At 49.1% G+C, this 455,305-nt stretch overlaps 1 protein-coding gene across 1 annotated transcript; it reads left to right on the top strand.

Annotated features, from left to right (window-relative positions):
• The first annotated feature begins 17,411 nt into the window (after window positions 1–17,411).
• On the top strand, window positions 17,412–444,482 carry PDE9A (phosphodiesterase 9A). The gene is made up of 19 exons (XM_085623687.1): window positions 17,412–18,105; window positions 182,933–183,038; window positions 203,437–203,514; window positions 208,903–208,946; window positions 210,447–210,501; window positions 217,506–217,576; window positions 298,363–298,447; window positions 317,219–317,300; window positions 327,727–327,801; window positions 337,968–338,054; window positions 340,022–340,126; window positions 346,524–346,606; window positions 356,519–356,675; window positions 363,994–364,107; window positions 366,609–366,713; window positions 377,170–377,298; window positions 402,406–402,501; window positions 411,055–411,110; window positions 444,215–444,482. Exons 1-18 carry the CDS (start codon window positions 17,412–17,414, stop codon window positions 411,103–411,105), a joined length of 2,217 nt encoding a protein of 738 aa, XP_085479813.1. The 3' UTR covers window positions 411,106–411,110; window positions 444,215–444,482.
• The last annotated feature ends 10,823 nt before the right edge of the window (window positions 444,483–455,305 follow it).

The raw sequence follows: 455,305 nt of genomic DNA on the forward strand, positions 1-455,305 counted from the left end.
ACTCCATGGTCTGATATACAACTCCAGCTCTGTGTGGTGTCAAACTTCATGGTCTGATATCCATCTCCGGATCTGTCTGATCTCAAACTCCTCCATGGTCTGATATATAACTCTGGCTCCATCTGATCTCAAACTCCTCATGGTCTGATATCTAACTCTGGCTCTGTCTGATCTCAAACTCCTCCATGGTCTGATATATAACTCTGGCTCCATCTGATCTCAAACTCCTCCATGGTCTGATATCTAACTCTGGCTCTGTCTGATCTCAAACTCCTCCATGGTCTGATATATAACTCTGGCTCCATCTGATCTCAAACTCCTCCATGGTCTGATGTCTAACTCCGTGTCTGTCTGATCTCAAACTTCTCAATAGTCTCATATTTAACTCCGGCTCTGTCTGATCTCAAACTCCTCCATGGTCTGATATTTAACTCCGGCTCTGTCTGATCTCAAACTCCTCCATGGTCTGATATCTAACTCTGGCTCTGTCCGATCTCAAACTCCTCCATGGTCTGGCATCAACCCCAGCTCTGTCTGATCTCCAACTCCTCCATGGTCTGATATCTAACTCTGGATCTGTCTGATCTCAAACTCCTCCATGGTCTGAAATCTAACTCCGGTTCTGTCTGATCTGAGACTCCTCCTTTGTCTGATATACAACTCCAGCTCTGTCTGATCTCAAACTTAATGGTCTCCGGATCTGTCTAATCTCAAACTCCTCCATGGTCTGATATACATCTCCGGCTTTGTCTGATCTCAAACTCCTCCATGGTCTGATAAATAACTCTGGCTCTGTCTGATCTCAAACTCCTCCATGGGCTGATATCTAACTCCGGCTCTGTCTGATCTCAAACTCCTCCATGGGCTGATATATAACTCTGGCTCTGTCTGATCTCAAACTCCTCCATGGGCTGATATCTAACTCTGGCTCCATCTGATCTCAAACTCCTCCATGGTCTGATATCTAAATCCGGCTCTGTCTGATCTCAAACTTCTCCATAGTCTGATATTTAACTCCGGCTCTGTCTGATCTCAAATTCCTCCATGGTCTGATATTTAACTCCGGCTCTGTCTGATCTCAAACTCCTCCATGGTCTGATATTTAACTCCGGCTCGGTCTGATCTCAAACTCCTCCATGGTCTGATATCTAACTCTGGCTCTGTCCGATCTCAAACTCCTCCATGGTCTGGCATCCACCCCAGCTCTGTCTGATCTCCAACTCCTCCATGGTCTGATATCTAACTCTGGATCTGTCTGATCTCAAACTCCTCCATGGTCTGATATCTAACTCTGGATCTGTCTGATCTCAAACTCCTCCATGGTCTGAAATTTAACTCCGGTTCTGTCTGATCTGAGACTCCTCCTTTGTCTGATATACAACTCCAGCTCTGTCTGATCTCAAACTTAATGGTCTGATATCCACCTCCGGATCTGTCTAATCTCAAACTCCTCCATGGTCTGATATATATCTCCGGCTCTGTCTGATCTCAAACTCCTCCATGGTCTGATATATAACTCTCGCTCTGTCTGATCTCAAACTCCTCCATGGGCTGATATCCAACTCCGGCTCTGTCTGATCTCAAACTCCTCCATGGTCATATATATAACTCTGGCTCCATCTGATCTCAAACTCCTCCATGGGCTGATATCTAACTCCGGCTCTGTCTGATCTCAAACTCCTCCATGGTCTGATATCTAACTCCGGTTCTGTCTGATTTGAGACTCCTCCGTGGGCTGATATCCAACTCCGGCGCTCTCTGATCTCAAACTCCTCCATGGTCTGATATCAAGCTCTCGCTCTGTCTGATCTCAAATTCCTCCATGCTGTCATTTGAAAATGCTCTGGCTCTGTCTGATCTCAAACTCCTCCTTTGTCTGATATCTAATTCAGGCTCTGTCTGATCTCAAACTCCTCCATGGTCTTATATCTAGCTCCGTCTCAGTTTGATCTCAAAGTTCACCATGTTCTGATATCTAACACCGGCTCTGTCTGATCTCAAATTCCCCTTTTGTCTGATATCAAACTCAAGCTCTATCTGATCTCAAACTCCTCCATGGTCTGATATCTAACTCCGGCTCTGTCTGATCCAGCACCTGCCGTTTAAAGAGATGGCCTCCAGCTCTGTGTGATCGCTAACTGACTGGTCTTTGTCTGATCCCTAACTCCAGTGCTGTCTGATCTCCAACACTTGTCTTAACGCGTTACTAATTCCAGCTCTCTCTGATGTCATCTACTTACAATGATTACTTCCAGCTCTCTCTGATGTCATCTCCTTATGATGATTACTTCCAGCTCTCTCTGATGTCATCTCCTTATGATGACTACTTCCAGCTCTCTCTGATATCATCTCCTTACAATGATTACTTCCAGCTTTCTCTGATGTCAGCTCCTTATGATGACTACTTCCAGCTCTCTCTGATATCATCTCCTTACAATGATTACTTCCAGCTTTCTCTGATGCCAGCTCCTTATGATGACTACTTCCAGCTCTCTCTGATGCCATCTCCTTACGATGATTACTTCCAGCTCTCTCTGATGCCATCTCCTTATGATGGTTACTTCCAGCTCTCTCTGATGCCATCTCCTTATGATGGTTACTTCCAGCTCTCTCTGATGTCATCTTACGATGATTACTTCCAGCTCTCTCTGGTGTCATCTCCTTATGATGATTACTTCCAGCTCTCTCTGATGTCATCTCCTTATGATGATTACTTCCAGCTCTCTCTGATATCGCCTCCTTATGATGATTACTTCCAGCTCTCTGATGTCATCTCCTTACGATGGTTACTTTCAGCTCTCTCTGATGGCTGATATCACCTCCTTATGATGATTACTTCCAGCTCTCTCTGATGTCACCTCCTTATGGTGATTACTTCCAGCTCTCTCTGATGTCATCTCCTTATGATGATTACTTCCAGCTGTCTCTGATGTCATCTTACGATGATTACTTCCAGCTCTCTCTGATGTCATCTCCTTATGATGATTACTTCCAGCTCTCTCTGATGTCATCTCCTTATGATGATTACTTCCAGCTCTCTCTGATGTCATCTCCTTATGATGACTACTTCCAGCTCTCTCTGATGTCATCTCCTTATGATGATTACTTCCAGCTCTCTCTGATGTCATCTCCTTATGATGGTTACTTCCAGCTCTCTCTGATGTCATCTTACGATGATTACTTCCAGCTCTCTCTGATATCATCTCCTTATGATGATTACTTCCAGCTCTCTCTGATGTCATCTTATGATGATTACTTCCAGCTCTCTCTGATGTCATCTCCTTATGATGATTACTTCCAGCTCTCTCTGATGTCACCTCCTTATGATGATTACTTCCAGCTCTCTCTGATGTCATCTCCTTATGATGATTACTTCCAGCTCTCTCTGATGTCATCTTACGATGATTACTTCCAGCTCTCTCTGATGTCATCTCCTTATGATGATTACTTCCAGCTCTCTCTGATGCCATCTTATGATGATTACTTCCAGCTCTCTCTGATGTCATCTCCTTATGATGATTACTTCCAGCTCTCTCTGATGTCATCTCCTTATGATGGTTACTTCCAGCTCTCTCTGATGTCATCTTACGATGATTACTTCCAGCTCTCTCTGATGTCATCTCCTTATGATGATTACTTCCAGCTCTCTCTGATGTCACCTCCTTATGATGATTGCTTCCATTTCTCTCTGATGTCATCTCCTTATGATGATTACTTCCAGCTCTCTCTGATGTCATCTCCTTATGATGGTTACTTCCAGCTCTCTCTGATGCCACCTCCTTATGATGGTTACTTCCAGCTCTCTCTGATGTCACCTCCTTATGATGATTACTTCCAGCTCTCTCTGATGTCATCTCCTTATGATGATTACTTCCAGCTCTCTCTGATGCCATCTCCTTATGATGGTTACTTCCAGCTCTCTCTGATGTCTGATGCCACCTCCTTATGATGGTTACTTCCAGCTCTCTCTGATTTCATCTCCTTATGATGATTACTTCCAGCTCTCTCTGATGTCATCTCCTTATGATGGTTACTTACAGCTCTCTCTGATGTCATCTCCTTATGATGGTTACTTCCAGCTCTCTCTGATGTCATCTCTGATGTCATCTCCTTATGATGATTACTTCCAGCTCTCTCTGATGTGATCTCCTTACGATGATTACTTCCAGCTCTCTCTGATGCCACCTCCTTATGATGATTACTTCCAGCTCTCTCTGATGTCCTCTCCTTATGATGATTACTTCCAGCTCTCTCTGATGTCATCTCCGTATGATGATTACTTCCAGCTCTCTCTGATGTCATCTCCGTATGATGATTACTTCCAGCTCTCTCTGATGTCATCTCCGTATGATGATTACTTCCAGCTCTCTCTGATGTCATCTCCTTATGATGATTACTTCCAGCTCTCTCTGATGTCATCTCCTTATGATGGTTACTTCCAGCTCTCTCTGATGCCACCTCCTTATGATGGTTACTTCCAGCTCTCTCTGATGTCACCTCCTTATGATGATTACTTCCAGCTCTCTCTGATGTCATCTCCTTATAATGATTACTTCCAGCTCTCTCTGATGCCATCTCCTTATGATGGTTACTTCCAGCTCTCTCTGATGTCTGATGCCACCTCCTTATGATGGTTACTTCCAGCTCTCTCTGATTTCATCTCCTTATGATGATTACTTCCAGCTCTCTCTGATGTCATCTCCTTATGATGGTTACTTCCAGCTCTCTCTGATGTCATCTCCTTATGATGGTTACTTCCAGCTCTCTCTGATGTCATCTCTGTCATCTCCTTATGATGATTACTTCCAGCTCTCTCTGATGTGATCTCCTTACGATGATTACTTCCAGCTCTCTCTGATGCCACCTCCTTATGATGATTACTTCCAGCTCTCTCTGATGTCATCTCCTTATGATGATTACTTCCAGCTCTCTCTGATGTCATCTCCTTATGATGATTACTTCCAGCTCTCTCTAATGTCATCTCCTTATGATGATTACTTCCAGCTCTCTCTGATGTCATCTCCTTATGATGATTACTTCCAGCTCTCTCTGATGCCACCTCCTTATGATGATTACTTCCAGCTCTCTCTGATGTCATCTCCTTATGATGATTACTTCCAGCTCTCTCTCATGCCACCTCCTTATGATGATTACTTCCAGCTCTCTCTGATGTCATCTCCGTATGATGATTACTTCCAGCTCTCTCTGATGTCATCTCCGTATGATGATTACTTCCAGCTCTCTCTGATGTCATCTCCTTATGATGATTACTTCCAGCTCTCTCTGATGTCATCTCCTTATGATGATTACTTCCAGCTCTCTCTGATGCCACCTCCTTATGATGATTACTTCCAGCTCTCTCTGATGTCATCTCCTTATGATGATTACTTCCAGCTCTCTCTGATGTCATCTCCTTATGATGATTACTTCCAGCTCTCTCTGATGCCATCTCCTTATGATGGTTACTTCCAGCTCTCTCTGATGTCTGATGCCACCTCCTTATGATGGTTACTTCCAGCTCTCTCGGATTTCATCTCCTTATGATGATTACTTCCAGCTCTCTCTGATGTGATCTCCTTACGATGATTACTTCCAGCTCTCTCTGATGTCATCTCCTTACGATGATTACTTCCAGCTCTCTCTGATGCCACCTCCTTATGATGATTACTTCCAGCTCTCTCTGATGTCATCTCCTTATGATGATTACTTCCAGCTCTCTCTGATGTCATCTCCTTATGATGGTTACTTCCAGCTCTCTCTGATGTCATCTCCGTATGATGATTACTTCCAGCTCTCTCTGATGTCATCTCCTTATGATGGTTACTTCCAGCTCTCTCTGATGTCATCTCCTTATGATGATTACTTCCAGCTCTCTCTGATGTCATCTCCTTATGATGACTACTTCCAGCTCTCTCTGATGTCATCTCCTTATAATGATTACTTCCAGCTCTCTCTGATGTCTGATGTCATCTCCTTATGATGACTACTTCCACCTCTCGCTGATGTCATCTCCTTATGGTGATTACTTCCAGCTCTCTCTGATGTCATCTTATGATGACTACTTCCAGCTCTCTCTGATGTCATCTCCTTATGATGATTACCTCCAGCTCTCTCTGATGTCATCTCCTTATGATGATTACTTCCAGCTCTCTCTGATGTCATCTCCTTATGATGACTACTTCCAGCTCTCTCTGATGTCACCTCCTTATGATGATTACTTCCAGCTCTCTCTGATGTCATCTCCTTATGATGATTACTTCCAGCTCTCTCTGATGTCAACTTATGATGATTACTTCCAGCTCTCTCTGATTTCATCTCCTTATGATGGTTACTTCCAGCTCTCTGATATCATCACCTTATGATGGTTACTTCCAGCTCTCTCTGATGTCATCTCCTTACGATGATTACTTCCAGCTCTCTCTGATGTCATCTCCTTATGATGACTACTTCCAGCTCTCTCTGATGTCACCTCCTTATGATGATTACTTCCAGCTCTCTTTGATGTCATCTCCTTATGATGATTACTTCCAGCTCTCTCTGATGTCATCTTATGATGATTACTTCCAGCTCTCTCTGATGTCATCTGCTTATGATGGTTACTTCCAGCTCTCTGATGTCATCACCTTATGATGGTTACTTCCAGCTATCTCTGATGTCATCTCCTTATGATGATTACTTCCAGCTCTCTCTGATGTCATCTCCTTGTGATGATTACTTCCAGCTCTCTCTGATGCCACCTCCTTATGATGATTACTTCCAGCTCTCTCTGATGTCATCTCCTTATGATGATTACTTCCAGCTCTCTCTGATGTCATCTCCTTATGATGATTACTTCCAGCTCTCTCTGATGCCATCTCCTTATGATGGTTACTTCCAGCTCTCTCTGATGTCTGATGCCACCTCCTTATGATGGTTACTTCCAGCTCTCTCTGATTTCATCTCCTTATGATGATTACTTCCAGCTCTCTCTGATGTCATCTCCTTATGATGGTTACTTCCAGCTCTCTCTGATGTCATCTCTGATGTCATCTCCTTATGATGATTACTTCCAGCTCTCTCTGATGTGATCTCCTTACGATGATTACTTCCAGCTCTCTCTGATGTCATCTCCTTATGATGATTACTTCCAGCTCTCTCTGATGCCACCTCCTTATGATGATTACTTCCAGCTCTCTGATGTCATCTCCGTATGATGATTACTTCCAGCTCTCTCTGATGTCATCTCCTTATGATGATTACTTCCAGCTCTCTCTGATGTCATCTCCTTATGATGGTTACTTCCAGCTCTCTCTGATGTCATCTCCGTATGATGATTACTTCCAGCTCTCTCTGATGTCATCTCCTTATGATGGTTACTTCCAGCTCTCTCTGATGTCATCTCCTTATGATGATTACTTCCAGCTCTCTCTGATGTCATCTCCTTATGATGACTACTTCCAGCTCTCTCTGATGTCATCTCCTTATAATGATTACTTCCAGCTCTCTCTGATGTCTGATGTCATCTCCTTTTGATGACTACTTCCAGCTCTCGCTGATGTCATCTCCTTATGGTGATTACTTCCAGCTCTCTCTGATGTCATCTTATGATGACTACTTCCAGCTCTCTCTGATGTCATCTCCTTATGATGATTACCTCCAGCTCTCTCTGATGTCATCTCCTTATGATGATTACTTCCAGCTCTCTCTGATGTCATCTCCTTATGATGACTACTTCCAGCTCTCTCTGATGTCACCTCCTTATGATGATTACTTCCAGCTCTCTCTGATGTCATCTCCTTATGATGACTACTTCCAGCTCTCTCTGATGTCATCTCCTTATGATGATTACTTCCAGCTCTCTCTGATGTCATCTTATGATGATTACTTCCAGCTCTCTCTGATTTCATCTCCTTATGATGGTTACTTCCAGCTCTCTGATATCATCACCTTATGATGGTTACTTCCAGCTCTCTCTGATGTCATCTCCTTACGATGATTACTTCCAGCTCTCTCTGATGTCATCTCCTTATGATGACTACTTCCAGCTCTCTCTGATGTCACCTCATTATGATGATTACTTCCAGCTCTCTCTGATGTCATCTCCTTATGATGATTACTTCCAGCTCTCTCTGATGTCATCTTATGATGATTACTTCCAGCTCTCTCTGATGTCATCTGCTTATGATGGTTACTTCCAGCTCTCTGATGTCATCACCTTATGATGGTTACTTCCAGCTCTCTCTGATGTCATCTCCTTACGATGATTACTTCCAGCTCTCTCTGATGTCATCTTATGATGGTTACTTCCAGCTCTTCCTGATCACTCTCCACTTGTCACATCTCTTTCATTTGATCTGATTTCATCCTTCGCCCTGTCTGAGCTATAACTCCTGCTCTGTATAACGATAACATCTGCCAGTTTCCCTCTCCTACAATGGGAGACCAGCTCCACCTCCTCCCCGGTCCTCGCTTCCTGCTCTAAGCAGACAGTCAGCGCGCGAGCCTTGTCTTGTGGGTCATGGCCCCAATCATCTCCTCTGCACCTTATCCGCTCGCTAGCTCACCACTGCTCTCCACTGGTGCTGTGAGGGCAGGTGTGCACCTCTGGCTGCCATGGTAATGCAAGGGCGCAGATCAGGGTACCATGGCCATCATGTTCATAGAGTGACTGGCACTTTAGATGAAATGCGCGGGCGGAGACCAGTTGTAAACCGTACTCTGAGCTCTGAAGATAACTAGTCCAGATTGCTACAGATTTTTTGTTTTTCTTTAGTTCACTTGAAGTTAGGGTGCTCTTGGGGAAGTTTGTTTCTAATGAAATGTTTTGAAAATTCAGGGTTCTTGATTGTTTTGCACTAGCAGATTTTTTCCATTTATAGTTTTCCTGACTTACTTGAGATTATATTTTCGGAGATGATCAATTCTGAATGCAACATCTACAGAGCGGTTGGGTTGTGTTCAAAGATATTCATAGCTCTCGTAGTGTGCGGCTTGATGTGAAACTGGTGCTTGAGATACAGTGCCTCAGATACTGTATATGCTGCATTTGAGCTATGTTGAAAAGTGCGACAGCAGTGATGTGCATGTCCTTGTGAAGCTGGGACCTGTATGCACCAATAACTTGTTTCAGGGCCTGGTGGGTCACACCCTTGCAACGTGTGCCCTGGTGTGTAAACTGGTGCAACGATACTGTGCTCATCCTGACCTGGACTCTGCATTGGCACTGTGTTGAAAAGTGCGACAGCAGTGATGTGCATGTCCTTGTGAAGCTGGGATCTGTATGCACCAATAACTTGTTTCAGGGCCCGGTGGGTCACACACCTTTGCAACGTGTGCCCTGGTGTGTTCACTGGTGCCTACGATACTGTGCTCATCCTGACCTGGACTCTGCATTGACACTGTGTTGAAATATGCTAGAGCTGGTCCAGTGATGTGCATGTCGTTGTGAAGCTGGGACCTGTATGCACCAATAACTTGTTTCAGGGCCCGGTGGGTCACACAGCCTGGGAACATGTCACCTGATGTATGAACTGAAATGTGCCGATGCTGTGCCAGCACTGTATTGAAAGCATAAAAGCTGTTTTAGTGACACGCGTCCTTGCGAAACCGGGCCCTCCGTGGACCACTGTCATCATGAAGTAGCTTTGGTCAGATGGGGGTCACACACCCTGAAACGTGTGCCCTGGTGTGTAAGCTGCAGCCTTCGATACTGTGCTGATGCTGGCCTGGATACTGTACCGGCACTGTGTTGATAGGCATAAGATAGGATTCAATGATGCAAATGGTCCTGTGAAGCTGTGCCCTGCGTGGACCAAAATTTGCATATAGCAGGTTGTTTTAAATCTTGGGGTCCCACAGTCCTGGGGGAAAGTGAGGTTAGGCACAGCTGGTCTGTGAAATACACATCCCTGGACAATGTTTACATGTACAATGTACTGTTAGCGTAAGGGGAACATTTTGTTTTCTTGATGAGGGATTGTTCGTTTGTACTTTGATGTTCTTATTTATGTAGGTGTAGTCTAAGTGTGTATTTATAATTCCAAGGGTTCGTTAATCCTACTGCCGGGCTTAAGAGAGAGGTGTTGTCCCAAGGCTGCTGGGTCTTACTGACCACAAGAAGGAAGGAACCCTCACCTCCTCACTGTGCCGGCTGGGGCAAGAAAGTCTATTTATCTATTATATTTTTGTATGTTAATGTTTCCTGGAGCATAAATGCTTCTGAGAGTAAGAGCAGCCTAGCTTATTGTAAAATGTGTCTGCCACACTCTCACTTCTGTAAGGCTTGCCAAGCTGCGGACATAGTAGCCCTCTGTCAGGGTCAGCGTGTCATGTGACTGGCTTCCCCCAGTCAAACTTGCCCTTCAGAGGGACAGGCTTTGCTGGAATTGTCGAGGCTTTTGAATCACATGGCAGCCTCCTTGTAGTCACATTTCAAAAGGGCAGCTCCACCAGGCTTCTGGGAAATGTCTCATCCTGCTGGTACTCCTGGGCAGACCGGCTGGGCACCCGAGCTTGCTAAGGACGCCCACATGGCACTGGTGCCTGTCCTGTCATGTGGTCTGAGCTCTGGTGCAGATTCTCCTTGGCCAAAGTTGTGCAGCTCTTTGAATGTTTACTGTGCTTGTTTGTGAGGCTCGGGCTCTAGCAGTGTTGACGCAACAAATCACCAAATGAAGTATGATTGTATTTAAAATATGAATAAATATTTTTAAAGGCTTTTGTTGTGTCATCAATGTGCAAAAATGAGGTGGTTAGGGATGGTCGAAGGAGGAGAGTTGGTGGGGAATATTTAGGATCAAGGGGGGATGTGCACCACTTCAATCATGTCCAGGGGTGGTCCGGTCCCTGTGCCTGAGTGATGGATGGAGACTGCCTGTGGGTGAAAGCCCCCTGCAGCACTGACCGATGTGAGTACTGTTGCACCGCAGTAACGCTACGACCACCTCTCGCCACCAACGACGGACTCCGTTTCAAGCCTGTTTCCCATCAGGCGGTGAGTAAGAGTCTTCTGCAGCTGCCTGGTGTGTGGGGCATGAAAGTGAGCAGCTGATTGGCAGTGAAGCTCCTGGAACATGGAGCCACCTGTGAGCAAGGGTGATGGTGAGTTATCCTGGGTCACTGACCTCCTAATGTCTGATCTCCTACTAAGCTACAGAGTGGAGAGTGGGAATGTGTAGAGTCCGGGGCTAGAGTAAAAGGCGCCCACCACCACGGTGATGCAGAAGGCTTGCTTCTAACTTGGTGTCGCATGATAGGGTCTGGTGTTCAGAGAGGACCTGCAGTGTCTGAGGCTGGACATTGAAAGCACAGGCAGAGCTCTCCGCTGCCAGCTGCTGGAACAACCAGCGGGTCTGAAGGGGCAGTTCAGGGGGTAGATGGAGGCGATAAAAGCACAGAGGTCAGCAGTGATCCCACAATCCGCTACTCCGCACAGAGACAGCCCCACACTCACTGCATAACACCATGCTCACTGCCTCTGACCCTGGATGCATAGACTCTGACAGCCAAAGGTATCAGACGTTGGGTGTGAGAAGGTGGCCTGATATATGCTGTCCACTAGTTCTAGTGGGTACCTTGTATCAGTCCAAACAACCCCTTATGGTGATAGGTTAAAGACAACCTTTATTGAAAGCTATCCTAGTGGTAGCTATGGAGAGCATCCTTCAGGCTGAGTCTTGAAGGAATGTAAAGCAGCTTGTTTTACCAGTCTATAATCTCTTGAATGACCAAATGAAAGGACAACCACACCAGGTATATATTCAAAATATATGTATTTAGGTTAAAACACACCCCTCTAGTCTCTTTTTGAGACTGGAGTTCGAAGTACTTAAGTTCAGGTTTCATATGTCTTTATTTCGATTTAATATCATAAGAGACAGTACAACAAAGGAGCAATAATACATGCATACATTACATTAAAAAGATTAAAAACCCACCTATATTCAATACAGTTCATCATTAAGAAAGCATTAAACAATATATTATAGACTTAATGTATGAAAACCCTTACAAAAAAGAAAACAATCAGGATACCTGGAGATGTCTGGCTCTGATAACCCAAGCCCACCCAAGGAACTTTGCAACACCTATTACCACAGTCTCCGAGGTATTAGTTTGCAAAGTCCACAAAGCCTCTGAGCTCCCTCTCATTTTCAGCCTTTGACAAATAGGCCTAATCCATCTATGTCTAGGGGCATGATAAGCAGGGCATGCAAAAAAGAAGTGTCCCACACTCTCCTTGTGGTCACTACACCATGGACAAGATTCATTTGAACCAGACCATTTCCTGGAGAAGGACCTTACGGGTAAAGACCCGACTCTAAACTGATGGTATAATTTTTTTGTCCAGACTCTTAGTGATGATGTCCCAATAGTTTTCCACGAAGGGATCTGTTTTATATACCAAAAATCTACCTGTTAGGGTAACAGCATCTGACCGCGCAACGGAAAGAAGTCTGACGCAAGCCCAATAAAGTGCTTTAAAATCTTGTTTAGGGGGGAATACAGTAGAACCCGGGGAAACCCAAAGTTGGCTGAGACCCATATCTTCCAAAATTAGTTTCACCTCACGTAGCCAAGGTATGTTCCCAGAACCCAGAGATGATCTAACTTCCGCCAGTTCACTGGCAAAGAGACTGAGATCCGGCGACGTCCAGAGCCGTCTCCACAATGCGACTAACCGATATCGAGCCATCTCATTAATGGACTTACAGCCCATATCTAATAAGAGGGGTTTAATCGGTGTGGATTGGGGGAGTCCTACCAGTTTGCGCATAAATTTATTTTGGACTTTTACCAAGGGGGTCAAATCCATATACCCCCACAAGTCAGCCCCATACAAAATGGCAGAGCTAATTTTGGCCTCATAGATCTTCAGTGCAGGTGTAACCCGTTTAGTTAAGGACTTTTTTTGCTCCTGGATTAGGCAGCCCGAAAGGCGGGCGAATCTTAGTTGAAGGGCTTCAACCTGGGGTTTCCAGCGTAGACGATAATCTAAGGTTACTCCAAGGTAGGTCATAAGTTCCACTTGCTCAAGACTGACGCCATTCATACTAATGTGGCTTTTGATAGGGCGATTTTTCGTTCGGACCATAAATTTGGTCTTGCTCACATTAATTTGCAGATTGTTAACTTGGCAAAACTCCTCAAACCTATTTATTGCTGTTTGCAGCCCCCTTCGAGTCTTTGAGAGGAGTAAAGTGTCATCTGCAAAGATGAGCACAGGGAATTTAGTCCCACCCAATATGGGAGCATCAGTCGGGGTGTTAACAAAGAACTTCACCATCTGGTCAATAAACAATAGAAAAAGGGTGGGTGCCAGAACTTACCCCTGGCAAACACCTCGCGTTACGGGGAAACTATCCGTCACCTGCCCTTGGGCTCCCCACCTCACCCTGGCAAAGTTGCCCTCGTGCAATCTAATAATAAGTTCAAGGCGATCCAACGGCAAACCTAGGTTGCCCAAGACTGCCCACAGTTTTGCCCTAGGCACAAGATCGAAAGCGGACTTAAGGTCCACAAAGGCGAGATAAAATGGGGGGGGGGGGGGGCGCTAGAGGGCGCACGGCGATATGGCCGCCTTTTAAGACGGCTCCGCCTGGTCAAGCCGAAAACGCCGGATTAAACACGTAAAGCGGACTCGAGACGGCCCGCAAGCAGACGAAACTATGATCGGAAGCACATGGCCATGATTTGGCCGAGAGGAGGGGCACAATAAGAGCTGCAACACCTCACACAACGAGCTTCTTCTCCGTCTCGGAGCAGTGCAGCGGCGCGAACAAGATGGCGGCGCCCAGGGGCTAACGGTGTAAACCGGAGCGAAGAAGGCGGCGAACTGGCCCCATAGGTGCGAGAGGTGGACGGAGCACCACGCGACCCCCCCCCCGAGACTTGCTAATGCTGTGTGCGGGCGCTGGGGGTGTAGCGGGGATGCCGCACCGTTTGGTGGCAAAAATACCGCTGGCAGCGCTACACGTGGCAGCGTGAGTGAGCGCAAGTGGGGCAACCTTGGAGCGAAGCCGGCGACATGAAGCGGAGGAGCGATGGGCAAGTAAGAGATCGTCTACTGAGGCGGGGCCATTGAGCGGAGGCTGCGTGGTGCGAAATAGCGTATAACACCGGCATGCCTGCACCTGCATCTACAAGCACAGCGTTTAGACAACGAAAGCGCCCAGGGTCTCTGCGATAGCGCTGCGGGTTCTTTGGGGACTGCAATTGACCTCCCCGCTCTTGGGAAATAACGGTGAGAGCCGGGATTGAGATCAGGCCAAAGAAGACGGCTGGGTGAGACACCCTAGGGAGATTGAGAGGGTGTACCTTGTGTGGCTCCGGAGGACTGCCCTGTATCGGCTGGAGAAGATTTGCATTTCGGGGTATATGATCGCTGGTGCACAGATGGAGGCCTAACTACTCGCGACTTGTCCCCGTGGTTGGGCCACGGCTGCGGGGCTGGTTCGCACGTCGGGAGAGGGTGAGCGGTGTTTGGCGCGCTGTGTGATTGCCTTGCTGCAGGCCAGACCGCATTCACGAGATAGCCCAAGGCGGGGGAACCGGCGGTAGGGAAGTGCCGAACTGGTGGCTGCGCCCGTAGCAGTGAACTGCGGTCCCTGAACTTGGTGCTGTACTATCCTGCAAAGACGGTAGCCGAGACGATCGAGCATCCACATAGAGGTAACATGGGGAAAACGGACAGGGTGCAGACCAAGCTCCAGTTTGAGGCGAAGAAAGCGACCAAAGAGGCGACGGTGATGCAGGGCACTGAAACTCATACTGACCCGGAGATATCGGCAGGTATGGAGGGGGTTCTGCAGGCCATACAAAGAAGCCTACAAGACATCAACGGCAAGCTGGACACGATCACGTTGCGTGTAGACAATATGGCGGCCAAGCTGGACAAACATGGGGAACGCTTGGTCGAGGCGGAAACTCGCATTGCGGCGGTGGAGGATGAGTCGCATGCCACGACCAGAAAATGCACGGAGATGGAGCGGCTGCTGGACGTTATTAAAGCCAAGGCGGAGGATTTGGAAGCGAGGTCAGACGCAATAACGTCCGTATTGCGGGGATTCCAGAGTCAACAAACACAGGTCGCATGGAGACCTATGTTGAGGAACTACTCCGTAATGTATTTGGCGCGGAGAGCCTATCCACAATGTTCGTGGTGGAACGTGCCCACAGATCTCTTGCCCCGCGACCGAAACCAGGAGCCACGCCGCAACCAATATTGGCCCGTGTTCTCAACTATAGAGACCGCGATACAACTTTAAGATTGGCACGGGAGAAAAAACAGATCAACTACCAGGGGAACAATCTGGAGTTTTACCCGGATTTCAAGATGGCGGTGCAAATGGCACGGAGACAATTCAGCGCGGTTAAGGAGAGGTTGCGAGACCTCAACATTGAATACGCAATGCTGTATCCTGCACGGCTAAGAGTGGTGTACGAGGGTCGCTCCACCATTTTACAGACACCAAAAGCGGCACAGGACTTCCTCAAAAAGTTGCTTGCCGAGCGCAAAGAGCGGAGGCGGACGGAGCAGGAAAATGGCCAGGACTAACTGAAAAACATGGGTGCGCTGGGCCATGAAAATGAAGCGTCCCAAACTGGTAAGACCTGACTATACCTACTACTATGGGGTGTTATTGACAAAGCCCGATAGGACCCAGCCGATGCAAGACTATGAGGCATGTAAGACACTGGCGGACATGGGCTGCAGGGCGGGAAACCGGACAGCTATTATTGGTAATGAGTTGGGGCTTGGAGGGAAGATCTCCGTCAACAAGGTGCAACAAAAATGGGAGAGAGAAATCTGAGGGGGCAGTGACGTGGTCATTAGAGGCCCTGGACGTGCGGGCTGGGGTGAGTCTGCGATACATCCTTAAGCTTGACTACATCCATTTCGGTGGATGGAGATGTGTGCTCTCGGTGGATCCCCTACACGGGAGCTCCCCAAACAAAGTTTGAGTTATGTGTTTAATTGATAAGGGGATATGGCTTTGGCATGGTTGGGATGCTGAAGTTGGCGGTGGGAGGATGCAAGGGGGTTGGGTTTTGTTTGTTCACAGGCTGGGGCGTTTGAGATACATTGCTGAATCCACTGAAACTGTCTGGACATATGTGATTATACGGCTGTGTGGGTCTTGGTGCACGGGTGCAGTTTCTCAGCTGACTAACATTACAGGGGTTATAGATGACTAGACACAAATATGACGACACAATCTAAGCCATTGAATTTACTAACGTGGAATGTCAGAGGGCTCAATAATCCCCAAAAAGTTAGACAGATCTTTGCATACCTAGACAGACATGGGATAGATGTTGCCCTGCTGCAGGAAACGCACATTGCACCCACAACTAAATCACAATTGGGGCGTCGGTGGGCGGAGGCCACGCACGGTTCCTCGTACTCCTCATACGCTAGGGGGGTTATCATATTGGTGAAGAAGGGGGTACAGTTTACTATCGATACCACGTTCACGGATGACAATGGAAGATCAGTCCTCATCACGGGAATGGTGCGGGGACAGCGACTTGCCATACTAAATACGTACGGTCCAAATGTGGACGACCCCGATTTTTACCACAAGATTTGGCGCACGATTAGTGGGCTGCCAGACATGCCGGTACTTTGGGGAGGAGATTTCAACCTTGCGCTAAACGACACACTGGACAGATCAGGTACCGCGCAAGAGCCACATAGAAAGGCAGTGAGCAAAGTGAGAGAAATCATGATAGACAGGCGGATGTTGGATATCTGGCGTACCCGGAACCCATCCTGCACGGAAGCAACGCATGTTTCAGCTGCACATGGCAGTTGGTCACGCATTGACTATTGGCTGGGATCTGAGGAGCTAGTACATTGGGTGGACACCGTCGAACACCTCCCCAGAACACTATCGGACCACAGTCCGGTGTTGCTGACACTAGTGATACCGCACTATGCACCGCCGCCATATAGCTGGAGGTTTAATGCCAGGGCACTGTTAGATCCGAGGTATAAGGAGGCTTTGACTCAGGCTATTGAGGAATATTTTGATATTAATGCCCCCACCACGGAGGATCAGGGCCTATTGTGGGAGGCGTTTAAGGCGACTGTTCGGGACGTTTGCATCGGTACGACTGCTGGCATCCTTAAGGATATCCGAAGGCAGCTTACTATACGTGAGGGTAAACTAAGGGACCTAGAACATGAATATGAACGTACGCGCGACTTGAGACTTCTGGGTGAAATTTGAACTGTCCTCACGGAATATCAAACTTATGCAGATGATGAACTAAAATATCTTGGCAGGCGACAAGAGGCGTGGCGCTATGGTGAAAGTGGCAGACCGAGTAAAAGTCTGGCAGCGAAAATATGTTCAGGCCGGCGGCCACAGATAGTCAGGGCGGTAAGAGATGGCAAGGGCGAACTGCGATCTGACATGCCTAGCATCATGGCGGAATTCATGAAGACCTATGAAGCTCTCTATGCCTCACAGTCTACGGCAACGCCGGAAGAGATAATGGAATATCTGGCGGATGTCGCGATTGCGTGGCTATCGGATGCACAGAGAGAATACCTGTCCGCACCTATAACTGAGGAGGAGGTGACTGAGGTCATTAAATCTCTCCCTAACGGAAAAGCGCCTGGCCCGGATGGATTCACCTGTGAGTTCTATAAGACATTCGTGGACCAATTGGTACCACATTTGGTGGATATGTACGGTGAGGCCCATGAACGACAGCGGCTACCGCCGTCATTACGAGAAGCCATGATCATGACCCTATTAAAACTGGACAAAGACCCGGAATGCTGTGACTCATATCGGCCATTATCCTTAATAAACGTTGATAATAAAATACTAGCTAAGCTTCTGGCCATGAGGTTACAGCCACTAATGACCAAACTGGTGTTGCCGGACCAATCGGGGTTTATCCCATCTAGGTCCACAGTTCATAACACCAGGACGCTATTCGCGCTGTCGCACTATTCGACTCCCACTACCAAGGCGGCCGCGGTGCTACTTGATGCAGCAAAGGCCTTCGATTCCATTGAATGGCCCTATTTGCAAACGATACTGCAACGCATGGGATTCCCACAGATTTTCCTGCAGGTGATACAATTACTGTACACGGCACCCACTGCCTGTATTAGGGTCAACAATTACATCTCTGACCCAATACGCATAGCACGGGGGACGAGGCAGGGATGCCCGTTACCGCCTCTGCTGTTTGCGTTAGCATTGGAACCCTTAGCCTGTAAAATCAGGCAAAAACATCACTATTCGGCGCTGCAGTTCCCACAAAGACCACTGCACATATCATTGTATGCTGACGACATGTTACTCTATGTACGCGACCCTGAGCTTAACTTGAACCCTTTGCTAAGGGAGTATATCCGATTCGGACAGCATTCGGGCCTAAAAATAAACTGGTCTAAGTCCTTGATCGTGCCGCTCACGGACACCATGAGCCCTTGCACTTTGGACTACCCCTTGGAGTGGCAATCAGACCTGGTTCGATACTTAGGTATCTGGTATCATCGGGATCCGGAAGTTGTAGTTCGCACGAACTACGGAAGGACAATTGGGACACTAGAGGACAAGGTAGAGCGATGGATTCAGTTGCCTTTGTCCTTGGCGGACCGTCTAGCTGTGGTGAAGATGGTCATCCTGCCGAAGTTATTGTATTTATTTAACAAAATTCCGATTCAGCCCCCACTAGAGGTGTTCCGTAGGATTTCCACCCTAGCTCTCCGACTAATATGGGCGGGTAAAATGCGAAGTGGGTCGCACACCGCTCGACATACTAGCAAATAGCCCCATAGGATTCTGGAGAATGTAGTGACAGCGGCGGGTACACCTATGCCACGAGTAAAAAGTTTAAAATGCCATCCCTGGACACGTGTTTCGAGGTAATTGCCTCTCGTCAGCAGGGAGCAGGTACGTATGCGGGGTGCTGTAGACTGACAAAAATTATCAGGTATAGTACCTCTCACGGTGCGCGGGTGCGGGATCCGGGCTCGTCAACCCATAGCTCAGGGAGCTTTAAATACAAAATGCGAAGTGGGTCACACACCGCTCGTCATACTAGCAAATAGCCCCATAGGATTCTGGAGAATGTAGTGACAGCGGCGGGTACACCTATGCCACGAGTAAAAAGTTTAAAATGCCATCCCTGGACACGTGTTTCGAGGTAATTGCCTCTCGTCAGCAGGGAGCAGGTATGTATGCGGGGTGCTGTAGACTGCCAAAAATTATCAGGTATAGTACCTCTCACGGCGCGCGGGTGCGGGATCCGGGCTCGTCAACCCATAGCTCAGGGAGCTTTAAATACAAAATGCGAAGTGGGTCGCACACCGCTCGTCATACTAGCAAATAGCCCCATAGGATTCTGGAGAATGTAGTGACAGCGGCGGGTACACCTATGCCACGAGTAAAAAGTTTAAAATGCCATCCCTGGACACGTGTTTCGAGGAAATTGCCTCTCGTCAGCAGGGAGCAGGTACGTATGCGGGGTGCTGTAGACTGCCAAAAATTATCAGGTATAGTACCGCTCACGGCGCGCGGGTGCGGGATCCGGGCTCGTCAACCCATAGCTCAGGGAGCTTTAAATACAAAATGCGAAGTGGGTCGCACACCGCTCGTCATACTAGCAAATAGCCCCATAGGATTCTGGAGAATGTAGTGACAGCGGCGGGTACACCTATGCCACGAGTAAAAAGTTTAAAATGCCATCCCTGGACACGTGTTTCGAGGTAATTGCCTCTCGTCAGCAGGGAGCAGGTACGTATGCGGGGTGCTGTAGACTGCCAAAAATTATCAGGTATAGTACCTCTCACGGCGCGCGGGTGCGGGATCCGGGCTCGTCAACCCATAGCTCAGGGAGCTTTAAATACAAAATGCGAAGTGGGTCGCACACCGCTCGTCATACTAGCAAATAGCCCCATAGGATTCTGGAGAATGTAGTGACAGCGGCGGGTACACCTATGCCACGAGTAAAAAGTTTAAAATGCCATCCCTGGACACGTGTTTCGAGGTAATTGCCTCTCGTCAGCAGGGAGCAGGTACGTATGCGGGGTGCTGTAGACTACCAAAAATTATCAGGTATAGTACCTCTCACGGCGCGCGGGTGCGGGATCCGGGCTCGCCAACCCATAGCTCAGGGAGCTTTAAATACAAAATGGGCGGGTAGACGGGCAAGGATCAGAATGCGTGCTCTCACACTGCCATACGCCAGGGGGGGGGTTTAAGGTCCCTGACTTCTTCCTTTATTACTTGTGTGCGCAGGCTCAGCATGCTCATGTTTGGTATCACCTGATTCCATATTTGACGCATGCAGCGATAGAAGAGGGAGATGCGCACCCAATTCCCCTGGAGGCTATTCTAACCCACCAGAGACCCCCACTGCACAATCGCGATATCAATACTGTAGACACAACCAACAAAGCTTGGAAGATTATGGGCAGGAAGGCGGGTAAATTGCCACTGTATGCACCGGCACTGCCGATACACTATCACCCGGAGCTATCGGTGACCCAGGAGGAGGTGGGAATGGGACTGCTTCGGCAGGTGGGATTTGTCGCAATGGGTGATCTTTACCAAGATGGGGCTTTCAGACCACTTGCAGAACTGACATTTATAAGTAATCAAACGCTGCTATTCCAATTCACATATCACCGACTACAGGGAGCGCTGAGGGCGTTATACCCGACACACCCTGCGGAGCCACCGGTGATGGCTACACTGCAACTACTGATAACAAATGCCACGGCCGCGCGCCTGGTTTCGAGACTATATACCTCACTACAAGAGGACATAGCGGGCAATACATATAATGCAATGGGTAATTGGAGCAGTGACTTGGAAGAGCCACTGACGGAGGAGGAATGGACTACAGCTTGCTCCCTCACTAGTATGCTGACACCTAATGGGGGCCTGCGTATGATTCATTACAAATATCTTCACCGCACATATTACACCCCAGAAAAACTTCATAAATATGGTCTGCGTGCAGACTCTAGATGTTGTCGCTGTGGGATGGAAGGCGCAGATTTCGCACATTTGGCATGGTATAGCAGCGAGGTGGCTGGGTACTGGGTGGAGGTGACACAGATGGTGGGGAAAATGGTGGGTGCGGCAATTGCATGTGACATTAAAACGTGTCTGCTGGGGCTGCTCCCTGGGATAAGGGCGACCAAGCGAAAATTCTGTGTGGTGGCGTTGCTATTGGCCAAGAGGAGGGTATCGCTGTGCTGGGGCGGTAGAAGGGCACCCCGGATTCGGCAATGGATACAGGACCTGACGTATTGTAAAGAAACGTTACAAACCTATGAGGAGGAGCTGCCGATGGGATCTCGGCCCAGAGACTACTGGCACTACTTGGTGCAGTACTTACAAGCTTACCCGATTGACTAAATATAACTGTACGCTTGAACTGTACTTACTGAGATCCACAGCCACAAGACTGTATTGTTCATAATGGATGAAGAATGTTGTTGCGCCACAGTCTGTAAGTTGACAATATGTTGGCATTGTATGTCGGTTTATTGGTATTAATATGTCAATATAAAAAAAAAAAAAAAGGTCCACAAAGGCGGCATAGATGGACCCTCCGCCCAACAGCACCACCTTCCAGTAAATCAGAGTAAATCTGAAAACCTGGTCGATGGTGCTAGTGCCTGATCTGAAGCCAGCCTGTAATGGGGAGAGAATGTTCTCCATCTCCATCCACCCTTGAACTCTAGCAAGGACCATTCTAGCAACAATTTTCTGCAAAGAGTCGATAAGGCTAATAGGGCGATAATTCCCCGGGACCGAACGGTCCCCCTTTTTAAAAATGGGAAGAATTTCCGCCCCTTTCCAAGACTCTGGTATCCTAGCCCCCCTCGCAATGGCATTTGTAATCTGAGTTATGTAGGGAATCCAGAGTTGGGGATCTGTTTTAAAAAGGTCTGCCGGGATGCAGTCCATCCCGGGAGCTTTCCCTGCTTGGACCAAACGTAGGGCTGACTCCGTATCAGCATTCGTAAACACTAATGAATTACCAGGGGAGGTGGGCGGAGATATCCTGTTCCCTGGGACATTATGAGATTCTAGATCAGAATCCTTAAACTGGGTTGAAAAAAAATCCACCCATGCTTCCAAAGGGACATAATTTATTGGGGTTTGAGAATCGGGGTTCCTACCCCATTTCACTACTTCCCAGAACTTAACCTGATTTGAGGATAAACAAGCCTCATAGAGGTTGGTCCAATGGTTCTCATCCCACTCCCTCTTTGCCTCCCACTGGGCCTTCTTGTACATTTCGCGAGCTAATTTAATATCACAAGTAACCCTAGATTTAATAGCTTTTATTAACCCATCATGTGCTTCCCTACATTTTTTATTATACCAATTTTTGCGGCAACCTATAGCTTTCGCTTTTCCTTGCTTTATAGGAAGAGTTAAGAGGGCCTTAAGCTTAGTAAAGCACTGTTCGTGAAGGTTACAAATCTGATTTGATGCCTCCAGGTTGGGGGATAAATTCGATATGGCAGTAGATGTAACTTCCAGCGAAATGCCATCTAACAGGGCAGGGTCCGCCACAACCCTACACCATTTAAGCCTCCTATCATTGGTCAAAATGGCCTCTGCAGTAATACACTGGGCTACAGGGGACCTTTCGGGGCCACCTGGAAGCTTAAGCCTTAGAAACAATGGATTATGGTCGCTCTCCGGACAAACCACGACTTCCATGTCCTCCAAGAGGGACCAATACTCCATTTTAACCAAGATATAATCAATTCGACTTTTGCTAACCCCATTATCAAAAGTCGGGAGGCCAGCCTTATCCGAGGGGGTACGACCATTTGCTGCTCTCAAGCCCCACTCCAGGCACAATCCTGACCAGTGCAATGCTGCCTCTGAACCCTTTTTGATATTATTCAGAGACGACGACGGGATGTTCCACACTGCATCCTCATCAGATCCCAGACTCGCATCCTCGCATAATAAGGGTTCAAAGGTGCAGTTTAGATCCCCGGCTATAAGAATTATTTTGTCTCTCCCAAGCAGTTCAAGGTACGAGTCCAACTCCTCTATGATTTGCGGTGAACGCCCACCTGATCGTCCTCGGGCATAAACATTAATAACAATAATGGCCTGATGGTTCTCCCTACATAACCTAATCCCCAAAATATCCGGGTTATTCACTAAAATTTCTGTCGGGCTATAACTGATAGATTGCCTGACTCAGATTACCAGGCCCCCTGACGCTCGGCCTCTTGTACCCTGTATGGCTGGTTTATAAAAATTTAGAAAGCATGCCCTAAATATTGGATCAGGGGCCCAACTCTCTTGAGAAGCCAAAATATCAAAGGTATCGATAAAATCTGCCCAGTCCTCTGAACCAATCCGCCCCTTCGGCCCAGCAATATTCCATGAGGCCATTTTAAGTACCGTATCCTGGCTAGCAGGAACTACTAGATTCAGGGCACTCGGCTCTACTCCTATCATCCCACCATCGGAGGAATAGGAGCCACCCATCATGTTGCCATCTACATCACTCGCAATAGCCATCCCCAGCCCCTTCTCGGAGGGTCCACCCTCCTGGCTAGTTGGACAAACCATACTGTATACACCAACTACCCCCTTTACATGATTGCTAGGGTGACTCCCTCCACCAGATACGGGATTAAGTCAATCGATGCCCTCCAAACCAGATAAGGGTTCGAAACGATTACACAGTTGAGGGAAAAAAGGAGAAAATAGAACCCCGTCTACTGGTAATCTCCCGGCAGCTCTTTGAGATATTAAAGGGTTATTGTGGGGCACACCATGTCTTTTGGGGTAAAAATAGCTAAGGCCCAGTGACTGCACGTCTCCCAATCTCCCAAACCTAGCTTCCCTGCGTATGAAATCCACCACCCATGGATCCTTGAAGTTTATGATAACACAATCCCCCTCCAGGTCCTTCGGACAATGACCCACCCAGTTTACTCTTCTCACACTCAGGATCTTTGTGGCAGAGGAGGGTGGAAGGGGTCTATTTTTGTTTAACCAATAAACAACTTTATTTTTGAGATCCCCGTGGGACTCCGGTAGACTCCCCAAAACTGGAGCTACACCTGTTAGAATGATAGTGTAGGGGGTAGCTTCTAGGGGTAAGTCAGTACTGAGGGGAGCCAGCTTGGTAACATTCTGCGGGTGGGTGGAAGAATTTTTTATAACACTCCCCGATGCACCAATACTTGGTTTAGACTGTGTAGTTGGTTTATGACCGCCCCTCACAGAATCCTGAGCCAAAGTAACATCGGTAGACTTAGAGGTACTTGGCTGGGGCAAAGGTGTGGGTTTAGAACTGGCCTTCATTTGATTCGTAGCCTGGGCAGTGGTAACCGGTTTGGGCATAGTTTCATTATTTAAACTCCCACCCCTAAGGGCCGTGGAACCTGCATTGTTAATGGCAGACCGGGTATTAGTTGGTATGGCAGAGACTAAATGGGGCCGTTTAACAGTAACAACAGGTCCCTGTGGTTTAAGAATACTAGAGGGAGTGGAAGTAGACGATGCAACCTGAGCATTTACTAACTTATTTAACATTCCAGAGTTAGTATTAACAACATTCTCAAGTGCATCTAATTTAGAATTCATCAGTCTAGTTCTTTCTAGTAGGGGAAGCATAAGGGTTTTTAATAATACTTCCATTTTACCCAAAAGGCCATCGACATTACTATTGCTTCCAAAGCAGAAATCTAAGATCCTGGGTAAATCATGGGAGGGCGGCAGTGAAGTATTAATGGCCGATGTAGACTGGGGACCAGTGATGATTTCGGGGATAACAGATGGCTGTGATGTACTATTTGTTTTAGGAATTTTTGGAACTCCACCCCTCTGGCGGCCCTTGCTTCTCTTCCTCTTATGGGGCAAATTCCTCAGAGATTCCCAATTGGAGGATGAGTCCAATAGCGGTGGGCTCACCAATAACACACTTCCCCCACCCCTATCATCAGCAGAGTCTCTAGCATTTAAATCACTATTGAAGGAATTTAATGACAAGCCCTCAACCTCAGGGTGAACATTCACCGAAACTGTGACCAAGGGAGCATTAGATCTCATAGGAGATATTTGGGGGCTAGCCGCTGAGGCAATAGGGCCTAAGGAAGAGCGTTTCCCTGTAATAAGATCGATAGAAAGTCGTTTCTCAGCAAAGGCTATCTCCTTCTCTAGAATTCCTGTTGCTTTTATTAAAAATGCATCCAAGGGACCAGTTACCGCCCCACTCGAAGTCTGCAGTTGAACATTTCGCTCCTTCCCTGAACGTAGAGGCATGATTCTAACCGACTGGGAGAAGAAAAAAGGAAAAAAAGAAAAAAAAAAAAAAGTTTAACTATATTGAATTTAAGACCAACAAAGATCCACCAAACCTCCCTTATATAAAGTAAACAACAAAGAAAAACAGACCAAGGGAGGTGGCCCAACCCAACCTCGCCCGACCACGGACGGCCACAGACGGTCCCGCGCAGCGGGGAGGATGGCCTGTTAAAGTAGGGGGAGGTAATGGCTGGAGTGCGGGTCAAGCAGGGAGAGTGGCCCAGGTGTTTCGTGACGGGCTAGCAGGGACTCCTGGGAGATGGAGTCCCTGGTCACAACGCTCGCAGCCCTGCTGCAACAACCGCACACCCCACAGCAGTCTCCAGTGGCCCAACCCCTCCTCCGTCCAAACTCCACAGAGGCAGCCGCTAAGCGAGATGTGGGGCTTTCAGGGACAGCACACAGGCAGCAGCGGAGAACAAATCCACAGAGACCCAGCAGGTAGGCAGCAATAGAGTCCTTAAGTTACAAGTGAGCAATCATCAGTAATAGCACAAATACACATTTGGGACCTAGGGGCGTACCAAACCATATACCAAAAAAGTAGTATAAGAATAGACACAAGGCCTAGAGCCTGTAGAATCGCTGGGACCCCAAGGAACCACCCAAGGTAGTGACACAGGGGACCCACAGGGACTGTATCCAGTGTGAGAACACAACCGCGGGTTCCCGTTACCTTCTATGGGCAATGTCGCGGTTGGAAATTTAAAGATTAGGGACACTTAGAATCAAGTCAGGACCAAACCCTTTTGGACTTAAGAAGTTCTAGGGCTAGCACCCACGGGAGTACCGGAGTACTCGAGTTACCTCACCCAGGGAAGCAGGGTGCATAGGTGTGTTTTGGTGTCGGGTCGCGTCATTGATTGCAATGGAAGCCTGCAAAGAACTGCTGCTGCCGTGAAGAGATCCAAGCCTGGATCTAGGAAGGAAGGAACCAGAAAGAAGAGGGGACAGAGTCTGGCTCAATAGCCAGTGACCGAGGGCAGGATGGACCAATGCCCACAGATGTCGGGTGCTTCAGGTGAGTTGATGGGTGTCTTGACTCTTCAGCCGCGAGGTCCAGGAGGCGTCGACGAAGTCCACGAGCTGGATTCGAGCTGTCCGACAAAGTCTGTCGAGTGCTGCGTTGTCAGCGACCAGAATGGACCCAACAAGCCTTGGCAACGGCAAGTCACTGGAATTTAGAGAAAGAACTGCGGTGCAGACCAGCAAGGCCTGAGGGACTCACCCAGCGAGGGTAAGTCAGGGCACGTCGGGAGCAACCAGGAAAGCCCAATTAGAAGAGGAGTTGCCTTCGTGGGGACCTGCTATCCAACGGGCTAGTGATCGCGAAGGAGCCTCGAGCGGTCGCACTTGAAACTGGCCCACGGGTCACTCGTGGAGTGGAGGCCAGCAATCTTCGGTGCAGGAGGTGCTCAAGGCTGGGGCTACTGGGAGCCCAAAGCATAACTTCGAGGAAGACCAGGAAGATAGTGCTGCTGCAAAAGATCACGGTGTCCAGGGATCACGGTTCCATGTCACCCACGATAGCCACGCGCCTCAGCTTTGCTGTGGACTCAGGATAGCCTTGGAGAAGTCTGGAAATCCACCTCTAGGGATGCAGAGACTTCGGCGTCCGGCGGGAGCTTCAGAATTGCAGACCGGTCAGTTGCTTCTTTTGTGCCTGCCAAGCAGGGGAGTCAGTCCTTGACCCCAAGATAGATTTCTTCAGTCTTCCAGTCAGGATAGAAAGTCGAAGGTCCAGGATATATGTTGCAGAGTTTCGTCCAGGGTAATCTAAAGTCACAAGGACTGGGTTCCCATACTTATACTAAGTTTGAGGGTTGGACATACTCTAGGGACCCACCTATGGAAGGATTTGGAAAGAGGGGTGGTTACACCCATTTCCTTTGTCCAGTTTCACGCTAGAGCAGGGGCAGGAAGCCCCTGCAACCGGTTTGATCTGGACTATGCACAGGGACACCAAGTGTGTCCCCAGTGCAGGACTTCAAAGCACCAGAGAGTGCTCCCGCCCAGCCCCAATACACATCTGCCTGTCTGGGGAGGTGGTTAAACCTCCCTTCCACAGGAAACCTACTGTCCAGGCCTCCCATACCGGAGTTTCGGTCAGCAGCAGGAGGCCAGACCCGTGTCTGTGGCAGAGGCATCCATTTTGTGATGCCAGGGCTCAGGAAAGTCCTACCGGGTTAGACCAGTGTGAACATGTCTCACCCTCTAGAAGGGTGGAATGCTACCCCCGCCGCCAAAACTGGCGGGGGGGGGGGGGTAGTATTCCAAAGCGTTTGACACCAAACACGACATGTTTTGATGCAGCCATTCCAAAGTTAGCATTTACCGCGAGGTTATAATGCACTTAAGAGTATATGGTATGACTGTATCACAGAACAGCCATAAGGAAGTATTTCTGAACGCTGCAGAGGGGCTCAGCTCAGGCTTGGGCACCCTCTCACACAAAACCAAGCACTCTGCCTTCAGGATTGTCAAGGCCGGCATAGGAGTGACTTATAGGTATATATGTGTCTGTATATATAGGTGGATATAGGTAGCCTATACCACTGTAAGGGGTGCAAGCACACACTTACCCAGGCTGCAGTAGCAGACCTGTGGTGCCATTTTGGAGTGCTTCCCAGGGGTGGCATAATACATGCTTCAGCCCCTGGTAGGCCTCTGAGGTACCTATGCCCTATTTACATAGTATACCATATACTAGAAGCTTATAAGGCTCTCCGGAATCCAATTAGATATGTACCTAATGTACATGCAAACCATTTTAGAGAGGAAGCAGCTAGGCTGTGGTCCTGATTAGCAGGGCCACAGCCAGACTAAGATCGAAAAGCAGTGAAACACCAGCAAAAAGTGGGGGTACCCATGTGAAGCAGATCCTACTCTCCTACACAACCCCCCCCCCCCCAACCACAGGGACATTAAACTATCCTTGACCAGTTGAGTCTTCATGTTTTAAGTGGAAATACCTAGAGAGTCCATCTGCATTGGCAAGGTTACTCCCAGGTCTATGTTCCACTGTAAAGTCCATCCCCTGTAGGGAAATGGACCACCTAAGCAGTTTGGGGTTTTCACCATTCATTTGTTTTAGCCATAAGAGGGGCTTATGGTCTGTCTGAACAATGAAGTGAGTACCCAACAAGTATGGCCTCAACTTCTTCAGAGCCCAAACCACAGCAAAGGCCTCCCGCTCAATGGCTGACCAACGTTTTTCTCTAGGGGTCAGCCTTCTGCTTATGAAAGGTACTGGCTGATCCTGACCTTCATCATTCAATTGTGACAGTACAGCCCCTACCCCCAATTCAGATGCATCTGTTTGGACAATGAACTTCTTGGAGTAGTCAGGACTCTGCAAAATGGGAGCAGTGCACATGGCCTGCTTCAGGTCATCAAATGCCTTTTGACAGCTAGCTGTCCACTGAACCTTTTTGGGCATCTTTTTAGAAGTTAAGTTATTCAAGGGTGTCACTATTGATCCATACCATTTGACAAATCTCCTATAGTACCCAGTCAGGCCTAAGAAGGCTCTCACCTGAGTCTGGGTAGTTGAAGCAACCATTATGGTCTGGATTTTGATCTGCAATGGTTGAACCTGGCCTCCACCTACAAGGTGGCCCAGGTACACAACCTGACTCCGCCCTATCTGGTACTTAGTAGCCTTGATAGTGAGGCCTGCTTTTTGCAAGGCCTCCAAAACATTCCTCAGGTGGACCAGGTGATCCTCCCAGGTGGAGCTAAAGACATCAATATCATCTAGATATGCTGCACTAAAGACTTCCAGACCTGTGAGAACTGTATTCACCAACCTTTGGAAAGTGGCAGGTGCATTCTTCAAACCAAAGGGCATTACCACAAATTGATAGTGCCCACTAAGGGTAGAAAATGCTGTCTTTGGCTTTGCATCATAGTCTGATCTGCCAGTAGCCAGCTGTTAGGTCAAATGTGCTTAGAAACTTGGCTAAGGCCAAAGTATCTATTAGCTCATCTGCCCTGGGAATGGGATGGGCATCAGTCCTAGTGACTGCATTGAGACCCCTGTACTCTACACAAAAACTCATCTCTCTTTTCACACCACTGGTGTGAGGCTTAGGTACCAGGACTACTGGACTAGCCCAAGGGCTAACTGAGGGTTCAATCAAACCCAGATCCAACATATTTTGGAATGCTGTCCTTATACAGTCCCTGACATGGACAGGTTGCCTGTAGATCTTATTCTTCACAGGTAGACTGTCCCCAGTGTCCACTTCATGAGTGCACCAGGTGGTCTGACTTGGAGCCAGAGAAAACATATGTCTAAACTGGCTGAGAAGGTTTCTGCAGTCGGTTTGCTGTTGGACAGTGAGGCTGCCTGCCAAGGCTACGCCACCAACTGACCCATCATCCGGGTTCTGAGAAAGCAGGTCAGGGAGTGGGTCACTCTCTTCCTGCTGACCTTCATCAGTAGCCATGACCAAGCCCATGTTGGCCCTGTCAATATATGGTTTCAGTCTGTTGACATGAAGTACCCTATGGGGATTCCCTAGGGGTTCCAAGGTCTACCAGGTAGGTAACCTCCCCTTTCTGTTCAACAATAGTGTGGGGTCCACTCCACTTGTCCTGGAGAGCTGCGTGGGCCACAGGCTCCAACACCCACACTTTCTGTCCTGGCTAGTAAACAGTCAGTACAGCCTTTTGGTCATGCCAGGCTTTTTGCAGTTCCTGGCTAACCTCAAGGTTTTTGTTTGCCTTTTTCATTGGCTAGTGCCAATAGGAAGCCCCTAAACTTCAGAGGTATAACCAACCTCCTGGATGCACCAGGCTTGGGGTCTCTACTCTCTGAGTATAGGAGTCCATCATCCCAATAAACTTTATGGGTGCCACTAGCATTCCCAGCAGCCTCATCAGCAGCTTGCTGTCTGAGGAGTTCAAGAGAGGGGCAGGTTTTCTGCTCCTGGCTCAGATCTGAACTGGAAGGGCCCCCTGTCCCCAAGAACTCAACCTGATCAGGTTCAAGCTCCTCTGGGACAGTTCCTTCTTCAGGTTCAAGATCATCTCCCTGAGGAGACTGATCAGCATTCTGAGTCAGGTAGGAAGGCTCTGCCTTAACCCTACTGCTCCTCCTCTTGTGAAGCTCCTGGTCCGTTATTCCAGAATCTAGGGCCTGTCCAGTTTTAGACATTTTAGCCTGTGACCTGGTCACAGCAAAGACATGTGCAGGGATCCCTAACTTTTCTGCATGTGTCCTGAGCTCCACTTCAGCCCAAGATGAAGTCTCTAGATCATTACCAAGCAAGCACTGTACTGGTAGGTCTGCACATACCACAACCTTCTTAAGGGCAGTTACCCCTCCCCAGGAGAAGTTAACAACTGCCAGAGAATGGTCTGTTCTGACATTGCTAGCATTGGTCACTTGGTACATTTCACCAAGTATAATCTGGTCAGGATCCACAAGATCTTTTGTCACCGTGGTGACACTTGCTCCTGTGTCACTGAATGTCCAAGCTTCTACTCCATTTATCAAAGGCTGCTGTCTGTATTTTCCCAGGTTACTGGGACTCACAAAGGGGGACATATCCATTCCCCCATCACAGACAAGCACAGCCTGAGTTGGAACTCTGACTAGGCCAGAGTCCATCTCAGAACCCAGGGTCAACCCTACTGCACCCTTATTCTGTGTACTCCCACCAACAATTGTAACTGCACTAGGGGGAGCAGGTGCCTTAGGGGCATTGGTGGGGGCTGGAGTATTTTCTTTGGCCTTGGTGCAGTCACTGGTCCAGTGAGTCTTCTGCTTACAGATTTTGCACCAAGGTTTCTTTTGGCCTTTACCCTTACTTGACTGTGGCTCCCCATTAGAAGAAGATTTTTGGGGCCCTTGAGAAGACTTCTGGTCTTTACCCTTGTACACACCCTTGTCAGAGTTCTTAGACTCCTGCTTCTTTGGGTCACCACCTTGGTGCTGTACCTTCTGCCTCACCCTGGTTCTGACCCATTTGTCTGCCTTCTTTCCCAATTCTTGGGGAGAGGTCAGATCAGAGTCTACCAGGTACTGGTGCAACAGCTGATTTTGACAGTTATTAAGAATAAGCTCATTCATCATCAGATTGTACAATCCTATGAAGTCACACACTTTACTGCCCAGTAACCAACCTTCCAGAGCCTTAGCAGCACAGTCAACAAAGTCAACCCAGTCTTGATTTTGTGCTTTTTGGGTATCTCTGAGCTTTAACCTGTATTGTTCAGTGGTTAGGCCAAACCCATCTATTAGTGCACTTTTCAAGACCTTGTAATCATCAGCATCCTCTTCTCTTACAGTGAGGAGCTTGTCTCTACCTTGGTCTGCAAAGGCGAGCCATAAGATTGCTGCCCACTGACCTTGAGGGACCTTCTGTACTTTTCAGGCCCTCTCCAAGGCAGTTATCCATTTGTGTATGTCATCCCCACTCTGGTAGGGAGGGACAATCTTACTTAGGTTTCTATGGTCATAAGCCCTCTCCCTATCTCTATGAAAATTGCTGCCACCAAGGGAGTCTAGTCCCTCCTTTTTACTAGCTCTGTAGAGCTCTAGGGCTTCCCTACCTAAGGCCATCTGCTGCTTTCTGAGGTTTAACTTGTCTTGCTCATACTTCAGCAGTCTCTCCTCTCCTGGGAGGTTTCCCTCCCTCTGTGAGAAGAGACAGAGGTCCCGATAGATGAGGTAGACTGGACAGATCCCCTTGAGAGAGATCTATCCCTTCTAGCCCTGTTTTCAGGTCTACCTGAAGGAATAAAGGAAGGAGCATTATTGTCATCCTCTTCATCCTCATCCAGGAGATCTGTGTTCACCAGAGTCTGGTCATTGTCACCAGTCTGGTCAGCATTAGAGGTAGGGTCAGGGGAATTGCTACCCCTAGGCCCACCTTCACCTGCTGCCCCACCCACACTGTCTATCCCATCAGGCCCACTAGGCCCTGTGATATAATCCAGTGTAGTGACTGGATGGCGGATAATTTTGCGGAACGTTCCAATGATTTCCTCTTGGAAGCTGTTGCAATTTATTGTGCCTACACCTTGATGGATTGACTTTTTGCCCTCTTCCTTTCATGGTGCATCCATTGATGTTAAATTTTTTTCCCGTTTGTGAGGTTTTTTCCCTATAACATGATTTTCATTTTTCTTTTTTCTTCGAACTTTTTCACTTACCTTATATGGACTTCCAGTTCATGCCCTTGGTTCCGTTCTATCAGACTTGAACTCTGCGTTCTTGAAAGTGCGCCCCTAGTGGTTAGTGGTCCAATCATGGGGGGGTGTAGTGATGATACCTATCTCCCTATGTACAATGCTAAGTTGGCATCACCGCGTTAGATGTTAGAAAGCCATCCTTGCCGCTTTTGCTGCTTTTGCACGCAACACTGTTGTCACATGTTATTAATTGAGAAATGCTTACTCGACTTTGCTTCACATGAGAACTGTCTGTTGTTTTAACATCCTTAACAGTGAGCAGCGACCTTGGTCTGTACATTGTGTAACGAACCAGTCTGGGTCACTAGACGGTGCATGTTTTTGTGTTCAGGTTGATCGTACCACTATTTAGCCATAACATGCATGCCGCTGCAGATACCTGAAAGACGAGTGCTTTTTAATATTGCAGTGCAGCATGTTTTAGAGTCAGTCGGCAGAAGAGTGTTCCCAGGAGAGAGCCTAGCTGATCCTGTGATGTGATTCCACTAAGCTGATCTTTACGGTATGGGGTTCCCCATTCAAGCCTGGAGACCTTCTATTAGTCTAATAATAATACTATTAGTTTACTAGCGAAAGGAGGGTGGCTGATTTCCACTGTCATTTTATTATGATTGCTCCTTTCATTTTCTATGGTATTGTAACAATGCTGATGGTTCTGATCTTAACCATTTGTCTGCTTATGTTAGCCAAAGTACTGCATCTTAGGACACGAGGTTTATAAAATAAATTCTTTAAACTTTAACCGTGTCTCTGTTTATTCTGTTGTGGACTGATATGAGAATAATAACGAAAAGGTATTTCTGATTCCCACAATTCCTGAGAATATTCTAAGTGGCTTGTTCTGGGTTGTCTATACATTGGGAACGCCAAGCTAGATCTCGGATAACGAATGGGACACTAAGCTAGTCGGATAAGGGGTTCTGGGTTCTGAGGGGAGTTTTTGGTACACCACAATTCTCTGAGGTCCTGGGTTCCTGCGCATAGTTCTGTGCATAAGCAGAATCCCTGCAACACCAGCTTAAGTATTTTTCTGAGATGCTGGGTGGATGGGCTTTGACTGTCTTCAGCTTCCTAATGGTACATAAGGCCCTAAGCTGAGCAAAGGAGAGATCCTCATATTTATAGGGAAGGAGCTCACTGGTTCCTGGTAGGGACCCACTGGTTGCTGGCTGGTTAGACATTACTAATGTGGTGTGGTGTATTGCACTACCTACACTAGTGTGGCCTGCTAAACTCTCTTGAGTTGTAGAAAGGGTGTGCTACCCCTTGACACACAACTCTAAGTTCAGTAGAACTTACTGTAGTTAAACTTGATATTATATGTACCTCAGGTACCTTTAGTGGCTTTCAGTTGATCAATTCAATTGAGATTATCTGGTAAAACAATAGCAAGCTGGAATCCCACCCGCTGCACACCAATGTGAGAAGTTGGCCTGATATATGCTGTCCACTAGTTCTAGTGGGCACCTTGTATCAGTCCAAACAACCCCTTATGGTGATTGGTTAAATACAACCTTTATTGAAAGCTATCCTAGTGGTAGCTATGGAGAGCAGCCTTCAGGCTAAGTCTTGAAGGAATGTAAAGCAGCTTGTTTTACCAGTCTATAACCTCTTGAATGATCAAATGAAAGGACAACCACACCAGGTATATATTTAAAATATATGTATTTAAGATCAAACACACCCCTCTAGTCTCTTTATGAGACTGGAGTTCAAAGTACTTAAGTTACAAGTGAGCAATCGTCAGTAAAAGCACAAAGACACGTTTGGGCCCTAGGGGCGTACCAAACCATATACCAAAAAAGTGGTATAAGAACCACGACTGAACTAGACAGAAGGCCTAGAGCCTGTAGAATCGCTGGGACCCCAAGGAACCACCCAAGGTAGTGACACAGGGGACCCACGTGGACTGTATGCAGTGTGTAAACACAACCACGGGTTCCGTTAGCTTCTATGGGCAATGTCGCGGTTGGACATTTAAAGATTAGGGACACTTAGAATCTAGTCAGGACCAAACCCTTTTGGACTTAAAAAGTTCTAGGGCTAGCACCCACGGGAGCACCGGAGTACTCGAGTTACCTCACCCCGGGAAGCCGGGTGCATAGGTGTCTTTTGGTGTCTGGGTGCGTCGTCGATTTCAATGGAAGCTCGCGAAGAACTGCTGCTGCCGTGAAGAGGAGAAGTGTCCGAAGAGATCCAAGCCTGGATCTAGGATGTAAGGAACCTGAAAGCAGAGAAGACAGAGTCTGGGTCACTAGCCAGTGACCAAGGGCAGGATGGACCAATGCCCACAGATATCAGGTGCTTCAGGTGAGTTGATGGGTGTCTTGACTCTTCAGCCGCGAGGTCCAGGAGGCGTCGACGTAGTCCACGAGTCGGATTCGAGCTGTCCCACGGAGTCTGTCGAGTGCTGCGGTGTCTGCGACCAGAATGGACCCAACAAGCCTTGGCAACGGCAAGTCACTGGAATTCAGAGAAAGGACTGCGGTGTAGACCAGCAAGATCTGAGGGACTCACCCAGCATGGTTAAGTCAGGGCACGTCTGGAGCAACCAGGAAAACTCAATTAGAAGAGGAGTTGCCTTTGTGGGGACCTGCTAGCCAACGGGCTAGTGATCGCGAAGGAGCCTTGAGATGTCACACTTGAAACTGGCCCACGGGTCACTCGTGGAGTGGAGGCCAGCAATCTTCGGTGCAGGAGGTGCTCAAGGCTGGGGCTACTCGGAGCCCAAAGCACAACTTTGAGGAGGACCAGGAAGATAGTGTTGCTGCAAACGTTCACGGTGTCCAGGGGTCACGGTTCCACGTCACCCACGATAGCCACGGGCCTCTGCTTTGCTGTGGACTCAAGGTAGCCTCGGTGAAGTCAGGAAATCCACCTCTGGGAATTGCAGACTGGTCAGTTGCTTCTTTGGTGCCTGCCAAGCAAGGGTGTCACTCCTTGACCCCAAGGGAGATTTCTTCAGTTTTCTAGTCAGAATAGAAAGTCGAAGGTCCAGGACATATGTTGCAGAGTTTCATCCAGGGTAATCTAAAGTCACAAGGACTGGGTTCCCATACTTGTACTAAGTTTGGGGGTTGGACATACTCTAGGGACCCTCCTATGGGAGGGTTTGGAAAGAGGGGTGGTTACACCCATTTCCTTTGTCCAGTTTCACACCAGAGCAGGGGAAGGTAGCCCCTGCAACCGGTTTCGAACTGGAGTATGCACAGGGACACAAAGTGTGCCCCCAGTGCAGGACTTCAAAGCACCAGAGAGACCTCCCACCCAGCCCGAATACACATCTGCCTGTCTCGGCAGGTGGTTACACCTCCCCTTGACAGGAAACCTATTGTCCAGGCCTCCCCTGCCGGAGTTTCAGTCAGCAGCAGGAGGCCAGACCCGTGTCTGTGGCAGAGGCATCCATTTTGTGATGCCAGGGCTCAGGAAAGTCCTACCGGGTTAGACCAGTGTGAACATTTCTCTCCCTCTAGAAGGGTGGAATGCTACCCCCCCCCCCCCACCAGAACTGGCGGGGGGGGGGTAGTATTCCAAAGCGTTTGACACCAAACACGACATGTTTTGATGCAGCCATTCCAAAGTTAGCATTTACCGCGAGATTATAATGCACTTAAGAGTATATGGTATGGCTGTATCACAGAACAGCCATAAGGAAGTATTTCCGAAAGCTGCAGAGAGGCTCAGCTCATACTTGGGCACCCTCTCACACAAAACCAAGCACTCTGCCTTCAGGATTGTCAAGGCCTGCCATAGGAGTGACTTATAGGTTTATACGTGTCTGTATATATAGGTGGATATAGGTAGCCTATACCACTGTAAGGGGTGCAAGCACACCCTTACCCAGGCTGCAGTAGCAGACCTGTGGTGTCATTTTGGAGTGCTTCCCAGGGGTGGCATAATACACGCTTCAGCCCCTGGTAGGCCTCTGAGGTACCTATGCCCTAGGTACATAGTATACCATATACTAGGGGCTTATAAGGCACTCCAGAATCCAATTAGATATGTACCTAATGTACATGCAAACCATTTTAGAGAGGAAGCAGCTAGGCTGGGGTCGTGATTAGCAGGGCCACAGCCAGACTAAGGTCGAAAAACAGTAAAACACCAGCAAAAAGTGGGGGTACCCATGTGAAGCAGATCCTACTCTCCTACATTGGATCTGCACAGATCCCTGTAGATCCCACTTTTGTGCACTATCCTCATTGTAAAAAAGCACTTTTTGCTCGTCTGCAGAGGGAATTGGGGGGAATGTTTTTAACTTTGAAATTGTTGTATCTCAGATTTTCTTTTTTTAAATAACGAATTTGCTGGAATGGTTTCACCTGCGTGACACTTTTCATAACGCTAAAAAGTAGAGTGCTTTATACTTCACGCTTCTCGGGTCGCTTTCGTGGGAGGTTATTGTGGGATAGCGGCCATCTTGGACGGGACTCGCGCTGCTCGCGGTCAGCGTCCCATTTGTTGCACGCTGTACGCCGGCTTCAGCCACACCCTATTTGAATGGAGTCTGTTCAGACGCGCAGTGGGCGCGCCTAAGGCAAGCCCGTCAGCGCTAAGTCAGCGCTCAGGGTGAGTCATTCTGCCGGATTTGTTTCTGGGGTTAGCAATGTTATTCACTTTTCGAGTGAGTTATTGAAATCTTTTAGACCTTTTCCTTGCCCGTCATATAGCGGCAAGTGGGCAGGGTCTTCAAGGGACTACGTTTGTGTGGACTGTGGGTTCATATTTACACCGGAGCCCCCGTCGATTGAAATGCCTGTTGATATAGTCAAGCCTGGGAGCATTAGTGCATGCCTCATTAATGCTAGGTCTTTGAAGAAGCACTATGTGGATGTTGCTGACTTGATTACTGATAATTGTTTAGACCTATTGTTTATTACTGGGTCTTGGCTTGATGCCTTCTCCAATCCCACTGTGGCCTTGGCTACACCGGCCGGCTTTAAAGTCCATCGGGTGGATCGTCCAGTGGGCAGAGGTGGTGGTCTGGCCATTTTGTATAGGGAGTGTTGGTCTCTTTTCAGTGAAACATCTACTCTCTGGGGAGACTGTGAGGTCTTGGATTTTTGCTTGCAACTGTCTGCCCATTTTACTTTAGGGGAGTCCCTGATCTATCGACCTCCTGGGCCAGCCAGGGTTTTTTTGGATACCTGTGGGGATGCGTTGGCAGAGCGTGCACTGCGTTTCTCGAATTATGTGTTTCTTGGAGATGCTAATCTCCATCTTGATCACACTGAGACAACTGATTCCGCAGCGCTTTTGGACTCCCTCCCTTTGGCTAACCTTTCACAATGGGTCATGCACCCTACCCATCTGGGCGGGCACACTTTGGGTATCTGTTCCAATTTTCCTATTTCAGTGGTGAGGCCGAGGCCGGTTGCTTGGTCGGATCATTTCCCCATATTTTTTTCTTGGGATATTAAATTGATACTTGTATAGCGCACTACTCACCCGCAAGGGTCTCAAGGCGCTTGTACGAATACCGCTGTGGAACCCATCCTGGCTTTCCCTGTGAGGCGTCCACTCCTGGGCACCCCCAAGGTGGAGACCAGGCATCCTTAGTGTTGTGGGGGCCGTTGTGGAGATTAAGCAAGCTATTGCCCAGAGTTGCAGAGTGGGACTCCATGATTAGAATGGCACCGAGGCGAGAATTATCAGGTCCGTGGAATTTTTGAGCCCAAGACCCGCTGAGGCGGCGAATTGAACCCTGGTCCCAGGCTAGACCTCTGCATCAGGGTCTGCCGCTCTAATCATTGAGCCACACTTCTCCACTATTAAGCATACTTCACGACCAGTCAACCACCATCGTCCCCCATCCACTAGGAAAATGGACCCTGGACAGCATAGTAGATCTCTGGAAGCCTCCCGGCCCTCCTTTAGGGGAGACCTGGAGGAAAATGTGTCCCAGTTTGATGACTGGATCACAAGTTCGGTTGCGACTCTGTCCGCATCATGTCAATTAAGGATGAGGAGAGGGTCCCCCTCTAAGCCTTGGTTCATGCCCAAGTTAAGGAATTTGAAGCATGCGTGCAAATTATTAGAGAGAACTTGGCGCTCCAGTGGTTACTGTCCTAATGCTAAAATCACCCTTAGAACCAAGCAAAAACTTTATTATATGGCCATTGGAGAGGCCAAAGGCCAGTACTACTCCTCCCGCATTTAGAGGGCCAACAACAATCCAAAAGAAATTTTTGCTATTGTGCAGAATTTCTTGACCCCTAGCGCCCAAGCGGTAGTGACACCTATCTCGGAGACCTGGTTTAATACCCTGGCGAATTTTTTTAGGGATAAAATAATTAATATTCAAGAGACGTTTTCAACTTCCCCCAGGAAGCTCAGAGGTGCATTGTTGGCGAGGCCGATGGAAAAATCTGCCCCCTCTTTTTCGGCGTTTAGACCGGTCGATCTTCCTAGCTCTCTTAGAATTCTCAAGGCACTTATGTGCGGCCAGACTTTTGTCTGATGTGACAGACACTATTAACTCGGAAGTGAATCAAATGGTCAATAAATCGGTCAACGAGGCGCATGTTCCTCTATCATGGAAGCAGGTGCTGATTCTTCCCCTTCTTAAGAAGCCATCACTTGACCCTCTGTTACCTGAGAATTACCGCCCTATCTCGCTTCTGCCAAGTTTTGCTAAGGTCTGCGAAAGGGTGGTGACGTCTCAACTCACCAACTTTGTCGAGGTATCAGGCTTGCTTCATCCGGCACAATCTGGCTTCCGTGCCTCATATAGCACGGAGTCAGCATTGCTAGAGGTGACGGAGGCAATCCGGGAATGTTTGGATGCCGGCGGGAAAGCAGCCTTGGTAATGCTAGATCTCTCGGCGGCTTTCAACACTGTGCCCCACTCCTTGCTCCTTAACCGTCTTTCAGAAATGGGTATTTCTGGCTCAACTCTGCAGTGGATCAGGTCTTTCTTGGAGGGATGGTCGCAGCAGGTCTGGCTCCCTCCGTGTGCCTCCATGCCTTTGCAGGTGATCACAGGTGTGCCGCAGGGGTCATCACTTAGCCCCCTGCTTTTTAACATCTATGTGACTCCGCTCGTCTATCTTGCGGAGTCATTGGGGGCTAAAGTGATGGCATATGCCGATGATACTCGGCTCTTATTTTCTTGGAACAGGGAAGATGACTCGGTTGTGGCTGCACAACATTGTTTGTCTTCAGTTTTTCACTGGTTGGCGAATGCTCAGCTGAAATGCAATAAAGGAAAATCTGAAGTACTTTTGTATGGCTCCTTCTCGTTCGATTTTAGAGATACGCTTTGGCCACCTGGTTTTCCCCGACCAACTACAGGTAAAGGCGCTGCAAAAAATCTCGGCATCTGGTTCTTCGAAAACCTGAATTTTTCTATACAGGTGAAGAAGCTGGTCGGTACCTGCTTTGGCACTCTTAAAATATTGAGGAAGTTTCTTCCTTTTTTGCCAGGGAGTGCCAAAGAAACTGTGGTCCGTGCCCTCATTTTATCCTGTTTGGACTATGCCAACGCCCTCTTGGTTGGCAGCCCGGGTTTTCTAGTTAAGAAATTGCAAGTTATTCAAAACTCGGTGGCCAGGTTTCTTTTGGGCATGCGATCAAGGCTTAGTGTTCGCACTCACCTGCGTTCCTTGCATTGGCTCCCAGTCGAATCGTGTCTGAAATTCAAAATGTTATCCATTGCCCATCGGGCTCTTTATGGCCTGGGCCCCATTTATTTGCAGAAGTGGTTTGCCTTTTACTCACCAGGGAGACAGCTGCGCTCGTCCGCTCAGCTGCTGGTTCAGACCCCCAGGTTTAATCGCCAAAAACTTGGGGGGAACTCTTTTGTGCGTAAGGCTGGCCTTGCCTGGAACCAGCTGCCCTTGGCTCTTCGGGCTACCCAGGACCCTCTGTTGTTTAAGAAGAAACTTAAAATGCTGCTTTTTTAGTCTGGATTGGTGTGCATCTCTTCTCTCTTTTTCCGAAGCTAGCGCCGGAACACTTTCGAGTATCTGTGCGCTGTACAAATTAAATATAACATAACATAACATAAGAGGAAGAAGGAGAAGTGGATTGGAACGCTATACCTCATAATGTAGCGTCTCTCGGTGTGACAGAGTAATTTACTGAGCAAGAGTCCCTATCACACAAATCATTGGGTTAATTTAGTATGACCAAATAGGCCCTAGACGCAACGAAACACAACTAGTCCCTTCTTGTCGTTCCTGAATTAGTATTCTCTTCCAGGGGAACCTCATCAATAGTCATGACCACTGGATATTCCCGTTCATTGAGACTTCACAGTGATGACTGAATATACTTCTGTTTTATGACATACTGACCAGTTAGTTTCCTTAGATCTCCCTCCTGCTGATGAATGACTGTAGTAGATTACAATACATTCATCTGTTCACTTAGACCTTTCTCTAGGGTGATGGCTCAGGGTAGCAGACATTTACTACAGACTGACCTCTCTGCTCACACCTTTAACCTGGCTGAAGACTAGTGGTTTGTGACACTGTGGCCTGTCCGCCGAGACCACTCTACTGGTTATATGTTGTAGTGGTTTGTGTAAAGCTGACATTTGCACTAAAACCTTTTTCCAGGTTCATGAATGGTGGTGTGGTTTGCAATAGACTAACATACACTGACAGACGTTTTACTTTGGTCATTCGTGTTTATAGTAGTGGTTTAGAAAACACAGGACTATCCGCTGTCTCCTAGGTGAGGACTGCAGTAGTTGATAAGGTTACAGCGCGCTCTGTGCTGTACATCTCTCAGCTGTGTCTTCTTATTTTTAAAACATTTAACCCCTTCGCTGCCAGGCCTTTTCCCCCTCCTGTGCCACGCCCTTTTTCTGGCTATTTGGGGTAGTGCGCGCTGAGGCCCCTGTAACTTTTTGACCACATAAGGTATCCACGCCAAATTTGCGTCCTTTTCTTCCAACATCATGGGGATTCTGAAGGTACTCAGGGTTTGTGGATTCCCCTGGAGGGGTCACAGAAATGAGCCATAATACAGCAAAATGTAGGTTTTTTGGGGAAAATGGGAAAAACAGGCTGCAAATGAAAGCATCTGGGTTTTTCCCTGCAAATGTTATCAAAAAAGGGTTTGTGGGGCTGAAGTCACCATTTTCCCAGCTTTTAGGGGATACCAGACTTTTGTCAGAAACCCAACATTTTTTACACAGTTTTGGGATTTTTCTGGGACATAGCCTATTTTTGCTATTTTTTGTGCTTTCAACCTCCTTCCAGTTAATGGTAGAAATGGGTACAAAAGCAATAATGAATCCTGGAAAGCTATACATTTTAGAGAAGTAGACAACATTCTGAATTCAGCAAGGGGTCATTTGTGTAGATCCATCAAGGTTTCTTTATAGAAACTAACAGTTAAATATAGGATAAATTGAAAGTTTGTTGAAAAAAAGCACCTTTTGTGTCAACGTTTTCACCTGTAACTTCTTCTAATTTTGACAGCTCTTTTAAAGCAATATACCGTTACATCCGCTGGACATTACTGGTTGTGGGGATATATAGGACTTGTAGGTTCACCAAGAACCCGACGAACCCAGAGCCAAAAACTGAGCAGCAACTTGCAATGGTTTTTTATTATGTACCGGGTATATAGTAATTATTCTGTAAAAATGTGTACATGGAAAAATCGGTATGAAAGACACGTATGTATTTCTGAAATGGGAACAAAATATAGAGTTTAGAAACAGTAGATATTTGCACATTTCCGAATTTGGGAATACTCATACTAGCATGAGAATTATCAGTCATTTTTTAGATGACTTCTTTTTTACACAGTGTCTTTCATTTGGAAGGCAGAAATGCATCGAAAGTCAATAGGTAATAACAGTTCCTTTACAAACCTGAATTACCCTAAGTCTCCCGATAAAAATGGTACCTCACTTGTAGGAGTAGGCATAGTGCCCATGACAGGAAATGGCTCAAAACCCAACATGAACACACCACGTTTTCACAATGCAAAATTACCCTTTTTTAGCAAAGTGCCTAGCTGTAGTTTTTTAACCCTAGCTCTGCCGGCACCTAGGGAAACCTAGCAAACCTATACATTTTTTAAAACTAGACATCCAGGGGAATCCAGGATGGGCTGACTTGACTGCCTCCCACCAGGTTCTGTTACCCAGAATCCCTTGCAAACCTAAAAAATTGCCAAAAAAACGCATTTTCCCCACATTTCTCTGGTGGAAAGTTCTGGAATCTGCGTTGATCCACAAATTTCCACCCACCCCGCGTTCCCCAAAGTCTTCCGAGAAAAATGGTACCTCTCTTGTGTGGGTCAGCCTAGTGCCCACGACAGGAAACGGCGCAAAACGTAACGTGGACAAACCTCAATTTTGTAGCGAAAAATGACCCTTTTTTGGCAAAGTGCCTAGCTGTAGTTTTTTAACCATAGCTCTGCCGGCACCTAGGGAAACCTAGCAAACCTATACATTTTTGAAAACTAGACACCCAGGGAAATCCAGGATGGGGTGACTTGACTGCCTCCCACCAGGTTCTGTTACCTAGAATCCCTTGTAAACCTAAATAATTGCCAAAAAAACCACATTTTCTCCACATTTCTCTGGTGGAAAGTTCTGGAATCTGCGTAGATGCACAAATTTCCACCCACCCCGCGTTCCCCAAAGTCTTCCGAGAAAAATGGTACCTCACTTGTGTGGGTCAGCAGAAAGACTGGAATTTCTCTGGAAGTGGGGTGGGGTATTGTCATGCCCATTTTGGGGAGCCCCTACCCCTAAACTAATAAAACAAAACAAAAAAATCCATGGTTTCTAGTGGGCATTCTGCGCCCCCCAGGGGGGCAAGATTAGGGGCTACAGCTCCCATCTGCCTCCTGGGGGGCAGAAAGACTGTCATTTTTGTGGGGGGGAGGGTGGGGGCATTGGCGTGCCCGTTTCGGGCAGCCCACACCCTAAAAACAATTGCGCAAAAAAAATCCCTGCTGGATAGTGGGCTCTCTGCCCCTCTGGGGGGGGGGGAAGATTGGGGGCTGCTGCCCCATCTGCCCCCCAGGGGGCAGAAAGTCTGTAATGGTGGCGGGGGTGGGGTCATTGGGGTGCCCGTTTCAGGCAGCCTCCACCCTAAATAAAATCCATCACCCTAAATAAAATTGCGCAAAAAAAATCCCTGGCGTCAAGTGGGCTTTGCGCCCCCCCGAAGGGGCAGATTAGGGGCCAATGCCCCATATGCCCTCCAGGGGGGGTAGAAAGGCTGTAATGATGGCGAGTGTGTGGGGGCATTGGCGTGCCCGTTTCGGGCAGCCCCTACCCTAAAAAAAACTAAAAACAAATCCCTGGTGTTTAGTGAGCTTTCTGCCCTACCGAAGGGGCAGATTAGGGGCCGATGCCCCAACTGCCCCCCGGGGGGGCAGAAAGACTTTAATAATTGGGGGGGTGGGGTGGGGGCATGGGCCTACCCATTTTGGGCAGCCCCCACCCCTATTTTTTTTTTTTTAATTCCCTGGTGTCTAGTTGTCTTTTTGCCCCCCCCCCCCGGGGGGGTAGATAGGCTGTAATGGTGGCGGGTGGGTGGGGGCATTGGCGTGCCCGTTTTGGGCAGCCCCCACCCTAAAAAAAAACAGAAAACAAATCCCTGGTGTATAGTGGGCTTTCCTGCCCCCCCCCCCTCCCGAAGGGGCAGATTAGGGGCCAATGCCCCATCTGCCCCCTGGGAGGGGCAGAAAGACTGTGATAATTGGGGGGTGGGGTGGGGGCATGGACCTGCCCGTTTTGGGCAGCCCCCACCCCTATTTTTACTTATTTTCAAATTCTCTGGTGTCTAGTGGGCTCTTTGCCCCCCCCGGGGGGGGCAGATTGGGGGCTACTGCCCCCATCTGCCCCCCAGGGGGGCAAAAAGACTCTATGGTGCCAAAAACATTAGGGGGGAGCAAAGGCCCTTGCCCAAGGGGCCGCTCCCCCCTCCCTGGTGTCTAGTGGGTGGATCCCTGTTTGGGGATCGCCCTCCTGTGGCAATCCCCAAGCAGGGATCCACTGGAGGGGAGGGGTACCATTGGAAAGGGGAGATTCTCCCCTCTCCAACGATACCTCTCCCATCTTTCTACGTGCTCAGGCTGAGATAGCCCCCTGAGCACATAGAAAGTTTCAGTGTAATGACGTCGGCACGACGTGCGCGCCGATCGTCATTACACTGAAAGCAGGGGGGGGCCTCGGGAGCTGGGGAAGCTCTTCCCCAGCTCCCGAGGCTATTTTTAGTGAAAGGGAATCCCTCTGGTGCCCGCACCAGAGGGATTTCCCAGGGAATGCCTCATGACGAGCTGGACTTGTCATGGGCACAGAGCGACTGTGCTCCATGACGAGTCCAGCTCGTCATGGGCACAGAAGGGGTTAAATTATATTTTCTGAAGTATATTGAAGTTTGCTTTGCTGTATGATGTAATCTTTGATGTAATTTGACATGTCATGAGTGATGTCACAGACCATGTCATGAGTGATGTAATATGTGAGGTTATAAGCAGTAGGTCAGGTAACTACAACTGCTGAATATCTATGGTTTTGTGTGTGTAAAATCTGAGCCTAACTATAACATCCCTGTAACATTTGTTTTTTCTGTGAATTTCTAAGAGTTTTTAAAATTCTATTTCCACTGTTTGAAATTAAACGCGGATAAATCAGAGATCCTACTCTTTGGAGGAGCACACCTAATTTGGGACGTAACTTGCGAGCCCCAATCATTAGGAACTGCACCGCGCCCAAACAGGTCGCAAAAAACGTAGACATTTTCATTGACAGTGCACTAACCATGCAGGATCATGTCCGTGCACTGTGCGGGAAAAGCTTTGCGACATTAAAACTCCTGAGAAGACTCTTCTTATGGATTGCCCTGGAGTGTAGGAAAACCATCATTCAGGCCCTGCTTATATGTAATTTGGATTCCGGAAATGCACTCTGTGGGCATGGCAGACTACCTCTTCCCCCGTCTGCAGGTAATCCAGAATGCGGCTGCCAAGTTGGTGTGCAACAAGAGCAAGTATAGCTCGTCATCAGAATGCATGAGGGAGCGCCCCTGACTGCCTGTGTGCCAAAGGGCTAGATTCAAGCTTCTGTGCCATGCACACAAAGTTCTACACCATCTTGACCCCAGAATTCTACAAGATAAAATTGAGTTAAATGCCCCTAAATGGAATTTGAGGTTGTGCCATCAGGCACGGACTAAAACCAAACGCATCAAGAAAGCCTGGGCAGGAAGCCGCTCTTTGTCCCATCTGGCAGCAACTTATTGGAATGAACTACCACTAGAACTTCGGCTTACTGATGATTATCTGGCATTTAGAAATAAGCTGAAAAACCATTTGTTCCCCAGAGTTTAGCCGGTGACACAGAGACCTCCAACATCACTTCACCCTCACCTACGTTTACACTCTTCTAGGTCTGTCATATCCACTTGGATGAATGTTGTGCTTATAAATAAATAAATAAATAACTACAACGTCCCTGTATATGTTGTTTTGTTTAGTTAATTTCAGAATTTTTAAAACATAAATTGTGCTACAATTTCACTTATATGTTCAATTTAATAATCTACATTTTTACAACTTTATAAATACATTTTACTCACATATTTGTTCTTATTATGGTGTCGATTCCGATCCGTTAAAAATTTCCCCTGTACGAATCGTATCCGGTTTTTTTACCGTACGAATCGTACAAGTCCCGTACAAACTGGCAAGTACGATTCGCATGTTAAAAAATCCATACGAATCGCATTGGGAAAATACCCCGACACGTCCTCGGGTCGGAAATAGTGTCCAACACGTCCCCGGACATTTTTACCTACAAATCGGGAAACTGAAGTCCGAGCGCTCAAGTATGATCCGTCCCGTCCGTCCGCATGCACAACCGTATGGAAAAAACACCGTACGGTGCGAACTCCCATAGGAACTATGGAGAGGTCCAAATAGTTGCCCGCATACGTGCCGAACACACCCCCCCAGCACACCCACCACATACGTGCCGTACCGCAGCACCCCCCCATGTCCGCACTGTACCCCCACCCCACCCCGTAGGTACGGAGCGTACCACCACCCCCGTAGGTACGGAGCGTACCACCAACCCCATAGGTACGGAGCGTACCCCTCCCTATGTACGGTGCGTTACGCGCTGGGGGGGGTCCACAGCGTACCTACGGGGGGTGGTGGTACGCTACGTACCTAGGGGAGGGAGAGGGGGGGTACACTCCGTCCATAGGGGGGGCTGGGGGTACGGCACGTACATACGGGGGCCGGTGTACAGCGCATACATACGGGGCTGGGGGTACGCACCGTCCATACGGGGGTGGGGGCACACAACGTACCCCCAGCACCCCGTATGTACGCCCCGTACCCCCAGCCCCCCCACCATGTACGCGTCGTACCCTGGGTTCACGTATGTACGGCATGTACCCCCAGGCCCCCACACCCTGCCCGTGCCTGTACGCACCCTACCCGAGGCCCCAACACCAGCACCCTCACCCAGCCATGCGCATGTACGAGTCGTACCAAGCCATAGCAAATGTGAGCACTGTACAACAACATGGCCGATGTACGCTCCACACAGACGCGAAAAACACACTTACTGAACCAGGACACTGCCAAACACCACAAGGAGAGTCAATTCGAATCGCACAACACCACAAAACACGTCCAACAAGCCCAAATACACTGACCTGCAACAGCCAAACAGGTAAACAGAGGCCCAAAATACAACCACCCCTTATAACACACCCACCCAAAGTTCAAACACAGCCACACCCACAAATGGACCAATAAAAAGGGCCCACACACACAAACCATGAGCCTTTGCAACAGACCCACTGCTGCCAGACCCCACAGACAACCCACAGCACCAGACTTCAACCTTTACTACACCTTACACTTGCACACCTTCACACAACCACCTTCACAAACACCCCCTCATCACATTCACACACACACCCCTTCACAACCCCACACACACACCCACAACCATCCACACCCCACACCATGCCCACAGACAGGAATCCAAAGTTCACAACAGCGGAGCTGGAGATCCTTGTCAACGAAATCATCAGAGTCGAGCCACAGCTCTTTGGAACATTGGTCAGACAGACCAGCGTATCTGAAAAATCAGCCATGTGGCAGAGGATCATCGAGAGGGTGAATGCTGTTGCGCCCATCAGAAGGACCAGGCATGAAGGCCAAGCCAGGTGGTACGATCTGCGGAGGACGGTCCGCCGCAAAATGACCGACGAACACAACCAGGCCAACATCACTGGAGGTGTGCCGCCCCGCAGACCGATACACTACCATCCCTGGGAGGAGAAGGTGATGTGCACGCTGCCGCCGGTGGGAGTACACGGACTAGAAGGACTCGCCGAGCCTGGTGAGTACACAAACAAATCACCCCACATGGGGGGAACCGCGTCCACAACCCAACTCCCGATAATGCAGGCAACTAACCCAAAGCCATCCCCGGACGCAACCACATTCCAACAACACGCACATGCCACTATCGGCACCATGCCCCATGCACCAAGCAAGGCCATGCCACGTCACAGGCCACACAAAACACCAACACAAGACAGGATGTCCGTGATGCCGGGAGGGGGGGCCTCCAAAATCACATTGTGCAACTCAGAAGCAGACATCAATGCCCTCAGCCCATATGGCCTAGGGCAGAGCTATACAAACAGTGTGTCCCGACACTACTGTGTCGCCTGCAAATGGCGGCTGCGTCGCAGGATGACATGGGTATGAAGGCCCAATTCGCACATAACAGCAGCTAATGAAGAGGCAACACTGTGAAAGAGTGTCAGCACACACCGCCGCTGCAGCGCAGACTCAGAGACACTCTGCCCAATGGGGTCCGGGAGATTCCATACAAAGCCACATGAACAAGCCAATGGCCTTTGAATGACCAGCAAAGTATGTGTGCCCAGGAAGCTGGGCTGAGGTGACAGAGGGTGACAGACAGACGGAGGGAGAGGGAGAGAGAGGGAGGGAGACAGAGGGTGACAGAGGGAGGCAGACAGAGGGAGGGGGAGGGAGAGAGAGGGAGGGAGACAGAGGGCGACAGAGTGCGACAGAGGGTGACAGGCAGACGGAGGGAGAGAGAGAGAGGGAGAGGGAGGGAGGGAGACAGAGGGTGACAGAGGGCGACAGAGGGTGACAGACAGACGGAGGGAGAGGGAGAGAGAGGGAGGGAGACAGAGGGCGACAGAGGGCGACAGGCAGAGGGAGGAAGAGGGAGAGAGAGGGAGGGAGACAGAGGGCGACCAAGGGAGACAGACAGAGGGAGGGAGGAGGGTGACAGAGGGAGGGAGAGAGAGAGACAGAGGGAGACAAAATCACCCTTGGGTGGTGTGAGCATGTCCGCCCATCAGCAGGTGGACTGTGTGCATGTTGACAAGGTCTGGCAGTGCGTGAAACACCCCTCGTTCGTTTGGAAAGCACTGGCCCATGTGTCAAACTGTGCACGAGTCGATCCTCGCTGCAGGCACAAACCTAACCTCACACCCAGTATACCCACTCACTGTGTTTGTTAGAACCCAGTCACAAATGCATAAGTTTCCTACCTGCATTCTCCAATAGACATGACAAAGCAACATTTGGCCGCGTACAGTGCTACACGTAAGTCGGTCCTGCAGCGCTCGCTACGCACGCTTGCTACAATGCTCCCTGCGTTCAAAACTGATGCAACAACAAAGAGTGTGTCACACATAGGAAAAGTGTTGACAGCCGTGGCCAAGGGACATACCCATGCACCATGCACAATGCACAGAGACTTGCCAAGTACAGACAAGGTAGATGACACCTGGCCCTGCTGTAGACCGCACAAGGCAAACCTGTGACCACTGTACACTCAAACACCAACTCCACATGCCACCTACCTACCACAGGAACTCACATTCACTGTCATGCCAGCAGGCACCATGAGGGGATAGACACATCACCTGGTCGACCCAATGACAAGTCACACCACACCCAACAGCATGCCCGGTCACACACCCCCCCCCCCCCCCCTTACTCAAGCACACACCCCCGGGGCAGCCAACGCAAATTGCCACTCCCACAATGGATATGTGACACAACAAGACCAATCCATAGCCAAATAAGCATCCCCACACTCATTAGACAGGCCAAATAACCAGGAGTACATATCAATCTGACCCTTGCAACATACCCATCCACAAGTGCACTGTGAGAGGAATGCTAGACATATCCAACTACCCAGAGCAACTGTGCCAACTTGAATATGTATGAAACATGGATGACGCATGTAACACCATTAACATTGTCTCTCTCTCACACACAGGGCAACGTCGGGGGGGAAGACACACAGGACCAGCCTCGGCGTGAGGATGATCCCACCGGCAGCGACGACTCTCACCACAGCGTGGATGACCCCGACCAACCTGGCCCCTCTGGTGCCCAAGCACCTGCAGCACCTGCGTCAGGTACAACTGTGCCAACCACCACCCCCATTCCTGCCACATCCCAAGAAACACACAGGAGCCCTGCTCGCACACAACGCAGCCAGTCTGACCAGGAGGGACGACGGACACCGGGCACCCAGGAGGAGGCAGGCGACCCCACAAATGCCATCCCTCAGGGGTCCCAGAGACCCGACGTGCCCACAAGGGCAGGCCAGGCTCAAGTGGGCAGGGGTGGTGGGAGTGGAGGACGGCGGAGGCGCGAGCCTAACCAGCCAGCTGAGGAACCGGTTATGTCACACATCCGCAACATCCTGGACACATACCGGCGTGACACCAGGGGCATCAGCCAGGCCGTGGAGGCCCTCAACCAGATAAAGAACGTGCAGGCCGAGCAATATGCCAGTCAACAGCAACACCAAGGACGGATGGAGGCAAGACTGGCTGAGCTTGTGGCGGTGCAAACGGACATGACCCGTGTACTCCGTCGGATTGCCGAAAACATGGGCAACCCTCCCTGTGCCACCAGGCGTAGATCACCACCAGCCACAGGGAGGGATCAGGAGGAGGAGGATTCGTCCGACGGAGCATCCCAGACATCGTCACGGCCTGCTTCTGAGGATCCCCGGAGAAAGGTGGGTCGTCCACGCAAAAGACCGTGAGAGTCAGCGGACCATCACCATCTCCCAGGTCACCTGGCCTGGCACCTGTCCCTCTGGCGCAACAGCAGCACCTCATCCAATGACATTCTCTGCCACATGGACTTGCTGGTCAGTGTCTGACCAATGTTGACAAAGACTGTGGCATGGACTCTGATGACTTCCAATGGCAAGGATACCATCTCCCCCTGTAAACTTTGGATTCTATTCCCCCGGTACAGCACCTAATTGCATCCCCCCAAACATGTACCCCACCACCAATAAAAATATTACAAATCACGAGATGATGCCGTCAATTAGCATTATTCCATTACATGTGTGTGTTGGCAAGTCAAACCATGCCTGAGTTTTGAAGTAACTCCAACCATGCATACCCCGGGGTCTGAGTCTGGCACAGGACACACATGGGTCACAATGTATCATCCAATACAGACATGGAGCACCATACTCACCCGTGATGGACCCAACCAGCTGAGGGGGTGCCTGCACAACTGTGCGGACAGACCGATTTCGAAGAGCAACAGTCATGCGCAGAGGTCAGGGATCATGTGGAGTGTCCTGGGGTGGGAGTCCCAGGTATGTGTAGCCAGGTGGGAGAACAAAGTCCTGCATGCTGGAGTCAGGTGGATGTGGAGAATGGTGGCCAGGCCAAGGTTGGATGCATGGAGATGGCACAATGGGGTCTTGGATGACAGTGCCACATGGTTGTGTTGGGGGCGTGGTCGTGGGCTGCATCCTGAGTGTGGCCGTGGATTGTGAAGGTCATCCTGCAGATGACAGTGATCCATTGCCGCTATCCCTGTTGGACGGTGATGTGGCTGGGTTGCCGGATGTTGAAGCAGAGCTGTGCAAATGCTCCCTGGACGTGGACAAGTGTCATGGGAGGTGTAAGGTACTTCTCCCTAGAGTGCAGGGTAGGATTGGACATGGATGTCGAAGTTGACCTGGGGGATGGTCTGTCTTGCCTTGAGGTGGATCGAACAGTGGACCGTGTGCATAATGCAGAGTGTTCTGAGGCCTGAGGTACAGATGCTGGTGATCAGCATAGCACATGTGAGCATGCATTCCATGATGCACACCAGCTCGTGTGCATGGACACTGTGTGCCTGTGCAGGGCCCTTGCGGGTGGGACACAAGCAGTTGACCCAGCTGTAAGGGGACAATCCGCAGATGAACACCCCAGTTGTGTACAAGTCCAGCATCAGGTGGCCAACGTGCAGCCATCTGCCAATGGATACCATGCATTATTCAATATGGGAACTGGCAAGGACTGCGTCTTTGGGGAGGGTGAGGAGCACCTGCCTGTCAATGGGACACCAGATGATGAGATGCAGTGCGCATGTCATGGTGTAGAGGGGGATCCTGGACACATTGTAGACTGACACGCTGAGACATGATACCTGTGCCATGTGTCCCACAACGACACCATACTACATGCAGAGGCCTGGAGTACCACTCACATGGCCATGTTGGGGTACAGAGCCGGTGGGGAGTAGGAGGGACATGACCTGGTTGGTGTGACAGGGCCTGGAAGGCGTGCCAGCGTTGTGTAGGCAGTTGGAGTTGCTCACTCATTATGCAAGGGTGTTGTGTGGGCGATGAGTGCATGCCTGAGTGCATGCAACAGATGTATTGGATGGACATTGCTTGGTGGGTGGCCTCAACATCATGGTGTAGCGTGATGTGGCACATGCAAGGACATGAGGCACGTGCAATGTGCACGTAGCATGTGCAGACGGGCCAGCCTTTGCCACCGCAACTGTGTCACACACAAGCAGATTACACCAAAATTAATGGGTGGAGGGAGGAAGGGGGGTGCGTCTTAGAGGCGTGTGTGTGAGGGCAAATCGAGAAACTCTGTGTGCATTTGCTGCAGGGCCTGCAGCAGCGGGTGCCATGTCCTGGAAACCATGCCAGAAGTTGCACACTAACACAAGCATGTCAGAAAGGACTACTGCATAAGGTGCATGAGAAGGGAGGAGTGTCTGGTTCAACATGGCACACACACAGACAATGGATGCACATGCAGCAAAGTGGCCGTTGTGGGGACTGAGATGGCAAAATACCTACACAGCTATGTACATCGTGCACAATACATATCATAATCCCTGACAAACAGCTTGCATCTTGCTACTCTACACATAGACTCATATGCACAATCTGTGACAACTATGCCAGACATGCCGCATGCACAGTGGCAAGAGACCTGCATTGACGGAGATGAGGAACCTTGGAGGCTGAGGGACACCTTTATTAGTCCTGTTTGCCGGAAGGCAAATGCATCAATATTAACAGATGCACAGGTCATGTGGATGAACATGTGGAACCTACACTGGCACCCCCCTTTGCACCACAGATGCAGGAAACCCATAGAACTGGCACACAAGTGACAGGTTTGAGGCAAACACCCCGTGCTGCTCACGGAGAGGCTGCAATTCACCATTGAACCACTAATGGGGATGTCCCACACTATGTCAACCCGGTGCATCCCGTATGTTTCCGAGGGCAGTGTTACACACATTGATGCCTTCATCACAATCCAAAATCCCATTACAGATGACTGTCACCAAGTGTGACTATCAATTCAGGTGAATCCAGCTCCATGTCATGTGACCCATGGTGATTCTACATGTATGCTAAGTAACCAAACATGAACAGGAGCAGTGCACACACATTGCAAACACATAGCACACCCAAAAAGCCGTGGTGCATCCCTTACCCTAAGGTGATTTTTCGACATGTCCGTGCATGTTACGCTGATTCAGCACACGTTGCTGTATTCATGAGGAATAGCACGAGCACAACAATGCCACCAGCAGACAGCATGCGCAAATACCTGGGGATGAGAGACACACAAGAAGTGAGCCAAAAGAAGCATAGCCGCATGCATGGGCATGTACTCGACACGTATAAGGTAGTCAACAGGCTAGGTAAAAATAGTGTCTCAGGTAAGACATACTGTTATTACACCATCAATCGAGTGACACATCCAAACACACCTCTGACTCACTTGCCATACATGCAGATGGACCCACACATTGCAACACATGCTACGCAAGGCTCAATGCTTGCACACTCAGACACTGCAACTCACCACTAAGCAAAGAAGTTGCGTATGAGCCAACTCCGGATGTCCTCTTCCTCCTCCTCCTCAACATCACTTGCCTCGTCACCAAGCCTCTCGTCCTCCACGGGTGGATGTTCCTGCTCATCCGGATCCAGGATGAGTGGCACAGCTTTCTTCACTGCCATGTTGTGCAGCATGCAGCACACAAGGAAGATTTTGCAGACCTTCACCGGTGCATATGGGAGTGTGCCACCGGTCTTGTCGAGGCACCGGAATCGGCTCTTCAGGAGGCCAAAGGTCCTCTCTATCACTCGCCTGGTCTGCCCATGGGCGTTGTTGTACCGTGATCGGCAGCGGTTCTGGGGTTGCGGAGAGGTGTGATCAGCCATGGCATGTTGGGATAGCCAGAGTCCCCTACATGGAAACATCATGGACAGAAGTGGGTCAGGAGAAGCAGTAAGACAGAAAGATGACGCCAAATACAGGAGTAACAGAGTATACCCACCAACAAGACATGCTCGTTCGTTGCGCAGCTGCAGCATCATTTCAGGCACCCTGCTACGCCTCATGATTTAGGCATCGTGTGCTGATCCTGGAAAACGAGCACAGACATGGGAAATCACCATGTTGGCAAGACACACCACAAGGGCATTAATGGAGTGGTAATGTTTCCTGTTCCTATAGGCTACCTCCTGTGCCTGTGGTGGTACCAAAGCCACATGTGTCCCATCAATAGACCCAATGACATGGGGCATCCCTCCCAGGGCATAGAAGTCACCCTTGACACCTGTCAACTGCTCAGGAGTTGGGAAATGTATAAACTCATCCAGGTGAAGCAACATGGCCTCTAAAAAATCATGCAGGACACGGCTGAACATGGTCTGGGACATGCCACCCACATGAGCAATGGTATGTTGGAACGTACCCGTGGCAAAGAAATGTAGGGCTGCCATCACCTTCATCTTGGGTGTCCGTGCAGTAGGATACCTGTGTAGCGGCTGGAGGTGTGGTGCCAGCCTTGCTGTCAAGTTCAGAATCATCCGTTGGGTGAAGCGGTAGTGGCGTATACAGTCACGTTCCCTCAGCGCAGCCAAGTCTGGGATTGGTCGGGGGAGAGGCGGAGCCCTGCAGTAATTTGGAAGGGACAACGAAGAGTGAGTACAGTACAACAACACTGTCAATGTACTGAGCACATGTTGAACAGCCAATACACATATGCTACATGCAGAGTCAGGTCTGTGCAATATATCCTGGACACGTATGCCAGGCAGGTGACACTCCTACCAAGAACCATCTGCAAACGTGGATTCACAGGCTCAACATGACATGGCATGAGACTAGCTGTGGGCCAGTGTAAGTGAACAGGCAGACGCATTACAGGAGTGACAGACATCCACATGTGTGCAGGAGAAGGATGTTTATCATACAGACAGGTTGCGGAACACTAGAGGCACAGGTCACATGTCCCTGAAAACAGGACAGACCACACACCTTGCCATGAAGGGCTACATGTCAAAACTGATCACACATACATTGATACTACGCAGATATGTCCTTGTCTCGCAAGTCCATGTTCGATGCATACATACACATGTTACGTCTGATTCCACATGTGTCCTGGTGTGCATAATAGTGTGCCATGCCCATCCACACACATGCACATGTTGGATGCAGCAACTGCAGATATATTAGACGGTACACCAACAGCAAGCTTATGGGAACACATGACACACACATGACATACTCGCATCATGCTAAGCTGGTAGTCACATGTCAGGTGTCATTATCCGTGTACCTGGCATCAGGGGACAGTTGCGGGTGTTGGCGACTGTGCCATGCCAGTGACGCAGTGGTCAACAAGTCTGTACTACATGCACACATGTCAAAGGTGTGAAGGGGATGTGTGGCACATAGTGCAGCTTGACACATGACATGTGTACACAGCTCATCACACATCTGCTGGGTTCAAACATGAGGAGATTTTTGCCACATCACAGCCTGACACACCTAGGCCCGAAACATGTAGGACTGCCCTGACAATGACTTGATGTCCAGCCTCGGCCAAGTATGACAGCTCAATTCCTTTCTGTGTGCCGCCTGTCACCAGTGTAAGGTGTGAAACGCACCGTACACACGCTCTGAGGGCGTGTGTAGGCTCCTTATCACTATGGTGGTGTCGCCGTAGGCGTACGCCATGGTGATACGGTCCGTACACGCGTGTGTAGGGTCCGTACCACTATGGTTGTGTCGCCGTAGGCGTACGCCATGGTGATACGGACCTTACACATGCGTGTACGGACCGTATCACCATGGCGTACCCTACGGCGACACAACCATAGTGGTACGGACCCTACACACGCGTGTACGGACCGTATCACCATGGCGTACGCCTACGGCGACACAACAATAGTGGTACGGACCCTACACACGCGTGTACGGACCGTATCACTGGAGTAGTGGTGCCCTAGGGGCGTGGAACGCTCCGTACCTGTGTGTGTATAGTGAAATTACATAGGGGACACATGAGGGACAATTATAAGAGCCTAAATGCATGCTGGTTGTCATGGAGACCCAGTTTCAAGTTCACATTTTTTCAAAAGGTGGCCAGCAGAAGTCGGTTGGAGACAATATACAAAGTTGCAAAGTGGTTGTTGACTTGACATCATGCTCATTTCTTTAAACATGCAAAGGCACCCACTGGGGTAGGTTTAAAGGGATTGGAGGAAACGTAGGATGCAAATGAGATTGACCAATCACTCTGTACTCCTGTAAATGAAACAGGCCAGCAAGGCAAATATAAGGCAGCCAGGCCCCATTAGAGAGCACTTGCCTGCACAACCTTTCATTCCACACCACTGCTGCTGCTTGTGATTCCTCTGGCACAGTGTCCAGGTCTGTGGAGAGGGCACAGCCATTCACCCAGGAGGAGAACCAGGCCCTGCTGGATGTGATCCTCCCACAGTACCCTTGCCTGTATGGGAGACCAGGGGAGCAGGTGAGTGCTGACTCCATTAGCTCAGACTGTGCCCCTGTTTTGTGACTGTCACTTCTGGCATTGTGTCCAGGTGTGACAGACATGCAATGTTCTTTAGAGTGGGTCCCAGGGGGGGAATGCCTCATGTCTCCCATGCAGAGCATGCTGTAGTGCATGTCTGCACTCCTCACTTGCATAGTGCTCACTGTGACAAGCACTGCATGGTGCATGCCACATTCAGCCTGGCTAATCCTCTTGGGAATGTTGTTTCTACAGTCCTGATGTGATTCTGTGTTCCCCCCAGGGAGACAGGTGACTGTACCCACAGATGTGTCTGAGTTGAGTGTACCTGTGGTGAGAGTGTCCAAATGATGTGTCCGTCCCCTGGACATTGGTGTGTGTGTAAGTCCCCTGTCATGTAGGTGAGTGTCTATGTGGAGTGTTGCACCCCAGCTGCATGAGGAATGCATATACCCTACTCATCTGATGTGAGCAGGGAGCAGTGCTGTGTGTCTGACGTGCTGAGCCTGCCCCACACCTGTGACACCCCTCGGTCTAGTGCCACATGTGCAGAGTGATATTTGTACCCGCATTTGCCAATGGCAGGTGATTGTCCTGTGCCTGTGTGTGTCTGTGTACCCTGCTGAGGTTGCGCCAGTGGCCTGGGGCATGTGACTGCTTTGAGGTGCTGTACATAATCGTGGTGTAGCTTGTGATGCACAGTGGGAGCCGGGATCAGTGATTGTGTTGCACCCCTCATTCCACCTGTGTACTTTCAATGCCACGTCGTGCATTTGGCCTTCCCCAGATGATAATGTCCCTATGATGAAGGTGCAATGATTTTGCTGCATACTATGCCGTGTTCAAACCAGCCGAATTGTTCACATGTGTGTCTCTGTGACATGTAGCAGGTGTATTGCTGTTGTCTCACTTTGTCATCCTCACAGGTAGGCGTCGAGGCCAAGGGGAAGATCTGGAGGAGAGCCGTCAGTGCCGTGAGGTTGGTGGCGCCTGCCCCAGGTGAGGAAACGCTGGCAGGTTATCCGGTGCTGGACCAGGAGGATCGCACGGGTCCTGCTGGGGGACTCACCTGAGAGCCACAAGAACCGTGGGCGCCGGCGCCTGACCCACCAGATGAAGCGTGTGCTGGCGGTGGTCTTCCCTGACTTGGATAGGCGCCTAGCGGAGAAGCAGCAGCAGGAAGGGGGTAGGTACATGTGTGTTTGTTGTGTGTCAGCAGCTTTTGGAAGTGCGCAGTTGCATGGATACACTGGCAGGGTTCGTATGTGCAGTACATATCCTGTTCCCCAAAGTAAACCGGTGCTGTTCTTCCTCCCTTCCCCTCCTTGACACGTGTTCCCTGGTCTGTGTGTAGTCACTCTTGCACTAGGTCATCTAGGCTGCCAGTTAATCCAAGTGCCCAATGCTTGCAGCATCATGTGTGGGGGTGGTGTGTAACATGTGTTGGGACCTTGCCTGTGCCCTGGCCAGTTCGGTCAATGTGGGGTCCATGTTAGTTGGCACTGATGCTGAGTCTCGACATAGGAGTGTGTCTGAAAAGTGTACTGCCTTACAGCATGCATGAACAATGTTCTGGCCTCAGACATGATGTGCATGAGTGGGAGTAATGCATAGTGCAGGAACGGTTGCTTTAATTGCAGTCATATCCATCCGGGACCATGGAGGAGTGTGGCCACTACAGTCCCCTGGGGCACCTTTTCCTAGGTATCATGTGTGTCATCCAACAATGTGGACATTCACTGTGTCTTCAGCATAGGTTGGGCTCTGTGGCATTGTACCCTGGCCTAATGTGTATCTACGTAAAGTGTGCTACATGTGTCCACTGTACAGGGTGACCCAATTTGGCTTGTGCATACTCACAGTGGCCGGTGCCAGTGTGTTTTGGTACAACTATCTGATGATGGTTGTTTGTCAATTTTATTAGTGGACAGGCGCACAAGGGTTAGTTCGTGTACATTCAGGATTTATTGAAGGGCATTTTAGTAATCCCTGAGTAAGAGGTTTAAGTACTTCCTCTGTGTCACTCACATTGTCTCAGGTAGGGGGAAGTTTGTGTGGGCAAGGCCTACATGTCCAAACCGTATGTGTCCTTGCCAGGTCTGGCCTGTGTGTGATGATTGTCTGGACATACACTCAACATGCAGTGACCCAGTCATGTTGGGCAGGGTTTAATGTATTTGCTAAGCAGCATGTGCCAAAAGTTACAAGACATGGTTCCTGCTCATCCATTTTTTGGCTACGGTGTGTGGTCCAGATGCTGTACTCGACTGTCCCCAGAGACTTGCTCCTCTGTCTAATTTGATATCAAGTTCTTTGCTGTTGTGTCATGCTCTCCATTGTTTCTCAGTGGCATGGTGGGTCAACCAACTGTGTGGTGCAGGGCCTACATATGTGCGTAGTATTGTAGATGTTACTCATGTTGCTTTCATGCTATGCACTGTGACCTATGTATTTTTGAATCATGTGTCATATGTATACAGGTGTCTGATTATTTCCTGGTTCTTCACCTTGCCCACAGCATCGTCGGGGGAAACCGAGGGAGACACTGGCACGGAAATTGAGGAGGGATCCAGCAGCGGTGCCACCAGTGCTGGCGAGTCTGGCGCAGCGAGTGGCACGGAGGCGGAGGGGAGTGAGGCGGAGGACCTGTCCAGTCCCACCACCGACTATGACGCTGACGGGTCTGAGGCTGAGCTCCCTGAGAGGGCGGACTGTTAGACCTGGCACCTTGGCGTGAGTCTCCCTTCCTCTTTTTTTCGCTGTGCCTCATGTGTTTTTATGGTGTTGGCCGCTCAGAGCACTGTGCCACTGCCAACCAGTGCCACAGTGCAAGTGCTCCCTATGTAAATTGTATATGTTGGTTGGATCCCAGGATTGGCTTATTCGGTTTACTATCAGCCCCTAGTAAAGTGCACCCGGAGTGCCAGGGCTTGTAAATACGAATGCTGCTGGTGGGCTTGCAGCACTGGTTGTGCCACCCACAGAGGCAGCCTAGTAAGATGAGTCTAGGGTCTGCCATTGCAGAACCTGCGTGCAGTCGGGTACTGTTGCGCTGACTGCGCAAGTGCCCCCGCTTGCCAGTCCCTAAACCTTCCCTTAACTTCATATTAGTCATCCCATGGTAGGCCCAAGGACAGGGTGCGTTGTAAGCATAAGGTAGGACAAGCCCTGATGTGTGTGGCATGTCCTCATAGTGAATTACAGCCATATTCGTTTTTCACTATGTAAGGCTACCCTGTTCTCATAGGCCAGAATGGGCTGTTAAGATTGTTACATCCTATGATCCTAACAGGCCCAGTGAACATAGTAAGAGAGCGAGTTTAGTATGCCTGAACTCTGAATAACAAGGTACACCTTCTCGTAAGGTTTATTTTAATATTCCGTGTTTTGCAAATGCCGCTTTTAGAAAGCTGGCCTTTGCTTGCCTAAACCATTTCAGCCGCCTCTGCGTGATGTGTATCTGCTGTCTGGCTGCGTGAGTGACAGGGCTGGAAGCACCCAGATGGGCAGGGCTAGATAGGCCAGTAATGAATAGGACGATTGACAGGTAGATGGGTGGGAGGAGTGCACCTGAGCTCTGAATGGAACTGTGCTCTGCCACCTCAATGCTGGCTCCGCCCCCTGGGGAGCGTCTGATGACTCTGCCCTGCACCTTGAATGAAAGAGCCTGCATCGTGTAAACAAAGTGCTCCAGAACTGGAATGAGCTAGGCAAGGGCCCCCCTGGCCTGAGAGAACAAAAGAATTATGGTATAAATGAAGGAGCCCTGCTCCTAAGAAATTAGATCCTGCTACAAGACGAACCTCTGCCTGAGGAGAAGGAACCAAGGAAACTGTAGGAGGAGTACTGTCCCTGACCTGGGGGATTGGCCTGCAGTGGTTGCCCTGCTGCTGAAGGAGAGGAGAAAGACTGCTGAGAAACTTTGCTTCAACTTGTGCTGTTTAAGGTCTCCAAGGGCTTGTGCTGAGCTTGTCCCCTGAACGAAGTCCCAGGACCAGTGGACTTCACACCCTTTGAGAACCGCCGTTCTCCCTGCCAAGCTGACGCCGAGAAGCAGTGTGCGCCATCCAAACTCGGCACGTACTGTCGCAAGCCTGTGCCCCCTGACCGGCCCGAGCACCGTGACTAAGGCCCCCGAGCCGTAGCTCGCCACGCAAAGGAAGGACTTCGTGACACCTGATTTGCCCTTCAGTGTCGTGCCGCTCTGTGTGCCCCCTACCCGTGCTGAGGGCAGGCTGTGGTTCGTAGAGTGACCGGTACGCGGCTCCCCTTCGGAGCGTACTGCCGGCTTCGCAGTGTGCTGAGAACAGAGCAAAAACCAAAAGAAATGATGGACGGAGTGTTGAACATTGCAAGCACTCACCCCCAGTCAACTGATCTGGGTTTAATCCATCACCATTCTTAAGCCCACTATGCCACCCCAGTTCAGACATGGCCATATGCAAATCAGTCTGACCCTGTGCCTCATGGGAACAGTCCAGCCCGAACTGCCAAGCCATGTCTTCCCTGGACCGGAAACAAGCTTCCTAGGACCGGTTTCTGGCATTTCAGCCTTCTTCAGCCAGGCTTGCTTGAATCCAGTGGCAAAGTGAGCAAGGGACTCACGTCTGAGCATACCCTGCCAACTTATGGCGAACAAAGCAAAAACCAAAAGAAATGATGGACGGAGTGTTGAACATTGCAAGCACTCACCCCCAGTCAGCTGATCTGGGTTTAATCCATCACCATTCTTTAGCCCACTATGCCACCCCAGTTCAGACATGGCCATATGCAAATCAGTCTGACCCTGTGCCTCATGGGAACAGTCCAGCCCGAGCTGCCAAGCCATGTCTTCCCTGGACCGGAAACAAGCTTCCTAGGACCGGTTTCTGGCATTTCAGCCTTCTTCAGCCAGGCTTGCTTGAATCCAGTGGCAAAGTGAGCAAGGGACTCACGTCTGAGCATACCCTGCCAACTTATGGCGAACAAAGCAAAAACCAAAAGAAATGATGGACGGAGTGTTGAACATTGCAAGCACTCACCCCCAGTCAACTGATCTGGGTTTAATCCATCACCATTCTTTAGCCCACTATGCCACCCCAGTTCAGAGGCGCTGTCCTCAAAGGTCCGGCTCGAACGCCGCAACTAAGAGCCAGCGCATCGTACGTCTGCACCGTCCCCCTGAGCACCGCGACTGAGGCCCCCTTCGAGCCGTAGCTCGCACTGCGATTGAGAGGACCGTGCGCTGCACGCACGCGCTGAGGATTATTGTGCCGTCCCTGACGAACTTCAACCAAGACTAAGGTACTGTGCCCCCTTCGCACCGCAAGGTGCGCATGTCACCCGGAGTGTCTGCCAAACGCTCGTGAGCCGCTCACATGCCTCTTACTGCCGCACGCACCGGCCAACGCGCACGAAGCGCACAGAACACCTGAATTGAACTGAAACCAAGAACGCTTTGAACAAACAGTATTGTGGGCCCGTGTTACACGTTATTGGGTCTTGTGATTAAGTCTGCTTATATAAAGAAGTCTATTTTTGATACACCCAGTGTGGAGTCCATTTGTGGGGGTAACATTGAATTGATGTATGTGATCACAACTGTTTAACCATTACGCCTACGATAACGCCTTGTCTGCTCACGCCAAGCTACCTAGAGGGTGAGCAGGGGTTATTAAAGGAGTGTAACCCCTTACCCTGACTGGAAGAAAGGTTCCCTGCTTGGCATTAGTACCCACTGGTGCCAACTAGAAAATCTGGATTCTAACATTGGTGGTCAGCGGTGAGGATTCTGAATTTACATTTGTGATTTATGTGTAGCAATTTTTTGTGAAACACCACGTAGTGAGTTCAGACCCATAACGTAGCCACACACATACTTTTTTTTTCGTTTTGCTGGAAATCGCCAATTGTTAAAGAAATCGTGCCTGGTTCAGCCGTGGTGGAGAGAGCAGAATCTGTAGTCTCTGACATTGAAGGTATTGAATGGGAAGAAGAGAGACTAGAGACCTACACCAAGAACCAGCTGAGAGGCTTCTACAGGAGATTCAAGGTCCCCACTGTTGGATGTAAGCTCAAGACAGATTTACTCAAGGCGCTGAGGGCCTGGATTGAGTCAAGGGCCCCAGGAGATGTGGTAATTGTTGAACCAGCAGAAAGTGTCCAGAGTTTTGGAAGAGGCCTGTCGCCAGAGGAGTTGGCCGACAGGAAGGAAACCAGAGCTCATGAAATGGAGATGGCAAAACTAAAATTGAATGGGCAACTGGAGCTAGAAAGTAAAAAGCTGGCTCTAGAAGAGAGAAGAATCCAAATGGAGCATGAAATGAAATTGAGGGAATTAGATCTGAAAGCTAAAAGTTTAGAGTCTACTCCCTCTGGTGGCAGCACACCGTCAGTGCAGGCAGAAGCGAGGGTGTACATACCCAAGGATGTGGTTAAGGAATTTTTTAAGAATGATGACATAGGGCAGTGGTTCAAGGCCTATGAGGTAGCCATGTCTTCCCACCGGGTCCCTGAGAAAGATTGGGGAGCGGGGTTGTGGGGACGGTTCCTTAGTGAGGGGCGGGATACACTGCTAGATTTGCCCTCAGATGGTCATAATTCCTATCCCCATATGAAGGCTGCTTTGATGTCTAGGTATGGGTTGACCCCTGAGTTGTATAGGCAAAGGTTCAGGGGTTGCACCAAGATCCAAAACAGTACGTATGTTGAGTATGTGACTTTTTTTTGCAGAGCACTTGATGGTTGGGTGAAGGGTAGCAAAGTTAATGATTTTCAAGGACTTCTTGATTTAATGGCATGGGAGCACTTGTCCAGTAATTGTTTTCCTGAGCTACACCAACACCTGATTGATAGCAGGCTGACTAACCCTAGGAAGCTTGCTGAGGAGGCGGACCGCTGGGTCAGTACCAGGTTCCACAAGGGTCATGTGGGAGATTCTGCCAAAGGTGGGCAGGGTCAACCAGCAGAAGAGTGGGGGGGACAAGGGTAACCAGAGGGAGTTCCCAAAAAGGCCCCAAAGTAATCCCCAAGGGAACCAAGGGAAAGGTTCTCAGCCTCCCCCTCCCCAGAAACCGTCCGGGGCCCCGACAGGTCCTCCTGTTCAGATGGGGCCCGTCAAATGTTACAAGTGTGGTAACATGGGGCATTATGCCTCTGATATGAAATGTCCTTTGTTTGGTAAACCAGCACCCACTGGTGCTACTCCCCGGCAGGTGGCTAGTGTAGCCTTGGGGGAGGAGATGGGTGTCCAAGGTGGGTGGGGTCCCACAGAGATGTCCCTCGTCTCATTAGGAGACCGTGAAGTGGTCCCCCAAACCCAGCTGCCTGAGAACACTAAGAAGTACAGGCAGTGGGTGACCATAAATGGCCGTAGAGTGGAAGCTTTGAGAGACACAGGAGCCAGTGTGACAGCTGTCAAGTGTCACCTGGTTTCTCAAGAGCAGGTTGTCCCAGGAGCATTCTATCCAGTTGTTGCCGCTGACAACACAGAGAGTCACTGCCCAGTGGCTCAGGTTCCCTTTGAGTGGGGGGGGGGGGTCTCTGGTACTCTTCAGGTAGCTGTGAGGCCCTCATGCCTGTAGAATGTCTGTTAGGGAACGATTTGGAGAGCTCACCTTTGGCTAAGGTGGAGCGGAGTGCTCACCTGGAGATGTTGGGTATGTGTCACCACACGATCCATGGCAGCAAGTAAAGGTGCTCAAGAGGTCCTGGAGCCTGAGAGGAAGGCCCAGGGACTGGCCTTAAAGAGAAGGAGCAGGGGGCGCGGGAAACCGGCCCCTGAAGTTCCCACGGCCCAGGAGGAAGCAGACCTTGAGGGGGATGCCCTGGAGCCTACCGGGGAGCAGATAGCTGAACTGGGAGACCTGCCTGAGCTGACCCATTGGCAGCAGGAAGGAGGTCCCTCCAGGGAGGACTTTTGTAAGGCGCAGAAGGAGTGCCCTTCTCTTGTGGGTATGCGGCAGCAGGCTGCAGACCAGGCCACAGGTGATCAGTCTGGGTCACATTTCATTTACTGGGAGAACGACCTCCTGTATACAGAGCCTAAGGTTGCTGAGCCTGGGTCAGCCCGTGCGCTGGTGGTACCCCAGGAATTCAGAGCCTTCCTACTGGGGCTGGCTCACGATGTGCCATTGGCAGGGCATTTGGGGCATTGTTAAATGGTAGCGGCAGTTTCAGTCGGTATCCTTTCAAGTATTTGCCCGGCGGTAATCGCCTCTCATACCACTCGATAATTTACCAATAAAAGAGGCAGGCGCTGGAGACTGGAAGGCAGGAAACAAGGTTTTTATTCCGTCGGAGCAGAACACATCAGATCAGACAGCAAGGTATCGTCACGAGGTGCTCTAACTGCATCTCTGAGACCTGGTCTCTGATACACTGGTTTATTGCTTTATTATACATAGTATATTCTTGAGATTCCCTTGATGCCTGAAAGAACATCCCCTGAAGCCCCCGGTTCAGATCTGATCCCACACATGGTTACAGTAGAGGTTCCCACCCTACCCGCAGTGGGAGATGGCTATCGCGCAGCAGGGAATTCCGCTAATTCCCGGGGGTGTGTGCAACCGGTCGGGTCTCAGGGGGTAGGGGCTTTGATCTACTGTAATCCCTTTGATGTGGGGTATTTCCCTTACAGTAGGGGCAATAAACTGCATCCGCAGGGCTAGGTGATGGCCTGGGACCAGTTCAGACAATGGGGCGCAGAGGAAGGGGGGTTATCAAAGGAGAGGCATGACCATGTATGGGTTGTCGGTCGGAAGTGGTTCCGTAGCAGGGTCGCGCAGAAGGAGAGGGTTTATGGCCTGTATGAGAGAGCGGGGGTGGCCGGCGTGCGGGGGATGCTCGCAGCGCCGGGGGAAAGCGCTGGCGATCGAGAGTGAGCGGGGAGAGAGAGTGGGGTGCCTAAAATGGCGGCCGTGCATTTGCTATGCGTGGCGCTGGGGAGAGGCAAGATGGCGCAGATAATGTTCAGTTTGCACGCTAAATTTCCACAGTCCTCCCTTTTAACATGTCTCGCCAGCTTGCCTAGTTTGGATCTATCCCCATAATACCCCGTACCTCCACCTCATTCAGAGCTTTCATCCGCTCAGTTTCAAAGTCCAAAGTCTTAGGGCAGATGCAGTTCATAAAAAACGAACATAAAGGTGGCAGACACTGAATCCCCAAGCAACATCCACATAGTATCATGATTGGTATGAGGATAAATGAAAACAGCCTCCATCCCCAACCTTTAATAGCGTCCCAAAACCAACTCCCCAGTGACCATTCTTCTTGTTCTTGATGGACCTCTGTGGACAGTCTGTGGAGGTGTTCAATTGCTTTGTAGACTGAGGGTGAGTTATCCGGTACGTAGGTACAACAGCTGGACCCAATGATGCGGCATGCTCCTCCGCGGTCAGCCAGAACCACATCTAGAACAAGGCGGTTCTGGAGAGCCACCAGGCGGACGGCTTGAAGCTCAGCGGTGTTGTTGGCGAGGGCGCCAGCTGTAATGTTCATTGCTGTTTCGACTGCCTGGGTTAAGTGGCGGATGGCACGGCTGTTTGCCATCGGACCCCAGAGCGGAAAAAGACCCTTTACTGCGTCCATGAACTGTGCTCTGGTGGAGTCGGTTTGTACAATGTCTTTGGCACGTTTCTGTCGGTGATGGTTTGCTGGAGCCACATACGTCGGAGGAAGGACAAAGGCGATGTAGCAGGTGCCTCCCCAACCTTTCGGGAGCCAGGTGTAGGCCTTAGTACCACACACGAAGTACATATTCGGGGAGGCAACAAAGGAAGGTGGGTCAACTGAGTCCAATGTTCGGGTGATGAGGCAGGAGCTGTGGCCCACCAGCTGTGCCCCCAGGCCTTCGAGGCATACAGATCCAGTGATGTTGATGACGGACAGGGCCACTGTTAGGGTGGCGGCTGTCCGTTTTCGGAGGTAAGAGAAGGTGGGTCTGGCTGGATTGTTGAACACTTGCATTTCAATTCGTTCTTTGGCGGGGATGTCCATGTGAAAGGAAGTGTTCGATCTCAGAGGGCAGAAGAGGGCGGAGGTTCTACCAGTTTTGTTCAGCCAGAACCCATGGTAGAAGTGTGACATGGTTCTGCCGGAAGTGGCATTGTCCTTGTAGCTCTCCTGCAGGAGGATCAGCCAGGCGAGGCAGGAACCATGGACGGAAAAAGGTGAAGGGATGAAGGGGATTGAGTGCCCAGTGGCATGGGGCAGCAATCCACAGATCCAGCAGTTAGTGGCGTTGGTGGCAAGATTGTGTTGGTGGAGTAACTGCACAAAAGAGTTATTCCAGAACTCCTTACGCCTTTCTCGGAGTTGGGGTGAAAGTGAGATCAGATGGTGTTCTTTCGTGGTGGTAGGTTGAACGGTAGTCAGCAATGTCTTATGAGCGGGTGTGCTCTCCTCCACGATCCAGAAGGTGACCACGAGGAGAAGGCAAAAGAGAAGGGAAATGAAAAGTGCTATTGTCTTAAAGCTGTGCATTCGGTCAGTCTTTGGGTTTTTGAAGTGGATCTTTGGACGTCCGGTTGCTTCCATCATCTTCATGTTGGGCGCTTCCATCACCTTCAAGAGACTCGGTAGCGGGCAGAACCACAGACTTTGTTTTAGTTTCTCTCCTGGTGGCCTTTGAGGTGCCTAGGCTACCGTTCTGAGATTTCCACTTAGCCTGTGGTCTGCTTAGCCGAAGTTCTCTCCTTTCGTCGCAAGTTATACCCTTCTTTGGATGGCACAGTGGGATCGGGATATTCAATCAACTCAAGTGTCTCTGTATCCGGGCAGCGGCTCAGGGATGGTCGGTCTTTGTCCAGAAGTTCCTCTTGGGCGGTGATGTTGTCCGTGGTTGTCAGGGTCGGTGATACCTTCTTGCAGTGGTGTGCATGCAGCCAATTGCGTTTCCCCTCCACTCGAAGAGCTGTTCGGGTGGTGATCAGGACTTGCAGGGGGCCCGTCCACCGGGGCTCCAAACTCTTGGTGCGCTGGAAGTTACGCACTAAGACGAAGTCACCGGGTTGGATGTCGTGTCCCGGGCCCCTGGAAACATCGGGAATGGCGTGCAGCACCTGCTGATGGATAACAGACAACGTCTTAGTTAGGTTATACAAATAGTCAGACATGAGGACGTCCGGGACGTCGTGGATGGATGTTGGTTTTGGTGCAGTCCAAAGGTTCATGGGCCGCCCGAAGACGACCTCGTAGGGGGTTAAGTGGTGTTTGGTGGGGGTGGAACGCATTGATAGCAATGCTAGCGGGAGAGCGTCTGGCCATCTTAGTCCTGTGGTGGCGACTATTTTTGCTATCTTAAGCTTCAATGTGGCATTGTGTCGCTCAACCAGGCCTGCAGATTGGGGATGGAAGACCGCATGGAACTTCTGTTTTACACCCAACCCTTTTAAGATGAGTTGGATAACTTCGGCTACGAAGTGGGGGCCATTGTCGCTCCACAAAATTCGACAAAGGCCGTACCGGGGGAAGAATTCCTTCAGTAGTACTTTTGCAGTAGTCATAGCGGTGTTGTCATGGGTTGGGTAGGCTTCCACCCACTTGCTGAAGGCACACACAATGACAAGTACATACTTCAAACCTTGGCACCTTTCTAGCTGGACATAGTCCATTTGTAGGACTTCAAAGGGGTGATTGGGGACCCCAAACCCTCCCCGGGGTACAGCAGTTCCTTTCCCAGGGTTGTGTTGGAGGCATACTAGGCATTGTTGGACTAGACGTTTGGCTGAGTCTGGTATTCTATCGTTGTGCCAGACTTTGGAGATGAGTTCGATCATGGGGGCAGACCCTATGTGTGCGGGGGAGTGTGCCATGGTCAGTATGGGGATCAAGTATGAGTCGGGTAGTAACCATTTGTTCGAGTCTTTAGTTCGCCAACAACCGTCATCGTCCTTCAATCCCACCCGGGCCCATTCAGTTAATTCGTGTGGTGTGCTGGCTAGTTGGATATCCCTAATCGTTTCCCTAGCATCCTTTCATTTCTCAGTTTGTGACCTGGTCACGTACATGCGGGTCGTGGACCTATTCTCGGCTGTGGTTCGGGCAGTAATGTCAGCTAGTGCATTTCCCTGACCTATAATGTCTGTCACCTTCTTGTGTGCCTGGCATTTGATCACAGCTATCCGTGTGGGGAGGAGGACTGCTTCGGTCAGGGCAGAGACTAGATCTCCATGCAGGATGGGTGTGCCATGAGAAGTCAAGAATCCCCTCTCTTTCCATAAGAGCCCGAAGTGGTGAACTACCCCAAAGGCATACTGACTGTCTGTGTAAATGTTTGCGGTTGTCCCTGCTGCCAGGATGCAGGCTCGTGTAAGAGCAATTAGTTCCGCCGCCTGTGCGGATCGCTGTGTGATGCGGGCTGTTTCAACAACTGTTCGGGCTGTGGTGACTGCATAGGCAGCTGAGGTGGTGCCATCGGGGAGCTTGATGCATGAGCCATCCACCCACAGTTCTCCGTCAGGGTCCGGGAAGGCAGTATCCCGGAGGTCAACCCTACTCTTGGTTTGTTCGTCGGTGAGGGTCACGCAATCATGTATAGGGGATGCATTGGGGTCAGCGTCAGGGAGAGGTAGTAGAGTAGCTGGATTCAGAGTGGTGCATCGTTTCAATGTGATATGGGGCGCAAGCAGAGTCAGTTCATACCCAGTCAGTCGTGCGCTAGTCAGGTGTTGAGTCTTGGTTTGGTTCAGGAGGGTATCAACAGCATGGGGTACCAATACTGTGAGGGGGTTCGAGAGCACGATCCCCTCACTTTGCCGGATAGAGACAGCAGCGGCGGCTACTGCTCGAAGGCAGGCGGGCAAAGCTCTGGCTACGGGGTCAAGAGTGGCAGAGAAGTAGGCACAAGGGCGTTGCTTAGGGCCTATGGACTGGGTTAGGACAGACAACGCACATCCCTCCCTTTCGTGGGTGTAGAGGGAGAAAGGTTTAGTGTAGTCTGGGGTTCCTAGGACTGGGGCCGAGCAGAGGGCGTCTCGTAATTCTTTGAAGGAGGATTGACATTCAGGTGTCCAGGGGAGGGGGAAGGGGACATCCTTAGCCAGCAGGGAAAGCAGAGGCTTTATGGTAAGACTGAAGTTTGGCAACCACTGTCGACAAAAGGAGGTGAGGCCCACTAGGGATCGTACTTGCTTCTGAGTTTTGGGAACAGGGGTTTCTAGGATGGTTTGAATTCGGTCAGGGGTAAGTTTCCTCCCGTCTTTGGATAGTAGGTGGCCTAGATAAGTTACCTGGGGCTGGCAGAATTGCAATTTCTTTCTGGAGACCTTGTGACCGTTCTCCGCAAGGAAGCGGAGGAGGTGAATGGTGGCTGTGACGGCGAGAGGAGTGGTGTCGGCCGCCAAAAGAATGTCATCAACGTACTGTATCAACACCACTCCATCGGGTAGTTGGACTGCATCCAGTTGCCTCTTGAGGGCTTGGCTGTAAATACTGGGACTCTCAGTGTAGCCTTGGGGTGCCCTGCAGAATCTGTACGAACGGGCTTTTAAAGTGAAGCCGAACAGGTATCGGCTGTCTGGGTGGATGGGGATGGAAAAGAATGCGTTCTTGAGGTCAATAACAGTAAAGATGGTGGCAGTGGATGGAATCAGGGTGAGGATGGTGGTGATGTCTGAGACTACGGGGTACTGGGGTATGACTACTTTGTTAACCTCTCGCAAGTCAACAATGAAACGGTAGGCTTTCTCATCCCCCTCGCCTTGCTTCTTTACAATGGGTAGGATAGGGCTGTTGCAAACATTACTGACTACTTCTTCCACCACTCCTGCCTCGACCAGGGACTCGATGATTTCCACCAATGCCTTCTCGCCTTCGGGTGATATCCGATACTGTGGAAGCTTCGGGAGCACTGCGTCCGGTCGGACGGTTATGTGTACCGGGTCGATCACCATGCGCCCTACATCTGAGTCGGTTTTAGCCCATAGATGTGAAGGTAATGTGTCGAGTAGGGACATATCAGCATCGGTTATAGAGAGCATACGCCGTGTGTGACAGGATCTGGACAGATCTGAGTTATCGTGTAGGATGACTCGAACTCCGTCTGGGGAGCATCTGATGGTGGCTCGAAAATGTTTTAGCAAATCAAGTCCCATAATAGCATCGGGGGTGTTGGAGGAGAGCAGAAAGGTCGTGTCAGTGGTGTTATCTTCTAAGTCAAAGGAGATTGGTGCTGATAAGGGGTTAGTGGAGGGCGTTCCGTCAAAGCCTATTGAGGTTACGTGTGAGCCAGACAAGGGTGCCCTAGGAATCAGTCGTTTAGATAACGCACTACGTGTCGCCCCAGTATCTACCAGGAATGGAGATTTTGTGCCCAAGACCTTAGCGGTGACGTAAGGACCTTGCTGGTCAACACGGAGTTCGACTGGATCCCTCCCTTGCCCCTGGCGGTCCTATGCGAAGTCATGAGTGCTCTCATAGTCGGACTGCTGACACTGGTTTTGGCGGGGGCGATCAAAGGTGTTTGGTCTGCCTGGCCTGTCGTTGATGGTGTTGTTCGTGTGCCCTCGTCCCTGTCCTCTATTTCTGGGGTCATATGCTGTGTCTCTGGGGTCCCTATTCTTGTTCATTTCCAGAAGGACCGGGCACTGGGATTTCCAGTGTCCGAACCCTCTACAGAACGCACATTGATTTCCATCTAAGTCTCTCCGTCCGTTGTAGGGTGTAGGTGTATGGTCTCTAGGGGGTAGCTTTCTAGGAGCGGTTGGTTGGTAATTCTCTTTTGGGGGTTCCCTTCCTATGGTCACCCCTTGCAACTGTGCTATCATCACCCTCTCCTTTAATTCCTTTTTCTTCTTCTCTGACGCCCTATCGTTCTCGTTCTTCTGGTTTTCGTAGTATTGGGCCATCTGGAGAATCGCTGCGGGTTTGGAGGCTGCCCAACTGCTCTCGCTGGTCTGTAGCTTCTGGGAAACTTCTTGAGACAGACCCTTTACATAATTCTGGACAAAGAGGTGGTGTCCGGTTGCGGTGGTCATGTCTTGGCCACTGTAATCGGAAAACACAGTCTCGAATCGGGAGAAGTATTCAGACACATCCTCCTGGGGTTTCTGGCGGCAAGCCGTCACTATCGACCAGTCTACCTTTCTTTCTGGGATTAGAGTCTTCAGCTTTTGTACAATCTTGTCTGGGAGCTCTAAGATGGCTTTCGGGGGTTTCTGTCCTGGTTCTCGCTGTTTATCTATGGTATCGAGTTGTATCCAGGTATATCCGAACGGCTCAGCGTGGTCAACTTTCCGGATTTGTTTCCACACATCAGCCGGCAGGCATAGCCCAAAGAACAAGTCGATATCTGCTAACGTCATTATCGTTGAGCCTAAGGCTGTACCCAATTCAGTGTAGAAGGCAGTCGGGTTCTTTCTCAAGTCGGGTAGAGTCTTTCTAAAGGTCAAAATATCTTGCCGGTCCCACGGCTGGTAGACCCAGTTATATACAACCCTTCCCTTCGCATCTTGGTGGTTGATGTCGTCGTGTGTTCCCTGACCCCGTGGGGGGACCCAGTAGGGGGCAGTTTCTTTAATGGGCATCATGGCATCGGCCCTTCCTCCCTGGGGCTTAGTTGCTATGGGGGTTTCTGTTTTGGTGGTCTGTCCATGTTCTTTAAGGTGTCGGTAGACCTCGAGTGTACGAGTGAAGAGGTTCGTTACATCGCCCTCTCCTTCTTCCCCAATGTCTACCTTCCTATATAGGGCCGCTAAGCCTTCGGGACCTTTATCGTGGTATCTGTCCTCATATGCATTCAGGGCGTGATAACAGAGCCGTACGACGAAGTGTCGTCTGCGGCTGTCGGCATACGAGCTATACACGTCTGTTATATACTCCTCACTTTCTTTTCGCTCCACCAGCGTCCCTACTATCCTATCGATTCCTGCTCGTTCATCCTTAGTTAATCGATTCATTCTGGTGGACTCTTTCTTTCCCATCTCACGGTCATCTAGCGTTGTAGTCGATATTGGGTTCAGTACAAGAGGCTCAGCCGGCGCGGAGGCCGTGAGGGCCGAGGCCCCTGTACTGCTTTCGCTCGTATTCGGGGGTTGTGGGTGTTGCACTACTGATTGGGAGGGTGCATACGGAGGGGGCATGTAAATGATCGGGGGACCTAACAGTAATTCGTCATTCGTTCGCTGCTTGGAGGACAACTCAGGGTAGAGCAAAGAAGGGGTCCTAACAGCGTACTGGCCTGAGGTTTCGGGCTCCTGTCTTAGTTTAGTTTCCCTTCTCTCCTTTATGTCTTCTTCTAACTTTTTAGCGGCAAGGTGAGCTGCCTTTCGTAATTCCTTTTCTGCTTTTACTTCTTCCCTCTTTTTCCGTTGCGTCGCTTCTTTGCGCCACATGCCAATACTGTCAAGCATAGTAGGCGTCGTCTTATTGCTACGCAGAGCTACTTCTAGCGTTTCTATCTTGCGGTCGTCGAAGGATCCCATCAGTGGCCACTGACTTTCGGGGTCCTTCTTGGTATATTTATGCCACAGCTTGCTATAGGCTACGGCGACTAGTCCATATTTAGTGAACATGTCCTTATTAGGGGTGCCTTCCAGTGGAGCCGGATGGTTCACCTCTAATAAGCGGTCCGGGCAGAACCAACTACCGATCAGTGGGGAGAAGATAGGCATGACGGGTTTCAACGGGGACAAAAGTCAGCACTACCTATCTTTTCACTGCTTGCAAAGACTAGACAGAATATCTCTATTCTTCGTTATTTGTAAGCAGAGAATACCTCCAAAGAACCAATATCGAACAACTAGTGTTCGGACAATCAATCAATCAATCAATGGGGAGATAAAGATAGGCACGACGGGTTTCAACGGGGACAAAAGTCTGCGTTACCTACCCTTCACTATTTGCAAAGACTAGACAGAATATTCCTATTCTACGTTATTTGCAAACAGAGAATATCTCAAAAAGCACTATTCTTCAAAACAATCAATGTTCGGACAATCAATCAATGGGGAGATAAAGATAGGCACGACGGGTTTCAACGGGGACAAAAGTCTGCGTTACCTACCCTTCACTATCTGCAAAGGGAGAGAGAGAGAGAGTATTTCTACTCCTCCCCGTTTGTAGACAGCGAATATCTCAAAGAGAACAATCAATGAGCACAATCAATGAGCAATACTAGTATTTCCAGAGCATTAAACAATCAATCAATTATTTCTCAATTTGTCGTGTATCACGACCTTACCCGGACCGCGTGGACAGTTTCTCGTCTTCCGCCTCCAGCGCCCGATCGTCCTCTACTCTCCGTATTTGCCGCGGCACTCCTGATGGTTCCCAGTCAGGACCGTAGATCACTCGAGAGAGGTCTGCTCGGAACCAGTGAAGTTCGGATGATCGGCTGCCAGACGAGGGTCTATTGGGCAGGAGCTCTCCCGATCGTTGCAGTCGTTCACTCTGTCGTCGGGACCTCTCCCACTGGATCCACGTGTCGCTGATGGGCCCCACGTTTGGGACGCCAATTGTTAAATGGTAGCGGCAGTTTCAGTCGGTATCCTTTCAAGTATTTGCCCGGCGGTAATCGCCTCTCATACCACTCGATAATTTACCAGTAAAAGAGGCTGGCGCTGGAGACTGGAAGGCAGGAAACAAGGTTTTTATTCCGTCGGAGCAGAACACATCAGATCAGACAGCAAGGTATCGTCACGAGGTGCTCTAACTGCATCTCTGAGACCTGGTCTCTTATACACTGGTTTATTGCTTTATTATACATAGTATATTCTTGAGATTCCCTTGATGCCTGAAAGAACATCCCCTGAAGCCCCCGGTTCAGATCTGATCCCACACATGGTTACAGTAGAGGTTCCCACCCTACCCGCAGTGGGAGATGGCTATCGCGCAGCAGGGAATTCCGCTAATTCCCGGGGGTGTGTGCAACCGGTCGGGTCTCAGGGGGTAGGGGCTTTGATCTACTGTAATCCCTTTGATGTGGGGTGTTTCCCTTACAGTAGGGGCAATAAACTGCATCCGCAGGGCTAGGTGATGGCCTGGGACCAGTTCAGACAATGGGGCGCAGAGGAAGGGGGGTTATCAAAGGAGAGGCATGACCATGTATGGGTTGTCGGTCGGATGTGGTTCCGTAGCAGGGTCGCGCAGAAGGAGAGGGTTTATGGCCTGTATGAGAGAGCGGGGGTGGCCGGCGCGCGGGGGATGCTCGCAGCGCCGGGGGAAAGCGCTGGCGATCGAGAGTGAGCGGGGAGAGAGAGTGGGGTGCCTAAAATGGCGGCCGTGCATTTGCTATGCGTGGCGCTGGGGAGAGGCAAGATGGCGCAGATAATGTTCAGTTTGCACGCTAAATTTCCACAGCAGGACAAGACCTTTGAGAGGCTTGTCACCCACTTTTATTGGCCTCAAATGCGCAGGAGTTCAGACACTCACTGCAGGACCTGTCAGACTTGCCAGGCAAGTGGAAAGAGTGGAAGGAAGCAGAAGGCTCCACTTCAGCCATTCCCTGTGGTTGGTACCCCATTCCAGCGAGTGGGGATTGACATTGTAGGGCCACTGGACCCCAGGACAGCGATGGGCAATAGGTTCATCCTGGTCCTGGTGGACCATGCCACCCGGTACCCGGAAGCCATCCCTCTGAGGACAGTGACGGCCCCCGTGGTGGGACGAGCACTGATGGGAATTTTCTCCAGAGTGGGATTCCCTCTAGAGGTGGTGTCTGACCAGGGTACCAATTTCATGTCCAAGTACATGAAATCCCTTTGGCAAGAGTGTGGTGTAACCTACAAGTTCACCACACCTTACCACCCCCAAGGAAACGGGTTGGTTGAGAGATTCAACCGAACCCTCAAAGGCATGATAATGGGCCTAGAAGGACCCATGAGGCGCAAATGGGACGTCCTCTTACCATGCCTTCTCTTTGCTTACCGTGAGGTGCCACAGAAGTCTCTGGGGATCAGTCCCTTTGAGCTTCTGTACGGCCACCCAGTGCGAGGACCTCTAAGTCTGGTCAAGGAAGGCTGGGAGCAATCTCCCGGAAAGCCTCCCCAGAATGTATATAGTTACATGCTGGCCTTCAGGAATCAGACTAGGCGATTCAGGCAACTTGCTGAGGCAAATCTGGAAGCCAGCCAGGAGGAGATGGAAGCGGTGGTACGACCAGAACGCCACTCTGGTAGAGCTTCAGCCTGGACAGAAGGTGTGGGTCTTGGCCCCCGTGGAGCCGTGTGCGCTCCAGGATAAGTGGACCGGTCCCTTTGAGGTTGTGGAGCGCAAGAGTCCTGTTACTTACGTGGTGGACCTGATGTCTCCTAGGAACCCCTTAAGGGTCCTACATGTCAACCGCCTCAAGCCCCACTTGGAGAGGTCCCAAGTGGGCATGCTCTTGGCAACAGATGCTGGGATGGAGGAGGAGACCGAGCCTCTTCCTGACCTCCTGTCAGTCCAGGAGCAAGATGGGTCAGTGGACGGTGTCGTCCTCTCTTCCGCCCTGACCCCAGAGCAACAGAATGATTGTCGCCAGTTGCTGGGACAATTTTCTGACCTGTTTTCCCTGGTTCCCAGTGTCACTGATTGGTGCGTCCATGATGTGGACACTGGGGATAGTCCACCTGTGAGGCACAAGGCCTACAGGGTGACTGACAGGGTGAGGGCCTGCATTAAGGAGGAAGTCTCCAAGATGTTTGCACTCGGGGTAATTGAGTCCTCCAGCAGTCCTTGGGCCAGCCCAGTGGTCTGCAGCGCCGGGAGCCACACCCGAACTCCGGTTCTGTGTGGACTACAGAGGACTCAATTCAGTCACTAGGACTGACGCACACCCCATCCCCAGAGCTGATGAGCTCATAGATCGGCTAGGGGCTGCCAACTACCTCAGCACGTTTGATTTAACGTCTGGGTACTGGCAGATCGCCTTGACCGATGGGGCCAAAGAGAGGTCCGCATTTTCAACCCCTGATGGACATTACCAGTTCCGGGTTATGCCCTTTGGGATGAAGAATGCCCCTGCCACCTTCCAGAGGTTGGTCAACCAGGTGTTGGTTGGGCTGGATTCGTTCAGTGCCGCCTACTTGGATGACATCGCGGTGTTCAGCTCCACGTGGGAGGAACACCTGCGCCACCTCTGGGAAGTGTTGTTGGCACTGCGCAAGGCAGGCATCACGATCAAGGCGAGTAAGTGCCAGATCGGGCAGGGTTCAGTGGTGTACTTGGGACATCAAGTTGGGAGCGGCCAGGTGGCACCCCTTCAGCCCAAGATAGAAACCATCTTGAATTGGGAGTCGCCCAAAACCTAGACGGAGGTGAGAGCCTTCCTAGGTCTCACCGGGTACTACAGGAGGTTTGTCAAGGGGTATGGCAACATTGTTGCCCCCTTGACAGCGCTGACTTAAGAAGCAGCCCAGAAAAGTGATTTGGACTGACACCTGTCAGAAATCTTTTGAGGCCCTGAAAGCTGCTATGTGCACGGCGCCCGTGATTTTGGCTCCCAACTTCTCCAAAGAGTTTATCGTTCAGACAAACGCTTCAGAGCATGGTGTGGGGGCTGTTCTTTCACAGATTAATGAGGAGGGCCTAGATCAACCTGTAGCCTTTATTAGCAGAAGGTTACTACCACAGGAACAGAGATGGAGTGCTATTGAGCGTGAGGCATTTGCTGTGGTCTGGGTGCTGAAGAAGCTAAGACCTTACCTGTTTGGGTCTCACTTCCTGGTTCAGACAGACCACAGGCCCCTCAGATGGTTGATGCATATGAGGGGTGAGAATCCAAAGCTGTTGAGGTGGTCCATTTCCCTACAGGGTATGGATTTCACGGTGGAACATCGCCCTGGTACAGATCACGCCAATGCTGACGGTCTGTCCAGATTTTTCCGCCTTAGTGATGAGGAACTCCCTGGGGTAGGGTAGTTCTCCCCACTTTTCAGCTGGAGGGGACACGTGTTAGACCTGGCACCTTGGCGTGAGTCTCCCTTCCTCTTTTTTTCGCTGTGCCTCATGTGTTTTTATGGTGTTGGCCGCTCAGAGCACTGTGCCACTGCCAACCAGTGCCACAGTGCAAGTGCTCCCTATGTAAATTGTATATGTTGGTTGGATCCCAGGATTGGCTTATTCGGTTTACTATCAGCCCCTAGTAAAGTGCACCCGGAGTGCCAGGGCTTGTAAATACGAATGCTGCTGGTGAGCTTGCAGCACTGGTTGTGCCACCCACAGAGGCGGCCTAGTAAGATGTGTCTAGGGTCTGCCATTGCAGAACCTGCGTGCAGTCGGGTACTGTTGCGCTGACTGCGCAAGTGCCCCCACTTGCCAGTCCCTAAACCTTCCCTTAACTTCATATCAGTCACCCCTATGGTAGGCCCAAGGGCAGGGTGCATTGTAAGCATAAGGTAGGACAAGCCCTGATGTGTGTGGCATGTCCTCATAGTGAATTACAGCCATATTCGTTTTTCACTATGTAAGGCTACCTGTTCTCCATAGGCCAGAATGGGCTGTTAAGATTGTTACATCCTATGATCCTAACAGGCCCAGTGAACATGGTAGGAGAGCGAGTTTAGTATGCCTGAACTCAGAATAACAAGGTACACCTTCTCGTAAGGTTTATTTTAATATTCCGCGTTTTGCAAATGCCGCTTTTAGAAAGCTGGCCTTTGCTTGCCTAAACCATTTCAGCCGCCTCTGTGCGATGTGTATCTGCTGTCGGGCTGCGTGAGTGACAGGGCTGGAAGAACCTAGATGGGCAGGGCTAGGTAGGCCAGTAATGAATAGGACGATTGACAGGTAGATGGGTGGGAGGAGTGCACCTGAGCTCTGAATGGAACTGTGCTCTGCCACCTCAATGCCGGCTCCGCCCCCTGTGGAGCATCTGATGACTCTGCCCTGCACCTTGAATGAAAGAGCCTGCATCGCGTAAACAAAGTGCTCCAGAACTGGAATGAGCTAGGCAAGGGGCCCCCTAGCCTGAGAGAACAAAAGAATTATGGTATAAATGAAGGAGCCCTGTTTCTAAGAAATTAGATCCTGCTACAAGACGAACCTCTGCCTGAGGAGAAGGAACCAAGGAAACTGTAGGAGGAGTACTGTCCCTGACCTGGGGGATTGGCCTGCAGTGGTTGCCCTGCTGCTGATGGAGAGGAGAAAGACTGCTGAGAAACTTTGCTTCAACTAGTGCTGTTTAAGGTCTCCAAGGGCTTGTGCTGAGCTTGTCCCCTGAACGAAGTCCCAGGACCAGTGGACTTCACACCCTTTGAGAACCGCCATTCTCCCTGCCAAGCTGACGCCGAGAAGCAGTGTGCGCCATCCAAACTCGGCACGTACTGTCGCAAGCCTGTGCCCCCTAGCTCGCCACGCAAAGGAAGGACTTCGTGACACCTGATTTGTCCCTCTGTGTCGTGCCGCTCTGTGTGCCCCCTACCCGTGCTGAGGGCAGGCTGTGGTTCGTAGAGTGACCGGTACGCGGCTCCCCTTCGGAGCGTACTGCCGGCTTCGCAGTGTGCTGAGAACAGAGGCGCTGTCCTCAAAGGTCCGGCTCGAACGCCGCAACTAAGAGCCAGCGCATCGTACATCTGCACCGTCCCCCTGAGCAACTCGACTGAGGCCCCCTTCGAGCCGTAGCTCGCACCGCGATTGAGAGGACCGTGCGCTGCACGCACGCGCTGAGGATTATTGTGCCGTCCCTGACGAACTTCAACCAAGACTAAGGTACTGTGCCCCCTTCACACCGCAAGGTGCGCGTGTCACCCGGAGTGTCTGCCAAACGCTCGTGAGCCGCTCACAAGCCTCTTACTGCCGCACGCACCGGCCAACGCGCACGAAGCGCACAGAACACCTGAATTGAACTGAAACCAAGAACGCTTTGAACAAACAGTATTGTGGGCCCGTGTTACACGTTATTGGGTCTTGTGAATAAGTCTGCTTATATAAAGAAGTCTATTTTTGATACACCCAGTGTGGAGTCCATTTGTGGGGGTAACATTGAATTGATGTATGTGATCACAACTGCTTAACCATTACGCCTACGATAACGCCTTGTCTGCTCGCGCCAAGCTACCTAGAGGGTGAGCAGGGGTTATTAAAGGAGTGTAACCCCTTACCCTGACTGGAAGAAAGGTTCCCTGCTTGGCATTAGTACCCACTGGTGCCAACTAGAGAATCTGGATTCTAACACGGACGCTGCTCCCAGAGCTGAAAGCAGCACTCAATCTCTACCCGCCCCCTCCATTACCATCACCGGCCTCCCACTTGCTCGGGTCCCTTCCGTTTGTGCTAGGCGCCAACATGTCTCCTTCGTGCCAGGCACCGCACCCCCTGCCCCTGTCTCCCCTGCTGCCGTCAATGCCGAGTCTTTGGACATTCAGCGGCAGTTGCAGGTTGGTCAGGCATCGATGCCTACTGTCCTCCATGAGCACACCAGACTGCTGACACAGATGTTGTCGTACATGGAGGGCATGTCAGCAGCGATGTCTGATCAACGGATGTTGCTGAAGTCCATAGACTCCTCACTGACTGCAGCAGTGGATCTCCAGCAGCGCTCCGCCCCCCCCACCCCTGCACCATCCACACTTCCTATTCCCATGCCTGTCCCACGCACACCCAGACGTCCCCATGCACGCACCCCACCAGACACAGGCAGCACACCACCAGGAAGGCACAGCCGGGAGTAGCGCTCTTCGCTCTATTTTTTAAAAAAACTGCTTATTGTGTGTATTTTATACTTCTTGATTGCACTTACCCCTGGCATATCTTCATCACTTGGCTCTGACACCCCCCGCACAGCGGAGCTATCGCTGCAGCGAGTGAGGTGTTTGAATTGCTATTGCCGCCATTTCGCCGCGAGCCTTAGGCCATGCCCACTCGCGCAGGCCACGCCCCCTCCCAACCCTCTCTCTCACTGGTATAGAACATGTGTCACCCCGGCAGCGCAGCGGACGAGCGCAGCGGGCGCGACGATTGCACGCCGAAGGCGCGCCTAAGGCAAGCCCGTCTGCGCCCGTCCACGGCCGGCAGGGGCCCGGGGCCCGTTACTCTGCCCAAATCACATCCTATGCCCCTAGGGACCTGATTGCATTACACTCTCTCTGGCCGCTGGAACCCTCCAGCCATTCAAAACTACTCCAACTGGGGATTTTCAACGCCCGTAGTGTTTTTCCAGAGCTCAGGGCCCTTTCATCCTCCATCACCCCTGAGCACACTGCCTCCTTCCCACCCTCTATAACCCGGCCTGCTCAGTCACCTGTCAACATGGAGCTAGCAGTTGCATACCTCAACACCCGGTCTCTTGTCAGTCACCAACACGACATATACCACCTTCTGGACTCAGACCGTCCCGACATCTTGTTCCTAACTGAGACCTGGCTGAATGAGGACTCCTCCCCCGACATCTTGGCAGCTATTCCTCCGGGGTATTACATTCTCCAAGCCAACCGACCAGCTGGCAAATCCGGAGGTGGCGTAGCCGCTATTATCAAACTCTCTCTCAGATTCTCTTCCCTCTCTCTACTCACCATCCCCCAGGCTGACTGCCTGGCTATTAGACTCGAATCCTCGGTGTCCCCTCTTACCTGTGTCCTGGTATACCGCCCCCCTCAACCCATGCCCAATTTCCCCTCCCTCTTTGCCGATCTTCTATCCCAGCTCACACTCAATAACTCCAAACTCCTGGTCTTAGGAGACTTTAACTACTGGCCATCTGACCCACATGAAAGCCCCCACTCTTTGGCTTTCACCGATCTATTAAGCGGCCTCAATGGCCGTCAACATGTCCACACAGCTACTCATTCCAAAGGCCACACCCTAGATCAGGTCTGGACTTACAACCTTGAAATCAAATCACTCACGATCCTTCCTTGCTTCTGGTCGGACCATTTCTTAATCTCTTTCCTTCTTCTGGTCCCCCACCGCCCCCCCGTAGTCGAGGCCCTAGCCTCCTGGCCCGCAACTGGAATAAAGCTAACCTCGACCTCTTTCTCTCCTCCCTAACATCTTCGGCTCCGCCCGGCCTAGGTCCTCTAGACTCCCAGGAAGCCGCACTCGTCGATTGGTTGGAATCTGCCAGCGACAAAGTCTATCCGAACTAAGCGCCCTCACGACGCACATCGCTGGTTTTCCGACAGCCTCAAAACCCTCAAACTGGGACTTCGCCAAGCCGAGCGTCGTTGGCGCCGAAACTACGACCCCTTAGAAAAAGCCCACTTCCTAAAATTATCCAGAGAATACAAACATGCAATCTCAGCTGCAAAATCTGCCTACTTCTCCACAAAAATTCTCAACTCCGCGCAAAAATCTAAAGACATCTTTGCTATTGTGGAGGAACTTTCACACCCGGATAGGGTGACCATCAAACCCCTCCCCTCTCAGGCACTCTGCGATTCCCTTAACCATTTTTTCATAGACAAAATCAGTAAAATCAAAAACAGTATCTCCTCCGGGGCCCCAGCAATGTCCCTCCCAGAGGCCGCCCCCTTTCTCAACTCTCGCTCCCTGACACAGCTCCCTCCTATACCCGAAGAAGACTTCTTCCCCCTGCTCCACAAAGTCTCATCTGGTTCCCCCACAGATTGCTGCCCTCCGGCAATTCTCCGGACCACCTTTTCGACCTGCCCTGGCCCTCCATTGGCCCTCCTGAACAACTCTCTCCTGCTCGGCGTGGTCCCCAGTCAGTTCAAGAACGCCGAAGTGGTCCCCATATTAAAAAAAACCAACGCCGACCCCACGGTCTTGGGCAACTTCCGCCCCATTTTCCTTCTGCCTTACCTGAGCAAGGTACTTGAGACGCATGTGACCAGCGTCCTCAGCTCCTTCATCGAGGACTCCAATTTTCTAGATTCCCAGCAAGCTGGGTTTAGACCTGCCCATTCGACAGAGGTGGTTATCCTCTCTGTTATGGAGGAACTTCGTAGAGGCGCTGACTCCAACATCAGTCAAGCCCTGGTGCTCTTAGATCTGTCAGCGGCCTTTGACACGGTCGATCACACCATCTTAGTCGACCATGTCAAAGAAGCAGGCATCAGCGGGACGGCCCTTAACTGGGTTTGTTCCTTCCTTGCGGACCGCCATCAATCGGTCCGTCTTTCCCAGTTCACGGCAAACCGGACGAGAGTCACCTGCGGTGTGCCGCAGGGTTCATCCATGTCACCCCTTCTTTTTAACCTTTACCTCACCCCCTTGATCCGCTCCCTCCACGGTAGGAATGTCACTGCATTTAACTATGCAGATGACATACAGCTCGTTTTCAATCTCGACTCCTCGGACGAAGCGGCTCAAGATTTCCAGTCCACCCTTTGCCATATCAGTAACTGGATGAGCACTCACCATCTTAAACTCAATCCCGACAAGACGGAGCTCGTTCTTGTCGGAGGCCCATCCAATCCCTGGAATTCCACCTTCTGGCCCCTTTTCCTCGGCCCTCCCCCCCACCCTGCTGACAAAGTGAAAAGCCTCGGGGTTTACATCTCCCAAGACCGCTCAATGAAGCACCAGGTCAGTGCCACTGTGTCCTCCTGTTTTTTTCAGCTCCGGAAGATCCGGAAAATAGCCCACTTTCTGACCACTGAAGCCCTCACCTTGGTATTGCTGGCGTTAGTCATCTCTCGGATCAACTACGCCAATGCCCTGTACGTTGGCATCCCACAATACCAAATCAACAGATTGCAGCTGATTCAGAATCAGGCAGCTCGCCTTATCTACCACCAACCAAAACATCACCACGTCCGTCCTCTCCTCAAGGCCCTCCACTGGCTTCCTGTTTCGGAGCGCTGCAAGTTCAAACTTGGCTGCCTGACTCATAAATCTCTGGCAGGCACCGGTCCCTCCTTTATTTCCTCCCTCTTGCATCCTTATACCCCCTCCAGGAACCTCCGTTCCTCTCATCTTGCGCTCCTTCAGACTCCCCGCTTCAAGCGCAAAAAACACGGAGGTCTCAGATTTTCCTTTTTGGCACCCTCATTCTGGAACTCTCTGCCGCTGGAACTGAGACTTTCTCCCTTTCACCTTCATTTCAGGTCTCTCCTAAAAACCCACCTCTTCCATGGTATTTACTCATAAATTCTTCTCTCCCCGCTTTCTGCCTCTTGCTGAATAAAGTGAATAGCGCCAAGAAACCGTCCGGTGAATGCCGCGCTTTATAAGTAATTTTTACATTACATTACATTTTACATTACATTACAAGGCAAAGCGCACTCCTCCAGTCATGCACACACAGAGGGAAGTAGGCACACCCACTGGGTCTGGGGGCAAATGGCAGCCACGCAGCCAGAGTGGGAGTCCACATTCCTCAAGACCCACTTCCTCCAAAACCCCTCCCCTTAGCTCCCCTGCCCAACAGTCGGACAAGGAGTCCTTCCTGGCCAGTCTGTTCCTCAGCCCCAGTGTGACACCACCCCGCAAGCGGTCGAGAGAGTCCCCGGGCAGGGGAGTTGAGTCCCCCCCCCGTCCACACCCTCCCCCAGTAGCGCTGCAACCCATCCCTCTGACCCCCCCCTCCTCCTTGGGGCCTGTGGTTCATTCGGGTGCAGGGGAGACGCTGGGCGACCTGGCAGTAGTGTGTAGCGCCATGCTGGAATCCACCTTTGGCGCTGCCCCACCCCCTGTGGTGGAGTCGTCCGTCCCTGCACCCACAACACCTACCCTTGCCCCTCCAGTCCCTGCGGTGCCTGGTCCTTCCCCCCCCACATGATGCCCCCCCTTCTGTGGATGAAATGGACATGTGAACTGTGCAGGCAAGCTAGGGGACACACGTCCCGATGTGTACCCCCCAGGACTTTACTGATGGCCTGGCCCATGGGCCTTGTAAATAGTGGACATTTAAAACAATTTATTTTGAATGCTGAATAAAGCTTTTTGTTTTTCTTTTGCTCACTTATGCTTTCCTGGACTTGCTGTTGGTGGTGCTGCTCCATGATTTGGGGTGGTGATAATGTGTTAGGTGTCTGGGAAATGTTGTAGTGTGCTGCTCATGGGGTGTACCCTGGTATCTGTGTGCCATCACAAAGGTTCTGCAAATAATCTTTGATCACGTGTGCTCTTACTGTATGGTGATAGTGTCCCAAGGTGTGTTCCTTCCTCTGTGGACCCTGACATCTTCCCTGCAGGCTGTTTCCCAATTGTTGTGCTGAGCTGTGTCTACATATCCTGGATGTGTGACGGATCCCTTCAACTTTGGCCATGCCTGCTCAGCAATGTCTCCACCTGCATCCTTGGTGGTCACTGTACTAGTGTATGGAGTATATTGACATGACTTCATGGGGGTACGTACCGTACCCATGCCTTTAGGACGTGGGTACGGCTGGTACCAAGCGTACCCCTACATCACCACTGCAATGGTGGTACGGGCCGTACCCATGCCTGTGGGACGTGGGTACGGGCTGTACCGCCATTGTGGCGGTGACATAGGGGTGGGCGTGGTACGACCCGTACCCACGATCTTAAGGCGTGGGTACGGTGCAGTACCACAATTGTTGTGTTGCCGGTTCGCGTCCATGTTGACTTCCGTTGTGACGGACGCAGGCCATGGTGGAGACGCCCCCACCCTCGAAGTGACCAGGCCTTGGGGGTCAGGTATGTACAGGGCATGTTTGATTTAGGACTTGGGTGGGGGTTATGTTTCCTGGCCCTGCCCCCCCCCCCCCTTTGACCCTGGGTGTTGTTCTGACCTTCTGAAGCGTCTGCGTCGGTTCCTGTACACCAGGTGGACTGCAATGAGGGCCGGGATGACACGTAGGTTGGGGTCCATGGCTGTCCGTCGCATACAGGTGCTCCTTGTGCGCATCGTCCTGATTTCCCGGCAGTTTTTGGCTCCCGTAAATATTGTCCGTGCGGAGTGACGTCGGCACAAATCGTACTTGCTGGTTCGTGAAACGCTGCCTGTCTCCGTCCGGACGTCGCGTTGTCCCGGATCAGAATTGTGGGTATTTTTAGTTCGGTCGGTGCTTTTTACGAATCGTACGCAAATGGTGTTTGCGTACGAATCGAACTTGCATGTTTGTGAGGTATTTCTACTGGGTACGAGTCGGACGGAGAAAACGCTCCGTCCGACGGTTCGTACCCGGTTTATCCAGGATCGGAATCGACCCCAATATATTTTAAAAGTAACTATTTACAAATCAAGGTAAGGTAGCTTATGTAGTGTCTCTATAAATGCAATATACTATGTTTTTTTTCTCCATTTTATGGACACGTGGAGCCACCTCGAATTCAAGAAGGGAGCCCATATGAGTACTCTATGGTTCCTAGTTCCTGTGACAAAATCTTGGTGGATCTGTGGATTAGATAAAATGTTTACAAAAATATATAAATATTATTTACAGGTGCCACAAATTTGAACTTTAACATCAGAGAAACCATAGGCATTCATTAATATTGGGAAGCCTATCTGTGTTTCACAACATATTTAGTTTGAGTTTGAAGAATCCACGGATTTGCCGCGATGCCACTGCGGATCCGCTGCGATTCCAGGAACGCACCCTAACCTCATCTTCTCATTGGATACAGTAAGTCTCCACCCGTGCACATAGCAAACCTCACCCTAAATGAATTATTTGGGTTTCATATCTCTCTGAAGCCAGACTGAAAACCACAGCTCCATCCTTTCTTTTAGATTTCCTTCAAAAGTACAGAGTTTTAAAGTCAGGAGGTCTTCTCCTGAAGATAAAAGAGAAGGGGAAGAGCAGGGCGAAGAAGACTTGCCACCTCCAAGGAAGTCCTCCGATGTTCGGCAATATTTCTCCATACCTTCAGGAGAAAATACATTTGTTGTGAAAACTGTTCACTGCAATTTATGCAGCAAAAAAGTGTTGAGAGGTACAGGAAAGAAGTAATTACATTTGATTTAATTTTACATTTCTAGAGCACACAAGTGCCCTTGGGGATCTTGGTGCTGGCATTCACCAATTTCCTGACCTGAATGCCACAATTAGGGGGAAAAAGAGGCCTAAAAACAAAGAGAGAACAGCCAGGATTTCGGTCTTTCTGAAATCTTGCCATATTAGACTGACATTTAAGGTGCAACTGCAGTCTGGTCCAAAGTTGACAGGTGGAATGAACAAAGCTTCTGCCACCCCACGAGGCTTTCTGGATTTTTGGAACAATGACTGATTTAGAAGCTGCAGATAGCAACAGTCTGTTCAGGGTGTACCATACACATTTCCTTGTCAGCTACTCTGGTTCGAAGCCATGCAGTGCTTAATGTGCCAAACAGAGAGTCTTAAACGCCACTCTTTTTTTTAACTGGAAGCCAGTGAAACTCCGACAGGGCAACCAAGACAGATTTGAACTTTGGTTTCTTCTAAGCAGGACAATGGGATGTGCACATGGTACATCCACTGTGTGGAAACATCTGAAAACCAAACATACAAAGACGTATGACAGAATGAAAAGAGAGAGGGAAGGCGATGCAGCATCATCAGCAGCTGGACGATCTGTGAGACCCCTACCACCCGACCAGATGGTTACCATCCCCACCGTTTCCCCAAACTGCAAGAAATGGTGACTCATCGTGATAAATTCCATATGCCAGTTGCACTAAAAATGTAGTCTGTTGCCCAGTTTATAGATGCTGTCAACAAGCATGATTGTTCTTTTCTTTTTTTAATCTCTTCTTGAAAACTGAAGCCAGTTGCTTCTTCCAAGTTGCCTTCTCTTTCTCCTTTTACTGCCCTTGTTTTTTTCTTTCATAACAAAAAAGCCATAAAAATCTGTTCTTTTTTCGAACTTCTTCATCTGGTCAAAGAACGAGCTAAATGCATGTTTTATGCTTTTGTGCAATTGTTTGTTTAAGTGTTAGGTGAGTTTTTCTATGTATACATGTATCAAACCCCCATAAGTGAAGTTAAAGTAGAACATCTGACTACTTTAGTATTCACCAGGGAGAATAAACCTATAAAGTATTAAACAAGACACTAGCAAATGCTTTGCAATGTCATCTAGAATACTAACATGCAGGTGGTTGTGTAAGTGACTGTGTGGTTGTCTCAGTAGATGTGTGAGTGGATGTATGGGGTGTATCAGTGCTTGTGTAAGTGGCTCTCTGGGTGTGTGAGTAGCTGCATGGGTATTTGAGTGGGTTTGTAAGTGGCTCTCAGGGTGTCTGTATGTGTTTATTAGTAAGTGAGTAGGTGTGTGCACATGTAAATGGGTGTTTGAGTGACTATGGGAGTGTGAGTGGGTGTGTGAGTGGCTGTGGGATTCAGTAGCTGTGTGAGTTACTGGGTGTGTTAGTGGGGCTGTAAATGTCTGTGTGGGTGAGTGAGTGACTGTGTGGGTCCATGAGTGGGTGTCTGAGTGGCTGTGTGGTTGTTTCAGTAGTTGTGTGAGTGACTGGGTGTGTTAGGGGGTGTGTAAGTGAGTGTGGGTGTGCACGTGGGTCTCTGAGGAACGGTGGGGATGTGGGAAGGGAGTGTCTGTATAGGTTGGTGAATCAGTGGCTGTAGGGAACTGTAAGTTGGTGTCTGGATGTGTAAGTGGGTGTAAGTTGTAATCTAATGCACAAAAACACTGCAAGAACTAATCTGTAAACCACATTACTCCAATAGATGGTGCCATTCATCTGCATACAAAAAGAAAAAACAGAGATGAAGTAGTATTACAATTTATAAAATTATAAATTAAACTTAAAAATGTTAGCAATGCATAACTTTATAATAGCAATAAATCACTACACATGCTCAAATGCTGTTTTTTTAATAATAAACATCAGCATTTCATATTCCCTTATTTACTGTTCTCAGACTTTATACTTATACAAACTGTATAAAGAATCATCCTTGAACATTGGGGAAAAACAATCATATAGACTGTATTAAAAAAAGTGTCTTTTGGAGTGCTACATGTAATATAAAAGTATAGACTCATCTGTGTCCATTCCAAATTTATGTGCATCGTTTACCCACAACAGCTTATGAAGATGAGGAGCTCCTTTTGCTTGGTACTCCAATCGCCAAAAGAAATTAGTAATTTCTCCAAGAGATGGATTTTTTAGTTGCAGATGAAGGACAACATGGCTTGAACTCTGTGGTTCAGGTACCTGCAGACATTTGCAGGATTCAAAGAGAAAACTTCTCCTGATGTCTTCAATTTGATACCTTTAACGTTAGAGGTTGCTTCTCTCAATAACTCATGTAAATCATCCCATGCATACTCTGCACAACTCAGTGTTACAAACTAAGTTGGTGAACCTAAATTTCGCAAAATATGGTTGAGCTCACCTTGACGACGATACCAGTACTCACTGGTCCCACGTTGGCATGCCATTAAATTGATCAAATTGTTCTCTAGCTGCTCATCTTGACCATGAATTTTTTCAACAAAGTCTTTTGCAGACCTGAATGACCTTATTTTATTAGTATATTTATGCCATAATATGCTAAAAATAGCAGAACAATAATATTCTTTCCAGTTATACAAAATACATCAAGTAAAACACAATGAAAACAATCCTGATTGAGTAAAGCTATAGGTAATTAGTAGCCGTAGTAGGGGGTCGCAGTGCCCTTCTTGTGATAAGCCATGCTCCCATTATGTAAATGAACACAGGCTTGTAAAGGTTGGTAGCTCTGATCTGGCGCAAGGGCCTGTGCTTCTGTGCAAGATGAGATTGAGAATTGCTTGAACAGTGGGATAAGTCACTTAGGGCCAGATGTATCAAAGTAAATTGCGATCACAAATGCTGAAATTCGCAGAATTTCAGCGTTTGCAGTCGCAATTTAGCTTTTTGCAATGCAGGTAAGTAAAAACCCACTTGCAAAATTTGCGATTCCCTAGTTTGTGTAAGCATTTAGAGAATCACAATTTGCGATTCCCTAAATGCCATTCAAGTATCCATCGCAAACTGCGATTTTACTGTAAGGAATCGCAATTTACCACCAACTTCAGGTTGGTGGTAAATTACGATTTCTTTGAAAAATGCAATTTTATGCATTTTTCAAAGTGCCATGTAGCACACATACATGCCCTTAGGGCATGTATGTGCGCCACATGTGCACTCATGCACATTTCAGGTGTGCAGCAGGGTGTCCTTTAGGAACCCTTGGAGCCTTGAAATTGTGTGTGCAATTTGCGAGTACCTATTGGGTACTCGCAAATTGCTTATGCAATTCCCATTCATTCCTATGGGCCTCTTGGCCCATAGGAATGAATGGGAAGCCATTTTTTATTTGCGACTCGCAACTTGCGAGTCGCGAATAAGGAATTCGTAGGAATCGCTAAATATTAGCAGATTCCTACATACATTGCATTTTGCAAGTCTATAATACCGAATCGGTAAAATTCGCCCACTGAGTGATGGAACAACTGAAAGCGTACATGTTTCTGAAATAGGCCTAAAGGGAGAAATGTTATGTCTCTAGGAGTTTTATACTGTTTGCCAATAGGAAGGTCAATAAAGTGTATGTGTCCCCTGCGATTTTGTTTTTTGTGTTCTATGACCATAGGGGCCATGCAAGATTAGAGAGAGGTGAGACACCTTCAAGGGAGGCTAAGAAATCATTAGCACCTAGTTTCAGGTGAGACCCCTACAGAAATGGTTGAGCAATAAACTGCGTTCACGTCTGTGTGAGTGCCTTGCTCTGTGCAGTATGGGCTCCGGGATCCCCAGCTCCCATTCCTGGGTGAGACCTCTGCAGTGCAGGCTCAGGTATCAACTCCTAGACCCTCTATGCCCCGACAGTGCTGGCTGAGGGAAGGCAATCTCCATCCTTGCCACGCAGTGAGACAGCAAGCCTAGCTCTCTGCAGCCTGGGCTTAGGAACCCACAGCTCCTGTCCCTGAAACCCCTGCTCCCTAAAGATAGAGAGGAGTGATCACCAGCCCCACCTGGGTGGGACCCCTGCCCCCTACAATGTAGGCTGGGTGATCACCAGACCTCATCCCTGGGCAAGACCCCAGCTCCCTACAGTGGAAGCTGAGTGATCACCAGCACCCGTCCCTCAGCGATACCTCTGCTTCCTACAGATGAAGGGGAGTGACCACAAGCCCCCACTCCTGGGTGAGACCCCTGCCCCCTACAATATAAGCTGGCTGATCAACAGCCCTCATCCCTGGGCGAGACCCCTGCCCCCTACAATATATGCTGGGTGATCAACAGCCCTCAATCCTGGGCGAGACACCTGCTCCCTACAATATAAACTGGGTGATCACCAGCACCCATCCCTGGGCGAGACCCCTGCTCCCTACAGATGAAGGGGAGTGATCACCAGCCCTCACCCATGGGCGAGACCCCTGCTCCCTACAATATAAACTTGGTGATCACGAGCCCCCATCTCTGGGTGAGACCCCTACACCCTAAAGTGGAAGCTGAGTGATCACCAGCCCCCACTCCTGTGCGACACCCCTGCCCCCTACAATATAAACTGGATGATCGCCAGCCCTCATGCCTGGGTGAGACCCCTGCTCCCTACAGATGAAGGGGTGTGATCACCAGCCCCCACGCCTGGGCGACCACCCAGCTTATATTGTAGGGGGCAGGGGTATCACCAGCCCCCACTCCTGGGCGACACCCCTGCCACCTACAATCTAAACTGGGTGAACACCAGCCCTCACCCCTGGGTGAGACCCCTGCTCCCTACAGTGGTAGCGGAGTGATCACCATCCCCAACTCCCGGGCGACACCCCCTACAATATAAGCTGGGTGATCACCAGCCCTCATACCTGGGCGAGACCTCTGCTCCCTACAGTGAAAGCTGAGTGATCACCAGCCCCCACTCCTGGGTGACACCCTGCCCCCTATAATTTAAACTGGGTGATCACCAGCTCCCACACCGGGGCGAAACCCCTGCCCCCTACAATATAAACTGGGTGATCACAAGCCCCCATCCCTGGGCGAGACCCCTGCTAACTACAGTGGAAGCTGAGTGATCACCAGCCCCAACTCCTGGGCGACACTCCTTTCCCCTACAATATAAAGTGGGTGATCACCAGCCCTCATGCCTGTGTGAGACCCCTGCTCCCTACAGTGACAGCTGAGTGATCACCAGCCCTCAACCATGGGCGAGACCCCTGCTCCCTACAGATGAAGGGGTGTGATCACCAGCCCACACTCCTGGGCAACACCGCTGCCTCCTACAAAATAAACTGGGTGATCACCAGCCCTCATCCCCGTGAGAGACCCCTGCTCCCTACAGTGGAAGCTGAGTGATCACCCATGCCCACCCCTGGGAAGACAGTGACCCCTCCCTGTGCAGCAGGCTCAGGGCAGGTCATCAGCTGCCCGTACTCCTTGATGTGACAGTAACCCCTGCTCCCTGCACTGCAGGCTGCAGGTCATCATCAGAAGCGTAGTTTCCATTGGTGCAGAAGGTGCAGTGGCACTGGGGCCCTGAGGCCTGAGGGGCCCATTGAACCCTGATACTTGCTATATTTTACTACCACAACAGCAATCAAAGGAGCGATTATCCTTGCTTGCACCAGGGTACCCTTGCTGGGGTACACGTCATCAGCTGCTCTCAAGCCGAGCTGAGACCGTGACCTCTATTCCCCGCGGTGCTGGCTATGACCAGGTAATCAGGTGGCCCGGGGGATGTGGCATCTCCATCCTGGAAACCTGTTAGTGATAATTAAGCTACTGTACACCTTCTGCTCCTGTCCTCTGGGTCCCTCTTAGCCTCTCTGCTGACATCTCTCTATGAGTGCCTGAAGCCGGGTAGCCGGGTTGAAATTGAAGCATTGATTTATGTCCTCAGATGGTAAATTAATCAAAGCGAGAGGTGTCACTGTACAAGAGGGATGGTATTGTTAGTTTTCTTATACTTACATAACACACAATTGTCACTAGTGTAGCTTAGTGGCTGGGAGGAATTGGGTTTTCAGTTGGGGTGTGGGGAGTGAAACCCTATTCAAACAACAGCCACAAAACTTGTCAGGGTGAACTACAAGAAGTCTCCATATTCTCCTGTGCTTAAACCTCTGTTAGATTGGCAAAAAAGCAGTCAGGCTTAATTTAGAGGCAATGTGTAAATATTTATGCAGCCCTTAAACAGTAATAAAGTAAAAACAGAACATCAGAAAAATCCCACCCCAATTTAGAAAAATTGAGTAAATTGTAATACATTATTTGACACCTAAATGAAATGAGTCCAAACAGTAAAACTGGAGGTTTGAATTTTAAAAGATTAAAGTGTAAAATAGCGCCGTAAAGATCTAAGTTCCAACCATGGAGATGCGGTCTTGTGAGACCCGGGAAAAGCCGAAAGTTATAGCCAACCGAGGTGGAGCACGGTCTGGATACATAACGTGTATTGGGCCCGGTCTCCGCTTACTTTCGGACTTGGAATACCTTTTGAAGAGAAATGTCTGAGGCGGTGAAGTTCAGAGGGCAGGGCAGCTGGTGATGTCTGAGGAGGAGGTGTCTTCGTTGGGGAGCCTGCTGAATGACGTCGCAGCGAACATTTCGACGTCTGGACTGAGGGCCTAATTTAAATGTTGGTGGGAGGCCCGCTCCGCCATCAGGTAGTTTGAGTAAATTACAGAGGGGCCGTCTGCCAAATTTAGAAATGATTGCCAAGCTGGCAGCCATTTCTAAAGAACCGGCAGTAACTGCGGTCAGGGCAGTTCCTGGCATTCTTAGTGCAGGGCTCAGTCAACATGGCAAAGCCCTGTACCAAACTGGGTTCTTTTTTATTTTAAAAACGAAAATGCTCCCCTTGCCATGGAACTTTTCTCTCATGGCGAGGAGAGCATTTAGCAGTTTTCACTGCCTCTTACTGCCAGAGTTTTCCTGGCGGTGTTGGATAGTGAAAACTGACCTGCAATTCCACCCATGCAAATTAGGTTGGCAGAAGTGGAGGACTCTTCCAACAGCCCTTACTCCACAGGGCAGTCGGGGTTGTAATCACAGCTGAAATGGAGTGTTCTTTGCTTTGGTTAAACCTAAGGTTTGCCCACTTTTAAATCTAGTGGGCGGATCATTATCTTGGCAGTATGCATACTCTGTCGCCATTGCAATGGAGAACATATACCGACAAGATATCTATCAGGCCCTTTTATGGACGTCAAAAAATCTCCAACAGATCGAAGCTGTAGGCTGTAGCACTGGGAGCCGATGAACAGTCACAAGGGCACTGGGAGCCAACGCGCAGTCACAAGGGCACTGGGAGCCAACGCACAGTCACAAGGGCACTGGGCGCCGACTGGGAGGCAACGCACTGTCACAAGGGCACTGGGAGCCGACAGACAGCCACAAGGGCACTGGGAGCCAACGGACAGTCACATGGCCACTGGGAGCCAACGGACAGTCACATGGGCACTGGGAGCTAACGGACAGCCACCAGGGCACTGGGAGCCAACGGACAGTCACATGGGCACTGGGAGCCGATGCACAGTCACGAGGGCACTGGGAGCCGACGCACAGTCACGAGGGCACTGGGAGCCGATGGACAGTTAAAAGGGCACTGGGAGCCGACGCACATTCACAAGGGCACTTGGAGCCATTGCACAGTCACAATGGCAATGGAGCCGACGCACAGTCACAAGGGAATTGGGAGCCGACGCACTGTCACAAGAGCACTGGGAGCCGAAGGGCAGTCACAAGGGCACTGGGAGCCGAAGGGCAGTCACAAGGGCACTGGGAGCCGACGGACAGTCACAAGGGCACTGGGAGCCGACGCACAGTCACAAGGGCACTGGGAGCCGATGGACAGTTAAAAGGGCACTGGGAGCCGACGCACATTCACAAGGGCACTTGGAGCCATTGCACAGTCACAATGGCAATGGAGCCGACGCACAGTCACAAGGGAATTGGGAGCCGACGCACTGTCACAAGAGCACTGGGAGCCGAAGGGCAGTCACAAGGGCACTGGGAGCCGACAGATAGTCACAAGGGCACTGGGAGCCGAAGGGCAGTCACAAGGGCACTGGGAGCCGACAGATAGTCACAAGGGCACTGGGAGCCGACGCACAGGGCACTGGGAGCCGGTGCACAGTCACAAGGGCACTGGGAGCTGAAACACAGTCACAAGAACACTGGGAGCTGATGCACAATCACACGGGCACTGGGAGCCCATGGACAGTCACAAAGGCACAGGGAGCTATTCTCCTGGCCTCAAGGCTCCTCTACTGGCCTCAAGGCTCCTCTCCTGGACCTCAAGGCTCCTCTTCTGGGCCTCAAGGCTCATCTTGTGCCTCAAGGCTTCTCTCCTGGGCCTCAAGGCGCATCTCCAGGGCCTCAAGGCTCATCTCCTGGGCCTCCGGGTGCATCTTTTGGGCTTCTCCTGTGCTGGTAGTAAATTTCCACATCTAAGGATTTCGATTTTCTGGAGATGCAGTTTAAGATGGTTGGTGGTGACCCAACCATTCACCGATCATGCCTGGTGCCGGTCTTGGTATCTCTGATTTTGAGGGTCGTCTGAGGGTTGGTGGTGACCCAACTGTTCACCGATCACAACTGGTGCCGGTCTTGGTATCTTTGATTTTGAGGGTCATCTGAGGGTTGGTGGTAACCCAACCGTTCACCGATCACCCCTGGTGCCGGTCTTGGTATCTTTGATTTTGAGGGTCGTCTGTGGGTTGGTGCTCACCCAGCCGTTCACTGATCACGCCTGGTGCCGGTCTTGGTATCTTTGATTTTGAGGGTCATCTGAGGGTTGGTGGTGACCCAACCGTTCACCGATCACGCCTGGTGCCGGTTTTGGTATCTTTGATTTTGAGGGTTGTCTGAGGGTTGGTGCTCACCCAGCCGTTCACCGATGATGCCTGGTGCCGGTCTTGGTATCTTTGATTTTGAGGGTCGTCTGAGTGTTGGTGGTAACCCAACCGTTCACCGATCATGCCTGGTGCCGGTCATGGTATCTCTGATTTTAAGGGTCGTCTGAGGGTTGGTGGTGACCCAGCCGTTCACCGTTCATGCCTGGTGCCGGTCTTGATATCTTTGATTTTGACGGTCGTCTGAGGGTTGGTGGTGACCCAACCGATCATGCCTGGTGCCGGTCTTGGTATCTCTGATTTTGAGGGTCGTCTGAGGGTTGGTGTTGACGCAACCGTTCACCGATCACGCCTGGTGCCGGTCTTGGTATCTTTGATTTTGAGGGTCGTCTGAGGGTTGGTGGTGACCCAACTGTTCACCGTTCACGCCTGGTGCCGGTCTTGGTATCTCTGATTTTGAGGGTCGTCTGAGGGTTGGTGGTGACCCAACCGTTCACCGATCACCCCTGGTGCCGGTCTTGGTATCTTTGATTTTGAGGGTAGTCTGAGGTTTGGTGCTCACCCAGCCGTTCACTGATCACGCCTGGTGCCGGTCTTGGTATCTCTGATTTTGAGGGTCATCTGAGGGTTGGTGGTGACCCAACTGTTCACCGAACCAGCCTGATGTAAGTCTTGGTATCTCTGATTTTGAGGGTCGTCTGGGGGTTGGTGGTGACCCAACCATTCACGCCTGGTGCCGGGCTTGGTATCTCTGATTTTGAGGGTTGGTGGTGACCCAACCGATCACGCCTGGTGCCGGTCTTGGTATCTCTGATCTTGAGGGTTGTCTGAGGGTTGGTGGTGACCCAACCATTCACCGATCACCCCTGGTGCCTGTCTTGTTATCTCTGATTTTGAGGGTCGTCTGAGGGTTGGTGGTGACCCAACAGTTCACCGATCACCCCTGGTGCCGGTCTTGGTATCTTTGATTTTGAGGGTCGTCTGAGGGTTGGTGGTGACCCAACAGTTTACCGATCACCCCTGGTGCTGGTCTTGGTATCTTTGATTTTGAGGGTTGTCTGTGGGTTGGTGCTCACCCAGCCGTTCACCTATCACGCCTGGTGCCGGTCTTGGTATCTTTGATTTTGAGGGTCATCTGAGGGTTGGTGGTGACCCAACCGTTCACCGATCACGCCTGGTGCCGGTCTTGGTATCTTTGATTTTGAGGGTCGTCTGAGGGTTGGTGCTCACCCAGCCGTTCACCGATCATGCCTGGTGCTGGTCTTGGTATCTTTGATTTTGAGGGTCGTCTGAGGGTTGGTGGTAACCCAACCGTTCACTGATCATGCCTGGTGCCGGTCTTGGTATCTCTGATTTTGAGGGTCGTCTGAGGGTTGGTGGTGACCCAGCCGTTCACCGTTCACGCCTGGTGCCGGTCTTGATATCTTTGATTTTGAGGGTCGTCTGAGGGTTGGTGGTGACCCAACTGATCACCGATCATGCCTGGTGCCGGTCTTGGTATCTCTGATTTTGAGGGTCATCTGAGGGTTGGTGTTGACGCAACCGTTCACCGATCACGCCTGGTGCCGGTCTTGGTATCTTTGATTTTGAGGGTCGTCTGAGGGTTGGTGGTGACCCAACTGTTCACAGTTCACGCCTGGTGCCGGTCTTGGTATCTCTGATTTTGAGGGTCGTCTGAGGGTTGGTGGTGACCCAACCATTCACCAATCACGTCTGGTGCCGGTCTTGGTATCTCTGATTTTGAGGGTCGTCTGAGGGTTGGTGGTGACCCAACCGATCACGCCTGGTGCCGGTCTTGGTATCTCTGATCTTGAGGGTTGTCTGAGGGTTGGTGGTGACCCAACCATTCACCGATCATCCCTGGTGCCTGTCTTGTTATCTCTGATTTTGAGGGTCATCTGAGGGTTGGTGGTGACCCAACAGTTCACCGATCACCCCTGGTGCTGGACTTGGTATCTTTGATTTTGAGAGTTGGTGGTGACCCAACAGTTCACCGATCACCCCTGGTGCTGGTCTTGGTATCTTTGATTTTGATGGTCGTCTGAGGGGTGGTGGTGACCCAACTGCTCACCGATCACCCCTGGTCCAGGTCTTGGTATCTCTGATTATGAGGGTTGTCTGAGGGTTGGTGGTGACCCAACCGATCACCGATCACCCCTGGTGCCGGTCTTGGTATCTATGATCTTGAGGGTCATCTGAGTGTTGGTGGTGACCCAACCGTTCTCAGATCATGCCTGGTGCCGGTCTTGGTATCTTTGATTTTGAGGGTCGTCTGAGGGTTGGTGGTGACCCAACTGTTCACTGATCACGCCTGGTGCTGGTCTTGGTATCTCTGATTTTGAGGGTCGTCTGAGGGTTAGTGGTGACCCAACCTTTACCTATCACGCCTGGTGCAAGTCTTGGTATCTTTGATCTTGAGGGTCGTCCGAGGGTTGGTGGTGACCCAACCATTCACCGATTACCCCTGGTGCCGGTCTTGGTATCTTTGATTTTGAGGGTCGTTTTAGGGTTGGTCGTGATCCAACCGATCACCCCTGGTGCCGGTCTTGGTATCTTTGATTTTGAGGGTTGTCTTAGGGTTGGTGGTAACCCAACCGTTCACTGATCACCCCTGGTGCCGGACTTGGTATCTTTGATTTTGAGGGTCGTCTTAGGGTTGGTGGTGACCCAACCGTTCACTGATCACACCTGGTGCTGGTCTTGGTATCTTTGATTTTGAGGGTCGTCTTAGGGTTGGTGGTGACCCAACCGTTCACAGATCACGCCTGGTGCCGGTCTTGATATCTTTGATTTTGAGGGTCGTCTGAGGGTTGGTGGCGACCCAACCGTTCACCGATCACTCCTGGTGCCGGTCTTGGTATCTTCGATTTTGAGGGTAGTCTGAGGTTTGGTGCTCACACAGCCGTTCACCGATCATGCCTGGTGCCGGTTTTGGTATCTTTGATTTTGAGTGTCGTCTGAGGGTTGGTGCTCACCCAGCGGTTCACCGATCATGCCTGGTGCCGGTCTTGGTGTCTTTGATTTTGAAGGTCGTCTTAGGATTGGTGGTGACCCAGCGGTTCACCGATCATGCCTGGTGCCGGTCTTGGTGTCTTTGATTTTGAGGGTCGTCTTAGGATTGGTGGTGACCCAGCCGTTCACCGATCACGCCTGGTGCCGGTCTTGGTATCTCTGATTTTGAGGGTCATCTTAGGGTTGGTGGTGAACCAACCGTTTACCGATCACCCCTGGTGCCGGTCTTGGTATCTTTGATTTTGAGGGTCGTCTTAGGGTTGGTAGTGACCCAACCGTTCACCGATCACCCCTGGTGCCGGTCTTGGTATCTTTGATTTTGAGGGTCGTCTTAGGGTTGGTGGTGACCCAACCGTTCACCGATCACGCCTGGTGCCGGTCTTGGTATCTTTGATTTTGAGGGTCGTCTGAGGGTTGGTGCTCACCCAACCGTTCACCGATCACGCCTGGTGCCGGTCTTGGTATCTCTGATTTTGAGGGTCGTCTTAGGGTTGGTGGTGAACCAACCGTTTACCGATCACCCCTGGTGCCGGTCTTGGTATCTTTGATTTTGAGGGTCGTCTTAGGGTTGGTAGTGACCCAACCGTTCACCGATCACCCCTGGTGCCGGTCTTGGTATCTTTGATTTTGAGGGTCGTCTTAGGGTTGGTGGTGACCCAACCGTTCACTGATCACGCCTGGTGCCGGTCTTGGTATCTTTGATTTTGAGGGTCGTCTGAGGGTTGGTGCTCACCCAACCGTTCACCGATCACGCCTGGTGCCGGTCTTGGCATCTTTGATTTTGAGGGTCGTCTGAGGGTTGGTGGTGACCCAACCGATCACCCCTGGTGCCGGTCTTGGTATCTTTGAGTTTGAGGGTCGTCTGAGGGTTGGTGCTCACCCAGCCTTTCACCGATCATGCCTGGTGCCGGTCTTGGTGTCCTTGATTTTGAGGGTCGTCTTAGGGTTGGTGGTGACCCAACCGTTCACCGATCACCCCTGGTGCCGGTCTTGGTATCTTTGATTTTGAGGGTCGTCTTAGGGTTGGTGGTGACCCAACCGTTCACCGATCACGCCTGGTGCCGGTCTTGGTATCTTTGATTTTGAGGGTCGTCTGAGGGTTGGTGCTCACCCAACCGTTCACCGATCACGCCTGGTGCCGGTCTTGGTATCTCTGATTTTGAGGGTCGTCTTAGGGTTGGTAGTGACCCAACCGTTCACCGATCACCCCTGGTGCCGGTCTTGGTATCTTTGATTTTGAGGGTCGTCTTAGGGTTGGTGGTGACCCAACCGTTCACCGATCACCCCTGGTGCCGGTCTTGGTATCTTTGATCTTGAGGGTCGTCTTAGGGTTGGTGGTGAGCCAACCGTTTACCGATCACGCCTGGTGCCGGTCATGGTATCTTTGATTTTGATGGTCGTTTGAGGGTTGGTGGTGACCCAGCCGTTCACCGATCACGCCTGGTGCCGGTCTTGGTATCTTTGATTTTGAGGGTCGTTTTAGGGTTGGTGGTGACCCAGCCGTTCACCGATCACGCCTGGTGCCGGTCATGGTATCTTTGATTTTGAGGGTCGTCTTAGGGTTGGTGGTGACCCAACCGTTTACCGATCACGCCTGGTGCCGGTCATGGTATCTTTGATTTTGAGGGTCGTCTTAGGGTTGGTGGTGACCCAACCGTTTACCGATCACGCCTGGTGCCGGTCATGGTATCTTTGATTTTGAGGGTCGTTTGAGGGTTGGTGGTGACCCAACCATTTACCGATCACGCCTGGTGCCGGTCATGGTATCTTTGATTTTGAGGGTCGTCTGAGGGTTGGTGCTCACCCAGCCGTTCACCGATCACGCCTGGTGCCGGTCTTGGTATCTTTGATTTTGAGGGTCGTTTTAGGGTTGGTGGTGACCCAGCCGTTCACCGATCACGCCTGGTGCCGGTCATGGTATCTTTGATTTTGAGGGTCGTCTTAGGGTTGGTGGTGACCCAACCGTTTACCGATCACCCCTGGTGCCGGTCTTGGTATCTTTGAGTTTGAGGGTCGTTTGAGGGTTGGTGGTGACCCAACCATTTACCGATCACGCCTGGTGCCGGTCATGGTATCTTTGATTTTGAGGGTCGTTTGAGGGTTGGTGGTGACCCAGCTGTTCACCGATCACGCCTGGTGCCGGTCTTGATATCTTTGATCTTGAGGGTCGTCTTAGGGTTGGTGGTGACCCAACCGTTCACCGATCACCCCTGGTGCTGGTCTTGGTATCTTTGATTTTGAGGGTAGTCTGAGGTTTGGTGCTCACCCAGCACCGGGAGTTTCAATTAACCCAATGCCGAGACTCGGACCCGCGACCCCCGCCTCAGAGTGGGCAGCTCTGGCTCAAATGCTACAAGCTTTTCCACAAGAACTAACCCATATTCAATATTAGATATTAAATTTGGTTATTATTGCCATACAACGAATCCAGAGTTGTAGCTTATTTATTTTCTGCAGCTCACAACCACTGACAAAGCCAATAGTCTTGGCTTGTTGTAGGTGTAATATTACTCGCATCATAAATCTGAATGCACGGACAGAAGCTGCAGAATACCAGTCAGACGCCGCACTATGCTAAGCACAGATTTTTAACTTAAGTGTTTTTAAGTTACGCCCTTAATTACATCGGCCACGTCCCTTTGAGAGACGTGACCTGTGTGACGTGCAGTGATATGAGTGCTGGAATTGTTAGATGCTAGCGAGTGTGTGCTTTGGGTGTGTGACATGAGTGATGTGAGTGTGGGGGTGCAGTGACTTTGTAGAGTGAGTGCTGTGGGTGTGTGACGTGCAGTGATGTGATGTGAGTGCTGGAAGTGTTAGTTGCTAGTGAGTGCACGCTGTGAGTGTGTGATGTGAGTGCTGCAGTGAAGTGAGTGCATGGAGTGATGGGGTCCTTCAATTAAGCGATGGTAGAATGTGCGCGAGAGCTGGGGTGCAGTGAGTCTGCAGTGAGTGCATGGAGTGATGGGGGTCCTTGAGTAAGCACCGGCAGCAGGTGCAGCTGGAGGTGCAGTGAGTCCACAGTGACTGCATGGAGTGATGGGGGTCCTTCGGGTGAGTGACAGCAGCAGGTGCAGCGAGAACTGGAGGTGCAGTGAGTCTGAGTGCATGGAGTGATGGGGTCCTTCGAGTGAGCGAGGGCAGCAGGTGCAGCGGGAGCTGGAGATGCAGTGAGTCTGCAGTGAATGTATGGAGTGATGGGGGTCCTTGAGTGAGCGCTGGCAGCAGGTGTAGCCAGAGCTAGAGGTGCAGGTAGTCTGCAGTGAGTGCATGGAGTGATGGGGGTCCTTGAGTGAGCGCGTGCAGCAGGTGCAGCGGGTGATGCAGGTGCAGTATGTCCACAGTGAGTGCATGGAGTGATGGGGGTCCTTGAGTGAGCACCGGCAGCAGGTGCAGCTGGAGGTGCAGTGCGTCTGCAGTGAGTGCATGGAGTGAGGGGGGTCCTTGAGTGAGCGCCAGCAGCAGTTGCAGCTGGAGGTGCAGTGCGTCTGCAGTGAGTGCATGGAGTGATAGGGGTCCTTGAGTGAGCGCCAGCAGCAGTTGCAGCTGGAGGTGCAGTGCGTCTGCAGTGAGTGCATGGAGTGATAGGGGTCCTTGAGTGAGCGCCTGCAGCAGGTGCAGCAGGAGCTGGAGGTGCAGTGAGTCCACAGTGAGTGCATGAAGTGATAGGGGTCCTTGAGTGAGCGCCGGCACCAGGTGCAGCTGGAGGTGCAGTGAGTCCACAGTGAGTGCATGGAGTGATGGTGGTCCTTGAGTGAGCGCGTGCAGCAGGTGCAGTGGGAGCTGCAGGTGTAGTGAGTCCACAGTGAGTGCATGGAGGGATGGGGGTCCTTGAGTGAGCACCGGCAGCAGGTGCAGCTGGATGTGCAGTGCGTCTGCAGTGAGTGCATGGAATGAGGGGGTCCTTGAGTGAGCGCCAGCAGCAGGTGCAGCTGGAGGTGCAGTGCGTCTGCAGTGAGTGCATGGAGTGATGGTGGTCCTTGAGTGAGCGCCGGCAGCAGGTGCAGCTGGAGGTGCAGTGAGTCTGCAGTGAGTGCATAGAGTGATGGGGGTCCTTGAGTGAGTGCCAGCAGCCGGTGCAGCTGGAGGTGCAGTGAGTCTGCAGTGAGTGCATGGAGTGATGGGGTCCTTGAGTGAGCGCCGGCAGCAGGTGCAGCGAGAGCTGGAGGTGCAGTGAGTGTGCAGTGAATGCATGGAATAATGAGGGTCCCTCGAGTGATCGACAGCAGCAGGTGCAGTGAGAGCTGGAGGTGCCGTGAGTGTACAGTGAGTGCATGGAGTGATGGGGGTCCTTGAGTGAGCACCGGCAGCAGGTGCAGCTGGAGCTGCAGTGAGTCCACAGTGAGTGCCTGAAGTGATGGGGGTCCTTGGGTGAGCGCCGGCAGCAGGTACAGCTGGAGGTGCAGTGAGTCCACAGTGAGTGCCTGGAGTGATGGGGGTCCTTGAGTGAGCGCCGGCAGCAGGTGCAGCTGGAGCTGCAGTGAGTCCACAGTGAGTGCATGGAGTGATGGGGGTCCTTGAGTGAGCGCCGGCAGCAGGTGCAGCTGGAGCTGCAGTGAGTCCACAGTGAGTGCCTGAAGTGATGGAGGTCCTTGAGTGAGCGCCGGCAGCAGGTGCAGCTGGAGGTGCAGTGAGTGGATGGAGTGGTGTGGGTCCTTGAGTGAGCGCCGGCAGCAGGTGCAGCTGGAGGTGCAGTGAGTGCATGGAGTGATGGGGGTCCTTGAGTGAGCGCCGGCAGCAGGTGCAGCGGCAGCAGGAGGAGGTGCGTCGGATATGTGCTGCGTGAGATGGGGCGGCAGTGATGGGGGGACGCTCCGGTCCTCTCCTTGGTAACACTCCCTTCCAGGAGGCGGAGGAGTTACCATGGGGACGGGGGCGCCTGGAGATGGAGCTTCGCGTCCCACAACTCTGTCCCAGTCAGTCGGAGATGGAGTGAGGTACAGAGGCTGCCGAACAGGGAAGAGGGACGGGAACCACAGTACGAGAAGTCACAAGAGCGCGGGAGAAAGAAGAGGTACGGAAAAGCGAGCCGAGGAGGAATGGCACAAGGCACTCAAACAAGGAAGCGACCAACAGGGGTAGGAGGTACAGAGGTCACCTCCCGGGGTAGGAGGTACAGGGGCCACAGCCAGGAACAAAAGTTAGAGGAGTCCGTATCAGTTAGGGAGGGGTGGGGGAGAGCCGGAGCCACCTCCAGAAGAGAGAAAGTACAGGGGCCACCTTCCAGGGTAGGAGGTACTGGAGCTATCTCCAGGGGTAGGAGGTACAGGGGCCACCTCACAGGGTAAGAGGTACAGGAGCCACCTCCAGGGGTAAGAGGTACAGGGACCACCTCCTGGGGTAGGAGGTACTGGAGCCTCCTCCAGGGGAGAGGAGGTGCAGGGGCCACAGCCAGGAACGGAGTTCGCATTAGTTAGGGAGGGGTGGGCTAGAGCCAGGCGCGCAACACCCATTGGACTCACAGGGCTTCAGCCCCCCCCCGTCGTGTGCGGCAGCCCGGGATGAGACACCTTCCCGGGCAAAAAAGCAGCCGCACCCGAACACTTCACAGGTCTTTAAACGACTATTTGCATGTTAATGAGGCCTTGCTGTTGTTTCACCCCTTCTAAGAGCCCCTGCAGCTCCACTCTGCCAATTGCTTAAAGTTCAGCCCCCCCCGAAATTTTTGCTCAGCCCCCCCCGAAATTTGGCTCTAGTTGCGCCTCTGGGTAGAGCCGAAGCCACCTCCAGAAGAGAAAGTACAGGGGCCACCTCCAGGGGTAAGAGGTGCAGGGCCGCCAGGGAGGACGATAGAGTGGTGGGGGGCGGGGGGAGTGGCAATCACGGGAGGTCAGAGGAAGGAAGAGACGGGGGCAGGTTTTTTTTTAAGGATTCAGGGGCCCGAAACAAGACATGTATTGTGTGGCCCCCGTCGGAACAGATTGAATTATGTTACCTGCGTTCTCCTCCTTGAAGCCTGCGTGATGCCAATCAGTACGAATCACATTTATGGAGGGGGGGCGCAAACATCCTTAAAGTGACAGCGCATGGAGTAGGAGTAAAGAGAGAGAGAGAGAGAGGGGGGGGTGAGGTGGAAATGAGAGAGCATCTATTTAACAGGTTAACAGGGGCCTCTTGGCGAGAGCGGGCCCTGGGCAAGTACCTACTTTGGCCATGACTTAAAACGTCTCGGGGGAGAGTGTGGGGGGAATCGTCACGGAGAGAGCTGGGGTGGAGAGTGTGCGGGAGAAACTGGTGAACAGAACCGGATGGTGAACGGAGAGACCAACAAAAGAGAACGACAGAGAAAGGAGAAACGGGGGAGGGGGTGCGGACGGGGGTGGCGATAGAGGGCAGGAGTGACGACCAAGAGGGGTCTGACAAGAGAGCTGTGCTGCGCACACTTTGTAAACACAGGAGGCCGTCACTCGGGAGGGGCCTCTACTAAGGGCCGTGCCAGAGGCCTAGAAGCAACACTTTCTAGTAGTGTCCAGAAGACAAGTGTTTGCCCCACACAAAATACTAGGTGCCACTTTGGACTCAAAGAGCTTCAGCCCCCTGTCGTGTGTGACAGCCCGGGCCGAGACAGCTTCCCGGGCACACACAGCCGCACCCAAGTACTTCACAGGTCTTTGAAAGACCATTTGCTTGCGAATGAGGCTTTGATGTTTTTCACCCCTTCTTAAAGCCCCTGCAGCTTCACTCTACCCTTCGCTTGAAGAATCAGCCCCACCCCCCCCCCCCGAAATTTTTTCTCAGCACCCTTCCCCCCCCCCCCCCCCCCCCCGAAATTTGGCTCTAGTTGCGCCTCTGCTAGGTGCAAACAAGGCAGCTAGTTGTGCGCCGCACCTCAGGCCTTGGAAGCCCTGGCGAAGGGCAGTCCCATCGCAAGGTGGAAACGGGGCCACCTTGATACTGGGCCACCATATGATCGCCATCACCGTTTCTGTGCCAGGCAATGCAACCGCAATATTTCTGTGCCAGACCAAGACCCACGCCCAGCAAGTAAAGAGTCATTGTCATAGCAGTAGTAAAGGACCCTGGCAGTGCCAGTTATCCAGAACAGATCCCCACATCGCGCGCGCACCTGCACGCCCCAGCATTAGTGCCAATATCGGCAAACACTCCCCCTCCCCCATACAGCAATCTCCTAGAGCAATAACCAGACAAGACACCTTCTTTGTGGAGAAAACTGCTGCAGGTTTATTAGAATTACAAATATGCCAACATAGGTGGGTTATCTTACGGGCGATCCCAAAGCAGGCAGCCCCTCGCTGCCTGCCACATGATGAGCCAAATGACACCGTGGCCCTGCCCAACGGTGTTTGCCATATTTTTGGGGAGGGGGACCCTCCCACCGGTGGGCTAACTGCCCACCCCTTTGCTCACGCCCCATAAGGGGGCGGAGCCTGCCAGACAACCCCCGGTTGCTCAGGTCCACAACCGCCCGTAGGACTAACGGGGCGCCGTCGCTCCTCCAGGGTCCAACGCGAGGACCTCCCTCTGGATATTTGGCCTTTGCACCCTTGTTGTGCTCCCGCAGAGGGTACCCATATGTACCTTACAGCCTCTGGATCGCCCTGTAACTCCGCCACAGCTCTGGGTGTGGCCACCGTCACCCCAGAGCCCCCCACCAAGATAGCCTTCATTACTTAAATCCTGCTGTCTCTAAGGTCTCCCCCAGATAAAGTCAGAACATGTCCATACCCACTCTGGACAGGTGTACCCAGTCTTCATAAAAACACCCTGTGGCCTTAGTGTGCAGTAACCCATGACGGATGAAGCCAAAACCCCCTTTGCTCAGTGAATTTCCTCATGGCGGCGCTGTTAACCTTCTTGCGAGACCTCCATGGCTTCCCTTGATTGTGCGCCCTGCCACACCCGCCGGGGCGTTATCTCAGATTACCATATCTGACAGATCCCCAGCTGGTTGCTCCTTACACCTGGTGACCGTCAATGCTTGAAGCAGGGCCCTTCTCCGCAGAGATGCCAGATTATTCCCTCCCAGGTGTATGACCCGCACATTAGGAGGAGGAATCCCCCCCCACATATCTTCCGTATGGAGGACTTCATGTCTTACAGCAGTGCCTTCCTACCCGGGAAAGACAACTCATTGATTCGTAAGTGAATGTCCCACTGTTAGGGAGGGAGACACTCCCCCGGTCTGTGACACAGCTATCTACAGCAAGCTGTTCCAGCGCTAGCCTAGGCCCCCAAACCGAATTAACTCAGTGGTGGAAACACCTGTCTCCGATTCCTGCCTTCCGCCCCTCGTGCCACCCTGAAGATGCACGAAAGGCCATATACCAACCATTGATCCTGGCCAAATAAAGAAATGCTGGGTTGCTGACACCCTTAATTGAGCACTGCACACCTTTCTATACATTCCAGTTTGCACCTACGCCTTTTTACTTACATCCTGCTTACTTGAGCCCCTCTCCAGGTCCAGCAAACAAGTCCAAGGCCACTTTTAGCCCCATCTTCTTCAAAACCCCGTGGCCTAGGCAAGCAAAAGCCTAACGCACATGCCCCCAATTGTTGCCTAACTTACACCTGGAGGACTTTATCTCTTGCAACAGATCCCTCTTCCCCAAGAGAGACAAGTGTGCACACATGGCCAGAGTTCGTGGCTAGTGGAGCCCTGTGGTAAGTCATACGCATTACTTGCCTGCCCTTTTGTTTCCTATTGCCCGCACGTCCATCACCGTCTGCAAGCGATCAAAGATGCTGAGTCACCCTGCTATTGTCCGCACCCTGGCGTGAGTGACCCCCTGCCGAACTACTGCTATGGTGACCTGGAAGCATACTAGTGGATGTTGAGAACGGGAGGTGTGGAATACCCAGCCCCAGATTGGGATGTTGCTGGGAGCAGGAAAGGACATGTAGGGGGCTCTAATCCACTTCAAGTAATGCCTGAGAACAACCACAGCCCCCACTGAAAGCATTGGTGCTGGCCCAGTCCAGCGCTAAGCGCCGCCTGGCCTCTACTGCGCCTGCCCCCTCGACAGGCTATTGACCTTTACTACGTGTATGTTAATATATTATATGACCGGTCAATGCCTTTGCTACTGACACATGTGCAGACTCTTATGGAGCCCCTTGTGGTCTTTCCATTTGCTGGTTGGCACCAAATGCTGCCTGGCACCAAATGCTGCCTGCCACATATAACGCTCTACCGTACCTCAATCAGGTACTTTTTCCATACCCCCTATCTTCACCCTGCATCAATCAATTAGTTGATACCCCCAAATGGCCGGTATCCTCTGGCACCGCATCCAGAACACTTTCCCCCAATCAGGTGCTAATCCTGTGGGGATCCAAACTTGATAACAGTGCCACTACTAATGTTCATTATTAGTGAACTGCATTCGTCCCCTGGATAGCTAGAAGGAGCTAGGATGTGGAGGGCATCCCCCACCCACGTGTAGGAAATTATTGTACAGCCCGATCTTCATTCCCCAGGGTGAAAATAGTACCAATGTGAGTGGACCCGATGACAACAGCGTCACGTTTAAGATTCTCAGTATCCCGCCAGGACCCCACTTGCCTTACTTCTTGGACCTAGCTACTCCAGACACGGCACACATGCGTGCCCTTCCTTAGAAACTCGCCGAACCAATCGCAGGCCCTCGTGCGAAGAAAACAATACATGGCCCGAATGTGCCAATGTGTGTCCAAAGAGATAATACCAGTAAAAGGCTATTGTGTCAGCCAGTCCAGCAGTGGAGTCAAAGCGGAATGGCCTAAGACTGGGCTAGGACAAAGCAGGAGGTATATGGGTGGCGACTGCCGGCCCCAAGGTCTGTGCCCTGCTGCTGCTTCCCAAATAACAATGGCCCTGAGTCTGAAGCTGGTGATGTTGTGATACAACTTAAGATAATGTGGACAGAGATATATCCGTCCGTTCATAGTTCAAGCACATGTGTAGTTCGACTGAAAAGTGTGTATCACTGTGACTCTATTGGGAGGGTGACAGTTGATCGAGTCCTTCCCCCTGCAGGTTACAAAACCCTATTGTCGAACATGTATAGTAATCTGTGAATAAAAACATGACAGTCACAATCCTCCCACTGTTGGAACATAGCTGCAGTTCCCTGATATCACGCAAATAATATCTGACACCCACCAATTCTACATAATTGCTGGCTTTACTGTGAAGTGTGCCCAGTTCAAGCACTGCTATTCCTTTACACTTCTTTTCTTTCTATAACTGCAAAATGCAAGGACATTGTAGGCACCCGTCCCCTTGCTGAACTAACAAAATTGCGAGCACAACTTTGTCCGGAGACATTCCCTCAGTCTTTCAAGCGCAGCAATGTGGCAAGTCCAATACAGGGTTAGAACGCCCCTCTATTTACCCTGAAACTAGATGCCCCGGACTGTTGGTCCTGTTACCAGGGACAGCGTGGTGTTTCCCCCAGCTGGTAACGTGTCGGTGCCCGCCGACACCTGCATTGTATATCAAGTGAGGCCCAAGCTGTTTAGCAGTTCACTCCTAGATTGCCAACTATGCTTCTAATCCAAGAGTCATTCTCATTCGAGCGGCTGACAAACCCAATCATTCCACACGTGAGCTCACATTTATTGTGAGATTGGGTATCCCTTGCATTCAACAGCAGCCAACAAACGCCAGTCATGTTAGCCCGAGTGGCATCTGTGGAAGCCAGGTCCTGCCACCCTCTACTAGTCTGTCCGTGGTCAAGTTGACAATGAATGTCGTGCCTCAAGCTTAGCTCCCAAGCCCATAGCTGGTACCAAGACGTTGGCTGCAAACTCCCAAGGCTACTGAGACAGAATTATCTGCACTGGCAGGTTGAGGAGGAAGTACCGGCGTGAGACAGTGAGTTCTTGAACTAATGGTCCCCAGATACCCCTGACAATGAGTTACGTGCAATTAAAATAAAGGGCCAACCCCTAATACACCTGTCCCAACACCTAGGTGAGAAAGATTAGTCCATTCTCTATGGGGCCGGCCCTAACAATTTTTATTTATTTATTTTTTACATTTATTTTTCTACTTCTGTCCAAAGTGGCAGCATTTATCCCTAATGCAGAGACAGGGCAACGGGCAACGTGCCTCACTCCAGGTGGCCCAAGGACCCTGTTGACCACGCAGCAAAGCATCCGCTCAATGCAAATACAACCCCTACTCTCGCTGCAAAGTCTATTTGGTTAAAACGGCACCCAGGATGTAAGCGTTGTCCTATGTCTAGTAAATCACTCCCACAGCATAAGATGTCCCTCTGCGCGTCCGGAGGCCACTTCAGTTTGCACCACCTTGCTCCTGACCTGCTGCCAGTCCTAGTAACATGACAGCTACTAACCCAAACAATTGTGCAAATGTGAATATTCCGACTATTCCAGGCCCCCGGGGCTATAAGGATGGCATGGGCAGCAGGCAATGGATTTTATGTATGTTGAAATAATTCTCCGATGCTGTGGCCATCTCAAAAACAGAGACAGCGCCCAGAGTGGCTGGCTGTCACCATCGCCGACAATTAAGTGACGGTGCTGAGGGCCGGAAACCACCCGGCCAATTACTGCGGCAGGAGGTCACCCTCAGCAACACCTGCATTGCACGGCTCCATTGACCTGGCTGAGGAGCTGCCTTACCACTGATGTTGATGCCTGGAGTGCGAGGATGGGCCGCCTCCCCCATTACAGCTAACCACCACCAAGTGCAGACCCTTCATGATTACATAAACAACGAAAGATCACACAGAAATATCCTCAAAACCCACAAGTCGCCATAAGTTGTTTTGACTTCAGTCGATTAGTTACATTGCCCACATGCACTTTAGGGAACATTGGGCATTCGACATGCCAATTCTATACCACGAAGGATGGCCGACAGTAGCCAGCTTTTCCTAATACCAGTGAAGCACTGTCGCTTGGTCACTGCTCATCCCGAGGACTAATTTCACTGTAGAGACAGCGTTCTTACCCTAATTCATTCTAGCCAGGCAGTTCCCTAGAATGCCACCCTGTACAGGACAACGTGTGGCACTTCCGACTTCAGAATAAAACCCTTCACGTGCGTCACTGTCTTCTGACCACCCCGAGGCTCGCACGCTGTTTCTATCTGATGGTAGCAGCGTAATATCCCGGCCCATGTTTTGTTGAAGGCCGACCACTGGCGGAAGGAGAGCAAGGAGTGAAGCAGCTAAACACAGTGCTAGGGCCACGCGTTGCTATAGAAGCCCACCGCCAATGAACACCTGACAACAGCTGAGGCAGTCAATCCCATACCCCCATGCCTCCTCGCAATGTTTGCGCCCACACCATTGGCTGTGAGCCTATCGTGAAACAGCTGGCTGCCACAGCGCCCGTTACCGGAGCATAGAGAACATTGAATTGGAAACTCGCAAACGGGTCTGCTCGTGGAAATTATTCATCAAAGAACACGAGCGCTTAAGGCCCTCCATCCAATACGTGAAAACGTGAGCAGTATTTCACTAAGCAAAGCCACGGCATCACTCAGTAAGCACCCTGCCTGGCTCGAGCATGTAAATGTCCAGTAAATACTATAGCTGTCACCGTCATGGTTCTTTGTCACTGCATCGCCCAATAAAACCACTGGCACATGTTTTACTAACATCAAAGGGAACAAACCATACTGCATGTTGAAAGTTATAGATTGGGTTCCCCTGATAACCCCTTAGATCAGCACATCAGATGCTGGAGATCACGACCCCATGTGCCAGCGCTGCACAGGCACAGGCCAGGCTCCGGAGCCACAGCTCCTGGACCGTGCAGCTCTGTTCCCCCCCCCCTACCATGACGGGCCAGGTGTGCCCATACCTCGCCTCGACAGCCGCGTGCAAGGACCTGAGGGAAGGATGCTGGGGAAGCCCACCTAGCTTTTCTGATATGCTAAAAAGCTGACCGCTGGCCTCTCCCAGAGCACAATTCACGTCCAGGGTGTAAATCACTGCACCGCACCACCCATGTCCGTCCACAGTGCATGCACCCGGCAGGAAAGCGATTCCCAAACAAAATTGGATCCCGGGCAGACAGCAAGTCCGTAGACCATCCTTCCTGTTGCTCGTGCCTCCTACACATGCCCCACAAGCCGTGGGCCTGCTTACCAGGTGGCACCGATTGCATTGTGCCCTGGGCACCGGCAGCCAGGCCGCTACACGTTCACTCCTTCCATGTCTCTCAGGCTGTCCCTTACCTACTCGCCCAAAGAGTACCAGAACTCCTGAGAAACCCGGTCCTAGGGCCCAAAGCATGCTTCTCTCAGGAGGGTCGGAGTGCTTGAGAGCACTGTGAAAAGGGGGAGGGGAAGGGAGCATGGTGCTGCAGGGAAAAAGGGGCCCCCCGGGCTTACTGCATGGCCAGTGCCGTTTGCCTGGTAATCCCAGAGGGGAGTACCCAACTGCCTTAGAAGACACCAAAACCGGACAACGCCGACGTTGCTCATCTCCCTTCACACCATAATAACCGACCCTGTCTGCCTCTCCACATCTCGCTGTACATTGCCGATGGGACTCCGCTCCCCCCTCCCCCGCTTCCAGGACTCAGAGCAGCCCTGTGAACTATAAGGCTCAAAGTAGTGGAGAGAATACACCCCAGCCCCAGCAGGCTGGCAAGTGGCCCGAACCAGTACTGGTGTGCATCGGAGGTCGAACCCGTTTTTTTTTTTTTGCATTTTTATATAGCGCGAACTCGACCCGAAGGTAATGGAGCGCTTTACCCGAGCACCGTATTTACATTACATGTTCAGGCACGGTGAGATTAAGTGATTTGCCCAGAATCACAGGCTGTGGACGCGACCGCGAGGCTCGAACCCTGGTTACCGGCACCAAAGTCGGCAGTCTAGCCGTTGGGCCGCCGAGGCTCATGCACCCACCTTGTTAACATTACGCGACTATTTCCCCTTTGTTACACCGGATTAGACACCTGGCTTATTAGTAGAAGAGTCGGAGACCAAGCTCGCTCGGCCGCCGAAGCTCCTTGCCACTGAGATCACTCCCAGACTTCTCAATATGCGGTGCTCAACCCTGCGGTGATGGGCCCGGTTGGCTTCCCCCATAAACAGGCACCCCTTGCGGCGCCAGACCTAAGCCCCGCCGCAAAACTGGATTCCCGGATGGAGGAGCCTGCAAGGCACCCGCTACCCCACAACATGGCGGAATGCCCCCCTCCAAAGCCTATACCCGCGCACAACTACACCCCCGTTCAAAAACCTTCCTTGTCGGCAACGGAATCCCCGGCACCCCCACATGGGCCAAGGCAAAGGCCAAGGCCTTGGCCCCCACGGCTCTTGGAACCATGAGCCCCGGGGGTAGTGGGCTGCGCGGCCCTGCGGGAGATAGACCCAGTCGGGCCATTGGCACCTCTACCGCGTGGGCAGGGGCCTCCCGGCAACGCTGCTGGCTAGGGGCCCAGCTCACCCCCCGTCACCGAAGGGGGAGAGCCTCTACCACCACCACCCGTGATGCCGAGAGCTGCCCAAACCTCCCCCCTCCCACAGGCTGCAGCCGGGCCGTTCAGCCCAAGGTGCTACCCGGGACTGGGGGTAGAGGGGGGGTAAGCACTCACCACGCTGGAGATGCAGCAGCTCAGGGGACACGACCAAAACGGCATCGGGGTAGTGGGCAAAGAGGGCGCCCAGAGGGCGGGGAGAGGTATATGTACCTCATCCCCCGCCCCCCCCTCTACCTGGCAGTGACGCGGCACACCTGGACCCCTGAGGGTCCCAAACACTGGGAGGCTGCCTCCTGTGCCTCTTGTGGCACTAAATAGGCCGCCCTTTTAGTGGGTCTCCTTCGTGGACCCCGGGCAGCCTGCAGTAGCCTCGTCGCCAGCCGTGTCTCCCAGACCCCCTCATGTTGACCCTTTCACCACGCATGGCCAGCTGCAGTCCCTCGCCTCCCTTGACAGACAAAGGTGCTGTTACGGCCGCACAGACCCTCTTCTAGGCATTACCCATATCAAATCTGTGCCATTTGCGGCAAACATATTGGAGTCTATACTTCTTAAGGACTTCCGGGCAGGCTCTTTCAGCCATTGGTTTCTTTTGTGGCATCCCCTTCCGTCTTTGGCTGAAGCCATTGTTCAACCACATCTTGGATCAGCCCACACCACTATTACAGTCCAGTCTCTCCGTATTGGCTGTTTGCGTGTGCCCTTCCGATTCCATTGGTATACACGAGGGACTACTTTTTTTGTGCTCAAAAGATTTTATTGAGTTTTTATATTAAGCAAAACATAAAGACAATACAGAAAAATATTATTGAGCGAAAATACCTAATCAAAATATAGAGATACAAAAGCAGCAAATGGATTGCAGTAGGTAACACCATTACAATTACTCAATAAAAAATGAAAACAGAAAGGAAACAATTATAAAAGTATTGCATTAACTAGCAAATATAGAGCTACTATAGCGAAAATATTTGTCTATTATAATTGCAATAAAACTAGATATAAATAAGAAGATAAATATATATCAACAGGTTTCCAAAAAGAGTGATAAGAGTTAGAATTATAACCAGTACCGGATAAAGATAACTGAGCTCCTCTTCTTGTGAAAATCACCCATGATGACCAAGCATGTACTGATAATAACGAAACATTTTTCCAACAGAATGTAATGGATTTTAAAGCAGCTGATATTAGAAAAATAAAAAGTTTACCTTCAAAGTCATTTAATTTGTGTGTCAAAATAGCAAATTTGCATATTGCCATTTTAAATGAAACATCATCATGAATAGTTAATATCTTTTTTATAATATCCCAAACGTCTGTCTAAAATTTAGCAACTAAAGGACAATCAAAAAGCATATGTTTTAATGAACCCGGATGTAATTTACAGTGCCAACAAGTTGAAGATTTAAGAAGTTTAGCTTGAAATAAACGTAATGGAGTGCATAAACAGTTAAATAAAATATAAGAATTAGTTTGATAAAGTGAGACAGGTAACCAACCAGAAATATTACTAAGCCAAATATCTTTCCATATATCAACAGGTGAGGAGAGCGAAAGTTCATTATTCCAAAATACTGAAATCATATTAATGTTGGTTCCTAGAGAATTAGATAATTTTTTATATCAAATAGAAACACCATGAGATGATGTGGAAACAGTTTGATTATAAATTGATAAGTCAGCTTTAACATTAGAAGGAATAACATGAGGAAATGAATCTAGAATTGAATTACCTAAATATTCATATTTGGTAATATCAGACTGAGGTAAACTAAATTTTGTTTGTAGAGCATCAAATGATATGAATGCATTGTTGTAACATACATCTTTAAGATACAAAATACCAACATCAATCCATGAATACCAAAAACGTATATTTCTATTTAATTTAATGACTGTGCTATACCATAATGACGTCTTCTGTAGTAAACATGGGAGATTGAAAAATGGAGTCTAAATCATTAAGAAACAATTTAGTGGATTTAAGAATAACATATGTATGAAACAATTGTGATTTATTAGACATGGTTAACAAAGTGGGTAATGGAAATTGAGTAACTATTGACTTCTCGACAAGAAGCCACTTAGGTGGATTATTTAAAGAGGAATGGTTAAACCATATGGAACTTTGTTTCAAAATGAAAGCTTTGTGATAATGAAAAAAGTCAGGTAAACCAAAACCTGCATTACATTTGGGCATTTTTAATTTTATATAACTAATACGAGATGATTGTTTATTCCAAAGAAATTTGGAGAGAAGTTTATTTACGTCTTTGTAGAATTTTAATGAAAATTGTGTAGGAATCATAGCTAGAGTGTAGAAAAGTTTAGGGGCAATAGTCATTTTAATGGAATCTATTCTTCCCCACCATGAAAGGTGAAGTGAAGACCATTTGGATGTTTTATCTTTAATATAATTTAAGATAACGTCACAGTTCAATGTTATTGTAGACTTTATGGATAAAGAGAACAGAATACCAAGATACTTCAATTTATCTTTTTGCCAAATAATTTCATTCATAGGTAACATATCAGGAGTACAATAAATATTTAAAGAAAAACATTCAGTTTTATTAGTATTCAATTTGTAACCAGATACTGTGGAATATTTCGAAATAACCTCCAATAGGGGAGGGAATGAGCATAAAGGATCACTAATAAATAAAAGAAAATCATCAGCATATGCTAAGGTTTTAATAATAGCGTCTTTAATATTGATTCCCTTAATATTATCCAATTCCAATTTCCAAGCTTTATTTCGATCATTACAGACCATAAAAGCAGAAGATAAAAAAAGCGTATAATACATGAAAAAAAAACGTAAGCGTCACAGGATATAACCGATAACAATTCATTATACAACCTTAATGACAAGTTAAAAAGTTATTAACATTTAAAAAAGATTTAAAACAATTAGTTCATATTTAATAAGTTCAAAGCTATGGAAGACGGAAAAGGTACATTTAGACTGCACTAGTGGAATTTAAGAACTTGCGACGCCTAAGCCACATGGAATTAAGGAAGCGGGACACTGCAAAAACAATCGGGGGTGCGTTCCAGTTCGCAGGACTCTAAGAGCCTTCCGTGTCTGTCTGAATCCCATATTATCACAATTTCTTATAGAAGTAAGTAAAGGTTCAATACCTATAAGGAACAAAAGTAGGGAAAGGAGGCAACCTTGTCTTGTACCTCTAAAAAGGGAAAATTGGTTTGATATTTGGCCATTGATAAATAAACGAGCAGTAGGAGCAGAATACAGAGCAGAAATCATGCGAATAAATGTGTCACCAAAGTTAAATAATAATAATGTATGGAATAAGAATTGCCAGTGAATTTTATCTAAAGCTTTCTCAGCATCTAATTCGAGAATTCCCGATGGTAGAGATATAGTGGGAGCTTGTTCAATGACATGTAACAGAGTTCTTGTATTATTAGCAGAATATCTATTCTTCATAAAACCAAATTGGTCTGGATGGATAATAGAATCTAACACAGGGGACAATCTAGAAGCAAATATTTTAGCATATAATTTACAATCTTGATTAATTAAAGAGATAGGGCGATAATTTGATACAAGTGTGGGATCTTTATCAGGTTTGGGAAGTACAATAATTAAAGCCTCAGTAAAAGAACCTGAAGTAATCCCTGTAGAACTAAAAAAGGTCAAAATTTGAAATAAAAGAGGAATGAGCTGTAATTGAAATTCTTTGTAAAACTCAGCAGGAATACCATCGGGACCAGGAGACTTATTTTTTTAAGAGATTTTATGGCTGATGGAATTTCATCTTCAGTAATGGGAGAGTCAAGCCCACTTTTTTCTGATTGTGAAATCTTGGGCAAACCACACTTAGTTAAAAAGAATCAATCACGGAAACATCACTAAAATTGGGTTAGTTATAGAGGTTAGAATAAAAATCCAAAAATTCATTAACGATATAATTGTGCCATAAAGCAATTTTACCCTTAGGGCCATGAATTGAATTGATTTGAGTTTTATCTTTTTTTATACGCAAATAATTAGCTAAAAGTCTACCGGACCTATTGGCATTGAAACAATACTTGGCTTTAGAATTAGAGATCTGAATACCAGCTCTTTTGCTAAGGACTGAATTAAACTCATATCGAATTTTTTGTAATGTGATTCTCTATTGAGAGTCATTAGACGTAATAAAAAGTCTCTCAAATTTTGCTATTTGCTTTTCCATGTGTTTAATATTTGCATTAAAGGTTTTATTTTCGTATCTATGTAAGTGTATGAAAGGCACACAATATGATAAGTGAAAAATGCTCAAATTTTAAAAGGGGTGCTTCCGTAAAGGGGCTGACTGTCTCAACAGGCCCTGGGAATGAATGAAAAAATGTTGCAAGAAAAAGGATCTTGCTACGGAGCAACCTTCCCTGGGTGCTAAATGCAAATTTTTATCAGTTTATCCTTATATACAATGCTTTTTTTGTGGCTAATAATCATCAAAAAACAATTTCGTTTTGCAAACAATATTTACAGCAACATAATAGGTTTTTCAAACCAACATTTAATTATTGTTCGAATCACAATAATCATTTGCTCATTGTAATTTATACATAGGTCAAAATTTTAGTTATGTTCATGCTTGCCCAATGCATTTCGGGCCGTGTAGTGGCCCTTCTTCAGGGGAAGATCTGAAATTAAGATAAAAGTACAACAATAAATCCAATCCTATCAATTGCATCAGTGCAGACAACGGCTACAACATTTCATGAATGACATATAAGTTACAACAATGCATCTCATTTCTTCGTAGTATAATGTTTATACAGATTGTTGAGAATATGTGATTAAAATCAGAACTAGGAAAATCCTTAAACGATACCCTTTTTAAGCCAAGTCACCCAAAGTGATAAAACAATACACACGAACGTGTGTATGTGTGAGAAACCAGAAATAAGCGTACCTGATGACCATGTATTACACGCACTCTATAAAGCGAGGGAGAGAGAGAAAAAAAACACATACTAATCCAAAAATTCCAAAAAACAACACTGTACACTAAATACACACCGGTTTATAAATAACCTTAATTGCACTGACCTTGGTGCCTGACAACCTTTCAATAACCTTTTGAAAGCTGAACCGCGATAACTCGAGCTCGGACAAAGATTTCTAAAAAAAGATCCAATCCCCAGATTAACATCAACACGATGCACAACTACGCAACTTTAATTGCTCTGCATAACTAATAGAGCGTCCGCTCACCTTTATTTTCGTATGCCATAAGAGAATTAGTTACACCTCTAATATAAGCTTTAAAAGCGTCCCATCTATTAACCATAGAGGTAGAACCCTCAGGGTTAAGAAGGAAGTATTCCTGAATTACATTTAAGAGCTTAGGTTTATTACGCACTTTAAGAACAATGTCAGTATTCATTCACCATCTAGATTGCTTTGTAAAGGAAGAATTTAAATTCAACACAAAAGAAATCAAAGGATGATCCGAAATATCAATGTTACCAATCATAGGAGTAATTACAGAGTTAATTAATTGCTTAGAGACTAATAAATAATCAAGCCTAGAATGAGAATTATGTGGATTAGAAAAGAATTTTAAACTTTTTTTCTGTAGGGAAATTTAGTCGCCAAATATCTACTAACTCTGTGGTTTGAATAAATGATTTAAAAGCATAAAAAACCTTAGGAGGACGAAATTAGGTAAGAGATAATCTATCTAATAAAGGATCAAATATAACATTAAAATCACCTCCAACAATTGGAGGAACTTTTCCCAACTTTAAAACTTCAGTTGTGAGAGTAGACCAATAAGCAGGATCATCTGCAGTAGGACCATAAACATTTAGTAAAAATATAACTGAATCATGAACTTTAATTTCAACTATGACATATCTCCCATCAGTATCTGAAAATTTACACAAAATTTGGCAATGTAATTTTTTTGAAAAAAGAATAGCCACACCATTTTTTTTGCCAACAGCAGGAGAAGAGACAATATTATCAACCCATTTTTTTTTCATATATTCTAAGATTTTGTCATCAATATGCGTTTCCTGTAAAAAACAAATATCTGCCTTGCAACTACCTAAGTAGTCTAAAATATTTGTACGTTTAACTGGGTGACGTAAACCTTTAACATTTAATGAGACTACTTTGATGTTATGAACATTAGACATGATAAAAGAGAAAAAGAAAAAAGGTCAAGTAGAGGCAAGTAAGAAGTAAGGAAAGAACATGAAGAATAGTAGCTCCAGAACAGGTGAAAAGGAAAGGGTAGGAAAAGAATGTACAGACTAACACTCAAAAGACGACAACAAAAATGACAAACACAGAGAAACCTCAATAACAGATGCCAAACGCACAGGCACTTAACAAGCATGACCAAACCATTGGAGCCCAGCTTTTAGAGAGCGACAAAAGTGGTCAGAAATATCAGCTAAAATATTATTCAAGCAGCAGACTCATGCGTATCCATCGAATGCTGCGAATGATGTGACTGCTGATCCAGAAATGATTTTAAATCCTGAGGGCATTGAAAGGACTTTGAAAAATTATCTCTCCAGATGCGCATCGTTGATGGATATAATAAGCCATACTTAAATCCAAGACTACGCAGTTGAGGACGCAAATCAGAGAATTCCTTGCTAGTCTTAACAGTCTCTTTGGCGAAGTCTTGGTGAATAAATTTTTTATTGCCATTTACCATTAAAAATGGAATTTCACGTGCCACTTTCCTTATCAAAACCAAATGATGATGACGAAGAACCTAAAAATCATTTGTCGTGGCTTGGTATGATGAGGGTTGCGATGGGATGGAATCCGATGAGCTTTATCTATTTCAAATTTTTCTGGAAATTTAACATTTAAAAGACCAGGAATAAAATTCTCCAGATATAATCTGCAATTGGAGCCTTCAACATCTTCTGGCAAATTAAAAATACGTAGATTGTATTGCCTGTTACGATTTTCCATATCTAACAATTGAGCAGACATAGAGGAGATTTTAGCCACAAGAGGTGAAAAGGTGTCGATTTTAACCTTGTTATCCTGTATTTTAATGGAGTTATCCGAGACCCTCATCGACATGCTAGCCATATCTTTATGCAGATTTTTAAATTTCTGACGCAATATCATCAGTGTTGGCATGTAGAGCATGAAGTTCATCGAGAATTAGGACAAAGAGGGTTCACTTGATTGCACCACTTTAGACTTAACAGGAGGAGGAGAAATCTGTTGTTTCCTTTTATTATTGGGATTTTGTGCATTTTTACTGTCCATTTTCGTAATTTAAATAAAATGAAGAAGTAAATAACTGTAAAGCACAAATATAGAGGATAAACGCAAAAAAATGCAGCAAATAAGGCAGGTGCAGCAGCTAAAATGGCCTGTGGGAGTGGCTAAGCCAAAGCCAGGCCCTTTCCTGAGAGCTTGCTCCGCCCCCCTGACAGGAAATCTGGGCAGTACCTGATGAGGAGCTCCAAGCAGCCACCAGAGGAAGCAGCACACTGCACTTGAAGCGCCAGGAAAACGCCCATACCGCCGCAGGTAGGCTTCACAGGACCGCCACCAGTATTTAGAGATAAAAAATAATGCAAAAAGCTGAAATTCAGCGATAAAAACGGCTCCAAAACACGGAGCACACATCGCGGCGGCCATCTTGTTATCGCGCGCTCGCGCGAATCCACGAGGGACTACTTTTTATGTCAGATTAGTTGGAAAGCAGCCTGGATGCACTGCAGGGCGAGTGCTGACAAATGAATGCTACAAAAAGGAGAAACAACACTTTTTATGCAGAATCCAGGTTTAGCTACTTTTAATGTGCTTTCTTTTTGGTGCTGCCAAACAAACAAGCATTGCCAAATTCAATAGGTATGACATTTGTATGGCGCGCGCATTCCCTATCCACGCAACATACAAACGTCAAACTTATTAGACTTCCCAATGGTTCTTTCTTTCTCTTGCTTTAACTGGTGGGGATGCGGTCACACTGTAGCACTGCTCTGCATTGTGCCCAGACTGGCCCAGTGGATTCTCACTGTGGTGTAAGCAGAGCCAGCCTGTTAGTGTCCTGGGCGTGGGCGGAGACATGTGGCGCTTGGCTGATAGGCCTGAATTGAATGAGGCAGCAGGTGGTCCATTTGTGTTCACTGCTCAGTACCTGGATGAGCAGGACCTGACCCCTGAACACAAACATCCCTGGATCGCCCCAGCTCGCCTAAATTACAGATAGCTGAGCCAGGAGTGCAACTAGACCCGAACTTCGGGGCGGGGGTTAACACTCCTAGCCAGGCCTGGCCCTAGCACAGGTCGCATATGGTACAACAGTCTTTTTTGGCGCCCCTCCCCCATTTCCTCCTTCTCCATGAATTCCCTCGCTACCACTCACCAGCAATGCACCTCATCTCTCAATAGCACCTTTCTGACAAACATTTCATTTTTTTATAGTGCTACTCATAGTTTACTCACACTCAGTTCTGTGATCTGCATGGTACACGCAGGGCTAGACTGGGAATGCAGACAAGCCCTGGCAATTCAATCGGACCGGCCATGAGGGGGGTGGGGGCTGCTAGTGGGAAACACAGCTGCTGCTCTTGGTGCTGGGGGCTCATACTGCAGTACTGCTGCAAAACTGGCCCCCCTGTACCAAAAACACCCCCACTAGTCCAAAACCGCCCCCCACCCTTCTGGCCCACTGAGATAATGCCTGGTGCCTGCTGAGGTCAGTCCGGCCCTGGGTACAAGTTCTTTGTAGCAGGCACATTAACCCTCTGTGCTGTGTGGGTGGCAGGAGAGCCCATGTGAGTGCACAGTGAGCGATGTGACAGTGTGAGAGTAGGATAAGAGGAGTGACTGCAGAGTGAGTGAGGTGACCATATGAATTTGTGTGTGGATGTAACTGCAGAGTGGGACGAATAAATGTGTGATTAGTGATGGGCATGTTTGAGTGAGATTGCAGATTGAGCAGTGAGGGGGACTGGTGAGTGAAGTGTCATATGTGTGCAGGCTGAGTAGTGTGTTAGTGTGACTGTAGGGTAAGGTACAGGGTAAACAGCACAAGTGCTCTGTGAGTGCAGAGTGATCAGTGTGAGTGCAGGTTGAGCGGGTTAATGGTGTGAGTGCATGGCTCTCAGTGTGAGTGCATGGTGATCAGTGTGAGTGCATGGTGATCAGTGTGAGTGCATGGTGATCAGTGCGAGTGCAGGGTGAGCGGACTAATGGTGTGAGTGCATGGTGATCAGTGTGAGTGCATGGTGAGCGGACTAATGGCGTGAGTGCATGGTGATCAGTGTGAGTGCAGGGTGAGCGGACTAATGGTGTGAGTGCATGGTGATCAGTGTGAGTGCAGGGTGAGCGGACTAATGGCGTGAGTGCATGGTGATCAGTGTGAGTGCACTGTGATCAGTGTGAGTGCAGGGTGAGCGGGTTAATGGTGTGAGTGCATGGCTATCAGTGTGAGTGCATGGTGATCAGTGTGAGTGCATGGTGATCAGTGCGAGTGCAGGGTGAGCGGACTAATGGTGTGAGTGCATGGTGATCAGTGTGAGTGCAGGGTGAGCGGACTAATGGCGTGAGTGCATGGTGATCAGTGTGAGTGCAGGGTGAGCGGACTAATGGTGTGAGTGCATGGTGATCAGTGTGAGTGCAGGGTGAGCGGACTAATGGCGTGAGTGCATGGTGATCAGTGTGAGTGCACTGTGATCAGTGTGAGTGCAGGGTGAGCGGACTAATGGTGTGAGTGCATGGTGATCAGTGTGAGTGCAGGGTGAGCGGGTTGATGGTGTGAGTGCATGGCTATCAGTGTGAGTGCATGGTGATCAGTGTGAGTGCACTGTGATCAGTGTGAGTGCAGGGTGAGCGGACTAATGGTGTGAGTGCATGGTGATCAGTGTGAGTGCAGGGTGAGCGGGTTGATGGTGTGAGTGCATGGCTATCAGTGTGAGTGCATGGTGATCAGTGTGAGTGCATGGTGATCGCTGTGAGTGAAGGGTGAGCGGACTAATGGTGTGAGTGCATTGTGATCGCTGTGAGTGCAGGGTGAGCTTGAAAGTGAAGGGTGAGCATGAGGAGTGAGTTGTCTGAATGCAGGGTGCTTTCCCAGACACTTGGAGTAACTCAGCATGTTATTGACGGCAGCGTAGGGTTTCAGATATAAGTGAAACTATTGCTATTATGGCATTAATCCGGGATCGAGGGTGGAAGAAATAAATAATGTGCTGATCCTGCAACAAACTTGCAGTCTTGTGATTAGGGTTGTCAGCTCATTATTTTGATGTCCCAGATGGTACAAAAATAAACAGTCACCTAAAGCCGTATTTTCAGCACTGATCTGCGCATACTTTGAACAGCAAATATAAATAGAAAGCAGTTTTAATTGTGTTCTAGGGCTGCCTGAATGATCCATGACTGATAATTAAAGGGAACATAGATGGAAAAGTCACATTACAAATGAATACATACTTTTTTATTTATAACCCTATTTAGTTTCAAGAAGAGGTCTTTGCAGGGTCTTCAAACAACCCATGGCTGACATTTTTCTTTTGGCAACCCTACTCTATATTCCTTTTCATGAAATGCATTCTCACACTACAGCAGTAAATGTAACATACAATGTAACGAATAGGCAGAGTGGGGGCCCAGGGGGTAATAGAACCAGAAAAAAACAAAGCCGCGGTAACCAGTTTACAAAGGTTTGTAAATATGCTAATAGTCTTTAAAGACCTGTGAAAAACTTGGGCGTGCCAGAGATGAGACTCTAGACACTGCCCAGCCCAGTCCACCGCATGACCTGATGCACATGTGGCGCTTGGTTGATAGGCCTGAATTGAATGAGGCAGCAGGTGGTCCATTTGTGTTCACTGCTCAGTACCTGGATGAGCAGGACCTGACCCCTGAACACAAACATCCCTGGATCGCCCCAGCTCGCCTAAATTACAGATAGCTGAGCCAGGAGTGCAACTAGACCCGAACTTCGGGGCGGGGGTTAACACTCCTAGCCAGGCCTGGCCCTAGCACAGGTCGCATATGGTACAACAGTCTTTTTTGGCGCCCCTCCCCCATTTCCTCCTTCTCCATGAATTCCCTCGCTACCACTCACCAGCAATGCACCTCATCTCTCAATAGCACCTTTCTGACAAACATTTCATTTTTTTATAGTGCTACTCATAGTTTACTCACACTCAGGTCTGTGATCTGCATGGTACACGCAGGGCTAGACTGGGAATGCAGACCAGCCCTGGCAATTCAATCGGACCGGCCATGAGGGGGGTGGGGGCTGCTAGTGGGAAACACAGCTGCTGCTCTTGGTGCTGGGGGCTCATACTGCAGTACTGCTGCAAAACTGGCCCCCCTGTACCAAAAACACCCCCACCAGTCCAAAACCGCCCCCCACCCTTCTGGCCCACTGAGATAATGCCTGGTGCCTGCTGAGGTCAGTCCGGCCCTGGGTACAAGTTCTTTGTAGCAGGCACATTAACCCTCTGTGCTGTGTGGGTGGCAGGAGAGCCCATGTGAGTGCACAGTGAGCGATGTGACAGTGTGAGAGTAGGATAAGAGGAGTGACTGCAGAGTGAGTGAGGTGACCATATGAATTTGTGTGTGGATGTAACTGCAGAGTGGGACGAATAAATGTGTGATTAGTGATGGGCATGTTTGAGTGAGATTGCAGATTGAGCAGTGAGGGGGACTGGTGAGTGAAGTGTCATATGTGTGCAGGCTGAGTAGTGTGTTAGTGTGACTGTAGGGTAAGGTACAGGGTAAACAGCACAAGTGCTCTGTGAGTGCAGAGTGATCAGTGTGAGTGCAGGTTGAGCGGGTTAATGGTGTGAGTGCATGGCTCTCAGTGTGAGTGCATGGTGATCAGTGTGAGTGCATGGTGATCAGTGTGAGTGCATGGTGATCAGTGCGAGTGCAGGGTGAGCGGACTAATGGTGTGAGTGCATGGTGATCAGTGTGAGTGCATGGTGATCAGTGTGAGTGCATGGTGATCAGTGTGAGTGCAGGGTGAGCGGACTAATGGTGTGAGTGCATGGTGATCAGTGTGAGTGCAGGGTGAGCGGACTAATGGCGTGAGTGCATGGTGATCAGTGTGAGTGCACTGTGATCAGTGTGAGTGCAGGGTGAGCGGGTTAATGGTGTGAGTGCATGGCTATCAGTGTGAGTGCATGGTGATCAGTGTGAGTGCATGGTGATCAGTGCGAGTGCAGGGTGAGCGGACTAATGGTGTGAGTGCATGGTGATCAGTGTGAGTGCAGGGTGAGCGGACTAATGGCGTGAGTGCATGGTGATCAGTGTGAGTGCAGGGTGAGCGGACTAATGGTGTGAGTGCATGGTGATCAGTGTGAGTGCAGGGTGAGCGGACTAATGGCGTGAGTGCATGGTGATCAGTGTGAGTGCACTGTGATCAGTGTGAGTGCAGGGTGAGCGGACTAATGGTGTGAGTGCATGGTGATCAGTGTGAGTGCAGGGTGAGCGGGTTGATGGTGTGAGTGCATGGCTATCAGTGTGAGTGCATGGTGATCAGTGTGAGTGCACTGTGATCAGTGTAAGTGCAGGGTGAGCGGACTAATGGTGTGAGTGCATGGTGATCAGTGTGAGTGCAGGGTGAGCGGGTTGATGGTGTGAGTGCATGGCTATCAGTGTGAGTGCATGGTGATCAGTGTGAGTGCATAGTGATCGCTGTGAGTGAAGGGTGAGCGGACTAATGGTGTGAGTGCATTGTGATCGCTGTGAGTGCAGGGTGAGCTTGAAAGTGAAGGGTGAGCATGAGGAGTGAGTTGTCTGAATGCAGGGTGCTTTCCCAGACACTTGAAGTAACTCAGCAGGTTATTGACCGCAGCGTAGGGTTTCAGATATAAGTTAAACTATTGCTATTATGGCATTAATCCGGGATCGAGGGTGGAGGAAATAAATAATGTGCTGATCCTTCAACAAACTTGCAGTCTTGTGATTAGGGCTGTCAGCCCATTATTTTGATGTCCCAGATGGTACAAAAATAAACAGTCACCTAAAGCCGTATTTTCAGCACTGATCTGCGCATACTTTGAACAGCAAATATAAATAGAAAGCAGTTTTAATTGTGTTCTAGGGCTGCCTGAATGATCCATGACTGATAATTAAAGGGAACATAGATGGAAAAGTCACATTACAAATGAATACATACTTTTTTATTTATAACCCTATTTAGTTTCAAGAAGAGGTCTTTGCAGGGTCTTCAAACAACCCATGGCTGACATTTTTCTTTTGGCAACCCTACTCTATATTCCTTTTCATGAAATGCATTCTCACACTACAGCAGTAAATGTAACATACAATGTAACGAATAGGCAGAGTGGGGGCCCAGGGGGTAATAGAACCAGAAAAAAACAAAGCCGCGGTAACCAGTTTACAAAGGTTTGTAAATATGCTAATAGTCTTTAAAGACCTGTGAAAAACTTGGGCGTGCCAGAGATGAGACTCTAGACACTGCCCAGCCCAGTCCACCGCATGATCTGATGCACATGTGGGGGGCGGGGGGGGAAATGAAGCCCTTTCAGCCCTATGGGCGTTGAGTGCCTGAGCTGAGCTGTCTCTCGCAGATGATAGATTTGTTGATGTGTGCCAGCAGGGGTCAGAGGGTGAAGTGAGGGCAAGGGAGGGAGCTAAAGGGGTGTTAAAAACATCACCCACCATATGATAATAAAGGACTAAAATCACTTTAAATTAGGGAATCAGACAGAAGCTAACAGGGCTGGACCAAGATGAGAAGGGGCTGCTGTTGGCACAACCTTAATACACACAGCTCCACGCGCCCCTCAGGAAACTGGCACGCTGGGCCTGGGCGCAGCTCGCCCATGCTAAGGCCGGCCCTGGGTGTGAGATGCTGGAGCTGCAGTTGCGGGTTGAGACGGAGGCAGTGTGTACGGCTCGCTAGGTGTGAGCACAGCCTAGGGAGCCCTGGAGAGACACTGTAGCGGGGCGTAGAGCGCTAGGGAGTCTAGACGCTAGCGTCCTTGTTCAGGGGACAGTGCATTATAAGATGCTAGCAGTCACAGCCAGTGCAGTGCAGTGCTGCGTGGGAAGCCTTGTGGCCCACATGGGAAGCTGCAGCTGAGCTCTGGGGAGGTGCAGCGCCACATGTCATGCGCACAGCACAGGCTAGGCTCTTCTTCACTCTGACGACACCTTTCTGCTTCCTTCTCCAGGCTTTACGTGGGAGCGGTGGACATCAAAGGCCCTGGACTGAGACACTGGTGCGCTGGAGTCGGTGACTGCAAAGGGCGGTGAGGAGAGCCTTCGATGGTGGAAGACCCAGAACCACGGCATTGTGGGAGACCAAGGAATGTGGAACCCTTGAGTGCACTGCATTGTGGAACCCGTGAAGGCACTGCATTGTGGAACCCGTGAGTGCACTGCATTGTGGAACCCTTGAGTGCACTGCATTGTGGAACCCTTCAGTGCACTGCATTGTAGAACCCTTGAGTGCAGTGCATTGTGGAACCCTTGAGTGCACTGCATTGTGGAACCCGTGAGTGGACTGCACTGTAGAACCCTTGAGTGCACTGCACTGTAGAACCCTTAAGCGCACTGCATTGTGGAACCCTTGTGTACACTGCATTGTGGAACCCTTGAGTGGACTGCACTGTAGAACCCTTGAGTGGACTGCATTGTGGAACCCTTGAGTGGACTGCACTGTAGAACCCTTGAGTGCACTGCATTGTGGAACCCTTGAGTAGACTGCACTGTAGAACCCTTGAGTGCACTGCATTGTGGAACCCTTGAGTAGACTGCATTGTGGAACCCTTGAGTGCACTGCATTGTGGAACCCGTGAGTGGACTGCATTGTGGAACCCTTGAGTGCACTGCATTGTGGAACCCATGAGTGCACTGCATTGTGGAACCTGTGAGTGGACTGCATGTAGAACCCTTGAGTGCACTGCACTGTAGAACCCTTGAGTGCACTGCATTGTGGAACCCTTGAGTGCACTGCATTGTGGAACCCTTGAGTGGACTGCACTGTAGAACCCTTGAGTGCGCTGCATTGTGGAACCCTTGAGTGGACTGCATTGTGGAACCCTTGAGCGCCCTGCATTGTGGAACCCTTGAGTGCACTGCATTGCGGAACCCTTGAGTGCACTGGACTGTGGAACCCATGAGTGCACTGCATTGTGGAACCCTTGAGTGGACTGCACTGTAGAACCCTTGAGTGGACTGCATTGTGGAACCCTTGAGTGGACTGCACTGTAGAACCCTTGAGTGGACTGCACTGTAGAACCCTTGAGTGGACTGCATTGTGGAACCCTTGAGTGGACTGCATTGTGGAACCCTTGAGTGCACTGCATTGTGGAACCCTTGAGTGGACTGCATTGTGGAACTCTTGAGTGGACTGCATTGTGGAACCCGTGAGTGGACTGCATTGTGGAACCCTTGAGTGCACTGCATTGTGGAACCCGTGAGTGGACTGCACTGTAGAATCCTTGAGTGCACTGCATTGTGGAACCCGTGAGGGCAGTGCAGTGTAAGAGACCCAAGTGTACTGGATTGTGGAAGACCCAGAACAACTGGCTGTAGAACATCTGAGAACATTGGACAGTGGGTCATTCTGATGTCTTGGATTGTGGGGAACCCAAGTGCTTTGTGCTTTAGCACACTCCAGTGCACTGAACTTTGAAGCTCTTGAGTATTTTACACTGTGGGCCAATTGAGTGCACAGCGGGGCACCAAACTGTGATACATTGAATAATTGGAGAAGTGAGCAAGTTTAAGGCACCAGAGGGCTGTACATTGGACTGCGGGACAGCTTAGTACATTGCGGGGCACTGGAGGCCTGTACATTGGACTGCGGTATTGCTGAGTACATTGCGGGGCACTGGAGGCCTGCACATTGGACTGCGGGGCAGCTGAGTACATTGTGGACCACCGGAGGCCTGTACATTGGAATGCGGTATTGCTGAGTACATTGTGTAGCACTGGAGGCCTGCACATTGGACTGCGGGCCAGCTGAGTACATTGTGGAGCACCGGAGGCCTGGACATTGAACTGCGGGCTAGTTGAGTACATTGTGGAGCACTGGAGGCCTGCACATTGGACTGCGGGGCAGCTGAGTACATTGGGGACCACCGGAGGCCTGTACATTGGACTGTGGGCCAGCTGAGTACATTGTGGACCACCGGAGGCCTGGACATTGAACTGCGGGCTAGTTGAGTACATTGTGGTGCACCGGAGGCCTTCACATTGGACTGCGGGCCAGCTGAGTACATTGTGGACCACCGGAGGCCTGGACATTGAACTGCGGGCTAGTTGAGTACATTGTGGAGCACCGGAGGCCTGCACATTGGACTGCGGGCCAGCTGAGTACATTGTGGAGCACCGGAGGCCTGCACATTGGACTGCGGGCCAGCTGAGTACATTGTGGAGCACCGGAAGCCTGTACCTTGGACTGCGGGCTAGTTGAGTACATTGCGGGTCTTTACATTGGACTGCGGACTCCAGGGTGCACTAGGCTTCGGTGCAGGGATCACACAGTCCGGCTGCTCACCAGAGGATGGGTTCTGGCTCCTCCACGTACCGCGCCAAGGTGATCCATCTGGACATCAACGGCAGGATCCAGAAGGTACAGTCTCCTTGTTTTTTATTAATGTAGAACCAGAGCCTGCTGAGCCGTCCCACAAATGTCAATTTACTGCAATGAACATGAGAATAAACTGCAGTCTCAGCAGGCCCCTGGCTGCTCGTGAAGGAGACTCTGGTCTCAAGTTGTGGCCAGTGGCTTGCGTCGAGTGGACACGACTGGGCTTCTCCTGGGGGGAGGGCTGTTCTAGCAGTGGAGGTTCTCTGCTCTCACACTGAGGCCAGGGCGGTGAAGGGAAAGCCCAAAGCTGCCGCCATTGCATCCGCTCTCAGGAGACAGTGCTCGGGGTGACAGCCCCAGGCGGACATCTCTCCAAGGGGCTTACATTCTACAGTAGCCTGATGCTAATACTTATCAATACATCCCAGGTGGGCAGCAACACTTCACACATGACAGGCTAAATCAGGAGAAATACAGGGCTAAGACACACCTTCCCTGCATGTTTAGGTCGAGCCCAGCGGACAGCACAGCTGTCTTTGTTGCAAAGACATATTGTGGGCTTCCCAAGAGCCTAGATGGTCTTAAAGCCAGCTCATTGTTTCCCATTGGCTTCTTGTGTTGTCACTCTCACTTTCTTACTTTCTATTGGATGTCTTTCCTTGTTTCAGCCTGTCAATCTTGTTTTTATTCCTCCCGCGGAGCATTGTCTCTTTACCAGCTCTTTGACTGGCTGGGTTCTATGCCTCCACTGCTCGCTTTTAGGAACTATTTTTTTCTTGTTCGCTAAGGACTCCATGAGAGTATATGTGTTTTCCAGCGGTCTCCCTCGTTTTTTTTTCTCCCCCTCCACGTTGCTCTCTCTCACTCATGTGCTTCTCTCCCGTCTACAGATGTTGCTCTCTCTTGCTTGTTTTATTTCCCCCGCTCCACATTAGTCTTTTTCACTTGTGTGTTTCTTTCTTTTCTCCATGTTCTCTCCCTCATGTTACTTCTTCCCTCTCCACTGGGTTGCTTTTCCCCCACCTGTCTTGTTACTTTACCCACACTCTCTCCCCCGCCCATTCGTTGTAAATTTGTTTAAGTGCTCTCATGGTTCATTTAAAAAAAGCTCTTTCACACTACTTTTGTATTTACTGATCCATCTCAAATCGGTAAATAAAAAAAAAGAAAACACCAGCCATGATGCTGAGCCATTTGAAAAAACATTGGCAAAGCCAGTAGATCTCATAAGTGACACATTGTCTTTGCCAACGCTTGTTATATATAATATGAAAAACACTACACCACATAACTATAAGAGCAGCACATAAAACAAAGACGAACAAATGAATGTATTGTGAAACCAGCTGAAGAAATGATTATCTAAGAACCACCATGGAGAAAGAACATCAAAAAGGTTGGACGCACTGCCTAGTTTAGAGTTTGGCAGACAGGGTACTCTGACGGATATGAGGTGGGGTACGGGGTCCGACAAACTCCAGGTCAGCGCACTTTATAATCAGGCACACCATCCTGTTTCCACCGCCAGAGCCTCCGATGGTGGAAGACTCTGACCAACGGCCTGAATGACCTTGGCGGTGAGACTGTCCATTCTATCTAGGATGGGGGTTCCCGCGCATTTTTCCCTCTTTGACGCCACCAGGGAAAGTCTGACGATCCAAAACAGGAAAACAAGTAAATGACCACCACACACTGGGAGAAAACTCACCATTTGTTTTTTGGTGTTCAAAAACAAACTTCTGCTTTTTGAGTTTGTTTTTAAAAATCAAAGAGACATTGTTGGGGGGCTCACGAATGGCGCCTGTGCAGCAAACTTCTGTGACTTCAGAGGAGCCTGGGAGCTCCAAGGAAGACACAGAAATCCCTGCCAGGCAGATGGAGACGTGTAAATGTGAAGGGGCTGAGGCAGTGGTGGCCGGTCATTTGACCAGGTAAGGGTGCAGGCTCACACATACACACTCGCACCCATGCATTCACACACACACTCACCCATTCAAAACACTCACTCACAAATACAAATACATTCATGCATACACACATGCACGTATCAAGCACAAAAAACACATACAACTTGTCTTTGCTGCAGCTCTTCGAAAGACAAGTGTCTGTTAGGCTGACCTTTGTTCAGCCTGACAGGCTCACTTCTTCCCAGGAAAAAGTTGGGGGCGTGGCCCCTCAGTCCACACAGACAGACCGTGGCTGGGCTCTGGTCCATCAGGATAGCATAGTACCTACTTCTTCTTCCTTGCGGAGGACAGCCGCCAAGGGCTAAATGAGTTACATAGTCCTTATTCCAATATGGCGGATGTGTGCCACAGCTTCTCAACAAGGCCACTGTTGCCCTTGAAGCTCATGTTCTAGTTGCTAATTTCGAGTTCCTTGTAACTCTGCTTACTTTTACTCTCATATTTTGCGTTCCTTAGCTTCCCAGTCTTACCAACACTTTCACAGTAAAGAATGAACCTCATGCAGCGTATGCCTGCTACTCGCTAGCCTACACATTGCCATACTGGTCTATTAACCCTTTCAACCAGGCCATTTTATTGAGGGTGATAGAGACACAGTAGGCAGCAAGAAATCCTACTTCTGCCTTAGAGTAAACTGCATGCCTTTGGATGGTACCAAGGGGCATATTATCAAGCCAGGCGATAAAATTATCGCCGCTTTAGCGGCAGAAAACTGCAGCTAAACCGGCGATAATGGGCTTGATAATATGCTCTATGGAATTCCAATTGAAGCCCATGTTAGATGTCCTTCCCATCTAACAAGGGCTTCATTTGGAATTCTCAAAGGCAGATTATCAAGCCCATTATCGCCGTTTTAGCGGCAGTTTTCTGCCACTAAAGCGGCGATAATTTTATCGCCTGGCTTGATAATATTCCCCCAAGACCTTCAGCAAACCCTCTCTTGAAAACACTTTCATCAGTAACTTGATTACAGAAAGTGAGGCCTGACATTTGACAGATTTTACCTCACTTCATTTAGTGTGGTAGACTGTCAGCAATATAGCATTCCTTCAAACCTGAGACACAGAAATCCTTGAGGGAATTCTATTGGTGTGAACACTCCCTTGCAAAATGCAAGACCTTCCACCCTCTCATCTACTCTCCTATGTTCACCACCATGATGATCTCTCTACCTCAAAGTCCATGTCTCAGCAGAGACAAAGAGATCAAAATCAGCATTCTAGATGGATAATAATATTTCACACATGACCCTGAAGACACAAAGACAATGTGAGAAGTTGGCCTGGTATATGATGCTCACTAGTTAAAGTGATCACCTTGTACCATGCCAAGCAACCCTTATGGTGTGGTTGTAAGTCAACCTTTTCGGACTAGCTGCCCTAGTGGTAGCGTAGGCTAAGCAGTCTTTGAGGCTAAACTCGTGAAGCGTGTTAAGCCAGCTGTTTTACCAAATGCAACCCCCTTTTATACCAATGAAAGGACACCACACGGATATATATTCAAAATATATATGTATTTATTTCTCAAAGTAACCCCTAGTCTCTTTATGAGCACAGGAGCACAAATCGTCAAACAAGATTACAGTAGAATACACAGAAGTTGCACTTTATATGGATAGGCCCTGGTGGCCGCTCGAACCATATACTAAAATAGTGGTATAAGTACCACGAACAGAAAAGGGAAAAGGCCTAGGGCCTCTAGAATCGCTGGGCCTACAAGGAGCTAACTTCAGTTAGTGACCAGGAGGTCCACGGGTGGCGTGTGCAGAGCAAATAGTCACACGCATGCTCCCATAGGTTTCAATGGGTGCGTAAAAAGTACAAAGTTACTGCAAAGAGGATCTTCCGGATGGACTAGGAACTCAAGATTTGGAACACAGGCACTAGAGATGTAATACTACACTTGGGCACAGGTGTGCCAGCTTTACCTCACCCACAGGAAGCGGGTGCATAGGCCTCGAAGTGCGTCGGGTTTCTTCTATCTGTTCCGTGGAGCCTGAAGATAAAGATGCTGCAGGCGGTCGGTTCGGGAGAGATGCAGTGGATCCAAGAGTGTATCGGAGATGTTGAAGACCTGTAAGCAGAGGGGACAGTGTTCACAGTCACTAGCCAGAGACCAGCGTGGCACCAGGTGGGTACCAGGCAATGTCGGGTGCAAACAGGAAGAAAGGTGTAGCTTGTCTCTGCAGCCACGTGGTCCCTGGAGGTCGACGACGTCCAGGAGTCGGTTCACGAGCTGTCCCACGCAGGCTCTCGCTGTCGGCGGTGTCGGCAACTTGATCGAAGCAAACAAGCCTTGGCAAAAGCAATTGTTGTAGGAGATGAAATAAGCTGATGGTTATGACCAGCAAGGTCAGAAGGACTGCTCCTTTGGAGGGGAGCAAGGGCCAGTCTGGAGCAACCAGACCAGCGGTGTATTTTGTAAAGTTCGTCGCCAAGATGGCTACTAGCCAGCGGGCCAGCAACCGGTTAGGCGCGTCGAGTGGCAAAATGCAGAAGGGCCCCACGCAGATCGTGGAGATGCTGGAGGGCTCACCTTTGGTGCAGATGCTGCTCGAGGGTTGGGCTTCTCAGATCCCAAAGCACAACTTGGAGGGAGCCTCGGTTGTTGCACTTGTCAGCTTGTCGTGGTCGTTTCAAGATGGCTGGCTCCACGTGTCTCGGTGCCTCCACGGGTCTCCTCTTTTCAGGGACTGTGGATCGGGCGGTGAGAGGTCTGGAGATCCAGGTCTTGTCAGTCTCTGGGCTCGGGCTCCGGCGGGAGGCGGCGGCAAAGCAGACGTTGATTCGCTGGATGGTGCTTGCGTTAGCAAGGTGGTCACTCCCTGACCACAGGGGAGATTTCCTTCAGTCTTCTATGCAGCAGAATGTCGAAGTTCCCGTCTTCTTCTTAGTTTCAAGTTGATTCCAGGATGTCTGAAGTCTTAGGACACAGCTCCTACCTTTAAGCGGATTCTAGGGGCCGGACTACCTGCTAGGTCCCTCCCTATGGGTGGGACCAGGAAGGGGGGTGGTTACACCCCCAATCCTTTGTCCAGCTCGCCCCAGGCCCGGGACTGGTGTGCCCCAGGACCGGTTTGAACTGGCATATGCACCGAGGCTCCTTGTGAGCCACAGGCATGTCTGGTTTCTTTCAAGCCCTACCTGACCAATACACAAAATCCTGTCTGGGGTGGTGCATGCACCTCCCCTGGCAGGAAACCCTTTGTCCACACCTCCCAAGCTGGAAGGACTCCCAGCAGCAGGAGGGCAGACTTGTGTCTGTGGTGGCAGCATCCATTTTGTGGAGCTGAGGCTATGTCTGATTTTACCCGGGTTTCAGGTACTGTACATGTCGTGTCCCTCTAGAAGGGTGGAATGCTAACCCCGTCGCCAGAATTGGCGAGGGGTTAGTATTCCAATTCGTATGACACCTTACTCGACATGTTTTGATAAAGCCAAACCAAAGATAGCATTTAACCGCGAGGTTCATAATGCACTTAAGAGTATATGGTATGACGATATCTGGAAACAGTAGAAGGAAGTTGTTCCGACCACTGCAGACAGGCTCAGCTCATGCCAGAGCACCATCTCACATGGAACCAAGCACTCTGCCTTCAAGATTGTTAAGGCCTGCCATAGGAGTGACTTATAGGTTACCAGGTGTCCCATTTAAGGTTAGGTATAGGTATACTACACCTAAGTAAGAGGTGATTACATCAACTTACCCCAGCTGAGTGATCAGCCAGTTGTGTCAAATTGTTAGGCCAAGCCTGGGGTGGCATAATACATGGTTCAGCCCCTGGCAGGCCTTGGGTAAACCAATGCCCTGGGTACCTAGTGTACACTGGTACAGGGGCTGACAGGGTGATCCACTTCCAATTGGTTATGCACCTAGGGTGCATAGTTTTAATTTAGTAGAGAGAACAGCAGGCTGGGGGTCTGATTGGCAGGCCCACAGCCTCAATATGTCAAAAACCAGTGAAGCAAAAAGCAAAAATTTGGGGTGACCATAGGATAGCAGACCCTACTCTCCTACACAACCCCCCCCCCCAAACGCTGGGACATTAAACTAGCCTTGACCAGTCTCGTCTTCATGTCCTAAGTGGAAGTACCTGGAGAGACCATCTGCATTCCCATGGTCAGTACCTGGCCGGTGCTCCACTGTAAAGTCCATCCCCTGTAGGGAAATGGACCACCTAAGCAGTTTGGGGTTTTCACCCTTCATCTGATTTAGCCACAAGAGGGGCTTATGGTCGGTCTGAATCTTGAAGTGAGTGCCAAACAAGTATGGCCTCAGCTTCTTCAGGGCCCACACCACAGCAAAGGCCTCCCTCTCAATAGCTGACCAATTCTTCTCTCTGGGGGTCAACCTTCTGCTAATAAAAGCAATGGGTTGGTCTTGACCATCTACATTAAGTTGTGACAGCACAGCTCCCACACCCAACTCAGAAGCATCTGTTTGGACAATAAACTCTTTGGAGTAGTCAGGACTTTTCAGGATAGGTGCAGAGCACATGGCCTCCTTCAGGTCATCAAATGCCTTTTGACAGCTTACTGTCCACTGAACCTTTTTGGGCATCTTCTTGGATGTCAGATCATTAAGAGGAGTCACAATGGACCCATAGTTCTTAACAAACTTCCTGTAGTACCCAGTCAAGCCCAAGAAAGCTCGAACTTGAGTCTGGGTGGTTGGAGGAGACCAGTCCTTGATGGATTGTATCTTACTCTCCAGTGGCTGAAGTTGGCCTCCACCTACAAGGTGGCCCAAATATACAACCTTACTCTGCCCTATCTGGCACTTAGTAGCCTTGATAGTGAGGCCTGCCCTTTGCAGAGCCTCAAGAGCCTTCTTCAGGTGGATCAGGTGATCCTCCCAGGTGGAGCTAAAGACAGCAATGTCATCAAGATATGCTGCGCAAAAGTCATCCAACCCAGTAAGGACTTGGTTCACCAGCCTTTGGAAGGTGGCAGGTGCATTCTTCAGACCAAAGGGCATCACCACAAACTGGTAGTGCCCACCTGGGGTTGAGAATGCTGTTTTGGCCTTAGACTCCTCAGCTAATCTGATTTGCCAATAGCCAGCTGTTAAGTCAAATGTGCTCAAAAACTTTGCAGAAGCTAGTTTGTCTATGAGCTCATCTGCCCTTGGAATAGGGTGTGCATCTGTCCTGGTGACAGCATTGAGTCCTCTGTAATCCACACAGAACCTCATCTCTCTCTTGCCATCTTTGGTGTGAGGTTTGGGGACCAGAACCACTGGGCTAGCCCAGGGGCTCTCTGAGGGTTCAATGACACCTAATTCCAGCATTTTATGTACCTCAGCCTTTATACAGTCCCTGACGTGGTCAGGTTGTCTGTAAAGCTTGTTCTTTACAGGCAGACTGTCACCAGTGTCCACCACATGGGTACACCAGTCAGTTTGACTAGGTATCAAGGAAAACATATGTGAAAATGATTGTAGAACCTGTCTACATTCAGTCTGCTGATGGGCAGTGAGGTTGCCTCCAAGGGTCACTCCTTCAACTGAGCCATCTTCAGGGATCTGAGACAACAGGTCTGGGAGAGGGTCACTCTCTTCCTCCTGTCCCTCATCTGTAGCCATGAGCAAGCCCGTGTCTGCCCTGTCAACATATGCTTTAAGCCTGTTAACATGGAGTACCCTGTGGGGACTCCTGGGAGTTCCTAGGTCGACCAAGTAGGTGACCTCTCCCTTCTTTTCCAGGATTGTATGGGGTCCTGACCATTTGTCTTGGAGTGCTGCTGGGGCCACTGGCTCCAACACCCATACCTTCTGTCCTGGCTGAAACTCAACCAAGACAGCCTTTTGGTCATGCCAAGCTTTTTGTAAGGCCTGGCTTGCCTCAAGGTTTTTGGATGCCTTCTCCATATACTCAGCCATCCTGGAGCGGAGACCAAGTACATAGTCCACTATGTCTTGCTTAGGCTTTTTGAGAGGTAACTCCCATCCTTCCTTCACTAAACACAGTGGGCCTCTTACAGGGTGCCCAAACAACAATTCAAAGGGGCTGTAGCCAACTCCTTTTTGTGGGACCTCTCTGTAAGCAAACAGAAGGCAGGGTAGAAGGATGTCCCATCTTCGCCTGAGTTTTTCAGGTAATCCTTTGATCATACCCTTTAGGGTCTTGTTGAATCTCTCAACAAGCCCATTGCATTGTGGGTGATAAGTGGTGGTGAACTTGTAGTTGACACCACATTCCTTCCACATAGCTGTCAAGTATCCTGACATAAAGTTGGTACCTCTGTCAGATACTACCTCCTTAGGAAACCCCACTCTGGAGAATACTCCCAGCAGGGCCCTGGCCACAATAGGAGCTGTAGTGGTCCTAAGGGGAATTGCCTCTGGATACCTGGTGGCATGATCCACTACCACCAGTATAAATCTGTGCCCAGATGCAGTGGGAGGATCCATGGGACCCACTATGTCTATTCCCACTCTTTCAAAGGGGACCCCCACCACAGGTAGTGGTATTAGGGGGGCCTTTGTTGTGCCACCTGATTTGCCACTGGCTTGGCAGGTCACACAGGAGCGACAAAACTCCTTTGTATCTTCATTCATATGAGGCCAGTGAAAGTGAGGGACAAGCCTGTCCCAAGTCTTGTTCTGGCCTAAGTGTCCTGCTAAAGGAATATCATGGGCCAAGGTAAGAAGGAAGCCCCTAAATTGCAGAGGTATAACCAACCTCCTGGTAGCACCAGGCTTGGGGTCTCTAGCCTCTGAATAAAGGAGCCCTTCATCCCAATACACTTTTATGGGTACCTTGAGCATTCCCAGCAGCCTCAGCAGCAGCCAGCTGTCTGAGGGGTTCAAGAGAGGGACAGGATAACTGAGCCTGCCTCAAGTCAGCCCTTGAAGGTCCCCCTGTCCCCAGAAACTCAACCTGATCAGGTTCAAGCTCTTCAGGGACAGTTCCTTCAGGGTCCTCTAGATCAGCTTCCTGGGAAGACTGATCATCACTCTGAGGCAGGGGGGAAGGCACAGCCTTGACCCTCCTGTTCTTCTTCTTGGTAGGTGCTTGGTCCATTGTTCCAGGATCCAAGACCTGAGGTTCAGTGAGGCACTTTTTGGCCTGTGACCTGGTCACAGCAAGGACATGTGATGATATACCTAACATCTCTGCATGAGTCCTGTACTCCACTTCTGACCATAGAGAACTCTCTAGGTCATTGCCCAACAAACATTCTACTGGGAGGTCTGCACTAACCACCACCCTTTTGAGGCCAGTTACCCCTCCCCATGAGAAGTTAACAACTGCCACACTATGTGAAGTAGTGGCATTGCTGGCATTGGTCACCAGGTAGTTCTCACCTGGTATGTACTGTCCAGGGTCCACAAAGCCTGGTGTCACCATAGTGACACTGACACATGTGACCCTGTAGGCTTGAGCCACTTTTTCATTTATTAAAGGAGTCTGTCTGTACTTTCCCAGGTTACTGGGGCTCACAGTCAGGGACAAATCCATGTCCCCATCACAGATCAAGACTGCCTGTGTCAGGGTTCTGTCTAAGTCAGAATCTCCTTCAGTTCCCATAGTGATTCCCACTACACCCTTTGTCTGGGGACCAACACTGCTAACAGTAGTACTGGGAGCAGGTGCCTTAGGGGCAACAGTGTTGGGGGCTCCACCCTTTTTGAAATCACTAGTCCAGTGAGTTGTATTTTTGCAATGATTGCACCAGGGTTTCTTTTGACCTTCTTTCTTCTTTTTGGACTGTTGTTGGGACCCACCCTCCTTAGCAGTAGTTTGGGGCCCTGTTGAAGACTTCTGGTCTTTAGATTTTTGATCTCCACCCTTCTGGTCTGTTTTCTTCTGATCACCCCCTTGGCCCTGGTTCTGGTTCTTTTGCTTAACCCTGGTTCTGACCCATTGTCTGCCTTCTTTCCCAATTCTTGGGGAGAGGTCAGATCAGAGTCAACCAAGTGTTGATGCAGTTGCTGGTTTTGACAGTTATTTAAAATCTGTTCTCTCATCATCAAATTATACAATCCTGTAAAATCAGATACCTTACTTCCCAGCAACCAACCCTCCAAAGCCTTAGTGGCACATTCAACATATTCAGACCAGTCCTGAGTCTGTGTCTTTTGGGTGTCTCTGAACATTAACCTGTACTGTTCAGTGGTTAAGCCTAACCCATCTACCAGAACACTCTTCAGGACTCTGTAATTTCTGACATCCTCTTCTCTAACAGTGAGGAGTCTGTCTCTGCCTCTTCCTTCAAAGGAGAGCCAGAGGATTGCTGCCCACTGGTCTTCAGGAACCTGCTGTACTTTGCAGGCTCTCTCAAGAGCAGTTATCCATTTGTGGATGTCATCCCCACTTTTGTAGGGGGGCACAACCTTAGACAGGTTCCTATTATCAAAGACCCTATCTTTGTCCTTAGGGGCAATGCTGCCACCAGTGGGTATAGACCCACTCTCTCTAGGTTGCCTAGCCTTGTTCAGTTTTTCTTCCATCAGGGCTACTTCTAGCTCCTGCTTCCTGATCCTCAGCTGGGCTTCCTGCATTCTGGCCTCATGTTCCCTCCTCTGAGGGGTGGTCATCCTTTTCCTGGAGTGACCTTGAGAGCCTCTAGAGCCATGAGAAGCATTGGAGTCACCTGAGCGATTCCTTTGCCTCCCAAGCCCTGTGTTAAGTCCACTGGGGAGATCCAATGGGGTAAACCCATTGTCAGTCCCCAATAGCCTTAGTTTAGCTGGGCCAAGTATAACACTTGGCACTGGGCTAGTTCTCCCTTCATCATCACTACTTTCTGTATCAGCACCTTTATCACTCTCATCCTCTGTGGTATTATTGCCATCTAAGGGGTGACTATTGGAACTGGGTACCTCTGTAGCATCTTCAGAAGGGGGGCCTCCTGTTCCTGTCCCTAAGGGGGCTAACTGGGAAGCTTTCTTGAGCTCTCTCTGATTCTCATCATTTTGTAAGAGTTCTCTGAGCTCAGCAGAGGTAGGGTTCTTGGGCTGTTTAAGGCCTCTAAGAGTTGCCAAATGCCTGAGCTCATTCTGATTAAGGGTAGCAAAGATGGATGGTGCCCTCTGGGGGTCACTCTCAACAGAGATGGGTACAGTGGACCCCACTGCCCCAGCCATTGCTCTTAAGTGTGGGTGGATGTGTTGCAATCTACCTACACTTGGGTTTACCTACTAAACCTATCTAGCAGTTGTAGTCAGGGTGTGCTACTTATGTATATCTAATCTTGTTTTATATGTACCTACAGGTACCTATGTGATCTTTCAATTGGTAACCAAGAGATTACAATGGTAAAACACAGCAAGCTCAAATCCAACCGCTGCTCACCAATGTGAGAAGTTGGCCTGGTATATGATGCTCACTAGTTAAAGTGATCACCTTGTACCATGCCAAGCAACCCTTATGGTGTGGTTGTAAGTCAACCTTTTCGGACTAGCTGCCCTAGTGGTAGCGTAGGCTAAGCAGTCTTTGAGGCTAACCTCGTGAAGCGTGTTAAGCCAGCTGTTTTACCAAATGCAACCCCCTTTTATACCAATGAAAGGACACCACACGGATATATATTCAAAATATATATGTATTTATTTCTCAAAGTAACCCCTAGTCTCTTTATGAGCACAGGAGCACAAATCGTCAAACAAGATTACAGTAGAATACACAGAAGTTGCACTTTATATGGATAGGCCCTGGTGGCCGCTCGAACCATATACTAAAATAGTGGTATAAGTACCACAAACAGAAAAGGGAAAAGGCCTAGGGCCTCTAGAATCGCTGGGCCTACAAGGAGCTAACTTCAGTTAGTGACCAGGAGGTCCACGGGTGGCGTGTGCAGAGCAAATAGTCACACGCGTGCTCCCATAGGTTTCAATGGGTGCGTAAAAAGTACAAAGTTACTGCAAAGAGGATCTTCCGGATGGACTAGGAACTCAAGATTTGGAACACAGGCACTAGAGATGTAATACTACACTTGGGCACAGGTGTGCCAGCTTTACCTCACCCACAGGAAGCGGGTGCATAGGCCTCGAAGTGCGTCGGGTTTCTTCTATCTGTTCCGTGGAGCCTGAAGATAAAGATGCTGCAGGCGGTCAGTTCGGGAGAGATGCAGTGGATCCAAGAGTGGATCGGAGATGTTGAAGACCTGTAAGCAGAGGGGACAGTGTTCACAGTCACTAGCCAGTGACCAGCGTGGCACCAGGTGGGTACCAGGCAATGTCGGGTGCAAACAGGAAGAAAGGTGTAGCTTGTCTCTGCAGCCACGTGGTCCCTGGAGGTCGACGACATCCAGGAGTCGGTTCACGAGCTGTCCCACGCAGGCTCTCGCTGTCGGCGGTGTCGGCAACTTGATCGAAGCAAACAAGCCTTGGCAAAAGCAATTGTTGTAGGAGATGAAATAAGCTGATGGTTCTGACCAGCAAGGTCAGAAGGACTGCTCCTTTGGAGGGGAGCAAGGGCCAGTCTGGAGCAACCAGACCAGCGGTGTATTTCGTAAAGTTCGTCGCCAAGATGGCTACTAGCCAGTGGGCCAGCAACCGGTTAGGCGCGTCGAGTGGCAAAATGCAGAAGGGCCCCACGCAGATCGTGGAGATGCTGGAGGGCTCACCTTTGGTGCAGATGCTGCTCGAGGGTTGGGCTTCTCAGATCCCAAAGCACAACTTGGAGGGAGCCTCGGTTGTTGCACTTGTCAGCTTGTTGTGGTCGTTTCAAGATGGCTGGCTCCACGTGTCTCGGTGCCTCCACGGGTCTCCTCTTTTCAGGGACTGTGGATCGGGCGGTGAGAGGTCTGGAGATCCAGGTCTTGTCAGTCTCTGGGCTCGGGCTCCGGTGGGAGGCGGCGGCAAAGCAGACGTTGATTCGCTGGATGGTGCTTGCGTTAGCAAGGTGGTCACTCCCTGACCACAGGGGAGATTTCCTTCAGTCTTCTGTGCAGCAGAATGTCGAAGTTCCCGTCTTCTTCTTAGTTTCAAGTTGATTCCAGGATGTCTGAAGTCTTAGGACACAGCTCCTACCTTTAAGCGGATTCTAGGGGCCGGACTACCTGCTAGGTCCCTCCCTATGGGTGGGACCAGGAAGGGGGGTGGTTACACCCCCAATCCTTTGTCCAGCTCGCCCCAGGCCCGGGACTGGTGTGCCCCAGGACCGGTTTGAACTGGCATATGCACCGAGGCTCCTTGTGAGCCACAGGCATGTCTGGTTTCTTTCAAGCCCTACCTGACCAATACACAAAATCCTGTCTGGGGTGGTGCATGCACCTCCCCTGGCAGGAAACCCTTTGTCCACACCTCCCAAGCTGGAAGGACTCCCAGCAGCAGGAGGGCAGACTTGTGTCTGTGGTGGCAGCATCCATTTTGTTGAGCTGAGGCTATGTCTGATTTTACCCGGGTTTCAGGTACTGTACATGTCGTGTCCCTCTAGAAGGGTGGAATGCTAACCCCGTCGCCAGAATTGGCGAGGGGTTAGTATTCCAATTCGTATGACACCTTACTCGACATGTTTTGATAAAGCCAAACCAAAGATAGCATTTAACCGCGAGGTTCATAATGCACTTAAGAGTATATGGTATGACGATATCTGGAAACAGTAGAAGGAAGTTGTTCCGACCACTGCAGACAGGCTCAGCTCATGCCAGAGCACCATCTCACATGGAACCAAGCACTCTGCCTTCAGGATTGTTAAGGCCTGCCATAGGAGTGACTTATAGGTTACCAGGTGTCCCATTTAAGGTTAGGTATAGGTATACTACACCTAAGTAAGAGGTGATTACACCAACTTACCCCAGCTGAGTGATCAGCCAGTTGTGTCAAATTGTTAGGCCAAGCCTGGGGTGGCATAATACATGGTTCAGCCCCTGGCAGGCCTTGGGTACACCAATGCCCTGGGTACCTAGTGTACACTGGTACAGGGGCTGACAGGGTGATCCACTTCCAATTGGTTATGCACCTAGGGTGCATAGTTTTAATTTAGTAGAGAGAACAGCAGGCTGGGGGTCTGATTGGCAGGCCCACAGCCTCAATATGTCAAAAACCAGTGAAGCAAAAAGCACAAATTTGGGGTGACCATAGGATAGCAGACCCTACTCTCCTACAGACAACAAAAAAAACTAACACACAGGAAGCAGCTTAGAGTTGGGACGTATCTTTACTTGTGTTAAGGTCTGTGGTACAGGTTAGGGTCAGTCTGCTTTTAGGATGAGGACGGCTGTCCTGTCCGAGGCTGGTCTGCTCTTGGAATGAAGCCTACTCTGGAGGCTAGATTTGTCTTTTTTAAGAAATAGAGCTGCTTAGATTTAGGATTGGTCGGCCGTTTCAATGTCAGTTGGTGTAGTGATAGAACCAGTGTACGCCTTGAATGCGGGCTCATTTAGATTGATAAGATTGGCCTACTCTAACAATGAGTCATGGGCTAGTGGTGGGAGTGGACATGCTCTTCCCATGATGGCTGCTTTAGACTTGGGCTTGGTCTACTCCTCGAATGAGAACTTTTAGAAATATGGTTGATCGACTAATTTAATTGGTTTTCTTTTACGACCAGCGCTGGTCTAGAGTTGGAGGAGTGGCCTAGATGTTGGGATTTCTTTTCTGTCGGGATGAGGGTTGATTCAGTGATTGGGATTGGCTGGCCGTTGGTTGGATGAGTGGTATAGAGTGAGGTTTGTCTGCTCTCGGGAGTTTGGTTGGCCTAGAGGCTTGGGGTGCCTGCTCTCAGAATGAGGATTGTTCTAGAGCTTGGGAGTTGTCTTCTTCCTGGATGAGAGTTGATCTTATGGTTGGTATTGAGTTGTTTTTAGGAGGAAGTGGTGGTCCAGAGGTGCCCTGTATTTATGTATTGTATGCCCATCAATCAGGGGGCTTGTAGATTGTGGCTACTCACCGTAAGGGTCTCACGGTGCTGGGGGAGAGGGGCTGCTTGACAGATTGGGTGGAGGATCATTCGAAGAGCCAGGTCTTGAGGTCCTACCTGAATTGGGTCAGCGACGGGGTTGCCTGAAGTGGAGAGGCAGGATGTTCCAGGTCTTGGCTGCAAGGTAGGAGAACGATCTTCCTCTGGTTCTGGACAACGAGAAGCGTTACTAACCTTATACTCTTTGCTCTCCATTGACATTAGTGGGTTAAAATGAACTAGCATCCCATTCGCAATGTGCACCATAGATCACACAGTTTGGGAATGAGCAGAGATAGACCCCTTTCGATACCTCACTCTTAGTCAGGGCTGCCATCCTCCATTCAACAAGTGACGGAGCAACATGGCTACCACTGAGAAGGGCCAGTGGCACAGGGAGGTGACATTAGTGATAGAATTGTAGTGTGGCCTCGTTTACTACTGAATGAGAGAAGAGATTTCTCCAGTGTTGGAAACTACTCTCATGTTTTAGCATAAATAGGTTTAGGATTACATATGACAACAGAGGTAGGGCTGCAATGATGAGAACATGGCGGTATTTCCGTTACTACAGGGTTACGAAAGGGATACTTCTACCTTTCAAGAACTTCAGCAGAACCGGTATCTTAGATGTTTTTTGAAAGCTATCTGCAGGCGCTTGCCGATATTAATTTATTAGGGTACGCTATTTTGAGATATTGAATCGCTATGGATGGTGATCAAACCTTTGCAATGGCTATCCTTCTAGAGTACCACAGAACAGTCAATCTGAAGACAGTTTGGTAGCACCCAATCACTGGAAGTATTGTTCTTTTTCACAAGAACTAACAACCATTTCCAAATCAGTACTAATCTTATGGACATGAACTTATTGATTGGCAAACGCAGTCTTAACATCCAAACTGACTTTGTTCCATAGATATGGTGTTTTCTTTTAAAGTTATGCACAGCATTGAATCCAGTGTATACATGACATGCTTCATAGATTGGTATATTGTGGTAATGCTTGTTTACAGAACATTAACAAGCTCAACAAAGGCCAAATTATTGAGCTGAAAGACCTTTCTCGGGGCTTCAGTCATTCAATGTTTTGAAAAATACGATGCGAAGCAATAAAACTGCTGCTAAGAAAGTGATTTTTTTTTTAGGAACCTGATTGGTTTCTTCTTAGGATGAGGGCTGGTTAAGTAACTAGATTAATCTTTTATTAGGATGGGGGATGCATAAGTGGTTGGGTCAGTCTGTTCTTATTATGAGGGCTACTTCCATGGCTGAACTGGTCTGTTCTTATTACGAGGGCTGATTCAGTATTTGGACTGGTCTGTTCTTAGGACAAAGGCTGCCTCGGTGGTTGAACTGGCCTGTTCTTAGGACAAGGGCTGCCTCAGTGGTTGAACTGGTCTGTTCTTAGGACGAGCATTGCTTCTGAGGTTGAACTGGTCTGTTCTTAGGACGAGCATTGCTTCTGAGGTTGAACTGGTCTGTTCTTAGGACAAGCATTGCTTCTGAGGTTGAACTGGTCTGTTCTTAGGACGAGCATTGCTTCCGTGGTTGAACTGTTCTGTTCTTAGGGCGAGCATTGCTTCCGTGGTTGAACTGGTCTGTTCTTAGCACGAGCATTGCTTCAGTGGTTGAACTGGTCTGTTCTTAGGACGAGCATTGCTTCCGTGGTTGAACTGGTCTGTTCTTAGGACGAGCATTGCTTCCGTGGTTGAACTGTTCTGTTCTTAGGGCGAGCATTGCTTCCGTGGTTGAACTGGTCTGTTCTTAGGACGAGCATTGCTTCAGTGGTTGAACTGGTCTGTTCTTAGGACGAGCATTGCTTCAGTGGTTGAACTGGTCTGTTCTTAGGGCGAGCATTGGTTCCGTGGTTGAACTGGTCTGTTCTTAGGACGAGCATTGCTTCCGTGGTTGAACTGGTCTGTTCTTAGGACGAGCATTGCTTCCGTGGTTGAACTGGTCTGTTCTTAGGACGAGCATTGCTTCCGTGGTTGAACTGGTCTGTTCTTAGGACGAGCATTGCTTCCGTGGTTGAACTGGTCTGTTCTTAGGACGAGCATTGCTTCTGAGGTTGAACTGGTCTGTTCTTAGGACGAGCATTGCTTCAGTGGTTGAACTGGTCTGTTCTTAGGACGAGCATTGCTTCCGTGGTTGAACTGGTCTGTTCTTAGGACGAGCATTGCTTCAGTGGTTGAACTGGTCTGTTCTTAGGACGAGCATTGCTTCCATGGTTGAACTGGTCTGTTCTTAGGACGAGCATTGCTTCAGTATTTGGACTTGTCTGTTCTTAGGACGAGCATTGCTTCAGTGGTTGAACTGGTCTGTTCTTAGGACGAGCATTGCTTCTGTGGTTGAACTGGTCTGTTCTTAGGACGAGCATTGCTTCTGAGGTTGAACTGGTCTGTTCTTAGGACGAGCATTGCTTCAGTGGTTGGACTGGTCTGTTCTTAGGACGAGCATTGCTTCACTGGTTGAACTGGTCTGTTCTTAGGACGAGCATTGCTTCAGTGGTTGGACTGGTCTGTTCTTAGGACGAGCATTGCTTCCGTGGTTGAACTGGTCTGTTCTTAGGACGAGCATTGCTTCTGAGGTGGAACTGGTCTGTTCTTAGGACGAGCATTGCTTCCGTGGTTGAACTGGTCTGCTCTTAGGACGAGCATTGCTTCCGTGGTTGAACTGGTCTGCTCTTAGGACGAGCATTGCTTCCGTGGTTGAACTGGTCTGTTCTTAGGACGAGCATTGCTTCCGTGGTTGAACTGGTCTGCTCTTAGGACGAGCATTGCTTCCGTGGTTGAACTGGTCTGTTCTTAGGACGAGCATTGCTTCCGTGGTTGAACTGGTCTGCTCTTAGGACGAGCATTGCTTCCGTGGTTGAACTGGTCTGTTCTTAGGACGAGCATTGCTTCCGTGGTTGAACTGGTCTGCTCTTAGGACGAGCATTGCTTCCTTGGTTGAACTGGTCTGTTCTTACTACGAGGGCTGCTCAGTATTTGGACTGGTCTGTTCTTAGGACAAGGGCTGCTTCAGTGTTTAAACTGGTCTGTTCTTAGGACGAGCATTACTTCCGTGGTTGAACTGTTCTGTTCTTAGGGCGAGCATTGGTTCCGTGGTTGAACTGGTCTGTTCTTAGGGCGAGCATTGCTTCTGAGGTTGAACTGGTCTGTTCTTAGGACGAGCATTGCTTCAGTGGTTGAACTGGTCTGTTCTTAGGACGAGCATTGCTTCTAAGGTTGAACTGGTCTGTTCTTAGGACGAGCATTGCTTCAGTGGTTGAACTGGTCTGTTCTTAGGGCGAGCATTGGTTCCGTGGTTGAACTGGTCTGTTCTTAGGACGAGCATTGCTTCCGTGGTTGAACTGGTCTGTTCTTAGGACGAGCATTGCTTCCGTGGTTGAACTGGTCTGTTCTGAGGAAGAGCATTGCTTCAGTGGTTGAACTGGTCTGTTCTTAGGACGAGCATTGCTTCCGTGGTTGAACTGGTCTGTTCTTAGGACGAGCATTGCTTCAGTGGTTGAACTGGTCTGTTCTTAGGACGAGCATTGCTTCCGTGGTTGAACTGGTCTGTTCTTAGGACGAGCATTGCTTCAGTGGTTGAACTGGTCTGTTCTTAGGACGAGCATTGCTTCCATGGTTGAACTGGTCTGTTCTTAGGACGAGCATTGCTTCAGTATTTGGACTTGTCTGTTCTTAGGACGAGCATTGCTTCAGTGGTTGAACTGGTCTGTTCTTAGGACGAGCATTGCTTCTGTGGTTGAACTGGTCTGTTCTTAGGACGAGCATTGCTTCTGAGGTTGAACTGGTCTGTTCTTAGGACGAGCATTGCTTCAGTGGTTGGGCTGGTCTGTTCTTAGGACGAGCATTGCTTCACTGGTTGAACTGGTCTGTTCTTAGGACGAGCATTGCTTCAGTGGTTGGACTGGTCTGTTCTTAGGACGAGCATTGCTTCTGTGGTTGAACTGGTCTGTTCTTAGGACGAGCATTGCTTCAGTGGTTGAACTGGTCTGTTCTTAGGACGAGCATTGCTTCAGTGGTTGAACTGGTCTGTTCTTAGGACGAGCATTGCTTCCGTGGTTGAACTGGTCTGCTCTTAGGACGAGCATTGCTTCCGTGGTTGAACTGGTCTGTTCTTAGGACGAGCATTGCTTCCGTGGTTGAACTGGTCTGTTCTTAGGACGAGCATTGCTTCAGTGGTTGAACTGGTCTGTTCTTAGGACGAGCATTGCTTCCGTGGTTGAACTGGTCTGTTCTTAGGACGAGCATTGCTTCAGTATTTGGACTTGTCTGTTCTTAGGACGAGCATTGCTTCAGTGGTTGAACTGGTCTGTTCTTAGGACGAGCATTGCTTCTGTGGTTGAACTGGTCTGTTCTTAGGACGAGCATTGCTTCTGAGGTTGAACTGGTCTGTTCTTAGGACGAGCATTGCTTCAGTGGTTGGACTGGTCTGTTCTTAGGACAAGCATTGCTTCACTGGTTGAACTGGTCTGTTCTTAGGACGAGCATTGCTTCAGTGGTTGGACTGGTCTGTTCTTAGGACGAGCATTGCTTCACTGGTTGAACTGTTCTGTTCTTAGGACGAGCATTGCTTCAGTGGTTGAACTGGTCTGTTCTTAGGACGAGCATTGCTTCAGTGGTTGAACTGGTCTGTTCTTAGGACGAGCATTGCTTCCGTGGTTGAACTGGTCTGCTCTTAGGACGAGCATTGCTTCCGTGGTTGAACTGGTCTGTTCTTAGGACGAGCATTGCTTCAGTGGTTGAACTGGTCTGTTCTTAGGACGAGCATTGCTTCCGTGGTTGAACTGGTCTGTTCTTAGGACGAGCATTGCTTCCGTGGTTGAACTGGTCTGTTCTTAGGACGAGCATTGCTTCAGTGGTTGAACTGGTCTGTTCTTAGGACGAGCATTGCTTCCGTGGTTGAACTGGTCTGTGAGAAGTTGGCCTGGTATATGATGCTCACTAGTTAAAGTGATCACCTTGTACCATGCCAAGCAACCCTTATGGTGTGGTTGTAAGTCAACCTTTTCGGACTAGCTGCCCTAGTGGTAGCGTAGGCTAAGCAGTCTTTGAGGCTAACCTCGTGAAGCGTGTTAAGCCAGCTGTTTTACCAAATGCAACCCCCTTTTATACCAATGAAAGGACACCACACGGATATATATTCAAAATATATATGTTTTTATTTCTCAAAGTAACCCCTAGTCTCTTTATGAGCACAGGAGCACAAATCGTCAAACAAGATTACAGTAGAATACACAGAAGTTGCACTTTATATGGATAGGCCCTGGTGGCCGCTCGAACCATATACTAAAATAGTGGTATAAGTACCACAAACAGAAAAGGGAAAAGGCCTAGGGCCTCTAGAATCGCTGGGCCTACAAGGAGCTAACTTCAGTTAGTGACCAGGAGGTCCACGGGTGGCGTGTGCAGAGCAAATAGTCACACGCGTGCTCCCATAGGTTTCAATGGGTGCGTAAAAAGTACAAAGTTACTGCAAAGAGGATCTTCCGGATGGACTAGGAACTCAAGATTTGGAACACAGGCACTAGAGATGTAATACTACACTTGGGCACAGGTGTGCCAGCTTTACCTCACCCACAGGAAGCGGGTGCATAGGCCTCGAAGTGCGTCGGGTTTCTTCTATCTGTTCCGTGGAGCCTGAAGATAAAGATGCTGCAGGCGGTCAGTTCGGGAGAGATGCAGTGGATCCAAGAGTGGATCGGAGATGTTGAAGACCTGTAAGCAGAGGGGACAGTGTTCACAGTCACTAGCTAGTGACCAGCGTGGCACCAGGTGGGTACCAGGCAATGTCGGGTGCAAACAGGAAGAAAGGTGTAGCTTGTCTCTGCAGCCACGTGGTCCCTGGAGGTCGACGACATCCAGGAGTCGGTTCACGAGCTGTCCCACGCAGGCTCTCGCTGTCGGCGGTGTCGGCAACTTGATCGAAGCAAACAAGCCTTGGCAAAAGCAATTGTTGTAGGAGATGAAATAAGCTGATGGTTCTGACCAGCAAGGTCAGAAGGACTGCTCCTTTGGAGGGGAGCAAGGGCCAGTCTGGAGCAACCAGACCAGCGGTGTATTTCGTAAAGTTCGTCGCCAAGATGGCTACTAGCCAGTGGGCCAGCAACCGGTTAGGCGCGTCGAGTGGCAAAATGCAGAAGGGCCCCACGCAGATCGTGGAGATGCTGGAGGGCTCACCTTTGGTGCAGATGCTGCTCGAGGGTTGGGCTTCTCAGATCCCAAAGCACAACTTGGAGGGAGCCTCGGTTGTTGCACTTGTCAGCTTGTCGTGGTCGTTTCAAGATGGCTGGCTCCACGTGTCTCGGTGCCTCCACGGGTCTCCTCTTTTCAGGGACTGTGGATCGGGCGGTGAGAGGTCTGGAGATCCAGGTCTTGTCAGTCTCTGGGCTCGGGCTCCGGTGGGAGGCGGCGGCAAAGCAGACGTTGATTCGCTGGATGGTGCTTGCGTTAGCAAGGTGGTCACTCCCTGACCACAGGGGAGATTTCCTTCAGTCTTCTGTGCAGCAGAATGTCGAAGTTCCCGTCTTCTTCTTAGTTTCAAGTTGATTCCAGGATGTCTGAAGTCTTAGGACACAGCTCCTACCTTTAAGCGGATTCTAGGGGCCGGACTACCTGCTAGGTCCCTCCCTATGGGTGGGACCAGGAAGGGGGGTGGTTACACCCCCAATCCTTTGTCCAGCTCGCCCCAGGCCCGGGACTGGTGTGCCCCAGGACCGGTTTGAACTGGCATATGCACCGAGGCTCCTTGTGAGCCACAGGCATGTCTGGTTTCTTTCAAGCCCTACCTGACCAATACACAAAATCCTGTCTGGGGTGGTGCATGCACCTCCCCTGGCAGGAAACCCTTTGTCCACACCTCCCAAGCTGGAAGGACTCCCAGCAGCAGGAGGGCAGACTTGTGTCTGTGGTGGCAGCATCCATTTTGTTGAGCTGAGGCTATGTCTGATTTTACCCGGGTTTCAGGTACTGTACATGTCGTGTCCCTCTAGAAGGGTGGAATGCTAACCCCGTCGCCAGAATTGGCGAGGGGTTAGTATTCCAATTCGTATGACACCTTACTCGACATGTTTTGATAAAGCCAAACCAAAGATAGCATTTAACCGCGAGGTTCATAATGCACTTAAGAGTATATGGTATGACGATATCTGGAAACAGTAGAAGGAAGTTGTTCCGACCACTGCAGACAGGCTCAGCTCATGCCAGAGCACCATCTCACATGGAACCAAGCACTCTGCCTTCAGGATTGTTAAGGCCTGCCATAGGAGTGACTTATAGGTTACCAGGTGTCCCATTTAAGGTTAGGTATAGGTATACTACACCTAAGTAAGAGGTGATTACACCAACTTACCCCAGCTGAGTGATCAGCCAGTTGTGTCAAATTGTTAGGCCAAGCCTGGGGTGGCATAATACATGCTTCAGCCCCTGGCAGGCCTTGGGTACACCAATGCCCTGGGTACCTAGTGTACACTGGTACAGGGGCTGACAGGGTGATCCACTTCCAATTGGTTATGCACCTAGGGTGCATAGTTTTAATTTAGTAGAGAGAACAGCAGGCTGGGGGTCTGATTGGCAGGCCCACAGCCTCAATATGTCAAAAACCAGTGAAGCAAAAAGCACAAATTTGGGGTGACCATAGGATAGCAGACCCTACTCTCCTACAGACAACAAAAAAAACTAACACACAGGAAGCAGCTTAGAGTTGGGACGTATCTTTACTTGTGTTAAGGTCTGTGGTACAGGTTAGGGTCAGTCTGCTTTTAGGATGAGGACGGCTGTCCTGTCCGAGGCTGGTCTGCTCTTGGAATGAAGCCTACTCTGGAGGCTAGATTTGTCTTTTTTAAGAAATAGAGCTGCTTAGATTTAGGATTGGTCGGCCGTTTCAATGTCAGTTGGTGTAGTGATAGAACCAGTGTACGCCTTGAATGCGGGCTCATTTAGATTGATAAGATTGGCCTACTCTAACAATGAGTCATGGGCTAGTGGTGGGAGTGGACATGCTCTTCCCATGATGGCTGCTTTAGACTTGGGCTTGGTCTACTCCTCGAATGAGAACTTTTAGAAATATGGTTGATCGACTAATTTAATTGGTTTTCTTTTACGACCAGCGCTGGTCTAGAGTTGGAGGAGTGGCCTAGATGTTGGGATTTCTTTTCTGTCGGGATGAGGGTTGATTCAGTGATTGGGATTGGCTGGCCGTTGGTTGGATGAGTGGTATAGAGTGAGGTTTGTCTGCTCTCGGGAGTTTGGTTGGCCTAGAGGCTTGGGGTGCCTGCTCTCAGAATGAGGATTGTTCTAGAGCTTGGGAGTTGTCTTCTTCCTGGATGAGAGTTGATCTTATGGTTGGTATTGAGTTGTTTTTAGGAGGAAGTGGTGGTCCAGAGGTGCCCTGTATTTATGTATTGTATGCCCATCAATCAGGGGGCTTGTAGATTGTGGCTACTCACCGTAAGGGTCTCACGGTGCTGGGGGAGAGGGGCTGCTTGACAGATTGGGTGGAGGATCATTCGAAGAGCCAGGTCTTGAGGTCCTACCTGAATTGGGTCAGCGACGGGGTTGCCTGAAGTGGAGAGGCAGGATGTTCCAGGTCTTGGCTGCAAGGTAGGAGAACGATCTTCCTCTGGTTCTGGACAACGAGAAGCGTTACTAACCTTATACTCTTTGCTCTCCATTGACATTAGTGGGTTAAAATGAACTAGCATCCCATTCGCAATGTGCACCATAGATCACACAGTTTGGGAATGAGCAGAGATAGACCCCTTTCGATACCTCACTCTTAGTCAGGGCTGCCATCCTCCATTCAACAAGTGACGGAGCAACATGGCTACCACTGAGAAGGGCCAGTGGCACAGGGAGGTGACATTAGTGATAGAATTGTAGTGTGGCCTCGTTAACTACTGAATGAGAGAAGAGATTTCTCCAGTGTTGGAAACTACTCTCATGTTTTAGCATAAATAGGTTTAGGATTACATATGACAACAGAGGTAGGGCTGCAATGATGAGAACATGGCGGTATTTCCGTTACTACAGGGTTACGAAAGGGATACTTCTACCTTTCAAGAACTTCAGCAGAACCGGTATCTTAGATGTTTTTTGAAAGCTATCTGCAGGCGCTTGCCGATATTAATTTATTAGGGTACGCTATTTTGAGATATTGAATCGCTATGGATGGTGATCAAACCTTTGCAATGGCTATCCTTCTAGAGTACCACAGAACAGTCAATCTGAAGACAGTTTGGTAGCACCCAATCACTGGAAGTATTGTTCTTTTTCACAAGAACTAACAACCATTTCCAAATCAGTACTAATCTTATGGACATGAACTTATTGATTGGCAAACGCAGTCTTAACATCCAAACTGACTTTGTTCCATAGATATGGTGTTTTCTTTTAAAGTTATGCACAGCATTGAATCCAGTGTATACATGACATGCTTCATAGATTGGTATATTGTGGTAATGCTTGTTTACAGAACATTAACAAGCTCAACAAAGGCCAAATTATTGAGCTGAAAGACCTTTCTCGGGGCTTCAGTCATTCAATGTTTTGAAAAATACGATGCGAAGCAATAAAACTGCTGCTAAGAAAGTGATTTTTTTTTTAGGAACCTGATTGGTTTCTTCTTAGGATGAGGGCTGGTTAAGTAACTAGATTAATCTTTTATTAGGATGGGGGATGCATAAGTGGTTGGGTCAGTCTGTTCTTATTATGAGGGCTACTTCCATGGCTGAACTGGTCTGTTCTTATTACGAGGGCTGATTCAGTATTTGGACTGGTCTGTTCTTAGGACAAAGGCTGCCTCGGTGGTTGAACTGGCCTGTTCTTAGGACAAGGGCTGCCTCAGTGGTTGAACTGGTCTGTTCTTAGGACGAGCATTGCTTCTGAGGTTGAACTGGTCTGTTCTTAGGACGAGCATTGCTTCTGAGGTTGAACTGGTCTGTTCTTAGGACAAGCATTGCTTCTGAGGTTGAACTGGTCTGTTCTTAGGACGAGCATTGCTTCCGTGGTTGAACTGTTCTGTTCTTAGGGCGAGCATTGCTTCCGTGGTTGAACTGGTCTGTTCTTAGCACGAGCATTGCTTCAGTGGTTGAACTGGTCTGTTCTTAGGACGAGCATTGCTTCCGTGGTTGAACTGGTCTGTTCTTAGGACGAGCATTGCTTCCGTGGTTGAACTGTTCTGTTCTTAGGGCGAGCATTGCTTCCGTGGTTGAACTGGTCTGTTCTTAGGACGAGCATTGCTTCAGTGGTTGAACTGGTCTGTTCTTAGGACGAGCATTGCTTCAGTGGTTGAACTGGTCTGTTCTTAGGGCGAGCATTGGTTCCGTGGTTGAACTGGTCTGTTCTTAGGACGAGCATTGCTTCCGTGGTTGAACTGGTCTGTTCTTAGGACGAGCATTGCTTCCGTGGTTGAACTGGTCTGTTCTTAGGACGAGCATTGCTTCCGTGGTTGAACTGGTCTGTTCTTAGGACGAGCATTGCTTCCGTGGTTGAACTGGTCTGTTCTTAGGACGAGCATTGCTTCTGAGGTTGAACTGGTCTGTTCTTAGGACGAGCATTGCTTCAGTGGTTGAACTGGTCTGTTCTTAGGACGAGCATTGCTTCCGTGGTTGAACTGGTCTGTTCTTAGGACGAGCATTGCTTCAGTGGTTGAACTGGTCTGTTCTTAGGACGAGCATTGCTTCCATGGTTGAACTGGTCTGTTCTTAGGACGAGCATTGCTTCAGTATTTGGACTTGTCTGTTCTTAGGACGAGCATTGCTTCAGTGGTTGAACTGGTCTGTTCTTAGGACGAGCATTGCTTCTGTGGTTGAACTGGTCTGTTCTTAGGACGAGCATTGTTTCTGAGGTTGAACTGGTCTGTTCTTAGGACGAGCATTGCTTCAGTGGTTGGACTGGTCTGTTCTTAGGACGAGCATTGCTTCACTGGTTGAACTGGTCTGTTCTTAGGACGAGCATTGCTTCAGTGGTTGGACTGGTCTGTTCTTAGGACGAGCATTGCTTCCGTGGTTGAACTGGTCTGTTCTTAGGACGAGCATTGCTTCTGAGGTGGAACTGGTCTGTTCTTAGGACGAGCATTGCTTCCGTGGTTGAACTGGTCTGCTCTTAGGACGAGCATTGCTTCCGTGGTTGAACTGGTCTGCTCTTAGGACGAGCATTGCTTCCGTGGTTGAACTGGTCTGTTCTTAGGACGAGCATTGCTTCCGTGGTTGAACTGGTCTGCTCTTAGGACGAGCATTGCTTCCGTGGTTGAACTGGTCTGTTCTTAGGACGAGCATTGCTTCCGTGGTTGAACTGGGCTGCTCTTAGGACGAGCATTGCTTCCGTGGTTGAACTGGTCTGTTCTTAGGACGAGCATTGCTTCCGTGGTTGAACTGGTCTGCTCTTAGGACGAGCATTGCTTCCTTGGTTGAACTGGTCTGTTCTTACTACGAGGGCTGCTCAGTATTTGGACTGGTCTGTTCTTAGGACAAGGGCTGCTTCAGTGTTTAAACTGGTCTGTTCTTAGGACGAGCATTACTTCCGTGGTTGAACTGTTCTGTTCTTAGGGCGAGCATTGGTTCCGTGGTTGAACTGGTCTGTTCTTAGGGCGAGCATTGCTTCTGAGGTTGAACTGGTCTGTTCTTAGGACGAGCATTGCTTCAGTGGTTGAACTGGTCTGTTCTTAGGACGAGCATTGCTTCTAAGGTTGAACTGGTCTGTTCTTAGGACGAGCATTGCTTCAGTGGTTGAACTGGTCTGTTCTTAGGGCGAGCATTGGTTCCGTGGTTGAACTGGTCTGTTCTTAGGACGAGCATTGCTTCCGTGGTTGAACTGGTCTGTTCTTAGGACGAGCATTGCTTCCGTGGTTGAACTGGTCTGTTCTGAGGACGAGCATTGCTTCAGTGGTTGAACTGGTCTGTTCTTAGGACGAGCATTGCTTCCGTGGTTGAACTGGTCTGTTCTTAGGACGAGCATTGCTTCAGTGGTTGAACTGGTCTGTTCTTAGGACGAGCATTGCTTCCGTGGTTGAACTGGTCTGTTCTTAGGACGAGCATTGCTTCAGTGGTTGAACTGGTCTGTTCTTAGGACGAGCATTGCTTCCATGGTTGAACTGGTCTGTTCTTAGGACGAGCATTGCTTCAGTATTTGGACTTGTCTGTTCTTAGGACGAGCATTGCTTCAGTGGTTGAACTGGTCTGTTCTTAGGACGAGCATTGCTTCTGTGGTTGAACTGGTCTGTTCTTAGGACGAGCATTGCTTCTGAGGTTGAACTGGTCTGTTCTTAGGACGAGCATTGCTTCAGTGGTTGGGCTGGTCTGTTCTTAGGACGAGCATTGCTTCACTGGTTGAACTGGTCTGTTCTTAGGACGAGCATTGCTTCAGTGGTTGGACTGGTCTGTTCTTAGGACGAGCATTGCTTCTGTGGTTGAACTGGTCTGTTCTTAGGACGAGCATTGCTTCAGTGGTTGAACTGGTCTGTTCTTAGGACGAGCATTGCTTCAGTGGTTGAACTGGTCTGTTCTTAGGACGAGCATTGCTTCCGTGGTTGAACTGGTCTGCTCTTAGGACGAGCATTGCTTCCGTGGTTGAACTGGTCTGTTCTTAGGACGAGCATTGCTTCCGTGGTTGAACTGGTCTGCTCTTAGGACGAGCATTGCTTCCTTGGTTGAACTGGTCTGTTCTTACTACGAGGGCTGCTCAGTATTTGGACTGGTCTGTTCTTAGGACAAGGGCTGCTTCAGTGTTTAAACTGGTCTGTTCCTAGGACGAGGGCTGCTTCCTTGGTTGAACTGTTCTGTTCTTAGGGCGAGCATTGGTTCCATGGTTGAACTGGTCTGTTCTTAGGACGAGCATTGCTTCAGTGGTTGAACTGGTCTGTTCTTAGGACGAGCATTGCTTCTAAGGTTGAACTGGTCTGTTCTTAGGACGAGCATTGCTTCAGTGGTTGAACTGGTCTGTTCTTAGGGCGAGCATTGGTTCCGTGGTTGAACTGGTCTGTTCTTAGGACGAGCATTGCTTCCGTGGTTGAACTGGTCTGTTCTTAGGACGAGCATTGCTTCAGTGGTTGAACTGGTCTGTTCTTAGGACAAGCATTGCTTCGGTGGTTGAACTGGTCTGTTCTTAGGACGAGCATTGCTTCAGTGGTTGAACTGGTCTGTTCTTAGGACGAGCATTGCTTCCGTGGTTGAACTGGTCTGTTCTTAGGACGAGCATTGCTTCAGTGGTTGAACTGGTCTGTTCTTAGGACGAGCATTGCTTCCATGGTTGAACTGGTCTGTTCTTAGGACGAGCATTGCTTCAGTGGTTGAACTGGTCTGTTCTTAGGGCGAGCATTGGTTCCGTGGTTGAACTGGTCTGTTCTTAGGACGAGCATTGCTTCCGTGGTTGAACTGGTCTGTTCTTAGGACGAGCATTGCTTCAGTGGTTGAACTGGTCTGTTCTTAGGACAAGCATTGCTTCCGTGGTTGAACTGGTCTGTTCTTAGGACGAGCATTGCTTCAGTGGTTGAACTGGTCTGTTCTTAGGACGAGCATTGCTTCCGTGGTTGAACTGGTCTGTTCTTAGGACGAGCATTGCTTCAGTGGTTGAACTGGTCTGTTCTTAGGACGAGCATTGCTTCCATGGTTGAACTGGTCTGTTCTTAGGACGAGCATTGCTTCAGTATTTGGACTTGTCTGTTCTTAGGACGAGCATTGCTTCAGTGGTTGAACTGGTCTGTTCTTAGGACGAGCATTGCTTCTGTGGTTGAACTGGTCTGTTCTTAGGACGAGCATTGCTTCTGAGGTTGAACTGGTCTGTTCTTAGGACGAGCATTGCTTCAGTGGTTGGACTGGTCTGTTCTTAGGACGAGCATTGCTTCACTGGTTGAACTGGTCTGTTCTTAGGACGAGCATTGCTTCAGTGGTTGGACTGGTCTGTTCTTAGGACGAGCATTGCTTCTGTGGTTGAACTGGTCTGTTCTTAGGACGAGCATTGCTTCAGTGGTTGAACTGGGCTGTTCTTAGGACGAGCATTGCTTCCGTGGTTGAACTGGTCTGCTCTTAGGACGAGCATTGCTTCCGTGGTTGAACTGGTCTGTTCTTAGGACGAGCATTGCTTCCGTGGTTGAACTGGTCTGCTCTTAGGACGAGCATTGCTTCCTTGGTTGAACTGGTCTGTTCTTACTACGAGGGCTGCTCAGTATTTGGACTGGTCTGTTCTTAGGACAAGGGCTGCTTCAGTGTTTAAACTGGTCTGTTCCTAGGACGAGGGCTGCTTCCTTGGTTGAACTGTTCTGTTCTTAGGGCGAGCATTGGTTCCGTGGTTGAACTGGTCTGTTCTTAGGGCGAGCATTGCTTCTGAGGTTGAACTGGTCTGTTCTTAGGACGAGCATTGCTTCAGTGGTTGAACTGGTCTGTTCTTAGGACGAGCATTGCTTCTAAGGTTGAACTGGTCTGTTCTTAGGACGAGCATTACTTCAGTGGTTGAACTGGTCTGTTCTTAGGGCGAGCATTGGTTCCGTGGTTGAACTGGTCTGTTCTTAGGACGAGCATTGCTTCCGTGGTTGAACTGGTCTGTTCTTAGGACGAGCATTGCTTCTGAGGTTGAACTGGTCTGTTCTTAGGACGAGCATTGCTTCTGAGGTTGAACTGGTCTGTTCTTAGGACGAGCATTGCTTCAGTGGTTGAACTGGTCTGTTCTTAGGACGAGCATTGCTTCAGTGGTTGAACTGGTCTGTTCTTAGGACGAGCATTGCTTCTGTGGTTGAACTGGTCTGTTCTTAGGACGAGCATTGCTTCAGTGGTTGAACTGGTCTGTTCTTAGGACGAGCATTGCTTCTGTGGTTGAACTGGTCTGTTCTTAGGACGAGCATTGCTTCAGTGGTTGAACTGGGCTGTTCTTAGGACGAGCATTGCTTCCGTGGTTGAACTGGTCTGCTCTTAGGACGAGCATTGCTTCCGTGGTTGAACTGGTCTGTTCTTAGGACGAGCATTGCTTCCGTGGTTGAACTGGTCTGCTCTTAGGACGAGCATTGCTTCCTTGGTTGAACTGGTCTGTTCTTACTACGAGGGCTGCTCAGTATTTGGACTGGTCTGTTCTTAGGACAAGGGCTGCTTCAGTGTTTAAACTGGTCTGTTCCTAGGACGAGGGCTGCTTCCTTGGTTGAACTGTTCTGTTCTTAGGGCGAGCATTGGTTCCGTGGTTGAACTGGTCTGTTCTTAGGGCGAGCATTGCTTCTGAGGTTGAACTGGTCTGTTCTTAGGACGAGCATTGCTTCAGTGGTTGAACTGGTCTGTTCTTAGGACGAGCATTGCTTCTAAGGTTGAACTGGTCTGTTCTTAGGACGAGCATTACTTCAGTGGTTGAACTGGTCTGTTCTTAGGGCGAGCATTGGTTCCGTGGTTGAACTGGTCTGTTCTTAGGACGAGCATTGCTTCCGTGGTTGAACTGGTCTGTTCTTAGGACGAGCATTGCTTCCGTGGTTGAACTTGTCTGTTCTTAGGACGAGCATTGCTTCAGTGGTTGAACTGGTCTGTTCTTAGGACGAGCATTGCTTCCGTGGTTGAACTGGTCTGTTCTTAGGACGAGCATTGCTTCAGTGGTTGAACTGGTCTGTTCTTAGGACGAGCATTGCTTCCGTGGTTGAACTGGTCTGTTCTTAGGACGAGCATTGCTTCAGTGGTTGAACTGGTCTGTTCTTAGGACGAGCATTGCTTCCGTGGTTGAACTGGTCTGTTCTTAGGACGAGCATTGCTTCAGTGGTTGAACTGGTCTGTTCTTAGGACGAGCATTGCTTCTGTGGTTGAACTGGTCTGTTCTTAGGACGAGCATTGCTTCTGAGGTTGAACTGGTCTGTTCTTAGGACGAGCATTGCTTCAGTGGTTGGACTGGTCTGTTCTTAGGACGAGCATTGCTTCACTGGTTGAACTGGTCTGTTCTTAGGACGAGCATTGCTTCAGTGGTTGGACTGGTCTGTTCTTAGGACGAGCATTGCTTCACTGGTTGAACTGTTCTGTTCTTAGGACGAGCATTGCTTCAGTGGTTGAACTGGTCTGTTCTTAGGACGAGCATTGCTTCAGTGGTTGAACTGGTCTGTTCTTAGGACGAGCATTGCTTCTGTGGTTGAACTGGTCTGTTCTTAGGACGAGCATTGCTTCAGTGGTTGAACTGGGCTGTTCTTAGGACGAGCATTGCTTCCGTGGTTGAACTGGTCTGTTCTTAGGACGAGCATTGCTTCCGTGGTTGAACTGGTCTGTTCTTAGGACGAGCATTGCTTCCGTGGTTGAACTGGTCTGCTCTTAGGACGAGCATTGCTTCCTTGGTTGAACTGGTCTGTTCTTACTACGAGGGCTGCTCAGTATTTGGACTGGTCTGTTCTTAGGACAAGGGCTGCTTCAGTGTTTAAACTGGTCTGTTCCTAGGACGAGGGCTGCTTCCTTGGTTGAACTGTTCTGTTCTTAGGGCGAGCATTGGTTCCGTGGTTGAACTGGTCTGTTCTTAGGGCGAGCATTGCTTCTGAGGTTGAACTGGTCTGTTCTTAGGACGAGCATTGCTTCAGTGGTTGAACTGGTCTGTTCTTAGGACGAGCATTGCTTCTAAGGTTGAACTGGTCTGTTCTTAGGACGAGCATTACTTCAGTGGTTGAACTGGTCTGTTCTTAGGGCGAGCATTGGTTCCGTGGTTGAACTGGTCTGTTCTTAGGACGAGCATTGCTTCCGTGGTTGAACTGGTCTGTTCTTAGGACGAGCATTGCTTCCGTGGTTGAACTTGTCTGTTCTTAGGACGAGCATTGCTTCAGTGGTTGAACTGGTCTGTTCTTAGGACGAGCATTGCTTCCGTGGTTGAACTGGTCTGTTCTTAGGACGAGCATTGCTTCAGTGGTTGAACTGGTCTGTTCTTAGGACGAGCATTGCTTCCGTGGTTGAACTGGTCTGTTCTTAGGACGAGCATTGCTTCAGTGGTTGAACTGGTCTGTTCTTAGGACGAGCATTGCTTCCGTGGTTGAACTGGTCTGTTCTTAGGACGAGCATTGCTTCAGTATTTGGACTTGTCTGTTCTTAGGACGAGCATTGCTTCAGTGGTTGAACTGGTCTGTTCTTAGGACGAGCATTGCTTCTGTGGTTGAACTGGTCTGTTCTTAGGACGAGCATTGCTTCTGAGGTTGAACTGGTCTGTTCTTAGGACGAGCATTGCTTCAGTGGTTGGACTGGTCTGTTCTTAGGACAAGCATTGCTTCACTGGTTGAACTGGTCTGTTCTTAGGACGAGCATTGCTTCAGTGGTTGGACTGGTCTGTTCTTAGGACGAGCATTGCTTCACTGGTTGAACTGTTCTGTTCTTAGGACGAGCATTGCTTCAGTGGTTGAACTGGTCTGTTCTTAGGACGAGCATTGCTTCAGTGGTTGAACTGGTCTGTTCTTAGGACGAGCATTGCTTCCGTGGTTGAACTGGTCTGCTCTTAGGACGAGCATTGCTTCCGTGGTTGAACTGGTCTGTTCTTAGGACGAGCATTGCTTCAGTGGTTGAACTGGTCTGTTCTTAGGACGAGCATTGCTTCCGTGGTTGAACTGGTCTGTTCTTAGGACGAGCATTGCTTCAGTGGTTGAACTGGTCTGTTCTTAGGACGAGCATTGCTTCAGTGGTTGAACTGGTCTGTTCTTAGGACGAGCATTGCTTCCGTGGTTGAACTGGTCTGTTCTTAGGACGAGCATTGCTTCAGTGGTTGAACTGGTCTGTTCTTAGGACGAGCATTGCTTCCGTGGTTGAACTGGTCTGTTCTTAGGACGAGCATTGCTTCCGTGGTTGAACTGGTCTGTTCTTAGGACGAGCATTGCTTCCGTGGTTGAACTGGTCTGTGCTTACCACGAGGGATGCTTCAGTATTTGGACTGGTCTGTTCTTAGGACAAGGGCTGCTTCGGTGGTTGAACTGGTCTGTTCTTAGGACGAGCATTGCTTCTGAGGTTGAACTGGTCTGTTCTTAGGACGAGCATTGCTTCAGTGGTTGAACTTGGTCTGTTCTTAGGACGAGCATTGCTTCTGTGGTTGAACTGGTCTGTTCTTAGGACGAGCATTGCTTCTGTGGTTGAACTGGTCTGTTCTTAGGACGAGCATTGCTTCTGTGGTTGAACTGGTCTGTTCTTACTACAAGGGCTGCTTTGTGGTTGAACTGGTTTGTTCTTAGTACGAGGGCTGCTACCGTGGTTGGACTGGTTTGTTTTTACTTTTAGGGCTGCTTCCGTGTTTAAACTGAACTGTTTTTAGGACGAGGGCTACTTCAGTGGTTGAACTGGTATGTTCTCAGGACAAGGGCTGCTTCTGTGGTTGGACTGGTTTGTCTTTAGTATGAGGACTCCTTCCGTGGTTGGACTGGTCTGTTCTTACCACGAGGGCTGCTTCTGTGGTTGAACTGGTCTGTTCTTAGGACGAGCATTGCTTCTGTGGTTGAACTGGTCTGTTCTTAGGACGAGCATTGCTTCTGTGGTTGAACTGGTCTGTTCTTACTACAAGGGCTGCTTTGTGGTTGAACTGGTTTGTTCTTAGTACGAGGGCTGCTACCGTGGTTGGACTGGTTTGTTTTTACTTTTAGGGCTGCTTCCGTGTTTAAACTGAACTGTTTTTAGGACGAGGGCTACTTCAGTGGTTGAACTGGTATGTTCTCAGGACAAGGGCTGCTTCTGTGGTTGGACTGGTTTGTCTTTAGTATGAGGACTCCTTCCGTGGTTGGACTGGTCTGTTCTTACCACGAGGGCTGCTTCCGTGGTTGGACTGGTTTGTTCTTAGTACGTGGGCTGCTTCTGTGGTTGGACACTGGTCTATTGTTAGGACGAGGGTTGTGTGAGAAGTTGGCCTGATATATGCTGTCCACTAGTTATAGTGGGCACCCTGTATCAGTCCAAACAAACCCTTATGGTGATAGGTTAAAGACAACCTTTATTGAAAGCTATCCTAGTGGTAGCTTTGGAGAGCAGCCTTCAGGCTAAGTCTTGAAGGAATGTAAAGCAGCTTGTTTTACCAGTCTATAATCTCTTGAATGACCAAATGAAAGGACAACCACACTAGGTATATAATTAAAATATATGTAGTTAAGATAAAACACACCCCTCTCGTCTCTTTATGAGGCTGGAGTTCGAAGTACTTAATTTACAAGTTAGCAATCAACAGTAATAGCACAAATACACGTTTGGGCCCTAGGGGCGTACCAAACCATATACCAATAAAGTGGTATAAGAACCACGACTGAACTAGACACAAGGCTTAGAGCCTGTAGAATTGCTGGGACCCCAAGGAACCACGCAAGGTAGTGACACGGGGACCCACGGGGGCCGTGTGCAGTGTGTGAACACAGCCGCGGGTTCCCGTTTGCTTCTATGGGCAATGTCGTAGTTGGAAATTTAAAGATTAGGGACACTTAGAAATGAGTCAGGACCAAACTCTTTTGGACTTAGGAAGTTCTGGGGCTAACACCCACGGGAGCACTGGAGTACTCATGTTACCTCACCCAGGGAAGCCGGGTGCATAGGTGTCTTTTGGTGTCTGGTCGCGTCATCAATTTCTATGGAAGCTGGCGAAGAAGTGCTGCTGCCGTTAAGAGGAGAAGTGTCCGAAGTGATCCAAGCCTGGATCTAGGATGGAAGGAACCTGAAAGCAGAAGGGACAGAGTCTGGGTCACTTACCAGTGACCAAGGGCAGGATGGACCAATGCCCACAGATGTCGGGTGCTTCAGGTGAGTTGACGGGTGTCTTGAATCTTCAGCCACGAGGTCCAGGAGGCACCGATGACAACCAGGAGCTGGATTCAAGCTGTCTCACGAAGTCTGTCGAGTGATGCAGTGTCGGCAACCATATTGGATCCAACAAGCCTTGGCAACGGCAAGTCACTTGGAATCAGAGAAAGGACGTCGGTGCAATCCAGCAAGGTCTGTGGGACTCACCCAGCGAGGGTAAGTTGGGGCACGTCTGGAGAAACCAGGAAAGCCCAATCAGAAGAGGAGTTGCCTTCGTGCGGAGCTACTAGCCAACGTGCTAGCGATCGCGAAGGAGCCTCAAGCAGTCGCACTGGAAACTGGTCCACAGGTCACTCGTGGAGTGGAGGCCAGAAATCTTTGGTGCAGGAGATGCTCAAGGCTGGGGCTACTGGGAGCCCAAAGCACAACTTCAAGGAAGACCAGGAAGATGATGTTGCTGCAAAAGTTCACGGTGTCCAGGGGTCACGGTTCCACCTCACCCACGATAGCCACAGGCCTCAGCTTTGCTGTGGACTCAGGGTAGCCTAGGAGAAGTCTAGAAATCTACCTCTGGTGATGCAAAGACTTTGGCGTCCGGCGGGAGCTTCTGTGATGAAGACCGGTCATTTACTGCTTTGGTGCCTGCCAAGCAGAGGTGTCACTCCTTGACCCCAAAGGAGATTTCTTCAGTCTTCTAGTTAAAGTAAAATGTCGAAGGTCCAGGATATATATTGCAGAGTTTCGTCCAGGGTAATCTAAAGTCGCAAGGACTGGGTTCCCATACTTATACAAAGTTTGGGGGTTGGACATACTCTAGGGACCCCTCTATGGGAAGGTTTGGAAAAAGGGGTGGTTACACCCATTTCCTTTGTCCAGTTTCACACCAGAGCAGGGGCAGGTAGCCCCTGCAACTGGTTTGAACTGGACTATGCACAGGGACACCAAGTGTGCCCCCAGTGCAGGATTTCAATGCACCAGAGAGTGCTTCCGCCCAGCACCAATACACATCTGCCTGTCTGGGGAGGTGGTTACACCTCCCTGGGACAGGAAACCTATTGTCCAGGCCTCGCATGCCGGAGTTTCGGTCAGCAGCAGGAGGCCAGACCCGTGTCTGTGGCAGAGGCATCCATTTTGTGATGCCAGGGCTGTAGAAAGTCCTACCGGGTTAGACCAGTGTGAATATGTCTCTCCCTCTAGAAGGGTGGAATGCTACCCCCGCCGCCAGAACTGGCAGGGGGGGGGGGGTAGTATTCCAAAGCGTTTGACACCAAACACGACATGTTTCCGTGCAGCCATCCCAAAGTTAGCATTTACCGCGAGATTATAATGCACTTAAGAGTATATGTTCAGGCTGCACCACAAACAGCATCAGAGGAGGTACTCCGAACGCTGCAGAGGGGCTCTGCTCATGCAGGGCCACCCTCTCACATAAAAACCAAGCACTCTGCCTTCAGGATTGTTAAGGCCTGCCATAGGAGTGACTTATAGGTTTTATATGTGTGTGCAATGGTAGTGATATAGGTAGCCTATACCACTGTAAGGGGTGCAAACACCACCTTACCCAGGCTGCAGTAGCAGACCTGTGGTGCCATTTTGGAGTGCTTCCCAGGGGTGGCATAATACATGCTTCAGCCCCTGGTAGGCCTCTGAGGTACCAATGCCCTAGGTACATAGTACACCATATACTAGGGGCTTATAAGGCACTCCAGAATTCAATTGGAAATGTACCTAATGTACAAGGAAACCATTTTAAAGAGGAAGCAGCTAGGCTGGGGTCCTGATTAGCAGGGCCACAGCCAGACTAAGGTCGAAAAACAGTGAAACACCAGCAATAAGTGGGGGTACCCATGTGAAGCAGATCCTACTCTCCTACAGGGTGCTTCCTGATTAAACTGGTGCGTTCTTACTATGAGGGATGCTTGCATGGTTGGACTGGTCTGTTCTTAGGACAAGGGCTGCTTCTGTGGTTGGACTGGTCTGTTCTTCCCACGAGGGCTGCTTCCGTGGTTGGACTGGTCTGTTCTTCCCACGAGGGCTGCTTCCGTGGTTGGACTGGTCTGTTCTTAGGACAAGGGCTGCTACAGTGGTTGGACTGGTCTGTTCTTCCCACGAGGGCTGCTTCTGTGGTTGGACTGGTCTGTTCTTCCCACGAGGGCTGCTTCCGTGGTTGGACTGGTCTGTTCTTCCCACGAGGGCTGCTTCTGTGGTTGGACTGGTCTGTTCTTTCCACGAGGGCTGCTTCCGTGGTTGGACTGGTTTGTTCTTAGTTCGAGGGCTGCTTCCATGGTTGGACTGGTCTGTTCTTTCCAAGAGGGCTGCTTCCGTGGTTAGACTGGTTTGTTCTTAGTTCGAGGGCTGCTTCCATGGTTGGACTGGTCTGTTCTTAGGACAAGGGCTACTTCTCTGGTTGAAATGGTCAGTTCTTCTTATGAGGGCTGCCTCCGTGGTTGGACTGGTCTGTTCTTAGTACGAGGGCTGTTTCCGTGGTTGAACTGGTCTATTCTTAGGACAAGGGCTGCTTCCGTGGTTGGACTGGTCTGTTCTTAGTACGAGGGCTGTTTCTGTGGTTGGACTAATCTGCTCTTACTATGATGTGTGCTTGAATGGTTGGACTGGTCTGTTCTTCCCACGAGGCTGCTTCCGTGGTTCAACTGGTCTGTTCTTAGTACGAGGGCTGTTTCTGTGGTTGGACTGGTCTGTTCTTAGAACGAGGGCTGCTACCGTGGTTGGACTGGTCTGTTGTTAGGACAAAGGCTGCTTCTGTGGTTGGACTAATCTGCTCTAACTATGATGTGTGCTTGAATGGGTGGACTGGTCTGTTCTTCCCACGAGGCTGCTTCCGTGGTTCAACTGGTCTGTTCTTACTACGAGGACTGCTTTTGAGGTTGAACTGGTCTATTCTTAGGACAAGGGCGGCTTCCGTGGTTGGACTGGTCTGTTCTTTCCACGAGGGCTGCTTCCGTGGTTGGACTGGTCTGTTCTTAGGACAAGGGCTACTTCTCTGGTTGAAATGGTCAGTTCTTCTTATGAGGGCTGCCTCCGTGGTTGGACTGGTCTGTTCTTAGTACGAGGGCTGTTTCCGTGGTTGGACTGGTCTGTCCTTAGGACAAGGGCTGCTTCCATGGTTGAACTGGTCTATTCTTAGGACAAGGGCGGCTTCCGTGGTTGGACTGGTCTGTTCTTCCCACGAGGCTGCTTCCGTGGTTCAACTGGTCTGTTCTTACTACGAGGACTGCTTTTGAGATTGAACTGGTCTGTTATTATGACAAGGGCTACTTCCGTGGATTAAATGGTCTATTCTTACAACAAGGGCTGTTTCCATGGTTGGACTGGTCTGTTCTTAATATGAGGGCTGGTTTGTGGTTGAACTGGTTTGCTCTTATTTCAAGGGTGGCTTGTTCTTACTATGAGGGCTGCTTTCATGGTTGGACTGATCTGATCTTCCCATGAGTTCTGCTTCAGTGGTTGGACTGGTCTGTTCTTAGTACGAGGGCTGTTTCTGTGGTTGGACTAATCTGCTCTTACTATGATGTGTGCTTGAATGGTTGGACTGGTCTGTTCTTCCCACGAGGCTGCTTCCGTGGTTCAACTGGTCTGTTCTTAGTACGAGGGCTGTTTCTGTGGTTGGACTGGTCTGTTCTTAGAACGAGGGCTGCTACCGTGGTTGGACTGGTCTGTTGTTAGGACAAAGGCTGCTTCCGTGGTTCAACTGGTCTGTTCTTAGTACGAGGGCTGTTTCTGTGGTTGGACTGGTCTAATCTTAGGACAAGGGCTGCTTCCGTGGTTGGACTGGTCTGTTCTTACTACGAGGACTGCTTTTGAGGTTGGACTGATCTGATCTTCCCATGAGTTCTGCTTCAGTGGTTGGACTGGTCTGTTCTTAGTACGAGGGCTGCTTCCGTGGTTCAACTGGTCTGTTCTTAGTACGAGGGCTGTTTCTGTGGTTGGACTCGTCTATTCTTAGGACAAGGGCTGCTTCCGTGGTTCAACTGGTCTGTTCTTAGTACGAGGGCTGTTTCTGTGGTTGGACTGGTCTATTCTTAGGACAAGGGCTGCTTCCGTGGTTGGACTGGTCTGTTCTTACTACGAGGACTGCTTTTGAGGTTGAACTGGTCTGTTATTATGACATGGGCTACTTCCGTGGTTTAAATGGTCTATTCTTAGGACAAGGGCTGCTTCAGGGGTTGTACTGGTCTGCTCTTACAACAAGGGCTGTTTCCATGGTTGGACTGGTCTGTTCTTAATATGAGGGCTGGTTTGTGGTTGAACTGGTTTGCTCTTATTACAAGGGTGGCTTGTTCTTACTATGAGGGCTGCTTTCATGGTTGGACTGGTCTGATCTTCCCATGAGGTCTGCTTCAGTGGTTGAACTGGCCTCTTCTTAGGACAATGGCTGCTTCCGTAGTTGAACTGGTCTCTTCTCACCATGAGGGCTGCTTTGTGGTTGGACTGGTCTGTTCTTACTACAAAGACTGCTTCCGTAGTTGAACTGGTTTGTTCTTACTATGAGGGATGCTTCTATGGTTTTACTGGTCTGTTCTTAGGACAAGGTAAGGGTGGACGGAATTTGCATAGTCGCGCTACGCAAAGCTCAGCGAAACGGTAAAAAATCTCAGAGTTCCGTGAAGTCGTGGAATTGCTTGTTCCGCCCGTTCGCGATGTGCTCGGGGGGAAATAGCTCTCGAACTTGCTAGTGCGGTCGCCAATTGGCGCGGCCATTTTCTTTCACTTGTCCCGCCCGCTCGCGATTCGTGATTCCTGCTCGCGAACGTGGGCATGTCTGAATGATGTGTTCGCGATCTCACACTCTCGCTGGAACGCGTGGCCAGCTACCAAAATCTCATGGCGCACGCGAATGGATAGGAAAACTCCTCGGCAAACGCAGGGATCCCGGTAAGTCGCTCTTGCATGCGCGAACACGCATTTTGAAAGCGCGAACAAGGGAAAAATTCCACGATGCCGTGGATTGCGGAATTTGTAGCAATTCTGCGTTCTCCGCGAAACGTGGAATTGCCCAAATTCCTCAATTCCGCGAGGCCTAGGACAAGGGCTGCTTCTAAGGTTGTCCTGTTCTGTTCTTCCCACGAGGGCTGTTCCCGATGTTGAACTTGTCACTTCTTTCCATGAGGGTGCTACCATGGTTGGACCGGTCTGTTCTTACCATGAGGGTGCAACCATGGTTGGACGAGTCTGTTCTTTCCATGAGGGTGCTAGCATGGTTGGACGGGTCTGTTCTTACCACAAGGGCTGTTCCCGATGTTGAACTTGTCACTTCTTTCCATGAGGGTGCTACCATGGTTGGACCGGTCTGTTCTTACCATGAGGGTGCTACCAGGGTTGGACGGGTCTGTTCTTACCACAAGGGTGCTACTGTGGTTGGACTAGTCCGTTCTTACTACGAGGACTGCTTTCGTGGCTGAACTGGTCTGTCCTTAGGACAAGGGTGTTTCCGTGGTAGGAATGGTGTGGTCTTACCACAAGGACTGTTTCTGTGGATGGACTGGTCTGTCCTTAGGGCAAGGGCTGCTTCAGGGGTTGGACTGGTCTGTTCTTAGGACAAGGGCTGTTTCCGTGGTTGGACTGGTCTGTTGCTTGGATGCAGTACCTTTTGTAGTTGAATTCTTGTGCTCTCAGGATGAGGGCGGTCTAGTTGTAATGTTTTGCCTGGTAGACGGAGGGCTTGCAGAGCATCGTAGACTGGGTTTGGTCGCCACCTCTTTCACTGGTGACCAGTCGAGTGCTTTGAACTGGTCCAGTGGCTGTGATTAGCATTTTGGATTCCTTGACCACGTCTAAGAATGTGGCCCTGCACCTCCTGTGCAGCTGTTATTGGTATCTCTGAGGTGGCCTTTGGAATGGTGTATATTGTTGCCGCCCCAGACTGATCATACTTGTATTTTGCTAGCCACAGGTCAGTAGCCCCTACTTGCCCAAGTGCCCGTTCAGACGTCTTACCGATTAAACTCCAGCCAATCACAGTTGTTTCCCCCCACACACCTTGGAGGCTTTGGTTACAAAAAGCACCCAGTAATGAAATGAAACGGACCTTGTTTGGAAGCAGAACCCGGAGGAAAACCCACCCAAAGAGGGAGTGTTTGTTGACGCACGTCTGCATCAAAAGTGTGTTAGAGTGAGGTCTTCAGAAAGGAAACACCATTACCATGGGACTGCAGGTACTGCGAAGCCTCTATAGCGCCTGTTGTGCATTGTATCAGCACTACTGAGCTGGAAGGCCGCGCGGGCTTCAAAGAACTTTCTAAGACAGAGGAGAATCCACAGAGACAGAATGGTGAAAGAACCATGATAGGCTAGGGGATCAGGAACGTGGGCTTGGAGAAGGGTCGAGAAGGCAGTAGGCGCTAGGGGAGTAATCTGTCCAACTCCAGTGAAGTGCTTCACCTTGTCAGCGCCAGTGATGTGCCTCATCGGTGCCAGTGACGTGTCAGTGCCAGTGACGTGTCAGTGCCAGTGACGTGCCTCATCGGTGCCAGTGACGTGTCAGTGCCAGTGACGTGTCAGTGCCAGTGACGTGCCTCATCAGTGCCAGTGATGTGTTAGTGCCAGTGACGTGCCTCCTCGGTGCCGGTGACGTGTCAGTGCCAGTGATGTGCCTCATCAGTGCCAGTGACGTGTCAGTGCCAGTGACATGTCCAATCAGTGCCAGTGATGTGTCAGTGCCAGTGACGTGTCAGTGCCAGTGACAAGTCCGATCAGTGACGGGTCTGATCAGTGCCAGTGATGTACCTCATCAGTGTCAGTGACATGTCAGTGCCAGTGATGTGCCTCATCAGTGCCAGTGACGTGTCTGATCAGTGCCAGTGACGTGTCTGTGCCAGTGACGTGACTCATCAGTGCCAGTGATGTGTCAGTGCCAGGGACGTGCCTCATCGGTACCAGTGACGTGTCGGTGCCAGTGACATGCCTCATCAGTGCCAATAACGTGTCAGTGCCAGTGACGTGCCTCATCGGTACCAGTGACGTGTCAGTGCCAGTGACGTGTCAGTGCCAGTGACATGTCTCATCAGTGCCAGTGACCTGCTCATCAGTGCCAGTGCCAGTGCCGTGCCTCATCAGTTGCAGTGACGTGTCAGTGCCAGTGATGTGCTCATCAGTGCCAGTGCCGTGCCTCATCAGTTGCAGTGACGTGTCAGTGCCAGTGACATGCCTCATCAGTGCCAGTGACATGTCTGATCAGTGCCAGTGACGTGCCTCACCGATGTCAGTGATGCGTCAGAGCCAGTGACGTGGCAGTGACGTGCCTCATCAGTGTCAGTGATGTGCTCATCAGTGCCAGTGATGTGCCTCATTGGTACCAGTGACATGTATGTGCCAGTGACTTGTCAGTGCCAGTGACGTGCCTCATCAGGGCCAGTGACATGCTCATCATTGTCAGTGATGTGTCAATGCCAGTGACGTGCTCATCCGTGCCAGTGACGTGTCTTGTCAGTGCCAGTGACCTGCTCATCAGTGCCAGTGCCGTGCCTCATCAGTGGCAGTGACGCGTCAGTGCCAGTGATGTGCCTCATCAGTGCCAGTAATGTGTCTGATCAGTGCCAGTGATGTGCCTCATCAATGTCAGTGACATGTCAGAGCCAGTGATGTGTCTGATCCGTGACACTGACGTGCCTCCTCAGTGTCAGTTATGTGCTCATCATTGCCAGTGATGTGCCTCCTCGGTGCCACTGACGTGCTTATCAGTGCCAGTGTCAAACCTCATCAGTATCAGTGACGTGTCAGTGCCAGTGACGTGCCTCATCAGTGCCAGTGACGTGCCTCATCAGTGCCAGTAATGTGTCTGATCAGTGCCAGTGATGTGCCTCATCAATGTCAGTGACATGTCAGAGCCAGTGATGTGTCTGATCCGTGACACTGACGTGCCTCCTCAGTGTCAGTTATGTGCTCATCATTGCCAGTGATGTGCCTCCTCGGTGCCACTGACGTGCTTATCAGTGCCAGTGTCAAACCTCATCAGTATCAGTGACGTGTCAGTGCCAGTGACGTGCCTCATCAGTGCCAGTGACGTGCCTCATCAGTGCCAGTGATGAGCCTCATCAGTGTCAGTGACGTGTCAGTGCCAGTGACGTACCTCATCAGTGCTAGTGACCTGCCTCATCAGTGCCAGTGATGAGCCTCATCAGTGTCAGTGACGTGTCAGTGCCAGTGATGTGCCTCATCAGTACTAGTGACGTGCCTCATCAGTTGCAGTGATGTGCCTCATCAGTGCCAGTGACGTATCAGTGCCAGTGACGTGCCTCATCAGTGCCAGTGACGTGTCAGTGCCAGTGACGTGCCTCATGAGTACCAGTGACGTGTCAGTGATGTGTCCAAACAGTGCCAGTGACGTGTCTGATCAGCGGCAGTGACGTACCTCATCAGTGTCAGTGACGTGCTCATCAGTGACGTGCCTCATCAGTACCAGTGACAAGTGCCAGTGATGTGTCAGTGCCAGTGATATGTCAGTGCCAGTGACGTGTCCGATCAGTGCCAGTGACATGTCTGATCAGTGACGTGCTCATCAGTGCCAGTGACGTGCCTCATCAGTGCCAGTGACGTGTCAGTGCCAGTGACGTGCCTCATCAGTGTCAATGACGTGTCAGTGCCAGTGACGTGTCTGATCAGTGGCAGTGACATACCTCATCAGTGTCAGTTATGTGTTCATCAGTGGCAGTGACATGCCTCATCAGTGTCAGTTATGTGTTCATCAGTGCCAGTGACATGCCTCATCAGTGCCAGTGACGTGTCAGTGCCAGGTACATGTCAGTGCCAGTGACATGTCTTGTCAGTGCCAGTGACCTGCTCACCAGTGCCAGTGCCGTGCCTCATCAGTTGCAGTGACGTGTCAGTGCAAGTGACAAGCCTCAGCAGTGCCAGTGACATGCCTCATCAGTGTTAGTGACCTGCCTCGTCAGTGACAGTGACGAGCCTCATCAGTGTCAGTGAGGTGTTAGTGCAAGTGACATGCCTCATCAGTGCTAGTGACATGTCTCATCAGTTGCAGTGACGTGTCTGATCCGTGACAGTGACGTGCCTCATCAGTACTAGTGACCTGCCTCGTCAGTGCCAGTGATGAGCCTCTCCAGTGTCAGTGACGTGTCAGTGCCAGTGACGTGCCTCATCAGTGCTAGTGACGTGCCTCATCAGTTGCAGAGATGTGTCTGATCAGTGCCAGTGACGAGCCTCATCAGTGTCACTAATGTGTCAGTGCCAGTGACGTGCCTCATCATTGCCAGTGACGTTCCTCATCAGTGTCAGTGACGTGCTCATCAGTTGCATTGACTTGTCTGATCAGTGCCAGTGACGTACCTCATCAGTGCTAGTGACCTGCCTCGTCAGTGCCAGTGATGAGCCTCATCGGTGTCAGTGACGTGTCAGTGCCAGTGATGTGCCTCATCAGTACTAGTGACGTGCCTCATCAGTTGCAGTGATGTGCCTCATCAGTGCTAGTGACGTATCAGTGCCAGTGATGTGCTTATCAGTGCCAGTGTCAAACCTCATCAGTATCAGTGACGTGTCAGTGCCAGTGACATGCCTCATCAGTGCCAGTGACATGCCTCATCAGTGTCAGTGATGAGCCTCATCAGTGTCAGTGACGTGTCAGTGCCAGTGACGTACCTCATCAGTGCTAGTGACCTGCCTCGTCAGTGCCAGTAATGAGCCTCATCAGTGTCAGTGATGTGTCAGTGCCAGTGATGTGCCTCATCAGTACTAGTGACGTGCCTCATCAGTTGCAGTGATGTGCCTCATCAGTGCCAGTGACGTATCAGTGCCAGTGATGTGCTTATCAGTGCCAGTGACGTGTCAGTGCCAGTGACGTGCCTCATCAGTACCAGTGACGTGTCAGTGCCGGTGATGTGTCAGTGTCAGTGATGTGTCCAAACAGTGCCAGTGACGTGTCTGATCAGCGGCAGTGACGTACCTCATCAGTGTCAGTGACGTGCTCATCAGTGACGTGCCTCATCAGTACCAGTGACAAGTCAGTGCCAGTGATGTGTCAGTGCCAGTGATATGTCAGTGCCAGTGACGTGTCCGATCAGTGCCAGTGACATGTCTGATCAGTGACATGTCTGATCAGTGACGTGCCTCATCAGTGTCAGTGACGTGTTCATCAGTGCCAGTGACGTGTCAGTGCCAGTGACGTGCCTCATCAGTGTCAATGACGTGCCAGTGACGTGTCTGACCAGTGGCAGTGAAATACCTCATCAGTGTCAGTTATGTGTTCATCAGTGGCAGTGACATACCTCATCAGTGTCAGTTATGTGTTCATCAGTGCCAGTGACATGCCTCATCAGTGCCAGTGACGTGTCAGTGCCAGTGACATGTCAGTGCCAGTGACATGTCTTGTCAGTGCCAGTGACCTGCTCACCAGTGCCAGTGCCATGCCTCATCAGTTGCAGTGACGTGTCAGTGCCAGTGACATGTCTCATCAGTTGCAGTGACGTGTCTGATCCGTGCCAGTGACGTGCCTCATCAGTGCTAGTGACCTGCCTCGTCAGTGCCAGTGACAAGCCTCATCAGTGTCAGTGACGTGTCAGTGCCAGTGACGTGCCTCGTCAGTGCTAGTGACGTGCCTCATCAGTTGCAGAGACGTGTCTGATCAGTGCCAGTGACGAGCCTCATCAGTGTCAGTGATGTGCCTCATCATTGCCAGTGACGTACCTCATCAGTGTCAGTGACATACTCATCAGTTGCATTGACGTGTCTGATCAGTGCCAGTGACGTGCCTCATCAGTGCGAGTGACCTGCCTCGTCAGTGCCAGTGATGAGCCTCATCAGTGTCAGTGACGTGTCAGTGCCAGTGACGTGCCTCATCAGTGCTAGTGACGTGCCTCATCAGTTGCAGTGACGTGTCTCATCAGTTGCAGTGATGTGTCAGTGACGTGCCTCATCAGTGCCAGTGACGTGCCTCATCAGTGTCGTGTCAGTGCCAGTGACGTGCCTCATCCGTGCTAGTGACCTGCCTCATCAGTGCAAGTGACAAGCCTCAGCAGTGCCAGTGACATGCCTCATCAGTGTTAGTGACCTGCCTCATCAGTGTTAGTGACCTGCCTCGTCAGTGACAGTGACGAGCCTCATCAGTGTCAGTGAGGTGTTAGTGCAAGTGACATGCCTCATCAGTACTAGTGACCTGCCTCATCAGTGCCAGTGATGAGCCTCTCCAGTGTCAGTGACGTGTCAGTGCCAGTGACGTGCCTCATCAGTGCTAGTGACGTGCCTCATCAGTTGCAGAGACGTGTCTGATCAGTGCCAGTGACGAGCCTCATCAGTGTCACTAATATGTCAGTGCCAGTGACGTGCCTCATCATTGCCAGTGACGTTCCTCATCAGTGTCAGTGACGTGCTCATCAGTTGCATTGACGTGTCTGATCAGTGCCAGTGACGTACCTCATCATTGCTAGTGACCTGCCTTGTCAGTGCCAGTGATGAGCCTCATCAGTGTCAGTGATGTGTCAGTGCCAGTGATGTGCCTCATCAGTACTAGTGACATGCCTCATCAGTTGCAGTGATGTGCCTCATCAGTGCCAGTGACGTATCAGTGCCAGTGATGTGCTTATCAGTGCCAGTGACGTGTCAGTGCCAGTGACGTGCCTCATCAGTACCAGTGACGTGTCAGTGCCGGTGATGTGTCAGTGTCAGTGATGTGTCCAAAGAGTGCCAGTGACGTGTCTGATCAGCGACAGTGACGTACCTCATCAGTGTCAGTGACGTGCTCATCAGTGACGTGCCTCATCAGTACCAGTGACAAGTCAGTGCCAGTGATGTGTCAGTGCCAGTGATATGTCAGTGCCAGTGACGTGTCCGATCAGTGCCAGTGACGTGTTCATCAGTGCCAGTGATGTGCTCATCAGTGCGAGTGACGTGCCTCATCAGTGCCAGTGACGTGTCAGTGCCAGTGACGTGCCTCATCAGTGTCAATGACGTGTCAGTGCCAGTGACGTGTCTGATCAGTGGCAGTGACATACCTCATCAGTGTCAGTTATGTGTTCATCAGTGGCAGTGACATACCTCATCAGTGTTAGTTATGTGTTCATCAGTGCCAGTGACATGCCTCATCAGTGCCAGTGACGTGTCAGTGCCAGTGACATGTCAGTGCCAGTGACGTGTCTTGTCAGTGCCAGTGACCTGCTCACCAGTGCCAGTGCCGTGCCTCATCAGTTGCAGTGACGTGTCAGTGCCAGTGACATGTCTCATCAGTTGCAGTGACGTGTCTGATCCGTGCCAGTGACGTGCCTCATCAGTGCTAGTGACCTGCCTCGTCAGTGCCAGTGACAAGCCTCATCAGTGTCAGTGACGTGTCAGTGCCAGTGACGTGCCTCATCAGTGCTAGTGACGTGCCTCATCAGTTGCAGAGACGTGTCTGATCAGTGCCAGTGACGAGCCTCATCAGTGTCAGTGATGTGTCAGTGCCAGCGACGTGCCTCATCATTGCCAGTGACGTACCTCATCAGTGTCAGTGACATACTCATCAGTTGCATTGACGTGTCTGATCAGTGCCAGTGACGTGCCTCATCAGTGCGAGTGACCTGCCTCGTCAGTGCCAGTGATGAGCCTCATCAGTGTCAGTGACGTGTCAGTGCCAGTGATGTGCCTCATCAGTGCTAGTGACGTGCCTCATCAGTTGCAGTGACGTGTCTCATCAGTTGCAGTGATGTGTCAGTGACGTGCCTCATCAGTGCCAGTGACGTGCCTCATCAGTGTCAGTGTCATGTCAGTGCCAGTGACGTGCCTCATCCGTGCTAGTGACCTGCCTCGTCAGTGCAACTGACAAGCCTCAGCAGTGCCAGTGACATGCCTCATCAGTGTTAGTGACCTGCCTCGTCAGTGACAGTGACGAGCCTCATCAGTGTCAGTGAGGTGTTAGTGCCAGTGACATGCCTCATCAGTGCTAGTGACATGTCTCATCAGTTGCAGTGACGTGTCTGATCCGTGCCAGTGACGTGCCTCATCAGTTGCAGTGATGTGCCTCATCAGTGCCAGTGACGTATCAGTGCCAGTGATGTGCTTATCAGTGCCAGTGTCAAACCTCATCAGTATCAGTGACGTGTCAGTGCCAGTGACGTGCCTCATCAGTGCCAGTGATGTGCCTCATCATTGCCAGTGACGTACCTCATCAGTGTCAGTGACATACTCATCAGTTGCATTGACGTGTCTGATCAGTGCCAGTGACGTGCCTCATCAGTGCGAGTGACCTGCCTCGTCAGTGCCAGTGATGAGCCTCATCAGTGTCAGTGACGTGTCAGTGCCAGTGACGTGCCTCATCAGTGCTAGTGACGTGCCTCATCAGTTGCAGTGACGTGTCTCATCAGTTGCAGTGATGTGTCAGTGACGTGCCTCATCAGTGCCAGTGACGTGCCTCATCAGTGTCAGTGTCGTGTCAGTGCCAGTGACGTGCCTCATCCGTGCTAGTGACCTGCCTCATCAGTGCAAGTGACAAGCCTCAGCAGTGCCAGTGACATGCCTCATCAGTGTTAGTGACCTGCCTCATCAGTGTTAGTGACCTGCCTCGTCAGTGACAGTGACGAGCCTCATCAGTGTCAGTGAGGTGTTAGTGCAAGTGACATGCCTCATCAGTACTAGTGACCTGCCTCGTCAGTGCCAGTGATGAGCCTCTCCAGTGTCAGTGACGTGTCAGTGCCAGTGACGTGCCTCATCAGTGCTAGTGACGTGCCTCATCAGTTGCAGAGACGTGTCTGATCAGTGCCAGTGACGAGCCTCATCAGTGTCACTAATATGTCAGTGCCAGTGACGTGCCTCATCATTGCCAGTGACGTTCCTCATCAGTGTCAGTGACGTGCTCATCAGTTGCATTGACGTGTCTGATCAGTGCCAGTGACGTACCTCATCATTGCTAGTGACCTGCCTTGTCAGTGCCAGTGATGAGCCTCATCAGTGTCAGTGATGTGTCAGTGCCAGTGATGTGCCTCATCAGTACTAGTGACATGCCTCATCAGTTGCAGTGATGTGCCTCATCAGTGCCAGTGACGTATCAGTGCCAGTGATGTGCTTATCAGTGCCAGTGACGTGTCAGTGCCAGTGACGTGCCTCATCAGTACCAGTGACGTGTCAGTGCCGGTGATGTGTCAGTGTCAGTGATGTGTCCAAAGAGTGCCAGTGACGTGTCTGATCAGCGACAGTGACGTACCTCATCAGTGTCAGTGACGTGCTCATCAGTGACGTGCCTCATCAGTACCAGTGACAAGTCAGTGCCAGTGATGTGTCAGTGCCAGTGATATGTCAGTGCCAGTGACGTGTCCGATCAGTGCCAGTGACGTGTTCATCAGTGCCAGTGATGTGCTCATCAGTGCGAGTGACGTGCCTCATCAGTGCCAGTGACGTGTCAGTGCCAGTGACGTGCCTCATCAGTGTCAATGACGTGTCAGTGCCAGTGACGTGTCTGATCAGTGGCAGTGACATACCTCATCAGTGTCAGTTATGTGTTCATCAGTGGCAGTGACATACCTCATCAGTGTTAGTTATGTGTTCATCAGTGCCAGTGACATGCCTCATCAGTGCCAGTGACGTGTCAGTGCCAGTGACATGTCAGTGCCAGTGACGTGTCTTGTCAGTGCCAGTGACCTGCTCACCAGTGCCAGTGCCGTGCCTCATCAGTTGCAGTGACGTGTCAGTGCCAGTGACATGTCTCATCAGTTGCAGTGACGTGTCTGATCCGTGCCAGTGACGTGCCTCATCAGTGCTAGTGACCTGCCTCGTCAGTGCCAGTGACAAGCCTCATCAGTGTCAGTGACGTGTCAGTGCCAGTGACGTGCCTCATCAGTGCTAGTGACGTGCCTCATCAGTTGCAGAGACGTGTCTGATCAGTGCCAGTGACGAGCCTCATCAGTGTCAGTGATGTGTCAGTGCCAGCGACGTGCCTCATCATTGCCAGTGACGTACCTCATCAGTGTCAGTGACATACTCATCAGTTGCATTGACGTGTCTGATCAGTGCCAGTGACGTGCCTCATCAGTGCGAGTGACCTGCCTCGTCAGTGCCAGTGATGAGCCTCATCAGTGTCAGTGACGTGTCAGTGCCAGTGATGTGCCTCATCAGTGCTAGTGACGTGCCTCATCAGTTGCAGTGACGTGTCTCATCAGTTGCAGTGATGTGTCAGTGACGTGCCTCATCAGTGCCAGTGACGTGCCTCATCAGTGTCAGTGTCATGTCAGTGCCAGTGACGTGCCTCATCCGTGCTAGTGACCTGCCTCGTCAGTGCAACTGACAAGCCTCAGCAGTGCCAGTGACATGCCTCATCAGTGTTAGTGACCTGCCTCGTCAGTGACAGTGACGAGCCTCATCAGTGTCAGTGAGGTGTTAGTGCCAGTGACATGCCTCATCAGTGCTAGTGACATGTCTCATCAGTTGCAGTGACGTGTCTGATCCGTGCCAGTGACGTGCCTCATCAGTTGCAGTGATGTGCCTCATCAGTGCCAGTGACGTATCAGTGCCAGTGATGTGCTTATCAGTGCCAGTGTCAAACCTCATCAGTATCAGTGACGTGTCAGTGCCAGTGACGTGCCTCATCAGTGCCAGTGACGTGCCTCATCAGTGCCAGTGATGAGCCTCATCAGTGTCAGTGACGTGTCAGTGCCAGTGACGTACCTCATCAGTGCTAGTGACCTGCCTCGTCAGTGCCAGTGATGAGCCTCATCAGTGTCAGTGACGTGTCAGTCCAGTGATGTGCCTCATCAGTACTAGTGACGTGCCTCATCAGTTGCAGTGATGTGCCTCATCAGTGCCAGTGACGTATCAGTGCCAGTGATGTGCTTATCAGTGCCAGTGACGTGTCAGTGCCAGTGACGTGCCTCATCAGTACCAGTGACGTGTCAGTGCCGGTGATGTCAGTGTCAGTGATGTGTCCAAAGAGTGCCAGTGACGTGTCTGATCAGCGACAGTGACGTACCTCATCAGTGTCAGTGACGTGCTCATCAGTGGCAGTGACATACCTCATCAGTGTTAGTTATGTGTTCATCAGTGCCAGTGACATGCCTCATCAGTGCCAGTGACGTGTCAGTGCCAGTGACATGTCAGTGACGTGTCTTGTCAGTGCCAGTGACCTGCTCACCAGTGCCAGTGCCGTGCCTCATCAGTTGCAGTGACGTGTCAGTGCCAGTGACATGTCTCATCAGTTGCAGTGATGTGTCTGATCCGTGCCAGTGACGTGCCTCATCAGTGCTAGTGACCTGCCTCGTCAGTGCCAGTGACAAGCCTCATCAGTGTCAGTGACGTGTCAGTGCCAGTGACGTGCCTCATCAGTGCTAGTGACGTGCCTCATCAGTTGCAGAGACGTGTCTGATCAGTGCCAGTGACGAGCCTCATCAGTGTCAGTGATGTGTCAGTGCCAGCGACGTGCCTCATCATTGCCAGTGACATACCTCATCAGTGTCAGTGACATACTCATCAGTTGCATTGACGTGTCTGATCAGTGCCAGTGACGTGCCTCATCAGTGCGAGTGACCTGCCTCGTCAGTGCCAGTGATGAGCCTCATCAGTGTCAGTGACGTGTCAGTGCCAGTGATGTGCCTCATCAGTGCTAGTGACGTGCCTCATCAGTTGCAGTGACGTGTCTCATCAGTTGCAGTGATGTGTCAGTGACGTGCCTCATCAGTGCCAGTGACGTGCCTCATCAGTGTCAGTGTCGTGTCAGTGCCAGTGACGTGCCTCATCCGTGCTAGTGACCTGCCTCGTCAGTGCAACTGACAAGCCTCAGCAGTGCCAGTGACATGCCTCATCAGTGTTAGTGACCTGCTTCGTCAGTGACAGTGACGAGCCTCATCAGTGTCAGTGAGGTGTTAGTGCCAGTGACATGCCTCATCAGTGCTAGTGACATGTCTCATCAGTTGCAGTGACGTGTCTGATCCGTGCCAGTGACGTGCCTCATCAGTTGCAGTGATGTGCCTCATCAGTGCCAGTGACGTATCAGTGCCAGTGATGTGCTTATCAGTGCCAGTGTCAAACCTCATCAGTATCAGTGACGTGTCAGTGCCAGTGACGTGCCTCATCAGTGCCAGTGACGTGCCTCATCAGTGCCAGTGATGAGCCTCATCAGTGTCAGTGACGTGTCAGTGCCAGTGACGTACCTCATCAGTGCTAGTGACCTGCCTCGTCAGTGCCAGTGATGAGCCTCATCAGTGTCAGTGACGTGTCAGTGCCAGTGACGTACCTCATCAGTACCAGTGACGTGTCAGTGCCGGTGATGTGTCAGTGTCAGTGATGTGTCCAAAGAGTGCCAGTGACGTGTCTGATCAGCGACAGTGACGTACCTCATCAGTGTCAGTGACGTGCTCATCAGTGACGTGCCTCATCAGTACCAGTGACAAGTCCGTGCCAGTGATGTGTCAGTGCCAGTGATATGTCAGTGCCAGTGACGTGTCCGATCAGTGCCAGTGACATGTCTGATCAGTGACGTGCCTCATCAGTGTCAGTGACGTGTTCATCAGTGCCAGTGATGTGCTCATCAATGCCAGTGACGTGTCAGTGCCAGTGACGTGCCTCATCAGTACCAGTGACGTGTCAGTGCCGGTGATGTGTCAGTGTCAGTGATGTGTCCAAAGAGTGCCAGTGACGTGTCTGATCAGCGACAGTGACGTACCTCATCAGTGTCAGTGACGTGCTCATCAGTGACGTGCCTCATCAGTACCAGTGACAAGTCAGTGCCAGTGATGTGTCAGTGCCAGTGATATGTCAGTGCCAGTGACGTGTCCGATCAGTGCCAGTGACATGTCTGATCAGTGACGTGCCTCATCAGTGTCAGTGACGTGTTCATCAGTGCCAGTGATGTGCTCATCAGTGCGAGTGACGTGCCTCATCAGTGCCAGTGACGTGTCAGTGCCAGTGACGTGCCTCATCAGTGTCAATGACGTGTCAGTGCCAGTGACGTGTCTGATCAGTGGCAGTGACATACCTCATCAGTGTCAGTTATGTGTTCATCAGTGGCAGTGACATACCTCATCAGTGTTAGTTATGTGTTCATCAGTGCCAGTGACATGCCTCATCAGTGCCAGTGACGTGTCAGTGCCAGTGACATGTCAGTGCCAGTGACGTGTCTTGTCAGTGCCAGTGACCTGCTCACCAGTGCCAGTGCCGTGCCTCATCAGTTGCAGTGACGTGTCAGTGCCAGTGACATGTCTCATCAGTTGCAGTGACGTGTCTGATCCGTGCCAGTGACGTGCCTCATCAGTGCTAGTGACCTGCCTCGTCAGTGCCAGTGACAAGCCTCATCAGTGTCAGTGACGTGTCAGTGCCAGTGACGTGCCTCATCAGTGCTAGTGACGTGCCTCATCAGTTGCAGAGACGTGTCTGATCAGTGCCAGTGACGAGCCTCATCAGTGTCAGTGATGTGTCAGTGCCAGCGACGTGCCTCATCATTGCCAGTGACGTACCTCATCAGTGTCAGTGACATACTCATCAGTTGCATTGACGTGTCTGATCAGTGCCAGTGACGTGCCTCATCAGTGCGAGTGACCTGCCTCGTCAGTGCCAGTGATGAGCCTCATCAGTGTCAGTGACGTGTCAGTGCCAGTGATGTGCCTCATCAGTGCTAGTGACGTGCCTCATCAGTTGCAGTGACGTGTCTCATCAGTTGCAGTGATGTGTCAGTGACGTGCCTCATCAGTGCCAGTGACGTGCCTCATCAGTGTCAGTGTCGTGTCAGTGCCAGTGACGTGCCTCATCCGTGCTAGTGACCTGCCTCGTCAGTTCAACTGACAAGCCTCAGCAGTGCCAGTGACATGCCTCATCAGTGTTAGTGACCTGCCTCGTCAGTGACAGTGACGAGCCTCATCAGTGTCAGTGAGGTGTTAGTGCCAGTGACATGCCTCATCAGTGCTAGTGACATGTCTCATCAGTTGCAGTGACGTGTCTGATCCGTGCCAGTGACGTGCCTCATCAGTTGCAGTGATGTGCCTCATCAGTGCCAGTGACGTATCAGTGCCAGTGATGTGCTTATCAGTGCCAGTGTCAAACCTCATCAGTATCAGTGACGTGTCAGTGCCAGTGACGTGCCTCATCAGTGCCAGTGACGTGCCTCATCAGTGCCAGTGATGAGCCTCATCAGTGTCAGTGACGTGTCAGTGCCAGTGACGTACCTCATCAGTGCTAGTGACCTGCCTCGTCAGTGCCAGTGATGAGCCTCATCAGTGTCAGTGACGTGTCAGTGCCAGTGATGTGCCTCATCAGTACTAGTGACGTGCCTCATCAGTTGCAGTGATGTGCCTCATCAGTGCCAGTGACGTATCAGTGCCAGTGATGTGCTTATCAGTGCCAGTGACAAACCTCATCAGTATCAGTGACGTGTCAGTGCTAGTGACGTGCACCATCAGTACCAGTGACGTGTACTCTCTCCCATCTCCTGCAGGTCGCCTTCAGCCGGTTCTGCAGCTCGGTGGACATCAAGGATCTGCTCTGTGTGGCTGCGGGGCTTCCCCGGTAGGTACCGCCCTCTGTCGACACTTTTCTTCTATATTGTTGGTGACTGAAAGCCCCAAAGATCCTGTCAGCTCTTTCAAAGCATCTCATACACCTGATGTCCCAACATACGTCATGGAGGCTCAGAGATTAGGTCTTCTGACACTCGCTGATGGCGTCTGTGGTGACTTGCAGGTCACAAGTTTGCTTCCCTTTAAGTCTTTCTTAGCATTCCATGGTCATAAACTGAGCATCATTACACGGAGTGATGGTAACACCTGTTGTTTACAGCGCTCAGAAATGGCACAAATATATATATTTACTAAACTGTCACGCAGCGCGGCACCCAAAGTTGCGAGAGAGGGAGAGAGCAGAAAGCGACACATATCCCCAGATATGGCACTATCCTCCTCTCTCCTTAGCGCCGTCGCTCAACCGAGCACCACACACACACCTTAACACTATAGTGCAAAGGTGTCTACATGAGTCTAGCATATTTTGCACCGCTTTGTGTTACTTTCAGGCAATTTTCCAGCGCAAAACAAGTTTTGCAGTGGAAAGTAAATTGGAAAAAAGTATTTTGCTCTGGGTGGCCTCAGTTTCGTGGTGCCATCCCAGTGCAAAATGTGTGTGAATCTGTGCTCTAGCATGAAATGTCATATTCTACTTTTTCGCTGGTGTTAGGTACATTCTGTGCAGGTGACAATTCTTAATTCATGGAGTCTGGTCCCATGTAGGCGGGAACCCCGGAGCCCAGCATGGCTGTGCTCATACGACAGACACCTGTGTGCTTCCTGTCCCCAGTTCTTGGCGCAAGTGATGTTTACCTGAGGCATGGTTAATGCAGGTCCCAGCCGCCATTTCCCTTTCGGACTAGTTGCCATAGTAACTGACCTGGGTTTACACCCAAGGGCCTCCATGAATTTGGGGTTTGGTCCTTGTGGGTGCCCACCACTTGCCGCGAGTGCTGCGATGCCATGCACAATGTCTGCCAGGGGTCTGCCTGTCTGTAGTAGTGTCTCATAGGTAGAAGGTATATTTTATGCTTTGCCTCCTATCTCCCAGTATTGCTTGACCATTAAGGCAGCCAGTGGAGGAGGTGAGGTGGGGTGTCTGGGTGCCCCAGTGGAGGGAGTTGGGCAGGGTGTGGGGGTGTCCTAGTGGAGGGAGTGGGGCAGGGTGTGGGGGTGTACCAGTGGAGGGAGTGGGGCAGAGTGTCTGGGCGCCCCAGTGGAGGGAGTGGGGCAGGGTGTGGGGGTGTCCCAGTGGAGGGAGTGGGGCATAGTGTCTGGGCGCCCCAGTGGAGGGAGTGGGGCAGGGTGTGGGGGTGTCCCAGTGGAGGGAGTGGGGCAGTGTCTGGGCGCCCCAGTGGAGGGAGTGTGGCAGGGTGTGGGGGTGTCCCAGTGGAGGGAGTGGGGCAGAGTGTCTGGGCGCCCCAGTGGAGGGAGTGGTGCAGGGTGTGGGGGTGTACCAGAAGAGGGAGTGTCTGGGTGTCTCTGCCACCAGCAGATCAGGTACTTCTAAAGGGGCTAGTCTGTCTTTTCACAGCCTTTCCGAGTGTCAGATAGGAGTTCTGCCCCCACCCAACTGACCCCACTGAGTACTGAAGCCCGGCTGTGTTGGAATATAGCACAAGGTCTCGTAGGCCAACACCGCTCAGTTCTGAAACAGTTTAGATTTGGCTTTTGACACCCTATATTTTGTACATATTAAACCACCTAGTTTCTTCTACAAGAACCTGAATTTTGTCTGCATGGGCATTGTTAGAAATGGGGGTCTCTAGTTGGCAATGGCTGGCCACTGTCCAGGTAGGGACCCTTCTTCCTAAGTCAGAGTAAGAGGGCGACACCCTTTGATAACCCCTGCTCAACCCTGTGGCACGAGCAGCTAGGCTTATCTCAGAGGCAGTGTGTAAAGCATTTATGACCATACACAGTAACACAGAGAAGAACACTACAAATGGACACCACACAGGTAGTTATAAAAAATAAGTATCATTATATATAGACTTGACACAAGACCAGTAACGATAAAAAGCCACAATACTGTAAAATAGGATTACTCTTGGAATACTGCAAAAATAGTTCAAAGTGTGAAAAGAGGAGTTCAGTTCGAAGCAGTGGTTGGGTCACGTTGTCGATTTCAATGAGAGCTGGCGAAGAAGTGCTGCTGCCGTGAAGAGGATAAGTGTCCGAAGCGATCCAAGCCTGGATCTAGGATGGAAGGAACCTGAAAGCAGAGGGGACAGAGTCTGGGTCACTTACCAGTGACCAAGGGCAGGATGGACCAATGCCCACAGATGTCGGGTGCTTCAGGTGAGTTGACGGGTGTCTTGAATCTTCAGCCATGAAGTCCAGGAGGTGCCGATGACAGCAAGGAGCTGGATTTGAGCTGTCCTACAAAGTCTGTCGAGTGCTGCGGTGTCGGCGACCAGATTGGACCCAACGAGCCTTGGCAACAGTAAGTCATGTGGAATCAGAGAAAGGACGTCGGTGCAGACCAGCAAGGTCTATGGGACTCACCCAGCAAGGGTAGGTCGGGGAACATCTGGCGCAACCAGGAAAGCCCAATCAGAAGAGGAGTTGCCTTCGTGGGGACCTACTAGCCAACGGGCTAGCGATCGCGAAGGAGCCTCAAGCGGTTGCACTGGAAACTGGCCCATGGGTTACTCGTGGAGTGGAGGCCAGCAATCTTCAGTACAGGAGGTGCTCAAGGCTGGGGCTACTCAGAGCCCAAAGCACAACTTCGAGGAAGACCAGGAAGGTGTTGGAGCAGCAAAAGTTCACGGTGTCCAGGGGTCATGGTTCCACGTCACCCACGATAGCCACGGGACTCAGCTTTGCTGTGGATTCAGGGTAGCCTTGGAGAAGTCTGGAAATCTACCTCTGGGGATGCAAAGACTTCAGCGTCCGGAGGGAGCTTCAGTGATGCAGACCGGTCAGTTGTTTCTTTGGTGCCTGCCAAGCAGGGGAGTCACTCCTTGACCCCAAGGGAGATTTCTTCAGTCTTCTAAGCAAAGTAGAACATCGAAGGTCCAGGATATATATTGCAGAGTTTCGTCCAGTGTAATCTAAAGTCGCAAGGACTGGGTTCCCATACTTATACAAAGTTTGGGGGTTGGACATACTCTAGAGACCCACCTATGGGGGGGTTTGGAAAGAGGGGTGGTTACACCCATTTCCTTTGTACAGTTTCGCACCAGAGCTGGGGCAGGTAGCCCCTGCAACCGGTTTGAACTGGACTATGCACAGGGACACCAAGTGTGCCCCCAGTGCAGGACATCAAAGCACCAGAGAGTGCTCCCGTCCAGCCCCAATGCACATCTGCCTGTCTGGGGAGGTGGTTACACCTCCCTGGGACAGGAAACCTATTGTCCAGGCCTCCCCTGCTGGAGTTTTGGTCCGCAGCAGGAGGCCAGACCCGTGTCTATGGCAGAGGCATCCATTTTGTGATGCCAGGGCTGTAGAAAGTCCTACCGGGTTAGACCAGTGTGAACATGTCTCTCCCTCTAGAAGGGTGGAATGCTACCCCCGCCACCAGAACTGGCGGTGGGGGTAGTATTCCAAAGCATTTGACACCAAACACGACATGTTTCCGTGGAGCCATCCCAAAGTTAGCATTTACCGCGAGGTTATAATGCACTTAAGAGTATATGGTCAGGCTGCACCACAAACAGCATCAGAGGAGGTACTCCGAATGCTGCAGAGGGGCTCTGCTCATGCAGGGGCACCCTCTCACATAAGAACCAAGAACTCTGCCTTCAGGATTGTTAAGGCCTGCCATAGGAGTGACTTATAGGTTTTATATGTGTGTGCAATGGTAGTGATATAGGTAGCCTATTCCACAGTAAGGGGTGCAAGCGGTACGTGTGGTGAGAAAAACCCTCACCCTGATTTTTAACCTTGGGCATATTTGCTGTATTTTATCATCTGGGGAAATATCTGTTTTTTAAAAAAACTTTGAGAAGACCTGCTATCTTTGTTTAGCTCTGCATTGTGCTTCTTGTATTTTAATTGAAGTGACTTTTGCTACTTTGCACACGAATCTTTGAGACTGTATTTTTGTGCCCTCCCTCTGTGTTTTTGTCTCCGCTTCCCCGGTCCAACACCGGCCTTGCTGCCGTTCGATTGGAGGGAAGCGGACACAACTCCTCTTTTCTGCCAACCGGCTTCCTTGTTAGTTTTACTTCTGGGAGAGGGCGGGGATCGGAGCCTCACGCGCCCGGCCAGCTATTTAAACTCATGCTGGGTTGGACGCACAGCGGACGCGTGCAGCTGGCGCGCCGGTGGCGCGCCAAAGGAAAGCCCGTCTGCGTCCGTCCGCGCCAAGGCCGGGACAAGGATGGGTAATGCTGTCCTACCTACTCTAAAAGCTTCATACTCCTTTGAGGCCTTGAGAAATCTCAACTATAAGGTCATCTGTAAATGTTCTATCTTACCCGAAACAATCTTTGGGGCTTGTTCCTGCTATAAATGCAGGACCAATCTTCCCTTTGAGTTACCTACTGGTAAAAACAATAGCAAAACTAGTTCTGTCAGTACTAGTGGTTATGGCCAGCTCAAAGGAGGCTTAATTAATGCTAGATCTATGTGCAAATACAGTCAAGATGTTAGAGATCTTATTTTAGATCATCAACTAGATTTGCTATTTGTTACGGAAACTTGGCTAAAAGACTGGAGTAGTCCGGATGTTGCTGACTCTGTTCCATCCGGCTACTCGATATACAGGAAAGATCGAATGATAGGCAGAGGAGGAGGGCTGGCTATTATTTTACGAGACACCTTTTTCTGCACATACTTGGAGCTTGAAACAATTAAAGGAGCAGAAAGTCTGGGCTTCTGCCTCTCCCTCAATGCCACTTCATGTTTTTCAGGAGCTCTTATCTACCGCCCACCAGGTCAAAGTTCTACTTTCGTAGAGTCACTCGGTGACTCCCTGAGTTATCTCTTACTCAAATATGCAAATTTTACACTCTTAGGTGATTTTAACCTTCACTTAGAGGGTAGTTCTGATCTAGTTACAGATAATTTTCTCCAAATATTAGACCTGTTTTCGTTACAACAACTAGTGAGGGGACCAACACACCTGGCGGGGCATACTTTAGATGGGGTACGTTCTAATCTGGCCTGGCTATCGGATGATACCCCTTCTCCCCAGGTATGGTCTGACCATTTCTTCGTCCCTTTTAGGCTCACGATCCCCCAGAAGTGCCACGTGGAGAAGTCCCCCAATGAATTCCACCAGGGGCCCAAATGGGCACATATTGCTGGAAATCCTAATCTATTTACCTTGGCGCAGGCCCTTACTCCTGCCTTGACAGGTAATACAGAATTAGATTCACGTCTATTTCAGTCCTGGATATCCAAAGTATGTAATACACTTTCTCCTCAGGAGAAGCGGGACAAGCAAAAAAAAAAACTAAAACTTTAAAAACCCCTCGGTTTACGCCCCTATTGGCCCAAGCGCATGTGCATTGTAAACAACTTGAGCGACAATGGAGAAAGGAGTATAATGAGGAACAAAAAACATTGTTCAAAAAGAGCAGGAAAACCTACTTTCGACAGATTAAACTGGCAAAAAAAGAATATTATACTAATAAAATTAATGCAGCCAAGGAAGATCAGAAAACTATCTTTTCAATTGTGAAGTCATACACGAAACCTAAAGCGGAACAAAAGGAACTTTTGTGATAGTATTTCACTATTTTTTGAAGAAAAGATTTAAAAAATTCAAAGAGATTTTCCAGAATATAATCAGGACTGTGTTTTTGAGCCTCTTTCGGTGGAAAGCACTATCTCTATTTGCACCTTTGAATCAGTCCCATTGGAGCGGACTCTTGCGGCAATAGAAAGGTGTAAATCAGGCTCGCCATTGGATGCCTGTCCCCCGACGATTCTCCATAAAATGCTTGAGATAGTGAATCCGATTATCAATCACATAGTCAATTCCTCCCTTAGGACAGGTATTGTACCAGACGAGTGGAAGCTCGCGCTGGTAAAATCGTTAAAAAAGAAACAAAACATTGATTCGTCTGGACTCTCAAACCTTCGTCCGATCTCTCTCCTTCCCCTGTTAGGTAAAATAACAGAGACATTTGTTCATAAGGAACTAAGTTCCTTGAAGAGCAACAAATCCTCCATCCACAACAATCTGGTTTTGCCCAAAACACTCTACTGAATCGGCCCTCTTGGAAATATCTGACACTCTTAAAATGATTGCCGATAAAGGCAAGAAAGCGGTCCCGATTCTTTTGGACTTGTCGGCTGCATTCGACACCGTTTCCCATGATATTCTTTTGAAACTTCTCGAATGCAGCGGCATTTCCGGTACGGTATTGGAATGGATCAAATCGTTCCTTTCTAACCGGAGACAAGCACTTACCTTGGGCACGTTCCTTTCTACAGAACGTAACCTTACGGCAGGGGTTCCTCAAGGGTCCTCCCTAAGCCCATCATTGTTTAATATATATATATGACCCCTCTTATCTCTTTGATTGGTTCATTTGGGATAGAGGTCATATCATATGCAGATGACACCCAGATGATCCTCTCTATAGAGAATGGCTCCGCGGAGGCAGAGATTAATTTTAAAAGTTGTCTGACCGCCGTTCTTCAGTGGATGAGGAATAATCAGCTAAAATGCAACACGGATAAAACAGAAATCCTCCCGATAGGGAATGATGTCCTCTTCCAACCCTCCAAATGGTGGCCTGAAGGTGCGACGCCCCCGCCTGATGTGGTGAAAGTCGCTAGGAATTTGGGAGTACAATTTGACACCTCTCTCTCTTTCCTACCTCATGCCAAAGCAGTGGCTGGAATGTGCTTCAGCCTGAATAAATCTTTAAAGACATTTTTTAAATTTCTCCCTTTGGCTGCAAGGAAATCGGTGGCTGTGGCTCTGATACTCTCGCGCCTAGACTATTGTACCGGTCTCCATGCAGGAGTTAATAAAGCTATTTTAAAGAAATTACAGGTGGTGCAACATGCGGCAGCACGATTAGTGCTTAAACTTCCAAGAAGATCCTCAGCCTCTGCTGCCTTGAATAGTCTGCATTGGCTCCCGGTGCATAAGAGAATTCTTTTTAAGATCCTCTTGATCACCTTTAGAGCTAAGCTCAATGTGGGACCCAAATACCTGGCGGCACGCTTTCTCCCATATTCAACAACGAGACTCCTTAGGTCTTCTTCAGCTAACCTGCTTAAACTCCCCAACTTTAGGTACAAATTGAAAAGAGGTAAGACTGCGGCTTACCTGGGTGCCAAACCCTGGAATACGCTTCCGGCTCATCTTAGGTTATGCAATACTGAATCTGTATTTAGGAAGGCCTTGAAAACCTGGGTTTTCAGTGCCTCTGACGCATTTTGTTTATCTTTGATCTAATCTTTCATAGTGCCTTTTCTCACTGCTACTCCAGCGCTAGGAGACTCCTCATGGAGTGACAGTTGCGCTTTACAAATACCTCATCAAATCAAATCAAGCACACCCTTACCCAAGCTGCAGTAGCAGACCTGTGGTGCCATTTTGAAGTGCTTCCCAGGGGTGGCATAATAGATGCTTCAGCCCCTAGTAGGCCCCTGAGGTACCTATGCCCTAGGTACATAGTATACTATATACTAGGGGCGTATAAGGCACTCCAGAATCCAATTGGAAATGTACCTAATGTACATGGAAACCATTTTAGAGAGGAAGCAGCTAGGCTGGGGTCCTGATTAGCAGGGCCACAGCCAGACTAAGGTTGAAAAACAGTGAAACACCAGCAAAAAGTGGGGGTACCCATGTGAAGCAGATCCTACTCTCCTACACTGCTTCAAAAGAAAGCCGGAGTAGATCCTAATCTACTGAGTAATTACAGACCCATATTGCTCCCCCCATATCCGGCAAAAGTGCTTGAAGCACATGTAGCAAAACTCCTTTGCAAATTCATCCAAGAGACTTCCACCAGGCGGGCTTCAGACCGTCACACTCAACTGGATCAGTCGTCTTAGGCGTAGTGGATGACCTGAAGGAGGGAGCAGACAGGGGGTGCACACAGGCATTGGTACTGCTCGACCTGTCCGCTGCGTTTGATACCGTGGATCACACCATATCAGCGGATAGGATGGCAGCGGCAGGCATGAGAGGCACGGCCCTGGACTGGATGATTTCATTCCTAGGGGACCGCACCCAGTCCATTAGGCTGGCACCCTTTAATTCAGCCAGGGTCAATACCATCTGCGGTGTACCTCAAGGCTCGTCCCTTCCCCCCACCTGTTAAACCTTTATATCTGCCCCCTGATCCACTCCCTCCAAGGCCTTCTTCCGAAATACCATGCTTTTTATTAAAGACTGGATGAGTCACAACCATCTCAAATTAAACTCTGACAAAACAGAGATAGTAATTTCAAATAACAGACTCCACCATTGGACGCCAGGACACTGGCCAGCTGCATTAGGTACTCCACATTTCCCTAAGAATTCTGTCAAGAGTCTGGGCATCAAAATAGACGCTAACTTATCCATGTCCGAACAGATCGGCTTGGTTACTTCCGCGTGCGTTTATCATCTGCGGACTGTCAAGAAAATCAGGATATTTTTCCCTAGGGAGGCAAGTATGGTGATCATGCTGGCCTTGATAGTGTCCAGGCTGGAATATGCCAATGCCATCTTTTTGGGTGTCCCGGCCAATCAAACCCACAGACTGCAGTTGATTCAGAACCAAGCGGCCAGAATAATTTTCCAGCTACCGAGACACTGTCACACTAAGCCACTAATTAAGCAGCTTCACTGGCTTCCTGTGAGCCAGCGGTCTTTGTTTAAGACAGGCTGCATGATTTTCAACGTGCTCCACGAGATGGGCCCTAAATTTATTTCCAAAAAGATTTTACCGTACCTTCCCAAACGGAATCTCAGATCATCTACAATTAATATGCAGAGAACCCCTAGATTTAAGCGCTAGAGAATGGGTGGTTCACGTTTCTCTATACTCGGCCCAAAACTCTGGAATTCCCTACTGATTGATATCAGACTAACGTCGGACTACATTGGTTTCAGGAAAAAACTGAAAACTTGGCTGTTCATCCCAAGCCTACTGTTGAGTATACTTCAGGACAGCTTCCAACCTCCGGTAGCGCCAAGAGACCTTTCGGTGAACGTGCGCTTAATAAATCCCCCAAACATAAACAGGGCTTCTCGCCTGCTGCTCATTTCCTTGTTAACGTGCTGCGTCATGTGTGGCCAATATTTCTTAAATGGGCAGCCATCTTAAAATGGAATTGTTCGTAGTGTATCATTATTTTACTGTTCCAAGATGGCCACCATGTTTAGAAGTTATATGCTCTACAATTTACTCTATACACTTTATCATTTGAAGGTGACTGCCCAGTGTGTTGTTTACTGAGTGGCCATGAACGGATGGTATTGTGTGTCGAATATCACTGCTTTTACCACTTCAAGATGGCCAACATGTTGCTTCTAAACATAGAAACTATGATGGAACGTTACAAAAGCAATACACTATGCTCAATACTATTGAAAGATGCTATATTTGATTTTATTTTTCCATTGCACAGAAGCATGTTTTGTTTTTTATTCTTTTAGCCTATTAATTTATCTTCTAATATGCTTGTTATGTTTGTGTGTATGTTTTATTGTATGCGGGCACGAGGCTACACTCATTGTTGTGGTGTAGCTGTCACAGGTGGGTTACAAGAGGCTGCATTCAGTGTTGGGGCGCTGTAGTCACAGGTGGGTTAAAAGAGGCTGCATTTAGTGTTGGGGTGCAGAAGTCAAAGGTGGGTTACAAGAGGCTGCATTCAGTGCTGGGGTGCTGCAGTCACAGGTGGGTTAGAAGAGGCTGCACTCAGTGTTGGGGTGCTGCGGTCACAGGGGGGTTACAAGAGGCTGCATTCAGTGTTGGGGTGCTGCAGTCACAGGTGGGTTACAGGAGGCTGCATTCAGTGTTGGGGTGCTGCAGTCACAGGTGGGTTACAGGAGGCTGCATTCAGTGTTGGGGTGCTGCAGTCACAGGTGGGTTACAGGAGGCTGCATTCAGTGTTGGGGTGCTGCAGTCACAGGTGGGTTACAAGAGGCTGCATTCAGTGTTGGGGTGCTGCAGTCACAGGGGGTTAAAAGAGGCTGCATTCAGTGTTGGGGTGCTGCAGTCACAGGTGAGTTACAAGAGGCTGCATTCAGTGTTGGGGTGCTGCAGTCACAGGTGGGTTAGAAGAGGCTGCATTCAGTGTTGGGGTGCTGCAGTCACAGGTGGGTTACAAGAGGCTGCATTCAGTGTTGGGGTGCTGCAGTCACAGGTGGGTTAGAAGAGGCTGCATTCAGTGTTGGGGTGCTGCAGTCATAGGTGGGTTACAAGAGGCTGCACTCATTGTTGGGGTGCCGCAGTCACAGGAGGTTAAAAGAGGCTGCATTCAGTGTTGGGGTGCTGCAGTCACAGGTGGGTTACAAGAGGCTGCATTCAGTGTTGGGGTGCTGCGGTCACAGGTGCGATACAAGAGGCTGCATTCAGTGTTGGGGTGCTACAGTCAGAGGAGGTTAAAAGAGGCTGCATTCAGTGTTGGGGTGCTGCGGTCACAGGTGGGTTAGATGAGTCTGCATTCAGTGTTGGGGTGCTACAGTCACAGGTGGGTTACAAGAGGCTGCATTCAGTGTTGGGGTGCTGCTGTCACAGGTGGGATGTGTAGGAGAGTAGGATCTGTTTCTTATGGTTACCCCCACTTTTTGCTGCTGTAACACTGTTTTTCTACTTTCGTCTGGCTGGAGCCCTGCTATTCAGGACCCCAGCCTAGCTGCTTCCTCTCTAAATTGATTCCATATACCCTAGATACATAACAGATTGGATTCTGATGTGCCCTTATAAGTCCCTAGTATATGGTATACTATGTACCCAGGGCATAGGTACCCCAGAGGCCTACCAGGGGCTGAAGCATGTATTATGCCACCCCTGTGAAGCCCTCCAAAATGACACCACCGGTCTGCTACTCCAGCCTGGGTAAGGTGGTGCATGCACCCCTTACTGAGATATAGGTTCAGCAGCGGTATACACGGTATCAACTTAAAAGAGCCCTGGCATCACAAAATGGATGCTGCATCCACAGACACGAGTCTGGCCTCCTGCTGCTGACCAAAACTCTGGCAGGGGAGGCCTGGACAATAGGTTTCCTATCACAGGGAGGTGTCACCACCTCCCAGACAGGCTTTAGTGTATTAGGGCTGGGTGGACACACTCTGAGACTGCTTTGAAGTCCTGCACTGGGGGCACATTTGGTGTCCCTGTGCATAGCCCAGCTCAAACCGGTTCAGGGACTACCACCCCCTGCTCTGATGTGAAACTGGACAAAGGAAATGGGTGTAGCCACCCATCTTTCTAAACCCTCCCATAGGTGGGTCAATCAATCAATCAAGAAATTTGTATAGCGCGCTACTTACCCGGAGGGTCTCAAGGCGCTTGGGGGGGGGTCCGCTACTGCTCGAACAGCCAGGTCTTGAGTTGCTTCCTGAAGGAGAGGTGGTCTTGGGTAAGACAGAGGTGGATGGGGAGGGAATTCCAGGTCTTGGCTGCCAGGTAGGAGAAGGATCTTCCTCCCATGGTGGCTCTTCGAATGCGCGGAACGGCGGCGAGGGCGTGGCTGGTCGATCGTAGTTGGCGGGTGGGTGTGTAGAAGGTCAGACGGTTGTTGAGGTATCTGGGGCCTAGGTCGTGGAGGGCTTTGTGTGCGTGGGTGAGGAGGCGGAACGTGATTCTTTTGCTGACGGGGAGCCAGTGCAGGTCTTTCAGGTGTCCGGCGATGTGGCTGTGACGGGGGAGGTCCAGGATGAGTCGTGCGGAGGCGTTCTGGATGCGTTGAAGTCTTTTCTGCAGTTTGGCTGTGGTTACGGTGGCAGACAGTATCGAACGCTGCGGAGAGGTCCAGGAGGATGAGGGCCGCTGTTTCCCCGTTGTCGAGCAGGGTTCGGATGTCGTCAGTGGCTGCGATGAGGGCGGTCTCGGTGCTGTGGTTGGCTCGGAAGCCGGACTGTGAGTGGTCGAGCGATCCGTTCGTCTCGAGGAAGGCGGCAAGCTGTCTGTTGACGGTCTTCTCGATGACTTTGGCAGGAAACGGGAGGAGCGAGATGGGGCGGTAGTTCTTGAGGTTGGTGGGGTCTGCTGATGGTTTCTTCAGGAGGGCGCTGAGTTCGGCATGCTTCCAGCTCTCCGGGAAGGTGGCTGTGTTGAAGGAGCAGTTGATGATGTCCCGGAGTTGGGGTGCGATGACGGAGTCGGCCTTGTTGAAGACGTGGTGGGGGGATGGGTCGGTTGGCGATCCGGAGTGGATGGTGTTCATCGTGTGGGTGGTGTCTTCGGTGTTGACTGGGGTCCAAGCGCGGAGGGTGGTGGTGGTGGGCGTTGGTTCTGTGGTTGGGTGCGTGGACTGTTCGCCGAAGCTGTTGTGTATGCCTGCGATCTTGTTGTGGAAGAACGCGGCGAGTGAGTCGCCGAGGTCTTGTGAGGGAGTGATGTCGTTGTTTCCAGCGCTGGGGTTGGAGAGTTCTTTGACGATGCTGAAGAGCTCCTTGCTGTTGTGTGCGTTGTTGTCTAGTCGCTCCTTGAATGCTGACTTCTTGGTGGTGTGGATCAGCTGGTGGTGTTTGCTGGTGGCGTGCTTGAGGGCGGTCAAGTTGTCTGTGGTCAGGTTCTTTCGCCAGGCTTTCTCGAGGGTGCGGCAGTTCTTCTTGGAGTTCTTGAGGTCGTCGTTGAACCATGGGGCTTTCTTGCTTCCGGGCCTGCTGGGCTGGGTTTTCAGGGGTGCGAGGTCGTCGGCGCAGTTGGTGATCCACTGTGCGCAGTTGTGGGCTGCTTGGTTGGGGTCCGTTGATCTGGCGGGAGGGTTCTGGTTCAGTGATGTGGTGAGTTGGTCGGTGGTGATCTTGTTCCAGTTCCTGCGGGGAACCTGTTGCGGGAGGTAGCGAGTCGTGGTCTTTCTGAAGCTGAAGTGGACGCAGCTGTGGTCTGTCCAGTGGAGTCCGGTGGAGTGGCTGAAGGAGGTGTGCTTGCTGGAGGAGAAGATTGGGTCAAGCGTGTGTCCGGCGTAGTGGGTGGGGGTGTTCACCAGTTGCTTGAGTCCGAGGTTGGCGAGGTTGACCAGCAGGGTGGTGGAGTTGTTGTCGTTGTTGTTCTCCAGGTGGAAGTTGAGGTCCCCTAGGAGGATGTAGTCAGCGGAGGGGAGGGCATGTGGGCTGATGAAGTCTGCGATGTCTTCGCTGAATTGTGTGCGGGTCCTGGGGGTCTGTAGATGAGGGTGCCTCTGAGTGTGGTCTTGGAGTCGGTGTGTTTCTGGAAGTGAAGATGTTCGGCGGCTGTGAGGGTGTCGTCGGAGTTGGTCGTGATGCGGATGGTGTTCTTGTGGACGATGGCGATTCCTCCTCCAGTCTGGTTGACGAGGTCCCTCCGGGTGATCTTGTATCCGTCCGGGATGGCTATGGCGACGTCGCGTGCTGAGGAGGCGTTCATCCAGGTCTCCGTGAGGAAGGCGACGACCGGAGAGGTGGTGTCGAGCAGGTTCCATAGTTCCACGGCGTGTCTGTGGACGGAGCGGATGTTGAGCAGGATGCACTTCAGGTGGTTGCTGTTGGTGCTCAACTTGGCGGGTGCGGGTGCGTTGCTGGTCCGGATGCAGGAGAACTTGCAGGGTTGGAAGGAGAAGGGTCCGTGGGTGCGTCCTGGGGTTCCTCTGTGGCATCCGGGGAGGCGGCCGGGGTTGAGTGCGCTGAGGGTGGCGGCGTCGTACGTCCGGCGGGTGGGATGGCATCTGCGGGGGCCAGGGGGTCTGGCGCTGTGCGCGGTCCAGGCGTGGACGGGCATAGACGGGCTTGCCTTTGGCGCGCTCGCTGCGCGTGAACGCTGCGCGCACGCGCGGACTCTGCCATAAGTGGAGAGTGTAGGGGGGGCGGAGCGAGGGAGGAGCAGCTGGGAGGTGGGAGCGGGGTGGCGAATGGGAGGGTCGAGGGAAACCAGCAGGAGTGGGGGCGGGGGCCACGGGGGAGCAACGGCAGGGAGCGGGGTGGGCAACAGCGGGGACAGAAGCGCTAGGGCAACAGGAACAGAAGAGTACAATCAGGGCAAGACTACGGCGAAACAGGGGGCAGAACAGTACACAGCACAAGGCAACAGGAGCAGACAGAACAGTACAAATCAGGGCAATACTACGGCGATCCTACAAACTACAGAGGGGGCACAATCAGGGCAGCGATGCGAGCGGCGGCGGCAGCAGGGAACCGGAGACTTCCTGGAGGGGCCACGCGGCGGGTAGAGCGACCGGCACTGACGAGGTCAGGCTAGGTCACAGCTCCCCTTCGCCCGGTCACTCCATTAAGCAATCAGTGGGAGGGAGGAGCAGCTGGGAGGTGGGAGCGGGGTGGCGAATGGGAGGGTCGAGGGAAACCAGCAGGAGTGGGGGCGGGGGCCGCGGGGAAACAGCGGCAGGGAGCGGGGTGGGCAACAGCGGGGACAGAAGCGCTTGGGCAACAGGAACAGAAGAGTACAATCAGGGCAAGACTACGGCGAAACAGGGGGCAGAACAGTACACAGCACAAGGCAACAGGAGCAGACAGAACAGTACAAATCAGGGCAATACTACGGCGATCCTACAAACCACAGTGGGGGCACAATCAGGGCAGCGATGCGAGCGGTGGCGGCAGCAGGGAACCGGTGACTTCTTGGAGGGGCCACGCGGCGGGTAGAGCGACCGGCACTGACGAGGTCAGGCTAGGTCACAGCTCCCCGTCGCCCGGTCACTCCATTAAACAATCAGTGGGAGGAAGGAGCAGCTGGGAGGTGGGAGCGGGGTGGCGAATGGGAGGGTCGAGGGAAACCAGCAGGAGTGGGGGCGGGGGCCGCGGGGGAGCAGCGGCAGGGAGCGGGGTGGGCAACAGCGGGGACAGAAGCGCTAGGGCAACAGGAACAGAAGAGTACAATCAGGGCAAGACTACGGCGAAACAGGGGGCAGAACAGTACACAGCACAAGGCAACAGGAGCAGACAGAACAGTACAAATCAGGGCAAGACTACGGCGATCCTACAAACCACAGTGGGGGCACAATCAGGGCAGCGATGCGAGCGGCGGCGGCAGCAGGGAACCGGTGACTTCCTGGAGGGGCCATGCGGCGGGTAGAGCGACCGGCACTGACGAGGTCAGGCTAGGTCCCCTGAGTTAGTTCAACCCCTTCCTTGGGTATAAAGTAGGAACCCCTGGCAACAGGACTTTAGATATTCCTGGACGAGACTCTGCAACTAAATCCTGGACCTTCGACGATCTGTTCAATGCCAGATGACTGAAGAATCTCCCTTGGAGTAAAGGAGTTACTCCCCTGCTTGGCAGGCATGAAAGAAGCATCTGTCTGGTCTGCATCTCCGAAGCTCCCGCTGGATGTCAAAGACTTTGCAACACCAGAGGTGAATTTCCAGACTTCCCAGAGGCTGACCCAAGTCTCCAGCAAAGCTGAGACCCACAGCCCATGTGGGTAAGGTGGAACCGGAACCCCTGGACACCGTGCACATTTGCAAGTGCATCAGCTTCTCGACGTCTCCTGAGGCTGTGCATTGGGTTACTTGTAGCCCCGACCCCGAGCAGAGAATCTACCGAAGATTGTCGGCCTGGTCACTCCGAGTGACCCGTGGACCGCCATTATGTGATTCCTCTCGAGGTCCCTTCGCGATCCCTGGTCCGTCAACTGGTGGGTCCCTGTGAAGGTAACTCTGACTTTCTTTGGGCATCCGTGGTTGCTCCAGACGTGCCCTCACTCCTCCTCGCTGGTGGAGTCCCTCGGACCTTGCTGGTCCGCACCTAAGCACCTTTCTCCTTTCTGCGTGGGTTGGTGTAGATAAGGCTTGTTGTGTCCCATCCGGGCACCAACACTGCAACACTCGACATCCTTCATGGGACAGCTCGAATCCAGCTCCTGGTCATCCTCGACGCCTCCTAGTCCTCGTGGCTGAAGAGTCCAGCTTCACCTTCTTCACCTGAAACACCTGACATCGATGGGCATTCGTCTATTGTGCCCCTGGTCACTGGCAAGTGACCCAGACTCTGTCCCCTCTGCTTTCAGGTTCTTCACATCTTCGATCAGGCTTGGATCTCTTCGGACAATTCGCATCTTCCCGGCAGCAGCACTGCTTCGCCAGCTTCCATTGAAAACGACGACGCGACCCGACACCATTTGACACCCATGCACCCGGCTTCCCTGGATGAGGTAACTCAAGTACTCCGGTGCTCCCGTGGGTGTTGACCCTAGAACTGTCTAAGTCCAAGAGGGTTTGGTCCTAGTCCATCTTTAAGTGTCCTTTACCTTTAAAAATCTAACCGCGACTTTCCCCATAAAATCTAACAGGAGCTCGTGGCTGTGTTCTCACACTGCACACGGCCCCCATGGGTCCCGTGTGTCACTACCCTGGGTGGTTCCTTGAGGTCCCAGCAATTCTACACGCTCTAGGCCTTGCGTCTAGTTAAGTTGTGGTTCTTATACCACTATTTTAGTATATGGTTTGGCTTGCCCCCAGGGGCCTAACGTATTTGTGCTACTTTACTGTAATATTTGAAGTGTAACTTATGTGTTTTGACCTCTAGCCTCATAAAGAGACTAGTGGGGTGTGTTTAGTAATAAATACATATATTTTATATATATACCCGGTGTGGTTTCCTTTCATTTAGCCATTCAGGAGATTATAGACTGGTAAAATAAGCTGCCTTACACTCCTTCAAGGCTTAGCCTGAAGGCTGCGCTCCATAGCTACCACTAGGATAGCTTTCAATAAAGGTTGTCTTTAACCTATCATCAATAAGGGGTTGTTTGGACTGGTGCATGGTGCCCACTAGAACTAGTGCAGTACAAAAGGGGGTGGTGATGGACGGAGCATCAGAACCAATCAAACACTCACACCCAGTCAACAGATCTGGGTTTGATCCATCACTGTTCTTTAGCCCACTCTGCCACCCCAGTTCAGACATGGCCATATGCAAATCAGTCTGACCCTGTGCCTCATGGGAACAGTCCAGCCCGAAGTGCCAAGCCATGCCTTCCCTGGAAGGAAACAAGATTCCTAGGACCGGTTTCTGGCATTTCAGCCGACTTCAGCCAGGCTTGCTTGAATCCATTGGCAGAGTGAGCAAGGGACTCACGTCTGAGCATACCCTGCCAACTTATGGCGAACAAAGCAGTACAAAAGGGGGTGGTGATGGACGGAGCATCAGAACCAATCAAACACACACACCCAGTCAACAGATCTGGGTTTGATCCATCACCGTTCATTAGCCCACTCTGCCACCCCAGTTCAGACATGGCCATATGCAAATCAGTCTGACCCTGTGTCTCATGGGAACAGTCCAGCCCGAAGTGCCAAGCCATGCCTTCCCTGGAAGGAAACAAGCTTCCTAGGACCGGTTTCTGGCATTTCAGCCGTCTTCAGCCAGGCTTGCTTGAATCCAGTGGCAGAGTAAGCAAGGGACTCATGTCCATCACCACCCCCTTTTGTACCGCTTTGTTCGCCATAAGTTGGCAGGGTATGCTCAGACGTTGAGTCCCTTGCTCACTTTGCCACTGGATTCAAGCAAGCCTGGCTGAAGATGGCTGAAATGCCAGAAACCGGTCCTAGGAAGCTTGTTTCCTTCCAGGGAAGGCATGGCTTGGCAGTTCGGGCTGAACTGTTCCCATGAGGCACAGGGTCAGACTGATTTGCATATGGCCATGTCTGAACTGGGGTGGCAGAGTGGGCTAAAGAACGGTGATGGATCAAACCCAGATCTGTTGACTGGGTGTGAGTGTTTGATTGGTTCTGATGATCCATCAATCACCACCCCCTTTTGTACCACTATAACTAGTGGACAGCATATACCAGTCCAACTTCTCACAGGTTACAAGAGGCTGCATTCAGTGTTGGGGTGCAGCAGTCACAGGTGGGTTACAAGAGGCTGCACTCATTGTTGGGGTGCTGCGGTCACAGGTGGGTTTCAAGAGGCTGCATTCAATGTTGGGGTGCTGAAGTCACAGGAGGCTGCATTCAGTGTTGGGGTGCTGCAGTCACAGGTGGGATACAAGAGGCTGCACTCAGTGTTGGGGTGCTACAGTCACAGGGGGTTACAAGAGGCTGCATTCAATGTTGGGGTGCTGAGGTCACAGGGGGGTTACAAGAGGCTGCATTCAGTGTTGGGGTGCTGCAGTCACAGGTGGGTTAGAAGAGGCTACATTCAGTGTTGGGGTGCTGCGGTCACAGGGGGGATTCAAGAGGCTGCACTCAATGTTGGGGTGCTGCGGTCACAGGGGGGTTACAAGAGGCTGCATTCAGTGTTGGGGTGCTGGAGTCACAGGTGGGTTAGAAGAGGCTGCATTCAGTGTTGGGGTGCTGGAGTCACAGGTGGGTTAGAAGAGGCTGCATTTAGTGTTGGGGTGCTGCGGTCACAGGTGGGTTAGAAGAGGCTGCATTCAGTGTTGGGGTGCTGCGGTCACAGGTGGGTTACAAGAGGCTGCATTCAGTGTTGGGGTGCTGCAGTCACAGGGGGTTAAAAGAGTCTGCATTCAGTGTTGGGGTGCTGCAGTCACAGGTGGGTTACAAGAGGCTGCACTCATTGTTGGGGCGCTGCAGTCACAGGTGAGTTACAAGAGACTGCACTCAATGTTGGGGTGCTGCAGTCACAGGTGGGTTACAATAGGCTGCATTCAGTGCTGGGGTGCTGCAGTCACAGGTGGGTTACAGGAGGCTGCATTCAGTGTTGGGGTGCTGCTGTCACAGGTGAGATACAAGAGGCTGCATTCAGTGTTGGGGTGCTGCAGTCACAGGTGGGTTACAAGAGGCTGCACTCATTGTTGGGGCGCTGCAGTCACAGGTGAGTTACAAGAGACTGCACTCAATGTTGGGGTGCTGCAGTCACAGGTGGGTTACAATGGGCTGCATTCAGTGTTGGGGTGCTGCAGTCACAGGTGGGTTACAGAAGGCTGCATTCAGTGTTGGGGTGCTGCTGTCACAGGTGAGATACAAGAGGCTGCATTCAGTGTTGGGGTGCTGCGGTCACAGGTGAGATACAAGAGGCTGCATTCAGTGTTGGGGTGCTGCGGTCACAGGTGGGTTACAAGAGGCTGCATTCAGTGTTGGGGTGCTGCAGTCACAGGTGGATACAAGACGCTGCATTCAGTGTTGGGGTGCAGCAGTCACAGGGGCTTACAATAGGCTGCATTCAGTGTTGGGGTGCTGCGGTCACAGGGGGACAGGTGGGTTTCAAGAGGCTGCATTCAGTGTTGGGGTGCTGCAGTCACGGGGTTACAAGAGGCTGCATTCAGTGTTGGGGTGCTGCGGTCACAGGGGGACAGGTGGGTTTCAAGAGGCTGCATTCAGTGTTGAGGTGCTGCAGTCACGGGGTTACAAGAGGCTGCATTCAGTGTTGGGGTGCTGCGGTCACAGGGGGACAGGTGGGTTTCAAGAGGCTGCATTCAGTGTTGGGGTGCTGCGGTCACAGGGGGACAGGTGGGTTACAAGAGGCTACATTGGTTGTTGGAGTGTTGCGGCCACAGTGGGAGAGGTGGGTTTCAAGTGGCTACCCTCAGTGTGTGGCCGTATGCCTCAGAGCCCCCTCCCTTTATGACTGCACCGCAGGGGCTGCTGGGAGCCTGGTTGTGTGCACCTCTTGTGTGGGTGTAGAGTAGGCGTGGTCTGGAGCCCCCTAGAGCACAGGTGTGTGGGGTGCAGTGCCAACTGGTGATGAAGGCAGTGTAGGGCTGGTGAGGAGTAGATCTGAGAGGGGAGGGTGGTGTCTGATTTATTGTTTGGTGCATATAGTATGCAAGGTAGTACAAGGGCTAAGGGCATTTCTCCTAATATATCCCACAGGGTCAGAGAGGGGTCACATAGGCGCCATGAGCGCTTCTGGTGACCTTTTCTCCTGGAATGAGCCTGTTAAACATGGCTACCTCCTTGTCATGGGGGTGGTGGTACAAGAAGGTACTTTGTCATTTCAAGTGTCTGTTCCTAAGTTTGGAGAAAATGTTTTCTATATTTATTTTATGAATGTAGTCAGGGCAATATCTATATGGCCCAGGCCTCAAGGCGCTGGCCTAGTTAGCCGAAGTCAGCCTTGTGAAATGATTAAATTAGCCCCACGTGGATGGAGCAAGGAACTGTTGAAAAATGTGTGTAAATAATGCATATTACAACACAAATATATTGGCAAAGAGTTTTCAAGAGTAGGTTACGGCAGCCATTCAGCCCTAAAGCCGCTTCCTAGCTTACAGACCACTGCAGAAGGCCAGTCTTGGCCTCTAGGCGCTGGCCTGGTGAGCCGAAGACAGCCCTCTGTTCTAGGGGCTCGCTTGTGGGTCACGTGCTGTTTCTTGCGCATGATGTGTGTTCTCTGGACTTGTTCCTTTGCATGTTCTGTAAACATCTTCCTCATGCCTTCATTCTCCAGGAACACCAGCCTGTCTCTTGTGACCATCGATGGTGCCATGGTCTCTCTCGACCCCACGATGCCCGCCAATTCAGAGAGGTAAGTGCTTCTCAGACATGTAAGGTGGGCACAGACTTTAGGGAGCATGCGGCTTCTGCTGCTGGACGGCAGCTGGCCTTGGAGCCAGGGTCATCGTATCATGGGTGGTACAGTTGCCCCTCGTCTTCAATGTGGGTAGTACTTTTGGAGCGCCGCACTAGGTTCTTCAGTCTCCAGGTACAATTCTTAGTTCCGAGCTCATGCCGCGCTGTCCATTAGAATTCAGCAGTTGGTGTAGGCACTTTAGAGGGCACCCCTCTTCCGATATCTCTTGTAGATGGTGTGGTTTCCTGGTAGGAGATCTTTGATGTCCCTGAGATCTCAGAGAGAAAAATGTAAATGTCCAGTATTTGTAAAGTGCGAACAATTACCCGAGGGTGTCAAGGCGCTGGGGGCCGTCGGAAAGTTTAAGCGAGCTATTGCCCAGAGTGACATGGTGCTGGGCTGATCTGCCGCCGGCACCGGGGATCGAACCGTGAGCCCCCAGGTTCTGGAGTCAGTTGCCCTGGCCACTGCGCCACACCTCTTCCAGAACAGATTACCACCTGACTGGTCCTTGGATAGCCCACTTCAGGGGGCCATACTTCAGCAGGTAGTCAGCCCAGGCCAGACACTATTCAGGAAGGATGCACGGTCCTTTCCAATGTCAGTAATCCTCCTTGTGCACAACAGATTCCTCTGGCAGTGCGCACCACGCAGTCCAGATTCTCTGGTCCCACGTCCCCACAAAGTGCATCTCTCCTTTTCGGGAGGGTGGCACCAGTAGTTATACTGTAGTGGACCTTTGAAGTCAGGGAGGTTCACAGGGTATCCCTTTGAAGCACAGATGGGTCCCTTCAATTGCTGTCCTTCCTGTCCGCCATGAGGCCGTGAAATGCAGATCCCTATCTTTATGGGGGCCCTGATCTGGCTCTAGAGGCCAAGTATCACAAGCTCTCCCCCCCCCCCATATATTCCACCTGGCCGAGGTCAGCATTTCCCATAGTATGCTCAATGGTTTATGGCTGTCGCTGGGGAATGCGCACATGGTGTTGACCGGCGCCAAGCACCATGGCACAGAAAGAGTTTTTGAGTATAAAAATGTCCATGCTTCTGTAAGTGGCATTACTGAGCGAGTTACGCCAAGGCCACCGTTACCACTGGAAAGGGTTTGGCATTGATAATCCATTGATAGGAAACATCATGAGGCTGCACCAATGCAACCCACTATTGCAGCTTAAAGTGCTGTCGACCACTTCCCGATGCTAACTCGCAAGAAGAGCAAGCCTTATGGGTAGAGAGCCCCACATTTGAATTCCCTACTACCTGGGCAGGGAACACACGTGTGTATCTACCCGGCTCTTCACCTTCTACTCCGTGTAGAAGTGAAACGTTCCCTCAGGATGGCTAGTGCGTTCCAAAGGCCAGCGGAGTACATGCACCATTACACCATCACAGACCTGCCATGGCAGGTTTGGACACATGTTTAAAAGCACAATCCATGCAAATACGCACACCAGCCTGCTGGGCAGGCCGGACACATGTTTGAAAACTCCATTGGTGCACATGTGAGCAGGCAGGTCTGAAAGGCAGGCCTGCCCCAGTTATAGCACTGTCCTTGGTGCCCGTACACGGTCCAGCCTGCAGTGGCAGGACATTGACCCATGTCTCGAAAACATCATTGGTGTCTGTACGCACACTGGCCTGTGGTGGCAGGCTGGTGTCCTAGGGCTAGAAACATCATTGGCACAGGGTGCACAGACTGGCCTGGAATACAGGCTGGACCCATGCTCATCACAACATTGGAGCCGCGTCCCACTACTAGCCGCCCTGGGTATGTGGAGTCCCTTTTTCCAGGATGCTCCCATGGACGACTTCTATGGCAATCACATAGGGACCCATTCCTGAACTGTGCAGGAGGGGTGCCTGTACCTGCACTGTGTAGGAGGGGAGCATGTACCTGCACTGTGTAGGAGCGGTGCATGTACCTGCACTGTGTAGGAGGGGAGCATGTACCTGCACTGTGTAGGAGGGGTGCCTGTACCGTCCCACTGCAGTACAGTGGGAATGTGCCCAGAGTCCTAGGGTCACGAACAGAGAGTAGGGAATAACTAGGAGGACAAACAGCTAAATGTTTTGGGGAAATCCCCATAAGAAGGCCATGTCCAGCATGGTTCCCTTATGCTTGCTTACCTTGACGATACTGTAGAAATGGAACAGTGAATCTACATTGCATGATGCATGCTCATTTTGATGATACTCTTGAGTTACAACAGTGAATCTACGCTCACTTACGCACGCTTACCTTGACAGTATTGTAAACAAGCCTTTTCAATGCAATAGGTCTCGCATTTGCGAGCGTTTAAGCTATTGGCATTGTCAATGACAATGCCTTTTATTTATGTGTTTTAAAAGCAACACATATATAAAGGCATTGTTATTTTTAATGCCAAGAGCTCAAACTCTCGCAAATGGGAGACCACTTTAATGGCAGCCGCGCCTCTTTTTTTAGATGCTGCTCGCATATTCAGGTTACAGTGAGCAGCGTCTAAACAAAGGGGCGTGGCCAACATTAAAGTGAAAGCGCGTATGGCACTTTCACTCAAAGTGGAAAGAAAATAATTAATTTCAAAAGGTTCTGGAGCGCGGCTGCTAAAGTGAAAGCGGCCCGCGCAGGTATTAAATACTTAAATAAGCACTGACGCTAAAGTGGAAGCGGACTGCACCATATATTAAATATTTAAATAAGCGCGGCCCCTATAGTTAAAGCGGACCGGGCTGTCATTTGAATAAATACATTACTATTAAAATAAAATCGGGCGGCGTGCTGCGAGGTAGTGGGTGGAATAGGGGAAGAGCATTAAAGAAAACAGTGCTCACCGACCTATCAAGCAGACCATGTAACAACACCAATAAAAGGTCCAGTCGTTACGGGAGGTAACAAATACAGACAAGGCGGTACCAAGGAGGGATTAACAAACCTATTCACAAATGAAAAGCAACGATTTAGCAAGGACAGTAACACGTGCCGATGAAAAAGATGGGTAGGGGAAAAAGGTGGAGCTTGTATGCCGTACCTCAATACAGCATGTAGAAAAGCAGCGCATGCGCCGCCCAGGCTCTACCTAAAAAGGAATAGTGAATCTACATTCCCTCACGGATGCTTTTCATGACAATACTGTGAAGCTAGAACAATGAATCTACACTCCCTTATACGTATTTAAATGAATGATACTTTGGAGAACAGTGAATCTCCACTCCCTTACGCAAGCTTAAATTGACGATACTGTGGAGTTAGAACATTAAATCTATGCTGTCTTATGCATGCTTAACTTGAGGATACTGTGGAGTTAGAACAGTAAGTCTCCACTCCCTTATGCTTGCTTAACTTGAAGATGCCATTGACACTGAACAGTGAATCTCCACTCCCTTACGCAAGCTTAACTTGACGATACTGTGGAGTTAGAACATTAAATCTATGCTGTCTTATGCATGCTTAACTTGAGGATACTGTGGAGTTAGAACAGTAAGTCTACACTCCCTTATGCTTGCTTAACTTGAAGATGCCATTGACACTGAACAGTGAATCTCCACTCCCTTACGCAAGCTTAACTTGACGATACTGTGGAGTTAGAACATTAAATCTACGCTCTCTTATGCATGCTTAACTTGACAATACTGTGGAGTTAGAACATTAAATCTACGCTCTCTTATGCATGCTTAACTTGACGATACTGTGGAGTCAGAACAGTAAGTCTACACTCCCTTATGCTTGCTTAACTTGAAGATGCCATTGACACTGAACAGTGAATCTCCACTCACTTACGCAAGCTTAACTTAACGATACTGTGGAGTTAGAACATTAAATCTACGCTCTCTTATGCATGCTTAACTTGACAATACTGTGGAGTCAGAACATTAAATCTACGCTCTCTTATGCATGCTTAACTTGACAATACTATGGAGTTAGAACAGTAAGTCTACACTCCCTTATGCATGCTTAACTTGACGATACTGTGGAGTTAGAACAGTAAGTCTACACTCCCTTATGCATGCATGCTTAACGTGACAATACTGTAGTAAAAGAATAGTGAATCTACACTCCTTTATTCATATTCACCTTGAGGATACTTTGGAGGACAGTGAATCTATGCTCCTTTGAGTATGCTTACCTTGATGATATTGTCAAGGTAGAATAGTGAATCTGTATTCTTTTATGTTTAATTTGACAATACTGTAGAAAAAGAATAGTGAATATTCACTCCCTTATACATATCCACCTTGATGATACGCTGGAGAACAGTGAATCTACACTCCCTTATGCATGCTTACCATCACAATACTATGGAGTTAGAACAGTGAATCTACACTCCTTTAGGTATGCTTACCGAGACGATACTGTGGCATTAGAACAGTGAATCTACACTCCCTTATGTATGCTTATCTGACAATACTATGGAGTTAGAACAGTATATCTATGCTTACATTGGCGATACTGTTGAAAAAGCCCAGTAAATCTACACTCCCTTATGTATGCTTACCATGACGATACTGTGGAGTTAGAACAGTGAATCTACACTCCCTTATGCATGCTTACCATGACGATACTGTGGAGTTAGAACAGTGAATCTACACTCCCTTATGCATATGTACGTTGAGGATACTGTGGAAAAAGAAAAGTGTATGTCACTCCCTTATGCATGCTTACCTTGAGGATACAGTGGAAAAAGACAAGTGAATCTACACTCCCTTATGAATGCTTACCGTGACGATATTGTGGTGTTAGAACAGTGACTCCACACTCCTTTATGTATACTTATCTTGACAATACTAGAGAGTTAGAACAGTATATCTATGCTTACATTGATGATATTTTGGAAAAAGACCAGTAAATCTACACTCTCTTATGTATCCTTTCGGTGACGATACTGTGGAGTTAGAACAGTAAATCTACACTCCCTTATGCATGCTTACCTTGACAATACTGTGGAAAAAGACAAGTGAATGTCACTCCCTTATGCATGCTTACCTTGACAATACTGTGGAAAAAGACAAGTGAATGTCACTCCCTCATGCATGCTTACTTTGACGATACTGTGGAAAAAGACAAGTGAATGTCACTCCCTCATGCATGCTTACTTTGACGATACTGTGGAAAAAGACAAGTGAATGTCACTCCCTCATGCATGCTTACCTTGACGATATTGTGCAGTTCGATACCTTGCAGCCAGTACTAATACAGGTTGATATTTTCGTACACAATATTGTGATATACATCTAGCTCCAAGGCCTCTTGCACCCAGACCTCTGGTGACCTCTTCTGCCCTTGAACCTCGGGTGGGATTCAGTGGTTTGCACTTCTACAATCCCTGGCTGCCCACAGTGACCATTTCATGTTCTGTTTTGTAGTTTTCCGTACAGAGTCATCCCAGTGCCCATTGAGCAGATATCAGGTAAGGGCAAACATATGTACCTTCAGCCTTCAAAGGTACATCACAGGGGTAAGGGGCACACTAGCACACATTCTCTGCACACCCCACCAAACACAGCTTCAACACCCCAGCATACACTGCCTCCATGCCCAGCACACAGTGTATGAACATCCCAGCAAACATTGTCTGAACATCCCTAGCACACACCTCATGCACACCCCAGCATACACTGCTTGTACACTCATGCACACATGCCCTGCACACCCCAGTGCACTCTGCCTGCATATCACAGCACATCCTGCTTCTGCACCCAGCATGCACTGCTTGCACACTCATGCACACACGTCTGGCACACCACAGCGCACTATGCCTGTGCCTCACAGCAGACCCTGCTTCTGCACCCAGCATACACTGCTTGTGCAATCGTGCACACACGCTCTGCACACACCAGCATACACTGCATGTACACTCATGCACACACGCCCTGCACACCCCAGCATACACTGCTTGTACACTCATGCACACACGCCCTGCACAGCCCAGTGCGCTCTGCCTGCACATCACAGCACATCCTGCTTCTGCACCCAGCATGCACTGCTTGTACACCCTTACACACTCCTGCACACCCCAGCATACACTACCTCCATGCCCAGCACACAGTGTCTGAACATCCCTGCAAACACTGTCTCAACATCCCCAGCACACACCTCATGCACACCACAGCATACACTGCTTGTACACTCATGCACACATGCCCTGCACACCCCAGTGCACTCTGCCTGCATATCACAGCACATTCTGCTTCTGCACCCAGCATACACTGCTTGCACACTCATGCACACACGTCTGGCACACCACAGCGCACTATGCCTGTGCCTCACAGCAGACCCTGCTTCTGCACCCAGCATACACTGCTTGTGCACTCATGCACACACGCCCTGCACACACCAGCATACACTGCATGTGCACTCATGCACACACGCCCTGCACACCCCAGCATACACTGCATGTACACTTATGCACACACGCCCTGCACACCCCAGTGCGCTCTGCCTGCACATCACAGCACATCCTGCTTCTGCACCCAGCATGCACTGCTTGTACACTTTTGCACACTCCTGCACACCCCAGCACACGCTGCCTGCACATCAGAGCAGACCCTGCTTCTGCACCCAGCATGCACTGCTTGCATGCTCCTGCACAAGCCACCTGCACACCCCAGCACACACTCTTTGCACACACCTGCACACACTGCCTGCACATCACAGCAGAACCTGCTTCTGCACCCAGCATACACTACTTGCACACTCATGCACACACGTCCTGTACACCCCAGTACACACTGCTTGTACACTCATCCACACACACCCTGCACACCCAAGCACACACTGCCTGCACATCACAGCAGACCCTGCATCTGCATCCAGCATACACTGCTTGCACACTACTGCACTAACTTCAGGTTCACCCCAGCACACCCAGTAACTGTCCTTTCACATTCTTCTCTTTCATTCGTTTCAGCAAAAGAGGAACTTTTCCAAAATGTCTTAACTCAAGTTGCTGAACAGTTTTCCAGGTAATAGAAATGATTGTGCTGTGGGGTGGCTATGCTGAGAAATAAAGAGAGCTCACAGTGTTTGCGTGTGTAGAGAGTGTGCTAAGTGTGTCAATAGCAGGTGCAGGAGGTGTGCAGGGCATGTGCAGAGTGTGTGCAGAGTGTTTGCAGTTCATTTACAGCTACAGATGAATCCCTCTACAGGCTCTGATTCAGGGGTGGTGTGCCCTAAGAGCCCACCTGTCCATTGTTCAATATTTTGTCTAAGTTTCCCTTCCTCCCTCAGCTGCTGTTTGGTGTTTTCCCGTTCCTCCCTCAGCCGCTGTCTGGTGTTTTCCCCTTCTTACCTCAGCTGCTGTCTTGTGTTTTTCCCGTTCTTCCCTCAGCTGCTGTCTGGTGTTTTCTCCTTTTTCCCTAACCTTCTGTCTGTTGTTTTCCCCTTCGTCCCTCACCTGCTGTCGGCTGTTTTCCCCTTCGTCCCTCAGTCACTGTCTGTTGTTTTCCCCTTCCTACCTCAGCTGCTGTCTGCTGTGTTCCCCTTCTTCCCTCAGCTGTTGTCTGGTGTTTTCTCCTTCTTTCTGTTCTTCGCTCAGCTACTGACTGGTGTTTTCCCTTTCCTCCCTCAGCGGCTGTCTGGTGTTTTCCTCTTCTTTCCTCAGCTGCTGTCTGGTGTTTTCCCCTTCTTCCCTCAGCTACTGTCTGCTGTTTTCCCCTTCCTCCCTCAGTCACTTTCTGCTGTTTTCCCCTTCTTCCCTCAGCGGCCGTCTGGTGTTTTCTCCTTCTTGCCTCAGCTGCTGTCTGGTGTTTTCCCTTTCTTCCGCCAGCTGCTGTCTGGAGTTTTCCCCTTCTTCCCTCAGCTGCTGACTGGTGTTTTCCCCTTCTTCCCTCAGCTACTGTCTGCTGTTTTCCCCTTCCTCCCTCAGTCACTTTCTGCTGTTTTCCCCTTCTTCCCTCAGCTGCTGTCTGGTGTTTTCCCCTTCTCCCCCCTCAGCTGCTGTCTGGTGTTTTCCCCTTCCTCCCTCAGCTGCTGCCTGGTGTTTTCCCCTTCTCCCCTCAGCTGCTGCCTGGTGTTTTCCCCTTCTCCCCTCAGCTGCTGTCTGGTGTTTTCCCCTTCCTCCCTCAGTCACTGTCTGCTGTTTTCCCATTCTTCCCTCCCCTGCTGTCTGGTGTTTTCCCCTTCCTACCTCAGCTGCTGTCTGGTGTTTTCCCCTTCCTACCTCAGCTGCTGTCTGGTGTTTTCCCCTTCTTCCCTCAGCTGCTGTCTGGTGTTTTCCCCTTCCTACCTCAGCTGCTGTCTGGTGTTTTCCCCTTCTTTCTGTTCTTCCCTCAGCTACTTTCTGGTGTTTTGCTCTTCCTCCCGCAGCGGCTGTCTGCTGTTTCCCTCCTCTTTCCTCAGCTGCTGTCTGGTGTTTTCCCTTTCCTGCCTCAGCTGCTGTCTGCTGTTTTGCCCTTCTTGCCTCAGCTGCTGTCTGGTGTTTTCTCCTTCTTCCCTTAGCTGCTGTCTGCTGTTTTCCCCTTCTTCCCTCCCCTGGTGTGTGGTGTTTTCTCCTTCCCCCCTCAGCTGCTGTCTGGTGTTTTCCCCTTCCTCCCTCAGCTGCTGTCTGCTGTTTTGCCCTTCTTGCCTCAGCTGCTGTCTGGTGTTTTCTCCTTCTTCCCTCAACTGTTGTCTGGTGTTTTCCCATTCTTCTCTCCGCTGCTGTCTGGTGTTTTCCCTTTCCTACCTCAGGTGCTGTCTGGTGTTTTCCCCTTCTTCCCTCAGCTGCTGCCTGGTGTTCTCCCCTTCTTCCCTCAGCTGCTGTATGGTATTTTCCCCTTCTTCCCTCAGCTCCTGTCTGGTGTTTTCTCCTTCTCCCCTCAGCTGCTGTCGGGTGCTTTCATCTTCTCCCCTCAGCTGCTGTCGGGTATTTTCGTCTTCTTCGCTCAGCTGCTGTCTGGTGTTTTCCCTTTCCTTCCTCAGCTGCTGTCTGCTGTACCTCCCTTCTTCCCTCAGCTTCTGTCTGCTGTTTCTCCTTCTCCCCTCAACTGTTGTCAGGTGTTTTCCTCTACTTTCTGTTCTTCCCTCAGCTACTGTCTGGTGTGTTCCCTTTCCTACCTCAGCTGCTGTCTGTTGTTTTCCCCTTCCTCCATCAGCTGCTGTCTGGTGTTTTCACGTTCCTACCTCAGCTGCTGTCTGGTGTTTTCCCCTTCCTCCATCAGCTGCTGTCTGGTGTTTTCCCCTTCTCCCCTCAGCTGCTGTCTGCTGTTTTCCGTTTCCTCCCTCAGCTGCTGTCTGCTGTTTTCCCCTTCCTCCCTCAGCTGCTGTCTGGTGTTTTCCCCTTCTTCCCTCAGCTGCTGTCTGGTGTTTTCCGCTTCTTCCCTCAGCTGCTGTCTGGTGTTTTCCTCTTCCCCCCTCAGCTGCTGTCTGGTGTTTCCCCTTCCTCCCTCAGCTGCTGCCTGGTGTTCTCCCCTTCTTCCCTCAGCTGCTGTCTGGTATTTTCCCCTTCTTCCCTCAGCTCCTGTCTGGTGTTTTCCCCTTCCTCTCTCCGCTCCTGTCTGGTGTTTTCTCATTCTCCTCTCAGCTGCTGTCAGGTGGTTTCCTCTTCTCCCCTTGGCTGTTGTCAGGTGTTTTCGTCTTCTTCCCTCAGCTGCTGTCTGGTGTTTTCCCTTTCCTTCCTCAGCTGCTGTCTGCTGTATCTCGCTTCTTCCCTCAGCTTCTGTCTGCTGTTTCTCCTTCTCCCCTCAACTGTTGTCAGGTGTTTTCCCCTACTTTCTGTTCTTCCCTCAGCTACTGTCTGGTGTTTTCCCTTTCCTACCTCAGCTGCTGTATGCTGTTTTCCTCTTCTTCCCTCCCCTGCTGTCTGGTGTTTTCTCCCTCTCCCCTCAGCTGCTGTCTGGTGTTTTCTCCCTCTCCTCTCAGCTGCTGTCTGGTGTTTTCCTTTTCTTCCCTCAGCTGCTGTCGGGTGTTTTCCCCTTCCTCCCTCAGTTGCTGTCTGATGTTTTCCCCTTCTCCCCTCAGCTGCTGTCTGGAGTTTTCCTCTTCTTCCCTCAGCTGCTGTCTGGAGTTTTCCCTTTCCTACCTCAGCTGCTGTCTGGTGTTTTCCCCTTTCTCCATCAGCTGCTGTCTGCTGTTTTCCCCTTCCCCCCTCAGCTGCTGTCTGCTGTTTTCCCCTTCCTCCCTCAGCTGCTGTATGCTGTTTTCCGCTTCTTCCCTCAACTGTTGTCTGGTGTTTTCCCATTCCTACCTCAGCTGCTGTCTGGTGTTTTCCCCTTCTTCCCTCAGCTGCTGCCTGGTGTTTTCCCCTTCTTCCCTCAGCTGCTGTCTTGTATTTTGCCGTTCCTACCTCAGCTGCTATCTGGTGTTTCCCCTTCTTCCCTCAGCTCCTGTCTGGTATTTTCCTCTTCCTACCTCAGCTGCTGTCTGGTGTTTTCCCCTTCCTACCTCAGCTGCTGTCTGGTGTTTTCCCTTTTCTCACTCAGCTGCTGTCTGCTGTATCTCCCTTCTTCCCTCAGCTTCTGTCTGCTGTTTCTCCTTCTCCCCTCAACTGTTGTCAGGTGTTTTCCCCTACTTTCTGTTCTTCCCTCAGCTACTGTCTGGTGTTTTCCCTTTCCTACCTCAGCTGCTGTATACTGTTTTCCTCTTCTTCCCTCCCCTGCTGTCTGGTGTTTTCTCCCTCTCCCCTCAGCTGCTGTCTGGTGTTTTCTCCCTCTCCTCTCAGCTGCTGTCTGGTGTTTTCCTTTTCTTCCCTCAGCTGCTGTCGGGTGTTTTCCCCTTCCTCCCTCAGTTGCTGTCTGGTGTTTTCCCCTTCTCCCCTCAGCTGCTGTCTGGTGTTTTCCGCTTTCTCCATCAGCTGCTATCTCGTGTTTTCCCCTTCTTCCCTCAGCTCCTGTCTGGTGTTTTCCTCTTCCTACCTCAGCTGCTGTCTGGTGTTTTCCCCTTCCTACCTCAGCTGCTGTCTGGTGTTTTCCCTTTTCTCACTCAGCTGCTGTCTGCTGTTTTCTGCTTCTTGCCTCAGCTGCTGTCTGGTGTTTTCCCTTTCCTACCTCAGCTGCTGTTTGCTGTATCCCCCTTCTTCCCTCAGCTTCTGTCTGCTGTTTCTCCTTCTCCCCTCAACTGTTGTCTGGTGTTTTCCCCTACTTTCTGTTCTTCCCTCAGCTACTGTCTGTTGTTTTCCCTTTCCTACCTCAGCTGCTGTCTGCTGTTTTCCCTTTCCCACCTCAGCTGCTGTGTGCTGTTTTCCTCTTCTTCCCTCCCCTGCTGTCTGTTTTTTTCTCCCTCTCCTCTCAGCTGCTGTCTGGCGTTTTCCTTTTCTTCCTTCAGGTGTTGTCGGGTGTTTTCCCCTTCCTCCCTCAGCTGCTATCTTATGTTTTCCCCTTCTCCCCTCAGCTGCTGTATGGTGTTCTCCCCTTTCTCCCTCACCTGCTGTCTTGTGTTTTTCCCTTTCCTCCCTGAGCTGCTGTCTGGTGTTTTCCCGTTCCTACCTTAGCTGCTGTCTGGTGTTTTCCCCTTCTTCCCTCAGCTTCTGTCTGGTGTTTTCTTCTTCTTCCCTCAGCTGCTGTTTTGTGTTTTTCCCGTTCCTCCCTCAGCTGCTGTCTGGTGTTTTTCCCTTCTTGCCTGAGCTGCTGTCTGGTGTTTTCCCGTTCCTACCTCAGTTGCTGTCTGGTGTTTTCCCCTTCTTCCCTCAGCTGCAGTCTGGTGTTTTCCCGTTCCTACCTCCGCTGCTGTCTGGTGTTTTCCCCTTCTTCCCTCAGCTGCTGTCTGGTGTTTTCCCGTTCCTACCTCCGCTGCTGTCTGGTGTTTTCCCCTTCTTCTCTCCCCTGCTGTCTGGTGTTTTCCTATTCTTCCCTCAGCTGCTGTCTGGTGTTTTCCCCTTCTTTCTCAGCTGCTGTCTGCTGTTTTCCCCTTCTCCCCTCATCTACTGTCTGCTGTTTTCCTTTTCTCCCCTCAGCTGCTGTCTGTTCTTTTCCCCTTCTTCCCTCAGCTGCTGTCAGGTGTTTTTCCCTTCCTACCTCAGCTACTGTCTGCTGTTTTCCTCTTCTTCCCTCAGCTGCTGTCTGGTGTTGTCCACTTCTTCCCTCAGCTGCTGTCTGGTGTTTTCCCCTTCCTACCTCAGCTGCTGTCTGTTGTTTTCCTCTTCTTCCCTCAGCTGCTGGCTGGTGTTTTCCCCTTCTTCCCTCAGCGGCCGTCTGGTGTTTTCTCCTTCTTGCCTCAGCTGCTGTCTGGTGTTTTCCCTTTCTTCCGCCAGCTGCTGTCTGGAGTTTTCCCCTTCTTCCCTCAGCTGCTGTCTGGTGTTTTCCCGTTCCTACCTTAGCTGCTGCCTGGTGTTTTCCCCTTCTTCCCTCACCTGTTGTCTGGTGCTTTCCCTTTCCTCCCTCAGCTGCTCTCTGGTGTTTTCCCGTTCCTACCTCCGCTGCTGTCTGGTGTTTTCTTCTTCTTCCCTCAGCTGCTGTCTGGTGTTTTTCCCTTCCTCCCTCAGCGGCTGTCTGGTGTTTTCCTCTTCTTCCCTCAGCTGCTGTCTGGTATTTTCTCCTTCTTCCCTCAACGGCTTTCTGGTGTTTTTCCATTCCTACCTCAGCTGCTGTCTGGTGTTTTCCCATTCTTCCCTCAGCTGCTGTCAGGTATTTTCCCTTCTTCCCTCAGCTGCTGTCTGGTGTTTTCCCGTTCCTTCCTCAGCTGCTGTCTGGTGTTTTCCCTTTCTTCCCTCAGCTGCTGTCTGGTGTTTTCTCCTTCTTCCCTCAGCTGCTGTCTGGTGTTTTCTCCTTTTTTCCTCAGCTGCTGTCTTGTGTTTTCCTGTTCCTACCCGAGCTGCTGTCTGCTGTTCTACCCTTCCTCCCTCAGTGGCTGTCTGGCGTTTTCCCCTTCTTCCCTTTGCTGCTGTCTGGTGTTTTCCCCTTCTTCCCTCAGCTGCTGCCTGGTGTTTTCCCCTTCCTCCCTCAGCTGCTGTCTGGTGTTTTCTCCTTCTTCCCTCAGCTGCTGTCTGGTGTTTTCCCCTTCCTCCCTCAACTGCTGTCTGGTGTTTTCACGTTCCTACCTCATCTGTTGTCTGGTGTTTTCCCCTTCTTCCCTCAGCTGCTGTCTGGTGTTTTCCCCTTCCTCCCTCAGCTGCTGTCTGGTGTTTTCACGTTCCTACCTCAGCTGCAGTCCGGTGTTTTCTCCTTCTTCCCTCTGCTGCTGTCTGGTGTTTTCCCGTTCCTACCTCCGCTGCTGTCTGGTGTTTTCTTCTTCTTCCCTCAGCTGCTGTCTGGTGTTTTTCCCTTCCTCCCTCAGCGGCTGTCTGGTGTTTTCCTCTTCTTCCCTCAGCTGCTGTCTGGTATTTTCTCCTTCTTCCCTCAGCGGCTTTCTGGTGTTTTTCCATTCCTACCTCAGCTGCTGTCTGGTGTTTTCCCATTCTTCCCTCAGCTGCTGTCAGGTATTTTCCCTTCTTCCCTCAGCTGCTGTCTGGTGTTTTCCCGTTCCTTCCTCAGCTGCTGTCTGGTGTTTTCCCTTTCTTCCCTCAGCTGCTGTCTGGTGTTTTCTCCTTCTTCCCTCAGCTGCTGTCTGGTGTTTTCTCCTTTTTTCCTCAGCTGCTGTCTTGTGTTTTCCTGTTCCTACCCGAGCTGCTGTCTGCTGTTCTACCCTTCCTCCCTCAGTGGCTGTCTGGCGTTTTCCCCTTCTTCCCTTTGCTGCTGTCTGGTGTTTTCCCCTTCTTCCCTCAGCTGCTGCCTGGTGTTTTCCCCTTCCTCCCTCAGCTGCTGTCTGGTGTTTTCTCCTTCTTCCCTCAGCTGCTGTCTGGTGTTTTCCCCTTCCTCCCTCAACTGCTGTCTGGTGTTTTCACGTTCCTACCTCAGCTGTTGTCTGGTGTTTTCCCCTTTCTCCCCTCAGCTGCTGTATGGTGTTTTTCCCTTCTTCCCTCAGCTGCTGCCTGGTGTTTTTCCCTTCTTCCCTCAGCTGCTGTCTGGTGTTTTCACGTTCCTACCTCAGCTGCTGTCTGGTGTTTTCACGTTTCTACCTCAGCTTCTGTCTGGTGTTTTCACCTTCTCCCCTCAGCTGGTGTTTTTCTTTTTTCCAGGGTATTTAATGTCCATGAGCTGAAGTCAGAGTTAGCTAATCACTTAGCACAGCTGGAGCGGAGAGTAGAATGTGAGTATAAAATGTTATTATTTCCATGATGTTTACACATAGTGACACATGTAAAGTGCTTGCGGCTGTGTCTTGGCACGGGGTGTGCAGTGGAGTGGCAGCTACCTGTAGTAGGAATATTAAACTCTCAACTAACTGAGCTGTTATGTCGTGCACTTACCCATGTGAACCTGGGCATATCATCACATAATGTGCAGAGGAATGTAGGAATCACCACACGCCTCCTGAAGAGACTACAGACAATGCAAAACTCAGCAGCAAGACTCATCCTCGACCTCCCCAGAAGGACCCACATCACCCCCATTGTGGAAATGAGCCTTTTTAGAGGCCCACCGGTGCAAGGGGTTCACCCTTATCTGTCCACTGGTTCTTAAACCAACAAAGAAGAGATTGGCACGGAAGCTGTAATATCAAAGAAATAAGTTTATTAACCTCTCATGAGTGGGACTACATCTATACAACACCCTCAGGCACTGTATGAGGTAGTCCCCAGAAGTCACAGAACACAGGCCTTTTATACAGCTTTTTCTGCACTGTAAGCATTGAAACTCAAAGGGGAGGTACAGGCATATACAAGAATAGTTATTGACTAACATGGTCAGACAGGAATCACTTAGCCAGCAGAGTGGGAGGAGAAACCAAACTGCTTACATCAGTTAAAATAGCCTGGCAGTTACACTCTAAGACGGGTAGTAAGTTTTGGATTTTGTCTTAAGTTATTTCTGTGAATCGGGCCCCAAATGAGAGCAAGCGATAATCTAAAATATTTTAAACATTTATATATTTCTAACTGTAATAAACTTTTATTATGGTAAATATATTTTCTCAAAATCGCGTCGGGTGCGGTCCCCTTGCGCACTGGGTGCGCGATTGCCATGTGACCTTTGAAAAAAGCATTTGATTAGTTAATAACATTTCCCATTGTAGCAGTTGGAGAACGCCACCCATGTTAGTCATTCTCTCTACAGCATTTGATGAGACACACCTCTTCTGCTTAGAGGGCTTTTTTGAAAACTTTTTGCTATGTACACATATCTTACACTACACACAACATGCAACCATCATCTTCATCAATATTCATGGTCTGTAAAGTAGCCTTCCACCTGTGATAGCCATGCACCTAAAAGTTGCATAACCGAAGTTTTCCCCACTGCCAGAGGTAACATGGTTGTATACGCTGTCCAAAGTACAATGTAATGTGGTACGGCCCAGGGGCAGTATCATGCATAGATATTGAACACACGGTCACAGATAGATAGTGGAAGTGGGTATGGACACGTGCGCTCGACTCCTTTTTATTACCAGGGTCACATATCCAGTGACGTCTGTGCTGAATGCGTGTGGAGTGAGTGTAAACCCGCCCTCAGTGAATGGTTGCTGCTAGCATCAACTACAACAGTAATCATTGGATCACACACATAGATTCAATAATAAAAGGGTCAATAGTTTGTGCTGCAGTAAGGTAGGGACAGTAGATGTGAAATAATACACAAAAGATTCTGTCATAAAAGAACCATAACTTGTGGTATACTGAGATACAGGCAGGAGATCTGAAATAAAACACAAAAAGATTGTATCATAAAGGGTCCATCAGGTCTAGTGCACTCAGATAGCCACATCAAAAGCATTCAGCATGTGCACAGCCAGTGATAATCTGTGCTGCGGGCAGGCCGTACTAGGAGCAATGTCTGTTGCCTACATGACTGCATCATCTGCAATAACAACTCGATCTGAATTGTAAACAGTGCTGTCTAAAGTGTAGGCCAGAGAGAGCGGTCAGCAAGGGCCCACAGCCACGTGGCGCTGACTTGAGCTGTCCTGTTTGCAGTACACGAAGCAACAAAAAGCATATGCGCAGCCTGCGATGATGCGTATGCGTAGTGCGGACAAAGCGCACTGGAGTAATGTCTTTTGCCTACAGGACTGCGTCATCTACAATAGCGACTCGATCTGAATTGTGAACACTGTTGTCTGCAGTGTAAATTGAAGGCAGTAGTCAGCACAGACATCCATGAATACTTTTTCTCACTTCCTCTTCACAAAATACAACAACATAACTTACAAAAAACTCTGCAATAAATAAATCAAAACAATTTGAATTGCACAATCTCTGCTGTCCACAGTGTAGACTGTTATTCAGTGTTCTTTTCCACTACCAAGAAGAATTTGATCATTGTACTAAACCTATGTCTCATCTAAAAAAAGTTCTTCAAGCAAGTATACTAAAAGGATATTGTGTATATTTGAATAGACGTTGTAGTTAGTTGCCTACTGAATTTCGTAATTTAACAATCACCACTCCATCTGAATTGTGAGTCCTGCTGACTGCAGTGTAGGCCAGAGGCAGTGGTCATTAACGCCTCACAGCCACGTGCCGTTGGATTCGAAAGCACGGAGTTGGTTGCACCTGATCGGAGGGGGTACACAGAAATCATCACAGACTTTAACTTCTGACATCCTCAATCATAGAATCAAGACCCCGTTTCACTGTTCGGACCTGCTGTACCGCGGTGTAGTCCAGCGACTACAGTCAACCAAGCCCAATAATCATGTGCAGCAGTTAGCTACGAAAGCACAGAGTGTGATGCACCTCAATGGAGGGAGTTCTGTGAAAACCAAGCAGCAGGTAATATCGGACATCGTCCATGGTGGGATCAAGACACCGTTCCACTGTTGGGACCTAGAGTTGGTTGCACCTGGTCGAAGGGAGTACCTTCATCTCCACTCTCAGGTGCAGTTCTAACATCGTCCATTGTGGGCTCAAGACACCGTTCCACTGTTGGGACCTAGAGTTGGTTGCACCTGGTCGAAGGCAGTACCTTCATCTCCACTCTCAGATGCAGTTCTAACATCGTTCATGTGGGATCAAGACACCGTTCCACTGTTGGTACCTGTTGGACTACTGTGTTAGTAGTATATAAAGTAGTTCACTGTGCTGGGCCTCAGGCTGGGCGCTGGGCGCTGTGTGCCTGTGTCGCGGTAGCTAGCGTTGATCTCAGAAGCCTTCCCAGCTCGCAGACCTCGGCCCAGGAGCTTCCGCCGGCACGTGGTGGGGCCTCTTTCACATACAACGGTGTCAAAAGGTGAACTGTGGGGCATATCTGCGTCGCAGCGGCCATGACGGTTTCTGCGTACCAGCAGGCTGAGAGCATCATTCAAGCACCCACCTTCGCTCACGGCATCAGCCTCGTGGTGGTGTAAGCTGCACAGACCTGGGAAACACATTCCCCATTCCGGAAGAGAACCACACCCAGAGAAATGTGCCTTTTATTCATATCCCTACGCTAGCCTTGCGTACGCCGAGCCAGCCCACTATGCTAAAGATTTGGGTGGGGGAGGGGGCACCTACGTGCTATGTTTTCATAATCTTCCCTACTGATTGTACTATCATGGTTGCGTCCACCTCAAGTAAAATATAGTCCCTTTTAAATATGAACCTCCCATTACACTTTGTGAATTGTTACACAGTTTTCAACACATCTGACACTCAAGTTCTGGCACATTTTTGTAACACTGTAACAGGCTTTCAGACTGTTTTTGGTATAATTCCAGACTTCATTCATTTGCTCATCTCTGTAATAACAGGAACAGTGCCCATAATTCTCGCTGTTTGCGGCCATCCTACTACTATTTTTGCTTGTAAAAAATGGCTACGCTCCCAGTGGTAACAATCAAGTCTGACAGAATACACCTCTACGCGAAGCTACATCAATACCGTGAAAAAATTGAACAACTTTACGGCTGCCTGCCTCTAGCTATTATCGGAGCCAGCTCCAACATGACATTTATTTACACATATGCAATCAGCGTGCAACCATCTTTTTTATTGCAAAACTTGCCCATTCGACTGGCGAATGGATCTATGCCTTGCCAACATCCCAACAATCGCTCCCGATATCCAGCAGTTAATGGAGTATCTTGAAAACCATGAAATGATTGTTCGGGCTGTGGAGCAATGGCGGATGCAACGCAAAAAGGTATCCTGGCGGAATGGGATTTCTGCGCATCCGCGAAAGATCTCCTGCAACATGCAACCTTTGACAACATCGCAGATTGCTTGCCAATTCAAATTGCCACTCCAACATTCGAGGAACATTACTGTCCCTTCGAGGATATGAATTGGATCGCTTCGCTTTTCTCACACGATGGCAACAATCGCCTTTTGGAACATTGCGCATCTCAAGCCGCTGAAGAACTTCCGTACTGCAATCTCCAAGACTTGTAAGAAATTCACGTTATCCTTGGATTGATTTTTTCCAACTTTTTTTACTTTCTCCTATAACATTTTTTAATACACTTCAATTTAACTATTTTCATATAATAACTTTCTAAGTATACTCAGGCATTTGAACTCGTTTTTCATTATTGTCCCCTACGTCTCCAGCCTAACCAGGGATGGGTGATGTATGGCCTATGCAAATACTCTATTTACTTGCTAAATTAGCCTAAACCCGACATCCATTTTGAAACCATGTCTATTCTTTGTGCACACGTCTCTCTGCCTGCCTGTTATCCACAAAGCCCTTTCACACAAATTAGCTCATCCGCCGCCTCAGCTCACAAGCTGGCGATCAAGATAAAAAAACACGACATTGTTTAGGAACTAGTTGGCACAGTCTGGTAATCGTATCCTATCTTCATTTTCATTATATAATTTACTCATTCATGTCTAATAGCTATTGTTTATGTCACATGGAACTGTAACACGTAATGTGCAATTCACTGATGCAGCAGCTTAGGTTTGAATACAGCAGAAGCGGTTGGAGTTTGCCTCAGCTCGATGCCTTAGCTCTTGCACAAGAATGTTTTTTTGAAAGGGCTGAAGACAATAATGTATGGTTTTGACGAGAAGGGTACCGAATGTGCTTCTGAGAAGCGCAATGTTTGTGTTCCTCCTCAAAGTTCTGATGTCAGTAGAACTATTACCAATTCTGACACGAAACCAGATTGAATCTACTGTAGAAGAGATTGATGACTGTTCTGCTGTTTGATAATTTTGTTTTACAAAAAAGGAGTACCAGGGTACCTAAGAAGTTTGATGATTACATTTTGGAATTTTTTTTGTTTTTGTTTTCTTAAAGGATACATGTGGTAATCATATCCTACCTTTATTTTCATTATAGAATTTAGAGTCATTCATGTCTAATAGGTATTGTTTATGTCACATGTAACTGTAACATGTAATGTGGAATTCACTGATGCAGGAGCTTAGGTTTGAATGCAGCAGAAGCGGTTGGAGTTTGCCTCAGCTGGATGCCTTAGCTCTTGCACCAGTGGGTCCATTTATGGCACTTAAATAAAGACACTTTTTATATAACTTGCATACTCCATCGCTTTATAACACACAGCCACTTTCTTAGACACACCTGATTTCACCATTTGTCTTATTTGGCATTGCAACATTCTGCATTATATTCCTCACAATTATTTCTTTATTCCTGCTTGCTGAAACACTTCATTCGAGTCTGCACACCGGTTGGGGTGAGTAGTTCGCTTCCCACTCCCTGTATAGTATAAACGCATACTAACACTACTTACACAGGTATGCTACAGCGGCCAGTATCCTACAGCGCCCACAGCACATCACTTTACAGCAATCAGCTCACAGCTTAGGCTTACGATTTGATACCCGAGTCTTCAGACCGGTAGGAGTGAGTAGTTTGCTTCCCACTCCCGCTATAGTCTAAACGCATACTAACACCACTTGCACAGCTATGCTACAGCGCCCAGAGCACATCAGTTTACAGCAATCAGCTCCAATAACCAGCAAGCTCATGCTCGTAACGCCTCAGCCAATCAGATGGCAGAATTCCCAAATATCGATATCTGTAAATTTCGATACTTCTCCAACTACTGAATGGATTACACCAAATAAACAAAAGCGTGCTTTCTAGACCAAGACCCTTCTCCCTGCCAAATTTGGGGTAATTCCGTTCACCCGTTCGACCTGTAGCCTTGTCTAAAGTTTCCTATGGAAATTGCATGGAGAAAACACGTCATGAGTGATGTCATGAGTGATGTCACTGACCATGTCATGAGTGATGTAATATGTGACGTCATCAGCAGTGCATTGCGAGCGCGCGAGTTATAGTTAGCTCAACTAAATATAACAGGCAAATTTCTTTGGTTTTATATGAGTCAAATGTCCAACTAACTATAAAGTCTCTGAAACCTATGGTTTTTTCAGTGAGTTTCTAAGGTTTTTTAAATGCTAATTTCTAACTATAACGTCCCTGAAACCTATAGTTTTTTCAGTGAATTTCTTAGGTTTTTTAAATGCAAATTTCTAACTATAACGTCTTTAAAACCTATGGTTTTTTCAGTGAATTTCAAAGGTTTTTTAAATATCGAACTACTATTGTGCTATTTGTCATTACTACTGTTTTTTCTAACTTTTCAACTACATAAAATAAACTGCAAAACTACCATGTAATGTAATATATTTCACAAATTACAGTGAGTTTTTAAATAATACAAAATAATTTAACATTCAGGAAACAATTTTTCTCCCTTTTTTTGCTGTCATCAGCTACTACTTAACTTCATTATTCACAGTGATGTCAGAGTAGTTTCATCATAAACAGCAGGGGAAAAAAACAATCAACTAGATTGTTAAAGGAACCAAAACCCTAATTCTCACAAATATAATACAAAATCAACACAAATAACACATCCAATACTAGTTCCAATCTTCAAATCTTACGTTTACTTCGTAGTTTCTGTGAACATTTTCTCAATACACCAAATAATGTATCAAAAATTTCGCTTTGAAAGCATCCAGTATGAATTCCTTAAAGTATCTGTACACCTTCCCACAAAGCCAAATGGTGTATCTAAAATCTTTGTTTCAGAAATATCAAGTATGAGCTGGGTAATTCATAAGGTAATCTCGGTTTCATTTCCATGTGTGTATCGTTGCAGTGACTCCAACCATTATTACACTTTAAATAAACTGTATAATGTCCACTTGTGGTAGTACTTCCAGCATGGAAAACAATAGCAACTGTTGCAAAAGTTCTTCCACAAATAGATACTTGACTAGCAACAAAATATTTAATTTTGGTTTCCACTTTTCTTCCATTTGGTCTACAGCGTTGTAGCATTATAATCAAATATTTTCATTCTTTTAAATTCTGTTTAACATTTCTTTTGAAGCTGTAATGTTGAAGTACTTCATACAGACATAGCTGTTCCAGATGTCAACTCCTTTTCGGATAGTATGTGTCCAACATATTAGTTTTAAGAATGTCTGCACTGTCTGGTTCATTCGCTGCTAAGTATTCAATTTCTTCTAATGATTTCAACACTCTATTCCGTGAGCAGGCAAGACCTAAACTTACCCAAATGATTCCTCGAGACTTTGAATATAAACTTAAAGAGCGCAAGCAGTCTGAACATTCATAGGATCCAATTTCTCGGTGGGAAAGCCTTTTCAAAGTAAAGCTGTACAATTTTTGGCTAACGCTTTTCTCTTGGGCAATTTCTTCCCACATTTGTTTCATCTCTGTTTTTTCTGATTTTGTTATGTACGATGTAACATAACGGGCAACAGCAATTGAGTTATCTACAACATACTGGATGTCCATGTTCGCATTCCACATTTTTAAAATAACTGGATTGTAGTCATTGATATACATTGACACTTCTGTTCTTTTTAAGTTGTAGGTATTCTTTGGAGATTTCCGAGTTATTGTGTGCCTTACAGAAGAAAAAAAAGAATTTACTCTTCCTTTACAAATGACTGGACGTGGAAAACCAAACCGACATTTGGTGTAAAATTTTCCTTTAGACTTGTATTTTCTTCTGCAGTACTTTCCACAATGGTGACTTTGTAAACGTAAAACTTGCTGTCTCAAGCTTCTATCTCCTTCTTCTCTCAGAATCTCACATGTCACATACTGTTCGATGAAAGACAATACTGTTTCATCAGAATCTGTTCCAAATTTAGGTGCATCCTTGATCCATAATAGCATATGTATATGAGGTGCACCTCTTGCTTGGTACTCCTTCCTCCAAAAGAAATCGGTAACTTCTCCAAGAGAAGGATTCTTTTTATTGCAGATAAAAGACATCATAGCTTGAAACCTATGATTAAAACATCTGCACACATTTACAGGATCCAATGAACACAGTTCACCAGGAGTCTTTGTTTCAACATTTTTAATATTGAATTCACTTCTCTTAGAAACTCAAGCAAATCTTCCCATGCATACTCTGCACAGCTAAGTGTGACAAACCATGTTGGTGTACCTAAATTCCGTAATATACACTTGAGTTCTCCATGACGACCAATACTCATTTGTTCCACGTTGACATGCCATCAAATTGATTAACTGTGCTTTTACATTTTCATCAGTTTTTTCAACTTTCTCCGCAAATTCTTTCGTAGAAAGAAGTGATTGATGAACTCCAGTTTTAAGTATGTGGTTCACTGCATATGACAGAGAAGATAAATCACTTTCAAACAAAAGGTGAAATATGTATGGAATGCACTGTCAAAATCTAGGATCTTCAGAATATAATCTTGTTGACCGATATTCTAAAGCTGGAATACGTACAGGTCGGTCATCATATCGTCCACCTTCTCCAGTAGGAAACAGCTGTGGAAAACAATGAGCTTCCAAGCTCTTCTCCCATACACTCATTGGAGTTCCCTGTGCTTTTTTCATTTGAAATAACTCAATGCTGCTTCCTATTACTTCTTTTGAATGCAAAGGACATATTGTGTAATGTTCATAAATCTCTTCAGTCCGTGACTTGTCCACTTTCTCTATTTGACCACTTGAAATTTCACATTCATCTTCTAAACTTATTACCTGTTCATCCACATTTACAGTTCTGTAATAAATATTGTTCTCTATAAGATATAAGGTAGCCTTTTCAACTTTATTAACATCCACAAATTCTTGCCATATTTTCTGACTCTTTGTTGGTACACTATTTACTAGAATGACAACTGCCTCATTTTGCTCTTTCTCTCCAGCAATAGTTTCAATATTTTTCTTAAAATCAAAAGGTAAGTACACCACTCTTCCTTTCAGCCCTCTTTGCAAGTCTGTTGGTGGCAGTTTACCTGTTTTAGGCTCCATCCGAATTATAGTTTGAAAAGGATGAACAGATTGAATTAGAATCGACTCATATGTATTCAATTCTGCCAGTTCCTCCAGAATAGCTACTAATTCTAAGTTATTATGTACTGCTCTAGCAGGCATTTTGTTCTCTTCTAATTTGTTGTAACAATATTTAAATATACGTTGATCACTACCTAACTCAAATCGACCTTCCACCAACAAGTAAGTTGCAAATTCTTCCCACTTACTATTGTTCTCCTTTTCACTTTTCAAATACAAATCAACATTCCTAGTTTGACTTTTAGAATGACTACGTCGACAACAAACACAAACATAGTTTGGTATTTCAGAGCACACTGCATTAAACCTTCCATTTTCTTCTTCAAATTGATCAGTGCTAATCACTTTCCCATCTCCTTCGACATCTGTAATTGTCAAACTTTCACTTTCTATTGACTGCTCTTCTGAACCAAAATATCGCATTTCAATATCATCACACTTTTTTTGAACATCTGATAAAGAACCATATAAAAAAGCTGTATTCAGTTCACTTAAACATAATGCAGGACTTTTTACATAGTACAGTTTCCTTACAAACTTCCACATTTCTGAATGGTGTACTGCTAACTTCCTCAAGTGACGAAAAACACTTTTACACACTTTTCTTGAAAGACAAGCCAGAGAATGCCCATGTTTCTCAGTATATTTTCTTACATTAAATGGATTTAGTCCTTGCAACAACTTAATCTTCTGTTTAATACTTTTCAGTGTATATTCTCGTAGCAAATTTCGCATTATATCAATAGAATCCTGATGAATACTACAAATACTGCTACAACCCCACTTATACACTTGTGTACGTTTCCCTTGCACTTCTTCAACTATTAACTCTTTTGCACTTTTACCAACCAATTCCTCTTTTGGAAGGGGACAACCATCCTGAACTTCGTAGCAATGACCTCCAGTATCAACTGCAAATGGTAAACTATTTTCCTGGAAGTAACTTTCCGCATTAAAAAAAGGCTCACTACAAGAAGTATGTTTCCAATGTCCAATAAAGATTTTGCAAAAGTTGGTTCTGTTCACAAGTCTTTTTCTTCTACTTTTCTCTTTCAACAATTTGATTACTTTATCTAATACTGTGATCCTGTTCAAAATCATAATGAATAACTTCTGTTTTAAAGTAAAAGCAGTATCCACTATACTTTCGATACGCTGTTTCTGTTTGAATTGCAGCACTTCTTTTTATATTTGCAGCATGTTCTCATTAAATTCGGAATCACTCTAGTTGGAAAAAGTCTCTGACGAATTTCTTGAAATTGTTTTTGTCTCCGGGTAACAGATACTGTTTCTTTATCATGTTTTCATTTCCTTGTATTTGAAATTGAAGTCTCCTTCTCCTTACTTGAAAAATTCTTCTTTTTCCTTTGTGTGATGTTATTTTCATTAAATGTTCGTAATATTTTTTTCAGAAATTGTCTAGTGTTTTTACCAGAAGAAACTGTTTGTGCAGTGTTCTAATTTTTTGTAATTCCAAATATTTTCTTTTCTGCAAATATAAATACTTATTTTCTTGTCTTTTTTTCTCAGTTCTTCTAGGCATTTTCAAATTTTTATCCAAACGAAATAATTTTCTGAAAAAAAAAATAATAGACAATAACAATAATAACATACAATCACATAAATTCTACTGACGGCTTCCAGAGGCAGTGCTGCAATGTGATGGAGCACGGCAGGGGAGCAGTAGGATGACGGGTAGTTCCAATAGAACATACAGCAAGTATTTAATTATTTACATACACCTTTACAATTTACATGTAACTGCACTACCTCATACCTTTCACCTCTCCACCGCACCCCACCACCCCACACACTCCCTCTGCAACCCACCGCAGACAACTTTATAGATAATATTTTTAAAAATTGTAATCTATATACTTAGGATGATATTACCAACCAAATGGCACACAGAACAATTACCATTATTAGCCTAACAATTTTATTTACAACTTTGCAAACATAACACTGCACCCAAAGCTTTAATTGGCGGGGAGGGAGTCTGAGTACCGGCAGTTTATTTTTTGTGGCCTCGAAACGGATCTCTATGGGGCTCTATTTTCGGGCCTCTCAAATGTAGTCCTTTGTTTTTTTTTTATTGGACTGTAGTGAGACAGTGAGACCATGCACATTGCTCACTACTAAAAAGTGAAGACATCATGCCAGGTGAGTCGCGTTGTAGGAGAAAAGAAATCCTTTAAAGAGAGCCATTTTCTCTCACGATTTCCCTTCTCTTTTTGCAGCGCAGGAGCAACATCATCCTGGCGTGATTAGCAGAGAGACCACCTGGCGCACAACGCCCATTGTCCCGGACTCCCTGAGACAGCTTCCCAATAGCACACACAGAGCCACACCCGAATCCTTCACAGGTCTTCAAAAGACCATTTGCTTGTACATGATGCTCTGTTTTTTCCACCCCTTTTTAGAGCCCCTACATCCCCACTCTGCCTGTTGCTGAAAGAACTAGCCTCCCCCGAAATTTACTAAAACTATTAACTATACCCAAATGCAAACCAGAAACCATGTTCATATTATATCTCAACCTATATTCAAATGATTCAAACTATGCGTACATATAAAAGGAACGTATCACTTTTACTATCTCCATCTCCTCTCCATGTAATCTCCAAACACTGTAGACGGACTCACAGTACAACAACCTACCTAGACTTATATTCAAATCTACCTCTCACTGTCAAAAATGAGACCACAACCTGTCCACATAACATTTCTGGCTTTGGTTTTATCGCTTTTAACTTAATAACACATACATCTCCTACCCTCCCCCCCTTCCCCACTACTTCCACAAAATGTATAATTTGCAAACGTGGGACATTTTGTTTATCTCACCTGAATACATTAACAAACCCAAATTAACGCTGTACCTCATTTTCAAAACCATACAGTCCTTTAAAGATGACCACCTACATTTCTTCTTTGTGAAAAATTCCTAAACATATATAAAGTACTTGTATAACAACAGGTCAAACTTTATGCATATTTTATAACTAATATGAAACACCACACTTTACTAACAGGATATTATTTTCAAATAAAAAATACTTTCAAACTTAAAAATATCACCTCAAATACTTAATCACTACTACAGAACACATAACTCACCTTGTTCATTTCTACCTCACCTTTGTAGTTGGTATGCAGATTTCAAATGTCACACATGCATGCAATTCTTTCTTTGTCTCACAGTACATCTAATGCAGCGCTTTCATCAAGAATGGAACCAGTAATGGCACAATTTCTCTGTCACTCCACATATAAATACATGTACAGAACAAATCAGAATGCTTCATTCCTTCATCGACATTCCAAAACTTATCTCCATTGGTTATTTTTGAACTTTCCATCTGAAAAGCTACTTAATATTCCGCGCCACATACAGGTCAGAAGTTCAACCTATTTTATCACCACACTTTCTGGAACATTCTACGACACCTGCAGGTTAAACTTTCATGATTTTTTTAAACGTAACTTTTTTCCCAGCATATTCTCGAACATTTAACAGCACCTGCGGGTTAAAAGTTCACCATTGTTTAAAGTTCCAAATGTACCTTCCAAATGCAAGTAGCACGTCTGGTTCAGCTTTCCACATTTCATCCTATCGAATGTACTCCACGTTTAGACTGCTCTTTATGAACATGCTTTTTCACGCAACTAATATGCACCCTAGTTTTTAGTACCCAATGCTTCTTATCTTCGAATCAATTATCATTTTCTGTGTAGTTTGCACTTTACAAATACCGTATTGAATTACCTTCGCACTCCCCGTATAACACCACCTAAGCACCATATACAAATTACTGTGTTCCAAACAAAACTTCCTCCTACTACGTATAAAATATTACTGATACTACTTAGAGAGGTGTGGCACAGCGGCCAGGGCACATGACTTCACACCATAAGACACACAGTTTAGTCTCACGCTTTCATCCTCGACTCCCGCACCAGCTCACCTTAGCAGCATCAGACTCTATGCAATACCTCACTTAATTTCTGTACCCAGCACTTTCAGACCGGTAGCTATGAGTAGTTCGCTTCGCACCCCCTCTTAGCACACCCTAAACACCCCCACAAAGGTTACAGTGCTCCTACCGTCTTCTTTCCTACTTTTTTCGCCCTTTTTTTCCCCTACTCGCTTCGACGGAATCACAAAATGGCGGCCAACACTTCCTAGTTGCAACCGCTCGCAGCGCTACCAACCAATAAGTATCAAGCTCGTGCTTGTAATGCCTCAGCCAGTCAGATGGCAGAATTCCCAAATATCGATATCTGTAAATTTTGATATTTCTCAAAAACTACTGTATGGATTTACACCAAATAAACAAAAGCATGCTTTCTACACCAAGACCCTTCTCCCTGCCAAATTTGGGGTAATTCCGTTCACCCGTTCAACCTGTAGTCTTGTCTAAAGTTTCCTATAGTGTACTATATTTTGTAAATAAGAAGCCATAAGTTTGTTTTTAACATTCACATACACTATAGTGATGGCACAATTTTGTATTTTTTGTAGGAGACAAAACTGTCAGCGTACCAAAAAGAAGAATGACAAACAGAGGCACAATGAAATTAACACTTTTTGGTTTAATTTAAATGAGAATGTTATGCTTTCATGATAAGAAGATGAATATTGTGAGTTCGTTTTTATTGAATTTCGAATATTGATGCCCACTGGGGCAGAATCAAATCATGTTGCGCAATATAGGTTGCCCCCTGGAGCTGAATGTATATAGCGTGTATAGATTGTATATATTGCAGCGATATCGTCTTTGGGCGAAAACAACAATTTAGTATGTTTAGAAAACAACAATCACTTGAAGAGTTTTCTGTACAATTGCCCCTGGGGCGGGACTGATTTAATTATATCGTGCAACATGGAATACCCATTGATGTTGATCTGTATATAATGTATATAGCGTGTATATACTGCACACATTGCTGCAACATCGTCTTAGGGCGAAAATAATGATTTATTATGATGTGAAAACAATATTCACTTGAATATTTTCTGTATAATTGACTAAAAGCAAAAACATGGTAATGTATTGAATATAAGATAAAAAGGATATTAGCAATTTGACCATTTCAAAATGGATGCCTAGTTTGAATGTCTTTGTTATTGAGTTGGGGCAGGTAGTCCTACTTCTATTGCAATGTTTAAGCACTATATGTTTCACTGTTTGCAAACTGCCAATTACCCGTGACCAAGGTGCGGCTGGCGTTTGTTTGCTATTTTGTAAATAAATAATTCACGCTTACGGAGTTGGGCTCAAGATTGCTTTTTGAAGATACACGAAAAGGCATTGTGGAAATTTTGATGAGGATCGCTACCTCGCCCTCCGATAGCAAACTTCGTTAGGATTTTGAAAGGATTTTGAAAGAGAGAGCAGGGAAACCTGCTCTCTCTTTCAAAATCCAAACGCTATTGCTTTTCCACACGGGGAGCTGCATGTCAGCAGCTCCCCATGTGGGAAAGCAATGCCGGCTCCTGAAGGATGCGGGGAGCCGGCTGGGACCGTGGGGGCGTTGGGGCCTCCCCACACGGTCCCCAACGTTTTTTTAATAAACCCCGGGGGATGGGGTCCCCGGGGATAATATAAATTAGTGAAAAGGGCTATTTCTTTGTTTACGGTAAAATTAGGAGTCGCGCATCCTAACAGGTTGGGTGCACGATTTGTCTCGCGTTGGGTGCGCGGTTCCTAGCGCGTTGGGTGCGCGGATGCAAGGAAAAAAACCTGAAATTTTTGGGAGATAAACATAAATGTTAAATATTTCGCGGGATTCGCGCACCCACCGCGTCATACACGCACATGACGTATCGCGGGAGCGCGCAAGCATCGCGTAACGTGCATCGTATAGGCTTGGAGTCGCGTACTGGTCGCATTACAATCGCGCACCGAAATACATACCTAACACATACCGTACGCGAATGCTTTCGTGCAGGGATCGAGAAAGGTGCACATAGGGTGCACGAATCCCCCAAAAAATGGTAAAAAAAAAATAATAATGTATTGAAAATATAGTTTAAAAAATATTTTAAAACATATATTTAAATATTTTTTTTTAAATTACATTAAAAAAAAACATTAAAAACAAATAATATTTTTTAATTTTTAAAAGAATTAATTGTAAAAATAAGTTAAAAAAATGGTGATAAAAAAATATTTTAAAAAACATAATTAAAGGAATTGACACACTGAAATAGAAAAATTTAGAAATCCAATGAAAATCATTAAACATCATAGCTTTAGAGATAAGTTATAGATAGGAATTAGCATTTAAAAAAACCTTTGAAATTCACTGAAAAAACCATAGGTTTCATGCACGTTATAGTTAGGAATTGGCATTTAAAAAACCTCAGAAATTCACTGAAAAAAACATAGGTTTCAGGGGTGTCATAGTTAGCTGGACATTTCCCTTGTACAAAACCCTAGAAATTCCCCCGTTATAGCTAGTTCAGCTAACTATAACTCGCGCCCCCGCAATGCACTGCTGATGACGTCACATATTACATCACTCATGACATGGTTTTTAATGTTTTTTTCTGCCTTCAGGGTCCTTCAGGGACCCCCTGACAAAGGCTAGGGGGTCAGGAACTCTCTACCCTGCCCCCTTTTCACGTTCGTCACCTTCCTTTTCCACTCTCGCACTGAAAACAAACAAAATGGCGGCCGACACTTCCTGATTTTGACCGATTCGAACGTTGACTGACATGTAACAACCAATCAGAATTACGCTCACGCACGTTAGGGTGCGCGCACGGTACGCGCACGGTACGCACACGATGCGCGGCTATAGATATGTATGTGCTTTTAACTGCAATTTTCTCAGGAACTACTGAACAGATTGACTCCATATATGCAAAAGGCACATCCCTGACCTGAGGACTACCTCTCTGCCAAATTTCAAGTAATTCTGTTCAGCCGTTCGGGCTGTACCTTCGACTAAAGGTCCTATCGGAAAATGCATGGGGAAAATGTGTTTTGGGACCCCCCGTTTTTCTCGGTCCCCGCTTGACGAATCCCCCCGAGACTTTCAGGGTAGGAGCTGAGCGGAGCGCCCCATTAGTTTTGAAAATTTCGCGAAGATTCGTCAACCGGCACCAAAGTTATTCAAAATAGAATTTTGAGATTTCCTATGGAAACACGGTCCTAACTATAACTATCTACTGGCGACCGCCAGTAGATAATATATATATATATATATATATATATATATATATATATATATATATATATATATATACACATTGACAAAGGGCGTAATGCCCAAAACGCGTTTGTTAGCTATGGTGGAATAAATATATTTCTACCGACTTCTGGGTGCACTACATCTTTTGTTCCGTAAGGATTGGTTCAAATATTAACACGGATTTGCCTCCGCGAGGTAACGGCACTCATCAATTATGAGAGCAGCACTGTTTGCGAACAGACGAAAGCGTATTTATATATATATACAAGTATCATAATTTGACTCTCTGTGCTCTCTGTACTGCTGTCTTTAGTGATGTCCTATTCTTAGAACAAAAAACAGGCCTTTCTGTGGAGCTGTTTTACCTATTAGTTGCAGGTAAGCCAGGGTCTCCAATTTCTCTATAGTACTGTTTTATGTGCTGTCACTCATCAGCCCTCCTCCCCATCTGGAGTGCTGTCTTTCGTGCTGTGTCTCTCACTAGACCTCCTCCCTCTCTAGAGTGCTGTCTTCAGTGCAGTATCTCTCATCAGACCTCCTCCCTCTCTAGAGTGCTGTCAGTGTGGTTTCTCTCATTAGACCTCCTCCCACTTTAGAGTGCTGTCTTCAGTGCTGCCTCTCTCATCAGTCCTCCTCCCTCTCTAGAGCGCTGTCTTCAGTGTGGTGTCTCTCATTAGTCATCCTCCCTCTCTAGAGTGCTGTCTTCGGGGCTGTCTCTCAGACCTCCTCCCTCTCTAGAGTGCTGTCTTCAGTGCTGCTTCTCTCATCGGTCCTCCTCCCTCTCTAGAGTGCTGTGTTCACTGTGGTGTCTCTCATTAGGCATCCTCCCTCTCTAGAGTGCTGTCCCCGGTGCTGTCTCTCATTAGACCTCTTCCGTCTCTAGAGTGCTGTCTTCAGTGCTGCCTCTCTCATCGGTCCTCCTCCCTCTCTAGAGTGCTGTCTTCAGTGTGGTGTCTCTCATTAGACTTCCTCCCTCCCTAGAGTGCTGTCTTTGGTGCTGTCTATCATTAGACCTACTCCCTCTCTAGAGTGCTGTCTTCAGTGCTGCTTCTCTCATCAGTCCACCTCCCTCTCTAGAGTGCTGTCTTCAGTGCTGTCTCTCATTAGACCGCCTCCCTCTCTAGAGTGCTGTCTTCAGTGCAGGGTCTCTCATTAGCCCTCCTCCCTCTCTAGAGTGCTGTCTTCAGTGCTGCCTCCCTCAGCAGCCCTCCTCTCCCTCTAGAGTGCTGTCTTCAGTGTGGTGTCTCTCATCAGTCCTCTCCCTTTCTAGAGTGCTGTCTTCATAGCGTTGTCAGTCATCAGACCTTCTACCTCTCTAGAGTGCTGTCTTTAGTGCTGTGTCTCTCTTTAGTCCTCGTCCCTCTCAAGAGTATCTTTGGTGCTATCTATCATTAGACCTCCTCCCTCTCTAGAGTGCGTCTTCAGTGCTGCTTCTCTCAGTCCTCATCCCTCTCTAGAGTGCTGTGTTCAGTGTGGTGTCTCTCATTAGGCATCCTCCCTCTCTAGAGTGCTGTCTCCGGTGCTGTCTCTCATTAGACCTCTTCCCTCTCTAGAGTGCTGTCTTCAGTGCTGCCTCTCTCATCGGTTCTCCTCCCTCTCTAGAGTGCTGTCTTCAGTGTGGTGTCTCTCATTAGACTTCCTCCCTCTCTAGAGTGCTGTCTTCAGTGCTGTCTATGATTAGACCTCCTCACTCTCTAGAGTGCTGTCTTCGGTGCTGTCTATGATTAGACCTCCTCCCTCTCTAGAGTGCTATCTTCAGTGCTGTCTCTCATTAGACCTCCTCCTCTCTCTCTAGAGTGCTGTCTTCAGTGCTGTCTCTCTCATCAGTCCTCCTCTCCCTCTAGACTGCTGTCTTCAGTGTGGTGTCTCTCATCAGTCCTTTCCCTCTCTAGAGTGCTGTCATCAGTGCTGTCTCTCATCTGACCTCCTCCCTCTCTAGAGTGCTGTCTTTAGTGCAGTGTCAATCATCAGACTTCCTCCCTCTCTAGAGTGCTCTCTTCATTGTAGTGTCTCTCATCAGACCTTCTCCCTCTCTAGAGTGCTGTCTTCGGTACCGCCCATTATTAGACCTCCTCCCTCTAAAGAGTCCTGTTTTCAGTGCGGTGTCAGTCATCAGACCTTCTCCCTTTCTAGAAAGCTGTCTTCAGTACTGTCTCTCATCCGACCTTCTCCCTCTCTAGAGTGCTGTCTTCGGTACTGTCTCTTATCAGACCTCCTCCCTCTCTAGAATACTGTCTTCATTGCGTTGTCAGTCATCAGACCTTCTACCTCTCTAGAGTGCTGTCTTTAGTGCTGTGTCTTTCTTTAGTCCTCGTCCCTCTCTAGAGTTCTGTCTTTGGTGCTGCTTCTCTCATCAGTCCTCCTCCCTCTCTAGAGTGCTGTGTTCAGTGTGGCGTCTCTCATTAGGCATCCTCCCTCTCTAGAGTGCTATCTCGGTGCTGTCTCTCATTAGACCTCTTCCTCCCTAGAGTGCTGTCTTCAGTGCTGCCTCTCTCATCGGTCCTCCTCCCGCTCTACAGTGCTAGTGCTGTCTTCAGTGTGGTGTCTCTCATTAGACTTTCTCCCTCTCTAGAGTGGTGTCTTTGGTGCTGTCTCTCATTAAACCTACTCCCTCTCTAGAGTGCTGTCTTCGGTGTTGTCAATCATTAGACCTCCTCCCTCTCTAGAGTGCTGTGTTCAGTGCTGTCTCTCATTAGACCTCTTCCCTCTCTAGAGTGCTGTCTTCAGTGCGGTGTCTCTCATTAGCCCTCCCCCTCTCTAGAGTGCTGTCTTCGGTGCTGTCTATCATTAGACCTCCTCCCTCTCTAGAGTGCTGTGTTCAGTGCTATCTCTCATTAGACCTCCTCCCTCTCTAGAGTACTGTCTTCAGTGCGGTGTCTCTCATTAGCCCTCCTCTCTATCTACAGTGCTGTCTTTTGTGCTGTGTCAATCATCAGACCTCCTCCCTCTCTAGAGTGCTGTCTTGAGTGCTATCTATCATCAAACCGCCTCCCTTTCTAGAGTGCTCTCTCTCGTGCTGTGTCGATCATGAGGCCTCCTTCTTCTCTAGAGTGCTGTCTTCAGTGCGGTGTCTCTCCTCAGACCTACTCCCTCTCTAGAGTGCTGTCTTCAGTGATGTCAATCATCAGAGCTCCTCTCTCTCTAGAGTGCTGTCTTCAGTGATATCAATGAGGAGACCTCCTCCCTCTCTAGAGTGCTGTCATCAGTGCTGTCTCTCATCAGACCTTCTCCCTCTCTAGAGTGCTGTCTTTAGTACAGAGTCAATCATCAGACTTCCTCCCTCACTAGAGTGCTCTCTTCATTGTGGTGTCTCTCATCAGACCTCCTACCTCTCTAGAGTGCTTTCTTCACTGCATTGTCAATCATCAGACCTTCTCCCTCTCTAGAGTGCTGTCTTTGGTACTGTCTCTTATCAGACCTCCTCCCTCTCTAGAGTGCTGTCTTCATTGCGTTGTCAGTCATCAGACCCTCTACCTCTCTAGAGTGCTGTCTTTAGAGCTGTGTGTCTCTTTAGTCCTCGTCCCTCTCTAGAGTGCTGTCTTTGGTGCTGTCTATCATCGGACCTCCTCCCTCTCTAGAGTGCTGTGTTCACTGTGGTGTCTCTCATTAGGCATCCTCCCTCTCTAGAGTGCTGTCTCCGGTGCTGTCTCTCATTAGACCGCTTCCCTCTCTAGAGTGCTGTCTTCAGTGCTGCCTCTCTCATCGGTCCTCCTCCCTCTCTAGAGTGCTGTCTTCAGTGTGGTGTCTCTCATTAGACTTCCTCCCTCTCTAGAGTGCTGTCTTCAGTGCTGTCTATGATTAGACCTCCTCCCTCTCTAGAGTGCTGTCTTCAGTGCTGTCTATGATTAGACCTCCTCCCTCACTATAGTGCTATCTTCAGTGCTGTCTCTCATTAGACCTCCTCCTCCCTCTCTAGAGTGCTGTCTTCAGTGTGGTGTCTCTCATTAGCCCTCCTCCCTCTCTAGAGTGCTGTCTTCAGTGCTGTCTCTCTCATCAGTCCTCCTCTCCCTCTAGACTGCGGTCTTCAGTGTGGTGTCTCTCATCAGTCCTCTCCCTCTCTAGAGTGCTGTCTTCAGTGCGGTGTCACTCATTAGACCTCCTCTCTCTCTACAGTGCTGTCTTTTGTGCTGTGTCAATCATCAGACCTCCTCCCTCTCTAGAGTGCTGTATTTATCGCTGTCTCTAATCAGACCTCCTCCATCTCTACAGTGCTGTCTTGAGTGCTGTCTATCATCAGACCGCCTCCCTCTCTAGAGTGCTCTCTCTCATTCTGTGTCTCTCATTTGACCTCCTCCCCCTCTAAAGTGCTGTCTCTTGTGCTGTGCCGATCATGAGGCCTCCTCCCTCTCTAGAGTGCTGTCTTCAGTGCGGTGTCTCTCCTCAGAGCTCCTCTCTCTCTAGAGTGCTGTCTTCAGTGATATCAATGAGCAGACCTCCTCCCTCTCTAGAGTGCTGTCTTTAGTACAGTGTCAATCATCAGACTTCCTCCTTCTCTAGAGTGCTCTCTTCATTGTGGTGTCTCTCACCAGACCTCCTACCTCTCTAGAGTGCCTTTTTCACTGCATTGTCAATCATCCGACCTTCTCCCTCTCTAGAGTGCTGTCTTCGGTACTGTCTCTTATCAGACCTCCTCCCTCTCTAGAATGCTGTCTTCATTGCGTTGTCAGTCATCAGACCTTCTACCTCTCTAGAGTGCTGTCTTTAGTGCTGTGTCTCTCTTTAGTCCTCGTCCCTCTCTAGAGAGCTGTAGTTAGTGTGGTGTCAATCATCAGACCTCCTAACTCTCTGGAGTGATGTCTTCAGTGTGGTGTCAGTTAACAGAACTCTTCCCGCTCGAGAGTGCTGTCTTTGGTGCTATCTCTCATCAGACCTCCTTCCTCTCTAGAGTGCTGTCTTCAGTTCTGTGTCAATCATCAGACCTCCTCCCGTCTCTAGAGTGCTGTCTTCAGTGCGGTGTCACTAATCAGACCTCCTCCCTTGCTACAGTGCTGTCTTTCGTGCTGTGTCAATCATCAGACTTCCTCCCTCTCTAGAGTGCTGTCTCTTGTGCTGTGTCTCTCCTCGGACCTCCTCCCTCTCTAGAGTGCTGTCTTCAGTGCGGTGTCTCTCATTAGACCTCCTCCCTCTCTAGAGTGCTGTCTTCAGTGATGTCAATCATTAGAGCTCCTCTCTCTCTAGAGTGCTGTCTTCAGTGTGGTGACTCTCAGTAGACGTCCTCCCTCTCTAGAGCGCTGACTTCAGTGTTGTGTCTCTCATTAGACCTCCTCCCTCTCCAGAGTGCTGTCTTCAGTGAAGTCTCTCTCATTAATCCTCCTCCCCCTGTAGAGTGCTGTCTTCAGTGTAGTGTCAATCATCATTTCTCCTCCCTCTCTAGAGTGATGTCTTTAGTGCGATGTCAATCATCAGACATCAACCCTCTCTAGAGTGCTGTCTTCAGTGCGGTGTCTCTCATTAGACCTCCTCCCCCTCTAGAGTGCTGTCTTCAGTGGGGTCTCTCATCAGACCTCCTCCCTCTCTAGAGTGCTGTCTTCAGTGCATTGTCAATCATCAGACCTTCTCCCTCTCGAGAGTGCTGTCTTCGGTACTGTCTCTCATCAGACCTCCTCCCTCTCTAGAGTGCTGTCTTCAGTGTGGTGTCAGTCATCAGAACTCCTCCCTCTCGAGAGTGCTGTCTTTGGTGCTGTCTCTCTTCTGACCTCCTCCCTCTCTTGAGTGCTGTCTTCATTGATGTTTCGCTCATTAGATCTCCTCCCTCTCTAGAGTTCTGTCTTCAGTGATGTCAATCATCAGAGCTCCTCTCTCTCTAGAGTGCTGTCTTCAGTGATGTCAATCATCAGAGCTCCTCTCTCTCTAGAGTGCTGTCTTCACTGTGGTGTCTCTCATTCGACCTCCTCCCCCTCTACAGTGGTGTCTTCAGTGTGTTGTCTCTCATCAGACCACCTCCCTCTCTAGACTGCTGTCTTCAGTGATGTCTCTCATTAGACCTCCTCCCTCTCTATAGTGCTGTCTTCAGTGATGTCTCTCATCAGACCTCCTCCCTCTCTATAATGCTGTCTTCAGTGTTGTCTCTAATCAGACCTCCTCCCTCTCTAGAGTGCAGTCTTCAGTGCTGTCTCTCATCACCCCTCCTCTCTCTCTCTAGAGTGCTGTCTTCGGTGCTGTGTCTCTCATCAGCCCTCCTCCCTCTCTAGAGTGCTGTCTTCAGTGCGGTGTCATTCATCAGACCTTCTCCCTCTCTAGAGTGCTGTCTTCAGTGCTGTCTCCCATCACCCCTCCTCTCTCTCTCTAGAGTGCTGTCTTCGGTGCTGTCTCTCATTAGACCTCCTTCCTCTCCAAAGTGCTGTCTTCAGTGCTGTCTCTCATCGGACCTCTTTCCTCTATAGAGTGCTTTATTTAGTGCAGTGTCTCTCATCAGACCTCCTCCCACTCTAGAATGCTATCTTCAGTGCTATCTCTCAGTAGACGTCCTCCCTCTCTAGAGCGCTGTCTTCAGTGCTGTCTCTCGTAAGACCTCCTCCCCCTCTAGTGTGCTATCTTCAGTGTGGTCTCTCTTATCAGACCTCGTCCCTCTCTAGAGTGCTGTTTTCAGTGCGGTGTCCATCATCAGATGTCCTCCCTCTCTAGAGTGCTCTCTCTCGTGCTGTGTCTCTCATTAGACCTCCTCCATCTCTGGAGTGCTGTTTCCAGTGATGTCAATCATCAGACAACCTCCCTCTCTAGAGTGCTGTCTTCAGTGATGTCAATCATCAGAGCTCCTCTCTCTCTAGAGTGCTGTCTTCAGTGTGGTGTCTCTCATCCGACCTCCTCCCCCTCTACAGTGGTGTCTTCAGTGTGTTGTCTCTCATAAGACCTCCTCCCTCGCTAGAGTGCTGTCTTTAGTATGGTGTCTCTCATTAGACCTCCTCCTTGTCTAGAGTGATGTCTTCAGTGTGGTGTGTCTCATCAGATCAGACCTGCTCCCTCTCTAGAGTGTTGTCTAGAGTGCAGTGAATTTCATCAGACCTCTTCCCTTTCTAGAGTGCTGTCTTCAGTGCTGTCTCTCATTAGACCTCCTTCCTCTCCAGAGTGCTGTCTTCAGTGCTGTCTCTCATCGTACCTCTTCCCTCTATAGAGTGCTGTATTTAGTGTGGTGTCTCTCATCAGACCTCCTCCCTCTCTAGAGTGCTGTCTTCAGTGCTATCGCTCATTAGACCTCCTCCCCCTCCAGAGTGCTTGTGAGAAGGTGGCCTGATATATGCTGTCCACTAGTTCTAGTGGGCACCTTGTATCAGTCCAAACAACCCCTTATGGTGATAGGTTAAAGACAACCTTTCATGAAAGCTATCCTAGTGGTAGCTATGGAGAGCAGCCTTCAGGCTAAGTCTTGAAGGAATGTAAAGCAGCTTGTTTTACCAGTCTATAATCTCTAGAATGATCAAATGAAAAGACAACCACACCAGGTATATATTTAAATATGTGTATTTAGTATAAAACACACCCCTCTAGTCTCTTAATGAGACTGGAGTTCGAAGTACTTAGTTTACAAGTCAACAATTATCAGTAATAGCACAAATACATTTTTGGGCCCTAGGGGCGTACCAAACCATATACCAAAAAAGTGGTATAAGAACCACGACTGGGATAGACACTAGGCCTATAGCCTCTAGAATCGCTGGGACCCCAAGGAACCACCCAAGGTAGTGACACAGGGGACCCACGGGGACTGTATGCAGTGTGTAAACACAACCACGGGTTCCCGTTATCTTCTAAGGGCAAAGTCGCGGTTGGAAATTTAAAGATTAGGGACACTTCTAATCGAGTCAGGACCAAACCCTTTTGGACTTAAGAAGTTCTAGGGCTAGCACCCACGTGAGCACCGGAGCACTCGAGTTACCTCACCCAGGGAAGCCGGGTGCATAGGTGTCTTTTGGTGTCGGGTCACGTCGTCGATTTCAATGGCATCCTGCAAAGAACTGCTGCTGCCGTGAAGAGGAGAAGTGTCCGTAGAGATCCAAGCCTGGATCTGGGATGGAAGGAACCTGAAAGCAGAGGGGACAGAGTCTGGGTCACTTGCCAGGGCAGGATGGACCAATGCCCACAGATGTCGGGGGCTTTAGGTGAGTTGATGGGTGTTTTGACTCTTCAGCCACGAGGTCCAGGAGGCATTGACGAAGTCCACGAGCCGGATTCGAGCTGTACCACGAAATCTGTCGAGTGCTGCAGTGTCGGCGACCAGAATGGACCCAACAAGCCTTAGCAACGGCAAGTCACTGGAATTCAGAGAAAGGACTGCAGTGCAGACCAGCAAGGTGTGAGGGACTCACCCAGCAAGGGTAAGTCAGGGTACGTCTGGAGCAACCAGGAAAGCCCAATTAGAAAAGGAGCTGCCTTTGTGGGGACCTACTAGCCAACGGGCTAGTGATCGTTAATGGAGCCTCGAGCGGTCGCACTTGAAACTGCCCACGGGTCACTCGTGGAGTGGAGGCCAACAATCTTCGGTGCAGGAGATGCTCAAGGCTGGGGCTACTCGGAACCCAAAGCACAACTTCGAGGAGGTCCAGGAAGATAGTGTTGCTGCAAAAGTTCACAGTGTCCAGGGGTCATGGTTCCATGTCACCCACGATAGCCACGGGCCTCAGCTTTGCTGTGGACTCAGGGTAGCCATGGGGAAGTCTGGAAATCCACCTCTGGTGATGCAAAGACTTCGGCGTCCAGCCCGAGCTTCAGCGATGCAGACAGGTCAGTTGCCTCTTAGGTGCCTGTCAAGCAGGGGAGTCACTCCTTGACCCCAAGGGAGATTTCCAAAGTCTTCTAGTCAGGACAGAACATCGAAGGTCCAGGATCTACGTTGCAGAGTTTCGTCCAGGGTAATCTAAAGTCCTAGGGACTGAATTCCTATACTTATACTAAGTTTAGTGGATGGACTAACTCTAAGGCCCCACCTATCGGTGGGATTGGAAAGAGTGGTGGTTACACCCATTTCCTTTGTCCAGTTTCGCGCCAGAGCAGGTGCAGGTAGCCCCTGCAACCGGTTTGAACTGGACTATGCACAGGGACACCAAATGTGCCCCCAGTGCAGGACTTCAAAGCACCAGAGAGTGCTCCCGCCCAGCCCCAATACACATCTGCCTGTCTGGGGAGGTGGTTACACCTCCCTTCGACAGGAAACCTATTATCCAGGCCTCCCCTGCCGGAGTTTCGTTCAGCAGCAGGAGGCCAGACCCGTGTCTGTGGCAGAGGCATCCATTTGTGATGCCAGGGCTCAGGAAAGTCCTACCGCGTTTGACCAGTGTGAACATGTCTCTCCCTCTAGAAGGGTGGAATGCTACCCCCGCCACCTAAACTGACGGGGGTGTAGTATTCCAAAGCGTTTGACACCAAACACGACATGTTTTGATGCAGCCATTCCAAAGTTAACATTTACCGCGAGATTATAATGCACTTAAGAGTATATGGTATGGCTGTATCACAGAACACTTGACGTAGCCATTAGCACTAGCATCCGTGGGATCAGCGTCTTCACCAACCGCCACTTTAGCCTCCCAACACCTCCCCGATTGCATATTATGTTTATAAACGTCTTCAGAGGGCTGGGGACGACAGTGCAATTTAAGGATATTCCCGCTCGGTCACACATCGCGACCCTTTGCCATTGAGCACTTCGTGAAGCACATTATAGCAATTGGCATATATGGTGTGTGCACAGTATCACGTATTTTGGTAACCCTGATACGACAAGGCACGATCCTCTTCTGAGATCCATTCTTGCCATTGAGCACTTCGTGAAGCACATTATAGCAATTGGCATATTTGGTGTTTGCACAGTATCACGTATTTTGGTAACCCTTGTACGACAAGGCACGATCCTCTTCTGAGATCTTCTGTGTGAGCACACATTGATTTGGCTATTACAATAGACGCACGGTTCCCTACAGGAGCCCATCAGCACCTAATTCTCAAATGCTGTAAAGTTTTATGTGTCTGTGTTGTCCTTCTTTTCTCTTTTTCTCTTTTTCTTCTAGGTACCGCAACAGCGGGTCCACTCCTCTTAGGGACCCAATGGATTTGCTTGGTGATGTACTTATAATTTTTGAGTCACCTATTATGTAGTAGAGTTTATCATATATTTTTTTGGAGCACTTTCTCACTTGGTCCTGATGAATTGCCACCGACCCGTAAGGGCATAGAGCAAGAAACATGTCGACCTTTCGATTTCCCTAGGGAGCATTATAATCCCTTGGGGTCACCTGTTTTTACCTAGGCTGGTATACCATCAGAATAAAATGGTTCATTGTTTGGCAATACCATACCTATTTTAACTCACTACACCATCACTCACTACACTTGTTGCACCTACCCCCACGCACCAATACGGCTGTCTCTAAAAAGATCTCCGAAAAAGAGCCCCTTCGCGGGAGACCGTCGGGCATTGCAGCGCCGGCCCGACGAGGAGCACAGCCCTATGATGAAGCATGACACCTTGCTAGGTGTGTGAGGGCATTCTATAGAGACTAATCGCTCTCCCCCCTTTTTTCTTAAACCCCCTTTTCCTAGAGGAACTGCACTCCTGGTTTTGTTCTGTATCACAGAACAGCCATAAGGAAGGATTTCCGAAAGCTGCAGAGGGGCTCAGCTCATGCTTGGGCACCCTCTCACACACAACCAAGCACTCTGCCTTCAGGATTGTCAAGGCCTGCCATAGAAGTGACTTATAGGTTTATATGTGTTTGTATCTTTGTGTGGATATAGGTAGCCTATACCACTGTAAGGGGTGCATGCACATCCTTACCCAGGCTGCAGTAGCAGACCTGTGGGGCCATTTCGGAGTGCTTTCCAGGGGTGGCATAATACATGCTTCAGCCCCTGGTAGGCCTCTGAGGTACCTATGCCCTAGGTACATAGTATAGCATATACTAGGGGCTTATAAGGCACTCCAGAATCCAATTAGATATTTACCTAATGTACATGCAAACCATTTTAGAGAGGAAGCAGCTAGGCTGGGGTCCGGGCCACAGCCAGACTAAGGTCGAAAAACAGTGAAACACCAGCAAAAAGTGGGGGTACCCATGTGAAGCAGATCCTACTCTCCTACAGTGCTGTCTTCAGTGCTGTCTCTCGTAAGACCTCCTCCCTCTCTAGTGTGCTGTCTTCAGTGTGGTCTGTCTCATCAGACCTCGTCCCTCTCTAGAGTGCTGTTTTCAGTGTGGTGTCCATCATCAAGGCTACCTTTCCTGGTACTTTTAACATTTTATTCATCCTGACATAACGAACTGTGATTTTTGTGTGCACTGCCTAATATTTTAATGTTTTAAATATTCATGTGTGAAACGCTTTCCTTCTCGGTTACCTCTCCACCTCTGACGCCTTCTTTACTCCGCATCCTCCCCGTTCCACCACGGGTTTTCCCGGTTGATGTGGAGGGAGATCGCGGGCACATTTTCTCTTCCGGGCTAGAGGCGAGGGGAGGTGGGGTGCTTCACGTGATACTGGTCACCTGACCAAGTGTTTATCTTCATGTTGGAAGCTTCGCACAGCGGACGCGTGCAGCGGGCGCGCCGGTGGCGCGCCAAAGGCATGCCCGTCTGCGCCCGACCGGGGCCAGGGGCCACAAACCCTGGTCCAAATTCCTTTAATTCCCTTGGAAAATGAACTTTCTCTTCAGAGCAACTTTTAGCCCTCCGCTCTAAAATCACGCCTGACTGCACTCGTTGCCTGGCTACTAACTATGCTAAAGATACTTGTCCCGGTTGTAATTTCTCCCTCGCCAACCCCCATTCAAGTCTACACACATCTTCAGGAAATAGAACAAATATTTGCGCGACCTTTCCCCCTGCTAAAGTTTTTTCATTCCTCAGTGTAAATTGTCGTTCACTCCCTAAACATAAACTGGACATTTTTGACCTCCTTAACGACGTCAAACCGGACGCTCTATTTCTCACGGAGACCTGGCTCCATGAGAGCTTGGGTCCTGATGTCGCAGCAGCCCTACCACCTAATTACATTATCATTAGGAAAGACCGAATGACATCCTCGGGTGGCGGCATTGCTATCATTTACAAAAACAACTTTCAATGTAAATTTGGCACAGTGGATATTCCACATTGTGAAGCCGCCTTATTTAAGTTAACACTTAATCCCCACTTCACATTCTCTGGCCTTCTCATTTATCGCCCCCAGGGCCCGCCCAATCCCTGGGCCACATCCCTACCGGATCACCTTACCCCTTTGATTATGAATTCAAATAATTTTTCGCTGCTTGGCGACCTTAATTTACATCTGGACATTCTTTCCAACTCCACGTGCAGCAACTTTGTCTCAGATCTTGCTGCTATGAACATCTTTCTACGTAATTCGGGACCCACACATAAAGCCGGCCACCTCCTTGACCCCATTTTTTCTAGCCTTCCTGGTCTTCATTGCGATCCTGCATTGCCCATCCATTGGTCTGATCATTTTAATCTAGATTTAATATCTCGATTCCTCTCGCCTCTACATTTCTGTTTCACTCCCTAAAGACATCAAAAAGAGACTGGAAAAAATTCGACCGGAACGCCTTTAACCACGCCTTATGCTCGAACGGTCCTCGATATGATTCTGATGTTGAGTCATTTTCCAAAAATATACACAGTTGGCTTCCAACTGCTATTGATTCCTGCCTTCCCCCTACACAGAAAAGATTCACCAATCACCGTCCCCCGGCCCCTTGGTTCAATGACACTCTAAAAATGGAGAAAACTAAGTGCAAATCTCTTGAACGTAAATGGAGGAGAGACTGTGCGCCAGAACTGAAAATGGCATATATAAAGTCAAAAAAACTTTACCATAATCTATGCAAATCCACTAAGGCTCTCTTCGTCTCTAACTCTATCACCTCCGCTGCTAATTGTTCCAAGACACTTTTTAGCCTAGTTAAAAAGCTTGCTGGATCTGAGACCCTGGCTACTCCTCCTCCCCTGGAAAATTGCCAGTGTGAAGATCTTGCTCACTTCTTTAAACAAAATATAGAGAAGATCCGTCTTGATATTGCTAACACGCATCTTGATAGCAGCCTCTTGACAACAACTCTTTCAACTACCACTCAGAATGCTTTTCTCCCAAGTATGAATGAACAGTCTCTTGCTGAACTTTCTGTTGTGCATACCACCACGGCCCCCCTTCTTGATACCTGGCCACTTCTCAACATGGATTCTTTAACTCTCATTTTAAATAAAGTAAAGTCTGGCTCCCCTAACGACCCACTACCTCTCTCTATCCTCAAACAACTGGATCTCCCCCACATGCATGTCATCTTGAACGTTTTAAATTCCTCTCTTCGTGAGTCGGTAGTTCCAACTCACTGGAAACATGCTATGGTGACTCCTCTTTTGAAAAAGCCAACTGCCGACCCCGTCATTCTCTCTAATTACCGTCCCATTTCCCTTCTGCCAATCTTCTCCAAGATTCTGGAGAGTCACATTCACTCTCACTTTGCCCAGTTTGTCGAACGGAATAAAATTCTTCATCCTTCCCAATCCGGGTTTAGGTCCAATTTCTCCACAGAAACCACTCCATTAGGAGTCACAGAGAAGCTTCGTCACCATCTTGACTGTGGAGAGACCGTGGCGCTTGTTTTGCTCGACCTCAGCGCAGCGTTCGACACTATTTCGCACCCACACTTATAAAAGCTTTGAAATCCTTGGGCATATGTGGCTCTGCCCTGGATTGGATCATTTCCTTTCTGAACGATCGCACTTTTCAGATTTTTTCAGCCACTAACAGCTCTAACACTCATTCATCCCCCCATGGGGTACCCCAGGGCTCCATACTCAGTCCTCTGCTTTTTAATCTCTATGTCAGGCCTTTAGCAGATATTGCTGTTTAAGCCGGCCTAACTCTTTTTTCTTATGCAGACGACTCTCAAATCATCTTTTCTCTCTCTTCCACTGACCCTAACTCAACATCTGGCTTACAACTTGGCCTTGGGAGTATCGCCTCGTGGATGAACCAAAACCATCTTAAACTCAATGGCGATAAAACCGAGGTCTTAATCCTGGGAAAGGACAAGGACCTCTGGGGTCCAATTCATTGGCCTGCCGAGATGGGTGCCCTCCCGCAACCTTCTAACCATGTCCGGAATTTGGGCGTCTACATTGACGACTCTCTGTCTTGGCACCAACAAGGCGTCAGGGTCGCGGCCACATGTTTTACCATCTTGAGATGGCTGCGAAAAATTATCTGGATGTTACCCACTGCTACGCAAAAAACAGTGGTCCATGCCCTTATAACCTCAAGATTGGACTACGGTAATGCCCTGCTGTTAGGTGCCAACAAGACCGTAACCCGTAAACTGCAGTTAGTTCAAAACTCTGCACTTAGACTTCTTTGCAGAATTCCCAGAACTTCACACATCTCTGGCTACCTCCACGATCTTCATTGGCTTAGAGTGGAGAATCGCAGAAAGTTCAAGGCCTTGAGCTTTATGTTCAAGATAAGGTGGGGTTCAGCACCACCCTACCTGCATACCCTTTAGCCCTTACATCCCCACGCGTCATCTCCGTTCTTCAACGCTTGAGAAATTTACGGTTCCTCATTTCAAACTCGCCAGGATGGGTGGCAAGTCCTTTTCATATCTTGGCCCCACCCTCTGGAACACTCTCCCTTCTGTCATCCGCAAAGAAACCAACTATACCCGCTTCCGGAGATCCATAAAGACCTGGCTGTTTAGCCAGTAATCCATCTTTCTGCTTTTCACCATTCTGTTCGCAGCCGTCTTGGCGCCGGGAAACCCTTTTTGGGTAGCTGTTGCGCCCTATAAATTCAACTATAATAATAATCAGATGTCCTCCCTCTCTAGAGTGCTCTCTCTCATGCTGTGTCTCTCATCAGACCTTCTCCCTCTCTAGAGTGCTGTCTCTTGTGCTGTGTCTCGCATCAGACCTCCTCCCCTCTAGATTGATGTCTCTTGTGCTGCGTTACTCATCAGACCTCCTCCCCTTTAGAGTGTTGTCTCTCGTGCTGTGTCTCTCATCAGACCTCCTCCCCTCTAGAGTGTTGTCTCTTGTGCTGTGTCTTTCATTAGACCTTCTCCCTCTCTAGAGTGCTGTCTCTTGTGCTGTGTCTCTCATTAGACCTCCTCCCCTTTAGAGTGCAGTCTCTTGTGCTGTGTCACTCATCAGACCTCCTCCCCTCTAGATTGATGTCTCTTGTGCTGTGTTACTCATCAGACCTCCTCCCCTTTAGAGTGCTGTCTCTTGTGCTGTGTCTCTCATTAGACCACCTCCCCTTTAGAGTGCTGTCTCTTGTGCTGTGTCTTTCATTAGACCTCCTCCCCTCTAGAGTGTTGTCTCTTGTGCTGTGTCTCTCATCAGACCTTCTCCCTCTCTAGAGTGCTGTCTCTTGTGCTGTGTCACTCATCAGACCTCCTCCCCTCTACATTGATGTCTCTTGTGCTGTGTCACTCATCAGACCTCCTCCCCTCTACATTGATGTCTCTTGTGCTGTGTTACTCATCAGACCTCCTCCCCTCTAGAGTGTTGTCTCTTGTGCTGTGTCTTTCATTAGACCTCCTCCCCTCTAGAGTGTTGTCTCTTGTGCTGTGTCTTTCATTAGACCTCCTCCCCTCTAGAGTGTTGTCTCTTGTGCTGTGTCTCTCATTAGACCTCATCCCCTCTAGAGTGCTGTCTCTTGTGCTGTGTCTCTCATTAGACCCCCTCCCTCTGTAGAGTGCTCTCATTCTTTACTCCCCCCCCCCCCCCAGCTCCCTTTTGTTGCTCTGCCAATGCTATGTCCTGCCTGTCCAGTCCAGCGGGTTCCTGCGCCTGCAGCTGAGTTCCCAAGCAGAGACCAAGGAGAGGGCATTTACCGTCACGCGAGGGGTGTGGAGGGTAAATAAAGAGGTGGGGAGGACACTGCCAAGCAAGGCCTGAGTACGAGTGAGGAGAGGGGGCGGCAGACAGTTGGAGGGGGGCCTTCAGAAGAGAAGAGAACACATGTGAGGCGAGTTTAAACCTGCCTGAATCCCCAGACGAGCCAATTTACAGAGCTGACCTCCAGGTCTGTCCTCTGGGGTCGTGTAATCCTCGCTAAGCACGGGCCCTCATTAGTGCGGCTCGTTATATACACCTGGTCTCAGCTCATCCTCAGGCCTCTGCTGCCGCCCCCAGCTTTAATGCTGTCCCCTGCCAATCACATGCGTTAAGCCACTCCCACCTTCCTCCTATGCCTGCCAATCTAATGCACTCACAGCAACATCTCACCTGTCCGCTGTATCTGCTAGTCACGTGCATTAACATCTCACCTGTCCGCTGTATCTGCTAGTCACGTGCATTAACATCTCACCTGTCTGCTGTATCTGCTATTCACGTGCATTAACATCTGACCTGTCCGCTGTATCTGCTATTCACGTGCATTAACATCTGACCTGTCTGCTGTATCTGCTAATCACGTGCAGTAACATCTCACACGTCCGCTGTATCTACTATTCACGTACATTAACATCTCTCATGTCTGCTGTGTCTGCTAGTCACGTGCATTAACATCTCACCTGTTTGCTGCGTCTGCTAGTCACGTGCATTAACTTCTCACATGTCTGCTGTGTCTGCTAGTCACGTGCATTAACATCTCACCTGTCTGCTGTATCTGCTAGTCACGTGCATTAACATCTCACCTGTCTGCTGTATCTGCTAGTCACGTGCATTAACATCTCACCTGTCTGCTATATCTGCTAGTCACATTCAATAACATCTTACCTGTCTGCTGTATCCTCACCTGTCTGCTGTATCTGCTAGTCACGTTTATTAACATCTCACCTGTCTGCTGTATCTGCTAGTCACGCGCATTAACATCTCACCCGTCTGATACATCTACCTATTACATGTACTAAGAACACTGTCTCACCTGTCTGCTACATCTGCCAATCACGTTTATTAACAGCAACGACTCACCTGTCTGCTACATCTGTCAATCACATTCATTAACAGCAACATCTCACCTGTTTCCTACATCTACCAATCACCTGCATTAACAGCAACATCTCACCTGTCTCCTACATTTGCCAATCACGTGCAGTAACCCTCTCTCACCTGTCTGCTATGACTGCGAATTATTTGTAGTACCCCACTCTCACCTGTCTGCTATGGCTGTCAATCAATTGTAGTACCCCACTCTCACCTGTCTGCTATGGCTGTCAATCATTTGTAGTACCCCACTCTCACCTGTCTGCTATGGCTGTCAATCAATTGTAGTACCCCACTGTGAGAAGTTGGCCTGGTATATGATGTTCACTAGTTAAAGTGACCACCTTTTACCATGCCAAGCAACCCTTATGGTGTGGTTGTAAGTGAACCTTCTCGGACTAGCTGCCCTAGTGGTAGCGTAGGCTAAGCAGTCTTTGAGGCTAAACTCGTTAAAGCGTGTTCAGCAGGCTGTTTTACCATAATATGATGAAAGGACACCACACAGATATATATTAAAAATATATATGTATTTATTTCTCAAAGTATCCCCTAGACTCTTTATGAGCACAGGAGCACAAATCGTTAAACAAGAATACGTTAGAATACACAGAAGTTGCACTTTATATGGATAGGCCCTGGTGGCCACTCGAACCATATACTAAAATAGTGGTATAAGTACCACGAACAGAAAAAGGAAAGGGCCTAGGGCCTCTAGAATCGCTGGGCCTACAAGGAGCTAACTTTAGTTAGTGACCAGGAGGTCCACGGGTTGCGTGTGCAGAGCAAACAGTCACACGCGAGCTCCCATAGGTTTTCAATGGGTGCGTAAAAGTTACAAAGTTACTGCAAAAAGGATCTTCCGGATGGACTATGAACTCAAGATTGGAAACACAGACACTAGAGATGATACTCTACACTTGGGCACCGGATTGCCAGCTTTACCTCACCCACAGGAAGCGGGTGCATAGGTCTCGAAGTGCGTCGGGTTTCTTCTATCTGTTCAATGGAGCCTGAAGACAAAGATGCTGCAGGCGGTCGGTCCGGAATGGATGCGGTGGATCCAAGAGTGGATCGGAGTTGTAGAAGACCTGTAAGCAGAGGGGACAGTGTTCACGGTCACTAGCCAGTGACCAGCGTGGCACCAGGTGGGTACCAGGCGATGTCGGGTGCAAACAGGAGGAAAGGTGCAGCTTGTCTCTGCAGCCACGTGGTCCCTGAAGGTCGACGACGTCCAGGAGTCGGTTCACAAGCTGTCCCACGCAGGCTCTCGCTGTTGGCGGTGTCGGCGACTTGGTCGATGCAAACAATCCTTGGCAAAAGCAATTGTTGTGGAAAACGAAATAAGCTGATGGTTCTGACCAGCAAGGTCAGACGGACTGCTCCTTTGGAGGGGAGCAAGGGCCAGTCTCAAGCAACCCGACCAGTGGTGTAGTTCTTAAAGTTCGTCGCCAAGATGTCCACTAGCCAACGGGCCAGCAACCGGTTAGGCGCGTCGAGTGGCAAAATGCAGAAGGGCCCCACGCAGATCGTGGAGATGTTGGAGGGCTCACCTTTGGTGTAGATGCTGCTCGGGTGTTGGGCTTCTCAGGACCCAAAGCACAACTTGGAGGGAGCCTCGGTTGTCGCGCTTGCAGCTTGTCGTGGTCTTTTCAAGATGGCTGGCTCCACGTGTCTCGGTGCCTCCACGGGTTCCTTCTTTTCAGGGACTGTGGATCGGGCGGTGAGAGGTCTGGAGGTCCAGGTCTTGTCAGTCTCTGGGCTCGGGCTCCGGCGGGAGGCGGCGGCAAAGCAGACATTGATTCGCTGGATGGTGCTTGCGTTAGCAAGGTGGTCACTCCCTGACCACAGGGGAGATTTCCTTCAGTCCTCTGTGCAGCAGAGCGTCGAGGTTCCCGTCTTCTTCTTGTAGTTAAGTTGATTCCAGGATGTCTGAAGTCTTAGGACACAGCTCCTACCTTTAAGCGGATTCTAGGGGCCGGACTACCTGCTAGGTCCCTCCCTAAGGGTGGGACCAGGAAGGGGGGTGGTTACACCCCCAATCCTTTGTCCAGCTCGCCCCAGGCCCGGGACTGGTGTGCCCCAGGACCGGATTGAACTGGCATATGCACCGAGGCTCCTTGTGAGCCTCAGGCATGTCTGGTTTCTTTCAAGCCCTACCTGACCAATACACAAAATCCTGTCTGGGGTGGTGCACGCACCTCCCCTGGCAGGAAACCCTTTGTCCACACCTCCCAAGCTGGAAGGACTCCCAGCAGCAGGAGGGCAGACTTGTGTCTGTGGTGGCAGCATCCATTTTGTGGAGCTGAGGCTATGTCTGATTTTACCCGGGTTTCAGGTACTGTACATGTCGTGTCCCTCTAGAAGGTTGGAATGCTAACCCCGTCGCCAGAATTGGCGAGGGGTTAGTATTCCAATTCGTATGACACCTTACTCGACATGTTTTGATAAAGCCAAACCAAAGATAGCATTTAACCGCGAGGTTCATAATGCACTTAAGAGTATATGGTATGGCGATATCTGGAAACAGTAGAAGGAAGTGGTTCCGACCACTGCAGACAGGCTCAGCTCATGCCAGAGCACTATCTCACATGGAACCAAGCACTCTGCCTTCAGGATTGTCAAGGCCTGCTATGGGAGTGGCTGATAGGTTACCATGTGTTCCATTTTAGGTTAGGTATAGGTATACTACACCTAAGTAAGAGGTGGTTACACCAACTTACCCCAGCTGAGTGATCAGCCAGTTGTGTCAAATTTGTTAGGCCAGTCCAGGGGTGGCACAATACATGCTTCAGCCCCTGGTAGGCCTTAGATACACCAATGCCCTGGGTACCTAGTGTACACTGGTACAGGGGCTCACAGGGTGATCCACTTCCAATTGGTTATGCACCTAGGGTGCATAGTGTAAATTTAGTAGAGAGAACAGCAGGCTGGGGGTCTGATTGGCAGGCCCACAGCCTCAATATGTCAAAAACCAGTGAAGCAAAAAGCAAAAATTTGGGGTGACCATAGGATAGCAGACCCTACTCTCCTACACAACCCCCCCCCCCCCCAAACGCAGGGACAATAAACTAGCCTTGACCAGTCTCGTCTTCATGTCCTAAGTGGAAGTACCTGGAGAGACCATCTGCATTCCCATGGTCAGTACCTGGCCGGTGCTCCACTGTAAAGTCCATCCCCTGTAGGGAAATGGACCACCTAAGCAGTTTGGGGTTTCCACCCTTCATCTGATTTAGCCACAAGAGGGGCTTATGGTCGGTCTGAATCTTGAAGTGAGTGCCAAACAAGTATGGCCTCAGCTTCTTCAGGGCCCACACCACAGCAAAGGCCTCCCTCTCAATAGCTGACCAATTCTTCTCTCTGGGGGTCAACCTTCTGCTAATAAAAGCAATGGGTTGGTCTTGACCATCTACATTAAGTTGTGACAGCACAGCTCCCACACCCAACTCAGAAGCATCTGTTTGGACAATAAACTCTTTGGCGTAGTCAGGACTTTTCAGGGATTGTATGACATAATTTCGAAAGACAAAAATTCGACCTACAAAAATATCGCAACAAAAATATCGTGGTCAAGAATATCGACATCCTATCTACAACATGGTAAGTACAAAAATATCGATAATTTAATATCGATGTCAAAAATATCGTAATTCAAAAATATCGGTTTTTTTTTAGTTTAAAAATATATGTAAAATAAACCAAATAATACTTATAAATCAAAGAAACATAATTAAATATATTGTATAATATGTAAAATTTATAATAAATATATATAATTAAATGAAACTTTAATTAAACATATATATAATATATAATATATACACTTACTTAATAATTACTTTTAATAATAATTTCTATAACATATAAATTATTAAATATTTATTTAAATTACCAATACATCTATACACATAAAACAATAACATTAATAAATATTAAATAATTACATATAGCAAATAATAATCAATAATTTTAATTTGAATAATTTTTATTATTAATTATATATTACAATAGCTAAAATATTACAAAACATATTTAATATCAGACACAATAAAACTACTAGTCCAACTTCAACAAAAACAACAGTAAGGAAAATGTTGGATAGCGTAGGGGTAAAAATATCTATTCCAACTCCCGAGAGTGCAACAGTAGGGAAAACATTGGATAGCGTAGGAGTAAAAATTACTATTCCAACTCCAAAGAGTGCAACAGTAGGGAAAGTGTTGGATAGCGTAGGGGTAAAAATTACTATTCCAACTCCAGAGAGTGCAATAGTAGGGAAAATGTTGGATAGCGTAATGGTAAAAATTACTATTCCCACTCCAGAGAGTGCAATAGTAGGGAAAGTGTTGGATAGCGTAAGGGTAAAAATTACTATTCCCACTCCAGACAGTGCAACAGTAGGGAAAACGTTGGATAGCGTAGGGGTACAAATAACTATTCCAACTCCAAAGAGTGCAACAGTAGGGAAAACGTTGGATAGCATAGGGGTAAAAATTACTATTCCAACTCCAGAGAGTGCAATAGTAGGGAAAGTGTTGGATAGCGTAAGCGTAAAATTTACTATTCCCACTCCAGAGAGTGCAATAGTAGGGAAAGTGTTGGATAGCGTAAGGGTAACATTTACTATTCCCACTCCAGAGAGTGCAACAGTATAGAAAACGTTGGATAGCGTAGGGGTAAAAATAACTATTCCAACTCCAAAGAGTGCAACAGTAGGGAAAACATTGGATAGCGTAGGGGTAAAAATTACTATTCCAACTCCAGAGAGTGCAATAGTAGGGAAAGTGTTGGATAGCGTAAGGGTCAAATTTACTATTCCCACTCCAGAGAATGCAATAGTAGGGAAAGTGTTGGATAGCGTAAGGGTAAAAATTACTATTCCAACTCCAGAGAGTGCAACAGTAGGGAAAACGTTGGATAGCGTAGGGGTAAAAATTACTATTCCCACTCCAGAGAGTGCAATAGTAGGGAAAGTGTTGGATAGCGTAAGGGTAAAAATTACTATTCCCACTCCAGACAGTGCAACAGTAGAGAAAAGGTTGGATAGCGTAGGGGTAAAAATTACTATTCCAACTCCAAAGAGTGCAACAGTAGGGAAAGCGCTGGATAGCGTAGGGGTAAAAATTACTATTCCAACTCCAGAGAGTGCAACAGTAGGGAAAGCGCTGGATAGCGTAGGGGTAAAAATTACTATTCCCACTCCAGATAGTAAAACAGTTGGGAAAGCACTAGATAGCATAGTGATTCTATTAACATTATAACCAATTTAATAATTTCTTATAAAAAAATTGCATGTTAACAATGTTTTAAAAAAAAAAATATTATTAAATACCAATTATGTAAAATAAATATTTAAATAAATAAATTTTAATTACATCCCACACTATTCCCCCTTTAACACACAACACACTACACATAAAAATTCACATAATTAATTTAATTATGAATTAATCACTTAATAAAATTAAATCACCAATTAATTACTAATTAACAATTAATAATTAACTATAACAATAAAGAAATATTATTAATAAACTAATTATAATTTATATAATTAACAAAATAATAAAGTAATTTTACAATTAATAATTAATTAAAAATTAATTAATCTATTAATCACATTAATTACCAATTATTAATTGATTACAAATTAATTAATCATAAATACCAATGAAACAATACATATTAATTCATTAATTATAATTACATTACTTCCCACCCTATTCCCCTATAAACCCACAACCCACTACACATTAAAATTCACATAATTAATTTAATTATCAATTAATCACTTAATAAAATTAAATCACCAATTAATTACTAATTAACAATTAATTAATTAACAATAAATAAATATTAATAATAAACTAATTATAATGTATATAATTAACCAATTAATAAAATAATTGTACAATTAATAATTAATTAACAATTAATTAATCAATTAATTACCAATTATTAATTAATTACCAATTAATTAATCATAAATACCAATTAAACAATACATATTAATTCATTAATTATAATTAAATTACTTCCCACCCTATTCCCCTATAAACCCACAACCCGCTCTGATACTAAAACGCTAAATTAAATGTAAAATAATTATAAATCTCTAAACATTTATTTTTAAATGTATTAAAATACATTACAATAATCTTTCACATACAAATAAAATACATATTAAATGACATTACACTAAATAAATATCGATATTATTGACATCGAAATTTTTACTTACGATATTACTTACATCGATATTAATTACTTCGATATTATTTACTTCGATATTACTTACCTTGGGATCGATATTCTGTCCATCGATATTCTTGACTTCGATATTCTGTACCTACGATATTAAAAACACGATATTATTGTAGGTCGAAATTTAAAACTCGATATTTTGGCTAACCACCCTTTTCAGGATAGGTGCAGAGCACATGGCCTCCTTCAGGTCATCAAATGCCTTTTGACAGCTTACTGTCCACTGAACCTTTTTGGGCATCTTCTTGGATGTCAGATCATTAAGAGGAGTCACAATGGACCCATAGTTCTTAACAAACTTCCTGTAGTACCCAGTTAAGCCCAAGAAAGCTCGAACTTGAGTCTGGGTGGTTGGAGGAGACCAGTCCTTGATGGATTGTATCTTACTGTCCAGTGGTTGAACTTGGCCTCCACCTACAAGGTGGCCCAAATACACAACCTTACTCTGCCCTATCTGGCACTTAGTAGCCTTGATAGTGAGGCCTGCCCTTTGCAGAGCCTCAAGAGCCTTCTTCAGGTGGATCAGGTGATCCTCCCAGGTGGAGCTAAAGACAGCAATGTCATCAAGATATGCTGCACAAAAGTCATCCAACCCAGTAAGGACTTGATTCACCAACCTTTGGAAGGTGGCAGGTGCATTCTTCAGACCAAAGGGCATCACCACAAACTGGTAGTGCCCACCTGGGGTTGAGAATGCTGATTTGGCCTTAGACTCCTCAGCCAATCTGATTTGCCAATAGCCAGCTGTCAAGTCAAATGTGCTCAAAAACTTAGCAGAAGCCAGTTTATCTATGAGCTCATCTGCCCTTGGAATAGGATGTGCATCTGTCCTAGTGACAGCATTGAGTCCTCTGTAATCCACACAGAACCTCACCTCTCTCTTGCCATCTTTGGTGTGAGGTTTGGGGACCAGAACCACTGGGCTAGCCCAGGGGCTCTCTGAGGGTTCAATGACACCCAATTCCAGCATTTTGTGTACCTCAGCCTTTATACAGTCCCTGACGTGGTCAGGTTGTCTGTAAAGTTTGTTCTTTACAGGCAGACTGTCACCAGTGTCCACCACATGGGTACACCAGTCAGTTTGACTAGGTATCAAGGAAAACATGTGTTGAAATGATTGTAGAACCTGTCTACATTCAAGCTGCTGATGATCAGTGAGGTTGCCTCCAAGGGTCACTCCTTCAACTGAACCATCCTCAGGGTTCTGAGACAACAGGTCTGGGAGAGGGTCACTCTCTTCCTCCTGTCCCTCATCTGTAGCCATGAGCAAGCCCATGTCTGCCCTGTCAACATATGCTTTTAACCTGTTAACATGGAGTACCCTGTGGGGACTCCTGGGAGTTCCTAGGTCCACCAAGTAGGTGACCTCTCCCTTCTTTTCCAGGATTGTATGGGGTCCAGACCATTTGTCTTGGAGTGCTGCTGGGGCCACTGGCTCCAACACCCATACCTTCTGTCCTGGCTGAAACTCAACCAAGACAGCCTTTTGGTCATGCCAAGCTTTCTGTAAGGCCTGGCTTGCCTCAAGGTTTTTGGATGCCTTCTCCATATACTCAGCCATCCTGGAGCGGAGACCAAGTACATAGTCCACTATGTCTTGTTTAGGCTTTTTGAGAGGTAACTCCCATCCTTCCTTCACTAAACACAGTGGGCCTCTTACAGGGTGCCCAAACAACAATTCAAAGGGGCTGTAACCAACTCCTTTTTGTGGGACCTCTCTGTAAGCAAACAGAAGGCAGGGTAGAAGGATGACCCATCTTCGCCTGAGCTTTTCAGGTAATCCTTTGATCATACCCTTTAGGGTCTTGTTGAATCTCTCAACAAGCCCATTGCATTGTGGGTGATAAGGGGTGGTGAACTTGTAGTTGACACCACATTCCTTCCACATAGCTGTCAAGTATCCTGACATGAAGTTGGTACCTCTGTCAGAAACCACCTCCTTAGGAAACCCCACTCTGGAGAATACTCCCAGCAGGGCCCTGGCCACAACAGGTGCTGTAGTGGTCCTAAGGGGAATTGCCTCTGGATACCTGGTGGCATGATCCACTACCACCAGTATAAATCTGTGCCCAGATGCAGTGGGAGGATCCATGGGACCCACTATATCTATTCCCACTCTTTCAAAGGGGACCCCCACCACAGGTAGTTGTATTAGGGGGGCCTTTGTTGTGCCACCTGATTTGCCACTGGCTTGGCAGGTCACACAGGAGCGACAAAACTCCTTGGTATCTTCATTCATGTGAGGCCAGTGAAAGTGAGGGACAAGTCTGTCCCAAGTCTTGTTCTGGCCTAAGTGTCCTGCTAAAGGAATATCATGGGCCAAGGTAAGAAGGAAGCCCCTAAATTGCAGAGGTATAACCAACCTCCTGGTGGCACCAGGCTTGGGGTCTCTAGCCTCTGAATAAAGGAGCCCTTCATCCCAATACACTTTATGGGTACCTTGAGCATTCCCAGCAGCCTCAGCAGCAGCCAGCTGTCTGAGGGGTTCAAGAGAGGGACAGGATAACTGAGCCTGCCTCAAGTCAGCCCTGGAAGGTCCCCCTGTCCCCAGAAACTCAACCTGATCAGGTTCAAGCTCTTCAGGGACAGTTCCTTCAGGGCCCTCTAGATCAGCTTCCTGGGAAGGTTGATCATCACTCTGAGGCAGGGGGGAAGGCACAGCCTTGACCCTCCTGTTCTTCTTCTTGGTAGGTGCTTGGTCCTTTGTTCCAGGATCCAAGACCTGAGGTTCAGTAAGGCACTTTTTGGCCTGTGACCTGGTCACAGCAAGGACATGTGGTGATATACCTAACATCTCTGCATGTGTCCTGTACTCCACTTCAGACCATAGAGAACTCTCTAGGTCATTGCCCAACAAACATTCTACTGGGAGGTCTGCACTAACCACAACCCTTTTGAGGCCAGTTACCCCTCCCCATGAGAAGTTAACAATTGCCACACTGTGTGAAGTAGTGGCATTGCTGGCATTGGTCACCAGGTAGTTCTCACCTGGTATGTACTGTCCAGGGTCCACAAAGCCTGGTGTCACCATGGTGACACTGGCACATGTGTCCCTGTAGGCTTGAGCCACTTTTTCATTAATTAAAGGAGTCTGTCTGTACTTGCCCAGGTTACTGGGGCTCACAGTCAGGGACAAATCTATGTCCCCATCACAGATCAGGACTGCCTGTGTCAGGGTTCTGTCTAAGTCAGAATCTCCTTCAGTTCCCATAGTGATTCCCACTACACCCTTTGTCTGGGGACCAACACTGCTAACAGTAGTACTGGGAGCAGGTGCCTTAGGGGCAACAGTGTTGGGGGCTCCACTCTTCTTACAATCACTAGTCCAGTGAGTTGTATTCTTGCAAGAGTTGCACCAGGGTTTCTTTTGACCTTCTTTCTTCTTCCCTTTAGGCTGGGACCCACCCCCATTAGTACTAGTTTGGGGCCCTGTTGAAGACTTCTGGTCTTTAGGTTTCTGATCTCCACCCTTTTGGTCTGTTTTCTTCTGATCACCCCCTTGGCCCTGGTTCTGGTTCTTTTGCTTAACCCTGGTTCTGACCCATTTGTCTGCCTTCTTTCCCAATTCTTGGGGAGAGGTCAGATCAGAGTCAACCAAGTGTTGATGCAGTTGCTGGTTTTGACAGTTATTTAAAACCTGTTCTCTCATCATCAAATTGTACAATCCTGTATAATCAGATACCTTACTTCCCAGCAACCAACCCTCCAAAGCCTTAGTGGCACATTCAATGTATTCAGACCAGTCCTGAGTCTGTGTCTTCTGGGTGTCTCTGAACATTAACCTGTACTGTTCAGTGGTTAAGCCTAACCCATCAACTAGGACACTCTTCAGGACTCTGTAGTTTCTGACATCCTCCTCTCTAACAGTGAGGAGTCTATCTCTGCCTCTTCCTTCAAAGGAGAGCCAGAGGATTGCTGCCCACTGGTCTTCAGGAACCTGCTGTACTTTGCAGGCTCTCTCAAGAGCAGTTATCCATTTGTGGATGTCATCCCCACTTTTGTAGGGGGGCACAACCTTAGACAGGTTCCTATTATCAAAGACCCTATCTTTGTCCTTAGGGGCAATGCTGCCACCAGTGGGTATAGACCCACTCTCTCTAGGTTGCCTAGCCTTGTTCAGTTTCTCTTCCATCAGGGCTACTTCTAGCTCCTGCTTCCTGATCCTCAGCTTGGCTTCTTGCATTCTGGTCTCATGCTCCCTCCTCTGAGGGGTGGTCATCCTTCTCCTGGAGTGACCTTGAGAGCCTCTAGAGGTATGAAAAGCATTGGATTCACCTGAGTGATTCCTTTGCCTCCCAAGCCCCTGGTTAAGTCCACTGGGGAGATCCAATGGGAGGATCCCATTCTCAGTCCCCAATAGCCTTAAGTTAGCTGGGCCACGTATAACAATTGGCACTGGGCTAGTTCTCCCTTCATCCTCACTACCTTCTGTATCAGTACCCTTCTCACTTTCATCCTCTGTAGTATGATTCTCATCTAAGGGGTGACTATTGGAAAGGGGTACCTCAGTAGCATTTTCAGAAGGGGGGCCTCCTGTTCCAGTCCCTAAGGGGCCTAACTGGGAGGCTTTCCTGAGAGCTTTCTGATCTTCATCAGCCTGTAAAAGCTCTCTGAGTTCAGCAGAAGTAGGGTTCTTGGGCTGTTTAAGGCCCCTGCTATTTGCCAACTGCCTGAGCTCATTTTGATTAAGGGTAGCAAAGATGGATGGTGCCCTCTGGGGGTCACTCTCAACAGAGATGTGTACAGTGGACCCCTCTGCCCCAGCCATTGCTCTTAAGTGTGGGTGGATGTGTTGCAATCTACCTACACTTGGGTTTACCTACTAAACCTATCTAGTAGTTGTAGTCAGGGTGTGCTACTCCCTTTGCTCTACAACAACTAAGTTCAGTAGAACTTAAGTATATCTATTCTTGTTTTATATGTACCTAAAGGTACCTGTATGATCTTTCAATTGGTAACAAAGAGATTACAGAGGTAAAACACAGCAAGCTCAAATCCAACTGCTGCTCACCAATGTGAGAAGTTGGCCTGGTATATGATGTTCACTAGTTAAAGTGACCACCTTGTACCATGCCAAGCAACCCTTATGGTGTGGTTGTAAGTCAACCTTCTCGGACTAGCTGCCCTAGTGGTAGCGTAGGCTAAGCAGTCTTTGAGGCTAAACTCGTTAAAGCGTGTTAAGCAGGCTGTTTTACCATAAGTAACCCCCTTTTATACCAATGAAAGGACACCACACAGATATATATTACAAATATATATGTATTTATTTCTCAAAGTATCCCCTAGACTCTTTATGAGCACAGGAGCACAAATCGTTAAACAAGAATACGTTAGAATACACAGAAGTTGCACTTTATATGGATAGGCCCTGGTGGCCACTCGAACCATATACTAAAATAGTGGTATAAGTACCACGAACAGAAAAGGGAAAGGGCCTAGGGCCTCTAGAATCGCTGGGCCTACAAGGAGCTAACTTTAGTTAGTGACCAGGAGGTCCACGGGTTGCGTGTGCAGAGCAAACAGTCACACGCGAGCTCCCATAGGTTTTCAATGGGTGCGTAAAAGTTACAAAGTTACTGCAAAAAGGATCTTCCGGATGGACTATGAACTCAAGATTGGAAACGCAGACACTAGAGATGATACTCTACACTTGGGCACCGGAGTGCCAGCTTTACCTCACCCACAGGAAGCGGGTGCATAGGTCTCGAAGTGCGTCGGGTTTCTTCTATCTGTTCAATGGAGCCTGAAGACAAAGATGCTGCAGGCGGTCGGTCCGGAAGGGATGCGGTGGATCCAAGAGTGGATCGGAGTTGTAGAAGACCTGTAAGCAGAGGGGACAGTGTTCACGGTCACTAGCCAGTGACCAGCGTGGCACCAGGTGGGTACCAGGCGATGTCGGGTGCAAACAGGAGGAAAGGTGCAGCTTGTCTCTGCAGCCACGTGGTCCCTGAAGGTCGACGACATCATGGAGTCGGTTCACGAGCTGTCCCACGCAGGCTCTCGCTGTCGGCGGTGTCGGCGACTTGGTCGAAGCAAACAAGCCTTGGCAAAAGCAATTGTTGTGGAAAACGAAATAAGCTGATGGTTCTGACCAGCAAGGTCAGAGGGACTGCTCCTTTGGAGGGGAGCAAGGGCCAGTCTGGAGCAACCAGACCAGCGGTGTAGTTCTTGAAGTTCGTCGCCAAGATGGCCACTAGCCAATGGGCCAGCAACCGGTTAGGCGCGTCGAGTGGCAAAATGCAGAAGGGCCCCACGCAGATCGTGGAGATGCTGGAGGGCTCACCTTTGGTGCAGATGCTGCTCGGGTGTTGGGCTTCTCAGGACCCAAAGCACAACTTGGAGGGAGCCTCGGTTGTCGCGCTTGCAGCTTGTCGTGGTCTTTTCAAGATGGCTGGCTCCACGTGTCTCGGTGCCTCCACGGGTTCCTTCTTTTCAGGGACTGTGGATCGGGCGGTGAGAGGTCTGGAGGTCCAGGTCTTGTCAGTCTCTGGGCTCGGGCTCCGGCGGGAGGCGGCGGCAAAGCAGATGTTGATTCGCTGGATGGTGCTTGCGTTAGCAAGGTGGTCACTCCCTGACCACAGGGGAGATTTCCTTCAGTCCTCTGTGCAGCAGAGCGTCGAGGTTCCCGTCTTCTTCTTGTAGTTAAGTTGATTCCAGGATGTCTGAAGTCTTAGGACACTGCTCCTAACTTTAAGCGGATTCTAGGGGCCGGACTACCTGCTAGGTCCCTCCCTAAGGGTGGGACCAGGAAGGGGGGTGGTTACACCCCCAATCCTTTGTCCAGCTTGCCCCAGGCCCGGGACTGGTGTGCCCCAGGACCGGATTGAACTGGCATATGCACCGAGGCTCCTTGTGAGCCTCAGGCATGTCTGGTTTCTTTCAAGCCCTACCTGACCAATACACAAAATCCTGTCTGGGGTGGTGCACGCACCTCCCCTGGCAGGAAACCCTTTGTCCACACCTCCCAAGCTGGAAGGACTCCCAGCAGCAGGAGGGCAGACTTGTGTCTGTGGTGGCAGCATCCATTTTGTGGAGCTGAGGCTATGTCTGATTTTACCCGGGTTTGAGGTACTGTACATGTCGTGTCCCTCTAGAAGGTTGGAATGCTAACCCCGTCGCCAGAATTGGCGAGGGGTTAGTATTCCAATTCGTATGACACCTTACTCGACATGTTTTGATAAAGCCAAACCAAAGATAGCATTTAACCGCGAGGTTCATAATGCACTTAAGAGTATATGGTATGGCGATATCTGGAAACAGTAGAAGGAAGTGGTTCCGACCACTGCAGACAGGCTCAGCTCATGCCAGAGCACTATCTCACATGGAACCAAGCACTCTGCCTTCAGGATTGTCAAGGCCTGCTATAGGAGTGGCTGATAGGTTACCATGTGTTCCATTTTAGGTTAGGTATAGGTATACTACACCTAAGTAAGAGGTGGTTACACCAACTTACCCCAGCTGAGTGATCAGCCAGTTGTGTCAAATTTGTTAGGCCAGTCCAGGGGTGGCACAATACATGCTTCAGCCCCTGGTAGGCCTTAGATACACCAATGCCCTGGGTACCTAGTGTACACTGGTACAGGGGCTCACAGGGTGATCCACTTCCAATTGGTTATGCACCTAGGGTGCATAGTGTAAATTTAGTAGAGAGAACAGCAGGCTGGGGGTCTGATTGGCAGGCCCACAGCCTCAATATGTCAAAAACCAGTGAAGCAAAAAGCAAAAATTTGGGGTGACCATAGGATAGCAGACCCTACTCTCCTACACAACCCCCCCCCCAAACGCAGGGACATTAAACTAGCCTTGACCAGTCTCGTCTTCATGTCCTAAGTGGAAGTACCTGGAGAGACCATCTGCATTCCCATGGTCAGTACCTGGCCGGTGCTCCACTGTAAAGTCCATCCCCTGTAGGGAAATGGACCACCTAAGCAGTTTGGGGTTTCCACCCTTCATCTGATTTAGCCACAAGAGGGGCTTATGGTCGGTCTGAATCTTGAAGTGAGTGCCAAACAAGTATGGCCTCAGCTTCTTCAGGGCCCACACCACAGCAAAGGCCTCCCTCTCAATAGCTGACCAATTCTTCTCTCTGGGGGTCAACCTTCTGCTAATAAAAGCAATGGGTTGGTCTTGACCATCTACATTAAGTTGTGACAGCACAGCTCCCACACCCAACTCAGAAGCATCTGTTTGGACAATAAACTCTTTGGCGTAGTCAGGACTTTTCAGGATAGGTGCAGAGCACATGGCCTCCTTCAGGTCATCAAATGCCTTTTGACAGCTTACTGTCCACTGAACCTTTTTGGGCATCTTCTTGGATGTCAGATATTAAGAGGAGTCACAATGGACCCATAGTTCTTAGCAAACTTCCTGTAGTACCCAGTCAAGCCCAAGAAAGCTCGAACTTGAGTCTGGGTGGTTGGAGGAGACCAGTCCTTGATGGATTGTATCTTACTGTCCAGTGGTTGAACTTGGCCTCCACCTACAAGGTGGCCCAAATACACAACCTTACTCTGCCCTATCTGGCACTTAGTAGCCTTGATAGTGAGGCCTGCCCTTTGCAGAGCCTCAAGAGCCTTCTTCAGGTGGATCAGGTGATCCTCCCAGGTGGAGCTAAAGACAGCAATGTCATCAAGATATGCTGCACAAAAGTCATCCAACCCAGTAAGGACTTAATTCACCAACCTTTGGAAGGTGGCAGGTGCATTCTTCAGACCAAAGGGCATCACCACAAACTGGTAGTGCCCACCTGGGGTTGAGAATGCTGTTTTGGCCTTAGACTCCTCAGCTAATCTGATTTGCCAATAGCCAGCTGTCAAGTCAAATGTGCTCAAAAACTTAGCAGAAGCCAGTTTATCTATGAGCTCATCTGCCCTTGGAATAGGATGTGCATCTGTCCTAGTGACAGCATTGAGTCCTCTGTAATCCACACAGAACCTCACCTCTCTCTTGCCATCTTTGGTGTGAGGTTTGGGGACCAGAACCACTGGGCTAGCCCAGGGGCTCTCTGAGGGTTCAATGACACCCAATTCCAGCATTTTGTGTACCTCAGCCTTTATACAGTCCCTGACGTGGTCAGGTTGTCTGTAAAGTTTGTTCTTTACAGGCAGACTGTCACCAGTGTCCACCACATGGGTACACCAGTCAGTTTGACTAGGTATCAAGGAAAACATGTGTTGAAATGATTGTAGAACCTGTCTACATTCAAGCTGCTGATGATCAGTGAGGTTGCCTCCAAGGGTCACTCCTTCAACTGAACCATCCTCAGGGTTCTGAGACAACAGGTCTGGGAGAGGGTCACTCTCTTCCTCCTGTCCCTCATCTGTAGCCATGAGCAAGCCCATGTCTGCCCTGTCAACATATGCTTTTAACCTGTTAACATGGAGTACCCTGTGGGGACTCCTGGGAGTTCCTAGGTCCACCAAGTAGGTGACCTCTCCCTTCTTTTCCAGGATTGTATGGGGTCCAGACCATTTGTCTTGGAGTGCTGCTGGGGCCACTGGCTCCAACACCCATACCTTCTGTCCTGGCTGAAACTCAACCAAGACAGCCTTTTGGTCATGCCAAGCTTTCTGTAAGGCCTGGCTTGCCTCAAGGTTTTTGGATGCCTTCTCCATATACTCAGCCATCCTGGAGCGGAGACCAAGTACATAGTCCACTATGTCTTGTTTAGGCTTTTTGAGAGGTAACTCCCATCCTTCCTTCACTAAACACAGTGGGCCTCTTACAGGGTGCCCAAACAACAATTCAAAGGGGCTGTAACCAACTCCTTTTTGTGGGACCTCTCTGTAAGCAAACAGAAGGCAGGGTAGAAGGATGTCCCATCTTCGCCTGAGCTTTTCAGGTAATCCTTTGATCATACCCTTTAGCGTCTTGTTGAATCTCTCAACAAGCCCATTGCATTGTGGGTGATAAGGGGTGGTGAACTTGTAGTTGACACCACATTCCTTCCACATAGCTGTCAAGTATCCTGACATGAAGTTGGTACCTCTGTCAGAAACCAACTCCTTAGGAAACCCCACTCTGGAGAATACTCCCAGCAGGGCCCTGGCCACAACAGGTGCTGTAGTGGTCCTAAGGGGAATTGCCTCTGGATACCTGGTGGCATGATCCACTACCACCAGTATAAATCTGTGCCCAGATGCAGTGGGAGGATCCATGGGACCCACTATATCTATTCCCACTCTTTCAAAGGGGACCCCCACCACAGGTAGTGGTATTAGGGGGGCCTTTGTTGTGCCACCTGATTTGCCACTGGCTTGGCAGGTCACACAGGAGCGACAAAACTCCTTGGTATCTTCATTCATGTGAGGCCAGTGAAAGTGAGGGACAAGTCTGTCCCAAGTCTTGTTCTGGCCTAAGTGTCCTGCTAAAGGAATATCATGGGCCAAGGTAAGAAGGAAGCCCCTAAATTGCAGAGGTATAACCAACCTCCTGGTGGCACCAGGCTTGGGGTCTCTAGCCTCTGAATAAAGGAGCCCTTCATCCCAATACACTTTATGGGTACCTTGAGCATTCCCAGCAGCCTCAGCAGCAGCCAGCTGTCTGAGGGGTTCAAGAGAGGGACAGGATAACTGAGCCTGCCTCAAGTCAGCCCTGGAAGGTCCCCCTGTCCCCAGAAACTCAACCTGATCAGGTTCAAGCTCTTCAGGGACAGTTCCTTCAGGGTCCTCTAGATCAGCTTCCTGGGAAGGTTGATCATCACTCTGAGGCAGGGGGAAGGCACAGCCTTGACCCTCCTGTTCTTCTTCTTGGTAGGTGCTTGGTCCTTTGTTCCAGGATCCAAGACCTGAGGTTCAGTAAGGCACTTTTTGGCCCGTGACCTGGTCACAGCAAGGACATGTGGTGATATACCTAACATCTCTGCATGTGTCCTGTACTCCACTTCAGACCATAGAGAACTCTCTAGGTCATTGCCCAACAAACATTCTACTGGGAGGTCTGCACTAACCACAACCCTTTTGAGGCCAGTTACCCCTCCCCATGAGAAGTTAACAACTGCCACACTGTGTGAAGTAGTGGCATTGCTGGCATTGGTCACCAGGTAGTTCTCACCTGGTATGTACTGTCCAGGGTCCACAAAGCCTGGTGTCACCATGGTGACACTGGCACATGTGTCCCTGTAGGCTTGAGCCACTTTTTCATTAATTAAAGGAGTCGGTCTGTACTTGCCCAGGTTACTGGGGCTCACAGTCAGGGACAAATCTATGTCCCCATCACAGATCAGGACTGCCTGTGTCAGGGTTCTGTCTAAGTCAGAATCTCCTTCAGTTCCCATAGTGATTCCCACTACACCCTTTGTCTGGGGACCAACACTGCTAACAGTAGTACTGGGAGCAGGTGCCTTAGGGGCAACAGTGTTGGGGGCTCCACCCTTCTTACAATCACTAGTCCAGTGAGTTGTATTCTTGCAAGAGTTGCACCAGGGTTTCTTTTGACCTTCTTTCTTCTTCCCTTTAGGCTGGGACCCACCCCCATTAGTACTAGTTTGGGGCCCTGTTGAAGACTTCTGGTCTTTAGGTTTCTGATCTCCACCCTTTTGGTCTGTTTTCTTCTGATCACCCCCTTGGCCCTGGTTCTGGTTCTTTTGCTTAACCCTGGTTCTGACCCATTTGTCTGCCTTCTTTCCCAATTCTTGGGGAGAGGTCAGATCAGAGTCAACCAAGTGTTGATGCAGTTGCTGGTTTTGACAGTTATTTAAAATCTGTTCTCTCATCATCAAATTGTACAATCCTGTATAATCAGATACCTTACTTCCCAGCAACCAACCCTCCAAAGCCTTAGTGGCACATTCAATGTATTCAGACCAGTCCTGAGTCTGTGTCTTCTGGGTGTCTCTGAACATTAACCTGTACTGTTCAGTGGTTAAGCCTAACCCATCAACTAGGACACTCTTCAGGGCTCTGTAATTTCTGACATCCTCCTCTCTAACAGTGAGGAGTCTATCTCTGCCTCTACCTTCAAAGGAGAGCCATAAGATTGCTGCCCACTGGTCTTCAGGAACCTGCTGCACTTTGCAGGCTCTCTCAAGAGCAGTCATCCATTTGTGGATGTCATCCCCACTTTTGTAGGGGGGCACAACCTTGGACAGGTTCCTATTGTCAAAGACCCTATCTTTGTCCTTTGGGACAATGCTGCCACCAGTGGGTATAGACCCACTCTCTCTATGCTGCCTAGCCTTGTTCAGTTTCTCTTCCATCAGGGGTACTTCTAGCTCCTGCTTTCTGATCCTCAGCTGGGCTTCTTGCATTCTGGCCTCATGCTCCCTCCTCTGAGGGGTGGTCATCCTTCTCCTGGAGTGACCTTGAGAGCCTCTAGAGGTATGAGAAGCATTGGATTCACCTGAGTGATTCCTTTGCCTCCCAAGCCCCTGGTTAAGTCCACTGGGGAGATCCAATGGGAGGATCCCATTCTCAGTCCCCAATAGCCTTAAGTTAGCTGGGCCACGAATAACACTTGGCACTGGGCTAGTTCTCCCTTCATCCTCACTACCTTCTGTATCAGTACCCTTCTCACTTTCATCCTCTGTAGTACGATTCTCATCTAAGGGGTGACTATTGGAAAGGGGTACCTCAGTAGCATTTTCAGAAGGGGGGGCCTCCTGTTCCAGTCCCTAAGGGGCCTAACTGAGAGGCTTTCCTGAGAGCTTTCTGATCTTCATCAGCCTGTAAAAGCTCTCTGAGTTCAGCAGAGGTAGGGTTCTTGGGCTGTTTAAGGCCCCTGCTATTTGCCAACTGCCTGAGCTCATTTTGATTAAGGGTAGCAAAGATGGATGGTGCCCTCTGGGGGTCACTCTCAACAGAGATGTGTACAGTGGACCCCTCTGCCCCAGCCATTGCTCTTAAGTGTGGGTGGATGTGTTGCAATCTACCTACACTTGGGTTTACCTACTAAACCTATCTAGTAGTTGTAGTCAGGGTGTGCTACTCCCTTTGCTCTACAACAACTAAGTTCAGTAGAACTTAAGTATATCTATTCTTGTTTTATATGTACCTAAAGGTACCTGTATGATCTTTCAATTGGTAACAAAGAGATTACAGAGGTAAAACACAGCAAGCTCAAATCCAACCGCTGCTCACCAATGTGAGAAGTTGGCCTGGTATATGATGTTCACTAGTTAAAGTGACCACCTTGTACCATGCCAAGCAACCCTTATGGTGTGGTTGTAAGTCAACCTGCCCTAGTGGTAGCGTAGGCTAAGCAGTCTTTGAGGCTAAACTCGTTAAAGCGTGTTAAGCAGGCTGTTTTACCATAAGTAACCCCCTTTTATACCAATGAAAGGACACCACACAGATATATATTAAAAATATATATGTATTTATATCTCAAAGTATCCCCTAGACTCTTTATGAGCACAGGAGCACAAACGTTAAACAAGAATACGTTAGAATACACAGAAGTTGCACTTTATATGGATAGGCCCTGGTGGCCACTCGAACCATATACTAAAATAGTGGTATAAGTACCACGAACAGAAAAGGGAAAGGGCCTAAGGCCTCTAGAATCGCTGGGCCTACAAGGAGCTAACTTTAGTTAGTGACCAGGAGGTCCACGGGTTGCGTGTGCAGAGCAAACAGTCACACGCGAGCTCCCATAGGTTTTCAACGGGTGCGTAAAAGTTACAAAGTTACTGCAAAAAGGATCTTCCGGATGGACTATGAACTCAAGATTGGAAACGCAGACACTAGAGATGATACTCTACACTTGGGCACTGGAGTGCCAGCTTTACCTCGCCCACAGGAAGCGGGTGCATAGGTCTCGAAGTGCGTCGGGTTTCTTCTATCTGTTCAATGGAGCCTGAAGACAAAGATGCTGCAGGCGGTCGGTCCGGAAGGGATGCGGTGGATCCAAGAGTGGATCGGAGTTGTAGAAGACCTGTAAGCAGAGGGGACAGTGTTCACGGTCACTAGCCAGTGACCAGCGTGGCACCAGGTGGGTACCAGGCGATGTCGGGTGCAAACAGGAGGAAAGGTGCAGCTTGTCTCTGCAGCCACGTGGTCCCTGAAGGTTGACGACGTCCAGGAGTCGGTTCACGATCTGTCCCACGCAGGCTCTCGCTGTCGGCGGTGTCGGCGACTTGGTCAAAGCAAACAAGCTTTGGCAAAAGCAGTTGTTGTGGAAAACGAAATAAGCTGATGGTTCTGACCAGCAAGGTCAGAGGGACTGCTCCTTTGGAGGGGAGCAACCAGACCAGTGGTGTAGTTCTTGAAGTTCGTCGCCAAGATAGCCACTAGCCAACGGGCCAGCAACCGGTTAGGCGCGTCGAGTGTCAAAATGCAGAAGGGCCCCACGCAGATCGTGGAGATGCTGGAGGGCTCACCTTTGGTGCAGATGCTGCTCGGGTGTTGGGCTTCTCAGGACCCAAAGCACAACTTGGAGGAAGCCTCGGTTGTTGCGCTTGCAGCTTGTCGTGGTCTTTTCAAGATGGCTGGCTCCACGTGTCTCGGTGCCTCCACGGGTTCCTTCTTTTCAGGGACTGTGGATCGGGCGGTGAGAGGTCTGGAGGTCCAGGTCTTGTCAGTCTCTGGGCTCGGGCTCCGGCGGGAGGCGGCGGCAAAGCAGACGTTGATTTGCTGGATGGTGCTTGCGTTAGCAAGGTGGTCACTCCCTGACCACAGGGGAGATTTCCTTCAGTCCTCTGTGCAGCAGAGCGTCGAGGTTCCCGTCTTCTTCTTGTAGTTAAGTTGATTCCAGGATGTCTGAAGTCTTAGGACACAGCTCCTACCTTTAAGCGGATTCTAGGGGCCGGACTACCTGCTAGGTCCCTCCCTAAGGGTGGGACCAGGAAGGGGGGTGGTTACACCCCCAATCCTTTGTCCAGCTCGCCCCAGGCCCGGGACTGGTGTGCCCCAGGACCGGATTGAACTGGCATATGCACCGAGGCTCCTTGTGAGCCTCAGGCATGTCTGGTTTCTTTCAAGCCCTACCTGACCAATACACAAAATCCTGTCTGGGGTGGTGCACGCACCTCCCCTGGCAGGAAACCCTTTGTCCACACCTCCCAAGCTGGAAGGACTCCCAGCAGCAGGAGGGCAGACTTGTGTCTGTGGTGGCAGCATCCATTTTGTGGAGCTGAGGCTATGTCTGATTTTACCCGGGTTTCAGGTACTGTACATGTCGTGTCCCTCTAGAAGGGTGGAATGCTAACCCCGTCGCCAGAATTGGCGAGGGGTTAGTATTCCAATTCGTATGACACCTTACTCGACATGTTTTGATAAAGCCAAACCAAAGATAGCATTTAACCGCGAGGTTCATAATGCACTTAAGAGTATATGGTATGGCGATATCTGGAAACAGTAGAAGGAAGTGGTTCCAACCACTGCAGACAGGCTCAGCTCATGCCAGAGCACTATCTCACATGGAACCAAGCACTCTGCCTTCAGGATTGTCAAGGCCTGCTATAGGAGTGGCTGATAGGTTACCATGTGTTCCATTTTAGGTTAGGTATAGGTATACTACACCTAAGTAAGAGGTGGTTACACCAACTTACCCCAGCTGAGTGATCAGCCAGTTGTGTCAAATTTGTTAGGCCAGTCCAGGGGTGGCACAATACATGCTTCAGCCCCTGGTAGGCCTTAGATACACCAATGCCCTGGGTACCTAGTGTACACTGGTACAGGGGCTCACAGGGTGATCCACTTCCAATTGGTTATGCACCTAGGGTGCATAGTGTAAATTTAGTAGAGAGAACAGCAGGCTGGGGGTCTGATTGGCAGGCCCACAGCCTCAATATGTCAAAAACCAGTGAAGCAAAAAGCAAAAATTTGGGGTGACCATAGGATAGCAGACCCTACTCTCCTACACCCACTCTCACCTGTCTGCTATGGCTGTCAATCATTTGTAGTACCCCACTCTCACCTGTCTGCTATGGCTGTCAATCATTTGAAGAAACCCAGTCTTACCTGTCCGATATGGCTGTGAATGACTTGCATTAATCCACTCTCACCCTTCGTAATATCAAAATGATGGCAGTGGTGACTAAGAGAACAGTCAGCACCTCTGTTAACGTATTGCACAAGTATAAACTAATATGTCATGTGTGGCGTGCTCAATGTTAACACTGTGCCATCCAGTGCCCCCTGTGCAGAAAGGAAACTTCCTCCATGCACGTACAATCTAGAAAACCAAAAACAGAGCAGAGCGCCACTATAAGTACCAACTGACCAACAAAAGTCAGTAATGTACTTTAAGTGCACTAGTACATCATGACTTAAAGCAATCCAAATGGCAAGAACGCGAACAGCATATATTTATTTAAACAAGCAGCCGAAACGTGTTTCGTCGATGAACGACTCTCTCAAGGCTTAAAGTTGCATCTCCTTAGTTGTAGAGTCCGCCAACACAGGCTATGTGGTTTATGCTCGAAATCTGGCAACGGTAAGAACCTGTCTCTACCGATGCGAAGGTGTAAAGACCTTTAGTAAGATCGTAAAGTCGGGAAATCCGCATAGGCACCCCTTTCCTCTCTGCTTGCGACTTTCCTGAAGTCATAGAAGTAACTGTAATGTTTTGATTGGTAAAAATGAGTTCCGAATTCCCCGTTATGACAGTCGGTTCCAAAGGCAACGTCAACAAAAGCTCCGCCTCCTTGGTGGCTTGTCGGTCCTTCCCCAAAATGTGGCTAGTTAGAATTGAGTGCAAGGTCCCCGTTACGATGGACGTTTTATAAAACCAGCTAGCGAACGGCCGTACTTTTTTGAACAGGGCGGGAATCAGTTTGGCACACAGCACGGATGTCGGGGTAAGACAGATAATCCATCGAGGAGCCTTTGACGCATGTTTTTCAAACGTGTCAACTTGTTTAAATAAATATATGCTGTTTACGTTCTTGCCATTGGGATTGTTTTAAGTCATGATGTACTTGGGCAATTAAAATACATTACTTTCCATTTTCACCCTTCCTCTATAACTGCCAATCATTTGTAGTAACCCACTCTTACTTACCTGCTATGCGTTTCAATTATGTGTAGTATCCGACTCTCATCTGTCTGCTACGACTGTCAAAGAACCTAACCTAAAAAGAGAGAAAGGTGTCAGAAATCTATTGGATTCTGAAGTCCACCAACAAGAGAGAAAGAAAAAGATTTTTTCTTTCTTGAGTCCCCTCACTCACCAGGGTTTCCCCACGGTGACATGCTTCATCATTGGGGTCCTCTCAGTCCTCTACGGGCTGAGGCGTGCTGCGACTTGCAGATTACGTAGGAGCACTAAAAAGATTCAGATTATGTGTAGTGCAAGTGAAAGTGTAGTGGAGTGGGGTAAAGTGAATTAAAATAATCAGCTAGTGGGCCAAATATATTTTATTATTGCTCCTAGCTAATTGGTTTAAAAACGGGGTAATATGCTAAAGGCCCTAGCTATAATGGATAGGTGTACCTAGCATATAGTCAACTAGTTTCGAGCTTCCCCCAGTTCTTCTTCAGGACTCCACCGGGACCAGCCCAGTGTGAAAGCACCATTCCTAGTCGACCTGATTAAGGTGCAAAAGTGAGACGCTGCAACTATTAGGCATGCGTTATAATTAATACATACGTAGTTATACGTCAGGCAAAATCTGTAGGAAACATAAAGTACATATATTAAAGGAACAAAAGATCATTGGCAATGTTGTTAAAACAATTGTGATCACACCACACACAAGTGTTGGTACACTCTTTCCTCTAATATGCCGCTATGTGGTTCAAAAGAAGACGTTAAACAAAGAACATTCTCCATGCAGGCGCTGTGCTGAGAAGTGAGTTGAAATTCAATGAATGCACAAAATATAAATAAAAACCTCATGCGTCTGACACAACATAAAACACATACAAGACTGACGATTGCAAGACATTACATACATTTTAGGAAGTAACAATGTGCCTCACGGTCAACGGAGGGGGTGTGGAGATCTCGTACACCTAAAGACTCAAGAAAGAAAAAATCAAAATCTTTTTCTTTCTAATCTTTTTCTATCTCTCTTGTTGGTGGACTTCAGAATCCAATAGATTTCTGACACCTTTCTCTCTTTTTAGGTTAGGTTATTTTACCTGATTAATTCAGGTTGTTTATGATATATGTACTGTTGGAGGGTGAACCTAACCTTAAACCTCTAATTCCCCCCATTTATTGATAACTGCTACGACTGTCAATCATTTGTAATAAACCACTCTCACATGTCTGCTATGGATGTCAATCATTTTAAGTAACCCACTATCACCTTCCTGCTATGGCTGTCAATCACTTGTTCTAACCCACTCTCACCTGCCCACTATGGCTGTGAATCATTTGCAGTTCCCCACTCTCACCTGTCTGCTATGGCTGTGACTCACTTGCAGTAACCCACTCTCACCTGTCCACTATGGATGTCAATCGTTTGCAGTGACCCACTCTCACCAGCATGCCATGGCTGTGAATCACTTGCAGTAACCCACTCTCACTTATCCACTATGGTTTTCAGTCATTTGCAGTAGCCCACTCTCACCTGCCTGCTATGGCTGTCAATCATTTGTAGTAATACAGTCTCACCTGTCAGCAATGGCTGTCAATCATTTTAAGTAACCCACTATCACCTGCCTACTATGGCTGTCAATCATTTGCAGTAACCCAATGTCACCTCTCTGCTATGGTTGTAATTCACTAGCAGTAATTAACCCTCACCTGTCCACTATGACTGTCAGTTATTTGCAGTAACCTACTCTCCCCTGCCTGCTATTGCTACCATCACTCGTAGTCACAACATCCACCTGACAGTCATGGCTCTCAATCATTTGCAGTAACCCACTCTCACCTGCCTGCTATGACAGTCAATCATTTGCAGTAACCCTCTCTCACCTGTCGACTACGGTTGTAAAACATTTGCAGTAACCCACACTCACTTGCCTGCTATGGCTGTCAATCATTTCAAGAAACCCACTTTTACCTGTCCGATATGGCTGTCTTTACCCGTAGTAACAACATGCACGTGCCTGCCCATCACTCGCAGTAACCTACTTTCACCTGCCTGCTATGGCTGTCAATCATTTATAGTAACCCACTCTCACCGGTCTGCTATGGCTGTGAATGATTTGCAGTAACTCGCTCTCACCTGTCTGCTATGGCTGTCAATCATTTTCATTAAACCACTCTCACCTGGCCACTATGGCTGTGAATCATTTGCAGTAACCAACTCCCACCTGCCTGCTATGACTGTCAATCATTTGCAGTAACACACTCACTCCTGCCTGCTATGGCTGTCAATCATTTGCACAAACCCACTCTCACCTTTTAACTATGGTTGTGAAACATTTGCAGTAACCCACTCTCATCTGTCTGCCATGACTGTCAGTCATTTGCAGTAATCCACTCTCAAGTGTCTGCTATGGCTGTCAATCGTTTTAAGTAACCCACTATCACCTTCCTGCTATGGTTGTCAATCACTTGTTGTAACCCACTCTCACCTGTCCGCTATGGCTGTCAATCCTTTGAAGTAACCCAACCTCACCTGTACGCTATGTATGTGAATCATTTGCAGTAATGCAGTCTCACCTGTCTGCTATGGCTGTGAATCATTTGCAAAACCCCAATCTCATCCGTCTGCTATGGCTGTGAATAATTTGCATTAACCCACTCTCACCTGTCTGCTATGGCTGTCAATAATTTGCATTCACCCACTCTCACCTGCCCACTATGGCTGTGAATCATTTGCATTATTCTACTGTCAGCTGTCAGCTATGACTGTCAATCATTTGCAGTAACCCACTCTCACCTGTCCACTATGGCTGTCAATGATTTGCAGTAACCCACTCTCACCTGCCTGCTTTGGCTGTGAATCACTGTGCAGTAACCTACTCTCACCTGCCTGCTATGGTTGTTAATCTTTTGCAGTTATCCACTCTCACCTGTCCACTATGTTTGTCAATAATTTGCAGTAACCCACTCTCACCTGTCCGCTATGGCTGTCAATCATTTGAAGTAACGCACTCTCACCTGTCTGCTATGGCTGTGAATCACTAGGAGTAACTGACACTCACATGTTCCCTATGACTGTCAGTCATTCACAGTAACCCACTGTCAACTGCCTGCTACGTCTGTCAGCACTCATCACAACATCCACCCGCCTGCTATGGCTGTAAATTATTTGCAGTAACCCACCCTCACCTGCCTGCTATGGCTGTCAATCATTTGCAGTAACTCACTCGCACCTGTCCTCTATGGCTGTGAATCGTTTGCAAAAACCCATTCTCACCTGCCTGCTATGATTGTCAATCATTTACAGTAACCCACTTTCACCTGTCTGCTATGGCTGTCAATCATTTTAAGTAACCCACTATCACTTGCCTGTTGTGGCTGTCAATCACTTGCAGTAACCCAGTCTCACCTATCCGCTATATGTGTCAATCATTTGCAGTAACCCAATCTCACCTGTCTGCTATGGCTGTGAATCATTTGCAGTTACCTACTCTCACCTGTCTGCTATGACTGTGAATCGTTTGCAGTGAGGAACTCTCACCTGTCCACTATTGCTATCAATCATTTGCAGTAACCCACTCTCACCTGTCTGCCATGGCTGTGAATCCCTTGCTGTAACCCACTCTCACCTGCCTGCTATGTTTGTCAATCATTTGCAGTAACCCACTCTCACCTTTCCACTATGGTTTTCAATCAATTGCAGGAATCCACACTCACTTGCCTGCCATGGCTGTGAATCACTTGCAGTAACCCACTCTCACCTGTCTGCTATGGGTGTCAATCCCATGTAGTAACCAACTTCCACCTGTCTGCTATGGCTGTCAATCATTTGCAGAAACCCACTCTCACCTACCTGCTATGACTGTCAATCATTTGCAGTAACCCACTCTCATCTGTCTGCTATGGCTGTCAATCATTTTAAGTAACCCACTATCACTTGCCTGCTATGTCTGTCAATCACTGGCATTAACCCACTCTCACCTGTCTGCTATGGGTGTCAATCTCTTGTAGTAACCAACTTTCACCTGTCTGGTATGGCTGTCAATTATTTGCAATAGCCCAATCTCTACTGTCCACTATGGCTGTGAATCACTTGCAGTAACCCACTCTCACATGTCCGCTATGGTTTTCAATCATTTGCAGTAACCCACTCTCATCTGTCTGCCATGGCTGTGAATCCCTTGCAGTAACCCACTGTGAGAAGTTGGCCTGGCATATGCTGGTCACTAGTTCTAGTGGCCACCTTGCACCAGTCCAATTCGACTCTTGGTAGATAGGTTTAAAGACAACCTTTTAAAAGAAAGCTATCCTAGTGGTAGCTGTGGAGAGCAGCCTTCAGGCTAAGTCTCTGAGGAATGTAAAGCAGCTTGTTTTACCTTATAATCTCCTGAATTACCAAATGAAAAGACACCACACAGGTATATATATGAAATATATATGTATTTATTACTAAATATACTCTACTAATCTCTTTATGAGATTAGTCCCAGGTAGACATTCAAAAGATCAACATTTCTCAATAAATTAAGCACATAAATCACTGTAGCCCTAGGGGCGTACCAAACCATATACTAAGTAAATGGTATAACAAATTCGACAAGCAAAATGAAGAGGCCTAGGGCCTTGGGAATCGCTGGGGCTTCACTGCTGTAGTGTGTTCAGGTAAGTAACTAGCCCACAGGAGGCGCGTGCTGTGTCTAAACACACACGCGAGTTTCTCATAGACTTCAATGCAAAAATGTCGCGATTTGTATTTTAAAGTTCTAGGGCACTTCTGAGTGGACAACAAGCACACAACTTACAGGGTAAGTATTTCGATAGCCAATGCACACTTGGGCACCGTAATGCCAGAGTTACCTCACCCAGGGAGTCCGGGTGCACAGGTGTCCTTTGGTGTCGGGTGGCGATGCTGATCTCAATGGGAATCGAGGTGTTCTTGCTGCTTGTGTCGTCGAGAGAGGTGTCCGTTCGGTTCCAACGATGGATTGGAGTTGCAGGCGACCTAGAAATTGAGGGGACAGAGTTCAGAGTCACTTGCCAGTGACCGGTGGCCTTCAGGATAGATGACCACAACTGTCGCGTCGCTTTCGTTGCTGATGGTGTTTTGTCTCTTCGCCCACGTCGTCCAGGAGGGATCGATGATGACCAGCAGCTGGAGTTGGAGGGTCCCACAAAGTCTGCAGCTGTTGGCAGTGTCGGCACTCGGATTGGAGCCAACAAACCTTGGCAACTGCAAGTCTCGGGGAGAGTGAAGATGGTGGATGGCTCAGACCAGCAAGGTCCGAGGGACTTACCCAGCGAGGGTAAGTGAGAGTAGGCCCAGAGCAACCAGGCCAGCCCTTGGAATAGTTGAGGATGTCTTCAGGAGGGCTACTAGCCAACGGGCAAGCAACCGCAAAGACGCCTTTGCAGGAAAACTTCAGCAACAGCCCACGGACACTCGGGATGGGGTAGGCCGCTGATCTTTGGTTCAGTACCTGCTCGGGACTTGGACATTAAGTGGTCTAAAGCACAGGTTTGTAGTTCGTCGTTCAGGGCTTGCACTTGAAATCAGTGCACGGTTCCCTGGTATTGTCGTTCCTCGTCACTCGTGGGGTCCAGACGCCACAGCTTCGCTGGGGACTCAAAATGGCCGTAGAGAGGTCAGGAAATTGACTTCAGGGGACGCAGGGACTTCGGGCTCCGGCGGGAGCGGTAAAGTTTGCAACCGTTGTTCAGTCCTTAAGGTGCCTGCAAAGCAGGGGAGCCACTCCTTGGCTCCAAGGGAGATCCTTCGGTCTTCTAAAGGTAGTAGAACGTTGAAGGGACCGGATTCTTCTTCGTAGAGCGTCGTCCAGGTGTAATCTGAATTGCATTGGCAATATTTGGTATCTTATACTGTAAAGATGGGAGGGACTAGCTCTATGGCCACTCCTCTAGGAGGGCCAGGGTAGGGGTGGTTACACCCACTTCCCTTTGTCCAGTTTCGCGCCAGGACAGGGGCAGAGGCCCCTGAACTGGTTTGAGCTGGCATATGCACAGAGGAGCCTACTGCTCCCCCAGTGCAGGACTTCAAAGCACTCTAAGAGTGCACCCACCCAGCTCCAATACACTAAATCCTGTCTGGAAGGTTGTGACACCTCCCTGTGACAGGAAACCCTTTGTTGAGCTCCCTCCACTGTGAGTTTCGGTCAGCAGCAGGAGGGCAGCCCGGTGTCTGTGCTGGTGGCATCCATTTTGTGATGCCAGGGCTTTAGAAGATTTCTACCGTTTGGTACAGTGGGTACATGTCGTCCCCTCTAGTAGGGTGGGATCATACTCCCACACCAGTTACTGGTGTGGGGGTATGATTCCAAAACGTTTGACACCAAACACGACATGTTTTGATGCAGTCATTCCAAAGTTAGCATTAACCGGGAGGTTATAATGCACTTAAGAGTATATGGTTTAACCGCATCCACAAACAGCAGCAGAGAATAGACTCTGCCAGCTGCAGAGGGGTCCTACTCAGGCAGAAGCACCCCCTCACATAGTAAACCACGCACCCTGCCCTTGGGATTGATAGGGCCTACCATAGGGGTGACTGATAGGTTCATATGTGTGTGTATGGTGAGATATAGAAACCTATACCTCAGTGAGGAGTGCTTACACTACCTCACACAGGCTGCTGTAGCAGGCCTGTGGTGTCAGATTGAGAATGCTTCCCAGGGGTGGCATAATACATGCTGCAGCCCCTGGTAGGCCTGTGAAGTACCAATGCCCTAGGTACCTAAGGTACCATATACTAGGGGCTCACAAGGTACCACAGTATCCAATCACTAGTGCATCTAATATGCACACCAATCATTTTAGGGAGTAAGCAGATAGGCTGGGGTCCTGAATAGCAGGATCCCAGCCAGACTAGTCAAAAACCACTCAAACACCAGGAAAAAAGTGGGGGCAACCATATAGTCAGATTCCACCTTCCTACATAACCCCCCCCCCCCCCCAAACGAAAGGAGATAAGGCTAACCTTGTCCAGATAAGCCTTTATTTCCTGAGTGGCCATATAAGGAAGAACCTGCACTAGCATGGTTGCTCCCTGTCTCATGGTCCACTTGGGAAATTCTACCCCAAGGGGTTCTAGAGTTTCTCCAAAGTCTAGGGAAATTACCTGTATTGGTTTTTGGGTCAGAGGTGGGCTGGTGGGGTGTCTGAGTCTGGAAGTGAGGCCCTATTTGGGTTGGTCTCAACCTCCTCAGATCACTGGCCACTATGGAAGCCTTTCTGCCCATGACTGTGTCATATCTGGCCCTAAGGGTCAACCTCTGGCTGCCTACAGCTGGGGGTTGGATCCCTTTGGTTGGAATAGTGGAGGGCACTGGAAGGTTTGGGGCAACTAGGCCCCAGGTTTCCCTGTGTTCAACAACATCCATTTGAGGGGTGCCTATACCTAGGGGTAAGGGGGATCCCTCAGGTTGTAGAGGAATTTTCACCTGGCTAGAACTACTCTGCTGGGTGTCCCTAATCTGCTGATGAGGGGGTTCCTCTGGACAGGGGCCCATTAAGGGTCCACTGACCTCCCTGACCTCTGCAGCCCTGGGCTGACTGAGGCAGGGTAGAGAGGGGCAGGATACCTGCTCCAGACTGGGTACCACCTTGGAAGGATCCCCTGCCATCAGAGAGGTGACCAGGCCAGGCCTGTCCACTTCTGGGGCAGTTACTTCACAAGGGACAGGATCAGTTCCCTTAGAAACTTGACCCTCACCCTTGGTCTGGTGGGGGGAGGACTGTTCCTCGTACCCTATGCTCTCTGTTTGGGTAGAGTGATCCATAGTTTCAGGCTTCACTCCCCTTACTTTCTCCTGGGGTGGAGGTGAGGCCCTCAGGGTCTCATCCACTCTTTCAGGGATGCCTAACATTCTTAAATGGGCAATGTGGTCTACCTCAGCCCAGGCTGAGATCTCTAGATCATTCCCCAGTAAACAATCTACAGGCAAGGTTGGGGACACTGCCACTCTCTTGGGGCCAGTGACCCCTCCCCAGCTGAGATTTACTACTGCCATGGGATGGTCTGTCCTAATTCCATCAATGTTGGTCACCTGGTAGCTAAACTCAGGTAAAAGCTGTTCTAGGGGCACTAGTCTCCTTGTCACCATGGTGACACTAGCCCCTGTGTCCCTGTAGGCCACAGCCTTCTGACCATTGATCATAGGCTCTTGTCTGTACCTGCCCAAGATATTGGGACTCATGGTAAAGTTGGCAAACCCCATGCCACCATCACAGACTAGAGTTGCTTGTGTAGGGGACCTGGTTAGGCCAGAGTCCACCTGTGTTCCCCAAGAAAACACAACTAAGTTTTTGGGTGCACTCCCACCACCTGGGGGATTACTACTGGTAGTAACAGGAGGTGTTGGAGCTGCTTTGGGAGGAACATTCTCTTTATTGCCATTCTTTGGACAGCTCGAGTCAGTTTTCCAGTGTCCAGGTTGCTTGCACACATGCCAATATGGTTTCTTATTGGAAGAGGAAGGATTTTGGGACCCACCCCCAGAACTTGGTTTTTGGGGCCCTTCAGAGGACTTTTCTGTTTTGTCATCCCCACCTTTCTCTTTGGGCTTAGTGGAATCTTTCTTCTGGTCACCACCTTGGTTCTTGGGCCTAACCCTGGTTCGGACCCATTTGTCTGCCTTCTTTCCCAATTCTTGAGGAGAGGCCAGATCAGAGTCCACCAGGTACTGGTGTAAGAGTTGGTTCTGACAATTATTAAGGATCTGCTCTCTCATAATCAAATTATACAATCCCTTAAAGTCAGTGACTCTACTGCCAACAATCCAACCCTCCAGAGCCTTGGTAGCACAATCTACAAAGTCCACCCAATCCTGAGTCTGTGCTTTCTGGGTATCCCTGAACTTCAACCTGTACTGTTCAGTGGTTAAGCCAAACCCATCTATCAAAGCACTCTTCAGGGATTCATAGTCATTAGCATCCTCTTCTCTAACAGTGAGGAGCTTGTCTCTACCTTTATCTGAAAAGGAGAGCCACAAGATTGCTGCCCACTGTTTGTGGGGGACCTGTTGAACTTTACAGGCCCTCTCCATAGCAGTTATCCATTTGTGGATATCATCCCCACTCTGGTAGGGAGGAACAACCTTGGACAGGTTCCTATGGTCAGGAGTATAATCTCTGTTTCTAGGGACACTGTTGCTGCCACCAGGGGTATCTAACCCCTCCTTCTTTGAAGCTCTTTGGAGCTCGAAGGCTTCCCTATCTAAGGCCAGTTGCTTGGCTCTGAGAGCAAGCCTAGCTTCCTCATACTGTAGCAACTTGTACCTTCTCTCAGAAGAGGTCTCCCTGGGAAAGTTGGAGTTCTTCTGTGGGACAGATTCTCTTCCAGAGTGGTATGAATGGTCAGATTCCCTTGAGAGGGACCTAGGCCTCTCTCCCACTCTGTGAGTTCTCTTAAGGAGAATTCCTCTGTTCCTTTCAGACTCTTCTGAGTCTGGCCCTTCAATCACAGACTCCAGGTCATCTTGATTTTCATCACCAGACCCAGAGACTATGTTTGACCCACCCCCTGATCCAGACCCACTTGCTCCTAGAGCTTGTTTCAGGTCATCTGCTACTAGCAGATCTATCAGGTGCTGTGATGAGGGACTCCTGCCCACCCTCAGTCCTCTTTCAAAGCAAAAGGCCTTCAGGTCAGTGTAGGCCAGGTCTTTGTACTGAGCTGGGATGGACCCACTGGCTCCATCCTGGTGAGGCATACTAGTGTTGTGCAGTGTTGTACTACCTACACTAGTTGTGGCCTACTAAACCTAGCTTGAGCTGTAGCAAGGGTGTGCTTATCCCTTTACACACAGCTCTAAGTTCAGTAGAACTTATTGATACTAGCTTGACTTTATATGTACCTTGAGTACCTTTAGTGGTTTTCAGTTAGTAATTCAAATAGAGATTTTCTGGTAAAACAATGGCAAGCTGTAATCCCACACGCTGCCCACCAATGTGAGAAGTTGGCCTGGCATATGCTGGTCACTAGTTCTAGTGGCCACCTTGCACCAGTCCAATTCGACTCTTGGTAGATAGGTTTAAAGACAACCTTTTAAAAGAAAGCTATCCTAGTGGTAGCTGTGGAGAGCAGCCTTCAGGCTAAGTCTCTGAGGAATGTAAAGCAGCTTGTTTTACCTTATAATCTCCTGAATTACCAAATGAAAAGACACCACACAGGTATATATATGAAATATATATGTATTTATTACTAAATATACTCTACTAATCTCTTTATGAGATTAGTCCCAGGTAGACATTCAAAAGATCAACATTTCTCAATAAATTAAGCACATAAATCACTGTAGCCCTAGGGGCGTACCAAACCATATACTAAGTAAATGGTATAACAAATTCGACAAGCAAAATGAAGAGGCCAAGGGCCTTGGGAATCGCTGGGGCTTCACTGCTGTAGTGTGTTCAGGTAAGTAACTAGCCCACAGGAGGCGCGTGCTGTGTCTAAACACACACGCGAGTTTCTCATAGACTTCAATGCAAAAATGTCGCGATTTGTATTTTAAAGTTCTAGGGCACTTCTGAGTGGACAACAAGCACACAACTTACAGGGTAAGTATTTCGATAGCCAATGCACACTTGGGCACCGTAATGCCAGAGTTACCTCACCCAGGGAGTCCGGGTGCACAGGTGTCCTTTGGTGTCGGGTGGCGATGCTGATCTCAATGGGAATCGAGGTGTTCTTGCTGCTTGTGTCGTCGAGAGAGGTGTCCATTCGATTCCAACGATGGATTGGAGTTGCAGGCAACCTAGAAATTGAGGGGACAGAGTTCAGAGTCACTTCCCAGTGACCGGTGGCCTTCAGGATAGATGACCACAACTGTCGCGTTGCTTTCGTTGCTGCTGGTGTTTTGTCTCTTCGCCCACGTCGTCCAGGAGGGATCGATGATGACCAGCAGCTGGAGTTGGAGGGTCCCACAACGTCTGCAGCTGTTGGCGGTATCGGCACTCGGATTGGAGCCAACAAACCTTGGCAACTGCAAGTCTCGGGGAGAGTGAAGATGGTGGATGGCTCAGACCAGCAAGGTCCGAGGGACTTACCCAGCAAGGGTAAGTGAGAGTAGGCCCAGAGCAACCAGGCCAGCCCTTGGAATAGTTGAGGATGTCTTCAGGAGGGCTACTAGCCAACGGGCAAGCAACCGCAAAGACGCCTTTGCAGGAAAACTTCAGCAACAGCCCACGGTCACTCGGGACGGGGTAGGCCGCTGATCTTTGGTTCAGTACCTGCTCGGGACTTGGACATTAAGTGGTCCAAAGCACAGGTTTGTAGTTCGTCGTTCAGGGCTTGCACTCGAAATCAGTGCATGGTTCCCTGGTATTGTCGTTCCTCGTCACTCGTGGGGTCCAGACGCCACAGCTTCGCTGGGGACTCAAAATGGCCGTAGAGAGGTCAGGAAATTGACTTCAGGGGACGCAGGGACTTCGGGCTCCGGCGGGAGCGGTAAAGTTTGCAACCGTTGTTCAGTCCTTAAGGTGCCTGCAAAGCAGGGGAGCCACTCCTTGGCTCCAAGGGAGATCCTTCGGCCTTCTAAAGGTAGTAGAACGTTGAAGGGACCGGATTCTTCTTCGTAGAGCGTCGTCCAGGTGTAATCTGAATTGCATTGGCAATATTTGGTATCTTATACTGTAAAGATGGGAGGGACTAGCTCTATGGCCAGTCCTCTAGGAGGGCCAGGGTAGGGGTGGTTACACCCACTTCCCTTTGTCCAGTTTCGCGCCAGGACAGGGGCAGAGGCCCCTGAACCGGTTTGAGCTGGCATATGCACAAAGGAGCCTACTGCTCCCCCAGTGCAGGACTTCAAAGCACTCTAAGAGTGCACCCACCCAGCTCCAATACACTAAATCCTGTCTGGAAGGTTGTGACACCTCCCTGTGACAGGAAACCCTTTGTTGAGCTCCCTCCACTGCGAGTTTCGGTCAGCAGCAGGAGGGAAGCCCGGTGTCTGTGCTGGTGGCATCCATTTTGTGATGCCAGGGCTTTAGAAGATTTCTACCGTTTGGTACAGTGGGTACATGTCGTCCCCTCTAGTAGGGTGGGATCATACTCCCACACCAGTTACTGGTGTGGGGGTATGATTCCAAAACGTTTGACACCAAACACGACATGTTTTGATGCAGTCATTCCAAAGTTAGCATTAACCGGGAGGTTATAATGCACTTAAGAGTATATGGTTTAACCGCATCCACAAACAGCAGCAGAGAATAGACTCTGCCAGCTGCAGAGGGGTCCTGCTCAGGCAGAAGCACCCCCTCACATAGTAAACCACGCACCCTGCCCTTGGGATTGATAGGGCCTACCATAGGGGTGACTGATAGGTTCATATGTGTGTGTATGGTGAGATATAGAAACCTATACCTCAGTGAGGAGTGCTTACACTACCTCACACAGGCTGCTGTAGCAGGCCTGTGGTGTCAGATTGAGAATGCTTCCCAGGGGTGGCATAATACATGCTGCAGCCCCTGGTAGGCCTGTGAAGTACCAATGCCCTAGGTACCTAAGGTACCATATACTAGGGGCTCACAAGGTACCACAGTATCCAATCACTAGTGCATCTAATATGCACACCAATCATTTTAGGGAGTAAGCAGATAGGCTGGGGTCCTGAATAGCAGGATCCCAGCCAGACTAGTCAAAAACCACTCAAACACCAGGAAAAAAGTGGGGGCAACCATATAGTCAGATTCCACCTTCCTACACCCACTCTCACCTGTCTGCTATGGCTGTGAATCCCTTGCAGTAACCCACTCTCACCTGTCTGCTATGGCTGTGAATCCCTTGCAGTAACCCACTCTCACCTGTCTGCTATGGCTGTGAATCCCTTGCAGTAACCCACTCTCACCTGTCCACTATGGATGTCAATCACTTGCAGTAACCCACTCTCACCTGTCTGCTATGGTTTTCAATCACTTGCAGTAACGCACTCTCAAATGTCCGCTATGGTTGTCATCACTGATAGTAACAACATCCACCTCCTGCTATGGCAGTGCATCTCCCACAGTAAGAACCCTCTCACCTGCCTACTTTGGCTGCCAACCAGTCCATCCCGCGCAGCAACTCCTTACTGTCCAGCCTGCTATGGGGCATGTGGTCTGCTGGTAAAAACCAAACACTCCAAGAAGGGCTGTGTTAAGCAGTAGGGCGTAAGTCATCTTTAAGCAATGTGTCTGAAAACAGGTGGGCATTGACTGATCCTGTCCATCGCTGGCAAGGAGCTCCCCTACCTTACAGGTGGCGCATCGGCACAGGGTGGGTATGTGACCTTTCCACACTTTGAACCGTGTGGGCACGGAGGGCATGGACTTTGCCTCTTGCACCCGGATCACCCCCCCCCCTCCCCCCCCCCTCCGTCTTGTAGGCCAGTAGTATGCTGATTTTACTACATCTAAATCTGCAGTAGTGTTTGTTGCTTTTGACACCTTTTTCACTTACCTCTGTGCTTGTGACATAGTGTGGACATTACCCGGGGTGTTGAGAGGTCTACAATAGAAGGATCTTGTTACATTTGTGATAAACTCCACCATCATTACAGGGTGAGTGGATGTTGTGGACGGGTACACAGCCACACAAAACATCGTCACACATTGTACGGGGGCAGTAAAACATGCCTCGGTGCAAACTCTGGGTCTGCTGCTCCAAGCTCATCCGAATGGGATGATTCGGTGTGTTCACGAGGTGGGATCGTAAGTTCAACGGCATGGAGAAGAAGGCGGAGAGCAGGGGAGGGCTCAAGATTGACAGCTGTCCATCAAAAGGAGTAAATGAGTGAATGTTCACAGAAACTGTGTAGGAACTGTCAGGGGCTCGTTAGCAAGTGATACAGAGAAGGAAAATGAACAAACATAATCTTGCAAGGTCTTCCAATCACATTTGAAGATGGCCATTGAGGAAGTAGTACGGAAGCCCATAGGCATAGTTCCAGACTCCGGTAGCACCCCTGAGGAGGATGAACCAGTCAGGGTGCCAGGAGCAGCGTTTCAGCACGAGGGCACGGTCCACTGCTCCCAGGTCTTTTTAGCTTGCGTATCATGCGGGGGACACAGGCACTGCTTAATTTGTAAAAAAAAAAACTAAGTGCCTGACGCGGGAGCCTTGTGGATGACCTGGGGCGGTGGTGCTTCTGTGCCGCAGCCTTGACTGAAGCCTGGGGCGGTGGTGCTTCTGTGCCGCAGCCTTGACTGAAGCCTGGGGCGGTGGTGCTTCTCTGCTGCAGCCTTGACTGAAGCCTGGGGCAGAGGTGCTTCTGTGCCGCAGCCTTGACTGAAGCCTGGGGCAGTGGTGCTTCTGTGCCGCAGCCTTGACTGAAGCCTGGGGCAGTGGTGCTTCTGTGCCGCAGCCTTGACTGAAGCCTGGAGCAGTGGTGCTTCTGTGCCGCAGCCTTGACTGAAACCTGGGGCAGTGGTGCTTCTGTGCCGCAGCCTTGACTGAAGCCTGGGGCAGTGGTGCTTCTGTTCCACAGCCTTGACCGAAGCCTGGAGCGGTGGTGCTTCTGTGCCGCAGCCTTGACTGAAGCCTGGGGCGGTGGTGCTTCTGTGCCGCAGCCTTGACTGAAGCCTGGGGCGGTGGTGCTTCTGTGCCGCAGCCTTGACTGAAGCCTGGGGCAGTGGTGCTTCTGTTCCGCAGCCTTGACTGAAGCCTGGGGCGGTGGTGCTTCTGTTGCCGCAGCCTTGACTGAAGCCTGGGGCGGTGGTGCTTCTGTGCCGCAGCCTTGACTGAAGCCTGGGGCGGTGGTGCTTCTGTGCCGCAGCCTTGACTGAAGCCTGGAGCAGTGGTGCTTCTGTGCCGCAGCCTTGACTGAAGCCTGGGGCAGTGGTGCTTGTGTGCCGCAGCCTTGACTGAAGCCTGGAGCGGTGGTGCTTGTGTGCCGCAGCCTTGACTGAAGCCTGGGGCGGTGGTGTGTCTGTTCCGCAGCCTTGACTGAAGCCTGGGGCAGTGGTGCTTCTGTGCCGCAGCCTTGACTGAAGCCTGGGGCAGTGGTGCTTCTGTGCCGCAGCCTTGACTGAAGCCTGGGGCGGTGGTGCTTCTGTGCCGCAGCCTTGACTGAAGCCTGGAGCGGTGGTGCTTCTGTGCCACAGCCTTGACTGAAGCCTGGGGCGGTGGTGCCTCTGTGCCGCAGCCTTGACTGAAGCCTGGGGCGGTGGTGCTTCTGTGCCGCAGCCTTGACTGAAGCCTGGGGCGGTGGTGCTTCTGTGCCGCAGCCTTGACTGAAGCCTGGGGCAGTGGTGCTTCTGTGCCGCAGCCTTGACTGAAGCCTGGGGCGGTGGTGCTTCTGTGCCGCAGCCTTGACTGAAGCCTGGGGCGGTGGTGCTTCTGTGCCGCAGCCTTGACTGAAGCCTGGGGCGGTGGTGCTTCTGTGCCGCAGCCTTGACTGAAGCATGGGGCAGTGGTGCTTCTGTGCCGCAGCCTTGACTGAAGCCTGGGACAGTGGTGCTTCTGTGCCGCAGCCTTGACTGAAGCCTGGGGCAGTGGTGCTTCTGTGCCGCAGCCTTGACTGAAGCCTGGGGCAGTGGTGCTTCTGTGCCGCAGCCTTGACTGAAGCCTGGGTCAGTGGAGCTTCTGTGCCGCAGCCTTGACTGAAACCTGGGGCGGTGGTGCTTCTGTGCCGCAGCCTTGACTGAAGCCTGGAGCAGTGGTGCTTCTGTGCTGCAGCCTTGACTGAAGCCTGGGGCGGTGGTGCTTCTGTGCCGCAGCCTTGACTGAAGCCTGGGGCGGTGGAGCTTCTGTGCCGCAGCCTTGACTGAAGCCTGGGTCGGTGGAGCTTCTGTGCCGCAGCCTTGACTGAAGCCTGGGGCGGTGGTGCTTCTGTGCCGCAGCCTTGACTGAAGCCTGGGGCGGTGGTGCTTCTGTGCCGCGGCCTTGACTGAAACCTGGGGCGGTGGTGCTTCTGTGCCGCAGCCTTGACTGAAGCCTGGGGCGGTGGTGCTTCTGTGCCGCGGCCTTGACTGAAGCCTGGGACGGTGGTGCTTCTGTGCCGCAGCCTTGACTGAAGCCTGGGGCGGTGGTGCTTCTGTGCCGCAGCCTTCACTGAAGCCTGGGGCGGTGGTGCTTCTGTGCCGCAGCCTTGACTGAAGCCTGGGGCGGTGGTGCTTCTGTGCCGCAGCCTTGACTGAAGCCTGGGGCGGTGGTGCTTCTGTGCCGCAGCCTTGACTGAAGCCTGGGGCGGTGGTGCTTCTGTGCCGCAGCCTTGACTGAAGCCTGGGGCGGTGGTGCTTCTGTGCCGCAGCCTTGACTGAAGCCTGGGGCGGTGGTGCTTCTGTGCCGCAGCCTTGACTGAAGCCTGGGGCGGTGGTGCTTCTGTGTCGCAGCCTTGACTGAAGCCTGGGGCGGTGGTGCTTCTGTGCCGCAGCCTTGACTGAAGCCTGGGGCGGTGGTGCTTCTGTGCCGCAGCCTTGACTGAAGCCTGGGGCGGTGGTGCTTCTGTGCCGTAGCCTTGACTGAAGCCTGGGGCGGTGGTGCTTCTGTGCCGCAGCCTTGACTGAAGCCTGGGGCGGTGGTGCTTCTGTGCCGCAGCCTTGACTGAAGCCTGGGGCGGTGGTGCTTCTGTGCCGCAGCCGTGACTGAAGCCTGGGGCGGTGGTGCTTCTGTGCCGCAGCCTTGACTGAAGCCTGGGGCGGTGGTGCTTCTGTGCCGCAGCCTTGACTGAAGCCTGGGGCGGTGGTGCTTCTGTGCCGCAGCCTTGACTGAAGCCTGGGGCGGTGGTGCTTCTGTGCCGCAGCCTTGACTGAAGCCTGGTGCGGTGGTGCTTCTGTGCCGCAGCCTTGACTGAAGCCTGGTGCGGTGGTGCTTCTGTGCCGCAGCCTTGACTGAAGCCTGGTGCGGTGGTGCTTCTGTGCCGCAGCCTTGACTGAAGCCTGGGGCGGTGGTGCTTCTGTGCCGCAGCCGTGACTGAAGCCTGGGGCGGTGGTGCTTCTGTGCCGCAGCCTTGACTGAAGCCTGGGGCGGTGGTGCTTCTGTGCCGCAGCCTTGACTGAAGCCTGGGGCGGTGGTGCTTCTGTGCCACAGCCTTGACTGAAGCCTGGGGTGGTGGTGCTTCTGTGCCGCAGCCTTGACTGAAGCCTGGGGCGGTGGTGCTTCTGTGCCGCAGCCTTGACTGAAGCCTGTGGCGGTGGTGCTTCTGTGCCGCAGCCTTGACTGAAGACTGGGGCAGTGGTGCTTCTGTGCCGCAGCCTTGACTGAAGCCTGGGGCGGTGGTGCTTCTGTGCCGCAGCCTTGACTGAAGCCTGGGGCAGTGGTGCTTCTGTGCTGCAGCCTTGACTGAAGACTGGGGCAGTGGTGCTTCTGTGCCGCAGCCTTCACTGAAGCCTGGGGCAGTGGTGCTTCTGTGCCGCAGCCTTGACTGAAGCCTGGGGCGGTGGTGCTTCTGTGCCGCAGCCTTGACTGAAGCCTGGGGCAGTGGTGCTTCTGTGCCGCAGCCTTGACTGAAGCCTGGGTCGGTGGTGCTTCTGTGCCGCAGCCTTGACTGAAGCCTGGGGCGGTGGTGCTTCTGTGCCGCAGCCTTGACTGAAGCCTGGGGCGGTGGTGCTTCTGTGCCGCAGCCTTGACTGAAGCCTGGGGGGGTGGTGCTTCTGTGCCGCAGCCTTGACTGAAGCCTGGGGCAGTGGTGCTTCTGTGCCGCAGCCTTGACTGAAGCCTGGGGCAGTGGTGCTTCTGTGCCGCAGCCTTGACTGAAGCCTGGGGCAGTGGTGCTTCTGTGCCGCAGCCTTGACTGAAGCCTGGGGCGGTGGTGCTTCTGTGCCGCAGTCTTGACTGAAGCCTGGGGCGGTGGTGCTTCTGTTGCCGCAGCCTTGACTGAAGCCTGGGGCGGTGGTGCTTCTGTGCCGCAGCCTTGACTGAAGCCTGGGGCAGTGGTGCTTCTGTGTCGCAGCCTTGACTGAAGCCTGGGGCAGTGGTGCTTCTGTGCCGCAGCCTTGACTGAAGCCTGGGGCAGTGGTGCTTCTGTGCCACAGCCTTGACTGAAGCCTGGGGCAGTGGTGCTTCTGTGCTGCAGCCTTGACTGAAGCCTGATTGGTACTCGCCAAATAGCTCATTCTCTTGGCTTTAGTGGTGTTTGCTGTAGTTTTCAAAAACATTTGCAAGAAAGGGGAGATTAGTTGTGGGTTGAATGTTGTTGAGATGGCCAACGACTGCATGTGAGTTTTTGAGCAGTGGGGGGACTTGACCGCTTTTGAGGGAGTCAGGAAGCCCTCCCGGCTAAGGGGGAGATCCTCTGGATTATGCGGCATGGAAGCAGACGGTGAGCCAGGCCTTTGGGAATATTCCCAGGCATGAGGCATTGACCCATCAAATGATTAGACGGTTTGATCATCATTATAGTCTTCGATGGCTCATCCTCCATGACTGAGTCCAAATGCTTGAATTGTTAGATTTGTAAGTTGTGTTCAAGGTGAGTTGAGAATCAGGACTGCCTTGCCTCAGTAGTGAGCCACAGAATTCACTTTGTTGTAAAAAAAAACTGGGCAAACTCCTTTGATCTAGTTGTGATATCATATGTTGGGGGGAGGTAGATAGCCGCTGTGAGGCATTTGTCTTCAAGGAAAGCACAAAGGCAGGAGGATGACCAAGAGCAGTGGCAGCAGGGCATAGAGAGGAGATGGATTCCTGTTTGAGAAATGCCCACAGGTACCAACAACTTTGGGTGGCATGGTAAGTGACCATGAGGGACACGGGGAAGAAACCCCCCAGCCTCAAGCCCTCCAGTACATACCCGTTGTCGGATGACCGCTGCCTGGCGACATCGGGATTCAATTTCCTTTGGCTCTGACACTGTTTATTTGCTTCCTTTTGGTTTTGGAATTGTTTGTATTATTTCACTTTTTCACTGTTTTTTCTTCCTACTGGTTTGTTGGTTTGTTTTTGGTCAGTCTGTGTTTTTCACTGCCCCCCCCTTGCCGTTTTCCTGCCCCCGCTGGTTTCCTGTTCCCCTCCTTCCCTGCTAGCCGCTCCCACCTCCCAGGGCTACTAATGGAGGCCACAGCGTGGCCGTGCCGCCAGGGCGGCAAAGGCAAGCTCGTCTGCACCCGTACGCACCTAGACCACGCCAAGCACCAAGACTTCTGGCTCTTCCACCCTAAGATACACCGCCGCTGATCTCTCAGCACTGGACCACGTTGCACCAGCAACAACTGCTGCCCCACATCCTCACGCACCACCAGAGGACCAATCTCCTGTTGACACTGCCACTCCACCTTCTGCACCGAAACAACCAACGACACCAGAAACACAGCAAAAGCAGGGCATCTACTACATCGACCGAGAACCACCATGACACAACTCCAATGCATTATACTCAACGCACGCTCTCTAGGTAAACACGCCACGGAGATCTGGGACAAGATGTCTTACCTCACCCTAGACATCACCTTCCTCACAGAAACCTGGCTAAACCCCGCCTCCGCTACAGACATCGCCATCCTTGAAATACAAGTTAACATACCAGGACAGAACCAATAAACACGGAGGGGAAATCCCATAATCTACAGGGACACAATCCACTGTACAATATCCTCTGACGACCCTAAACCAGTAATAGAACACCTCAACTTCGAACTCCACACAGGCGGAAAAAGCACCATTGGAGGCACCCTCGCATACTGACCACCAGGACCACACCCAACTTCTGCAACACCATCCCGAACTCATCGCCCCACTCGCAATCGACTCCAAGCACCACATTTTCCTTGGAGACCTCAACTTCCACTGTGACAACCCCAGCGACGCCAACACCACAGACCTCCTGCAGAGCATGAATCGCATCAGCCTCAGGTAGATCGTCACCGACCCCACCCACATCGCAGGACACACACTTGACCTCATCTTCACCTCCATCGACAGAGTCAATTGCAACCACATCACACAACTCACCTGGGCCAACGACCACAGCATACATTTCATCATCTCAGGACCCCCCCCATTCCAGCACTGCTCCCCCAGATCCACGTGAAGAGACTGGACAAAGGTATAAGAAGACCAGTGGAACATTACTCTGCGCTCCCACCTCCCAGACCCTACACATGACCCAGAACAAGCAGGAGAGAACTTCCCCCGGTGGGTCACAGAATGCTCTGACGTCATTGCCCCCACCGAAACAGCCAAGATTAAAGACCAAGCAAAAGAGCAAGCTGGTTCACAGAGGAACTGAACTCCACTAAATGCAACTGCCGACAACTCGAAAGGAAGTAGTGCCTCAGCAAAAAACCCACCTCCTGAAAGAAACCAAGAAGAACGCCCAAACCCGCAGCCACCTAGAACGAAGTCCCTCCCTCCCAGGAACTGTGCGACAAACTCACTGACTTCTTCCACAACAAGATCATGGCCATCTACGAAAACTTCAGACACCACCCTTCGCTGCCGACAGCATCAACCATTAGCAAGCTATCCATGAAAAAACAAGCCACACGCAGTCTCACCCACCTGCTTCCACACCCTTTGCATGCTCTGCAGGCACTTCAGGTACCTTCCGGTCAAAACCAGAAGGACCATGATGCAGACCCTCATCCGCAGCAGATGAGAGTACGGGAACACACTCTACGTAGGAATTATGCACACCCCTGAAAAGAGTCCAGACAATACAGAACTCTGCGGCAATACTCATCCTCGACCTCCCCAGAAGGACCCACGTTACACCCCACCTCAAGAAACTACACTGGTTCCTGATTCAGAAGAGACGCGAGTTCAAGATGCTCACCCACATGGCCCTGCACAGCGAAGGACCAGCATACATCAACAAATGGCTGAGATTCTACCGACCAACCAGACACCTTTGATCAGCCTCCCTCTGCCTTGCAGACCCCATGGACATCCGAGCCAACAGTGGAGGATGCTCCTTCCCGCACTTTGCAGCCAAGGCTTGGAACAACCTCCCCTGCACCTCGGGGCTCCACCCTCGCTCCAGCAATTCAGAAGGGAACTAAAGACGTGGATGTTTGATTGATCAACCTCCCCTGCACCTCAGGGCTCCACCCTCGCTCCAGCAAATTCAGAAGGGAACTTAAGACCTGGATGTTTGATTGATCAACCTCCCCTGCAACTCAGGGCTCCACCCTCGATCAACCTCCCCTGCACCTCAGGGCTCCACCCTCACTCCAGCAATTCAGAAGGGAACTAAAGACCTGGATGTTTGATTGATCAACCTCCCCTGCACCTCAGGGCTCCAGCAAATTCAAAAGGGAACTAAAGACCTGGATGTTTGATTGATCAACCTCCCCTGCACCTCAGGGCTCCACCCTCGCTCCAGCAAATTCAAAAGGGAACTAAAGACCTGGATGTTTGATTGCTCAACCTCCCCTGCACCTCAGGGCTCCACCCTCGCTCCAGAAATTCAGAAGGGAACTTAAGACCTGGATGTTTGATTGATCAACCTCCCCTGCACCTCAGGGCTCCACCCTCGCTCCAGAAATTCAGGAGGGAACTAAAGGCTTGGATGTTTGATTGATCAGACCTTCACGAAGCAGCAAACAGCTCCAGCGACTCAAGACCCTCACGGGTGATATGCCACGCTTTGCAAATGCTTGCTTGATTGACTGATTGAAAGCAGCTGGAGAGTAAGGGAGGAAAGTAAGAGAGCAGGTAAGGGGGAGAGACGGAGGAGGCGGTGGCACCAGCGGTAGAGATAGAAGTGTCGTCAACAACCTACTCTGATCAGGAATCCCTACGTCAGCCAATGAGTTGACTGGTCCATGAACTCGGCTTAGAGTACACAAACTGTGGGGATATGTACAAGCAAGTGGCGGAGCGTGTCGTTAGCCTTCCTGGTTTAATGTATCTCTCCGCCACTTCAGAAACACTGGGCTGCACCATGTTTACAAGGATGTGGTGCAGCCCTGCGTTTCCCACTGCGATGGTGCTAAGTTTAGCAACTTAGCGCCAACGCAGGTACCCTTGCACCATAGTGCCAGGGTGTCTGTGTGCAGGGAGGATTGGTTATGTGTAGGAAGGTGTCCCTTCCTGCACACGAACAATCCTAAAATGACATTTTGTAACTTTCATGAGTGCTGCTTAATGCAGCACACATGAAATTGACAAAAAGGCATTTTTTTAAAAATTTGTTTGCGTACAGGAAGGGACACCTTCCTGTACATAAACAAACCATGGCATTTTGCTTTTTCCATGTGTGCTGCACAATGCAGCCCACCTGGAAAAAGCAAAAACAAGGCGAAATAATGCATTTCTTCTCGTTTCACCAATTAAGACCAGTTTTTACCTGGTCTTAATTTTGGCGCTACCTCCTATGTATGCCACCCTTGTACATAGGGGGCAGCGTCAAAATGAATTGGTGTTACGGTGGAACCCCCACCGCAACACCCACTGCCCACCCCTTTCACGCTAACCATAGTGTGAAAGGGTGCCTTATGTACAAGGCAGCGTTAAGCCGCGTTAAGTTAAGGCGCAGCCCCTATCGCCACCACAACGTCAATATAGGTGACGTTGTGGCGGCGATAGGGGCTTGTACATATGCCCCTGTGTGTCAAACTGTAAGCAGAGCTCAAGAACCGCATGCATCAAACATGTCTTTTTTTCACTCTTTAAAGTCTGTGGGGGTTCTTGGGAGGGTCTCTTTCCTAGGACTAGGGGTCACGGCGTGCTCCCCCTGGACGCGTATGTGGTCTTTATGTGTTTCAGGATGTGGGGACTTGCACTCCGCATCCCTACATCTCGGCTAAAAGGAGATAGCTTCTTGTTACAGCCAGCCAATCAGAGCCTTCGGACGGACAGAGTCACTTTGAGTTCAAAGGACCTCCTAATGCAGTTCAGTGTTACATTAACACAAGAGTGGATGTACACAAAGTCCGTTTGCACACAGGGTAGTGAGGCTCGCGCTATATAAAACTCGAATAGATAAATAAATAAAGGCAGGATTCCACGAGTGCTCAAGACTCCTCCCACTGCCACAGGTTCCCAGGAAGAGACGAGGAGCCCTCGGTGAAAGCTGGAACACAGCAGGGGCCCCGCAGAGTCACTTTCAGAGTCTTCTTAAACGCCACCCATCAGCTGAACTGAAAACTAGAAAATGGAAACATTGAACCAAATGGTATGGAACCAAAATCAATTGTTCAATCGGGGGAGCATGGGAGTGTGGGGGGGTTAGGGGTGGTGCTCGATCACTATTTAACTGCAACATCCCCTCCTCCCCCTTAAAGTCACTCTTCCAACCCTGCACCGGAAGTTGTCATGCTGCCTCGAAGCTGCCCTGCTTTCATTGGTGTGCTGTGCAAGTTACTCAGGGGCAGATTTACAAGGCCCTTGCGCCACTTATGCGTCACTTTTAACATGGGAAAAGCGACGCAAAAGTGGCGCAAGGGGCTTGTAACTCTGCCCCTCAATGTTTACTCGCTTCTTCCTTTGATTCCATGAATATATTGAATATCGCTCCGATTGCAGGGTCCACCGGGTTCCTTGTTCTTAATCAATCAGATAAGGTGAGGACGTTTTCCTTTCGACCTGAACAATTAGGACACACTTTTCGAAAAACCACTTTTCGCCGAGGGAGGGGATCACCCCCTTTCAGCAGGTGGCTTTGGTAAACGACTTCCTGTAGAAATGCCCTTAGTGTGCCATTCATTCATTGTTTCATGTGGTCCCAAGGGGCCCATGTATATGGTGTGCTTCATCACACCTGCACACACACAAGTATATATGCACCGTCTCTTCTTCCTACACACAAATGCACACATATATTCTATGCATTACTTTACTCAAGGAGTCATCTCTTTTATACTCATTTACATACAGGATGCCTTCTTCCATATGTCAATGCAGCCATATGTAGGTAGCATGCCTCGTCTGTCTATAGAAATATTCAGTGGTTGGTTCTCATCCTATTGGCGCACCCGCAACACCTCAGCTGTTCTGCAGACCTATTGACCCTGCTGCTGCGGTTCTATAAACATATCAACTCAACATGTCAACCTCTTGTACACACAAAGTCTTCTGTGTCCTCCACATGCAAGCCTCTCTATGTCCTCCTTTTCCTTCTACGCACATATGTGTTCAACAGATCTCCCTACACACACAAAACATAATAGAGTGTTGTGGAAGAACGTGGGTGCGGATGGATGACCTGGGAACCCCTGAAGCGGGCGTCAGTGGTACCCTCCACCCGAGTCCATGGCCGTCCACCCCTCCCTGTTTCCATACAGTGGGTCCTGTCAACACTCTGGGGATTGGCCAACCTTGAAAAACCTGCCTCACCGCCTTGTGCCATTGTGTCGGTTTGGGTTACTCACTGCAGTCAGTCAAAGGGATAGGCTGGCGGCCTCAAGCGCTACATGACGCCGCGCCTGGCTGGAATGAAGCCCGACAGGTTTCCCCATGGTAACCCCGGCTCTCTTCTGTCCACAGTGGAGGGCCTGAAGCTGGTAGAGATCGAGAGATGCAAGAGCGACATAAAGACGATGCGTGAAGAGATGGCTGCCAGGAGTACCAGGTGAGTCCTGCGTCCGTGCCGGGTGTGACGACCTCTGAGGCGGGAGGGGCGCAGCATTCCTCCTTGGAGAAGGGCGATCTTCTCCTTGGAGTAGGGAGAAAATATGGAGTCCAAAATATTGTGGCAAGACTACTGACGACAAGAATATTGTAACGGTAAGTTTCTATGTAAAGCAAAGTTTTACTATACTTAACTCCACATATATGTACCTTGACGATGTATATATATCTTCAAGGTGCGTAGATTTGGAGTTATGGATAGTGAATCTGTACTTAGCAATTTGCACTTACCGTCTCCATATTTTGATTCTCGATATTTTTAACACGATATTCTGTCCACACAATATTTTTGTCCTCAATATTTTGTCAGTGCCCCCAGAAGGGCAACTGATAGCAGGGGTGCTTGGTGGTTCAACGCAAGAGATCTGTGAGCAGAAATATCATGTGACAGAAATTCATGCAGCAGAAATATCATGTGACAGAAATGTCATGTGGCAGAAATAGCATGCAAAACAAATATCATGTGACAGAAATGCCATGCGACCGAAATATCATACGACACAAATATGCAACAGAAATATCATGTGACAGAAATATCATGTGACAGAAATGTCATGTGGCAGAAATAGCATGCGACACACATATCATGCGACAGAAATGCCATGCGACCGAAATATCATACGACACAAATATGCAACAGAAATATCATGTGACAGAAATATCATGTGACAGAAATGTCATGTGGCAGAAATAGCATGCAAAACAAATATCATGTGACAGAAATGTCATGTGGCAGAAATAGCATGCAACACAAATATCATGTGACAGAAATGCCATGCGACCGAATAATCATACGACACAAATATGCAACAGAAATATCATGTGACAGAAATGTCATGTGACAGAAATGTCATGTGGCAGAAATAGCATGCAACACAAATATCATGTGACAGAAATGCCATGCGACCGAAATACCATACGACACAAATATGCAACAGAAATATCATGTAACAGAAATGTCATGGGACAGAAATGCCATATGACCAAAATATTATACGACACAAATATGCAACAGAAATATCATGTGACAGAAATTATATGTGACAGAAATGCATGTGGCAGAAATGTCATGCGACAGAAATATCATGCGACAGAAATATCATGGGACAGAAATGCCATGCGACAGAACTATCATGGGACAGAAATTAATGGAGCAGAAATTTCATGTGACAGAAATGTCATGCGACACAAATATGCAACAGAAATATCATGCAACAGAAATATCATGCAGCAGAAATAGCATGTGACAAAAATATCATGTGACAAAAATATCATGTGACAGAAATAGTATGTGACAGAAGTAGCATGCATCAGAAATATCATGCAACAGAAATATCATGCAACAGAAATAGCATGCAGCAGAAATAGCATGTGACAAAAATATCATGTGACAGAAATAGTATGTGACAGAAGTAGCATGCAGCAGAAATAGCATGTCACAAAAATATCATGTGACAGAAATAGTATGTGACAGAAATAGCATGCAGCAGAAATAGCATGTGACAAAAATATCATGTGACAGAAATGGTATGTGACAGAAGTAGCATGCATCAGAAATATCATGAAACAGAAATATCATGCAACAGAAATAGCATGCAGCAGAAATAGCATGTGACAAAAAAATCATGTGACAGAAATAGTATGTGACAGAAGTAGCATGCAGCAGAAATAGCATGTGACAAAAATATCATATGACAGAAATAGTATGTGACAGAAATAGCATGCAGTAGAAATAGCATGTGACAAAAATATCATGTGACAGAAATAGTATGTGACAGAAGTAACATGCAACAGAAATATCATGCAACAGAAATATCATGCAACAGATATAGCATGCAGCAGAAATAGCATGTGACAAAAATATCATGTGACAGAAATAGTATGTGACAGAAGTAGCATGCAGCAGAAATATCATACGACACAAATATGCAACAGAAATATCATGCAACAGAAATATCATGCAGCAGAAATATAATGTGACACAAATATAATGTGACAGAAATAGTATGTGACAGAAATAGCATGCAGCAGAAATAGCATGTGACAGAAATATCATGTGACAGAAATAGCATGCAGCAGAAATAACATGTGACAAAAAATATCATGTGACAGAAATAGCATATGACAGAAGTAGCATGCATCAGAAATATCATGCAACAGAAATATCATGCCACAGAAATAGCATGCAGCAGAAATAGCATGTGACAAAAATATCATTTGACAGAAATAGTATGTGACAGAAGTAGCATGCAGCAGAAATAGCATGTCACAAAAATATCATGTGACAGAAATAGTATGTGACAGAAATAGCATGCAGCAGAAATAGCATGTGACAAAAATATCATGTGACAGAAATGGTATGTGACAGAAGTAGCATGCATCAGAAATATCATGCAACAGAAATATCATGCAACAGAAATAGCATGCAGCAGAAATAGCATGTGACAAAAAAATCATGTGACAGAAATAGTATGTGACAGAAGTAGCATGCAGCAGAAATAGCATGTGACAAAAATATCATATGACAGAAATAGTATGTGACAGAAATAGCATGCAGCAGAAATAGCATGTGACAAAAATATCATGTGACAGAAATAGTATGTGACAGAAGTAGCATGCAGCAGAAATAGCATGTGACACAAATATCATGCAACAGAAATATCATGCGACAGAAATATCATGCAACAGAAATATCATGCAACAGAAATATAATGCGGGAGAAATATCATGTGACAAAAATATGCAACAGAAATATGCAACAGAAATATCATGCGGCAGAAATATCATGTGACAGATATATCAGGCAACAGAAATATCATCCGACAGAAATATCATGTGACAGAAATATCATGTGACAAAAATATCATGCGACAGAAATAGAATGCAACAGAAATATCATGCAATAGAAATATTGTGTGCTAAATACCACTGAGTGTAGATTTTCTATTAACTTTGATGAGGCTTTTTTTGAAAATAATATTTAGGACACACTATCTCTATGAAAGGATATTTTGGTTCCAATGCCCTGGTACCAAACCCATTATGGCTAATGGGGTAACCCAGTATCCTGCGGAACCTGGGAAGTCAATTAGTATGGAGAAGAGTTGGTTCTGTAGGGAACCAACTGTTCGCCATACCAACTGGTGCCAATCCCATCAGGTTGGACCCCTAAGGCATGAAGTGTGCGTGCCTCCCACAGGAGAATATTACTAGCTATTACAAGGGATCTCCATTTCCCCTGAACGAAGAAATATTAGAAATTAAAACAGGAAGACCCCTTTAAAGATCTCTCCAGCAGAACAGGTGTTCTCAGTGGTAAAAGACTCCTGAACCCCCATGACGATCCCATTTTCTAAGTAAGCATTGGTAGGAGACACAACTCCAGCTCTAAAGATGAGATGTGTGATGGAGAGGGCTGTTCCTTTCCCCTGGGATAAGAGCTCTCAGGGTGCTTGGCCCCATTAAGGACACCTCAAAAGAGCAAGGACAGCAGTGAGTCAGGCCTGCGAGGGCCTCGTGTGGTGCTCTGTGGTTGAGGTGTGCTCTATGGCCCACACTAACCAGCCATACGTGTGCGTGTCCAGTCATTCCAGTGCGCACACTGTAATTACCTGACCCCCGACGCTGGCGACGAGGGTGGGATGTTGAGAGCCCAACAAGCACCTAAATTCGTGTGAACTGTCTGGCCCGGCCCGTCGGCCTGCTGAAGAGATCGGCGGATACACGTCCCGTCTCTTTGGCGCATCAGCGCGAAGACCCTGGAAGGATCAGGGCGGCAGAGCAAAGGATGAAAGCCACTGTCAGTGACGTGAGGTACCGCCACTCCCGTGCCCAAAATAGAGACAGTGCCCCAGCGCAACCTGTAACGCGCTGGTTCTCCCGGCAGAAACTCCAGTAGAGCCCAGAGGAGTCCGCGCATGCACAGTGAAGGGCACAAAAGAGTCAGCCTGCAGGCTAGGAGGCCCGTGCTAGAAATGGAGAGCGCGCATGAGCAGCAGCACCCTGCCCCAAGCAGTACCAAGAGCCCATCAAGCATTAGCAAAGGCAACAATTGAGAACACATGTACAACAGCAAGCATTGGCAACAAAGCCATCAAGCATTGGCAAATACAGCACCCCGAATAAGCAAGCATTGGCTTTTTGAGTAATCCCCAGCAAAGAGAGGCCACACAGCAACAAGCACTGGCACAATCCACCGCCCCAGAAGTAACAAGCACTGGTAAAGTTCGCTGCGGGGAGCACGCGAGAGCGCAAGTCACAGACATCCCTAAAGCAGGAAGACTGTCGTGACACACTCGGCCATGACTGACCAAGCAGTGGCAGTGGCAGCGGCAGCACCACAACCAGTAGCCCCTGCAGATTCAACGGCACATGTGCACTCTCAAGTTTGTGCACTTCCCCCATTCAGTGAACTAATCGATCCTGCCACTGCATCCCCCAGGCGGACCATGTGGGTCGGCTGCCTAGACAACTACTTTATCACCACCAGAGAAACAGACGGGGCAGTCAAGAGGTCGCTGCTGTTACACTTTGCAGGAGATGAAATCTATAAACTGTTCGCACATCTGCCTAACACGGGACCCCCCACGGACTACGACGCGGCAGTCAGAGTGCTCAACGCTCACTTCGACCCTCAACTCAACCCGGATTACGAGCGTTTTAAGCTGCGTCAAGCCCGTCAGAGGGAGGGCGAATCCATGGATGCCTTCCATGCACGCCTGAGAGAGCTAGCAAGCACGTGCACTGAAGATGAATAAGTACGGGCGCAACTCATCCAGGGGTGTCGAAACAAAACCCTGAGGAAACTTATCCTCAGACAACCCCGAATCACTTTAGAAGACATGCTGGTGCTAGCACGATCACACAACCTGTCCGAAGTCAGATCCACCGCCATGGAAGCAGCACTGGCCACCACCACTGATCAAGCCGTGACAGTTAAGACAGAGCGTGTAGACGCAGCCCGCACACCAGCTCGCGGCAGTCGAGGGCGGTGGCCCACCAGAAGATCGCAACAGCCACAATGCGGATATTGTGGCAGGGAGGAACACGCTCCAAACGACTGCCCAGCGAAAGGCAAGACCTGCTCAAAGTTGGGATACCCAATCACTTTTCAAGCTTATGCCGCGGAGGAACGCGGAGTAGAGGAATCTCAGGACGAAGGCCACCAGCTAGATCGGTGAGACACCTGTCGCTAGACGAGCCTGACACAGCTCGGATGCCGAAGACACCTTCCCAGTATAGATCATACATCGAAGACCCTTCCACCGAGGACGAAGAGGAATGCTTCCTTATATCATTCGCAAGCGACCTCAAACGGAGACGGCGTCCTCAGCCGACGTGTGCCATTGAAATCGCGGGGTCCCCCGTCACAGCCCTCATCGACATCGGGGCATCGGTAAATGTCATGGGAAGTCAACACTACAAAAAACTAAACCCTAAGCCAGTGCTCACGCCATCCAAAGTAAGAATCCTCACATATGGCAGCCAAACACCACTTCCCCTCAAAGGAAAGATGACTGTCCAAGTAAAATCAGAAAGCCACGAAGTCACGACAACATTTCATGTTCTCGACAAGGAAGCAGACATCCTCGTGGGAAGCCACACCGCGGAGGACCTAAGCCTGGTGACGTTCGCAAACGCCGTGAAGACCCTACAGACGGAAGACATCCTAGAATTATTCCAACAACTGTTCAAAGGCTTGACGGAGCATGCAGCGACCACCTGTACAGCTACACATCGACACGTCTGTAAAGCCCCTTGCTCTGCGACACCGGCGGATCACGTTTCACTTGCGACCGCTAGTAGAACAAGAGCTACTAAAATTAGAGCAACAAGGATTAATAGAGAAACTAACTGGTCTGACTGCATGGGTGTCCCCCATGGTTATAGCTGAAAAGCCGAAACAGCCCGGACAGATCAGGCTCTGCATAGACATACGAATGCCCAACCAGGCGATACGAAGAGAAAGACACCTTACACCTACGGTGGACAACATCCTGGCGGACCTTAATGGGACAGGTGGTTCTCCAAGCTGGACCTCAATGTGGGGTACCACCAGTTGAGGGTAGATGAAGAAAGCAGGTATATCACCCCTTTCTCGATGCACCTGGGGCTCAGGTGCTACAAGAGGCTGAACTTTGAAATATCGTCAGCTGCCGAGATATTCCAAAACACAGTGAGAGAGATTCTGTCCGGACTTCAAGGAGTATTAAATGTCAGCGATGACATTCTAATACATTCAGCGACACTTGAGGACCATCACCGCTGGCTCCGTGCCACTCTCCAACGCCTCACTGAACACGGAGTGACCCTCCATAAAGAGAAGTGCCAATTTTGCAAGAAATCTATCGAATTCTTTTAGTACGTCTTCAGCCAGGACGGTGTGTAGGCGGACCCCCGAAAATCACAAGCCATCCAGCTTGCCCTGGCTCCTACAACAGCATCGGAAGTGCGGAGTTTCTTGGGCATGGCGACGTATTGTGAGAGGTTCATACCCAACCTCACAACTTTCGCGGAGCCATTGCGTAACCTGACAAAGAAGGATGCCAGGTGGATATGGGGCCAGGCCGAAGAGGACGCCTTCCGCAAAGTGAAGTCGGCCCTGCTGGAGAAAACAACCATGGCCTACTTCGACACCTCACGGCCGACAGAATTGATAGTAGACGCCATCCCCATGGGGTTGGGAGCCTTACTAACGCAGGAAACCGAACCAGGAACATAGGTCCCGCTGGCCTTCACAAGCAAATCGCTAACAGAGACCCGATATTCGCAAATTGAATGCGAAGCACTCGCCATCAAGTGGGCCTGCAATCATTTTCATCTGTATATCAGTGGGCACCCGTTCCGGGTGGTAACTGACCATCAACTGCTCCTCCCGCTATTTAAAGGAACTGCACCTCATCCGCCACCCAGAATCGAGAGATGGGTGATCCAACTCCAACACTATCAACTAGAACTAGTCCACCGGCCGGGCGCCAAAAACCCAGCTGACTTTTTGCCGTGCCATCCAGCCACTCTCGCAGAAGAAGCCTCTGATCAAAAAAAGCAGACTGAAGATTTCATCAATATGGTCGCCCAGTGGGCATGCCCAAAAGCCCTCACTGTCACAGAAATCGAAACACACACACAAGGAGAGACAGTTCTGGGAAAAGTGTTAGAAGCGCTACAGAAGGGCTCGTGGACTGGGTTTCTCCACGACATCAATGGATGGAACGAATCCGACCGGTCCCGCCTAGTGAAAGTCTGGAGAGTCCATGAAGAACTGAGTGCCACCGCAACCGGCTTAGTGTTGAGAGGCTCTCGCATCGTCATACCCCTGAGCCTTCAAGATCGTGTAACAGCACTGGCTCATGAAGGTCACCAAGGCAACAAAAGAATGAAAACCAGAATGAGGGAAAAGGTGTGGTTCCCTGGTCTAGAAGAAACCGTAGATGACTTTGTGCGTGGGTGCCGAGCGTGTCAACTCACTGGCGGCCCGGAATCACCAGCTCCTGTAATAACAGAGGACCCGGCCTCATCGCCCTGGTCATGGGTGAGCCTTGACTTCGGGAGTTTTCCAGACAGACGAGTCACTGCCGTTCTAGTTGATGGCTACACAAAATACCCGGTCGTGGAAGTACTGCCCTCCACCGCATTTGACCATCTGTTTCCAATGTTGGAGAAGACATTTGCACTATTTAGACTACCACACGTAATTAAGAGAGACAATTGACAACTGTTCCAGGGGGGCGAGTTCAAGGGATTCCTATCCCAGCTGGGAATAAGGCACCACCGCATCACTCCACAATGGCCCCAAGCCAACAGTGAAGCTGAACAATTTATGCGGACCCTGAACAAAATCTTACGTATAGCAGTAGCCGAACAGTCAGACACGGAGGTCGTACTACAGCAATGTCTGTGGGAGTACCGGAGCACCCCTCACTGCACCACCCAGAGATACCTGTGGTCACTGATGCTCTCTGGACACCGGCGGGACACCATCCCGGTAGCAGAGAGCTGGGAGCCAGAACCATACGACCCCGCGAGTGCTGAAGCCCGGAGGTCAGCGACCAACGAGAAGGCAAGTCGGCGGCGGAGAGTACAGATCCGGCCAGTGGTGCCAGGCTGTGTCGTCCTGGTGAGAAGCCATCGCAGCGGTGGGCAATTCCGAACGCCTTACGAACCAGGACCTTGGCTCATCAAGGCAGTCAGAGGGACTGTTGTCACCGCTGAAAAGAATGGAGAAGTTATCACTCGAAACGTCTCATGGTTCAAGAGAGTCCCTACTCTGGGAAGTGAAAGACCAAGACCCGGAACAGCCTGCAGTGGGGAAGGCCTGATTGAAGACATGATTCCGAGTGCTGCTGATGACCTGGCTCTGAACCCAGCGACGCCAGTGGCACCTTGTGACACCGAACCAATAGAGTTGCCCAGCACAGCAGGGGTCCCCAGCCCGAGGGGTGGCACCCGTCAACACCGGTATGACCTGAGGCCTAACCCAAAGCCAAATCAAAGATTTGCTGACTTTGTGTGTTAACTGTTGTTTTATGTTATTTCATTTTGAACCAATTTGGGATGGGATGTAGCGGTCTAGTTGTTCACTGCTAACCATCGCCAAGACCCCACCCGGAACCAGACACACACTTTGTATCACCTTCTGGACCGGCGTGGCTAGAGGGCATAAATAAACGGGCCGGGGTCGCTCGGGACTTCCGGCCCACGCTAACCAGCCATACGTGTGCGTGTCCAGTCATTCCAGTGCGCACACTGTAATTACCTGACCACCGACATGGTTGAGGGTGCTCTGTGGTTGAGGGTGCTCTTTGGTCGAGGGTGCTCTGTGGTTGAGGGTGCTCTGTGGACTGACAGATGCTGAACCCCTGGAAGCCTAGTTGTCTTGGCTTGGACAGGTTTGTCCTGCTGGTGACCGTGAGCCAGCAAGGACCCAGCTCCGGGTGTGCTGCCAGTGGAAGCATTTGACACCAGGGGCGGCCAGTGCCACAGGGCCTGGTGTCCACTCTGTCAGAGGCTGCTGACAGCTGAACAAGAAGTGGGAAGGCATCTTTACCCAACAAGGAGCGTGGTTTTAAACGCCCTGATCCTGGAGTGAATATTGACCCGCAAGGAGGGCTGTAATTCTGATCTCAGAAGGGCGTAGCTGGGCCACAGCTGCTGTGTACATTACTTTAGCTATCAACGAAAAAGCATCAATTGATGTGTAGTTACCCAGCGCCACGAAGTCTAAATTAAGTTTCCTTTCCGAGAGAACAGTGTAGTCCCTTTCAGGAACTATTTATTTATCGATGACTTAAATGTGTCTGCAGCACGTTCTTTCAAGAGACACAGAAACATAGGGGCATATCAACAACTACCGGCGATAATTATCGCTGAGCGCACATAGCGCTCAGATAATTATCGCCGGCTAGCGCCGATTTTTATCGCTGAGATAGCATGCTATTAGCAACGCTTATCTCATCAGCGATAAAAATCCTAGCGCTAACTGGCTAACGTGACATTATCGCTGGAAACCCAGCGATAATCTCACGTTAGCTAGTTGATAGGGACTCACAAACTTAGCCATGATATCCTCCTTCCATAGGATATCATGGATAAGTCAGTCCTGAAGCAGGTGTTAGGAAAGTAGCGATAACAGGGGTTATCGCTACTTTTCCTGACGCTATGCTTCATAGCGTGAGGCTTGATGATAGGAGAAATGTCGCCTAGCGACATTTCTCCTATCATGTTAGGTCAGGAACGCCCACTTTGCATCTCATTAGAGATGCAAAGCTGGGCGTTAGAAATCCCCACGTTAAAGCAAGGTTTCACGCGTTAGCGTGGCCTTGCTAATTAGGCAATAAAATTATCGCCGCTTTTCGGCCGAAAACGGCCACTAAAGCGGCGATAGTTTTTTATCGCCTCGTTGTACATATGCCCCATAGTTGAAAATGGCGTCCACGGGCTTCAGAAAGCGCCGCAGGTTGTATAGATGACGCTTTAAGATGAAACGAGGAACAGTTGAGAACAGTACTGGCCGAGCTGCTGTTCAGAAATGAGTTCCTTGACGGGACTGTGTGTTCCTTGGGAAATAACTTCTAGAGGTAAACAGCGCGGAATAACCAGAGGAAAGACTCTAGATACGCCAAGACCGCATCACCTGATACAAATGATAAATAAATGGCAAAGAAAGAACGGATGAACACAAGAAGTGTTTCAAATCTAGGGATTACCCTCTAGAAGTGGAAGATGCCCAACTCCACCAGGGAACATCCGATGGACAAAAATAATTATTTCCTGGGAGGACCTGCATGCCTCATGACGTTCACAACTCTGTGAGAGATGAGCTGCTAGCCACAAAACAGTCTTGGTTCCTCAAGGCACGGCCTGCTAGCCATAAGGTGTCCATGACTCCTCAATGCACGACCTGCTAGCCACATGGCATTCATTACGCCTCAAGGCATGACCTGCTAGTCACATGGTGTTCATGACTCCTCAATGCAAGACCTGCTAGCCACAAGGTGTTCATGACTCCTCAATGCATGACCTGCTAGCCACATGACAGTCATGACGCCTCAAGGCATGACCTGCTAGCCACAAGGTGTTCATGACTCCTCAATGCACGACCTGCTAGCCACAAGGTGTTCATGACTCCTCAATGCACGACCTGCTAGCCACATGACAATCATGACGCCTCAAGGCATGACCTGCTAGCCACAAGGTGTTCATGACTCCTCAATGCACGACCTGCTAGTCACATGACAGTCATGATGCCTCAAGGCATGACCTGCTAGCCACAAGACAGTCATGATGCCTCAAGGCACAACCTGCTAGACACAAGACAGTCATGACTCCTCAAGGCACAAACTACTAGCCGCAAGGTGTTCATGACTCCTCAAGGCACAAACCGCTAGCCACAAGACAGTCATGACTACAGAAGGCACAACCTGCTAGCCACAAGACAGTCATGACTCCTCAAGGCACAACCTGCTAGCCACAAGACAGTCATGACGCCTCAAGGCATGACCTGCTAGCCACAAGGTGTTCATGACTCCTCAATGCATGACCTGCTAGCCACAAGGTGTTTATGACTCCTCATTGCACGACCTGCTAGCCACATGACAGTCATAACGCCTCAAGGCATGACCTGCTAGCCACAAGGTGTTCAAGACTCCTTAATGCACGACCTGCTAGCCAGAAGGTATTCATGACTTCTCAATGCACGACCTGCTAGCCACATGACAGTCATGATGCCTCAAGGCACATCCTGCTAGTCACAAACCAGTCATGACACCTCAATGCATGACTTGCTAGCCACGGGGAACAACCTTTACAACGCAACTGTTACAACGCACTACACTTACAACGCATGACACTACAACGCATTTTTAAAAACTACCTTTACAACGCATTCCATTACAACGCCTACCATTACAACGCATAATATTACACTACACTATCCAACACTTACCCTACTGTTGCACCCCCTGGAGTTAGAATAGTAATTTTTACCCCTATACTATCCAACACTTACCCTACTGTTGCACCCCCTGGAGTTAGAATAGTAATTTTTACCCCTATACTATCCAACACTTACCCTACTGTTGCACCCCCTGGAGTTAGAATAGTAATTTTTACCCCTATACTATCCAACACTTACCCTACTGTTGCACCCCCTGGAGTTAGAATAGTAATTTTTACCCCTATACTATCCAACACTTACCCTACTGTTGCACCCCCTGGAGTTAGAATAGTAATTTTTACCCCTATACTATCCAACACTTACCCTACTGTTGCACCCCCTGGAGTTAGAGTAGTAATTTTTACCCCTATACTATCCAACACTTACCCTACTGTTGCACCCCCTGGAGTTAGAATAGCAATTTTTACCCCTATACTATCCAACACTTACCCTACTGTTGCACCCCCTGGAGTTAGAATAGTAATTTTTACCCCTATACTATCCAACACTTACCCTACTGTTGCACCCCCTGGAGTTAGAATAGCAATTTTTACCCCTATACTATCCAACACTTACCCTACTGTTGCACCCCCTGGAGTTAGAATAGTAATTTTTACCCCTATACTATCCAACACTTACCCTACTGTTGCACCCCCTGGAGTTAGAATAGTAATTTTTACCCCTATACTATCCAACACTTACCCTACTGTTGCACCCCCTGGAGTTAGAATAGTAATTTTTACCCCTATACTATCCAACACTTACCCTACTGTTGCACCCCCTGGAGTTAGAATAGTAATTTTTACCCCTATACTATCCAACACTTACCCTACTGTTGCACCCCCTGGAGTTAGAATAGTAATTTTTACCCCTATACTATCCAATATTTACCCTACTGTTGCACCCCCTGGAGTTAGAAAAGTAATTTTTACCCCTATACTATCTAATACTTACCTTAAATGCAATGTTATTTTATGCGTTGTAATGGTATGCGTTGTAAAGGTAGTTTTTAAAAATGCGTTGTAGTGTCATGCGTTGTAAGTGTAGTGCGTTGTAATGGATTATGCGTTGTAAAAAATGCGTTGTAAGTGCATGCGTTGTAAAAGTGTGCGTTGTAACGTCATACATCCGCTAGCCACAAGGTGTTCATGACTCCTTAATGCACGACCTGCTAGCCACAAGACAGTCATGACTACACAAGGCACAACCTGCTAGCCACAAGACAGTCATGACTCCTCAAGGCACAACCTGCTAGCCACAAGACAGTCATGACTCCTCAAGGCACAACCTGCTAGCCACAAGACAGTCATGACGCCTCAAGACATGACCTGCTAGCCACAAGGTGTTCATGACTCCTCAATGCACGACCTGCTAGCCACAAGACAGTCATGATGCCTCAAGGCACAACCTGCTAGACACAAGACAGTCATGACTACACAAGGCACAACCTGCTAGCCACAAGACAGTCATGACTACACAAGGCACAACCTGCTAGCCACAAGACAGTCATGACTCCTCAAGGCACAACCTGCTAGCCACAAGACAGTCATGACGCCTCAAGACATGACCTGCTAGCCACAAGGTGTTCATGACTCCTCAATGCACGACCTGCTAGCCACAAGACAGTCATGATGCCTCAAGGCACAACCTGCTAGACACAAGACAGTCATGACTCCTCAAGGCACAAACTACTAGCCGCAAGGTGTTCATGACTCCTGAAGGCACAAACCGCTAGCCACAAGACAGTCATGACTCCTCAAGGCACAACCTGCTAGCCACAAGACAGTCATGACGCCTCAAGACATGACCTGCTAGCCACAAGGTGTTCATGACTCCTCAATGCAGGAACTGTTAGCCACAAGACAGTCATGACTACACAAGGCACAACCTGCTAGCCACAAGACAGTCATGACTACTCAAGGCACAACCTGCTAGCCACAAGACAGTCATGACTCCTCAAGGCACAAACTACTAGCCACAAGGTGTTCATGACTCCTCAAGGCACAAACCGCTTGTCACAAGACAGTCATGACTACTCAAGGCACAACCTGCTAGCCACATGACAGTCATGACGCCTCATGACCTGCTAGCCACAAGACACTCATAACTCCTCAAGGCACAACCTGCTAGCCACAAGACAGTCATGACTCCTCAAGGCACGATCTGCAAGCCACCAGGAGATAACCTTCCATTAATTGAGCAAATCATGGAAACCATCACAACCCACGTTGGTCATCGAGCTTCCCAGATCTTCCTGGGAGACTTTAACCTACATTGGAATGACCTGAACGACTCTACAGTGAACAGCCTTAAAACCTTTCTTGCAGACCTCAACCTGACCAAATTCTGCAACTGTCCTACACACAACAAGGGTCCGACTTTGGACCTTATCATTGCGAAGGAGGACAACATCCAACTCAAATCTGTTGTCCCTTATGACTGGACAGATCATCATCGTGTTACCTTCCTCATCGCAAATGCCATTAGTACAAAAAGGACTCACCTAAAAAACAAAACAAAAAATAACTTTCAAAAATAAACTTGTGGAATATAAACCTGAATGACGTGACTGCCCTCAGCAACAACATCCTGCCCCCCGCAGGCAGACATGATAGCCGTCCAAGCCCTTACAGATCACTACAATACTTCCATACTGAACATCCTAGACTCGATTGCACCCTTACAACTAATAAGAATTTCCACCAAAGAGTCGAAACCATGGTTAAATGACAGCCTAAGCACATAAACACACAATCTAAGACTAGCCAAATGAGCGTGGAAATTCTCACCATCCATTGAACACCTAAAGAGTCTAAGATCAGTAAGAAACACTTATAACTAACGCATCAGAAGTACAAAAGTGAATTTCTTTAGAACCGCGCTAGACCTAGCCAAAACCCGATCTAAGAAACTCTTTGAACCGGTCAAACAACAATTGAATAATCAACCTAGCCCAGCAATAATTGGGTCCAATCTGCTGCCAAACTGTGGGGAATTTGCCTCCTTCTTCCTGGGAAAGATAGAAACAATCAAAAAGGACCCGTGGACATCAAGGGAACTCCTTCTAGTTATACCGCCAGTCAGCCACCCTCCCTCACATATAACTGAGCCACCTGTTCCCTCAGAACACCCCCCCAAAAACAATACATTCAAACTGTCAGCTAAAACGGCATTCACATAATTCTGACAGCGCTTAAACCCTCAAACCATTTCAATGACCCGTTACCATCGTATATCTTCAGGGAGATCAAATCCTCCTTACACCCTGTTAGACCCAGCGGGTTCGGGCTGGCTGAGATGCATAACAGCCACTCAGAACCCACCGTTCCAAATACAGTGAGCACAAAACACTTGTCCAATATCCTGTGCTCACCCTCTGGTAGCTTGGTACCAAGCAGTCAGGCTTATCCTCAGGGCTCGAGTGTAAAGTGCTGGCACAGCACCCCCCCCCTCTCGCAACACACTGCATGCACCACAAAAAGACTCCACACAGTATGTGTAAAAACTCTTTATATTGCACACACACACACTGAAATCAAAACGAGTTACACGTTGTATTTACACTTCACAGTTATATGCAAATACATGTAATGCAAATGCGGACTTTATATTGCAGAAAGGTCAAACAGTCGCTAGTCTCTGGCTACGCCTTGTGACCCAGTCTTGCAACTCTACCAGCCAATGATACACGTTACCCCCCCTGGCGCCCTACTGACTAGACAGTCTGAACCCCCTAACACGGAAAGAAACAGTTACTTAGCTTCGTCCATCCAGATTAGACCTCCAGAAGCCTAACAGCACCTGCTCAAGTGAGGGACCACTTTCCCCTTCATAGACAAAAGGTGGTGACCCAGGAAGCTGGCGTGCTCCCTGTCTGGAGAAATGTTTTCCCCTCAAGTGAGGGTGTGACCTGCTGTACACTCCTGGCAGTCAGCTGCAGATGCCCACACGGCACATGAAACCCCTCGGGTCTTGTCGCAATGCTTTCCGAAACAAAGCACCATGTGGCGTGGGTCCAAGGAGAGGGAGCCAACAACCTCGGACAGAAGCCGCAATGTCGGGCACTGCCGTCCTCCCGATCTGAAGGCCAAAGACAGTCTCTGCTCCCAGCTCAGGTTCCCCCAACACCCCTTGGACATTACAGGCTCTGGAGCACAAGCCAGCACAGGTCTCCTTGGTTGCAAGCATGGGCCCCTTGGACTCGGGAACCTTCCCCCGCGCTCCTCAAAATCCTCACGTCCTGGCACCTCAGATGGCTTTGCGCACACACTCCTCCTGCAGAGCGAGATGATGGTGTATGTCAGAACGGTTCTTGTCCCAACCACAATCACTTCCACCTCTCTCCGCCGCACCCAGTGTGGTCCTTACAATCTCATGGAGACAGTGAGATCCTTTGTGTCCCTGGGAGCTCGTGAACAGGAGGCTAGTTCCCCTGCCCTCGGAGAGTACTTCGAGATCCAGGCTATGACAGTTGGCACTAGCTGCAGACCAGCAACGTCCAGGCAAAATCCACCAAGTGATAGTCCCCATCTTGGTGCACAACCAGCTCCAAGCCACCACGAGTTTTCAGATAGTCCAGTTGCAGTCCCTCCTGCCCTAATGATTCCTCGTGTCGATGTCCCAGTATTGAACCAGTGTAGTATGGTTCCAAATCCAGATGTGTCTCTACTTTCGGAGGCTGAAGCCCCAGTAGTTATCCCCACCATGGCCTTTGAAGATACGATCCGTTCAAAAGGCCAACTTTGAAACGCACGGGCCAGCTCTAAGTCTTGTCTTGTCTGCCATCCTACCCCAGGAGGTTTGATCTCAGTCTTTAGTGGGGCCAAGACCCTGCCCCCTTGGAATGCAAGTGCCAATTCCACCCCTATGTAACTGTCCCAGAAAGCCCTTCAGAGTCAAAGGTCCGCAGTTTCACGTGAACCCCTAGTTTATGGCTCTCTTTCAGGAATGCACAGATGTGGCCATCTCCCTAGCACCCAGTCGTGAATTAGGAGATAGGCTGCCAGGCACACAGAGCCACGCACATCGAAATGCCCACTTCTCAAAGTGACATTTCCATTACCGTAATGTCGAGCCCATTTCCACTATCGGAGAGGATTCGCCATTACAAACTCATCGATACCAAATGCCATACTGTTACCATTCTGCCCGTAGGAAATAACGCTAGACAGCCTTCCCCTACATCCCCTCATGCTAATCCAATGCGAGAAACTGGCCCCATCGTATCAAACACACCATCTGGTGTCATTCACGACTCTTGCAGATAACAAGTTGGTGGTAACACATTTGCAAATGGGAAGGGGTCCCCAACTTTTTTAAGAGCACGGACCACTGCCTGGTCTTAAAAAATGAAAAGTGAACTATTCGGGTTTTTTTCTAAACGAGATCCATTTTCCTTTAAGGAAAACGGGCTGCATTTAAAAAAAAGATTGCTTCATTAAAAGCAATCGGGGACATGGTGGTCTGTAATATTAATGAGGTAGGTCGATTTGCGACCCCCTAGGAATCGCTATATGAAACTCTTGGAGTTTCATACATTTGTAATAGCGATTACCTAAGTCGATTTGCGACCCCCTGTGAATCGCTAAAGGAAACTCTTGGAGTTTCATACATTTGTAATAGCGATTACCTAATTGCAAATCATTGAAAATCATAATTAGGTGATCGATATTACAAATGTTAATACTTGTGGCCCACTGTTACTTAGTTTTGTCCACACGGATTAGACCGCCAGGCACCTGATGGCACCTGCACAAGTTCCTGGCTCAGGTTCCCCTGACACCCCTCGGACACCAAACGCTCTGGAGCGCAAGCAAGTACAGGTCCCCTTGGTTGCAAGCAAGGATCCCTCAGATTTTGCAAGTTTCCCCCACACTCCTCGAACTTCTCACGTCCCAGCAACTCAGATGGCTGCTGATCCTTGTGGACACAATCCTCTCGCACGGTGAGATGATGTGTATGTCAGGACGGTCCTTGTCCCAACCGCGTTCACTTCCATCTGTCTCCGTTCTTTTAGAGTGCTACTTATCCCAGTGTAGGGTGTCAGAGAGCTTAACATCACACACAAAACATTCAAGTACGTAAATCAATGTACAGGAAATGTTACATGAGAGAGTGAGGGTTATAAGGTGTAGGAATGACATATCGGCCATCCTTGTAGATATTATATGTTAAAAGTGGATGGTTGGTGGAAACACAAAGTCAGGATATAAAAGGTAACGCAGTGATTGGGATTGTCTATAGCAACAAGACATTATTACTTCCCAAAGGAGCCCGTCCTTGTAATCTTAGTATAACAACAACTTGAGAAAAAAAACAATAAGGATATAAACCCAGTTTGGATGCAGCTCCCCCTGGTGCCGGTAAATAGATTGCAGCGCTATATTGGAAGGATTGCAACTTATGAACTGGAAGTCACAAAATTATCTCAGAGTCAAAAGCAGTAGCCCACTTAACAACCTACATAAAATACAAATCTGTTCTCTGCACGTTACACAATATGCTTTGCAGCAAGCGCAATAACCCTCTAGGGTATTTTATGAGTCAAAACTGTGACTGGACAAAGCACAGAGCTCTCCCAGAACTGCGCTAAGCACTAGAGTTATCTTACCACTATTATAATTCCTCAAATTTGATGGGACACAAAGATCTGTGCAGCAGGTGTCTTAACCCTGTAAGATCATTTAAAATGTTTGTGACCAATTAAGTAAGCTAGAACAGATTTACTATTACTTATGTCCTTATAGCTAATTACTTTCCAGAAGATTTTATTGATATAAATGTATAAGTTGAGTGTCAGACTCTGCTTTTCAAGCCCCGTCGCTCGTGACTCCGCCCCCTTTGCTCTGCCAAACCTTGACTCCTAGTTTATGGGTTCCAGGAATAACTTCTTTCCATTTCCAAACACTGGCCAGAACTCTCACTTGGACACACCCTGTGTGCTTTCTCCGCTCTGAATGGTAAGTTGGTACACCCCCAATTCCTGATGGCCAAGGGAAATCTACTGGGTGTGGTCAAGGTAGACCTCATTACTCAAGAAGAAGGATGGAGGTCTGTAGGAAGGGAAATGCGACTGAGTGGTCACCTGAACCCACCCCAGCGGGCCTGTGAGAGGCTCATTTGAAGGTGACGTGAGTAAGCCTCTCAACCCCTTTAAGAGTGTGTCCCACCGCCTGAAGAACTTCTCGAAAAGGTATCCTCATCCTCTCCCACTCCCTCTCTGAGGTGTCTCGCCTGCTCGCCATCACTAACTGTCACATTCCTACCTACCTTCCACAGGACAAACTGCCCCTGCAAGTACACCTTCTTTGATGACAACAAGAAGTTAACACCTCGAAGAGATGTGCCGGCCTACCCCAAGGTGAGAAGAACGCATCAGAAACTAACAACGCGTCTTTTACCCAGCAGGGCGTCCCTTATTAGCAGCATAGCAGAGCATCTCATTACCAGCACGGAAGGGCCTCCTGCAAGGTGAGCTTACCAGAGCATCTCATTACCAGCACAGAGGGGCCTCCTGCAAGGTGAGCTTAGCAGAGCATCTCATTACCAGCACGGAAGGGCCTCCTGCAAGGTGAGCTTAGCAGAGCATCTCATTACCAGCACGGAAGGGCCTCCTGCAAGGTGAGCTTAGCAGAGCATCTCATTACCAGCACAGAGGGGCATCTCATTACCAGCACAGAGGGGCCTCCCGCAAGGTGAGCTTAGCAGAGCATCTCATTACCAGCACAGAGGGGCCTCCTGCAAGGTGAGCTTAGCAGAGCATCTCATTACCAGCACAGAGGGGCCTCCTGCAAGGTGAGCTTAGCAGAGCATCTCATTACCAGCACGGAAGGGCCTCCTGCAAGGTGAGCTTAGCAGAGCATCTCATTACCAGCACGGAAGGGCCTCCTGCAAGGTGAGCTTAGCAGAGCATCTCATTACCAGCACAGAGGGGCATCTCATTACCAGCACAGAGGGGCCTCCCGCAAGGTGAGCTTAGCAGAGCATCTCATTACCAGCACAGAGGGGCCTCCTGCAAGGTGAGCTTAGCAGAGCATCTCATTACCAGCACAGAGGGGCCTCCTGCAAGGTGAGCTTAGCAGAGCATCTCATTACCAGCACAGAGGGGCCTCCTGCAAGGTGAGCTTAGCAGAGCATCTCATTACCAGCACAGAGGGGCATCTCATTACCAGCACGGAAGGGAGTCTTCAAGGTTGATCTTAGCAGAGCATTTCAATACCAGCATTGAACCAGCACAGGAGAGCATCTCATTACCAGCACAGAGGGGCATCTCATTACTTGTATAAAATGGGCATCTCATAACCAGCACAGAGGGGCATCTCCTTACTTGTATAAAAGGGGCACCTCATTACCAGCACAGAGGGGAGCATCTCATAACCAGCACAGAGGGGCATCTCATAACCAGCACAGAGCAGCATCTTGTTACTTGTATAAAAGGGGCGTCTCAAAACCTGCACAGAACCAGCACAGAGTGGCATCTCATTAACAGTACAGAGGGGCATCTCATCACCCCAGCACAAAATGGCATCTCATTACCAGCACAGAGGGGTATTTCATTACTTGTATAAAAGGGGCACCTCATTACCAGCACCAAGGGCAATCTCGCAACCAGCACAGAGGGGCATCTCATTACCATAAAGGTGGGACATCTCATTACGAGCACAGAGGGGAGCATCTCACAACCTGTACAGAGAGGCATCTCACAACCAACACAGAGGTGCAGCTCATTACCAGCAACTAGGGGCATCTCATTACCAGCAAAGAGGAACCTATCCCAGGGTAAACTTAGCAGGACATCTCATTACCAGCACAGAAGGGCATCTCAAGACCTGCAAAGTGGGGCATCTCATTACGAGGAAAGATGAGCCTCTCCCAAGGTAAGCTTAGCAGGCCATTTCATTACAAGCATAGAGGGGCATCTCAATACCACCACAGAGGGGCATCTCATTGCAAGAAAAGTGTGCCATCTTATTACCAGCAAAGAGGAGCCTCCATAAGGGTAAGCTTCGCAGGGCATCTCATTCAACTTAACCAGCATAGTAGGGCATCTCATTACCAGCACAGAGGGGCACTCATTACCAGCACAGAGGGGCACTCATTACCAGCACAGCTGGGCATCTCATTACCAGCACAGAGGGGCACTCATTACCAGCACAGATGGGCACTCATTACCAGCACAGCTGGGCATCTCATTACCAGCACAGAGGGGCACTCTGTACCAGCACAGATGGGCATCTCATTACCAGCACAGAGGGGCACTCATTACCAGCACAGATGGGCATCTCATTGCAAGAAAAGTGTGCCATCTTATTACCAGCAAAGACAAGCCTCCATAAGGGTAAGCTTAGCAGGGGATCTCATTACCAGCGCAGCAAGCCATCTCATTACCAGCGCAGCAAGCCATCTCATTACCAGCGCAGCAGGGCATCTCCTTACATGTACAGAGGGGTGTGTCCTCACCAGCACAGCAGGGCGTGTGTGCAACCCATGGCTTGCTTGCCATCATTGCGTTTAAATTCACTTGGAGCAGACATTTCTTAAACTCTTGAGTCACCTAGAAACTCCCATGAAAAGTACTGCAAACCTGCAGAGAGGAGTGTGATCTTGTGCAGAGATGAAACAAGCGCTGTTGTCCCATGAAGACCCATGCCCTAGCACTCCTGTCCCACGGTGACCCACGCCCTAGTACTCCTATCCTACGGTGACCCACGCCCTAGCACTCCTGTCCCGCGGTGACCCACGCCCTAGCATTCCTGCCCCACAGTGACCCACACCCTAGCACTCCTGCCCCTCAGTGACCCACACCCTAGCACTCCTGTCCCACGGTGACCCCCACCTTAGCACTCCTGTTCCACGGTGACCCACCCCCTAGCACTCCTGTCCCACGGTGACCCACACCCTAGCACTCCTGTCCCACGGTGACCCACGCCCTAGCTCTCCTGTTCCATTGTGACCCACGCTGTAGCACTCCTGTCCCACGGTGACCCACGCCCAAGCACTCCTGTGCCACGATGACCCACGCCCTAGCACTCCTGTCCCACGGTGACCCACACCCTAGCACTCCTGTCCCACGGTGACCCACGCCCTAGCACTCCTGTCCCACGGTAACCCACGCCCTAGCACTCCTGTCCCGCGGTGACCCACACCTTAGCACTTCTGTCCCGTGATGACCCACGCCGTAGCACTCCTGTCCCACAATGACCCACGCCCTAGCACTCCTGTCCCACGATGACCCTTGCCCTAGCACTCCTGTCCCACGGTGACCCTTGCCCTAGCACTCCTTTCCCACGGTGACCCCCCCAGCACTCCTGTCCACAAGGTAACCCGTGCCCTAGCACGCCTGTCGCACGATGAGCCACGCCCTAGCACTCCTGTCCCACGTAGACCCACCCCCTAGCACTCCTGTCCACATGGTGACCCACGCCCTAGCACTCCTGTCCCGCTGTGACCCACGCCCAGGCACTCCTGTCCCACGCTGACCCACGCCCTAGCACTCCTGTGCCACGGTGAGCCACGCCCTAGCACTCTTGTCCCACGATGACCCACACCTTAGCGCTCCTGTCCCACGAAGACCCACGCCTTAGCGCTCCTGTCCCACGAAGACCCACGCCTTAGTACTCCTTTCCCGCGGTGACCCACGCCCTAGCAGTGATGTCCCACGATGACCCACGCCTTAGCGCTCCTGTCCCGCGGTGACTCACGTCCTAGCACTACTGTCCCGCGGAGACTCACGCCCTTGCACTTCTGTCCAACAAAGACCCACGCCACTCCTGTCCCACGATGACCCACGCCCTAGCACTCCTGTCCCATGGTGATCCACCCCCTAGCACTCCTGTCCCACGGTGACCCATGCCCTAGCACTCCTGTACCACGGTGACCCACGCCCTTGCACTCCTGTCCCACGAAGACCCTCCCCCTAGCACTCCTGTCCCGCGGTGACCGACGCCCTAGCATTCCTGTCCCACAGTGACCCACGCCCTAGCACTCCTGCCCCACAGTGACCCACACCCTAGCACTCCTGTCCCACGGTGACCCACACCCTAGCACTCCTGTCCCACGGTGACCCACGCCTTAGCACTCCTATCCCACGGTGACCCACCCCCTAGCACTCCTGTCCCACGGTGACCCACGCCCTAGCTCTCCTGTTCCATTGTGACCCACGCTGTAGCACTCCTGTCCCACAGTGACCCACGCCCAAGCACTCCTGTGCCACGATGACCCATGCCCTAGCACCCCTGTCCCACGGTGACCCACACCCTAGCACTCCTGTCCCACGGTGACCCACGCCCTAGCACTCCTGTCCCACGGTGACCCACGCCCTAGCATTCCTGTCCCACAGTGACCCACGCTCTAGCACTCCTGCCCCTCAGTGACCCACACCCTAGCACTCCTGTCCCACGGTGACCCACGCCCTAGCACTCCTGTCCCACGGTGACCCACACCCTAGCACTCCTGTTCCACGGTGACCCACCCCCTAGCACCCCTGTCCCACGGTGACCCACACCCTAGCACTCCTGTCCCACGCCCTAGCACTCCTGTCCCACGGTGACCCACGCCCTAGCACTCCTGCCCCTCAGTGACCCACACCCTAGCACTCCTGTCCCACGGTGACCCACGCCCTAGCACTCCTGTCCCACGGTGACCCACACCCTAGCACTCCTGTTCCACGGTGACCCACCCCCTAGCACTCCTGTCCCACGGTGACCCACGCCCTAGCACTCCTGTCCCACGGTGACCCACGCCCTAGCACTCCTGTCCCACGGTGACCCACGCCCTAGCACTCCTGTGCCACGGTGAGCCACGCCCTAGCACTCCTGTCCCGTGGAGACCCACGCCCTAGCACTCCTGTCCCACGATGGCCCACGCCCTAGCACTCCTGTCCCATGATGACCCATGCCTTAGCGCTCCTGTCCCACGAAGACCTACGCCCTAGCACTCCTGTGCCGCGGTGAGCCACGCCCTAGCACTCCTGTCCCACGGTGACCCTCGCCCTATGTTAAGTGATAAAATGGGCACATGCTGTTCCCTCCCAGAGGAGTGGGTTGTTCTTTTTTTAGTTTATTTGGGTTTCCTTTCCCTGTGAGCCTAGGGCAGAGGTCTTGAAACATTCTTGTTCAGAGCCCCCCAAAGCAAAATGTTTTGAAGTCAGGACCCCCTCAAAAACTTTATGGCAAGGATTGGGGAGCAGGAGGGACAGGGCTGAGCAGAGGAAGGGGCTTGTGAGGTAAATTCAGGAAGACTCTCTCTTTAACTTATAATCCACAATAAATGTGAGACTTACAAAAGAGCAACTTTATCAAGCAAAAACAGAAATTGAGGAAAACACTTTTCTCCCCTTAACCGGGGTATTGTGAGCCGCTTGCACTCCTGGCCCCCGGTGCAACTGATCCTGATGCACCAATGATAGCCGTGGCCCTGGTTAGCAGAGTAACACCTCTGCCTCTTTCACCAATCCCCCAACCTGCCTGATCATCACCCCAATCTTGAGCCATCCCTCTTTTAGGGAGTTTTAAATATGCAATATTGCAAACTCTGCCCCAGGTCGTGGGGGCGCTTCACATTCCATAACACAAGGTCAGATAGTGTTTTTTGTAGGCACAGGAAGATTAAATGATTTGCCCAGAATCACAGGGTGTTGAGCCATAGCTGGGACTTGAGGCTAGGTCCCCAGTTCCAGAGTTGCCAGCTCTTACCGGTACGCCACACCTCTTCCCTTTGAAAAGAATGAGTCTCCAAAGTGTTGCCCCTGTTTTTGCTGCAAAGGTGCCACCCAAGCCGTAATTGGAGTTTAGTTGGCCCCTCATAGTGCCAGGCCCTGGTGCCACTGCACCTGCAGCACCATTCATACCTACAGATCTGTGAATCAGACTGTCTGCTCTGCCCAAGTCACTGGGCTATCACTCCTCTACTAAACGGGCCCTACTCCCCTTCCTCGCAGCATCACGGCCATTATTGGGGTGGATTGGCCAGTCACACCCCTGGCTCCGGTGCCACAGCACCTGCCGCACTAATGGTAATGATGGTCCATATAGAGGCATCTCTCCGGGGAAGCTGTCTCTGTTCATTTGTAAATAATAAACGAGCCCCACATCTCTTTGACTAGCTCCTGGGCCAATCATGGGGGGCCCCAGGATTGGGGGGACCAGGGCTCTGCATCTGAATGTCTCCTCCCTGCCACCCCCTGGACTTACCTCTTTACAAACTTAAAAAGACCCTCCCTTAGAGGTTACGGCTGACCTTGAGATGTCTCTGCCTGGAAGTGAATGCGGGGTCCCTCCTGTGGTGTGAAGCAGAGGGAGGGGCAGGAAACTAAAGAAGAAACAAGGGGCCCACAGTGTGCGCAAGGGGTTAATCCCCAAATCAAAAGATGGCTGGGAGCCGGCCCAGGCTTTAACTTATAGAGCCCCTTGGCAGGGGTGTAAGGAACCTTGAGGGGGGGGGGGGGGCTGCAAAGCACATGGAGGAGCTCAACCCCCTCCCCTCCCCCCCCCCCCCCACACACACACACACACATCGCGGGGACTGGGGTTGCCCCACTGCCACTTGGAGTTCCACGGTGGCAAAGATTTATTCCTAGTGAGAGGTAGTGTGAGGGTGTCATCCCCTGAGTTCTGGAATGCGTCCTTTATTCATCACTTCTAAAAGTATTTTAGGCATAGTCCGATTACTCATTATTAAAATATATAGATATAAACAATGTCATACATTCACAGTGCTTTCTGTCACAGGCTGGGGCCTCGTAGCGCTATAAATACACAAACCACCATCTCCCATTACGCCAAATAGGATCTGTGACTCGTTGGTCCCACACAGACATCTGCAGGTATCACTTTAGCCCTCTAAGGTCTCACAGTGTAAAAAAGTACATTACCTCCTCGCCAGAACTCCCCCTCACAGTCCTTACACGCATGAGCGATAGCTCCTCCCTGCACACATCCCAAGCTGAAGCTCCCCTGCTCCCATCCCTACCCTCCAGGCCACGCCCACACTCTGTGGCACATAACCCCGACCTTACCTTTTTTTTTGTGTGCAGATTTATATAGCGCAAACTCGACCCGAAGGTATTGGAGCGCTTTACGTGAGCACCAGTTACGTTACACAAGGGCACATTCATTTTTTTGGGAGGCACGGGGAGATATAGAGCCAGAAGCATCAAGCAGTTTTTGACTTTGCAAACGGACGATTCGTAGAGTTTGCGAATGCAGAAAAATGCTCTTCTGATGCAGGAAACCCTATTTTGCGATTCGGTAAACTGTTAGTGAATCGCAAAATGGGTTTTCGATTTGCTATTAGGAAGGAGCGTGTTTAGGGCATCCCTTCCTAGTACCGTATGCTTGAATATTTTGCGACAGAAATGCGAGCGCAAAACATTCACATTTTTCTACCTACTTCAAGTAGATGGTAACCAATTCGCAAACGGGAAGGAGTCCCCAAGGGACCCCTTCCCCTTTGTGAATGTCTGTAAAAGCATTTTAAGAGCCGGCACTGGTCCCAGGGACCCCTGTGGTCCCACGGACCCCTGCCTGCTCTTAGAAAATAAAAGGAAAAGTTTTCATTTTCTCTTTTGTAAAGCATCCCGTTTTCCTTTAAACGGGCTGCTTTACAAAAAAAAATTGCTTTATTTAAAAGCAATCACGGACATGGTGGTCTGCTGAGCCCAGCAGGGCGCCATCCCCGTGATTTTTGCGATTCCTAGGGGGTTGCAAATTGCGACGTACCTCATTAATATTCATGAGGTAGGTCATTTAAGACCCACTGGGAATCGCAGAAAGTGTTAAACACACTTTCATGCATTCCGTTTTGCGATTTTCTAATTGCGAATTGCAAGGATTCGCAATTAGGAAATCGCAAATTGGTTTGTTGATGCATCTGGCTCTAAGTGATTGGCCGAGAATCAAAGGATGTGGAGTCGACCAACATCCCGTACCACCGAGCAGGAGAAGCCGAGACAGGGAGGGAGGGATGGGAACCAGGACTGTGACGGGAGGCCCTTACCGGTCATTACCTAAAGCAGCGCTTATGTGTCCGCTCCCGTGGGCACGTGACTCCATGGACTCACATTCGACATGTATGTTCTTGTCTTTATTCAAGGTGGAGCCAGTGTCCTTGGACAAGGTTTACACGGAGGTAAAGCTCCTCGCCCCCACTCTCCAGGGCCACTCAGCGCTATTTCTTTTCGAGAATCATTTTCTGCTGCATCATCTATTGATCTTGGGTCTTTTCCGATCTCTTCCGGTGGCGACGAATCCCTTCCTGTCTGGTGTGATCTTTAAGGCTGGGTGCTGTGTGGGGGTCTAAGGTGGTCTGTGGTTTATTAAAGCCTGCCAGGTCTGTGTGCAGCCTCATGCATGGGCGAGGAGGGCTGTAAGCCCCTCCCCCACCGCTGAGGACACGCCTCTACATGTGTGTTTAATGTTCACACCTGGGAGGCAGCCAGGGGCCCCTGGGCATCACCTGGGCACCTGCTCTTCTGCCCTCTCGAACTCTGGGCGCCCACCCAGGGGCGTAGAAACAGAAGGCGGACTAATGGCAGGATTTAATAAACCGAATATTGATTATGGGGCACTTTCACTGCGACTCAACACACTCCAGAACCCGGGCGGGTCCAGACTTCCTTAGTGTGTGTTTCACATTGAGTGAAAACGTCGCAGTTCAAGTGCTGACTGGGGGCAAAATCATGAAATGGTGTTAATAACATCTTCCCACCTACTGACCTGATGAAATTATTTCAGAATGTTCTTTCAAGCAATCAATATTGTATCCGATCTGAGTGATCTGTCTTCTGAGGCCCGTTGTGATTGGGTCTCCGCTTCAACGATGTCCCACCCACGAGCTCCTGACTTCTGCTTTTATGATTGGCCATGTGAGCACAGACAATGTCAGCTTTTTATCCCCGTTCTCCCTGTTTACCCCTCTTTCCACAGCATTCCTTCTCGTGCACCCTTCTTCAGTCCTTCTATCCCACTGCTTGTCCGTCTGTCACGTCCATCTGTCCATACAATAACCTGGCCATCTTCCCTGTTTTCAGCCACCGGTCCCTGTCAGTTGCCGACAGAGTGTCTTCTCTGTTGGTCTGTGGATGTCAAGGGGGTGGTGTAGGGGTCTGTGGTACAGGCCAGGCGGACTGGAAGCTGAACATGGAGGTCGGTGGATGCTCGGAGGACAGGGGCAAAGGTGGACAGAGGGAGAGAGAGAAAGAGAGAGAGGGGGAGAGAGAGAGAGAGAAGAGGAGAGAGGAGAGAGGAGCGAGATACAAAGACGGAGAGAGACAGAGAGAAGAGGAGAGAGAGAGAGACAGACAGACAGAGACAGAGAGAGAGTGAGAGAGAGAGACAGGAAAGAAGAAAGACACAAGACAGTGTGAAACCAGGGTTGATGGCAGTGCGGGACATCCTGGTGTAGGAATGGGGTCTTCTGAGTAAAGATCGTCCCGGTATAGGGTATGGGGTCTTCTGAGTAAGGGCTATCTTGCTATAGGGTATGGGGCCTTCAGAGTAAGGGATGTCCTGGTATAGGGTATGTGGTGTTCAGAGTATGTCCTGGTGTGGGGTATGGGGTCTTCATAGTATGGGATGTCCTGGTATGGGGTCTTCTGTGTATGGGATGTCCTTGTATGGGGTCTGTGAGTATGGAATGTCCTGCTATATGATATGAAGTCTTCTGTGTTTGGGATGTGCTGGTATGGGTTATGGGGTCTTCCGGTAGGGTCCTGAAGGATGCTCGAAGCGGCGCCAGTAGTCATTCCTAGTTTCTGCTGAGTGAAGGAACGGTGTTCAGTCCTCCTCGGTGTGAACCTGGAGCAGGTCTGGCCAGAGGGCCGAGGCAGATACGACCTCGGAGGTTCGAGATGCAACACCTGAAGCTTCCAGCCCTCTTTGGAACAGAGAGTAAAGGGCACTTTGGAACTGGCACCGAGCGTCGCAGTGAGAAGAGGAATCAGGACCCGGGAGGGGGACAGCTGAAGGCGGAGAGAGGAAACTGAGGACGCACTAGAGACAGAGATCAGAGACAGCAGGTATAACTGAAGACTAGCCACGTGACACCAGAAACCACGAGGGGGCCCCGTGAGCAGAAACGAGAGACAACAGCCAACTGTCCCCACGGGCAGTCTGGGGTAGCAACTGCCCTCCGCCACGGGCAGTGCCGAGCGTGGACTGGGACAGGGTGGTACCCGGGACCCGGAGCAGGCCCTCGGTCCAAGAGAGGCAGCGAAGGACACTCAGGGTCGAAGGAAAGGAAAGCAAACAGAGACACTTCACGGACAGAGTAAGGAAGAGGGTGAAAGGTGCCAGCTGCTGCCACCCAGCAAGGGCCTGGCAGCTGACTGGCAACAGGAACAGGGCACACATGCAAAGTACAAGGCAACATGAAAGAAAGGGAACAAAGGAATACTGTGAGGCGAGGCAGCTCCTGACAAAGCAAACTGTCATAGAGGGCAGGCTCTGCAAACAGGACAAGAGGCTACAAACGCAGAGACAGGGGTGTATGCTACGCGTCACAGGAGCGTAGCACCGGTCCCAACCCCTGCTCGCGTGGGAGGTGACGTCACGGTGGTCCCCTGGCCCGAGGACAAGACCCTGACTTGTATGTACATGTCCACGTGTCCTAGTCCCTGGTGAGCGTGCCATCACCTGTGCAGCCTTCTCTTCCCCCTTGTGTCCCCTCTGTCACCTTATATTCCTGCTCTGTTCCTTGCCCCCACCCCACACCTGCCCCCCCGGATCCTCCGTGCCCCCACTCTCCCACTCTGCGCCACTCATGCATTAACCAGACTCTCTTCTCTCCAGTACATGCTCTCGCGAGAAACCATCGAGGCCCTAAGGAAGCCGACCTTTGACGTCTGGATGTGGGAGCCCAATGAGGTAAGAGGGTACAGTCAGCTAATGATGACGTGGGAAGCCAATGAGGTAGTTACCAGTCAGCCAGCTGGTGAGGGCGTGGGGGCCCAACGAGGTAAGGGTACATTCAACCAATGAGGGTGTAGGAGCCCAATGAGATACAGGTACATTCAACCAATGAGGGTGTAGGAGCCCAATGAGATACATGTACATTCAACCAATGAGGGTGTGGGAGCCCAATGAGATACAGGTACATTCAACCAATGAGAGTGTGGGAGCCCAATGAGATACAGGTACATTCAACCAATGAGAGTATGGGAGCCCAATGAATGAGATACAGGTACATTCAACCAATGAGGGCATGGGGGCCTAACGAGGCAAGGGTGCACTGAGCCAGTAAGAGTGTGGGAGCCCAATGAGGCATGGGGATAGTCAACCAAAGATGGTGTTGGAACTCATTAAAATAATGGAGCCTTCAACCCATAAAGGTGCCGGAGTCCAATGAGGTAAGAGAGGTACAGTCAGCTAATGATGACATGAGAAGCCAATGAGGTAGGGAACAGTCAGCCGGCTAATGAGGGTGTGCCAATGAGGTACAGGTACATCTTGGTGGCTGCATGTTGGCGAACTCCTTCACGATGGCAAAGAGCTCCTTGCTGTGGTTTGCGCTGGCTTCTATACGGTCTGCTAGGGCAGGGCTTTAAGAAGGCTGGGTTTCACCGGGTCTGAGCACCGGCAGTTTTTTAAAGGCCTCGAAACGAGTCTCTATCGGGCTCTGTTTTGTGCCTTGGCACAGGCGGACTGCAGTGACAGCAGGCACATCATGTGCGCGTGCTCTCACTGCTCACTTCTCACTAGTGGAGAAGTTACGGCATGACGTCATGCGAGGTGAGCGTTGTAGGGAATGGAAATCCTTTAAAGAGTCATTTTCTCTCCGGATTTCCCTTCTCTTTTTGAAACTCAGGAGCAGCAACATTGTCGTGGTGTCACCAGGGCTTTTAGTGGAACCTTTTTCAATATTATATACAAGCCATAGTTGCTGCTTATTTATCTTATGGAACTAACAACCATTGACAAAGCCAATAGTCCTGACGTGTTGTAGGTATGATGTTACTTGTTGTATCATATATCTAGATGCAATGACAGAAACAGCAAAATACAAGTTGGGCGGCAGACTATGCTAAGCACAGATTTTTAGCTTACTTGTGTTTTTAAGCCATGCCCTTAAATACTCTGGCCATGCCTTTGAGAGACCCACCAGTTTTTTCATCCCATTTAAATCCCTGTGCTAGGGCGTCCTTTTGTTTCTTTCAGGAGGCGGTGGTACTGGTCCAGTGCTGGCTTCAAGATGGTGTGGTCTCCTATCTCTTTGCTAGTGCACCGCTTCCTTTCTAGTTGTCTGCAGTTGTGTTTGGTGGATTAAGGCTCCTCTGTGAACCAGCTGGCTCTTCTGGCAGGTCCTTTTGGCTTGTCTGGCTTGGCGGGGGCGACTGTGTCGGCGCATTCTGTGATCTGTTTTGGGAAGTTCTTCGCAGCCTGCTCTGGGTCGGATGCCTGGGAGGTGGTAGTTGAGTTGTTGTTCCATTGATTTTCTGATGTGTTTTTAAAGTTTCTGCACATTGTTGGGGAGCGTGTCACTGTTGTTGGTAGGGCCCGAGTTGTTACAGTGGACACTGCAGTGCTAGGTTCAGGTGAGCTGTGAGATGTGGCTGTGCCTCACTCTGTCACTGGAAGTGAAGATGGGGTCGAGCGTGTGCACTGCGATGTGAGTGGGGTCAGTGACAGGTGGCTTGAGGCTGATGTTGCTCATGCTTTCCAGGAGGTCGGTTGTGTTGGTGTCGCTGGGATCATCGATGGGGAAGTTAAGATCCTCTAGGAAGATGTAGTGCTTGGAATTGATGGCGTTCGGGGTGATGAGGTCAGGGATGGTGTTGCACAACATGGGACGTGGTCCTGGCCGTCTGTATGTGCGGGTGCGTCTGATGGTGTTTTTTCCGTCTGTGTGAAGTTGGAAGTTGAGATGCTCCATTATTAGGGTTGAGTCATCAGAGGAGGTTGTGCAGCGTCTGGTGTCCTTGTAGATGATGGAAATTCCACCTCTGTGTTTGTTGGTTTGGTCCCGGTGTGTAGCCTTCGGGATGGCAATGCCGACTTTTGGTATGGAGACCGGGTTCAGCCAGGTCTCTGTGAGGAAGATGATGTCTGGATTGAGGGATGAGATCTGTTGGTTCTTGTTGCCAGTCGGCCACATTGGGTGATATAGGAGCGGAATCTTGTTAAGGGTTCTGGGGCTTGGGTATCTTGTACAATTCTCGTGTCTTAGCAAGCCCAGCCTGTCCTCCGACTGGTAGGGCCATGTGGGCTGCATTGGAGGGATTTGCACTGATGCTTGAGAGTGGATAGTACAGTTCATAAGGACGCGCCACTTTGGAATAATGCGGAAATCATTGTAGATCAGAAACTGTTTGGATGGGCTTTGCGGGAACAACGGGGAACTGAAACCATTGGAGTCCTCCTTGATGGGGACTCGTTTCATTCCTTTGAATTGTTAAAAACAGAATCTTCCCTTCCCCTGTCGCAGCTTTGGAAGTATTGGCGAGTGCGGATTTGCTTGAGAGGAAAACTAGGGTGCGATCCGATACATCTCTCACCCTCGCCAATCATTGACTACCTTAGACTGCGGGGCATCCAAAGGGCGGTGTGAAACTTGTCTTGCGGCTCAATCCTGTTGGCAGGAGCGGTTAGAAGTGGAATACTCGGAGGGCGACTGGAAGGAAATCTAAGAGTATCACGGTCGCTCGCTCAGAGAAGCGCGTTTAAAGTTTGCTTATTACAAAATTCTGCACAATTGATATTGGTCTCCTTTCAAATTGTACAAAGGTCGTCTAACTCCAGTGCGGCATGCTGGAGGCGCTCTAGGGCAGCATGGGATTTGTACCACATGCTTTGGTCATGCCCTGCATTAGATTCATATTGGCGCTGTATGTGGGAACTGCTAAGTTCAACCAGTTTTATTACTTTTGCGGCGTCAGACAAAATGGCTGTTACATGACTTTATTGATTTGGATAACACGACTTCCCATTGGCGCAGATGGACGTCAGCAGCTCTTATGGTGACCAAGATCTGTATTTTAAGGCACCGGTGACCTGCACTGGTCCCCACGCATCAAGAGTGGACAGCTGAGCTTTATAGGTTGGCTACGTATGAACGCCGAATTTACAGGGTTCAAGATCAAATGCATGTTTCTGAAGAGGTTTGGCGTCCTTTTTAAGACCTTGTGATCATTGACTGTTTTCCTTTGGCATGCGACCACTACATTTTGTCCCCCGATTAAATTGGGGTGGCGTTTGGGGTGCTTTGATTTTAGGATTCGTTTTTGCGATGATAAGCTTGAGGCTGTCGGTGCTCTATGTTTGTTTACGAGGAGCACATTTTATACGAGGGAGGGCTCCCCTGAGTGTTTCTTAAACTATGTTAGTTAAAAGTGATGAGTCTTCTGTTCCTTATTTATTTAAAACAATTCTTGTCTCTCTTTTCTTCCTTTCTTATGAACTTATGACTCCTTATTGGGATCTTCTTTATTATAATGTTTATGAGGTACATTGTGGGGTACTTTGTACGTTATTAAAATTGTTTTTGTGTATTATAAAAATCACAATAAAGATTTATTTGTTTTAAAACTTGGAGGAGAAAGCCAGATGGGAGACTAGAACAAAGAGCCAGGAGATACCCTGAGAAGAGAGTTAGAAGAGAAACCTGGAAGAGAGCTAGAAGTTAAGACTAGGAGAAGAGCGAGAAGGGAAGACTGAAACAGCGCTAGGAGTTTAGACTAAGGGAAGAGAGTTAGAAGAGAAGCCTGTAAGAGAGCCAGGAGTTAAGACTAGTAAACGAGAGCTAGAGCCTGTAAGAGAGCTAGGATTTAAGACTCGGTGAAGAGAGCCAGAAGGGAAGACTAGAACAAGGCCAGGAGTTTAGACTAGGAGAAGAGAGTTAGAAGTGAAGCCTGGAAGAGAGCCAGGAGTTCAGACTAGTAAACGAGAGCTAGAGCCTGTAAGAGAGCTAGGAGTCAAGACTCGGTGAAGAGAGCCAGAAGGGAAGACTAGAACAAGGCCAGGAGTTTAGACTAGGAGAAGAGAGTTAGAAGTGAAGCCTGGAAGAGAGCCAGGAGTTCAGACTAGTAAACGAGAGCTAGAAGGGAAGCCTTGAAGAGAGCTAGGAGTCAAGACTCGGTGACGAGAGCCAGAAGGGAAGACTGGAACAAGGCCAGGAGTTTAGACTAGGAGAAGAGAGTTAGAAGTGAAGCCTGGAAGAGAGCCAGGAGTTCAGACTAGTAAACGAGAGCTAGAAGGGAAGCCTTGAAGAGAGCTAGGAGTCAAGACTCGGTGACGAGAGCCAGAAGGGAAGACTGGAACAAGGCCAGGAGTTTAGACTAGGAGAAGAGAGTTAGAAGTGAAGCCTGGAAGAGAGCCAGGAGTTCAGACTAGTAAACGAGAGCTAGAAGGGAAGCCTTGAAGAGAGCTAGGAGTCAAGACTCGGTGACGAGAGCCAGAAGGGAAGACTGGAACAAGGCCAGGAGTTTAGACTAGGAGAAGAGAGTTAGAAGTGAAGCCTGGAAGAGAGCCAGGAGTTCAGACTAGTAAACGAGAGCTAGAAGGGAAGCCTTGAAGAGAGCTAGGAGTCAAGACTCGGTGACGAGAGCCAGAAGGGAAGACTGGAACAAGGCCAGGAGTTTAGACTAGGAGAAGAGAGTTAGAAGTGAAGCCTGGAAGAGAGCCAGGAGTTCAGACTAGTAAACGAGAGCTAGAAGGGAAGCCTTGAAGAGAGCTAGGAGTCAAGACTCGGTGACGAGAGCCAGAAGGGAAGACTGGAACAAGGCCAGGAGTTTAGACTAGGAGAAGAGAGTTAGAAGTGAAGCCTGGAAGAGAGCCCAGAGTTAAGACTAGTAGACGAGAGCTAGAAGGGAAGCCTGGAAGAGAGCTAGGAGTCAAGACTCGGTGAAGAGAGCCAGAAGGGAAGACTAGAACAGGGCCAGGAGTATAGACTAGTAGAAGAGAGCCAGAAGGGAAGCCTGGAAGAGAGCCAGGAGTTAAGACTAGTAAACGAGAGCTAGAGCCTGTAAGAGAGCTAGGATTTAAGACTCGGTGAAGAGACCCAGAAGGGAAGACTAGAACAAGGCCAGGAGTTTAGACTAGGAGAAGAGAGTTAGAAGTGAAGCCTAGAAGAGAGCCCGGAGTTAAGACTAATAAACAAGAGCTAGAAGGGAAGCCTGGAAGAGAGCTAGGATTTAAGACTCGGTGAAGAGAGCCAGAAGGGAAGACTAGAATAAAAAAAGAAGTTAAGATTAGTAGAAGAGAGCTAGAACAAAAGACTAGAACAGAACCAGGAGTTAAGAGTAGTAAACGAGAGCTAGAAGGGAAGCCTGGAAGAGAGCTAGGAGTCAAGACTCGGTGAAGAGAGCCAGAAGGGAAGACTAGAACAGGACCAGGAGTTTAGATTATTAGAAGATAGCCAGAAGCCAACACTAGAACAGAGCCAGGTAGTAAGACTAGTTGAAGGGGCTTAGACAACCCCATATATACAGACAGTTGAGAGAGCCTCTGTGTACAGCACAGAGGAGACACATCTGTCTGGAAACTGAATGATTCATCAGAGCCTGGTGCTGCCGACCGCCTCAGTACTTACCCCAGGTTTCCGGGGAGGAACCCCCTTTCCTTCGCCTTTTGTCTTTACCGCTGGTACCAGGTGACATCTTTGGGTGGCGGAGACACCTCCTTGACCGGTCCCTCTCACTGGATACCTTCACATTGACTAGATTCATTGCAAGGGCTGTTCCCCTACTTTAAAACCACATTATCCTTGGAACCGTAAGTCACATTGAGATGGTACAACCTTCAGTCCGAGTGACAATGGTTAAAAGCCCTTCTGTCCCTCTGAGGCAGGAACAGATGAGAAAGGCTCCCACAATATCTGAGGGCTCACCGTCAGTACTTGAAGGACCTCCGTGACCACCCAGTGAAGAGCAGTCCTGGCCTGGTCATAGCCATTTGGCCGCTCCACCTTCTGGTAGGACACGCTCGCCTCAGGTCCTCCTCCAGCAGCACGCCTCTGCTCTCTAGGGCGGCAGTCCTCCAGTCCCCAGCAGGACACCGCTACAGGGACCTCCTGTGACCGATGCTTGGTCTGGCCTTGGGAAGGAACAGCCGCCTGAGGGTCCCTGGCCCTGGGCGGATATCTGTCCTGTTGACCCTCTGTGAAGAATACAAGAGACCGGCCCTTGAGAGCCACCACTGGCGCCCACACAGACGCAGCGGAAGCTGAATTACCCCAGTTATGGGGACAGATTAGATTTCACGCTGTGCAGGTTGGTAGACTCATCCCATGGGTACAGGCAACATGGCCTGTGCCCTGCTCAAAGATCCCAGCTGCTCCAACCATCCGTCAACCAAAGCCCTGGTTGAGTTTGGCAAGTGCCACCCTTCATTAAGAGTGGGGTCACATCTGGAGTACAACAGAGCCACGTGCTCCAGGGGGTTCACCGGTGTGAGGATTACCTTGGCGTTGTGTGCCGATCTAGGCGCACAGACCCAGGAGGAGAGGTGAGGAGAGTGTGGGGGTGGGGAGGGTGACCAGACCATGAACTCTGCACCACACACCAACAGGGGAGGTTATTCAGCCCTCCGCACCCTCCTGCTGGTCTTAAGGGTCTGGACGAATCTAGGAAGGGATATTTTACACAAAGGTTTGAAGTAGAAACACAGTTCCCCTCAATAAACGTCTTCAGAGACGCCGGCCTAGGGACTGTCGAATGTCTTTGGAATGTTTGGGATGGTGGCGCCCTATCTTGAGACTACCTTGGAGGGTAACATTCTGCCCTGGGGCTCTCTGGGAGCTGACACCCAATTTTGGGGATGTCTGGGAGGTGACAGCCTGCCTTGTGATGGCCCAGGATAGGTGATAGGGAGAGGGCAGGAATGCACCATATTTGACATTATATGGCGCACACCTGTCCTCTCCTTGCGCTGGCACACTATGTACTGCCTAGAGCCAACGCAGGCACCCTTGCACAATAGTGGACCAGTATTGCTTTTGTGCAGGATAGTACACCTTCCTGCACAAAACAATCCTCTGTGGTGTTTTTCCACTTTCCACAGCCTACTTTATCACTGCCTTGGATGGGACAGGTTGCCTTAGGACTGCCTGGGATGGGGCAGGTTGCCTTAGGACTGTCTGGGATGGGACAGGCTGCTTTAGGACTGCCAGGGATGGGACAGGCTGGCTTAGGACTGCCTGGGATGGGACAGGGTGCCTTAGGACTGCTAGGGATGGGACAGGCTGCCTTAGGACTGCCAGGGATGGGACAGGCTGGCTTAGGACTACCTGGGATGGGAGAGGCTGCCTTAGAACTGCCAGGGATGGGACAGGCTGGCTTAGGACTGCCTGGGATGGGAGAGGCTGCCTTAGGACTGCTAGGGATGGGACAGGCTGCTTTAGGACTGCCAGGGATGGGACAGGCTGGCTTAGGACTACCTGGGGTGGGAGAGGCTGCCTTAGGACTGCCTGGGAAGTAACACCATGCCTTAGGACTGCCTGGGATGGGACAGGCTGCCTTAGGACTGCCTGGGATGGGACAGGTTGCCTTAGGGCTGCCTGGGATGGGACAGGTTGCCTTAGGGCTGCCTGGGATGGGGCAGGCTGGCTTAGGACTGCCTCAGATGGGACAGGCTGCCTTAGGACTGCTTGTATAGGACAGGTTGCCTTAGGACTGCCTGGGATGGGACAGGCTGGCTTAGGACTGCCTGGGATGGGACAGGTTGCCTTAGGACTGTCTCGGATGGGACACCATGCCTTAGGACTGCCTGGGATGGGACAAGATGCCTTAGGACTGCTTGTATGGGACAGGGTGCATTAGGACTGCCTGGGATGGGACAGGCTGGCTTAGGACTGCCTGGGATGGGACACCATAACTTAGGACTGCCTGGGATGGGACAGGCTGGTTTAGGTCTGCCTGGGATGGGACACCATGCTTTAGGACTGACTGGGATGGGACAGGCTGGCTTAGGACTGCCAGGGATGGGACCGGCTGGTTTAGGGCTGCCTCGGATGGGACAGGCTGCCTTAGGACTGCCTGGGATGGGATAGGCTGGCTTAGGACTTCCTGGGATGGGAGAGACTGCCTTAGGACTGCCTGGGATAGGACACAATGCCGTAGGACTGCCTGGGATGGGACACCATACCTTAGGACTGCCTGGGATGGGACAAGCTGGCTTAGGACTGCCTGGGATGGACACAATGCCTTAGGACTGCCTGGGATGGGACACCATGTCTTAAGACTGCCTGGGATGGGACACCATGCCTTAAGACTGCCTGGGATGGGACACCATGCCTTAAGACAGCCTGGGATGGGACAGGCTGGCTTGGGACTGCCTGGGATGGGACACCATGCCCTAGGACAGCCTGGGATGGGACACCATGTCTTAAGACTGCCTGGGATGAGACACCATGCCTTAGGCCTGCCTGGGATGGGACACCATGCCTTAGGAGTGCCTGGGATGGGACACCATACCTTAGGACTGCCTGGGATGGGACAAGCTGGCTTAGGACTGCCTGGGATGGGACACAATGCCTTAGGACTGCCTGGGATGGGACACCATGCCTTAAGACTGCCTGGGATGGGACACCATGCCTTAGGACAGCCTGGGATGGGACAGACTGGCTTAGGACTGCCTGGGGTGGGACACCATGCCTTAGGACAGCCTGGGATGGGACAGGCTGGCTTAGGACTGCCTGGGATGGGACACCATGCCTTAGGACTGCCTGGGCTGGGACAGGCTGGCATAGGACTGCCTGGGATGGGACCGGCTGCCTTAGGACTGCCAGGGATGGGACAGGCTGGCTTTAGGATTGCCTGGGATGGGACAGGCTGGCTTAGGACTGCCTGGGATGGGACAGGCTGCTTTAGGACTACCAGAGATGTGACAGGCTGGCTTAGGACTGCCTGGGATAGGACACCATGCCTTAGGACTGCCTGGAATGGGACAGGCTGGCTTAGGACTGCCTGGGATGGGAGAGGCTGCCTTAGGACTGCCTGGGATGGGACACCATGCCTTAGGAGTGCCTGGGATGGGACAGGCTGCCTTAGGACTACTTGTATGGGTCAGGTTGCCTTAGGGCTGACTGGGATGGGACAGGTTGCCTTAGGACTGCCTGGGATGGGACAGGCTGACTTAGGACTGACTCGGATGGGACTGGCTGGCTTATGACTGCTTGGGATGGGACACCATGCCTTAGGACTGCCTGGGATGGGACAGGCTGGCTTAGGACTGCCTGGGATGGGACACCATGCCTTAGGACTGCCTGGGATGGGACAGCATGCCTTAAGACTGCCTGGGATGGGACAGGCTGGCTTAGAACTGCTGGGGATGGGACACCATGCCTTAGGACTGCCGGGGATGGGACACCATGCCTTAGGACTGCCTGGGATGGGACAGGCTGGCTTAGGACTGCCGGGGATGGGACACCATGCCTTAGGACTGCCTGGGATGGGACAGGCTGGCTTGGGACTGCTGGGGATGGGACACCATGCCTTAGGACTGCCGGGGATGGGACACCATGCCTTAGGACTGCCTGGGATGGGACAGGCTGCCTTAGGATTGCCGGGGATGGGACACCATTCCTTAGGACTGCCGGGGATGGGACACCGTCCCTTAGGACTGTCTAGGATGGGACACCATGCCTTAGGGCTGCCTGGGATGGGACAGGCTGGCTTAGGACTGCTGGGGATGGGACACCATGCCTTAGGACTGCCGGGGATGTGACACCATGACTTAGGACTGTCTGGGATGGGACACCATGCCTTAAGACTGTCTGGGATGGGACACCATGCCTTAGGACTGCCAGGGATGGGGCACCATGCCTTAGGACTGCCTGGGATGGGACAGGCTGCCTTAGCACTGCCAGGGATGGGACAGGCTGGCTTAGGACTGCCTGGGATGGGACAGGCTGTTTTAGGACTGCCTGGGATGGGACACCATGTCTTAGGACTGCCTGGGATGGGACAGAATGCCTTAGGACTGCCTCGGATGGGACAGGCTGGCTTAGGAGTGCCTGGGTGGGGACCCCCAATGAGTAGGAAATATGCTTGTAAAGTGAGTGACCCCTAGTGACCGAGACCCCCCCCTCCTCTCCACAGATGCTGAGCTGCTTGGAGCACATGTACCACGACCTGGGCCTGGTAGCAACATTCGGCATCAACGCGATCACCCTGAAGAGATGGCTGGTAAGGATGACACGCAGAAGCAGCAGCCTGAGTGAGTCACTGAATACTGAGTGAGTGACAGCACAGAGGACACTGAAGTAATGCCAGCAGACTGAGTATAAGCCCGCGTGAGATACAGCGCACTGAGTGGAAGATTGAATACTGAGCTCTGATTACTGAGTGAATTATTGAATACAGAGTGACTCATAGCACACTGTGTGATGCACAACACACCGCGTGAGTCACAGAACACTGAGTGAGGTATTGATTATTGAGAAAGTCACAGCAAACTGAGTGAGTTTCTGATTACTGAGTGAGTGACTGAGCACTGAGGGAGTCAAGCACACCCAGCGCATCAGTGTACCTGAGTATTTCACCGAAGACTGAGGGGCTTATTTACAGGGCCCTTGTGCAACTTTTGCGTCATTTTTAACATGGGAAAGGTGACGTAGAGGTGGCGCAAGGGGCCCCTGAGTCCTAAAGAAAGAATCTCAACACACTGAATGAATCACACCATGCTTTGTAATTTAGCACTTAATGGCACCACTTGATAGCAGGCCTGGATGTGAAACTGGTGTTCAGTTTGCATCCGGAGCAGGGAAAGGTATGCTTCACTCAGGGGGCAGGCTATATGCACTCAGGGGGCAGACCGTATGCAGTCAGGGGCAGGCGGCATGCACTCAGGAGCCAGGCGATATGCACTCAGGGGGCAGGCGGTATGCATTCAGGGGGCAGGTTGTATGCACGCAGGGCTCCTGGCCGCTGTGCCCCACTCAGGGGGCAGGCTATATGCACTCAGGGGGCGGTCTGTATGCATTCAGGGGGCAGACTGTATGAACTCAGGAGGCAGGCTGTATTCCCTTAGGGGGTAGGCTGTATGCACTCAGGGGCAGGCGGCATGCACTCAGGGGGCAGGCGGTATGCACTCAGGGGGCAGGTGGTATGCACGCAGGGCTCCTGACCACTGTGGCCCCACTCAGGGGGCAGGCTATATGCACTCAGGGGGCAGGCTGTATGCATTCAGGGGGCAGACTGTATGCACTCAGGGGGCAGGCTGTATGCACTCAGGGGGCAGGCTGTATGCCCTCAGTGGGTAGGCGGCATGCACTCAAGGGGCAGGCGGTATGCACTCAGGGGGCCAGCGGTATGCACTCAGGGGGCAGGTTGTATGCACGCAGGGCGCAGGTTGTATGCACGCAGGGCTCCTGGCCGCTGTGGCCCCACTCAGGGGGCAGACTGTATGCACTCAGGGGGCAGGCTGTATGCTCCCAGTGGGTAGGCTATATGCACTCAGGGGGCAGGCTGTATGCACTCAGGGGCAGGCGGCATGCACTCAGGGGGCAGGTTGTATGCACTCAGGGCTTCTGGCCACTATGGCCTCTATCGCCAGTCTCAGCATGGCTTCAGACGCCCTCTGCTTAAGTTTAGTTAGAGGCTATGGTAACCTGGTCCCCCCATACAGTGCCTGGTATCCCTGAACAGTGACCTGGTTAGTTCCTACAGTTACCTGGCCTCCCCATACAGTGACCTGGTCTTCCCATATGTAAACAGCTCCCCTCTTATAGTGACCTGGTCTTCCCATACAGTAACTTGGCCTCCCCATATAGTGACCTTGTGTTTCCATATAGTGACCAGGAGTCCCCATACAAGGACCTGGTGTTCCCATACAGGGTCATGCTTCCCTCATATAGTGACCTAGTGTCACCAAACAGTTTCCTGGTCTCCCCATAGAGTGTCCTGGTCTTCCTATACAGTGACATGGACTTGCAACTTTCATAGTGAAGTGGTGTCCGCATATAGTGACCTGCTCTCCTGGTATGGTGACCTCACAGTGTCTTGATTGGCTTCTACAATAGCCTGGCTCTTGGTACAGTGACCAGGAAGTGGCCAGACCTTCTGGTACAGAGCCCTAGTCTCCTAGTATAGTGACCTGCTCTGCTGGTATGATGGCCTTTGACTTCGAACACGTGTTTCCTCTTCCGTTGCAGCTCTGCATCCATGATAACTACAGGAATAACCCGTTCCACAACTTTCGGCACTGCTTTTGCGTCGCCCAGATGATGTACAGCATGATCTCGTTGTGCAACCTTCAGGTGAGTCTCTGATCAGTGTGCCAATGGTTGTCTTCCATTTAGATTTGACACCGCCTCCCTTCTGCTTCTTCTAGAAATGGGCCGGTCTCTCTTCTGCTTCCTTCTAGACCTCAGACAGCCTCTCTTCTAATTCTTCTGGACATGGATCAACCTCCCCCCAGCTTCCTTCTTCTAGATATGTCCCTTCAGTTTTCTCTTCTATACTTGAACCAGCTTCCTTTCTGTTCTCTCTTCTAGGCTATCTTCTGCTTCTTCTAGACTTCAGCCAGTCTCCATTCTCAATCCTCTTCTAGACCTGTACCAGCTTCCCTTCTGCTTCTTCTAGACCTGTACCAGCCTCCCTTCTGCTTCTTCTAGACCTGTACCAGCCTCCCTTCTGCTTCTTCTAGACATGGACCAGCCTCCCTTATGCGTCTTCTAGACATGGGCCAACCTCCCTTCTGCGTCTTCGATACTTGAACCGGCCTTCTTCTTGTTTTGTCTTCTAGACCTCCCCTTTGCTTCTTCTAGACTTGAGCTAGGCTCCTTACTGCTTCCTCTTTTAGTCCGGCTAGTCCTGAGCCAGCCTCCCTTCTGATTCGTCTAGACCGTGACAAACCTGCTTATTCTAGACTTAAACCGCCTTCTGTTCTGTTTTTTCTTCTAGACCTGAGCCAGGCTGTGTTCTGTTTCTTCTTTTGGACCAGGGCTAGCTTCCCTTCAGTGTCATCTTCCTCACCTGACCCAGTCTCTCTTCTACCTCCTCTTCTGTATCCAAGCCAGCATTCCTCCTCCTTCCTCGTCTAGACCTGACCCAGCCTAGCTTGCACTTCCTCTTCTACTGATATTATAACCAAGCTTCTTCTGCCCCCCACCTCTACTTCTATAAACAAAGAGCATCCTCCCTTCTTCAGCGTCCTGCAGAGCACATCTGCCTCCACAAGCTCTTCTGCTAAGACCAACCCCAGCACCAGTTTTGCATCCACCATCTCTGCTCCATATTTTGTTCTTTTGCAAACAGACCCAGCCTCCCGTCTTGCTCTGCTATGTATATCTGTGCCAGCCTCCCTTCTTGCTCTGCTATGTATATCTGTGCCAGCCTCCCTTCTTGCTCTGCTATGTATATATGTGCCAGCCTCCCTTCTTGCTGTGTTATGTATATCTGTGCCAGCCTCCCTTCTTGCTGTGTTATGTATATCTGTGCCAGCCTCCCTTCTTGCTCTGCTATGTATAACTATGCCAGCCTCCCTTCTTTCTCTGCAATGTATATCTGTGCCAGCCTCCCTTCTTTCTCTGCTATGTATATCTGTGCCAGCCTCCCTTCTTGCTCTGCTATGTATATCTGTGCCAGCCTCCCTTCTTGTTCTGGTATGTATATCTGTGCCAGCCTCCCTTCTTGCTGTGTTATGTATATCTGTGCCAGCCTCCCTTCATGCTCTGTTATGTATATATGTGCCAGCCTCCCTTCATGCTGTGTTATGTATATCTGTGCCAGCCTCCCTTCTTGCTCTGCTATGTATAACTGTGCCAGCCTCCCTTCTTGCTGTGTTATGTATATCTGTGCCAGCCTCCCTTCTTGCTCTGCTATGTATATATGTGCCAGCCTCCCTTCTTGCTGTGTTATGTATATCTGCGCCAGCATCCCTAATTGCTCTGCTATGTATATCTGTGCCAGCCTCCCTTCTTGCTCTGCTATGTATAACCGACCCAGCCTACCTTCTTGCTCTGCTAGGTATATCTGTGCCAGCATCCCTTCTTTCTCTGCAATGTATATCTGTGCCAGCCTCCCTTCTTTCTCTGCTATGTATATCTGTGCCAGCCTCCCTTCTTGCTCTGCTATGTATATCTGTGCCAGCCTCCCTTCTTGCTCTGCTATGTATATCTGTGCCAGCCTCCCTTCTTGCTCTGCTATGTATAACTGTGCCAGCCTCCCTTCTTGCTCTGTTATGTATAACTGTGCCAGCCTCCCTTCTTTCTCTGCTATGTATATCTGTGCCAGCCTCCCTTCTTGCTCTGCTATGTATATCTGTGCCAGCCTCCCTTCTTGCTCTGCTATGTATATCTGTGCCAGCCTCCCTTCTTGCTCTGCTATGTATAACTGTGCCAGCCTCCCTTCTTGCTCTGTTATGTATAACTGTGCCAGCCTCCCTTCTTGCTCTGCTATGTATAACTGTGCGAGCCAATCATCTTAGTCTGTTATGTATAACTGTGCCAGCCTCCCTTCTTTCTCTGCTATGTATATCTGTGCCAGCCTCCCTTCTTGCTCTGCTATGTATATCTGTGCCAGCCTCTCTTCTTGCTCTGTTATGTATATCTGTGCCAGCCTCCCTTCTTGCTCTGCTATGTATATCTGTGCCAGTCTCCCTTCTTGCTCTGTTATGTATATCTGTGTCAGCCTCTCTTCTTGCTCTGTTATGTATAACTGTGCCAGCCTCCCTTCTTGCTCTGCTATGTATAACTGTGCCAGCCCTCCTTGGTGCTCTGCTATGTATAACTGTGCCAGCGTCCCTTCTTGCTCTGCTATGTATAACTGTGCCAGCTCCCTTCTTGCTCTGCTATGTATATCTGTGCCAGCCTCCCTTCTTGCTCTGTTATGTATATCTGTGCCAGCCTCCCTTCTTGCTCTGTTATGTATATCTGTGCCAGCCTTCCTTCTTGCTCTGCTATGCATATCTGTGCCAGCCTCCATTCTTGCTCTGTTATGTATATCTGTGCCAGCCTTCCTTCTTGCTCTGCTATGCATATCTGTGCCAGTCTCCCTTCTTGCTCTGTTATGTATATCTGTGCCAGTCTCCCTTCTTGCTCTGTTATGTATATCTGTGCCAGCCTCCCTTCTTGCTCTGTTATGCATATCTGTGCCAGTCTCCCTTCTTGCTCTGTTATGTATATCTGTGCCAGCCTCTCTTCTTGCTCTGCTATGTATATCTGTGCCAGCCTCCCTTCTTGCTCTGTTATGTATATCTGTGCCAGTCTCCCTTCTTGCTCTGCTATGTATATCTGTGCCAGCCTTCCTTCTTGCTCTGCTATGCATATCTGTGCCAGTCTCCCTTCTTGCTCTGTTATGTATATCTGTGCCAGTCTCCCTTCTTGCTCTGTTATGTATATCTGTGTCAGCCTCCCTTCTTGCTCTGTTATGCATATCTGTGCCAGTCTCCCTTCTTGCTCTGTTATGTATATCTGTGCCAGCCTCCCTTCTTGCTCTGTTATGTATATCTGTGCCAGCCTTCCTTCTTGCTCTGCTATGTATATCTGTGCCAGCCTTCCTTCTTGCTCTGCTATGTATATCTGTGCCAGCCTCCCTTCTTGCTCTGCTATGTATATCTGTGCCAGCCTTCCTTCTTGCTCTGCTATGTATATCTGTGCCAGTCTCCCTTCTTGCTCTGCTATGTATATCTGTGCCAGCCTCCCTTCTTGCTCTGCTATGTATATCTGTGTCAGCCTCCCTTCTTGTTCTGGTATGTATATCTGTGCCAGTCTCCCTTCTTGCTCTGCTATGTATATCTGTGCCAGTCTCCCTTCTTGCTGTGTTATGTATATCTGTGCCAGCCTCCCTTCTTGCTCTGTTATGTATATCTGTGCCAGCCTCCCTTCTTGCTCTGCTATGTATAACTGTGCCAGCCTCCCTTCTTGCTGTGCTATATATAACTGTGCCAGCCTCCCTTCTTGCTCTACTATTTATAAGAGACCCAGCCTCCCTTCTTTACTAAAACTATGACAAAACTAAAGAAGCGTTGACAAAACTAAAAAGCTGGCACCCCGTGACAGTTCTTTTGGCTTTGCCAATGCTTGTTATTAACCCCATGGATTTGTGCGGGGTAGTTGTGGGACGGTTGCTCACTGTTGCACTTGGGCCGGAAGTTGTGGCACATTACCCGCTGCAGACATTCTTTCCAATGCACAGTTTAGACAGGAGCTGTAGAAAGATGAGAGCAGGACAGAGATTTGGAAGAAAAGGAAACAGACCATATAAGGAGGTAGGGGACAAAGGGGAAAGGGGAAAGGAGAAGGTGCATGGACATTAGGCAGAAAGATCATTTTGGAAATAAGGGGCCCCTGCGTACAAATGACTTGCCAAGCACAGGGAAAAACATCCAAATATTTGAAAACAAACTTGAGCAATTGATATAAATATGAGGCATACAGTGTTCCGACTAACATGTGATAGACAATATAATGACAATTTATCTCATAACCAAGGAAACTTGTATTCATATTTTTTTCTTCAAAAGATCATTTTTAATTTTTTAGATTCTTTTAGATGCAATATTAAAAATTTAGAAATATAATCATTTGAAAGAAGTCACAAGGATGAATTCAATCTTTACATGAAAAGTGTCCTGAACAATGATAAATTCATAAATGAATACATTTGATGAACTATTTTTATGTAAATCTGGTTCGAAAGAACATATTCAATCTATAATTCATTAGTTAACGATAGCTGAAAGCAGAAAACATTAGGGGCATATCAACAACAACCGGCGGAATTATCGCTAAGCGCACTTAGCGCTAGGATAATTATCGCCGGCTAGCGTGGATTTTTATCGCTGATATAGCGTGCTATTAGCAACGCTTATCTCAAAAGCGATAAAAATCCTCATGCTAACTGCCTAACGTGAGATTATCGCTGGAACCCCAGCGATAATCTCACGTAGTGTGGTGTTAGCTTGATGATAGGGCCCCACAAACTTAGCCATGATATCCACCTTCCATAGGATCTCATGGCTAAGTCAGTCCTGAAGCAGGCGTAAGGAAAGTAGTGATAACAGGGGTTATCGCTACTTTTCCTGCCCTGCCGCTATCCTTAATAGCGTGGGGCTCGATGATAGGAGAAATGTCGCTTAGTGAAATTTCTCCTATCATGTCAGGTCAGGAACGCCCACTTTGTATCTCATTAGAGATGCAAAGGTGGGCGTTAAGATTTCGTACGCTAAAGCAAGGTTTCACGCGTTAGCGTGACCTTGCTAATTAGGCGATAAAATTATCGCCGCTTTTCGGCCGAAAACGGCCGCTAAAGCGGCGATAATTTATTATCGCCTCCTTGTAAATATGCCCCTTAGTTCATTAATCCATAATTTGACATCAATATAGATCATAATGTGGATGGCTTAACATTTGTGTGATTGACGGTGTAAAAACACAAAATAGAGCTGAAAGAGGCAGAGGTTAGGACTCTTCTACACACATGTTATTCTATTGTGTGAAAATAACGCAGTGGCTGACGGCATGGATCGGGAATGGGGGAGTGGGGATTAAGAGGGTGTAAAAAAGACCTACCTGATCACCATGTCTCTCCTCCATCTCCCCGGGGCCGTCTCTCCCGTCGGGCCAGAACAAGAAGCATCCAATCACAACGCTGCAATGCAGCGCTGTGATTGGTCTGAGCACCGTGGTTCAGTGCACAGCCAGGGGCTGGGAGCCTGGACATGTTCTCCACCCAGGCTGACACCAAAGTGTGCAATACTGTTTGGATGGCCCGAGACGGCCGGCCAAATATTCATCCGCACTTGGAGTGGGCAAGCGACTCCTCCCCTGCTCTGTCATCAGAGCCCCGCCCGCAGAGTTGCCACAGCGGGAAAACAATACATGATCATAATATCGAGTTATTATCATTTTATGTTTCCTTCATTTCTCTGCTGCATAACAGTGGGGTGACGCTCCTCTGCCCTAATGGTTTTTTTGTTAGAAAATAAACGAGTGACAAAGAAATCTGCAAAAGAGGGCTTTGCTGGGAAGAAACACTAAACATACTTTTTTGCGGATCTTTGTTCCGCAAAAATAGTGAACATTCATTAAGTTATATTTCTCACTTATGCAGCAGACAAAAAGATTTGCTTGAGAGTTTTACTAAAACAAAGGTTTCTGCATAAAAAACATTCTCAATTAAAAGGTGTGGAGTTTTTGGGGCAGGGATTTCTCTCGATTCTACCAATGGCGTAAAAAGCTTCCGACAACGCTGATGTCAGCCCCTATGGTTTGAGCACACAGTGGCAATCAGTTTGTGGTGTTGTGACTGACATTACATCAAGTATCTGAAAGAAGGGCGTCTTGATAAGGGCTGGGCCTACCTCACCACGTGCCGTGAAACTAGAGGGATGCAAGAAAGCGCCAAGAAGTCGCAGGAAGGTTAGAATATGGGGTGCAACAAAAGTTGGTTGCCTGGGAACGTGTCACAGAGCGTATACAGTTCAGCTACATGAACCCCAACACTACTTGCCCTTTCCGATAGCCACCACTTCATGACCCCGCCCCCGTCACCTGAAACCACCCCCCTCACTAGGACACTGCACAGTTCTGTTCATTTATCTGTTTGCATCACTTCCTGACTCTTGAAGGCACCTGCTCCAGGCTAAAGAAAAAAATGTGCAGTACATTAATAGAATATGCTCTTTTGTAACCGCTTGTCGTCTTCCTGCAGGAGACGCTTTCTCAAGCCAATATCCTGGTTCTGATGACCGCAGCAATCTGTCACGACCTGGACCACCCCGGCTACAACAACGCGTAGGTGCAGCGCTCTTTTCCCTGCTTTTAGGTGTATCGTGTTTGTCCGTCGTCGTCCACTGGTGCCCGGGGCTTGCGACAGGTGTAAATGATGCATGCTGGTGTAAGGACACCACAAGGGAGGGCACAGGTGTGGTCTGTTATTCAGTGATCAAACTGTGATGCTACATGCATTGGGGGCAGGGTCACATGTGGGGCTAAAAAAAGAATATGTTCTGCAAGTTTTTGGGGGGTCTTTCACCCTCAGGTAACTACATATAAAATAATGTGCAGCTTAAATGAAAAATCCATTAAAAAAGTTGTTACTCAGCGGTCTGCATGTAATCAGAGAGCCACTGAATTAAATCTTGGTTGGTACAGTGGAGAATAGCGACTTGTGTATTTATAGTGCTACAAAGTCACAACTTGTGACAGAAAGCACAGTGCACATGTAAATCATTATTTTAAAGCTGCAATACACATAAAGTAATATAGGTTGCTACAAAATTTGTAAAAAGGTTTAGGATAAAATGGTGCTTCCAAAATATAGATTTTAGTAATACCCAGACTGTATGTAATGCAGTTTTTTTTACATTGCCATTCCTTTGACACCTCGTCAGGGGTAGTAAATGCTATATAAATACAATAACAATTAAAATCACTCACTTCACAGCCCAGTTGTTAACTCTGCACCACCACTCAAAAAGCTGAAATCTTTGTCATCAAAAAGCTTCTAGTGAATCGATCAGTCAAAGCCAGTGCCGGCTCCCAAGTATCCTTTACATTCGCAGGTTAACTCGTTTCACACATTTGCATTTCTTTCAGGCAGCAGGGACCCTGGCAGGAAGGCTTCTTTATCTGTCTGCCCAGCTTCGGTTTCACAGCACAGGAGACCCACTGAATGACACTCCAGCTGAAGCATTATAACTATCAGAATTCACCGCCCCGGGACGGTTGTATTGTTACAACAAGCATTGGCATAGCCAATAGGTCTCGCCTTTGGGACCTTATAAGTGTTTAGCCATGCAACAGTTGAAGTTGTTGTACGAAGGATATTGTGCTGCATAACTAAATACTTGTAAGGCCCCAAAGGCGAGACCTATTGTCAGTCAGTCAAAGCAATGTTTATTTAGACCTTGGTCTTTAAACAGTTATAGAACCAATTATAATGAAAGAGATAAAACAGCACAATTTACACATTCTCAACGTTAAAAGTTGAGAAATTATCAAAAATGGAGTAACAATAATGACTTTTCTGCACAGAGCAACACGGCTCTTTATAAGAATTGTATATAATTTACAAACACCCTTTAAAATACTATGCAATTCATCTATTTTTTTTAACCTTGTATAAAAATTAAGACAATTTAAAATCTCTAAAAATAACGGCTAATTCTCTCTGAGGAAACTTTTGATTACCTTCATACAGTTCCCTAGTGCAATCGCGATCTTGAGATTAGGCATTTCTGTAATTAAATCTACCGCCTGTGTCCGTAGCCTTATATCATATTTTAAAAATATTGGGCGGAGATATCGTTTACGCTGCTCTAGTACTGTTGCACAATCTAGAAAAATGTGCAATAAATCACCATTAGTTCCCAGTGTGCACTTACAATAACCATTATGATGCAACATTTTTATTTTTAATTCTTCATTTACCAGCCAGGGGTTTGTAACAATTCTCAATCTTAAAATCTCCTGTCTGTACCAATGGTTTGGTAAAAATATCCAACTAGGGGAACGAATTTTCATTTAGCCATGAATCCCTCATAAATTGCACAGATTTTATCTTAGCCAGATATTCCATATCTGCTCGTCTAGAGACTTCTTGACCATGATTTCTAAGCACACAGCCCTGTCTAATGCCATTGTCAATTGCTATTTTTTGCGTCAATGACCCTTCTGTGTCTCTAATCACTTGTGCCCAGTTTCCGCTATGTAGCTCTTTTATTATCGCAAGCAAACCTTCGGGGATATTTTTGTTTACAAGGGGTTCCCAGAGGGAGTACCGGTCAACTGAATCGAACGCTGCTCGGAACAGCAGCACAGCTTACCACTTTGTTCTATTGACTTGCACGCTACTGCCCACAAGGCGAAGCAGTGGTCGACCGTGGAGTGGCCTTCTCTGAAGCCCCCCTGTTCGACTGGTACAGTTGAGAACTCCTCCACCCAGTCCTTTAGTCTATACAGAACTATTTTTTAAAAGACTTTTTCCCCTATGTCTAGCAAATTAATCAGCCTATAGTTTTAATCAATCAATTAATCAATAACCACTAAAGCAACCTGGGTCTGGTGCTGAATCAAGTAGACAAAACCGGGAGAAAGTATATCTACCTATTCCGACATCTCTTTAAGAGAGAACCCTTCTAGGACAGGACCCATCAATCACAGAAGGTGGTGAATTTGTCATCATTTGGGTCTGTATATCTCAATGTAACGCACCAGGTCTTGGCATAACGACTCGGTAACGTTCAGAGAGAATGCAACAAAGGAGGGTTGCTGTCATATCTCAGAAAATGTCAAAAGCGACAGTATGCCCACAAGTTGTGAAGGGGATCCTAGAATAAGCAGCACTAAATAATAAAGGTGAAAATAAAAATGGCTGGAGGAACTCAAATGTTCTTTAATCGGTAGAGTGCCCCTGTCATGATTAAAAAGCAATATGGCCAATCCTACCGCACCGGTCAATTCATAAGATATCGAAACCGGGTACCTAGGAAAACAAAAAGAATATTTGTGCTAAATTGCCATATTGCTTTTTTTGTTAGACACCTTACACGACATGTTTCGATAAAGCCAAACCATAGTTACCATAACCGTCTAAGGTTATAAGGCACTTTAAGAGTATATGGTAGGCTATATCATAGAACAGCTATAAGGACAGGGTTCCGAAAGCTGCAGACAGGCTCAGCTCATGCTAGAGCACCATCTCACATGTTACCAAGCACTCTGCCTCCAGGATTGTTAAGGCCTGCCATAGGAGTGGCTGATAGGTACACATGTGTCTATATATAAGGGTAGATATAGGCATACTACATCTAAGCAAGGGGTGATTACACGACCTTGCCCCAGCTGAGTGATCAGCCAGTTGTGTCAAAATGGAAGGCCAGGCCAGGGGTGGCATAATACATGCTGCAGCCCCTGGTAGGCCTAGGGTACACCTATGCCCTGGGTACCTAGGGTACACTGTACAGGGGCCAATAAGGTGATCCTATCCAAATGGGTTATGCACCTAAAGTACATAGTATCCATTTTAAAGAGAGAGCAGACAGCCTGAGACCCTGAATGGCAGGATCTCAGGCCAACTAAGTCGAAAAACCAGCTAGACACTAGGCAAAAAGTTGGGGGTAACCATAGTCAGATATCCACCTTCCTACAATACAGACCCAAATGATGACAAATTCACCACCTTCTGTGATTGATGGGTCCTGTCCTAGAAGGGTTCTCTCTTAAAGAGATGTCGGAATAGGTAGATATACTTTCTCCCGGTTTTGTCTATTTGATTCAGCACCAGACCCAGGTTGCTTTAGTGGTTATTGTGTTGATAAGTGAGGGAAACTGTCTTCTATTTTTCGATTCAATAGATTCCAGTAGGTTTACCCAGCATTTGTCCTTATACGCCCTTTTTGCATTTGTAATTAACTTTTCAATTTATTAAGATAACATTGTCTCTTCAGTCGTATTTTTTACTAATGCTTCTTGCTACTTTCCTTATCTCTCTTTTTTTCTTTAGGCAGTCTACAGAGAACCATTTAGGTCGTCTAACTGGGATTATATGTTGGTTTGTTTTGTCTTTTTTTAATTCAGTTCGAAGGCATTGCACCACTTGGTCTATTTTTCCCTCGTGCCATTCCAAATTCTGGCCCCCTATATCTCCCAAGACTACCTTCTGTTGAAATGTTCCTAATTTTTCCATGTATTCTTCTGTTAATCTAGTTGTCAGTCTTTTAGGATATTCAACTTGTTGTGGGATTACTTTATCTCGGGGTTTCGGGATTCCCCCTTGAATCTTCAACTGCAGGGGATTAGGGTCACTACCTTCTTTCCGAAGTATCTTAAATTCCCTTATAAGAGAGAGGTTCCAAGCAAACATAAAGACATAATCTATTGGGCAATTTTGTGAGCCTATTTTAAATGTTTTCTTTGCTGGGCAATCTGATTCTAATCTGCCATTCAGGCAGAATAAACCCTTCGTCCCTAGATCATTTCCCAGATCTTTATCCTGCCTTAAGGGTTCACAGGCTGGAAAAGTTGCTTGTTTTATTTTATATGCATCCAATATATCCCTGTGCCAGAGGTCTACCTTCTTTGGGTACAATTTATGATTAAAGTCCCCCATAATAAAAAATATATCCAAAGCATACTTTTCACACAGAGAATCTATATCGTCTTTAAAATGCACCAACTCAATTCCGTACTCCATGGCATTCTCCCATTGCATGTACACATTTATGATCATTACATTTTTATATTTGTTATCTAAAGTCAGCAAGGATAGTCTACATACCAGGAGCCATTTACATTTTACTTTTAGCAAGATCACATTATTTGCTACTTTTGTAGACAGTAGGGTCATAATCCCCCCTGCCAGATGTCCGAACCTTTATTTCTTGGCCGGTCGATGGAGTTGGAGGAAGCCATCAAATATTGGGGTTTCGTCGCATAGCCAGTTTTCTTGCAGACAAATAACTTCCACATTATTTGCTACCTTATTTATGCATTTTTGTTTTATTATATCTCTGCTCCAGCCGAAAAGGGCAAATTTACATATCCTCCCCGCGTCACAGACCCGTTGTCACACTAACTCATTCACGGACGCATTCATTGGTGGGGCCCATAACACCAACACTCATACGTCTCACTTCTAATCTGCTGTGCGTTCTAATTTTAGTGCACTTCCTTGCTTTTTCCTTGCTTTTTATCCCGCCGTGCCTGCCAGTTTCCATTTAAAGTTCTGTACTTTGTTCTTGAATTGGTGACCTGGGAGCCTCCCCCTTGCTTCTTTCCTTCTGCAGGGGAGGCACTCCAGTAATACAACCCCAGGCTTTAAAGTTATCTTCTAGGGTGCACTCGGTCACTTACTTCACAGCCTTCTCCACCTTTCTGACTCCGGGGCGGTCTGTCCACCATCTCTGCATGCTGCTTTCTTCAAGGCAGAGCGAGGCACGTTTTGGGGTGCAGTTTAACCACGCCTTTCTAACGTGAGCTCCTGCTGCTCTTTTCTCCCGCGGTATCCTAACTCCCTGCGATTTCCGGCGGGACCCGATATTTCCCTTGGGTCCTCCGAGTCTGAAAAGCCAGTGCGTGGCGCGTCCGTCTGCTCACGTCCCGCGGCTCCAAGTGGGCGGCGCTGGTCCAACGCTGATTGCGTCCTTGCGTGGCGTGGCATTTCGGCAGGTGGGGGCGGCAACAACAGAGCTACTAGCCCACAAACCCGCACCAGGCGAGACCTATTGGCTATGCCAATGCTTGTTTCAAGGGGAGGTCAAGCATTATAAGATTGGACAACAGATTGGCACTATCGGGGTCTTGTGCTTGTTAAGCATGATAGTTAAAATCTCCGATTAGGAGAAAATTAGCTAAATAGCTAATAAAATGCAAATTTGGGACTTACGTATTACACTATGTGCTTTGCAGCATGCACATTAACCCTCTATGCTAGCTCGAGTCAAAATTGTGGCTGGAAAAAACACAGAACACTCCCTGAACGGGTTTAGCCCCTCCTTTGAGTGGGCTTTGACCCTAGCTTAATGGTCATCCTGAACTGTATGGTATGATCCAAATCCACCCAACACAACTTGGTCTGCCTCGATGGCTGGCAATCTCCCATAAAATGATGAATGTATCGCGCAAATATATTTGTATCCTGACCAAGATAACGCAAGAGGTTGCGTATATGTTGCTGAGATTCCTCGCACAACTGCCACGACAATGGTTTTAAGTAAGAACAGGGCTGATTAAACCTTCATCTCCATGAGGTTGATGAAATATGTACCACAGATTTGTTAATGGTAAAAAAAAAATTCTGTGAAGAGCCTTGGAACAGAACTCAACATGTACTCTGGACACAAACTCAAATTAATGGAACTGTGTGATCCTGAACACATAACTTTATCCTGCTAATTGCCTTGGTTGCCTTTGTGGCTGCTAAGGCACCCAAATGACTGGTGAGATGTCTCTCAAATGAAAATGGCTGAATAAGGGTCGGTGAGTGAATGGATTTTTAGATGGGCGTATAGGTTGACAGACAAGTAGAGCAATTTCAGATTGTTGGAATGAATGATTAGATGACCGATTCATGCATAAACCATTTGGTGGACAATTGAATGGATGGATTCATAGGTGAATAAATTGGTGAATAGACAGAAGGAGAGCTGAAAAGATAGGTAGATGAAATGGATGAATAACACATTGATTCATTAACCACTGGATGGATGAATGGATGGATTTATTCACAGAAAGATATATGGATAGACCGATTGATAGATGAAAAAATAGGTAGATGAATTGAAAGATTGAATGATTGAACAGTCACTCTACTTCTGTATACGTCCTCGCACCATATAGGAACTTTTAGAGCACTTTTTTAGGGGGCTTCTCAGGTGCTAAATGGGTGTCTGAGATTTTACACAGAACAATTCTTTTCAGATTACGAGATTACAAAACAACTACACCCTTAAAATGTGTAAATGCATGACGCACAAGTCTTCTTCCCCCCACAAACCGCTCCAGTGGGGAAAGAGAAAGCGACGTGGGCAGGGAGGGACTTGTAGCAGCCCTCTTTTCAGTGGGAAAGAAAGAAGTTGAGCATTTGGCTGGCTGATTGGGGCAGCTGACCCCCCCCCCCCCCCACCCCCCCTCCAAGCTTGCGTCTCTGGGACTTGAAATGCTGTTGTTTCCGGTTCAGACCTTCCCAGCTAGTCTCCACTGTAATTGCGCATATGTTTCTTCAAATGGCTGTCCTATTTGTGCGGTCACCTTGTAAATATAGACTTTATGATTCATAGTGTATGAACCCACACCGCCCCATTTAAATATAGTACAAACACACCTTTGAACATCTTAAATGTTTTAAATAGGGACAATGCTGGTTTAAAGGCATCCAACCATAAATGAAATAAAGCACGGTCAGTAGCACACAGAGTAAATGAGCTGGGGGGCTGCAAGGCACGCTAATTAGCAGCAGCAAATAACTAAGTACAGATGTTGATGCTATGTACGACAGTCATTTTTTTCTGTGGGCGCTCAAAAACAAAACAAACGTGTACAGACGTGCAAATGTGCGATTGCGAGCGGTGTGGTAGCACCCAGTAACTGCTGGGTGTTGAAAAGTGAATTTAAAGAATCATTGAGCGGGGCAAGGATGGAGGCGTGGGAGAACAAAGGAAACAATGGAAGAGCAGGAATGGGAGTGTATTTAGGAATACTGACAAGCGAGGGTGCCTCCTTTAAAACAAGCAACAATGACAGGGCTACAATAGGGGCGAGAGACTGGGCAAGTAACAAAAGGGAGGAGAATTGGTGAAGCAGCCGCGCAGGGGGTGTGGGGATGAAAACCGCAGCGAAAAAGCAAAACCGAGGGGAGGGGATTTCGAGGCCATGCAAAACAAAATGGATTAGAGGGGGAAGCTACAAGGCAGTTCGAGAGTGAGAGACGCACTGCAAACACGTGCACTCTTGGGGAAGATCAAGGAATGCGTGTGTGAAAACGCACTTAAAGTTAAAAAAACAAACCAAGGAATGCGCGTGAGAGACAGGGGGAGCAGGAGGTGAGCCCGAGAGTGGTGCGTGCATGTGTGCTTGCGTGCGCAGTCTGCTCTTTTTCAAACCACATACTCGTGCTTGTGGCGCAACCCTGCACGCTCCTGCAAGGTGTATGCCGCCACAAGCACGAGTATGTGCTTCTAAAAAGAGCTGTACGACGGCTAAAGGTCTCCTATGCAGCGCATGCGCCCTGCGTAGGCGAGACCTAGAAAGTAAGGGAACGGTTTCTCATAAAGCAAAAAAGTAAGATCCCGCCCACTTCGACCACTGCTCTAATCAGGCACTACCTGCACCGCAGATGTAGAAGAGGCTCTATTAGCTCCACACCACCCGTGTGATGTTACAACACTGTCGATAGGTGGCTTGGAAACCCCAAATAATACGAGCCTTATCAGAGACTCATTAACAGCAGACAACCTTAGGGGGTCACGCCGTCTTCCTTCTAAGGCATTCCAGAAGGAGAGAGTGTGGGAGGAAGGGCATGGAGTGTGGCCAGGGGGAGGTGACAATGGCGCACACCGGTGTGCACAATACCACACACCTCATCAAGCGGCACACAAGCAGGTTCTACCAAAGGCGTTCTTCAAGTGCCATAAAGATGAAAACTTACCTTAGGTGGTAAGTGATGAAGGTACCAACAAGAACTAAAAAACGATGATTGGCAGATGAGAAAGCTTGAATGAATCTGAACCTCTGGGAATTACTCTGACTGTATTCCATGCCATCATTTTTAGCTCATCTGTGCCATTGCAGACAGGGAGCAATCGTACGCAAATCGGTCTTTGCTTCACCTCAACTGGGGCAGCCCAACTTAACTAGCTAAGCCAATGTCCCGCTGACCATGATAACAAGCAACAGCCTTTTTAATAAGAAGGGAACTGTTTATGGGCCAAAAGTCTTGAAGCTCGCCTGTGTTATGAGTGCGGTGTGTGTGTGATGTTAGTGGTGAGCATTGCATCATGCACCTAGTGAGATGCTCCAAGGGTGTAATATGATGTCACATACAGAAGAGATGTTGGCCTATATTTAATAAACATACAAGTTTCCCTTCATCTGCGAGAATCTTACGTCTTGATACAATTGGTGGCTCCGACTGCTGTCACAGGTCTCTTCTGGTCCACAAACTGTGAATGAGGACTAACAATGTGTGGGGTGTGTAAGAGTCTACACCCAACGCCGCTCAGTTTCACAGTTTCTGGTTTGTTGTATTGTTTTGCTCCATTTGTATAGCTCTTGCTACCCTTTGAGGGCACTGAAAATCCTGCCTACACGGTTAGCACACTACATTGTGTAGTGTGTGTGGTTGGAAGGATGCCATCTTTGCTTTTCGATCCTTTGAGGATAGTGTTTATATGTTGTGCGTAGGGACCACCAAGGTGTGGTTGTCGTGTTGTGGGATGCAGTGCTTAGCAGTGTGGTGGATGAAGAAGTGTGAGACAGGCACGCCCTCTACGGTTTTCGGTACCCGGCTGGCCTTGCCCAGCTCTGCAGGTTCTTTTATGGTGTTTCTTACCATCACATCCCGCTGAGCTGCTCACTGCACGGGGTTGTCCATGCTGAGATATTCTGTTTGAAGTGGTCCTGAGCAGGCGTAGGTTCAACGGAGAAGCTGTGAAGAGATCTGCTGGGATGGACTTTGTTACTATCGTCCCATATCTGATTGTGAGATGTCACGGAGCGGTCGTAGTGTGTAGCTTGTCAGGACCTGCAGTGGTGGACTAAATGATTGTCATCCATTGGCCAGTAATATGAGGTCAATCTCTTCAGTTATTTCGTGCCTGCAGAGTCGGCGATGGGCGGTTTATTGCTGTGGACTAGTGCGGTACTGGGTGATGGGCAGGACCCACAGCGGATATGTCTTATGTGAGCATAAGAGTGTCAAGCAGTAAAAGGGAATTATTATGCAGCCTGTAGGATCTACAATCGACTGCCCGACCGCTGAGTGTCATGGTGTTAGCATGAATGTGGGGCGAGGGTTGTATATTTTATTGTATCATAATTGCATTTATCTAGCACTTCCTACTCTTGATGATGCATAAAAAGGAGTAGTTTCTGTCCAAGGGGACCAGGGACAAAGCTAAAGCGATGCGTAAGGGAAGGAACTGTGAGCAGGGCACACAAGGGCTGAGTACTTTACTCCGATGCTTCTCTCGTCTCACTGCACCTCAGGTACCAGGTGAACGCCCGGACGGAGCTGGCTGTCCGCTACAACGACATCTCCCCGCTGGAGAACCACCACTGCGCCGTGGCCTTCCAGATCGTCGCACAACCAGAGTGCAACATCTTCGCCAACATCGACCCTGAGGAGTTCCGAGCCATCAGGCAGGTAGGAGCCATCCCTGAGAGTGTGTGACACAGTGACACTCGTGTAGTGGCATTAGTAGAGCTCAATCAGTATAGAGACAAGGTCGTGGGTCAGTGTGCCACACACATAAGTTGTGCTTCGTGAATGTGTATCATCAGCACCCACCTCACTGGATTAACCTTAAAAAAGAAAAATCACAATTATTTGCAAGTTGCTTGTAAATAATTGTGCATTTGTAGCGCTGCATCTGTGCAAGAGTAGAATTGTGCCGTTGTGCAGTTGCATGGATTTTATAAATGTAGATTAGTACAAGTGATGTGTTATTGTCCATGAGTGTTTGTGCCATTGTTGTGTGGTTGCAGATACTCTATGGAATTGTGAACCTGTGCAGTTAAGCAGCTGTGGGTGTGGCTGCTTGCAAGTGTCGAGTTTTTAAGTTGTAAAGTTGTGCAGTTTTATAGTTATAACATTATCAAATTGTGTAGGTTACGGTTGTGAAATGTAATTTGTTGGTATGCAGTTCTAGAGTTCTGGTACTTTGTAGCTGTGTATTTGTAGCGTTGTGTATTTGGAGACTTGAGGGCATGCAGTTGTTGAGTTGCAGCTTTGCCGCAGACCTGCAGTTGTGGGTGTGTAGCGGTGTTGTTGATATGCTGCTGTAGAGCTGTAGCCTTGCTGAAGATGCAAAGTTGTACAGTTGCACCCTTGTAAGGGTGTGGTTGTGAATTTGTATCATTCTGCAGTTGAAGCGTTTTAGTTTTAGAGTGGTGCAGATGTAAAGTCATAGTGTAGTTGTGAAATTATTGTAGACATAGTTGTGTTGTAAAAAATAATGTACTGAATGTGCATGTGTGCAGGCGTAGAGTTCTGGCATGTGCCAATTGCAGTGTTGTGGCGCATGTTCAGTAATGGAGCTGGTGTGTTGTGTATGTGCAGTGGTTGTGTTGCTGGAGATGTACAGCTCTGTAGGTTAGAGCAGTTGTAATGCTGTGGACATGCTTCTGTGCAGGTGTAGAGTTCTGCCGCTGTGCAGCTGACTGCTGTTGTACACGTGGAATAGTAGAGTTGGTATGTTGTTGTAGATGCACAGTTGTAGTGTTGTTGCAGAGACCCAATTATGGAATTGCACATTTGTAGTGTTGCAATGTTGTGTATGTGTGTAGTTTCAAAGTTGTTTGTTGCTGTGCAGATATTTGATAAAGAAGTTATAATGGTAGGTGTGCAGTGTTCTAGTTTTGTGGTAGATGTGTAGAAGTGGAATTGTGCCCTTGTGAACTGTGCTGGTGTACAAGTATCAGCCACAGTGATGTTGTATGTGTGGAGTTGTAAATGTGGACTGATGTAGTAGATGTTCAGCTCCAGTTATGTCATTGTGCAGTTGTAAACTGTACAGTGCAGTGTAATGTGTAGGTGTGACTGTTATTGTAGCGGTGCAGATGGAGTGGCACTGTTTTCGTATTGCAGGTGGTGGTGACACTGCAGGCAGAGGACAAAGAGACCACAGACCCAGGAGTAAGCAGGACTCCCTTCCAAGCTCTACAATAGTTGAAGGTTTCACCTTCACTCTGTAAAGACAACACAGACGTGGGGAGACATACAACACCAGTTCTTAGGGCCTCATATGGAGTTCAGTGAAGCTGCACTACCGCCTTAAATCTGCTGTGCTCCCGCCTTACATCTGCGGTGCTGTCGACTTCCATCTGCGGTTCTTGTGCCTTACATCTGTGGTTCTCCCGCCTTACATCTGCGGTGCTCCCTACTTACATCTGCAGTGCTCCTGCCTTACATCTGCGGTGCTCCTGCCTTACATCTGCGGTGCTCCTGCCTTACATCTGCGGTGCTCCCGCCTTACATCTGCGGTGCTGTCAACTTCCATTTGCGGTTCATGTGCCTTACATCTGCGGTTCTTGTGCCTTACATCTGTGGTTCTCCCGCCTTACATCTGCGGTGCTCCCTACTTACATCTGCAGTGCTCCTGCCTTACATCTGCGGTGCTCCCACCTTACATCTGCGGTTCTTGCGCCTTACAATTGTGGTTCTCCCGCCTTACATCTGCGGTGCTCCCGCCTTACATCTGCAGTGCTCCCGCCTTATATCTGCGGTGCTCCCGCCTTACATCTGCGGTGCTCCCGCCTTACATCTGCAGTGCTCCCACCTTACATCTCTGGTGCTTTGCCTTACATCTGTGGTTCTCCCGCCTTACATCTGTGGTTCTCCCGCCTTACATCTGCGGTGCTCCCTACTTACATCTGCAGTGCTCCTGCCTTACATCTGCATTGCTCCCGCCTTACATCTGCGGTTCTTGCGCCTTACAATTGTGGTTCTCAATCAATCAATCAATCAAAGACATTTCTAGAGCGCACTACATACCCGTAGGGTCTCAAGGCGCTGGGGGTAGGGTGGGTGCCGCTACTGCTCGAACAGCCAGGTCTTCAGCTTCTTCCTGAAGGAGAGGTGGTCTTGGGTCAGGCGCAGGTCGGTCGGGAGGGAGTTCCAGGTCTTGGCGGCCAGGTAGGAGAAGGACCTTCCTCCTGTAGTCGCTCTTCGGATGCGGGGGACCGCGGCGAGGGCGTGGTTGGCTGAACGGAGGTGGCGTTTGGGAGCGTAGAAGTTGATTCGGCTGTTGAGGTAGCTCGGGCCTTGGTCGTGTAGGGCTTTGTGTGCGTGGGTGAGGAGGCGGAAGGTGATTCTTTTGTTGACGGGGAGCCAGTGTGGGTCTCTCAGATGTCCGGAGATGTGGCTGGTTCGTGGGATGTCGAGGATGAGTCTGGCTGAGGCGTTCTGGATCCGCTGGAGTCTCTTCTGGAGCTTGGCGGTGGTACCGGCGTAGAGGGCGTTGCCGTAGTCCAGTCGGCTAGTGACGAGGGCCTGGGTGACGGTCTTCCTGGTCTCGGTGGGGATCCACCAGAAGATCTTCCGTAGCATGCGTAGGATGTTGAAGCACGCCGAGGAGACGTTGTTGACTTGTCTGGTCATGGAGAGGGAGGAGTCCAGGATGAAGCCCAGGTTGCGTGCATGGTCTGTCGGTTTGGGTGCGGTGCCCAGGGCGGGAGGCCACCAGGAGTCGTCCCAGGCGGAGGGTGAAGAGCCCAGGATGAGGACCTCCGTCTTGTCTGAGTTCAGTTTCAGGCGGCTGGTCGTCATCCACTCGGCTACCTCTTTCATCCCTTCGTGCAGGTTGGCTCTTGCGGCGGCGGGGTCGTTGGTCAGGGAGAGGATCAGCTGGGTGTCGTCGGCGTAGGAGATTATGCTGAGGTTGTGTTGGCGTGCGATGGCCGCAAGGGGGCTCATGTAGACGTTGAAGAGGGTGGGGCTCAGCGAGGATCCTTGGGGGACGCCGCAGATGACTTCGGTGGCCTCTGACTTGTACGGTGGTAGGCGGACTCTCTGTGTTCTTCCGTTGAGGAAGGAGATGATCCATTCCAGAGCCTTGTCCTGGATTCCGACGTTGCTGAGGCGCTGTACTAGGGTGCGGTGGCAGACAGTGTCGAATGCCGCGGAGAGGTCTAGGAGGATGAGGGCCGCTGTTTCTCCGTTGTCCATCAGGGCTCGGATGTCATCGGTGGCGGCGATGAGGGCGGTTTCGGTGCTGTGGTTGGCTCGGAAGCCAGACTGTGAGGGGTCGAGGGATCCATTCGTCTCGAGGAAGGCGGCCAGCTGCTTGTTGACGGTCTTCTCGATGACTTTGGCTGGAAACGGGAGGAGCGAGATGGGGCGGTAGTTCTTGAGTTCGGTGGGGTCCGCTGTGGGTTTCTTGAGTAGAGCGCTGAGTTCGGCGTGCTTCCAGCTCTCGGGGAAGGTGGCGGTGTCGAAGGATGTGTTGATGATGTCTCGCAGGTGGGGTGCGATGACAGCGTCGGCCTTGTTGAAGACGTGGTGAGGGCAGGGGTCGGTCGGTGATCCGGAGTGGATGGAGTTCATTGTGCGGATGGTGTCTTCGGTGCTGATCGGGGTCCAGGCGTGGAGGGTGGTGGTGGGGGGTGGTTGTTCGGTCGTGGTGTGCGTTGGTTGGTTGTTGAAGCTGTTGTGTATGTCCGCGATCTTGTTGTGGAAGTATGAGGCGAGGGAGTTGCAGAGGTCTTGCGATGGGGTGATGTCTCCCGCCTTACATCTGCGGTGCTCCCGCCTTACATCTGCAGTGCTCCCGCCTTATATCTGCGGTGCTCCCGCCTTACATCTGCAGTGCTCCCGCCTTACATCTGCAGTGCTCCCACCTTACATCTCTGGTGCTTTGCCTTACATCTGTGGTTCTCCCGCCTTACATGTGCTGTGCTCCCACCTTACATCTGCGGTGCTCCCGCCTTACATCGGCGGTGCTCCCGCCTTACATCTCTGGTGCTCCTGCCTTACATCTCTGTTGCCCCTGCCATACATCTGTGGTTCTCCTGCCTTACATCTGCAGTGCTCCCGCCTTACATCTGTGGTGCTCCCGCCTTACATCTGCAGTGCTCCTGCCTTACATCACTGGTGCTCCTGCCTTACATCTGTGGTTCTCCTGTCTTACATCTATGGTGTTCCCGCCTTACATCAGGGGTGCTCCCGCCTTACATCAGCGGTGCTCCTGCCTTACATCTCCAGTGTTCCCGCCTTACATCTCTGGTGCCCCTGCCTTACATCTGTGGTTCTCCCGCCTTACATCTTCGGTGCTCCCGCCTTACATGAGCGGTGCTCCCAACTTACATCTGCGGGTCACCCGCCTTACATCTGCGGTGCTCCCGCCTTACATCTGGGGTGCTCCCACCTTACATCAGCGGTGCTCCTACCTTACATCTGCGGTGCTCCCTCCTTACATCTGCGGTGCTCCCGCCTTACATCTGCGGTGCTCCCGCCTTACATCTGCGGTGCTCCCGCCTTACATCTGCGGTGCTCCCTCCTTACATCTGCGGTGCTCCCGCCTTACATCTGCGGAGCTCCTGCCTTACATCTCTAGTGCCCCTACCTTACATCTGCGGTGCTCCTACCTTACATCTGCGGTGCTCCTACCTTACATCTGCGGTGCTCCCTCCGTACATCTGCGGTGCTCCCGCCTTACATCAGCGGTGCTCCTACCTTACATCTGCGGTGCTCCCTCCTTACATCTGCGGTGCTCCCGCCTTACATCTGCGGTACTCCTGCCTTACATCTGCAGTGCTCCCTGCTTACATCTGCGGTACTCCCGCCTTACATCTGCGGACATCTGGGGTGCTCCCGCCTTACATCAGCGGTGCTCCTACCTTACATCTGCAGTGCTCCCTCCTTACATCTGCGGTACTCCCGCCTTACATCTGCGGACATCTGGGGTGCGCCCGCCTTACATCAGTGGTGCTCCTGCCTTACATCTGCGGTGGTCCTCCCATGCCAACCTCACAGTTCTCCTGCTCTATTTAGAATTAGGGGAAGCTCCGCAGGTCCGCAGTGTAAACATCCGACCTGGTGGACGATCCGCCTAGTGGCCATCAAGCACAGTGACCGTTGCCGACACATGACAACCCGGGAGGTAAATATTAAATGGGTGCCATCTGTAGGGAGAAAAACTCCCTTCAACACTTAATGCGTAGTACAAATGAGTAGGTAAATGTTAAATAGGTGCCCTGTATAGGAAGAAACATTACCTGCACATCAGACTACTGATTTTTGTTTAGAGAAAACAAATTCCTGCTTTGGGACTTTGTCATATCTGAATGAAATGCGGCTGCCCGCGGCGCACGCAGTGTGCCCCTGTAAGAGGGCGGCCATCTTAGTGCAGCATTGGGCACATCCCCACACACCAGTCACTGGGACTCTTTCTCACAGGAGTCCTTCTATGTCCGGCGCCTCTGCCGCATCATTTCCGGCGCGCAGTGGGCTAGGGACAGGTATTTACCCTGCCCCACCCACTGGTCATCCTCTTTGTTCCCCACTGGGCACGCTGACATGCTTGTTGAGTGGCCACTTGCAGGCACGGTGCACACTGGGGGAACATTCAGTGTGATAAGGGAAGCCGCCGCACTTGTGGATGGCTGGTCCTCCACCAGAGTGGCAGATGTCATGACCTACGCACACCTAGTGGTCCAGTGGACCATCCACCGATGACCTACGTGCACCTAGTGGTCCAGTGCACAATCCACCGATGACCTACGTGCATCTAGAGGTCCAGTGGACCATCCACCGATGACCTACGCACACCTAAGGGTCCAGTGGAGCATTCACCGATTACCTACACACACCTAGAGGTCCAGTGGACCATCCACCGTTGACCTACGTGCACCTAGGGGTCCAGTGGAGCATCCACTGATGACCTACGCACACCTAGGGTTCCAGTGGACCATCCGCTGATGACCTGCATGCATCTAGAGGTCCAGTGGACCATCCACCGATGACCTACGCACATCTAGGGGTCCAGTGGACCAGCCACTGTGACCTAAGCACACCTAGTGGTCTCCACCGATGACCTACGCACACCTAGTAGGGGTCCAGTGGAGCATCCACCGATGACCTACGCACACCTAGGAGTCCAGTGGACTACACACCTAGGGGTCCAGTGGACCATCCACTGATGACCTCCGCACACCTAGAGGTCCAGTGGACCATCCACCGATGACCTACGTGCACCTAGGAGTCCAGTGGACCATCCACGATGACCTATGCGCACCTAGAGGTCCAGTAGACTATCCACCGATGACCTACACACACCAAGGGGTTCAGTGGACCATCCACTGATGACCTACGCACACCTAGAGGTCCAGTGGAGCATCCACCGATGACCTACGCGCACCTAGGAGTCCAGTGGACCATCCACGATGACCTATGCGCACCTAGAGGTCCAGTGGACTATCCACCGATGACCTACGCACACCTAGTGGTCCAGTGGACCATCCCCCGGGGTCTAAATGACCCCTTCAGTCTTTCCTTGGTTCCAGCTTTGAACAGATGATGGGTTACCCGACCCCAGGCATACACCCTTGAACAGTTTGGACCTCAGTGACTTTTTAGCACAATCCTGACCAAAGCTAATAGTTGGACCCTACAAGAAATTACTGTTTAGGGCCGCAGGACAAGGAATTCTAGTCATTCCCCCGAGATGCAGCACAAAAGATCAGGTTAATGAACTCTTGGACAGGGACACCAATGTAGAGAGGGGGTGTGTCGAAGGAGGCGCCCAGTGAATGATGTCACTGTATGTCTGAAAAGCCCCAATGACATCATCAAACGAAGGAACATTCTGGAACGCCTGTTGTTGCTGATTGTTAGAGATGCAGGACTGGGCAAAGAGAAGCAAATGGCCCCTTTGAGGGTGAAGCGATGTCAGACACGTACAGAGAGCATCAAACTGCAGAAAGTTTTTAAATGTTTTATTCTTTTCTCATCTTTCTTTCTCCAGGGTATAATCGCTCTGATTCTAGCCACAGACATGGCCAGACACAAGGAGATCATCGATGGGTTCAAAGAGAACTTGGAGCAGTTCGACTTCACCGACCAGGCGCACGTGACCTCGGTGAGAACTCGATGACCGCCACCTAGCGGGCGAGCAAGAGTACTGACAGCAGCAATGAAGAAGGACTGGGTTCAGTGGCAGGGGGCGCTCCAGCTGACCATAGTCTATTTTACTTAGAACATTGAGTTACCCCGTAAACGTTTCCTGTTTTTAGTTCAACAAAAAGTTCCTCGATAAGGACAACAACTTAAACAAAGTAAATTAACTAGTTCAGTGAACACTGGAGTGGTCAGTGATGGACTTAGACAGAGACACTGGACTTTTGAATAAACGTATTGGAACAGCTAATTCATTCAGCTCAGCAATTTCCATAAGTAAAGAGAGGTGGCATTTGTTACTGCTGGTAAGCGCTCTTGTGCCATTCAGAATGGCTGAAAGGTCACTGCCTAGACATAAAGATAGGACAAGCCCCAAACAGCCACCGTTCCAGCGGCACTTTACATGCCACAGTCAAAGTGGGCAAGTAACTGCTGTGCACAGAAAAAACACAACAGCCACTGGATTACACATGCGGGAATGAGGCTATTGTGCTATTCCACAACATTATTAAGAACAACATGCAAATCCCATTTGTAATTAAAAAAATTAGTAATAAAATTTGTTTTGCACAAAAGTGAAAGAATTGTCTCCCTAAGATACAATAATTACACGCTTAGTGGGAAGAGGCTAGTATGGTAACAGAAAGAAAGTTACTCACGGGGCACTATGTCCAGTTAGTAACAGCGTGGGAAGCAGTCTGATATGTCTTTGAAATGCTTCCAAATTATGCTCCACTTTGCGACCTTGTTGTCGAAGATTCAAATCAAGTATTCACCGGCCTCTCGGTGTCTTAGTAGGAGAGTCCAATTGACGTTTCATAGTGTTACTACCACAAGTTCAGTTCAAAGGCATACCCATGTGCCATGCTCCTCGGAGAATTAAATCACATTAACATAACACTTTGCAGAAAAGTTACCTTATTGTCACGCTTTCTCATTTATCACAGCCAACACGTTTCGACCACTTTGATGCTTTCTCAAGGTTCACACAGGAAAGAATGCGCTTCATATTTGTATAATGCAGAGGTGGGTGTTTTAGCTGGATTCTAGTTTCTAACGCAGTGCTTCCCAAACGTTTTAGAACCTCGACCCAGTTTTTAGAACACACTTTCGTGACCCACTGAGCTTTAACGGACATGAGACGGAGAAATTTTGTAATGTAATAACAGAATTTTTTTTTTTAACTCAAGCCCATAGTCACACCCTTTAAAAACGGACTGTGGCAAAAATATTGATGTGCTCATAAAATTAGCAGATGGTGAACTGGACTGAAGTCTGGAGCTGGAATACATTTCAGAGTGAGGTGCTGGCTTATGGCACCCGTCCACTAAGATCACAAGGCCTCTGAAAAATCTTGGTGTTAATTCCAGGGATTTTAGCAAATTTGAGAAACCCCTTCAACATCAGAGTATGGAGCACAGCCCATGGGCAGTGGAGCACTTCGCATGAGCACTAGATTACAAGTCAAGTCAAGAATAACCTTATTTCGGTTCCATGAACCATAAAAGTTTGACAAAATAAAAACATTACAGTTTAAGAAATTTGTAACACCTTTGTAAAAAATTTCAATACATAAAGTACAAAGGTTTAGGACAATATAGTATTACACAGATTGTAAAAAAAGAAGAATTCCAACAATGTAAATATGGACCATGAGCAATTCCAACAATCTTATTCAGTCTCCGAAACTCGTTACGCCATTGTAACTTTAATATAATTGGATACCGCAGTGCAAATAACAGGAGTGGCCAAAGTGTGCAGAAAGTTTAAACCATCAATATATGTACAGGGCGGATTTCCCTTAAAAATGGTGCTAAAAAATGTTCTGGCCTCTCTGTATCGGGGGCAGAATAAGATAAAGTGGAGAGTGCTCTGGTTTGCCGAAGCACCAGATTACATTACACAAGGTCAGATTCATTTAATTATAAACACAGATTAAGTGATCTGCCCAAAACCAAAGGTGTTGAGCCAACGCTGAGACTCAAACATGTTTCCCCATATTCATAGTCGGCAGCTCTAGCCATTCGGCACATCCGTATTTCTTTATTTGTGTGAACGTTATAGTGGTATGGTTGTGCACAATCCCATTCTCTGTTGAAATGGCATCGTGAAGTAAAAACACAGCAACAAATACTTCATGTTTGACCCGGAGTCTATCTGGGGAAGACTAGCAAGGGTTTGTTTTAAAACTGGACTAGGGACATTGTTCAGCACCTTTGCAGCCGTGCACAAACCAGGTTCATCATTCTAACTTTTGCTTACACATAGACCAGGGCTTTCGCGACTTACCAAAAATCATCTCGCGAGAACGACCCGTGTGTCCCGACCCACAGTTTGGGACACGCATTGGTAAGGGCTTTTTTCTGTGAGTTTATGAATGCACCATCTTCTATGTACCCCAACAATCCTGTATCCACAGGCCCTTCCACAGCATCACTAATATTTCTGGTCTCTCTCTCTCAGCTGAAGATGGTGCTGATAAAATGCTGCGACATCTCGAACGAGGTCCGACCCCTGGAGGTGGCCGATCTCTGGGCAGACTGCTTACTGGAAGAGTACTTCATGCAGGTGATGTCTTTATTTTTATGCAGATCGGCATAACAGTATAGTTATTGTACAGATCGCCATTATAGTATGGCTACTGTGCGGATCACCATTATAGTATAGCTACTGTACAGATCGCCATTATAGTATAGCTACTGTACAGATCGCCATTGTAGTATAGTTATTGTACAGATCGCCATTATATTATGGCTACTGTGCGGATCACCATTATAGTATGGCTACTGTACAGATCACCATTATAGTTTATCTACTGTACAGATTGCCGTTATAGGATAGCTACTGTACAGATCGCCATTATAGTATAGTTATTGTACAGATCGCAATTATTGTATAGCTACTGTACAGATCACTATTATAGTATAGCTATTGTACAGATCGCCTTTATAGTATGGCTACTGTACAGATCACCATTATAGTATAGCTACTGTACAGATCACCATTATAGGATAGCTACTGTACAGATCACCATTATAGTATAGCTACTGTACAGATCGCGATTATTGTTTAGCTACTGTACAGATCACCATTATAGTATAGTTATTGTACAGATCACCATTATAGTATGGCTACTGTACAGATCACCATTATAGTATAGCTACTGTACAGATCACCATTATAGTATAGTTATTGTACAGATCACCATTATAGTATGGTTACTGTACAGATCACCATTATAGTATAGCTACTGTACAGATCACCATTATAGTATAGGTATTGTACAGATCACCATTATAGTATAGCTACTGTACAGATCGCAATTATTGTATAGCTACTGTACAGATCACCATTATAGTATAGTTATTGTACAGATCACCATTATAGTATAGCTACTGTACAGATCACCATTATAGTATAGTTATTGTACAGATCACCATTATAGTATAGTTATTGTACAGATCACCATTATAGTATACCTACTCTACAGATAACCATTATAGTATAGCTACTGTACAGATCGTAATTATTGTATAGCTACTGTACAGATCACCATTATAGTATAGTTATTGTACAGATCACCATTATAGTATAGCTACTCTACAGATCACCATTATAGTATAGCTACTGTACAGATCGCAATTATTGTATAGCTACTGTACAGATCACCATTATAGTATAGTTATTGTACAGATCGCAATTATTGTATAGCTACCGTACAGATCACCATTATAGTATAGCTATTGTACAGATCACCATTATAGTATAGCTACTCTACAGATCACCATTATAGTATAGCTAATGTACAGATCACAATTATTGTATAGCTACTGTACAGATCACCATTATAGTATAGTTATTGTACAGATCACCATTATAGTATAGCTACTCTACAGATCACCATTATAGTATAGCTACTGTACAGATCGCAATTATTGTATAGCTACTGTACAGATCACCATTATAGTATAGCTACTGTACAGATCGCAATTATAGTATGGTTATTGTACAGATCACCATTATAGTATAGCACTGTACAGATCGCCATTATAGTATAGCTACTGTACAGATCGCCATTGTAGTATAGTTATTGTACAGAACGCCATTATAGTATAGCTACTGTACAGATCACCATTATAGTATAGTTATTGTACAGATCACCATTATAGTATAGCTACTCTACAGATCACCATTTAGTATAGCTACTGTACAGATCGCAATTATTGTATAGCTACTGTACAGATCACCATTATAGTATAGCTACTGTACAGATCGCAATTATAGTATAGCTACTGTACAGATCGCCATTATAGTATAGCTACTGTACAGATCGCCATTGTAGTATAGTTATTGTACAGATCGCCATTATAGTATGGCTACTGTGCGGATCACCATTATAGTATAGCCACTGTACAGATCACCATTATAGTATAGCTACTGTACAGATCGCCATTGTAGTATAGCTACTGTACAGATCGCCATTATAGTATAGCTACTGTACAGATTGTCATTATAGTATAGCTACTGTACAGATTACCATTGTAGTATAGTTATTGTATAGATCGCCATTATAGTATAGCTACTGTACAGATCGCCATTATTGTATAGCTCCTGTATAGATCGCAATTATAGTATAGCTACTGTACAGATCGCCATTATAGTATAGCTACTGTACAGATCGCCATTATAGTATAGCTATTTTACAGATCGCCATTATAGTATAGCTACTGTACAGATCGCCATTATAGTATAGGTATTGTACAGATTGCCATTATAGTATAGCTACTGTACAGATCACCATTATAGTATAGCTACTGTACAGATCACCATTATAGTACAGGTATTGTACAGATCGCCATTATAGTATAGCTACTGTACAGATCACCATTATAGTATAGGTATTGTACAGATCGCCATTATAGTATAGCTACTGTAGAGATCGCCATTATAGTATAGGTATTGTACAGATCGCCATTATAGTATAGCTACTGTACAGATCGCCATTATAGCATAGCTACTGTACAGATCGCCATTATAGTATAGGTTTTGTACAGATCGCCATTATAGTATAGCTACTGTACACATCACCATTATAGTATAGCTACTGTACAGATCGCCATTATAGTATGGCTACTGTGCAGATCACCATTATAGTATAGCTACTGTACAGATCGCCATTATAGTATAGCTATTGTGCAGATCGCCATTATAGTATAGCTACTGTACAGATCGCCATTATAGTATAGGTATTGTACAGATCGCCATTATAGTATAGGTATTGTACAGATCGCCATTATAGTATAGCTACTGTACAGATCGCCATTATAGTATAGCTACTGTACAGATCACCATTATAGTATAGGTATTGTACAGATCACCATTATAGTATAGCTACTGTACAGATCGCCATTATAGTATAGCTATTGTACAGATCGCCATTATAGTATAGCTACTGTACAGATCGCCATTATAGTATAGCTATTGTACAGATCGCCATTATAGTACAGCTACTGTACAGATCGCCATTATAGTATAGGTACTGTACAGATCGCCATTATAGTACAGCTACTGTACAGATCGCCATTATAGTATAGGTATTGTACAGATCGCCATTATAGTATAGGTATTGTACAGATCGCCATTATAGTATAGCTACTGTACAGATCGCCATTATAGTATAGCTACTGTACAGATCACCATTATAGTATAGGTATTGTACAGACCGCCATTATAGTATAGGTATTGTACAGATCGCCATTATAGTATAGCTACTGTACAGATCGCCATTATAGTATAGCTACTGTACAGATCACCATTATAGTATAGGTATTGTACAGATCACCATTATAGTATAGTTATTGTACAGATCACCATTATAGTATAGCTACTGTACAGATCGCCATTATAGTATAGCTATTGTACAGATCGCCATTATAGTATAGCTACTGTACAGATCACCATTATAGTATAGGTATTGTACAGATCACCATTATAGTATAGCTACTGTACAGATCGCCATTATAGTATAGCTACTGTACAGATCGCCATTATAGTATAGCTATTGTTCAGATCACCATTATAGTATAGCTACTGTACAGATCGCCATTATAGTATAGCTATTGTACAGATCGCCATTATAGTATAGCTACTGTACAGATCACCATTATACTATAGGTATTGTACAGATCGCCATTATAGTATAGCTACTGTACAGATCACCATTATAGTATAGGTATTGTACAGATCGCCATTATAGTATAGCTATTGTACAGATCGCCATTATAGTATAGCTACTGTACAGATCGCCATTATAGTATAGCTATTGTACAGATCGCCATTTTAGTATAGCTACTGTACAGATCGCCATTATAGAATAGCTACTGTACAGATCGCCATTATAGTATAGGTATTGTACAGATCGCCATTATAGTATAGCTACTGTACAGATCACCATTATAGTATAGCTACTGTACAGATCACCATTATAGTATAGCTACTGTACAGATCGCCATTATAGTATAGCTATTGTACAGATCGCCATTATAGTATAGCTACTGTACAGATCGCCATTATAGTATAGCTATTGTACAGATCGCCATTATAGTATAGCTACTGTACAGATCACCATTATAGTATAGCTACTGTACAGATCGCAATTATTGTATAGCTACTGTACAGATCACCATTATAGTATAGGTATTGTACAGATCGCCATTATAGTATAGCTACTGTACAGATCGCCATTATAGTATAGCTACTGTACAGATCGCCATTATAGTATAGCTACTGTACAGATCGCCATTATAGTATAGCTATTGTACAGATCGCCATTATAGTATAGCTACTGTACAGATCGCCATTATAGAATAGCTACTGTACAGATCGCCATTATAGTATAGGTATTGTACAGATTGCCATTATAGTATAGCTACTGTACAGATCACCATTATAGTATAGCTACTGTACAGATCGCCATTATAGTATAGCTACTGTACAGATCACCATTATAGTATAGCTACTGTACAGATCGCCATTATAGTATAGCTATTGTACAGATCGCCATTATAGTATAGCTACTGTACAGATCACCATTATAGTATAGCTACTGTACAGATCGCCATTATAGTATAGGTATTGTACAGATCGCCATTATAGTATAGCTACTGTACAGATCACCATTATAGTATAGCTACTGTACAGATCGCAATTATTGTATAGCTACTGTACAAATCACCATTATAGTATAGCTATTGCACAGGTCACCATTATAGTATAGCTACTGTACAGATCGCCCACTCCTCCCAATATTACGGTAATGGAATAAATTGAAAGAAGACATGATGTTACTGAACATGGTGGTGCTTCGAGAGAAGAGTAGGGATGGGCGTCAGGGACAGGATGATCTCTTGATGGAGGGAAGGGATCGGCTGTTGCTTTTTTAAACGACAGTTTGGAGCTTTCAGGAAAGACGTAGAAGAACAGAGAATGATTAAGAATTGGCTTATTATTCAAGTAGTGACTGGCAGCAACGAGATGAAAGTGAGGTTCTTCCACCCTCTCTCGGTCCCAGCATCTGCGACCCCTGTTGTAACTTTGCCCAACAGATCACTGGTGGATGATGCCACCTCACGGTGGTTGCTGTGGTCCGGACCACAGACCATGTTGTTGTCCCCTAAGTCTCCATCTTCTAGTATGGGATCTCGCCTTTGGTGTTCAGACCTAGAAACCAGCAGAATAAGGATCCGTTCCTTGTCAGTTCTTCCAATCTCCTTTTTGCGGATGCGTCATCTCATGGTCCTGGACAATCTTCCATGGGGTTAGTTGATGAGGCGGAATATGGTTCCCTGGTGCCCATCCTTGAACAGTGCCAGGTCACCCACAGCCAGCTTTGATTCTTTGGCTCTGTGCTTTCGACTGGGCTTTTCATCATATGGCCACGGCCGCCTCTTTAACAGGCCTTGGGGTCCACACCGGATGGTGCGGATTTCATCCACTACCACCCTTCCCAGGCACAGCTCGATAGGAGCTCGCCTTGTCATGGTGTGAGGTGTCAGTTGGGTCACCCTAAAAATGGAAGAGCTGCTTTATTAACATCCTGGTGATCTGCTAGGGCTATTTGTGTCACTAACTGAGAGTTCTCATAAATCTTTCAGCCTCCCCATTCGCTTAAGCCATCTTGGGGTCACTTTCAGATGCTTGATGCGAAGTTGTCAGAGGTAGTTTGACATTTCTTGCTATGAAATTGGGACCATTGTCAGTCGTGAGTTAATGGGTGACACCGTAAGTTGCCATAAAATTCTCAAACTTGGGAATCACTTCCTCTGCCGAGTTGGTGTTCACTAACTTAACATCAGGTACTTGCAATAGTCATCTATAATTACTAGGGCACACCACTCATCTGACAAACTCCCAAATTCTGCACTTGCTCTGACCCAGGGGGATGTTGTGACATCATTAACAATGACTGGTACCATGTTCAGGCCTGCTTGGTGTTTGGCACAGTACACACTCCTTCACGGTATTCTCCAATAAGTCATCCAACAGTGGGAACCAAACATTTTTCCTGAGTTTGTGCTTTATTTTTACCCTCCCTTATTGGCCGGCGTGAGGTAGCTGAACTGCTGCAGGGCCAAGGCCTGGGGAATCACGATGTGGTTTTCCTTGTGCAGGCCGCCTTCTGAGGGCGACACCACTCCATTACAGGCGTTGTACAGGGAGGTCAAAACTTGTGCTTTGGGAGTGTGGGCTGTCAGGTTTCCACATCCTCTTTCATTCACATGTTCAAATTGCTTGAACAGCCAATTGGAGACCATCATCTGCATTGGTGGCTGTCGTTATGTCTTCGAAAGACATTGTCAATAGGAGAGACCTCTCTGTTGCCAACTGAACATTGCCCCGCACCCCTCCCTCATCTTACTGGTTGCTGGCCAGGGGCGAGCAGGGTTCTAAAAGGCTAGCCTGTCGACTACCAAAACTTCTCAATCTTGGGAGAAGGGTATGAGGGGGATGTCTTGAATTATTGGGCTATAGGCTTATAGTCAGCACACATGTGACGATACAGGTACAAATGTAAGTGTCTGCAATGAAAGGCAATAGGGTCAGGTTCAATTTGGGAATAGCATTGCCACCAACACCCCACTGGCATAAGTGACCAAAGCCCACCGCCCAAAACTATTGCTTTCGTGTTAACACTGCCCGTAAGCCAGAGTCCGTCATGGGGTCAAAGTATGGAATCGTTGTCCAAGCTGACACAACGGTCTCTGCATACTGGAAGGCAGTCTGTTGTTCTTCACTCCATGTCCAGGGTACAAAGGCCTTTGTAAGCCCCCTCAAAGGGTCGATGAGACTTGTCAAGTTTTTATAAAGCGTCCAAAATTCATAACCGTGCCAGGAAATGTACCTTAGTCCTGGACAATAGCCACCGGGCCGACGTGATACTGTCAAACTTCACTGGGCATGGCGTTACCCCTGCGACGGAGAAACAGTACCCAAGGAAGCTGCTGTCTTGTTTTAAAAATGCATAATTAACGGGATTCCATCTGAGGCAAATGTCTTGAAGGTGCGTTAGAGGTTTCTGGAGGTAGAGGTGGTGATGTTTTAGTGTGTGGGCAAATACCATATGGCATCACTGACATTGTTGACCCTGGCCAGTCTGGACAGAATCACCTAGGTGGTGTTCTGAAAAACCTCAGCTGCACTGGAAGTCCCAAAGTGTAGTGTTTGTACCTCTTCAGACCAGGTAGCAATGAATCATGACACGGGGTCAAGCAGCAACTGGTGGTATCCTGACTTAAGGTCCGTTTTAGAGAACCAACACGCTCCATTGATTTCACTCAAGAGCTCATCCTCAGTGGGGGGTAATGTGCCATTCCCTCCTAATGGGCAGATTCGGAATGCACATGTCCACACATAGCCACACTTCTCCTGGCGGTATCTGGTGATGCCTATGGGGGATACCCATGCAGCAGGTTCTTTGACTTACTCTATGATGTCTGCTTCCACAAATCCCTCAACTCTTCTTCCACCTTTGGGTGGAGATTAAATGCCACTCTTTGATGGCGGTTTGCCACCGGTTGAATGGGTTGATCTATGTGTAGGTGTGCCTGTGCCACGGAACAGACTGTTGTATTCATGGAGATTCCCCAGATCTTTGGTATGGACTTTCCACAGTTTAACAGCTTAAGAGCATGCTCGCTCCTTTTTCTGTCGATCTATCCCCATTATATACCATGCTAATGTTTAGACTGCTCCTTCTGTGCCACACACTATTACTGGTCTGCCTGCCTCTTACAGGTGAGTTTGGTGTCGAACACACCTACCATCGGCAGTAGTTTGATTACCATAGGTGCAGATTTTTACTCGCATGGTCAGGTCATCAATGACGCAAATGTTGCTTTGGATATCACGCTAATCTACGCCCCAGTGCCTTGAATTGGCTGGCTCCCTACCAGGGCCTTGCACCAGGGTTGTGTGCGCTTTGGATAGTGCCCCTGGTCAACAGTGTATTCGACATGTACCGACTCTTCTGCCTCATAGTTGACATCCATGTCATTCACCCAGATGTTTATGTGATGCAATCATGTCATTGACTCTAGACTTTTCGATGCCCAAAGTGGTTTAGAAGACAGGGACACCTTTGCAAAACAATCTGGTTTGCCGCAGACAGCGCACTTTGTCTGAGCTGGATAGGCCCCTAGTAGGGTGAGTTCCCTCAGACAGCGCACTTTGTCTGAGCTGGGCAGGCCCCTAGTAAGGTGAGTTCCTGCCGCCGACAGCGCACTTTGTCTGAGCTGGGCAAGCCCCTAGGTAGGGTGAGTTTCCTCAGACAGCGCACTTTGTCTGAGCTGGGCAGGCCCCTAGGTAGGATGGGTTCTTGCCGCAGACAGCCGACTTTGTCCGAGCTGGGGAGGCCCTAGATAGTGTAAGTTCCTGACACAGACAGTGCACTTTGTCTGAGCTGGACTGGCCCCTAGGTAGGGTTAGTTCCTGCCGCAGACTGACACTTTGTCTGAGCTGGGCAGGCCCCTAGGTATGGTAAGTATCTGCCGCAGACAGCGCACTTCGTCTGAGCTGGGCAGGCCCCTAGGTAGGGTTAGTTCCTAACTCAGACACTGCACTTTGTCTGAGCTGAGCAGGCCCCTACGTAGGGTGAGTTCCTGCCTCAGACTGACACTTTGTCTGAGCTGGGCAGGCCCCTAGGTAGGGTAAGTTCCTGCCACAGACAGCTCACTTTGTCTGAGCTGGGCAGGCCCTTAGGTAGGGTAAGTTCTTGCCACAGACAGCACACTTTATCTGAGCTGGGCAGGCCACTAGGTAGGGTAACTTCTTGCCGCAGATAGCGCATTTCGTCTGAGCTGTGCAGGTTCCTAGGTAGGGTAAGTTCCTGCCGCAGACAGCACACTTTGTCTAGCTGGGCAGGCCCCTAGGTAGGGTAGGTTCCTGCCGCAAATTCCACACTTCGTCTGAGCTGGGCAGGCCCCTAGGTAGGGTAAGTTCCTGCCGCAGACAGCGCACTTTGTCTAGCTGGGCTGGGCCCTGATAGGGTAGGTTCTTGCCACAATGTCCGCAGGATCTGTACTGGGATGGCGAGGGTGCTGCTTTCGGCCAAGAGAGTGTCTTTAAAACCACGTTCACAGGTTCCACCTTGATGGGCTTGGTGAGTGCTCATGCACTGGCACTAGAGGGAGTGCTCTAGTGTCTAAATGTCCCTTGGTGATTTTCCAGGTTTCTTAGAGCTTGCACCCTCAGGCTCGCTGACTCACAGCCCTGCAAGGATTGGGCCCGGATTCCTTCAGTTTTGTCAGAGTGCACGTGCTGGCTAGCTCTTTCAGACGAGCATAAAATGAATCTCCAGACCGAGAGAAGAAGAGAAGGCATGGACCTCATGATATAAGACCTTAGGACCCCCTGGAAGAATTGGACCACTAGGCAGTGGACAAAAGGGGGCAGTGGGACCCCTGGAGAGAGGTGGAAGTGGGGAAATGGGCATCAAGAGCAGAACATGGGAGGGGAAAGACTTCACCAGGAAAAAGGGTGCAAGGAGAGAGTGGGACACTAGCAGAGAGGGTGGAGGGGAGAGAGTGGAACCTCTGGACAGAGGTGCGAGGGAAGAATGGGAACCCGGGAAGGAGAAGGGATGGCAAAGCCTGAATCCTTTAGTCCAGAAATTTAAATGAGAGCTAGGGCCCCAGGATAGATTGTGAGAGAGGAGAGTGGCTCCAGGCGAGTGAGTAAAGGGGAAAAGGGTGCGGCACCAGGAGAGTACCGGGAAAGGGAGTGGACCCATATCAGAAAATGACATGGAAAAGACTTTACCAGGACAGGGGGCAAGAGAAGAAAGAGGATTCAGAGAGAGAGAAGGGTGAGGAGAGGGTGAGACCCCAGACAGAGGGAGAGAGGAGAGGGGGCTCAGGACAGAGAATCACAGAGGATATACAGCACCAAGATAGAGGGCAGTGATACCACAGGAAAGAGGGCAGAGTGGGACCCCAGGACAGAGGGCAGAGTAAGACCCTAGGACAGAGGGCAGAGTAAGACCCCAGGACAGGGGGAAGAGTGAGGCCTCAGGGCAGCTAAGAGGAAGAGTCTAGCTCCAGGGTATAGCAGGAGTGGATAGAAGGCACCAGGATAGAGGAAGAGAGGGCAGAGTGAAACACAGGGACAGAGAGGCGTGTGAGAGAGTGGGTAGAGCCTAGTAAGGAAGAGTGAGGCCTTAGGACAGATCACGAGTGGACAGAATTGACCTGGACTTAGAATGAGAGGGAAGAGTGAGGCGCCAGCCGGGCCACGAGAGAGGAGTGGGAGGAGTGAGGCCAGGTCACATGGGCGAGAGTGGGTCTCTAGACAGGCCATACATGGAAAGGGGATTAGGACACAGTGCAAAAGGACCCTTAGATGAAGACCTGAGATGGGGCCCCTGGACAGGTATCAGAGGGGGCATTTGGTCAGAGAGTGCCAATGAGTAAGAGAAATCGCCCATGCTATGGAATACTTTCATTAATGTGTGAGTGTTTGTTCCTCACAGAGTGACCGAGAGAAATCAGAGGGGCTTCCGGTCTCTCCCTTCATGGACAGAGACAAGGTCACCAAGCCCACAGCCCAGATTGGATTCATCCGGTTCTTCCTCATCCCGATGTTCGAGACCGTGACACAGGTGAGCTAGCCCCGGCTAGGTGCATCTGTACTGAAGGTGATCTGGGCTTGGGCTATCAACGGTGTAGTGTAAATAGTGTGCTAGTCCCATATGATTGATTGATAAGAGGACGAGCTAGACTCTGGCCAGTGGTAAATTCAGCCATGGAGAGCTACACTCCTGCCAGCTGTATCCCTATTGAAGTTCAGCTGGGTCCCCGCTATAGGTATCTTTACTGAAAGTAAGCTATGTACCTGTTACTTGTACTTTTATCGGGACACAAGCTAGGCCCTTGCGAGTACCACCTTCGTCCATTCTATGCTATCTTTGTCAACGGCGAGCAGTGCCTATCCTAGTGATGTCTTTTTCAAAGGTGAGTTAGGCCCTCCTAGTAGCCTCTTTACCAAAGCTGATCTAACCACAAGCTGCCACTGGGCTTCTCTTTAGTGCAAACACAAGGAGATGATGGACGGAGCGCTGAAACATTTCAGACACTCACCCCCAGTCACAGATCTGGATTGAATCCATCATTCATTATCTCACTTTGCCACCCCAGTTCAGACACAGCTATATGCAAATCAGTCTTGACCCTGTGCCTCATGGGAACAGTCCTGCCCGGACTGCCAAGCCATGTCTTCCCTGGACCGGCAACAAGCTTCCTAGGACCGGTTTCTGGCTAATCAGCCGTCATCAGCCAAGCTAGCTTGAACCCAGTGGCAAAGTGAGCAAGGGACCCACATCTACAAAGTGGGCATTTCTCTGCTCTAAAACTCTTTGAGTGCCTCTTTGCTTGGCTCCAGTCCACAGAGGAGGCTGTGAAGCACATCTGGGCATTCTCCATAAACAGCTATTAACCAGATCATGGTCCCACTAAAGATTAAGATCAGCACTCCACGGCCTCATGGCAGGCTTTGTTCGCCCTAAGTTGGCAGGGTATGCCAGACGTAGCTGTTAGCCTGAAACTGGTCCTAGGATGCGTGTTTCTGGTCCGGGGAAGACATGGCTTGGCAGTTCGGGCTGGACTGTTCCCATGAGGCACAGGGTCAAGACTGATTGCAACCCCAGTTCAGACACAGCTATATGCCAAAGTGAGCTAAAGAACGATGATGGATTGAACCCAGATCTGTGACTGGGGGTGAGTGTCTGAAAAGTTTCAGCGCTCCGTTCATCCTTTCTTTGTGTTTGCTTCTCTTTAGTGTGCCTAGAGAAACAAGGCCAGAGTTGAGATGATAAGAGATGTCTTGAAAGGACTTTGCAGCTACACAATCCTTTACTGAAATGATAGTAGATTAAGCTTCCATTCCCAAATATACCCCAGATTGCAAACCACTGCCACATGTGAAACTCCTGGTTGACGCTCCACTCTAGACCTTGTGTTACAACGATCTGGAAATCCACAGTCCTTTCTTCTAACCTCCTTGGCATGGCTCCCCGAGATGACTTGAACCCCTGTCCATTCGTTCACTTGACTCACAAACATCATATATTTTTTAATACACAGACCCCTGGCCATTCCTTCACTTGACTCACAATTGCTAAGAGGATCTGCTAGAGGTTCCAGGTAATTGAAAATAATATTATTCTCTTGAGCGGTTGCCCCCTGTTTCCAACCCCAAAAGTCCCTCCTTGCTCCCCAACCAGTCTGGATGGTGTCAGTCAATGACAAATTCCAAAACCGGTTCTGCTACTCCATGTGCCCACATGTTGAACCTGGCATCATAGTGCTCGACTTCCTCTCACTTTCAGTGCTCAAGAGGTAGCAGGTAATACACATATCCACCTGTGAAAGAGTTCGCTAAGTGCTTCGATGGATGCAGACAAATGACGTCCCATCCACACAATGCTCAGAATGGGGAGGGTGTGGGGGGCTTTTTCAGAATCAACCCATTTTCTCACCTTATCTGAAGCACAACCTCCTCAGAATGAGCAACCCTAAGAGCTTTATGCACTTCACCCTTTCCAGAACAAAATTGTGTTTCTTCATCACAATTCCTAATTTCCATAACGTATTCAATAAATACCCATGCGAGACGGACCATCATGCCCTTCTCAAGAGCAATGGAGAAACATTCTGTCCTAGAGATTGGTTGGAATTGTAAAGACTGAGGGTCACATAAGCACAATATTTTCCAGATGTATGTTGGTTAGGACTACATTGGCTATAAGGCTGGTCTCCACTCAAACATCTTTGACCATCATTACTTTGTGAGTTGTAAGGTGTAATCAAATCTCGCTATTTAATCATTTTTAATTGTCTTCTTCTTGGGCACTAACAAATATTTTCTTTGGGCAAATCTTTCCTCTTGAATGTTTTTGGAGCATAAATTGGTGTTTTTAAAAGCTGAAGCTGTGAGCTCTCTTCAGATTCCTGGTTAACATTTATACCAACGCAAGTTCCTTCTAGGGGATGTTTTTGGACTTTGGTGGTGCACAAGTCACAGCTTATTTTCTACATAAGTGACCCTGAATCTCCACCTCATCAAGATTAGGGTGACTGAACTCACTCACGGTCATTAGATACAGCCTCCAGTGCTGAACTTTTCATCTTCGACTCTTTAATTTCAGGTATGTTGGTCTAATTAGTTCAGTGGACACAAAACAAGTTTACACCACAGGAAGGCTATCACGCAAACTCCATGCCTGGAAAGGTGTTTGTACCGACCTAGATGGGGCTGGTCCTCCTAATCAATCTAACAAATGGGGTGGAATAAGAGGAAGCTAATCTCAAACCCATAGCAGTGCCCTGGGTCGGCTGGTGACAACGGCCATTGTATAGAAAAAAAACAGTTTGGCAAAATGAAAGCATCTTCTACGAATATGATGCATGTAATTTGCCAATCTCAAGAATTATAGACACATTGCAAAAAGACGATCTTTTCTTAAATAGCACAACACAGATCACACTTGAGAGAACATGCGTTTTACTTTGGTAGTCGTTCAGAACCTCTTGAGGAAAAACTTGACCACAGCTGTAAGAACAGCTTAACGATGGGCCAGTGCGACCTTAAGGTAATGATTATATGTAGTAACACAAGTGTTCTTGTTATCTAACTTTAAAAGATGTAAGAAGTACAGAGTTCTGTAAGCAGTTTAAATTTAGACAGATTAACAGAATATTGGACATCCAAAGGAAATGTGTGGGCAGTATTTCTTAGTGGACAAGCCTCTCGGAAACGCTGTTGGCTGGAGTTTCAAATGAGACAAGGTGTAGACTCTGTGCCTGAAGTGATGTTTATTGTAAGATGAATATGTATTAAAAGGGCCCGGCAAAGCACATACAGGCAGCCTATTCCAATATTTAGTTAAAGTCCAGCATACACGCATGAGTTAAGGTTGCTCACCCGTCCAACTGAGAGAAAGTGAGCACCCTTCTGTTGATGCTCGCAAAACCTTCATCCTCTGTTATTGCTCTTAGTGAGTTACCAAGGTATGGAGCTTAGAGTGGGCAGAGCTCTGCATGTTATCATGTTAGTAATCATGTCCAAATGATTGTACCTTGGACCTGTTTCTTTCAGTACCTCAAGTACCTTAAATCTCAACCCAGACCCAACTGCTGACTCCCTACACTGCTGGGATTCTCAGAGGTTGGTCTGTTCTCGAGAGCCAGTGCAGTGTGGCAAGGAAGCTTGCAAGCTTTTCGATTAGTCCATATCAACCGGTCTTCCTCCTTGACGACTTTGAAAAGGCCTTTGACACGGTCGACGGCTCTACCTAAAGGATGTGCTAACAATGATGGGTCTGGTTCAGCACTGCCGTCATTTTGTCCGGGTTCTGTATTCCAACCCTGGAGCTCGTCTACTCATCAATGGGGCCCTCTCAGAAGCATTTCCGATCCAAAGAGGTACAACACAGAGCTGTCCCCTTTCACCACTCTTATTCATGCTGGCGATGGAGCCCCTGGCGTGCATTATTCGGACAGATGACCTGGTACAGGGCTGAACCTGGGGGAGCCACCACACTGACAAAATTGCCTTATATGCAGACGGCGTCTTTCTCTTCCTGTCGTACCAGGCCCGTTCTGGCCCAAGATATCTTCGGGCCCTTCAGGCCTTTGAGAGCGTCTCAGGCTCTACCCGGTAAAATCGAATCTGGTACCCCTCCACCTCTCCAGGGAAGGCTTTGAATGGCAGTCAACCATTCCCATTAGGCAACAGTCGTTTAAATACTTAGGCAAATGGGTTGACTTGCTCCCAGAACTAGAACAGGCGCTAAATATCACCCCACTTGTCAAGAAGGCCAAAGAGGACCTCAGGCGCTGGCAAACCCTACCACTTAACCCACTCGGGAGGGTGGCATTATTTAAGATGATGATCCTTCCCTGCTTCCTATATATGATTCAAAACACCCCCTATCACTTCCCACAAAGATGGTTTAAGGAGATAGATAGCATGCCCACTAGATGTCTATGGGGAGGGGCGAGGCCACGTCCAGCCCTCACTCGCTGTCGGATGTTGGGGCACTATACCCTCCACGCTTCGCAATTCTACAAATACCTGCAGCTGCGACATGCCCTCAGCGCCCATGTATCAACAGGCACCACGCTCCCTGAGTTTAGACCATTGGAGGCACAAGTCATGATGGGGAACCTGGGGAAGGTGGGGGGAGTATCACGGATATACCGCACCCTGACTGATAACGGCCCAACAATGCTTGACCCGCTCAGGCGCCGGTGGGAGGGATGGCTGGCCCCCCCGGAAGAAGACTGGCGGGAGGCCCTTGTGGCCTCCAAGACCATTACCACTTCAGCCAGACTCCGCTTAATTCAGTTATATTATCTTAATACCGCCCATCTCACCCCAGAGTGCCTCTTTAGGGCAGGCCTGCATGCTTCACCGGAATGTACGCGCTGCGGACAGCACCCGGCGGACTTTTACCACATGATCTCGTCCCTGACTTACAACATACTGTGATAAAATAGAATCGGAACTCAAACACGTCCTGGGCTGGCAGGTGGCCCATGACCCCCCTACACCTCATCCTGGGAGTCACGGGTGGCTTAGATGGGTCACGAGCAGATAAACTATTCCTGGGGACGGCCACCATGGTGGCCAAACGCGACATTGCTGCGACAAGGACATAACTTGACCCCCAAGAATAACTAAATGGTGCAGCGGGGTGGACTGGTGCGCCGCCCAGGAGAAACCCTTGTTTGAGGCCAGGGGATGCCCAACCAAACACAAATGGATATGGGGCAAATGGATGAAGCAATTGGGATAGAGGGGTTTTTAGGTCTATTCTCTTGTAGGTATTGTTTATGCAACATAGACCTGGATTGATATGCATGTTTACACACAATCACTGCTGGCATTCTCTGATATGCCAAGGGCTAGTGATCATCTGTGCTGTATTGTTATTATTTTTGTTTCTCAAAAACCAATAAAGTTGACTATCAAAAAAACAACCGGTCTACACCGGCCTGGTAGAGTCACAACCTGGAGTGTGGCACGGATCTTAGAGTCTGGACCTCAAACAAATATTCTGTATCTTTACTAAGGGTGGCCTGGTGCACTCTGCCCAAACATGGCTGCCACAGAGAATTACTGATCCAGTGCTTATGTCAAAAGGTTTTTGAGGCTCATGCAATATACACCGAGGCGGAGGCTTATGGCTATAAACACAGGGACTGATGCTTGGACCTCGGCTTTTGAGGCTCATGCAATATACACCGAGGTTGAGGCTGATGGCTATAAACACAGGGACTGATGCTTGAACCTAGGCTTTTGAGGCTCATGCAATATACACCGAGGTTGAGGCTTATGGCTATAAACACAGGGACTGATGCTTGGACCTCGGTTTTTGAGGCTCATGCAATATACACCGAGGCGGAGGCTTATGGCTATAAACACAGGGACTGATGCTTGAACCTAGGTTTTTGAGGCTCATGCAATATACACCGAGGTTGAGGCTTATGGCTATAAACACAGGGACTGATGCTTGAACCTAGGTTTTTGAGGCTCATGCAATATACACCGAGGTTGAGGCTTATGGCTATAAACACAGGGACTGATGCTTGAACCTCGGCTTTTGAGGCTCATGCAATATACACTGAGGCTTATGGCTATAAACACAGGGACTGATGCTTGAACCTAGGCTTTTGAGGCTCATGCAATATACACCGAGGCTGAGGCTTACGGCTATAAACACAGGGACTGATGCTTGAACCTAGGTTTTTGAGGCTCATGCAATATACACCGAGACTGAGGCTTATGGCTATAAACACATGGACTGATGCTTGGACCTAGGTTTTTGAGGCTCATGCAATATACACCGAGGCTGAGGCTTATGGCTATAAACACAGGGACTGATGCTTGGACCTCGGCTTTTGAGGCTCATGCAATATACACCGGGGCTGAGGCTTATGGCTATAAACACAGGGACTGATGCTTGAACCTAGGCTTTTGAGGCTCATGCAATATACACCGAGGTTATGGCTGATGGCTATAAACACAGGGACTGATGCTTGGACCTAGGCTTTTGAGGCTCATGCAATATACACCGAGGCTGAGAATTATGGCTATAAACACAGGGACTGATGCTTGGACCTAGGCTTTTGAGGCTCATGCAATATACACCGAGGCTGAGGCTGATGGCTATAAACACAGGGACTGATGCTTCGACCTACGCTTTTGAGGCTCATGCAATATACACCGAGGCTGAGGCTTATGGCTATAAACACAGGGACTGATGCTTGAACCTAGGTTTTTGAGGCTCATGCAATATACACCGAGGTTGAGGCTTATGGCTATAAACACAGGGACTGATGCTTGAACCTAGGCTTTCGAGGCTCATGCAATATACACCGAGGCTGAGGCTTATGGCTATAAACACAGGGACTGATGCTTGGACCTCGGCTTTCGAGGCTCATGCAATATACACCGGGGCTGAGGCTTATGGCTATAAACACAGGGACTGATGCTTGAACCTAGGCTTTTGAGGCTCATGCAATATACACCGAGGCTGAGGCTTATGGCTATAAACACAGGGACTGATGCTTGGACCTCGGCTTTTGAGGCTCATGCAATATACACCGGGGCTGAGGCTTATGGCTATAAACACAGGGACTGATGCTTGAACCTAGGCTTTTGAGGCTCATGCAATATACACCGAGGTTGAGGCTGATGGCTATAAACACAGGGACTGATGCTTGAACCTCGGCTTTTGAGGCTCATGCAATATACACCGAGGTTGAGGCTTATGGCTATAAACACAGGGACTGATGCTTGAACCTAGGTTTTTGAAGCTCATGCAATATACACCGAGGTTGAGGCTTATGGCTATAAACACAGGGACTGATGCTTGAACCTAGGCTTTTGAGGCTCATGCAATATACACCGAGGTTGAGGCTTATGGCTATAAACACAGGGACTGATGCTTGAACCTCGGCTTTTGAGGCTCATGCAATATGAGGCGGAGGCTTATGGCTATTAACACAGGCACTGATGCTTGAACCTAGGTCTTTGAGGCTCATGCAATATACACCGAGGTTGAGGCTTATGGCTATAAACACAGGGACTGATGCTTGAACCTAGGCTTTTGAGGCTCATGCAATATACACCGAGGATGAGGATTAGGCTATAAACACAGGGACTGATGCTTGAACCTAGGCTTTTGAGGCTCATGCAATATACACGGAGTTTGAGACTGATGGCTATAAACAGAGGGACTGATGCTTGAACCTAGGCTTTTGAGGATCATGCAATATACACCGAGGCTGAGGCTTACGGCTATAAACACAGGGACTGATGCTTGAACCTAGGCTTTTGAGGCTCATGCAATATACACCAAGGCTGAGGCTTATGGCTATAAACACAGGGACTGATGCTTGAACCTAGGCTTTTGAGGCTCATGCAATATACACCGAGGCTGAGGCTGATGGCTATAAACACAGGGACTGATGCTTGAACCTAGGCTTTTGAGGCTCATGCAATATACACCGAGGCTGAGGCTTACGGCTATAAACACAGGGACTGATGGTTGAACCTAGGCTTTTGAGGCTCATGCAATATACACCAAGGCTGAGGCTTATGGCTATAAACACAGGGACTGATGCTTGAACCTAGGCTTTTGAGGCTCATGCAATATACACCGAGGCTGAGGCTGATGGCTATAAACACAGGGACTGATGCTTGAACCTAGGCTTTTGAGGCTCATGCAATATACACCGAGGCTGAGGCTGATGGCTATAAACACAGGGACTGATGCTTGAACCTAGGCTTTTGAGGCTCATGCAATATACACCGGGGCTGAGGCTTATGGCTATAAACACAGGGACTGATGCTTGAACCTAGGCTTTTGAGGCTCATGCAATATACACCGAGGTTATGGCTGATGGCTATAAACACAGGGACTGATGCTTGGACCTAGGCTTTTGAGGCTCATGCAATATACACCGAGGCTGAGGCTTATGGCTATAAACACAGGGACTGATGCTTGGACCTAGGCTTTTGAGGCTCATGCAATATACACCGAGGCTGAGGCTGATGGCTATAAACACAGGGACTGATGCTTCGACCTAGGCTTTTGAGGCTCATGCAATATACACCGAGGCTGAGGCTTATGGCTATAAACACAGGGACTGATGCTTGAACCTAGGTTTTTGAGGCTCATGCAATATACACCGAGGTTGAGGCTTATGGCTATAAACACAGGGACTGATGCTTGAACCTCGGCTTTTGAGGCTCATGCAATATGAGGCGGAGGCTTATGGCTATTAACACAGGGACTGATGCTTGAACCTAGGTCTTTGAGGCTCATGCAATATACACCGAGGTTGAGGCTTATGGCTATAAACACAGGGACTGATGCTTGAACCTCGGCTTTTGAGGCTCATGCAATATACACCGAGGCTGAGGCTTATGGCTATAAACAGAGGGACTGATGCTTGAACCTAGGCTTTTGAGGCTCATGCAATATACACCGAGGATGAGGATTAGGCTATAAACACAGGGACTGATGCTTGAACCTAGGCTTTTGAGGCTCATGCAATATACACGGAGTTTGAGACTGATGGCTATAAACAGAGGGACTGATGCTTGAACCTAGGCTTTTGAGGATCATGCAATATACACCGAGGCTGAGGCTTACGGCTATAAACACAGGGACTGATGCTTGAACCTAGGCTTTTGAGGCTCATGCAATATACACCAAGGCTGAGGCTTATGGCTATAAACACAGGGACTGATGCTTGAACCTAGGCTTTTGAGGCTCATGCAATATACACCGAGGCTGAGGCTGATGGCTATAAACACAGGGACTGATGCTTGAACCTCGGCTTTTGAGGCTCATGCAATATACACCGAGGCTGAGGCTTATGGCTATAAACAGAGGGACTGATGCTTGAACCTAGGCTTTTGAGGCTCATGCAATATACACCGAGGATGAGGATTAGGCTATAAACACAGGGACTGATGCTTGAACCTAGGCTTTTGAGGCTCATGCAATATACACGGAGTTTGAGACTGATGGCTATAAACAGAGGGACTGATGCTTGAACCTAGGCTTTTGAGGATCATGCAATATACACCGAGGCTGAGGCTTACGGCTATAAACACAGGGACTGATGCTTGAACCTAGGCTTTTGAGGCTCATGCAATATACACCAAGGCTGAGGCTTATGGCTATAAACACAGGGACTGATGCTTGAACCTAGGCTTTTGAGGCTCATGCAATATACACCGAGGCTGAGGCTGATGGCTATAAACACAGGGACTGATGCTTGAACCTAGGCTTTTGAGGCTCATGCAATATACACCGAGGCTGAGGCTTACGGCTATAAACACAGGGACTGATGCTTGAACCTAGGTTTTTGAGGCTCATGCAATATACACCGAGACTGAGGCTTACGGCTATAAACACAGGGACTGATGCTTGAACCTAGGCTTTTGAGGCTCATGCAATATACACCGAGGCTGAGGCTTACGGCTATAAACACAGGGACTGATGCTTGAACCTAGGCTTTTGAGGCTCATGCAATATACACCGAGGCTGAGGCTGATGGCTATAAACACAGGGACTGATGTTTGAACCTAGGCTTTTGAGGCTCATGCAATATACACCGAGGCTGAGGCTTATGGCTATAAACACAGGGACTGATGCTTGAACCTATGCTTTTGAGGCTCATGCAATATACACCGAGGCTGAGGCTGATGGCTATAAACACAGGGACTGATGCTTGAACCTAGGTTTTTGAGGCTCATGCAATATACACAGAGGCTGAGGCTGATGGCTATAAACACAGGGACTGATGCTTGAACCTAGGTTTTTGAGGCTCATGCAATATACACCGAGGCTGAGGCTTAAGGCTATAAACACAGGAACTGATGCTTGAACCTCGGCTTTTGAGGCTCATGCAATATACGCTGAGGCTTATGGCTATAAACACAGGAACTGATGCTTGAACCTAGGCTTTTGAGGCTCATGCAATATACACCGAGGCTGAGGCTTATGGCTATAAACACAGGGACTGATGCTTAAACCTAGGTTTTTGAGGCTCATGCAATATACACCGAGGCTGAGGCTTACGGCTATAAACACAGGGACTGATGCTTGGACCTAGGTTTTTGAGGCTCATGCAATATACACCGAGGCTGAGGCTTATGGCTATAAACACAGAGACTGATGCTTGGACCTAGGTTTTTGAGGCTCATGCAATATACGCTGAGGCTGAGGCTTATGGCTATAAACACAGGGACTGATGCTTGGACCTAGGCTTTTGAGGCTCATGCAATATACACCGAGGCTGAGGCTTATGGCTATAAACACAGGAACTGATGCTTGAACCTCGGCTTTTGAGGCTCATGCAATATACGCTGAGGCTTATGGCTATAAACACAGGAACTGATGCTTGAACCTCGGCTTTTGAGGCTCATGCAATATACACCGAGGCTGAGGCTGATGGCTATACACACAGGGACTGATGCATGAGCCTCAAAAACCTAGGTTCAAGCAATATACACCGAGGATGAGGCTTAGGCTATAAACACAGGGACTGATGCTTGAACCTAGGCTTTTGAGGCTCATGCAATATACACCGAGGCTGAGGCTTATGGCTATAAACACAGGACTGATGCTTGAACCTCGGCTTTTGAGGCTCATGCAATATACACCGAGGCTGAGGCTTATGGCTATAAACAGAGGGACTGATGCTTGAACCTAGGCTTTTGAGGCTCATGCAATATACACCGAGGCTGAGGCTGATGGCTATAAACACAGGGACTGATGCTTGAACCTAGGCTTTTGAGGCTCATGCAATATACACCGAGGATGAGGATTAGGCTATAAACACAGGGACTGATGCTTGAACCTAGGCTTTTGAGGATCATGCAATATACACCGAGGCTGAGGCTTACGGCTATAAACACAGGGACTGATGCTTGAACCTCGGCATTTGAGGCTCATGCAATATACACGGAGTTTGAGACTGATGGCTATAAACACAGGGACTGATGCTTGAACCTAGGCTTTTGAGGCTCATGCAATATACACCGAGGCTGAGGCTGATGGCTATAAACACAGGGACTGATGCTTGAACCTAGGTTTTTGAGGCTCCTGCAATATACACCGAGGCTGAGGCTTATGGCTATAAACACAGGGACTGATGCTTGAACCTAGGCTTTTGAGGCTCATGCAATATACACCGAGGCTTATGGCTATAAACACAGGGACTGATGCTTGAACATAGGCTTTTGAGGCTCATGCAATATACACCAAGGCTGAGGCTTATGGCTATAAACACAGGGACTGATGCTTGAACCTAGGCTTTTGAGGCTCATGCAATATACACCGAGGCTGAGGCTTATGGCTATAAACACAGGGACTGATGCTTGAACCTAGGCTTTTGAGGATCATGCAATATACACCGAGGCTGAGGCTTACGGCTATAAACACAGGGACTGATGCTTGAACCTAGGCTTTTGAGGCTCATGCAATATACACCGAGGCTGAGGCTTATGGCTATAAACACAGGGACTGATGCTTGAACCTAGGCTTTTGAGGCTCATGCAATATACACCGAGGCTGAGGCTTATGGCTATAAACACAGGGACTGATGCTTGAACCTAGGCTTTTGAGGATCATGCAATATACACCGAGGCTGAGGCTTACGGCTATAAACACAGGGACTGATGCTTGAACCTAGGCTTTTGAGGCTCATGCAATATACACCGAGGCTGAGGCTTATGGCTATAAACACAGGGACTGATGCTTGAACCTCGGCTTTTGAGGATCATGCAATATACACCGAGGCTGAGGCTTACGGCTATAAACACAGGGACTGATGCTTGAACCTAGGCTTTTGAGGCTCATGCACTATACACCGAGGCTGAGGCTTACGGCTATAAACACAGGGACTGATGCTTGAACCTAGGCTTTTGAGGCTCATGCAACATACACCGAGGATGAGGATTAGGCTATAAACACAGGGACTGATGCTTGAACCTAGGCTTTTGAGGCTCATGCAATATACACGGAGTTTGAGACTGATGGCTATAAACACAGGGACTGATGCTTGAACCTAGGCTTTTGAGGCTCATGCAATATACATCGAGTCTGAGGCTGATGGCTATAAACACAGAGACTGTTGCTTGAACCTAGGCTTTTGAGGCTCATGCAATATACACCGAGGCTGAGGCTTATGGCTATAAACACAGGGACTGATGCTTGAACCTAGGTTTTTGAGGCTCATGCAATATACACCGAGGCTGAGGCTTATGGCTATAAACACAGGGACTGATGCTTGAACCTAGGCTTTTGAGGCTCATGCAATATACACCGAGGCTTATGGCTATAAACACAGGGACTGATGCTTGAACCTAGGCTTTTGAGGCTCATACAATATACACCGAGGCTGAGGCTTATGGCTATAAACAGAGGGACTGATGCTTGGACCTCGGCTTTTGAGGCTCATGCAATATACACTGAGGCTTATGGCTATAAACACAGGGACTGATGCTTGGACCTCGGCTTTTGAGGCTCATGCAATATACACCGGGGCTGAGGCTTATGGCTATAAACACAGGGACTGATGCTTGAACCTAGGCTTTTGAGGCTCATGCAATATACACCGAGGCTGAGGCTTATGGCTATAAACACAGGGAATGATGCTTGAACCTAGGCTTTTGAGGCTCATGCAATATACACCGAGGCTGAGGCTTATGGCTATAAACACAGGGACTGATGCTTGAACCTAGGCTTTTGAGGCTCATGCAATATACACCGAGGCTGAGGCTTATGGCTATAAACACAGGGACTGATGCTTGAACCTAGGCTTTTGAGGCTCATGCAATATACACCGAGGCTGAGGCTTATGGCTATAAACACAGGGACTGATGCTTGAACCTAGGCTTTTGAGGATCATGCATTATACACCGAGGCTGAGGCTTATGGCTATAAACACAGGGACTGATGCTTGAACCTCGGCTTTTGAGCCTCATGCAATATACACCGAGGCTGAGGCTTATGGCTATAAACACAGGGACTGATGCTTGAACCTAGGCTTTTGAGGCTCATGCAATATACACCGAGGCTGAGGCTTATGGCTATAAACACAGGGACTGATGCTTGAACCTAGGTTTTTGAGGCTCATGCAATATACACCCAGCCTGAGGCTTATGGCTATAAACACAGGGACTGATGCTTGAACCTAGGCTTTTGAGGCTCATGCAATATACACGGAGTTTGAGACTGATGGCTATAAACACAGGGACTGATGCTTGAACCTAGGCTTTTGAGGCTCATGCAATATACATCGAGTCTGAGGCTGATGGCTATAAACACAGAGACTGTTGCTTGAACCTAGGCTTTTGAGGCTCATGCAATATACACCGAGGCTGAGGCTTATGGCTATAAACACAGGGACTGATGCTTGAACCTAGGTTTTTGAGGCTCATGCAATATACACCGAGGCTGAGGCTTATGGCTATAAACACAGGGACTGATGCTTGAACCTAGGCTTTTGAGGCTCATGCAATATACACCGAGGCTTATGGCTATAAACACAGGGACTGATGCTTGAACCTAGGCTTTTGAGGCTCATACAATATACACCGAGGCTGAGGCTTATGGCTATAAACAGAGGGACTGATGCTTGGACCTCGGCTTTTGAGGCTCATGCAATATACACTGAGGCTTATGGCTATAAACACAGGGACTGATGCTTGGACCTCGGCTTTTGAGGCTCATGCAATATACACCGGGGCTGAGGCTTATGGCTATAAACACAGGGACTGATGCTTGAACCTAGGCTTTTGAGGCTCATGCAATATACACCAAGGCTGAGGCTTATGGCTATAAACACAGGGAATGATGCTTGAACCTAGGCTTTTGAGGCTCATGCAATATACACCGAGGCTGAGGCTTATGGCTATAAACACAGGGACTGATGCTTGAACCTAGGCTTTTGAGGCTCATGCAATATACACCGAGGCTGAGGCTTATGGCTATAAACACAGGGACTGATGCTTGAACCTAGGCTTTTGAGGCTCATGCAATATACACCGAGGCTGAGGCTTATGGCTATAAACACAGGGACTGATGCTTGAACCTAGGCTTTTGAGGATCATGCATTATACACCGAGGCTGAGGCTTATGGCTATAAACACAGGGACTGATGCTTGAACCTCGGCTTTTGAGCCTCATGCAATATACACCGAGGCTGAGGCTTATGGCTATAAACACAGGGACTGATGCTTGAACCTAGGCTTTTGAGGCTCATGCAATATACACCGAGGCTGAGGCTTATGGCTATAAACACAGGGACTGATGCTTGAACCTAGGTTTTTGAGGCTCATGCAATATACACCCAGCCTGAGGCTTATGGCTATAAACACAGGGACTGATGCTTGAACCTCGGCTTTTGGGGCTCATGCAATATACACCGAGGCTGAGGCTTATGGCTATAAACACAGGGACTGATGCTTGAACCTAGGCTTTTGAGGCTCATGCAATATACACCGAGGCTGAGGCTGATTGCTATGAATACAGGAACTGATGCTTGAACCTCGGCTTTTGAGGCTCATGCAATATACACCGAGGCTGAGGCGGATGGCTATAAACACAGGGACTGATGCTTGAACCTCGGCTTTTGAGGCTCATGCAATATACACCGAGGCTGAGGCTTATGGCTATAAACACAGGGACTGATGCTTGAACCTAGGTTTTTGAGGCTCATGCAATATACACCGGGGCTGAGGCTTATGGCTATAAACACAGGGACTGATGCTTGAACCTAGGCTTTTGAGGCTCATGCAATATACACCGAGGCTGAGGCTGATGGCTATAAACACAGGGACTGATGCTTGAACCTCGGCTTTTGAGGCTCATGCAATATACACCGAGGCTGATGGCTATAAACACAGGGACTGATGCTTGAACCTCGGCTTTTGAGGCTCATGCAATATACACCGAGGCTGAGGCTGAGGGCTATAAACACAGGGACTGATGCTTGAACCTATAGACATGGAGAGTCTGGTCTGAGGCTACAGAGACTGAGACTTTAGACACTGAGTCTGAGGCATAAGACTATAACACTGAGGCCACCTATAGATATTGAGGGTGAGGTCTGAGGCTGTAGGCACTCAGGCTGAAGTTGTAGGCACAAGGCCTGAGGCTACAGAAATGGATTCTGATGCCCGAGGCTACTGGCACTAAAGGGAGGTCTGAAGTTACAGGAACGCGCCCTGTTGACACTGAGGCTTTGGGCTCCAGACAGTGAGATGGAGGCTCATGACTGCGGCAGAGCTCTGCAGCTACAGACACTGAGGCTATAGACGCTGAGGATCAAAGCCCCAGTCTTCGGGTGAACATAATGAAGCCATGGCAATAGACACTGAGGGTGAGCACTGAGGCTATAAGCACTGTCACTGAGGCCGTGGACACTGAGGGCGAGGTGTGAGTCTGTGAACACTGAACTTGCGGCCTGCCACTATAGACACTGGGGATGAGGTCTCAGGATGTAGACACTGAGGGAGATGTCTCAGGCTGTGGACACTGAGGGAGATGTCTCAGGCTGTGGACACTGTGGAAGGTGTCTCAGGCTGTGGACACTGAGGGAGATGTCTGAGGCTGTGGACACTGAGGGAGATGTCTCAGGCTGTGGACACTGAGGAAGATGTCTCAGGCTGTGGACACTGAGGAAGATGTCTCAGGCTGTGGACACTGAGGGAGATGTCTCAGGCTGTGGACACTGAGGGAGATGTCTCAGGCTGTGGACACTGAGGGAGATGTCTGAGGCTGTAGACACTGGGGGAGATGTCTCAGCCTGTGGACACTGAGGGAGATGTCTCAGGCTGTGGACACTGAGGGAGATGTTTCAGGCTGTAGACACTGAGGGAGATGTCTCAGGCTGTAGACACTGAGGGAGATGTCTCAGGCTGTGGACACTGAGGGAGACGTCTCAGGCTGTGGACACTGTGGAAGGTGTCTCAGGCTGTGGACACTGAGGGAGATGTCTCAGGCTGTGGATACTGAGGGAGATGTCTGAGGCTGTGGACACTGAGGAAGATGTCTCAGGCTATGGACACTGAGGGAGATGTCTCAGGCTGTAGACACTGAGGGAGATGTCTCAGGCTGTGGACACTGAGGGAGATGTCTGAGGCTGTGGACACTGTGGAAGGTGTCTCAGGCTGTGGACACTGAGGGAGATGTCTCAGGCTGTGGACACTGAGGGAGATGTCTCAGGCTGTGGACACGGAGGGAGATGTCTCAGGCTGTGGACACTGAGGGAGATGTCTCAGGCTGTGGACACTGAGGAAGATGTCTCAGGCTGTGGACACTGAGGGAGATGTGTCAGGCTTTAGACACTGAGGGAGATGTCTCAGGCTGTGGACACTGAGAGAGATGTCTCAGGCTGTGGACACTGAGGGAGATGTCTCAGGCTGTGGACACTGAGGGAGATGTCTCAGGCTGTAGACACTGAGGGAGATGTCTCAGGCTGTGTACACTGAGGGAGATGTCTCAGGCTGTAGACACTGAGGGAGATGTCTCAGGCTGTAGACACTGAGGGAGATGTCTCAGGCTGTAGACGCTGAGGAAGATGTCTGAGGCTGTGGACACTGAGGAAGATGTCTGAGGCTGTGGACACTGAGGGAGATGTCTGAGGCTGTGGACACTGAGGAAGATGTCTCAGGCTGTGGACACTGAGGAAGATGTCTCAGGCTGTGGACAGTGAGGGAGATGTCTCAGGCTGTGGACATTGAGGGAGATGTCTCAGGCTGTGGACACTGTGGAAGGTGCCTCAGGCTATGGACACTGAGGGAGATGTCTCAGGCTGTGGACACTGAGGGAGATGTCTGAGGCTGTGGACACTGAGGGAGATGTCTGAGGCTGTGGACACTGAGGAAGATGTCTCAGGTTGTGGACACTGAGGAAGATGTCTCAGGCTGTGGACACTGAGGGAGATGTCTGAGGCTATAGACACTGAGGAAGATGTCTCAGGCTGTGGACACTGAGGGAGCTGTCTCAGGCTGTGGACACTGAGGAAGATGTCTGAGGCTGTGGACACTCATGGAGATGTCTCAGGCTGTGGACACTGAGGGAGATGTCTCAGGCTGTGGACACTGATGGAGATGTCTCAGGCTGTGGACACTGAGGAAGATGTCTCAGGCTGTGGACACTGAGGAACATGTCTCAGGCTGTGGACACTGAGGAACATGTCTCAGGCTGTGGACACTGAGGAACATGTCTCAGGCTGTGGACACTGATGGAGATGTCTCAGGCTGTGGACACTGAGGGTGAGGTCTCAGGCTATGGACACTGAGGGTGAGGTCTGAGGCAATGGACACCGAGAGTGAGGTATCAGGCTGTGGACGCTGAGCCTGAGGCCTGTAACTATAGACACAGGGTGAGGTCTGAGGATTTAGACACAGAGTGAGGTCTGAGGAATTAGACACTGAGGGCGAGTTCTAAGGATGCAGACACAGAGGGAGATGTCTGAGGCTGTAGACAGAGAGGTTGAAGCTGTAGACTCTGAGGTTGAAGCCTGATACTATAGACACAGAGGGTGAGGTCTGAGGATGTAGACACTGAGGGTGAGGTCTCAATCTGTGGACTCGGAGGCTGATGTCTGAGGCTAGAGACACTGAGGGTGAGGTCTGAGGCTAGAGTCACTGAGGGAGAGGTCTGAGGCTAGAGACACTGAGGGTGAGGTCTGAGGCTAGAGTCACTGAGGGAGAGGTCTAATTCAGAGTCAAACACAACAAGTACTAACATTTTACACCGCAGCAGGGCTTTTAATCCTGAAAACCAGAACTGAATGCCGAGCTCAGCCCAGAGCTCTATGGTCTTGCAGCAAGAGCGCTCCCTCCCTAAAATCGATGAACAACCTTTTGCAGTCCGAGTCCTGACTTCTTCCCAGAATCCCATGAGGAATCCTTGCAATAGCCGGCGTAGCAGCCGCAGCCCGAGGCATTCAGGCATGTCAGAAGTAAGGATGGGTAGAACGTGGGTGGAGTTTCACTCTATGGAATTCTGCCGAGCTCCATGAAAACTCAGCGAGATTCCACGGAGTTCCGTGAATGGGCGGAATCGCACGTCGCGCAAACTTTTAGCTCCGAGAGCTTGTTCCGCACTGCAAAAATCAACACGATTGGCCCCATGTGGCGCGCTAGAGGGCGCTGGTTCCTTGCTGCCGCTCGAGTAGATTTTTCTACACAAGCTGCAGCTTTCTCACCACGAACAGTCGCGGTCACCTGTGTTGAGAAAATCTCAATCGTGCTTTTGGACAGCAACTCTCGCTTGCGCTTGGCAACTCACCGTTGGAGAGCCAGGAGTGAGAACAGCGCAGCGGTTGGCGGAGTTTTGCCAGAACCCTGAGCTTAGAAGCGCAATGCATGGCTAAACTCTGCCAGCGGAGCGGAATTTACTGCCCACCCCTAGTGAGAAGACTTTGGGGAGCCAGGGGGACAACACGGAGTCTGATCAAAAGAGCAGCTTAGAATTAAGATATTTAGTTTGATGAAAGAGAAAACAAGGAATTTGGCACCACCTAGTGGAACGTGGGCTGCCAAATGCTCGGCCCTGTGGCAAAGAGCCCTACTCTCTCCCTTGTGACGTCCCTGCTCACTGGCAGCAAACTGCACTTTCAGAGGCAAGGAGAGGTCTTGTGGCCAGGCTGAGCTCACCCGGCTACTTCTCAAGGATGTTTCCGCCAGGCTGTAAGCTAACACCCACAAGGTGTTGTGTGAGAGCCGTTTAGAGAAGTGCTTTAGCGCCTCACACAGGGGTAGTAAGCGTTATACACATACCATAATACACTATAATAAACCAATTTTCCTTGCAACAACCATAGTGAAGGTTGAGATCAATCTTGCTGGGTGGGAGCAGAATGCCCCTGTCAGTCCTGCCTGTAGGTTCCTGCCTTGTTAGAGTCACACGTCACAGGGGGGCAGGTAGTGGCTTCTGCAGCGAGTCCCTGTGTAAATGAGTTGGTAACTAGGGGTGGGCAGTAAACTCTGCTCCGCCGGCAGAGTTTTTCCCACTCTGCCTGGAGCACAGAGTTCCAGGACAGCTCCACATACTGCATAGTGGCAGAGCTTTTCCTCACACGAGTCTCACCGTTAAGTTGCCAAATGTGAGTGCGAAAAATTGAGCGCTAGGATGAGTCCTGGTACGATTTCTCGACATGGGCAGTCGCAGAGGGTAGCTACTGTTTTCACTGAGAAGGTCGCCACTCAAGTAGAAAATCTACCATAGCGGCAGAAAGATGCAGTGCCATCTGGCACAGCATGTGGTGTCATTCGTGTTTTTACAGCACGGAACAAGCTTCCGGGCTTAAAAAACAGAGCAAGCAGCAGAACGTGCTGAAATTCCACAGCTCGAGGAACTCCGCAGAATCTCACAGAGTTTTTATGTAACTCTGTGGAATTCTGCAGAGTGAAACTCCATGTGGAATATTTACAACAAAGTGGTGAAGCACCCTAAAATAGTTAATGCTGCACTCACTTTAAAAACGCAGCGATGCACCGTATTTACAATAATACGGTGCACCCCTGCGTTTCTCCCTGGGCTGGCACCAAATTAGGCTGCCTAGAGCCAACGTAGACATCCTTGCACCATAGTGAAGCATTTCTCCTCGTTTGCCATTGTGAGAGGCTGGCCTGGTATATGCTGTCCACTAATTAAAGTGGGCACCTTGTACCAGTCCAGACAACCCTTATGGTGATTTAACAGGACAAATATAACCATAGAAAGCTATCCAAGTGGTAGCTGTGGGGAGCAGCCTTCAGGCTTAGTCTTGAAGGAATGTAAAGCAGCTTGTTTTACCAGAATACAACCCTATAGTATTGGTTAAATGAAAGGAGAACTACACAGTAGTTGTAAAAATATGTATTTATTAGTATAACACACTCTAAGGGGCAGATTTACAAGCCCCGTGCGCACTTTTGCGCCACCGTTGCGTCACTTTTGTGACGCAGCGGTGGCACACAGCTAGCGCCATACTGCGACAGATTTACAACGTGACGCATCTAGGGAGATGCGTCACGTTGTAAAGCCCTGCGCCACAATAAACCCGCGTCAGGTTTAATGTATGCAGGGTGGGCGTTACGTCGGAAAAAGCCTCGGAAAAGTGACGCAGTGAAATCTACAAGATTTCACGCAGTCACTTTTCCGACGCTGATGCGTCAAATCCTTATGCCGGTTTCAAGCAGGCGTAAGGCGTGACGCACCATGTTAGGGATAGGGCAGGTTGGAACAGTGCTGGAGTTGCGTCGCGTTTGCGACAACTTCAGCACTGCGCCAACCTTACGCCGTCAGATGCGTCACGCATCTGCTTGTCCTTGCGCCATGATGCACCGCATTGTAAATGCGGCGCATCTGCGGTGGCGCAAGGGCAAACTTGCGTGACGCATCTTCCCCGGCACATCCCTGCTGATTTGCAGGGATGCGCCAGGGAACATAAATCTGCCCCAAGTACGATAAAGTATCTGCTACTTACAGATAATCACAAAGCACACAATACTGTAGTACAGAAACGATCGTAAGTAGCACTAATACACAGTGAGCGCCAGAGGGAGACCAAACCATGTACTGACATAGTGGTGTAAGAACCACGACTCAGGTCAAGACAGTGTCTAGAGGTTTTAGAATCGCTGGGACCCCAAGGAACCAAGCAAGGTGAGTAAGAAGGGACCCCACGGAGGACGGGTGCAGTGTGGAAACACCTCTGCGTGCTGTGTACAATTCTATGGGAGAGTCGCAGTTGCAGTTTTACAGCTTAAGGACCCCTCTAAGTGGACAACGAAGAAACCCTGTGGAACTTAGGAGGTTGAAGAGCCACCCCACCCGTGGATAACGTAGTACCAGAGTTACCTATACCAGGGAAGTCAGGGGCATAGGTCTGAAGTGGCGTCGGAAACTGCTGTTGATCTCCATGGAGGACTTGGAAGAAGAGCCACTGCTGGGAAGAAGAAAAGTGTCTGTCGGAATCCAAAGGTGGATTCTTGTTGAAGAGTACCTGAAAGCAGAAATTACAGAATTTGGGTCACTCAGGAGTGACCAGGGGCTCAGTAGACTAATGCCCACCGATGTCGCATGCTTCAGGTGCATTGAGGGGGTTCTTGACTCTGCAGCCACGGGGATCAGGAGACATCAATGATGACCAGGTGCTGGGTGCGAGCTGCCCCACGGAGGATGTCGAGTGCTGAGGGGTCAGTGTCCGCTGGAGCACCAACAAGCCTTGGCAGCGGCAACCCACGCAGGAAGTCAAGGAAGGTTACGGTTCGGACCAGCAAGGTCCAGGAAACTCACCAAACACAGGGGAGTTAGGGCAAGCCTTGAGCAACCACGGAGCCCAAGAAAAGCAAAGATGACCCTCAGGAAGACCCACAGACTGGAGGCACAGGAGTCGCAATGGGACCTTGAGCAGTTTCACAAAGCAACAGCCCACAGAGCATTCGGTACGAGGAGGCCAGAGTTCTCTGGTGGACATGGTGCCAGAGTTTGGGGCTACTTGGAGCCCAGTGCACTTGTTTTGGAAATGCCAAAAAGCATATGCACTTGCAAAAGTACGCAGTGCACAGGGATATGGGTATTATGTTGTGATCTATGAAGATAGACACCTGGAGCCAAGAGGTATTATTAAGTCTTCTTTATTCAGTCTCCAGTACAGGTCACATCTGTATTTACTCCAGCCAGCCTAGTGTGGTACCAGCTCCTACACCAGCCCCACCAGGAGCAGCCTGCCTAGCTGCTCAGCCCATCTCCAACTGTCACCACTCATCCACACAGGCACCCAGGCATTCCACGCATCGCAGGCACACCAACATTCCATTACCATCTCTCACTCTGGCAGAGCAGCTAGGAAGACCTAGGCTGATTACAATTAAATGTAATACTCAGGATATAACATATTGCATCCCCCACGAGGGATTCTGACCTCAAACTTGATGAGGGCAGCTCGGACCTCAAGGGACTTGGAAATCCACCTCCTGTGTTCCTGGCGCCTTCGGAGTCCGTAGAAGCTCAGGAGCAGCAGACCCGTCAATCGTGATGTGGTGCCTGCGGTTACAGGGGCGCGACTCCTTCACTCCAAGGGAGATATCTTCAGTTTTTCCTGATGCTCCACAGGTCCTGCAAGGAGCCTGTATGGTTCACGGGCACAGACGATGCTTTGGACGGAGAGGGAGACGAAGTTGGGTTGAAACGAAGTCCAGACGGTCGAAGGTCAGTGGTTTCTTGTTTAGAATCTTGTCCACGTCGAATCTAGGGTCCTACAGTTGGGTCGAAACGAAGTCCAGACGGTCGAAGGTCAGTGGTTTCTTGTTTAGAATCTTGTCCACGGTGAATCTAGGGTCCTACAGTCAGGTAAGCCCTTTTGTATCGACGGGAGAGGGTAGGACAGAATCAGGGGTCCCTCCCAGGGGAGGGTCTGGACAGTGGGGAGGTTACTCCCATGTCCTTTGTCCAGTTTCACACCAGAGCTGGAGCCAACAGCTCCCAGGACTGGTTTGAACTGGACTATGCACAGGGACACCAAATATGCCCCTCGTGCAAACTTTCAGGCACTGTGGAAGTGCACCCACCCAGCCCTAATACACTAAATCCTATCTGGGAGGTGGTCACACCTCCCTGTGACAGGATGCCTATTGTTCTGCCTTCCCCTGCTCTTGCTTGGCTCAGCAGCAGGAGGGCAGAAATGTGTCTCTGGTCGGCAGCAACCTTTTTGTGCTGTCCGGGTCAAGAAGGCTGGTACCAGGAACACCAGGGACCTCACAAAGCTCATTTCTGAGGGGTGGAATCATACCTCCCACACCGGTTACCGATGTGAGAGTATGATTCCCCAGTGTTTGACACCAAACACGACAGGGTTACTTTCAGCTGTTTTAGAGTTGGTCATCACGCGGTCGCATAATGCAACTCAATATGTAGTAAATGGCTACAGCACTAACAACCCGGGAGAATGGACTCTGTAGGCTGCATGGATGTCCTGCTCATGTAGTGGCACCCTCTCACTTTGAACCAAGCACCCTGCTTTCAGGATTGTTAAAGCCTGCTATAGGGGTGACATAGGTTTTAAGTGTCGTGACCCTTAGATATAGAAAACCTATATCCTAAGTAAGTGGTGCATGCACCAACTTACACAGGCTGCAATGGCAGGCATGTAGTTCCAGTTTGCATGGCCTCTCATGGGTGGCATAATATATGCTTCAGCCCATGGTAGGCCTCTGGGGTACCTATGCCCTGGGTACATGGGTACCATATTCTAGGGACTGACAAGGGTACCCCAGTATCCAATCTGGAGTGTACCTCAGTACATAGCAGTACAGTTTACGGAGAAAGCAGATAGACTGGGGTCCTGATTAGCAGGAACCCAGTCAGACTAGTCAAAAACAGTGTAACATGAAGCAAAAAGTGGGGGTAAACATAAGAAGCAGATTCTACATTCCTACAGCCATGATAAGACCAGAGGGCATATTTACAAGCCCCTATCGCCACAGGAACGTCACTTTTTACGACACTCCTGTGGCGCATGGGGCTTTGCCTTACTCACAAGGTGGCGTTAAGCTTAATGTGGCTTACCGCCACCTTGTAAATAAAGCACTCTTTCACGCTATCATGAGCATGAAAGGAGTGGGCAATGGGTGTTGCGGTAGGCATTCTGCCGCAATACCCAATGATTTTGATGCTGCCCCTATTTACAAGGGTGGTGTAAATAGGAGACCGCTCCAAAATTAAGACTAGGTAAAATCTGGTCTTAACATGGAGAAACGCTTTATTTCTCCTCGTTTTTGCTCTTTCTCTGTGTGCTGCATCGTGTAGCTCACATAGAAACAGCAAATCGCCATGAATGAGTGTTTATATGCAGGAAGGTGTCTCTTAAAAATGACGATTTGCACCTTCTATGTTCGCTGCACAATGCAGCACACTGAGGAGTTGTAAATCGCCATTCTGGATTGTTTATGTGCAGAAAGGGATGCTTTCCTGAACATAAACAATAATTCCCTCAACGCAGGTATCCTTGCACTTTGGTGCAAGGGTACCTGCGTTGGTGCCAGGCAGCCTAATATAGCCCCAGCGCAGGGAGGAACGCCGAAGTACACCATATTATTGTATATAGAGCTCATCCCCGCATTTCTGAAGTGAAGGAGCGCGGCATAAGCTAATTTGGAGCTAACCCGCGCACCGCCTTTTTATTGTAAATATGCCCCCAAGTTTTTGCAGATCTTAATTTTGCCGCTGTGTCCTATCTATGCCACCCTTGTACAAAGGGGGCAGCGTGAACAATCCATGGGTGTTGCGGCAGCACACCCACCACAACACCCATTGCCCACCCCTTTCACTCTAAATATAGCGTGAAAGGGGGCCTTATTTACAAGGTGGCATTAAGACACGTTAATTGGCTTAACGCTGCCTTGTAAATAAGGTGAAGCACCTATCGCCACAGAAATGGCGAAAAACGTGACGCTCCTGTGGCGAGAGAGGCTTGTAAAGATGCCCCCCATGAGTTCCACACACCCCTAGGTAGTAACACCCTCCTTGCTCCAAGGTCACACTGGCCCCAACTCACACTAAAAGCAACATTAGTAGGTCCACAGCACAGTTGTATTGAATAGAGCCTTATCTGATGCCCCCCTCACCCTGACACAAAAGGAAAGACACTCAACCTGTCACTGTTTGTATGTGTTTCATGAACAGCTTTTCCCCCAAATTGAGGAGGTGATGCTGCCGCCTCTGCGGGAGTCCCTGGACCGCTACGAGCAGCAGAAACAGATGGAGGATGCGAGGAAGGACGTGAGTACTGGAGCGAGTACTGACTGTGCATACACCCTCTGCTTACCTCTGCTCTACCTCTCCCAGTCCCACCTGTACCAATGAGATAAATGTGCGCTGCCGGTGTACCTCTCCCCAGTAGCGGCTGGCATGGCTCGTGGGTGGTAGGGTAGGAGGGGGTCACACAGGTTAGGGGGGGATCAATAATAAAAAATAACTACCTTTTCGCCGGCCCTGTCCCGCGTCTTTAATGCTCCTGCTCTCCAGTTTCTGACAGGAACAGGAAGCAGGCAGCCTCCCTCCCTCCCCTAAGCCATTCACAACACTCCAGTGGTGCATTGTTATTAGTCGGGACGCCGCCCAGCCAGGGGCTGTAGCCGATGGAATGTTCTCCATCTAGGTTGCAATGCAGTCTGCAAGAAGGGCAGAGTGCGCATGACTGGCTAGGGAGGCCCGAAAGGGCCAAGCGAACAGTCTTTGCAGACTCAGAAGTGGGCAAATCACTCCTGCCCAGGCAGCTCTGCCCACCCACCCACCCGCCCCCAATGCACAAAGAAACATAAAATGGTAATTACCAAAACTTAATACCATTTTATTCTCGTACTGCGAGAAAGCAGTGGGGTGACGCTCCTCCGCCCTAGTGGAGGAGCCGCCTCTGTTCTCCCCTGTACCTATGAGGTACATGTCTGCCTTCAGTTGTACCTCTCCCCCTGTACCCATGAGGTATGTGTGTGCTGCTGGTGTACCTCTCCCCTGTCCCACCTGTACCCATGATGTATGTGTGTGCTGCTGGTGTACCTCTCCCCTGCCCCACCTGTCCCCATGAGGTATGTGTGTGCGGCTGGTGTACATCTCCCCTGCCCCACCTGTCCCCATGAGGTATGTGTGTGCTGCCGATGTACCTCTCCTCTGTCCCACCTGTACCCATGAGGTATGTGTGTGTATGTGTGCAGGTGTATCTCTCCCCTGTCCCACCTGTACCCATGGGGTATGTGTGTGCTGCAGGTGCATCTCCCCTGTCCCACCTGTACCCACGGGGTGTGTGCTGCAGGTGTATCTCTCCCCTGTCCCACCTGTACCCATGAGGTATGTGTGTGCTGCTGATGTACCTCTCCCTCGTCTAACCTGTACCCAAGGTATGTGTGCAGGTGTACCTCTCCCCTGTCCTCATGAGGTATGTGTGTGCTGCTGGTGTACCTCTCCCCTGTCCCACCTGTACCCATGAGGTATGTGTGTGCTGCTGGTGTACCTCTCCCCTGTCCCACCTGTACCCATGAGGTATGTGTGTGCTGCAGGTGTATCTCTCCCCTGTCTCACCTGTACCCAAGGTATGCAGGTGTACCTCTCCCCCTGTCCCCATGAGGTATGTGTGTGCTGCTGGTGTACCTCTCCCCTGTCCCACCTGTACCCAAGGTATGCAGGTGTACCTCTCCCCTGTCCTCATGAGGTATGTGTGTGCTGCTGGTGTACCTCTCCCCTGTCCCACCTGTACCCATGAGGTATGTGTGTGCTGCTGGTGTACCTCTCCCCTGTCCCACCTGTACCCATGAGGTATGTGTGTGCTGCAGGTGTATCTCTCCCCTGTCTCACCTGTACCCAAGGTATGCGTGTGCTGCTGGTGTACCTCTCCCCTGTCTCACCTGTACCCAAGGTATGCAGGTGTACCTCTCCCCCTGTCCCCATGAGGTATGTGTGTGCTGCTGGTGTACCTCTCCCCTGCCCACCTGTCCCCATGAGGTATGTGTGTGCTGCAGGTGTAACTCTCCCCTGTCTCACCTCTACCCATGGGGTATGTGTGTGCTGCAGATGTATCTCTCCCCTGTCCCACCTGTACCCATGGGGTATGTGTGTGCTGCAGGTGCATCTCCCCTGTTCCACCTGTACCCATGAGGTATGTGTGTGCTGCAGGTGTATCTCTCCCCTGTCCCACCTGTACCCATGAGGTATGTGTGTGCTGCTGGTGTACCTCTCCCCTGTCCCACCTGTACCCATGAGGTATGTGTGTGCTGCAGGTGTATCTCTCTTCCCTGTCTCACCTGTACCCAAGGTATGCGTGTGCTGCTGGTGTACCTCTCCCCTGTCTCACCTGTACCCAAGGTATGCAGGTGTACCTCTCCCCCTGTCCCCATGAGGTATGTGTGTGCTGCTGGTGTACCTCTCCCCTGCCCACCTGTACCCATGAGGTATGTGTGTGTTGCTGATGTACCTCTCCCCTGTCCCACCTGTACCCATGAGGTATGTGTGTGCTGCAGATGTACCTCTCCCCTGTCCCACCTGTACCCATGAGGTATGTGTGTGCTGCAGGTGCATCTCCCCTGTCCCACCTGTACCCACGGGGTGTGTGCTGCAGGTGTATCTCTCCCCTGTCCCCATGAGGTATGTGTGTGCGGCTGGTGTACATCTCCCCTGCCCCACCTGTCCCCATGAGGTATGTGTGTGCTGCCGATGTACCTCTCCTCTGTCCCACCTGTACCCATGAGGTATGTGTGTGTATGTGTGCAGGTGTATCTCTCCCCTGTCCCACCTGTACCCATGGGGTATGTGTGTGCTGCAGGTGCATCTCCCCTGTCCCACCTGTACCCACGGGGTGTGTGCTGCAGGTGTATCTCTCCCCTGTCCCACCTGTACCCATGAGGTATGTGTGTGCTGCTGATGTACCTCTCCCTCGTCTAACCTGTACCCAAGGTATGTGTGCAGGTGTACCTCTCCCCTGTCCTCATGAGGTATGTGTGTGCTGCTGGTGTACCTCTCCCCTGTCCCACCTGTACCCATGAGGTATGTGTGTGCTGCTGGTGTACCTCTCCCCTGTCCCACCTGTACCCATGAGGTATGTGTGTGCTGCAGGTGTATCTCTCCCCTGTCTCACCTGTACCCAAGGTATGCAGGTGTACCTCTCCCCCTGTCCCCATGAGGTATGTGTGTGCTGCTGGTGTACCTCTCCCCTGTCCCACCTGTACCCAAGGTATGCAGGTGTACCTCTCCCCTGTCCTCATGAGGTATGTGTGTGCTGCTGGTGTACCTCTCCCCTGTCCCACCTGTACCCATGAGGTATGTGTGTGCTGCTGGTGTACCTCTCCCCTGTCCCACCTGTACCCATGAGGTATGTGTGTGCTGCAGGTGTATCTCTCCCCTGTCTCACCTGTACCCAAGGTATGCGTGTGCTGCTGGTGTACCTCTCCCCTGTCTCACCTGTACCCAAGGTATGCAGGTGTACCTCTCCCCCTGTCCCCATGAGGTATGTGTGTGCTGCTGGTGTACCTCTCCCCTGCCCACCTGTCCCCATGAGGTATGTGTGTGCTGCAGGTGTAACTCTCCCCTGTCTCACCTCTACCCATGGGGTATGTGTGTGCTGCAGATGTATCTCTCCCCTGTCCCACCTGTACCCATGGGGTATGTGTGTGCTGCAGGTGCATCTCCCCTGTTCCACCTGTACCCATGAGGTATGTGTGTGCTGCAGGTGTATCTCTCCCCTGTCCCACCTGTACCCATGAGGTATGTGTGTGCTGCTGGTGTACCTCTCCCCTGTCCCACCTGTACCCATGAGGTATGTGTGTGCTGCAGGTGTATCTCTCTTCCCTGTCTCACCTGTACCCAAGGTATGCGTGTGCTGCTGGTGTACCTCTCCCCTGTCTCACCTGTACCCAAGGTATGCAGGTGTACCTCTCCCCCTGTCCCCATGAGGTATGTGTGTGCTGCTGGTGTACCTCTCCCCTGCCCACCTGTACCCATGAGGTATGTGTGTGTTGCTGATGTACCTCTCCCCTGTCCCACCTGTACCCATGAGGTATGTGTGTGCTGCAGATGTACCTCTCCCCTGTCCCACCTGTACCCATGAGGTATGTGTGTGCTGCAGGTGCATCTCCCCTGTCCCACCTGTACCCACGGGGTGTGTGCTGCAGGTGTATCTCTCCCCTGTCCCCATGAGGTATGTGTGTGCTGCAGGTGTATCTCTCCCCTGTCCCACCTGTCCCCATGAGGTACGTGTGTGCTGCAGGTGTATCTCTCCCCTGTCCCCATGAGGTGTGTTTGTGCTGCCGATGTACCTCTCCCCTGTCCCACCTGTACCCAAGGTATGCATGTGTGCAGGTGTAGCTCTCACCTGTCCACATGAGGTATGTGTGTGCTGCTGGTGTACCTCTCCCCTTTCTCACCTGTACCCATGAGGTATGTGTGTGCTGCAGGGGTATCTTCCCCCCTTTCCCACCAGTACCCAAGGTATGCGTGTGCTGCTGGTGTACCTCTCCCCTGCCCACCTGTCCCCAGGAGGTATGTGTGCGCTGCAGGTGTACCTCTCCCCTGTCTCACCTCTAACCATGAGGTATGTGTGTGCTGCAGGTGTATCTCTCCTCTGTCCCACCTGTACCCATGAGGTATGTGTGTGCTGCAGGTCTATTTCTCCCCTGTCCCACCTGTCCCCATGAGGTATGTGTGTGCTGCAGGTGTATTTCTCTCCTGTCCCACCTGTACCCATGAGGTATGTGTGTGCTGCAGGTGTACCTCTCCCCCTGTCCCACCTGTCCCAATGAGGTATGTGTGTGCTGCAGGTGTACCTCTCCCCTGTCCCACCTGTACCTATGAGGTATGTGTGTGCTGCAGGTGTATCTCTCCTCTGTCCCACCTCTACCCATGGGGTATGTGTGCTGCAAGTGTATTTCCCCTGTCCCACCTGTACACATGAGGTATGTGTGTGCTGCCGATGTACCTTCCCCCTGTCCCACCTGTCCCAATGAGGTATATGTGTGCTGCAGGTATATCTCTCCCCTGTCCCACCTGTACCCATGAGGTATGTGTGTGCTGCAGGTGTCTCTCTCCTCTGTCTCACCTGCACCCATGAGGTATGTGTGTGCTGCAGGTGTCTCTCTCCCCTGTTCCAACTGTACCCATGAGGTATGTGTGTGCTGCAGGTGTATCTCTCCCCTGTCCACCTGTACCCATGAGGTATGTGTGTGCTGCCGTTGTACCGCTCCTGTGACCCACCTGTACCCATGAGGTATGTGTGTGCTGCCGGTGTACCTCTCCCCTGTCCCACCTGTCCCCATGAGGTATGTGTGTGCTGCCGATGTACCTTCCCCATGTCCCCCCTGTCCCCATGAGGTATGTGTGCTGCAGGTGTATCTCTCCTCTGTCTCACCTGCACCCATGAGGTATATGTGTGCTGCAGGTGTATCTCTCCCCTGTTCCACCTGTACCCATGAGGTATGTGTGTGCTGCCGTTGTACCGCTCCTGTGACCCACCTGTACCCATGAGGTATGTGTGTGCTGCCGGTGTACCTCTCCCCTGTCCCACCTGTCCCCATGAGGTATGTGTGTGCTGCCGATGTACCTTCCCCATGTCCCCCCTGTCCCCATGAGGTATGTGTGCTGCAGGTGTATCTCTCCTCTGTCTCACCTGCACCCATGAGGTATATGTGTGCTGCAGGTGTATCTCTCCCCTGTTCCAACTGTACCCATAAGGTATATGTGTGCTGCAGGTGTATCTCTCCCCTGTCCACCTGTACCCATGAGGTATGTGTGTGCTGCCGGTGTACCGCTCCCCTATCCACCTGTACCCTAAGTATGTGTGTGTGCAGGTGTACCTCTCCCCTGTCCCCATGAGTTATGTGTGGGCTGCCGGTGTCACTCTCCCCTGTCCCACCTGTACCCATGAGGTATGTGTACGCTGCAGGTGTATCTCTCCTGTCTCACCTGTACCCATGAGGTATATGTGTGCTGCAGGTGTATCTCTTCCCTGTCGCACCTGTACCCATGGGGTATGTGTGTGCTGCAGGTGTATCTCTCCCCTGTCCCACCTGTACCTATGAGGTATGTGTGTGCTGCAGGTGTATCTCTCCTCTGTCCCACCTCTACCCATGGGGTATGTGTGCTGCAAGTGTATTTCCCCTGTCCCACCTGTACACATGAGGTATGTGTGTGCTGCCGATGTACCTTCCCCCTGTCCCACCTGTCCCAATGAGGTATATGTGTGCTGCAGGTATATCTCTCCCCTGTCCCACCTGTACCCATGAGGTATGTGTGTGCTGCAGGTGTCTCTCTCCTCTGTCTCACCTGCACCCATGAGGTATGTGTGTGCTGCAGGTGTCTCTCTCCCCTGTTCCAACTGTACCCATGAGGTATGTGTGTGCTGCAGGTGTATCTCTCCCCTGTCCACCTGTACCCATGAGGTATGTGTGTGCTGCCGTTGTACCGCTCCTGTGACCCACCTGTACCCATGAGGTATGTGTGTGCTGCCGGTGTACCTCTCCCCTGTCCCACCTGTCCCCATGAGGTATGTGTGTGCTGCCGATGTACCTTCCCCATGTCCCCCCTGTCCCCATGAGGTATGTGTGCTGCAGGTGTATCTCTCCTCTGTCTCACCTGCACCCATGAGGTATATGTGTGCTGCAGGTGTATCTCTCCCCTGTTCCACCTGTACCCATGAGGTATGTGTGTGCTGCCGTTGTACCGCTCCTGTGACCCACCTGTACCCATGAGGTATGTGTGTGCTGCCGGTGTACCTCTCCCCTGTCCCACCTGTCCCCATGAGGTATGTGTGTGCTGCCGATGTACCTTCCCCATGTCCCCCCTGTCCCCATGAGGTATGTGTGCTGCAGGTGTATCTCTCCTCTGTCTCACCTGCACCCATGAGGTATATGTGTGCTGCAGGTGTATCTCTCCCCTGTTCCAACTGTACCCATAAGGTATATGTGTGCTGCAGGTGTATCTCTCCCCTGTCCACCTGTACCCATGAGGTATGTGTGTGCTGCCGGTGTACCGCTCCCCTATCCACCTGTACCCTAAGTATGTGTGTGTGCAGGTGTACCTCTCCCCTGTCCCCATGAGTTATGTGTGGGCTGCCGGTGTCACTCTCCCCTGTCCCACCTGTACCCATGAGGTATGTGTACGCTGCAGGTGTATCTCTCCTGTCTCACCTGTACCCATGAGGTATATGTGTGCTGCAGGTGTATCTCTTCCCTGTCGCACCTGTACCCATGGGGTATGTGTGTGCTGCAGGTGTATCTCTCCCCTGTCCCACCTGTACCTATGAGGTATGTGTGTGCTGCAGGTGTATCTCTCCCTTGTCCCACCTGTCCCCATGAGGTATGAGTGTGCTGCTGGTGTACCTCTCCCCTGTCCACTCAGACCCTCCAATGCCCCTACATTAGCCTCATCCCTTTGAATGATGTATATTGTCCTCTTCCAGTAAATGTACACAGCACTCAGTCCCTTAGATGCACCCATATTTTCCACTCTATCAATCCCAACCCATCACACCATCCATTGTATAATGTCTCCTGACTTGGGCTGTCCTCCCCTTCCTATTGTTTGGCTTGTGTTGCCTTCTCACACCTGACATCCTTCTTGTGCTGCCCTTTCACGCCCACTGTTCATCTTGTGATCTCCCATCCATGGTCATGATTTGTTCTCTCATCTCCTGTTAGCCCAGTGTGGTCTTCTCCTTGTGTTCATCTTCTGCTGTCCTCCCCAGACCTTTGTTCATCTTGTGTTCTCCCCTCCATAGTCCCCAGTTGTTTTCTCACATCTCTGGTTAGCCCCGTGTGGTCTTCTCCTTGTGTTCATCTTCTGCTGTTCTCCCCAGACCTTTGTTTATCTTGTGTTCTCTCCTCCATAGTCCTGAGTTGTTTTCTCTCATCTCCGGTTAGCCCAGTGTGGTCTTCTCCTTGTGTTCATCTTCTGCTGTCCTCCACAGACCTTTGTTCATCTTGTGTTTTCCCCTCCATAGTCGTGATTTGTACTCTCATCTCCGGTTAGCCCAGTGTGGTCTTCTCCTTGAGTTCATCTTCTGCTGTCCTCCCCAGACCTTTGTTCATCTTGTGTTTTCCCCTCCATAGTCGTGATTTGTTCTCTCATCTCGGGTTAGCCCAGTGTGGTCTTCTTGTTTTCTTCTTCTGCTGTTCTCTCTAGTCCTTTGTCTTGTGTTCTCTCCGCTATAGTTGTGATTTGCCCTCGCATATGTATTGTAAGCCCAGTGCCCTCTCCATCTTCTGCTGTCCTCCCAACCCTTTGCCCCTCTTGTGTTTTCCCCTCTAAAGTCATCATTTGTTCTCGGCCATCTGTACGAACAGTGCTGTCTTCTCATTGTGTTCATCTTCTGCTGTCCTCTGCAACCCTTAGGTAGTCTTCTGTACTTCCCTCCATACTCATGATTTGTTCTCTCTCATCTCCTTAGTCCAGTGCGGTCTCCATCTTCCGATGTCGTCTCCAACCCTTTGGTAGCCATGTGTTCTCCCCTCGAAAGTCATGATTTTCATATGTCCTGAGCCCAGTGCAGTCTTCATCGTCTGTGGTGCTCGCCAGCCCACTGTCTTGAGATCTCCCGTCCATAGCCATGATTTGTTCCTGGACATCTCCTGTTAGCCCAGTGCAGTCTTCTCCTTGTGTTTATCTTCTGTTGTCCTCTTCAGTCCTTGGTCCTCTTGTGTTCTCCTCTCTAAGGTCCTCATTTGTTCCCTCACATCATCTTCAATCCTAGTGTTGTCTCTCCAGCCCTTTGTTTTATGTTCTCTGCTCACAGGTCCACACTGTGTTATTCACCTCGCATTCTGTAATGGTCACTTTGTCCTTTTTCTCTTCTAGATGAAAGAAGTAAACATTGGGGCATCAGTTCCTGGAACCTTAGAGGACTAAAGCAGGTAAACAAGAACCAAGGACTTCATTTGAAATCTAGTGTGGAGACTGTGGGAGGGCAGCAAAAGTCCACCTTGCAGAGCTAAGGAACCATTGAATTCAAGGGTAGAGGCTGCGGGTGGGTGGAAAGGCCTTTGCATTCAAAGGTGTAGACTGCGGCAGAGCAGAAGACGCTTGCACATCTGAGACCTTTGTATTAGAGGACGCAGACTGCGGCAGGGCAGAAGACGCTTGCAAATCTAAGACCTTTGTATTTGAGGGTGCAGACCGTGGCAGCGCAGAAGACGCTTGCACGTCTGGGACCTTTATATTCAAGGGCACAGACTGCGGCAGGGCAGAAGAAGCTTGCAAGTCTGAGGCCTTTGTATTCGAGGATGCAGACCGCGGCAGGGGAGAAGACGCATGCATGTTTGAGACCTTTGTTTTAGAGGGTGTAGACTGCGGCAGAGCAGAAGACGCTTGCACGTCTGAGACCTTTGTATTAGAGGACGCAGACTGCGGCAGGGCAGAAGAAGCTTGCAAGTCTGAGGCCTTTGTATTCGAGGATGCAGACCGCAGCAGGGGAGAAGACGCATGCATGTTTGAGACCTGTGTTTTAGAGGGTGTAGACTGCGGCAGAGCAGAAGACGCTTGCATGTCAGACACCTTTGTATTCGAGGGTGCAAACCGCAGCAGGGCAGAAGACTATTGCACATGTGAGACCTTTGTATTCAGGGCACCGACCGCGGCAGGGCAGAAGACTATTGCACATGTGAGACCTTTGTATTCAGGGCACAGACTGTGGCAGGCCAAGAAGAAGCTTGCAAGTCTGAGGCTTTTGTATTAGAGGGTGCAGACCGCGGCAGGGCAGAAGAAGCTTGCATGTCTGAGGCCTTTGTATTAAAGAGCGCAGACTGCAGCAGGGCAGAAGAAGCTTGCATGTCTGAGGCCTTTGTATTAGAGGGCGCAGACTGCGGCAGGGCAGAAGAAGCTTGCATGTCTGAGGCCTTTGTATTTGAAGATGGAGACTGCGGCAGGGTAGAAGAATCTTGCACGTCTGAGACCTTTGTCTTAGAGGGCGCAGACTGCGGCAGGGCAGAAAAATCTTGCACGTCTGAGACCTTTGTATTAGAGGGTGCAGACTGCGGCAGGGCAGAACAAGTTCGCGTGTCTGAGGCCTTCGCATTCAAGCTTGTAGACAGCAGCAGGGCAGAAGACGCACGTCTGAGGCTTTCCTATTTGAGGGAGCAGACTGCAGGAGGACAGAAGACACATGCACGTCTGAGACCTTTGTATTAGAGGGTGCAGACTGCGGCTGGGCAGAAGATGCATGCACGTCTGAGGCCTTTGTATTCGAGGGCACAGACTCCAGCAGGGCAGAAGACACATGCATGTCTGAGACCTTTGTATTAGTGGGCGCAGACTGAGGCAGGGCAGAAGATGCTTGCATATCTGAGACCTTTGTATTAGAGGGTGCAGACTGCGGCTGGGCAGAAGATGCATGCACGTCTGAGGCCTTTGTATTCGAGGGCGCAGACTGCAGCAGGGCAGAAGACACATGCATGTCTGAGACCTTTGTATTAGTGGGCACAGACTGCGGCAGGGCAGAAGATGCATGCACGTCTGAGGCCTTTGTATTTGAGGGTGCAGACCGCGGCAGGGCAGAAGAAGCTTGTACGTCTGAGACCTTTATATTAGAGGGCGCGGACTGTGACAAGGCAGAAGAAGCTTGCACGTCTGAGACCTTTATATTAGAGGACGCAGACTGTGACAAGGCTGAAGAAGCTTGCACGTTAGAGACCTTTGTAATAGAGGGTGCAGACTGTGACAAGGCTGAAGATGCTTGCACGTTAGAGACCTTTGTATTCGAGGGCGCAGACTGTGGCAGGGCAGAAGAAGCTTGCACGTCTGAGGCCTTTGTATTTGAGGGTGCAGACTGCGGCTGGGCACAAGAAGCTTGCACGTCTGAGACCTTTATATTAGAGGACGCAGACTGTGACAAGGCTGAAGAAGCTTGCACGTCTGAGACCTTTATTTTAGAGGGCGCAGACTGTGACAAGGATGAAGAAGCTTGCACGTTAGAGACCTTTGTATTAGAGGGTGCAGATTGTGGCAGGGCAGAAGAAGCTTGCACGTTAGAGACCTTTGTATTAGAGGGTGCAGAGTGTGGCAGGGCAGAACAAGCTCGCGTGTCTGAGGCCTTCATATTCAAGCTTGTAGACAGCAGCAGGGCAGAAGACGCTTGCACGTCTTAGGCCGCACTCATAGTACCAGGTCCGTCGTGCTGCAGAGAGATTTGCAGCCGTGTTAATAGCACCGTGCCCACTTACCTATGTGCCCACATGGCACCAGTTACCATCCAGTCCGTGCCTTCCTGTGTGCTGGTCACCATCCGGTAAGGGACGTCCTGAGAGCAAAACTATTTCTTCTTCAACAACCAACTTATCTGGCTCAGAGTTGTAGGCAAGAGTGGAAGGTTTCATCTTTGGAAACATGACTGGGCTTTAAAACCATCTTCCTCTTCTGAACAATCTCTGATACGAATGCGGTCCTCTCCAGTTCTGGAAGCGCTATAGTTTACAGTGCCTGGAGGCAGAGAGGTACCTGTGCTAAGCGCTCTCTACCTTTGCATCGAGTGATCCTCAAGTTGTCGGCCGGTGGGCGAGCAGCTTTGTCGTAGCATTCCAGACCACACTGGTTAGCTTATTAACAGATGCTCAAGTTTTTCACAGTTTTATATAGCACGATCTCAACCCGAAGGTATCGGAGCGCTTTACAAGGGCAGCAGTTTAGGGTGACCAACTGTCAAGAATGCAAATTCTGGACTGTGACAGTAAAAATCAGGACAAAGGGTCAAAATTCAGGACAAAAGGTAATTTTAGGGAAACCTCTGAGGATGTTACGCGATTATAAAAATGTGTTTGACACGGCGACCCATTCCAAGTATGTAGAGTAGAGTAGGGTGTTGGAGTGCGTCATACCGCACACATATTATACAGACACAGTGGCTTGCATAAGTGTGTAAGCCAATGTATAGGAAATGTTACTTGAGACCAGGGCCACTGCAATTATTCAGCTGTCCGGCCGCTGTGAATTTTGCATAGTTCTAGATTTGCTGAATTTGTCAAATAATCCATCATCTGCTGCATATTCTGCTGATTTTAGCTCAAAAGATTCAAACGTTACTGAAAACGCAGCAACACGTTTCGGCACATTGGAAGGCCCTTTGCAAAGAGTGACTGGTCGCCTTTCTGTTACTTATTGCTATATTTGGGTGTAAAACTGGTAATAATGAGGTGAAACATATGCCCAGACAGTGTTAATAAGTTTTAAAATGACAAAATAAGTAATACTATTACAACATGTGCCGACATAACGCCACATAATTGACCTTTTCTTGCTGCATAATTTACTCAACCCCGCCGCATAATTTGTCCCTCCCTGGATGCATAATTCCAGTGGCCCTGCTTAAGACAATAAGGACTACAATGTGTAGGAGTCACGTGTCTTTCATACTGGTAGGCAGTATATGTCAAGGCTGCTTAGTTGGAGAAATACAAACTCGGATATTAAAACATAACGTAGCGGTAAGGATTGTGCTTAGTAATAAGTAAATAGCATTATTCAAAGGAAGAAAATAAGTTACTTACCTGTAACTGCAGTTCTCCAGTACTGGAATCTTTCATAGATTCACAAGCTTGAATCATTCTCCGTCGTCGAGACGGGAGTCAGTATTTAACAAACATTATGGGCTATAATGGCCCTAGGCCATGTTATTGATAGCCTATCTATGCACTTTTTTAAAAAAGGGTCAAATGTTGAACGTAGCCAATCAGCTGTCAGTACTCTCTAGAACATTCTCAGCAGAGGCAGATTCCCTCAGATTTTCTAAGCACAAGTGGGAAGTAAGAATCCGTAAGACGGAAGAGAGAGGCCTCGACGAGGAGGGTGGATTGCATGTGAATCTAGGAAAAATACCAATACTGGATAACTGCAGTTACAGGTAAGCAACTTATTTTCTTATCCAGTATTGGGGTATCTTTCATAGATTCACATCCTTGAAACAGAATAGCAAGCACTCCCCTAAAGATCGTACTGTCGGTAGTGCATAGAGGGAGACATGTAAGCTATGCATACATAAAGTCAGTGTGTCAAAACCGAGATATTTGCAAGTATCCAAATACCTTTCCAATTCTATAAAAGTCATCACTTGTATAAAATAAGGCATGAGACACCTACACTATGCTACGTACATTAAGAATTCGATGGAATGCTTACAAACATTAATATAAAAAATTGGTTACCATTTCAAACAAGAATCTTGGTTTAGAAACTTACTTCCGTTCTATCTCATTCGTTTAGAAATAAAGTTTATCAAATTAAAATCAAGCAATCCTATGCAATTTCAATAAATTAGAATGTATAATATTCCTCTTTACAAGAAAGAGGCCCACCTTAATTGAAGAGATGACGCCATACCGCTTGGCCCACAGCTGCATCTTGACGCTGCGTAGATTGCAGACAGTAGCGCTGTGTGAAAGTTTGGACACTTCCCATGTTGCAGCATGGCCGCGTCCTTCCAGCGAAGAGAGCTGCCGACATGGACACTGCCCTGGCGGAATGTGTGCTTTACTTCTTCTTAAGGGCGTGCTATCCTTGTCGTGGCAGAACTGGAATGATGCCGAGCCCCATCTGACTTCAGTGGCCTTAGTAACTGTTGTTCCTTCCTGGCCCTGTCCGTAAGGCACCAGTAGCCGATCAGTCCTTATGTCCTTAGTCTTCTGCAGGTAGAATTTGAGACATCTTTTTACGTCTAGCGTGTGCAACACTTACTCTGCCGGCGTAGATAGATTTGGAAAAAGCACTGGAGTATGACTGGTTCGCCAAGATGGTATTGTGTAGGAACATTTGGAATAAAAGTTTAGTTTGTCTACAGAGCCACATAATGGTCTGTGGAATGATGGTAAAAGCCTGGATTTCTCCTTGTGGAAGTGAGATCCAGGAGGAGAACTACTTTCCAAGTCAGAAACTTTAGCTTGGCTTTGTGAATTGGCTCAAAGGGCCGCCTCATCAATTGCGCGAGGACTGAGTTAAGTCTCCGTTCCAGAGGGGGCGCTCGCACCGGAGGAAAAGCTCGGAAGAGTCCTCATGAATTGTTTCACTAGACTAGAGGCACAGAGAGAGGGAACTTGAGGAGATCTTCTGTAGCTGAAATAGAAGCGAGGTGCACCCTAACTGAAGAGAATATGAGACTCCGTTTTGCTGAAGAGGGGAGATATGGCAAAATCTGTTCCGGAGATGTTCAAAACGGGTGTAAGTCGTTCATTTGGCACCAGCAGCAGAACAGTTTCCACTTTAAGCAGTACGTCTTATTAGTGCTTTCGGCTCTGGTTCTTGCAATGATATCTCTGCACTCCTGTGAGATATTCATGTCCCTGAACACTAAGAACTCAGGAGCCAGGCATGCAAATGAAGAGACTCCGGGCCTAGGTGACATACTTGCCCCTTGTCTCTGGTCAGGAGAGATGGTGAGGGTTGTATGCATATGGGTTTCGATTCAGACGACAGAAGAAGTTCCAGGAACCAGTGTTGCCTGGGCCACAGTGGTGCTATCAGTATGAGATAACAGCATTCCATTTTCATCTTGGTCAGCACCCTGGGAATTCATATGATGGGGAAAAGGCATAAGCATATATCTCTGACCATATCATTAAAAGGGCATGCCCCCATGATCCTGGGAGAGGAAACCTACTGGGATAGGACTGGCATTTGGCGTTCTCTGTCGTGGCAAAGAGGTCTAAAGCTGGCTTTCCCAACATCTGTAACACCTCGTCGATCTGGCGCTGTTCCAATTCCCATTTGTGGAAACTGGACTGCGTTCTGCTGAAGGTATCCGCTAGCGTGTTGTGTAGCCCTCGGACATGCTCGGCTCTGAGCTAGATCTTGTGCTGCTTTGTCCAGTCCCACAGATCCTCGCTTCCTGCGATAGCGTGATGGTTTTGGTTCCCCCTTGCTCGTTGGCGTAGTACATGCTGGTCGTATTGTCCGTACGAACCAGCACAGAGGAACCTGCTATCCTTGGCAGGAAAGCTTGAAGAGTTAGAGCGATGGCCTTCCGCTATAGCCTGTTGATGTGCTGCACCCTTTAAGCACTGGACCATTTGCCCTGGAGCTGTAGCTTCTGCAGATGCCCTCGCCCAGCCATCCATAGAGGAGTCTGTCGACAAACTGAAATCTAGGATGATTTGAAGGAAAGCAAAACATTTGAGGGATTGGGTCTGTGAAACCACCGTTGTAGGGCTTCTTTCGTGCGGTTTTGATCTGTATTAAATCCTCGAAGGATCCCGAAGCTTGTAGCCATTGTATGTGGAGGTCTTCCTGAAGGGGTCTCATCCTTAGCCTGGCTAGAGGTACAGATCTATCGCTGATGAAAACATTTCCAGGAGCGACTTGTATCATTGTACTGAAACAGACCCTTTTGTTGACATGTTCTTTGCAAGCTGTTGCAATCGTATTTGCCTCTCTTCTGAGAGGAAAGCTTTGCAGTGGATGGTATTTATTGTAGCTCCTAGAAACAATACGACTTAACTGAAAAGGAATGAAGATTGGTCTTTGTTCACAGTGAGGCCTAGAGTCCGGAACAACTGAAGGCAAGCGTTTGTAGTTTGAGTGGATTTCCATGCGGTTGGTGCTTTGAGCAACCAGTTGTCCAGGTATGGAAATACCTGTAGACCTTGAGATCGTAGGGCTGCGGCTACCTGGACCAGGCACTTGGTAAAGATTCTTGGCACTGATTTGAGGACAAACGGAAGTACTCTGAATTGCTAGTGTGTACCAGCTACTGTAAATTTTGAATATTTCTGATGCTTCTGATGGACAGGGATGTGAAAATAGGCGGCATCCATGTCGAGCAAGGTCATGAAGTCTCCTTTGTGGAGACAACGAAGCATCTCGGAGAGTGTTACCATCCTGAACGTCTGTTTACTGAGGAACTTGTTGCGATTCCTGTGATCCACTATTGGTCTCCATTCCCCCGATTTCTTCTCTATCAGGAAAAAAGGGAATAGAAACCTCTGTGTCCAACGGGGACAAGGTCTCACTGATCCGTTATATTACACCACTGATGTACATAGTTGGAAAACTTCTCACCCACGGGCTGGGAGGGGAGGGAAGCTGGTATCCGGACGTGATCATTGTTTTCTATTAAGAGTCAAGAGCTTGGGAAGGCGTTCTTTTGCAGCCTCTTTGGCTAGAGAAACGAGCTATAGAAGACTAGCGGGATGCTGGAGGGTTATAATTTTGCCGGTACTGAGATTGGTAGGGCTGATACTGTGGTGTTCTCTGTTGACTTCCTTTGTATGAGGTAAGACCTCGTCCTCTAGCCCCTCAAAGGCACTTTACGATATTGTAATGTGCCTAAGGATTTTGCCTTGTCTGTATCGGTTTTGAGAGCTAATTGTGCCTCGTCTTTGTGCTTTCCCAACCGGGAATAACCATCGAAAGCCATATCCAAGACTTTTGTTTGCACCTCTGACCTGAAAGTGGCAGCTTTCAACCATCGCAGTCTTCTCAGTACGGCAGCACGCGCCCATTGTCTGAACCCAGTATTGGCTACATCCAGAGCGCAGTCGATTGTTTCCGACTCTGTACGTTCTCCCTCCAACAAAAGGATCTTTCTTGCTTTGTGCCTTCTTTTCTCTGGTATGAGATCCACCAAAGCTTCCCTGTCTGAACACATCTGGTGGTCATAATGGCCGCTAATGGCTAAGGCATAAGCAGCTCTGATTGTGACTGCGGCCAAAGAGGAAAAGTGCTTTCCTAGAATGTCCATCCTGTGCCCCTCCTTATCAGGTGGATTAGTGATTGAGGTGGCAGCGTTCTTGGATTGTCTCGGTGCCGCTTTAGAAATGACCGAATATGGTCTGGGGTGCCCTGTGAGGCAAGACGGAACATCCTCTGGAGCGCTATACTTGTTTTCAATCCGCGGGAGTACCGGAGGCATGGTTGCCGGTGTTCTCATAATTTTGATGCCTTCTTGCCATATGTAGTCGATAATGGCTACGGAGCGCACCGACCTCCTACTGTCCACCTTGAAATCACACAGGAAGCAGTTGGTTTGCTTGACTGTGATTGGCAGGTGGAACCTGGTGGATGCTCTCTCCATCAAATGATGGGATCCTCCAATATCCTCTGGGGGGGAATCTGATGGTAGATGTGGAGGAGTAGAGAGCATTTGTGTGATATCATATCAAGGATCCGGGAGCTAGGCTTCCTCCCTTTCTTCTTCTGAAGCAGACGTATCCTCTACAATAGGACCTGTTGGTAAGGGGCGAGGAGTAATAGCAGGTGTAATTGGTGGTGGCAAAACTGGCATACCGGTGGGTCTTGTTGAGGTAGCGGACTCTCAGGTTGATTCACTTGCAGAAGAAACCTTTGCCTGTAATCTGCCAACAAGCCAGCATGTCTTGGATGAGAGAAGGCAGCAGATGGGCCTTGTCAACAGGACGCGGTCCATGCTGAAATCCATATGAGTGATAGTGACGAGGTGGAGCCTCATAGCTCTGTTTATAATTCTGATCCTCATCATTGTCCTCTTGACATTTTGTGTGAAGCTCTGATGGAGTATGAGCTACACCATAAATACCATCATCATCAGAGTCCTGTATGTCCAAGATATGTGATGGGATTAAAGGTGATACCTTACTGTATTCTGACATCTCGTCGACAGTGGCGTTGACGGTGCAGATACAGCCGGAAGAGCAGGTTTTATCCTCGTCGCCAACGGTAGTATCGTTGACGTCGTCGTCAATGGAGCGTTCGCCGATGAATCAGTCATAGACGGAATCTTTGTCGACGGAAGTGTGCCGACACCCCTCGATGATGCGGTCGTGGCAGGATCTTAGAGAGCAAGACTTTCAATGGTATAGGCCCCAATATTGCCGTCGTCGCCACAGTTCCTGTCATCGACGGTGCCAATAATTTAACCCGTGTCATCGTAGACGATTACTTTTTCCCAGATATATGCCTCACAGGGTCGGAGGAAGAGGCTCCGGGACAATATTTGCCCTTTCTGGAAGGCGAAGAGGGTGCAGACAATGTAGCCTCTAAGGAGTGTTTCACTCCTTTCCCCTTTGAGTCCTTGGTCCCATGAGGTTTGTGGTGTTCCCTACCTTCTCCAGAGGAAGTGTCCCACAATCTGGCCCTCTTGTGGGATTTGGAGGATCTATCACTTTCCTCATCCAAGGAATTTGCCTGGCGTTTAGTGGCCTGGAGCCACAAGAACAGTCTCCCCTCTCTATCCTTGAGAGTCTTTGAGGAAAAGGTACAGCAGAATTTGCATTCCCTTACCTCATGTTTAAGATGGAGGTAATATATACAAAGAAGATAATCCATATACCTACCCCCATGTATACACAATCCTTGTGAGGATCATCCACATGGACCCTTTTTCTGCCACAGGTCCTACATGGGAAGACATTTCCTCTTTTGTCAGACATGGTATCAAGACTGTGGAAAATCAAGACTCAAAGAGACTCCCTTCACCACGACAAGCTGTGAAAATCTGAGGGAATCGGACTCTGCTGGGAGTGTTCTACAGGGTTCCAAAAGCTGATTGGCTGTGTTCAACATTTGGTCACTTTTTTAAATAAAAAAAGGACATAGAAAGGCTATCAATAACATGGCCTAGGGACATAATAGCCTATAATGTTTGTTAAATACTGCTGGACTCCAATCTCGACAGGGAATGATTCAAGCATGTGAATCTATGAAAGATACCCCAATACTGGATAACCCAATTTATCAACCTTAGAATAATGAATGATTAGAGAAATACAGCAAGGCTGTAACCAGTGCCTTGCAGTTTCCATGCTGCTATTTGATCTTGGTTCATAGCTCACTGCGCTATATTAGGATTGTATCTTTTGAACTGCTATTAACAAATGAGTCCGGGTGACAAAAACAGTAACCCACGAGCTGACTAAATAAAAAAAAAAAATTCTTTGATATGTATGTTACATATTGTGCTTTGCCGGAGGAACACTTGAACTCTGCGCTACTTTATGAGTCAAAACTCGGACCGACAACTCAGACGGACTAAACTCAGATCAAACAGGTACATTAACTGCCACAGTCAAACTGACATTTGTAGCCTATAAATTACTGGCACAAAAGGGATCTGAAGTTTGTGCCATTGACCTTGTAAGAAGTCTCAAAATGAACCCACCCTCCCTCCCCCGCCCCCTCGCCACAGACACACACCTCCCCAGAATGTGAGAGCATGCCCTCATGTGAGTGGACACCAGCCCCTAAACAAAAGCAGAATGCCCTGCCCTAGACTGGGGCAGGAGGCGGCCCAGCACATGCTGTAACTGCACAGAGGTGCACATTATCAGTCTGTATGTGATAATCGGCCTACAATCAGAATGATAGTAGGGCGTACCAGCTACTGTAAATTTTGAATATTTCCGATGCTTCTGATGGACAGGGATGTGAAAATAGGCGGCATCCATGTCGAGCAAGGTCATGAAGTCTCCTTTGTGGAGACAACGAAGCATCTCGGAGAGTGTTACCATCCTGAACGTCTGTTTCTGAGGAACCTGTTGCGATTCCTGTGATCCACTATTGGTCTCCATTCCCCCGATTTCTTCTCTATCAGGAAAAAAGGGAATAGAAACCTCTGTGTCCAACGGGGACAAGGTCTCACTGATCCGTTATATTACACCACTGATGTACATAGTTGGAAAACTTCTCACCCACGGGCTGGGAGGGGAGGGAAGCTGGTATCCGGACGTGATCATTGTTTTCTATTAAGAGTCAGGAGCTTGGGAAGGCGTTCTTTTGCAGCCTCTTTGGCTAGAGAAACGAGCTATAGAAGACTTGCGGGATGCTGGAGGGTTATAATTTTGCCGGTACTGAGATTGGTAGGGCTGATACTGTGGTGTTCTCTGTTGACTTCCTTTGTATGAGGTAAGGCCTCGTCCTCTAGCCCCTCAAAGGCACTTTACGATATTGTAATGTGCCTAAGGATTTTACCTGGTCTGTATCGGTTGTGAGAGCTAAAGGTGCCTCGTCTTTCTGCTTTCCAAACCGGGAATAACCATCGAAAGCCATATCCAAGACTTTTGTTTGCACCTCTGACCTGAAAGTGGCAGCTTTCAACCATCCCGGTCTTCTCAGTACGGCGGCACGAGCCAATTGTCTGAACCCAGTATTGGCTACATCCAGAGTGCAGTCGATTGTTTCCTACTCTGTACATTCTTCTTCCAACAAAAGGATCTTTCTTGCTTTGTGCCTTCTTTTCTCTGGTATGAGATCCACCAAAGCTTCCATGTCTGAACACATCTGGCGGTCAAGGAATTTGCCTGGCGTTTAGTGGCCTGGAGCCGCAAGAACAGTCTCCCCTCTCTATCCTTGAGAGTCTTTGAGGAAAAGGTACAGCAGAATTTGCATTCCCTTACCTCATGTTTAAGATGGAGGTAATATATACAAAGAAGATAATCCATATACCTACCCCCATGTATACACAATCCTTGTGAGGATCATCCACATGGACCCTTTTTCTGCCACAGGTCCTACATGGGAAGACATTTCCTCTTTTGTCAGACATGGTATCAAGACTGTGGAAAATCAAGACTCAAAGAGACTCCCTTCACCACGACAAGCTGTGAAAATCTGAGGGAATCGGACTCTGCTGGGAGTGTTCTACAGGGTTCCAAAAGCTGATTGGCTGTGTTCAACATTTGGTCACCTTTTTAAATAAAAAAAGGACATAGAAAGGCTATCAATAACATGGCCTAGGGACATAATAGCCTATAATGTTTGTTAAATACTGCTGGACTCCAATCTCGACAGGGAATGATTCAAGCATGTGAATCTATGAAAGATACCCCAATACTGGATAACCCAATTTATCAACCTTAGAATAATGAATGATTAGAGAAATACAGCAAGGCTGTAACCAGTGCCTTGCAGTTTCCATGCTGCTATTTGATCTTGGTTCATAGCTCACTGCGCTATATTAGGATTGTATCTTTTGAACTGCTATTAACAAACGAGTCCGGGTGACAAAAACAGTAACCCACGAGCTGACTAAATAAAAAAAACAATTCTTTGATATGTATGTTACATATTGTGCTTTGCCGGAGGAACACTTGAACTCTGCGCTACTTTATGAGTCAAAACTCGGACCGACAACTCAGACGGACTAAACTCAGATCAAACAGGTACATTAACCGCCACAGTCAAACTGACATTTGTAGCCTATAAATTACTGGCACAAAAGGGATCTGAAGTTTGTGCCATTGACCTTGTAAGAAGACTCAAAATGAACCCACCCTCCCTTCCCCGCCCCCTCGCCACAGACACACACCTCCCCAGAATGTGAGAGCATGCCCTCATGTGAGTGGACACCAGCCCCTAAACAAAAGCAGAATGCCCTGCCCTAGACTGGGGCAGGAGGCGGCCCAGCACATGCTGTAACTGCACAGAGGTGCACATTATCAGTCTGTATGTGATAATCGGCCTACAATCAGAATGATAGTAGGGCGATAGCAGTCTGTGCCAGCTCGGGAAGGGGCTGCTGCAGGGCCTTGAAGGTCACAGCAGGAGCGTGAGCTGGCCGTGTTGTGAGAGTTACAGAACTCTGAAGCTGCTTGCAGGGGGACAGTGCAGCTCGTTCCAATGTCCAGAATTACATATAAAAGGCATCCGTGAATAGGATCATACTAGACAGGAGGCCCAAATAATGGGCGGTCTGGGAAATTTACAGATGGTTGGTCACCCTACAAAAGTTACATTACTCAAGGATACATTCATTTTTGGTAGACACAGGGAGATTAAGTGATTTGCCCAGAATCACAGGTCGTTGAGTCGACGCGGAGACTCACACCTAGTTCCCCAGCTCCAAAGTCGGCAGCTCTGGCAGTGACGCAACATCCTCTCCCCAAAGAGAGAAGACCCTCTCTACCTGTACACACTTACCTTCACACCATCACGATATTGCTCACGCTGGAGGACATACGAGTGTTTGACGAAATACAAGACACGATCGTCTGGTGCCGGAGTCTTTCCAGCATCTCTGGTGACAGACATCATTAGGTCAAACCTGGGTAGCGCATGCGCTGCTGCGAGGCACGCAGTAGTGGAGTATGGCTTTGCTTCTCTGCCCACCCTCCGCCCATATTTTTTATTGGCTTGTATCATTGTCCTTCGTAAACGCTGGTTTCCGAGTTGCTAGCCTTGGCCCTTTTACTTCTGTTGCGAACTGGTATGTCTTATTTAGTCTGTAAGCACTATTTTCTTAGAGTTTCTCCTACTGCAGGCACAATGTGCTTTCCTCACCGTGCCCGCTTTCACTTTCAAGCAGCCCCAATGGCAGCCGCTTCTTTGATGTGAAATAGGTCTCGCATTTACAAGAGTTTGAGCTATTGCCATTGTTAATTACAATAACAAACTCTTAAATGCAAGACCTATTGCATTGCAAATGGTTGTTCAGAAATGGGGCAGGAGGTGCAGCTGACAGCTAAGGTACCGAAGCACATTTCTCTGCACACCGGAAACCACATTTCCTCTGAATAAATGCAGATACACGTCATCCTCCCCCCCCCCCCCCCCCTTTGCCCCCGGGACACAGAGTGCAGCAGCACAGCTTTGGCACCAGGCACAAGTGTCACCGCTCACCACAGTTTCAGACCGGTCTGCGCTGAGCTGTTAGATTCATATTTTGCGGGTGGGGGGGGGCTCCTCCTACATGGACACCAAGGGGAAGCTGTAGCTAATTATAAGGTCATAAGGTCAGCTAACCTACATTTGAGCACCTGCCCAATCAGAGCTGAGAGCATCTCCTCATCTTTACTAGTGCAGGAGGAATCAAGTGGACAGTATATTCTTAATTACTTCTGACCAATGCCAGGCCGGTTCCCCTGCAGTTGTCTTAGTCGAAAGGTCTCTGTTCTTGGGGCTTGATTTCCTTTCAAACCACAAATGATAAACTGCATAGGTTCGAGAAGTGGGGCAGTGGCCTCTTTAGACATGGCTGTGTGAACGCTTGCTTCGGCTCTCCTGTCAAAACACCATCTTCTCAAAGGTGCAATGAACTCAAAGATCATCAACTCCATTGGGGAAAAATACAAAGAAGATTAGAAAAATGTTGAAGAGGCAGGATCAGCTTATGAAGCCACGCAAGGACTTGAGTTCCTACAACGCACCTCCCCCACGTCTGATGCACCAAGACTGCTGCTGACCAACAACCTTCTTCCACCACAAACTACCACCACCTATGTTTAACGCCACCGTTTTTTAACCCCTCACTGTGTGGTCTGCGCCTTACCTTGTATGTCTGCATGTATGTACTGGAATAGCTCACATCTAGTCAAAAGTAGCTGAGCTCTGCACAGCGCAAAAGGCAAGCTTCTCTTCAACACGTGATAGGAAAGGAAGCTGGTTTGTGGACACATCCTGCATTGCGAGTCATCAACTCTTTCTTAAATTGGAGCAGCACTGGGGCAACCAGGATGGATATGGGGATGTTATTCCAGATCCTGGGTGCATAGAAGGAAAAGGTCCATGACTCCATCTCTCATCTTTACCTCTCTTTTTTGATGCCTCTCTTCTCCTTTCTACTTCCCTCCTGCTCTTGTTCTCCTCGCGGTATGGGTAGGTGTTGACATGCGCACAAGCTGTTTTTTTTCAAACCTCAACACCATCTGCCTAGTCTTTTGTCAAAAAAGTATTAATCTCCTAATATTCTCTTTTTAAGTAATTCTGAGAAGTTTTTACTCCTTTTTGCAGTCTCACTGCAGACAGCATAGTGTACCATACTCGACAGAGCCATTGCTTGCCCAAGATTTGATGCCTTTCATGCCAGTCTCAGTTGCCAAGCTCTTATTTGTGTTTTCCCACCCGTCCACAGGACCTTCTTAGGCCTAGCGTCGCAGTGCGCAACACTGCTCGCGCAGCGCAAGACCTCTTGCACGGGCTACAGAAAGCTGACCACACGCTCGTGCGTGTGGTTTTGCTTTCGCAGGCTTCAATTGGCTTTAGCGTACTTTAAAAAAAAAAAAAAAAAAAAGCACGCAATTGGGCAAAGACGGGCGCATGTCCCGCCTTTGGTCCGCCCATTCCCACCAGTGTCTATTACGTGCATCAGCGTGGCACAGACAACAGGCTCCCTCGCCCCCGCTCCTCTGTGGTGCGCGCGCACCACTGGTTTAATGCACTTCAACCACTGGTTCTTACGAAAGAGCCGCCCGCTTGTTAAAAAATGTGTTCATCCAGTACGGCACATACCATGCGGCACACCTTAGTTGGATTGAAGGCGGCTGCTCGTATTCATTTGTTCCCTGTGATCCATTGGGCCGTCATTTTATTTATTTAATTAAGGGCCCTGGGATCGTGAAAAACTGCCTCTGCAGTGCGGGGCATGAAAACTAATTTGTCACCCCCAAGGTCACCGCCGCTGGCCCGGACTGAGCGCATTATATAAATCACCCCCGTAGTGCTGTGCGCAGGTGTCTGCACCCTACAGAAGACCGGATTTAAAAGCTGCCCCCAAGATCACCGCTGCCGGCCCGGAAGCCTCGGGTACTCTGTGCTCATCACCGCTGCCGGACCAAGTCTGCCGAGGGCAGGAGGGGCTGCCTCGCACCTCACCCGTACCGCGTCAGCAAGGATCCTGTGCCCCGGGGCCTGCGGAACCTTGCACTAGTGACCGGGTCGCAGGTAACACTTCATTGCTACCAGGTCACTGCAACTGGGCGGGTTGCGGGCTGGCCGGTTCCCGTGAGCTTACTTTGTGTCCCACATACGGAGAAAATACATTACAAAACACTTCCAGGCAGCGTTCGGCGGATTAGTCCAATGGGTATCTTATGTTACACCCTCTCTTTCAGTGCTTTTTCAAAGAAAAGACGTAGGCGCGGTCACCAGCGTTCATCATTGGAATGACGCTATTTATGAAGAGCCAACATGCTTACAGGCTACTGACGGCAAGCAGCTCAATCTTCTTTTACCAAGAAGCGAAGGGAAATTATATAGTGCACTAAAGTTATTTATACAGCACTTTACAGAACAAATATAGGGACAGGCATGTAAGATACTTAAATTGCAGATATGATGTAATGGCCGGGGTTGCCCACTTTGGAGCTGGGGAATCTTGTTCGAGTCTCGGCTGGTACGCTCAACATCCTGTAATTCGGGGCAAATCACTTAATCTCCCATTGCCTAACAGAAAACAAAGCGCTGCGCACAGCGAGTAGAAACTGATCTCGTGACCACAGACGAGAAACACCAACATTTACCGTTAATAGTACGCTGATGCACTTTTTATCAAGATCTATACAAATATGACTTTTCAGGGGGAGGGAAGCCCACGCACAAATAATTTAGTAGCTCTTGTGTAAATACTATAATAGGCACTTTGAGCGCCTAGAAACAGATCGGGCGGAGTGTTGAGGACTCAGACAACATCGTGTCCCCCGCCCCCGTATCCCACTAACACTAGGTCAACGCGCAGCACTGTGAGTTTTCCACGCGGTGTGATCTGCTTGTCAGCCAGGGCACAACGCTGCAGGTCGTGTTTTGGGCAGGGCCTGCAATGCGGGCCGCACCCCAGGGAGGGGGGGGGGGCTGTTTCCAGACAGGACTGTCAGTGTTTGCTGCATGTGCTGTTCAGAGAGAAGAGCTGTTGCTAGGCAGGGTGAGAGTTCAGGTTTGCGTACATTGCCGATAAGTTTGCCCGCAATGCCAGTGAAAGGGCACAGCTGTTGGGGTGGGGGCCATGGAGGGGGAGAGGGAGGGGCTGAACAGGGGTACTGCACGAATGTAACTTTGTACAGGGGATATAAAATTTTTAAAGTGTCAGTTTGAGACCACTGAATTTGCATTTTCAAAAGGCACTTCCTGAGGTTATGTATGACAAGTTCCAGAATAAAGCGTTAGGCTGCAGGATTCGGTAGAGTGCCCTCGGCTTAACCCTAAGGCGTTGGGAGTGCGTGACAAGACTGCTTCTAGGTTTTATGAATGATTTCACCCTAATTCCGTGTCTTTGACCTAAAGAATGCAGCGTATGGGGCAGAGACCGTGGGTGTCAGATTTATTGTACCCCGTTGATAATCACATTTGTTCCCATTAAATCTATGTGTGGCTGTTGTTTAGGTGGTATTAAAATAAGTACCCTGGGTTAGGCAAGCACTGTGGAATATGTTACTAATAATTACAAGGAAAGGGTCAATTCCAAATCTCCACTGTATGGGATAGCAGATTGTAATAATATGACTCCTTCAAGAAATAGATAAGGAGATTTATTCAGTTGTACAGATCCAGCATTAACGGTCAAGCCTGCAGCTCAGCTCCTGAAGTAATGACCACTTCACCTCCAACATTCCATGACATACCATGGTTCTTTCAGCAGCATTCCTGACCAGATTACAACACATCTCCCTCCCCATGAAAAACAAAAACAATAACAATAAAATAATTAAATGATAATATCAAGTACACAATTTTCTCCCAATGACAATGCCAGCTCATTTCATAACAGTCTTTGAATCTAACAGGGAGATTCCCACTTCTTCGAGCAGTTCTACTGGAAGCAGAATCCCTGCTCAAAGCTTGTCCCTCTCCATGAGGAAGAGTACTCTCATTATCACCAACACCTCTCTCACTTCCAACTGGATGGCACAGATCCGTGGAACTCCTCAAACACTTTACCAACCTAGACATGCTCCACACACAACCAGTGTTCACCCTCACAACATTTTTCCAAATTGAAATTATCGTGAAAGGACCAATAAAAGAAGATCTCCCCTTCAATGTGTGTTTAGGGTTCTTAACCATGACTTTGTCACCAACGCTCCACTTCTTACCCTTCACTCGCATTCTAGAATCATAATCCATTTTATACGTGTTTTGATAATCCAAAATTCTCCTTCGTCTCACTTCCATAGGAACCGCAACACCAGAACTCACAGGCAGCCAAGATGGATTAAACTTAGAAATAGCCTTCCTTCCCCCTCAGAGCCTCAAAAGGTGATATCAGAGTGACCGCATTTGGTGTCGTACGGTGCGCCCACCATGTGTCCCGCAACACATTACTGAACGAAACCCTAGAACTAAAAAAGAGCGCTGTGCACAATCTTTCACCATACGATTCATTCTTTCTGACAAACCATTGGCTTGGGGCGCATATAGTGCAGTCTTCTGATGCACAATGTTGTGACCTTTGAGAAACTCCTGCATCTCATAAGATACAAATTGCACCCCATTATCAGTAACTAAAAACTCAGGCACACCCTCCGAGACAAAAACATCCTTTAAGAAATCAATCACCGTCCTCGTATTCACCGAGGAAACACACTTCGTGACTACCCATTTGGAAGTGTAATCCACAAGCAGGATGACATATCGCTCATACGATGGCAACAATTCAAATGGGCCCACAATATCCAGTCCAAACTTAGACCAAACTCTATCCGGAACCTCCACAGGAGATAACGGCGCTCGGCTGACCACATGAGATTTATCACTTGATGCACAAGACACACAATCTTTAACAACTTCTTCGACCATGCGATCCATGCTAGGCCACCAGTACCTTTCTCTCACCCAAGCCTTGGTGAGGCTTCTTCCTAGGTGTCCCTCATGAGCCGTGTTGATGATCTTGCTTCTGAATTCTACAGGCGGCACTACTCTATCACCTCTCATAAGATTCCCACCAATGTATGAGAGTTCATCCCTGACCGACCAATATGCTCGCATCTCGAGATCCAACATTTTGTAATCTGGCCAACCCTGATTGGCCCATAGCTTTAACAACTCCAATTCTTTATCTCTGTCCATACCATCAGCCCATGACTCTTGTGTCAAAGAAGATTCCATAACCCAACACACACTCTCCTCTTCATCATCCTCACCTGTCACCTCCAAAGGTAACCGGGAAAGACAATCTGCAGACTTGTTATTGGACCCTGGTATGTACTGTACTAGGAAATTAAATTCTTGCAGACCTTCACTCCAGCGCTTTATCCTGGGTGTGATATGTTCACTGCGCCTGCAAGAAAATATCTGAACAAGAGGACGATGATCCGTCCTAACTAGAAAAGGAATTCACCATGAATAAAATTTAAAATGTTGTGCAGCCCATTAAATACTCCGAGCTTCCCTCTCAATACAAGAATAATTTTTCTCCGCTCCCCTAAGAGCCCTTGAAGCAAATGCAACAGTCTTGTGTTCTACATTGACCTCTTGAGACAGCACCGCACCTAGCCCCTTAAGGCTAGCATCCGTAGTCAACACCGTCTTTTTATTAACATCAAAATGCCCCAATGTCGGCATTTTCCCAATCTCAACCTTGATCCTATCAAAAGCCTTTTGACAATCACTAGACCACACAAAATGTGCCCCCTTCTTCAACAAAGCTCTAATAGGCTCAGTTACACAAGCAAAACCCTCAACAAACTTTGAATAAAACTCCGCAAGGCCCAAAAATGACCTCACTTCCTCCTTATCCTTTGGAGTTGGAGCATTCACCACACTTTGTGCTAGTTCCACTTTCGGTTGGATACCCTCACCGGATATCACATGACCCAAGTACGAAACTGTCTCTACTTCAATTCAACATTTTTCTTTCTTTACAGTTAGTCCCTTCGCCTTCAACCTTTCCAAAACCTCTAACAATGTTCGGCCATGTTCTGCTTTTCCTTTGCCATAAATCAAGATATCATCTTGAAAAAACATGATGTTACTTATACCTCCCAACACTTTCTTCATGACCCTCTGGAAACATGCCGCTGCAGATGCCAACCCAAACGGCATCCTCAAGAAGCGGAATGCTCCCAGAGGTGTCACAAATGACGTAAGGTGTCTAGATTCTTTATGCAAAGGAACTTGATGATAAGCTGACGATAGATCTAGCACACTAAAAATGCGAGCTCCTTTTAGTGTGCTGAGAGACTCCGATATGTTAGGTAGGGGTTGCCGATCTACCCAAATCCACTCATTCAAACTCCTCAAGTCCACACACATCCTGACCGCTGTACCACCATCCTTTGGGGCCAAAACAATTGGGGCCAACCATTCTGAGGACTCTATCTCCTCGATGACTCCTAACTTCAACAACCTATCCAGCTCATTTTTCAGTGGTTCCATCATCATGTTGGGTACTTTCCTTACTTTATGTACACAAGGTACAGCCCGGTCCTTTAAAATGATTTGGTGTTCAAAGCCCTTCAAACACCCTAAATCTTCAGTAAAGACTTCAGGAAATTTGCTGAAATACACACAATTTTGATCACCATTTTGAACACCCAGTGTACTACTACCCTCCTTTCTATCTATCAACATGACTTGCTCTTCAGGATTTTTAGCATTAGGATTTAGCATGATGCCCAAATCCCGCTGATGCCTCCAGCCCAATAGATTGTCTCCTCTTTCCGCCAAGTAGACCTTCCCCACCGTGCTTCTATCTTTGAATTTGATACATGCCTGAATATACCCTAAAACATTTATTTTCGCACCTCCATAACTGACAGGACTAATGTCAGGAGGGAGAAGCACTACATTGTCAAAGCCAACCACTTCGTCCCATTGTTTGTTCCCTATCATGGTGAAAGGAGAACTCGAATCCGCCAAAACTACAAAACCAAAATCATCAACCAAAATCTTACATTCGGGCATGGTTAATTTCCCACCATCAATCTCACCATTGCTATCTTCAACATTCAAAATTATTGTGCGCACCACTTCAGTCTTCTTGTCAGGGTTACGAGTTGACTTGCAAACCCTTGCATAATGCCCCTTTATCCCACACTTCATACAAATAGACTCTTTGGCATAACAGTGAGGATAATTTGAAAAATGGGAAGAACTGCCACACCTATAACACTTCACTTTGGGTAAATCTTTGGGTTTCTTTTCACTCTCACTCAGGTTAGTGCGAGCTTCCTTATCAGATCTAGATGATTGGTTTTTTGAGATTTGCATACCTGAGTCTTTCTCAGCTGTCTTTGACTTCTCATGAGGAGAAATTCTTGCTACATTTTCCACACACTCTAAGTTCTCTGCCTCATGAACTACATGAACTTCACTGGTCTCTTTTTTTTCATCATGGTTTTTCCTCATTTCTTTCACCCAGGAAGAGGTGTTCTCCATACCTTCTACAATCGCCACTGCTTCCACTAATGTAGGGTTCTTAGATAACAACTTCTCTTGCACACGGGTGCTATTAGTGCATCGCACTAATTGATCCTTGACCAAAGAATCGGAAAGAGTTTTAAGCAATGTAACATAACTCTTCACTCTTTCATTGCTCCCCTGTATTCTAGTGAAAAACGTATGTCTCTCAAGAACCACATTTATCCTGGGTCCAAAATATCTTTCTAACATGGTCATAGACATTTCGTAAACATCACTGGAGTCACCATCTCCAATTACCACCGGAATAAGGTGTCGAGGGACGAAACATTTATGATAGTATGGACCTTATTTGCAATTTATATCTCATGAGATGCAGGAGTTTCTCAAAGATCACAACATTGCGCATATAGTGCAGTCTTCTGATGTACAATGTTGTGATCTTTGAGAAACTCCTGCATCTCATGAGATACAAATTGCAAATAAGGTCCATACTATCATAAATGTTTCGTCCCTCGACACCTAAATTATGCAACAGTATAGCTTGTTTCCTAGTGGCCGAAAACTTTTCACCTCCTATAGCTACAATGTAGGAGTCAAATAGATTCCTCCACCTTTTCCATGGAAGTATGGGGTCACCTTTTTCTGAGAGAAAAGCTGGGGGTTGAGACATACTAGTTGAAGAGGCCATCCTAAAATGATTATCCGTACTTAACTAAGTCAGCTTGTGTGCAGTTACAGTGCATACATTGTACTGTTACCTAGAATAAAATCCACCCATTTCTTTCCCAATTGAACACATATAACCATTCCTCAACACCAATGAAAAAAAAATAAACTAAAATAAGCAAAGTAGTCACCGTGGTCCAGGTAGTCAAGAAAGTCCAACAGATGTATGCCGCTTGAAAATGCTGCTAAGTCTCAGAAAATCCCATTAAACACAAAAACTGCTTCGGGAGACAAAAGACACCGATTCCGTCTCGTTCATCGTTCCGTAATATGGCTTTTGCGTTCTTCACGCTTTTCAACCTTAGCGTGATGACAGAGAAGGAGACGTCGGAAGTAACTTGTCCGTCTCACTGATTCCGCAACTGGCTCTAACGCAAGGTCACGTTCTTTAACCACAGCGTGATGATGCGTGAAGACGTCACAAGCCGCTCCTCCAGCAGGAAACGTTCCAATGGATGCCGAACTCGACAAACAGAATGAAGTTACCGAGAAGAACTCGCGGCGTCCTCGTGTAAGAACGTTCCTCCAAGTCAAAAGGTAACAGCTGGTGGCCGTTCCCCGTATATAAGAAAACGAGGCATCCGGCGTTTCTTTTATTTATTTTACTAATACCCTTTCTTTATACGAGTCTTTATCCATAGGAAATCCCCCAAAAAAACTAGGATGCGAATAGATGAATAATTAGCTTCCCGTTACTCACGACGTTGCTCACGACGTTAACCTTGCTCACAAAGTCTGAAAACTTTCCAAAACACCGCACTTATGTCCGTTTTTCACCAATCCAATACGAATAATATCCAAGGTAAATTCACAGTCCAAAAAAATGTTCCTCGTTCGTGGGTTCAGACACAACTTCGACCATTGAAGTGCCCAATAATAAAAAATGTTGGGGAGTTAATGCTGGAGTGCTTGTCCCCAATCAAGCCAAAACGCCAATCGTCGCCAGTGTAATAATATGACTCCTTCAAGAAATAGATAAGGAGATTTATTCAGTTGTACAGATCCAGCATTAACGGTCAAGCCTGCAGCTCAGCTCCTGAAGTAATGACCACTTCACCTCCAACATTCCATGACATACCATGGTTCTTTCAGCAGCATTCCTGACCAGATTACAACACAGATGCATTTTCATAAGCGTACAGCACTGCAAGCAGTTGCAGTTGGGTAACTCCTCTGGACGTAGAGGTGATAGTTATTGCACCTTTTAAAATCCAGTGGGATGGGGGGCAGAGGGGCAAAGGGAACTCTTTGTGAAATAGGAAGGACGGTTGTGCAGGGATCGGAAGAGAATGGGCTGCTCATAATGAGAGCTTGCAGGCTCTAAATAGACCCCATTTTACAGAGCAGGGTTCTTTAATTGCACAAGCTCTCCACTTTGCATTTGGGTTTGCCATGCTAACCTCTGTTTATATTTTGGAGTGTCACCGAATTTATTTTTCACCTGTGGTAGCCACCGTCTTATAGTTTTGGTTTCATTCAACATCACAACATTTTAGAGTTGCGTTAATACCACAGTGCAATTAAAGCGAGCTTGGGGCTGTTTATGCAAGGAATTGAACTTTGGCTGTTCTTTCATTACACAACGCCTTGGATTAAGTTGTGAAGATTGCAGGAGGAACACAACTGTGTCCTCTGGGTTTTTGTTTCTAACTCCGCCTTTCGTTGCAAGTGTTACACAAACATTCAGTAATCGTGCATTTCAGTAGATCAAGCAGGGAGGGAAGGAATCACGTGTGGTGCCTCCCCAGCGGATCACACTTGTGGTGCCACAATATGTGTTCGGTGCACACTGCAGGCACGGACTTCACTGGTGATGGTGCAGAGCGCGGGGATTGCGCAAGGAGGGAGCGACTGGTGACCCTAAGCCCATTTTCATGTGCCCGCTGTAACGTTTGCTCACTATGATTTTAGCACGTTGCACACAGGCAGCGCCGTCAGTTCAGGTTGATTTTTTCGGCATTCAGCAGCATAGTGTGCAGTGAGACTGCTCTTCGCTTAGAGCCCCGTGGTGCCATATCCAAGACCGATGACAACACACTTAAACTGTTTATGGCTGATGGAAATTAAGATTTTGCTGTGTGTTAAACACCTACACAGTATACCACTGTGACTGGAATGCATGAGAGCGCACTGCTACCCGGATTGATAAGTAGAAAGTAAGTGGGTGTGAGGGTCAGGTGGCGGGTGGGAGGCCTGAGGGTGGAGATGTACTCTAGTGGCCGGCTTGTCATTTCGAACCAAGAAGCCTGAGGCCTAACCGTGGATTTCCCACTTTACCAGTGTTGTGAGAGACTGGTTAGATGTTGCACATAGACACCCAGTGAACCGTGCATTAAATGCGAAACGAAAGACAACTAAACTATACACAAACTTGCTATTCTTTCCCTGTGCCCGGTCGATGGTGCCCTTGGGTCCTGAGGCTTAATTTTAAAGTATCTGTCATTTGGCCCTGGTTCCAATTTGTTTCCGCACTCTGGTTACTGCCTTTCACTGGGGTGGGGCACATTTGTCTGTCGGCAGCTTTTCCAAAAGAGGTTTCTGTGATCTAGCGCTTACTTAGCTTCTTCCATGTAGCTCACTGAATCAGCTACGTAAATTCTTTCAGTCCCTAAAGGATTTAATGTCAAGAAATGCAGTTAGGCAATGGAGCCGAGTGTTCTGAGTGGCATCACTCCCTGGGCAGGGAAAATGCATTTGCAATGCAATGCAACAGGTCTCCCACTAGGAAAAGTTTGAGCTATTGGTGTTGAAAATACAATTTATTTTTGTTAAAAAAATATCCCAGCAGTAGCAAAAGTAAGAAGAAAATATTCCACTAAGCATGGAAAGGGTGCAGTACCACAGGCGGTTACTAGGTTTCCCTGTGGAGTTGCAAAGGGACCTTTATTAGCCACATAAGGTGGTGCACTCTTAATGCAATTATAAAGAGCAAGATTTAAATAAACAACAATGGTGCATTTTTAAAATGCAAGCTAACAAAAATCTCACTTCCAATAAAAACAAATCGACACATATGCTGAGGGGCAATCTTTCTCTTTATAATTGCATTAAGTGTGCAGTTTATGTGGCTAATAGAGGTACCTTTGCAACTACTCCACAGGGACACCTAGTAACGACCCACGGTACTGCACTCTTTCCTTGCCCAGTGGAATATCTTTTAGTACTTATGCTACTGCGGTTATGTTTTTTAACCAAAACAATAAAATAAGAAACATTAGCATTTGCAATGCCAATAGCTCAAAGTTCCACTATTGCGAGACCTATTGCATTGCAAATGCTTGTTGTTTTAGATTTGGCATTTGTCCTTCTCTGAACAAAGCTTTGCATCTAAGAAAACTGAGCCATGTTTAAACACCACCAGTTTGCTGCATTGCAGTGCCACATAGTGGCCGGTAGAAATACTGCAGCAGAAATGTGGAAAATATATCAATCTTCAGAGACATTGAAGACTACTATAAACAAGCATTGTTAATACCAATCTGACTCACTCGCATGTAAAGGTAAGCATGGTAGTTTCTCTCTAGACTCTGCATTCGATACTGGCCGGATAAAATTATCTGCAAATTCAATTTTTCCTGGTTTTATTTAAAGAAAAATCATCGTCATTGTTTGTGAAGTTTACCTTTACACAAATGAACCTCAACTGCGTTCTGTTCTCATTGACTGACATTCGGCAGCACAACACACTCTCAAAGGAGCCATTCTCAACTGCAGCCCAGCTCTGCTCCTTGGCTGATGAAGCAAAGAGAAAGCTGCCTTCCCTCCTCCTTGCATTGAGCCAAGATGGCTCCAGCTCCCCTGTGCACTGAGCCAGGATGGCTACATCTCCCCTGTGCACTGAGCCAGGATGGCTCCATCTCCCCTGTGCACTGAGCCAGGAGGGCTCCATCTCCCCTGTGCACTGAGCCAGGAGGGCTCCATCTCCCCTGTGCACTGAGCCAGGAGGGCTCCATCTCCCCTGTGCACTGAGCCAGAAGTGCTCAACCTCCCCTGTGCACTGAGCCAAGATGGCTCAACCTCCCCTGTGCACTGAGCCAAGATGGCTCCATCTCCCCTGTGCACTGAGCCAGGATGGCTCCATCTCCCCTGTGCACTGAGCCAAGATGGCTCCATCTCCCCTGTGCACAGGAGCCAAGATGGCTCCATCTCCCCTGTGCACTGAGCCAAGATGGCTCCAACTCCCCTGTACACTGAGCCAGGATGGCTCCATCTCCCCTGTGCACTGAGCCCGGAGGGCTCCATCTCTCCTGTGCACTGAGCCCGGAGGGCTCCATCTCCCCTGTGCACTGAGCCAGGATGGCTCCATCTCCCCTGTGCACTGAGCCAGGATGGCTCCATCTCCCCTGTGCACTGAGCCAGGATGACTCACACTACCCCATGTGCACTGAGCCAAGATGGCTCCATCTCCCCTGTACACTGAGCCTGGATGGCTCCATCTCCCCTGTACACTGAGCCAGGATGGCTCCATCTCCCCTGTACACTGAGCCAGGATGGCCCCATCTCCCCTGTGCACTGAGCCAGGATGGCCCCATCTCCCCTGTGCATTGAGCCCGGATGGCTCCAACTCCCCTGTGCACTGAGCCCGGATGGCTCCATCTCCCCTGTGCACTGAGCCAGGATGGCTCCATCTGCCCTGTGCACTACGCCAGGATGGCGCCATCTCCCCTGTGCACTGAGCCAGGATGGCTCCAGCCCCCCTGTGCACTGAGCCATGATGGCTCCATCTCCCCTGTGCACTGAGCCATGATGGCTCCATCTCCCCTGTGCACTGAGCCAGGATGGCTCCATCTCCCCTGTGCACTGAGCCAGGATGGCTCCATCTCCCCTGTGCACTGAGCCAGGATGGCTCCATCTCCCCTGTGCACTGAGCCAGGATGGCTCCATCTCCCCTGTGCACTGAGCCAGGATGGCTCCATCTCCCCTGTGCACTGAGCCAAGATGGCTCCATCTCCCCTGTGCACTGAGCCAAGATGGCTCCATCTCCCCTGTGCACTGAGCCAGGATGGCTCCATCTCCCCTGTGCACTGAGCCAGGATGGCTCCATCTCCCCTGTGCACTGAGCCAGGATGGCTCCATCTCCCCTGTGCACTGAGCCAGGATGGCTCCATCTCCCCTGCGCACTGAGCCAGGATGGCTCCATCTCCCCTGCGCACTGAGCCAGGATGGCTCCATCTCCCCTGCGCACTGAGACAGGATGGCTCCATCTCCCCTGCGCACTGAGACAGGATGGCTCCATCTCCCCTGCGCACTGAGCCAGGATGGCTCCATCTCCCCTGCACACTGAGCCAGGATGGCTCCATCTCCCCTGTACACTGAGCCAGGATGGCTCCAACTCCCCTGTGCACTGAGCCAGGATGGCTCCATCTCCCCTGTGCACTGAGCCAGGATGGCTCCATCTCCCCTGTGCACTGAGCCAGGATGGCTCCATCTCCCCTGTGCACTGAGCCAGGATGGCTCCATCTCCCCTGTGCACTGAGCCAGGATGGCTCCAACTCCCCTGTGCACTGAGCCAGGATGGCTCCATCTCCCCTGTGCACTGAGCCAGGATGGCTCCATCTCCCCTGTGCACTGAGCCAGGATGGCTCCATCTCCCCTGTGCACTGAGCCAGGATGGCTCCATCTCCCCTGTGCACTGAGCCCGGATGGCTCCACCTCCCCTGTGCACTGAGCCCGGATGGCTCCACCTCCCCTGTGCACTGAGCCCAGATGGCTCCACCTCCCCTGTGCACTGAGCCCGGATGGCTCCACCTCCCCTGTGCACTGAGCCCGGATGGCTCCACCTCCCCTGTGCACTGAGCCAGGATGGCTCCACCTCCCCTGTGCACTGAGCCAGGATGGCTCACACTCCCCTGTGCACTGAGCCAGGATGGCTCACACTCCCCTGTGCACTGAGCCAGGATGGCTCACACTCCCCTGTGCACTGAGCCAGGATGGCTCACACTCCACTGTGCACTGAGCCAGGATGGCTCACACTCCCCTGTGCACTGAGCCAGGATGGCTCACACTCCACTGTGCACTGAGCCAGGATGGCTCACACTCCCCTGTGCACTGAGCCAGGATGGCTCACACTCCCCTGTGCACTGAGCCAGGATGGCTCACACTCCCCTGTGCACTGAGCCAGGATGGCTCACACTCCCCTGTGCACTGAGCCAGGATGGCTCACACTCCCCTGTGCACTGAGCCAGGATGGCTCACACTCCCCTGTGCACTGAGCCAGGATGGCTCACACTCCCCTGTGCACTGAGCCAGGATGGCTCACACTCCCCTGTGCACTGAGCCAGGATGGCTCACACTCCCCTGTGCACTGAGCCAGGATGGCTCACACTCCCCTGTGCACTGAGCCAGGATGGCTCACACTCCCCTGTGCACTGAGCCAGGATGGCTCACACTCCCCTGTGCACTGAGCCAGGATGGCTCACACTCCCCTGTGCACTGCGCCAGGATGGCTCACACTCCCCTGTGCACTGCGCCAGGATGGCTCACACTCCCCTGTGCACTGCGCCAGGATGGCTCACACTCCCCTGTACACTGAGCCAGGATGGCTCACACTCCCCTGTACACTGAGCCAGGATGGCTCACACTCCCCTGTACACTGAGCCAGGATGGCTCACACTCCCCTGTACACTGAGCCAGGATGGCTCACACTCCCCTGTACACTGAGCCAAGATGGCTCAACCTCCCCTGTACACTGAGCCAAGATGGCTCCATCTCCCCTGTGCACTGAGCCAGGATGGCTCCAACTCCCCTGTGCACTGAGCCAGGATGGCTCACACTCCCCTGTGCACTGAGCCAGGATGGCTCCAACTCTCCTGTGCACTGAGCCAGGATGGCTCACACTCCCCTGTGCACTGAGCCAGGATGGCTCACACTCCCCTGTGCACTGAGCCAGGATGGCTCCATCTCCCCTGTGCACTGAGCCAGGAGGGCTCAAACTCCCTAGTCAGAAGCATCAGTCTGCTATCAAGGGCTGACCTGTGGCGCAGACTGACCACATCAAGGCCATTTTTGCTGCATGGTATTTTAAAACAGACGTTGGAAGAGTAGTTTGTAGATGTAGGTCTCAACATTTACACTTAATGTCGAGAGAATAATGATCGACCTTCCTGTAAAACGGATCTGAGACAACCTCCCCGCTACTTCATGCGAACGATGTACATCTATGTAGCTTGTTAATCCTTTGGGTGTTAACCTCATTCTGCATAGAATATTATGAAAATCTTTGATTAGATCATCAAATCTCTACATTTCCTCAATGCCACCCACCTACTTCCCAGAAAAAAAATAAAAAAATCAGACAAGTACTTGCCAGTTATGGTGCGCACACTCCGATTCTCCCCGCAATACTTTCAGGGCCTCATTTACAAACCTGTGCGCTGTGTATCGCCACTTATTGATATTCCGGCAGTGCACAGTGCAGTGTCATATCTGAAAGGCCACGTAAAGCCACCTTGCATGGCTTTTCATGGCCTTGTACATAGGGAGTGAGGCAACGCAGCGCAAGTCTCTGCGTTGCCTCACTGCGATGGGGAGGCGTGCCATGGCCGTTATGGTGGGTGCCTCCACGTGAGACCCATAACAACACATGATACCTCTGTCACCATAAATCAAGGGGTCGATTTCTTAAAGTGGATTTTTATTTTCCACCTTGTACATGTAATATTCATGGGCTGAGTTTTATCTTTTTCATCAAGGTCTGTTCAGTGCTGTACAACTTTAAATCAGATTACAAAAAACATTTAGAAACACTTAACAGTAAAAACCAAATCGACAATTGGACAATCATGTGCAACAACAGTATTTACATAGAAAGACAAAAAATATTTACATGGAAAGACAAAGACAGTTCTAAGTGGTCCTTTTTGAATAACGGAATGTGAAATAATCAACAAGCAAGGGGAGTCCTACACATTTCATATAAGATACCGGGGACCTATTCTTTTAGTCCTCGCAGACTAACAGTATTTTCGGAGTGCCAGTAGGAGGAAGCCTCCAGACAGTAGGGAACAGGTTTATGACACTATACTTGGGTGTCGGGCAAATGTTTTTTAAGGACTGGACGTCACTCTTGTTCCTTGGAGTTCTTAATACGGCTTGCCTCCTTTTGAAACCAACGCGTTTCGACCTTCTATGTGGCACTTGTTGTGGAAGGTCTTCGTCAGGGTAAACACATGTTTGTGCAAAGGACTGGGTGTATCTAACGGAGAGAAATGAAATGGCCGTCTTATTGTTGTGGAGACAGAGATGAGCTTTTTATTTAGCTGATTACACGTGTATTGATGGGTTAGAAAGCATGGTTATCCGTACATACCGTATGGGAGGTCCTATAGGAGTCCGGTAATTGAGTTTCCTGCGACTCCAAGTGTAGACGCTGTTTGGATGCAGCGAAAAAACGGGTGGGGAAAGGGAAGGAGGAGGGGGCGGCCTCTAAGCAATGGAGGTCGAGCACCCCAGTACCTGCGGGGAAAAGGGTGTATTTCTTAGGATATTGATTAAACGTGTGAGATGGCAGAGTGTGCTCAAGAGATTTACAAACTTACGGTGATGTGAAACTGGTGTGTCTTCAACCGGTCCATGCTTCGCGAGTGGGGGCACGTGACTATACTGTGGTGTATAGCGTTGATGCTGCATTATTTCATAGGTGAGACCCATGGCATCCGACACATTCCCAGATTTACAACGCTCTGTAAACATGGGAATGCGTCAAAAGCATAAGCCTCCACATAGGAGGCGTAAGGGAGGCGTAACAAGGAGAAAATCTTTATTTCTTCCACTGTGGGTGCGGCATTCAGCTGCACACACAGGAAGAGGAAACTGCCTCCACTGATTGCTTTTGTGCACGAAGGGAAACCTTCCTTAACAAAAACAATCACCCATAAAACGCAGACACCCTTGCACCATTGTGCAAAGGTGTCTGCGTTCGCAACTAGCGCCCAATTGAGTACCAGCGCAGGGAAAGAGGACAGGAATGCACTGTATCTGATAAAAAACTGCATATTCCTGCCCTTTTCTGTTGAGGTACGACAGCGCAGCATGAAGGCTTGCAGCGCTGCCCCACGCCAGAAGAGTGTAAATCCGGCCCGAGTTCACTAGCATCTGGGTGGGCCTGCATTATGCCTTCTCCTGCAGCTTGAGGTCACAGGTATCTGTGGGTGCCTTACACTGTGAGGGGCATATATCTGAGCCCCTTGCGCTGCCAGAGCATGACTTTTGTGATGCTCCAATGACGCAAATTACAGAATCATATCTATGAGTCCGCACAAAACCACTATGTGCGGCATTGAAATGGCTTCAGATATGGAGCCAGTCAAGGCAGCGCAAATCGCTGCGTTGATCTACAATGTGCTCGGGAGGCGTTTTATGGGCGTTGCAGTGGGTTTTCACATGCAACACCCATGGATGTTGACACTTCCCCAGATTAGCGAGACCATGTAAACCTTGGGGAAGTGGCAAAACCTCATACCTCCCAATGGGAGGTGTAACACGGAAAAATTGCTTTGTTTCTCATCCTTTAGTCCCCTATCCATGTGTGCTGCATTGTGCAGCACAAATAGAAAGCAGAAAAAGCCTCTCAGGATTGTTTTTGTACAATACAACCCTGTGTACAGCACAGGCACCATTGCACTATGGTGCAAGGGAGTCTGCGTTGGTGCCAGACTACAGACATTGTGCCAGTGCAGGGGGAAAGGACAGGAATGCACAGTATTGCAGCTGGTGGGACTCACAGTATGAACCTGATGTCACACTTGCCTGGCATCTGAGTTCGCCTTTGTAAACAAAGGAGGGACTGATGGGCTTTTATTTAAGAAGGTCCAGCATACATGCCCAGTTAATCATATTGAAAAAGAAAGAGTATGCAGTTCCTCAGTAAGATGGGGGGGGTTTCGTGGATGCAAAGAAAAGACCGTAAGAAAGAGGAATACCTCTATTCGGAACTAGGGTCCTCACACACCCAGCAAGCTAGGTGTCATGCTTCATCATATGGACCTGCTCCTCGTCGGGCCGGCGCTGCAATGCCAGACGGGCACCCTAAAAGGGGCTCTTTGGCGGAGATCTTTAGTTCCTGGCCGTATGATGCAGTGTGTGTGAGAGGGACCTAGTGGTGTAGACGTGAGTGCAGGTAAGTGAGTTAAAACAAGTTGGAGAGTCCAAAAATCTAGTTTTATTAAGGGTGGCTCTCCACCTGAATAAAAAGAAAACAGAGTGGCAGCTAGCTGATGTTATGATTCAGCTTGGCTAAGCTCATCTGTACTGGTCGACATGTTTCTTGCCCGGTGGTCCTAGTGATCCGTGGCAATTCCTCAGGACCTATTTGAGCTGTCAATAATCTACACAATGCGGTAAGCACAACTGTTACCTACCACCTGTTATATGGGAACGATCTCGCCATATGCCTAGGGGAACCTAAAAAGAAAGGAGATTTTTGAGTAGGGCATCCCAAGCAAAGGCAATATTTAAAGTAAGTACTGTGTAGGACTGTATCACATAGTGGTGATAACCCCCTTTGACTAGATGGTCCAAATTGACGTCCTTTGTCACCAAGTGTCAACAACCCCTATACAGTGATTAGGAATTCTCCTACAACTAGTGAAATTAAAACCAGTGTAAAAACAATTAAAAATAGAAGACTGGAAGTGTCATATTATCCTAAGTGGCACTCAAATGAGGTGACTACAAGTATTCTAAAAGTGAAGTCATGTGACACTCACCTATTCTGGTGTAGTAGGGCAAGAAACATGTCGACCAGTACAGATGAGCTTAGCCAAGCTGAATCATAACATCAGCTAGCTGCCACTCTGTTTTCTTTTTATTCAGGTGGAGAGCGACCCTTAATAAAACTAGATTTTTGGACTCTCCAACTTGTTTTAACTCACTTACCTGCACTCACGTCTACACCACTAGGTCCCTCTCACAGACACTGCATCATACGGCCAGGAACTAAAGATCTCCGCCAAAGAGCCCCTTTTAGGGTGCCCGTCGGGCATTGCAGCGCCGGCCCGACGAGGAGCAGGTCCATATGATGAAGCATGACACCTAGCTTGCTGGGTGTGTGAGGACCCTAGTTCCGAATAGAGGTATTCCTCTTTCTTACGGTCTCTTCTTTGCATCCACGAAACCCCCCCCATCTATCTGAGTTCGCCTTACAATGAAAACGGTTTTGTTTCTGAACTCAACAGGAATCTGGGTGGCTTTTACGGTGTGAATGTGCTCATTTATGTATCTGTTTTACTCAAGAACTCCAAGTAACCCCCACCTTTCCTTTCTCTCCCCCCAGCTCACGGGAGGCCCTCTCCATGCTGAAGACGAGGTGCGGTAGACCCTGGAGTGGATGCTCGGACGAGTCCAAGGCGCACAAGACGTGGTTGTTCAGGACAAACCACCCCATTGAGGAATGTCTTTAGAATTACACTTAGAACAAAGCAGAGGATCTAGAGTCATGTTTTATAGGTTGTTTTTTTAAGATATGTTTTTAAATTATTTTCATATAATATATAGGAGAGTTTCTATTTTGTGAATACTACATTAAATTGTTTCCTCCAGTAGTGTTGTCGTCACACTGTGGTTTGTTGCTGCGAAATGTACTGATGTGCCTGCCAGGAAGGTGCCACCAGTGGTACCTGATGTGCCCAGGGTAAGGTAAAGCCTGCCTCAAGAGTTTTATGTGGTGCTCTGGCTTCAGACAAACGATGCTGAGGCATCAGCAGCAGCTGCACACAGCTGTGTATGGAGAAAGACGTATTCAGCCAGAGCATCTGGGGTCGGCGAGAAGCAGCACGTGGGCCGTAGGGACAGAGGGTTCTATTTTGTGTTCAGAGAAAAAGAAAATGCATCAAAGTCTGTAGAGAGAGCTGTGCTAAACTCAAGTGAAACTCCTCTCCTGAAAGCCCCTCCATGGGGTTCAGCCCACTGCAGTAACAGGAAACATCTTCTCAATGAGGCCTTTTCATTGGGTCCTGGAGCGTTCACAGGTTAGGGGTCAAGACCGTGGTCGACGCGGTCATTCACCGCCCTTCCACCCCTCAATAAGAGCGGGGTCATCTAATCTGCCTGCACATTCTATTTGCAAATCCAAGGGACATCCATGGGCACCCCGTTTGCTCAGAGTCTGGCATGCTTCTACGTGCATAACTTTGAACAACAATGCATTTACCCTGAAAATAACCCCCACGAATCAGAGCTCATCCTGTGGTGCAGATTCATAGAGGACATCTTGATAATATGGAAAAGAGGAGTTCTCCTCCCCATGGATCAACAGACTAGACCCCCTGTTGAGATTTGGAGATCTCTCTCCTTGACAATAAGACTAGAGGGGGGCCTCCTGAAGACGAGGCCATTCCATAAACCCCCTGATCGCAATAGCCTCCTTGGGTCTGACAGCCATGGGCGTTACATATGAACCTCCCATATGGCCAGTTCCTAAGACTACAGAGGAACGGTGGCATGGTCACTTGACTGACATACAGGCCAAGCACCGGTCTCAAGCTCAAAGAAAAACAGTCCCCAGACTAGAAAATCAAGAGTGGTCGCAAAAATGCTGGAGCCAATAGGGAGTCCCTCTTTAAATTCAATCCAAAGAGCCCTACTCAAAGCCTAACGTGTAACTATGTTTACACCTAGGCCCAATGAGGTCAAGCATATAATTAAGAAATGGAATATCTGAACCACGCACTAGGAAAGCAGAATTAATTTTAATTTTACCACAAAAACGGATGCTTTGGAATCACAGAAACTGCAGATACCTAATGGCAGGCCCATGTCACCCGAGTTACGCGGGCATGACCACAAGACAGAATAAGACCAGAATCAACAAACACAGCAGCACAATACACTATAAACGTCCCACACCAAATTTACCAGAGAAGACTCCCACACCCAATGATATGCACCGGCTGATCCTAGAAAAGGGGCCTCATAGTCCAAACATGGAAGAACGGTTATTCCACAGGGAACAACGCTGGATATATAAACTGAAAACTGACAAACAAGGTCAGAACAACGAAACACCGGATGAGTTAGTCCGCGGGTCAGCAACCCGTAAATAACATTAGCCATGACTTGATGAATGTGCTATGCTCCTGCGGCTGATAAATAAATCCAATTTCATTCGGTCTTTATTTTTTATTTATGAAGTTTCTTCTAACTTTTTTCCAAAATGATTTTTTTTTTTATTTGGTGACACTCGTGTTAAATACCACTCATACAGCCATCTTATATTTTGCTAGATAGCACTAATCACATAGGGCTGTTTCCCCAAATAAACTCAAACATTATGCAAGTCTCTATTATTACTGAAATAATACATTGGATTTTCCCTGGCACAAAAAATTACTTACATTTAACTCTTGCTAGGATGTGATGTTGCCCAGAGGGAGCTTCAACACTGCATCTCCCATCGGTAAAACCTCTGCATATTCATACCTTTTCAGGTTAAGATGCCCAGTTTAAGAGCCTGGACACGTTGGACCCGATTCACAAAGGTAAATTACACTTTTGAGAAAGTTTACACTTCTGTGTAAGTATACTAGTTTTCAGTATTCACAAACCCAGAGTACAAATTACTACTTAAACTGTGGTAAATCCAGCACTACACATGGTCAACTTCTGGTACTGCAACACTATCCCATAAAAATGAATGGCGGTAACGACTTAAAATAAAATCCTACAGGAAAGAATGTTTAAAAAAAAAACTAAAACAGTAGTTACAAATATAAATAAATATAATTCATGTTAAAAAAAATCTAAACATGGTACATATTTATTCATTCATTTTAAAATATGTAAGAACCTATTTTAATTTAAAAGATAATGTAACAAATGTTTAACAACATTTTACATTCAAAATAGGTTATTAAATAACATGGTTACATAATTTTTTTTAAATACACAAATTTTATTCACTATTTTATTAAATAAAAATATATATTAAGCATATATATATATATATTTATTAACAATTTATATTTATTGATATTTTAAACTACTTTAAATTATTTCTTATGGGGTTTTAAGTCCCCATCTCCATTATTTTCAATGGGAGGGTGTTGCAGTACCAGTGGTTGGTCATCTGTTGTACTGGATTTGCTACATAAATAACAAGCTACTTATCTTCGGTAACGCTTTTTCTGGTGGATACAGTATCTGCCTGTGGATTCCTCACATTTTGAAGTACCCCTGCGCCAGCATTCCATAGAAACGTTTTTCTAGTTCTCCCACGTGGCCGAGGACGTCATAATGGCATGGCTCCACTCGCGACTCCGTATGATGTCACCGCAGCCACAAGACTACCTCGTCGGCATGCGGACGTCAGTTCCACCCATTCTTTCCGTGCCTTCGAGGCGAACGAGTGGACCGCCAACATAATTGGAGTATACAATATATACATAAATATACACAGCATAAAGAAAAATAGAAAAAGCTTAAGGAAACAAAGCATTTCCGAAACATCAATAGCAACACAATCAAAAGCCATAGAGAAATAACCATGTCAAATAACTAAAAACTCTTGGTATACAAAGGTGGACAGCGGGGAGGAGGGTGGGTCAGTGAGGAGTCTACAGGCAGATACTGTATCCACCAGAAAAAGCGTTACCGAAGGCAAGTACCTTGTTCTTCTGATGGATACATCTGCCTTTGGATTCCTCACCTTTTGAATTGAATCCCACAACAGTCCCGCTTCCGGAGGAGGAGGCCCACCTACTCATACCAAAAAATCCTGCAGCACAGACCGTTCAAAATGGTCATCCCTCCTAACCTCCGAATCCAAGCAGTAATACTTTGCAAACGTTTGGAGGGAGGCCCAAGTTGCTGCCTTAAAAAGGTCAACAACAGGAACACCTCTAGCCAAAGCATAAGAAGAAGACTTCGCTCTAGTGGAATTAGCTCGAATACCTTCAGGCGGTTCCTTCTTGGCCAAGGCGTAGCAGATCTTGATGCACAAGATGATCCACCTGGAGAGTGTCTGCTTGTGAACAGCCTTGCCTTTCATTTGTCCAATGTAGCCCACGAAGAGCTGATCGTCCAGTCTTAGATCCCTGGTTCTGTCCAGAGAGAAGCGGACAGCCCTCTTAGAATCCAGACGAAGAAGTCTCTCCTCCTCCTTGGAATGGTGAGGGGGAGGATAGAAGGTAGGTAAGGAAACAGATTGCACTGGATGGAAAGGAGAAGCCACCTTAGGCAGGAAAGCAGCCCTGGCCCTGAACCATTTATCTGCATGAATGGTTAAAAACTGAGGTTTAGAACTAAGAGCCTGAAGCTCATTTACCCTCCTGGCCAAGGTAATATCGACCAGAAAGACCGTTTTGAAAGAAAGAAGCCTCAACGGGCAACTATGAAGAGGCTCAAACGGAGAACCCATTAGGAAAGGGAGTAAAAGATTTAAATCCCACTGAGGCATAATGATTAGAATGGGAATAAACCTATTGGTGAGGCCCTTAATGAACCTCATAACAATGGGAGACTTAAATAGAGACGGCTAATCCAGCAAACAAAGGAAAGCCGACAAATAACCCTTTACCGTGGCCACAGTACAACCTTGCTGAGGCAAGGAAAGAAAGAAACCGAGCACATCAGAAAAACGGGCCTTCAAAGGAACAATGGACCTCTCTCCACACCATTTCACAAATTTGGGCCACCTGGATGAATAAATAGATTTGGTGGAGTGTCTCCTGGATGATAAAATAAAGTCCACCACATCCGGTGGGGGAGAAAAATAACTGGTTGCCCCGTTCAATTTCCAGGTATGAAGATGCAGGCTCTGGAGGTGGGGGTGTAGAACTTGCGACTGCGAGAGGAGATCTACCCTTGGAGGGAGACGGAGCGGAGGGTGCGATGAGAGGTGAAGTAGATCTGTGTACCACACCCTTCTTGGCCAATCCGGGGCGATCAATATGACTTGGGCCCGGTCTTGGCAAATCGTCCTCAGAACTCAAGGAATCAAGGGTATGGGAGGAAACGCGAAAAGTAGTTGCGAGCTTCAATCCAACTGAAACACGTCCTCCAATGCTCCCTGCCTGCGTCGGATATTGAAGACTGCAGAACAACGGGCAGTGCGCATTCTCTTGAGTGGCAAACAAGTCGACCGAAGAAAACCCCAAACCCTGAAGATGTAATGGACCACCTCAGGATGAAGCCGCCACTCGTGATCGGCCGAGAAATGCCGATTGAGACTGTCCACACGCACATTTAGCACTCCTGCCAGATTATTTGCCATCACACAAATCTTATGGTCCTGAGGCCAGGACCAGAGTCGCAGAGCCTCTCTGCAGAGACGATACGACCCTACTCCTCCCTGTTTGTTTATGTACCACATCGCGGTAGTGTTGTCTGTCAGGACCTGAACAGATTGACCGCGAAAGGAGGGAAGAAAGGCCTTGAGAGCTAAACATATCGCCCGCAATTACAGCAGGTTGATATGAAACAACCTTTCCTCCTGAGACCAAGGGCCTTTGATCTCCAGATCCCCCAGATGAGCACCCCACCCTAGAGTAGAGGCATCCATGATTACTGTGGCCACCGGTGGAGGAAGATGAAAGGGCTTTCCTTGCGACAGATTGCCCTCCACACTCCACCAAGACAGATCCGCAGCAGTGTCTCTGGAGATCCTGACCATCTCCCTGAGATCTCCGTTGTGTTGATACCCCTGCCTGCGGAGGCACCACTGGAGAGCCCACATGTGCCAGCATGCATGGCTGACAAACAGTATGCAGGAAGCGAACAGACCGAGCAGGCATAGGACCTTCGGGACCGGAACAATCGCTCCATCGTGAAACAAAGGAATCAACTTTTGAATGTCGAGAATCCTCTGCGGAGGCAGGAAAGCTATACACACAACCATATCCAGTACTGCCCCTTTGAACAGGTTGCACTGTGAGGGCACCAGATGAGATTTGGGCACATTTATCGAGAAGCCCAAGTCGAATAACATCCGTGCTGTTACGTGTAGATGATGAAGCACCATCACTGGCGACTTAGCTTTAAGCAGCCAGTCATCCAGATAGGGGAAAACAGGAATCCCTGACTTCCTGAGATGAGCCGACACCACCGCCATCACCTTTGTGAAGACCCAAGGTGCAGAAGTAAGACCGAATGGAAGGACTGCAAACTGGTAGTGCTGAGACCTCACCGTAAAATGGAGATACTTCCTCTGCGACTTCAGGATCGAAATGTGAAAATAAGCAGCCTGCAAGTCCATCGACCATCCAGTCCTCTTGTTGCAGCGTCTGAAGAACCCTAGCTAGGGTCAACATCTTGAACTTCTCCTGCTTGAGGTACAAATTCAAGACCCGAGGTCCAGGATAGGCCTTAATCTGCCGTAGCATTCCTGAGCGTTTTCCTGCTCCGGAACCACTTCTATCGCACCTCTCTGTAATAAGGCAATAACCTCCTGCGGCTGAAGCAGCAAATGGTCCTCTGAACACCTGCCCCGGCGAGGAGGAAAAAACTCCCAGAAGGGAAGGGCGTACCCATTTTCCACAAGATTCAAAACACAAAAGGTCGGATGTGATAGATTTCCAATCTGAAGAAAATGGAACACCTGACCCCCTAAAGGACCAGCATGCTCCAAGAGGGGGATCTAGAGCTGCTTTCCTGTGGTACCAGTGGTGGGGGCAGGAGAGGAAGAAGAGGAGGAGAGTTGGCGGGATGCATCTCGCAGACTACCACCGCCCTTTCCTCTGTAAGATCTGTACAGAGGATTCTGCTGCTGCAGAGGCTGTGGACGGCCACAAAAAGAAGCCACCTTACCAAAACCACGGTACCTCCTATATCCAAAACCTCTGGTTTGGGACTGAAGACCCAATGATTTTGCAGTGACTCTGTCTTTAAATCTCTGCAGCGCAGAATCAGCCTTTTCACCAAAAAGCTTGGAACCATCAAAAAGAAGGTCACGGAGAGTAGCCTGCACATCTGGAGAAAACCCCAAAAACCTGAGCCAGGAATGCCTCCTGGTGGCAGTAGAGGAACCCATCACCCTGGCCACCGAATCAGCAGTATCCAGACCAGACTGGATAACTCGACGAGCCGCAGCCTTCGTATCTGCCAGAACTTCCCAAAAGGAGCCACAGTCATTGTCTGTTAACTTGGGTGCCAACTGCTTGGCCAAATCCATTAAGGCGTGAATACAACTCCCCAACAAGCACGTAGCATTGGTGGACTTCAACGCCATACTTGAGGAGAAGACCATCTTGACAGACTGCTCCAATTTCTTGGAGTCTCTGTCTCCAGGAGCCTGGGGAAAAGATCCAGCAGACTGTTCAGAACAGGAAGCCTGTACCACTAAACTTTTCGGTGAAGGATGTGCAGAAAGAAAGGCAGGATCACCAGGAGCAGGCCTGTACCTCCTTGCCACAGACCTTGAAACAGAAGGAGCTGAAAGGGGCTTCCGCCACACCTCTAGAATTGGCTCAGTCAAAGCCTCATTAAAAGGCAAAAGAGGTTTAACCACAGAAGATGGGGAATGTAATACTTCTGTAAGAATATTTGGTCTGAACTCAGCAGTGGGTAACTGAAGGTTAAAAAGTTCAGCAGCCTTTCTAATAACAGCACGTTATGGTGCCACATAATGAGAGGGTAAGGTCTTTGGCGATGGAAGATCCCACCCTGGGGAAGTGTCTAGACCACTTGCCTCTTGAAGGCCCTCAAACTCATCAACAGATTCTTCAATTTCACCTTCTTCAGCCTCCTCCCGCTGAAATTCTTCCATTTCCAACAGTCTTTAGACTTCTCTTCTTGACTGCAACTTCAGAACCGGCATCGGCGGACCCAAGCGCGGCGCCCGAGACACCGGCGCCGAAGGAAGAGACTCCGATGTGGGCAATGGCGCAGATCAAAGTCGAGAGGAAATAGGACCACTAGATGGTGCTGGAGACGGTGAAAACTGCATCGAAAACCTCGGAGACGGAAACTGCCAGGATGGCGTCGTCTGCATAAAGGGCATGAAGGGTGCCTAGGCATATTGCTGAGGAATGCCAGAGAACCCCTTGGCGTCGGAGAGTGAGCCGGAGTCGCTGGAGAAGGCGAGATGAAATCTTTAGAGAGACGTCATGAAGCCAGAGACGGCGACCTCGAAGCTCTACCCTTCGATGAACGACGTTGGGAACCGTGCCTTCTCTTCTTCTTGTGCTTTCTCGACTTCGAAGTATGCAAGGTCGACGACTTCGATTTTGACCTCTTTCGGCCCCTCTTCTCCTTTTTTGCCTTCGTCATAAAAAGCTTAGCCTCACGCTCCTTCAAAGCCTTTGGATAAATCTTCCGACAACTGGAGCAGCCTCTGACGTCCTGGTCTGAAGAAAGACACCATAAACAGTCGTCATGGGTGTCTGTGATAGACATATGACCCCCCCATACTCTCTGCAAGGCTTGGAACCAGACTTCTTCGATATCGCAACAGCACTGTTACACCAAGGAAACAGCAGAAACAAAGTAACCTACGAAGAAAATGGAGAGTTCCAGAAAACAGTTATGCGTCAACGGCGCGGAAAAAAGGGAACGGACGTCAGCACGCCTACGAGGTTTTCTTGTGGCTCCAGTGACGTCATATGGAGTCGCGAGCAGAGTCGTGCCAATATGACGTCAAAGTGTGAGAGCTAGAAAAAAGTTTCTGTAGAATGCTGGCGCAGGGGTAATTCATAAGGTGAGGAATGCACAGGCAGATGTATCCATCAGAACCTAAGTTACTACAAAAGTGTGAATACTCAAAAGTATAAACTTACTCAAAAGGTGCAAGTTACTTTTGTGATTCAGGCCCGTTATATGTTAGGGATGTAACTTGGTGATGGTAGCCGGATTGCCCAACACGAAACAATCTCGAATGAAATGGCTACCTTGTTCTCCACTTATTTTTAAACAAAATAACCTTCAACAGCAGAACCACGATGCAAAAAAGGGAAACACAACTATAGCAATACCGATGGGAGGGTGAGAAAAATAGAATCCTCGAACAGATAATCATAACAGTGTTGATCAGGAGCACTTTAACGCACGTCCAAACCCGTCGCCGGAACAAACAAAAAACAGTGGAGTCGATACCCATACACATTCCCAGCAATAGGTGTGGTCACTATACACCCTTACTCGAGAACACATCTTCGAAGAAAAACAACTTACACACTTTAGAGCCCAACACTAGATGGCAGGATTATGCACAGCATGTGTATTTACAGTCGCAAGAGTCTCCAACAAATTGGTTTAAGTGGTCCACAGTTAATTTTAATCCGTTCATTATTCCAATCTACTGCATACCCACCACCAAAGATTAGAGCAGGGCTTATATGTTTTAGTGAGACTAATATCAGGCATTGAGATAAAAAGAGCTCTTGCAAACAGCCCATTCACCAGGCCAGTTGAGTATTGTAGTACTCACCCAACGAGGAGCAGAGTCCAATGATGAAGCATGTCATGCATCCTGAAGAAACGCGTTACTTACCTGTAACAGCAGTTATCCAGTATTGGTGTCTTTCATAGATTCACATGCCTGAATCATTCCCCGTCGTCGAGACGGGAGCCTCCGGTACATAAAAAAGTAATGTCCTATAGACATACATAGAGAAAAATAGGCCTAAGGGCCTCCCCTTAGCCGCCTATCCTAGTCCTTATGTAAAAAGGACCAAACTCTTAGAGTCAGCCAATCAGCTATCACCTCCCTCTAGAACCTTCCTGGCAGGAGCCTCAGTCCCTCAGATTTTCGTACGCACCAAGCTAGGTAGGCGTAATACAGTTAGAGAGAGAAGTGAGTCCTTCCAGGGGAGGCGGGAGGGTTGCATGTGAATCTATGAAAGACACCAATACTGGATAACTGCTGTTACAGGTAAGTAACGCGTTTCTTATCCAGTATTAGGGGTGTTTTTCATAGATTCACATGCCTGAATCAGAGTAGTTAGCAATACATTATGCACATTTCTGATGTAACATGCCATATAGTTATTTTAGATAATACACATATTACCATAACAGCTTGAAACATTGGCATACAGCAAACAGTAAAGAATGTGCATACCAGGAAGGCGGGTTGTTGGAAGGCTCACCTCACTGGAACAGATGGCGGAGCACCGCCTGGCCCACTGCCGCATCCTTTGTAAGTTCGGCATCCAGGCAGTAGTGTCTGGAGAAGGTATGCAGTGACTTCCACGTCGCCGCTCTACAGATGTCCAAAATCGGCACTCCAGCGAACAGTGCTGCTGATGTGGACATCGCTCTGGTGGAGTGTGCTTCCACCCTGTCTCGCAACGGCCGTCCGGCCCCTTCATGGCAGAACGTTATTGCAGAAGAGATCCACCTTGAAATGCTCTGTTTTGTTAGTGGCATACCCAGCCTTGGTCTGCTGTAGGCCACAAATAACTGCGAAGACTTTCTGAAGGTTTTTGTCCTGTCTATATAAAACTTAAGACACCGTTTGAGATCCAGAGAATGGAGCGTCCTTTCTGCTGCCGTGGTAGGGTTTGCAAAGAAGGAGCGTAGGACCACCGGCTCATTGAGGTGAAAGTCTGAAGGCACTTTCGGTATGAACTTGGGATTTGTCCTCAGCACCACCCTGTCCTGTTTGAACTGCATGAAGGGCTCCTGAATGGAGAGAGCTTGCAACTCGCTGACTCTCCTGGCAGATGTTAGAGCGAGTAATAGAGCAGTTTTCCATGAGATGTACTTGATGGAAGCTCGGTGGATGGGCTCAAAGGGGTGCTTCATGAGTTGGTTAAGGACCAAGTTGAGGTGCCATGTCGGTGGGACCCTTCGAGGTCTTGGAAAGGACCTATAAAGACCCTTAAGGAACTGTTTAACAAGTCTACTGGACCAGAGAGACGGGCCTTTGAAAGTCCTGGTAAAACGTGAAATTGCCGCCAGATGCACCTTTATGGATGCATGCGCTAATCCGGACTGTGCCAAGAGCAAGAGATATGGCAATATCTGTTCGGGCGTGATATGAAGTGGTCTCAGGCCCTTCTCCGAGCACCAAATGCAGAAGCGTTTCCATTTGAGAGAGTAGGTTTTGTTGGTACTGTCCGCCCTCGCTTTTGCTAGCACGTCCCTGCATTCCTGCGGGATGTTCAAATGGCAGAACTCTCTGTGCTCAGGAGCCAGGCCGATAACCTGAGCGATTGGAGGTTCGGGTATTGCACCTGCCCGTTGGACATCGTCAGTAGGTTCGGGTGCTGTGTTAGACGGATCGGTGTCCTGATGGAAAGGCGATGAAGGTCCGAGAACCAGTGCTGACTCGGCCAGTACGGGGCGATCAGAATTAGAGTACAGGGCTCCGCCTTCATCTTCCTGAGGACCCTGGGAATCATCGGGAACGGTGGAAAAGCGTACGCAAATACGCTGAACCAGCCTATGGAAAAGGCATTTCCGAGCGACTCCGGTTGGGGATGCCAACTTG

Source organism: Triturus cristatus, chromosome 8, assembly GCF_964204655.1.
Source record: "Triturus cristatus chromosome 8, aTriCri1.1, whole genome shotgun sequence".
In the NCBI taxonomy this organism is placed as follows: Eukaryota; Metazoa; Chordata; class Amphibia; order Caudata; family Salamandridae; genus Triturus; species Triturus cristatus.

Coding starts and splice junctions, on each gene's coding strand:
- PDE9A (XM_085623687.1), top strand. CDS start 17,412: ATGGCGGAATTCATGAAGACCTATGAAGCTCTCTATGCCTCACAGTCT. Junction 340,127..346,523: donor TCTCGTTGTGCAACCTTCAG/GTGAGTCTCTGA, acceptor GTCTTCCTGCAG/GAGACGCTTTCTCAAGCCAA. Junction 377,299..402,405: donor TGTTCGAGACCGTGACACAG/GTGAGCTAGCCC, acceptor TTTCATGAACAG/CTTTTCCCCCAAATTGAGGA.